Genomic DNA, 576,716 nt, shown 5'->3' with positions numbered 1-576,716 from the left:
AATTTTTTATTCCCACTTCCCACACTCATTTTCCCACACAACACTATTTGTTGACACACATTAAAAATACACTTAATTTAATACTGCATAATAATAATAAGTATTTAATTCACAAATGTGAAATCACAAATGCACATAGTATTTGGAAATTTTTTGTAAAGAGAAAGCGTTACAAATTTTTTTATTCGAAGTACGTAATCGATCAGCTAAAGTTCCTATATATATGAGAAAATGATTTATTTGTGTCACTACAAATAGTGTTTTTCCTCACTATACTAGCCATTTCAAATGCTTGCTGACTCGTTTCCCTAGAAATCACCACTTGCTACTATTTTATGTCTGAAACATGTTATGAAATATTTGTATCGAAGATAAAGCTGCCATCTAGATTTTTTATTGTCCCAATGTCTATCCTTTGATTAATAGAAAACACTAATGCGGGTAAATACCAGTCCTTTTAGCATTCAATTCATCGGCTACACATATGCGCATGTCCTCATTCAATGTATCGATGTGTAGACAAAACGAGAGAGTTTCACAATGTATCAACATTTCTCGTCCTTGTTCCACAAATCTGTTCTCCTGCACAACACTACTTGTTCACACGCATTAAAAAGACACTTAATCTAATATTTCATAATAATAATAAATATTTAATCCACAAAGGTTCGTTATTTCTAGTTTACAAACCACTCTTTCTAGTTGTTCTTATTACATTACAAATTAAAGTTTTTGTTCCTAGTTAAATTAATTTCACATCTACAGAATAAAGTTCCCTCTACAAACTCGTTCTCCCACACATACCCCGTACTTTGCACATCCTTCATTCCACACATATTCATAGCTCTATGCAACTGCTCCTTCGAACAACTAAATCTGAAATTTTTTTAAATGGAAAAGATTTAAAATTAATTTTGAGTCAATAGAATAAAGTTCCCTTTGCACCCCCATTCTCCCGCACATAACCCATCCTCTTCACATCCTTCATTCTGCACATTTTCACAGCTTCATGCAACTGTTATCTCGCATAGTTAAATTTGTTAAAGTTTTAAATGGAAAAGAGCTTAAAATGAAATAATTAAAACTAAACACACTAGAAATATGTATCAGAGAACTAACCAAAGAACTGTCCCCCTCCCCCGTAAAGGACCTCCTCAAATAATTTTGTCAATGTAAGTGTTAGAGCACTCACAGATGGAATGGCCACTCACAAAATGAAACCTTGGATACCCATATTTGTTATTTGTAGTTTACAAACAACTCATTCTAGTTGTGTCTATTACATTCCAGGTTAAAGTTTATGTTCCTAGCGGAATAAAGTCCCATCTGCACCTAGGTCAACCTATTTCTATGGACGAAATCAAAATGGTTCTCAATGCATTTTCCAAAGATAAAAGTCTCGGGCCATATGGCTGTACTGTTGAGTTCTATTTAGCCTTCTTTGTTTTGATTGGTCCAGATCTCTCGAAAGTAGTTAAAGAGGTGCGGACAACCGGTAAGGTTACAGGGGTAATCAATACTACCTTCTTAGCCCTTGTCCCTAAAAGCTCAAATCTTGGTAGATTCGATGATTTCCACCCAATTTTTTAACGCAATTTTATTTATAAAGTCATTACTAGGGTGATATCAATCAGAATGAGGAATGTCTTATCTTCCTCCATCTCACTAAAACAATTTGGATTCCTTTATGGAAGACTTATACATGATGCTATTGGAGTGGCTCAGGAGGCCATCCACTCCATTAAGACAAAAAAGTGCAATGTTGTTATCCTCAAGGTAGATGCGGTAAAAGCATGTGATAGGGTAAATTAGAGTTTTCTAAGAGTCCTCCTATTACATATTGGCTTGGATTTGCAAGTGACTAACTGGGTTATACGATGTATTTCCTTTGCAAATTTTGTAGTCCTAGTTAATGGTTCTCTTACGAATTTCTTCTCGGCCTCTAAGGGCTTGCCATAGGGTTGCCCTATATACTCGTTGTTATTTATTCTTATTATTGATGGTTTAAGTGGGATGGTCTCAAAGGAAAAGTTTGAAGGCTCCTTGAAGTGTGTTAATATTTCTAAAAACATATTTCTGACTCACTTTCTCTTTGTGGACGATGTCCCAATCTTTGGAGAGGGATCAATCGGAGAATGGAAGGTATTCAACTGTATTTTCAACTATTTTTTTGCTACCACCAAAATGCTAATAAGTCAAGGTAAGTCCTGCTTTAACACACATAATATTACTACATAGATTACTGAAGGGATTACCTCTTTTCTCCCATTCAAAGTAGCAAACTTGGAGCAAGGGCTTACCTATCTTGGTTATCACCTTAAGCGTAATTGTTATATGGTTGACGATTGGAATTGGCTCCTTAAATGCATTGAAAATTGGTGTTATAAGTGGTTTTCGATTGGTGGAAACAAGACACTTGAAAAATACATATTAGAAAGCATATTGTTTTATTGGCTCTTATTGTTGAAGGTCCCTAAATCGGCCATCTATGAAAATTCAGAATCCCTGAATCACTACTGCATCAACTGATTATATTTCTCCTACTGAATCAAGTTATTTACAGTATTATACGACAAACATCGAAATAAATACAACTGCAACCTTTACAAATTAAATAATATGCGGAAACAATAACTGAGCAAGAAAGAAATAGCACACACAAGTGACAACGTTGCTTTTGGAAAAATGTCTCTGAAAAAACCCAATGTGGGAAAATTGGTGCAACAACTGAGGATTTGAATTATTATGCAGTAACTTTTGAGTACAATTCTTTGGATGCCCAAACTGGCAATCCTATGAAAATATCTAACTGGACAAAAAGATAGTGAGATGATCTCACCCTATCACTGGGAAATCTCACACTGATCTGTGCTAGAGATGAGGCTCTTCGATGTCTCTGCGCAGTACTACATCACACCCATACAGTTATTGCGTCACTACTGTTGGGACTGCATTGCACCTCCTTTCGATCCTCTGCTCGCTGGAAACTTCGGCCCTCTGGTCTCCCAGTCTCACACCTCGGCTTCGGCACTAGATCACGACTGTTCCCCAGCAAGAATATGGTCTCCCTCTGAAGGTCTGTGTTGCCACAACATAGCTCTATGTTGCTTCTACTTGGCCCAGTGCTGCCTCTTCAAAATACTTTATGCCCTCTCTGCCTTGCACTCTCTAGATCAGGAAAACTTTCTCCGGAAAGTTATCCCTGCCCCTCACTGCAAGAAATCACCTCGATTACCTTCTTTGACAATTGTTGCACTGCTTTCGTGATAAATTCGATCTCTGATCTCTCACTAGATGTAATTTCCAAATGCCCATCAAGCCTCTTCTTATAATCCTCTCGTTGATCAATTAATGACCCAGATTAGATTCTAATCAATGGCTCATATCATTTTGGCTTGATCCTAGTCTTCTTCTAGAAGTTTCACCCCCAATTTAATTAATACCCTTTAATTATTTTAATTTCCTAAGTTTAGACTTAGGCATCCATTAAAAATAATTAATTATTTTAATAAAACTATCTCTGAGTGGAATTTCCCAAAATGATTTTTGGGTAATCCGGAATACATGTGTCCTAGTCTCCTTGCAAATTTTAAGGCTTAGAGCACCTCTGATGCTACCAAAAATCAACACTCACTCTTAGCGAGGAATGTGCTCTAGTAATGCAACCTGCTGAAGCAACACCCTAACTTTGTAACATATCCCTTTGCATTGCTGATGTCTAACATCACTTCCCACCAACTACTACGCAAATGTTGCATCCGTGTTGCTGCTGACTCTGCATGTTGCTGCCAACTGCATCTGCACTGCAACCTTCTCCAACTATTGTTATTGCAACTGCAACAAATGCAATGAAAAACATCCAAAATAGTGAACAAGTGTTCAACATGATGCCTCTGTTGTTGGAGTTCTAATTGTTGCTCATCTCTGCGCTAACTCTCTAAAGCCTTTGTGTTACTGCTGACTCTGCATTGTGCCAACTGCACTGCTGCCAACTCTACTCTGCTTTGCTTAATGTCTGGCGCTCCTAGCCATTGTAACTGTCACATGGCACTCCTCTACACCAACTAACACTAGTCCATCATGCTACTTCTTATATGGGCTCTCGTAGCAAGGTATTGATCCAAGGGTTGGACTCCTCAAGGATCCTTCCCATATGTAGTTATTTTGAACTATAGTACTATATCACCCCACCTCTCCCCTAGAGATATCTGGGCGATCATGTTAAACTCCTCCTCCTAGATCTTAGTGGTTGTACCCTGCGAATCATGTGTTCTTGTCCTTGTCCTTCTTCTTGAGAGGACATTGTGTAGCGTAGTGAGCAAATTCACCACACCGAAAACATTTGATATTTGAGACATCCTTCTTCCACCTCTGCTGCTCCTGCTGCCCCTTTGATGCAAGGGTTGCATCCTCTTCCTCCTCCTCGGGTTTCATCCCATTGTTGTTGTTGTTGTTGCTATCAAGTTTTCACTTGAATTAGTCTCGCCTCATCTCTTCCTGTTGAAGAGCAGCCCACATGCCTTCCCAATCCAACAATTTCTCTCTGCCCAAGATACTCTGGAAAAACACTTGTCATTTTTCTGAGAATGAATTCAGGGAAACCTCACCATCTAAGTGGGTTGAGGCATTGATCCTACAGCTGCCAACGAGTCTCAAACCTCATGAAGCTTCGATAGGAATGGATCAGTGTGTTCCCCATTCTGCATCCTCATGGATCTCATTTTCTCCTCCAAGTACATCTTTTGCTGCTCGGAAGATCCCTGATACAATTTAGCCAAGGCATCCCACATCTCCTTGGCAGTCCCTTTGCCAGCAATGTGACATACAACATGATCCCTCACTCCAACGAGGATTAACCACTTGGCCTTCACCATTTTGGCCTTATTCTTCTTGAGTGGATCTGCATCTACAGGTTCAACTACCACACTATCAACATAGGCTTTGAGATTATGCTCATCTAGAAGGCAGAAGATCCTAGCCTTCCAGATCCCATAATTGGATGCTTCGTCCAACCGATCTTGATCTCTCAACCCATTAGCTTCCATCGCTGCCAAAAAAATGTTGAAATTCCTTCTCTCTCCTCAGCGTTGCTACTAGGCTGGCCTACGCACTCCCTACTAGAGTTAGTAGACCTTATCCTCTCTACCGCTACTTAGTAATTGAGAAATCGAATTCTGTGGCTAGGAATTCTCTATGGAAGAAATTCCCTCAAAAAGTGCCTCCTTCCTTCTTTTGATGTTTTTCTGCCCCAACAACTGCTGGAGAAAACTGCATCTCACTTGAAGACTACTCTGCGCTGCTCCCTCTACTGCTGACAAATCTCGATCTGGAAATCTTATCTCTCTGTCAACTCACTCAGAGAGAGATATTCTTTGAGAATATTTCCCTTCTCACCTGGAATGCATAATCCTTTTGAGGATTCAATCTGTTTCATACGCAACACTTTGATCTCCCTCCTTCTCTTCAATGCTCATCTCTTCCGGCCTGCTCTCTTTCTTTACCTGCCCTCTGATACCATGTGAAAATTTAGAATCCCTAAATCACTACTACAGCAACTGATTATATTTCTCCTACTGAATCAAGTTATTTACAATATTATATGGTAAACATAAAAATAAATACAACTCCAGCCTTCATAGATTAAATAATACGCAGAAACAAGAAATGAGAAAGAAAGAAATAACATACACAAGTGACATCGTTGTTTTTGGAAAAATGTCCTCGGAAAAACCCAATGAGGGAAAACTAGTGCAACAACTAAGGGTCTGAATTATTATTTAGTAATTTATGAGTACAATTATTTGGATGCCCAAATTGGAAATCCTATACAGAGATCTAAGTGGAAAAAAATATAGTGAGATGTTCTCACCCTGTCATTAGGAAATCCAACACTGATCTGCGTTGGAGATGAGCCTTTGCGTTGTCTCTGCGTAGTACTGCATCACACCCACACAGTTACAAAGTCACTATTGTTGGGACTGCACTGCACATCCTCTCGATCCTCTGCTTGTTGGAAACTTCGTCTCTCTAGCCTCCCAGTCTCACACCTTAGCTCCGACACTAGATCCCGACTATTCCCCAGTAGAAATACAGACTCCCTCTGAAGCTCTACCCTACCACATCGTAGCTCTACGTTGCCTCTGCAAGGCCCAGTCCTGCCTCTCCAGACTACTCTCTGCCCTCTCTTCCTTTCACTCTCCAGATCAAGAAAACTTCCTCTAGAAAATTATCCCTGCCCCTCACTACAAGAAATATCCTTGATTACCTTCTCTGGCAACTGTTGCGCTGCTTGTTTGAGAAAATCGATCTCTGATCTCTCACTCGATGTAACTTCAAAATTCCCTTCAAGCCTATTCTTATAATCCTCTTGTTGATCAATCAATGACCAAGATCAGATTATAATCAATGGCTTGGATCATTTTGGCTTGATCCTCGTCTTCTTCTAGAAGTTTCACCCCCAGTTTAATTAAAATCCTTTAATTATTTTAATTTCCTAAGTTTAGACTTAGGCATCCATTAAAAATAATTAATTATTTTAATAAAATTATCTATGAGTGGAATTTTGTAAAACGATTTCTGGGTATTCTAGAATACATGTGTCCTACCCTCCTTGCAAATTTTGAGGTTTAGAGCACATCCGATGCTACTTGAAATCAACACCATCAATAGAATTAGACAATCTATTTTGAATTTTTTGTGCGCCCGAAAGAAGGGTCGGTCTGATTTTCATCTAACGAAGTGGGAGGTGTTGTCTCAGCCAAAAGGTTGTGGAGGGTGGGGCTTTAAGAACCTTCAATAGTTAGGCTCAACCCTGGCACTAAAAATTCTTTGGTGAGTGATTATTGGCTCAGGTATTTTGATCTCAGTAATTGTTGATAAATATCTAAAAAGTTGCCCCTTCTGAGATTGGATCAGGTTAGCACAATCTTCAAATTTCAAAGTGGGATTGAATATCTGGAAATATATGGTGTCTATAGTGCCATGGATAAATAGATGGTTGGCGTGGAATATTGGCGATGTGTTGTAGCGACTGCAAAACCCTCCAAAATTTTGGCTTACATCCAAATTTTAGAGCCTTCCTTGGTTTTTCCTTTAATGGTTGCAAACACTCGAGCTCACCACATGAGCTCTTGTGAAGTATTTTCACCCTTTTACTTGTTTAACTAGCGGCCATATTTTGTCATATTGATTTCTTTGTCATGTTTATGATCTTGTTATGGTGAGTTTGAAGGTTGGTCTTTGTGTGTTTGGGTCGTCTTCGCTATGTAAACATTCGTCACACTCACACACAAAGTTGTAAGCATTGTCGCACAAGTGTCATCACAATCGTCCGAAGGTTTATCTCAAGTGTCACGCTTGTCACTTTCAGCTCTAAGATAGTCTCATCGAGGGCATGTTTTGTCTTGTTGTATTGGTGGTCTATGTTGTCTCATCGTCAAAGTATTCTAAGTGTATGATCACAATGTCAAGTTTGCACAAGTTCTCTTGCTTTCAACACTTAGCCATTTTCTTGAAAATATGTTCGATCAGACAACCCTCTTCCAACGGATCTCGACTGAGCTACACTAAGCATTCTCAGCCCTCAGTGACCTTGTTCTGCTACCTGGAACTATGCATTGCTTGAGGTTGTCCTCCAAGTTAGTTGCATTGCGCAATCTCGGAGGTGAGCAACTTGTCTGCGTCCCAGAACTGCGTAGAAAATTGCCTCCATGTCCAAACTGAACTACGCATTTATCAAGTACAATCATCAAGCCTCCTTTTGGTTTCCTAGAACCTTGCAGTGCACTAAGACCTGGGTTTGCACTGATCTCCAAAACTACGTAGATATGTCCCATTGGGCCTTCGCTGCCTTACTCTGTACTGCCTTCAAAAATTGCATAGACATGTCCAACAGGCCTCCTATTGTCTGTCTTGCACTGATCTCCAAAATTGCACAAACATGTCCAGCAGGCCTTCTACTGCCTCTCCTGCACTAATCTGCAAAAATGCGCAAACATGTCCAGTTGGTCCTCTGCTGCCTTGCTTTGCACTGCCTTCAGAAATTGCGCAGACATGTCTAGCAGGCCTTCTTCTACCTATCCTGCCAAAATTGCACAATCATGCTTAGCAGGTCCCTTGTAGCCCTGTCATGCCTTGCTCTTGAAAATTACGCGGAGTTGCCCAGTAGGTCTCCTGCAACCCTGTCATGCCTTGCTCTTGAAAATTGTACAGAACTGCCCAGTAGGTCCCCTGTAGCCTTGTCTTGCCTTCCCTCCAGGAACTGTGCAGAAGTGCCCCTCAGGTTCCCACCTTGCAGCTGCCACTAGTGTCCTTCATTATGAAATTCTACCTCCCAGTGGTCACTACGCAGTTTTTATCGATAGTGCAGGCTTTCATCCTAGAGTTCATCATTCCAGCTTGAGCTACACTCTGCCCTGTCTCAGTGAGTTGTTCTCCCTCCCTGTCACCCGGAACACAATAACAATACATCATGCTAGACTAGGAGGTTTTGGATTTGATGTCGTCCTGTCATTAGTGAATTGAAGGAACATGTAAATTGATAGATCATGGAGAGACGACGAATGAGATGAAGAGGGAGCACACATGCTAGAATACTTTCTTACAGTTGGATGGACATACCAAGCACATCAAGCAACAATCGGAAGGAACATATGCATTGAACCATCATGCAAGACCAAGACCATCGAAGAACTTGCAGCGCTATGCCATGCGGAGGAGAAGACAAAGTACACCAAGAGTACATCCATCACTCAGCAGCACAACAGCTTGACACGGACACCACAATTAGCCAGTACATGTCAACAATGTCATGTCGAGTTGTGTCATGAGTTGTCTTGGCCACATCACCACTATGGGCCATATCCATTGTAACTCAATGTAATGTAAAGTGAAGTCCAATGGACACACACAAGAAGTTGAAGAGTCATGTCAGTTGAAAAGTCATTAGAAGTTGAACGGTCATGAGGGTAGTCCAAGAGTCATAAGGGTCAAGCATCACCCTTGGCTACATATACCCCTCCCATTGTATGAGCAAGGGCTTTTCACCTTGGCTCCTCCCACATAGCCTTGAGAGTCTGTAGTCTGTCCTTTGAGGAGCGAGCAGTGGCTCCAATTTCCCACTACTGAGACTAGTGATGTATGGTGTATAAATGTGTCTTGGGACTTTTCTTAATTCAGAAGCCTGTTAAGGCCAACACGTTTTCACACATGTTTTGTAGATTTTTGTAAGACTACTCTTTAAACATTTGTAATGCGTGTTTGTTTAACTTGTACAAATATAGTTGAACTACTTTGGTTGTTTTAGTACTTACGTTGTTGAAGATGTGTTGTATTGCTTATGACCATTGTCTCATCCCTGTGGGCTACTTCGTGGGATACTAGACATACCACCTTTGTGTATTGGCTATCACTATTGTCATATCCTTGTGGACTACTCCGTGTAATACTCAGCATACCATTTTTTTTTTTGGTTATAACAACCGTCACATTCGTGTGGATTACTCTATTGGGTGATGTACGTGTTGTCCCCTTCACCTCGGTTTTAATGACTGCCTCATCCACTATGGAATATTCTGTTGGGTGTTGGACAAGCCTTTCTGGTTCACGTGTGTCACTTCCTAGGTGGTACTACTACCTCTCACTCAGAGGCTCACTTTACTCCCCCCCTTTGTAGTAAGAGAACCTTGACATAGTAACATTATGCATTCACCAGGCACACGTACCTTGTTGTTTGAAGATACCAGCGTAACACTCTCATGTGCTGATAGCTAGAGCCAAGACAGATCTCTAAGTAAATGGAAACCGGGTCATCATACCAGATGGATTCCGACATCAAACAATGTGAGGTTTAGTTGGGACTTCATATCAGGGAGATCCCCTTTGTTTGTGAGTCCAACACCATCAACACAATGGTAATAACATCAAGCTAGGAGTCGAGTCATTCATTGAAGGCACCTCCTATTACAGACTATCACAAGATGTTATCGATCAACTTAATGCAGGTGGCATTACCATGCTTAGACATACATCTCTGCCAGGATCCAATGCTTGATTCAATGGTAGATGGAAGTCTTTGTCTGATTTGGGTTTGTAGGGTTTTATGACACTTGAGTGGGATGATTTCATTCATAAATTATCTTGAAGTGGCCTCATGCTTAATGATAGAAAGGATGCCATTGTTTTGAAAATTAATTCAAAAAATGGATAAATCATAACTAAGCTGGCATATGTAGCGATCATGGAAGATATCATTGCTCCTGAGATGAAATGGCGGAGTCTAAAAATTGGAATTAGGACTTCCCTCCAAAACTTAAATGTTTCACTTGGTTAGCGTTGGAAAACAAAATCCGCATGTGGGACAATTTGTCTCGTTGTGGGTTCAAGGTTCCAAATGTCTATGTTCTCTGCAAGTATGGCCCTGAAACAACGAAGCATCTATTCTTTCAATGTGAATTTCTAGTAGCTCTGTGGCAGGAAGTCCTTACCAATCTAAGCATTCAAGTTTAAGGTTCGCTTAATTATCTGGAAACATGCATCATCTGGTGAGATCAAAACATGGGGAATCACAAATCCCTTCCAATTTATGTGGCTTGGGGAATATGGAAATCTCGAAATATATTGATCTTTGGATGTTTTTCTATAAGCATTCGTTGGATTATGCCTTAGATTTTGGGATTTTTCTATGATTATCTGATACAGAGGAAACCTAGGAAACATCGCCTCATTTCTCCTCCTATGGCTTAGTCTGCGGAAACCTATCTTTTTTAATGGAGCTCAACAAATTGGAGTCTGCGGTGGAGGTGTTGTTATACATCTTTCAGGAAATTTCACAATGCATATTTGTCTAAATATGGGGATGGGTTCCAATACAAAAGTGAATATTGTTGCCTGTCGGGCCCTTTTATTTGTTGTTGCATCCATAAGGTGGTTTCTCTGCAGGTTCAAGGAGACTCTCAATGTGTAGTAGGGTGGCTAAAAGGAAACAATCAACTCAAGGCAATCGACCTTCTTTGTTGGAAGGAGAGAGGAAACTCCTTGAAATAACACTTCCAATACCTCTCTTTCCAGCATGTTCATAGAGAGATGAATTGTTGGGCAGATACACTATCCAAAAGAGGTATCCTGGAAGAGGAAGGTTCAATCATTGTGGAAAAATATCAGGGCAGTTAGCTTCTGTGGAGAGGGTGCCTACATTTCCCTTCCAATCACCGACTCTTTCCTCTCTAGTTTTCTTTGATCTAATCATGCTTATGTGTTCATAACACAGTGATCTGGTTTCTCTTTGTAATTAAAACATATTCTACATGTTTCGTTGGTTTTGTTATCTCACAAGTTTGATTGGTTCTTCGTACACTCAGATTTTAAAGCTCGTGAAGCTTCTTGTACAATTGTGTTATAGTTTTTTGGAGTTCATTCTCTGTATTTATCTGAGTTAGGTGTTGTTGTGGTCACAATAAAAAAGATATGGGGACCCTTTATGTAATTTTTGGTCATATCACTCTTTTCATGCTTTGATTTTGTTAATTTTGTAGGATTTTTACTTTTCTTGGTTTTCCACTTCGATTACTTCATTGTGTGTGGTTTCTCGCCAGCTTCCCAACGACTCTGATTTTTTTAATTTAGGCTTTTGTGATCCATATCATGAAAAGTAAAAAAAAAATCGGTAAAAATCACATCATCAGAGTTATGTCGTCGTGTTTCGAACCATCCAGTTTGGTTCATCGTCGGGACAAGATGAAGAACCAGATCTTGGCATAAAGTTAAATAGATGAAGATAAAAAAAAAATGTTGTTATAATATAACAGTTAGATTTGTCTAAATAAATATTATTTATTAATAAATAATATTTTAATATAAGGAAATAATTGTTAGAATATAGCTCTTAATATTGAATTAAGGAAAATAATTAATCAAAAAGAAAATTTTAATGAAATTAATATCTAAAAATAAAAATAAAAATAATTTTATGGTCAAACCTAAATAATCAAACCAATAAAAAAATTAATAAAATCAATATAATAAAATAATAAAATAAAAATAATATTTGGGTCAAACTTAAATAATCAAAATAATTAATTCTAAAAACTTAAAAATAAATAAAAATAATAAATGAGCAAACTTAAATAATAATAAAATTGGGTCAAACCTAAATAATGATGATGATGATGATGATTAACGTTTATAAAGACCAATGGTGTACTGGATCTAAAAAAAAGGAATCTAATTGTGATTCTTCAAAATCTTGTTTCTATGATCAAAAACAAGGGAAAGAAGTGCTCCAAAATCGCTATAGTTGGGTTGACTTAATAAGTCAAGAAGATTGGAAGTGTGGCAGATGTTAGGGAATTGAGAGCGGATGTGAGTAAGAGTCGGGCAGTCTAAAAGGAAGTGTTTTTCATCTTCCACTCTCTTAGTATCACAAATCTGACATATTCTATCATCCCAGGGAGTCTTGGGAGTAGACCACTGCCCGATTTCACTTCGAAGCTCATGAGAATTAGTTCTTATCCTAGCGATGTTCATTTTTTTCTTAGTGTTGGTTAACACAGAGAGATAATTATGGTTATCAAGGGTGGGGTTGATCACCTCCTTATAGTATCTTAGCTTCCTTTTACCCTCCATCTCCTTATCATCCCACAACTTGTCCTTAAAATTAGAGGTAATAGTATCTTTGACACTATCCTTGTTTCCCATGATGATCTCCTCCTTAATCCCCCAATGGTTGAGACAAGACTGGGTATCGTTACGCCACCCATAATTGAGGTGAAGGTGGGGGTTTTGACTAAAGTTAGAAGCAATTTTTGGGAGCCTCTTGGATTCCATGTTGTAAAGCTTCTTCTTATACATCAGATATCTAAACATAGTCGTACTTTCAATGGGGGAAAGACCAACTTCGATCAAGAGGATAGGATAGGGAGTATTTCCCTTGATCTTGAGGTTGTAGGTTATGAATTGTTTTTGAATCATCTCAATCTTTCTCCACGACTCTCTGGATATACTGCAACCCCAAACTTCACATCCATATAAGACAATAGGGGTGACGAGAGTCTCAAAGAGGAACCTTTTTTTACTCCAAATGCAAAGATTGATCGACTTACAATTGTTTTCAAGCTCATAATAAGCTTTCCAACCTCCAATAATCATTTTCTCAATGCTATAATTCCAGTTGAGTTGATGAGGAAAGTCAATACCCAAATATTTATAAGAAAAAACTTGCTCTAAGCAATGGTTATCATAGACGAAACTACCATGGGTGATCTTTTTGGATTTAATGATCATGAATTTAGTCAAACTTAAATAATCAAAACAATTGATTCTAAAAACTTAAAATAAATAAAAATAATAAATGGCCAGACAAAATAATAATAATAATAATAATAATAAAATTAGATAAATAACTAAATAAATAAAGCAATAACAAAGAAAATAAAGTTATTAATCGTTTATTAGTAGTCAAGATAAAAATACAAATAATATATATATATATATATATATATATATATATATATATATATATAAGAAGAAATGGCAGGGATATATATACTTAAGAAGAAATGGCAGGGATCCAACAACAACTAATTTCCAGCCATCGTCTCTATTTAGATTGCTTGGCCTCCTTTTAATCTCTATAGCTTCCCTAAACTTATGGTGATGGAAATGATCTATTTTAGCAATGACTCAAGCGCCTTCAATGCAGATGTGGTGTTTTGTGTTTTCCGCATGTTCTGCTAATGCTTAGGGGCTGGTCCTCCCATGTTTGATGTCTCTCACATGTTCCTGAATTCTCTAAGTTATTGAGTGGCCAATTTCACCAACATAGGGTGTTCCATTTTACTAAGTTTAAATTTATGTTTTGAAAATAACACTTCTTCAAATTTTGGTTGAATTTAACTTCCTAAACTTAAAAATGTATTTTACTTTATTTTATAAATTAAACTAATATATAAATATTATTTAATTAATAATTGTAATTAATTTGTAAATATTATTTAATTAATTATTAATTATTCAATTTTCATTTAATTAACCTACAAAACTACCGATTCAAAACGTGTAGATAACCATATAATAAAATTTCATTAATATTAAATAAAACTTATTTGTTACGTCAGGTCGCTCTGGCCCTTTTCCTTATCCCTAAGCCTAAACTTTGATTCATAACTCTTGGGTTTAGTCAACCACGAGATAACATCAAAAGTAAAAAAACGTTGAAGCCATGGGTGGGGGCGGCTTGAGGGTCTTTATGTTAAACCTATGTGGGGCTTTCACGTTTAAAATAAAAACTTACATGGGGAGGAGGGCCCGCTCCATGTGAGACCGTTACCTCCTCATAATTCCATGCTCATACAAATATGAACTTCTCTCTTATCACTTTGTTTTAATAATTTCAATTTTGATATTTAATTTTCAATTTTATTTAAATTTTTATTATTTTAAATAATTTTTTTAAGATTTACATTATTTTATTTAAAAGTTGTTTTCGTTTAATAATTTTATTTGTATTATTCTAATTAAATATGTTGTTGTTGTTTTTTTTAATGTAATTTATGTAATTTTTTATTTTTTTTGTTAATAAAGTGTTAATGTTGGACTAATATTATTTTCTTTACACTATCGAAAAAATAAAATAAAACAAAATAATAAATAAATATTTAAATGAATAAAAATGAAAAAAAATATTGAAAAATAAAAAACAAAAACAAAAGTTAAAAAATTAATAACACATAGATAAAAATATATATTAAAATATGAAAAAATAATAACAACTAAATTAAAAATATATTAAAACAATTTTTTTTTTTTTAAATATGACAAATTAAAAATAACACAGGGATATATATATATATATATATATATATATATATATATATTAACACATAAAAAAAATAAAAAAAAATTATACCAACTAAATTAAAAAATATATTAAAATATGTCAAAAAAAAAAAAAACAAATATTAAAAATAATAAGGGAAATATATATTAAAACATGAAAATATTAAAAATAATAACAATAACTAAATTAAAAAATATATTAAAACATAAAAAAAATTAAAAATATGACAAAATAAAAAACAAATATTAAAAATAACAAGGGCTACATAGTAGCTAGAACCTACCGCTTAGTTTAATGAAACAAAAAAATAATAAAGACAAAGATTTCATCACAAAAATATTAGATTGTTGAATGCCATCACAAAAAATTAAGAAATATGATTAACTAATATTTTGTATATTAAAATACATATATCTATATGTTTATGTGTTTTACTTTTATTAATATATATAATTGTCCATAATTAAATTTATTAAAATATGTTCTTAATATAATAATAGGTCACCTTAAATTGAAAATATTGTGAAAAAATTATAATTCATGAAAATAGAAAGACAAAACAGTTAAATAAAAATGAAATAAAACTAAAAACAAAAATTAGTAACTAATAGAAATGGAAGTTACTAAACAACCCATAATAAGATCTCAACCAATCACCTTACAAATAAATAAATTTCAATAATAATAATTAAAAAAAAGTGAATTCCTAATGTTAAACTATGGATAAGGTTCATAGATTTTTTGGTCAAAGACAAACTAATACGCAGTCAAAGGAAAAATTGAATGTGTTGTACCATGCCTGCCGTAGGTATAAAAATAGAAAATTAAATTAATTTGCCCAGAATTGTGTATTTTTCAGCATTTTGGCAATTTTGGAACGCAGATTTTGGAAGGCCCTAACTTGAGTTTTACTAAGCCAAATGAGGCACATGACTACTTGTTGGAAAACTAAAACCATATAGAATAATTTGGAGGCATTAAATCAAACAAATATGAACATTTACTATGCCTGAAATTTAGCAGAAATGGACCTCCGAATTTACACCAAAAATCAATTTCTAAATTTGTTTTGGGAGAATTTAGTTGGCTGAAGGTTTTGGTTGTTGCAAATTCAATCAAGTTTGTACTCTTGAGAAAAAAGCATTATTACATAGATCAATAGGAAGCATGAATTCTTTTTTATTTTATTTATTAATTTCTATTTTAAACGAGGAATTTGTTGTGACAGTTTTGATATTTTCAATTTCATGTGCAAATCTAATTAGTTTTTTTATTGAAATTTTGACAACATTTTTGGAGAAAATTGTTGGAGAGATGAGGCTAAGGATTTGGAGCAATAGGAATGTACCAACAAAAAGTAGAATAAATTTTAGTAGCCCTAAAATTATAGGAGAAAACTCTCTTTTGACAACTCTCCTTTTTTGGGATTTTTGTAAAATTATAAATAAGAGTTTTGGGAATGAATAAGGGGTTCCTCTTTTCTGCAAATTTGATACTCTGAGCACTCTTGTAAAGAGGATTTTATTTTTAGGTTAAGGAGAATACTCAAGGGTTTTCCTTTCAAAATTCAACCTTTGTTAGAGAGACAAAACTTGCACTTTTGAAAATCTTCTTTTTGCTAGCAAAACTGATCATTTTGGAAGGCTTGTTGGAGGTCATAGGGAATCCAAATTTATTAATTTGTATGCAAATGCTTTTATTTTTTAATTCAAATTTCATTTATTTAATGACATATTTGTACCCATTGTTTCATATTTTTCACTTTTGTAGGATATGAGAATGATTTTCTTTTCGATAAGCTATCTGGTCTATTGGTCTCATAGATCTATTATTTATTTACCATTTACTTGTGTGCTTAATCAAATTTTCGAGTAACTATTTATTCAGAAATTGACCATCTAAAATCGATTCAATTGTCATTGGAATTGAGTGAACTATATCCTAGTTTTGATGGCTCATCATTTGTTGTTTTAAAATCTTCTAACAAATCATGTTGTGTGCTTACCATATCAACTGTTAAAACTTCTTTTGAAGTTAGGTTTTCATCATTAAAAGAACATGTTTAATCCCCATTATTTTCATCACTTTACTCTTGATTTGGGTAGGATCTATATCTTGTTCTAATTGAGATATGATAGATTAAATTTCCTTTTGTTGTTTGCATTTACATTAGTTTATATTCTCATTTAAAAATTATTTTAGAAGTCTCATTCCATAGGAGCAACCTTAGGTGTGGCTTGACTGAACCCTTCTTTTAGCTTAAGGGTTTCTTTCTTGAAAGTGCACGACAAGAAAGTATGTTTGATTGCCTCTTCTTCTTGATAGTTTTTTAGAGACATCAAAAGTCATCAAGAAGGGTGAGGGGGTAACTGGACCCATTAGAACCAGTTGGAACCACTAATCTAAATAGAAAATAATATGATTTGGGGCCCTAACCGGGTGGTCTCCTTTGACGTTGATGAGGTTATTTTTGGCCCAACAGGAGGCTGTGCTCATGAATAATTTTTTAGATCCCAAATAAGTCTTGTAGATATCAGCGAGAAATGTAAACAGTGATTGTACTTCTTTTCATTAATAGAAAAGATGATCTCTCTCTTTCCTGAAAAAATATTTGGTTAAACTAAACTTGAACTTCCTCACATCCATGTTTAAGTTATACAAACATTCAAAATACTATAGGAATATATATTTTAAATGGGTGAGGTTGTATATAAATTATACCCAAAGAAATTCCTCACATCCATGTTTAAATTACACAAGTTTTCAAAATACTACATGCATATATATTTTCAATGGTGAAGCGATATATAAAATATATCTAAAGAGACAATGTCCTTGCAATACTTATAATTTTAGGGGCAATTAGAAACAAAATCTTCAAATAGGTACTAATGTATTGATTTCAAGGATAGTCGGGGATATAATATGTAGGCAAGTATGAGTAAATTGTCGTTTTTTTAGGAAATATCCACGAAGATCCACCCAAAGGGATTAGATCCTACTGGCTTATTAGTAGAGCTTAACCCTGAGGGTATTGAGGATAATTGACCCCGTGACCTCCCATTAGCGAGGTGCTTTAGCAACAGGGACTCGACCAATTGAGACAACTTGCAGGGCTTTAATAAATTGTCTTAGATTGAAGTAGGTGAGAGTAAACATATACTAATAAATAGTACAATATGAGTTTATTTCATTTCAAGTAAGAAATATAGTGTCTTCTTTATAAACTTGAACAATTTTTTTTAACTTTGTGAGCAAGAAGAGAGGCATGGATTAGATCTTAAGAAAATCACAATAATCAAAGAAAAAAACTTTTTTCTTCCCTCTTCCCCACACATAAGCGGTATTTATTATGCATTTTCTCTGTGTGTATTAATCTCCTAGGATTTTTTTCATGGAGACTCTAGTTTGTGAACTTATGATGCAATTGTTGGGTTGTGTTATATTCTTTCCACGACTAGCTTCCCGGGGGCCGAAGCCCCCTCTTCGTTGCACCAACTGCGCAGCGAGGGGGTCACAGGGGGTTTGAGGGGGGCGGTTAGCCCCCCTCTACAGGGTTCGGGGTAGCGCCTCGGGGAAATTTTTTGGACCCTATATTAGGTGGGCAGACCTACCTATGGTTTTGTGCATGGTTTTCGCACATGGTTTTGGGCGCGATGGTTTTCGATCCATGGTATTGGATGCTTCGGCATGCATATATATGTATTGCAAAATTGAAAGGAATATAATGAAGAATCAATCTGGTAGTCCCAGTTTTGAGATCCAGGAGAAAATCTCTGTGTATATTTGTTTTATGTGTTATGCTCTCGCTATTGTTTATTTTCTGTGTTTTAGAATTCATATGCAGGTAATTTATGTATGGGGTTAAAACCTACATTTGGTATCAGAGCTATTTTGGCTTCAAGGGGACGCCTTTGTTACTGAGGGGTTTCGCTCAGACCTGTGGTAGACCATGTTCAGTGGGAGATCTGCAGGATCGATTCTGGTGGTGAAAGAAGATGGCAAGCAGTGGAAAGATAGAGATCGAGAAATTTAATGGTCAGAGTTTTGAGTTGTGGAAATTCAAGATGGAGGATCTATTGGTGGATAAATATCAGTGGATCGTGGTAGATCCGGGTACTAAACCAACAAGAGTATCCGATGAAGAATGGAAGAAGTTGGATCGGAAGGTAAAGAGCACAATACGATTGTGTGTCTCAGATTTAATATTGATGAATGTATCAGGGGAAGCTACGATGAAGGCTTTGTGGGACAAGTTAGGGAATTTGTACCAATCTAAGTCTCTGGTGAATAAACAGTTCCTAAGAAAAAAGATGTATAACCTGAGGATGAAAGATGGAGACTCGATGACAGAGCATCTGAAGCATTTAATATTGTGGTAAGTCAGTTATTATCTGTTGATATTAAAATTTCAGATGAAGATAAGTGCATCAATTTGTTGTGTTCTCTACCAGATTTGTGGGATAGTCTGGTTATTACAATAGGTAGCAATGCAACTACCTTGCAATTTGATGAGATAGTCTCATCCTTGCTGACAGAGGAGATGAGACAAAAAAATATGGAGAGCCAGAATGGTGATGCCTTGTCTGTACGAGGACGGTCCCAGAACAGAAACAAAAATAAGTCATCGAGTGGGAGATATAAATCTAGAGGGAGATCTAAATCTCTAGGAAAACTTATAAAGGTGTGCTAGAAATGCGAAAAGGAAGGGCACTACAAAAGGGACTGTAAATCTAAAGCTCCTAACAAAGGAAAGGGATCTGATGATGCTCCTTCTGTAGAGGCTAAAACCACCTCAGATGAAGGCGGGGATGTGTACCTAGCTTCTTCAAGTATACATGTAGATCATGAGGCATGGTTGATTGACTCAAGTGCATCCTTTCACTTCACTCCCCATAGAGAGTGGTTCTGCGAGTATGAGAAATATGATGGTGGTGATGTCTTCTTGGGGGATGACAGGAAGGCTAAGATTGTTGGTTGCGGAAAAGTTAAGTTGAATTTGCAAGGTGGAAGGATTAGAACACTTCCAGGTATTCTGTATATTCCTGCATTGGCCAACAATCTAATTTCTGTAAGCAAGTTGGATGATGCAGGTGTAAAAACAGTGTTCGAGAAGGATACCTGCAAGATGGTTCGGGGAGCACTGGTATTGATGCAGGGAGTTCGATTTGGAACTCTGTACAAGCTGCAAGGTGGAACTGTTGTTGATGGGTGCAACATTTATGTGGTTCCTGAAAGTGGAGCAGAAAATCTAGTGGTTTCTGGAGAAAAGACCATGCTATGGCATCAAAGGCTTGAACATATTGGAGAGAAGGGCCTTCGAATACTTCATGGTAAAGGTATGGTAGAAGGCATGACTAATAGCTCTCTAGATTTTGATTTATGTGAAAATTGTGTATATGGGAAGCAAAATCGGGTGAGTTTCCCCTCTGGTGGTAAGAGGGTGAAACAGATATTAGAGCTTGTGCACAATGATGTGTTTGGACCTGTGAAGGTTCCATTACTATGTAAGTCTATGTACTATGTATTATTTATAGATGACTTCTCAAGGAATACATGGATATATTTCCTTAAGAATAAATCTGAAGTCTTTGACAGGTTTAAAGAATTTAAGGCTTTGGTGGAAAACCATACAGAGAAGAAGATAAAGGTGCTGAGGATAGATAATGGTGGAGATTTTTACAAGAAGGAATTTGAAGAATTCTGTAAGAAGTTTGGTATATCATGACATAAGACTACTCCATACACATATGAGCAAAATGATTTGCAGAAAGAATGAGCAAGACATTGATGGAAAGGGCAAGAAGCATGCTTAATGGTGCGAGGTTAGGACGGGAATTCTGGGCAGAGGCGATGGATACTGCATGTTACCTGGTCAACATATTACCTTCATCAGTGTTAGAGGATAAGATTCCACAAGAGATATGGACTGGTAAGAAACCCTCTCTTCCACATTTGAGGGTATTTGGATGTGATGCATATGTACATGTTCCAAAGGAGAAAAGAACAAAGTTGGATAGTAAATATGAAAAGTGCATCTTTATTGGGTATAAGGATGGTTTAAAGGGTCATAAACTTTGGAACCCAGTAACAAGGAAGGTTGTGTACAACCGAGATGTGGTGTTCAGAGAGGTGAAAGATGTTATTAAACATGAAGTCCAACTAAAGGAATCTGAGAAGATAGAGTTTGAGCTAAAGGAGGAATAATCAAACTCTACAACAAAAGAGGAATTAGAAGATGAACATCCACAAACTCCGGTTGTGAGAAGATCAGTTCAAGGAAGAAGATAGCCAGAAAGGTATAGTCCATCTGCTTTCTGTTCAAATTTTGCTTTATCTATTACCAATGATGATCCCAGAACTGTGAAGGAAGCAGTAGGTTCAGAGGATGGCAAACTCTGGAAAGAGGTCATGGTTGATGAAATGGCATCTTTGCACAAAAATGAGGCTTGGGATATGGTGGAGTTGCCGGCTGGAAGGAAACCCATTGGCAGCAAATGGGTATTCAAGAAGAAGACAAATGCAGAAGGAAAGGTGGAGAAATACAAAGCTCGGTTGGTAGCAAAAGGTTATTCCCAAGTTTGGGGAATTGATTTTGGTGATATTTTTTCTCTTGTTGTCAATGTAGCTTCTATTAGATTACTTTTGTCTATTGTTGCTGCTTTTGATTTTGAGGTAGAACAGATGGATGTGAAGACAACATTTCTTCACGGGTGTAAGGACCAGTTCTATACCATATATCTTTTTTCTACCTTAAAATAAATCACAATACAATACAACCAGAAGAGAAAAACATAGGAAATTCAAATTTATCCAGCACTATCTAACACATTCCTGAATTTCATTTCACTAGACATATCATAAAATTTACATATATTTAACTAAGGCCATAAAGAAATCATACAAAATAATATTGCAACACATATGTACTGTTCACTAGAAGACGAGACTCCACTTGATTTGCTGTTACTTGTCTTCCCTTGTTGTCGGTCACCTCCGAGTGTGAATGACGACGTACTTGATCCGAATGCGATGACCCACCGGTTAACCTCCCAACCTACTCCTTGGGTACTCTTCTTCCCCGTGGACCCCCAAGATGTAATGGGGTTGTACAATGGAGGAATGCAATAGCTGGTAGAGGAGAGCACTCCTTGGCTCAAGAGTCCCCTCTCTAAAATCCTCTACCTCACCAAACTCACTATAGTTTCGTAATCACTGCTCTGACATAGTCTCATCCATCCAACAATAGGGTTCCCAAAAGTCCCTTCTCCCATGGCTTGCCCCTTCTTTTATAGGAGTCCTCATAGGTGACACTTGGCATGTCATGCATAATTAATTATTTTTTTTATAATTCAATTGTTTGATTATTCACCCACCCATGTGTCACTCTCTCATCAAGGGTCTCCAAAATTATTTACTTAAATTTTAATTTAAAACTAATATTTTCCTCACCTCAACAAGATTCCTATTTCTTCTCCTAGTTGCCTCTTGATCCCCCTTGTTACTCCTTAATTTGTGTTCATTACTAAAGTCAATTAATGAGTCAAGATTTGATCCCCTATCTACTCCCTAATTTAACTCAAGTTATCTCTTAGATGGATATTCTTATGTTGGTTGTTGCCACATGGAGGTTCTCTACATTTCTCTAAAATTTAATTTATTAATCTTATTTTAATTCACCATCCTCTTCTCTTAATTAGGTTTAACTATTTTAGGATTAATATTTATCATTACAATTATGTCCCTCTTTCCCCTTTTACCTAATTAAACTACATAATCTACCTAATATTTTCCAACATGGGAAAGGTATATTTTTTAAGGTAACCTATTCTATTTCTTCCTATGATCCTCTTAACCTCGGTTTCTAACATCATTTACTCTTGATGTAAATTTAACTAGTTTTCATTTCTTGATTATATTTATTAGTTAATTTATTTTTAATGATTCCAAGGGTGCCAAGTTTGGTCGTGCCCTTCAAGAACTTCCCTTGAAGTTCCAAGGGTGCCACGCCTAATATTTTATTTATGATGCCAAGGGTGCCAAGTTGGTCGTGCCCTTCAAGAAATTCTCTTGAAGTTCCAAGGGTGCCACACCACTTGCCCTTCAAGCATTCAGTGACTACGAGGGGAAAGTATAGGTGCAACGACATAGACCACTATCATCTCTTATGTTTTCTACTATAGTGAGACTAATGGTGTCGGGGATCAAGGAATCCGCCTTGATGCGCGCCCCCCAGTAAAATATTCATGAGCGACCCAACTTTGGGACCTGCCTTCATGGCATCGTGATCTTCAAGGCGAAGGTGTTTCAACCTTTCCAGCCCAAGTCACGTCGGGAGTGCTAGTGGGTGAGATCAGGGACACTGTCCCACCCCTCTCATGTAGTGCCATCCACTTGTACAACCCCATCACCCATATGTGAGTCATTCGGCCAAGCAACTAATCTGTGCCTGCAACCATTAACATATCATCATAATATAGATAAACATATATAGTAGGTTTCAAAATCGACTTAGAATTTCAAAGACAAAATAATATAGATTTTCATCAAACCGGGTGTCACCAACTCGTCATATGTGAGTGCCTCTGCTGGTTTCCTGCCATACTCAATAATCAACAGTAACAAGGTTTCTCAGTGTTAGTCATTGTCATAATAGCATCATTAACATCACCTAGCCATTCGCATCATTGCTCATTGTGTACCAGAACTAATGCAAGTAGGTAACATGGGGGCACATTCATCATGGCAATCATCATCATAACATCAATGGAAACATACCTATCCATCAAAGCTATTATCATCATGATATCAGTAGAGAGCATACATATCCATAAATGCTACAATCATCATAATACAGATAGATACATACATAACCATTAATGATATCTTCATCATAATATCAATGGAGAACATACTTAAACATCAAAACCACTAATAATAGAGTCATATGTTCGGATCCTCAACCTGAGGTCCTCAAAGAATAAAGTGTGGGCCTTAGGGCTAAATAAATGTTAATGACATATCATTTCCAGTCAACTAGAGCAGGGCACTACATACACCCCATCTTAATAATGGACTTCGTCTCGAAGTCCTTGGAATAGGTAAGGAAAATGGTGACGCATCTCTTTTGTTTCCTCCAAAGTAGTTATCAGAGTTCCATCAAGATGGCGCCATTTGAGTTCTTATATGGAAGACCCTGCAGAACACCTCTCAGTTGGGACCGACTAGAGGACCGCGTATTAATAGGACTAGAAGTGGTGCAAGAAATGGAAGAACAAATGACTATGATTAGGAGAAGGCTAAAAGAAGCACATGATTGACAAAAGAGCTATTCTTATACTCATCAGGTAGACCGAAGCTATGAAGTGGGGGATTGGGTGTTCCTGAGGGTAAGGCCCCAAAAAAAACTCTATAGAATTTGGAAAGGGAGAAAAATTGTCTCCACGATTTGTGGGACCTTTTGAAATCTTAGAAAGGAAAGCGTCGGTGGCATATAGGCTTGCCTTACCTCCATCTTTACCACGTATGCATGATGTGTTTCATGTTTATGTTTTACATCATTATATTTCAGATCCTTCGCATGTTATTGACTTTGGTTATTTACAGCACCAAGCTTGTTTGAATTTGAATTTACAATGATTGGTAATCACATAATAGTAATAAGCACATAAAAACAAGTTATATCTTAAAAATAGTTTTAGGATTCATGTTGGTGAATCACGCTAGCCACAGCTGATCAATTATGAATCACTAACAATTAGTTTGAAATGATTCTTCCTTCATTATCCATACTAGTGATTCTCTTTAAAAAAAAAAAAAAATCCCCACCCCTCATATTTGGCTATCAATGCAGCACCTTTGTGTAAACCAAAGATATTCATAGTAAGGAATTACATTTTCACTTGTAACTTACTAGTCTTCCACCAAGTCAATATTAGTGTTTCTTAGACAAGAAATACTCAAATGTGACCTCTTACCAAGAATTTTCTCTTGCTAATGAATTTGATCATATTTTTATTATTCTCATGCTCTTCAATACTTGTTGTTTATAATTCTTTATAACTAAATTCTATTTATTTTATTTTTTAAGTTGGTCTAATATATATCATTTTCCTTTTACTTTTGTCTATTCAATGTTTCTAACATGGTTGCTCTTAGAATTTTAGTTTCATTTTAAATCTAAATGAAACAAACATGTTTTATTATTTTAGTTTAACATTTTATTTATTTTAGTTTAACATTTTATTGACTTTTAAAAATTAAACATATTAATCAACAATATTTATATTAATTTGCATACTAAAATATTTCATAAAATTACTTTTACATATAAAACTCCAAACCATCATTCAATAAAATTAAACATATTACTTAACAATATTCCTATTACATTACATATTAAACAAAACAAAAAAAAACATATTACTTAACAATATTCCTATTACATTACATATAAAAAAAATCACAACCATGTATCACTTTATTTATCATCATTCAATAAAATTAAACATACTACTCATTACATACTAAAAAAAATATTTCATAAACATAACTTTTGCTCATAAACTTCCAAATCTCGTTCAACAATGTTCATGTAAACTTTCATTAAATAAGCATTTAAACTAACAAATGTATTTCTTAAATTTCTATAACTTCTGCAAATAAACTTCCAAGCCATCATTTTCAACAACCTTCATATAAACTTTAAATAAACATTTAACAACCTTCATGGAAGTTTCCTTTAACTAAAATTTGGGCTAAATAAAAGTTCTGTTTACCACATTAGGGATTCTGCACTTCATACCGAAAGACAAATTCCGAAGCACTTCAAAAGTAATTATATGGACATACTAAAATCTCTTTTTCTATTTTTAACATTACCTATACCTAAAGTTCAATATATGATTGCGTGAGTACATGAATACACTTACATGAACGCAAATGCAAAATATATAGAGATATATTGATATCTCCACCTCTCCTCATCCGGTCTTCTTCGTTTCTTTAGCCACATTTCTCCTCATCCGGTCTTCTTCGTTTCTTTAGCCACATTTCCATATGAGTTTTTTTTTTTTTTTTTTTTTTTTTCACACATTGTACAAAACCTTGTAATGTGCCTACAACATCATCTAGCCATAAGCCCCAAGAGTTAACTCAATCCGTCAAATTAGTGCCTCGCCAATCGGGAGGTCATAGGGTCAATTCCCGAAAGCTCTTGGGGTTAGGTCAGTAAATAGGCCGAGGGGTGTTGATCCCCTTCGGGTGGGGTCCACTCAGTGTTGAACAACCCTGGACGTAGTGGACCCACTGACCATGGTTCCATGAATCAGAAGTGAAAAAAAAAAAACCATCATCTAGCCATTTGCAAACCAAGTTTGGTCTCAAACCAAACAAAGGTTATTTTATTTCTTCCTTATATTGTATCTTTTATTCAATCTAAGGTTATTTTATTTCTTCCTTATATTGTATCTTTTATTCAATCTATTTCCTCTCGCACTTGCCTCCTAAGAAAACAACATAAATGTTTGATATGTAACCTTTTGGAATCAATCTATAAACCATTATTTGGAATGGCTTAGAAATTCATCTAGATGAATAATGTCTTGGCCTCGAAACATTCAAAAGATATTTTATTTGACTATGTAGAACATTATGTTTATAATCAAATATTCTCTATGTAACATCTAGTCTTCAATGCAATGCACCAATTATCCATTCCTTTAAAAGTATAGGACATTAAATACGGAGGGTTCTTCATTTACACTTTATTGCAATGTAGGAAATAACTTATGAAGAGAACCTCTGAGTTCTACATATAGTTACAGATATAACATGCATGAATCATAACAATATAAACAACGTCGGTGAATAATCATTTATAGTTGCACAGAAATAAAACCATAAATGCAATGACATCAATCTCATGAATTCACACCATAATACAATGCTTATCTTGAAAAAGAATCAACAACTCAATTTCATAAAGAAGATTTCACCACGTAGACACATGCTCTTCATTGAACAGAGCCACCCACGAGCTGAGAACCAATGTGACGAAGGAGAACCAGAGCGTGAGAAAGGCATTCTCTCAAAACCCATTCTACAAGTGAAAGCATATGCAAAGAACACAATCCAATATGCAACAGTGATCTTAAAACCCTTACTAGCCCCAAATAGATCAAGGAAAAGGCTAAGCCAAGCCAATGAACCCTGTTAGGTCTAGTGAAACCAATGCAGAATAATCACAGCTCAGTCTATCCACAAGAAAAGATTCATATCCACACTATCGGGCACTCCCTGCCAACCCTAATAAGATCAAGTCTATGAGTTCTCCATGCTAACCACAGATATAATCTAGATGGAGATAAGTGCCTACTGGGGTAGTAAATTCCCTTGTTTCAATTTTCTACTTTTCAATATTCATCCTCCACGAGAATGTTAGAACCAGCATCCCACAACTCCAAGGCTTAAATGGGAAAAGTTATTACTCCAAGAATAAATGACAACAGCCAAGTGTGAGAGCTCACAAAACCCAAATTAAAATAATCAACGAGAAGATGAACCCTTTCCCCCTTTCCAATGGTCTACTTATAAGGAGGTTCGCCTTGCCAATTTGTCAATTAAATTTTAGTCAAAGTTTTGACCTGAATATCTACAAAAGTCCTAGATTTGCAATCAAAAACTCCACCCAGTATATCTTGCACTCACAAAGACAACAGTTTATAGGCCTGAGTAGAATGCACCAAGATATTTTAATTTAAAACAATGATTAATAAAACAAATATGAAATTAAGATGCATCTATAAAAACAATACTTGGATAGAAGACATATATTAAGATGTATCGATTGCTACTGCAGACTTAGATGACATTATTGATGGTTCCAGTGATGAAAGTGTCTAGATTATTACAATAGATGATAAAATATTTGGCGTCAACACAGCTGTATTAGAAGAGAAAGCTACTGCTTGCAGTATGCTCTGCTGCTATGCAGATGAACTCAAAGAGGGTTTCTATCCATGGATTGAACAGGTTGCATCTACATTAGTTCCACTTCTGAAATTTTACTTTCATGAGGATTTTTTTTTTTTTTTGCAGCCTCAGCCATGCCAGCACTGCTACGGTCTGCCCAATTGGTTGTGGAGAAAAGACAGGCAGAGGGCCAGGATGAAACATATATTAAACAATTGTCAGATTATATCTTACCTTCATTGGTTGAGGCATTACATAAGGAGCCCAACATTGAAATATGTTCAAGATTGATGCAAGCACTGAATGAATGAATGGAGATTTTAGGCATCCTACTTGATGATAGACACGTAAGCCATAGTCGAAATAATGGTTATACGTGTCAATTCGAGGAAACCCGAAAACCACACGCTGTAAAATTGGCGAAAGGAGCGTGGTGCTAAGAGAAGATATTGGAATAAATCTCGGGCTCCGTGAGATCTGTTAGCTCTGCTATGCAACGCTGATTCTCTAAAGGTCGGAAAGGGCTTGTTTCATCTGGTGGCATCTTCAAAGGAACTCACAATGGTCATCTTTTCCTTTTTTCCTTCACCCCACTTATTCTCCGCCACCTCTGTTACCCTATTTTCCTCCTAAACTCAGCAAAGTAGCCCCTATGCCTTTAAGCCCCGAGTGCAAAGCCTAAACCCGCCATAAAACCTTAACTATATGACTTTGCGCCTTTATAACTCATTGCCTATTATCTCCGTTGTTGATCTTCCCCGTCGAATCTAACAACTCCTGTCACCCTCGATAAAGTAACCTGCTCCACTGTTCCCGACCGTCAGATCATCTTTGCCGAGATCTAATGGCATTCGCTCTCCTCGTGCCTGCAACTCACCTGAACGTTATCACACGATGAGAGCGGTTTTTCTCTCTCATCCGCTGTCACGTGTCGGCCGCTGAGTGGCATCACACACCCTTGTCCTTTTATCGCTTTACGCCCAAAACGGTGCGATCAATACCAAAATTGCCTGACCAATCTGCCCTCGCTCATTAACACCTGCGCAACTCCACCGCCCGATCGCTGTCCGATCCATTCGCCCGAGATCCAACGGACCTCATTCACCCCACTCTCACCTTGGTCGATAGCCTCTGTCGAGCCATCTCTACCGTTTGTTTCCTCGATCCGACGACCATCGTTTCTGCTCGCCCAACTCGTCCACTCGCCCATGCATTCCACGTCCTCCACCATTCCGTTTGTCCGAGGAATGAAACTGACCTGCTTGCCATTACCAGTCGCTGTCAGAATTCCAACAACCATATTAAACAAACAGGATGGCCATCGAAGAGAAGGACAGAGCATGACCCTGCAACCGAATTTATCAGTTATGGAGCTTCACTGGTACAAAAACTCCAACTGCCTAAGAGGACAGCACAACACCTGAAAGGATCGGATTCATCCACTGAAGCAAGCAAACATAGTCAGAGACTCCATTAGGTAGTTAAATGCGATTGGTGGTCAATTATGACCCCTCCATACCTAAAATGGTCAAGTGCCCTTGTAATGAAACCTATAAATACCCAGAAACAATATGTAATCAGGGTTGATAGGTTGGCATTTGATGTAAAGTTCAACTTCTGGAGACTGTAGATATTTTGTCACTTGCAACGTCTCGTCTTCATTTTCAGCTAATACAAGCTTCTTTTGCTATTAACTGTTCACTTTCCATTTCCTTCTGTTCCAACCTGTGCCTGATATGCTGTGTTCTTGAGCTCTTGATGTTTAGCATTAGATATCTGTCATCCTATCTCTGTGTTAGAGTCTTGTATGCATCATTGAATAGGTGGTCCAGGTTTCTTTCTATCAAATGCAGGAGAGCTGTCATCCTGTCCTTGCATTAGTAGATTAGATTTGTAGACTTTCTTACTGGTTGCAGCCGGTCATCACATGGTCTTGTGCATCTGCTGGTGTGGTCAGTATTCTCCATATTAACCCAATCTCTAAACTGTGAGTAGTTGGTGGTCTAAAGCCTTGTAGTCTGGGGGTGTTCACGCACGTCTGGAGTGAAACAACGTAGAAGTGGTTATCTGTCTTGGACAAGCATCATTCCTTCCATTTATCTAATGAAACAATAGTTGAATTTATATGTTACCAGGCATCTCCGAGCTACAACCTAGGAGAGTTTCTTGGAATCCTAACAAGATCATCAAAATCTGGGGGAACACGTAAAGAAAATCCCTCTCCTCGGAACTGCTACCATGATTGTGTGTTTAAAAGGCCAGAAAGAGTGCTTTTATTGGGCAGAGATTGCTTTGGGATATCAGAAACAACGCTAGAATTAGCGGATTGCTTTGTTGAATCCCCGTCATTGTCTTCTGCTGCTTCAGCAGTATATGAGGGCTTGTTTGCTGAACATAATGCAAAAATCAGGGCTGCCATTATCACCTGTCTCTTTGAACAGAGTAAAGCATCATCCATGGAACCCGTGTCCTCAAATTCTGAGGAAATGGCTAGTAATGAGTGTTTTGCTACCATTTTATCCCATTCATCTCCCTAGTTGTTGTCTTTCGTGGCGCTCTTTGTGGCTAAATTATCTACGTTCTCAATATTTCTGGTTGCATCTTGCTTATGATGGCGAATTGAGAGATGCTGTAAACAGAAAACCCATTTGTATACTTACCACTAAGCTTGTTGCTTTTACCACTCGGACTATTTCTGATAAAGGCCAATGTGGGTTGGCCTGAAATCAAGGTACCCACCATTATTATTCCTCCTATAATGGATATATTATAGTTTTGCTCAGTTACTCAAAACCATAATTCTCTTTATGCCTAATTCTCAGTTGTCCATCAGAAGTATTATAATGTTTGGGCCCGTGTTTGAATCTGAAAGATTAGAGGCTGGAGCTGTATTGCAATTTATTTGGCTTCAAATCTAAGTGTGAGGAGCTTCAGTTTTATCTTTAGGAGATGGAGTCGAGGTTGGGAGCGGTTTGTCTTTTTGAATGGAATGGAGGATGTTGTTTCCATATTTATTTGTCCCGTTATTTCTCATCTTCCGCTGCAAATTTGCTTTTAAGCATGTTCTTTCTTGTTTCACAGTTGAATTTCCAGAATATGTTTTACTTCTTGTTCATTGAACTTCACATTTAGAAATTCCAGAATATAATTTTGTTTGATAAATGACAAGGCCGCATGCAGTTAATGATTTTATGTATGAAAGGGTCTCCAAACGAGAAAGAATCTTTCTTGAATTGACACGCATAAGCTTGCAAATTTGTTTTATTCCGCTTGTTTAAACGTTTTATTCATTATTTATTGTAGCCTACGCTTCAATTCAAAGTTATCTCATACAATGACAAGAAGATTTGTATATATATAATTTTTTTTTGGAAAACTAGAAAAATAAATAACAGCGTAATATTGGTAGCTCTATTTTTGTGGGGAAATTTCAGGCACTTTGAGTTAAATGAAAAGTTTGAAGATCATTGTCAAACATTATTAAATGCAAGATTTGCATTCTAGATACGCCAAACAAGTATGAAGGATGCATATAATCTTTCAACAGAATGGGGTGTTGAGAGTTGTGCTTCGGTATACAATGCACTCAGTGAAAATAACAAAGGAATTGCATAAATTCCTCTAAAACCTGATTATCTCAATTTAGAGACGCCATTAGCACTCAACAAAAATCATCATTGCTCAGGTTTGGAACAACAATTGCAACATTATAAATGTAGTAGATATTGGGCAAAATTAGTTATGCATGCATGGGCCCATAGGTCTCAAGGGTTCAACATGGCTCTGATACCAAGTTTAAGGACCAGTTCTATACCATATTTTTTTTTCTACTTTAAAATAAATCACAATAAAATACAACCAAAAGAGAAAAACATAGGGAATTCAAATTTATCCAGCACTATCTAACACATCCCTGAATTTCATTTCACTGGACATATCATAAAATTTACATATATCTAACTAAGGCCATAAATAAATCATACAAAATACTATTGCAAAACATATGTACCGTTCACCAGAAGACGAGACTCCACTTGATTTGCCGTTACTTGTCTTCCCTTGTTGTCAGTCACCTCCAAGTGTGAATGATGACGTACTTGATCTGAAAGTGATGACCAACCAGGTAACCTCCTAGCCTACTCCTTGGGTACTCTTCTTCCCCGCGGACCCCCGAGCTGTAATGGGGTTGTACAATGGAGAAACGCAATAGCTAGTAGAGGAGAGCACTCCTTGACTCAATAGTCCCCTCTCTAAAATCCTCAACCTCACCAAACTCACTATAGTTTCGTAATCACTGCTCTGAAATAGTCTCATCCATCCAACAATAGGGTTCCCAAAAGTCCCTTCTCCCATGGCTTGCCCCTTCTTTTATAGGAGTCCTCATAGGTGACACTTGGCATGTCATGCATAATCAATTATTTTGTTTATAATTCCATTGTTTAATTATTCACCCACCCATGTGTCACTCTCTCATCAAGGGTCTCCAAAATTATTTACTTAAATTTTAATTTAAAACTAATATTTTCCTCACCTCAACAAGATTCCTATTTCTTCCCCTAGTTTCCTCTTGATCCCTCTTGTTACTCCTTAATTTGTGTTCATTACTAAGGTTAATTAATGAGTCAAGATTTGATCCCCTATCTACTCCCTAATTTAACTCAAGTTATCTCTTAGATGGATATTCTTATGTTGGTTGTTGCCACATGGAGGTTCCCTACATTTCTCTAAAATTTAATTTATTAGTGTTATTTTAATTCACCATCCTCTTCTCTTAATTAGGTTTAACTATTTTAGGATTAATCTTTATCATTACAATTATGTCCCTCTTTCCCCTTTTACCCAATTAAACTACATAATCTACCTAATATTTTCCAACATGGGAAAGGTAGAGTTTTTAAGGTAACCTATTTTATTTCTTCCTATGATCCTCTTAACCCAAGTTTTATTTTTGGTCAATTACCTCAGTTTCTAACATCATTACTCTTGATGTAAATTTACCTAGTTTTCATTTCTTGATTATATTTATCAATTAATTTATTTTTAATGATTCCAAGGGTGCCAAGTTTGGTCGTGCCCTTCAAGAACTTCCCTTGAAGTTCCAAGGGTGCCACGCCTAATAGTTTATTTGTGATGCCAAGGGTGCCAAGTTGGTCGTGCCCTTCAAGAAATTCTCTTGAAGTTCCAAGGGTGCCACACCACTTGCCCTTCAAGCATTCAGTGACTATGAGGGGAAAGTATAGGTGCAACGACATAGACCACTATCATCTCTTATGTTGTCTACTATAGTGAGACTAATGGTGTCGGGGATCAAGGAATCTGCCTTGATGCACGCCCCCCAGTAAAATCCTCATGAGCGACCCAACTTTGGGACCTTCCCTCATGGCATCGTGATCTTCAAGGCGAAGGTGTTTCAACCTTTCCAGCCCAAGTCACGGCGGGAGTGCTAGTGGGTGAGATCAGGGACACTGTCCCACCCCTCCCATGTAGTTCCATCCACTTGTACAACCCCATCACCCATATGTGAGTCATTCGGCCAAGCAACTAATCTGTGCCTGCAACCATTAACATATCATCAAAATATAGATAAACATATATAGTAGGTTTCAAAATCGTCTTAGAATTTCAAAGATAAAATAATATAGATTTTCATGAAACCAGGTGTCACCAACTCGTCATATGCGAGTGCCTCTGCTGGTTTCCTGCCATACTCAATAATCATCAGTAACAAGGTTTCTCAGTGTTAGTCATTGTCATAATAGCATCATTAACATCACCTAGTCATTCGCATCATTGCTCATTGTGAACCAGAACTAATGCAAGTAGGTAACATGGGGGCACATTCATCATGGCTATCATCATCATAACATCAATGGAAACATACCTACCCATCAAAGCTATTATCATCATGATATCAGTAGAAAGCATACATATCCATAAATGCTACATTCATCATAATACCAATAGATACATACATAACCATTAATGCTATCTTCATCATAATATCAATGGAGAACATACATAAACATCACAACCACTAATAATAGAGTCATATGTACGGATCCTCAACCTGAGGTCCTCAAAGAATAAAGTGTGGGCCTTAGGGCTAAATAAATGTTAATGACATATCATGCCAGTCAACTAGAGCGGGGCACTACAACGGGGATCCGGAGGAGGAGATCTACATGAAGCAACCTGAAAGCTTTGCGGTGAAGGGTAAGAAAGAACTGGTATGCAAGTTAAAAAAGTATTTGTATGGGTTAAAACAGTCACCAAGGATACGGTATCAGAAATTTGATACATTTATACAGGGACTTGGCTTCAGCAGAATAAAATCAGATCACTATGTGTATTTTAAATTAATTGGTGCCTGTGTTATTTATTTAGTCTTGTATGTGGATGATATGTTGCTGGTTGGAAATGACAAAGAAATTATCGAGGATTTGAAGACCCAATTGTCCTCCAAATTCGACATGAAAGATCTTGGTGCTGCAAACTATAGTTTGGGCATGGAAATTAAAAGAGATTGGGCAAAGAGGAAGCTTTGGTTAAACCAAAGGAAGTATGTTGAGACAATACTGCAGAGGTTTAATATGCAGGATAGCAAACTGGTGAAGGTTCCCATTCCTGTAGGTGTAAAGTTATCTATTGAACAGTGTCCCAAGACACAAGAAGAGGAATAGGACACGTCTTGTGTTCCATGTGCAAGTGCAGTAGATAGCTTGATGTATGCGATGGTCTATACTAGACCAAACATTGCACATGCAGTGGGAGTATTGAGCAGGTTTATGTCAAAACCAGGGAAGGGGCATTGGACAACAGTGAAGAGGGTTTTCAGGTATTTGCATGGCACTAGTGATTATGGTTTGTGCTACCAAGGAAGACCAGGATTGGACAGAGTTTTGGATATTCATGGCTTTGTTGATGTAGACTGGGCTAGAGATATGGATCAGAGAAGATCTACAAGTGGGTCTGTGTTTAACCTATTTGGAGGTGCAGTCAGTTGGATAAGTAAGAAACAATTTGTAGTGGCACTATCAACTACAGAGGCATAATACATGGCAGCCACTCATGCAAGCAAGGAAGCAGTTTGGTTGCAGATATTGTGTTCAAGTATGGGGTTACTATAGGGATCTTTAAGGATAGAATGTGACAACCAAAGTGCAATTTTCTTGGAAAAAAACCCTGCCTACCATTCAAAGACAAAGCTTATTGATGTTCAGTATCATTTTGTGAGGGATATGATAGAAGACAAAAAGGTTTACTGGTAAAGGTGGACACTTGGAAGAATACTGCAGATGCATTGACAAAATATGTGAGCTCTGAGAAGTTCTCTTGGTGTAGAGAAACAATGGGCATTGCAAGGCTAGATAAATCACTAGGCTCTCCTGTGGCCCCCAGTGGAAAGAAAACAACAAGTGGGAGAATGTTGGTTTGTGTTATATTCTTTCCACGACTAGCTTCCTGGGGGGCGGGACCCCCTTTTCGTTGCATAGACTGCACAGCGGGGGGGTCACAGGGGGTTTGAGGGGAGCGGTTAGCCCCCCTCTATGGGGTTCAGGGTAGTACCCTGGGAAATTTTTTTCTGACCCTATATTAGGTGGGCGGACCTACTTATGGTTTTGTGCATGGTTTTCGCACATGGTTTTGGGCACGATGGTTTTCGGTCCATGGTATTGGATGCTTCAGCATGTATATATATGTATTGTAACATTGAAAGGAATATAATGAAAAATCAATCTGGTAGTGCCAGTTTTGGGATCCAGGGGAAAATCTCTGTGTATATTTGTTTTATGTGTTATGCTCTCGCTATTGTTTATCTTCTGTGTTTTAGAATTCGTATGCAGGTAATTTCTGTACGAGGTTAAAACCTACATCAATCCTCTAGTAGGGAGACATGTATTATTGCTAAGCAAATAGCTTGAAATTGTGCTATAATATAAATATCCAAATTTGATAAATTGATAGGAACCGTATCATCCCTCTATCTTCTTTATGGTTACAATCATTGGCTCACACTTACTTTCATACTTTAAATAAACAACTCTCCTTCAATTGGTTCCTATGTCTTCCTAGCCTATGTTGTTGGATTGTGATAATATGCAAGCTAACCTCAATTAGCCATTCCCTCTTTCCATGCATAGTCAAAGTCTTGTTTTATTTCCATATGTATTTCTATTTTCATTTATATAAATAGAAACCCTTAAGTTCACCCTAATGCCAATGGTATTAATTGTTCTATGTATTGTTGTTTATATGGATAAGGAAGCACCTAATATTGACATGAAGCTATGGAAGGAGGGTTCACAATTACAATGGATAGTCAAGGCAACAACATAGCTAACACAAATGGGATTACCCCCGTATATTTATAAACCATAACAAAGCTAGTAAAGTTGCTTTATCCCAACCCTTTAGACCGTTTTCTTCTTAACCCAATGCCACCCAAATCTGGAACATCAATTGGAATTACATTGATGGGAGAGAAGAGTAGGCTCATGTGCCTTGGTTTGTGCTCAAGTTCTTTTTATTATCAAATTTCTAGACCCCATTGTGGTCTATATATAATGGGAGTTAATCATATGGCATTGTGCTCTACCCTAGTCACCACCACCACCTTATCCTCTTCGTTCATCTCTAAAGATTAGTCCTAGATGCATTAATCATTGAGATGTCATTTATTTGCGCACATGGTGAGAGGCCTAATGTAACATACCCCATACTAACCCCAACCCTAACTAAGGTTAGCAGCAAGTAGTTACTATGATGATTCGACCTCCAATGTCTCGTTATGGAAATGGGGTCTAAAATTTTCACTTTCTTTTACTCCTTCAAAACTCAAAATGAACGATACCTTTACTTTCGTCTCATTGAGACGAATTCAACAATATATAAATTTTCCTCAACTGAGCTTCCAGATTGGAAATTATGGACATTTGAATTTTGGCCTATCAGATTGCACCACGTCAGCATGATTTTCCACATAGCTATCTTGGTTAATGCCAAGTATTCCCACTTGGCAGCTCCACCATAGCAGTCGATCGTCCATGCAATCCTTGCTATTTTTTCCAGTAGCTGTCATTATTTATGTGCACCACTCCCCTTTTGGCCCAAAGTATATACACACAACAATATATCCATTGTATCCAAGGCTTTTGAAATGGGCCCACAGTGCCACCTCACCTCGGGAGTAAATCCTGAAGCGTGCTACCTCCACGAGGGCTCCACTGGGGGAGCAATACCATACCACATGGGTTCATATTGGGGGATATATATTGAGGAAAAAATGACATAATATATTGGGGGATATATAGGGGTAAAGGGTTTTTATATTGGAAGTTATAAAAAATGGAGTTCAAAGTTAATGAAAAAATATAAAGGGATATAAAAAATGTTAATGAAAAAATGGATACTTGCAATATCTAGTGGATGTAGGGGCTTTTTAAATTGGGAAGGTGTATTGGGTTCTTATTGGTAGGGGGTTAAATAATGTGATTTTTAGGGGTATTTTCCATATGTAGTCAAATTAAGAGTATTGTTTAATATGCTGCAAACGCACGGGATAGGACAAAGACTCATTGAGTGAAGCCCCTGTGGCTACCCAGTGCTCCTTCAAAAAGGTTTGGGGTGCCTTGTGCTTGAACTACCAGGATTATGTGGACCATATAACATCCTCCCCCTTTGACTTACCACACAAATGGCGACAAGTCTCCTCTCTTTTGTCCCACGACAACCACATAACTTCGAGATTTATATCCCAGCAACTTTCAGTTACTCCCCATTGAGCCTCCGGGGTCACTCTTCTGGGTTACATTGGCAATGCCAACTCTACAATAAGTTCAATATCTCTCTTTTCTGGAAAGTGAAATCATTCACGCAACAAGACACTCATCCCCACAGATGGACCCACATGCCAGGTCACCTCAAGAAAACTCACCCTAGACATCACTCTTTCCACTCTCATTGTTTCAACTAAGGTCGACCCTTCTGTGTAATACCCCTCCCCTTAATAATAAATAATAAATAATAATATAATAATATTACAATAAATAATAAAATAATAATTAATAATATAAATAATAATAAATAATAAAAATAATAAATCATAAATGTTAAATAATAAATGATATTAAAAATATATACAAAGAAAATAAATAAAAATAATAAAAATAAAAATAGTAATAACCATACTAAAACTCTAAATAAGAATAAATAGAAATAAAACAAGAAAACTATAAAAAAGAAGAAAATAAAACAAGAAAGCTAAAAATCAAAAGAAAAGTAAAGAAATAAAACAAGAAATCTAAAAATCAAAAGAAAGTTGCATGTAGACACATGGAGTGTGTGCATGTGGTTCCCCTTCCAATGTTTTTTCTATTTAATAGATGGTGAGGAAGATGAGAGACATTCTTGCATTCCATCTTTCCGAGATTCTATCTTTCATTCTCTTGGGAGAATGGTGTTCTAAGACTTAGGAGTCATTGGCAGTAGTACGTTGATTGAGGGCTCGGGGGTGGCCAGTTGTAGCAGATCCTTGCACAATTGAGCCTACAGTTGGGTGGAGAGTCGTCCAACCATGTTGCGGTAAACCTACTTCTACCACAGGTAAGCACTACTCATAGTTGAATTTAGTTTATTAATTATATGTTTATTATTATTTTTTTTTAACTGTAACGGATATGGTTTTTTTTATTGATTCCAGAGAAAAAAGAGTGGGGCTTTGCCGAAGCAGCCCTGATTACATCCTGCTTGTGCTTCTAAAACAGCAGCTATATCTACACATTTATGGAGGAGTTTCTACAAATCTGTCCTCATTGATGAACAACCACCCTCTGTCCAGAGCGCTCCCTTTGTTAGCCATCAAGTCCGCTTCGGTGTTTGAAGTTCTGAGTATATGATAGAATTTGTAAGATGCAAAGGATGAGAGCACTCTTTTCAGTCTTTCCAGTGTTCTATTGAGACCTGCATTTCTGAATAACTCTCCAGCGTTCAGCTTCTTTATGAGGATCTCCGGATCTCCAAAAATCTGAATGTCCCTGATCCCTTTATCTATGGCAATTTGACAAGCTTTAAGAAGGCTGAGCAGTTCTGCTTGATTGTTAGTCTTCAAACCAAGACCCCAGTAGAAAGAATCGCTGGAGCGCCCTTCAGGGGAGAAGATGATCCCACCGGCGCCCGAGGGACCGGGGTTTCCTTTAGAAGCCCCGTCAAAGAAGATTGTATGAGAGTTTTGGGCTCTCCACCAGATCTGGAATGTTTCATCTGCATCTCTCTTCTTCCAGGATGGGAGCTCTAGATTAGGAGAAAAGAGGATTTTTCTGTTTTGTAATTCAAGCTTTCCAATCCACCGCTTCTCTATCTGCTGAAGAGATGCATCCTCTTCATAATACTGTTGCTGCACCGTTTCTAGAAGAAGGGATCTCGCCTTAGCTGCTACTTGCAAGGGAGTTAGATGGTAATCTTTAAAGACCTTCTGGTTACGGGCCAACCAGATCTTCCAGCAGACAAATTTGGGCAATGCGTTCCAGATTTTATACCAAATCGATTTTTGAGGGATATGCCGAGAGTAACGGTGGCTCCATTCGGCAAAGAGGTCTGGAACTGATATCTGAGCGGGGGAGCTTATAAGCAAATCTTGGAGCGTAAAATTCCATACCTCCTTTGCGTACTGGAAGTCGATGAAGAGGTGTTGAGCTGTCTCGGCGTTTCTTCTACAAAGGGCGCACCAGTGAGGGCCAGCGAAGCTTCTTTTTACTAGATTGTCACCTGTTAGAATCTTATTGTGTATCAGTGTCCAGACAAAGAAGTTGACTTTCGGGAGAGCTGTGGGATCCCAAACGTATTTCCAGAACGCCGGACTGTGTTTGCTATTTCCTGATGTCTGAAATGCTTTATAGCCTTCAGCTGCTGTGTAATCTCTAGAATGGCCCCAACCCCATCGGTCTTGCATCGATCTATGTATCGGTGCGGCCTCTTCGATCAGGTCCAGAAATAACTTCAGTTGCTGTTGCAGATGTGCTGGTGGAGCAGGGATTGCCCAATCGCCTCTCTGATCCCAATCGGATATGTCAAACAGACTTAACTTCCCACCTGTAATTAACCAGTCCCTTAGACCTGCGATTTCCTCATTTTCGCTTAGAGGATTTCGCCCCATTATCCTGTCATACCAGAGTCGAATTTTCTTGCCATTCCCTGGGATTCTGTAGATGTTTCGATTGAAGATTTTGCTGCTTTTGTAACATAGCTTCCACAGCAGAGTACTGTTTGCTGTGTAGTCCAGATGGAGGTTTCTCAAATCAGTTCTGTTTGTATACTTTGATCGCAGAATGACACTTACAGGGAGACTTGGCTCTTTAAACATTTTCCACAGGATTTTGCTGCCTAAGGCGAGATTGACCAGAGAAGGATCTCGGATTTGCAATCCTCCTTCCTCGATGGGTTTCTTGACTGTTTCCCAATTTACAAGATGGAGTTTCTTATCATTGCCCCTGCCTCCTTGCCAGAGGAAATTTCTAAGGAGAGAGGAGATTTGGTCCATGATATTTCTGGGGGCGAGCAGAAAGGCTGCTTGATAAATTATTAAAGAAGAGAGCTGAGATTTGATTAAAATGACCTTACCTCCTTTTGTCAACCAGTATCCTCCCCATTTCAAGATCTTGGATTTGAATTTGCAGATTATGTCGGTCCAAAGCGATCTCTTATTCACTCCTGAGATTATGGGTAGGCCGAGATATCTGATTCTCTCCCATTGTGAATGCCCTTTGAATCCAAGAGAGTTAGCTATGTTGTTGAGCTCCTGTTGATCTGTATTCCAGCTGTAGACTTCGCTTTTGCTTTCGTTTACCAGTGCTCCTGAGACTTTGCAGTAGTTCCTAATGACCGTGCCGAAGGCCTTTGCAATTCTGATTGAGGCGCCCCCCAGAAGGATCGAGTCATCTGCAAATAATGCATGGTTCAGGGGGCTTGCTCTGTTGGAGGGTTTGAGGCCCGGGATGGATCCTGACAGTCTTTCAGCTTCAAGTTTTCGGCTTAATGCTTCAGCCAATATGATGTAAAGATAGGGAGAGAGCGGGCATCCCTGCCTGATGCCTCTCTTGGCTTTAAAGAAGTTTGCAGGTCTGCCGTTTATGAGGGGAGCTATCCATGGGTTGTTCATGCAGGCTTTTAGAAGGTTGACAAACTGAATGGAGAAGCCAAAGGAGAGCAAGACTTTACTTAGAAATGTTCTATTGACTCTGTCGAACGCATTCGCCATATCTAACTTTATGAGCATACCTTTCTCTTTTCTCTGCTTGCTTGAGTGTATGGTCTCCTGAACTTGAATGACGTTGTCCAGGATGTGTCTACCTTTCACAAAGCCTCCTTGAGATTTAGTGATGATTCTAGGGAGCAAGGGCTTCATTCTGTTGGCCAACAACTTTGCCAAGATCTTATAGGAAGCATTACATAATGAAATTGGCCTGAATCTGGCAAAAGTTTCCGGGTTAGAATCTTTGGGAATCAGAGCTAAGTAGGTTGAGTTAGTGCTGCCGCCTACTTTGGCTTTAGACATGAATCCCCTTATCATCTTTTGTAGATCATTTTTTATGATGTCCCAGCATACTTTGTAGAAGTGAATGGTAAATCCGTCCGGCCCGGGGGCCTTGTCGGAATCCATGGACCAGATAGCTTTGATTATTTCTTCCTCTGTAACAGGTTTTCATAAATCTGCGTTGTCCTCCAGAGAGATGGAGGAGGGGATATGGTTGAGAAATTCTGTTTCCTCCATTTCTTCACCTTGGTCATCCGTGCTGTAGAGATTCTGAAAGTGTAGTTCTGCAGCTTCTTTAACTTGCTGATTGCCCTTGCAGATTTGGCCCGCCATAGTCTTTATTTCTGCTATATGGTTCCTTGACAATCTAGCTCTGTACTGCCGGTGGAAGAAAGAGGTATTGCGGTCCCCTCCTTTCAGCCACAGGCTCCTAGACTTTAATCTCTAGTATTCTTCCTCATTTCTAAAGGATTGGTAGGCTGCTCTCTGCACTTTTATTTCCTTGTCCAAGAGGTTTTCATTAATGTTTTTACATTCCATGTCATTTTGAAGGGAATGCAAATCCTGGACTGCTGCAACTCTAAGAGAGGTGGGGTTGGGAGTTGGTTTCTTGATCCACTCCTTCAATGCTTTTTTGGTGAGTTTCAATTTTTGCTCCCAAACAAAGCTTGGGGAACCTGAAATGGAGATGTTCCAAGATGCTTTCACCATGTCCATAAAGCCTTCTCTTTCAATCCATTGAGGAGAAAAACGAAAAGGGATGGGACCCAAATCCTCTTCGTCTTCTAAAAAGAGCTGTATTGGCTTGTGATCCGAGGACAACTTGGGCGAATTTTTGTTGTTATGATTTTCTTATCATGAGGAGGGATTGCACTAGAAAATGATCAAGCCGAGCAGAGATATGATCTGTTCCAGTTCTGTTATTTGACCAGGTGAATAAGCCTTGGATTGGATTAAAATCTTGGAGATCCCAGAGCTGAGCAAGTTCCTCCACTACACCCACCATAGGGTCCTTGGAGTCAGAACCTCCTCTTTTTTCTTTTGCTTTCAAAACAATATTGAGATCTCCAGCGAGAATGATGTTGTTAGGGGTTTCCTGTTCAAGAAATTCTGCCAAAGATTTCCAGCAGTCTCTTTTTTCTGTATAATTGACAGGTACATATAGATTGACTAGAGAGATAGATAACTTACTTGAAATGTGGGTTATTTCTGTATATATCCAGTGCAAGGTCTCATGAGTGCTGATGAGTTGGAATTGTTCTTCGTTCCAGAGCGTTGCCAGACCTCCCGAGGATCCCCGAGCGCTGACAGCTATGCCTGAGTTTTTCTTCCATTTTGATTTGCTGGTTTCTAGCAGGGCTTGTCCTGCTATCTTAGTCTCTTGGAGCATGAGGATATCAGTAGGTTCCGATTTTAAGAGGTCCTTAACTGCTTCTATTTTGGCGGGGTTCCCCAGTCCTCTGCAATTCCAAGAGACTAACTTCATTATTTACCTATGCTTGGGGTGGAGCCGCCCTTGGATGACCTGGGCCTGTTACTTCTTCCGATTGTCATTTCTATCGTGGATTGGCTCCCTTGTGTTTTGAGCCTTTCTGCTTCTTCTTCTCTTTTTTCCTTGCGGGATTTCCTTCCGGGTCTTTTTAAAGGTCTCTCAAAGAGTTCTTCCTCTGAGGACTCAGAGCTTTCAGCTGACTTTTTCTTCGTGATTTCTGCATAAGTGGGGCTTGAGGGGCTGCCTTGGGTGACTTCGATGTGAATGTCTCCCCCTCCCTCATTGCTTTCAGGAGGGGTTTCCTCATGGTTCTCTTTTGCCTGATCTTTGATCGGTGGATCTGGTTGCGCCTCCTCGGTTCCTTTTACATTTTCTCCTGTCTCCTGAGTTGGGATGACTTTGTTCCTGTCTCTTGTTGCTGCGCTATTTCCTGTGTCCTTCTTTGCTTGGGCTGCTCTCTGGACTAGGGTCCATTGCTCTCCATTCTGTTTTTCAGCCTGGTCCTCTGCTTTCTTCTTACAATTCTTGGCAAAGTGGCCGTAGCCGTGATAGTGTCTGCATTTAAAGGGGAGCTACTCATAATCGAGCTCTTGGATGTGCGTCCATCCTGCCATCGTAAGCTTGACCGCTTCAGGCAATCCTTCTTCAAGGTCCACTTCGACGCAGATACGCGCACAAGAATATTGGTCTCTTCTTACAACCTGGTCTATATACTTGCCTAATGCGTTCCCAATAGTCTGAAACGATTTTTGGTTCCAGCAGTGAAGGGGCAGATGGGGGAGTCTTACCCACACCGGCACAACAGATGGGACGTCTTGAGAGGGATCAAAGTCTGGGTTCCATTGATTTAAATACAGTCCCTGCGGCCCCATGAAATAGGGGCCATTTCTGAAGATTAAGCTTCTGTCTTCCGAGCTTTCAAAAACAAAAACGAAGTACCCTTTGCCCACGAAGTAACTCTTCACTCCGTTTTTTATCAGAGGTTGCCAGTTTCTTTGGGTCCAATCTTCCACGGATTTGGGGGAGGGCCATAGGCCTGTAAACTGGCCTATGAGGCCTTTTTCTGCCAAGTTCAGAGCAGCTTTGCAGGTGTCCTCCTCTGGCAGGGCAACAGAGGGAATCGAATCCATCCTTTTGATGAATTTTTGCTGAGTCGCAGTGGGAGACCGATTTGTTCCATTCGCTATCAAGTTTCTGAACGCTTTAACTTCGGGGGGCGGATCCGCAGGGGGGGCAGAGCTCTCAGGAGCCTCCATTTGGCTGCAGAGGGAGGGGCAAGGCTGTGCGCAGAGGCGCAGCAGCCTGGGCGACGCCGCAGACACTCAGAACCCTAGCTTGAGAGCGAAGGGTCGGGTTGCGCGCAGCAGAAATAATCACATTTTTTTTTTATATGTTTATTTGACTAGATAAGTGCCACTCTGATTTAAATTTGATGTTAATTAGAAAAGTTAATTAGATATTTATTTTTGGACTGTTACATATGGTATCAGAGCAAGTTCAAACACTTAGGGCCTATGGGCATTTTAATGCAGAGAATTTTGATTATTTCTTGATATTTATTACTTTCATGAGAAAATATTCTCAAAAAAAAAAAATTAGGGAGAAAAATCATATTATCATTTTCTTTTATTATTGTTTACAATAATTATCAATAATGTTATTTTATTGAAAAAATAAAATCAAAGATTCATAAAAATATTTTAATTGAAAAAGCCAAATCCAAAGTATAGCTTAAATCTCAGTTGAATCTATATACAATAGTAGGATATATAATAAACCCTTGGTTTTGCATAAATAATTGATTTTGTTTTAAGGAGCTTCTTAAAAAACGAATTTTTTTTGGTGTCCGAATTTCTGGAACCCATTTGCAAATCTTCTAAAGTAAAAATCGAATTTATGAAACCGTTTTCAAATTTCTGGAAGCCCTCGTCAGATTTTATGCCTATATGATTCTTCTTTGGACGTCCAACAATTGAAGCGAGAACCCTTTTACAGAGATCGGATTTGTTTTGAAGGGATTCAAGATCAGTTACACGGCCAAATCCATTTGATAACGTATGAATCATGACTTTCAAGATTTGACAAATAATGAACTGAAACATCCATCTTTACCATACGGCCAATCTGTAGGAATTATGCTAATGCATGGACCAGCTTCAGAAATTTCGCTTTGAGATTATAATTTTAACCCTTGAATTTCATAAACGGAAGACTCGCCAAATTCCTCGGAAAACTAAAAATATTTTGAAACATAAATCATTAGGTAGATAGCATAGATGTCTGGTCGCTTCACACGGGTAGCATATATTTATGTTCTCATCTTACTTAAATTATCTTTATTGAAAATATGTTAGCAACTTTTTTTTTATATAATTAAATCATTTAAAAAAAAAACATGTAAAAGATAAATAGTATTATAGTCCTAACATCACTATCTATTAAATAGAACAAACATTGGAAGGGGAACCACATGCACACACTCCATGTGTCTACATGCAACTTTCTTTTGATTTTTAGCTTTCTTGTTTTATTTCCTTCTTTTTTATAGTTTTCTTGTTTTATTTCTGTTTGTTCTTATTTAGAGTTTTAGTATGGTTATTACTATTTTTATTTTTATTATTTTTATTTATTTTCTTTGTATATATTTTTAATATCATTTATTATTTAACATTTATGATTTATTATTTATTATTTTTATTATTTATTATTAAGGGGAGGGATATTACATTTTGGGCATACGTGGAACTCTGCAGGCCCCACCACCTACGTGGCCCAATTCTTATCACTTCACCATGCGTTCAATTCCACATCACCCTGGGAGTTATACCCGAGCATTCTATAGTGTGTGTTGCTCAAAAACTCCGGGGTTCAGGGTTCCAAGGTAATTCGATGGTCGTGAGAGCTTCCCCATCGATGGCCCAGGTCTCTCCTTATCTTGCGCTTGGTTTTGGCTCCTAGCCACACAATGTTTAAGCTCAAATCCCTTTTTGCTCTCTGGGTCTTGGAATTTCAACACCAATACTCTTGATTAAGGTTCAACTCCTCCACCTTATAGCTTGAATACGACGCCCACGCACATGGACAAGGTCCAAGCCCCTTAATGCCTTGAAATCAGCCCCATTTATATTCATGGGAGTTTATGCATATAATTGCAGAGCTCTTCGAGCTATCCCTCTTGAGTTTCGAATATATACGTATATTTGGCATTAGCACAATTCCTCCTGAGCTTTTCATAGGGCTCATCCCAACATTTTCAATACATATATTTATATACACTACCTGTATAAGTGATGGTGTCCTTCATGCACTTATAAATAAACACCGGTCAAATATATAGGCCAGTTATGCAAATCATTAAACATAGAGAGACTACAACAAGGATTTTCCCATCTTTCCTTCATGTTAAGATATTTGGGTTAAGCTCAATCTTAGATTAGAAACAAGGATTTAATCCCTTCCTTATACAATGCAACAAAAAATAAATATTATAGTGACTTACCCATCCCGTGACACTCAGGCAACTGGAAAAATATCCCATACTCAATATAGTAGATTCATGAGTATAGACATGCCATAATCCATTAAAATAGAATCTATGCTAAGGATAATACGAGGAATCGTACCAATCCCGAACCGTGCAAGAAACCAACATTTCCCAATCATTCAAGAAACTCTAGGTCCCAACATTGAAAAGTTGTAATATCCCTCCCCTTAATAATAAATAATAAATAATAATATAATAATAAATAATTCAACTTAACTTTGGGACGAAGTTCCTTAAAGTGGGAGAGTATGTAATATCCCTCCCCTTAATAATAAATAATAAATAATAATATAATAATAAATAATTCAACTTAACTTTGGGACGAAGTTCCTTAAAGTGGGAGAGTATGTAATATCCCTCCCCTTAATAATAAAAATAAATAATAATATAATAATAAATAATAAATAATATAAATAATAATTAATAATATAAATAATAATAAATAAATCACTTAATAATAAATAATAAAAATAATAAATCATAAATGTTAAATAATAAATGATATTAAAAATATATACAAAGAAAATCATTGGCATGTAATAAACAGTGAAAGAAAATGTACTTCTCATACCTGGATGGCTTATAAATCTTATCTCACCGCCTATTAATTCAATCAAGCATCGGCTGATACTGAGGCCAATTCATGTGTAATCATTCTCAAAGTCACATTATAGAATTTCCAATAGTATTTCCTCCTACACTTCATGCTTGGTGCTTTTCATTAGTCATAGTGTCTTTCTTTTTCCAAAAGTTAAACAATCATTATCCAAATACTTTATTGTGAAAAGAGATGTTTGTTTGTTTTTGTCAAGATAGAAAGAACTTAGTAGCCACATGGGCCTTAATTGGTATTTCTAGTCCCTTCGCTCCAAAAAAAAAGGGTTTACCAATCACTATGTTTGTATATCAATGCGTCCATTAAACTTTACCTAAAAATCAATATTTATTATGTCAATTTAGCGTTGTGCATTACCAAGTACCCTGATTAAAAAGGCTAATATTCAACATCATTATTCATTAAGCTTTTCCTTGCCATAGTTAAGATATCCCCTTACACTAAACCAACACATACACTTTCAATCCATTTTTTTCTTTGTATTTTTTATTTTTATTAATCATATGTGTAATTTCATATATATATTAACCAGCGTGTTTCATTGACCTCTAGTCACTTTCTGCCCTCTGGAAGCAATCTGATCTTGACTAATTCTGTTGCCATCTTTGCCCCTCAATACAACAGCCCGTGGAATATATATATATATATATATATATATTTTCCACGGGTTGTTGTATTGAGGGGCAAAGATGGCAACAGACTAAATGACTCACCTAATTAAAAGTATATATTTTTGTTATGAATCATTAATTCATTGGAAAAATATATAATCTTGTAATCTTGGATGGTGATAATCTACCCATAATTGACAATGTATAATTCTCTCAAAGATTGCACTATTGATATGGTATACTGGCATGTTTTTTGTAACAAATCTTTAACGCTGGTGTAACTACTCACCACTAGTTCATTTTACAACACAGTTTTTGAAGTACTTGGATAATTGAAGTTGAAATTTGTCACCAATTAAAGTGCTCTAAAATAGTGAAATCTGTTCCAATTCACAATGGATAAACTCTAATATCTTAGTACCTTTAGATGATCATTTTTCACTAGCATCTATTCATTATTTTACTGTTCAATTTGATCTAAAACATAGAGATAACATGCCTTGAATGTTGACCAGACTATTCACTAATTGGGTTGGATTGCTGTTCTCATTTTCCTTTAAGCGATAGGAGTTGCTTGGCATTTCTCTGGTCTATTATTGCAAGAACACGACTCTCTCAATATGATCTTCTCATAAATTTAATTTTGCATTGCAATTGCCATTTAGATTACATGTATTTGCAAGACTTGGCAGGTGGATTATTTCCTATGATACTATGATGGTATGGTTAATGCATTGGTTGCATGTTGGGTGGGATGATTCACAGAACTCCACAAATGGGCCGAGAGGGCTGGTTTATTTGATGATCTCGTGCAAGCCCATACGCATGAGGGAGAATAAGTAACACCATATGGGTTGGGGACAAAACTCAATCAACACTACATATGCCAGTGGTTCCTTTGTCTTGTGTATAGCTCTTGATGGATAGCTCTTGAAGAGCTATGGGACCATCTTGAGGAGGCCAAGTGCCTGATGTTCTAGGCTAGGTGCCTGTTATTGGATTGGGATGCTGAAGTCTGGAAGGGATGTAAAGGACTTCGATGCCTGGGGCTGTGTGCCTTAGTAGTTGTGGAGGGAGTGGGCTAGCCTTGCAAGATGCCCGGGGTCATTGAGTACCGGACCGGATGCCTGCCTTGGGTCAGATGAGGTCTAAGTTAGGCGCGAGCCTTGGGGCCAGCCTTGGACTAGGATACAGACCGGGTCAGGCTTAGCTTGGTGCCGAAAGTGGGAAAAGGGACAGAGATTCCTTGAGATTTCCCGGGGTGTTGGGGACTTTCGATGCTTGCTGGTTATACTAGTTCAGCAGAGGGTGTTGGCAACATGAAGTAAATAAAATAATAAATAATAATAATAATAAATAATAAATAATTCAACTTAACTTCGGGACGAAGTTCCTTAAAGTGGGAGAGTATGTAATATCCCTCCCCTTAATAATAAATAATAAATAATAAATAATAAATAATAATAAATAATAAAAATAATAATTAATAATTAATAATATATAAATCACTTAATAATAAATAATAAAAATAAAAATAGTAATAACCATACTAAAACTCTAAATAAGAATAAATAGAAATAAAACAAGAAAACTATAAAAAAGAAGGAAATAAAACAAGAAAGCTAAAAAAAAAAAAAAAAGTGAAGAAATAAAACAAGAAAGCTAAAAATCAAAAGAAAGTTGCATGTAGACACATGGAGTGTGTGCATGCGGTTCCCCTTCCAATGTTTGTTCTATTTAATAGATGGTGAGGAAGATGAGAGACATTCTTGCATTCCATCTTTTCGAGATTCTATCTTTCATTCTCTTGGGAGAATGGTGTTCTAAGACTTAGGAGTCACTGGTAGTAGTACGTCGATTGAGGGCTCGGGGGTGGCCAGTTGTAGCAAATCCTTGCACAATTGAGCCTACGGTTGAGTGGAGAGTCGTCCCCAAAACCTTTTTGCGGTAAGCCTACTTCTACCACTGGTAAGCACTACTCATAGTTGAATTTAGTTTATTAATTATATGTTTATTTGACTAGATAAGTGCCACTCTGATTTAAATTTGATGTTAATTAGATATTTATTTTTAGCTTTCTTGTTTTGTTTCCTTCCTTTTTATAGTTTTCTTGTTTTATTTCTATTTATTCTTATTTAGAGTTCTAGTATGGTTCTTACTATTTTTATTTATTTTCTTTGTATATATTTTTAATATCATTTATTATTTAACATTTATGATTTATGATTTTTATTAAGTGATTTATTTATTATTATTTATATTATTAATTATTATTATATTATTATTTATTATTAAGGGGAGGGATATTACACAAGCCATTTTTAATTGATGCATAATCAAGCTATGTGCGTTCATATATTCACACAGGGATTAATGTCCCTCAATACTAGTGTAAGCATTGAACCAACACATCAAACATGAGCATAATATTCAAATAGGCTTTTGAAATGCACCATAAGCATTCATATATCATTAATTGGCACATAAGGCATAGGGAACACTTCTCTTAAGTTGATAGATCTGACCAGTGAGAGTGGGACTTGGACTCTCCACCAAACCATAAACAAGCTACAACCACTTTTACTTGTAGCTATCACCCTTGAGCTAGATTCCAGTGCTTGAAGATGAGTGCTTTCAAAGAAATAATTGAATCTCTAGCTGAAACAGGGTGTCCCAAAGCCACACTACTTTCAACCACTAGTTATTTGAATAGTCAATGAACTAGTGAACCTTCAGTTTTACACAACCAATGCCAATGTTACATTTGAACTAGTATCACAGCTGAAATAGGGTGTCCCACGGTTACACTGTCTTCACCCACCAGCTATCTAAGTGTAGGTTTTAACCCCATACAAAAATTACCTACATATGAATTCTAAAACACAGAAAATAAATAATGCGAGATCAAAACACATAAAACACATATACACAGATATTTTCCCCTGGATCTCAAATCTGGGACTACTAGCTTGATTTTTCATTATGTTCCTTTCAATGTTACAATACATATTTATACATGCCGAAGCATCCAATACCATGGACCGAAAAACATCATGTCCAATACCATGGACCGAAAACCATTGCATCCAATACCATGGACCGAAAACCATCGCGTCCAAAAAACATGTGCGAAAATCATGCAAAAAACCATAGGTGGGTCCGCCCAACCTAACATACGGTCCAAAACCAATATTTTTCGGGGCGCTGCCCCGGACCCCATAAAGTAGGGTTACGGGTGCCCTTCAAACCCCCTGTTAACTACGTGGAAAGAATATAACACAACCCAACATTCTCCCACTTGTTGTTTTCTTTCCACAAGGGGCCACAAGAGAGCTTAGTCATTTTTCCAGCCTTGAAATGCCCATTGTCTCTCTACACCAAGAGAACTTCTCAGAGCTCACAGATTTTGTCAATGCATCTGCAATATTCTTCAAAGTGTCCACCTTTACCAGAAACACCTTTTTGTCTTCTATCATATCCCTCACAAAGTGATACTGAACATCAATGTGCTTTGTCTTTGAATGATATGCGAGGTTCTTTGCCAAGAAAAATGCACTTTGGCTGTCACAGTCTGTCCTTATAGCTCCTTGTACTAACCCCATACTTGAACAAAATCTCTGCAACCAAACTACTTCCTTGCTTGCATGAGTGGCTGCCATGTATTCTGCCTCTGTAGTTGATAGTGCCACTACAGATTGTTTCTTACTCATCCAACTGACTGCAGCTCCAAATAGGTTAAACACATACCCACTTGTAGATCTTCTCTGATCCAGATCTCCAACCCAGTCTGCATCAACAAAGCCATGAATATCCAACACTCTGTCCAATCCTCATCTTCCTTGGTAGCACAAACCATAATCACTAGTGCCATGCAAATACCTGAAAACCCGCTTCATTGCTGTCCAATGCTCCTTTCCTGGTTTTGACATAAACCTACTCAATACTCCCACTGCATGTGCAATGTCTGGTCTAGTACAGACCATTGCATACATCAGGCTATCGACTGCACTTGCATATGGAACACGGGACATGTCCTCTTCCTCTTCTTTTGTCTTGGGACATTGTTCAACAAATAACCTCACACCTACAGGAATAGGAACCTTCATCGGTTTACTATCCTGCATATTAAACCTCTGCAGTATTGTCTCGACATACTTCCTTTGGTTTAACCAGAGCTTCCCCTTTGCCTGATCTCTTTTAATTTCCATGCCCAAAATATAGTTTGCAGCACCAAGATCTTTCATGTCGAATTTGGAGGACAATTGGGTCTTCAAATCCTGGATAATTTCTTTGTCATTTCCAACCAGCAACATATCATCCACATATAAGACCATATAAGTAACACGGTCACTAATTAATTTAAAATACACACAGTGATCTACTTTGCTTCTAGTGAAGCCAAGTCCCCGTATAAACGTATCAAATTTATGATACCACATCCTTGGTGACTGTTTTAACCCACATAGAAACTTCTTTAACTTGCATACCAGTTCTTTCTTACCCTTCGCTGCAAAGCCTTCAGGTTGCTTCATGTAGATTTCCTCTTCCAGATCCCCGTGAAGAAATGATGTCTTCACATCCATCTATTCTACCTCAAAATCAAAAGCAGTGGCAACATATAAAAGCAATCTAATAGAAGTTACCTTGGCAATAGGAGAGAAATATCACCAAAATCAATTCCCGGCACCTGGGAATAACCTTTTGCTATCAACCAAGCTTTGTATTTCTCCACTTTTCCTTCTGCATTTGTCTTCTTTTTGAAAACCCATTTGCTACCAATGGGTTTCCTTCCAACCGACAACTCCACCAGATCCCAAGCCTCATTTTTGTGCAAAGATGCCATTTCATCAATCATGGCCTCTTTCTAGAGTTTTCCATCCTCTGAATCTACTTCTTCCTTCACAATTCTGGGATCATCGTCAGTAATAGATAAAACAAAATTTGGAAAGAAAGCAGATGGACTATACCTTTCAGATTGCCTTCTTTCTCGAACTGATCTTCTCACAGCCAGAGTTTGTGACTCTTCATCTTCTGATTCCTCCTCTGCTGTAGAGTCTGCTTCTTCCTCCTTTAGCTCAAACTCTATCTTCTCAGGTTCCTTTGGTTGGAATTCATGTTTAATAACATCTTTCACCTCTCTGAACACCACATCTCGGCTGTACACAACCTTCCTTTTTACTGGGTTCCAAAGCTTATAACCCTTTAAACCATCCTTATACCCAATAAAGATGCACTTTTCGGATTTACTTTCCAACTTGGTTCATTTCTCCTTTGGAACCTGTACATATGCATCACATCCAAATACCCTCAGATGTGAAAGAGAGGGTTTCTTACCAGTCCATACCTCTTGTGGAGTTTTATCCTCCAATGTTGATGAAGGTGACCTATTAACCAGGTAACATGCAGTATCCACTGCCTCTGCCCACAATTTCTCTCCTAACCCGGAACCCCTAAGCATGCTTCTTGCCCTTTCCATCAATGTCTTATTCATTCTTTCTGCAACTCCATTTTGCTGAGGTGTATATGGAGTAGTTTTCTACCGTGATATACCACACTTCTTACAGAATTCTTCAAATTCCTTGCTGCAAAACTCTCCACCATTATCTATCCTCAAAACCTTTATCTTATTCTCTGTTTGATTTTCCACGAGAGCCTTAAATTCTTTAAACCTGTCAAAGACTTCAGATTTCTTCTTAAGGAAATATATCCATGTATTCCTTGAGAAGTCATCTATAAATGATACATAGTACATAGACTTACCCAGTGATGGAACCTTCACAGGTCCAAACACATAATTGTGCACAAGCTCTAATATCTGTTTCGCCCTCTTACTACCAGAGGGGAAACTCACCCAATTCTGCTTCCCATATACACAATTTTCACAAAAATAAAAATCCAGAGAGCTATTACTCATACCTTCTACCATACCTTTACCATGAAGTATTCGAAGGCCCTTCTCTCCAATATGTCCAAGCCTTTGATGCCACAGCATGGTCTTTTCTCCAGAGACCACTAGATTTTCTACTCCACTTTCAGGAACCACAGAACTGTTGCACCCATCAACAATAGTGCTACCTTGCAGCTTGTACAGAGTTCCAATCCGAACTCCCTGTATCAATACCAGTGCTCCCCGAACCATCTTGTAGTTATCCTTCTCGAACACTGTTTTTACACCTGCATCATCCAACTTACTAACAGAAATCAGATTTCTGGCTAATGTGGGAATATGCAGAACACCCGAAAGTGTTCTAACCCTCCCACCTTGCAGCTTCAACTTTACTTCTCCACGCCCAATGATTCTAGCCTTCCTGTCATCCCCCAAGAAGACATCACCACCATCATATTTCTCGTACTCACAGAACCACTCTCTATGGGGAGTGAAGTGAAAGGATGCACCTGAGTCAATCAACCATGCCTCATGATCTACATGTGTACTTGAAGAAGCCAAGTACACATCCCCACTTTCATCTGAGGTGGTTTTCGCCTCTACAGAAGGAGCCTCATCAGATCCCTTTCCTTTGTCAGGAGCTTTAGATTTACAGTCCCTTTTGAAGTGGCCTTCCTTTCCGCATTTCTAGCACACCACCTTTACATGTTTTCCTGGAGATTTATATCTCCCACTCGATGACTTATTTTTGTTTCTGTTCTGGGACTGTCCTCGTACAGACAAGGCATCACCATTCTGGCTCTCCATATTTTTCCGTCTCATCTCCTCCGTCAGCAAGGCTGAGACTATTTCATCAAACTGCAAGGCAATTGCATTGCTACCTATTGCAATAACCAGACTATCCCATGAATCTAGTAGAGAACACAACAAACTAATGCACTTATCTTCATCTGAAATTTTAATTTCAACAGATGCTAACTGACTTACCATAGTATTAAATGCGTTCAGATGCTCTATCACCGAGTCTCCATCTTTCATCCTCAGGTTATACAGCTTTTTCCGCAGGAACAGTTTATTCACGAGAGACTTAGATTGGTACAAAGTCCCTAACTTGTCCCACAAAGCCTTCGTCGTAGCTTCCCCTGATACATTCAGCAATACTGAATCTGAGACACACAATCATATTGTGCTCTTTGCCTTCCGATCCAACTTCTTCCATTCTTCATCGGACACTCCCGTTGGTTTAGTACCCAGATCTACCATGATCCACTGATCTTTATCCACCAACAGATCCTCCATCTTGAGTTTCCACAACTCAAAACTCTGACCATTAAATTTCTCGATCTCTATCTTTCCACTGCTCGCCATCTTCTTTCACCACCAGAATCAATCTCGCAGATCTCCCACTGAACAGGGTCTACCACAGGCTCGAGTGCAACCCCTCAGCAACAAAGGCGTCCCCTTGAAGTCAAATCTGCTCTGATACCAAATGTAGGTTTTAACTCCATACAAAAATTACCTACATATGAATTCTAAAACACAGAAAGTAAATAATGTGAGCAGAACACATAAAAAACATATACACAGATATTTTCCCTTGGATTCAAAAACCGGGACTACCAGCTTGATTTTTCATTATGTTCCTTTCAATGTTATAATACATATTTATACATGCCGAAGCATCCAATACCATGGACCGAAAAACATCACGTCCAATACCATGGACCGAAAACCATCGCATACAATACCATGGACCAAAAACCATCGCGTCCAAAAAACATGTGCGAAAATCATGCACAAAACCATAGGTGGGTCCGCCCAACCTAACATAGGGTCCAAAACCAAAATTTTCTGGGGCACTGCCCTAGACCCCATAAAGTAGTGTTATGGGTGCCCTTCAAACTCCCTGTTAACTACATGGAAAGAATATAACACAACCCAACACTAAGCATATTACAACATCACAATGTCATAGCAAAGATCCTAACATAAAGAGTGAAACTCGACTTCAGGAGAAGTGTTTCCACTTAAAACGAAAGGCTCATTAGTTGGTTAAGATATCAAGGAGTATAGGGGGCATCATTTCATTGGTGGTTCACTAGTGGAAGCAAGAAATAATGTTATTCAACCTCAAGGAAACACATGGTGGTTCACCAGCCTGAGAAGCACTGATATTCCCTCTGCTCCCAACAGTTAGATTCATCAATCCAACAAGCTTCCCAGTGGTTTCTTCATCCTCAAGGCTAGCCATTATTCTACGATATTGACCCAACAAGCCTCTATGAGGGTTCTTCAACTAGTTTTCTTGCACTTCCTCCACGCATGAGAGTCTGTTCTCCTTTCTCATAAATCTTGAATGGTCCTCCCTTCACCAATGCCTCTCGGCCTCCACCCGTTCCTCTTGTAATTGCCAAACCACTCTTGTCTTTTTGTGGGTCTATGCAGACCCTCCTTATGCCCAACACAACCCATACTTCTTCATAAATTTTTTTCCCTTTTCTTGTTAGTTGTTAGGGCTCAAAGGACACATGGACTTGTCCTTTTCTTTTCAATTAAATTTATTGCTTAGTAAGCCCAATTAAAACCACTTTGTTAACCCATGACTGATACTTAAAACAACAATTCCCTTAACCAATCTCCCTCCTCAAGAAATGGAGTATGTGTCCCTCTCTCAACCATTTTAATTAATTACAATTTATTTGCAATGAAGGAATATTAACTAGGGGTTGTCACAATCCCCCCCCCTTGGGGGGACACCATCCTTGGTGTTCAATAACCATATACAACCAAAACATGATTTAGACCAAACATTGTTGATTATGGAGCTTTATATACACAAATTATTTCAGCTTTTACAACACATCTTATATGCATAGTGGTTTATCTGACAACTCTATAGACATTAATTCATTAGTTTAACCATCTCCCAATGGCCATTTTACAGTTTTGGTGCCTATGATGTTCTCAATCCAACTTGGATTCATTATTTTCTCTAGAGTGTTTCCTTGCCTCCAATGTCCAACATTGTTATCCTTGTGATTCTTGTTCCTTCAACAAATAGTTCTCATCTCATTGTTTCTTGGCACACGTCCATTGTGCCTCTGATTCTAATAAACCGTGCTCATGAGTAAAACCAACTTGTTTCCTAGCCTTCTCTTCTCTGCTTCCTACTCCCTTGGGAAATCCAATCACCCCCTTCCATGCAGTCACACACCTTCCAAGTTCATGCATCCCCTTCTATGCTTACCCATCTCTCAGGTGATACATTCCTTGGCAAGGCTTCCTTGTAATGAAAGAGTCTCATAACTGAGACAAGTCGATGCCTCAACACCTTTACACTAGTCATAGCATGCTTCATGGAAATCAATGGAAACTATTGAGTACCTATGTCCCACAATGGCCCTGTTGTTGAAATTTTTTACTAGCATATTATTGCATGCTCTATTTTCTTTTGCTGCCACTATTATGCATCTTGAATTCCAACCACCTAAGCCAAGAAATTCCATGTTTTCCTACATCATAGTACATAATTTTTCATTAGACTCATAATAAGGAATTGTAATAAATTTGAATCATACCTCATTAGCATCTTGTCCATGAAATGAAACTTGTGATTTTATTTTGCATCATATCTAGGCAAACTAGCTTAGCTCATAAACCAAATCATCATAGACCATTGTATCAATTTATGTTCATAATTTCGAATTTCATGAAATCAAATGGAACACTGGTACTCATCTTTGAATTTCTATTTGTTTTTTCCTATAAGCACACTGGATCAGTTTCCAAACCAATAAGCATCTATTGGCCTTTTCTTTCCTCATATACACACTAGATCGATTTCCAAACCCGAATAGCAACCAATGCCTTCTCTTCTCTTAACCATGTACACACATTGGGTCAATTTCCAAAACTGATAAGCACCTAGTGCCTTCTCTTCTCTTTGATTTCAAATTTACAAAGTGGTTCATCGACCCCAAAGCGAGCACTTAGTAAGAAATAAATATAAATAATCCTAATCTCTACCCCACGAATATGGGCACTACCAAACCAAGTAGTATCCTATCAATAGGAATATAGGTGTATCTCACACCTTCACAGGCCCAGGAAACCCCCATTCTGGGAATTTTACCCATCCTAAAAACTTTACATAACACACGAGCCCAGAATATCCCATACCTGCCTATCCCAAACACATAAAATAACACATACACATATATACATAATACAACACAACAAATACACATGGTAAAACACAACACATAGACAATACACATGGCACAGTACAACAAGTACACACCAATGTAGAAAATCTAGAGACCATACCATCTCTATCCACATACACTAGAAAACACTGCCTCTAGTGTCTTTCCCACACTTCACCGTGTGCATCCACAATCCAAATCCACGATTTGTGGTTTCTTTAATTATTCATGCTTTTCCTAGCATATCGTAGATCACACTTCTTTCATTTTGATGATATATCCTTCAACATCTCGTGTTCATAATATAAACATGGGCATAATATAAGAATCATTTTCACCTGATATTAAAATCATAGATCAACCAAGGCTACCTTTTCCAACTTAATTCCTCACACAACCAGGAGCCTTACAAGTTGCATTAATTGAATGTAACCATCATTTTTCTACCATAATGACTCTTGACAAACCTATCAGTCACAATGGAATTCACATATGCATATAAACATTGGCATGATCATGAACATGTCACAGTTTTATATATGTATATTAAGTAAGTGCAAGATAGCTTTCCTTGTGCCATTTCACTGTCCATTGCCCCCATGGACCCAACCAACCCACTTTGTTGTCATACTATTGTCCACTCACTCAAGAACACAACATATATTGACTCATGTCAATTAAAACTAAGGTTGGATAACTCCCTCCATATAAGTAAAACATGCATTAGTTAAGGGAATTATTTTTCTAGAATTCCTTCCCTTTCCTCTTCCTTTCACTTTGTTGTTAGAGTTAATGATTCTAGTCTTTATTTCCTACTAATAATGTTTGCACATTCATATTCCAACCATGCATGTTTCATCATTTATGCATGTTTTCATGTTCAGGAGCAACACTCCTAGGTATTTCAACGATTCTCTGTTTTGGCCCATTCGCCCAATGTTAGCACGTTCTTGTCCATGCCAATCATGCACTGCCCCTTTTTCAACCTTCCTTATTTCTATCACACATATGGATTTCTCAAATTTTATTTTCTCCTAGTTTTGACTCAGCTCTTTTACTAGAGCTTCGTGGCTTTCCAGCCATGCCCAACAAGTCTTCTTAGGCCCTAAGCATAACATTCAAAAGGAAAAAATTAAAAAGGAAGACAAGAAAAACAAATACAACAAAATGGCATTCACAACTGCAACCACAATTTTTTTTTTGGCAAAACATCATGGACATGTGCAAATATACAATCAAAATAATATCAATCCATGAATTCAATAAATTAAAGCTACAACACATACACGTTAAAATAAAATAGTTCCCAAAATCAATTTAACCCCATGAGTCCAGCGTTCATGACACTTCTAGCCATCGTACGGGTGCACATATGTATATATATGTATATTGAAACACCAAAATCAGTTCAAGACTTCTTTACAAGGCTCTCTATAACCTTGAAGTCTAACATGTTGGAAAATATTGAGAGGGGGGTGAATCAATATTCCTTAGCAATTAGCACTTTTAAATATTTTCAAAGCGTTAGTTAATCTTCAATTATTATTAATGTTTATGCAATAATAACAGCAAATAAAAGAACACTGGAGGCACAAAAATTTTAGGTGGAAAACCCCCTCCATGTCAAAAATCACCGAACACTTTTCTAATAAATTCTTTAATCTTTAGCCCCAACTGAAATGAAAGCAACAACTTCCTAGAATTCTAGAAAAGCATTATTCTCCAGCTCCCACTGGAAGGATGCCCCAATGCTTGGTTTCTTCAGTAATCAACTGAATGGATGCAACAACACCGTAGACCAACCTACCACCCTGAAGTGTTCATAGGCTCCAACCTGTAGGCGACTTCATGCACTTTTCAAAGCACCTCCCTGCCACCCTAATGACTGAAATGCGACAAGAGTGTGGATTCCTGTACCAGGGACAATGATCCATGATACAATATGATTTACAATGATTTTGACTAAACACCCAATCACACTATGACCTGCAACCCAACCATGACATCATCCCAACAGAGACTCCTATACCTCCCAACAATGCCTTTTCGACTCTAGGCAGATTGATTCTTTTACAATAATGACTCTTCCAATGATGACACTTTTACAAATGACTCTTTTACAACTTTACAATGATGACTCTTGGCCTTGACACTTCTTCACAATATGTAGATGGTTGTCATGTCTTCAAAGGATGTCCCGTTGACTCTTGGCCTTGATACTTCTTCACAATATGCAGATGGTTGTCATGTCTTCAAAGGATGTCCTACTGCAATGCCTCCTTTGATTTGATACTTCAACTCTTGAATTCTTGCTTGAAGTTTTACTTGAATCTTCTTCTACCTGCATGCAAAATTTGCTCGACGAAACCAATCCCAAAACAAAACAAAATACCCTTCAACTTACCTTTGCCTGCAAAACACATGTAAGTGCATAATAATGAATAAATACAAATTAAAATTACAATGCGTACCTGAAGTGTGCTTGTCACTTTTTTTGTTGACTTGTTGCAGCAGTAGAATAAGATTCCCACTCTTGATATAGGTATGGACTCTATGCAAGACTATATCCAAAACTAATCTAAAGATATATACAATAAAATCTGATGACAGACCCTAGACTTGTGTGGACCAAGTTCTAAGTACAACAACAGAGACCATTCCATTAACTATGACAAGACAAGTAACATGAGCTTACAACATCATATAGATTTATCAAACTTGGTGTAGCATCAAGAATATGTAGCATAAAATGTGTAGTATCAAGAATAGGACATCCGAAAAACTCATTGTCACATATAGAGACATAGAGATATAACCAAGACACTGTATATACTTTCATGGTCCTGCAAAAATATATGTCAGAGATGATACTCAAAATTCAAGTGTAAACACTAATCATACATACCTTGTTGTAGGATACTTACCCTTGACTGTTGATGTGTGGTCCTTACTTCAGTGATCCTTGAATGCATGTTTTTTCTTGCCTTCTAGGAGCTCAATATTGAATCTGTTGTATCTATGCAATTTCAGCTCTCCAGTTTGAAATTTTGTCCTGTGGTATCCCTCTGAGTCCTATTTCCAACCCCATAGGTCTGATCAAGATTGTATTTTTTTTATTTTGAGGAAAAACCTGTGAACACATTTGAAACCAACGTTTCAGACTAGCTTAGTGAGTCCATCATCAGGGCAATGAGATTTGTTTTTGAGAAGAGAGAGCGTGAAAATTATGGAGCTTATTAATAGTTATTATTTGAAAATTATTGTTGTTGTCTTCATTAGTAGTCGGCTTATGAATGGTATTTTAATTAATACTTATTTAATTTATTTATTTAGATAGCTATTTATTATATTTATTAATATTTATTTATTTAGTTATAATTTTATTATATTGTTCTATATATATATATATATATAATTTATTATTTAAATTTCAAATAAATTAACTTTATTATCTATTTATTATTATTTTTATTATTATTATTATCATCATTTATTTATTGATTTATTTTTATTTATTTATTATAAATAAAAAATAATTTAATAAATACCTATTTATTTAGATAGGTATTTATTTTATTTATTATATATTATTAATGTTAATTTATTTGGTTATAATTTTATTATATTATTGTTTATTTATATATATATAATTTATTATTTATATTTTTAATAAAATAAATCTATTACTTATATATTATTATTTTTAATAAGTACATATTTGTTTAGATAGGTATTTATTATATATTATTATTATTTATATATTTAGTTATAATTTTATTATACTATTGTTTATATATATATATAGAGTTTATTATTTAAATTTCAAATAAAATAAATCTATTATTTATTTTTTATTATTATGATTGTTATTATTTATAATTTATTTATTATAAATGAATAAAAATAAATTAATAAATACCTATTTAATTAGATAGGTTTTTATTATATTTATTATATATTATTATTGTTTATTTATATATATATTTTTATATATATTTATTTGGTTATAATTTTATTATATTATTGTTTATTTATTTTTATTTATTTATGATAAATAAATAAAAATAATTTAATAAATACCTATTTATTTAAATAGGTATTTATTATATTTATTATATATTATTATTGCTTATTTATTTGGTTATAATCTTATTATATAATTGTTTATATATATATATATCTATCTATATATATATATATATAATTTATTATTTATATTTTTAATAAAATAAATCTATTATTTATATATAAATCTATTATTTATATATTATTATTTATAATGAGTATCTATTTGTTTGGATAGGTATTTATTATATATCATTATTATTTATATATTTGGTTATAATTTTATTATATTATTGTTTATTTATATATATAGTTTATTATTTAAATTACAAATAAAATAAATCTATTATTTATTTGTTATTATTTTTATTATTATTATTATTTATTAATTTATTAATTATTTTTATTTATTTATTATAAGTGAACAAAAATAAATTAATAAATACCTATTTATTCAGATAGGTTTTAATTATATTTATTATATATTATTATTGTTTATTTATTTGGTTATAATTTTATTATATTATTGTTTATTTATATATATATATATATATATATATATATATATATATATATATATATATATATATATATATATATATATATAATTTGTTATTTAAATTTCAAATAAAATAAATCTATTATTTATTTATTACTACTACTATTACTATTATTATTATTATTTATTTATTAATTTATTATTATTATTTATTATATATTTATTATTATTATTATTATTATTATATATTTATTAATTATTATGATTATTGCTTTTTTATTTTATTTAATAGGGGTTTTCAGGTATCACTTAACTTTAGGCCGTCGTCTCTATTCATATTATTGAAGGATTTTTTGATTTCAATTGCTTCTTTTACTCTTCTTTTTAAATAATGGTCTTCTTTATGAATTAATTTTGCTTGTTCCATGCAAATATAATGTGAGGAGGAACAAGCATGCTCAGCTAGCCCAGATTTTTCTGACCTATTTCTTGAGATGTCATTAATATGCTCTTTTAGCCTAATGCCAAAGGATCTCCCTGTTTCACCTATATATACTTTGCCACAAGAGCAAGGAATTGAGTATACCCCTTTGTGATTTTTTGGGTCAATAAGGTCCTTGGCAGAATCTAGCATGTTTTTGATGGTGTTAGGGGGTGTGAAGGCAACCATAATGTTATGCTTGGTGAGAATTCTAGCGATTTTGTCAATGGTTCCCTTAATATAGGGTAAGGAGATTCTAGGGTTTTCCAGAGTCTTCCTTTTTTGGTTATTGGTTGTGGATTCTTTGAATATCTTTTGGATAATGTTTTTCTGATAGCCATTGTTGATGAAGACTTTGCAGAGATGGTTAAGTTCTTCTTCTAAATGATCAAGGTCAGAGATTCTTGAAGCTCTGGTAGCTAGGGTTTTGATGACTCCTACTTTTTGCTTCGGATGGTGGTGGGAATTAGAGTGAAGATATTTGTTGGTGTGAGTTTGTTTTTTGAAGACCTGGTGGCTTAGTTTGCCATTTTTCTTGGTAAGGAGGACATCTAGGAAGGGGAGTTGGTTGTCTTTTTCAATCTCTATAGTGAATTTTATGTGTTCTGAGAGACTGTTTAAGTGGGATAAGAATTCATTAAGTTTATCTAAACCATGTCTCCATTTAGCGAAAATATCATCTACATATCTTTTCCACTCATCAGGTGTAAAGGGGAAATATTTAAGGGCCATTTGTTCAAGATTGTATTCTTCAAGAAAGAGTTATGCCCAATCTCCCACGATGACCTGATTATAGAATAGTTCAGTAGAGCGAACTTGTACGAAGTTCCACGTGTCACTGTTGCGAGTGTCGGCCTTGAAAACGCTACTCAACAAACTATAGTTTGTCCTCTTTCTGTGACTATTTATTAAATTTTAATCCAATGCTCAGGGAGAAATTTATGATGATTTTCCCAACATCACATGTTTGACATGGAATTTGGGAGCCTGCAAAAACCCTAACTTCCTCAGATCATATCTCCGAAAATATAGCGAACCAAGATCTGAAATTCGGTCATGAGGTTCATCAAAATTTCGTCTCAAATGAATTTTAATTTCAGCTTCTGAAGCTTCACATAAAAAAAATTATAGTGAAAATTCCATAATGACTTGTTTGAAGCCACGAAATCCCTACTAGAGGAGGATATGAGGGTTTATTTATATGAATGACTTGAGTTGAGAGGGTCCTCAACAAGTGAATGTTGGAGGGATTTTAGGGAAAAAATATTTATTAATTATTTACTATTCAATGACCACAACCAATTATGAGTGCCATGCCACAACCCCATAGGGTTTTAGCTCACTAACTGGGGTTACTAACTTCAAACATGAATATCTCTCAAACTGTGAAGAATTACTTGGTGTGCCATATATCAACGGAAACATATCGACGATTACAATCCATCTAGAAGTTCCTTGACTCAAAATAGAGTAAGTTTTCAAGTCAAAATTCCCTTGCAATATCGGGGTATCCCCTGGTGCTGCTTGGGTTGACATCAATGACAACCATTGATCAACATAACATTCCCCAATAGTTCACAAGGAATATTTTCATCAAAAATGTATATATCAAGGAGCTTAAGGGAATGAACTTTCCTCCTTCTCAGCATACTGCATTTCTAATTCATGTCCCTGTAGCTTGCAGGGGCTATTTTCTTTCTTTTCATGATTGCAGAGACAATCATTTCTTAGATGATTTTCTCTACAATACCAATAGGGAAATATCCTCATCTCTTTTTCAGCCTCATGATGCCTATTTCTACCAGCACAACTTCCCTCTTTTGAGGGAAAATCCTATCGTGTCAATTTTTGTAGGTGTTCTTGTAACTTTGAGTTAATCTTAGCCATCTTTGCTACTTCCAGGCAAGTTCCAAGATTTATGCCTTGCAGTTCTTTAGTTTGGCCTTCAAGATCTTGAGCTCAACCTTCAAGTTATTGAAGGTTCTTGTTCCTTGATGGGATTGATCCATCTCCTGTTATGCCATACCATGATACAACTTTTCGTTCGCTGCCACTGAGTCTTGCTACATGCTGCAACATACACTTAGTTGTTAGTGTATTAATGAAATAATATAAATAAATAAACCAGTTGTCATTTCGCCATGCTAAGCCAAGAAAAATCCTTGCAATTGTTCACATATCCTCAGATTTTTTCAGTCATATGTCTCAAACCAAGACATCATTAACAACTGCATTATCTTGATTTTAAAATTCAAAATTATATACACATTCATGTCAGCAGGTTTACTCTCTTGCTCTTACAAGTTTTAGAATTAGTCCTTAATCAAGTCCATCAAAAGTAATTTAAATCCAACAATCAATATCTATTTTCAATATCAGTTTTTGTGTTAAAACCTGCCAAAGCCATTATGTTCAACCTCTTTACCACGACCAACTATCATGGCATCCACAATTTCAAAGGTTAGTTAATTAGAAAACTACATGTCACATCACTATCTGCCATCTTGTAATATATATATATATATATATATATATATCACATTTATAAATGTATCATGGTTATGCATGCAATCAACTCATGACCATTCCATCACAATGCTACACCCAACATTCGCTTGCACATGCAAACAATCAATATGCAAGCCATGATCATATTTCCTTAAACAACACCTTCACAGGTAACACAAGGATTTCCCAAAATTTCTCGTATCATAGGAGCATTCACATGCCCATTCCTCCCAGGTGTGTAAGAGCACACCACTTAAACAATCATGCACAACCATGCAAGTAGTTCCACATAATTAAGAATATAACAAGCATCTGTGGTCACAACAATAGACCATCTAGACCTTCAAGTTTCCAAAAGAAAACACATGCAGTACCATTGAATTTTCAAATAAAATCAATCATACAAGACCATCCTTACAACTAGCATACCAATCACAATTAAATGTTATAAATCGAATACAACCTAATCCATATTCAATGACGTTGCTCAGAGCTAGAGCCCCACCCTAGCTCCAAAGATCCAAGCATTGGATCTATGCTTTGTTAAGTTGTAACAGGGCACCAGTTTCTCCCCAAGGTCTAGGGTTGAAACATTTTTTACACTTCTTTTGTGATATAGCCCATCTAGTCCAAGTGTTGAACCTAGAAGCTCTTATACCACTCTGTAACATAGCCCCTACTAACCCTAGCCATAGCCAAGGTTAGCGGGAGGTGGTTATTATGATGACTTGATGTCCAAAGTCTCGTTATGGATATGGGTATGAATTTTTCGCTTTCTTCTACTCCCTATAAACTCAAAACCAATGAAACCATTACATCCACTCATTGACATGAATACAACAATATATAAATTTGCCTCAATCGGGCTTCCAAATTGGAAATTATTCCCATTCGAAGTTTGGACTATTAGACTGCACCACATCAACGTGATTTTTCCATGCGGCTATCCTCGTTAATGCTAAGTGTTCTCACTCAGCAGCTCGACCACAACTATCGATCAATCATGCGGTCCTTTGCTATTTTTTCTAGAAGCTACCACTATTTATGTGTGCCACCCCCCTTTCGGCCCAAAGTCTATACACACGACAATATAAGTCATTACATCCAAGGCTTTTGAAATAGGCCTGCATAGCCACCTCACCCTAAGAGTAAATCCTTGGGCATGCTACCTTAGCGCTCCTTCAAAAGCGTCTGGGGTGCCTTGCGCTTGAATTTTCAAGGTTATGTGGACCATACATCATCCTCGCCCTTCGAATTACCACACTAATGGCGATAAGTCTCCGCTCATCGGGCCCACGACAACCACATCACCCTAGGAGTTACACTCCTATCGATTTTGATTTTTCTCCCCACTTAGCCTCTGAGGTCACTCTTACAGGTTGCATTAGCAATGCCCATTATGAAATACGTCGAATCTCTTTCTTATCTGGAAAGTGAATTCATTCAGGCGTGAGAAACTCGTCCCCACATACAGGCCCACATGCCTAGTCACCCCAAAAACACTCACCTCAGAAGTCATTCTTTCCGCTCTCATTGGTTCATCTGGGTTCGACCATTTCGGGCAAACATGGAAATCTATAAGTGCCACCACCTACGTGGCCCGATGCTTATCATTCTACCATGAACTCAATTCCACATCACCCTAGGAGTTGTACCTGGGTATTCTAAAGTGTGTCTTGCTCACAAATTATGGGGTTCGAGGTTCCAGGGTCATATGCCCATTATAGATTCCCCATCGATGGTGCAGGTCTCTTTTGCTTTTGTGTATGGTTTTTTCTCCTGACCACACAACCTTTAAGCTCGAATCCCTTTCTTACCTCTCGGTCCCAGAATTTCAACCCCGCTGCACTTGATTAAGGTTCAACTCCTCCGCCCTCAATGCTTGGTTAAGGTGCCCATGCACATGGACAATGACATAGCCCTTTAATGCCTTGAACTAAACCCCTCTAATGTCCATGTGAGTTTATGCATATAATTGCAGAGCTCTCTGAGTTATCCCTCATGAGCTTTGAATACGTATATTTGGATTTAGCTCAATTCCTCCAGAGCTTTTCACAAGGCTCAAACCAACACTTTTAATGCATATTTATATATAGTACCTATATAAGTGATGTTATCCTTCATGAACTTATAAATAAATATCGATAAGATATACAAGGAAGTTAAAGAAATCATTAAACACAAAGAGAATAATTTTACATTAAGGATTTACTCATCCATCCTTCATGCTCATATATTTGGGTTAAATTCAAGCTTAGAGTAAACATAGGGATTCAATCCATTCATTCGACAGTACAACAAAACAATAAAAATTACAGTGAATTACCCATCTCTCGACACTCAGGAAATTGGGACAATATCCCATACTCAAGAAATCACAGATTCATGAGTACATACATGCCATTAAATTAGAATCTATGTTTAGGGTAACACAAGGAATCATACCATTCCCATATCGTGCAAGAAACCAACATTTCCCAATCATACAAGGAACTCCAAGTCCCAACATTGACAAGGCATAGTTAATCGATGCATAATTAAGCAATGTGCATTTATACATTCACACAGGGATCAACGTCCCTCAACACTAGCGTAGGAATTGAACCAACACATCAAACATGAACATAATATTCAAATAGGAATTTGAAATGCACCATAAGCATTCATATATCATTTATTAGCACATAAGGCATAGGGAACGCTTATCTTAAGTCGAAATATATGACAACTAAGAGTGGGACTTTGACTCTCCACCCAACCATAGACAAGATACAACCAATTTTACTTGTAGTTGTCATCCCCGAGCTAGATTCCAGTGCTTGAGGATGAGTTCTTTAATAGAAATAATCGAATCCTCAGTTGAAACAAGGTGTCTGAAAGCCACACTGCCTTCACCTGCCATCTATTCGAAAAATCAATGAACCAATAAACCTTCAGTTGTACATAACTAATTCCAATGGTACGTTTGAACCAGTATCACAATTGAAACATGGCGTCCCCCAACTACATCGCCTTTTCCCACCAACTATTTAAGCATATTACAACACTGCAACATCATAGCATAGATCCTAACACAAAAATTGCAACTCGACTTTAGGAGAAGAGTTTCCACCTAAAATGGAAGGCTCATTAGCTGGCTAAGCTACCAATGAGTACAGGGGGGCATCCTTCCATTGGTGGTTCAGCAATGGAAGCAATCACAAGTGTTATTGAACCCCAAGGCAACACATGGTGGTTCACTAGCCCCACAAGCACTAAGATGCCCTCTACTCCCAACAGGTAGATTCATAAATTCAACAAGCTTCCTAGTGGGTTCTTCATCCTCAAGACCCTCCACTATTTTACGATATTGACCCAACAAGCCTCCGAGGGTTCTTCAACTAGTTTTATTCCATTGGCTCTGCATGTGAGATTGTTTTTGAGAGTCATCTCTCATTGCTCATAAATCTTGAATGGCCCTCCCTTCACCAATGCCTCTCAGCCCCCACCCCTTCCTATTATAACCACCCAACCACTCTTGTCTTTTCATAGGTCTGCGCAGACCCTCCTCATGGCCAACACAACCCATATTTCTTCATAAATTTTGTCCATTTTCTTGCTTGTTTTTGGGGCTCAAAGGACACCTGGACATGTTCTCTTCTTTTCAATTAAATTTATTGCTCAGTCAACCCACTTAAAACCATTAAGTCAACCCATGATTGATATTTAAAACAACAATTACCTCCAACATTCTCCCTCCTCAAGCAATGGAATTTGTGTCCCTCTCTCATCCATTTTAATTAATTACAATTTATTTGCAATGAAGGAATATTAATCCAGGGATGTCACACCCAACTAGCAATTTGGAAGTGTGAGAGTGAATGGATTTTGGTTACTTAGTTATTGTGTGTATGGATAAGTATGGATAATACTAGTATGTTGTTGCACAACTTGGTGAAAATGGATCCTTTTCGAGAGAATTTTATAATGGGGTAATTAATAAACACTTATGCTAGTCAAGAGCTAGGTCGAGTTTGTGGGCTTGTTTTTTCTTTATACTTTTTTGGCAATCATTATTTTTATGGAAAGGAAAACATTGGGGTTGGTTCCAAACCCTCGAAGAACTTACTAATTTGAATGCTCTTATGACATTATCAATTGCAAAGAATGTCCACAATATTCACGTATTTGAGGACTCTAAAATGGTTATTCATTAGTTACAAGACAAGGCACAAATATGTAACTTGGGACTTGCACACATAGCTTAACAGTTGAGGGGGATTGTTGGTTTATTTCAAGCAATTTCATCAATCATATTTATTGTGAACATAATGCACAAGTTGAATCTCTCTTAGAGGAGGGACCGTTCTTTGCCTTACTCTAATATCATTGAGAAGTACATGGATAATGCCCTTAGTTATCATCACAATTTTATTCTCAACTAATCCTCATGCTTCAATTGGATATATGCCATTTTTTTCGGTCATTATTATACCAATAGGCATGCCTAGTTTGGAATAGAGCTTTGAGAATGTTAATTCAATTATCAATAATTATTAGGTGGATGGTAGAGATTTAACCTCCATGGAATATTCTAGAATATTTTTAATAGTATACACAAATCAAAGGTTGAGATACATCTCCAAACTAATTATCCCCTTTTTGCTCTTTTGCTTAAATTGATTAATAAAAAATGTCATATGAACAAGTGCCATATGAAATGAGTTATGTTTTTCTAGGCATGTAGTATTGATAAATCATGGTATTGTAACAAAGCCTATTTATAGATTAAGAACCTCCATGGTAAAGTGAGGATATCTCCATGAATAAAAATCTTATGCCATGTTTTTTCATATTTATATATGTTTAACTTATATATTAATTATTTTTATAATAATGATAATAATAAAGTTATAATTTAGCTATCCCTGGGGGGTAGCTCAATTGGTGATGGTCGTGAAAATGAAGTATTATGTACCACGAGATTGTATGTCCAAATCCCTTGAGTTTACCTGTGGGCCATGTGTTGGGGACAACGTGGTTCACCTAAGGGCTACCTCATCTAATTTAGTTAGTTATAAGGGGTTATTGTGGTAGCAGTTAGAATTGACCCTATGTAATTTAGCTAGTTATAAGGGGTTATAGTGGTAGTGGTTGGAAATGACCTCATGTAATTTAGCTAGTTATAAGAGGTTATAGTGGTAGTGGTTGGAATTGATACCATGCAATTTAGCTAATTTTTTTCTTTTTTTAATTTTAACAATGTGAGATGTATTATGAAGTAAATGTTTTGATAGTTTTTATAGATTGATGTCTATAGGCATTTATCACCCATTTAATTTATATAGCTACGCTAATCTAACTCATAATTAGAAATTATGTTTCTATCAACTATATATTTAAATCATGTGAATTAAAACTCTATTGAAACTCTATTATAAAAACAAACATATTAAAAAAGTGTGATAATTAATTATAATATTTTTAAAATATTATTTCAATTTTTAACTAAATAAAATGAAATAAATAAATCAAAATATATATATATATATACATATATATATATATAACAATAAATTAATTATACATAAATACATATACTAACATATATCCCGATAACTTAAAACCATGATATAAATATACACGTGATGTCAATTTGCAAAACCAAGATAAAAACATGTGATATTATACCAGATAAAAAAACAGAACGTGATGTGAGGGGTTTGGACTTTTTAATATCTTAATATTTCGCACACTAGATTATAATATAGTGTTCCCATCAGTAAACGACTGTGACAATCCAACACGGAATTTTGAAAGGTAAATAAAAAGTTTTATATTTTTTATTAAATATAGATTATATCACTGGACTCTCACATGATTGAGAATCTTTTAAGTGGGAACATAAAATTTGTTGTCGATTTTTAAATGTGATATTTCATATGGTTACATGTGATAATAGAGTACAATTTTTTTAGAAAAGTAAATAATTTTATATTATTATTATTATTATTCAAAATTAAATTATATTATTTAAATAATTTTTTTTATTAATAATATAATATTTTTTAATTATAGTTTTATGTTTATTTTTTTAAAATGTGAAACACAAGAAATGTTATTATAATTGTAAGAGAGGCGGTTTAAACCATCATTTTAAAGATTATTACTTCTTTTAATTACAAAAGTAAATATATTTCTATTATCAATATTTATTTATTAATTTTAAATTATATTATTGTATTTTCAATTCAGTATCGTAGAGATGTTATAATACAGTTTGAGTGGGTTTAATGGTTAAGAACATGTGCTTCTTTCTAAGAGGTCACAAGTTCAAAACCAGAGAGGATAGAGCACGGGTAGAGTATGTATGTCTCCATAGACTAAGCAGTGTCTTGTCCCACAAACAAGGGGGTCTCATACACCAATTTGGTCAAATAGCTGTGCGGAGGTGGGTCCCTTGTCCCACAAACAAGGGGGTCTCATACACTAATTGGCTTGGCTGTGACCTTAAAATATCTTGATATGCAAACCTCTTTTAGAGAGAAAAAAAATTGGTCTCTCTCCATGCTTGGTAGATCCGAAATTAAGATAGATATAGACTAATTTAACTTTTAAAACATAATTATTTCACTCATAATATAATTGTAAATTTCTTTTGATGTAATTATAAGTTCAATTCTTTTAAAATGTAAAAAAAAAAGAAGAAGTGCGAAAATGTTCATGCCACCCTCATCAGTACTTTTAAGTATTGTAATTTTATCGTTGCAAGTATTATGTTTTAACCAATCACTTTATAATTATTATCCCTCCATCCAATAAGAGCATCTATAGCAATTTTTTCACTTATATTTTGGTAAACTAGGTTGAATATGAGCATATGAATTAAGCTTATGTGAGGGTTTACTCCAGATCTCTCGGAAGAAACCTTCCGACAGTTTACATGTAATCTCAGGGAAGAAACCTTTCCCTTGGCTTGATATGCAGATTAAGGCATAATTGAGTCAATATGACAAGTTTGACTCAATTAAGAATATAACAAGCATCCGTGGTCACAACAATAGACCATCTAGACCTTCAAGTTTCCAAAAGAAAACACATGCAGTACCATTGCATTTTCAAATAATATCAATCATACAAGATCATCCTTACAACTAGCATACCAATCATAATCAACTTTTATAAATGGCATACAACCTAATCCATATTCAACGACGTTGCCCAAAGCTAGAGCCCCACCCTAGCTCCAAAGATCCAAGCATTGGATCTATGCTTTGTTAAGTTGTAAAAGGGCACCAGTTTTTCCCTAAGGTCTAGAGTTGAAACATTTTTTACACTTCCTTTGTGATAGAGCCCATCTAGTCCAAGTGTTGAACATAGAAGCTCTTATACCACTCTGTAACATAGCCCTACTAACCCTAGCCATAACAAAGGTTAGCGGGAGGTAGTTATTATGATGACTTGATGTCCAAAGTCTCGTTATGGAAATGGGGTATGCATTTTTCACTTTCTTCCACTCCCTCTAAACTCAAAACCAATGATACCATTACATCCGGCTCATTGAGATGAATACAACAATATATAAATTTCCCTCAATCGGGCTTCCAAATTGGAAATTATTTCCATTCGAATTTTGAACTATTATACTGCACCACATCAACGTGATTTTTCCACATGGATATCCTGGTTAATCCTAAGACTTCTCACTTGGCAGCTCCACCACAACTATCGACCGTCCATGCGTTCCTTGCTAGTTTTTCTAGCAGCTACCACTATTTATGTGTGCCACCCCCCTTTCGGCCCAAAGACTATACACACGACAATATAAGTCATTGCATCCAACTTATCAAGCTTTAGCGCGAGGGTTAGGAATTTAGGGTTTACAGATCTCGAAATTTGCAGACCTTGGGTTTGACCTGGAGAGGAATAGGATCAGAGTAGCAGAGCTTCTAAGGAGGGGTCAGAGCCTGACCCGAAAAATGGTCAACGAGGGGTCCATAGGGACCCCTACTTTTAGAAAAATAATCATGCAGAAACAAATAGCACAGGAAGGTGTGTGAATCACAGGGTATGAAAGGTCACAGAAAGAGGAGGGAACCAGCAAGGGAAGGAGACAATATGCGAACAAGGCGGAAGACAACACTCAGAAACTGAAAGGAAAGGAGAGCGAAGGTAGAGAAAACAACAGGAGCAAGGAGAAGACAACGCAAGCACATATTACTCAGGAGAACAAACAAGAAGAGGAGCAAAAAGACGGAGAAGAAGAAGCCCTGGAAAGAGAGAGAGGAGAAAGGGGACAAACCAAACAATCTCAATGACAAAAAAAGCTGGGGACCATGCAAGCCTAAAACAGCAGAAGCCCTAAGGGTGGTGATCACGAACCCAGAAATTCAAGCTTATAGAGAACACATGACTGAACACACAGTGATCTGCAAGTTCATGGGACTCTGGCCAACAGAAAGAGCATTGTGTCAATGGATCAAGCAACAATGGAAACCCAAAGGTGATGTTAGACTGCACTTAGGGGCCAAAGGTTTTTTCACTGTTGTTTTTTCGAATCTAGAGGATAAGGATAGAATATTTGATGGGGGACCTTACTTCTTCGCTTCAGCAGGTCTCTATATGAGACCTTGGAAGCCTAACTTCGTGCCAGAGAAAGAAACCTTTAAGCAGGTGCCAGTCTGGATTCGCCTATTCTCCCTTCCAATAGACTATTGGGGCTATTCAGCTCTAAAACAGATAGGTGACAAGCTAGGAACTTTTATCAAAGCTTCAGAAGCCACTCTGCAAAGAAGATATACGTCCTGTGCACGAATCTGTGTGGAGTTGGATGTGTCGGGGGCTTTGCATGAAGGACTGTGGTTGGAATACAGGGATGAGGACTATTTCCAAGCTATTGACTATGAGCAAATTCCATTTCGCTGCAGGAAGTGTCATGAGCATGGACATTTAATAAGAGAATGTCCATTAAACAGATCAGTGGAAGAACTTAAGGGAGAGCAGGCAGAAAAGAACAGGGATACCTTCATAAGACCAAGAGCAAGACAGAGAGCAAACAGGAAATGACCGATCAGAACAGGCGCAACACAAGGTAATACCAGTAATGCTTTTGAGGTTTTGGAGACTGAAACTGAATCAGAGGACCATAATAAGGAACAAAATACCTCTGAAGCAAACAAAAATACAACAGAGTATGCAACCAAAGCAGTGGAGGAAAACATTCAAAACATCACAGAACAGACTCAGGAAGTAACAGAAGGGACAGATGAAGATGCAGAAATGCTGATAAGTGACATCGGAAGTGAGGAAATGGAGCTCAATGAGGTTTTAGAGCAGGAAGGAGTTAACCTACCAAACATGGTGGAAAACTGGAAGAAGCAAGGGATGGAAAACATTCCGGAAGAGGAGGTGAGAAGAATTAATGAGCTATTTGTTGCAAGACAGAAAGCAGAGTTGGATAGGCAAAACAAGAATCTGGGCATAGCAAAAGGAATGGGACTCCATACAAAAAGCCTACTTCACACTTCAACCAGCTCTAAACAAAGGAAGAAGAGAGGGCACAGATCCAACAATGAGGCTCTGCAGGAACTGGGACTACTGCTTTTAAACTCTGGTAAGATGAAAGCTCTAGAAGCTTTTTCTCTTAATCACTAATTTTCTCTTTAGTTTTAAATGAAAGTCATCTCTTGGAATGCCAGAGGGCTCAATAGCCAAACTAAACAAAGGCTCTTAAAGAGGAAGGTCCAAAAGGAAAAACCTGATATTGTATTTGTGCAAGAAACCAAATGCGCAAGTAACATTATTGATAATGTAAGCAAAAAGCTAGGTAGACAAATGAAATACATGGAGACTGCTAGTCATGGATGGGAAGGAGGTTTAGTCACCCTGTGGGATCCGCATGTAATCAATATCCTCTCAGCTGAAGCTAACAGATCCTTTATAGCTCTAGAAGTTCAAGTGATAGGCAACTCAGAGACTTATCTGTGCACCAACGTTTATGGACCTCAGAAATTAGAAGAGAAATACATTTTTCTTAGAACTCTTTTGAATCTGAAGCTTAGATATCCCAGCGCGAAGGCAATCATAGGAGGAGATTTCAATATGATCACTTCACTTTTAGAGAAGAAAGGAGGGATCAGGAGACTCAACAAAGATTCTGAAGCTTTCTTAGATTTCATCGTTTCAGCTAAATTAGTGGATATTCAACCCAAGAGTGGGGCCTTCACTTGGAATAACAGAAGGGGAGGTGAAAGACAAATCGCCTCTCGTCTTGACAGATTTCTTATATCTGAAAGCATTCTGTTGGAGGGAGTGGTAGTAGAATCAGACATTCTACCTAGTGGAGGGTCAGACCATTGGCCCATTTCTCTAATTGCTGCGATCCAGGGCACTCCTAGAAACAAGCCATTTCGATTTGAGAAGTTTTGGCTTAATCACCCGGACTTTATTCAACTTGTTGAGAAGTGGTGGCATGAACCGATGGACATAAGAGGCACCAAAATGTACAAATTACAAGGTAAATTGAGATACATCAGAAATAAAATCAAAGCATGGAATGTAACAGTTTTTGGGAATATATTTAAAGAGAAAGCCAAAATAGAGGAGCAGCTAGAGCAGATTCACAAAGGATGGATAACTGGAGATAGCAACTCAGACTCTGCAGACCAAGAAAAAATTTTGATGCAACAATGGCAGCTTCGCTGCCAACAAGAAGAAACCCTATGGAAGCAAAAGTCCCGTATTCAGTGGCTAAAGGAAGGGGAACAGAACACCAAATTCTTTCACAGATCAGCACTAGACTACAGAGGCGCCAATAAAATCCTCAGTCTCAGAAACGATCAGGGAGACATTCTTCAGAATCATCAAGGAATTTCAACCCTGCTCACTACGCATTTTAACAGCATAGCTCAGGAACCTGAGGTGGACAGAATAGATGCAATCACTGAACTCATTAAATCCATTCCCAAAACAATCACCAATGAGCAAAATCTTGCATTAACTAGGGAAATCTCTCTGGAAGAGGTGGAAGAAGCTGTGAAGAGTATGCCGAATGACAAAGCGCCTGGGCCTGATGGCTTTACCATCAACTTTTATAAAGCCTGTTGGGAAATTGTCAAATCTGAGGTCTGGGAAGTGGTGGAGGACTCTCGGCGCTCTGCCTCAATTCTCAAATCTCTAAATTCAACTTTCCTAGCCCTGATTCCCAAAGAAGAAGAAGCCAACACCCCAGCAAAGTTTAGGCCCATTGCTTTATGCAATGTCATTTATAAGATTATCTCTAAAGTTATTGCCAATAGATTGAAACCTATTCTTCCGAGCCTCATCTCAGAAGAACAATCAGGGTATGTTGAAGGAAGACAAATTCTGGACAATATTTTACTGGCTCAGGAAATGATTCATACTCTTCAATCCAGGAAAATCGCAGGCATGATGATGCAACTGGACTTATCAAAGGCTTATGATAAAGTCAACTGGAACTACCTTGAAGCAATCTTAAAAGCTTTCGGGTTTGCCAATCAATGGATTAAATGGATTTTAGCTCTGATTAAATCTACCAAATTTTCTATTCTGGTTAATGGCTCCCCTGCCAACCAATTCTCCCCCTCAAGAGGAATCAGACAAGGAGACCCTTTATCACCTTTCCTTTTTGTTATCCTGATGGAAGGTTTGAGCAGACTCATTCGCAGCGCTAAAGAGGAAGGAAAGATCAGAGGGTTACAGCCCTTGCCCCATATTCCAGCGACCACTCACCAGTAATTTGTTGATGATACAATGCTGCATGGTTCTCCTACAGTCAAAGAAGCCCTAGGCTACAAGAGGATCCTCAATCTTTTCAGTGAAGCCTCAGGTATGGAAATTAATCTATCTAAATCTACCATCTTTTTCTTCAATACACATCTAGCTGTGCAAAAAAATCTGTCTAGCATTCTAGGCTTCCGCAGAGGAAGTCTGCCCTCGAGGTACCTAGGAGCTCCCCTAACAAACAAACCTTGGAAAAAAGTGCATTGGGAGAAGATCCTAGCCAATTTGGAGAAGAGATTTCATCACTGGACCCATAGAGCTCTCAATTTTGCAGGGCGGCTAGTGTTAACTAAAGCAGTTCTGCAAGCTATTCCTCAATACTTGCTCTCCATAATCCCTGCTCCCAAGGGAGTCTTGCAGAAGATGAGGGTGATTCAAAGATCCTTTTTATGGACAGGAAATGCAGAGAAGAAAAAGTGGGCACTAGTGGCATGGAATAAATTGTGCAAACCCAAAAAATTGGGAGGGTTAAACTTGCTAGATCCCTTTACCATCAATAGAGCCTGTGGGGCTAAGCTTTGGTGGAAATGGCTGAAGGAACCCAATCTTCCTTGGGCTAGACATTGGAAGGAAAAATACGCTCCATTGCACAGCACTCAGAACTTAATCAGAATGCAAGAGAATCCAGAAGGATCTCCGATCTGGAACCTTGCAAGGAGAAATCGAGGTATTGTACAGGAGAATAGCTTTTGGGAAATTCGTAATGGGGAAACGACCTTGTTTTGGGAGGATGCCTGGCAACAACTCCCGAAATTAGAGAGGCCAGAGTTTGCAGACCTGCAAAGAAATTATCAAGGGCTGGGGAGAACCACGGTGAATCACTATTGGAATCCTAATAGCAGGGACCTGGAATGGAGAGAATGGATGATCAATGATACAGAAAACACAACTGAGGCTAACAACGACGTCAGGAACCTGCAGAATCTATTAAACAAAAGAAGAATAAGGAAGGCTGATGACAGAGACCAACTAAGATGGGGAAAGCAAGGAGGGGGCTATTTCACGCTCAAAGAAGCCAGAGAGTGTATCGAAAACTCAGAGCCAGTCGAAGAGGTTCAATGGAGCAACAAGGTCTGGGATTCTCAATTCTGGCCGAAAATTAAAATCTTCCTCTGGCTCCTAATGCGCAGGAAAACTCTCACATGGGAGAATCTCCGCAAGAAAGGGTTTTGCGGCCCTTCTAGGTGCCCCATGTGCAATAAGGAAGAAGAAACTATGAATCATCTCTTCAACACTTGCGAGTGGGCTAACCACCTGTGGAATTGGGCGGAAAACACTTTGCAGCAAACGGACAGAACCAGAAATTCCATCCAAGAGACCATTGAGAATTGGCGGGGCAACTTTTCTAGTAATCAGAGGATCAATACCATTTGGAAAATAATGCCGGGGTTCATCACCTGGACAATTTGGAAAGAACGGAACAGGAGAGTATTCTTAAATGAAACCAGAGATATAATTCACGCTCTAGAAATTATTACCCAAAATGTAAGACAATTGGTTCTTGTCAAAAGCAAAGCAGACCAAGATAACAAAGTATCAAATCGGGACTTACAAATTTTAAAAGCCTTTAACCTGGATAATGGAATGAGTGTGGCTACATCGAATCGCCAACAGGAGATGAGTACCACGTTGAGTATCTGGAAACGACCACCTGCAGGCTTCCTCAAGCTAAATTTCGATGGAGCTTCGAGAGGCAATCCAGGAATGGCCGGCATCGGGGGCATTATAAGGAATAGCGCAGGAGAAATTCAGCACATCTACAACAGAGCCTTAGGAGAAGGAACGAACAATGAGATGGAGTTCGCAGCTATGGAACAGGGTCTCAAAATTCTCAGAAATTTACAGGCAGGCGCAACAGTGGTTGAGGGGGATTCTCAGCTCGTGATAACAACAGCCAGAAAGATGTATGCGGGAGCCAAAGCTAGTAAGGTTACTCAGCACTGGCGACTGGCTAAAGTTACAGAAAACATAGCTGAACATTTGGGGTGGCTGAAAGGTTTGATCTTTCAGGCTGTTAGACGTAAAGCCAACGTAGTCGCGGACCATCTGGCGAATTATGGTATAGAGAACCCCACTAGCATATTGGACAGCTGTTGGCAGGACGTCATATGCCCGGAATTAAGAGATAGGTGTACCCTGCTCTCGAGGCAGGATTTGATGAATGAAAAGTAAGGCCGAAGGGTCGGCGCTTTAGGCAAGGTTTACGACATGAGTAGGATCATGCGTACAGCAGGTAGATTTAAAGGTTGGCAGAGGAGCGAAGGACAGGCAGTTCAGGAGCATTCAATGCTCGAGCAGGAGGAAGGCATTCGCATCCGATACATGATCAAAAAGAATGTGCGCCGCCGATGCCCTTATAGTAGACAGTACACTTGGCATGCTTTGGAGGATGGCAAGGAAGGTGACCGTAAGGGCAAGAAATCAAGCCATAACCGAAATAATACACCACCTCGCAGGAATAATGATGACAAGACCTGCGGGCAACAGGGAATGGATCGGCATACAGCCAGTGAATCCCCCAATCTCATCTATTTATTAGTAGCTCTACGCAGAGGCAGAGGCACTGTTTCTTCGATTTGGAGGCTGAAACTCTCTTCCTTCGGCCGTAGAATGTTGTGCTGCCTGTCGAGTGTGGTTGAAATCATGGCGGGAGAGGGAAGCCGTAACGCTTCGGCCAACAGAGATTTAAAAAGAGCTCGCGAAGCATATGAGACCCGCATCTCGCAGAAAGAAAAATGGAAAATCGAGGAGTTGGAGGCCATTGCCACGGAGGAGGAGGAAAATTTGGAGGCTCAAGAGCTGGAGAAGGAGATTGACTGGATTCAGGACCCTGGCTCGATTACAACGCGTGCAACTCAGTTTGTGCGAACGCAAGCAGAGATGTGGAGAATGAAGACAATGTTGGCCAAGGCTCTGAGTATGCAGGGGAACTATTCTGACCAAGTGCGTCAAGCCCAACAGGCGACTGCAGCTGCGTCAGAGGAGCACATTGCAATTCTGGAAAGCTTGGAGTTCAAGATAAGCGCACTGGAACAACAGTTTGACAACATGTCAAAGAAACTCTCGGTTCTGATTAGTCTCTTGAGGCACACTATAGGTCCTGATGCCAGGTATGCTGAGGATAGGATGGAGGAGCGCACTGGCGATTTTCAGAACACTCGTCCAGCGCCTGCTCAGGCAGGCAAAGCTAAGACAGCGTCTGCACCGGATACCTCCAAAAATTATATTGTTCTTGAAATGTAACGGGTCTTGGCTATCGTTCTTGCTGAATTCCTGAGGTTGGGTCAGTTGTTGTATCTACCTACCCTGGTGGGTTTTCTTGGTTTTGTTATATTTTTTCTCAGGAACTCATCGTTCATTGTCTGCGGCTCTAGTTGTTTAGAGGTCTGGTCTCTACTGCTTTTGTCAACCCCCTTTTTCTCTGTCGCCCTGCGTGGTGTGCCCGGGGTCGTTTGGCTGGTCTTTTTGGTCATCTCTTGGTGCATGCTATGTAAAATGGAAGTCTGCTGTCTGCTCGTGCAGACCTTTTGTAAAATATGTATTCTTACGCTAATATAATACATTGATTTACAAAAAAAAAAAAAAGTCATTGCATCCAAGGATTTTGAAATAGGCCTGCATTTCCAGCTCACCCCGAGAGTAAATCCTTGGGCATGCTGTTGGCATTATCCAAGAAGATCTTGGTTCAAGATCACAGTGTTTTGGTTTTAGGGGGAACAAGTGTAGAAGGAGAACATGGTTGTTGGTCTGAATGATGATTGACCGACGCTGCTGATGATAGTTGTTGATAACTATCATAGTCTGGTTATAGATATTTCATCTCTATGTCATGTATTTCTTTTCTTATCAAGGTCATGTAACGACCTTCTTTGATTTCCCCACTATGCCTGGGATGGTTGATGTAATGTTCTTGTTTTATCTTGTGCAAACTTTTGGTGTATCCCCACTTGGTTGGGTGGATGAGTCAATATTGGTATATCCCCACTTGGTTGGGAGATGTATGTATGTATGAACCTTTGGTGATAGGAAGGTCGCTTATGATGTATAGAGTCATGGTCTTTTTTCCTGTAGACCTTGCCTACAGTCAGGGGGAGCATGGACAGCACAACAGAGCAAAGATTTCAGCATGTCCTCAAGGGGAGCATAACCCTTTGCCCTTGATGTCAAAGGGGGAGAATGACTTTGAATGATTTGGGGTTGCCATCAAGTCCAAAGGGGGAGATTGTTGGCATTATGACACAGGTTTGGCACTATGGCACAGGTGTTGTCCTTGATGGCAACTCACTCAGATGGCAGATCACTGTTCAGGCTCTCAGTATGAAAGAAAAAGAGGTATACACAGGTTTCCTTTGACGAAGTTGTGTATACACGCGGGATTGCCGATCAAAAGTCGCATATGCGTATGCACACACTTTCATGCACGGAAAAGCGTGTTCATGTGGGAAAGATTATTTCTAGGACCATGGTATTTGGACCTATGGTTTGGACCTTGGTATTGCGTCCAAAGTATTGAACCCAGGTTTTGGGTCCCTAGTATTGGTTCTCTATGGTTTTGGACCATGGTTTGAGTAAGGCCTAAGACTATAAAAAGGCGGACATCATCTAGCAAAGTAATGGATTGAAGTTTTGAATATCTTATGAAGAGCAAGATCTGGAATACTGGTGATTGGTTTATGGTGCATAGCTGAATCTGAATCAAGGAGGAACCTGAGCGCAAGAAGATGGATAAGTTCTATTGATGGGTCAAAACTCAAGACTTGAATACTAGTATCTTCGTGTGTTTTTTGATCTGTTATATTTGGCGCATGACTTGATCTATAAATTTGATAATGTGGGTATAACTGATGTCTGAATATTTGAAAGAGTGAACTATCTTTTATAGATCTGTACGCAGGTTCGACACATCAGAGGCGCGTATACACGCTGGTTCAGTAAGTAAAAACAACATATACGCTGGTTGGCCTTAATTCAGAAGCGTATGCACGCAGGTTGTACACATTGAAGTAGCGTACGTCTCTTGAAATATGTTTTAGCTACTTTTGTTTATTGCTGCAGGGTTCTAGGTTCAGAATTGGTGTTTGGTTACTGTTACTGCTTTCTGGGTACAACATTAAGAGAAGTGATTATTTGATTCAGTTTGTTTGGTGCAAAAGAGATTGGTTGATGCAGATATACTTGATGTGTGATTGATGTTATTCATGGATCCAGTCTGAAAATTTATGAAACGTGGTCCCTGGAAGAAAAGAGAAGCCTTTTGTAGGTCAGCACCTATGTACTAGTACCTCATCTAGTACAAGAGCTAAGGGGGTTGTAGCTCCCTTCGAGGAGAAGCTAGAGAACGAGAGAAGGTTGTAGCCTTCTGCAGGTAGAAACCTGCGTACTGGTATAAGATTGCACCAGTATAGAATCATTGTAAAAAGAAGTTTCTAATTAAAAGAAGATAGAGATGAATTGCAGCAGGTGGTTTTCACCCACATTGGGTTTCCACCTTACATCCTGGTGTTCATGTGTGTTGTGATTTGTTCTGCTTTACTGCTCCTATTTACTGTTCATATGGTTAATAATGTTCTGATGCACTCATTAAGAAGCAACTAACTGAATTATAAGTTTACTAGATATACGCTTGTTGCATTTCACATAGTTGCGTATACACGTGGTTTTCCTTAACTGAAGTAGCGTATATGAAACTGAATTTGGAAATGAAAAAGTTATATTGATTAGATAATACTGATTCACCCCCCCCTCTCAGTATTATTTCCAACACATGCTACCTCAACGCTCCTTCAAAATCATCTGGGGTGCCTTGCACTTGAATTGTCAGGGTTACGTGGACCATACATCATCCTCCCCCTCTGACTTACCACACTAATGGCGACAATTCTCCACTCATCCGGCCCATAAAAACCACATCACCCTAGGAGTTACATTCCTATCGATTTTAACATTGCTCCCCACTTATCCTTTGGGGTCACTCTTACAGGTTGCATTAGCAATGCCAATTATGCAATACGACCAATCTCTCTCTTGTCTGGAAAGTGAATTCATTCAGGTGCGAGCACTCATCCCCACATACAGACCCACATGCCTTGTCACCCCGGGAACACTCACCTCAAAATTCATTCTTTCCGCTCTCATTGGTTCATCTGGGTTCGACCTTTTCGGGCAGACGTGGAAAACTACAGGCCGCACCACCTACGTGGCCCAATGCTTATCATTCTGCCCTGTGTTCAGCTTATGCATAGCAGAAAACCAAATAAATTCACACACAACATAAAACATGAGATAGCATTTAACGTGGTTCACCCAACCAATCTGGGCTACGTTGACCAAACAGAGGTATCGACTTATCAGTTATTCAATAAGAGATTACAACAATAGATTTCCTCTTCCTCACACCTCACATATACATTTGCCTCTATAGGCTTACACTTTATAGATGTAGAGAAGAAACTGAATAATAAATTCTATCACAACAAAATAGGATTGAATATCTCCTCATTAGGATTCGATGCAATCAGTTTAGGAACAAATCCTATTGTTGGCATTATCCATGAGATTTTAGCCAAATTAATATATATAAAATCTCAATAATCCCCACCTTGAAAACATTTAACCTGATACCTTGTTCTTGTTTATTCTTTTCATTTTCTTTGCAAGCCAAGAAAATCCAGACACCATTGTAGCTTCTCTAATAAAACTAGTTTCGTGAACATGTCTGCATAGTTTTCCTTTATATGCACTTTTTCAAGAGAGACTCCTTGTTTAGTGATAACCTGTCTTACAAAATGGTACTTTATAGGTATATGTTTTGATTTACTATGATAGGCTGGATTTTTAGCCAAGTGAATTACACTTTGACTATCACAAAATAACTTAACGTTGTCTTGTAACCTACCAAACTTACCAAACAAACCTTTCAAGCAAACCGCTTCTTTGCAAGCATGTGAAGAAACTATGTATTCTGCTTCTGTAGTGGATAAAGCAACAATGTTTTGTAGCTTTGACACCCAGCTAATAGCTCCACCTACAAGAGTAAAGACATATCCTGACGTTGACCTTCTCTTATCCAAATCACCTGCAAAATCGGAATTAACATATCCGCAAACAAATTCACTACTTCTGTTATAACTGATACAATAATCACTTATGCCTCTCAGATACCGAAGCACCCATTTCATTGCTGACCAATGTTCTTTCCCTAGATTTGCCATATATCTGCTGACAACCCCAACTGCATGTGAAATATCTGGTCGTGTACTAACCATCGCATACATCAAACAACCTACTACATTGGCATATGGAATTTGAGACATATATTCCTTTTCTTCATTTGTGTTAGGACATAAACTTGAAGAAAGCTTAAAATGGGAAGCTAAAGGGACTGAAACTGGCTTCACATTGTTCATGCCAAACCTTAAGAGTATTTTCTCAATATACTTCTTTTGTTTTTAATGAGAAATTTTTCGGCGTAAATCACATGAAATTTCATTTGTCGATGCGTTTCGAACCAGCAAGTGTGGTTCATCGTTAGGACAAGTTGAAGAATCAGATCCAACCTTGCATATTAAATAGTAAGATCAGAACATCCAACGGATATATTTCCTAACGACAAGAATTCAATGGTTGCCTCCTGTTCCTTGATATTCTTATTCCAAAGAATAGTGATGGCTCCCTCTCCCACCAAGTGTTTTGTAAGAAAACACATACGGAGCAGTATCTTCATGCCAATTCCCACCATCTCCCGGCTCAGAAGTTGGGTGTTCTCAACACCCTTGCTACTCGTGCCTAAGGATCTCTGATGAAAAGAGCTTTGAGAAAGATAAATCCCACCTCCTTAATGTCTTTGTTGAGAATGGTTATAGTAAATACCTGGGTCAGAAAGCTTTTCTCAAAGCTGCCAAAAATTCATTAAATAAAAGAGAACCGAAAGAGCGGGTCCCAGGTGTCCATCTTCCGTATGTGTAGGGGACTACTGATAAGATTGCAAGGATTCTTAGGAAGCATAATGTCCCCTCGACCTTTAGACCCCTCAACACCATTCATAAGTCCCTCAGATCTATGAAGGATCCTATCGACCCTAAGGATATGAAAGGGGTTTATGTTATTCCTTGTCCCTGTGGGACCCCCTATATTGGTGAGACTAGTCGCTCCATTAATAAAAGGATTAGTGAGCACGCAGCTGACCTCAAGCACAGGAGAACCAAGTCTTTCGCTTTAGCTGAGCATGCAGAGAGTACCAAACATCATGTTTGTATAGAGGAGGCGAGTGTTATTGCTAGATTTTCGTAGTTCCATCACTGCAAATTTAGGGAAGCCCTTGAGATTGAGAAAATACTGAACAATCTGAATAGAGAGGATGGATGGAAGATTAGTAGTTGCTGGATCCCAACCCTCTCTTCCTAGTTGGTTTCTTCCCTTCCTCCCCTCCCTCCTTTTTAGCTGGTTCTTGGTCTAATCTTCCCCTTGTTTTCCCATATCCTTCTCTCTTTGGCCTTTAGTCTTTGATGAATTGTTTTGAATTATTGTATTAGTTATGGATAATCTTTAGTTGTTGGTTCCCTGCCCTCGCCTCTTAGTCACTCTTCAGGGTTATTTTATTTACTTAGGTTATAGGTTCTCGACTTTATTAATAAAATTAATTGAATATTATTATGATAATTCTATTAATAGTTACAATACAATTATTCATTTCAAAACTCTATGAATAATTCTATATATTGATATCAATCTAGGGTAACATGCTTAAAAAAAAAATAATACTAATATTCTTTCTAACCCCTAAAATTTCTATAATTTAAATTGAATTTATTTTATAATTTATTTATTTTAATATATATATTTCAAATTATGAGTTCATAAAATAACGCTTTAACTTTTTAATAAAAATATAGCTAATTATTTATATATTTAATAATTTTTAAACTAACTATTAACTTATAATAATTTATTTTATAATTTATCTATTTTAAGTCCCTTTAACCTTTATTTTAATAAATATATAACTAACTGTCAATTTAATATTCATTGGAATTGACTTATTTATTAATTTCTATAATTTAAATTGAATTTATTTTAATATATATTTCGAATTATAAGTTCAAAAAATAACCCTTTAAATTTTTAATAAAAATATAACTAATTATTTATATATTTAATAATTTTTAAACTAACTATTAATTTAAATTATTTTATTTTATAATTTATCTATTTTAAGTCCCTTTAACCTTTATTTTAATAAATATATGACTAACTATCAATTTAATATTCATTAGAATTGACTTAATTATTAAAATAAAGGTCGTGCCCTTAATCCTGTTCAACTAACCGTTTCCCGGTCAAATTTAGCCGTTAGTCAAAATAGCCGTTAGGAAATATAGCCATTGGATGTTCTGCTCTTACTATTTAATATGCAAGGCTGGATCTGATTCTTCAACTTGTCCTGACGATGAACCACACTTGCTGGTTCGAAATGCGTCGAAAAATGAAATTTCATGTGATTTATGCCGAAAATTTTCTCATTAAATTGATATGGATCACAGAAGCCTCAATTCAACAATACTTCTTTTGTGATAACCACAGCTTACCATTGCTCCTGTCTTTGAAAATCTCTATGCCCAAAATCTGTCTTGCTGCTCCTGGATCTTTCATATCAAACGTCCTAGCCATCTGAGCCTTTAACCTGTTGATCTCACTTATGCTTTTGCTTGCTAAAAGCATATTGTCAACATATAATACTAAGATAATGAACATGTCATTACTTAATTTCTTAAAGTAAACACAATGATCATATTCACTTCTTATATAATTTTGGCTCATCATGAAAGAATCAAATTTCTTGTACCATTGTCTCGGCGATTGCTTCAGACCATACAATGATTTCTTGAGCTTGCAGACAAATTTCTTGTTGCGATTTTGAACAAACCCTTCAGGTTGTTCCATATAAATCTCTTCATCTAAATCTCCATGTAAGAATGCAGTCTTAACATCTAGTTGTTGTAATTCTAAATCAAGTAAAGCAACTAATGCTAAGACAATCCAAATTGAAACAATTTTAACAACTGGTGAAAATATCTCATGAAAGTCAATTCCTGCTTTCTAAGAAAAACCTTTCGCAACCAGCCTTGCTTTGTACCTGTCTTCTTTATCATCAACACCCCTTTTCAATTTATAAACCCATTTACATCCTATAGTTTTTCTGTCATTAGGAAGTTCTACGAGGTCCCATGTGGCATTCTTGTCTAATGCCTTCATTTCTTCCTTCATAGCTTCTTTGCACTTATCACTGTTAGAACCTTCTACAACTTCCTGATAGCACAAAATTTCATCATCATTAGTGGTTAAAGAAACTGAAGTAACATAATCATCATACCTTTTAGGACGATATCTGATTCTCGTGGACCTTCTTAAAGATGTTTCTGGTTCTTCCACAATTTGTTGATTATTATCTGTAGGAACTTCTTCATGATCTTCATCTAAAACTCGTTCTTCTTTACTATCATCAGTGTTTGAACTGGTTTCAAACTGAATATGTTGAAACTTAGGTACATTTTCTTGTTTCAATTTAATATCTACATCTGGATTATCGAGTGAAGATTCATTGAATTTAACATCTCTGTTAATGATGATCTTGTGAGTAGTAGGATCCCACAACCTGTATCCCTTAATCCCAACACCATATCCAACAAAGATATATCTTTTTGATTTAGGATCTAATTTAGAATGTTGATGTTTCAGAATTAGAGCATATGCATCACAACCAAAAACTTTCAGTTTAGAATAATCACAAGGATGACCTTTCCATACCTCTTGAGGAATTTTGCATCCTATTGCAGTTGATGGTGATCGATTTATCAAATAACAAGTCGTAGATACTGCTTCTGTCCATAATTCCTTCTGCAAATTGGCGTTACTTAGCATACTTCTTGCTCTTTCTAAGAGAGTCCTATTCATGCGTTCAGCAACTCCGTTTTGCTGAGGAGTATAAGCAGTAGTTCTATGTCTTTTGATCCCAACTTCCTTGCAATAATTATCAAATTCCTTTGAAGTAAACTCACCACCATTGTCAGTTCTTAAACATTTAATGGTTCTTCCAGTGATATTTTCTACTAATGCTCTAAACTGCTTGAAAACTGTGAATACATCAGACTTTCTTTTCAACATGTAGACCCATACTTTCCTAGAGAAATCATCTATAAAAGATACAAAATATGATGATCCTCCATATGAGGTTGTAGGAGATGGACCCCAAACATCAGAATGGATATAATCAAGGATTCCCTTACTAGTATGTTTTCCAGTTTTAAATTTCTGCTTGCTTTGTTTCCCATATATACAATGTTTGCAGAAATCTAACTTAAAAGACTTTAAACTAGGAAGTAACTTACGATCAGATAAAAATTTTAATCCTCTTTCGCTCATATGGCCCAACCGTTGATGCCATAGTCGAATAGAATCATTATCATTTTCAGATACAATTGAAGCATGATCTGACTCTGTTCTTCCTTCTAACTGAAAAATATTTCCAACCTTCTTTGCTTTCATTACTAGTAGGATTCCTTTATAAATTTTCATTACTCCACCTTGAATAAAAGTTTTATATCCATTTGTGTCTAGCACTCCTAGAGAAATAAGATTTTTTCTGAGTTCAGGCACATGTCTTACATCAGTTAAGATTTTAATTGTCCCATCAAACATTTTAATCTGGATGCTTCCAATTCCCACAACATTACATGAGACATCATTTCCCATGTAAACTACTCCATCATTGATTGATTTATAAGTTTTAAACCACTCTTTATGAATGCACATGTGATTGGACGCACCAGAATCTAACAACCAATGTTGATCATGATTTAACAAATTAATTGATAAAACTTCATCACTTATACCTGAACCAGATGCCGAACCTGTATCTGTCGTGTTTGCTTCTTTATTTTCTATTGAAGAGTCTCCTTTGGATGTTTGTTGTCTCTTCCAACAATCCTTCTTCAAATGTCCTGATTTGCCGCAAAACCAGCATTTTAGCTTACTCTTCTTCCCTTTCGATTTTGACCGAGAGTTGTTCTGCTTACTGAACCGTCTTTCTTTAGATCGACCTCTAACCATCATTGCTTCTGATGTAGAGGTTTCTTGATTTGACCTTTTTCTGGTTTCTTCAGACAACATAGCTCCAACAACATCATCAAATTCAAGGGTTTCTGATGAACTAATGTCAGGCCAGGGTAACTCCACATTGAACGAGAGACAAAACTGATTGATTTTATTCATTAGCTAACACATTATTTATATACATACATATGATGGATCAGTTCATCTTCTAGATGACTGTCCAGTTCACCCATCCGTTTCGGATTAGGTGTCAACATTCCCCCCCTTAATCTGAAGGGATGTTGGTGAGTCCAAGCAGCATTCTGAATCTTTCAAGCTTTTCTCTTCCAAGCGCTTTGGTGAAGATGTCTGCAATTTGCTCGTTTGTGGAACAATGACAGAGATGGATTGTTTTGGCCTCAACATGATGTCGGATCAGATGATATTTAGTATTGATGTGCTTAGTACGATCATGGAACTTTGGGTTCTTGGCCAACTTTATTGCAGATGTGTTATCAATGATGAGTGGAGTTGATTGTATTTGTTTTACCTGCAAATCTTCAAGAATTTTCCTGAGCCACACAATTTCTTTCGTTGCTTCAGCTGCTGCCACATATTCTGCTTCTGTTGTGGAATCTGCTGGTACTGATTGTTTGCGTGATCTCCAGGAGACAGCTCCTGATCCAAGACTCATAGTATATCCTGAAGTAGATACCCCAGTTTCTTTGTCTCCATCGAAGTATGAATCAGAGTATCCAATCAAGTTGAAGTCGTCCACCTGTGTATACTTGATTCCAAGGTCTTGAGTTCCCTTCAAGTACCTTAGAACTCTTTTTGCAGCAGACCAATGTCCCTCACAAGGCTTTTGCATAAACCTGGAGAGGATTCCAACAGCAAATGAAATTAAGTATGGGGGTTTACGCAGTGCATTATATTAGATATCATTTTGGGATTCAACTGCGTTAAGTAAGTCATTCATGTATGACCATTTCCATGAGAGGTAGTCGTAACTGACTAATTTCTCATGATTTTTGAATAGTTCACTTAGCACTCATTGCATCGGGTGATGCTCACAAGGGTGAAGAAGTGGGATTGAAACTAGTGAAATGAATCACATAGCATCAATCATCACTTCCGGGGCTTGCACCCGGTAACCAGGACTTCCCAGGAGGTCACCCATCCCAGAACTCCTCTGGCTCAAGCACGCTTAACTGTGGAGTTTTCCCCACAATCAAGCCCACTTAGCTTGCTACCCCATTTGCAAAACCTTAGCAAGTATTGTGCCTCATGAACCATTCAAGGGATCTCTACTTGAATGGTTCATGAGGCACAATACTTGCTAAGGTTTTGCAAATGGGGTAGCAAGCTAAGTGGGCTTGATTGTGGGGAAAACTCCACAGTTAAGCGTGCTTGAGCCAGAGGAGTTCTGGGATGGGTGACCTCCTGGGAAGTCCTGGTTACCGGGTGCAAGCCCCAGAAGTGATGATTGATGCTATGTGATTCATTTCACTAGTTTCAATCCCACTTCTTCACCCCTGTGAGCATCACCCGATGCAATGAGTGCTAAGTGAACTATTCAAAAATCATGAGAAATTAGTCAGTTACGACTATCTCTCATGGAAATGGTCATACATGAATGACTTACTTAACGCAGTTGAATCCCAAAATGATATCTAGCAAATGAAATGTCTGGTCTGGTAGTAGTGAGGTAGATGAGACTTCCTACAAGCTGTCTATACTTTGTTGCATCCTCAAATTCCTTTCCTTCAATAGATGTGAGCTTCAAGTTTTGTTCCATTGGAGTAGAAAGGGGATTGCACTCTGTCATGCCAAATCTGTTTAACAAATCTCCAATGTATTTCTTTTGAGAAAGAAATATGGACTTTGGATGTTGGGTTACTTCAATGCCAAGATAGTAATGAACATAGCCCAAATCAGTCATTACAAAAAATTTTCCTAATTCTTTCTTTATGGATGCAATATAGCTTTCATTGTTCCCTGTCATTAAAAGATCATCTACATATACCACAAGATATACAACTGTTTTTCCAACTTTCTTGACAAATAAAGTTGCATCATCAAGATCAAAATGTTTGAAGTTGAGTTTCAGAAGATGCTCAGTTAGTTTTTCATACCAGGCTCGTGGTGCTTGTTTGAGGCCATACAAGGACTTCACAAGTTTGCATACTTTGTGTTCATGTCCTTTCATAGCAAATCCTTCAGCCTGGGACATAAAAACATTCTCTTTTAGATCTCCATTCAAGAATGCAGTTTTTACATCCATTTGATGGACTTTCCAACCGTTCTGAGCAGCTAGTGCAAAGAGTGTCCGGATGGTGGTCCATTTTGCTGTGGGAGCAAAAGTTTCCTCATAATCGACCCCTTCCTTCTGTGCAAAACCTTTTGCCACAAGCCTAGCTTTGTGCTTGTCAAGTGAGCCATCAGCTTTGTACTTGTTCTTGTAGACCCACTTGCAGCCAATTGGTTTGGTTCCAAATGGAGGATCAACCAGCTTCCAAGTGCCATTCTTTATGAGGGCATCATACTCCTTCTGCATCGCTTCTTTCCATTCATCATGAGAAGCAGCTTCTTTGAAGGAAGTTGGTTCAAAATCTGTAGACAAGTTCAATTCACAATCATAAGTAACATCCATATCAACAGGTGAATTAGAGTTATCTACATCACCTCCATCTTGTCGGTTTGTATTTCTGGTTTCTGTTTTTCCAATTTCATCAGGATGAACACTTTCAAGTGTCTTTGTCAGCCACTTTGGGGGACCTTTCTGAGATGGTCCAGGCTGTTCTGTTGATTGAGTTGGGTCTGAATCAAGATTGAGTCTCCCAATTCTATCAATTACATCACTTAAAGCATCATCCATTGTTGGAGTGTCATGCAGGGGAGATTGTTCTTCAGAAGAAGATTCCACATGTTGATCTAGTATAGGAATCCCCCCTTCAAGATGTGGAATCTGATTATCAAACTCTTGGAATGATTTCGGTTTTGTGAATCTATCCAAGCGATCAAGTTGCCGCTCAACAACACTGTCAGATTTGGATGATTCAAGAAAAATGACATCTCTAGATAAAACAAACTTTTTATTTACTTCATCATAAAGGCGGTATGCTTTAGATGTGTTTGAATACCCCAGGAAGATACACTTACGACTTCTAGCACCAAGTTTGTTTCTATGTACCTTTGGTATTAAAGCATAACAGGTGGAACGAAATATCCTGAGATGTTTTACCGAAGGAACATGTCCATACCACAATTCATAAGGAGTCTTGTTTCTTATAGCACTAGATGGACATCTATTCTTTATATATGCAGCACATAGAACAGCATCAGCCCAAAACTTTGTCTTTACATTTTTGAAGAAAAGCATGGATCGTACCATATTCAAAATTGTTTTGTTCATTCTTTCAGCTACACCATTCTGTTGAGGATTATAAGGCACAGTTGTTTGATGTTTAATCCCATGTTGGCGAAGATAGTGTTCAAATTCATTTGATGTATATTCTTTTCCATTATCAGTGCGAATAGACCCAATATGAGATTGTGCATCATTGTCAATCCATTTATGAAAATTCTTGAATGTTTGAAAAGCATCAGATTTGTTCTTCAATAAGTAAACCCAACACATTCTGGTGTAATCATCAATAAATGTCATGATATACTTATTTCCATTTGCAGAAGGAACATGCATTGGACCACATAAATCTGAATGAATAAGTTCAAGCTTCCTATGTGCTCTTGAATGTGAATCATGAAAAGACTGTTTGCTATGCTTTCCTAGAATGCAAGCATCACATTGTTTATGTTTTCTAGGAATTGTAGGCAAACCAGCAACACCATTTTTCTTCAACAAGCGGAGACTATCATAGTTTAAATGTCCAAATATAGCATGCCATAATAAACTTGATGGAAGTGTACCTTCATCATGATGAGAAATATATGAAAAATACTGTGCATGAGCAGAGGTTCCTTGCAGTTTAAGAAGTCTTTCTTCTTCTATACCCCTCATGACAAGTGAATGGTCAGATGCCTTTCTTACCTCAAGCTTTCCATCAAACATATGAATGGAGTGACCTTGCTGGCGGATGTGGACCAGAGACAGCAAGTTTCTCTTGAGCTGTGGGAGATATAGAACATGATTCAGAAGAAAGTCTGGAAGACCAGGCAATTTAAGCCTGACTGTGCCAAGCCCTGATGGTTTGATTTTTGACTGATCTGCAAAGTATACTGCTCCATCAACATTATCAGTGAAATCTTCAAAAAAATATTTCCTATGAGTCATATGACAGGTTGCTCCTGAATCAAGCAACCAGTCATTTTTCGAAGAAGCAAGTGAAGCATTAAACAAGTCTTCATTTACTCCAATGTTACATTGTGCCTCAATATAGTGAGCGGATTCAGGTGTTTTACCTTTGTCTGTGTCATCAGTTTTACCTTTCTGCTGATTTCTTCTCTGCTCAATCTTTTCCCATGGTAGCTTGCATGTAGAAGCATCATGAGATCCATTTTGTTTGCAGCGAATGCAATGTAAGTCTGCCTTTTCTTCTTGAGGGTGTCTGCCCCCCTGCCTCTGAAATATCTTCTTCTTTCTCTTGAATGCATACTGTAACAAAATATCTCTGCTAAAAAAAAATTCTGTTGATAAAAGACTTCTGCTGGAAAAAAAATTCTTATGCCACAGCCTTATGCACTTTATTTTCTTCTGGAAACACAACAATGCTTTGAATAATATAAACTGCGTATATCAATTCAACAAACTGCTTTGATTTCAACAAACTGCTCAGCCACTATAAAAAAAAACGCATCTCAAACTGCTTTAAACTGTTCAACCATTATACAAAAAAACGCATCTCCACCTTATACAAAAAAACGCCATACAAAGTCAAAAAATCAACTGCATAATACTGAAGTCCTAGCAGTCTTCGCGACTTTTGAGGCTCTTGCGTTCTGCGAGTCTTTGATTGTCAGTAATGGAAAATGGTTCGAATAGGAGCAGTTCTAAAAACGCAGTCATTCTTACAATAGAACGCAGTCATTCTTACACCAAAGACGCAGTCACCATTCTTACAATAAAAAACGCAGTCATTCTTTATGCATTTTTACAATAAAAAGCAGTCATTCTTACAATAAAAAACACCGGTAGTGCCACTTTTCATTTTGTAGCACAGGCAAGTTGTGTACAATCATCAAATTGCGATCACCAGCTTTATCAGCGCACGGCATTACAGTCATCAATAACAGAGATTAAACCGAACCCCGTCAAAGAACTGGTTTAAAGATCAATGCTCAAAGCCCGGCTCTGCATCGGTCTCAATACAATTTATATGGCTCGGCATCGGTCTCAATACATAACCACAACCATTAGCAGTCTATTCGCATCGGTCTCAATACATAACCACAACCATTAGCAGTCTATTCGCATATAACGATACATGCACAGACTATGCATCATTTTTCGCTTTGAATGAGATCAAGTGATAAGCATTAAGAATGATACCACTGCGCAACACGTTACATTACCAGAACCGCAACACGTTACCTCCCTTGCTTAAATCACCGAAGGATTCTGGCCGGCTCCTCAAACCGTGGCAATCTGATGCGTTTGAGTTTCTTTAGTTCATCAAAGGAATCAGGCAGCCTCTTTAACTAGTGGCACTTCTGCAGATCGACCACCAACAGTCTCACAAGCCAACGCTCAGCGTAGCAAGCACCGTTGCATAAGTCAATGGTCTTTAGAAATCCCTCACCAAATCGACAAACAATCAATAATATTCAAAAACTCTTTGAGATAACCGCTTGCCCAAGAGTAATACAGTGGATTTGGATTTTAATAAATGGAAATGAGCGTGAATGAATGGAGCAGATACAATACACACCGTATAGAATTGTTTTACCATATACACACCGTGTTCAAACGCTCAGGCAGCATAGAACCAGCGTTAAAGTGTAAAACTCGTCGATTTTGTTCATTCAAAGTTCCTTTGCCAACTCCATACAATGCTTCCGCCAAAGAAGGAAAATGCTCAGGACAGAGGGCGCAGTTTTCAGAGGCGCAGTCTTCAGAGGGCGCAGTCTTCAGAGGCGCTCAGGACAGAGGGCGCAGTCTTCAGCAGTGGCAGCGCTATATGCGCAGAGAGACTAACGTTTATGCAGATAAAAGGCATTATAGCCAGGCAGACATTTCAGGCAGAGGAGTTACAAGGAATCCCATCTGGGACCTGCGCTCTAATACCATGTCAGGCCAGGGTAACTCCACATTGAACGAGAGATAAAATTGATTGATTTTATTCATTAGCTAACACATTATTTATATACATACATATGATGGATCAGTTCATCTTCTAGATGACTGTCCAGTTCACCCATCCGTTTCGGATTAGGTGTCAACAACTAAGACCTATAGAAGTAATAAAATGATCCCACGACTCAGGCAACGAGCATAATAAATTTACAACTTTATCTTCTGAATCAAATTTTACTTCTATGCTATCTAATTGCACCAAGAGAGTATTAAAGGTATTCAAATGATCAGTTATTGTCATACCTTCCTTCATGCGCAAGCTATACAACTGTCTCTTCAGAAGAATCCTATTTGTTAAGGATTTAGTCATGTATAACTTTTCTAGCTTTGTCCATAGACCAGCGGCAGTTGTCTCTGACACGATGTTAAATAAAACATCATCTGCCAAACACAATCGTATGCCGCTTAGTGCTCTATCATCGATGTCACTCCATTCATCATCTGTCATGGCCAAAGGTTGTTTGGATTTTCCCAAAAGTGCCTTCACCATGCCTTGTTGCACGAGTAAATCGTGCATCTTGACTTTCCAGATTTCGAAGTTATTCCTCCCATTAAACTTTTCGATCTCAAATCGAGCACTTTGAGTTTTTGCCATATTTAATTTAACTTCTTCTCTATGGTTCCTTAATTTCCTTTTTTAATCAAATTAACAATTTCATAAAATTCCCCTTTTCAAACATGCAATTATTAATAATTGGATACCATTTCCAGGCTTCTTAAACAACAATGATTTCACCAAATTATGCAGCCACAAACTGTAAATTGCAAATACCATTTGCAAATACCACCAAATTGCTCTTAGCACCTGATTGTTAAATAGCCAGAAATAAATATTGCCTGAAAAACTTAATCAATCGATTATTTAAAAAACATTACGAACCGGCATTACCTTGTGTTCCACCGATTAGATTTTCCACGTGAACGGTCGCTCATCAACAGATATGGAATGCAGGAAGTGGCATATAAAACAATCTACATTAAGTCACTGTGTACAAACTTAACCATTCTATAATCTGCTTCTCTGTGATCTGAATGCCATTGTAGATTTATTGCTACAGATCTGCTCAGATCTGGCCAACACTCTTCCTATGTGCTCAACAAATTCCAAACACCAAACAAGCTGCTCACCTAGCGATCTCAGTTTACACTTCACGCACCATACAAAACCAGAGATTTGCACCAGTTCTACAAATAAATTTGCAGAGATTTGCACTTAATAGCTCCACTTCACGCAAAGATTTGCACCAGCTCACAGCGCTCCTCTCCACACAGCATATACTCAGCAAGCTGGCAGCGTATACAATGCTCTGATACCAATTGTTCAGATTATGCACAGTAGAAAACTAAATAAATTCACATAGAACATAAAACATGAGACATCATTTAACGTGGTTCACCCAACCAATTTGGGCTATGTCCACCAAACAGAGGTATCGGCTTATCAATTATTCAACAAGAGATTACAATAGCAGATTACAACAACAGATTTCTTCTTCCTCACACCTCACATATACATTTGCCTCTACAGGCTTACAATTTATAGATGTAGATAAGAAATTGAATAATAAATTCTATCACAACAAAATAGGATAGAATATCTCTTCATCAGGATTTGATGCATTCAGTTTAGGAACAAATCCTATTGTTGGCATTATCCATGAGATTTTAGCCAAATTAATATATACAAAATCTCAACACCCTACACTCAATTCCACATCATCCAGGAGTTGTACTTGGGCATTCTAAGGTGTGTCTTTCTCACAATTTCTAGGGTTCGAGGTTCCAAGGTCATCTGTCACCCATTATAGCTTCCCCATCGATGGTGCAGGTCTCTCCTCCTTTTGTGCTTGGTTTTTTCTCTTGACCAAACAATGTTTAAGCTTGAATCCCTTTTTTCCCTCTGGGTCTTGGACTTTCAACCTCGCTACACTTGATTAAGGTTCGACTCCTCTACCCTCAATGCTTGGTTAAGGTGCCCATGTAGATGGAAAATGGCCTAGCCCCTTAATGCCTTGAACTCAACCCCTTTCATGTCCATGTGAGTTTATGCATATAATTGCAGAGCTCTCTGAGCTATCCCTCCCGAGCTTTGAATACATATATTTGGATTTAGCTCAATTCCTCTAGAGCTTTTCACAAGGCTCAAACAAGACTTTTAATGCATATATTTATATATACTACCCATATAAGTGATGTTATCCTTCATGCACTTATAAATAAATATCGCTCACATATACAAGGAAGTTACAGAAATCATTAAACACAAATAGAACAATTTTACAGTAAGGATTTACTCGTCCATCCTTCATGCTCATATATTTGGGTTAAATTCAAGTTCAAATTAAACATAGGGATTCAATCCATTCCTTCAACAATGCAACAAAACAATAAAAATTACAGTGAATTACCCATCTCTCGACATTCAGGCATTTGGGACAATATCCATACTCAAGAAATAACAGATTCACGTGTACATACATGCCATTAAATTAGAATCTATGTTCAGGGTAACACAAGGAATCAAACCATTCCCAAATCGTGCAAGAAACCAACATTTACAAGGAACTTCAAGTCCCAACATTGACAAGCCATAATTAATTGATGCATAATCAAGAAAAGTGCATTTATACATTCACACAAGGATCAATGTCCCTCAGCACTAGCGTAGGAATTGAACCAACACATAAAAAATGAACATAATATTCAAATAGGAATTTGAAATGCACTATAAGCATTCATATATTATTTATTAGCACATAAGGCATAGGGAACACTTATCTTAAGTAGAAAGATATGACAACTAAGAGTGGGACTTTGACTCTCCACCCAACCATAGACAAGATACAACCACTTTTACTTGTAGTTGTCATCCCCGAGCAAGATTCTAGTGCTTGAGGATGAGTTCTTTAAGAGAAATAACTGAATCCTCAGTTGAAATAGGGTATTTGAAAGCCACACTACCTTCACCCTCCATCTATTCGAAGAATTAATGAACCAATGAACCTTCACTTGTACATAACTAATTCCATTGGTATGTTTGAACCAGTATCATAGTTGAAATAGGGCGTCCCCCGTCTACATCGCCTTTTCCTACTAGTGATCTAAGCAGATTACAACATCGCAATGTCATAGCATAGATCCTAAAACAAAGAGTGCAACTCAACTTTAGGAGAAGAGTTTCCACCTAAAATGGAAGGCTCATGAGCTGGCTAAGCTACCAAGGAGTACATGGGGGCATCCTTCAGTTGGTGGTTCAACAATGGAAGCAAGCACAAGTGTTATTCAACCCCAAGGCAACACATGGTGGTTCACCAGCCCCACAAGCACTGAGATGCCCTATACTCCCAACATGTAGATTCATAAATCCAACAAGCTTCCTAGTGGGTTCTTCATCCTCAAGACTCTCCACTATTTTACAATATTGACCCAACAAGCCTCTGAGGGTTATTCAACTAGTTTTCTTCCATTGGCTATGCATGTGAGAGTCTTTTCGAGAGTCTTCCCTCCTTGCTCATAAATCTTGAATGGTCCTCCCTTCATCGATGCCTCTCGGCCTCCACCCCTTCTTGTTGTAACCACCCAACCACTCCTGTCTTTTAATGGGTCTATGCAAACCCTCCTCATGGCCAACACAACCAATATTTCTTCATAAATTTTGTCCATTTTCTTGCTTGTTGTTGGGGCTCAAAGGACACCTGGACATGTCCTTTTCTTTTCAATTAAATTTATTGCTTAGTCAACCCAATTAAAACCACTCAGTCAACCCATGATTAATATTTAAAACAACAATTCCCTCCAACATTCTCCCTCCTCAAGCAATGGAATCTGTGTCCCTCTCTCATCCATTTTAATTAATTACATTTTATTTGCAATGAAGGAATATTAATTAGGGAATGTCACACCCAAATAGCAATTTGGAAGTGTGAGAATGGATGGATTTTGGTTACTTAGTTATTGTGTATGTGGATAATACTAGTATGTTGTTGCACAACTTGGTGAAAATGGATCCTTTTCGAGAGAATTTTATAGTGGGGTAATTAATAAACACTTAGGGCTAGTCAAGAGCTAGGTTGAGTTTGTGGGCTTGTTTTTTCTTTATACTTCTTTGGCAGTCATTATTTTTATGGAAAGGAAAGCATTGGGGTTGGTTCCAAAACCTTGAAAAACTTACTACTTTGAACACTCTTATGACATTAGCCATTGCAAAGAATGTCCACAATATTCAAGTATTTGAGGACTCTAAAATGGTTATTCATTAGTTACAAGACAAGGCACAAATATGTAATTTGGGACTTGCACACATAGCCTAACAGTTGAGGGGGATTATTGGTTTATTTCAAGCAATTTCATAAATCATATTTATTGTGAACATAATGCAGAAGTTGAATCTCTCTTAGAGGAGGGACCGTTCCTTGCCTTACTCTAATATCGTTGAGAAGTACATGGGTAATGCCCTTAGTTATCATCACAATTTTATTCTCAACTAATCCTCATGCTTCAATTGGATATATGCCATGTTTTTTGGTCATTATTATACCAATAGGCATGCCTAGTTTGGAATAGAGCTTCGAGAATTTTAATTTAATTATCAATAATTATTAGGTGGATGGTAGAGATTTAACCTCCATGGAATATTCTAGAATATTTTTAATAGTATACACAATTCAAAGGTTAGATACATCTCCAAAGTAGTTATCCCATTTTTGCTCTTTTACTTAAATTGATTAATAAAAAATGTCATATGAACAAATGCCATATGAAATGAGTTATGTTTTTCTAGGCATGTAGTATTGATAAACCATGGTATTGTAACAAAGGCTATTTATAGATTAAGAACCTCCATGGTAAAGTGAGGATATCTCCATGAATAAGAATCTTATGCCAGGTTTTTTCAAATTTATATATGTTTAACTTATTTGTTAATTATTTTTATAATAATGATAATAATAATAAAGTTATAATTTAGCTAGCCCTTGGGGGCAGCTCAATTGGTGATGGTCGTGAAAATGAAGTATTATGTACCACGAGATTGTATGTCCAAATCCCTTGAGTTTACCCGTGGGCCATGTGTTGGGGACAATGTGGTTCACCTAGGGGCTACCTCATGTAATTTAGTTAGTTATAAGAGTTATTGTGGCACTAGTCAGAATTGACCTCGTGTAATTTAGTTAGTTATAAGGGGTTATAGTGGTAGTGGTTGGAAATGACCCCATGTAATTTAGCTAGTTATAAGAGGTTATAGTGGTAGTGGTCGGAATTGAGTCCATGTAATTTAGCTAATTTTTTTTTTTTTTTTTTTTATTTATTTATTTTTTTTTTTTTTTTTTTAACAATGTGAGATGTATTATAAAGTAAATGTTTTGATACTTCTTATGGATTGATGTCTGTGGACATTTATCACCCATTTAATTTATATAGCTACACTAATCTAAGTCATATTTAGAAATTATGTTTCTATCAACTATGTATTTAAATCTTATAAATTAAAACTCTATTATAAAAACAAACATGTTGAAAAGTCTGATAATTAATTATAATATTTTTAAAATGTTATTTCAATTTTGAACTAAAATATAAATATATATTTTTTCTTTTTATTTTTATTTTTTAATAATAAATTAATTATACCATTTTTAATTATACATAAATACATATACTAACATATATCCCGATAAATTAAAACCATGATATAAATACATGACAGAACTATGATATACATATGTGATGTCAATTTGCAAAACTATGATAAAAACATGTGATATTATGCTAGATAAAAAAAGTCTGTGATGTGAGGGGTTTGGACTTTTTAATATCTTAATATTTCCCACACTAGCTTATAATATAGTGCTCCCATTAGTAAACGACTGTGACAATCCAACACGGACTTTTGAAATGTAAATAATTTTTTTTTTATATACTTTTTAAATGTTATAATCAACCTATTATTTATTAAATATAAATTATATCACTTGGCCTCACATGATTGAGAATCTTTTAAGTGGGCTGATCTTCTTAGAATAGGAGGAGCGATTGTTGGGCTAGGGTTACAGGATTGCAGAGTTTGTTCTCCATGGAAGGACGCAAAGGAGGGAGCTCCACTCCCTCCTACAAGCAGGCAGTGGCCGGTAGAGGTAAAAAACCAATACAATATGATAGAGGTCCTTCAGATGGAAGGCAAAGAAACAGTGAAGAGGAGCAAGATGGTTCTAGATCGAGGGAGAATAACAGCGGTAGAGAAAATAAGGAAGCAGACAAGGGATAGCGAGCAAAAGACAAAGCACAAAAGGGACCATGCAAACCCAAAACTACAATCGCTCCCAGAGTAGTTTTAAATGATCCTGCTCTGCAAGCGCATAGGGACCACATGCAAACATATGAAATCATTTGTAAATTCATGGGTTTATGGCCCACTGAAAAAGCTTCACAAAAATGGATTAAATACCACTGGAAACCAAAAGGAAGCATAGACCTACATCTTGGGTCAAAGGGATTCTTTATTGTGGTCTTTGCTAATATTGAAGATAATGACATAGTGTTTGAAGGAAGGCCCTACTTTTATGCAGCTGCAGGCCTGTATATGCGACCATGGGTTATGAATTTTAACCCAGAACGTGAGACTTTTACCTCAGTCCCGGTTTGGGTTAAACTCTACTCTCTACCTCTGGATTATTGGCAAATGGAATCCTTATCTGCCATAGGAAATAAGTTAGGGCGTTTTGTCAAAGCTTCTGAGGCCACTAGAAGGGGAAAATATACATCCTTTGCAAGAATATGTGTGGAGATGGATCTTTCTGGAGCTCTGCCAGATGAGGTAATCTTGGAAGTGTTTGATGAAGAATGGGTGCAAATAGTGGATTATGAACATATTCCATTCAGATGTCACAAATGCCATGAGCATGGGAATCTATTTAGAGATTGCCCTCTCAGTAAAATAGAAAACAAGAATAAAGCTAACACCATGAAAGACACTGAAAGCTTTCACAAAGTGGTGTAGAAAGGAAAAGGAAGCAAAAGGGGACTAAAGCTACATCAAACAGAAAGGCAATAGGCCAGTCAAAATAGGTTTCAAGTACTAGAAGATGAAGAGGTGATAGCAAAAGCAGATCAGGCTAAGGGAGGAAGTCTAGTGGAGGAGGAGAATGAAGAAGATGGTGAACAAACACAAAACATTAATAAACAGAAAGAAGAAATGATGAGTGACACAGAACTGGAAATGGACCAGGAAATGACCCAGAGTGAGATGGAGATGGAAGACCACGAACTACAGGAGATTCTTGATAAAGAGAATCTAGATCTAGAAGGATTCTTGAGACAAGGAACTAGGGAGGGAGTAGATTTGTTAGTTCCAAAGGAGTTCAATAGAGTTTAGCAGCTGTTTATATGGAAAACTCAGACCATAGGGCTAGAGAAGCAAAGGAATAATGAAAGGCAGGGCAGCGAAGGTGTGAAAACTATGAAAACCACACCAGGATTAGCACCCAGAAACCCAGGAAAGAAAAGAGGCAGGAAAAAGCAGAACGAGCTTTTGATGGAATGTGGAAAGCTAATGATAGACTCAGGTAAGATGAAAGACCTAACCAGCTACTCCTTTACAAATCTTTAATAATGAAGTTCACTTCTTGGAATATTAGGGGTCTAGGCAGTAAAAGAAAACAAAGATTACTTAGTAATAGGATGAAACAAGTAGCACCGGATGTGATATTCATCCAGGAAACTAAATGTTCCATTCAAAAAATAAAAGAGATTCACAACAAAAGGCTCAATAAATTTGAGTTTCTGGAAGTCAAAGCAGAGAATACAGTAGGAGGCATTCTCAAGCTTTGGAACCCCCAAAAAATTGGCATTATAGATGCAAAGGCATCTAGGGATTATTTATCAGTGGTTATTCAGCTTATGGGAGATAAGGAAAGCACCTGGTCACGAATGTGTATGGTCCCAAAGAATGGATGGTAAACTCAAGCTTCTAGATTCTCTGGAGGATCTCATAGATAGACACGCAGGAATACCTTGGATCTTTGGGGGTGATTTCAATATGATCAAATCACTTTCGGAGAAAAAAGGGGGAACCAGAATTCTAAATAAAGACTCTTGGGCATTTCAAACCTTCATAGATAATATGAAGCTAGTGGATATTGTAATGAGTAATGGTATTTTTACTTGGAACAATAAAAGAGGAGGAGAGTCTCAGGTGGCCTCCAAATTAGATAGATTCATAATCTTAGAGGATCTTATGCTCAAGGACAAGGAAATAGTAGCAAGAGTTCTCCCCTTTGGAGGCTCCGATCACTGGCCGGTTCAACTGGAGATTTAGGGCATTGGTACCCCCAGGAATAGACCTTTTAGATTTGAAAACATCTGGCTCTCCCACCCAGATTTCATCAACAACATAGCCAATTGGTGGTTAGAATATTTGAATATTTAGGGCACAAGAATGTTCCTTCTTCAAAAAAGACTAAAACATATCAAGCTCAGGCTCAAAGAGTGGAACAAGAATGAATATGGAAATATTTTTGAAGCAAAAAAATCTGTTGAAGGCAAAATGCAGGAACTCAACCAAACCCTTATCACGGAGGGTTTTGATAAAGATAGAAGTGATCAAGCCACCAAATATCACCAAGAATGGGAGAACTTATGTAAACAAGAGGAGATATTTTGGAGACAAAAATCTAGAGTTCAATGGCTAAAAGAAGGAGAACGTAACACTAGATTTTTCCACAGATCCACTATGGCGAACAGAGCTCACAACAGGATTTCTTTGATCAAGGATGAGGGAGGTAACCTTCTCAATTCTCATGAAGAAATAGAAGCAGTGCTAGTTCAACACTTTCATGGTATTGCAAAGGAAACCTATTCAGATAGAGAACACTCCATCAGGGATTTAACAAGACATATACCTAAGCTGGTATCTAGAGAGGACAATTTCAACCTCAATAGACCAGTGACTGAAGAGGAGGTTAGTGAGGTCCTAAAAGAAATGCAAAATGGTAAGGCACCAGGCCCGGATGGATTCAATGTAGATTTCTTTAAAGCTTGCTGGAATATAGTCAAACAGGACATTCTGAATGTAGTTGAAGATTCCAGGAGGGATAGAACCATTTTGAAGGTGCTTAATACCACCTTTATCTCCCTGATCCCTAAACAGGAATTGGCTCAAACTCCTGACAGGTTTAGACCCATAGCCTTGTGCAATGTGGTCTACAAGATAATATCCAAAGTTGTGGCCAATAGACTCAAACCTCTTCTTCCTACCCTGGTGTCGGTGGAACAATCTGGATATGTGGAAGGTAGGAAAATCCTCAACAACATCATTCAAGCTCATGAGGTGGTGCACTCACTGACTATCAATAGGAAGGCTGGAATGATCATGCAATTGGATATAGCCAAAGCTTATGATAAGCTGAATTGGACTTATATCAGGAAAGTTCTCATTGCTTTTGGGTTTGATCACAACTGGATCAGATGGGTAATGGCCCTAGTTACTTCTCCCAGCTTTTCAATTCTTGTTAATGGTTCTCCCTCAGAGACTTTTATTCCTTCAAGAGGCCTCAGGCAGGGAGATCCACTCTCTCCCTTTCTCTTTATACTCATGATGGAAGGGCTGGGTCAATCTATCAAGCATGCTAAAGTAGTTGGTAAAGTCAAAGGTCTCCAACTTTCTGAAAATGGACAGGCCTTGACTCATCAACAATTTGTTGATGATACCATGCTGCAGGGAATCCCCATGGTCAAAGAAGCTCTTGCTTATAAACAAATCCTGAGAGACTTTTCCATGGCTTCAGGTATGGAAGTTAATCTCTCCAAATCTAAGATTTTTTTCTTTAATACTCATATTGCTATTCAGAGAAATATATCCAGAATTTTGGGCTTTCAAAGGGAGATCCTCCCTTCAAAATATTTGGGAGTTCCTCTAACTGCCAAACCTTTACACAAGAGCATCTGGGAGCTAGTGATTAATAAATTGCAAGATAAAATCAGGAAATGGACTATTAGATCTTTAAACTTGGCTAGTAGGTTGGTGCTCACCAAGGCTGTCCTACAATCAATCCCAGTCTTCATGCTATCAACTCTCCCAACACCAAAAGGAGTCCTGCAACAATTTAGAACCATACAAAGAGACTTTCTTTGGGGCAAGGGGGAAGAAAGAAAGAAATGGGCCTTGGTAGCATGGGAAAAAATATGCAAACCTAAAAACCATGGAGGGCTTGGATTGGATGATCTTGAGATTCTAAGCAAGGTTTTAGGAGCAAAATTATGGTGGCGATGGGTAAAAGACCCAGAGGCTTAGTGGGCTATTATTTGGAAAGAAAAATATGCCAGCACTTGGAAAAATAATGATCTCATAAGGATGTCTGGAAATATAAAGGGCTCACACATTTGGAATAAGGCCTGGGAGAACCGGGGCTTAGTTCAAGAAAACAACTTCTGGGAAATCAGAGAGGGAGACCTAGCTTTATTCTGGGAGGATAAATGGCAACAAGAACCTATATTGTTAAAAGAAGACTTGAGGGACCTCAAGGAAGAGACAGATACCAAAGGGTTATCTAAAGTAAAAGACTTTTGGGATCAAACCAACAGTATAGGAAAATGGAGAACCTGGAGGAACTTTGATTTTAGGGATGATAGCCCCCTGAAGGCTAAAGTAGAGACACTAATAAAAATGTTAGAACAAAGGAATATTTTGATTTCAGAGGAGCAATACCAACTGAGATGGGGCAACAATAATGAGGGTGCCTTTAATCTTGAGGCAAAACTCATTCTCCTTGACCTGAATTCCCAAGCTCCAGATAGGATTTGGCAAGACCTATGGAGACATTAAGGCTGGATGAAAATTAAACTCTTCATGTGGCTGGTTCAGCATAGGAAAATTCTGACCTGGGATAATATTAGGAAGAGGGGTGTCCTGGGGCCTTCTAGATGTCAGCTCTGTGAAGACCAAGAGGAAACAATGGAGCACCTTTTCAACAATTGTATTTTCACCTCCAGATTGTGGGATTCTTTTGCCACCATTTTCCAACAGACTGGTTGGGACAAAGGGAGTATCATCAACACCCTAAACAAATGGAGAAGAAAATTTTCAGATTATGAAGTTCTTGGCTCAGCATGGGCTATCACGCCAAGCTTCATTATTTGGAATGTCTGGAAAGAAAGGAACAATAGAATCTTCAAGAATGAAAAGAGGCCATCCCAATGCCTTTTTGAGCAGATCTTAAAACAACTCAAGGAAACGGTCAGCACTATTGTGTGAAATCTCCCTAAGAACCCACCTTCAGTAGTAGAATTGAGAATTCTCAGAGAGTTGGGTTTGCAGGGACTTATTCCTCAGGGACTGGATAGGAAGGTAATATCCATGGAATTTGAGCAAGATTTCTGGCATCCTCCCCCTAAGGGTTTTTTGAAATACAACATTGATGGGGCTTCAAAAGGCAACCCGGGCACTGCTGGTTATGGAGGGGTGTTAAGGGATGAGAATGGAAGTATCCTTTTCATCTTCTATTTTCATTTAGGAAGAGCCACCAACAACATGGCGGAATTGATGGCTATGGAGCAATGTTTAGATTTCCTGGAACAAGATAACCGCCAAAATGTGATTGTTGAAGCTGATTCTGAGTTAATCATTAAATCGGTTAAGAGAATCAGCTAGGGAACAAAGCTGGAAAAAGTCTCAAGAAACTGGAGGCTGATCTAGGGCTTTCAACGGATTCAGCATCACCTCCAGAGCCTTCATATAGTTAGTTTTAAACATGTACAAAGAACAACCAATAAATTGGTGGATCTTCTAGCCAATCAAGGAGTGATCAGCACAGAGAATAGGGTTGCGATGAGCTGGCAAGAGCTGCCTTAGAGTAGGTTAAAGGCGAATTGTCATGACCAGGCAGATGATGATAGGATCGTGTTTCGGAGCAGAGCCATGGAGACGGAGTCTAGTTGAATTAGGTGCTTTATGCTTATCGATTTTTCCACTATCAGGTCTTTAGTGGATTGCAGTCCAATCCCGACCTAAGTAACCCAAGTAAGTACTTTTTTTGCGGATCTAGGTGGTAGCCGATCAGGTGGCTTTGGTTCTTGGAAGAGAGGCAGGATGGCAGGAGTTTCTTCTTTCTTAGGTTCTGGAAGATAAGACACAGCGAAAGGTCAGAATCCGGGCACTCTCGGCGGCCTCAAAACCATGGGTTTTCCATCTTTGATCACTATATCGGGTCTGGGGCGGTTTTCCAGTGATCGCGGGCCTTGCAAGCGGGAAATGGTTTTTCCGAATTTGAAGTGATTCCATTCAGCGGGCTACACGTGGCAGTGGGGTCAGCTAGAATACTGCCCTCATCGCACACTATTGTTTGGGGATGTTGGCTGGCACGATATGATTCTCAGCCATTGGATCAAGCGAGGTGGATCTACGGCTGGGATCGATCAAGCATGTTGGTGGTCCATGTGGGTAAGCGTCGCGCTTCTTAGTATTGCGAAACTGGCCACAGCCGTTGGATCGGGTGAGAAGGTTCAACGGTGGAGATTAAAGATGCATGTCAGGAAGATGGCGGGAGGCGTTAATGCTTTTTATTCTTGGCAGGATGCAAATTATTCTAGGTGGGATGCAAAATGTTTTGGTTCGCTCTACAAATTCGCGGGTTTGTGGGTTTTTCGGACATGATTTTCATTTAGACCGGTACTTTTGTTCCTCTTCGGGTCTGTTGCTGGCTTCAACTTTGTCTTGCTTTTAAGAGTTTAGAGGTTTGGTTTGTAGGGGTAGGGCTTTTGCCTCGGGCCCGTTTCCTGTTTGTTTTTGGGTTTCTTCCTTGGTCCACAGCTCCTCGTGGAATGGTGTAAATTATGTATTTTATTAATGAAAAAGAAGGTCTGACTCTTGCATTAGCAAAAAAAAAAGAATCTTTTAAGTGGGAACATAAAAGTTGTTGTGGTCAACTATTAAATGTGATAATTCATATGGTTAAATATGACATGTGATGATAGAGTACATTTTTTTTGGAAAAGTAAATAATTTTCTATTATTATTATTATTTTATTTTTTAAAATTAAATTATATTATTTAAATAAAATTTTCATTAATAATATAAAATTTTTAATATGGCTTTTTATTTAATTTTTTTAAAATATGAAACATAAGAAATGTTATTGTAATGGTAATGATAATAACATTTTGAGTGGGCCTAATGGTTAAGAGCATGTGTTTCCTCCTAAGAGGTCACATGTTCAAAATTAGAGGGGGGTAGAGTATGTATGCCTTTGTAGACTTAGCAGTAAAATTGCTGCACGGAGGTGGGTCCCTTCTCCCACAAACAAGGGGGTCTCATACACCAATTTGGTGTCTAGCTTGGCTGTGACCTTAAAAATGGAAAATAAATATAATAATAAATAAGAGTGTCATTCTAAGCAATCACTTTAGAGATTATTACCCTTTCCAATTACAAAAGTAAATATATTTCTATTATCAATATTTTATTTATTATTTTTCAAATTATATTATTGTATTTTTAATTCAGTATAGTAGAGATGTTGTAATACAGCTCGAGTGAGCCTAATGATTAAGAACATGTGCTTCCTCCTAAGAGGTCATAAGTTCAAAACCGGAGAGGGTAGTATGTATGTCTTCATAGAATTAACAATCTCTTGTCCCACAAACAAGGGGGTCTCATACACCAATTTGGTCAAATAGCTAGGTGGAGGTGGGTCCCTTGTCCCACATACAAGGGGGTCTCATACACCAATTGGCTTCACTGTGAGCCTAAAATTTCTTGATATGCAAACCTCTTTTAGAGAAAAAAAAAATTGGTCTCTTCATGCTTGGTAGATCCAAAATTAAGATGGATATAAGCTAATTTAACTTTTAAAACATAATTGTTTCACTAATAATTTACTTTAAAAAAATGTATGTAATTATAAGTTTAATATGTCAAAATTTAAAAAATAAAAAAAGTGTGAAAATGTTCATGCCACCCTCATCAATACTTTTAAGTATTCTAATTTTATCGTTGCAAGGATTACGTTTTAACCAAACACTTTATAATTATTATCCCTCCATCCAATAGGAGCATCTGTAGCATTTTTTTCACTTATATTTTGGTAAACCAAGTTGAATATGAGCATATGAATTAAGCTTATGTGAGGGTTTACTCCTGATCTCTCGGAAGAAACCTTCCAATGGTTTACTTGTAATATGAAGGAATAAACCTTTCCCTTGGCTTGATATGCGGATTAAGACATAATTGAGCATAATTGAGTTAATCTGACAAGTTTGATTCTCTATACCATATGGAGGAGAGAATGGATTTATGGTTGTAGATTTTTTTGGTAAGTTATATTGTTGATAGTTTTAGAGTAAACTGTGTGTATTAATTTTAAAGGTCTAATATTTCAAGTGGATATTCCGTTTATTATTAAGGATAAACAAAATTAAATGAATGAATAGATAATGTTCATTATTGAGAGGGACAAATAAAGATTTACTAGAAACATTGGACATTTCAAACTAATACATACTATGATATGTAGATTAAGGCATAATGGAGTCTGACAAGTTTGACTCTCTATACCCTATGGAGGAGAGAATGGATTTATGGTTGTAGATTTTTATAGTAAGTTATATTGTTAGTTTTGGAGTAAATTGTGTGTATTAATTTTAAAGATCTAATATTTCAAGTGGATATTCTACCTATTATTAGGGATAAATAAAATTAAATGAATGAATAGACAATGTCCATCATTGAGAGGGACAAATAAAGATCCACTAGAAACATTGGACATTTCAAACTAATACATACTAAAAACATTAGACGTTTCAATATAACATATAGTTCACTCAGAAAACAATCGAACAAATTGAATTTAATCAAACATTTAAACTATCTGTTAAGATTCCATCAAATGTCAAGTTTGTGTTAAAAAAAAGTGTTTGATACTTGATTGATAAATATTTTAATGAAATCAGCTAGGATACAATTAAATATGTATTTGGTGCAGATAGTACTATAAAGGCACCAAATATGGGAGCTATTGAAATCCTTATTGTGTGGGAGATCTTACATAATGCATATACTATAAAAAATTATGTTGCTAGTCAAACTGTCATTAATCACTTAAGCAAAGATGGAGGAGTTCATAAAATAATTTCAGGGACTCAAGCTTATATGCTTGAGTTGGGAGTTAAACACAAAGTATCCATATTGGAATGGTTTGCAAATGAATACAAGAATTTTAGTTGCACCTTTGACTAACAAATCATGGGAAGATTCTTAGTTTTGTAGGGGCGGTATTAGTGGGATCCTTCGTCACCTTGGATATGAGAATTTTTATGAATTCATTCTTATCCCAAGTGTAGAAATTAGGTTGTAGATTTGAAACTGCTTATGAAGTTTTAGTCAAAATAACAAGACACATATCTACACTATTGCTTTGTAGACATCAACCCATAATTTAGAATAAAAATCTCAGACATGCAAAAAGGAATAACACACATGCAACACATGTTTTTATCTGGGGAAATCAATCTGCTAAAAACCCCAATGCCTCTTGCATTACTCAAATGAAATAGATATGTATTACAATTGATTTTCTCAACTGAGCTCACCCTACAAGTGCACAACCTATCTCTCTGCTCACTGAAGGTCTCTGACCCATACTTAGTCAAATTTTGCCTCGGCTTGAGCTCCTATTTCCTTGCATTGTTCCTTGAGGAATTAAACCCTATTATTTAGGAAATTCAGTCAATTGATTTGCGCAATTACTTTAGGTTGATCATCTGACTGCATGCAACACTTGTACACTCAATACTAGTCTACAAATTATGTTACATTGCCTTGGAATCCCCACCTCAACTGGGTAACTCGAATTATATGCATGCACTAGGTTGATTGATCAATCAACTGGATGATCACTGAGTTTGAATGAAGTCCCATTGCTTAATTGACCTTCCACTAGTTCCATCAAAAGTTGGAACTAGTTTAACTGAAAATAGCCTAAGATAATTGACCTTGATTGCTACAGATTAGCAATCACTCATGAAAAATTGAACTTTAACTCCTCCAACTCAACTTTTCTGAGTAAATTGGGTGACACAAGCCATGTCACAGAAGCTGACATCATCCAAGTTGTCTGTTGATGTGGAGATTCAAATTTTTTCAATTTAATCAAGGCAAAATCAAATTGAGAATTTATTGCTGCATTTTTCAACACTAAGCATGTCGACCATAACTCATCATTAGACCTTGGGAGTTCAAATGTTTTATTTCAAGATTAGATAAATTTGAAGTTGATATCATGTATTACACTTGCTCATTTTGGGAACATGTTTTTTCATTGAAGGACCATGTCAAGATTGTAGGCACATCTACTCTTGAGGATGTGGTTCAATGGTTAGGTGGGGATATTTGGTCCCCACAGGTCATGTGGTCCAATCCCAAGCAGGACTATGTATGCCTGAGAGCTGCTCCAGGCACGATTTCTTCAATTGAAAAAAAAGAGCTTGTAGGCGCACCTACTAGCAATATCAACTTTTGAATGAAGGTCTTAGTCATTTTTTGTGCTAATTGCAAGTTATGGCATAGCTTGGTTTTGATTATAGATTTTCATCAATGCCTATTTTGGAATTGGGATAATGTCTTGGTTCATCGCAAAAACCCGACAATTTTGCAGATTATCATGACCTAAACCATGGGAGCATTGAATCATATGGATTTGTTTTAAAACCTGATGGCGCAAGGTTAAATGTAGTAAATACCTCTTAAAGCTTGACAAATATGTGAAGCCTTTCTGAATATCCTTGTTTCATGATAATGACTAAGTTTTTTCGCTCGAAATGTGGGTGACTCTACTCATTTACTAGCTGCTTTCAATACTTGGTTCCGATGGGCTAGGCTATTTAGTGAAGAATAGTTCGAGCCAGGAAAGCAAGGCCATGTGATTCGTAGGTTTTTTTTTTAAGAGGAAAAAGCCGTTGGCTTTACATTAGTATAAAAACCAATACATGATAATCAAATGTCTCCCCATATTTGCAAAAACATTTATGCTAATTCTCTCGATCCCCATACAAAAACAAAGCAAAGATATTCGTAACAGGGCCAAACTAAAAGCACCAAGGAGGGCATTTGAAATAAAATAAAAAACTACCACTACGTCATCATCCTTCCACAAAAAATAAGACTAATAGAAAACATAAAATGTGATTAGGCATGGCCATTTAAAAGAGGGCTAACTTGCCATCCTTGACAATCGAATCATCAAAAACAAGTCTATAGAACATGGTTCCTTGAGCACCATAATACCTTTATTCGATAGACCATCAACCACAATATTTGATTCCCTGTAAACGTGCATGAAATAAATGTCCACAAAATCTTGCTTCAGATGCTCAATTCACTCCATCCAATTATTTAAAAAGGGGTGCAAAGTTGGAATGACCAGAGATCCTGTCAATGAGGGTTTTTGAGTCACCATAAATGGAAATGCTTTCCATTTTTTGTTTCCTAGCAAACCATAACAACCCCAGAGAGCTAGGATATTGGCTCTAGAGTTGGTACCCGGTCCTCCATGCTAGTAGAGAAGGAAATGTGTCCAAATTTTTAATCTCAGCTAAGCGCCACACCCACATAAACCACACTGTGCGGCTCCATCAAAAAATCCAGTCTCGAAATGGACCTGCAAGAGACTAGATCTACATTTGGGAATCAACTTTGAGTGATTTTAATTCCTCTTAGATTCCAGCTAGGCCAAGATGTTGGAAATGATCCTGGAGATGTGTACATGTTTTCCTTCAAATATCAAAGAATTTCTCGCTCTCCAGATATCCAAAATTGTATATAGAGGGATATACTTATGCTTTTGAAACCTGCTTTCCCACCATCTGATACACACTTCCATTGCAGAGAAATGTCCCATAGGGGGGAGTTGTAGAATGATGAGAACCTGAATCCAAATTTGCAAGGACAAAAAGAACTACAAGAAGAGATAAAAGACAAATTCCTCTGATCGCATACAAAAAGGGCACCAACCCGGACCCTAGAAGTCCCTTTTGCATAGATTATCCCAAGTGATCACTTTATTCCACCATACTAACTAACAAAATATGATGATTTTAAGAGGTACCTCCCATATTTAGATTATCTGGAACCGACAATCATGAGTCAAGGAATAGGACTTGGATAGAATATACTTGTAAATGTTTGAGACCACCACAAATCCCTCTTTCATGGCCCCTGACCATTTAAGAGAATCACCACAAGCCTTATGATATAAGCTAGCCAAGTAGAGCCTCTGAGTGTAGAACTGCCAGGAACTTGAAATTTCTCCCCTTAATCCAATATTTGTCATGCTCATCTAGATGGGGTAAGATTCGATCCAATGGATAATTACCTGGTCAAGAAATAAGAGGCCCCTGGCATGAAGACCATCAACAAGACAAACATGAATACAAGGGGTAGGTCTAGTCCCATATACAGAATAAATACCAATCATGATATTATACCCTCTACCAAATGACCACTATAGCAATGTTAGGAACCAATCTTTAACCTTACGAAAACTCCGCCAAATATATGAACCAGTTTGTACTCCAATATCCCCTCTCCTGTACCATTCCATAACCGACATGCATTTCATATATTTCTAAAAAACAATGACTTGCCAAATACCTTTACCATAAAAATCCCTCCAGAGTCATTTGATGAGTAATGCCCATCCAAACACTCGAACGTCCAGAATGCCCCATCCACCACTCTCCTTGTCCTTCGAGATAACATCGAAATGAAAAAGGTGATATTTTTATGCCCCCCGAGTACCTGACCATAGGAAGTGTGCCATTATGGTCTTTATCCTCTTGACTATATACACATGAATAAAAAAAAAGTGCATCCAATAAATTCTAAGTTCTTGTAATACCCACTGAATAATAGTATCTACCTCCCAAGGTGAGCCAACGATGCGTCCACCTGGATAATCTCTTTTGAAACTTCTCCAAGAGGCAGTACCAATCACCAATTCCATAATTGTTTTGTTTCAACCTAAATCCTAAATAGGTGAAACCTTCCTCCAGGTCCAATATTTCCACCCCAAAGAGCCTATAAATATCCGATCATTGCCATATCACCATTGGATTTCAATAATACAGAATTGCTCCCATTAGACACTAGGCTTAATGTCGCTCCATACTATGGAATGCAAAGTACCCCATTGGGATTTGGAGACTTGTTCGAAAGTGAAGACATCGTCCATGAAGAACAAATGAGATACTGAGACCCTACAAGATAACCAAAGGCCACCAAAAATGCCTAGTGAACGAGCCTCCCCAAGCTTCTTACTTAAGTTATCCATGACAAGAATGAAGAGTAACAGGAAAAAAGAGCACCCCTGTCTTAATCCTCTGCTAGTACTAAAAAAATTCAAGGGAAAACCATTAATCAAGATTGTAAAATTTACCTAAGTAATACATGCCATGATCTAGTCCACATTGTCCACTGAAAGCCCAATTTTAGTGAGAATTAGTCTAAAAAAATGCTAGTCAACACATTCATATGCCTTATGTAAATCCAATATTAGGACCAAAGCCTCCATCTTCTTAGAGTGTATTGAGTGTATACATTCCTGTGTTGTAGCTATAACATCATGGATCTGTCAATTTTAGAGGAAACCAATTTTTTCAGGAGAGATTAGAAGTAATACCATTGATCCTACCCACAATGATTTTGGATATCATCTTATATGTGAGTTTGCAGAGGGAGATCAACCTAAAATCTGAGAAGGTGAGAGGGCGAGAGGACTTAGGGATAAGCACAATAAAGGTGGAGTTAATAGCTCCCAAGATGTGTTCGTTCAAATGAGATTATTCAACCATATTTAGAAGATCGATACACATAATATCGAAGAAGCTAATGAACAGATCCACAGCCAACCATCGGAGTTGGGGAATTTATCCTTCACAAAATACTTAAGCACGTGAGATATATCATCTAAAGAAACATGAAAACTTAGAGAAACATTTATTCCTCTATAAACAAACAAAGTAGTTCTCAATGCCCCATAGTGATTTGTAGGCTTGAATGTATTTGCGTTGTATAATTATTTTAGGTTTTAGAGTTTTTTTGGGACATTTTCAATTGAAATTTAAAAGGAATTTATTCATGTTTTTGGATTTTTTTTGGAATTTTTTTAATAGATATTAAATAGAAATTTATTGGAATAATAAGTCTGAGTTGTTAACTCTATACATATCTAAAAACTTTTTCAAAGAACTTAATTTATTTATAAATTTTAAAAAGTATTTTAAACATTAAAAAATTACAAATATTAACCCAACTCCAATTTCAAATTTGATTATTGGACACCTCAATGGGGGTGAAAAGCGATTGTTCAATGGGCGAGGATGTGGTTGTTAATTCTTATACCATGTAGCATTATTTCCAGGAAGGAATGTTGGGGAAGATTTGTTTGGCGTCCAATAGACAAAGATTCTAGAAATGTTTTGGAGTATAATTCACTCGCTCTGGGTGCATAAATCACTTGCAAACACTGGGTGATGAGGGCTAAGTGTGTTGGGGAAACAATTGTTCTGGGTGCGAAGGGTGGTTCACTATCCAAGCCTTTCCTTTCTCCTAGCCTTAAGATGGTTATTTCGTGAGCTATGTGGAAGAACTTTACTGAAACAATTGAGCTTTTGGTATCACCGAGCCTCGTTTAAGACCTTGGGCTGAGCTGTGTTTTGGTAGAAAGGAGAAGATAAAAAAGGCTTGAGTGTGAAGCAACTATTGCGAAAGGGTTAGCCTCTTGCCTAACGCCTGGGTGTCTCCACTTCAATTCCTAGCTGGTAATTTTTCCTAGTCTGCCTTTCAATTATCTTCATGATTGGTTTAGACTGCTAGGCTTTGGTCCAACCGTAGTTTATTTTGTGTGTTTGGTGCTCGTCGTTGGTAGTGGGAGGGTTTTTACGTACTGCATTGGTGTTTGGTTTGTCCTATGGATATTTCACCCTTGTTTAGGCTCTTCTATAAGCTGGGAGTGTGCCGTTTCCCGTGGCTTTCGTTCTATAGAATTGGGGTGGCCACCTGAGGCATGGCAACCACATGGGTCTTGGTGTGGGGGCCATGTAAGTAGTTGTGGGTGGGGACTATGGATGAATGGGTCCCGTTAGCTCCTAAAATTTCTGGTGCTCATGAGGGAGTTGTGGTTGAGACTGAGGTGGAGTAGGGGTCAAGCGAGATCTCATCAGTGTTGGTTGTCAGGGTGCCCACTTCAAGCGATTCTTAGTCAGGAGTAGACGAAGTGAGAATCCCTGTGAGATTAGAGTGTAGTGGTAGTTGGGGGTGTTATGCTGCGACAGAGGGGGCATGCTCATAGAGGAGATGGTTTGCGGGGAGAAGGAGCATGGAACCCTGTGGACCAGAGGGATGTGGGGGAGGAAATTGACTAGCAATAGACTCATTCGCCTAATCAAGTTGATCTCTCCCTTGTTGAAATATGTAACTAGATTTGGTATTTATAGTGACATATGTAATCATGTTTTTATGTATTTGATGTAAAGATAAAAATAAAATTATTATTGTCATTCTTGAGGCATGGGTTTCATGCTCAAGGTTATTTGAGTGCTTATAGGGCTTATATTTGAGTCAACAAGTCATAAGTGTCATTGTCATGTACGGAAGACCCCTTTTGGGCATGTTACATATTGTAAATAAAAAATTATTTGAATCAAATTAGAGTCAAAGACCCTCCAAGACCTTGTTAAACAAGAAGCAACAAGTATACCTACAAGGTGACAAGTCAACCTCATGAAGGGGCTATTCGGCCTACCAGAGAGACTATATATAAGAGAGATCGACTTCATTTGAAGTATCATCCAAAAAATAACATAAATAATTTTGATCAAGAAGAAAATAAATACCTAGAAGAAGAAAAGAAGAGGAGAATCCGAGGAGGAGAAAAATGAAGTTTTGAAGGATTGTTTTTGGGCCATACACCTTACATGTGTGAGATATTTAGGGATACTTTCAGTTACAAGAAGATCAAATTGCAGAGCCATCAAGAAGACACATTTTGGTGCCAAGAAGACTTATTTTGAAAGTCGAATTATCAATAAAGAAAGTACTCCTCAAGCGAAGAAAAGAGAAGTCTAATTTCTCCATCTTTTCCCACACGTGTGAAGCTAGGTTTTCTGTAGGAAGGCCAAAAGTTGCTGTAAAAAATTGTAGGTTCGAAGTTGAAATTGAAGGTGGAATTGTAGTAGTTATGAAGATAGTTTGACTTGAGTTGAGTTTTCTAGAAGATGTTCCTCAAAGGAAAGGTTTGACTTGGTCTTGGAGGGGTCTTGGTTAAGGGTCATAGGTCTTGGAATTTTTCATTTGAAGTTCTATAAGAAGAGAAGAGTTCTTGTGGGTTTTCCTATCAAAAGGAGATATTTTGGCCCTGGATGATATCCTATATCTTGTGTCCTCTTGTCTCATTGTTCTTTCATTGTTTGGTAGTTGTTTGATGATAGAGAACACTAATAATAATCAAGTGAAATAAGAAGCTAATCAATTGAAGCAACAATACATCACAAGGAGTTATCAAAGTCAGAGAAGTCACCTAATCTAGTTTCCCATAGATTACTCAGCATGGTTTCAGAGCTAAGGTGACAGGACTAAAAGAGGCAACTTGAAGATCATCATTGAATAAGGATACATAAGGACCGAGCACAAGGAAATCATTGAGGAGGAATAAGAAGCACTAATTAGAAGTATTCATCCCAAGGATCACATCATCACATCATCACAAAGATAAGAAGACCTACCTCCACTAAAATAAATAAGAACTACACATTTTCTACCTCCAAAGGAAGCAAGAAGAAGCATTTCCATCATCATCAAATAAATCAAGGTGATCTCCCTCTCATTGAAGAAAGGATCACTTTTCAAAACATACTTGAAGGAAGACATCTTCATCAAGAAGGAATCTTCTATTATCAACATCATCAAGAAAACATCAAGTTGAATATATCATCATCAATGAGCATATTCACTTGACAACTAAGTATCTTTACATCTGTTTGAATCTACTATCAACATGACTTCATTCTGCAAGGAGAGAAACAAATTGGTTGGGTCATCAAACTTCCTTGCATGCAAGAAGAGGCCCTATATTTGATCCTCATAGAAAATGAAGTCATTGAATATGTCAAGGGTAATGTCTCCAAACCATCTCATGAACAAGCTCAGGAACTAATGAAGTATATGAAAGAGGAAATAAGGACTCAAAGAAATCTTATAAAATTGATCAAGGATTCCCTCATCCCTTATGTCGTAAAGTTGGAGAAACAAAGGAAATCTATGATAAATTGGTAGAATTGTTCTCCATGAGCACTGTAAGTGAAGTTATATATTTTAGAATCAAGCTATACAAGATGAAGTTATAAAAGGAAGAAGGCATAACATCATATCTTAAGAGGGTTTCACAAATAATACCAACTACAAGAGTTTTTTTTTTTAACATGATCGTCTACTCTTGTATTATAAAAAACTGCTGTAAGCAGGAGCTGTTACATAAGATGAAAAGAGAGAGAGGGAAGAAGTCCAAAATAGGCTCGCAGTCCTTGACTTCTGAGAGTTAAGCTTAGTGAAAATGAGTTGAAATAGGAAACGACTGTATTGCCGAACGAAGAGGCCAGCCAGAAGACAAAATTTGCTTGACATATGACTGTTTACCAGAACTGATTAACCGAGTCTTCCACCTGGGGCTCCTTTTTGCTGGCCTTGGTAGATGCTTCTGCTTGCATGCTTTGCGCGATGGACTTTATGTAGGTAATGGCCTCCTCCAGGTGTTGGCATCTTTCCTTGAGTTTCTCTATTTCTGCCTTCTGTTTCTCGAGTTTCTTCCTCTTGGACCTGCTGTCTGCATGAAAGTCATCTTCGAGCTCCTTGTGGTGTTTAACGAACCGAGCAATCATAAAGCAGTGTTCTTTGCAGAGGGTGCAGGTATCATTTCCCAGAACGCGGTCCAGCGGGGTCTCCTTCTTTTCTTGGCCCTTCTGGGCTTCTTTCTGCTTTCTGTTCTCAGATGGCTCTGCCATTTCTAAAAAAGGAGGAGTTAGATAACAGAGATACGATGAGTGATGCGGTTTATACCTGAGAGCTGAAGAAGAAGCTATCTCTGCACGGATGCTTTGCTGTCGGCCTCGCTTGATGTTGAATGACTGATCCCGGTAATGAAGCAACAAGCGCTTGGTGAGACAAGCGCTCAGTTGGCTTCTGCTGCTGAGGGCGATTCTATTCCTATCGAAACCCACTTCGATCCACAACTGATTCAGATTGCACAGAGAAATGCTGGGACGGTCTGGAGAGGGAAGATGGATATAAAGAGGAGAGGGAGGCCTGTCATGATGAGAGGTCAGATTATTTTTATTGGGGAAATCTGAATGCGTATCCTGAACCAAATCCCTGCTGCAGTCGGTGAGGGGGAGGAGGGGACGTTTACCAGCATTCGGATGGAGAGAGGCACGCGTGAAATAGAGATGCTTTGCGCTGATAACGAAGGTGCAGAATGAGGAAAGCATGGAAGAGAGTGCGTGGTGGAGATCGAGGAGAGATTGACTACCAGATTGACTGAGGAGAGGACGAGTTCTGAGGGCGCTGAACAGATGGTCTGAATGGCGGCTGAATCTGCTAAGGGATTGCCTTGTCATAAATCTTTTCGCTCTCACGCACTTGTCCTTGCTGTCAGCAGCTAGGTGATCTGCATCTGCGTTGTTTTCTCTTAGAATGTGAAGGAAGGTTGGGTCTCCCAGGTGTCTGAGGTTGTCGTGAATCCTGATCTTGATGTTGTTGAGGCCTTCCTTAATAAAATCTCTGCCTGAGACCATAGCGGCAATGATAATAGCCGAGTCCCCCAAAATTAGTGCATTCCTGATTCCCAATCTAAGCAGAAGAGAGGTCCCTAGGAAAAGGCTGTATGCTTCAGCTGCATTGTTGGAAGCGTTCCCCAGGCCCCATTCATAACTGAGAATGCTTTTCCCGTTTTGATCTTTGATGATGCCCCCTGCTCCGGCTTTTCCCGGGTTGTTCTTCGAAGCACCATCGAAGAGAAGAACTGGGCGCTTCTGATTTAAAATCCACTGTTGGACCTCTTCCTTGGATCCTCTGAGTTTCCAATTTGGCCTTGCTTTGTTAATTGATGCCTGAGAAGGCTGATTTTGATTGTGATTGAGACTAAATTTGCTATACCAGTCTCTCTCTTCTTGGAGCCAGCTCGTTTGGTCTGGAGGAGCTATGTAATTTGCACTGATGGATTCAGAGATGCTGGCTATTGTCTTTGCCAGAATACTAGCCATGTTTGGCTCTTTGTTGTTAAAAACATAGTTGTTTCTTGCTAGCCAGAGGTGCCAGCAAAGGGTGGCAGGGATGCATTTCCACACTCGGATGAGATTGTGCTTACCTTTCCTGGTGTAGGGGTAGCTGTTCCTCCAGTTTTTCTGAAGGTTGGGAATCTGATCAAGGCTTTCTCGAGATTCCATGGGACTTATCAACTGTTTCCAGCAGCGATGTGCTAAGGGGCAGATTAAGAAGGTGTGCTGGATGGACTCCTCCTCTGCTCGACAGAAGCAGCAAATTGAAGGGCCCTGAATTCCTCTTTTCCTTAAGTTCTCAGCTGTAAGGATTTTCCCCTTGAGGAGTGTCCAATTGAAATATTTCACTTTGGGGAGGCACTCTGACTTCCAAGCCACTGTGTGCAGATTCCACTTTGCTGAGGGAGATAAGTTTTGCAGAGTTTTGTATCCTTCTTTCACTGTGAAATTCCCTCCACAGGGGTCCCAGATATATCTATCTTCAGTCCTCATATTTGTTGGAGCAGAACCAGAGAGAGAAAGCTTGAGGTTGATCCATTGATCCTTGAGGACGGGGGGTGTTTGAATATCCTTCCAGTCTAGCCATCTATTGTGGTTCCATAAAGAGATGTCGAACAGGGATGTTAGCTTTCGTGCTTCCATCCAATCCTGCAGGGGTCGAAGGCCTTGTAGAAGGTTTCTCGGTTTTGAACCCATGATGCGGTCCAACCAAATCTTGGTGTCCTTTCCATTTCCTGGGAGTTTGGATACATTTTCTTTGAAGTGAGGCAGGACTTTTTTGATCAGTCTCCACATTGGTGTGCAAGGCCTGTCTACAATTGCTTCAGTGAGGATGTTAGAATTCGGACCTCTGAGATATTTCCGTTTTATGGCCTCTACCCACCACGATCCTTTGTTTGAGAGAATTTTCCAGATCAGTTTGAGCCCCAGAGCTTGGTTTGAGAGATTTGGGAGTTTAATGGAGAGGCCCCCTTTTTCATAAGGGAGGGTTACCTGATCCCACTTTACTAGACTGAATTTCTTGGTCTCCTGCTTTCCTCCCTGCCAGAGGAAACTTCTCATGATGAGTTCCATGTGTTTATGAATGCTGACCGGAGCCATAATGACTGCGTACTGGTAGATTGGAAGAGCTGAGAGGACAGCCTTAATAAGAATTGTTCTACCGGCTAAGTTGAGCCAAGAAGCTCCCCAGCCCTGAAGGAGGCCTCTCATCTTTTCTATATGTTTTGTCCAGACTTCAGACTTAACAGAATCCTTAGCCAGAGGCAGTCCTAAGTAGGGGAAAGAGCTCCAATTCCTTTGTGCCGGAATGTCCAAAATCAGAGATATTCTTTGTTGAATTTGGGGAGGGACATTCCATGTGTATATCCTGCATTTTCTATTGTTCAGTTTACCCCCAGAAGCTGAGAGAAAAGCATCCAAAACTCTTTTAAATCTCCTTGCCATTAAGCTGGAGGCTCCACCAATTAAAAGAGTGTCATCCGCGAAAAGCGAATGATTTATCTCTTTTATCCCTCTTTCTATACAGATTCCCGGGATCTCTTTGTTGCTGCGAAGGTGATCAAGATGGGTACTCAGAGTCTCAGCCATGATAATGTAGAGAAATGGGGAAAGGGGGCAGCCTTGTCTCAGCCCTCTAGAACTTCTGAAATATTTGCTGGGTCGGCCATTAATCAAAGGTGCAGTCCAAGGGTTGGAGATGCACCCATTGATTATGCTAATGAAGTTGCTTGAGATCCCAAATTTTTTTAGAGCTGCTGTTAGGAAGGAGTGGTCCACACGGTCGAAGGCATTGGCCATGTCCAGTTTGATTATCATTCCTCGTTCCCCTCTGTTGTTACTGCTGTGGATGGCTTCTTGTATTAGGATGACATTATCTGTTATTTGCCTGCTTGGAACGAAACCCCCTTGATTTTCAGATATTAAAAGAGGAAGGACTTTTTTGAGTCTATTTGCAAGGATTTTTGTTATAATCTTATAAGAGACATTGCATAAAGAAATGGGGCGAAACCTGTCAAACGAGAGGGGGTTTGCTTCCTTGGGGATCAGGGCAATGTGTGAAGATTTGGTGTTCTCTCCCAGCTTATGATTTCTGAAGACATTCTTTATCATCCGGACAAAATCTTTTTTGATTGTTTCCCAGTGTTGTCTGTAGAAGGCAACCGTGTATCCGTCCAGACCCGGAGCCTTATCTTGCTGCATGCTGAATGTAGCTGCTCGAATTTCCTCTTCAGTGATGTCTTGGTCCAGCTCTTGGTTATGTTCCTCTGATAATTTACACTCTATTTTACTGAGAAAGTCTGCGCTATCCATTTGCTGAGGTGCTGAAGAGAGGAGGGCCTTGAAGTGATTGTAGGCTGCATCTTTGATTTCTTCTTGGTCCTTCACCTCTTTCCCATCGACCTCAATTTTGTCGATTTGATTGCCAGCTCTCCTGAGTTTAATGTTATTGTGGAAAAATGAGGTATTCTTGTCGCCGGCTTTCAGCCATAGGCAACGAGATTTCAATCTTTGTTCCTCCTCCTCTACTCGATTTTGTCGATAGAGTTCTCTGTAAAGATTTTTTTCCAGCTCTAAATCTTCTTCTGAATATTGGATGGACTCTTTGTCTTTATGCCACCGCTCCATCTTTGTGATCAAGTCTGTTTTTTTTTTCCTTTCAGCGATCGCCACTTCCTTTGCCCATTGCTTAATGACAACACGGAGGTGTTTTAGTTTTGTTTCCCAGACAAAATGAGGCGATCCGATTACTTCCTTTTCCCACTGATTTTGTATGAGGGCACGAAAATCTTCTTGAAGGTCCCAAATTTTGTTGTATTTGAAGGGGAGTGGCCCCAGATTGCGGTCTTTGACCAAGTTGAGGATCACTGGCTTATGGTCCGATGCTGAGGCGTGGATTAAGTAACTCTTAATGGACTGATAGTTCTCTGCTATTCCTTCCTGAATTAAAAACCTGTCCAGTCTCTCCTTAATATTATGAGAGCCTGATCTTTTATTGTTCCATGTATATTTGCCGTTTGACAAAGGAGTGTCGAGCAGATTGTATGACTGAATGATGGATTCTAGCTTATCCCGAGAGGTGTCTGCATGAAAATTTCCCCCAAATTTTTCTTGCACATTTCTTATGACATTCATGTCGCCCCCGATGATTATTCTACTGTTTTGGATAGAAAGGAGATCTGCATCTATGGTATTCCAGCAGCTGACTTTATCCCTGTAATGATTTGGGGCATATATGTTGTAGATGTGGAAAACTTCCTGGGTGCCTTTGTTTTTCATATCTGTTCTTATCCACCAAGTGCAGAGATGTGAGTTGATAATTTCCCAGTTATTCTTGTTCCATATTGTTCCTATCCCTCCTGATGCTCCATCTGAGCCTATAGATAGACCTGTGAAATTTTTGAAGTGCTGTATTTGATGTTGAAAGTCCTGTTCAGTGATTTTGGTCTCCTGGATAAGGAGAAGGTCTGGGTGTTCCTGATTTAACAAATCCTTTATTGCTTTCAGCTTTAAGGAAGAGCCCATCCCCCTGCAATTCCAAGAGACCAAGATCATTATTTACCATTTGTTGGGTGGGATCCAGACTTCTCCTTTACCTTTTCTCCACTCCCTTTTAGCTTGCCTAAGTATGAGTCCATAGGTTGCTGTGTTCCCGTTGCCATCTCCTTTGCAGCTGTTTCATCTCTGAGTTCCTTGTTTGTCTTTCGGCCCACTTTCCTCGGGGGGTCGGTGGGCTGATTGGCTTCTTTTGCTTTGTTTCTGGTGAGAATTCTTTCGATGGTGGGAGGGGGGGAAGGGGGAGGGTTCGAGCGGGGAGAAGCTGCCCGAGGGGAGGGAGGGGGAGAAGAAGGTTCTTCGGCAGACAAAGATTCGAAAGGGTTGGAGGAAGAGGGGAAAGCTGAGTTTGATGGGGGGGGGGGCGGGGGGGGAAGGCTAGATTCCGGGGGGGGGTTTGTGAGTGTTTCCCTGTGTGGGAGAAGGCTTTTTCCTTTTGACATGTTCCCATGAGCCCTCTGCATTTTCCTCGATATTCTCTACTTCATTAGCTTTTAACTTAGTGCATCTATTTGCAAAATGGCCATACTCGTGACATACCTTGCATTTGAAGGGGAGCTGCTCGTAGTCCAGCTGCTGTATGTGCATCCATTGGTCCACCTTTATCTTTATAGCTTCTGGCAGTCCTTTCCCTAGGTCTACTTCCACGCAGATCCTTGCGCATGCATGCATGTTCTCCCTTGGTTCAGATCTGTCGATGTATTTTCCGACTGCATTTCCTATTGCTTTGACTGATTCGTCCCCCCAGCAGTGAAGCGGCAGGTGGGGGAGTCGGACCCAAACTGGGACCGCGTTTGGGATATCCATTTCCGGGTCGAAGTCCGGGGTCCATCTGTTCAGATAAAGACCTCTTGTATCCATGAAATAAGGTCCATTGCGGAAGATGAGGTTCTTGTCTTCTTTCGATTCAAAGAGGAATGTGTAGTATCCACGTCCGCAGAATCTGATGGCGATCTTTCCTTGGATCATTGCACTCCAGTTGCGCTCGACCCATTTTTGGACTGATCTTGGGGAGGGCCAGAGCCCGGTGAACTGGCCTACAAGGCCTCTTTCTGCCAGTGCTATTGCAGATTTCCTTGGCAAGGCAGGAGGAAGATTGACCTCAGGGATTTCATCCAGTTTTTTTATAAACTTTGTTACTGAGGGACGAGGTCTATCATCTGAAGGTTCAGAGAAAAGAGAGGCGAAGATTTCTTCTTGGTTCTCAGAGACTGGGGGAGGAGGGGCGGGCCCTGCCATTGCAGGCCCGCTAGGTCAAAGAGGAAGCAAAGCGGAGGGGAGGAGGGGAGCCCCGAAGGCAGGTGCCCGTGGGAGGAACGAGACACAGGAGGAGGCGAGGAGCAGAGCCCAGCCAGGCAGGGCCTGGGGGGCGAAGGCAGGCGCGCGCGGGAGTTTCAAATCGCCAGAGCCGCAGGGCCGAAAATCGGATCCGTGGTGTGAGAAAGACTTCCAACTACAAGAGTTAGGGGAAATAAAGTCCGATAAATAAATGACCACCGTTGTGCTCAATGCACTACCTGATGAATGAGGTAACTTTGTATCAAGTATCTGTGGAAAGAAGGAAGCCATCCCATTTAGTGAACTTTAGTCATTATGTAAGATTGAAGAAACTAGGTTGAAGGTAAAAAGCGATGTGGGATCAAATGAACAAGTTGACACATTTGTTGCTATGGCTAGGAGAAAAAAAAGTTCGGGAAATTTGGTCTTGATAAAAAGAAGAAGATCGATATGTATAAGATCCAATGATATGGACGTAAGGAATATGGGAATTTCAAGAGAAATTTTCCTAAACTCAAGAAGGACAAGAAGAAGAGAAAGGAAATAAATGAAGGCCATGTCACCGAAGAAGTGGAAGAACCTGAAAAGAAGAAATAGAAGACGGAGGAAGTGAAATATATCTACTATGACTGAGATAATGTCCTTCACATAGTTCTTTTCAATCTTGTAAAAGGATATTTATCATGATAGGAAGCATCACAAGAATGATAGGATGCATTAGAGCTAAAATAGAGATGACCTCATCATAAAATCTTGAAATGATAGCTGAAGTAGAGGTCTACATGGTTGTAGAAGTCATCATGATAGAAAGAAATTAATTCATGGCATCTCCATTAGAAGCATACAAGGAAAACCATAAAGGTAATATATATGGTTGGAAGAAAGTCATCTAGCATGATAGAAGATAGAAAGGCAAACATGCATCATCAATATTAAGGAGCATTTGCAGGATGAGGATAATCAAAATCCTCCATTGGAATAATCATTAGAAGGTTCACCTCTACTTTTAAGAGGAAAGTGTCTCGCTAATAGTCTATGGTCCACCTTGTGTGGGATCCACTGGTAAGGTATGCTAATGAAGATGTGCAACATGTCAGTTGACTGGAGTACCTTAGCCTTCAAAGGAAAGGAAGTCGTCGAAGGAATTCAAATGACCACATGAAGGAATATGTGTGTTTATACTTGGAAATATATAGATAAATTCATGTCATCACGTAGTTGTAGTTAGAATGATTGAATGCTCTATCTCATGAGCATGATAAAAAAAGAAGGATTCATTACTTCAGGAAGATGCATGAAGACATGAAGACAATATGCCTAGAACTTGTTCACATATTGATAATATGAAATCAACATAATATGAACTCATATGGAATATGAGGTGGTTGACAATGATGAAGGAACTATGTATAGAAATTCCTAGGGAAGAAATATGTGAAGAAAAGAAGAAGAGTTTGTGAAAGGTGCAACTATAGTCTTGTAAGATAAGATATGTGATCAACATCCAATAATTAGAAGAAATAGCTATGCCATCTCCATGGAAGAAGAAGGTATAAAGACCTTGATATGTATGTTGGAAAAGGAAAAACCTTGGTAATATTTGTCTTGGAGATGGATTCATACATGTGCAGGATGTTAATTTTGCAAGAAGTTGATGTCATGATGAAAGGCCATCTTAAAAAGGTAACTTTAATTTTCATTTTTTGGAAAAAGATATGGTTGGGTTGAAATACGGCTACCAAAAGAGAGTTGTAGATGTCACCTACAAATGGCACTCATGAGATTGGATAGAAAATCCTGAAAGAAGCATGACCTTGAAAAGGTAGTTGTAGGAAGGAAAAGCCAAATGTGGACTAGAAGATCACTTTCCAATAAAAAGGATGGCATGACTATTGGTTCAACCCTATGATTTCTTGAATGAAAGTAATGGAGAATATGGATGATTCCCTACAAGAAGATTTGGAAGATGAAGGCTCCATGATGAAGAATATGGCGTTCATGACATTGGGAAGAGAAGCCCTACAAGTAGCTGATAATACCATAATCTCCACCAAAGAGCAGAGAGTTGTTGTTAGAAACAAGTCACTAGTTAAGAGGGAGCTTGGACAAGTCCTTGGTTAAGAGGGAGCTTGGACAAGTCCCTGGTTAAGAGGGAGCTTATGTATATTCCTTTTATAGGAATGAGTATTTCCTCCCTAGTTGAGAGGGAGATATAAACACATCATTCTTGTCTTCATTTTATGAAGAAATAATGGAGGATTGGGTAAGCATATAAGATTGATTCCAATACTCTTTGAGGATGTGGTAGGGAATCCAATAGGCAAGAGTAGTCGAAGAGGAAATTCCTTGAGGATGTGTTATTCCAAGACATGAATTGTCCTAAAAGGACATACCCTTTGAACACCTGGGTGGGGTATGTTCCTTGAGAGACAATGATGATGGTGTCTATCAATCATTGGTCTCACCAACATTGTGCTATGATCTTGTGGAGAGATAGAGTTGTTAGTCAAGGCCTTGCTATGTGACAATGTTAATTGGTATAATAAGATGCACTAGTATAAGATGATAAGATAACTTATGAGATGGCTTACCAATATAAATCTTCTAATGATAATTCTTTAGTTTGAGAATGTCCAAGTACCATGTATGAATTATGAATACTTCCCTAGTAAGAGGGAGTGTTGAAATATGTAACTAGGTTTAATATTCATAATGACATATATAATCATGTATTTGATGTAAAGAGAAAAATAAAATTATTATTGTCATTCTTGAGGCATGCGTTCCATGCTCAAGGTTATTTGATTTATAGGTCAAGCGCCCATTGAGTGATTCTAGGGCTTTTCTTTGAGTCAACAAGTCATATGAGTCATTGTCATGTATGCAAGACCCCTTTTGGGCATGTTATATATTGTAAAGAAAAAATTATTTGATTCAAATTAGAATCAAAGACCCTCCAAGACCTTGTCAAACAAGAAGCAACAAGTCGGCCTCATGAAGGGGCTATTCGACCTTCCAGAGAGACTATATATAAGAGAGCTCGACTTCATTTGAAGTATCATCCAATACAAGCACATAAAGAAGTTAGATCAAGAAGAAAAGAGAGACCTAGAAGAGTAAAAGAAGAGGACAATCCAAGGAGGAGAAAAGCGAAGTTTTGAAGGATTGTTTTTGGGCCATACACCTCACATGTGCGAGATATTTAGGGCTAATTTCTACTGTAGGAAGACTGAATTTCAAAGCCATAAAGAAGACACATTTTGGTGCCAAGAAGACTTGTTTGGAAAGCCTAATTATCAAGAAATAAAATGCTCCTCAAGTGAAGGAAATAGAAGGACAATTTCTCCATCTTTTCGCACACGTGAGAAGCTAGCTTTTCTACAAGAAGGCTGGAAGTTGCAGTCACAAATTGCAAATATGAAATTGAGGTCGAAGGAGGATTTATAGCAGTTATGAAGCTGGCTTGACTTGAGTTGACTTCACTAGAAGAATTTATTCAAAGGATAGGTTTGGATTGGTCTTGGAGAGGTCCTGGTCAAGGGTCATAGGTCTTGGAATTCATCATTTGGAGTTTTATAAGAAGATAATAATTATTATGGGTTTTCCTTTCAAAAGGATAGGTTTTAGCTCTAGCTGATAGCCTATATCTTGTGTCCTATTGTCTCATTGTTATTTCATTGTTTGGTAGTTGTTTGATGATAGATAACACTAATAATAATCAAGTGAAAGAAGAATCTAATCAAATTAAGAAAAAATATATTGCAAGCAGTTATCAAAGTAAGAGAATCACCTAATCTAGTTGTCCCTAGATTTATTAACATCCCCTCCTTTTGATTTGCTTGAGGCACATTTGAGACAACTTAACCTAAGGATGGAACAACTAGTTTAGGCTCGCCATTATGACCAAAATGAACTAATTGCATTCATGAATGATTTGTAGCACAACTAGTGTGACATGCTAGATAGACTAGCCTCCCTACGTTGTGGCCATAAGATAATTTAGGATCGATAGGACCAGCTAAAGTGGTGAATGACACATATACATGAGGCCTTTCATCAACCTTAGCTGAATGGGAACGACAGGGACACCCCTGGTCTAGGTAATGTTGCTAACTAGCTATGGAGATTGGAGGTTTTTCGATGTTGGGACTCTTCTAGTTTTTATGGGGAGCTTGTATGAAATTCTATAGTTTTCTCCTAATGTTATCCTTTTGTTTTTTCTTGTATCTCCTAGCCAACAAGTCCAATAGGAATGAGGACGAGGGCATTTTTTCTAAATACTTGTCACAATGTAATCTTTTGATGACTTAATAGAAAATTTTGATTTACAATTTTTTTTTTGACTATTAAACATTTAACCACCACCCAATCAATACACCATTTTAAAATTTAATGGGCATCATTATTTATGTTTAATCACTATTTTAACGTAAATCATGTAGGATATTAGTGAAATATGGAAGTGAATTGTATTGGATTGTATTGTGTGCATTGGAGTTTTCACCATTTTAATATACAATATTCAAATATTAGATTGTATTGTGTACATGGGAGCTTTCACCTTTCTAATATACCCTTTGAATAATAATAGGGAAAAAAATAAATAATCATTCAAGAATATGGAAATTTAAATTAACAAGTTCAAGTTTTAAATCACTTTGGCAACAAAAAATAATCTCTCTATGGAAACATGATAATCAAAATCCATAAATCCAAAGTGTCTTTGGTCTCACCATTTCTCTCCAATGCCTTGCTTTATTTATCTTTTAAAGTTTTGAGATTGTTATTAAGTTAACTAGTTGGTTGTTTATATGTATATTCGCTTATTAATTTTTCTAGTAAAAAAAGCCGGTAATAGTAATAATAATAATAGCTTTTATTTTATGGCATTTGCAATTACTCACGTCTACAAACAATTTGGATTTTATGGTATTTACAAGTATTTATATCTTATTTTTTAATAAAGAAAATTTGTATATATAAACTTTATTAAATAAATAATAATATTTTATTTTTATAATTGAATTAATTGATTGTGTTTATGATTTTATATTTTGAAGTTTTTTCACACATTTAAAAGTCATGATGTAAGGTTATGGTGTTGTATTTTATGTATTATTTTTTAAATTATAATGTAAGGACCTAAAATTAAAAGGAATTTTTCAAAAAAATTGTTTCAATTTCATTATGGTGTTGTATTTTATGTATTATTTTTTAAATTATAATGACAATATAGTGTAAGGACCTAAAATTAAAAGGAATTTTTCAAAAAAATTGTTTCAATTTCATTAATTAATTGTGTGTGAGATGCACTATAGAAATGGAGTAGGAAGGAAACGATAAGAGGTGATAAAAGTAAGGTTTTTTTAGATAAGGTAAGTTATGTTTGAGATAAAAGTGGCCTGTTTTGTTTGTTAGTACAATGAGGCTTGCCATGATCATTAATGAGATCTTTGATTAATTATTTTTATTCTTTGAAGCCTTGTATTTTAAAGATAGTAAAGTAAGATTCAAATTACTTATTTTTAGAAAGGTCTTTCATTTTAATGCCTTGCTGTATTTACCTTTTAAATTTTTGAGATTGTTATTAATTTAGCGAGTTGGATGTTTATATGTAGAATGGAACATTAATTATTCTAGTAGGAAAAGGTGGTAATAGTAATCATAACAATAATAGTTTTGATTTTATGACATTTGCAATTACTCACATCTAAAAATAGTTTGGATTTTATGGTATTTACAATCTTTATTTGTTTAGGTAAACTTTGTTAAATAAATAATAATATTTTTATTTTTATAATTGAATTAATTGATTGTGTTTATGATTGTTATTTTGATTTTTTTTCACACATTTAAATGCCATGACGTAAAGTTATGGTGTTGCATTTTATATATTATTTTTTAAATCATTATGACAACATAATGTAATGACCTAAAATTAGAAGACAATTTTCTATCAAAATTGTCTCAATTTCAATGTATATATATATATATATATATATGGAGTAGGAAGGAAACAATAAGAGGTGATGCTAGGATAGGGTTTCTTCAAGGCAAGAGTGGTGTGTTTCTTTTATTGGTGCAATAGATATATATATATATATATATATATATATATATATATATATATATATATATATATATATGGAGTAGGAAGGAAACAATAAGAGGTGATGTTAGGATAGGGTTTCTTCAAGGCAAGAGTGGTGTGTTTCTTTTATTGGTGCAATGAAGCTTCCCCTATTGATAGAAATGATCATTAATGGTGTTAAGTGGCCAACATTGAGAGTTTTGATCAATTATTTTGATGGTCTGAAGCCCTGTATTTCCAAGATAGTAAATTGGATTGATTCATCTTATGCTACAATAGTAGAAGCTAAGATTCAAATCACTCCTCTCCAAAGAGGTTTTTCACTTTCCTTTTTGACAACCTAATAAATAAGGAGGTAGTGTTATTCAAAGACAATTTGAGCTTTGCATATTTTTCCCTAGTTCATTTCTTTTGATTTAAAGAGGGTTTCGAAGGAGAAGCTCCTTATATGGGTTCAACTCCCTAGGTCACTAATTCACCTATGGAAAATATTTTGAGATTTGGGGGAAATAAGTTGTGTTCTTTCCAAGCAGTGTCCCAAGGAACCCTATATAGGGATGGTACCTTATGCATTATAGTTTTCACTATGATTAATGGAGGTTTTTTAGAGGAGTTAATTTTTGAATGGGGTTGACAGACCTAGATCCAAATGTAAGACTTTGATTACTTGCGCTTTTGTTGTCGCTATTGTCATGCACACAACCATCCTTTTTGAGGTTTCTAACTCAAATCATCAACATGTATGAAAACGTTTCATGGTTAGGGTGAAATTGTTTGGACACGTGTGGAATAATTATCCCTACCCAAGTTCTAAGCCAAGGGGTTTTAATATCATGTTTGAGCATTACTAATAACTTCAAGATCCTTTTGGGAGAGGTTAATGATGCAATTGTCTAGGCATAGATTAGGGTAATTTCAAATGGTGGTCCAAGTACATATGCAACAAAGGATAATGTTCCTTCTTAGTCTTATGTAAGGGAACTTTGCAAGAAGGGTTGTTAAGGCCCATGATTGTGAATTTAGAGGAACAAGTAAATTAGAAGGTAAGAACAATTTCTTGAAATGGCTTATGGATTTATTGTAGGGTGTGGAAGGTAGGATGGGATTTTTCTGGTTGGATCAAGGTTCAAAGGAGATATGGTTTCTTTTTTTGTGCCTGCTAAAGGAGGGTTGTAGATTCAAAAGATTGTAGGAATGTTGGGAGCATGACGAAATTGGTATTGTTTGGTGGTTCAAAAAATGGGGTCATGCCTTCACTTAGTTTATGAAAATAATCAATTGAGGGTAGGGTAGTAGTAACATACCCCCTACTAATCGCAACCCAAAAATAAGGTTAGATGGAGGTAGTTACTGTGATGACCCAACCTCCAAAGTCTCGTTATGGAAATGGGGTCTAAATTTTTCGCTTTCTTTTATTCCTTTGATATATATATAATAAATATATAATATATATATATATATAATATATATATATACATACATACATACATACATACATACATACATACATACATATATATATATATATATATAGCCTCCAGATTGGAAATTAGGGCCATTCGAATTTTGGCCTATCAGACTGCACCACACCAATGTGATTTTCCACGTGGCTATCCTGGTTAATGGCAAGTCTTCCAACTTGGAAGCTCCACCACAACTATTGACTGTACATGTAGTCCATGTTATTTTTTCCAACAACTACAACTATTTATGTGTCTCACCCCCTTTTTGGCCAAGAGTATATACACACGAAAATATAAATCGTTGTGTCCAAGGCTTTTGAAACGAGGCACACAGTGCCACCTCGCCCAAGAGTAAATCCATGGGAGTGTTACCTTGCCTTCCTTCCAAAGTCTTTGGGATTCGGGGTCCAGGGTGACATCACTGGTCCAAAGCATTGAGGTGACATCATCCTTCATCACACTATCCCTTAGTTAACTTCCACGTAGTGGAGGGCCCCACTAAAGGCATTGGCCCCCCTTGCGCATCATATCAAGGCAAACTAGGTTAGCTCATAAACCAAATCATCATAAATAAACATATCAATTTATGTTCATAATTTAGAAATTCATGAAATCAAATGGAATATTGATATTCATCTTTGAATTGTTCCTTGCTTCTTTCTATAAACACACTAGATCGGTTTCCCAACTGGTAAGAATCCAATGGCCTTTTCTTTTCCTATACACACATTGGATCGATTGCCAAACCCAACAAGCACCCAGTTCCTTCTCTTCTCTTGACCACGTACACACACTTGATTGATTTCCAAACCGGAAAAGCACCCAGTGTCTTATCTTCACTTCTCTTAAATTTCAAATTTACTAAGTGTTTCATCAGCCCCAAGGCAAGAAATTAGTATCAAATAAATATAAATAAACCCAATCGATAGCCCCTTGAATATGGTCACTACCAAACTAGGTAGTATCCTATCGAAAATAATATAGGTGTATCCCACACCTTCACAAGCCCAAACAACTCCAATTCTGATCATTCTATATCTCCTAATTAACATAGGCTCAGACAATAGAATACTTGCCTATCTTAAACACATTACACAACACATGGTCCCAGACAATCACATATATTCTTGTCCCAAACACATAATATAACACATAGTACAACAAAAAAATATAGATGGTACAACACAACACATATATAATACAACATGTACAAAACAGTGTTGAAAATCCAGAGACCATACCATCTCTATCCACAGACACTAGGAAACACTGCCTCTAGTGTCTTTCCCACACTTCACCGCATGCATACACAATCCAAATCTAAGATCTGTGGTTTCTTTAATTATCCATGCTTTTCCCAACGTGTTTCAGATCACACTGCTTTCATTTCATTGATATATCCTTCAACATCCCCTGTTCATAATATAAACATGGGCATAATATAATAATCATATTCACATGATATTAAAATCATTGATCAACCAGGGATACTTTTTCGCATTTGATTCCTCACACAACAAAGAATCTTAAATGCCATATACATTTGCATTAATTGAATGTAAACCATCCTTCTTCTACAAGAATGACCCTTGACAAACTTGTTGGTCACAATAAAATTCATATATGCATATAAACACTGGCATGATCATGAACATATCACAAATTCATATATGTATATTATGTTAAGGTCGAGAGAACTTCTTTTGTTCCATTTCACTAACCATTATTCACATGGACCTAACCAACCCATTTTGTTGTCATACTACGTAATCCACTCACTCAAGGACATAACAAATATTGGCTTATGTCAATTAAAACCAGGGTTGGATAACTCCTTGCATATAAGAAAAGCATGCATTAGTCAAGGGAATTATTTTTCCAGAATTCCTTCCCTTTCCTCTTCCTTTCACTTTGTTGTTAGCGTTAATGCTTCCATCCTTTATTTTATGCTAATAATGTTTGCACAGTCAAATTACAACCATGCACATTTCTTCATTTATGCCTATTGTCATGTTCAGGAGAAATGCTCCCAACTATTTTTGCGATGTCCTATTTTCCCAACGCCAACATGTTCTTGTCCATGCCAATCATGCACTGCCTATTTTTCAACCTTCCTCATTTTTGTCATGTGTAGGCCCCTCTCTCAAGTCACATTCTCTCTAGGGTTTGACTCAACTCTCTTACCAGAGCTCCATGTATTTTCAGCCACACCGAATAAGTTTCCTTGGGCCCCAAGCATAACATTCGAAAGGAAAAAAGAAAAAAGAAAAAAGAAAGATAAGAACAACTAATACAAAAAGGGCAATCACAATTGTAATCACAAAGGAAGATTTCGAAAGAACAATATGGCCATGCACAAATGCACAATCAAAATTATATCAATCCATAAAGTCAATAAATTAAAGCTACATCACATCAGACTTATTTACAAGGCTCTTACCAACCTTGAAGTCTTACATTTCCCAATAGTTCATGGGGGATCTTTTCATCACACATGTGTATATCAAGGAGTTTGAGGGAATGCTTCCTCCTCCTTCTTGACATATTGTGTTGCTAATTAGTGTCCCTGTGGCTCACAGGGGATATTTTCTTTCTTTTTATGCCTGTGGGGGTAGTCCTTTCTCATATTATTTTCTCTACAATACCAACAGGGAAATATCCTCTTCTCCTTTTCAGCCTCATAAGGCCTCTACCTGCCAACGTGCTTATCCCTTTTTGAGGATTCAATTTGATATGTCAATTATTGCAGGTGTTTTTGCAATTCGTAAATCCAATCGACCAATTATTGTTATTTTTTGACAAGATTTCTAATTTCTGCCTTGAAGATCTTCAATTCGACCTTCAAGCTCCTGAGCTCAACCTTCTATTTCTCGAAGGTTCATGTTCCTTGATGGAATTGGTCCATTTCCTATGGTCCCCTACCATGATACAATTTTTTTTTTACTGCCACTGAGAGTTTCTATGTGTTGTCACATACACTCAGTCGTTAGTGATTTAATTGAATAATATAAATAAATATACCAACTACCATTTCACCATGCTAGGCCAAGCACAATCCTTGCAACTATTCACATATCCTCAAATTTTTGTCAGTCACATGTTTCAAACCAAGACACCATTAACAACTTCATTAGCTTGAATTTTAAAATTCAGAATTACATATACATTCATGTCAGCAGGTTTACTCTCCTACTCTTACAAGTTTCAGAATTCAGTCTTTAATCAAGTCCATCAACAGTAATTTAAATCCAACCATCATTATCTATTTTCAATATTAGTTTTCATGTTGAAACCTTCCATATCCATTGTGTTTAGCTTCATTACTAGGGCCAACTAGCATGGCATCCAAAATTTCAAAGGTCAATTAATTAGAAAACCACATGTCACGTCACTATTTGTCATCTTGTAATATGTATATCACATTTCTAAATGTGTCATGGTTATGCATGCAATCAACTCATGACCATTCCATCGCAATGCTACACCCAAACATTCACTTGCACAAGAAAACAATCAATATACAAGCCATGATCATAGTGCCATACCCAAAACCTTCACAAGAAACACAAGGACTTCCCTAAAATCCTTCGTACTATAGGAGCATTCACATGCCCACTCCTCCCAAGTGTGTAAGAACACACCACTTAAAAAATCGTGCACAAACTAGGCAGGTAGTTCTGCATAACTATGGATATAGAAAACATCCATGGTAACAACATTAGACCATCAAAACCTTCAAGATGCCAAAAGAAAACACATGAAGTACCATTTCATTTTCCAATAAATCAATCATACAATATCATCCTTACAACCAAAATGAAAATCAGAATAAAATGCTATAAATGGCATATAACCTTATCCATATTCAACTTCAGTGCTCAAAGCTAGAGCCCCACCCCAGCTCCAAAGATCCAAGCACTGGATCTACTGCTTTGTTAAGATGTAATAGGGCATCAATTTATCCCCAAGGTCTAGGGTTGAAACCATTGCCTACATTTCTTTTGTGATAGAACCCATCTAGTCCAAGTGTTGAACCTGAAAGCTTTGATATCACTCTGTAACATACCCCCTATTAATCTTATCACAAAAACAAGGTTATATGGAGGTAGTTACTATGATGAGCCAATCTCCAAGTCTAGTTATGGAAATGGGATAAAAAAAATTCACTTTTTTTTAATTCCTTCGAAACTCAAAACAAACGATACCATTACGTCTATCTCACCTAGATGAATTTGATGATATATATAAATTTGCCTCAATCGGGGTTCCATATTCGAAATTATGGCCATTCAAATTTTGGCCTATTAGACGCACCACATCAACGTGATTTTCCATCTGGCTATCCTAGTTAATGCCAAGTCTTCCCACTTGGAAAATCCACCACAATGGTCGACCGTCCATGTGGTCTTTTCTATTTTTTCCAGCAACTACCACTATCTATGTTCGCCACCCTCCTTTTGGCCAAAAGTATACAGATGACAATATAAGCCATTGTGTCCAAGGCTTTTGAAACGGGTCCGAGAGTGCCATCTCACCCTGAGTGTAAATCCCTTGGTGTGCTACATCAACTTCCTTCCAAAGTCTTTGAGGTTTAGGGTTTAGGGTGACATCACTGTTCCAAAATGTTGAGGTGACATCATCCTTTGCCAAACTCTCCCTTTTTCAACTTCCACGTAGCGAAGGGTCCCACTGAAGTCATTGGCCCCCCTTGTGGAACTTACAATTCTCTTTATCTAGAAGGAAATATGAGGCGTTCTTCCTAGATTTTCACCTAATGTGACAACGGTCCCACTGCTAGCTCACCCTAAGAGTAAACCCCACGAGCTCCATCTCATCTCCCTTCAAAACCTCTAGGGTCATCTAACGACCATGAGTGCTTTCCCATCGATGACCCAGATTTCTCCTATCTAAGAACTTGATCACATCACTTAATCACATGCGCGAAGGGAGTTTACACCATTTCCTTTCGAAGTCCTATGCTTCATACTTAAGGTTTCCAACCATGCATACTTCACCAATTAATAGTGCAAAAGTAAGAGGCTTTAGTAGGCTCCAATTATGCACGACTCTATGCATACAATGAGTATACCGGCCCGTCCAAGATATCCTTCTTGAGCTTATAAATTCTTGGCCTAACCAGGACTATATATATAAACATATATGGTAGTGTTATCCTTCTTAGGCCTTTTCGATCATATGCATGCCAATCATGAGATATTTAGAGCACAACATCATTTAATAACAATAGACTTTGCTCCATCCTTTGTTCTCAGGAAATAATTTAAAATCCAACTCAAAAGTAAACATAGAATGAACCATTCCTTAGGAATTGCATAGAGATTAGAATTATAGATGTTTCACATTCCTTAGCCTTAACATATGCATTTACCCTTCAATACAATACAAAATACATCAACATTCCATTACACTACAAGAAATCACAGTCCATACATTCAAATGGCATTTGAATAACACAATAAGCATTAATATTGAATCCACTTGCACATAGAGTATAAGAAATACTTATAATTTGAAGGATCTAGCGACTGAGATTGGGACTTATACTCTCCACCCAACCATATACAAGCTACAACCACTATTACTTGTAGCTATCACCCTCAAGCCAAATCCCAAAGCTTGAAAATGAGTGATTTCAGAGAAATAATTGAATCTCTAGCTAAAATAGGGTGTCCCAAAGCCACACTACCTTCACCCACCAGCTATTCAAATAATCAACTAAATAATGAACCTTCACTTGTACATAGCCAATGGAAATGGTATGCTTGAGCTAGTATCACAACTGAAATATGGTGGCCCAAGGGTACACTCTCTCTACCCACCAACTATATAACCATATTACAACATCATGATGTCATAACATAGATCCAAACATAAATTGTGAAACTCGACTTCAGGAGAAGGGTTTTCACTTAAAATGGAAGGCCCATCAACTGGCTAAGCTACCAAGGAGTAAACAAGGGAATCCTTCCATTGGTGGTTCATTAGTGGAAGCATGCACCAATGCTATCAACCACAAGGAAACACATGGTGGGTCACTAGCCCTGCAAGCACCAATATGCCCTCTTCTCTCATCAAGTAGATTCCTCAATCGAACAAGCTTCCTAGTAGGTTATTCATCCTCAAGGCCAACCACTGTTCTATAATATTAACCTAGCAAGCCTCTCTAAGGGTTCTTCACCTAGTTTTTTTCCACTACCCCTGTACACGAGAGTATTTCTAAGAATATGTTCTCCTTACTCATAAATCTTGAATGGTACTCCCTTCACCGATGGCCCTCGACCTCCACTACTTGCTATTGTAACTGCCCAACTACTATTGTATTTTCGTGGGCCTGCATAGACCCTCCTCGTGGCCAAAACAACCCATATTTATTCATAAATTTGTCCCTTTTCTTACTTGTTGTTGGGGCTCAAAGGATGCCTAGACCTGTCCTCTTCTTTTTAATTAAATTTATTGCTCAGTCAACCTAATTAAAACCACTCAGTCAACCCATGATTAATATTTAAAACAACAATTCCCTCAAGCAATCTCCCTCCTCGAGCAATGAAATTTGTGTCCCTCTCTCATTCATTTAATTAATTACAATTTATTTACAAAGGAGGAATATTAACTAGGGAATGTCACAGTCCCCTCCCCCTTGGGGGGAACACTGTCCTTGGTGTTAAATAATCATATACAACCAAAACATGATTTAGACCAAGCATTGGTGATTATGGAGCTTTATATACATAACTCATTTCAACTTTTAAAACTTCATCTTATATGCATAATGGTTTACCCAGACACTTGATAGACATTAACTCATTAGTTCAACCATCTCCCAATGGGATCTTTGCAGTCTTTGGTGCCTCCGATGTGCTCGATCCAACATGTATTTGTTTCCTTTCTTTGAAGTGTTTCCTGCCTCCAATTTCCAGCGTCGCTATCCTTGCGCTTCTTGTTCCTTCAACAAACAATTCCCGACTCATTATTTCTGGGCACACCCCCACCGTGCTTTTGATTCCAATCATCCATTCTCATTACCAAAACCAATTTATTTCTCGACCTTCCCTTCTCTGCTTCCCAGTCCCTAAGGCAATTCAGTCTCCCCTTTCCATGCAGTCAAACACCTTCCAAGTCCAGGGATCCCCTTCTCTTCTTTCCAGTCCCTCAGGGGATCCATTCCTTGAAAAGGCTTCCTCGCATCGAAAGAGTCTCATAACCAAGGAAAGTCCCTTCCTCAACACCTTTATACCAATCATGACATGCTTCATGTTAGTCAATGGACACTATTGGGTACCAATGTCCCATAATGGCCTTGTTCTTGAATCTTTCACCAACATATTGTTGCATGCTCTAATTCCTTTTATTGCTACTGCTACGCATCTTGCAACCATCTCTAACCACCCAAGTCGGGCAATTCCATGATTTCCTACATCATAGTACATAAATTTCCATTAGACTCATCATAAGGAATTGAAATAAATTTGAATCATACCTCATTAGCATCTTGTCCATGAAATGAAACTTGTGATTTTATTTTGCATCCTATTAAGGCAAACCAGGTTAGCTCATAAACCAAATCATCATAGATCAACATGTAAATTCATGTTCATAATTTATATATTCATGAAATCAAGTGGAATATTGATACTCATCTTTGAATTGCTCCTTGCTTCTTTCTATACACACACTGGATTGGTTTCCCAACCAATAAGCATCTAGCAACCTTTTCTTTTCCCATACACACACTAGATCAATTTCCAAACCCGACAAGCACCCACTTCCTTCTCTTCTCTTGACCACGTACACACATTGGATTGATTGCCAAATCTAGAAAGCATCGAGTACCTTCTCTTCTCTTCTCTTTGATTTCAAAGCTACTAAGTGGTTCATCTTCCCCAAGGCGAGCACTTAGTAACAAATAAATATAAATAATCCTAATCACTACCTCGTGAATATGGGCACTATTAAACCAAGTAGTCACTACCAAACTACGTAGTCTCCTGTCGATGGGCATATGGGTGTATCCAAAACCTTCACAAGCCCAATAAACCCCATTCCGGGCAATCTACCTGTCCTAATCAAAACAGGCCCAACCAATCCCTTACCTTCTTGTCCTAAACACATTACACAACACACAGGTCCAGATAGTCCCATACTTTCCTATCCGAAACAGATAACATAACACATACTACAACACAACAAACACACACAGTACAATAGAACACACACAATACACATGACACAATACAACATGTACAAAACAATTGTTGTTTTGTACATGGCACAATACAACATGTACAAAACAATTGTTGTTTTGTACATGGCACAATACAACATGTACACAACATATTTATTTCAATTAAGTTGTTGTTGTGAAAATTTCCATATTCATTGTACCTTTTGATCTATAAAGGAAGGATATGGTATATGTTTTATTCATTCAATTTTTTTGAGTAAGAAATAGTGGGTGAAGGGTAGATTTTGAAGCTTCTAATGTAACTTCTATTTTCAAGAGTAAAAAATAGTAATGTGATTTGAGTTTTAGATCCATGTACTTGCTCTTGCTTTCTTTAGCTTGATGTGTTTCATTTCCTAATTGTAAAAATCATATTGCAATTTTGAAAGAGATTTCAATTTTTTATTTTCCCGAGTACATAGGATATAAATCAAGGCGGGATTGTTATCATGGAATAATTTTTAACATGGTATTAAAGTGGTGTATCTAAAACCTTCTAGAATTTTGTGTATGGAGATGAGATCAACCCTCAAGGAAAGAGAACTGTCAAAGGGTCTCAGTTAGTTATTTCCAAGCTTTAATGGATGGAGAAAATTTGTGTTGTTGATATTCATGTAAAACTAAGAAGGTTTATGGGGTATGAGACCATAGTTTATCTAATGGGTGGAGATTAAAGCTTGTTTGGTGGAATTGTAGTAATGGCCATTTCCAGTATGAAAGAGAGCTATTTGTTGGAGGTTGCCTCTAGAAAGGTATATTTCAAAACCTCTTGAAATAAATGAACCTTTGGTGCCTTGTGGAGGAGGAGGTCAAACCTCTTATAGATCCCAAAAATATAGCAAAGTACAATAAGAATGTAGTTAACAAAAAGAAATAATACCGAATTCGGTGAAGGATAATTTGATCCCTCATATCGTCAACAAGATAACTATTAAGGAGATGTATGATGACCTATGAATCACGTACCAAAGTGTGAATGCATCTAAGAAGAATCTCACTATAGCTTGCATGTGAAAGGCATATTTAACAACTAGCTATTTGTTGAAGCTAGAAAATTTGAGAGACAACTTGGCATGGTTTGTGATGAATTCAAATATTATAAGCTAGTTTGGATTTCTCCGAATGGATTCAAATTATATTAGCACAACTTTGTTTGGGTTATATGTGGTTAAGAGAAGTTACCTAACTTCAAATAGTTGTGGGAGGATTTCATTGGAGAGGAGATGAGACTAGAGTAGATCTCAACTAGTTACAACAATGAGGATGATGTGTTAAACCTATCCCTAAATAGGAAGGTGAGGAAAGGAGGTAAAAAATAAGGACCTAGAAGAGTTTAGAAGGTAATGAGGAAGACTCATATTCATCACATAAAGTGAATAAATAATTCATAACAAGTGCTTCAAGTATGATAAGTATAATCGTTATGCCTCTTAATATCCTAGGAGGAAGAAGGGAAAGGGTAATCAATGGGAACAAGTAAAATATTACAAAGAATTTAGACGCTTATAACATGGACAATTTCCCTAGTAAGCTAGATACCCATTTTTCCATGGTGTCTTATCTTTCCACTAAACAATTTTAGAGGTTGAATAATATCTAGAAAGTGGAGAGTGGAGACACATGACTTATGATAGAAAGATCTTCACAAAGTTTTAAGGGAAATGTGAAAAATGCTTGTGGAGTGGGCTGATGGTGTTGCATATTCTTTGAAAGGATTGGGATCCATGTCTTTCCAACCCCCGTCAACTCTTTTTCGTGAGTTAGGTTTTGTCATACATGTTCTTGATTTAACAAATAGTTTATTTTCAATTTTTTACATGACAAAATTATAATGTTTTATTGAGTTTTATGGCCAATGCATCACCATTAGAGACAACAACCATGGATTTAATTAAGTTTTAGCTAGAGGAGCGTGAGAAGGTGAATTTATAGGTTATTCATAGATCCAATAAAGCATGTAAACAAGATGCCAAGATGGAAGAAGAGGGTTCATCTTACATTAAGAAAGGTTGTTACAAAAGGATTCTCTAAGCAAGTGGTAATTGACCTCGATAAGATTCTTACTCTAGTTGTAAGAGGATTCTACCGTATAGAGGGAGTTACCCTAGATAGGATAATGGTTTCACTACCAATTTTTCATTTAGCTATTGATGAGTTTATATTCATGTTGGGTTGGTTTAATTGTAGTTCATATTTCAATTTGTTATTTGATAGATCTGATACACTATTCTTGGACTTGGAAATAGATGACTAGTGAATATGATAATATTTAGACTAGTGAAAATGGCATGAAGTACAAAGGAGGTTGGAAAGTAGTTAATGATATATTCCTTGTACAAAATGTTTTCTCCTTGAAGATTCTAAATAGAGTTTAGAGTACATAAGGAAGTAGTGATCATGATAATTGATGTTTCATTAGGTCCATTGGTGGTTAATTGATCCAAAAATGGATCCTGGATAAACCTCTAAGTCTAAAAGACTTCATATAAGAGGTAAAAGGTGCCAAATGGCACAAATCCTTTGTAAATTAGAGGAAAATGAAAATCACAGGCTGCTCTCGGAAATAGTCTCATTGCAGAGATCTCCTCATTCTAAATCCAACGCAACTTGAATGGGTGAAAACGGACTTCAGATGAAGGAGTTATCATAAAAAGAAGTTCCCTTTTTGTTCTTTGGGAAAGAGGCAAAAAACCTGAAGAAAACAGTAAAATGAGGCCTATCAGAGGCTTAAACCAAATCTGCGCAGGAGCTATTGGATCTGGCCGATCAATGGTCCAGATCTAATCGGCAATCGCAATCGGCGAAGGCAGTCGGTCGGGCCAAGCGATATGCTGATCGCCGATATTGGCGGATCGCAATCGGCAATGCCACGAGGCAAAGACAGGACCCCGCGATGCGCGATGTGCCGATCGCCGATATCGGCGGATCACAATTAGTGTTGGCATCGGTCACACCATATGGCTTACCCCGAGTCCCCTCGATACGCGACTTCTGATATATATATATATATATATATATATATACGGACCCAATGGGATAATAAACTCTATTGCAAAGATTTGAGATCCGTCGAAAGGCATTTTGTTATGTATTTTCATATCTTGCATTATTAAATGAAATACAAAGGGGAAGCGCGATGTGATGAAATTTGGACCCGAAGGGGTTTTGGAATGAAAGCGAATAATATTTCGAATCTGTCATAAGCCATTTTTCTGATATCTGCACTGTTTTAATGTAATTTTAAAATACAAAGGGGAGCCACAGAAAGGGGCATGGTGACTTGCGATAGCGATTCCAGGCGGACCCGATAGAAGTATAAGGTGGGATTTAAGGAATTTTGAAGTCTGATAAATAGAGATTTGGCAGGTTTTTCCTGTGTTTTACAGCATTCTCTGTGTAAACAGGGAACGACTGTTTCTGAGGAATTTCAAGCGTCGATGCACTCTTCCATTACAACACAGGTGGGCGCCATCAGAGAAGGGATTTGAGTAGACTGTGACTGGAAGACAGAAAGCCGAGAAGCGGAAATGAACCAACAATGCCAATTTGGCTTAAAAAGCCATAGAACAACAGAAACAGGAGGTTGGTTGCTATTGTTGATTGTTTGTTGCCGAAAGTGAAGCCAAAGCAGGAAGCTAAGGTGAAGGAGGCAGCGCAAAAGCAAAAAGGTAGCCAAGGGAGTCATTAGGAAGTCAAGTGAAAAGCCAAGAGGGCTATAAACTGAGAGAGGGTAGAAAGAAGCTAGAGCTAAAGAGCCAGAGCCAGAGCCGAAGAGCCAGAGTCAAAGCCAAAGAGCCAGAACCAAGAGCCAAGAGCTAGAGCCAAGAGCCAAAGCTTCAAGACCCAGGGAAAAACATGGTGTCTGAACCCACTGTTTTTGTGTAAAACAACAGGAGTTAAGCCAAGAGCTTGTAAAAAAGACTTATACCATAATCCCAAAGAGCCTAGTTGACTAGAGATCACGGAGATGTAGCCCAAGAGTCGTGGGTGAAATCCTAATTAAATTGTTGTTTTCGTGTGTGTTTTACTGTTGCATTGTCTCTACTGTTTTATTTACTGTTATATGCATTTATATATCAGTTTCAGCACATTAATTTACAACACATGAACAATTAAAAATCAATACAAGCATACACCATTGTTTTCAAGCATTTTTAATTCCGCATTGGTTAATCATGAAGACTTGGGAATATTTAAAGCTTTGGGAGTGGGAGAGGTTCTTGTAAGTTAGACAAGAAGCCTAAGTGCCCCATTTTTAGATCAGGTGGTATCAGAGCCTGAGATTGATTGACCTCACCTTCAAAGAAGGTTATATCAGAATGCTTGATTGATAGAGCAAAGATTGCTTGTCTGAAAGGTGTTTGGGCAGTCAAGGATTGATTGTCTGATTGATGTATGCTTGTTGCAGACTGACTATTTTCTGAGTTTGCAGAGGTGAAGAGAAAGCTATAGATAGCTCAGTCCAGCAAGGACAAGAAGGAAGAAGAAGTCATTGGCATAATGACAACTTCTACAAATGAGTCCTCGAATTCTTCTTTCTTCATCACAAGATTCTTTGATGAAGACATGAAGCAAGAATTGTCCACCATGATGGATATGGTGAGAGAAATGTATGAGGATGGAAGGAAGAGAAACATGCTTAGAGAGAAGTTGAATTCCATGGAGGAAGAGAAGCAGTTGCTTTCTGACAAATTGCAGGAAATGGAGAGGCAACTTCATATTGCAAATATGAACTTGAAAAGGATGCATGAGTTGGAGACACAGCTCTTTGTTGCCCAAGAAGCCTTGGTCAAGTATCAGCTTGAAGAAGAGGTAAACCATTCCAGTTTGTCTTCAAATTCCTCTGAGAATGCTTATATTGGTTCTTTTGAAAAAAATACCAAAGGCATAGGTTCCAAGCTAATGTCCAAGATGGGCTATGAAGGAAAGGGCTTGGGCAAGCATGCACAAGGTATTGTTGAACCAATAATGGTTGAAGAAAGGCCTAAGTATTTGGGTCTTGGCTATGGACAGTCTTATGGAGAAAGTTCCAAGGCTGCCATGAAGGCCATTGAAACAGCTCCAAGGAGGGGTTGCATTACAGAGTGTGAAGATTGTATTCAGGAGGAATGCAATAGCTTGAAACATCAATTGCAGGATGCAGGTGTTCAAAGGCACACACTTGAACTAGAGAGTTGGGGAGACTCTAACAGCCTTGAAGAGATTGATGGTGTTCCAAAGGGAGCCACTTCCTCATTTGCTTCACCTCCTCATGAAGACCCGCCCATCCAAGAAGGGAAGTGGTCATAAACTATTGGTTCAGAGGCACTATGCAAACGCAAGTGTAGGGAGGCTGAAAGAAGAGGGTAAGTCACTCTCATTTACTGTTCAGATCAGTACATCAGTCTTTTGGAGACCAAAAGTTCTCTTAGTGGGAAGGCGTGATCCAAAAATGGATCCTGGATAAACCTCTAAGTATAAAAGACTTCATATAAAAGGTAAAAGGTGCCAAATGGCACAAATCCTTTGTAAATTAGAGGAAAATGAAAATCGTAGGCTTCTCTCAGAAATAGTCTCATTGCAGAGATCTCCTCATTTTGAATCCAACACAACTTGAATGGGTGAAAACGGACTTCAGATGAAGGAGTTATCATAAAAAGAAGTTCCCTTTTTTTTCTTTGCGAAAGAGGCAAAAAACTTGAAGAAAATAGTAAACTGGGGCCTATCATAGGCTTAAACCAAATCTACACAAGAGTTGTCGAATCTGGCCGATCAACGGTCCAGATACGATCAGCAATCGCAATCGGCGATGCCACAAGGCAAAGGCAGGATCCCGCGACGCGCGATGTGTCGATCACCGATATCGGCGGATCGCAATCAATGTTGGCATAGGTCATGCCATATGGCTTACCCTGGGTCCCCTCGATACGCAACTTGCGATATATATATATATATATATATATATATATATATATATATATATATATATAATATATATATATATATATATATATATATATATATATATATATATATATATATATATATATATAAATATATATATATATATACAGACCCGATGGGATAATAAATGCTATTGTAAAGATTTGAGATCCACCGAAAGGCATTTTGTTATGTATTTTCGTATATTGCGTTATTAAATGAAATACAAAGGGGAAGCGCAATGCAATGAAATCCGGACCCGAAGGGGTTTTGGAATGAAAACGAATAATATTTCGAATCCGTCATAAGCCATTTTTGCGATATTTGCATTGTTTTAATGTAATTTTAAAATACAAAGGGAAGCCACAGAGAGGGGCATGGTGACTTGCGATAGTGATTCTAGGTGGACCCGATAGAAATATAAGGTAGGATTTAAGGACTTTTGAAGTTCAATAAACAGAGATTTGGCAGGTTTTTCCCGTGTTTTACAACGTTCTCTGTGTAAATAGGGAACGACTGTTTCTGAGGAATTTCAAGTGCCGATGCACCCTTTCGTTACAGCACAGGTGGGCACCATCCCTGAGGGGGTTTAGAAATGATTGCTAACGCTCAGAGAAGGGATTTGAGCGGACTGTGACTGGAAGACAGAAAGCTGAGAAGCGGAAATGAGCCAACATTGTCGATTTGGCTTAAAAAGACACAAAACAACAGAAACAGGAGGTTGGTTGCTGTTGTTGATTGTTTGTTGCCGAAATTGAAGCCAAAGTAGGAAGCTAAGGCAAAGGAGGCAACACATAAGCAAAAAGGCAGCCAGGGAGTCACTTGGAAGTCAAGTGAAAAGCCAAGAGGGCTGTAAACTGAGAGAGGGCAGAAAGAAGCCACAGTCGAAGAGCCAGAGCCAGAGCCAGAGCCGAAGAGCCAGATTCAGAGCCAAAGAGCCAAAACCAAGAGCCAAGAGCCAGAGCTTCAAGAGCCAGGGAATAACATGGTGTCTGAACCCACTGTTTATGTGTAAAACAACAGGATTTAAGCCAAGAGCTTGTAAAAAAGACTTATACCATAATCCCAAAGAGCCTAATTGAGTTGACTAGAGCTCACGGAGATGTAGCCCAAGAGTCGTGGGTGAACTCATAATTAAATTGTTTTTTCCGTGTGTGTTTTACTGCTGCATTGTCTCTGCTATTTTATTTACTGTTATATGCATTTATATATCAATTTTAACACATTAATTTACAACACATGAACAGTTAAAAATCAATACAAGCACACACCATTGTTTTAAAGCATTTTTAATTCCGCATTGGTTAATCATGAAGACTTGGGAATATTTAAAGCTTTGAGAGTGGGAGAGGTTCTTGTAAGTTAGACAAGAAGCCTAAGTTCCCCATTTTCAGATCATTAATTGTTTAATGAAGCCCTTAGAAAAGGGGAGATTTCAAATCTAGAGGGAATAATGATTGTGTTTACTAGAGGAAACTTTCCAAAGTAAGAGGGACTACTTGATTTTTATCAGCTCTAGTAAAGTTCCATTAATGGGAACAAGAAGTACATAAGATCTAGGTGCATATAGAGAAGGTACAGTGGAAGGTACCTAGAAAATATTGTGTATAGTGATTTATATAATAGCCTTAATGAAAACAACAATAATTCTTTACAATAGCAATAATAATGCAAGAGAATTTGTGTAGGAGAGAAAGATGAAGTGTGCATGCATGCCAAAATCATACATGCACAATCCTTAGTTTAGTTCCAATGTAGATTCTTTTTAGATTTAGTAGTTTGGTTTTCTTTCTGAGTTCTTTTGAGTTAAAAGTTGCATCTAGAGTTAGTTAGAGCGATTTTCATGTGTAAATTTTCCAAGATTATATGAGGCACATGTTGGGTCTTGGAATTTGCGTATTTCCTACAATCATTTACTCACCTTTTTAATAATTTTTACCCTTATAATCACATGGTTTTACTCCACTAATTTCAATTTTGGTCAATGTATGCTATCCCTTCATGTCACCTTAATTCATGAAGTTTTGCTTGTATATTGATGAAAGGTTAACTATTTTGGGTAACGTTACTAATGAAATTGACGAGGATGTTTTAGGATAACTCAACTTTTTGGGACATTGTTATTCACTTCTTAGATGATGCAATTTTGTTTCTCTGAGCTTTTGTACTGATAACACTCTAAGAAAGGTTTTGTTCCTTCTGTCGGTGTGATGTTGATACTCCATTTCATGATGCTCTATTTTATGATTTTATTGATGACATTATCAAGAGTCAACATGGAAGTTTCTATTTGGTCAAGTCAACCAATACAGTTGTGCCAACATGGATCAAACCACCTTTTTACAACATAGGCAACTTGGCTATGACAATTACGATTTCCCATTGTTGGCTTCTCACTAAATGAAGACATTGCTACAACATTTTCTTTATTTTCGACAATTAGTTGTAATATGTTAAATGAGACTCTTAGTTTGGACAACTTGAGAATCAAAATATTCTCATGGCTAATTTTGGTCTTGAAATTAGAAATGATGTAAATCTATAAAGGTAAAATCCCTTTACCTCGTGTGGGGGTGGCACAATTGTCTTTTGGAGAATTGTGCATCTATAATTCTTTAAGTTACTACAAATCTTTAATTGTTTCATGGCTCTATTGTGGTTTGATGTGTTAGCTTGTGAGTGGTGAATTACCAAATTTGTGCTAAGGAGGAAGGGCCCTCCTCTTTAGCAAGGATCATTGTTTTAGCAAGATAGTGTAGTAGTGTGTTTTGATTCCCTCACAATTATGTTTAATATTGTTTAGTTGTAACTATAACAAACTTGTTGATGTGTTGCAATTAAAAACTATTAATTAAGTTGCAAAGTATTTGACACTAATTACTTGTGAAACAACATAGATCTTGGATTGATCCCTTTGTCAGTCATGTGTTACTTTTATTCAATTGTTGTTACAAAGTGTTAAACAGGTTGTTGTTATACCTGTTATAGTATGTTACACACTCGATGGTTTGATTACTATAATGAGTTTGTTGATTGTGTGATTGCATTTTAGTGATTTATGCAGTTTCTTTGCAGGAGTGCTATTTTCCTTTTTTGAAATTGTGATATTGAATGATAGAGTGATGTTTGCTTTGCACAAGTGATTTTAATTTCAAAACTATGTGTAGAGTAATTGAAATGATTTCCGGGTTTAACAGTGATGATTTTAGTTTGCAAAGAGTGGTGAGTTATAACAACTTGTGTTTTGATTGAATACCATGATATTAGGAAGAGAGTTTGGTATTAATCAATGCTAATTATTAATTTCTACCTACATATATTTTGCATAATAACCTTGAAATAAAAAGACTTACTTTGGTTGAAAATTTATGTGTTTGTAATTAATTTACTTTAATTAAAAGACAATTAATTCACCCAATGTTTTGGCACCATTATCAAGGAGGTTATTAAAGGTGCATATGTATAACTAGCATTGCTTCTCTTTTAGATGCATTATTGAATAAAGTGCATTAAAAGTGTTCTTGGTTCTGAGCTGATACGACGATAAGATGGGAGGTAAGAACCTATGCATCAATTTGACAGACTAAAGTGGGCTCGACCTCATAAGGAGTAAGGACACATAGGTTGCATGAATATAAAAGAATGTGGTGCCTCCAAAAATACTAATTGTGCAAGTAAAAGAGGTTGTAGAGGAAGGAAAAATCAAGATCTAGGAATAACAACATTTATTCAGGAATTGATCTCGAAAAACAAGGTGGAATCATCTGCCTCAAGAACCACTTCTAGGAAAACAAGATCCCATAATATTTTTTCTCAAAGGATGGAATCTCCAGGATCATCCATGTTGGGAGCACATATTTGGGAGCTAGAATATCATGAACCTTCAACATATTTGGGAGGGAGTCAAAAGAAAGCATGATAGTTTTTTATTCATTTTTATCAATAGAGGAAGAGTATCAGGACTTGATGGAAGAAGGAGTTACAAATGGGCATAATTTGGAATATCAAAAATTGAGTCCAGAGAAATAGACTCCTAATCATTATGTCCCAGACTCAGGAAGTGATGTAAACGAGTCTGAGAAACCATTAAAAAACCTATCACAACCAATGGAGTAATGAATACATAAAACTATTTTTCAGAATCCTCAAGTTTTGTGGGAGAATCAAATGGCATAAGAAAAAAATACTACCATTGAATTCCCTATTAGGAATGTCCAGGGGCAGGATCCAATGAAGAATATTCCTCTATTATCTATTCCAATTTTCTAGGACATAACCAGTGAAGATCCAAACGCTTTTATTTTTTAAATTTTATGTCCTATATAGAAGTTATGATTACCTCATATGCAAAAAAAACTAAAACTGTTCCCTGCTACTTTGAATATAGCTACACTAAGATGGTTCATGGGACTTGGTTGTGCATCTATTTCTTCATGGGATGATATGAGGAAAACCTTCTCGAAAAAGTACTAGGATTATTGTCAAAATAGGGATCAATGGGAAGAATTATTCAAGATTCTCAAAGAGAGGAGGGAAGCTTGGAATGTTATATTGAGCACCTTCAATACAACTTACAAAGGTCCAAGCATAGTAATTTGGATAAGGTCATTTTGAAGACAATTATGATCACGGGAATGAAGGATGATTGCTTGGATATGTTAAACCTCATGGGACAAGGAGACATATCTACAGAACCCTATGATGATATAGTTGCACTTTTCTTAAGAAGCTCAAGAGGATTTACAAGAAAAAAACTTTCACACAAGATGTCACTACCAGAATACAAAAATCAACCAATGGCGGGGTGACAAGAGCAAAGATTGGAAATTTATTTAAAAATTTAAAAGTTGATATTATTAGCTCTTTATCTTCTTAGCTAGACATGTTACATGTGAAACATAGGTAGATTTAGGTTGAGAAATCTCTATCCATATTCTACCACAATTTTGGAAAGAAGCATCCTCTTAGGGAATTCCAGCTTAAGAAAATAGAAGTATGTAATGTCTATGAGCAAGAGCATTATATAGGACAATGATAATCACTACTAGGATTGAAGGCAATATTCAAGGAATTAGGTGACGAGGCTGAGACAACATAATTAATCAACTCTTAAACATCATGGAAATATCAACCACTAGGTATGGTTCAAGATCCTTTATCTTCTTTCAATACTTGGCCTAACATGTGTAATCCTTAGCAGGTTTCTTAGCAAAAGTAGTATCCTGCAGCCCCTTGGAACTTCCTAACCCTCCTCTAGTTCAATATCCGATGCCTTTATCCTAGTGGCATTCTCCTCCAAATCAACCACTTCCATAGCCTCAAGGAAGGTGTGGAACCTCATTTCTAGGACAACTGCCTATGCAGTTACCAATGCAACAACAAAAGACACAACTTCCTTCCAATACACCAATGAATACCCTCCTTTACAACCTCAATTACCTCTACAACCTAATCATAATCTGAACAATAAGGCAGCGCAACAAGTTGAAGCACCCATCTTCCCCACTTACTGTATATCCCTTGTTGGATGTAATAAAGTATGATTTCAGTCAAGGAGGATAGTAAATCTTAGAGTTTCCCCTGTTATCACAAAAAATGAAGACAATTCACCCATGGAAGAAACTCCAAACCAAATACCATTAGATAGACAATAGGTTGAACCCTATGTAACAACTAATGACACTATCACTTCTAGGACCAATGTAATAGTTGATGTTGTTGTTACTACTGAAGCTCCTATAAAAGTTGGTATTGTTGTTAATATGGGGCTTCAAAATAATTGTAGTTGTTGTCAATACTGGGACTCCTTTAAAATCACCTTAACTAGAGAAATTAGTTGTAGCTAAATCTACCCCACAATTTGAGTTTGATTTTTAGATGGAATTAAATAATTTATATCTCTGAATTTCATTACTCCAAGAAATTAGATATGTCCCAATTTATGAAAAAATAGTCAGGGAACTTTGTGTCAGAAACTTGATACGAAACCCCCAGATCCACCCACTATGCATGTCATGGGAAAATTGTCAGAATTGATTTTGGGAGAAATTCCACCTACCAATTATGATGATCCAGGGAATCTAACAGTAACTGTCCACATTGGAGAAACAACATTCTGAATACATTGGTTTACTTGGGTGTTGCAATAAATGTAATGACTAGGGATACCTTTGAGTTGTTTAGATACACCAATCTAAGAGAAACCTCTAGTGTAATGGAACTAGCTGATAGGTCTAAAATTTAGCCTCGTGGAATTCTAGAAGATATAGTAATTTTACTAGATTTTTTGGAATATCCTGCAAATTTTCTAGCGTTACATCCTAAGACATGCTTAGGAGGACACCCCCTGATTTTCAGAAGACCTTGATTATCCACTACAAATGCGTTTATCAACTACAAATAAAGTTTCATGACCATATCTGATGGAAATACTACAAAGAACATTGTTATTTACCCTCCAACTAGACCAAGTGTTGACTATCTTTGGATTGAATTTGATCCAGAAGGGGATCATGCATGAACACTCCTTACAATTGGAAAGGTCTTTTACTTTAAAAATGAAACAAAGGATGACACTATCAACAATTTTATTAGTAACCCCTCTAGTGGTACTCAACCACTTTCTCAGTTATTGAGCTCTATAATGGATTAACCCAGTATGGATGATGCGATAAATGATCTTATTATAGAACAAACACTAACTACCCAAAATATTAAGAGTGTTCCATTTGAAATTGAGCCTAGAGAAAACCTAAATATTAACCCTAATTTGTCTCCTACACAAATATAAAAGCTAATACAAATACTAAGAACGCATAAGGAATCTTTTGCATGGGATTATACAAACATGAAGGGAGTTCACCCTAGTTTATGCACACATCATATTTATTTAAAGGATGGATGCCATCTTATTTGACAACCTCAATGAAGGATGAATCAAACTTTGAAAGATATAATTGTCAAAGAAGAACAAAACATTATTGAATGCAAATTTCATTTATCTAATCTCTGACAACCAATGGGTGTCTCCACTTGTTGTTGTGCCTAAGAAGAATGGAAAGTGGAGAATTTGTGTTGATTATAAATATCTCAATAAGGCCACTCAAAAATACCATTTCCCATTACCTTTTATTGATCAGGTCCTTAATACCATGTATGGTAAAATAAATAAATTCATTTCTCGATGGGTTTAGTGGTTACAATCAAATTTAGATGGCCCTGAAGACTAGGACAAGACTACCTCACTTTCCCATGGGGTACATTTGCCTATAGAGTCCTTCCTTTTGGGATTTGTAATGCACCAACTACTTTTCAATGATTTGTGTTAGGAATGTTTTTAGACTTGGTTAATGACTACTTAGAGATTTTTATGGATGATTTACACCATATGGCAATGAATTTGAAAAAGAATTAAATAATATTTAAAAGGTATGTGAACGATGTATACAAAATCATCTTTCTCTTAGCAATAAAAAATGCCATATGATGATGACCATAGGGATTGTGCTGGGACACTATCTTTTTGTTGCAAGAATACAGGTTGATTCGTTGAAGATTGAGGGAATATTAAAAATTCCTACTTCTAAGACATAGAAAGAGATATATATATTCCTAGGGCATTGAGGTTACTATTGGAATTTATAGAATTTTTTTCTAAAATTGCATCCCCATTGTTTGCATACTTCTAAAGGATAAGAAATTTATATGGGCTAATAAGTGTAAAAATGTTTTTGCAAGTGTAAAGAAGTGTGTAACACAATCTCCTTTCCATTGCATATCTCTATAGATGCCTCTAATAATGTTATTGGGACTATGTTGGGACAACGAGAAGAACACAAGCCTTATGTTATCTATTACGTCAACAAGAATTTGACCCGTACTGAATTAAATTATATGGTAACCAAGAAGGAATTTGTTGCTATTGTACATGCTATCAACAAGTTTTGAAATTTTATTACAAGCTATCAAATTTTTATACATACTGACCATTTTTATATTTTATTTTTAATGAGCAAACCAATTACCAATGGTAGGGTTACTAGGTAGTTACTCTTATTGAAATAATTTGATATCATTATTCTGAACAAGCCTGGAAAGGATAATGTTTTTGCTAAATTTCTTTCTAGATTGCCTAACAATAATGATAATTTTCCTGTTGAGGATTCTTTTCCAGATGAATATATTTTTGCAGTTCCCACTTACTCATCGTGGTATGCAGACATCACTAATTATCTTGCTATAGGAGGAATTCAACACCACCTTTCTCCTAGGGAAAAAGGAAAAATCATTTAACAAAGTGCCTAATACTTTTGGGTGGATGGCTATTTCTTTCATACTGAGTCAGATCATCAAATCAAACAATGTGTAAGGGAAGTTGAAATCCATGACATTTTGAAGGCTTATCATGATAGGTATTGTGGTGGACACTTTGCTGATAGAAGAACATGTCATAAGGTGGTTCATTTGGGTTTATTTTGGCCTACCATATCCCCAAATGCAAGAAATTATGTGCAAGGGTGTGACAACTACCAAAGGATAAGGCAACCTATTTGATCAGATGAAATTTCTTTACAACCTCAACTGGAGATAACGCCTTTTGAGAGATGGTCCTTGGAATTTTTTGGACCTATCAACCCCCCATATCATCAGAAGTCTTACATTTTGGTATGCACAAATTATGTCACCAAGTGGGTTGAAGCTAAGGCACTTACCAAAACTATTAAACATGGTATTTCAGACTTTTTGTTTGAAAACAATTTTATTTGTTACCAAAGGAGATAGTTATAGATGGAGGGCCAAAATTCTCTTCCTAAATAATCAAGAAGATTTTCAAGAATATAAAAATCCTCACTGGATTACTTCACCTTACACCCATAGACTAATGGATAGGTTGAGTGTACTAATAAATTGATTGAGGCAATTCTTACAAAGACTGTGGCCAATCACCACGGAGATTGGGTTGAGATACTTCTAGAGGCACTTTGAGTTTGAAATAAAGACACTTAGGACTAATTTAGAAGTGAATTTGGATTTGAATACGACAAAGAGACATAATTTAGAACAATTGAAATAATTAGGAGAGATGCACTTGGATTCCATACAACGCATTGATATCATCCATCAACAATGCACCAAGTGGCATGACAAGTTCATTGAAAGGAAGGTGCTTTAGAAAGGTGATTTAGATTTGTTATATGATTCCAGATTCAAAATTTTTAAGGGAAATCTCTATACTAGGTGGTTAGGTCCTTACGAAGTGGATATAGTCTTCAACAATGATATTGTTAAGTCGATAACTATCGATAGGTCACAAACATCTTTGATTGCCAATGGACATCGTCATCGTTTATATCATAAGATGCATTCCAAGTATTCATGTGTTCACATTGTCTCATATTCAAATCTCAAAAGAATTGGGGCAAGGGAGAATATTTTTGCACCACCAACCATTTAGTTTATTATATTTTTCTATCAAAAAATAAAGAAAATAAAGAAATAGAAAAAATAATTAAAATAAAATACAATTATAACTGTGAAAACCCCTTTGGGGTGTGATTAAACAAGTGTTGATTAAAAATCAACTTGCTGGTGTTTGACACATTGTTTTTCATTGCAATTAAAAGTTCATATTTTTCAAATGTTGCTACATCTGTAATGTACTTATCAATACTGAAGGTCGAATGTTGTTGTTGACACTAAAGACAAGAAGTACCTGCTGATACTAAAGGTTGAATGCTACTACTGAGACTGAAGACTAGATATACTTATTGATACTGAAATCCAGAAGTTGTCACTAATACTGGAGACCAAACATTATTTTTTACTTCAAGGACCAGATGTCGATTGTTAATCCTTATAGTACAATTACCATTGGCAACCAGTTGTAGTCATGCTTACTGATAACATTATTCCGTTGTTACAATGGATGTTTCTGATGTTGTATCACTGTTGTTGTCACTACAATTACACAAAGGGTATCCACTAAGGATGGTTGCCACAAGCTCTGCTAGCATGCACTCCTAGTCGAGACAATGCTGTCCTAATATGTCGTTGTGTCAGCGCAATCGGTAAGTACTTGCTAGGTAATATTTCTCATTTAATTGCAATCTTGTATTTAAGTGTGACATGAATAACCTTCCACGGTGGCCAAGGAAAACCTCCATTTCACTTTTTTTTTTTGGGGGGGGGAGGAGATTCACATAATACATTCATACGATACACTATCAACTTCATGAATTGGCACAATGGCATATTGAATTTCACATCCACAACACCATTTCCCAAAATATCCATCATGCATCACCTCACTCCCATTACTCTAACATGATTTCTTTCAAGACCTACTCATATTATCTAGATTACTTTCAAATTATGGCAAGTCAAGTACCAATTAACAATAAGTTGGAACTAAATTTCCAAATGTTGCAAAATTTGACATTCTTCTCCCAAAAATCAATTGCATACTATGACTTCTACACCTATAAAAATGTTCTTCATTAGCAACCAAAGTGGGTTGGTTGGCATATTTTAATAGGTTGTGTGGGTTTAATGAAGATATTACCTTGGAGTTTGTGCATAATTTGAAAGAGCATGGTTTAGTTATGAAAGGAATTCAGATAATAGTTACAAAGGAGGTCATGTCTAGGGTGACAACCTTGCCATGTATTGGGATATGTTGGTTTAGAAGAAATATTTTAGTCCCAATAGAAAAGGTCATATTCTTATAGGAGGGTGAAAAAATAAGAAACAAAGGAAGGGGAGTAAATAGAACCTCACTCCCACACCCTTGGGAGGATGTATCATATTATATTCAGAAATTTATCACTTGTTAGGGTCAATTTGGAATAATTTTCAACTAAAATTTTTAGTTGTTGGCACACCTTTGAAGTGGAAAATTAATTTACATCCTTTATTTTCTTTGATGTCATTGAAACACATGAAACTTGTTGTTTGATAGGCTAAGAACCCTAAGACCCATGTGACAAACCATGGGTTGATCAAGTTCATTATCATTGATTCAATGGTGCAACAAGGTAGGAATCGAGCTGGTTTGTTGGTTGCTACTAGAGGACCAACCTGAGAAGAAGTATAAATTGAGTTTGAAGAGAAAAGCAAGGATGCTAAAATAGAGGAATCAAGACCAATCAGGAGAAGGGATTCCCCTACTAACATACCTATTCAAGACCCTCATACTGATACCCCTAAAGAAATTCATCCTATTGATACATTAGTAAGGGATTCTTGTGCTGAGGAAGGATTGCATGCCAAAGTACTGGTTGATATAACTAGAGAGAAATCAGAAAGATCAGAGTTTAGGGCCTATCCTATTGAGGAGGAATAACCCCTACAGACAAAATTGAAGAAAATGCCATTGAGAAATTTTGTGGGTGGAAAATTTCAAAGAAGAGGGTCAAGGTCATTGTCACAACATCACATGCTCTATCGTCTAAAACACCCACTACTATAGAGGAGCCAAAGGAATCTAAGGATCAACCCAGTAAGGATGAAGAAGCCAAGTCTAAACAGAAATAGGATGAGAAATCTCCTTTTGGTAAGTCTGAATTCGACCTCCTATTTCAGAAAGTTGATAATCTAAGGAAAGAAAATGATGATTCGAGAAAGCAACTTGTCATGTTGAAAGAAAACTTTCAGATTGAGAAACCTTGAGGGCTAGAAACCTTAGCTGAGGTAGTAGAGATGAATAATGCACTTCCTTCTCCCTCTGAAACTGGAAATATTGGAAAATCATTGTGTGAGGTTTGTGGGGAAATCCTTAAAGAGGTAGGATACATACAAGATGAGGTCCGAAAACTTGAATCTCTCTCAGTAGGAGTATAGGAATAATTTGGAGTAAAGGATATGGAATTTTAGGCCGCCACATGTTGAAAATAACAACAAGAAATGTTAAAAATAACATCAAGAAAGCTCCCGATTTAATTTGTCCTTGAATTAAATTGGGAATAAAAATGTAACTCCACGTTGCATGACAACTTGTAATAGTTAACTAAGTTAATTTGACTTAGTTGGCTCAATTAATTCAAGTTGAGGGTCTAATTAGAGCCATGTAGAGTGTCTCATACAATTAGGAGCACTAGCTGAGTTTATTTTGAGTTGTAATTATTTAATTCAGTCTAAATGAGTTAAAGTTAGTTAAACTAGTTCCAACTGATGGAGGAATTAGTGGGACGTCTAGTAGTGGGGTGTTGCATACAGTCGAGTGTTGTATTACCTGAAGTTCAGTGGAGTGATCCCTGAAGTGCAGTGTGGTGTTGCCTATAGTGATCAACCAGTAAACTGAAGATTCACTCATAATTAACTCATGCATGTCAGATCAGAGAAAGACCCAGTTGAGATTGGAGTTCAGGGACAATGTACTATCAATTGTAAAATCATCTAAATTAAACCGATGGTGCATGCAATCAGAGGAAGGCATATGAGGATTGTGCAATTCATAATTGTGGAATTTCCCAATTAAATAGGGGCTAATTCCCAAGGGAACAACACAAGGAAATAAGGACTTGGGAAAGCAAGAATTTGGCTAAGTATTGGCTTGAGCTTGTCTAGGAAGCAGTGAGATAGATAGAGATAGTGCAGAGGTTGCTTGAGCTTGAGAAAAGCATTGTAATCTTCTCATATTTTTTGATTAATGCAATATACAGATAGAAGGCATTTTTAGCTGTGGTTTTCCCGAGAAAATCATTGTGTTATGTGTGATTGAATTCTTTCTCTTATATGCTTTGTGATTTCATCGATCGTTTATTACTTCTGTTGATGAGTAGAGTAGATTGAAGTCAATTGTTTTAGCATATTACAATCTACAATTTGAACATACAAGGAATTTCTACGCCACACAAGAACCTGTTGTCACATAAGAACTAGAAATTGAAGTAGAACAACCTCGGAGAAATGTAAATGTTGGTACACAATAACTTTCAAACAATGATACTGATACACAAGAACTAATAATTAAGGTAGTACAACTAGAAGATGAGGAGGTGATTGAAAATCAATAGGATCTACATAAATCTATTGAAGACACTACTATAATAGTAGAAGAGACAGTATGTCCCAAAATTGATGATCATCCTAGTACAATATTTTCATTTGTTAAGTAAATGGAGATAATTGGTAGTTTGATTACACAAAAGGGTAATTTTGTTGAGTGAGTATAGGAGAATCATCCATGATCTTAAATAATCATGGGCTAAAGAGTTGATGATTCAGAGGTTGACACGGGACAAGGAAAAAGAGGAAAGGGAGATAAGGAGAAAATGTACAACCTTGTACATAATATATTTAGTTGTAGAATATCCTCTCCCTCTTATCCCTTGTGTCTTCAAGAGAAACGTTTCCTTTTTCAATTGAAAAATGTGAAAGAAGAAAGGCCATAAGAGATGACTACCATTAAATCCTTTCTCAATGCATTCTAGCAGAGCATCTTGCAGAAAAACATTTGTCATTATGACCTGTAATTGCATGAATTTTATTTTTTTATAGAAAAGAGTTTCCACCTCTCACCCTATGTGGGAGACATACAACTAAGGAAATTCACATCCTCTGTGCAAAATCAGATAAGTTGGAAGTTAGTTCATGAAGGTGTAACAACAAACTTAAAAAAAAACTTCAATGGATTCGAGAAGAGCCAGGATCTCATGTACAAGTGATAAGTACATATGGAAACTTTATACGATCCCTCGAAAGAAGGGCTAAGGTTATTGAAGTCCAAAATAAGGTTTTAGATGTCTATTCTAGGCATATTGAGTAGTTGAGACAAGGTGCATTAGATGGAAGTAAGATGAGATGAGAAGGATGTGATAAGAAGCAAAAAGGTAAATATCTATATTGCTTCCCAAATTTCGTAGATGCTCTTTCTAGGATCCCCAAATATGTTGTTGTATTAGGTGATGTGGGCCCAATTGGCTTGGGATAAAATTTAGATTTCTATTAATTGGCTTCCTGCATTGATGTATCAACACTTCTTTCAGTTCAAAACAATAGATGCATAAATGTGGTGGTTGGACGTGATTATTTCCCAAGGTTATAGGACCTTTAAGGTTTTAGATCTCGATTCTAGGAATATTGAGCAGTTGAGACAAGGTGCATAGATGGAAGTAAGATGAGATGAGAAGTATGTGATAAGAAGAAAAAAGGTAAATATCCCTATTGCTTCCCAAATTTCATACATGCTCTTTCTAGGATCCCCAAATATGTTGACTGTATTAGGAGATGTGGGCTCAATCGGCTTGGGATAAAATTCAGATTTCCATTAATTTAGCTTCCTGCATTGACGTATCAACATTACTTTCAAGTGAAAACAACAGATGCATAAATGTGGTGGTTGGACTTGATTATTTCCTAAGTTTATAAGACCTTTACAAAGGATACAATAATAACCTATAATTTTTCCTGAGTTGCACTCATAGCAAGCGTTGAAAGTTGATTAAAGGGTCTACATGAAGATAAGTAGTTACTTTCATTGGGGGCAAATGTTGGGTCTTGGAATTATCATATTTTTTACTATCATTTCCTCACCTTTTTAATCATTTTTACCCTTATAAACACATTTTTATACTCCACCATTTTCCATTTTGATCAGCGTATGCTACCACTTCATGCCACCTTAATTCATGCATTTTTTTATATGTTGATGAGTGGTTAACTTTTTGGGTAACTTTACTAATGAAATTGACAAGGGGATTGTTTTTAGGATAACTCGACTTGCTGGGACATTGATATTCACTTCTTAGGTGACGCAATGTTGTTTCTCCGAGATTTTGTATTATTGACACTCCATGATAGGTTCTGATGCTACAATGTTGATACTCTGTTTCATGATGCTTTGTTTTATAATACTCTATTTTCTCGATGACAATATCAGGGTCAACATGGGAGTTTCTATTTGGTCAAGTCAACCAAAACAAAACCATTGTGTTAGCAAGGATCAAACCACCTTTTGAGAATAAACCAACCCAATTGTGACAATTATGATTCCTCGTTGTTGGCTTCTTACTAAATGAAACGTTATTACAACATTTTCTTTATTATAAATAATTAGTTATAATCTGTTGAACAAGACTCTTAGTTTGGACAACTTGAGAATTGAAATATTATAATGGTCGATTTTGGTATTGAAATTAGAAATGATGTAAATCCATAAAGGTAGAAGTCTGTTGCCCCGTGCAGGGTGGCACCATTGTCTTTTGGAGAACTGCACATATGTAATTCTCTAAGTTAATACAAATATTTAATGGGTTCATGGCTCAATTATGGTTTGTTGTGTTAGCTTGTGAGCTATGAATTACTAACTCCCTAATAAGGAGGAAGGACCCTCCTCTTTAGCAAGGATCATTGTGTTAGTAAGATAGTGTAGCTATGTGTTTTGATTCCCTCACAATTATGTTTAATATTGTTTAGTTGTCACTATTATAGACTCTTATTGATGTGTTAGCTACAATATGTGACAAAGTTGATGGTTTGATGATTGCAATGAATTTGTTGATTATATGATTGCATTTGAATGATTTATGCAGATTCATTCCAGGAATTTTATTTTCCTTTCTCGCAAGTGTGATCTTGGATGGCTGAGTGATGTTTTTTCTACAAGCATGATTTTAATTTCAGAACTGTGTGGAGAGTGATTGAAATGCTTTAGGGTTTGACAATGATGATTTCAGTGTGAAAAGAGTGAGGAGTTACAATGACTTGTTTTTTGATTGAATGTCGTGATATTAGGAATAGATTTTGGTATTGATCAATGTCAGTTATTAATTGATACCTGCATATGTTTTGCATAATAACCTTGAAATAAAAAGACTTAACCTGGTTGACAATTTATGTGTGTGAAATTAATTTGTTCTAATTAAAATTCAATTAATTTTCCCAATAACACATTCCTAAAAGAGAGAGATTCATGCACACATACTTGAACTCACCTCTACCATGTGCACCTTCCTAGGAACAACTCTTTCATGCAAGATAAGGGTGATAATATCAAGGCCATAAATAAACCTAGAGTGTATATTTATTTTAGTTAAGGCATATTGTGCTTGTGTCCATATTCATTGTACCATCTAATCTACAAAGGAGAAGGTTTGGGTATATGTTTTATTCACTTCTTTTTTTTCAAAGTAGGAAGCAATGTATGAAATATAGAGTTTGAAGCTTTTAGTCCAACTCTTGTTTTCAAGAGTAATATATCATAAGGTGATTTAAGTTTCAGATCTGTGTACTTGTTACTACTTTTATCAGCTTGATGTGTTTCAATTCTTAATAAAAACATATTAAAGTTTTAATAGAGATTTCAATTTCGTATTTACCCATGTAGTTAGATTAGAAATCAGATTATGTTTGTTACCATGTGTTGAAGAATCTTAACAATCTTCACCTTCAATTTATGATTTTTCTAAAATGTAAGTTTGCCTCTACAAAAGTATGTGGGGTTTCAATTTTGTAGATTTTCCATTGTAGAATTTACTCTTTTGCACTTTGGATTCCACAGGTCTACAACCATATGCAATTATTATAATATCACAAACTTTATCCATCCTATATTTTTTCATTATGCAATAGTTGCATCCTACCCATCTACATGCCATAATATTTGTATAGTACAAAATTTTGATGTGTGACTTCATTACTTTACCCTACAAAATTTTGTATTATTCACATATTCACAACCTCCTTTTCACTTGAAGGGATTTTGCAAATTTCCTTGTGTTGTTTCACATCTTTCCCTACAAACAAGGGGTTGTGGACCTTATGTGGTTCTCAACCTTATGGTTATGTGATTCTTAGGTTGCGAACTTGGGACTCAATAGTTTATATTAAAAGGTGTCAAATTAGGACTCAAGTGATTAACTTTGATGACTGACGAACACTCTCTTAACATTTTTGGGGCACATCTTTATCAAAAGATGTTGGAACTTGGGTCAATTTATTATATAGATGACTTAGAGAAACTCTTTCTTAGGGAGAGTGTTATAAGCTTAGTGTTTAAGACTTGCAAGTTGTAAACCTTGAAAATTGACCAAATGGTAACAACATGGACCTCTTCTGGTGATTATCCTTACATTCTTCCACAACCTCCATTCTTATGGTTTCAGAAACTTGCCCATCATGTTTTGTGTCATCACTAACCTAGTTCACAAAAGTGATTGTGGCTACTTGTATCATGTAGGTTCGTAATATAACCCTTGCAAGGTTTTTTTAATTACAACTTGACCCTTCTAAGGTCTAAATCCTTTTGTATACCAAAAATTCCTTTTCATTAAACATCATGGCCACAACTTTTCTATAATGTAATTGTTCTCGAGCAAGAATATTCCTTTGTTATTTGTATATTTTTCATTGAATCTACAATCTTCTACAACTTCACAAAATTAGATAGATATAAATATTCAATCCTTACAATCTATAATTGTGAAAGAGTAACTCAAGAATATTTACTTGATAAGGTTTCATATCTATAATAATGACTTTGTATTTTCAACTATGATAAGGATTCCATAATCAATATCATTGCAAATTTTTTACCCTTTAATGGTTATACTTTTTTACGTTTTCTCTTTGGAAAATGCTTTATTGCACTCAAGCCCAAATGTTACAAAAGAAAACATCTTATTATTAAATTCTACATATAAAAATTGGTGTACAAGTTATTTTTGTTTTGACAATGTAATAGACCTTGATGGACATAATGCGACTTATCTTCAATGTATAGGTCCTCTTGGTTTGAATTGGTCACGGGTTAGCATTATCTTTGGCTTTATTTTAAGTTCTACTCCAAATTTTGTTCTTTCATTGAAAATGTAAGTGGGTAATTAATAACATTTTGTTAGCAAACTAAATTTCGTCCATGGATTAATTTCCATACCTTTTCCCAAAGAAAAATTCAATATTTTCTAAAAATGATTCACCCAGTTTCTACATGATTGTGGTGCAGGTAAATTTTCAGTGCAGACACAAACAATTCCTCTAGCCCGAGAGAGCGGATCTAGCCACAAACAAAAAATCTATGGAAAATCTCCTTAAGATAGAATCAATTAAGAGGGCCTACCTCTCAGATTGCTATTCCACTTGGTGATAATCCTGCTTCCTCACTCCAAATATCTTCCATTTCCTTCCTTCGAATACCTGAAACAAGAAAACAACAACAACAACAAACGTGATAGCATACAATATTGTATTCAACCTACTTAATAGGTCAAGGAACATTAAGCCATAAAGATGTAAAATGACACTTCATGTAGGAAATCAATCAATAGTTGCATTTATATAAATCAGAAAGAGATTACAATCGGTGCCTTGACGTTGTTGGTCTCCTCCGACATATCCAGGTTCCCACACTTCTGCTAGAACTTCATGGATAGCCCCAAAAATGGAAGTTTTAAGGCCTCTTTCCCTCTAGTCTCAAACCAAACCAAAATCACACTATTCTCCCTCAAACATACACTAGAAATCTACAAGCTATAAATGGCTTGTTGGTTATTCAAATTTGCTCCGAGACTCCAACTAGCTTTTTGGAAAAAAGAGAGGTTTATATAACTTGGATGGATGGGAGATGGTTCCTCTCATCATGGGAGAAGGTCTTATCTCTTGAGGTTGTTCCATCCTAATAGGGGAAAGGAGCCCAAACTGATTTCCTCAGCTCTATCTGGCCCAACCATCTACCAGACTTTCGTTACGAAGCTTCTAGACATGGAAGCTTCGGCTCCGTATTTAAAAAACCTTCAAAAAGAGGATCGGTGCGACTGGAAAAAGGCTCAGTCTATTCGAATGACGCGAGGGCTCTTTTTAACCTATGTAAATCAGTGTGAGGAGAAAACTGGTTAGTAGCGTCGGTCTTGTAAACTGGGATAGAAGGAAGATTCTTGGGAAATGATGCAAAGGGGAATTATTCTGCTCATGAAGAGGGACATACTGGGAGTTTCTTCATGATGGGAAAGCATGTCGGGTACACTGTATAGGTTCTCCAGGATCATAGATCGGGAGTACAGGGACAGTGGAAAAATGTTGTGTAATAGATGCCCCCTAAAGCGTGAAGGTCGAACTAGAGTGAGGGGTGAAATGCTTTACAAGTGGAAGCGGGGAACTAGAGTTCGTCATCGGAAAACCTGCATGCAAGCATATATACATATACATCACGGAAAGCTCTTAATAATGATACATGAATCATGGTATGGATGTAGCCATCAAGAGAATGATCATGTAAATGGATCTAAGGCATGGGTGCAACCCTCTAGTAGAAAGGATCATAACGAAACCAAGGTATGGTCACAACCATCCAATAACAAGAAGGATCACATATAAAAACTCATGGTATGGTCGTAGCCATCCATCTAAAAGAGACATGTATCTTAACATGACCATGTCACATCGCCTCGCAACCTGGACTGGTTTAATCTTAGCCCAGGGTCTTGCGCTCCAAGCGACCCGATCAAAATACAAATCCTAACATGTGAATGAATGTGTTTAAGTCAAACATGTTAAGAAGTCACTTGATTACTGGTCAATGATGTGAACCGTTAACAAGCGCGAGAGAAACCACCAATAATGACAATGGCTCTCAAGGTATTGGCAGCACAGTTCACGGAATGTGAATAAAGGAACTGATGTCGAACACTCGTGAAATCAACCAATCGAAAGCCAATGATGTGAACTTGTTGTCAAGTGCGAAGAACTTGCCATTAGGGCATGCAAGCTCTAAGGTACTGGAAGGGAGTCTCTTACATAGCTTCCTAGATAATGAGCTGAAGTCGACAAGAAGCGACCGCGTCAAAGGAGGGCCATGATGTATCCCACATCATCGACACGGGACAAAGGGATGCAAATGATTTCATATGATACAGAGAATCAAGAGTAAGTGTAACTATAGAGGGACGGACTCTTGAACATATCGGCGACACAATTCCGGAGTTTGGCAGCTGTTGGATCTATAGGATCAGTGGTCATGATGATGTGGCCGAGATCAAATGGAAGGAAAAAATGAGCATCCCAACCCAGGGAGGTTAAATGAAAAGGAGGACATCCCAACTTGACACGAAGTAGAAAGTGTCATGTTCAAGAGTGAGCTGCCGACACAACTGATAGAATTTCCAAATTTCCTCCAACCATTTCTGGTAGGTACCCCAATTATTTTTTATCGCAAGCTTGAAGGGGATAGCATATGCTTGCACTGTAATTTCATCCTTCGGATGAATCCGACCTAGTAATTTTAATGATCCCTAGGAAGGAGAAGCTCACGTTTGTCATGGTGACGAATCCAATGTCGTTTAATGTTTTAGAGAGTCTGATAAAGGGGTAACTCAATATCTTTTTCATGTTTATAGAATTTGAAAAAGACACGGAAAAGAAAACTCCACATGGTCCCTTTTCGTACATTTGTGTCTCTCGAGCCTGAAAAGTTATAAAACGGTACTTGAGAGAACCGCTTGACCATTTCAGTAAAGGAGTACCTTTTTCGTAAATAGTGCATCCTAGCCTGAAAAAGGGGTAAACGTATACTGGGTGCACGATGTTTCGCAGCCTTTAATGAGTTCAAAACGACAAGAGCTTGACAATATTTTCATGTTTAAAGAGTCAGAAAAGAGCTTGAAAGTGGACCCCCCATTTTTATTCTCTTTTACGAGTCAAAAAGGGAAAAATACTCGACAATATTTTCATTTGAGTTTTACGAGTCGAGAAAAGAGCTGAAACGTGACTCTAGTACCATCATCGACAATCCGTCACCTGTCGCTGCACAAAAAGGTAAATGCATTATCCAGTTCTGAGGCAAAATAGGTCAAAAAATACTCAAAAACCCTAATATTTCATGAAAAAATGAATAAATGGGGCAAAAGTAATTATTTTTTACCATTTACCATTTTACCTTTGCGTGAAGAGATTTTTACCCACTTGTGCCCTAATTTTTTCAGAGAAGATTGTGAGAGATCCGAGAGGTCATTTACCGAGCCGTCAGTTTCAGGTAAGAGCCAAGACCTTAAGCTCCATTTCCATACTGATTTTACTTGTTTTTATCCATTTTTTGGATTTCATGGAGAGTTTTTGGAAAAAAAAAATTGCCCTCGGTCGGCATGATTTCCACGCACGGAATCGCACCGATCGGGGGTTGCTAAGACTGCCAACCACACCGTCAGCGCCACTATTTTCAAAACAGTCACGCCGTTAGCGCCACTGTTTTTAAAACAGTCGCACCGGTGTCGTGAGAAAATAATTGTCATGTTTTTTTTCTCAATTCAACTGTTTGAACCCAAATTTTTCTGGCCAAGGATGATCATTGACTTGATTACATGGTTTTGCAGGAAAAAATCGTGAAAATGGTGGATTGGAAAGAACACAACCAGAGGATATTGACACTCAAGCAATAGTTGACCCAAATTTCTTGGAGGCTTTGAGGACCTGCGAGCTCCTCAAATTCTTCTTACACGAGGTCTACGAGCTCAACTCGAGTTGCTACAGTACCTAATTAGTCTCTGGGACGTGAATCGGGAAATTTTCATCATTGGTGACCAAGAGCTGGAGTTGGAAACTTCAGACATTTATTTCATCACAAGACTATCCTAGAGAGGGGAACCAGTCAATCTATATGGGTCGAGGCCGATTGGGGCAAGTGTGACCATGCTACTTGCTGAACATTGCCTAGAAGCTCTCAAATCCAAAAGTGGCAAGATCGAGATTATGACTGTTCAGGATCTTGTGTTGAGAGTGTTACCATTGACCATCAACAAAGTGGCTGGGTCCCAAGCGCCACATGAGACCAATAAGTTGAAGTTTCAGTATGCTATCGACTGCACGACGCCCACCATCTTTAATTAGGTGGAAGCTATGAAAATCAACATGAAGTGCCAGCTATCAAAAGCTAAGGCGGAAAACCTAAAGCAGTTTTGCTTCGGGTATGTGCTAGTGACGTTATTCCTGGAGTGGGTTCTGTTGTTCTAATACCAGCTGACTGAGGTGGATCCGTCGATGCCACAAGACCTATGGATGGTCCGTTGGAGTGAGTTTATGCCCAAGGTTACCCAGGGCCAATAGATGTACTATATGTCTGCCTTCTCGTGGCTACAACGACAGCTGATCGTAGTGGAGGATTGGCCTTACAGTGGTACCGACTTCTGCAGAGATCCGGATATGCTGCTCCCAGAGGGGGAGGATTTTGATGATGGAGGTAAAAAACAAACAATTTTTAATTTTTTGATGTTTTCTTATTGTTTTTGAGATATATGTATTCATGTCATTTATGAATGCAGATGTTGGACCAGAATGCCTTGCCAGGATGTCCCCGATTGCCAGGCACGTCGCTCGGTAGTTTGATGTCACTCCTTATCAGGAGGGAAGCGACAACGAGGAGGAGATTGCACGGAATCTCAAGGGTTTGACCCATGGGATCCCAGAGTATGCCCGGATGGGTGATGTCCCATGCCAGTACCAGAGGCATACGGTGGGGGTGTCAGATCAGATCTGTCCACTGCTGACTTGCATAGTCCAAGTAGTTACATGCTATCATGAGCACCATGTTGTTTAATGCATAGGTCTAGCATTCCACATTGTTTAGGCCTGTAAGCCACCGATGTATTTTTAACACATATATTATTTTTTGAGGTTTTGATGTATGACAAACATTACCGGCACACACACACACACACACACACACACACACACACATATGTTGTACTTCCTTGCTTACTATGGTACAAATGTTTTTGTTTTTGAGTTGTTACATGTTTCGAAAATGTCTATCTAGCACATAATTAGCTAATGCATCTGTTAATGTATTCATGTGTCTAGGAATATGATGATATGTAATGTAATCAAAATTTCTCTCTAGCAGACGAATACGTAGATACATTCTCAATATCTGAGGGTTTCTGACGGAATATTTTTCGTTAAGTTGAAGAACAATAAGTTGTGAATCAAGGTTGACAACCAATTCCCGGATGCTAAGAGCGATAGCTTTTGAAAAAAATTTGATGACCGCATTATACTTAGCGATGTTATTAGTCGTTCGATCTAGACATATACCTTGAATATCAATGAACTCACCATGGGGGTCATAAATAGCCCATGCCGCGGATGATAGATTCCGAGTACTATGGCAAGCACCATCAACGAAACCGATGTGAGGAGACACCGACATCTGCAAAGCAGGAAAAAACATAATAAGTAGGAAAGTTGCTTGCAAAATAACACACCAAACCACACTGTACAAAAATGAATAACACATTATTGTACAAAAGTAATCATGCAAGATGACCTAAGCATAATACTTTTTGAGAGAGTCCATTCTCGGACTCGAGCAATCAATCAACACAATTGAAAACCGAAGTTTATCGTTGACATGACGAGTAAGCATCGACTTGGCCAAATAATAGAGTAGAACTCAAAGAAGGCTGTGCCCCCATGCCCCCTGGGTGAGGGATGGTTACAAGTTAGATGACAACCCCATTGTAATAATGGGTAATCGGTAAAAACTTGGGGAGGGAGAAGAAATCTGAATCTATGAAGAGATAAAGGTGCCCTCAGTTGAAATATCTTGACAATGTCAGGAGAAACAGACATGTCAATAGGTAGCAGAGAAGAGAACTTCTCAAGACACATAGACATGACCACCAGGCCAGAACTAAGCCACGAGGAAAGAGAAGACACGTCGAGAGGTGAACTCGAAACAGGATGATCAGAGGATACCGAAGGGGAAGTCGAAACAATTTCTGCGTAATTAGCTTTGGTGGGACTTAACGGCATAACCTCGCCCCATGTATCAACAAGATCCAGTGAAGGAATGACCCAAGGATCAGACTTGATAGAAATCATGCTGACAGAGGCAACATGAGGAGGTGGGAGCAGAAATATGCCCATCAAGGCAGGATCTTTGAAAAGTCCTGCACCCACACTCTCATAAGGAGCACCAGTGTGCTTGACATATAGAACATTTCCATCCAATGAGGAAGAGGCAAAGAAGGATAGTTGTTCGACTATGACTATCTTCCCTTGATGGGGAAAACGAATCACGCGGAAGAGGGAGGAGGCTACAACATGCATGGCATGGGTCCAACATCAACGATCTCTACTAGTGTTAACCAGGTACATCAATGAGCCTATCAATTGAGGATAAGTTGTGGGATCAACGAACTCAGGCTCATAAGCATAAATCTTGTTCCAGTTGGTAATCATAGGCATGGACATGGGCCTACAAAGCTACATATAAAATCTCATCGAATGTCTACTGCATACTTGCCCTATCCCGGAAATATATGCCCCTTCTCTTGCCACACCTCTAATCCCAAGAAATAATGCATGAGTCCAATGTCTGTCATCTCAAACTCTGAAGCAAGGTTTCACTTGCGGTACTCTACGAGTCTCTCTGTACCTGTAATACATAAATCATCCATATACAATACTAGAATGAGAGGATCCTCACCAATCACAATGTAATAGAGGTTTGGATCTGCATCACTCTTCCTGAAACCCATCCGCTACAAGTGTCTATCCAAGAATACTAAGCTCTCAAAGCTCGCTTCAGGCCATATAATGCATTCTTCAACAGTTCAACCTGCAAACATGGGACTCCCTCCCATGCACCTCAAAGCCCTATGGATGATCAATGTAAACCTCTTCTTGAATAATCCCATTCAGAAATGTATTCTTCACATCCATCTAGAAGATCTTCCAACCCATCTCTATTGTTATAGAGACCACTGATCTAATAGAAGTATATTGAGCAACTGGAGTGAGGGTGTCCTCATAATCTGCTCTCTCTACCTATGAAAACCCTCGAGCCACAAACTGATCTTTGTACTTCTCAATGCTACCACCTGCAACATACTTTATCTTGTAGAGTCACCTGGAAGTCACCACTGACTTCCCCTCAGGTCTCGACACTATCTCCCAAACATCATTCTTCATGATGGAAGCATATTCTTCCATCATGGCACCCATTAAGACCTATTGGGTTGCTGCCTCGTCATAGCTAGAAGGCTCAGTCTCAGCAATGTTACTCACCATAGCCAAATAGCCACCAAATCGCTCATGGTCTGCTCTCCCTAACTGACTACTTGAGTTTTCGCACTGATTCCTGGGCTTCCTTTAAGTTATCATGAAGCCATCTTTGCTTCCTCTTCCTTGAAGTAGCCTCCTATACTAGGGTGGGAATATCCTCCTCTGAAGTCTATACCCCTAACGATGATGCCCATTTGGTCAATGGTGAACATATACCCTGGGAACCTGTGTCCTGCGACCCTGTCACCTATGGACTTGTCACTCTTGAAGCCTGTGATCCTCCAGACCCCTTTGATATTGTACCCTATGGTGATCTTTAGCTGAGGAGTCTTTTGCTCTACCTAATCCAACTCTGGTGACCTCCTCAAGGCTCTCTCCTCAAATCTCACATCTCGCCTCATAACAACCTTCCCCTTGGCAGGAATATGTATGCAGTAAGCTTTTGAGGTCTCGCTATACCCCATATAAATTCAAATACCCTTCTCAATCATGAATTCTATCTTTTTCCTCCTCCTTGGGGACATGGGAATAAGTTAGCATTCAAAAATCTTGAAGTGCCCATTCTCAGGTTTCTTCCCAAAAAAATCCTCCTTAGGAGTCTTGCTCTCCAAAACTCTATGTGGACTCCTGTTTTGTATATACATTGCAGTGTTACACACCTTATCCCAAAGAAAGAATGGTAGCCTTTGATCATAAAGCATGGCTCTCGTAGCCCCTACTATGCCCTTGTTGTTCCTCTTTGCAATCCCATTCTTCTATGGGTTGTAAGGAACAATTAACTCCCTCTCAATGCTTGCGCCACAAAAGTCCTTCATCTCATTGGAGGTATACTCGCCCCCATTGTCAGACCTCAACACCTTGATCTTCTTACTTATTTGGTCCCTCTCCCAAACTCTTGGAACCTCTTGAAGACCTCATCCTTCGTCCTTCTGAAGAAAATCTAGGTCTTACTGGAGAAGTCATCAATGAAAGTGACATAGTACTCATATTTTCTCAATGATAACGAAGACATAGGGCCACATACATCAGAATGAACCAAATCAAGGATCCTTGCTACCTTGCTATCACTGCTTAGAAAACAAGTCTTGGTATACTTTCCCAAAGCACACCCCCTGCACACATTTTGGCATTGAATATTGAAATTTGGTAACCCTGTAACAATCTGTCTCAATATTCTCAGAGCCCCATGGTGCAAGTGGACCATCCTCCTCTACCACAACTCGCATAAATCACTGTTGCTGGTGGTAGAATCCAATGCTAAATGCTCTAAGTAGGTTGAAACATGAGTTATAGCTTCCCATGATGGAATCCAATCACATTGGCCGAAGTGATACTAGATACCCTAGGATACATGAGAAACCCCCATGGAATACCACCTCATATCCCTTTTCCTCAATAATGGACATTGATATGAAGTTCTTTTTCAGCCCCAAAAATATAAGACCTCTGTCACTTTCATGGGAAGTTGTGAGTCCCTCTAAAAGGATACGGTCCCAATAACAACTGCCATGATTGGTGAGTCATCACCAAGCACCACCTCCAGATCTACATCCCTCTTAGTAAGACCTATAAAGTGCTTCCTAACACTTGTCATACGGCATGAAGCTCCACTCTCAATGTACCATATGTTGGAGGATGTAATGCTAGTGGAAAGGCTAACTACCAAAAAAACTCCTTGTTGAACTTGGTGGAAAACTCATCCACTTCAGTTGAAGCTGCAACACCCTTCTTCTTATTAGGACATATGACAACATAGTGTCCCATCTTTTGACAAGAAAAGCATTTCACTTTGTTCATGTCCTTCTCCTTCTCCTTTTGCTTACCCTTCTACTTGGTACCACTCATGTCACCCTTCTTGGACATCTTCTTGCCCTTTACCGCAAGAACAACATTCACATCTTCCCCACCATTGTGGCCTCCACTCTTGGCACCTCGCCTGATCTCCCCCTGATGGAATTCGTCCCACATTCTCCCCCAATCTGGAAAATTCTCATGGGCTACTATCCCATCAATGAAAGGATCCCACTCCTTGGAAAATCCACTCAAGGCTGATCTAACTAGCTGCTCCTCAGGTATGGCCTCTTCCACGGTTTCCAACTCATCTCTTACTCGAGTGATCTTAGTGAGGTATGAGGAAAGTGTGTCGGTCTTGGTCATCTTGGTTTGTCTCAGTTTTTCCTGCAATACCATTTTCCTATTCTCATTAGTGCTTTGGTAAAACTTGGTTAAGGCTGCCCACTTCTCAAAGACATACTTCTTCCCCGAAACATGGGGAATGAGGTAATCTTTAAGAGCATCTAGGAGTAGTCTCTTTGCCTTGACATTCCTCTTGTTGAATTCAGCCAACAATATTGGATCAGTGGGAGGTACTACTGCCTTCTCAACAATCTTCCACAACTCAAATTCCTCAAGTAGCAATACCATCCTCCCCTTCCATGGGCTAAAATTATCAGCGCCATTAAGCTTGTCCTCAACCCTCAACTCTGTTGCCTTTTGATCTCAACAACCCAACACAAAATCTCACATCTGTCCAAAGGTAAACACTGCTCCCTCTCAACCACAATACCCTGTTTATACTTACTGTTATGCCTGCTGTTTGGTCACTTTTCTCAGCAATTAAGCCAACTTCACTTTGATAACATGTAGAAAATTGTCTAGACCCAACCCAATTTCAAGTTTATTGAGTTCTCATCATGTTTAATTGCCCAACCCACTTGTTTGTTAGCTGCTGTCATACACATGAATATTTTCATAAAATGAAACACATGAACCTAATCTATCTTTTGACTTTTGCTGAGAAAAATACAAGCAACCCACAAATTTGACACAAGGAGTTTTGGTCAAATGACTCTGGAAATACCCCGAAGGGAAAACCAGTGAGACAAAGATTCTTATTTCTTTCAGAGAAATTATTACAGCAATTAAATGCAACACACAATCAACTTTTCTACTTGAATTCATGTTCAAAATTCCTTGGGAAATGTGTTGACAGTTCCTTGAAACTTGTGTCAGCAATCCGTCAATTTCTGTGCTAAACAGTCCTTGTTTTTTGTGCCAAACCTGCCTAGAAATTCGTGCCAATGTCTGTTGTCAGTCCCTTGAAATCCATGCCTGACACTGCTCAGAATTTCGTGCCAACTTTCTCAATTTCTGCACTGCTGTAGCAGCTATGACACCCTGCATTAAATGCCTGTAAGATCCATTGAAACTTGTGCCTGACACCCTCAAAATATGTGCTATTTCTGACATCAATTAATGCCCATCTGTCCCTTGAATTTCAGCCCAGACTGCTTGTCCTTTTTTGGCTCAGACTACCTTGAAAATTGTGCTAATGTTTAGGAAAACTGCTAGGAAGATACCTCGAAATTTGTGCCTCCTGTCCTTGGAATTTGTGCATTCTTCCTTGCTGCTGCACCTGCTGTACTCTCCGTACTCCGTTGTACTTGCTCTCTCAGCCTCCTCTTCTCTTCCCCAAAAACTCATGAAGAATGCATGCAAAAATGGTGCCTATTTCTCCCTTATTTTTACTTTTTGTTCTTTCATAATGAAGAGAGACCTAACCTTAAGATCCAATTGCTGAGATTATATCTTAGCCATTTGACACCCTGCATTAAATGCCTGTCAGATCCATTGAAATTCGTGCCTGACACCCTCAAAATCGTTGCTATTTCTAACATCAATTAATGCCCATCTCTCCCTCGAATTTTGGCCCAGACTGCTTGTCGATTTTTGGCTCAAACTACCTTGAAAATTGTGTCGGTGTTTAGGCAAACTGGTAGGAAGATACCTTGAAATTTGTGCTTCCTGTCCTTGCAATTTGTGTATTCTTCCTTGCTGCTGCACCTGCTGTACTCTCCTTACTCTGTTGTACTTGCTCTCTCAGTGTCCTCTTCTCTTCCCCAAAAACTCATGAAGAATGCATGCAAAAATGGTGCCTATTTCTTCCTTATTTTTACTTTTTGTTCTTTCATAATGAAGAGAGACCTAACCTTAAGATCCAATTGCTGAGATTATATTTTAGCCATTTGAGATCAAGGGTGGGGATTTAATCTCTCATTGACCCAGAAGTCACTTTATTTCCTAAGTCCCTTTTTCATTAATTAACTCGAAAAATCATTTTATGATTTTATGCCTCATAAAGTCACATTTTTATTTCTCATAAAGTTAAATCAAAGTGGTCATGTTAGGACACTTATTCCTAGGCTAGACACCAAACCTTAGGAGCACCTGTCCTAGGTACACTTTTTCTAACACAAACTAGTTCACAGGTTGTACAAAGAAAATCTAAAGCTACAAATGCAGGATTCCTTGTTTATGTCTCTGAGCAGTTTTGGATGGATACAAAAGCGATTAAGCACCATCAAGTGAGCATGGCATGTTTCATTCACATATTCTTGAAATAATTCAGACTTGTTGGAGAAATGGTAGAACAATAATAAATCTAAGAACATGCACTGACACTTTGGCCAAACTGCAATGTTTTAATAACAAGCTTGTTGAATTAGTATTCCAGCTATAAAGTTCATTTCACATTGTGTAGTCTTTTGCTATGAACGGATAACATTTTGTTTTCTCTTTATATGTAGTCTTTTTAATGATTTGATGCTGTAGTTGGTTGTTGTGTTAGGGTTTTGTTCCACACTTACATTTCCTGATATCCCGCCTCTCAAGGTTCTAATTTCAAATCAGTATACATTGTTGTGACAATTATCCATCTCTAATTGTGTCACGTTGCTGTATCACGTACTGAGGCTTTTGATTTTAAATGCTGAGAAATCAGGTGGTGTAAGCCATCACATCCAAGGTCACCTATGAAGGGGAAATGTACTTGGTGATTGTTAGTAGATAGTGTCATTAGTTTTAGTGTGACTTACATCTTTGATTTTTAGATGTTTGTGATTTCCTCTATTGTTTGAGAGCTTGACATTAATTTCATTTCCATTGTGTAGGTGATCCTATATATGAGCTTATTGCAGTATATATATAGATGTGTTTAGAGGCGATTCAGTGCTTCTCAAACACTTTTTGGCTAGTTACAAACTTCCTCTTCACACAAGACTAGAATGCAAAGAGCAACCTGACCTAGCGGAGGGTGATTTACAAGCCGAATCTAAAAAGTTGGAACGACTTTCATACCATGCAATGTATGTTTGACTTTTAGTCAGCTGAATGCTATATTTCTCCATTGCAAATTACTGAAGTAAACTTTTAATTACTTGTTTGGCTTTGAAGACGGATTAATTTATGTGGCTCTGACATGCAATTGTCTACTCTTGCATTGGCTTGAAAGAACATTGATTCGAATGGTAGTAATTCCTGACTCGAGATAGCATGCCATTGGTTTATGCCTCTTGCATGAAGATGATGTGCTGGGAGCAATTTTCAGTATATGGACGGAGTTGAGTAAAGCCATATCACGGGAAGAAGTGGAATTGGCGGTGTGGGGTGCTCTTAATGATTACCAAGGCTTCTGATGGGTTATGGGAGGAAGTGGAATTGACGGTGTGGGGTCCTCTTAATGATTACCAAGGCTTCTGGTAGGTTATGGGAGGAAGTGGAATTGACGGTGTAGGGTCCTCTTAACGATTACCAAGGCTTCTGGTAGGTTTCTTAAAGGAGTGCTAGATAACCTCTAAAAAAAATTATTGTGGAGGTTTATCTGGTTTAGTGTTGGCAAGCTGGTTTTCTAGCGTAGTGACTATTTCCTTTGGCTTGTACTTAAAACGGCTGACTATGGGTTTATTAACTTTCAGACATTCGATTTTCAGAATCTTCACGAGCCTTAACTACTGCTAATTGTGGATTGAACTAGCATTGTGTAGTACCAACATGATCTCAATTTAGGTTTCGGGATGTAAGCAGTTTCTGATATCAATATGCTCTACCCGAGTTCAGAAATCGATACAAATCCAAGCCCTATTCAGTGACTTCTATTATTCGTATCACAGAGCAATTCAATATTTGCTCTGAAATTCTCTATCACACGGAATAAATGCACTTTATTGTACAATGTTAACTTACAGCTAACAAAGAATTATAAAATTCTTGTAGAATTTTGTCGGAGGGAATTTTGTTTGCTGCGCTGAAATATTTCCCTTCCAAGTGATTTGCTATGGTGATAGTCCACTGGTTTTAACATATTTAATTTGAATAATGTCCAAGCAGAACTTTGTTGAACACAAATTCCTACCACCTGCAAAAAAATGTTGTCCGAAATGTAAAACTGAGCGATAAATTAAATAGTGTGTCAGTCTAGTCTATAGAATAAAGTTGAAAGTCCAAAGGACAAGTTTTTAACACAATGAATTTCATAGCCTAAATGCTTTTAGCTGGTGTGGACAGAATTTGTTGATAGCCTGTCGCACAATAGAAGTTACTGAGGTCTGTACCACGGTTGGGAGTACAGCTGCGAATCCCATCTAGAACTTCCATCTTAATGCAGATTCATATCCTACAATAAACGGTAAATTTGGTTGAAAAGAATCAATCAAAAGAAAGTAGTCTTTAAATAGGTGACAACGTTAAGTTTGGGGTTGGTTTGGATTATACTACCACCCACCAAATGCTATCAATGGTAGTAGTGGTAATAGTTCGGTAATCCTGTATTAAATTTTGAAAACTTCTTTCCTTGAAACAATGAAATAGTAATAGCGAGGTATGCACTCGTAAAGATATATTATTAATTTAAATACACATTGCGTTCACTTAAACAATAATTTATGAAAGAAATCAAATCTCAAAGTAACTATAATAATTATAATATGATAATATTATAATTGAAAAAGTTATTACAAGTTTATACATATATTATTCACGATAGGAAAATATCTATCTTACTCTTCTCTTCTTTTCTTTTCTTCTTTTTCTTTTTCCCTTTTTATTTTTAAATAATGTGTTACATAAAATATTATTAGTTTATAATAAACCATTTATATTTCGATATAAATATTTTGATAAGTTTATATTAGAAAAATGTGATTTTTTATTTAACTTTTTTTTCTTAAATTTTATATATATATAAAATTGAAATAGAGTATTTTGTAAAATAAATTAATATGAAATATTATTATTTCTGAATCTTAAGAGAAATTATGGCTACTATAAATAATAAAATAAAATTATAAAGAGGTGATTAACTCTAATTTAAAAGATAAAAATGTTTTTTTGTTTTAAGGAGTTTTATAATGAAGTGGGGTATTGAGCAATTCTTAAAACATCATGGATTGATAGAATTTGTCGTCTTTGTGGCACAAAAAGGATTGAAGATGAAAAACATTTCCTCTCAAAATGTCTTGTATACTTTTACACTGATATTTTTTTGTTACAGTTCTAACTTTCCTAACTTTTTAAGAGTCAAAACCATGATGATGATTTGGGAATGTGTGTCCTAAAGGTTTTCAAGAAAAAGTAAAACTATGATGAAAGAAAGTGATTCCTTACCTTTCTTTAAAGTTTGATGGACTAAAGTTGATATTATTGGACATTAATAACCACCAACAACACAACCATATTTCAAGTGTTTTACCACCATTAAATTAATTTATTGTTTATCAAGTTTTTCTTATATAATATAAATAAATAAATAAATATATATATATATATATATATATATATATATAAACATGAATGAATACTCTTTGTATTAAATCCATGTCCGGTCATGACAAATACCCGAGAGAATTACCTTGCTAATTTGTTTATGGGCATTTGAGATGTCAAACTGTACATATCTACCCTTGCCCAGATTACAACAAAAACCCCATAATCTATCAATACCCTTATTATCCTAGTAGTATATATGCGACAAAATTGAAGCAGAAGCCATAAATATTTGAAACTAGTCATTACATAGTTACTTTGTCAGAATTGTCTGCTAGGCAATTGAGGTCAATGTCTCGAGGTGGTTCCCTTGTTGCGCTGACTGGTTGGGCACCCTGAAGCTTGAGGTCCATAATAATGCTGCTAAGAGTGTGAATCTTATCCCCCATGTGTGAAATTCATTGTTGTTCAACCTCAATTATGTTTAGGGTGTTGCACTCAGAGGCCCTTTGCTCGTAAATCATGACATGCAGGTTGTAGATTTTAGAATTAACAGCTTCATGTTCTTTTATGCAATGATCACTTATAGATGAGGTTGAAGGATATGATACAGATGAACTTGTATCCATGAGAGAGTCACTCTGAAACCAGTGTCGAGTGAGAAATGAAGGTCCAACTATATAAAAAATAGAGACAAGACGATTAATATACTTTCCAATGCTCAAAAGGTTTCAGTTGGATGGTCTGATAGCCAAATTAGAAGTTGCAAGCCCAAATAGAAAGATACATCCCAGAAAGGAAAGGAAGGCTATTCCTAGTTGCAAATCGCTGCCTTTGTCCAAACTATGAACCGAAGCCATGCAACAAGCAAAAATGCTTCGAGTTCGCGTAAAGCAAAAGAATGAGAGGATTCGAATAGTTACCTCAGAACTAGAAGATCATGACGCCACGCTTCCCAACTACAATGGTGATTTACCCCTGAACAAAGCTCACAGTGAAAAAAGTCTAGAGGAGTTGCCCGAAGCTCATCACTGAGCTTTCAATTAGGTCCACCATCTGGATGCCACTCTTGCTATCAAAACTTTCTTTACCAAATTATCAGGGGGTAACAGGACCATAACCCACCATGCTTGCAAGGAGTGAATAATGATGTGCATTCGCTCAATTTATTCACACTACAATCAAATAACCACATGCGATCCTACAACTCCACATTATGGATTCTAGGGTCCCGAGACTGAGTAATCATCACAAAACTAACTGAGAAGATGCCTTCCTTGTATGCCATGAGCTCGATATCAAGCACAAGTCTAATCATCACAAGTACAAATAAATGAGGCATGCTGGGAGAGATGCAGCTATGGAGACTCTTAAAATCTTGCCTAAGGTTGAGTTTGAACTGCACAAGTACCAATAAATGTGGCACGTTTATATGAGGACGATGCCGAAGAGATGCAACATTAAGTTGGCGTAAGGAGTTTCTTATAATCATTCTTGGATGAGCCAAAATAAAGCTTCACATTACTATATCATGAGGAGCTAGGGAAAATGGGAGGGGAATCAAAATATGGAGGGGACATGGATAGTTGGGTGGGGAAAGACTATGAATTAATAGGGAGCCAATCATGGGCACTAAATGGGAATGGGAATAAAAATTATTTTTGGGAATACATAGGTAAACCATGGGCATCATTAGGGGATAATAACATAACCAACAATGCCATTTATATTAGTTTCCCCTTCCCAAAAGACAAGCCTTATTGGCGAGGAGATCAATTTCAGAGTTTACGATTATGAGAATATGAAAAGAGGGGGAAATAGTGAAAGATCGGAGGATACCTTTGATTCAAAGTGTTATGAAACCAACTCACAAAAGGATAGGAAAGAAAGATCAACACCTTAGAAATCAGCCTCATTGAGGGGGCAACCTCTTTTACATTACACAAATGAACAATTCTTGGATGATACAAATGACAAGACCTCTTTTCTATATATAGGAGTCCAAGGGGTCATAATATAATCAAAGCCGCCATAACAATAATAATGTAAGGGCACAACAATAACAATAATGGGTTTCTATGGGGCACAATAATAACAATATGGGGACTACATGGGCACAACAATATAAAAAGGGGGTTGCACTAATAATAATAAGGGGTTACACTAGTAATATAGGGACCTAACACGCCCCTCTCCTTCAAAAGGTGTTGTCCTCAACGCTTGAGTAGTTCAGGATGCTTATGTATAAAATTCTCTTCTTCCCATGTGGAATTTTCAGCTGGTAAGTTCTTCCACTTGATGAGATACTTTGAAATTGATTGATTTCGTAGCTATCAGGTTCTTATTCCCGTGACAGCTTCAAGTTCCAATATGATTTTTCCTTCCTTGTCAAGTTCTGGTAATACTATTTGAACTGGGAGCTTGTCACCTATAACCTTCTTTAAGCATGAAACATGGAAAACTGGGGGCACTCGTAAAGATGCAGGAAGCTCCAATTTGTATGCCATAGTACCAATATTTTGCATCACCTTGTAAGGACCATAGTAATTTGGTGATAATTTATTATCCTTCTTAGATTTCTTGAGGGGCATTTGTTTGTATGGTTGTATCCGTAAAAATACCCAATCGCCTACGTTAAAACTTCTTTCACTGTGATGTTGATATGCCTGTTGTTTCATTCGATTCTGCACCAAAGTGGGGCTATCCTTTAAAAGTTGGAGAGCTTGTTGTTGATGCTAAATGTGATATTTCACTGCTTGACCCTTTTTCTTCTTGATATGTCCTATATTGAGAGTTTGAGGAGTGGTAATTACTTCCAATGCGTTACAAGATATGGTCAGATTCATTTCTTGAAACTCGATGTGATCTTTCACTTCATGAACCTTTTTCTTCTTGATATGTCCTTCTATCTTGAGAGTTTGAGGAGTGGTAATTCTTGCCAATGCTTTACAAGATATGGTTGGATTCATTTCTTCTTTCTCTGGGGTTGGTTCCTGGTGTATATCCTCTTCTTTTGACGTTTCTTGATCATTTTCTTCCTCCTCTTTCCAATCTATGTAAAATAATTTCTTCTCAACACACTTATGACCTTTAGTGTATTTGCTATCACAACTGTAACAAAGCCCTTTTTCTCTTTTTTCTTCCAATTGTTGTGGCGTAAACCTTGTAGGTTGTGGAAGGCTAGGAGAAAAAACACTTCCATATTTATAGTTGTGAGTGGTAGGATTCCTTGTTTCCATAATTTTGCTTTCAATTTTCTTGCCAACCTGAATGCCTTCTCCAATGAATCAAGTTCCCAAAGACGAACCTCATGTTGAATGTTATCCTTTAAAGTCCCTATGAAGACATCAACCCTTTGCTTCTCTAGAATATCATTTACCCTTATATTCAATTTTTGGAAGTCCCCATTGTGCTCTGCCATTGAACCCTTTTGTTTGAGATTTATCAATTGACTAAAGAAGGTGTTGCTCTTTGTATCCTCATAATGTGCTATCATTGCCTCCATGAAAATTGACTAGGTGACAAGTGGTTTACGAGAACAAAGCCCTCTGTACCATACAAACTAATTTGGTTCTAAATATAAATATGCAATATGTACCTTTTGTAACAGTGGTACATCATGTAGATCAAAACATTGCTCCATATGTAGTATCCAATTTACTGGATCCTTGCCATCAAACTTCCTCATATCGCTTTTATTTTTATTTTAGGAGATCGATCTTGAAACGTCTGTAACTCTGTAATTTCGGATCTCCAAGTTCTGAAATTGCGTCCTATGGTAGCTCTCTGAGTCTTCTTTCTAACCCCACTAGTCTAAACAATATTGGATTCTTCAAGAAAGCGTTATGCCAAATCTCATACGATGACCTGATTATAGACTAGTTCAGTAGAGCGAACTTATATGACCCGCCACGTGTCACTGTTTCGACCTTCAGACCTGAAAACAATACACAGAACACTACAATCCGTCCTCTATCTATAAATTTTTACAAAATTTCAATTTGATGCTAAGAGAGAAAGTTATGACAACTTTCCCAAGGTCACTTGTTTGGGATGTAATTCGGGAGCCTGAAAAAACCCTAAATGCCTTGGATTGTATCTCCGAAAATATAGGGAAACAAGATCTGCAATTCGGGCCCAAGTTTCAACACGATTTCGGCTCAAATGGATTTTAATTCCAGAGTCTGAACCTTCGTAGAAAAATAATTATAGCAAAAATTCCACGATGACTTGTTTGAGATGGAATTCTAGAGCTTGCAAAAACCCTAACTTCCTCAGATCATATCTCCGAAAATATAGCGAGACAAGATCTGAAATGCAGACTCGAGGTTCAAAAATATTTCGGCTAAAATGGGTTTTCTTTTAGCTTTTGAAACTTTGTAGAGAAAAAGTTATATAAAAAATTCCACGATGACCTGTTTGGAGCAGTGAAACCTTAGAATCCAAAGCTCTGATACCAAATGTTATGAAACCAGCTCACAAAAAGATATAAAAGAAAGATCAACGCCTTAGAAATCAGCCTCTTCGAGGGGGCAACCTCCTTTACATTACACAAATGAACAATTCTTGGATGATACAAATGACAAGACCTCCTTTCTATATATAAGAGTCCAAGGGGTCATAATATAATCAGAGCCGGCATAACAATAATAATGTAAGGGCACAACAATAACAATAATGAGCTTCTATGGGGTACAATAATAACAATATGGGGACTACATGGGCACAACAATATAATAAGGGGGTTGCACTAATAACAATAAGGGGTTACACTAGTAATATAGGGACCTAACACAAAGGAACAACAAACTTAACATGTTATCTTTTGGAGGAGTATTGGTTCTCAAATGACGAAAAAATAGGAAAGAGTCTCCTAGTATGATAATGTCTTGGATGCCTCGGTGTTGGGCTATTGTTAATACAAAATAGAGCCATACAATTTTGCTTGATTGTTGAATTTCCTGCCGAGACCCCACGAGAATTTGTCCACTATTCCTTTAGGATTTGGAAGAATCCCTCCCCCTCTTGCCACCCCTAAGTTTTTCAAATAATTGGTAAGTTTTATAATCACCATTTACATATTCATTCTAAGTAGTATTATGTTGATATACTTATATATGTGTATGTGGGTGTGTGTGTGAAATTTACAAATAAATCTAATATAATATCTTGATTTTGATCACGAGAATATGAATGATAGGTAATGTATATGGTTAACAATGATCTGGTTAGAAGTCTTGACATGAATTTATTTTTGAACATGCCAACAACTTGGAAACCACTCCTGTGATGTATTTTGGTTTGTATGCAAGAATATTATGATCATAATATTAAAACCATTAAAACATTGCTAGCAAGTATGGGGGCTATGAGTCCACCCTAGAAGAAGAAAGGGAATTAAAGAGGAATAATGTATTTTATTTCTTTAATTGTATTTGAAGTTCTTCAAGTTTACCTTATGATTAAAAAAGGGATTTCATCTTGGAAAGATATTTATCTAAAGGAATGATACATGTTTTGATTGAGAAGGCACATGGCCTTAGTTTCCATGGATGTATTTAAGATGCATGTTTCAATTATGCAAGGGTTCCTCCATGGTCTTTGTTCATTCTATGGGTACCTTATGGTTGTCATTCATTATGTGCTAAATTGTTGTCCATGTGAGAAGACCATGACAAGAACTTGTGATTTTTTGAGAAAATACACACAATTACTACTAAATAGCATAAGGGATTCCCTTGCATGCACTAGGGCATTTGAGAAAAAGGGGATTGCCTAAGGGATTGCATTGCAATGAAGATAACTCCTTTCTTGGTGTTGTGCATGATTAAGAGGGAAGAGGAAGGCTAGTTGGAGATGGATTGTTAGGCATGGAAGAATTATAGTGATATTCACCTTGTTTGAGCACTATGGATTGCCTTGTGTGAAAAAGTTCACAAAAATATCGGAATAATTCATCCTTGTGGTCTCATATCCCTTGCTTGTGGTGGCCTTTGTATTAGAGTGTTTACGGTTGGGTAGAGAAATGCATGTTTTGCAACGAATTAGTGGTAAATTTCATAACTACTAAGTATTCATTCTTGTTGTTCGATATTTGTTTGTTATTAATTTATGGGTTCCTCGATGGGGGTGCATTTATGGTTAGGAAGGGAGCCATTTCACATGATTGACATGAGTGCGATTATAGTGGCTGAGAGGAAGGTAAGCATGGAGAGAAGCAACAACGTCACCACCTGTCTGGAATTGGTTTACGCGTGGCCTCCCTGCCGCATATATGATCAACCTCTGAGATTTTTGTCAAATCACTTTAAAAATAGGCAAGTGGAGGGAGAGGAGTTCTTGTCCGACATTCCTCTGGTTCATAGTTTTCGGCAGATGAATTTGATAATGGAGGCATTCTAGGGAAGAGCGCACATGTTTGGGGTGTTTAATGCAAGTGTTAATGTGTGTCATAACACACAGTTATCCCTCGTTCATAATTGTTCCTTCAGACATTCATTTCGGTCCGTTAAATCCTCAGGCTATGGGGGTTCTTTATAAGTGCAGGGATATCAGCTCAAGGTGGTGGATTTTCATGACCATCTCCACACCTGAATACCATTGTCTCTCCCCTCTCGACTACAGTTAATATACACTGGCCCTCTGCGAATTTGAGGCAAGTTCGTCAATTTATTTACACGTCTTGATTACCCTTCTCTTGTCACTCCATTTGCTCTCCTGTTTGGTTTGGGTTTAGCACTCTGGTTGGTTGCTGCAGGTTCCCATGTTCTTTGTCCTCTTTATCCACAACACAACAACGTGTCCTTCATTTGAACTGGTCGTTGTGTTGCTTCTGCGTCCTCACAAATCCCCGACTCGATAGGTATGTCATTTTGCTGCCCGGTCCTTGTATGTGGTGTCTGGTACTCAAGCACATTTTCAATTTGGTTTTAATAGCTATATGGTAATGACATTCCAAAGGTTATTTTACAGATTTCTTACCTGTCACCTCTTGTCAAGAAAGTGTCAAAGAAATGTTGGTTACCTAGGGTGTGTACATTTGTCTGACCACTTCATGGTCGATGATGTATTTTTAGAGTATCACTTTCATTACCCCACCAATTACTACACTCCTGAGCTGATATCCTTCCAGCATTGTAGTACTCGGGGTTGGCTTCTGCTCACATTCCTTGTGTTTGTCAACACTACTAGTTTCATCGTGCTTTGCCCAACCCAGTCAAGTCAGTTTCAAAAAGTTGTCCTTATGGCACCTCAACTTCACCAACCTAGTCGTCGAGGTGGTGCAGCAGGAGCTTCTACCTCTCGACGTCAATGTCTTTTTGGTTGGAATTCTGTGGCTTACCACTTTGATTTTTTCTCCCTCCCAAAGTGAGGAACGAGATCCTTCACTTGGAATCCAAGGAATTTGGCGATCGAGCGTATTACTCAACTCTAGAATTAGTGGCAACACCTTCAAATAGACTCTTGACCATGGAAAATTCCGCAAAAGGAGACTTCACTTTCTCCACTCAATGGCTCCACATCGTAAATTAGAGACCTTGCTTCGCATGGTCATCCGTGACAAGCAATTCGACCATCATCAATTATTTTCAAGGCAAGAGGAGATCAAAAGGATCCTCCTGGACATCAAATACAACTTGGATGACATAGTCTCTAGACTAACTTGGGTTGAACACTTCGTGGTATCTGATTCACACTCTGGATCCGGTTCGTGACCTCACACACCAATTGTTATCAACTCACCAACAGATGGTTCACCTCAAGGCAAATCTAATGCTCTTTCTCCAGTCATTATCTTAGACTACCAGTCTTGCATGGTGCCTAGTTTCTTTTTGGTCTATGTTATGTCTACTTCTAGTATGTCTTCATGGATATCGATATGGCTTACTAGGATATATGTGCACACTTTTTTCTTTTGACTTCCCAACAACTCCAATGCATGGAACTCTTAATGGACGAATTAATTAGTATTTTACTAAGTCTTTCTTGTCATGTTTTGAGGGAAAATTTGGGAGCATGGGAACAAGTTATGGTCAATCTATCTGTCCATGAGATCCCACAGTGTTTTTTGGGACAAAAATGATATCAATGTAAAAATGGTTCTCTCGTAATATAAATATTTTCATATAGCTTACAAAAATAAATAAATTATGGGTTAGGCCATGTGAGAAAGTACACAACCAACTAGGAGGAATTAGTCCACGTGGTATAGTTGGTTGGAAAAGTGCATGTTTGTAGCAAATTGGTGATGAATTTCGTAAAGGGTAAGTAACCATTGTCATTGTTTGATGTTTGTTTGTTATTTATTTATGGTATGGGTTATGCGAGAGACTTTGGAGTTAGCTAAGAAAAACTTTTTGTTACGGTCTCTGATCCTCAACTTGGGGTGGTATCTACAATAGGGTTCCTATAGTTGGGTGTTAAAGTGCATGTTTACAACTAATTGGTGGTGAATTCCGTAGATGCTAAGTATTCATTCTTGTTACTCGATAATTGTTTGTTATTCATTATGTTATGAATGGCAATGGTTTTCAATCTACATGTAATGAGAAATTGGGAAAGAGTTAACATGCTTTTAGTGAATTTTTGGAATGCAATGTTGGAATGATTGCATTTGTAGTTTCAATATTTTGTTGTGAATGCCATTACTTTCTTGAGAAAGAAAGAATAATGCAATTGCATTGTGGGGAAATGTTAGGCATACAAATTAGTAAATAGAATAAATGTTGTTATTGTTTATTACTTCCATTATAATTGTCCTCAAGGAATTAGTTGCAGCATTAATGCATGAATTCTTTGTATGGAGTAGGATTTTGATATTGAATGGTTTCTCTTTCTGAATAGAATTGCATTTGAATGTATGCATCTTTTATATTTTACCTTGCATTGTTTTCCCATAAGTGTGTAATGGTAAAAAAGACTATGCATTGTGTCCCTAAACTAACCTTGAGCTCTATTGGTAAATTTGGTGGGGCAATGGAAGATAAGATAAATGTATTAATTTCCATCAAATGACTATTGGAGTAGTAATGGCATTGTTAGGTACAATGTTGTTTATACAAACTAGGAGCACTAAAGTGGCCCAAATATAAAAGCAATAAGTAGGAAGTGAAATAGAATAAAAGTCTAACCTAAACCCAACAAAGACAACTCCAAAGATGGAGAGGCGATCTAGGAGATAGATGTATAAAGTGAGTGGAGCTAGAGTCTATGGCGCTAGTACTACGTGGATATTCTAGTCCACAAGAATCATCTCTCTTATGATCTGAGGCTGAATGGAGAAAACTCAAAATTGATGTCTATCCAGAAGAATGAGTGGTGTTGCCATCTAGGAGAAACTTATTGCCATGACATGAAAGATATGGTTTGGTGATTGGTCTATCTTTGTAAATGAGGTCTGGTCTAGTTATGTCGTTGGGGTCTCAAAGGAGTAGAAATAATGTCTTGTATCCTCACTAATTTGGGTTCAACTCTATCCATTTGTTGCTTGGTGCCCCTAGTCGGGAGCACCATGAAAAGGAAGTGATATGCTTTGTAGAAGTTGGAATAGGATGTGCGTGTAGTTAAAGTATAGAAGACTGGAGACAAAGTGCCTCTTGCATGTATAAGGCCAAGCATCATTGGTTAAGATACCTAAAAAAATTGCCAAGTATCTGTAGCACTCTCAAAAGAAAATGCATCCTTGGAAACATAATATGCAGTGATCCTTAGTCTCAACCTCTTGAAGGTGGCACAATCAACAAATCATGTATAATAGATGACTTTAATTGTCAGTCTCAATCCATAGTTTATGAGAGTCAACTCTAAAGTGGCCTAGGGGATCCGAAGAGCATGCATCCAATGTTGAAGTGTGTAATGGGTTAAACAATGAGTCCATCCCTCATAACCATGAAGTGCTCAACATAGAAGGCTATCTTTAGACAACCCGCCCTGATGATTTATCCAAGTGACCCATATAAACTACATGCATACATCCTCTTTGATGATTGTGTTAATCTCTTTTTTGGTAGGAAGTAGGTAGTCAGGTGCATTGAGGGAATACCTAAATAGAGGGATCTAGCCCATCATATTACCAAAAAATGCTAGGAGATTCGAGAAGCCAACATACTAGCATTGAGAACAAACCAAAGAACTAGTTGATGCAATGAACTTTAATGAGCAGTGAGCCAGGTACGAATATTGGTTTTATCCCTTCACTATATTAGCAAAATGTCGAATGTGATGCATAAGTGAGATGAGACCAAACGTTGTCTTAATATGAAACGGAAAAACACTAAACTTAGAAAGGACAATGGGTTGAGGTATTGTTTGCTTACATCTGATGATGTTCCAAATGAGGATGATCTAAACTCTCTTTATTGAAGACTAATCAAACCCTAGTAAACTAGGACCCCAAACTTAACAACCATATAAAATTATGTATTAGGCAAGGGTGCCCATAAGTGAGAAACAACTTGGATGATATATATTGAAAATGGTCCTAGAAACACGGTCTCTCAAGAAAGGGTAAGGATCTATAACCCCTACTAACTCGAGGTTGAAGTGAATGCCATAAACTAAAGGGAGGTCCTATGAATAGTACCCCCAAATGAGTATACATGTTTGGAATGAACAAAGTTCGTTCTTCAAGTTAAATACTCCAAAAGGCTTGGAATATAAAGATATCCATTGAGATACAAGAATATATATTAAAATGTATGAGTAAGAATGATGATACAATTGAGAGTGAGGGTCCTGTATATATAGCCAGGTAAGTACCCTTTCACGAACAATCATGTCTGTAGAGACATGCCTCTTTGTTTAACTAATTATTATTTAATTATATATTATTATGATTATTATTTGTTATCTATATTTATTACTTTTACATAAATTATATTCATAACATTGCCTTCCCCTTCAAAAAGCTTTGTCCTCAAAGCTTGTTGATGAAAGGGATTGATCTCTTTTTCTGCTACAAATGTATTCTCGTCTTGGGACAATCATCTTTGTCGATACAAGTTGATATGATCCTTGGAGTGATATATAAAATTGTCGCATGGAGGAAGGATCTGACCATCCTAAATTAATATTTTGTGAAATATTTTGATTACTGGAAACTTGTGATGAACTGTTATCATTGGATTGAGTTGTGCGCGCTTCAGTATTCTTCAAAACATACGTTTGTTGTTTATGTTCTGAGTGATATAGATTCGTAGATTGATTGAAATGTTTGTTCTTGTGATTCTTATGTAGATAAAGAGTTCTTTTGGTTTCCCTTATCATGTGTGTGGAAAGATTTTGATTTACTTCAGTTTTCGATGTCGTCGAGTTGGTTACAAAATCTTCACTTGGAGTTTCCTTCGTCTCAACATTTGAGTGTGTTTTTCTTTAACTGATGTATCTTCTTCTTGAGTTGTGATATTCACTGGATCAATATTCATTCCATTTTCTTCAACTTGAATTTCTTTATTTGAAGAATTCAACGCTTCGTTCTCAATAAGTTGTTGTACCTTATTTTCCAACGACTTTTTGTCCTTCTTAAGCTTTTTAATTTGTGTTAATAATTTTTCACTATGGTCTTTAAGCCAAGAAACTTCTTCATTTCGATCAGAAGTGATTTTGTCAATTTCTTTTTGCATATTTTGTAATACTTTTTTACCTTCTTGAAAAATTACTTTTGAAATATCTTGTATGTCTTCGGGTGTTACTGAATTTGGCTTCAGTGTAACATCCTGGAGTGTTATTTTCTTCTTCCTGTAGGAAAATGTTAAAAACTTCTTTTTCGTATTTAAGATGAAGGATCCTAGAGTTTCCATCTAGGGTGAACCCAAAATAATGTCACCTTGATTGCTCCATAGGGTTTGAACTAAGAATTGTGATATAAATGTATAATCCTCAATGTTTAACTGTAAATTGGTTGTCATATTTTTTGTTGCCAAAACAGTCTAATTTTTCGATTATATTTGACTTTGGAATCACTAACTGGTTTGCAATTTTATGCGTTATATAATTTTTATCTTCGACAGGTGAGATAGCAATAGTGACATCTTTTCCCGCAATAGACCCTTTAATTCTAAATAGCACTGAAGCATAATTATGTGAAGTTTATGGAAATCTTCCTTCATTATTGGTCTCCATTTTTTTTCTTTCTCGGGATGAGCCTTAGGGTTTAAAAATAACCCTCTCAATCCTTGTAATAATATTTTTTTTTTTCTATAATATCACCCTCTTTTTCTTTTTCCTTTAAAAAATTAAAAGACCCTAAAGTACTTTTTCACTTTTTTGTTTTTGTTTATATATATATATATATATATATATATATATATATATATATATATGGTTTTATAATTCTCTCTCTTAATTGTAATTTTATAATAATAATACTTTGTGAAAATACGTGGTAATGACATGACTTAGGAAGTTAACAACTATTCGCAAATTTAATAATTTGGATTAAATGAAACCCACGAGCACGAGGAGTCGTGTCTGACAACAAATAAATTTGATATCTTCTATTGATGGTTTGGTTGAGGCTGGTTGGAAGGGACATGACGCCTGGAGTGATGCAACAAAAAATGAATCCTTGTGTACTTGTTAGATGTTGTAAAGGACACAATGTTTTAGATCTTGACCAACACTCATAGTCCTTATTGTTGTTCCTTAGAGCCGAAATTGTTAATGGATCTATCTTAAATTAACAATCGACGTGCCACCAAGTTAGAGGCTGAAACACTACACATACTACCCTTCAAATTTGTCGTTGGAGGACTAGGAATTTTTCAACATATATCTATTTCGATCCCGTTATAAACACAGGTCTGATCCTACAACAAATAACAATTCCAAGCTTGTATAATACCTTAGATTAAAAGTGTGAAAGTTATCTCAAAAGAAATATGTGTTATGTTTGAGATTAGCAGTGGTAGTGCAACGATGATGACCACCGGTTCAATGGCGGTAGGAGGCCCCTATGGTGGTGGCGACTATAGCTTCGTGCTATGGCTGGCTCCAACGCAACGTGCGTATGCATGCTCGATAGTGGTGTCTCGGTTGTCAGTTTGTTGCGGTGGTTCGGGGACACATCTGCATCAACTATTGTAGAGTAGAGCGCGACTGTTCCAGGGTGAACGAGTACGATGGAGGAGCAGAACGATCACCAACAACTGTTGTGTGTGAAGGGTGACGTGCAAGCTTAAGGTGGTCCAGCGTGGAGGTCATGGATTTGTCGGTTGGAAACTGTGCGATGGCGAGGAGTTATGCGGCTGCATGTGGCCGTGGCCGATGACCTGTGGGTTGTGTACACAACTGCGAATGATAGGTAAGCCATATTTTTTTAAAATTATAACTTTTACTTTTGTTTCGATTTTTTTCTTTATATATATATATATATATATATATATATTATTGTAATGATTTATTTATTTATTTTTTTAATCAAATGGCCAAAGGCCTAAATGGCAATATGGAGAAACCCTAAATTATTGTACCGAAACGCTTCAATGAAAACGATGTTGACGGTTAAAGACCTGGATCGGAGAACGTGGCTCTGTGCAGCGGATAAGCTACTAGAGGATCGAACGGCTCTGATATCAAATGGAACGAACAACGTTCATTCTTCAAGTTAAATACTCCAAAAGACTTGGAATATAAAGATCTCCATTGAGATACAAGAATATATGTTTAAATGTATGAGTAAGAATGATGATACAACTGAGAGTGAGGGTCCTATATATATAGCTAGGTAAGTACCCTTTCATGAATGGTCATGTCTGTAGAGACATGCCTCTTTGTTTAACTAATTATTATTTAATTACATATTATTATGATTATTATTTGTTATCTATATTTATTACTTTTACATAAATTATATTCATAACAATGTTGGTGATCTGAATATCCTCTCCTATGAAAAAAGAAATGGTGGTTAAAGAGGATCTTCTTCGAAAACCAAGGTTGACTATCAACGAATGAAGGTCATAAAAGAGGGCCAAGGCATCTAGTTGTATTTGTAGCCTTTTGGGAGATGAGGCTAGAAGGATTACATGAGCTACAAAATCAAGATAGACATTGGAACCCACTGGATAAGGCCACTATCTTCATCCTAGATGTGCTCATGTAAGGACTCCAAATTGTCATTGTATATCCCAAACATTGTGGGGGATAGGGGACAACCCTATTTGACCCCAATGGTATTCTTGGGAAAATCTGTTATACCATGTGTTATGCATAGATGACCAAGGATTGAATCGTATAGGTGCGTGATGGTTGTTAGTAAGGTATTTGAGATACCAATGTTTTTGAGTATTTGGAACCAAGCCTCTTAAGGGATTGAATAAAAAACTTTCGAAATTTCATAAAGTAACAATAAAATTTCGAAGAACAATGTTGCTCCTTCTCAATGATGGCCCATAGTGTAATGATGTGATCAATGGTCTAGTGCTCAAGTTGAAATCTAGCCTATCCTCTAGTGCATTGCCTCCTCTCAAGCTCCTTAGAGAGATTCAAATCGATGACCATAACATGAGGTTTTTAACACATGTAGTTTTTTGGATTTGTACTCTAGTCTGATTTTTGGATCAGGTGAATAATGTGATGTGACCAAGACCAAGGAAAGCCTGTGCAAACTACATGGTTGAACAAGTTAACTAGGTGGCTATCCATAGAGTGAAGACCTTTCTTGAATAGTTTTTCTTGGAACCCTTCCTCATCTACTATTTTTTTAGTGTTCATCATCCAAATGGCATCCTAGATATCTTAGCATGAAAATATGTGGCAAGAGGGGTAACATGGATTATGGGATACCAAGGGACATCATAAAGGGAGGAGGTATGGGTAAACATGGATTTTGGATTAGGGGGAGGGGGAAAGGGATGAGGGACGAAGGTGTGCTAGAATATTTTATGGGAAGAGATAAGGGAAGCAATTGAATCATGTCATTCCAATTGTTCATAGGACATGATCTAGTTTTTATGGAAGGTGAGTTGGGTCTAGTGTGATGGGGATAGGACTAAAGAGAAAATTCTCAAATAATGGATGAGAGGTAGGTGTATTTGGCATTGATAAAATCGAAGAATGAGAATTGGGACTCAAATGGGAACATATGGCAGAGATGGGAAGTAAATATGTTAGGATTGACGTCATCAAAGAAAAATGTTGTTTGAGGTGGGCAAAGAGGTCATGGGGTTAGCCTAAAGGAAGATAAATAGAAGAGAGTGGTTGCCTAAGGTGATGGGAGTCACTGAGAAATGGTGGATGAAGGGGAGTAAAACCTAACTGGAAAATATATAGTCTATCATACTTTCCCCTCCATTGTGAGGTTGGAAATTGAAGAAGCAAGACTCCAAGAAGTAGGGAAGGCCATTTAGGATAAATGGATTATGGGATTCATTGAGCTACAAAAGGTGTCTACCATAACCTATAATAGGTCCCAAAAATCAATCCCACAGATCTCCCACTAAACAAGGTCTACCACAGTCCCAAACAAAAAACCCCTCAGCATCAAATGCGTCCCCTTGAAGCCAAAACAACTCTGATACCAAATGTAGGTTTTAACCCCGTACAGAAATTACCTGCATACGAATTCTAAAAACAGAATATAAACAATGGCGAGAGAATAAAACATAAAACATATATACATAGAGATTTTCCCCTGGATCCCAAAACTGGGACTACGAGATTGATTTTTCATTATGTTCCTTTTAATGTTACAATATATATATATATATATATATATATATACATACACACATGCCAAAGCATCCATAAACCCCAATCCATTAACCCTGGATTAAAACATAACCATAGTTCCCTTCACCAGATCTACAAAATACCATGGACAATAAACTATCATGCCCAAAACCATAGGTAGGTGGAAAGAATATAACACAACCCAACACATATGGTAGAGATGGGAAGTAAAGATGTTAGGATTGATCTCATCAAAGAAAAATGTTGTTCGAGGTGGGACAAGAGGGCGTGGGGTTAGCCTAAAGGAAGAAAGATAGAAGAGAGTGGTTTCCTAAGGTTATGGGAGTCACTAAGAAATGATGGATGAAGGGGAGTAAATCCTAACTGGAAAATATATAGTCTATCGTACTTGCCCCTCCATTGCGAGGTTGGAAATTGAAGAACCAAGACTCCGAGAAGTAGGTAAGGCCATTTAGGATCAATTGCTTATGGGATTCATTGAGCTACAAAAGTTGTCTGCCATAACCTATAATAGGTCCCAAAAAATCATTAAATAAACACTAGAGTCCTACTAAATATGAATCTATTTCCTGAATGCAAAACAATTACTCTAAGCACTCATGGAGAGGGACCTGAAGAGCTCTAGTATGGGCATTGAAGTCACCCAATAAGATGCCATCCCCACCATCTAAAATTGCATAATACTACTATATAGGTATGAATAAGGGTCTTCATTTGAGTCACTATGGATATCAAACTGCAATGAAATAAAGGGGAAGTAACAAACTATCATGTAAATCTCTACAGGAAAGGAGGCAAATCCACTGAGTGAAATCCACATGAACATAGCAAAATCATTTTAAGCCACTAGATAAATCTTGTCCCAGAGACATGCCTTGGTCAAGCAAAGAACTTCTGCTAAACACTTGATGCCACCTAAGGATTTGGTCTCCTGTCAACAAGTCGAAAACCAATGATAACCTACTATGTCTAAGAGTGGTCATACAAGGCTTTGTGAATCTTACTGATAAAGAGGATATTGGATGTACCAAAAGCTTCAAAGATCTTGCCCATAGATGACAAAATAGATTTGTTTCCATTTCAAGAACATATTGAGATATCCAAACCATGTTGCCTCCCCTAACAAGACTTCATTTAGAACCCCCAAGTCAAGGATAGCCATGGGGATGGAAGTCTTGAATGATGACCCTAAGGTTACGAATAACTACACATTTCTCTACCTACCATTCAATTGCTACCAACTCCCTGGAGTGTTTTAACTCTACAACTTGGGATTGAGTGAGATCCTCATCTAAAAATATCATATTGGGAAGGGAGAATAGTCTACAATCAACATAAATCACCCTAAGTCGATCACCAATGAACCTGAATTGGATGAGTAGTGTAAAATAAACTTTGAACCGGATACTCTCAAGAGTAAGATCTGAAATCTTAAGGTTATTCTGGAGGAAAATGGTGGGGTTTGGAGAAGGAGATGGTAAGGGAAACCCCTTGGCCTTTAAATTCAATTCTCAACCCGTCCTAGTGTGCTCTCCCCTTAGCTTGGCTTGAACATCCCTAACTTTAGGAAGAGGGGGACGAAATCTTGTCCTTACCTCTAACTCCTCATGCCCATGATTATATATGTGTTTTTATCTTCTATTTAAAAGTCATTTGTTAATTACAGATTCATTTTTATTTTATCAAAGAATATTTGCATGTAAAGCATCATTCAGTGGTTATAAGGCATCCCATATTTGGTTTTGATGTAACAATTTTCTAAGAGGGGGGGTGTGGAATGGTAAGGAGGGGGGTGACACAAAGAGGAAGGAGCATATGGGAGAAGGGAGGGGTGGAAGATGAAAGAGAAGGCATGAGGGACATCAAGAAAAGGACATGAGGTAGATTATTCTTTTGGAGTCATGTGCCTTAGTAATTAAGCCTCGTTAAAGCATGTTGCGACTAATTACCTTTATTGAACAATTTTGTATTATCTATATACAAGTAATGGTTAGATTCAAATGAAGCATATTATAGAATTTTAAATATATTGTCTTTGTTTTTTTAAGTATAGGCCAAGACATCAAATTTCAGTCATGCAAAATCTAAAATCATACTAATAAAAATATGTTTGAATACAAATTAACAATAATACATCTTTTAAAATTGTATACAACTTGCCAATATGACATTTTAACTTTCATATTTTAAATATGATGCATTATAGTGAAACAAATTTAGAGAGTTAACAAGGGTTACATAGTAGCTAGTACATGTAGCTTCGCTTAAATATAACTTAATTAAACTAAAAAATAATAAAGACAAATATTTCATCACAAAAATAAAACAACTAATAAACCATTGTATTGTTGAATACCATCACCAAACATTAAGAAATATGATTAAGTAATATTGTTTATATTAACATATATACACTTTAATATATGTGTTTATATATACATGTGTGTGTTTCGTTATATATATATATATATATATATATATATATATATATATATATATATATATTTAAACTAAATTTATTAAAATACTTTTTTAATGTAATAATAAGTTATATTGAAAATATGGACGAAAACTAAAATTCATGAAAGAGAAGGCATGAGGGACATCAAGAAAAGGACACAAAGTAGATTATTCTTTTGGAGTCAAGTGCCTTAGTAATTAAGCCTCATTAAAGCATGTTGCGACTAATGACCTTTATTGAACAATTTTGTATTATCTATATACAAGTAATGGTTAGATTCAAATGAAGCACATTGTAGAATTTTAAATATATTGTCTTTTTTTAAGTATAGGCCAAGACATCAAATTTCAGTCATGCAAAATATAAAATCATACTAATAAAAATATGTTTGAATACAAATTAATAATAATACATTTTTTAAAATTGTATACAACTTGCCAATATGACATTTTAACTTTCATATTTTAAATATGATGCATTATAGTGAAACAAATTTAGAGAGTTAACAAGGGTTACAAAGTAGCTAGTACATGTAGTTTCGCTTAAATATAACTTAATTAAACTAAAAAATAATAAAGACAAATATTTCATCACAAAAATAAAACAACTAATAAACCATTGTACTGTTGAATACCATCACCAAACATTAAGAAATATGATTAAGTAATATTGTTTATATTAACATATATACACTTTAATATTTATGTTTATATATATATATATATATATATATATATATATATATATATATAATTTTTTTATTTAAATTTATTAAAATATTTTTTTAATATAATAATAAGTTATACTGAAAATATGGACGAAAACTAAAATTCATGAAAACAGGAATAACTGAAAAATGAAGAAAAAAAAATTGAATAAAAAGGAAATAAAACAAAAAACAAAAAATTAGTAACTAATAGAAATGAAAGTTATTAAACAATCCATAATAAGACCTCAATCAATCACTTTACAAATAAATAAATTTAAATAATAATAAAATTAACAAAAAAAATGAATTCTGAATGTTAAACTATAAATAAACAACCCAAATTTTAAATAAAAAACAAACTAATATGAAATCAAAGCAAAAATAATTAATATAATAAAAACATTAAAAAATCTTTTTCCTTCTATATACTTTTAACATTTTCAAATTAATACTTACATAAACCTAATATCTTTTAAATATTTTTGTATTAATATTCTCTTTTAAAATAAGTAATCTTAATAATAATTGGTTGTACTTTTCACTTTTGAGATAAAATAATTTTAAATACACCTCAAAATGTGTTTAAAATTCACTTCATACCACTTTTTACTTTATTCTACAATCTTAATATATTAATGTCAAAACAAAATATATTTATAATTAAAAATTTTATAGAAATTTGTAATCAATTTATTATATAAAAATATGTTATTTTAAAATTTAATATATTTTTATTAATATATTATCAATTTTAATATTATGATCACCAAACTTATAATACTAACACAACATAAAAATACATTTTTACTAATATTATTTTAAATTTTAATATATCTTTATTAATATAATATCAAGGTTCACCAAGTTTATAATACTAACACAACATATCTATTATTCTTATTATACTAACACAACATATCTATTATTCTTATTAATCCAAAGCAAGATTTTGATATAATATTTAACTTTGAAAAATAAATATTTATTTTTCAATATTATTAAAAAATATTTTTTCAAACATTTGATTGGACCATAACTTCAAGGTCTTATTGTAGCCTTTTCACACTATAATTCCATGTGGAAAATTGTTTCCTATATTTTATGCCATAATTTATGGATATAGTTTCAATATTCATGCATGATTTTTAGATATTTGTGTAGTGATTTCTTATTCTTAAACTTCGTAGGAAAAACATCCAAAAATAAAATCCTTGAAAATCGCTAAACATCTATAAAAAATGGATAGGAATAAGATGTAAATAAATATACTTGTGAGAAGTTACTTTCCATCATTATTTATGTTTTCCACAAATTGTAAATGTGTAGACTTACTAGTGGCTACTACCCACCAAAATTTATCCAAGTCCTTTTGTCTAAGCAGAGTCCTTCAAATCTCGATCCCAATGTGAATGCATCTCTCATAGGGGATCCAACAGACCAAGTAATAACCTTTCTTTTGATGAAGGCAACCCTCATCCTTTTGTCTTCCAAAGTAGATGTTGATACCAAATTCTTCTTTAATCTTGGCACATACATCACATCATGGAGCAAAACAGATTCCCTGGAATCCAAATGAAATTTGATAGACCTAAAGCCTTTGATAGGATGAGTGGAGTTGCCTCCAAGAATAATTTTCAAATTTGACTCCCTCTTTACCAAATTAGAGAGAACTTCCTTATACCCATAGAAATGACAAGTGGCCCCACTATCAACCAACTTACTATCCCACAAACCCGGAGGAGAAGAACTAGTGAGAGCAGAAATAAGAATATATTCAGATTGATTGCCAACATTACTTTCATACTTGGAGTATCTTGACTTCTTTTGAGGATGACGATCTTCTTCATGATCACTTGGAGCATCTCTTCCATTGATATCATTCCTTTGGTCATCTCTTCTTCTCTGATCATCAAACCAGTGGTTTTTGCTGCTAGTGTTGTAGCAAGGACCATTGTTCTTCTCGGGGAAATCTTGAGCATAATGGCCTTTCTTATGACAATTGTAACATTCAATGTGAGATGATGTTCTATCATTCCTATTTGAACTTCAAGGAGGAGGATTCCTTGAATATGATGGACCTCCTTTTCCTTTCTTCTTCTTGTTTTGAGTGACGAATGCAACGACTCTCCCTCTTCATGCTTTTGAATCCTTCCTCTTGAGATCATCCTTGATTCTTCTTGAGTGATATTTCCAACAATCTCATCAAATGATGGGAAGGTATTGTTGTTGATTATAGTAGTACTGAAGGTTTACCAGATGGGAGGGAGACCTCTAAGAGTTACAATCACCAATTCCTTGTCAGACACAGTTTCCTCAACTCTTTTCAATTGATCTATAAGATGAGATATCCTCATAATGTAGGATTACACAGACTCTTCTTTGTTCATATTCATCTCTTTGAGTTGATCTTTTAAGGAGATGATTTCATTTAAATTCTTGACTTCATACATGCTAGCTATCTTATCATACATGTCCTTATATTTCCTCAAATTTCCAACATACACAAGTAAGTTATATTGTAAACTAGCAACTATAATTTGCTTTGCTTTTAGCTCACATTTCTTCTACTTGTTGTTGGTAGCAGTGGAAGCATTATCCGGGGGCTCAGGTACTTTTCCTTGAATGCATTCCAAAACATCATTGTTATAAACTATGCACTCTAACCTTATCTCCCATGCAACAAAGTTAGATGAGTCACCCAACTTCTCACGTTCCTTAAAGAAAGAGGAAGACATCTTGAATTGACTAGATAGGCTCCTTCATCTTTCCAAAGATGATTTCTTCAATAATTGTCTCCTTTTGGGCTTGTCCTTCACCTTAGCTCTGATCCCATGTTAAATTTTGCACTGCTATATGTTGTTTCAATTACTTTATCCCAATTCATTTATTCAATTAACAATCTTTTCAATAAGAATTAATATTTCCAATCATGAGCAGTACTTGAAGATAGAACAATAAATGCAATGAAAAAGGATACAATGAACACATCAACAAGAGACACCAGATTTGGTCAAAGACCGGGCAAAAACCCCACAAGGGGGAAAACCCTTTGAAATTTATTCTTCTATTAGATTGTCATAAAATATTCAGTAGAGAGTACAATGAGTCCAATCCAGGAAAATTAACCCAACAACATTCATAAATATGTTTCCAACATCAATCCAGATCAAAGACAACTTTTCTTGTCTGCAATCAACTGTGGTAAACTACAGTCAGAAGTCAAACTTTAGCCCTAGAGTCCACCCACATGAAGGTAGAAGGATGCATGTGGCTGAGAGCTTCCAACCACATTCTTGAGCTTGCAAGCCTACGATTACAATCGAAAATTGCTTTTTTCGAGCCTGCGATTATGACCCAAAACCCTGGAACATGTGCGAGCTTCAGACCCTGTATTTTCAAACCTATACGAACCACTTTCCTCAACCCAGCCTCAGACCTATGCAAACCAATCAAAGAATAAGAGAAGAAGATGATGCTTGGTGATGTCCAAATGAGTTTTAGGTCACTTGTATTTATAGGCTTCCAAGCTTGACCAATTCCCTGTTAGGGCTGACCTATGCAAATGTGCATATGTGGGATTTTCTTCATAAGTACACTTTCCCTTGTCCAAATTGAGCGCTTCAATAGTCAAAATTGGTCCTCTTGAAAAGAGGAATTTAGTCCCATGGTTGGAATTTGTCATTGAGGTGCCAAATTAACAAAGGGAACCAATAATGTTCAAGTTTAAAACTATAATACATTGGGAGTTGCACCATCCACTAGGGGAACTTTGAGGTAAAAAATGGACCTCAAAAGAAAAATGTATTAACAATATCAATTTTAAAATAACCAATAGGATTCAAGATGATGATGTCATTCCCAGGGGTAAATATTTTTAGATGGAAAAGAAGAAAACTATTTTTTTAATCATATTCTCGACTTATCTCCTATAGGTTTACTCAAATTTCAAGTGTAGGCACTTTTTGGATGTGGAATTAAATTCAATGGTCTATGAGTACCACTCTACATTATTTTGTGTAGAGCTGCACCAAGAAAAATTGAAAAAGAATGTGTTTCTTGATTCCAAACCCAAAGAGTTCCTACAATTGACATTTGAGAATATATATATATATATATATTCCTTAAAAAATCACAAATTTTATTTTATTATTTTAGTTATTATTTTACTATTTTCCTTAGGAGGCCCATTTTAGACCTGAAACTTCCCCTCATGTGAATTGAAGAAAAGGAAAACATACTTAACTCTGATCCTTAGTGAAATCTCAAAAGAAATTCCCTCAACCTCCTAGTCTAACATACAACAATCATTGAAAGCCTCTTTATATGGGATTCAAAGAAAAAAGAACATGATAACCCCCTATGCCTCCAAATGCATGCACCCCTCAAAATAAAACATATTTGTTCACTAAAGGTTGAGAGAGTAACCTTTTTTTCTCAACTTCAGACTCCACTATAGGCAACACTATCTTCACCTTAGCATTTTATTGACTATCCTACATTGCCATATCATCATCCACAATCACCATGGTAAAAGACAAAGATGGAATGACTAACTCTAGTCCGTCCATCCTTAAAAGGGGACATGCCCTCAAGGAAAAAAGGCTTTGAAATTGGATTTGAATTGGTCATCACAATCATGTTTAAGCTACTAGTATTCTTCTCCAAATCAACCACATTACCCATTTTTAGAGGCAACCACATCTCTATGTGTTTGTTTACATAGACAATGTTTGAACTAGCAAGCTTAAAGTTAAACCACAATGCAAATAAATCCATCACCATCAACACAATTGAGGTAAACATGTTACATAGGAGATAATTCTCTTCATTGTATTCTACTCTTGTACACAATATCAAGTACAAAATATTACCCATATTCATTCAATAAACTACATGAAATCCATTTTGCACCACTAGTACGACTAAATACACTACCCTTACCTCCATATATGGCCACAAACAAAAACAATCAGATGACCCCTATATGACCAAGAAAAAACCATGTACCCTCTATATATGGTTTAGACTCTATATGCCTATGTGTTGATTGGAGGCATTTATGCCTATATGGAACACATCTATACCCTACATGGCCACTCATTGATCATCATATGTACCATCATAGGAACTCTCCAACGAGTCCTCAAAATCTAGCCAAAAAAACTATATTTAATGAGAATCTAAAATTATTATATGGATATAAACTAGATTTAAAGATGAATCTATTGGAAGCAATTGTGGTAGAGGATCTTCGAAAATTGTAGAGGTATACCAATTTTGAAGTTGCAAGTTTATGAAAATTGCACCAACATGTTTTTGTTGACTAAACATTCTTGGCCAAGATAATTTCTTGATCGAGAGCTAGTTTTAACTCTTCGATAAGAGCTTTATTGTCAAATATTTTCCCATGAGTTAAGATTAACTCCCTAGAAATATTAAATAAACTCTTAGATAAGAGTTTATGGTGGGCTGAGACACCTATCCTTTTTCTATTGCGCGCTGCCTACAGGAACAGGGAAGCATAGAAGAGTGAGGAAGGGCAGTTATAGGCCTAGGCGAATTAGATAGAAACCTCTTATATGGCCATTTACACCCACTGTATCAACACTTTGTGACCTGAGATGAAAAAACACCACACAATCTTTGTTTCAAGCGTGACTTGGTAGAACTCACAATGCTTTTCTTAGGCGTAAATGACTATTAAGGCAGGAAGAGAAGTAGGCGAACTCCCAATCTATTTATCCAAAACTCTTGATCAAGAGTTCAAATTCCCAATGTAAAGTTTGAACAAACTCTCATATGAGAGTTTGTGATGCCAATTATTGTAAAAAACTTCATCTTGACTCTTAACAAAGGTTTTAACTCTCAAACCAAAAGTTTTTTTTACTACATCAATCTCTCTACAATAATAGTTTAACCAATTGTTAAGATAAACCTATGGTTAAGATAAACCTGTGAAAAACATTGGTTGGGACTAGAACACTTCTAAAATTATACTAGTGTTTAAATTTGGCACTTTAATTAGGTTTTATATTTCAAACTTTCTTTCTACATACATTATATATTGATAGAGTTGGGTGCAAATGTTAAGTTATGGTATGTTCTATGCTTATAACAGTTTACTTTATTATATTCCACCAATTAGCAATCACATGTACATAAAGTAAAGTGCAGATAGAACATTAAATGATCGACAGAAAACAAGCCAAGACAAGAGACACAAGATGTGGCGGCTAGCTAGGGACAAACCCCACAATGTGTGGGGAAACCCTTTGATCAAATATTCTTTTATCTCAATAATTCAGCAGAGAGAAATAGTACAATAAATCTGATTCATATCAGTAGTAGCAAACCCTAGATCAGCAGCATCAGCATTAGCGGCTTCATTATCAAACTAGGGCAGACCATATCTCACAAACCGACCGTCGGATTGACTTCGTTCCACCACCAAAAGTTTCGGCTTCCAGAGGAGGTTCAGATGAACCTACAACGCAGTTCAGATGAGGAGATCTTCTAGGCCACGCAAGTCAATCTTTACTTCTGCAGTTGCAGCTTCAGTTTCAGCAGTTTCCGGCTTCAAACTAGGGCAGTCGATATCTTGCAAACTGTTCGTCGGATTGACTTCACTCCACCACCAAAAGTTGCGGCTTTCAGAGGAGGTTCAGATGAACCTACAGCGCAGTTCAGATGAGGAGATCTTCTAGGCTACGCAAGTCAATCTTTACTTCTGCAGTTGCAGCTTCAAATTCAAAAGCTTCTGGCTTCACATGTGAGAGAGAGAGAGACCCATTTCAGCGCAGTAGAGAAGAGACTCATATCTGCGCAGTAGAGAGAGAGAGATGTGATGAGATGAGTGAGTCCAAATGAGGAAAAGTCCTCTTATATTTATACACAACGTTGGTGGGTGAATAGATGCGACTGTTGGGCTTCTGAGCCTACATGAGTTGTAGGTCGGCTTGATAATAATTCCATAATCAAAATAAATTCATATCTCCATGAATACTTATCGGAATTGGATGATCTTTATATCAATCCTACACCTCTCGATGAGAGGAATCTAATAAAAATATTATTAGCCATGAATAAGATGACCCACATGAAGTTTTGCCCTGGTTGCCAATTTTAACACTCCCTCTCAACCATGGAGAACTTCATCTGCAATTTGTCTATCGGTCGATACTATTCATCCATCAAATGCACTGCCTTGTACACCCTGACCCTTGCCCTGCTCCGCTCTATTTTGCCTGTTCTTCTTTGTCTTGTTCTGCCCTGCACTGATCTGTACTGATTTGTTCTGTTCTGCTCTGCTCTTGCATTGTTATGATCTACTCTGCTTTTGTCCGAATTATGAAGAAGAAGAAATGATCGAGGATGTATCATACTGACTCAAAGTCAGTCTCAGAGTATGTACCACTGGTCCCAGACCAGTCTCAACCAACCCAAAGTCAGCGTCATAGTGAGTACAACTCCAATGGTCCCAGACCAATATCATCCTCCACTGACTCAAAGTCAGTCTCAGAGTATGTACCACTAATCCCAGACCAGTCTCAACCGAACCGAAGTCAGCGTCATAGTATGGTACAACTCCTACCACTGGTCCCAGACCAGTATCATTGATCCCAGATCAATGGAGGTCATCCTAGCGTAGGGAGTACGGTAGTTACAACGATGCGTCCATCGGTACTACTATGGTCCCTAACTTCATTTCCCTTCTCATTGATCAGATGAGAGGTACTTCCCATGAGTCCCAGACTGCATGGGTAGGATGCCTCGACAGGAGAACTAATCAATCCTGTCCTCACAGGAGAACACATCAATCCTGCTACAATTGCCATGGAGAACACATTAATCCAGGCCTCACAAGAGAACACATCAATCCTGCCACAATTGCCATGGAGAACACATCAATCCATGCCTCACAGGAGAACACATCAATCCTGCTACAATTGCCATGGAGAACACATCAATCCAAGCCTCACAGGAGAACACATCAATCCTGCTACAATTGCCATGGAGAACACATCAATCCAGGCCTCATAGGAGAACTAATCATCCTACTACACAGGAGAGCGAATCATCCTGTTCCACAAGAGAGCGAATCATCTTGTCCCACAAGAGAGCGAATCATCTTGTTCCAGTGTGCACCACCAGGGGAGGGTGAGTCACCCTGTGGTCATATGTTGCTCCAGTAGGAACCGCAAGCCCTCAGAGCTCCCAGAGCTCAATGTATGCAACATGCAGGACCCTTGTACAAGGGTTTCTTGCCGACTCCAAGTCATTTGGGAAAATCACAGATTAGATCTTTCCTCGGGGCTTTGACAAGGTGTATTAACCTGTACATCATCTTAATGTGATGGAGCTTCCTTGCTCATCGACTTACCATATCCCAGATGATGTCTATCTGCTGGAGCAATTGACGAATACAGGATTCCTCAATAATCGAATCCCACCTCTGGTTGTTACAGAGAATCACAGTGGTATCCAATGTAAATCCAAACAACTCACTGAAAAGCTTTCGCAACCAGACTGCCTCACACGAGGTTATGCTAGCAACAATATATCCTGCTTCGGCGGTGCTCAAAGCCACCGACTTCTGCTTCCTGCTCATCCAGGATATCGAAGCAGATCCCAAGGTGAAACAGTACCTAGAAGTGCTCTTACGGTCCACCACACTGCCTACCCAATCAACATCAGTATATCCAAGTAGTCCCACATCTCCGGAAGTGTATCTTAATCCATGAGAGATTGTGTCCTGAAGACATCTCAGAAGATTCCAGGCATCAATCCAGTGAGGCTCAACCAAATATGAGTTCACAATGCTAATTGCAAAACATATGTTCGGATGGAGGTTCACCAAGAACATCAATGCGAATGAGTTTTTGAAACTCAGAGGCATTTCCCAAGTCTGGTTCGACATCACTACCATATAACTTCTAAAAGTTAAGATCCTCGAGGTAGTCACAGGCTTGTAGTCCATCATATCGAATCTTTCCAATATATTTACCACATATATTCCTTGAGATAGGAAAATTTCCCTTGGCTTCTACCACAATTCAAGTCCTTGGTCCTTCATTTCAAATTCAAAAGCTATCTCCCTCTTACATTTGTGAATGAGAGGGTTTGCACCTGTTAGAAAGAGGTCATCCACATACAACATCAGTATGAGAGGCTTGTCATCTTCAACCTTAAAGTAAAGGTTAGGATCAGCTTCACTCCTAGTGAATCCCAGCTTCATCAAGTAGCTATCGATCCTCTCATACCATGCTCGAGGTGCTTGCTTCAGCCCATAGAGAGCCTTCTTCAACCTGCATATATGAGATTTTCAATCATAAATCTCAAATCCTTCAGGTTGCTCCACATAGACCTCTTCTTTGATAGAACCATGCAAGAACGCGGTCTTTGTTAGCGTTTGAAATTTCACCTCAGGCTGAGAAAGGCAAACCTCAAAGCTACATCAAACCATTCAACCTCGTAGCTAGCCCTACGAGGCAAGAGAAGGCTCTCTCCGGTCAATCTCGGTGGATCTTCAATGGGATGAGATGACCAACAAGGTAACACTGATATTAGGCTAGTAAACTGATCAAAGAGTTTGATTTGGGGTTTTTTGGGGTTTTTGGTGGCAAATTGAGGAATTGCAATTTTGGGTGCGGGGATTTGACACAGTTTTTGCAGGGGGTTCCTTGGGGCGAGGTAGGAGACAATATTGATGCCTATGACTGAGGTGAGTGGATGGAAAAGACCGGTGAGGAGCTAAGGAGAGCAAATAATACTTTGAATTCTCCTTAAACAGTAGAAAACATAGAAATTAAACAAATTTACAAGCAGAGCATGACTAGCATGAATTCATATTTTAACACTTCATTTGTTTAATGTGCAGCAGTAAAGAAAGGAAATGAATCACATAACAAAGCTTACAAGAACATTGAGAAAACACACCATCAACACATGAGTCCACAAGAATCCCAAAGATGACTGCAAAACCCTAGTCTTCCTTAGCCAAAAATTGCAGAGATACAGTGAAATAATACAATGATAGCTTCTCCCTCAAGAGTCCAACCATGAAAATGAGCAAGAAAGTACATAATATAGATGATCTAACCTCTTTCCCTGCCTCCATGGGTCGAGCTCACTATCCTAGGAGTTGTTTCAACAACTTCTAAACTAGACACTAGAAAATAGGCAGTCAAAACAACTTGCCTCTATAAACTTGGAAACCAGTTCATACATTCAATTTTTACCCTTTACATAAATGAATCTTCTAGAAGTGTTAAACAAGAGTAAAAGTATCTAAAAAGTATCACAATTACATCCAAGAGGACCATCATTAACCTCAAAAAGTCAAAAAGAGTCAAATCTGCGTTTTCTGGGCTGAACAAGTCAATTCTGGCAAAATCTGCTCAACGGGTCGCGCCCCTTTGGAGCTCTGTTTGAGGCACTTGCAGGTGTCAGAATTGGGTGCAGGATAGCTCGTTGGAAAGGTCTGTGAGTCTACTTTCCAACCCAACTAGAATTTTTGGATTTGGAGGTCATTTGCCCTGTCAAAACTTAATTCTCCCAAGACTGGTTTCTGCAACTCAAAAAATGGGCAGAAAGTCAAATTTTGCATGTATTTTGACCTTTTGGAGGCCCAAAACTCCATAAAAACTCAAGTCCATCCATAGGCATATGTAACTTTGCATGAAAAATCTAGAAATGCTGAGTTTTTACAAAAAGGAGCTGCCATGACAAAGGGTCTCACCGGGGGTGAGACTGGTTGAGGAGCCAAAACCTGTAAATTTCCAAAAATTGCCAAAATTACCCAAAATTTTCAGAATTTTTTGGGATTTGAGCTGTGGCTAGGCTAATGAGTGCCATGATCCTTGAGTGAAGCCTCAGCCAAGATACGGAGGGGATTTGGCTTCTTTCTCCGTTTTTGAGCCTCGGTCAACCTCTCTTGAAACATCTTCATTTTGGCTTTGCATACATGCATCCTTGCCCAATAATGATTTTTCATATTCCTCAGCAGCTTTTTCTCTTGGTTGGCCTTAGCCAACAGCCTCTCTAAGTGTGCATTCACCTGGATGAGCATGGACTCTCGGTCAGCGGGCAATGGATCACCGGGTCTTCTTCGGTTCAAGACTCGGTCACTACAAATCCTCCATAACTCATCAAGTGCCTACTCATCTTCCAACTGTGTGTTGCGCTGCTCAAGGTAGGTGATGGTCCATTGTGCACCCTCTAGTCTCCTCTATACCTCAACCTCTGACACTGATGCTTGGTCATCACTATGCTCATATGTTTCGGTTTCTGACATGTTTGAGGAGCAGAGTGGACAAAATGTACTGTTGTTTCTGCTTGTAAAAGTGCTGAACTCTATGCTGTTTCAAGGGGACAATGACATGAGGGAAATGTTAGGGGAGGGACCTCTTGCACAAGGAATTGGGAATATATGAATAACAGGGAATTTAGGGAATACATTGCAAACAAATATTTGCATATATACAGGCATACATGTACATAACAAGGATATAGGGAATCATTTACAAAATCACTGCATATAGGAATACATGTATAAACAGTAAACATAAGGGAATACATGTATGTAACAAGGGGACATTTGGAAACTTATTTACAAAACCTTTCACATATTCGCCAAGAAATTTTTATGTTTATAGCATGCATATGGTGAAGCAAGAGTAGGGTTTGAGTTTTTGATACTTTGGGAGGGGGAAAGGGTTTGCAATTATTTACAACATAGCATGGGGAAAATAGATATGAATGCAAATATGAGTAAAAAGGGAAGGAGGGAAACAATTTACCAAGGGGAATACCTTGAAACAACACAAACCCTAGCACATTTACACATTAACAATGCAGCCATATAGTGTCTTGTCACTTGCATGATTTGAGGTTAAAACACAAGCATGAGTGCTTACATTCATAACCAACCACCAAAATGATGTGTAGAGAGCCTACCTTGAACAAATTTAACAACTTGTGGTTCCTTGGCAGCTCACTGGCAAAGTTCTGTGGAGAAATCCCCAACGGGTCGCGCGCCCCTGACGGGTCGCGCCAGTGTAATTTTTGCACTGGCAGAGGGTGCCTGACGGGTCGCGCGCCTCTGACGGGTCGCGCGCCTTTCAGGAGGCTTTTGGAGGCCTTCCCAGTGTCAGAATCAGGTGCAGGATAGCTCGTTGGAAAGGTCTTTGAGTCTACTTTCCAACCCAACTGGAATTTTTCAATTTGGAGTTGATTTGACCTGTCAAAAATCAAATCTCCCAAGACTGGTCAAAAAGTGCCAAATGAGGCTGCCTGAAGGAAGAGTGCTGTTGCAGTCAACTTTTGAATGCCTTCCTCAACCCCAAATTGAGCTCATGATAGCTCATTGGAAAGCTCTTTGTGTCTAGTTATCATTTTACCCATCAAGAAAATCATTTGGCCAACCAAGCTAGGAGAAAACTTGATTTTCCCAAGGTCACTTCAGAGGTGTCTTTGATTCTCCTGAGGCAACGATATTCTTGACATTTCTCTCAAACCATGACACCTGTGTAAAAAGTGAAGGAGGTTTTTCTTCCTTGGCATGTTGTGAGCAAAAACCTCTCTCAGTTTTGCAAAATTCATCTCTGATTGCTCTGAAACATTGTTTGAGTGAAACTTATCCCGATGTGTGGAACAAGGAATTTTGTCGAAATGGAGCGAAATGAAGGGGATAGGGGGCTTCTAAATTCTTGGGGAAATTTTTGGGAGTGGGGAGGGATGTTAGGAAGCAGGGGAAAGTGGAATCTCAGAGATTGAGCGAGGGGAAGGGGTCCAAAAGGGCAAAACACAGGCCAAACCTAGAAAATTGCCAGGTTGTAGCTAGAAACTAGGGTTTGTGCAAAAATGAGGATTTTAGCGGATCTAAGGGATGGGAAGTGTTTTATAAGGTACTTTAAGGATAGGGGAAGGTGTATGAACATTAGGAAACAAGTTTTGCCGATGATTTGACCGTCCAAAAGGAATTGGCTTCAAAACCCTAGGAGAGGGAAATGACCTTGCCTAGGCACAACTGAAGCATGAACAAGATGTAAAATGACTCATTAGACACTGACATGATAATGAAAACCCTATGAATGATGATAGAATCAGTTGAATGATGACATGGACCGCCATTTGGACAACTTTAGAAGGAGTAAAAGCAAACCCTAGACCTAATGCCTAGTGACCAAATTTTGCTTGAAGACTCACTGAAATGACAAAATTTGACCTTGACACTTCAAAATCACTTTTTAAGAGCACATTTGATCACTGGAGGAAGGCTGGAAAGACTGACACTAACAGTCTTAACATCCATCTGATGTAGGTTCCATCCTTGTGAAGCCACAAGGGCTATGATCAAGCGGATGGTCGTATATCTGGCAACAGGTACAAATATCTCATCATAGTCTATACCTTCCTTTTGGGAGAAACCTCGAGCAACAAAATGAGCCTTATACTTTTCCGTGCTTCCATCTGCTGCATGCTTTATCTTGTAAAGCCATTTGGAAGTAACAACAGTCTTGTCCTGGGGTCTGGGAACTACTTTCCAAACATCATTCTTTATGATAGACTCATATTTTTCGGTCATAGCATCCTTCCATACTTGATGCTTGACGGCATCTGAGAATGACGAAGGCTCATTTTGTATGATCGTGCTCATGATGGTCAGGTATCCTTGATACCTATTAGGTTTCTTACTTTCACGAAAGGTTCCTCGGGGTGCAGCATGTCCTTCAGCATCATCAAGTAACTCCTTAAGTCATGAAGGCCTCTTCCTAGAAGAGGAAGGTTCATATGGAGGAGGATCAATCGGATCCATGGGTTCTTCTACATCAGGCATTGATTCATCATCCTTTTCTTTCGGTTCTCTGGTGTCAGCTTCTTGAGAGCTCCTCAAAGTCGGAAGATTGATCACCTTGCTGAGAGCCATATCTTCGTCAAAGGTGACATCATGACTAATTATGACTTCCCTTTGATCGGCTACATAGATTCTATAGTCTTTAGTATTTTCACCATAGCCCACGAAAATTCCCTTCTTTCCAGATGCTCCCAATTTATTTCTTTTCTCTTTCGGCACATGAAAGTATATAGGGCTTCCAAAAATTTTAAAAAGAGAAACATCAGGTTTCTTACCGGTGAATTTTTCTTCAGGAGTCTTGGAACCCAATGCTTGATGAGGGCATCGATTTTGTACATATACGGCGGTGATTGTAGTTTCAGCCCATAGAAACTTTGGAAGTCTTTGATCATGTAGCATGGCCCGGACAACTTCCATCATCGTGTGGTTCTTCCTTCCCGCCACACCATTCTGCTCAGGAGTATGTGGTGTAGTAGTCTCCCTCTTAATGCCAACCTTAGGTATGCCTGAGTAAACCAATTGTAATATATCGGAGGTCTTGCTTTGGCTTGAGGGGAATGGTCCCCTTTTGAGCTTTCCTTTGGCACATCCCGGACATACACCTTCTTTCTCTACTTGGAATTCGGGCATCCCTGTTACCATCTGTCTTACATCGGGTAGAGCTTTGTAATGAAGGTGGGCAAACCTCCGATGCCAAAGTTCGGACTAAAGAGTTGTGTCACAAGACATGACACCTAGCGGACTTCCATCGACCTGATATAATGAATCAACACTAAACCCAAGAGTAAAGGCATCTTTAACATTATTTTTCCATATACATACCTTGCCATTGCTGAAGGTTACCTTGTAGCCTTTGTCTTCCATTGCTGAGATGGACACTAGGTTCTTTTTGAGGTCAGGTGCATTTAATACATCTGGAATTTCTAGCCTTCTTGAATGGTTTTCCTCTTCCTCAATCCGCAGCTCTCCTCTTACCTTTGCTGTTGAATTTGTCATTCCTTTGATTTCCATCAGAGGGATTTCGAGTTGCACCACTGCATACTGTACCATGCTTCTCTAATCATGATTATCATCATGCTGCCCATGTCCATGATTTTATCCATCATAATGCTGCTCAAACTAGTGTGCATCATCATCATGCTATCCTATATGTCCATGATCTCATGTTGCCCTTTATGTCCATGATCTCATTCATCATGATGCTCATGATCTCATACATAGTGACTTGCTTTATCGCAAATGTAACATCGTCATTTTCTTCTAGCCTTAGGTCCAGCCTTTCCTTTTGATTTAGTCCCGGAATTATTTCTTTTCTTTGCATGAGAAGAAAAGGCAGCAGGAGGACCTTTAGGCATGGGCATTTCTTGCACTTCTTCCCTTGTTTCTTCTTGAATGCATCTAGCCATTAATTCCTCGAAACCAGGAATTATATTATAGTTCAAAAGAGTAGTCCTGAACACATACCATTCAAATGGCAATCCTCCAAGAGTTGTGAGTGCCATTTCTCTGTCAGTAATAGTTTCCCCAATAGATAGGAGATCGTTCTTGATCTCAGTGATTCTTAAGAAGTATGATTGCATACTTTCATCTTTACCCTTCTTGATTTCCCTCAGCTTATTTCTAAGAAACAAAACTTGATTTGCATCATTAACTTTAAATCAACTCACCAGTCTATCGTAGATTTCCTTGGAGGTGTCTAGTTCAGAGATGTAGGCCACCAAGTGCTTGTTGATAGAGTCCCGGATGATCTTCTATTGTTTTGACTTCTCCATTTTTTCATTTGTTCCAGGCAGCAGCGGATGCATTTGATGGAGGCTCAACAATATTGCCTCTCACATGATCCAACACTCCTTGATTCTCAAGGGTTAGATCGATAGACATCTTTCATCCGTGATAGTCAGCTTTCTCACGGAGCTTGTCTTCAGCAGGAAAGAGTGTTGAGGACTCCATAGTTCTTTTAGGATAGCCTTGCCAATCTTCTCTTCAATGATTGCTCTTGCTCTTGCTCGGGCATTTGATGGAGGCTCAACAATATTGCCTCTCACATGATCCAACACTCCTTGATTCTCAAGGGTTAGATCGATAGACATCTTCCATCCGTGATAGTCAGCTTTATCACAGAGCTTGTCTTCAGCAGGAAAGAGTGTTGAGGACCCCATAGTTCTTTTAGGATAGCCTTGCTAATCTTCTCTTCAATGATTGCTCTTGCTCTTGCTCGGGCTTTGTCTTCACCTCAGCTCTGATACCATGTTAAGTTATGGTATGTTATATGCTTATAACAGTTTTCCTTATTATATTCCACCGATTAGCAATCACATGTACATAAAGTAAAGTGCAGATAAAACATTAAACGATCGACAGAAAACAAGCCAAGACAAGAGACACAAGATGTGGCGGCTAGCTAGGGACAAACCCCACAATGTGTGGGGAAACCCTTTGATCAAATCTTCTTTTAACTTCAATAATTTAGCAGAGAGAAATAGTACAATAAATCTGATTCATATCAGCAGTAGCAAACCCTAGATCAACAGCATCAGCATTAGTGGCTTCATTATCAAACTAGGGCAGACCATATCTCACAAACCGACCTTCGGATTGACTTCGTTCCACCACCAAAAGTTTCGGCTTCCAGAGGAGGTTCAGATGAACCTACAACGCAGTTCAGATGAGGAGATCTTCTAGGCCACACAAGTCAATCTTTACTTCTGCAGTTGCAGCTTCAGTTTCAGCAGTTTCCGGCTTCAAACTAGGGCAGTCGATATCTTGCAAACCGTTCGTTGGATTGACTTCATTCCACCACCAAAAGTTGCGGCTTTCAGAGGAGGTTCAGATGAACCTACAGCGCAGTTCAGATGAGGAGATCTTCTAGGCCACGCAAGTCAATCTTTACTTCTGCAGTTGCAGCTTCAAATTCAACAGCGTCCGGCTTCACATGTGTGAGAGAGAGAGACCCATTTCAGCGCAGTAGAGAAGAGACTCATATCTGCGCAGTAGAGAGAGAGAGATGTGATGAGATGAGTGAGTCCAAATGAGGAAAAGTCCTCTTATATTTATACACAACGTTGGTGGGTGAATAGATGCGACTGTTGGGCTTCTGAGGCTACATGAGTTGTAGGTCAGCTTGATAATAATTCCATAATCAAAATAAATTCATATCTCCATGAATACTTATCGGAATTGGATGATCTTTATATCAATCCTACACCTCTCGACGAGAGGAATCTAATAAAAATATTATTAGCCATGAATAAGATGACCCACATGAAGTTTTGCCCTGGTTGCCAATTTTAACAGCAAATCGCTAGGGAGTATCGAGGCATTCATATGAGGAGCGAAGGATGCGAATCTAAGGAGTGTACATGCATTCATGCCACAACTATCCTCTAGTTAGGAGAGGACACTAGCTATGTAGATTAGGTTTAGGTTTTGACTAAGTCATGTTGCGACAACTCATCCATGTGATCAAATATATTGTATCTTCTCTCTTCTTTGTATTCTATAAAGGAGACACAAGGTGCACAATTGTATTGGTTGGTAAGTTTGAGTTTTGAGCTATAACGGTATAATTTTTCTTCTTTAGTAAATTATGATAAATGCACTATTCAATGTTTTGCATTATGTATTTGTTGTTCATAATTTCAAGCAATATGTGTTTACATATTAACATATTCAAAGCTTCTTGTTTTGAACGAGGATTTCAATTTCTAGGCTACCTAGGTTTAGATTAAATTATCTTAATGCATAATCTTCTTAACATGGTTTGAAATTTAACATTATTGATGTCATTCCATGCAATGAAGTTTGCACATTCTTTAGTGTTTCTGTCTCATCCATTATCCACATCAATCAAATCCTTGATTCAAACTCTATAGAGAGAACATGACGGAAAATCCCATAATTGGAAAGAGATGCAACCATCATATTATGAATATATTATAGATTGTAGAATCAAATTGAATTTAGGGCGAATACGATGCTTATGACACAAAGTAAATGGTTAGTGATTGAAATTGGCACAAAAGTTCATTTATTTTCTCTTTACATTGACTTGTTTAATTCAAGAGTTAAATATAATAATTTGTCAAACTGCTTGAAATGAACATAATCCTAACAAAGAAAAATGACATCTAATTATGATTTGACATAACCACAACCACAAGGAGTGACACTAGCCATGGCTTTCAAAGAGTGGTGTGAATAAGGTTCTAATTTCAAAAGATAAAGGACTATTGTTATTAGTGTTGAAGAATATGGTATGTCCATGGAAGCATCCACCCATTGATGAACCTATCTTAACCATGTGCCTAAGGATAACTACAACACTTAATATGATAAACGTCTCACTGATAATCAACAATGATTGGAATGTAAGATATAATGTACTATAGCTTTCAATAACAATTGTGGTGTGTGGTGTAAAAAACTACAATACTTCGAATAACATACTCATCGTAGATTTCAAGGAATGATTACATTGTAGGATGTGATGTTGTCAATCAAGGACGTTAACAAACATGGAAATGAACTCTTTGCTTTAGCCATAAAAAATATAGGAGATATATGATCATAGGCTATTATTCTATTTAGTATAAAATTAAATGTTCTTGTAGGATAACATAAGTAGCACACCTGCTAGCCCAAGGGGTTAGTTCAACCAATTGTCACCAATGTTGTTGAGCATTAAACTAGTTCAATGTTGGCAGATACCTCATTCAACCCCCCTAGATGAAGCAAGTTAATATATACCAATGAGTATACTAGGGATACCATATATAAATGCGGTGAAGCATTGCTACCGTTTCCCCATGAGGTTTCCCTCAGACCAAAGAAGTAAAACACTTTTGATATTGGGATATTGAGTGTCCTAACCCTCTTGGGAACAATTTTCTATTCATATTAAGAAATCTAAAATGTAGGTTCAATATAAAATGTTAAAATTTTTCCAAATTTTATTATCTATTTTGTTTACATGCTAAAATGAAACATTAAGAATATCACATAGAGAAAATAAATATGATCTTTGATACATCTATTCCTTAATCATAATAAAGCACATACATGCAATACACCACCAAGTTTTGATATTTCAAAGCTAATCATGTTCATTTCATTATTATTGCAATAAATCCTGAGTACCACAAAGTTATCTCTTAAAAGTTTGGAGAAGACGACCTCTAGGACTTCTTCTACTATTATCTATGAACCCCATAATTCGATCACAATCCCAACTAAAAACAAATGGGATGTGTTAGCGCTTGGAATTCACCTAGGCTGAGATAGACAAACTCTCAAGGCTACATCAAACCATTTCACCTCGTAGCTAGCCCTACGAGGTATGAGAAGGCTCTCTCGGGTCAGATTCGATAGATCTTTCAATATGATTAGGCTGACCAATTAATAATAAAGATTTTAGGCTAGTAAATTGATAAGGGGGTTGATTTAATGATTTTTGGGGTTTTTGGTGGCAATTGGTGGAAGTGCAATTCAAGGTGCGGGGATTGAGCACAGTTTTCACAGGGGGATCTAAGGGGCAAGGTAGGAATGAGTGCTGATGCCTTAATCTGAGATGGATGATCAGAGATGATAGAGGAGAAGCTAAAGAGGGCAAACACACAATTCGAATCCTCTCTAGACAGTAGAAAACATTAAAATTGAACAAACTAAAAAGCTGAGCATGTCAAAACATGAATTCAAACTTTACCACTTCATCTGTCCAATTTAGAAGCATAAGAGAGATGTGAAACACATAAACAAACTTACAAGAACATGTAGAGAACACACCATCAACAATCAGATCCACATGAATCCTCAAAGATGTCTGTAAAACCCTGGCTTTCCTTGCCTTCAATTGCAGAAATAGATGCACAATATACAATAAAGCTTCCTTACACAAGAGTCCAACCATGAAAATGAAAAGGAGAGAGCATAATATAGACCATCTAGACCATCTAACTCCTTTCCCCACCTCTAGGGGTCGAGCTCAGCTTCCTAGGAGCAGTTTGAACTAATTCTAAACTAAGAACTAGAAAATAGGCAGCCTAACAACTTGCCTCTATTACTTAGCTAACTCATCCATGCATTAATTTTTCACTTTTTACATCATGGAAGCTTCTAGAAGGGTAAAGAAAGATAAAATCTACCAAAGTGCCATGAAAATATTACATTTATCCATCATCTACAAGTAAAAATGGTCAACCATAGTCAAAACAGTGTTTTTTGACCAAAAATGTGAATTCTGGCAAATCTGGAAGTTCTGGTCGCGCCCCTGGAAGTTCTGGTCGCGCCCCTTCACAGCTGTTTTTGAGTGGGTTCCACTGGTCCAAATCAGGTGCAAGATGGCTCATTGGAAAGCTTGGCCTGTCTACTTTCCATCCCAAGTGGAATTTCTGAATTTGGTGTTGATTTGACCCCTCAAAAACCATTTCTCCCAAGGTCACTTTCTGCAACTCAAAAAGTGGGCAGAAAGTCATTTTTTTGATGTATTTTGAGCTTTTGGAGGCTCAAAACTCAAAACCAGGCTTCTCCCAAGCATTGGTAATTTTTCTTTTTGCATGCCCTTTCCAAAAATGCCAAGTTTTCAAAATTCCGAGCAGTCCTCCAAAATGGTCTCACCCGGGGTGAGACCATTCCAATGGCCTAAACCTGTAAATTGCACAAAAAATTCACAAATGACAAAATTTTCTCCAAATTTCTTGAAATTTGGGCTGGGAGTCCCCAATCAAGTACCATGCTCAGTCAAAGAGGCTTTGGCCAAAGTTTGGAGTGGATCGGGCGTTTTCCTTCGTTTTTGTACTTTGGCCAACCATCCTTGGAACACCTTCGTTCTCGCCGGTATTTTTGACATTTTTCTCAAACCATGACACCTGTGTAAAAAGTGAAGGAGGTTTTTCTTCCTTGGCATGTTGTGGACAAAAACCTCTCTCAGTTTTGAAAAATTCATCTTTGATTGCTCAGAAACAGCTTTTGAGTGCAACTTGTCCCGATGTGTGAAACAAGGGATTTTGTCGAAATGAAGCGGAATGAAGGGGACAGAAGGCTTCTAAATTCTTGGGGAAATTTTTGGGAGTGGGGAGGGATGTTAGGAAGCAGGGGAAAGTGGAATCTCAGAGATTGAGCGAGGGGAAGGGGTTCAAAAGGGCAAAACACAGGCCCAACCTAGAAAATTGCCAGGTTGTAGCTAGAAACTAGGGTTTGTGCAAAAATGAGGAATTTGGCGGATCTAAGGGATGGGAAGTGTTTGATAAGGTACTTTAAGGATAGGGGAAGGTGTATGAACATCTGGAAACAAGTTTTGCCGGTTATTTAGCCGCCCAAGAGAAATTGCCTTCAAAACCCTAGGAGAGGGAAATGAGCTTGCCTGGGTGGCAACTGAAGCATGAACAAGGTGTGAAATGACTCATTAGACACTAACATGACAATGAAAACCCTCTGAATGATCATAGGCTCAGCTGAATGATGACATGGACTGAATTTTGGGCAAAGCCTAGACCTAATGCCTAGTGACCAAATTTTGCTTGAAGACTCACTGAAATGACAAAATTTGACCTTGACACTTCAAAATCACTTTGTAAGAGCACATTTGATCACTGGAGGAAGGCTGGAAAGGCTGACACTAACAGGATGCATGTTTTAATCCCAACTAGACACCCTTTAGACATGTCATCACTTTCTCAATGTCATTTTTGCAAGTGCTCCTTGCTCTTGCTCCATTTTCTCTTACTTTACATTATATAATTTATCAAGGGTGCTTCCAATGTGCACAAACACCACCTCATTATATCATCATAGAACAATGAAAATTTATCCTTAAATGACCCTCCCCTTTCTTAACAAAAATCATTTATTTTTGTGAGCCAAGATATATATTTCACTTAAGGGTCACAAGTGTGGGGATGTAGAGGGTTAGTGGAGAGGGATCATCTATGATCCAAAATGACAAATAAACTAAGACTCCCTTGAGGAGCTGGGCACTCCACTGATAATGAGGCAAAATCCCTTGCAATGTACCACATAATGAGACTCATAGACATCCACACTAGTTCACAACTTGTAATCATTCGACACTCAGTGATCATTATTCCAACTATTCACATCCCATGCTCTTGAATTCTAGCTCAAAATATTCAAATGAATCTCCTTTTTAGTAAACAACTTGATGAGATGATCATTTACCAAGCTAGGCACATCCAAAATAAGGAAGAAAACACTCAAGTGACAAAGAAACAATCCTTGAAGTTTGTAATCTAGAATTCTTCAAGAGGGGGCAAGACAACTCTACTAGATCCCTTCCCCCACTTGCCTCCTTTATGATGCCACCATTGATTCACAACCAACACTTCTTCACTTATAGGTACTTAACCCAATGCAATTATTAGTACCAAACTTTTGTGCAAAGAGATAAGGAACTTCCCATAATGACATAACCAACAATCCTAGTTGGCCTAAGCAATGTGGCATTCTTAAGGCAACATAGGATTTTAGAAATAAATTTGACTTCACACAAGATGAGCATTGCAAGAAGAAGAGCCTTGTAGAGATTTGATAATTGTTTAAACATATTTGGGCTAATACATGAGTAAATCTTGCATTGATTTCACTTGGATCCTACACTTCTGTCACATGGTGCATATTAATCCTCTCCCCTCTGAGTAGAAGAATGATCTTCAAATTCTCCTCCCTCGGTTTTGTCTTCATTTCCTTTTTTCTTCTTCAAAAACCCATTCTTCCTTTGGTTCGAGGTCAGAACCAATGGACAAATGTGCACAGTGTGCTACTCTCACATGCGATGTAGGAAGGTTCAAAGATTAGTGGAGGATTTACTAAGGAAAATGACAATCATTCATGCCATCATCATTGAATTAACCATGCACTTGGTAGATTGGAAAGGTCAGATGGAAGCAAAGTTCTTAGATGCTAACAAAGAGACAACCCATCTATATAGATGTCATCAAGCACATGTTGCCTCTTCAAGGTTAAGAGGATTCATGCGCTAATAACACCATCCTCCATCACTATTTGAACGATGGAAGCAAACTTCTTAGATGCCAACAAAGAAACAAACCATCTCTATAGAGGTCACCAAGCACATGTTACCTCTTCAAGATTTGGAGTTGTGTGCTAATACACCATCTTCCATCAATATTTAGATGAAGTAATTGCCACCCTCTCCACTATCCACAATCATTTTTCCACCATATACCACCACATGGAAGCACCAATGTCAACCCCAAACTTTGTTCCATTTCCAAGTGTAGAAAACTTATTGAATAACAAAACCGTAAACAACTCAGAGGAGTGTAAATGTACCAATTAAATCAAAGTGGTGGCACTCTCTTAATATAACGCTTCTTAGTTCAACTTTTGAAATATATTTACATTGTTTAATTCCACAAAAAGAATGTACTAGAACTTGTACTTACAAACTTTTAAGTTCTTTTTTTTTTAATGCTTTAATTTAAATTACTATTACATTTTATCTTTAAATTTTATTACATTTTATCTTTGAATTTTTTTACATCTTTTGTGAATAATATAATTTTAACCATTACTTTAAAAAATACATAATAATTTTCGCCATTACTTTAAAAAAAAAAAATACATAATTCACTCTCTTATTCACATGTTTTTATTATGTTAAAGTGTTCAGTTGCATTACAAGTTATGTGATTCACACTTACCGAAGGTAAAAAAAAGAAATTGAAAATGATAAAAATATGTGGTATATAATGTAGAGAAATAATCAAAGCCAAACTAAAAACAATATTGATTTAGGTGGTTATACAATGAATTCAAAAACATTCGTAATATTAGTAATATGAAATTATAAATCGTTGAACCCTATTATATATCTTGGGCAGGAAAAACCATGCACCAATCGATGTCCGTTCCAAGTACCATTAAAACAATTTGATCTAAAGATTAGACATAGTATCGGATTTGATAAAATGACCAACAGTTATGAGAATGGCAATCACAACATATGTACAATATCTACCAAGAAACTAAATTTACATTATGCCAATTAAAAATGACTACAAATTCAAGACTGAAACGTGAAATTATCAAATGCAACAGACATTTCACGTTATCAATACCAATCTAATGGAGAGTTTACCATAAGAAGCACAAGTAAAACATTACTTTTCACCATCCTAATACATAAAATATCAACTGTCTTCAACAGCAGTGGGTTTGAAATATAAAACAACATAACACATCTCCGTCGGCTGAAAGCTCAGAATCAATACTACATCCACACAAGAAGAAAACAAGGTAGAATTTATTAACTGATAAATAGCTACTTTGATCATTGTACTACGTAATGAGTTTCATACTATGAAGTAGGGAGTTGTAACATGTAGATTTGCCATTCAACGTCTATAAACTGAATCTGCCATCTGCCAGAAAACAAGACATAGTAGGCAGGAAACAGAAGCAGCACAATGGCAACCACGTTCTGTCTAGTTACTAGCAAAGGCATAAATGCTATTGCTGTTTCCTACTGTTACATATGATTCTAGGCAGGCATAGAGGCATTATGAATATTTATGATCCTCAAAACTATATTGCCTCACCTGTCATTTCAGATGGAACATCGGAGAATAACGTCTTAATTTTAGAAAAAATTGCACAACCAGGGTCTATTTTATTTCAATCGTCATGTGAAAGGGTCGTTACCGCTTTTGCTTCCTTCTAACAGTTAACAATTTAGTAGCTATAGTAAGTTGAATATTCAGTTGAACTTGCATTCTATTATATGTTGTGCACCCTCAACTAAACTTCTAACAACTTCAGCAGCTGGAAGAATCTCCTTTATGAGCCCTACCCCTTCTCCAGCATACATCACCATGTTTTCAAGCTCACCCACAGTAGTTGCATTTGGAACTGTGCCAGAAAATCGTTTAACTCCTTGCTCCTGTCACACAAATGCAATTTGCAAGTGATGTTTAATACCAAGAGATCTCTATATTAAATTCTCAACTGAACTTAGCATTCAAAATAACATGTTCTAGTAGCATAATTGTTGTACTAAGTCCTGAATTGCATAAATTTATATGACAATTTGGAGATAAAATACAATGCCGACGTGCACCATTCACGGTCCCCATGCTCTTGTTGCACATTACGATAGAGTTAAAGATCTTGGCTTGTTCAAAGTTAGAACTCTTTCATTTTGAGTTAATGAACCTGCATATGAGTTAATGAAATGCTCTACGCAAGGAGCAGCTGGATGAGAAAATTTATAAACTACATTCACTGGTTGTCTTGCAACCTATTCCTTAACTAAACCCATTGGTTTTGATTGAGACAATTACATTTTTTTTGAAAAAAATACTGCTTATATTAATTAAACAATATGAACAGAGATACAGAGATTAACAATCAAGAATATACAGATATTGACAAACATCAAAATAGTCTCCTAATTGCAGAGAAAGCTGCTATAAGATCTGGTATGCAGATGCAGAATGAATTTTAGCATCTTTAATAAGCAACCAACCCTTGGCTGTGACTTGGGTGCCTATCTCCTCTGCCCAAAGCTTTTGAAATCAAGAAACAGAACAAATAGATCCATCGAAAATACACTTACAATACATTTTCCATGATGAATATCATGCTGCTATCCGAAGTTAGTGCCAAAGCCCATCATAAAGCGAGAGAATAAATAAACTAGAGTCCCTCAAACTAGTAGCTCCCCATTGTAATACACAACTTTCTGCTGAACTTGATTCCGAAAATCCCAATCAATATGACACCTCCTGAAGATATGCTTGATTGATTCAGATATGGAGCACATAGGGCACTTATCCTTGTAAAGTCACTCTTTCAGATTTTTACCCAATGTTACCAGACTCAGAATCAACAATAAATCGGTGAGGCAAAAGAGCAAAGAGTTTTAATCGGATCGGGAAAAAATTGGTGAATTCAATAAATAAAGATATACACATATATTGAATTTAAAAAAAAAAACATTTTTCATTGATATTCAATAAAGCCATGTCCAAACAATGCATAATATCAATAGATGTCCAAAATATCATGAATGAATAAGTATCTCATATATGTTATGAGTCCAAACATGATCCAAAGTACTGAGTCCTGACTCCTAACCAGTGACTACATAGAACCAGAAGCATCTGCTTCTAAAAGTTTATAAAATACTGCATACTAATCAGTGAAAAAACAGTAATTGAAATCTCTTGATTGCTGCTGAAATGATACGATAATGGTTTGATGCTAAAATCTCTGACAGAGCACACGTTGGAGCACACTGCACACTACGCCTCTATTACGCGGAGTAAACTGAAACTGAAATCATGCCTCTTTACCTTCTAGGCGTATGAGTTTCCGGAACTGAGCAGTGAGAAGTGAGTTACAGACCAACGTTTAATTTTTAACCTAACTAAACCACATGGTGAACAATGTGGCAACCCTAAAAATTAAAACCTGTGCTCACCAAGTTGAGGGCTGAAAATAGCCTCGGTCACCTAAATCACAATTAAACGGTGAGTCGCGAGTTAAACTCGTGTTGACCACAAGTCAAACTCGGTCAACACAAGTTTGACTTGCCCAGAGTTGAATCAGATCGTTTGAGGGAAGAGCATAGTTTGACTTGCAATTAATTGTGAGTGATCATAGATTCATGTTTGACTGGTTTTACCCCTATCTTCAATCCCTGGTAAATAACAAAGCAAACAAGCAAGCAAATACGTGAAGTTTGTAAGAAAGCCTAAAAGGTCGAACTTTGCTTAATCTGCTAATCTGTTGGGACCCTGGGTATGAAGACACATATTTAGGGTTCAAGCTTGGAATAACATCTCAATGTATGCAAATATAGAGTAGCAAAGAGGGTGGCTAATGAGGTGAACACGTAGAATGTGAGATGGGTATGGAGGTACAAGAAGAATGTTGGCACATGAGGGAAAGATGCAAAAGGTGTAGCAAAGTGTCTGTGGGAGAAGATGATGAGTTAGGTGTAATAAACCTAAGAGTTGATGAGGTGGTAAGAAGGTTGAACCAAGAAAGAGGAAAGAAAAATTATTCTGGAGTGAAGGTTGAAATCAAAAGAAGGCCAAGGGTTATGGAAAGGGCAGATAAAGGAATTTAGCACAAAGGAGATTGGGCTGGCCCCAAGTTCGAAAAAAATTGATTCATAAGAGTTCACAGCAAAGGACAAGAAGAAGATCATGAGGAGAGAGAAGCGAGAAGAAGGTTCAATAGAAAGAAAGAAGAATGACAGCCTGGAAGAAAAGATTGGCATCAAAATGATTGGATGCAAGAGAAGGAAGAATTTGAAGGAGCGACCACATTTTTGGATGTCATGGATCTTAGAGGCAAACAAAAGCATCCAAGATTGTAGACGAAGTGCAGAGGAGAAGAGCATGTTGGATGTTTGATCTAAAAAGAGAGAGCAAAAGCTTACAGGGCCCAAATATTGCAAAAGTTGTATAGGTAATTTGTCATGCCTTAATGAAAATAAGTAGACTATTTTGAGCATTTTGTTGGGTATACTATTTATATTCCATGTTGTGTGGGTTTTCATTTTGTTTCATTTCCTCTTTCTTGCAAATACTCATATGGTCTTTGATCAGGTGCATAGTTGTTTTGGGCCTATTACGCTTTCTTGCTGCACCATTTTCACATTAGAATGGGTTTTGTTACCCAACAAAAAGTGGGTAACCCCTAGGAAAATATTTTCTCCTCTTTGGACAACTAGCTAGCCAACAACCCTATATGATCAGAACATAACGTTATGCCCAGAGTCTCCACTTCTTGCTCTAGTCAAATTTCTTTCCCACCTGACATTTCTTCTTGAAGAAGGTGGGTCATCCATTTGTAGGTACTTTAACCATTATTCCAATCATGTGTTTTCACTTAATGTTATGTGTATACTTTAACCATTATTCCAATCATGTTCTTTCACTTAATGTTATGTGCATACTAATATGGATGAAGGGGTAAATTGGATAATTGACTGATCTTTGATTGTATTCTGGTTCCCTCACTTCACTAGGGAGGTTAGTCTTTGACTCTAGTCCAATGTGACCTCCTTTGAGGCCTTGGGTTTAGGAAGGGTACTACTAGGGAAGCACTGATTGAAGTAGTGTGTACAGGGTAATACATATTTACCACTTGTTGAATTTTCTACAAGATGAACAGTAGAAACCAAATTTTCTGATTTGATAATTACTACCTAATGATCTTTAACAATGTATCTTTATCCTACTGATATCATTGAGCAATTATACATATAAAATCTCAACAGTAATGCAGCGAAAACAATAAGATCATAAAGAGACAACCATGCACAATAGAGAGAACAATTTTTTTCCTAGGAAAACCAAACTTGGGAGAAAACCCTAACAACTCTTCTTTTAGGAAAAAATTTCTTCACCAAGGTTTACAAATCAAAATTTGTTTAGAAATATGTGCCAAAATCCAATTCCAAACCCCAATAAAACCTCATCAAACTACCCATCAGTCAATGCTGGTCAGACCACCCAACCGTCAAATCTGATCAACTTTTGTCTTGGTCAACTTATCTCCTACAATCAAATTTGGACCTACAGTTGACTCCTATGGTCAACTTGGGCCTACATTCAACCCCTGTGGTTAAACTCATGGTCGAACCTATGGTCAAATAGTCCTCTTATGCGGTCAAACTTGGCCCGTTTATGAATTCAAAGTCAACCTATTCTGCAGTCAAACTGGGCTAGATAATTCGGTCAAACAGTAGGTCAACCTCGATCAAATCATGGATATGTTGATTTGGTCAAAGCTTGGTCAATTTGTCCTTATTTCTACTCCTTTATGTGGTTGCTTGAGAAGATATGTTTTGTTGTTGTGAGTGGTCAAAATGAGGAACTCTCATTGTGTATATATACTAGTCAAATGTGGCAAATTTGACCAAGAGTCACACCCATAGTTGCAAGAACCATCCCCCCCAAGGATCAGGAGGCGGAACCGCATCTTGTATGGAAATGCCATCAGTCCTCCGGCGGAACCGCGGATCAGATTTGCGGTTTCACATTTTTTTGGTGATTCTTAGAAAAATGGATCCGCGGGGGCCCGATCCGCGGATCGTTTATGGTTCTGTGGAGGTTCAGGTGTGTATCTGCCCAGATCACAAGTGGATCCGTGGAGGTTCGGGCGTGTATCTGCGCGGATCACAAGCGGATCCGAGAGAAGGTGGACAGTTCACATCGTTCCACGAGGCTTCTTTTGTTTTCTTTTATGAAATTTCAAACTGTTATGTGAGGAACTATGCTTTCTGAATACTCCCAAGGTGCCCCTTGATGCTCCCTAGACGCTTCCTAGATGCTCCCTAATGGTAATGTTAAATTCTTAAAGTAAAAGGAAGAACCTTTTACTTAAATTTTTAACATTACCATGAAATGACTTAGGATGTTTGAGAGTGGTTCCAACCTCATCAGACTTCATATGGAGAAAATAGAATTTTATATCCCATTCAAAATTCAGCAGACTTAACAGTTTTCAGGGTCAATGGGATTGTGGCATTTCATTGGATTATATCATGTATGAGGGCATGTGATTGCCATTTAATCAAGAGCATCGAGCCCTATATGTACCCCAGTGTTGGTGTTGTTGATTGTTGAACTTCTTTGTCATGGAGTTAGCAAAAATGTACCCTTCACTCAAGTCAAAAGCATTGATCAAGCATGTTAAGCTTTCACTACCATAATATAAGGCTTGGATTAGGCTGTTTGATCAAAATTGGGCAATGTTGACTAATATCCCTAGAGAATTAAGTAGAGGCAAAGGCTAGACAAGAGAAGAGGAATCTAGATTCTAGATGGTTGATGTTGGAATAATTAATCATTGATGTACAATGGATGCCATATCTATCTTGATTTATGTGAAAAATTGCATGTTTTCATGTCTTCTACAACTAATTTGGTATTTTGGATGTTTTTTTAATATAAATGCAAAAAATATAAAAATATTATATATATAGTAGACGCTTCTAAGACGCTTCACTTCCTAGATTTTTGGGAAATGACGCTTCCGCATCCCCGCTTCCAAAAAACGTCCCCGCTTCGTGCAACATTGGTCACACCCTTTCATGGGGGGATGACTTGACATTTTTTGAGCCTACATGATACCCAAAATATATATATATATATATTTTTTTTTAATTTTCATAATTCTTCGAGGCCAACATAGGAGGTCTCTTGGCATGTAGGGGTACCTCTTGATGCTACAAAAAAAGCAACACTCCCTCTTAGCAAGGGAGGTAGTCTCCTTGGCTGCAACTGATTCCCCTTAGCTGAAATTTATCCTCCGTAAGAAAAGTTCATGAGCTTGGCATGTTGATGTATGTCTATAGATAACTCCATTCTGGAGTGGGCAATGCACGTCTATAGATCACTCCATCATGGAGTAGGCAATGTGAGTATCTAGGGCCTTTTACCTCTGGCCAATGTCCTTTATGGCTCCTTAGGTAAATGTATTAATATCCTTTGGTCAAAGTATTTTATGACTTAGACAAGTCTTTTTGGCAGTCAAGTCGTTTTGGCCTTTTAGGAGAGAATCTGCCTTTGGACCATTCAACGAGCCAAAGTCCTTTATGGCTTTTCAGGTGAATTGCATCTATCTACTCTAATCAAAGTCCTGTTGATGGTGTTGGACCCACCAACATTAAGGGGATCTCCCCAATATGAAGTTCCAATCATACCTCACACTGTTTGGTGTAGGAGTCCCATCCGGTATAAAGGCCCAGTTGCCAAATCCTTAAAGATTTGCCTTAGCTCTTGCTGTTAGCACAAGAGAGTGATGCAATGGTATGTTCGAAAAGCAAGATGAGTGTGCCTGGTGAATGTGTAGCGCAACTGTGTCTAGGTTCTCTTATTGCGAAAAGGTAGAGAAAAGTGGGCCTCTAAATGAGAGGTAATAGTACCACCCAGGAAGAGACACACATGAACCAGAAGGATTTGTATAGCATCTAGCAGAATAGTCCACAACGAATGCGACAGTCGTTACAACCAACAAACAAGGGAAGATTCGTCTAACATCCAATGGAATAGTCCACAACGGATGTGATGGTTGTTATAACCAATAAGCAAGGAAAGATTTGTCTAGTATCCTGCAAAATAGTCCACAAGGATGGGACAACAATAACAACCATTACAGCACATTCTCAACAAGATAAGCACTAAAATAACTGAAATAGTTCAACTATCTTAGTACATGTGAAAGCAAACATGAAATACAAATGTCCACAAAATAGTCTTACAAACATTCATAAGTCATGCATGAAGAACGTGCTGGCCTTCAAAGGCTTATGTTATTAAGAAAAAGTTCCAAGACACATTTACATTGTACATCACTAGCCCTAGTAGTGGGACATTGGAGCCACTCCTTGCTCCTCAAAGAACTAGTTGGTCTCTCTAATGCCTTGCGGGAGGAGCCAAGGTGAAAATTCCTTTGCTCATACAATGAGGGGGTATATATAACCAAGGGGTGATGCTTACCCTTGTGACTCTTTGACTACCCTCATGACTGTTCAACTTCCTATGAATTTTCAACTTACATGACTCTTCATATTCATGTGTGTCCATTAGACTTCCACTTTACAATACATTTGATTTACAATATACATGGTCCACAATAGTGATGTGGCATATGAAAACTCATGACATGACTTGACATGACACTGCTGATGAGCGCCAGTATTGCAGCAAGGATGTTGCAACTCCTGGGCTACCAGCTTTACTTATCAACCTGGGGTTCGTACAAACTTGGAGGTGACAGTGCTATATGCACAAGTAAAAGTGAAGGTCCTGCCTGTTGTCACTGTTCATCCGACGAGAGACCCCAGGGGTTCCAAGCCAGACTTCTATAGAGTCAAAAGAAGCTTGATTCTTTGATGGAAGAAGAGCAAATCTATTCTAAGAGAGCTACACTACTGCAGTAATGAAGAAAACAACATGAAATGCTAAATCACACCATATCCTGATTAACCATTTAAACAACTATGCTAAGCAAAATTGCTAAATCATCACTAACCTAATGCTGCTATCTAAGCTACAGAAGTAAAGAACATCAAACCATACTAATGTGTGAGCAAGAAAACTAAACTAAATCTGTTTTCACTTTTTTGGTTTTTTTAGGCAAAATCAAGTATGCAAATTAATTGTTCTTGTGGATGTGACAGGTGGATGGAAGGTGATTGAGGATGGCTAAAAGGCTTATGGAGTGGTTGGATGGTGTGGAAGGGTCCTAGGAGGATTTTTGTGACTTCCTAAAGGTTCCCCATCAATTTGGCCTCAAAACAGGCCGTTTCAGGAAAACCTACAAGATGTACTAGAAACCTACAGGATGATCCTGTAGGAATTACAGGAAACCTACAGGATATGGCCAAGAGCTAATTGTGAGGTGTTGGGAAGCTTGGAAAAGGTGTGTGATGAGTGGGATGGGGTGTTAGAAGGTCTAGGAACACTTAGGAGTCAATATCCAAGATTAGAGATGGCTAGATTCGCTCAATGTATCTAGGGGAGTTTTAATGAAAAATGACAAAAAAACTAGTGAGGGTGATGGTGGAACAAGAGATGGCTAAGGTGGATGAAGTGGAAGGCGGTCGCTGGTGATGAAGTCTGGGTCTCCTCCTGAGGTACCTACTGTGCTAAAAACAAATGTGATTTCCAAGAACTATGCAACAAGATAAATTTTCATAAACTAGAAAAGCATGAATCAATTTCCTATATTATGCATGAAGAGAGTGCTAAAGGGAATGAAAGAATGAGTGAGATCTTATTGCAGAAATGGAGTAATGGAAAAAGATGACAATGAAATGAACCAAATGCTGAATCAAGACAACAAATTCCAAAGCTCATTCAAGAACTAAAAATCTGTGTTTTTGGGCTGTTGAAGGGTTTCTTCCTCAAGTCATGGTCCCAGAGGGAGGAAGTGAGGCCGAGACATTTGTTGACAAACTTATGGTGATCCTTTTTCTCCTTGCTAACCTACTAATTGAAAGAAGGCACAAATGGAAGCAAACTAACATACAACCAATCTAATCTACACCGTTGTAAGGGAAATGTAGCAACTAAGCAAATGAACAATTAAACTATGAATCTATCAATGTTGTGAAAATCGCGATTTTTTCCCTCTTCCGATAAAATCGCAATAATTAAATGAAAAAATCGCCGGATTTTTTTTTTGGTAGATTTTTATTGAAAAAATCGCGATTTTATGAAAAAATCGCAATAAAGCCTTAAAAAATCGCCAGGGGTCACGACAACATAGTTTTATAATGTTTTTTGGGGTTTTTTCATGCAATCTTTTTTGAAAGAAACAAATAATTTTTGAGTGGGGCAGCTTAATGATCAAGTCTAGGCCCTAGTATGGATATGCTATTCATGGTAATGTTAAATTCTTAAAGTAAAAGTGACACTCCTTAATCTTCATTTTCATCCTTTTACTTAAATTTTTAACATTACGATGAAATGACTCAGGATGTTTGAGAGTGGTTCCAGCCTCATTGGATTTCATATGGAGAAAGTAGAATTTTAGATTTCATTTAAAATCCAGCAGACTTATCAGTTTTTCAGGATTGGGAGATTGTAATGCTTCTAGGTGACACCACCTGCCCGGGCTACCCCTGCCACCAGTACAGGACGTGGTCTACCTCCTATAGCTCCTACTTCTAGTTCTTCAGCTTCTAGAGCACATCAGACTCCACTGCCATCTCCACCAGCACAGGCACCAACGTCTACATCTAGAGGGAAAGGGAAAGCTGTGGCATTTTCTCGCAAGAGGGGCATAGGAAATCAATAGGATTAGACTTTCATTTTATTGTATATGACATTATGACATGATGAGATACATTATCATATTTTTTGTTGATATTTTGAGGCTGAGTTGGGACTCAAGAGTCAGGACTTACTATTCAGGACATGATTCAATGTTATGTGTGATTTTAGCGCTAGAAATGATATTAAACATCTTATATATTAGCTTTTTTATCATATTTATGTGTCAATGTATTTATTTTATGTTGTAGATGGTTTAGATATTAAAAAAATTGAAAAAAAATGAATATTTTTGTACCAAACGATTTTTTCCCGATTTTTTTCCGATTTTTTCCCGATAATTCCGATTTTTTCTGATTTGTTCCCCGTGCCGATTTAATCCCGATCACGATTTTCACAACATTGGAATCTATGCTAGCATACATGTACAATAAAGAGGAGCCTTGGCTGCTAGGGTTGGGACCTAACCCAAGAGCTTCAGTCCTCTGAGTTAACTCAGTGTTGGCTCAAAACAAAACTCATTTTTATTATCAAAACAATGGATTACATCAAAAACTGTCACAAGTCTTGCAGCTCGAAAATAGAGTAGAGTTTTACAATAAAAAATACGAATCCTACTGAGGTCCTAGGCCTCTCTACTTATACATCTGAAGTCTCCAACGACTTCCTTAAAATTAGGGAGGCTCAACTCCCAAACTCAAGATAAACTGGTGCTTTGTCTTTCACTTGCTCGACTGCCTTCTAGTCCTCATGATTTGGCTGTTTGCACTCCGAGCTGATGGAGGAATATTCGAATGGAGGGGTAGTAAATGAGGAGGATTTTCCTCCTATAATTCCTCTCCCTTGTCCCATTCGAGTTTTGACCAAGGTCTTTGCCAAAATTCCTTGCTTTTATCCTTTAATCCTGCATTAAATGCACATTAGACCACAAAGCAAAATATCCAACTCTAACTCATCTCATAAACAAAATATAATCAAAAGTATGCAATAAGTTATGAGAATAGTTGGTTTGACTAAGCTAGGAGGTGAATTAAGGCCCATATAATTACCCAATGATGAGGCTCATCATCACCCCCCTACTAAAAGTGTTGCTAATCCTCTTAGCAACTTAGTCGATATCCATGTCCTTCATGGCTCTGGTAGCCCCTCTGACATCCCATGCTTCTGTTGTAGTCTCTTCTTCTTGTTCATAGAAGCCTGCTTTCTTTTCTACTTCTTCCCATTACCTTTTTTCCTCTTCTTATTTTCTCCCTTCTAGCATCCCTAGGAGTAGTGAAGGACCGAGTTTTAGGCCTATCCAATTGACCTGCAACCTTTGCATTGATTGCTTATACATAGGTGTCCTGTTGAGTGCCTCTCTCAACCTTTGAGGGGAGTGATATTCTCTTATCTTCAAGCTGTGTGGCAGTGTGTTCCATCTCCTTAGGTAGGCATGTATACTATCATCTCCTAGCAGCCTAAACATATCCTCAAAATGTGAAATTGCTTGCTCTTGGGCAGCAAGATATCTAGGTGCCAGCTGAGGATCATTTGCAATCAAATTATGGGTGCTGATTAGGGCCATGGGATTTGATTGTTCAGCCCTGATGAAAAGAGGTTCATTTTTCTCTTTGGCCAATATTCTTTTCATCTCTGCAGCTCTTGACTCCTCATGGTTCATCTATGATGCCAAAGCCATTGTAGATCTCCTAGCTTGGCATTACGGTCCCAAACATTCATGTCTGTGAGGGCCATGTTGTGCAAATAAAACTCAGCCATTTTGGCCCTATCCTCTAGTGTACTTTGATCACAAAGATCAATAAACTACCTGTAGTCCTGAAATGGCATGGTTCCCCTCTATGCTAGTGTCTTAATCTGAAATTGCAGCCATTGTTCTTTGAGGAAAAGAGCATAGGATTTAGCTGGCATCCTACACTGGATGGCCTCTAAGGAGAGGCTGGCCATACATGCTAGTTGGTTCTCTCTTTCCTGCAGCTGTCCCCTCAGCCATGCATTTTCTCTCTCAAGTTGACTTCTCATGATTGCTTCTCTGTCCCTTAAGCCACTTAGCTCTTTGCCCATTTCTTTGAGTTTCTCTTCCATGTGCCCAATGTCTTCCACCCCTTTTGACTTGGCGATTTGCATCCATCGGTGGGTTCTGGCCCTCTCCTTCTCAAGTTTGAAAAACAATGGGATGGCAAATTTTTGAGGTATTACCCTGCCTCCTTCAATAAACCAGTAATAGATTGGGGGCTTGGTTCCTTTGTCTCTAGGTCTTCTTCTTTTGTTTCTTGTTGCTCCCCTACCTTGCTTTCCAATTTCTGTGCTTCCTATAGTTTCAACAGAGTATCTTGTAGGACTGTTTTTGCTTCCTGTAGGTTTTGCTGTGGATCCTGTAGGATTGCCTTACCCTTTGAGGAAGTTGATTTAGTATTAGGCCTCCTTACATATGTGATTGGTGACTTAGGGGAAGGCATTTTGTCTCTTTGAGTAGGGGAATCTTCAATCTCAATAGGAATTTTGTTAATATTTGTGGCTTCCCTTGTTTGATTCTTGTGCTCTTTCTTGTTTTGAAATATAAGGGTGTTTGTCTTCTTTTTCCTTTTTGCTTGACTGGGGTGTTGAGAGCAGTGAGGGTAGCTGCTGCCTCTCTCTCAGTGGCCTCTAGGGACATCCTAGGTGACTCCTCCTTGTGTTCTTTCCCCTCTGTTTCAATGCCTTCTTCCTCTCTGTTTTTCCTTTCTTCTTCCTCTTGTGGTTCTTCCTCATCTCCATCAGTTTCTTCCTTAGTTTCCTCCTCTGTTTCACCATCATCCTCCTTCTCTTCTCCCTCTTCTTCTTCTGCTTCATCATGTTCCTCTGTGTCAGCTTCTTCTTCATCCATCTCATCCTTATCTAGCTCTGTATCTTCCTCTTCCTATTTTGCCTCCTCCTCACTGACAGAAGGACTAACATCATAAGTGAGGGTTTTGATGTCATCCTCTGCTGGCAAGTCTCTGAAGACTGACCATGTTATAGGGATTCTGAGGTTTTGGAGGGCATCCTCAATGAGGATCCTAATCAACCCATGGTGAGCCAATTGTTGGGAATTCCCTTCCTTCACTTTGTTGTTGGAGTCTATGAGTGATTGCATCAAGAAATAGGGTATGCTGAGTCTTTGGTGAATTGGTGTTTCTACCCCAAATCTTAATTCTTCAAGGATCCTGAAATGATAGCCATAAACAACACTATATCTACCCTCACATGAGATATACTTGATGAGTTGGTAGCCTACCTCACTCCATGGGTATGGCAGACTGTCCCTCCTTACTCCATTTTTGTCCTCAGTGGGTTCTTCACCTTCTAAAAAGAATTTCCTTTTTGCCACCTGACTGTCTCCTTTGTCTTCTTTTCTCCATGGAATTCCTAGGGGAAGTGTGGTGACCCTACTGATGAGCTCTGGGGTGAGATCTATAGTGAGGCCTCTAACTAAAACAATGGCATGGATTCTGCTGTGTGGAGTGAGGGAATGAGCAAATTCTTGAGCCACCTCATCATCATACCCTATGAATTTTTCGAAAAACCCCATCCAGTTGTGTCTTGTAAAGATTTCAAGCACCTGGGGGTGTTGTTGTATCCTCATAGTGTTTGTGGGCTCTCTCCTATTAAACCCTCCTGTCATCTTTCTTGTGAAGCTTGAGGAAAAAATGAGAGGGTTGACACAATTTTTTTTTAAATGCAGGAGCAAAACAGAGTTGACTGTGTATGGAATTCACCTCTCACAGTTGCTAAATTCACTAGATTTTAGAGTATTTCTGGTTCATTTGATTGTAAATGGGGATGGAATTTTAGAGCCTACCTCTTTAGAATGGTGGCAGTGGACAATTCCCATGATATCCCTTCTTGAACTCTTCTCTGCCTATCCTGTAGACTGCCTCTGTGTATCCTGTAGACTGATCCTGTAGATTGTATCCTGTAGACTATATCCTGTAGGAATTCCTGTGCAAAACGATGGATCCTTGCTTCCGGTGGGTGGCCAGAGTTATGAGAGCAACTTGAGTGAGGGAGTTTCGAGGAGGTGGAATGCACTAATGCATGTGAACGATGTTTTATTTCCCTTTATGGTGTTTCGGGGTGAGGTGGTGTGCTGGCAGCAGAGGTACGTTGCCATTTTTGGACCGTTGGTCCCCACTACCACCTCATAATTTCCCACTCGTATTCAGTTCCCACCTCGTAGATCTGTAGTTTAACCACTTCTTGTCCTACTTCTCCTCTATCTTTGAGTTGACTGCAGCCACGTGTGAGAGGACACCCGGTTTTGCATGTGCTGACTGAATGAAGGTGGCCAAGTTAACTGGCCACCTTTTCACTTATAAACCAACTATCTCGTAACCCTTACAACTTTTGATTAAATGATGCATATGAGTGAGCGAGCGGGATACTTACCTGTGGTTTCGATGCCATGCTGCAGTTGTCGAAGATTAGAGGTGTTGCGTTGTTTATTTGTTGCATGTCATTCTTCTTCCTCCTCTTGCTGTCTGCTAATGGTTTCTTGGCTTTTGTAGGTATCTATGATTGAAGATCTAATGCTGCTGCTGTTGTTGAGCTCTTGGATCATCCTAGTGAAGACCTGTAGCTATTGATTGGCATTTTGTGGGATAGGCTGCTACAGGATTTCCTACAGGATGTCTTGTAGCTGCTTCTCCCTCAGAATTCTTTAATCATGTCACTGGATGTGGCTGTGAGGATGGTGCAATGAATGGACAGAGGGAGTAGGAGTGTGTGTAGAGCAAAGGACATTCAGGTATTTTTCTTTTTCTCTTTTTTCTATGACTAGCAGAAACTATTGAAACTGATCTTTTTTTGTTTTGAATGGTGAGTGCAGGGATGATGATGGTGGACGAGGTGAGGTGTTAGATCATGCCTAGGATGAATTTTAGGGACCCAACAAACCTACCATGTGCCCTCAGATTGCTTCCTGTAGGTTTTCCGAGCCACTGTAATTCCTACAGGATCATCCTGTAGGTTTTCAGGGGATCCTGTAGGAATACAGGGGATCCTGTAGAAAACACAGTCTTCACATAAATCGAAGCAATGGAGTGGAAAAACGATAGAAATGATGGAGGGATGCATGGTGAGGAGTGGGGGAGATGAATATGTGTGAGGCAGGGTTCCCTTTGGATCCTCTTTTTGCTCCTTGACTGTCTTTCTCGCCCACTTGCAAATAACAATTATATCTTTTTCTCTCTTTTTTTTTTTTGAAAAACAACTAGGTTGCCTCAGAGAGGTTTTCACCTAGGGATCTTCTTATTCTTTTTTCTATCTTTTTTCATCATTGGGCCGCCTCACGAGGTTTTCAACCCAAATATGGGACTCAGGCGCCTCATGGAGGTTTTCACTTGAGTCCTTATTCTTTTTTATTTTTCAGTGACTTGATGAGGGAGGAGCTGGAACTTGCTCCACCATCATCACTGTTTTATTGATATTGTCAATGAACTCTTGTTTTGATAAAGGTCTCTTGTACATTTTCAATCGGTGCCCATTAACAAGCAATAGAATGGCTTCTTCATCTATAGTTCTGATTTGCACTGAACCATTATCATGGCATCTTTCCACAACATAAGGTCCGAGCCATCTTGTCCTTAGCTTGCCCTTGAAGTCTTTATACCTAGAATCATATAACAATGCCCAATTGCCCTCCTGAAATTGCTTCTCCTTAATATGTTTATCATGCCAGATCTTCCTCTGAAGCTGAACTATCTTTGTATGTAGGAGGGCCTGCATTCTGAATTCATCCAAGCCATTCAATTGGAACAATCTCTCTTTCTGTGCATGACTGAGATCCAAATCTAGTTGGGCTGCCATCCTCAATGTGTTATATTCAAACTCAATGGACAGCAAGGCCTTTTTCCCATAGACCAGCTCATAGGGTGTAAATCCAGTGGTGGTCTTCCATGTGGTATTATAGGCCCAGGTGGCCTCAACTAGTCTCTCTGCCCAATCCTTCCTGCTGCTGCTCACTACCTTGGTTAAGATGCCCTCCAGTGCCCTGTTGGTCACCTCCACTTGCCCATTAGCTTGTGGATGATAGGGAGTGGAGGTCCTATGCTTGATTTTGTGATGGCTGAGTAGTTCTTCAATCATGTTGGAGGTAAACTGGCTACCTTGGTCTGTGACTAGCTCTCTAGGGTACCCAAATTTGTAGAATACATTCTCCCTTAGGAACTCAGCCACCTTCTCTTCTATTGCTGCCTTAATTGCCTTGGTTTCTGCCCACTTAGTCAAATAATCAATGCACACAATAATGTATTGTTTTTGCTTTGAAGGAGGGTTGATAGGCCCAATGAAGTCCATGCCCCACTTGTCAAATGGCTCGAAAGTCACTTGAGGCTGTAGGGGCATTTCATCTCTTGGAGTAGGCTTTCCCATCCTCTGGCACCGATCACACTGACTAGTGTACTTTTTCACATCCTGATGAAGAGTGGGCCAATAATAGCCTGCTTGTAACACTTTGAATGTTGTCCTCCTTGCTACAAAGTGACCTCCACAAGGCCCATCATGACAGGTCAGAAGGATGTCAAAAACTTCCTCTTCCCTTACACACCTTCTCAAGATTTGATCTAGGCCAAGTTTGAAAAGATTGCCCCCAATCCAGGTGAAGGGGGCGCTTTTCCTGACTATCTTGCTCTTTTCTTTGGAGGGCAAGTTTGGTGGGAACTGTGCTGATACCAAATAGTTTTCTATATCAACAAACCATGGAGAGAGAACTGAAATAGCAAACAAGTGCTCATCTGGTAACTGGTCATCCACCATTCCTTCTTCACCTGCAAGCAGATTCACCCTAGATAAAAAGTTTGCAACAACATTTTCCTTACCAGGCTTATCAACAATGGTTAGATCAAACTACTGTAATAAAAGCAACCATCTTATAATTCGAGCATTCACATCTGGTTTGTTCATTAAATATTTGATTGCAGCATGGTCAGTATGCACAAATGTTTGATAGCCTGTAATGTAATGCCTGAATTTGTTTAATGAATGCACAACAACCAGGAGTTCCTTTTCGGTCACTGTATAATTTAGCTCAGCCTTTGACAAGTTCTTACTGATAAAATAGATGGCATAAGGCAGTTTTTCCTCTACCTGACCTAAGGCTGCTCCTATGGCTTTGTGTGAGGCATCAGCATGAATATGAAAGGGGAGGGCCCAGTTCAGGCCTCGGAGAATTGGTGCAGTGGTTAACTTACCCTTCAGAATGTCTAAGGCCTCTTGATAGCTTTTTGACCATATAAACTCAGAATCTTTGGCCAACAACCCAAATAAAGGAGAGGCCAACTTGTTGAAGTCCTTTATGAACCTTCGGTAGTATCTAACTAACCCTAAGAAACTCTTGCCATCTTTTTGCTTTGGCGGAGGTGGGACCCTTTGGATGATCGCTATTTTGTTCGGGTCCACCTGCAGTCCCTACTGAGATATTGAATGACCTAGCACGGTCCCTTCAGTGATTAAGACTTCACATTTTTCAGGACTTAGAGACAGGTTCATTTTAATGCATTTGTGCAGTACTTTGCCTAGATTAGTCAGGGCTTCTTGAAAATCACAGCCATAAGGTGAAAAATCATCCATATAAATTTCCACCGCATCATGTACTAATTCGGGGAAAATACTCAAGACTGCTATCTGGATTCTGGAAAGTGGCAAGAGCATTGCATAGGCCAGAAGGAAGGACCCTATAGGCAAAAGTACCCCAAGGACAGGTGAATGTGGTCTTATCTTGGTCTTCTGGGTAGATTTGGATTTGGTTGTACCCACTGAATCCATCTAGGAAAGAAAAAACTTTTTCCCTGCCAGGCCGTCTAGCACTTGGTCAATGAAGGGTAAGGGAAAATGATCCTTCTTTGTGGCTTTGTTCAACTCCCTATAATTGACACAAATCCTCCACTTACCATTTTTCTTGGGAACTAACACTAAAGGGGAGACCCACTCACTGTCGAAGATAGGGTAAATGAATCCTGCATCTAGCAGTTTTTGTAGTTCTTCTTTGACTATATCTTTAAGCGCTGGATTCATCCTCCTTTGTGGTTGCCGGACCGGCTTGTAACCTTCTTTGATGTATATGTGGTGAGTACACACTGAGGGGTGTTCTCCTTCATTTCCTTGTAACTCCAAGCGAAGGCTTCTAGTTTTTCTTTTAACATGTTATATAGCTTTCCCTCTTCGAGAGCAGAAAGGGATGGATTAATTTTTGTAATATTCCTAATTGGCCATGGCTAATTGGAATATTCGATTTTGTTCAATTTTTTCCTTCTATAGTTATTTGTAAATAAAAAAAAAGTGAGGACGGGGGACATAACTCACTTTTAAAATAAAAAGTCACTTCCTAGTAGCACAACGTTGTGACTTAAAGGGGAGCCAAGGGGGCCAAAGGGGGACGCAGAAATGGAGCCCACGCAGACACATGGAGGGACTGCGCAATAGGGAAGAAACATGTGGCAAGAGAAGAATCACGCAGGAGGAGGTGAGCCTTGGGTGTAATATTCCTAACCCAGAATATTCCTCAAACCCCAGCAAAAACTCCAACCAAATATGTGCAATGATATAATAACCCATAAGTGATAAAATAACAGTGGAACAACATATAATAATATAAACTGGAAATATAAGCAGATACACAAGAAATGCAACGAGAAATGCTAAGCCATTTTATTATACTGAGCAATAAAATTAGTACAAGAGGTGATTAGACAGCTGGCACCTTGACTTGCACAAGGCAAGTGAAGAAATACTCTTAGAATGACAAGAATGGCCTCTATGCGTGGATGCTGCTGCTGCTAGAAAACAAATGATGATTTGGGGCTGCTCCCCTCCTCGGAAAAAGCTGAAACACTGGATTCGGGCTTTACTCAAGAAACCCAGAAAACCCAGAAAGCTTTCTTGGAATGGCCGACCCCCGAAAAACACCCTCTTGGGGTTCTGCACAGTTCCTCAATGCCCTGCGCTGCCACTAAAGAAACCCCTCTAAACTCTGCTTGAAACACTGCCTAAAACCCTGCCAAAATCCTCCAATGAGACAAGAGTTGGACCCTTGCTCAACCTCCCAGCATAAATCCTCCTGCAAAACCCCAATCCAACACTGCTACCAGAAAGAACTGCATCTCTCTCCCAGTGCTGCGCAGTCCTCCAAAACGCTGCTAAAACTGCTGCTGGAATGTTGATGAAACTACTGTTGAAACGCCAAGGAAATACCTTGCCCAAGCAGGCACTCGAAGTCCCCCGGGGCTAAGGGTGAGATCTCTGAACGGAGACACTCAATGCACTAAACAGTGCTGTAGACTAGCTAAACAGCCAGCGTGCTTGTTAATTTTTGGTATGTTCTATGCTAGAGCAATTTATTTAATTTTCACAGTTAGCAATCACATCAACATTAAGATAAACTGCAGATAGAACATAAATATAAATCGCAGAAGACAAGCCAAGGCAAGAGGACACAAGATATGGCGCGAGCCAGGGACAAACCCCACAATGTGTGGGGAAACCCTTTGATCAAATCTTCTTTTATCTTCAAAGTTCAGCAGAGAAAGAGAGAGAGAGTACATTTACAACATAAGTCAACACTTTGACTTGTCTAGATCTGAGCATAGATAATCTCCTATAACGATGAGATCAGTTGAAGACATTCTGCTTCAACTGATCCTCCAAGGTGACGACTTCACCTATCGTAGTGCTGCATCTAGGTCCACTTGCTGCACCACTGTGTATGACACCATGCTGCACCAATCATGATTATCATCATGCTGCCCATGTCCATGTTCTTTATCATTCTGCTCTTCATGTTCATGATCTTATAATGTTGTCTATGTTTATCATGCTGCCCATGTATCTCATGATGTTGTCCATGTTCTACATGCTCATGAATATGTTGACACAATTCTACTGAAGATTGTTACAGTCATACCATTGACTGCTATATCAACATTGCTGCCCTTCAAAGATGACAGCGTATATGTTCTGGCACCTTTATATTTGATTGTGACTCTCATGCCCAGCGTATGCATTGCCAAGACTGCGTTAGGTTAAAGCCATGATTGCGTTCACAATTGATTACGTATGAGTCTTCATGTCCGCGTAGAATCCTAGCAACCACCCATGCGGTGAGCGAAGGTTCTCAGATATGTTACACCGGTCTGGCGTTTCCACAGATCTCCGACACCACAGCGGTAGGCCTCGATTTTACTCATTTTGTCAATGGTATTCGATCACCGAAATCCCTCTATAAAGAAACAACAATAAAATTGCAGATCCTCCTTAATTCAAGCTTCAGGGTCAGGTACGCACGGGAGTTGCCATGTTGGTATATCAGGTAGAACCCTGTTGTGCATACATATATATTGTTGGTCATTTCAGGTCATTACCAGCGTATATATATATAACCATGAACACCATATAAGTGAGTTTCCATGAGCAGCGTAATAGTCCTCTTCTTAGCAATGAGTTAGAGCATCATTTGACTGTGTATATATGTCTTCATGACTGCGTTGAAGGAGTCTCCTTGTCACTGTGTTGGATCAGCATACGTTGGCTAGGGCATCATCAAACAAGGACAACATATTCCTTTTGTGACTCTCCTTCTCCAAAAACCCAAGACGTGGAGAGGAGGAGATCACTCAAGAATATGTGTTTAAATGACATAAAATCCTCATCTATTTATACTAAAAATGTAGAGGTTGAATAGACACGTCGGTTGGGCTTCTAGAGCCTACATATGTGCTGGTCGGCTTGATAATAATGACATAAACAAAATAAATTCATATCTCCATAAATACTTATCGGAATCAGATGATCTTTGGATCAATCCTACACCTCTCGACGAGAGGGATCCAATAAAAATATCAGCTGCCAGAAATAAGCCAACCCACATGGAGTTTGGCCCTAGTTTCCAATTTAACAGTGCTCAGAAGTCGAAACGACTAGCTCAAAATGCACATAACTGAATGATCCAAAATGAGGGGGCTCCTCTCTATTTTATAGCCTCTGCTTCTCACAATCCCTAGGCTCACCTCCTCCTGCGTGCTTCTCCTCTTGCCATGTGTTCTTCCCTCCTGCGCAGTCTCTCCATGTGTCTGCGTCCCCCTTTGGCCCCCTTGGCTCCCCTTTAAGTCACAATGTCGTGTTACCTAGGAAGTGACTTGTAGCGCTCTAATTATGGATTTACAGTAACCGGATAAACTCTTATATGAAATTGAAAACAGTAATGCATAAATTATAATCTGTACCTACCTGAGCTGCTGGAAGACTCCCGATTGCACTGCAGAACCGATAATCCTGAACTGTTGGCTGATTTGATTCAATTTCGAGACGGCCAATTCCACCCGACCAGACAGAGCAACTGGTTGCTCAATCCAGAGAAGCTCTCCACCGAGGCTCTCTGTCCCTCCGTGCCCAGAACTCAGATCAATCAAGCTCTTCTACTGTAAAATCTCTTCTCCGGGTTTTCTGCTAATGGTTCCTTCCTTCTCTGTTTTCTCCCCCTTCACCTGGGTCAGGCTTCTGCTATAAATCCCCTCACCTGGCGGTGGCCGCCCTCCCACTTGCAGCCACCGCCTCTCAGCATTGAAGCCTCTCTGCGATATTTCTCGCAATAAATTTTCAGTAGATGGGTAGTCTTTATGAGTTTTAGATATTATATGTGATATATATATGGTTGATCGATATCCATGCTGGCATGCTATTTTGCATAAGTTCATAACTTTCTTATATATATTCGTGACCTTCCTTTAATACATGGTATGACTTTACTGATATTTCTTTTAACCTTTATTTAATATATTTTATAAATATTAAATGATCATTTTATCAAATATATGTTATAAATGTTTAATGTTATATATATACTTATAACATTTCAAATATGTTATAATCATTTAAGGATATATATATATATCTTTTTAAATTATAATTGTAAAGTCTAACTATATGTCATAAAGGTTAATGTATATATATATATATAGATATCCTCATATATTATAAAATTTAACTTCTCTTTTTTTTTTTTTTTTTTTTTTATTAATGGTTCAATTAGATGGGTTGTTACATGACTTTTTATTCTAAAGTGAGTTATGTCCCCCCTCCACTTTTTATTCACAAATACTATAGAAGGCAAAAACTGAACAGAATCAAATATTCCAATTGGCCATAGCTAATTAGGAATATTACAGTCTCCCCGGCAAAATGTTGCTTGTTCTCAAGCAACTGAAATGATGGATGTTGCAAGATCCTCTCATTCTCCCAAGTGGCATCCTCATCCGGCAAATTCTTCCACCTCACCAAGAATTCCTGGACCGTCCTGCTCCGCAGCTGTCTCTCCTTGGTATCAATGATAGCCTCCGGCTGCAATACCAAATGCCCCTCGTCATCCATGGGTGGTAGCTCATCTGTCACTGTCACCTGTTTCCCCAATGCCTTTTTCAGGAATGATACATGAAAAACGTTATGAATCTCACTGCCTTGGGGCAGCTCTAGCTCATATGCAACCTATCCAACCCTGCGTATCACCCTGTACGACCCATAAAAGCGGGGCTTAAGCTTCTCAGCCCCCTTCTGCTTTAGTGACGACTGTCGATATGGCTGTAATCATAGGTAGACCATGTCCCTTACCTTGAACTGTCTCTCCACCCGACCCCTGTCGGCATACAGCTTCCGCTGATTCTGTGCTGTAGCCATGTTATCCTTGAGAGCTCGGAGAATATCCTGACTCTCTTGGATCTAAATCTTGTATCTGGGAGCCTTGCTATCACCAAAAATCACGTTAGCAAGAGATAAAGGATGATACCCATATAAGGCATAGAGTGGTGACATACCAATGGACACGTGATGTGAAGTATTGTAGCAGTACTCCCCTAGATGTAGCCACCTCAACCATGCTCGCTGCTGCCCACTGACATAGTTACGCAAGTAGCCCTCTAGCCACTTGTTAACTATCTCTGTCTGCCCATCCGTCTATGGGTGATAACTGGTACTCCGTGTCAACTCCGTCCCCACCAACCGGAAAAGCTCCTACCAAAACCTGCCCATGAAACGACTGTCCCTATCACTGACGATGGTCTTAGGAAGACCATGTAGCCTGAAGATCTCTCTGAAGAACAGCTCGGCCACCTGTGTTGCTGTATAATGTGCGGATATGGCAAAGAAATGTGCGTACTTCATCAGCCGATCAATGACGACAAAGATACAATCCTTGCCTTGTACCATGGGCAACCCTATGATCGGGGATCAGAGTGACAACCCCCGGTCTGAGCATTGTCGTGTCAATCTGTGTGACAACACCAGGTGAAGACAAGAATTAGGTGTCTATCTCTCCTCATGGCCTTCACTAAGACTTACGGTTGTTAGTCCTGGTCTAGTGCATGACACATGAAGTAGGGAACTATATCTGTCACTCCCTCTTAACCAGGGATGACTAACCCATTCCATAAAAGGAATGTACCCAAGCTCCCTCTTAATCAGGGACTTGTCCAAGCTCCCTCTTGACCAAGGACTTGCTTCTGGCATCTCTTTTAGGTGGAGATCATGGGACAACCAGCTGCTTGTAGAATTCCTTCCTTTGATGTCATGAATTGTCATAGAGTATACATCCTTCGAGAATTCTTCGTAGGGCATAGACCATCCATCACTTTCATCCATGAGTCAATAATGCCATTATCCCTTTCATTGGAAAGTGATCCATTAGTCAATATTTGCTCTTCCTTCATGCCATGTTGCCTTCTTCATGCCATGTTTCCTTAAGGATCTTTCATCCTACTACATGGCAATCAATTGTAGAAGACATCCACAAATCTTCCCTTGGCAGCCTTGCATAAGCCCATCCAAATATTATTCAAGAATCAAAAATAAGAAATGAACATTAAATCAAAATTACCTTTGTGATGGTCTTTCATCATGACATCTTCCTGTGAGCATCAACATCCTACATACATATTGACACATCTCCAAAAGATATATACTGTCAAGGGTCTCTTTCATTTTTAGACTTCATCAAGGTCTTCATATCTTTCATGAAGATATCATATTTAACTATTTTAGTCCTTGGATGTTGATTGCTTTCTCCATAGTTGCATATTTCATGATCTCTTTCTTTCTTCACACATTTCCTTTCCAAGGAATTTCAATTAGAGTTCCTACAAATATTTTCAACCACCTCATATTTCATATGAGGACATATTATGTTGATTTCATCTAGGCAATGTGTGACCCATGCCTTCCTGCATCCTTTCAAAAGAAGAGATCCTTCCTTTTGATCATGCTCTCGAGATAGAGCATTTATCCATGTTACCTGCAACTATATGACATGAATCTATTGTATCAAATACAAGCATACATACCTCATTATCCTTTTAGGTCATCTAGACTTCCTTCAGCAGCTTCCTTGATTGAAAGAACTTCAATTCCTTGATCTGCTTCACTTCTTTCGACATCATACCATCATTCCATGAATCTCATACAGGTTGGAATTCCTGGTGAGACGCTTCTTCCAGTAGGTGAACCTTCCAATGAAGATTCCAACGAAGGATCTTGATCATCTTCATCCTGCAAATGCTCCTTTTGAATGATGTATGATGAGCTTTATGCTAGATGACTTTCTTTTTCCCATAAGTACTACTTATGCTTCTAATGAGGTTACCAAGAGCTACATCTTTCTATAGATGACAGCCATAGACTTCTATTTCAGCTATCTTTCATGCTTCTTTATGATGATGTCACAAGCTCTTACTTTCAATCGTATGCTTCTATGATGCTATCTCCTAACATGATGCATTGTTAAAATTGGCAACTAGGGCCAAAGTCCACCTTGGGACAACTCATATGACGGAGATGATTATTGCATTGGATTCCTCTTTTCGAGAGGTCCAAGATTGATATAAAGATCATCTCATTCGAACAAGCAGAAGTGATATTTTGAATTTATTCTCTCATGTACAAATTGTTCAGGTCGACCTCAGCGTAATGTAGGTTCAAGAAGCTCAATAGATGTGTCTCTTCACCCACAACAGAGTGTATAAATAGAAGAGGCCTCACACCTCATTTGGACACCATTCACTCACACATTCTTCTCTCCCTTCATTAGATTGGTTCATGCAACTTGGCATCCTCTGTCTCTCTCTCTCTCACACACGTGCGGCTAGGAGGATTGTTTTTCTGGGCTAAAACATAACCAAAAATTTCAGATTGTTGACCACTGCTGATTTGATCGAATTTCACTGCATTTTTGGAGGTAGAATTTCGCTCTCTTGAGGCCGCATTGATTGACACGAAAATCGAGGCGTTTGGGGTTGTTTGACCTGCATTGACTGTAGGGTTATTTGACCACAGGGATGACTGTTGTTTGATTGAGTTTGACCAGAATTGTTGGACTGTTTTGTGTTGAATTTGACCTTTGCTGGAGGCCGAATTGGACTGCCTTTGACTGAGCTTCAAAGGAAGTGTTTTGCTGCTGATTTGACCAGCGTTGAATTTCTGGTTCGGGCTGAAGTTTGACTACAGTTGACTGCAGAAATTGACAAGGCTGATTTGAATTTGTATTGGGCTAGTCTATTTGACTTTTGTACTCTCTCTCTCTGCTGAACTATTGAATAATAATAAGAAGATTTGATCAAAAGGTTTTCCCCACACTGGATTTTTCCTTAACATCTGCCACATCTAGTGTCCTCTTGTCTTATGCATTTGTTTTTATGTTCTATCTGCATTTACTATCAATGTGATTAATGGTTGATGCTATTGGAAATAACGGGAAATTGTTATTGGGCTGCTAAGGAACATTGACGTAAATTGTGCTAAGCATAGAACATACCATTGTTATCTAAATTGAACATGGTTTTAGATCTTAGCTGAAGACAAGGCCCAAGCAAGAGTGAGAAAAGCAATGACTAAGGGAAGTTGTTGAACAAGAATTTGGAGCTAGCCTCAATGACGACTACATCTTACCTCAAAACAGAGGACAAGCTTAAGGACAAATCCGACTATCATGCATGGATGATGTCTCTGGATTTGATTTTGGAAGAAAATGATGCTATGGACTATGTCAAAGGAAGAGTGGAGGAGCCTCCTTCAAATGCACCAACTGCTGAAATTTATTTTTATAAGAAAGGTGAGGTCAAAGCTAAGAAAATTAGTGTTTATTCTATTCACAAGCCTTTTGTTGCCTATATTTCTGATTTGGAAACATCTAAGGATATGTATGACAAGTTGGTTGGGATGTTCAAAGTAAATAATGCAAATCAAGTTCTCTTTCTCAAAAACAAGATGAAAGACATCAATATGGATAGTGGAGGGTCCATTCAATCCTACTTCATGAGGATTACCGAAATCAAGAATGATCTCCTATCTATTGGAGAAATTGTTGGTGACAGGGAGCTCACTCTTCTTGCACTTGGAGGCCTTAGAAGTTTAAGTTATGGTATGTTCTATGCTTATAACAGTTTACTTCTTTTTCTTATTATATTCCACCGATTAGCAATCACATGTACATAAAGTAAAGTGCAGATAGAACATTAAACGATCGACAGAAAACAAGCCAAGACAAGAGACACAAGATGTGGCGGCTAGCCAGGGACAAACCCCACAATGTGTGGGGAAACCCTTTGATCAAATCTTCTTTTATCTTCAATAATTCAACAGAGAGAAATAGTACAATAAATCTGATTCATATCAGCAGTAGCAAACCCTAGATCAGTAGCATCAGCATTAGCGGCTTCACTATCAAACTAGGGCAGACCATATCTCACAAACCGACAGTCGGATTGACTTCATTCCACCACCAAAAGTTTCGGCTTCCAGAGGAGGTTCAGATGAACCTACAGCGCAGTTCAAATGAGGAGATCTTCTAGGCCACGCAAGTCAATCTTTGCTTCTGCAGTTGCAGCTTCAGTTTCAGCAGTTTCCGGCTTCAAACTAGGGCAGTCGATATCTTGCAAACCGTTCATCGGATTGACTTCATTCCACCACCAAAAGTTGCGGCTTTCAGAGGAGGTTCAGATGAACCTACAGCGCAGTTCCAGAGAGGAGATCTTCTAGGCCACGCAAGTCAATCTTTACTTCTGCAGTTGCAGCTTCAAATTCAACAGCTTCCGGCTTCACATGTGTGAGAGAGAGAGACCCATTTCAGCGCAGTAGAGAAGAGACTCATATCTGCGCAGTAGAGAGAGAGAGATGTGATGAGATGAGTGAGTCTAAATGAGGAAAAGTCCTCTTATATTTATACACAACGTTGGTGGGTGAATAGATGCGACTGTTGGGCTTCTGAGCCTACATGAGTTGTAGGTCGGCTTGATAATAATTCCATAATCAAAATAAATTCATATCTCCATGAATACTTATTGGAATTGGATGATCTTTATATCAATCCTGCACCTCTCAACGAGAGGAATCTAATAAAAATATTATTAGCCATGAATAAGATGACCCACATGAAGTTTTGCCCTGGTTGCCAATTTTAACACTCCCTCTCAACCATGGAGAACTTCATCTGCAATCTGTCTATCGGTCGTTACTATTCATCCATCAAATGCACTGCCTTGTACAGCCTGACCCTTGCCCTGTTCTGCTCTATTTTTCCTGTTCTGCTTTGTCTTGTTCTGCCCTGCACTGATCTGTACTGTTTTGTTCTGTTCTGCTCTGCTCTTGCATTGTTCTGTTCTACTCTGCTTTTGTCCGAATTATGAAGAAGAAGAAATGATCGAGGATGTATCATACTGACTCAAAGTCAGTCTCAGAGTATGTACCACTGGTCCCAGACCAGTCTCAACCAACCCAAAGTCAGCGTCATAGTGAGTACAACTCCAATGGTCCCAGACCAATATCATCCTCCACTGACTCAAAGTCAGTCTCAGAGTATGTACCACTGATCCTAGACCAGTCTCAACCGACCCGAAGTCAGCGTCATAGTATGGTACAACTCCTACCACTGGTCCCAGACCAGTATCATTGATCCCAGATCAATGGAGGTCATCCTGGCGTAGGGAGTACGGTAGTTACAACGATGCGTCCATCGGTACTACTATGGTCCCTAACTTCATTTCCCTACTCATTGATCAGATGAAAGGTACTTCCCATGAGTCCCAGACTGCATGGGTAGGATGCCTCGACAGGAGAACTAATCAATCCTGTCCTCACAGGAGAACACATCAATCCTGCTACAATTGCCATGGAGAACACATCAATCCAGGCCTCACAGGAGAACACATCAATCCTGCTACAATTGCCATGGAGAAGACATCAATCCAGGCTGCCATGGAGAACACATCAATCCAGGCCTCACAGGAGAACACATCAATCCTGCTACACAAGAGAGCGAATCATCCTGTTCCACAAGAGAGCGAATCATCTTGTCCCACAAGAGAGCGAATCATCTTGTTCTAGAGTGCACCACCAGGGGATGGTGAGTCACCCTGTGGTCATATGTTGCTCCAGTAGGAACCGCAAGCCCTCAGAGCTCCCAGAGCTCAATGTATGCAACATGCAGGACCCTTATACAAGGGTTTCTTGCCGTCTCCAAGTCGTTTGGGAAAATCACAGATTAGAACTTTCCTAGGGGCTTTGACAAGGTGTATCAACCTGTACATCATCTTAATGTGATGGAGCTTCCATGCTCATCGACTTACCATATCCCAGATGATGTCTATCTGTTGGAGCAATTGATGAATATGGGATTCCTCAATAATCGAATCCCACCTTTGGTTGTTACAGAGAATCACAGTGTTATCCAATGTAAATCCAAACAGCTCACTAAAGAGCTTTCGCAACCAGACTGCCTCACACGAGGTTATGCTAGCAACAATATATCCTGCTTCGGCGGTGCTCAAAGCCACCGACTTCTGCTTCCTGCTCATCCAGGATATCGAAGCAAATCCCAAGGTGAAACAGTACCCGGAAGTGCTCTTACGGTCCACCACACTGCCTGCCCAATCAACATCAGTATATCCAAGTAGTCTCACATCTCCGGCAGTGTATCTTAACCCATGAGAGATTGTGTCCTGAAGACATCTCAGAAGATTCCTGGCATCAATCCAGTGAGTCTCAACCAAATATGAGCTCACAATGCTAATTGCAAAACATATGTTCGGACGGAGGTTCACCAAGAACATCAATGCGAATGAGTTTTTGAAACTCAGAGGCATTTCCAAGTCTGGTCCGACATCACTACCATATAACTTCTAAAAGTTAAGATCCTCGAGGTAGTCACAGGCTTGCAGTCTATCATACCAAATCTTTCCAATATATTTACCACATATTTTCCTTGAGATAGGAAAATTTCCCTTGGCTTCTGCCACACTTCAAGTCCTTGGTCCTTCATTTCAAATTCAGAAGCCATCTCCCTCTTACATTTGTGAATGAGAGGGTTTGCACCTGTTAGAAAGAGGTCATCCACATACAACACCAGTATGAGAGGCTTGTCATCTTCAACCTTAAAGTAAAGGTTAGGATCAGCTTCACTCCTAGTGAATCCCAGCTTCATCAAGTAGCTATCGATCCTCTGATACCATGCTCGAGGTGCTTGCTTCAGCCCATAGAGAGCCTTCTTCAACCTGCATACATGATATTTTCAATCATAAATCTCAAATCCTTCAGGTTGCTCCACATAGGCCTCTTCTTTGATAGAACCATGCAAGAACGCGGTCTTAACATCCATTTGATGTAGGTTCCATCCTTGTGAAGCCACAAGGGCTATGATCAAGCGGATGGTCGTATATCTGGCAACAGGTGAAAATATCATAGACTATACCTCCCTTCTGGGATAAACCATGAGCAACAAAATGAACCTTATACTTTTCCATACTTCCATTTGCTGCATGCTTTATCTTGTAAAGCCATTTTGAAGTAACAATTGTCTTGTCCAGGGTCTGGGAACTACTTCCCAGACATCATTCTCCATAATAGACTCATATTCTATGGTCATAGCATCCTTCCATAGTTAGTGCTTGATGACATCTGAGAATGATGAAGGTTCATTTTGTATGATCGTGCTCATGATGGTCAGGTATCCTTGATACCTATTAAGTTTCTTACTTTGATGGAAGGTTCCTCAGGGTGTAGCATGTCCTTTAGCATCATCAAGTATCCCCCTAAGCCATGAAGGCCTCTTCCTAGAAGAGGAAGGCTCATGTGGATGAGGATCAATCGGATCCATGGGTTCTTCTACATCAGGCATTGATTCATCATCCTTTTCTTTCGGTTCCCTGGTGTCGGCTTCTAGAGAGCTACTCAAATTCAGTAGATTGTCCACCTTGCTGAGAGCCATATCTTTGTCAAAGGTGACATCATGACTAATCACGACTTCCCTTTGACCGGTGGTGAACATTTCTTCAAGAGTTTAGGAACCCAATGCTTGATGAGGGCATCAATTTTGTACATATACGGCGGTGATTGTAGTTTCAGCCCATAGAAACTTTGGAAGTCTTTGATCATGTAGCATGGCCTGGACAGCTTCCATCATCGTGTGGTTCTTCCTTCCCGCCCCACCATTCTGCTCAGGAGTACGTGGTGTAGTAGTCTCCCTCTTAATGCCAGCCTCAGATATGCCTAAGTGAACCAACTATAATATATCGGAGGTCTTGCTTTGGCTTGAGGGGAATGGTCCCCTTTTGAGCTTTCCTTCGGCACATCCTGGACATACACCTTCTTTCTCTACTTGGAATTCAGGCATCCCTGTTGTTAGTGTCGGTCTTGAGCCCTCCATCAGTGATCAATAACTCTTTGCATATGCATTTATAGGTGTCTCATCAGTGTCAGTTTTGCATCCCACTAGGCATGCCATAACACTGAATGGAGGAGCTGGTCTTTGTTCCCTTCTTGGCTTTGCTGGATCAGGTCATACAACAATGTAATTGAGTCATACTTGTTTTTGTTTTTGTCTTGAGGTCCCATGGTCTTAGGTCTAGGGTTTTGAGTCAAAATCTTTTCAAGGTCATGAGTCATGGTCAGCAAGTGCCCAGCAAGCCGGAAGGAGTTTTGTACATATGTTTCATTATCATTTTCTTCAGCTACAGTTCATTTTATGCCTTGGATTTAAAAACCCTGTTTTTAAGTCCAAGGCCATGTGGAATTTGAAAAAATAAAGAAATTCTCAAAAATTTGTAAAAGTGCCGGCAATAACCCTGGTTCCTTCACTACAGTCCCTCAGGCGGTCAACCTGCAAAAAGAACGGAGTCAAACGCATCAAGAGAGCTCATTTCAGGACAAAAAGACTCTAAACAGTGTTAAAAAGCAAAGCAAGTTGAAAACATTAGAAAGTGGGTTCTAAAGTTAAATTTTTTTTAAAGTGACCCTATAAAAGCTAATTTCCCTCTCAATTCACTCTTATTGTGCATTTGAAAGTCAAAAAATTTGTGTTAGAGGCAAAAGGAGGCAATTCGGGCAAGTTTCTGCAAGTTCCAAGGTTAGAAGTGGTGCGCGACCATTCTGGACAGGTGCGCGACCACCTGGGTGCGCGCGACCAAACGGAGGCCAAAGCGCAGTGTTAAATAACACGGGCGCGACCAAACGAAGGGGCGCGACCATTGTGAGGGCGTGCGCGACCAAAAAGTCTGCCCGCCTTGAAACTCTCCCAAACGCTCAAATTCACTCAGATTCACTCAAATTTTTAAAGGTATGCCTATTCCACGTGTTGTGTGATGGTGTTGAGGTTACAAAAGAAGATTATGATGATGATTTTATCCCAAGAATCCATAGAAGATAGGTTGAATTGACTTGATGTTTTGCATGCATATGTTTGACTGTTTGTTGTTTTTCAAGGCAACTTTTTCCTAGTCCCTCCATTCATTTTCCCAAAGTTAAATTACATATGTTAACATGTCATTTTCATTAATCTCATTTGCAAGAAAAGCTCAAACCCTACCCCCAATCCTATGAAACCCTAACCCCTTCTAAACCATTTCAAAACCCTAGTTTCCCCCCATGTGTCATGTTCAAACCCTACACTAGTATATACAGCAAATTTACATATGTAAATACACAGCAGAATGAAAAGAAACAATATAAAAACAAAAAGAAAAAATGATAGCAAGGCATGCTTATGAATATCACACAAAAAACAGTGAAAAATGTAACTTGCATAGCCTTATAAAAACAAAAGAAAAATGACCTCTTGCTGTGTAAATGTCAAAGATTAGTAGCTGTATGGTGCTCATGACAAAAATTCATTAAATATACAGCTGCATAGTTATCAAAAGAGCAGTTTTGCTGTGCTAGGGTTTGCAAAGTGACATGGTATTTATCTCCCTATCCCTAAACTCTGTTTTCCCTTACCTTTCCCCTCATAAAAACCTTGATTCAATTGCTCATTAATCCCCTAAAATCCCTATGCAATTGATACCCTTCCCTTTTGACAAAGTATGTAATTGAAGACCCTAATTCACATATGACAAAAGTATGAAAGCTGCCAGCATTGTAAAGGACTGCTGTTATGAAATATGGTTGGCAGCATTGTTGATGGGTTCCTACTCCCTAACCCTAATTCCCATATCCCTCCATCTCCCTAATTCCCTTGATACAGTCCCTTTCCCATTTCCTTTTCAAATTGTCATAAAAACCCTTCTCTTCCCCTTGTAATCAAAATAACAAAATCCTGTTTCCCATTTAGTATCAATGACCATTTCAAAAGCTATGAAAAAACAGAGTATGCTCTTAAAAGACATTCAAAGTCAAAATTTAAGGAGAGCGGCCTGTTAATGGTTTATAAATGATGCTGCCCTATTCCCCTATGCCCATGACATCATTCCCTCCATGATGAAGATTTTCATTGTCCTTTCCCTTGGTGCTTAAAAAACACAAATTTTCCCTAATAAAGTATTAATTCGCAAATGACGAAAGATGGAATGACATGTTTAGCATTGGGTGATGATTTCCTTCAGAATTCCCTGCTTATATATATATTTTCCCTTTCCAATATGTAAATTCCCTCCCCTAACATGTCCCTCATGATGTTTCCCCTTGAAAACAGCATACTTCATAACATTTTGCAGGCAGGGCAGCGGTCATCTTGACTTGTTTATTCCACCTTGCTCAATAACACCATGTCAACCACTAAGACTAATGAGCAAGGTGATGACCGGTCTTCTTCTACAGAGGTTGAGACACAGCAGAGGCCTCGTAAGGGTGGCAAAGGTGGTCATCATAGTGGTTACATGTTTGCAAGGCTAAAATGAAAATTCTCCAAAGAAAGCTATCGGAGGCCCGGAAGAGGAAGAAAAGGACAAATCCACTCCGCATCTTGGCTGAGGCCTCCCTCACTCATCATGGTACTGATCAGCCTTGATCTAGCATCAAAATGTGAAAATTTTGAGAATTTTGGAGCATTTTGGAAATTTTTGGTAAAATTACAGGTTTTGCCCACGGTTTGGTCTCACCCCGGGTGAGACCATTTTGGAGGACTGCTCGGAATTTTGAAAACTTGGCATTTTTGGAAAGGGCATGCAAAAAGAAAAATTACCAATGCTTGGGAGAAGCCTGGTTTTGAGTTTTGAGCCTCCAAAAGCTCAAAATACATCAAAAAAATGACTTTCTGCCCACTTTTTGAGTTGCAGAAAGTGACCTTGGGAGAATCAACTTTTGAGGGGTCAAATCAACTCCAAATCCAGAAATTCCACTTGGGATGGAAAGTAGACAGACCAAGCTTTCCAATGAGCCATCTTGAACCTGATTTGGATCAGTGGAACCCACTCAAAAACAGCTGCAAAGGGGCGCGACCAGAACTTCCAGATTTGCCAGAATTCACATTTTTGGTCAAAAAACACTGTTTTGACTATGGTTGACTATTATTACTTGTAGATGATGGATAAATGTAATATTTTCATGGCACTTTGGTAGATTTTATCTTTCTTTACCCTTCTAGAAGCTTCCATGATGTAAAAAGTGAAAAATTAATGCATGGATGAGTTAGCTAAGTAATAGAGGCAAGTTGTTTGGCTGCCTATTTTCTAGTTCTTAGTTTAGAATTTGTTCAAACTGCTCCTAGAAAGCTGAGCTCGACCCCTAGAGGTGGGAAAAGGAGTTAGATGGTCTAGATGGTCTATATTATGCTCTCTCCTTCTCATTTTCAGGGTTGGACTCTTGTGTAAGGAAGCTTTATTGTATATTGTGCATCTACTTCTGCAATTTAAGGAAAGGAAGGCCAGGGTTTTGCAGACTTCATTGTGGATTCTTGTGGATCATTGTGTTGATGGTGTGTCTTCTAATTGTTACTGTAAGTTTGTTTATGTGTTACATCTCTCTTTCTTTGCTGCTAATTGAACAAGATGAAGTGATAAAGTTTGAATTCATGCATGCCATGCTCAGCTTTTAATTCTGTTCAATATCTATGTTTTCCACTGTTTAAAGAGGATTCAAAGTCCTTGTTTGCCCTCTTTAACCTCCTCTCTTTCTTCCCTGATCACTCATCCAAGCCAAAGGCATCAGCACAAGTTCCTACCTTGCCCCAAAGATCCCCCTGCAAAAACTGTGCTCAATCCCCGCACCCTGAATTGCACTCCCTCCAATTGCCACCAAAAAACCAAAAATCTTTAAATCAACCCCCCTTTATCAATTTACTAGCCTAATATCTTTGATCCTAATTGGTCAGCCTAATTATATTATAAGATCTATCAAATCTGACCCGAGAGAGCCTTCTCATACCTCGTAGGGCTAGCTACGAGGTGAAATGGTTTGATGTAGCCTTGAGAGTTTGTCTATCTCAGCCTAGGTGAATTCCAAGCGCTAACACCTGTTACCATCTGTCTTACATCAGGTAGAGCTTTGTAATGAAGGTGGGCAAACCTCCGATGCCAAGGTTCGGATTGAAGAGTTGTGTCACAAGACATGACACCTAGCGGACTTCCATCGACCTGATATAATGAATCAACACTAAACCCAAGAGTAAAGGCATATTTAACATTATTTTTCCATATACATACCTTGCCATTGCTGAAGGTTACCTTGTAGCCTTTGTCTTCCATTGCTGAGATGGACACTAGGTTCTTTTTGAGGTCAGGTGCATTTAATACATCTGGAATTTCTAGCCTTCTTGAATGGTTTTCCTCTTCCTCGATCCGCAGCTCTCCTCTTACCTTTGCTGTTGAATTTGTCATTCCTTTGATTTCCATCAGAGGGATTTTGAGTTGCACCACTGCATACTGTACCATGCTTCTCTAATCATGATTATCATCATGCTGCCCATGTCCATGATCTCATTCATCATGATGCTCATGATCTCATACAATGTAACATCATCATTTTCTTCCACCCTTAGGTCCAGCCTTTCCTTTTGATTTAGTCCTGGAATTATTTCTTTTCTTTGCATGAGAAGAAAAGGCAGCAGGAGGACCTTTAGGCATGGGCATTTCTTGCACTTCTTCCCTTGTTTCTTCTTGAATGCATCTAGCCATTAATTCCTCAAAACTAGGAATTACATTATAGTTCAGAAGAGTAGTCTTGAACACATACCATTCAGATGATAATCCTCCAAGAGTTGTGAGTGCCATTTCTCTGTCAGTAATAGTTTCCCCAATAGATAGGAGATCGTTCTTGATCTCAGTGATTCTTAAGAAGTATGCTTGCATACTTTCATCTTTACCCTTCTTGATTTCCCTCAACTTATTTCTAAGAAACAAAACTTGATTTGCATCATTAACTTTAAATAAACTCACCAGTCTGTCGTAGATTTCCTTGGAGGTGTCTAGATCAGAGATGTAGGCCACCAAGAGCTTGTCGATAGAGTCCCGGATGATCTTCTTTGTTTTGACTTCTCCATTTTTCCATTTGTTCCAGGCAGCAGCAGATGCATTTGATGAAGGCTCAACAATATTGCCTCTTACATGGTCCAGCACTCCTTGATCTTCAAGGGTTAGATCGATAGACATCTTCCATCCGTGATAGTCAGCTTTCTCACGGAGCTTGTCTTCGGCAGGAAAGAGTGTTGAGGACCCCATAGTTATTTTAGGATAGCCTTGCCAATCTTCTCTTCAATGATTGCTCTTGCTCTTGCTTGGGCTTTGTCTTCACCTCAGCTCCGATACCATGTTAAGTTATGGTATGTTCTATGCTTATAACAGTTTACTTCTTTTTCTTATTATATTCCACCGATTAGCAATCACATGTACATAAAGTAAAGTGCAGATAGAACATTAAACGATCGACAGAAAACAAGCCAAGACAAGAGACACAAGATGTGGCGGCTAGCCAGGGACAAACCCCACAATGTGTGAGGAAACCCTTTGATCAAATCTTCTTTTATCTTCAATAATTCAGCAGAGAGAAATAGTACAATAAATCTGATTCATATCAGCAATAGCAAACCCTAGATCAGTAGCATCAGCATTAGCGGCTTCATTATCAAACTAGGGCAGACCATATCTCACAAATCGACAGTCGGATTGACTTCATTCCACCACCAAAAGTTTCGGCTTCCAGAGGAGGTTCAGATGAACCTACAGCGCAGTTCAGATGAGGAGATCTTCTAGGCCACGCAAGTCAATCTTTGCTTCTGCAGTTGCAGCTTCAGTTTCAGCAGTTTCCGGCTTCAAACTAGGGCAGTCGATCTCTTGCAAACAGTTCGTCGGATTGACTTCATTCCACCACCAAAAGTTGCGGCTTTCAGAGGAGGTTCAGATGAACCTACAGCGCAGTTCCAAAGAGGAGATCTTCTAGGCCACGCAAGTCAATCTTTACTTCTGCAGTTGCAGCTTCAAATTCAACAGCTTCCGGCTTCACATGTGTGAGAGAGAGAGACCCATTTCAGCGCAGTAGAGAAGAGACTCATATCTGCGCAGTAGAGAGAGAGAGAGAGATGTGATGAGATGAGTGAGTCTAAATGAGGAAAAGTCCTCTTATATTTATACACAACGTTGGTGGGTGAATAGATGTGACTGTTGGGATTCTGAGCCTACATGAGTTGTAGGTCGGCTTGATAATAATTCCATAATCAAAATAAATTCGTATCTCCATGAATACTTATTGGAATTGGATGATCTTTATATCAATCCTGCACCTCTCGACGAGAGGAATCTAATAAAAATATTATTAGCCATGAATAAGATGACCCACATGAAGTTTTGCCCTGGTTGCCAATTTTAACAAGAAGAGAATGGGATGTGTTTAACAATACCATCCTCAACAATGACAGGATTCCAGGATTTGATGAATTATTGGCTAGATGCACTCAAGAAGAAATAAGGATGATGGAAAGAGATAAGCCCTCAAATGGAAATAATCCTACCACTTTCTCCACTCTTGCTAAAATAAAGAACAATGTTGGTCCAAGAAGGCAAGGTCAAGGGTTTAACCCAGGAAGAAAAGAAGGAAGAAAAGGGAGATGCTTCTTCAATTGCAACAGGTTTGGCCACTTTGCTAGAGAGTGTCCTCACAAGAAGGATACTCCAAGGGATGATGACAACAACAACCACAACAACTACAAAGGCAATGGCAATCAAAGGAACAACAGGTTCAACAACAAAGGAAAGAGGAATGCTCCCGCTGCTTGATATGGAAATGGTCGTCCTCCCAAGAAGTCGAGAAACTCCAGGTATGAAGAAACTAATGTTGTAGATAAGCAAAAAGAATTTTATCTTATTTCTGCCCTCACCACTGCCTCTCCTTCGGATACATTGGATCATTGGTTGATTGATAGTGGTGCCTCAAGGCACTTCACTAGGTACAAGGAGGCCCTCTCAAACTTGGTTGAAAAGAAGACAAATATGGAGATCATACTTGGGGACAATGCTACCTACCCCATGAAAGGGATTGGGGCTGTCACTCTTCAATTAAATCAAGGTTAAACCCTTCATCTACAAGAAGTATTGTACGTACCTGATTTGAAAAAAAACCCAGTCTCTATTTATGTGATGGAAGATAAAGGTTTCAAGGTGACATTCATTGATGGGAAGGTACGTGTTTGGCAAAGGAACCCGAAAGATGCATTTACACTTGGATTTAGGGTTGAAGGTCTCTATCAGGTTGGAGGAAGTCCTTTGGGAGCTATGACTTGTGATACTTCTCTTCAATCCGAATTATGGCACCGAAGATTCACTCACCTTCATTACAAAGCCTTACCTGATGTAAGGAAGATGGTCACAGGTATGCCCGAATTCAACATAGATCATGAAGGAGTTTGTCAAGGTTGTGCAGCTGGAAAACATACAAGGGGACCATTCCCTTCAAGTGAAAGTCAAACTACCGATATTCTTCAATTGGTCCATTCTGATCTATCAAGTATGTTCTCCGTAACATCTTTACGAAGATACTTGTACTATGCAATTTTTGTGGATGACTTCTCTCGCGAAACATGGATTTATTTCAAGAAGAAGAAGGACGAAGTGTTCAAATGGTTCCACTCTTTCAAAGCCTTGTTCGAGAATCAAATAAGAAAGAAGATCAAAATATTAAGGACCGACAATGGAACCGAATATGAGTCAAACGAATTCAATAACTATTGTAGAGAGGATAGCATTAAGAGGGAGACCACTACTACATATACTCTTGAGCAAAATGGAGTGCTGAAATGAAGAATCAAACTATCATAGAAGCCACCCATGCCATGCTTCATGACCAAGGCCTACCGAAGTTTTTATGGGGAGAAGCTGCCAACACCACTGTGTATGTTCAAAATAGATGCCCGCATCAAGCATTGGACTTCAAGACGCCCAAAGAAGTTTTCACTGTTGGAATTTCTAAGTTTAACCTGTTAGAAATTCTTCCTGTACTATCTAGTTTATTTCTTCCTACTTGTTTAATTACTTAACAAGCTAAGTCACCTGACACGGGGATTCGGGACACGTAGGATTCGGGATTCGTGGTGTCGGATTCGGGACACGCTGACCCCCCGGAACAGGACACGTTATATATTATTTTATTAAAATATATATATATATATATATATATATATATTAAAAATTAGATATTATCATATTTCTTACACAAATTTTAATTAATGATACAAATTTATTGATTTCAAACATAGATCTTCATCTATAGCTATTAGCATGCATAGTACATACAAAATTCAAATAAATGTCAGTGGTACTGGTCACATAAATGATAAATCTATTAAAAATTTAAATCATGATTCATAATTCATAACTGAAAGACAACTTACAACTACAAGATAGTAAGATAAACACACTGACAACTGTAGTTTTCTCATTAAGTCATCAAATCAAAATGTGTTACATAGGTAGTGTTGGTGCAATGCCAATGGCAAATAGAAATAGAAAATATAAAACAACTACAGGTATACAAGCCTCAAGGCATCAATCAGCATCAGAATCAGCATCACTGTCCCCATCATCATGGTCCCCACTGCTCTCCTCTACATCCTCCTCCTCCCCTGTATCCATAGTCGCCTTTGCATCTACTGGTATGGAGGCTGACCCCTCTAAGTCATCAAATCTAACAGGCTCTAGCACTGGATCATTGAGATCCATGTTGGCCAATGCCAACTCAACAATGGTGTCCAGACCCATATCATCAGGAACAGTGTTACTTGGGAGCGGGAGCGAAAGCGGGGAGCGGGAGCGACATATTCAGAAGCTCTTGGTTTGGTGGTCTTGATTAAATACAAGTTCCATACCCTAATACATGACAAAATTCAATGGAAACATTGCAATCCCCCAATCCTAAAATCCTGAAAAACTGATAAGTCTGCTGGATTTTGAATGAAATCTAAAATTCTACTTTCTCCATATGAAATCCAATGAGGCCGGAACCACTCTCAAACATCCTGAGTCATTTCATGGTAATGTTAAAAATTTAAGTAAAAGGATGAAAATGAAGATTAAGGAGAATGTCACTTTTACTTTAAGAATTTAACATTACCATGAATAGCATATCAATAGTAGGGCCTAGACTTGATTATGAAGCTGCCAAAATGCTCTACTCCTTGCTGCAACAACACAAATCACTTACCAAATGAAAATATTAATGAGCAAACACGCCCTTTTCATACCCATGCTGAGCTTAGCGAGTCCTGGAAACCGGACACGTGTCCTAAAATCGTGACACGCCCCTGAAAATCGCGACACGCCCTCGGACACGACGTGTCCTGTGATTTGGACACGAATCCGGACCGAATCGTGTCGGATTCGCCGGATTCGGGATTCGCAGGGGGTTTAGGACGAATCCGGTTTCCTAGTTAACAAGTTATCTACCATGTAAATACTGAAAATAAACACAAGTACAATATCAACATCTATAGATCATCAACTGAAAGAAAACAAGCACACAAGTGACACTGTTATTTTTGGACCAATGTCCCCAAAAAAACCTAATGTGGGAAAACCGGTGCAACTATTCAGAGGGTTATATTATTATGCAGTTTATCACAGTACAACTGGGTGCCTAAACCAGCTCACCCGACAGAGAAAAGTATACGGCAACAATACCTCTATATCCGGAAACATGTATTCAGAAAACCTGTCCCACGAAACCCTCTCCGACACAACTGAACCTCAGTGTTGGCCTTTCTGGCCACTGCGTCAGCCTCCTACTGACCTACGTCAGCCCCAAGACTCTGCGTCATTCCTCTGAGGCACTGCGCAGCCTCTGGGAGCCTCTGCGTCACTCCCTCTACCCTTTGCGTGGATGACGCAGTCCCTCTGGGTTTTGCACTGGCTCTGCTGGGCTCTACGTAGCCTGGATTGACTGCTGCTCTTGCTCTCTCCACGTCTATGTTGGTCTCCCAGTATTGTCCCTGCCTCTCCGCCTCGTACTCACTGCCCCTCGCTGCTGATCACACATTCAACTTTGCTTAGCAACCCCGCTCTAGCAAAATGAATAACTGATCACTCTGGTGTATTCTCCAACTGACCCTCGAGCCTCCTCTTATACTTTTCTCGTTGGTCCATCAACGATCGAGATTAAATCTCTAATCAACGGCTAAGATTAGATTTGGCTTGATCCATGACTTTTAGAACCTTCTAACTCAGTTTTATAGTAATACCCATTAATATTTTATTTTTCCTAAGTTTAGACTTAGGAACTCCATTAAAAATATTAATTATTTTAATATCTCCCAAACCGGTTAGAGTCTGCCCAAACCATTTCTGGGTCTTGGAGATCTCATGTGCTTTAGCCTCTCTACCAATTTTCATGGCTAGAGTTCATCTGATGCTACCCCAAATCAACACTCCCTCTTAGCGAGGACTATGCTTTAGTAATACTCCACACTGAGCATCACTTTGATTATCCAGCATCGGTCCTTATGCTGATGCTAGGCCTCCCCGCCCAACATCCTCTGCATTGCTGCATCTTGTACTACTGCCCATGGCCCTGCCACTGCCACTACAGCATCCGTACGGCAGCTCCCTCTGCATCCGTGTTGTTGCTTTTCCACCTTCCTAGCACTGCATCCCCTCTCATCATGTTGCATTGTGCTACTGCACTGCAACTCAGTTACTGAGAAGTAACTAACTGATCCACCCAACTTCTGACATCCCTGTCAGGCTAGAAACACTCCCGATGCTGAAGCTCCCTCTGCCGCTAACAAGTGCTCCCTTTACTGACCTCTGCGTTGCTGCAACAACTCCTTGCATCTCGCACCGTTGCACACCTCTCTGTGCCATCCTGCACTGGTGCAACACTCCCATGCCTCTCGCACTGTTGCAACCTGCTAGCCTCGTGTTGTCCGAGGACTCCTGTATTGTAGCACTCTCTGCTGCTCCATTCACATCCGTCTCTACCAACATCTGCTAGTCCTACTACTCCTCTTCGAGGCTCCCATAGCAAGGTATAATCCAAGAGGTTAGGTACCTCAAGGATCCTGCCCCTCATCGCTTGTACTCATCTTGACTACAGCTTGATGTCTCCCCACTTCTTCTAAAGTGGCACATGAGCACTCATGGCACAATCGTCCTCCTCGTCGACTTCTTTCTCCACCTTTGCAAGCACTGCCTTCGAGTTCGACGCCTCTCCCTTACTCTTCTTCCTAGGACACTGGTTCGCAAAATGACCCAGTTCCCCACAATGGAAGCACTTGACCTTGGAGAGGTCCTTCTTCTTCCTCTTCTCCTGCTTTCCCGTAGATGCTAGAGCCGCATCCTCTTCTTCCTCCTTCTTGATTCTGACCCCTTTGTTGCTACCCCCCGCCTTGGTTAGCTGTCTGATCTCTTCTTGATGAAGAGCCGCCCACAGTTCTTACCAATCTGGAAGACTCGTCCTGCCCAGTATGCTCTGGACAAATACCTCCCAATCTTCGGAAACTACGTTTAGTGCGGTCCTCACCATCAATCCCTCATCCGGCATGGCCCCTATGGCAGTTAGCTAGTCACGGATTTCCTTCAAGCGACCGAGGAAGACATCTATCTGCTCTCCCTTCTACATCTGGTATGCCCTTAGTTGATTCTCCAATAGCATCTTCCTCTGCACAGAAGTATGTTGGTAAAATGTCTTCAAGGCACCCCACATCTCCTTTGCCGTTTCCTTCTCGGCAATATGTGGTACCACATGATCCTTGATCCAATCAAGGATGATGCACTTAGACTTTGCCATTGCCTCCTCGTACCTTTCATTAGCTACTAGGTCAACTGGGACAGCTACCACTCTCGTGACGAAGCCCTTGAGGCGATGTCTGTCTAGAATGGACAAGATCCTGGCCTTCCAGACCATAAAGTTGGACGCTCCATCCAGCGTATCCTGATCTCTTAGCCCATTCACGGTCATCTCACTGCTCTTCTTTCGACTCCTACGAGTCTCTCTAATTCCCTCCTGGAATTCCTCTGTTCGACTAGTGCTGAGTCTCTAAACTTCCCGCCTAGAAGTTCCTGGTTCGACTCCCTCTGAGTCTCGATTTCCCTTCTGTAAATCCCCCTGCCAACGTCAAGTTGCCCCACTCCGATCGTCTGTGCAACTGCACCACTGATCCGGATTCCTTCGCTAGAAATCTGCCTCGGCAACAACTCCCTCCCCCTTGGTCTTGCCCTGTTAGGTATTGTTCTTAGCACAATACCCCACCAGCTTCGCTCCACAATTTATCCACAGCCTCCTATACCCCAGCAACTAAAGGATTGAGCCACTTGGCTTTGCGCAATCCCGGCATCGGTAAATAAGCTCCCCCAGCCAACTGTGTCAGCCCTCCTGGCCTCTACGTGGATCTGCGTGAGCCTAATTCTACCTCCCTTAGCTTATGCACTGCCTTTCTCTGGCCCAGAATGATGATGCAGTGTCTCTGCGTCACTCCTTCCTCTGTTGCCTTCTGCAAGGATCAACTCTATCACTTGAGACAGCCGAATCTACTGCAAATGCTCTGCTTGGCTGATGCCTTCAGTTTTCCTATGATCTGCAACCACGCTCTGATACCATGTTGTAATTTCTAAGTTTAACCTGTTAGAAATTCTTCCTGTACTATCTGGTTTATTTCTTCCTACTTGTTTAATTACTTAACAAGTTATTTACCATGTAAATACATAAAATAAACACAAGTACAGTATCAACATCTACAGATCATCAACTGAAAGAAAACAAGCACACAAATGACACCGTTATTTTTGGACCAATGTCCCCGGAAAAACCTAATGTGGGAAAACCGGTGCACCTATTCAGAGGGTTATATTATTATGTAGTTTATCAGAGTACCACTGGGTGCCTAAACCGGCTCACCCGACAGAGAAAAATATATGACAGTAATACCTCTATATCTGGAAACAGGTATTTAGAAAACCTGTCCCACGAAACCCTCTCCGGCACAACTGAAGCTCAGCGTTGGCCCTTCTAGCGGCTGCGTCAGCCCCAAGACTCTCTATGTCAACCCTTTGAGGCACTGCGCAGCCTCCGGGAGCCTTTGCGTCACTCCCTCTTCCCTCTGTGTGGATGACGCAGTCTCTCTGGGCTCTGCGCTGCCTCTGCTGGGCTCTGCGTAGTCTGGATTGACTGTTGCTCTCTCTCTCTCCGCTTTTGTGCTGGTCTCCTAGTATTGTCCCTACCTCCCTACCTCATACTCACTGCCCCTCGCTGCTGATCACTGATTCAACTTTGCTTAGCAACCCCGCTCTAGCAAAATGAATGACTAATCACTTTGGTGTATTCTCCAACTAACCCTCAATCCTCCTCTTATACTGTTCTCATTGGTCCATCAACGACCGAGATTAAATCTCTAATCAATGGCTGAGATTAGAACCTTCTAACCCAGTTTTATATTAATACCCTGTTATGAATATAATTCATAACAATTAGATAAATAAAATAAATATAAATATTAAATAATTAAATATTATTTAGGTTAAATAGTCATTAAATTAAGTGAAAAGGCATGTCTAAAAAGACATGCCCATTCACGAAAGGTCACCTGCTGAGGTATAAAAGCAGGGCCTCATTGTATCATCTTATATCATCTTATACAATTTTATATATTAATAAATTATTATTATTAAATACTTGTGTGTATTTTTACATTCAAGTCTACAAGCTATCAGTCTTTGTTCTTCAGCATAGTTTTTATGCTATAGTTGTATCAGAGCCATGACACACGATATAATCATGCGGGCCTTTGAACGTAGTTCTCTGCACAATGTGCCTTTACATTCACATCTTGATTACATTGAATAGTTTAGTATTCAAGAAGCATTATAGCGTTTAGAAAAATCATTTGCAGAAGTTAAAGAATGTCCAAAGGAAATCGATAATAAGGAAAATGATCTAAATCAAGATGAAGATGATGTGGATGAGGACCATCTTGAGAAACAAGAAGATGAACAACTGCCTTCTGTATCTAGTGGCATTTTTAGAGAAGCAGTGGCTATAAGCAGAGATTCTGAGACCAGCAGTCAGAAAAGCCATAATGACGAAGTACCCAGTAGGAGAAACTCTGTGACCAACAGTCAGAAAAGCTGCAGAAATGAAGTACACACCAGCAGAGACTCTGAAATCTGCCATACAAGTTACATATATGAGAAACCGGGACGCAGAAAATCTAAAACCAGCCACAAGTTAAGCAAAGAAGTTATACCAGATGAAATTTCACCTGTTTGTTGGAAAAACAATAGTAACCCCATAACCTTCCATGTGCCGGGGTATGTCAAATCCGTTCAGGTGTGGGCAGACAAACATTTTGGGAAGAAAGCCTGGCAGCTTCCCTACAATGTTCTTCGATTCATCTTGTGCACCAACAGACTGTCACTGGTATTCATATCTCGGGACGAAGAAAAACTTTTAAAAGACGCTGATACAGGTCCAAATTGGAAGTGTTATTAGTTTGCAGTGGTGCAAGATTCTCCTGAAAGGGAGGCACACCTCGAATCCTTGAGGACAACTAAACTGCTTGCAGGTACTCATGGAAGTTGTTCATGGTATCCCAATATTCTCAAGAAGCTTAAATCCTCGAGAAGCAAGCCACAACACTGTTCGAAATTCTTATTTCATGGAAGCAATGCAGATAACTGGTATTCCATTCTAAGGAACGGTCTGAGATGCTTAAGCAGCACAGCTTTAATGTTAAGAGGCAATACCTCTGGCGACGGTATTTATATGGCGAAATACTTCAATATATCTGCAGGCTATGGCTTTGAACCTGGCTGGGCGGCATCATCCCTTTTTGGTTGGCAGAATGGCATGTACAAGGACGGTTTCTATGCGGTGAGCATTTGTGAGATTATTTCTTGTCCAATAAAGAAGTTTACGATAGCAATGGAACGCGTGGTTCCAAAAGAGTACGAGGGCAATGTGGCCGGGCGATACTTTCTTATCAACACTTGCAGCAATACTCCTAATTCTGTGAAACTCGTTTGCGAAAGTTATGATCTCAATCCTGAGTTGCGAGACCAATATGTCACCCACCATCGCAACCATCCAGTGATCGCTACTATCGCAGCTTTATACTGTTGTAAAAATGTTGATATCTCTCAGGAGCTCGCTCGCACAGGTGATGGTGACAGTGATAGGTTATCATGCGCAATATGTGTTGAAGTGTTTTCCGCTAAAAACCTGGAATAAAATTGCGCTGTAATCATCCTTTCCATCGCAATTACATCGACGTAGGGAAGTTTATCGTGTATTCCATAGGTATACCAAGCGCAATGCTGCTAATTCTCAACGTGGTATTCTGCTTCTTCTTATATTTCACCAAACGCCTCGTTCTGAGCGGCCATGCCCAAACCCTAGTTGGCCTGAATCTCAGATTGCTTACCAGCGCCTACTTCATAATCACAAGCCTCTCCGTATGCTTCATAACCACATCTTACAAAGTTTTGTTATGGACTGTAAGCTTCGCATTCCGACCACTGAAGCTCCTGGACGCGGTGAGCGGCTCTCACAACCACTATCGCGTAATGGCGTCCATAAGGCTCCTCAACCTGTACGTCGAACTTGCGTTACTGGCTGCAGGCGACAGAATAGAGCACTGGTTCAACGTTGAGATCCGCGGTATTCGGCGCTTGCTATTGGTGAATAGCAAAATTCCTCGACTCCGGTACAGTGCGGTCAAGGAGGAGAAGAAGAGGAAGTGCGTGATCTGCCAAGAGTATTTTAGGAACGATGATATCGTCAGGATTGTATGCAAGTCCAAGCATTGTTACCACATGAAATGCATCGATGAGTGGTTGAGAGACCACCTTAATTGCCCAATCTTGGTATCGTCGGAGGAGCTTCCGGTGGAGAGTCTTATCTCAGCTGCCAATTCACCACTCACCACGCGACAGTCGAAAGCACAATGGTGCGTGGCCGTGTTGCGAAGCGACGACAGGGGTTCTCGCTATCCCTATTGCGTGGTCTGTCGAGCCCGTCAGCGTCAACTATGCTGCAGAAAAAAACCCACACAGGACAGACCCTTGACCTGGCATGCGGCGTAAATTGTGGTGGGCGGATTAGTTGAAAAGTCGTGCCTTTTAATTTTGGTCACCATCGATTAATCCCGTGACATTTCGATACACCGATTGGTCATGTATAATTGGGTTTTCGTTGAGCGTTGGTTAAGTGCCACGAGGTTGGTGATATGTGTGTCTGCAGTTAGAGGGTTAGATGCATATGCGTGGTCCGTTAAATTGATGGGCTCGGTTAAATTGCTGGCTCGACGTCAGGTTGAAATAAGACCAAGTTCTATATAATAAATCAAATTAAATTCATATAATTTAATTAATTAAAATTATATAATTTTATTAATTAAATTATTTAATTTAAAAAAATATTATTAAAAAAATTCAAATATATATATATATATATTACGTTAATAAATAAATAAATAAAATCCAAGGAAATAGTATTGATAAGCTACATAATGAATCAATGACCAAGTTGTATACATCGAGACGACAGCCACTAAGTGAAGAAAACCCCCAACATTAAAGCTTTGAGGACAAAGCTTCCGAAGGAGGAGGCTATGTTATGAATATAATTCATAACAATTAGATAAATAAAGTAAATATAAATATTAAATAATTAAATATTATTTAGGTTAAATAGTCATTAAATTAAGTGAAAAGGCATGTCTAAAAAGACATGCCCATTCATGCAAGGTCACCTGCTGAGGTATAAAAGCAGGACCTCATTGTATCATCTTATATCATCTTATACAATTTTATATATTAATAAATTATTATAATTAAATACCTATGTGTATTTTTACATACAAGTCTACAAGCTATCAGTCTTCATTCTTCAGCATAGTTTTTATGCTTCATACCCATTAGTATTTTATTTTCTTAAGTTTAGACTTAGGAACTCCATTAAAAATATTAATTATTTTAATATCTCCCAAACCGGTTAGAATCTGCCCAAACCATTTCTAGGTCTTGGAGATCTCATGTGCTTTAGCCTCTCCACCAATTTTCATGGCTAGAGCACATTTGATGCTACCCCAAAGCGACATTCACCGGTAAGAAACCAGATGTTTCTCATTTTAGAATTTTTGGTTGTCCTGTATATTTTCATGTGGTGAAAGAGAAAAGAAACAAGCTAGGTGCATCTAGGAAGAAAGGAACGTTTGTGGGCTACAGTGAAACTTCGAAGGCATATAGAATTTATGTGCCTGGTCAAAGAGAAGTGGAAATAAGTCATGATGTGACATTCGATGAAAACTCTGCCCTTGAGAAAGTTCGAGATCTTCCTATCCTAGGAAGGACAATGATGAAGATGCAGGAAAGCAGGATGAATCTCCAACAAATGATCCAATGCCCAATGTTGAAGGTCTGATGGATCCCATTGATCCACCTCCTAGTGAGCCCTCTACTTCAAGAAAAAGACCTTTGTGGCTCAAAGATACTCTTGAAGATGTTGAGAGACATGTTGCACCAAGGGGGACATTTCGTGAAAGCAAGAAGCCAAACAGGTACCAAGGGTACTTAGCTACTATGAGTACCATAATTCAATTTGAGCCATGTACATTTGATGAAGCTGTGAAGCACCAAGTTTGGAAGAATGCGATGAACGAGGAATATGAATCGATCATGAAGAATGATGTTTGGGATGTGGTTCCTAGACCCAAGGACAGGTTAGTGGTCACTTCAAAATGGCTTTACAAAATCAAACATGGAGATGATGGGAGTGTTGAAAAGTTCAAGATCAGGTTCGTTGCTCGAGGCTTCTCTCAAAAGGAAGGAGTAGACTATGATAAGATATTTGCACCAGTTGCCCGATATACCACTATCCGTTCGATCATAGCCCTTATTGCCTCTCAAAGATGGACCCTACACTAAATGGATGTCAAAATTTCTTTCTTGCATGACTCACTTAAGGTGGAAGTCTATGTAGAACAACCCGAGGGGTTTGAAGTTCAAGATCATAAGACACATGTATGCAGGTTGAAGAAAGCCCTCTATGGGTTGAAGCAAGCCCCTAGGGCTTCATATGAGAGGATTGATAACTATCTTATGAAGTTGGGATTTACAAGGAGCAATGTTGACCCAAACCTATACTTTAAGGTTGAAAAAAACAGGCCTCTCATTCTGGTCCTTTATGTGGATGGTCTCTTTCTGACAAGTGATGACCCTCTCATTTATCAATGCAAAAGGGAGTTGGCTTCCAAATTCGAGATGAATGACCTAGGACTGATGCACTACTTCCTAGGGCTGGAGGTCTGGCAAATGCCAGGTGAAATTTTCCTTTCTCAAGGAAAATACATTGTGAACCTGCTTGAGAGATGTGGGATGGTGGATTGCAAGTCCGTGTCTACTTCGATGGAACTAAACTTCAAGAAGCTATGTGGAAGTGTTGTTGGGCCCAGATTAGCGAACCATTCTAAGTATCGACAACTCATGGGGACCCTGATGTTCTTAGTAAACTCCCATCCTGACATATGCTTCATTGTGAACACGTTGAGTCAATTTATGGTCGACCCTCATCACATTCATTGGATTGCTGCTAAGAATCTCTTCAGATATCTCCGGAGCACAATCCACTATGGACTGAGATACACTGTCGGGAATTTGAGGCTACATGGATATACAGATGCTAACTAACCTGGCAGTGTGGTGGATCGTAAGAGCATGTTTGGGTGTTGCTTCTCTTTGGGGTCTGCATCAACATCTCGGATGAACAGGAATTAGAAATCGGTTGCTTTAGGCACCGTCGAGGCCGAATACATTGCTACGAGTATGGCCTATTGTGAAGCTGCTTGGTTGAGGAATCTCTTCAGTGAGCTATTTGAGAATGTGTTGGATACCACCATAATCTTCTGCGACAACCAGAGTGGGATTCGCCTTTCAGAGAATCTTGTGTTCCACGACCACTCCAAGCACATTGATATCAGGTACCACTTTATCCGGGATATGGTACAACGGGGAGCAATAAGACTCTAGCACATCAGGACGGATGAGAAGGTCACAGATATCCTCACGAAGCCTTTGGGGAATGTCAAATTCTTAACCTTCCAAGAGAGACTTGGAGTCATGGAAAGACCCTCCTATGAGGGTCCCGCATGAGTTGGACACTGAGCTCTGGGAGCTCCTGGGGGCTTGGGGTACTTCTTGGAGCTATGAGCGACCATAGGGTGAGTGGTTCACCTTCCCCTAGTGGTGCGCTATGTACAAGGTGAGTGGTTCACCTTCCCCTGTGATACCCCATGATGATCGGCATGTGTGTCGGGTGAGTGGTTCACCTTCCCCTGTGATACCCCATGATGACTGACATGTGTGTAGGTTGAGTGGTTCACCTTCCCCTATGATTGCCATGTGCATAGGATGAGTGGTTCACCTTCTCCTGTCAATGCCTGAGCGTACATCCTACCCGTGGAGTCCGAGACTCATGGGAAGTACCTCTCATTTGGCCAATGAGTTGGGAAAAGTGGTTAGGGACCATAGCACTATCGATGGACGCATCGTGTACTGTCGTACTCCCTATGACTAGGATGCATGGTGTTCAACAACTTGATCTGGGATCATGGACTCACTTTGTCAGTGGAGAGTGGTATGGTCTTGTGACTCAATCTCGATCACTTCTTCTTCATTGTTAATTCATGGTTCAACAGAGCAGAAATGACAGATGACGACAGGATGGCATAATGATGACAAATGGATTGGCAAGTGGAATTCTCCCTAGTTGAGAGGGAGTGTTAAACTTGGCAACTAGGGCCAAATTCCACCTTGGGACAACTCATATGATGGAGATGATTATTGCATTGTGTAGTGCCCGCTCTAGTTGACTGACAGTGATATGACACAAACATTTATTTAGCCATAAGGCCCACACTTTATTCTTTGAGGACCTCAGGTTGAGGATCCGGGCACTTGACACTATTATTAGTGATTGAGATATTCAGGGTTGTGATGTTTATAGATGTTTTCCGTTGATATTATGATAACATGAATGGTTATGTATCTTATCTGTTGGTGTTCTGATGATTACAACATTAAATAGTTTATGTATCTTATCTATTGGTGTTCTGATGATTGCAACATTAAATAGTTTATGTATCTTATCTGTTGGTGTTCTGATGATTGCAACATTAAATAGTTAAGTTGGGTCTTTAGTCGAATTTATGATGATGAGGGTAGTAAAGAATATGTATGCTCTCTACTAAAAGCATGATGATGAAAATTTGATGGTTAGGTATATTTCTAATTGCTGTTACGATGTTGATAGATTAATAAATATGTATTCTTCCATTGATGTTTAATGATGATAGCCATGATGGATGTGTACCTACTTCCTTTAGTTCAGGCTTACAACGGACAATAATGTGAATGACTAGGAATTGTCAATGATGCTATTATGACAATGACTAACATTGAGAAACCTTGTTACTGATGATTATTGAGTATGGCAGGAAACCATCAGAGGCACTCGCATACGACGAGTTGATGACACCTGGTTTGATGAAAATTCATATTATTTTATATTTGAAAGTCTAAGTCGAGCTTGAAATCTGCCATATATGTTAACTATATTCTGATGATATGTTAATGGTTGCAGGCACAGATTAGTTGCTTGACCGAATGACTCACATATGGGTGATGGGGTTGTACAAGTGGATGGAACTACATGGGAGGGGTGGGACAGAGTCCCTGATCTCACCCACTAGCACTCCTGTCGTGACTTGGGTTGGAAGGGTTGAAACACCTTCGCCTTGAAGATCACGATGCCATGAGGGCAGGTCCCAAAGTTGGGTCGCTCATGAGGACTTTACCGGGGGGCGCACATCAAGGCGGATCCCTTGATCCCCGACACCATTAGTCTCACTATAGCAGGCAACATAAGAGATGATAGCAGTCTATGACGTTGCACTATACTTTCCCCTCGTAGTCACTGGATGCTTGAAGGGCAAGTGGTGTGGCACCCTTGGAACTTCAGGGGAATTTCTTGAAGGGCACGACCAACTTGGCACCCTTGGCATCACAAATAAACTATTAGGTGTGGCACCCTTGGAACTTCTAGGGAAGTTCTTGAAGGGCACAACCAAACTGGCACCCCTGACATCACAAATAAACTATTAGGTGTGGCACCCTTGGAACTTCTAGGGAAGTTCTTGAAGGGCACAACCAAACTTGGCACTCTTGGAATCTTTAAAAAATAAATAATAATAAATAAATATAAGCAAGGAATGAAAACTAGGTAAATTTACATCAAGGGTAAATGATGATTAGAAACCAATGTAATTAAACCAAAAATAAAACTTGGAATAAGGAGGATCATAGGAAGAATTAAAATAGAGTACCTTAAAAGTTCTATCCTTCCCATGTTGGTAAGTACTAGGAAGATTATGTGGTTTAATTAGGAAAAAGGGGAAAGACAAACATAATGGTAAGGATAAAGATCAATCCTAAACTAATTTAAACCTAATTAAGAAAAGGGAAAGGTGAATTAAAATGAGAATAATAAATTAAATTAGAGAAATGTAGAGAAGCTTCATGTGTCAACAACCAACATAAGAATATCCATCTAGGAGATAACATGAGTTAAATTAGGGAGTAGATTGGGGATAAAATCTTGACTCATTAATTGACTTCAAGTAATGAACACAAATTAAGGAATAAAAGGAGGGAATAAAGAGACAACTAGGAGAAGAAATAGGAATCTTGTTGAGGTGAGGAAAATATTAGTTTTAGATAAAAATTTAAGTAAATAATTTTGGGAGACCCTTGATGTGAGAATGACACATGGGTGGGTGAATAATCAAGCTATTAAATTATAAAAAATAATCAATTATGCATGACATGACAAGTGTCACCTATGAGGACTCCTATAAAAGAAGGGGCAAGCCATGGGAGAGGGGACTTTTTGGGAACCCTATTGTTGGATGGATGAGATGTTGTCAGAGCAGTGATTACGAAGCTATAGTGAGTTTGGTGAGGTAGAGGATTTAGAGAGGGGACTCTTGAGCCAAGGTGTGCTCTCCTCTACTAGCTAGTGCTTGTCTCCATTGTACAACCCCATTGCAGCTCGGGAGTTTGCGGGGAAGAAGAGTACCCAAGGAGTAGGCTGGGAGGTTAACCGGTGGGTCTTCGCATTCGGATAAAGTGCGTCATCATTCACTCGCGGAGGTGACCAGCTACAAGAGAATACCAGTGACAGCAAAGCAAGTGGAGTCTCGCCTCTGGTGAACGGTGCATATGTATTTCATTACTATTGATCTTAGATAAAAGTATGAAAACATTATGATATGTTTCCTGAATGAGTGGCAGGAATGTGTGAGTTAAATGAATTTGAGATTCAATGGGTTAATTTTCTGGTTGTATTTGCTGTATAAAAAAAAAATAAAAAAAAATAAATAAATAAATAAAAATAAAAATAAAAAAATGTATACAGTCTGGATATGGTCCTTACACTTGGTATCAGAGCACAAGTTGAACCCTTGAGGCCTATGGGCCCATGCATGCATAACTAGTTTTGTTTGCTATGTGGGTATTTCTCTAAAATCAATTTACTCAAGTTTCAAAAAAAAAAATGTGCAATTTAGGAACATTTTTAAGAGCTCTATATTGTATTATGATCCAAATTCATGGACAGAAATGGAGTGGATTATGTCACAGATCAGAAATAGAGACATCAAGCCAATAACCTTAGAAATCTGGGTCTCAAGTGCTTTCGAGCCTTTAGAGTTTCCGAATAAGTCTATAGTTGTTAGGTAACTTACGCAGGTTTTTTGGATTTAGAACCATGGGAAGGGATGTGTTATTCTGGCATAGGTTTTGGCATGAGCATATAATAAAGTTAGAGGCGGCCTCGGATTGGTGGGATGAAGTTGATGAATCCCAGAAGTGGCAAGACGACAATTATTACGCACTATGTGCTGCTTATTCCCTTGCAACTCCTCTCCTACTTGTCCCACTTTAGAGAATACCTTTCTACTAAGTATAGGCGTAAGTGAATGAACTTCTGCCCGCAAAGAGTGGACTTCACGCGCTATCTCCTTGAACCTACTTAACTGTGTTTGCATCATGCCCTTCTCTTTGTGTAAAGTCGAAACCATGACTTTAAATTCAGTGACAATGTCTTTCCTTCCTGGTTAGGAATGTAGTTGTCAATCAAACTCTATTCTTCTCATACTGAAACAAATCTGACTCTTGTACAACTTCTTCTAGCCTAATCTCAAGATCATTTCTTTCTGCCATACAGTCTTGTAATTTGGTCTCCAGCTCGGTTATCCTGGCATCAACATTGGCGGCCAATCTCTGTGCAACATCAGCTGATTCAACTTTCAAGCACATTTCCTTCTCTCACCTGAGAAGACTCTCTCTTTCTGCCTGCAGTGACTCCATCCTGCTCTGATATCGTTCTACCTCAACTTTGAAATGTTGAAGGTGTTCATTCAACAAAATATAGGGTCTTCATGATAAAACATGTTTCTCATCCTTTACAATTTCCTGCATAAGTTCTAGCTGCTTTAAAATTTTCAGCTTTTCTTCATGTGCTTCTTGTAGCTCTGACAGACTGCTTGCTGCTAACATCTGTCCCCCGTATCATTTTTATTTCCTAGATGTAGCACTGGTATAGATGCTCCAGGTATTGCATCTCTCTGTGTTTTCAAGCTTATCAGCTTGCGCCTTCTTTCTTCAAGCTCTGCTGGTTAGCAGCGTAGTGTGTAAGCTGTTGTTGACATGGCTTGTTTAAGATTGCAGAGCTGCTAACCAGCCACTAGCTGTTGAAAGCTTTTAGCCCTTTCCCATCAATCGTGTGCAGTTTTTCCCCTGAGGAACAGATAGACTGTTAATAATCCGGGAAGTTCTCTTAATTAGAAAAATGCAGATCTAACATAAAACCTTCATAACGGTGTTGAACACTGTTAATCAATAGATATTATATATATCGCTACCGCAGGTCTGGTTCTGCCAGCTAAATACGTTCACACCTGGAGATTTAGTATGCGCCCAAGTTTATGTTTTAACTATTGCAATGCAATATCACACCAACTCGGTATACGCTCCCTTCAATCTGCGCTGATATGGTGTCAATCATCGATTCTCCCAAATCGCTATTTTCAAAATATAACACTATGGATAGTCACCAGATCTGGTTGTCCAATATCGAATCAACCATTTAACTCGATATGCCACAATAATTTGGCGTTTTCTATGCTTCAAAGCGAAACTGCCGGAGTTGCTAATCGCAAAACTATCTGTTACCACAGATCTGTTGAGTTCTCAACTGCAGTTGGAATCGCCTTATTAACATCACCACTGACAATTGACAATATCCAGAACTTTGATGCGAGACTTCAGGAATCGGCGATTTCCATAATTCGGTGTTGTCCCTAATAATCCGCGCAGTCTCTTTGCTAAATAACTTATCCCAAGTGTCTTTGCTGGATGAAGTATTCCTCAACTGTCTCTTTGCTAAATGATTTATCTCAAATAGAATTTTCTCAATAGTCTAAATTCTGAATGACTTAGCCCAAATAGTCCCTCTGCTGGATGAAGTACTCCATGAGCAGTTAGTCTTTTTGCTGAGTAAGTTATCCCAAGTATTCTCCTTGCTCAATAAAATATTCCACTTCGCAAATTGCTTTTTGTTAAATAAATTACCTCGCCAGTCTCTTCGCTTCCTCTTTGTAGAATAAATTATCTCGACCGTCTTTTTGCTAACAAATCCCCTCAAATGGTCTCATGGCTAGGTTAATTATACCATGAGCAGTTCAGTCTCTTTGCTGAATAACTTATTAAGTACTCCATTTTTCAACTGTCTCTTTGCTGCATAAATTATTTCGAGAGTCTCTTTCTCAAAGTTTACATTTCTCAGCGGTCTCTTAGCCTGCATAAATTATCTCGAGAGTCTCTTTGCCACATAAATTCTCTCAATTATCTCAGGAGTATCTTTGCTGAATAAATTATGCCAATTAAATAACTTCTTCTCAATTTTCTCAAAGGGTCTTTTTAGCTATTAAATTATCTCTTAGCGGAATAAATTATCCCAAAGAGAACTGACTTTTAGCTGAATAAATTATTCCATAGAAAAAAAATAAAAATAAATAAATTCCCCAAAGAAATAACTGGCTTTTTGCTGAATAAATTATCCCAAAGAGATAACTTTTCCCCAAAGAGAGAACTGACTATTCATGATTCCAAAGAGAACCTTTTCCCAAGGGATAATTTTTCCCCAAAGAGATAACTGACGCTTTGCTGAAAAGTTTATATACTTTTATATTGTATTAGTTCATGATTGAATAATATAAAATAAATGAATAAATAATATATATATATATATATATATATATAAGTAAATAAAGTTGACTTGAGTTTCAGTAATAGCTAAAATGATTGGAAAGTCGGTTTTATATCAGTATTATTTAAATTTCTAAAGGCAAGTTGTGAAGTGAAGATTAGGAAGGTAAATATGTTAGGAGTGATAAGGAAGTTTTATTCATGAAATATTTATCAAAATTCGACAAGTTTGGGAATTTTAATTTAGCATTTCTCCAATTTTCTGTATCTCATTAATAGATTTTAGTTTATTTTGTTTTTGATTGGTTTTTACTTATAAGAAAAAAAAAAAAAAATCGTATAAAACTGTGGCAGGTGAACCATGGTTAGGAGAGGTACCAGAAGGAGTGGGGCAGCTAAAGGGCACAACGTGGCGCCACCACAACAGCCAACTCCTACCACCCCACCTAATGAGGGGGAAAACATCTCCACACAAGAGCAGATACCCGCGGGAGAAGTGTTGAACTTAATGAGATCATTCCAACACATGTCTGAGGCATTAATAAACCGTTTGGAGCGGGAGCATGGAGGACGGGTCATACAAAATGAAACACCCCAAAACACCACAAGAAATGATGTACGTCGAGACTTGGAAAAAGTAAAATTTCCAGAGTTTTGGGGTTCCACTGATGGTCAATCTGCAGAGGCATGGTTGGAAAGCATGGCTATGTGTTTTACCCTTAGAGATTACACCTCAAACATGAAGGCCAAGATGGGTATATTCCAGCTAAAGGGAAACGCACTGCTTTGGTGGAAAACATTATTGACCCAGTTGGGGATGGACATATCAGAAGTAACTTGGGAACTATTTGAAGAAAAATTTAGAGAGCGTTACCTGTCAGAAGAGTTCCTTGAGAGACAGCTAAATGAATTCAATTCATTAAAGCAAGGGAGTCGCTCCCTACCAGAGTATGAGGCACGTTTCATGGAATTACTTCGTTATGCCCCTCACCTAAACACAGAGAAGCTCAAGGTGAACAAATTTGTGTATGGATTAAATGTTGGCATTCGTAACAAGGTTAGAATCTTAATGCCTCGCACCTTGCACGAGGCAGTTCAGCGGGCAATCATTGCAGAGGAGGAGATCATGAGCAGTGCACATAGTAAGTCATCAAGGCCCACAGAATCAGGAATACCAGGTAGAAACAATATGGAACGTGGAAATTTACAAGGGGGTCCTGTGCTAAATCATCAAAGGTGGTCAGGAAGAAATCAAAGAACACCATATAGGCATCCAACTCAGCATTCGCGCAGGGTACCGCATCAAACTCGTCAACCACAACCGCACCAGCCTATGCGTCAGCACCAAGCCACACCACTTCAGCACCGATCTTCTTTCCAGCAAAGTTCTAGACCAACTCACAGTTCAGTTGGTAGTAGGAGCCAAGTCCCTAGGAAGGGGTGTTGGAATTGTGGGGGTCCTCACTACGAGAGGGATTGCCCTCAAAAGTCAGGTAATATCAACTCAACTAAGAATGCAACTACGGTGGGGGATCTGGGGAAGGCTCATCGCATCCATGCAGCGGTGAACAATCGCCAGGTCGAACACCAGTCCACTGTGTTAGAAACCTCAGGTAATATTGATGGTATGAGTTTTGTCATTTTAATAGATCCAGGGGCTACTGATTCATTTATTTCTATAAATGCATTATCAAAGATTAAACATAAAGCAACTCCTCAATATGAATTTAAACATGTAGAAATGGCATGTGGTATGAAAAGAACTGTAGGAAAAATGGTAAAGGATTGTGAGGTGGACCTGGGTGTATGTAAGACCAAGATATCCCTGTACTCGACAACTCTAGGAGTTTATGACGTAGTTATAGGAATGGATTGGTTGGAGCGGCATGAGGCACTCCTAGACTGCAAGGACAAGATTCTACATTTCACGGACGATGATGGCCAACGAAAATCGTTAAGGGGAAAGAACCGAGGGGTGTCCTTGAGGTTCATCTCCTCCTTGCAACTAATGAAATTTAGGCGAAAGGGATGTCAATTGTTCTCAGTGGTCACTCTAAACGAAAAGAGTGACTCTGAAGGTCTTGATAAACACCCAATTCTTGTTGAATTTAAGGATGTATTTCCCGAAGAACTACCCGGGCTACCCCCAAGGAGGGAAATTGATTTCACCATCGACCTTAAACCAGGCGCGGAGCCTATTGCAAAGACACCCTATCGGATGTCGGCTCCAGAGCTAAAGGAATTGCAGTTCCAATTAAAGGAACTACTAGACTTGGGGTTCATACGACCTAGCACATCTCCATGGGGAGCCCCAGTGATTTTTGTTAAAAAAAAGGATGGGTCTTGGCGACTGTGCATTGATTACCGCCAGTTGAATAAAGTGACTATAAAGAATCAATACCCTTTGCCTAGGATAGATGACTTATTTGATCAAATGAAAGGGGCAACGGTGTTTTCAAAAATAGATCTGAGGTCGGGATATCATCAGTTGAGAATCAAAGAAGAAGATATTTCGAAGACAACCTTTAAAACAAGGTTTGGGCATTATGAATTTGTAGTTTTACCCTTTGGACTGACAAATGCCCCAGGTGTTTTCATGAGTTTGATGAACGGAATATTTCGGGATTACTTAGACAAATTTGTACAAGTCTTTATCGATGACATTTTGATCTACTCAAAGACCCCAGAAGAACATGATGAACACTTGAGGATAGTTCTTCATTGTCTTAGAGAAAACAAATTGTACGGGAAGTTGTCAAAGTGTTCCTTTTACCAAACCAAGATTCATTATCTTGGACACATTATCTCTGGGGAGGGTATTGCAGTAGATCCAGTAAAGATCGAGGCCATCATGGAATGGCCAACACCAACCAATGTTCATGAAATACGAAGTTTCATGGGCATGGCAGGATACTATCGTAGATTTGTCGAAGGGTTTTCAAAAATAGCAAGCCCCATTACTGAGCTCCAAAGAAAGAACAAGAAATTCATCTGGACTGAAAAATGTGAAGAGGCATTCCAAAGGTTAAAGGTGTTATTAACAACAACACCAATTTTGAAGGTGCCGGATATGGAACAAGAATTTTTGGTTTGCACTGATGCCTCCAAAGAAGGATTGGGTTGTGTGTTGATGCAAGAAGGAAGAGTAATAGCCTATGCATCAAGGAAACTCAGAACCCACGAAGAAAACTACACAACCCATGATCTAGAAATGGCAGCAATTGTTTATGCACTAAAGATTTGGAGACACTACCTTCTAGGAAGGAAGTTTGATCTTAGGACTGACCATTGTGGGTTACAGCACATATTCACTCAAGATCACTTAAATGCAAGGCAAAGACGATGGTCTGAGCTAATTAGTGAATATGATTTCGATATCACTTACATCAAAGGAACAATAAATAGGGTGGCTGATGCTTTAAGTAGGAGGCCGCGGATATTTTCAGTCATTCCCTTGAAGACAAATTTGAGGGAGAAACTGCTTGAATTACAAATTAAGGACGCCTGGTATCAGGAGGTTAGAAAAAGTTTGAGGGAGGACGAAATGAGGGTCCCAAAATATGAGGAATATTCCCTTGATAATGATGGGCTATTACGATTTCGAGGAAGGATATATGTACCACCAAATGAAGATATTCGCCAATTAATCTTAAATGAAGCACATCGCGCTGTATACATGGCACACCCTGGTGTTAAGAAAATGAGTGCGGATCTAAAGCCACTTTTCTTTTGGAAAGGGATGAAGAAGGACATCGTGAACATGGTAGCTAGATGCTTAGAGTGTCAGCGAGTAAAAGCCGAGCACAGGCATCCGACAGGCTTATTACAGCCCCATGAGATACCAAAATCTAAATGGGAAGTTATATCAATGGACTTCATCGTGGGACTACCAATGACCTCAAGAAGACATGATTCCATATTTGTGGTAGTGGACACATTGACCAAAAGCGCCCATTTCATACCAGTTAAGACTACATATAAGGCACCAGAAATTGCGAGGGTTTTTATTAATGAGATTATGAGATTACATGGAGTGCCTAGAAAGATCATATCCGATAGGGGAGTAGTGTTTACCGGAAGATTTTGGACCAGTTTCCAAGAAGCTTTGGGAACCCAATTGAACTTCAGCACTGCTTATCACCCGGAAACAGATGGGCAGTCAGAGAGGACAAACCAAATCCTTGAAGACATGCTTCGGATGTATGTAATGGACCAACAAAGGAGATGGGAGGAGTTTTTACCACTCGTAGAATTTGCTTACAATAATAGTTATCAGAGTTCCATAAAGATGGCGCCATTTGAGTTCTTATATGGAAGACCTTGCAGAACACCTCTCAGTTGGGACCGACTAGAGGACCGAGTATTAATAGGACCTGAAGTAGTGCAAGAGATGGAGGAACAAATGACCATGATTAGGAGGAGGCTAAAGGAAGCGCAAGATCGACAAAAGAGCTATGCTGATGCTCATCGAGTAGACCGAAGTTATGTAGTGGGGGATAAGGTGTTCCTGAGAGTAAGGCCCCAAAAAAGCTCTATAAAATTTGGAAAGGGAGAAAAATTGTCTCCACGGTTTGTGGGACCTTTTGAAATCTTAGAAAGGAAAGGTCCAGTGGCGTATAGGCTTGCCTTACCTCCATCTTTAGCACGTATGCATGATGTGTTTCATGTGTCTGTTTTACGTCATTATATCTCAGATCCTTCGCATATTATTGATTTTGGTCATTTGCAGGTTTCGGACGAGGGAGCAGTGATGACTGAACCAGTTTGCATACTGGACCAGAGAAGTTTGCAGCTTAGACGACGGTTGGTGGACCAGGTCAAGGTCCAGTGGGACAATTATAGTCCTAGTTCAGCTACTTGGGAGGACGCCGAGGAGATGCGTCACCGTTTTCCTTACCTATTCCAGTGACTTCGAGACGAAGTCTATTATTAAGAGGGGGTGTATGTAGTGCCCGCTCTAGTTGACTGACAGTGATATGACACAAACATTTATTTAGCCATAAGGCCCACACTTTATTCTTTGAGGACCTCAGGTTGAGGATCCGGGCACTTGACACTATTATTAGTGATTGAGATATTCAGGGTTGTGATGTTTATAGATGTTTTCTGTTGATATTATGATAACATGAATGGTTATGTATCTTATCTGTTGGTGTTCTGATGATTACAACATTAAATAGTTTATGTATCTTATCTATTGGTGTTCTGATGATTGCAACATTAAATAGTTTATGTATCTTATCTGCTGGTGTTCTGATGATTGCAACATTAAATAGTTAAGTTGGGTCTTTAGTCGAATTTATGATGACGAGGGTAGTAAAGAATATGTATGCTCTCTACTAAAAGCATGATGATGAAAATTTGATGGTTAGGTATATTTCTAATTGCTGTTACGATGTTGATAGATTAATAAATATGTATTCTTCCATTGATGTTTAATGATGATAGCCATGATGGATGTGTACCTATTTCCGGTTTACAACGAACAATAATGTGAAAGACTAGGAATTGTCAATGATGCTATTATGACAATGACTAACATTGGGAAACCTTGTTACTGATGATTATTGAGTATGGCAGGTAACCATCAGAGGCACTCGCATACGACGAGTTGATGACACCTGGTTTGATGAAAATTCATATTAATTTATATTTGAAAGTCTAAGTCGAGCTTGAAATCTGCTATATATGTTAACTATATTTTGATGATATGTTAATGGTTGCAAGCACAGATTAGTTGCTTGACCGAATGACTCACATATGGGTGATGGGGTTGTACAAGTGGATGGAACTACATGGGAGGGGTGGGACAGAGTCCCTGATCTCACCCACTAGCACTCCCGCCATGACTTGGGTTGGAAGAGTTGAAACACCTTCGCCTTGAAGATCACGATGCCATGAGGGCAGGTCCCAAAGTTGGGTCGCTCATTAGGACTTTACCGAGGGGCGCGCATCAAGGCGGATCCCTTGATCCCCGACACCATTAGTCTCACTATAGCAGGCAACATAAGAGATGATAGTAGTCTATGACGTTACTTTCCCCTCGTAGTCACTGGATGCTTGAAGGGCAAGTGGTGTGGCACCCTTGGAACTTCAGGGGAATTTCTTGAAGGGCACGACCAACTTGGCACCCTTGGCATCACAAATAAACTATTAGGTGTGGCACCATTGGAACTTCTAGGGAAGTTCTTGAAGGGCACAACCAAACTGGCACCCCTGACATCACAAATAAACTATTAGGTGTGGCACCCTTGGAACTTCTAGGGAAGTTCTTGAAGGGCACAACCAAACTTGGCACCCTTGGAATCTTTAAAAAAATAAATAATAATAAATAAATATAAGCAAGGAATGAAAACTAGGTAAATTTACATCAAGGGTAAATGATGATTAGAAACCAATGTAATTAAACCAAAAATAAAACTTGGAATAAGGAGGATCATAGGAAGAATTAAAATAGAGTGACTTAAAAGTTCTATCCTTCCCATGTTGGTAAGTACTAGGAAGATTATGTGGTTTAATTAGGAAAAAGGGGAAAGACAAACATAATGGTAAGGATAAAGATTAATCCTAAACTAATTTAAACCTAATTAAGAAAAGGGAAAGGTGAATTAAAATGAGAATAATAAATTAAATTAGAGAAATGTAGAGAAGCTCCATGTGTCAACAACCAACATAAGAATATCCATCTAGGAGATAACCTGAGTTAAATTAGGGAGTAGATTGGGGATAAAATCTTGACTCATTAATTGACTTCAAGTAATGAACACAAATTAAGGAATAAAAGGAGGGAATAAAGAGACAACTAGGAGAAGAAATAGGAATCTTATTGAGGTGAGGAAAATATTAGTTTTAAATAAAAATTTAAGTAAATAATTTTGGGAGACCCTTGATGTGAGAATGACACATGGGTGGGCGAATAATCAAGCTATTAAATTATAAAAAATAATCAATTATGCATGACATGACAAGTGTCACCTATGAGGACTCCTATAAAAGAAGGGGCAAGCCATGGGAGAGGGGACTTTTTGGGAACCCTATTGTTGGATGGATGAGATGTTGTCAGAGCAGTGATTACGAAGCTATAGTGAGTTTGGTGAGGTAGAGGATTTAGAGAGGGGACTCTTGAGCCAAGGTGTGCTCTCCTCTACTAGCTAGTGCTTGTCTCCATTGTACAACCCCATTGCAGCTCGAGGGTCCGCGGGGAAGAAGAGTACCCAAGGAGTAGGCTGGGAGGTTAACCGGTGGGTCTTCGCATTCGGATCAAGTGCGTCATCATTCTCTCGCAGAGGTGACCAACTACAAGGGAATACCAGTGATAGCAGAGCAAGTGGAGTCTCGCCTCTGGTGAACGGTACATATGTATTTCATTACTATTGATCTTAGTTGAAAGTATGAAAACGTTATGATATGTTTCCTGAATGAGTGGCAGGAATGTGTGAGTTAAATGAATTTGAGATTCAATGGGTTTCTTTTCTGGTTGTATTTGCTGTATAAATAAATAAATAAATAAATAAAAATAAAAATAAAAATAAAAATAAAAAAATGTATACAGTCTGGATATGGTCCTTACACTTGGTATCAGAGCACCTTCACTAAGATATACATTATAACAACAAGATCATTACAGCTGCTTCATTGTCACATCTTCACTGAGATCTTCACTATCCTTTTAGTAAGATCATCTTTGTGCTTTTACTGAAATCATAACTATAACACTGAGATCTTGATATATATCTATATATCTATATATATATATATATATATATATATGACAGCTGCATCGAGATATTTTCATGATCAATACTGAGACTGAGATCATGATTTCGTTCAGGTGGTATGACTGGTTCATTACCAATATGTCGAGATAGAGTATGCTGCGAATGCAATACTGTGGGATCACAGTTGTACTGAGACAGAGAGCATAAATATACCGAGACAATGAGTGTGTTCCTTGCACCGGGATCTTCATTATATAATTACGCTGAGACTGTTGGTATGTAACATGCATGGCAAGACAGAGGAACTACTTTAATGAAGAATGTCAATATAGATCAACATGCCTGAGTTCTTTTCATTGTACTGAGATTATTATGCTGAAATCAAGATTGCGTCCTCCTATCATCGTAGTGTTGTAGCGGCTACAACCACCCTCCAAAATTTTGGCTCGCATGCAAATTTCAGAGCCTACCTTGGATCCTGCGATCGATCATCCTTGGTCACTTATTGGTAAGCTGATGATTTCAAGCTCCCCTCCTTGATCCTAAGAGTTTTCCGCATTCTCATCTTTATACAGCATGTGTCATTTTTGGGAATAGGCATTGTTGTTTGTCATGCAAAGAGAATGTTGTCTTGCTTTAAGGGAATTGTGTGCGTATGAGTGGTCGTCATCACATAGACATGTTTCGCACTCACCTCACACACTCTTGTCATGAAGGTTGTTGCATCAAGCAAAGTATGTCTTATGCATTCTGGATGGTCTATGTTGTGTCACTAAGTGTCCGTGTGCGATCACAGTCAAGTCCTGTCATGTTTACCTATGTTTCACTGATCTCACACTTAGCCATTTTCCTGAGCAACCTAGCCTCATCCAGCTTCCCTGAACTGTGCGCTTTGCTTCTGCAACCATCAAGCTTCCTCCCTTACCTGCTAAAACCCCACAGTGCGCAGAGACACCAACCTCCCTTGCCTGCTGAAACCCCGCAGCCTGTAGAGACCCCAGCCAACACTGCTCTCCAGAAATGCGCAAAGTAGTCCAGTTGCACTGCACTCAGAAATTGCGCAGAGGTGTCCTCCCAGGACCCCTATCCCGCAGCAGTGCTTTGAGCCTCAAAATTGTGCAGTGTTGTCCAAGTTGTCTTGTCGGTCTTGCATGCAGAAACTACGCAAACAGGCCTCCCGGGGCCTCATTCTGGCAACAGTCACTGTCCGCTGAAATTGTGCAGATCTACCTCTTAGTGACTACAGGAAAAGGTGACATGCTGAAATCGCTTCCAAGGAGTTGAGGAGAAGGACCAAGGAACCGAGTAATGGAAAAGATCAAGACCGCATGCAAACTCCATCGAATGCATGATCATCTTGAGGGTAAGTATGGTAAGTAAAGAACATCTTCCGAAGTACACCTCTTAGTTGAGTTTGCAGGACTGCTTGTCATTGTCATATCATCCTGTCCTCAGTAACATGCATGTGCGCAAACATGAAAAGTCATCTCATGTGTTTCTTCTACATGTCTTGCTCACTGTTGATAATATCGGCGATATTCGGAAATATCGCGATATTTTCGGCAAAACGATATATCGCCGAGAAAATATCGCGATATTTTCTGTTTTGAAAATATCGCGATATTTTCAAAATATCGGAAAATATCGGCAAAATATCGGCTATATTTAAAAATTTGAAAAAATTATTTTTTATGCTTGCCGATATTTGCCGATATTTTGCCGATATTTTCGCCGATATTGCCGATAAGATATTTTCTGGACCCTCGCCGATATTTTGCCGATACCGATATTTTCAACACTGGTCTTGCTTCTTTTTCACTTGTTCGACCAACTGTCGTCTTCCGCATGTTGATTTCTATGTCATGCTTGCGACCTCGTTCTGGTGATGTTGAAGGTTGTGTTTGAGTTGTGTTCGCCATGTACACATCTATCGCACTCACACACAATGTTGTATGCACTGTCGCGCAAGCGTCGTCGCGGTCATTCAACGATCTATCACAAGTGTCGCGCTTGTTGCTCGCACCGTCGGTCAGTCACACTGAGTATGTTGTCTTGATGGTTTGAGGCGTCTTGTCATCAAGTCATGTTGAGTGTGTGTTCGCAAGGTCGCGTATGCACAAGTTCACTCACTCACACACAGTCATTTTGCTGAAGTTCTGATGACCAGATCACCCTCCAACAGCCGGACCCTCGCTGAGTTGCATTGTGCAGTTTCAGCCCTCAATGGACATGTACTGCTGCCCAAAATTGCGCAGAGCTTGAGGCTGTCTCCCAAGCAGCCTGCACTGCGCAATCCTGGAATCGACCGAACCGACTGTCACCCAGAACAACACAGAAGTTTCTCAGCAAGCCATCTCAATTTGCGCTTCCTGCAAGCGAATCAACCAACCCTCCAGCTGGTCAACTGGAGAGTTTGACTGGGCAGTGACCCCGGGACTCACTCCCCCAAAAAGTGCGCAAAAGCTACAAAACTTTCCCGCTCCGCTGACTGAAGAAATTGCGCAGACATGCCGGATAGACACCCACTGTCCATCCCTATCTCCCTCAAAAAATTGCGCAGTTTTTCTAGCCAATCACCCAAACAACCGGTCTGCTGCTCACCCGGAAAACTGCGCAGTTTTCATGAGCAGTCACCCTAGCTACCCAGCATCCCGCTCAGCTCAGAAACTGCGATGGGATGTTCAGTAGGCCAGCCTCCCAGCAATTGCGCAGTTTTTGCTAGCAACACTCCCGTAGCCCACTAGCAGCTCCCTAAAAAAATGTGCAGCTTTTCCCAACAAGCCTCCTACACCTCGCTGCGAACTCCCCAGAGGAATTGCACAGTTTTTGTTGCCAAGCCCCTCTGCTTCCTGCACTTCTTCCCTCAAAAAATTGCGTAGATCTGCCCTCCAGCTAAGCCAGATCCCGCAGACAGTCGTTGTTGATCCAGATTGTCCATCTCAGTCTCCTAGTGACTTCTGCAAAATTTTCACTGGCAGTGCCCGGAGCCCGCATCCCAGCTTGAAATCTTCCTTACGCAGTTTCATAGCCTTGTCCTCTCTCCCGATCACCTGCATCCAAAAGCGAACGACAATGCATCATGGTAGACTAGGAGATTTATGGATTTGATGTTGTCTCATCATGAGTGATTGTAGATACAGGTACATGGATGAGACATGATGCGACGACGAACGGGATGAACAAGGAGAGCACATGCAAGGAGATTTGTTTACGAACGGTGAACGAACAATGCATGCGAGGAGATTTTTTCGCGAACGGACGAACATGTGAAGCATGCCAAAGTACAAGCAAAGGAGGAACATGCACATGCAAACATCAAGCGAACACCAAGACCATCAAAGACTTCGCACACCTTTCCATATGGAGATGAAGCTATGATACACCAAGAGCACATCCATCACTCAGCAGCACTGCAGCTCGACATGGACACCACCACCAGCATGAACATACCAGCACTGTCGTGTCGAGTCGTGTCATGAGTCATGTCGGCCACATCACTACTGTGGGCCATACTGTTGTAAATCAATGTAATGTAACGTGGAAGTCCAAGAGACCCACATGTAATCTGAAGAGTCATGTAAAGTTGAAAAGTCATGAAAGTCAAATAGTCATGAGGGAAGTCGAACAGTCACAAGGGCCAGTTTTACCCTTGGCTATAAATACCCCTCATTTGTACATGCAAAAGACTTTTCACCTTGGCTCCTCCCACATAGCCTTGAGAGTCTGTAGTCTTTTCTTTGAGGAGCGAGCAGTGGCTCCAATGCCTCGCCTCCGAGGTTAGTGATGTATGGTGTACCGATGTGTCTTGGAACTTTCGCTTAATTCAGAAGCCTGATAACAGGCCAACACGTTTTCACACATGTATTGTAATTGTTTGTAAGACTAATCTTGGAACACTTGTAATGCATGTTGCTTTAACCTGTGTTAAAACAATTGAACTCTTTCGGTTGTTCTAATACATATGTTTATGAAAATGTGTTGTATAAGTTGTTAATGTTGTCTTGCTCGTGTGGGCTGCCTCGCCGGACATCAGACATAACCTTTCCCATAAACTTGTTATAACGACCGTCACACTCGCATGGACTACTCCGTTGAGTGTTGTATGTGCTATCCCTTCTTGTGTGTTTGTGACTGCCGCATCTGTGTGGACTACTCCTCCGGAAGTTGTGCATGTCCTATTGTGTTGTGTGTCTCTAACAGAGTTGGGACTCTTCCCTTTCGACTAGAGACTCACTTCCACCCTCTCCCTTTGCAGTGATTCGTGAAAGAAACTTGACACAAGTAACACTAGCGCTCACCAGGCACGCGAACCTCACTGTTTGAAGACAAAGCATACCACTCTCATGTGCTGACAAGCAAGAGCTAAGGCAAACCTTTAAGATAATGGCAACCGGGCCATCATATCGGATGGGACTCCTACACCAAACGGTGTGAGGTCTAGTTGGGACTTCATACTAGGGAGATCCCCTGAATGTTGGCGAGTCCAGCACCGTCAACACGTAGATGTGTTGTGTATATCTTATATGTCGAGAGTAAGTCTTCCTACTATGAAATTCTTTATTAGATTACCCATCTGAAGAACTGAGATTGCATGGTCTTACTCACTGTAATTGTCTGAGATCCTATAACTATACCTCAGACGAATCTGAGATATCTTCACTTACTTTTGCGTAGATCCTATTGGTTATATATAGTGGTTTGTCTTCTAGGCAAGCCAACTTGAATTCATGAATAGATATGTCACTTCAACTTGAGCCAACATGACTGCTCTTCAATATTCATTTCGAGGTCGTCTTAACTGTTTTCGTCATTGTTTTGCTGGCAGTCTTTGTCTTGGAGGATGGTGCTTGGTATTGGAGGGCTACTTGACTAGGTTGACCCATATTCATGCTCAAGAACATGACTTTGATTCTTTGACCTTTTCTAGACCTATGGAATGAGCAAGAAACTCATTCAAATAATTTACAAAAATAATATTTCTTTTTCTTGATAAGTATAAAGATCAAAATTTCATTTACAAATACCGAACCTAGTTACTCTTTTCTTCAACACTCCCTCTTAACTAGGGAGGTATCTACAATGGTACTTTGTCATTCTCAATCTTAAGAATTTCTCATAAGAAGAATCGAATTCGTAATCCCATTTGTATAGCATCATATCAATCAGCATTGTCATATTGCAAGGCCTTGACTAACAACTACATCTCTCTACTAGACCATGAGATACAATGTTGGCAAGACCAATGATTTATAGACACCTTCATCATTGTTTCTCAAGGTACATACCCACCCGGGTGTTCACTGAGTATGACCTTCTAGGACTATTCTTATCTTGGGTTCCCAACCCTCAAAGAATATCGGTCCTCTTGCCTACTCTTATCTTGGATGCCCTACACATCCTCAAAGAGTATCAGATGCCAGATGATTACCCAACCCTCCATTCTTTCTTCCCAGGTGAAGACAAGAATGATGTGTCTACATTTCCATTCATGGCCTTCATCTAGACTTACGGTTGTTAGTCCTGGTCTAGTGCATGACACATGAAATGGAAAAACACAATTGTCACTCCTTTGTAATCAAGGGTGATCTAATTCAAACTCCCTCTTGATCAGGGACCTGTCAGAGCTCCCTCTTAGCTAGGGACTCTTTTATACATCAACAACTTCTTCTTTGTGGGTTCTTCAGCTGCTTCATTAACTTCTCTCCTTGATGTCATGAAATTTAGTTGAGCTTCTTCCTTGTAGGGCAACAATCATTGATCACTTTCCTTCTTATTCCATCATGTCATTCCTTTCTTCATGGAAAGTGGCCTTCTTGGCATACATCTGGAACATTCTTCATATGGCTACTTCTTTTCTATCCATGCTTCTTTCAGGAGTTTCCATCCATCGCATGAGTGTTGGTTGTACTTGTTCTTACAAGTCTTGTTCTAGTAGCCCTACATGAGCTCATCCAAATATTACTCAAGAAATCAAAACATCATATTAAATCAAATCATACCTTATGAGATGGCTCTTCATTATGACATCTTCTTGTAGGTATCAACATCCTGCATACATGTTGACACACCTCCCAAAGATATCCATTGTCAAGGGTCTTCATTATCAAAGTCTTCATATCTCTCCAGGAGATTTCCTAGTCAAGTCTTCTTGGTCTTTTGGATGTTGATCGCCTTCATCAGGGTTGCATATCGATCTCTTCGTTCCTCACATTCCATTCCCAGGATCTTTCAATCAGAGATTCTGAATTGTAGTCAACCACCTCATACTTCATATTATGACATATTATGTTGATTTCATTTGGTGTGACTTATGTCTTTATGCATCTTTTCAGAGGAGGAGATCCTTTTCTCTTGATCATGCTTCTTAAGATAGAAGTGATGATCTATATTACCTGCAACCATATGACATGACATTATAAAATTAAATACATGCATACATACCTCATTTTACCTTTAGGTCATCTAGGCTTCTTCCAGCAGCTTCCTTGATTGAAGAGATCTTCAATCCCTTGATCTGCTTCATGTCATCACACCATTATCTCATGGATTCCATAAGTTGGAGTTCCTATTGAAACACTTGCTTCCTCTCTATATTAGTGAACCCTACGATGAGGATTCCATCAGAGAATTTTTGAGGATCTTGTATATCCCCAACTGGCAGATGTTTCCTTTTTGACTTGATGTATGATGAGCCTTAGATGACTTCTTTCTTTTCTTCAATGTCCACTGAGGTTCCCAAGAGCTATATATCCTACATGTTTGTCAGCCATGGATTTTGTCCTTCATGACTCCCATGGTGGTGTCCCAATCTCCTGTTTCTAATGCTTCCATGATGCCATGATGCATCTTATTATCATTGTCATATCTTATAATACAAGATTTAGGAGCTTATGATAGGACCCTTTTGTGAGGGATACTATCTTACTCATAGGAGAGATTTGATACTCCCTCTTTCCTTTGCCCTTTTCTTTAGTTTCCTCCATCTTTTAGTGATATGAGCTTCCAAAATCTTTCTATAGCACTGAATCTTTATTATACTTATTTTTGCCTTTGCTTGAGGACCAACCTTGCTTTTCCTTTCTGCACATGGTTGAATTCTTTTATCCTTTAATACTATAGACTACAACTTGTCTTTCTCCATCTAGCATAGAGACCAAAAATTGCTGGGTGAGGTAACCTTCTTTGTTTACTGATATTTGTTACCTTGCTCATCAATGATGACTACCTTCTCATCATCTTTCCTAGATCCTCATGAAGTTGTTCCTTCATTCTTTGATACCTTTACTATTGTGTAGGTCTAAGTGACCTTCTTTACTTTAATTTCCGAGAGTATATCTAGCATTTCATATATCTCTCTTTATGTCTCCTCTTCTTCTATTTAGGTATGAGAGGAATTTTGAGTGATATCATATGAATCCTACGAATCTCTTGATGGATTCAAAATTTCAAACAATGCTTAACCTTCATAGACCTTTTCATAGATATCAATGATTTTTCTTTTCTATGAGGATTATGACAATCCTCCTTATTCTATGCAAGGACTTCCGATTATCTAAGCGATTTATAAATACCCTTGCAATAATGAAATCATTTAACCAAATCTGATTATGAAATTGAAAGATACTTACTTGGTGTGTGAAGAGGAGATCTTCACCTTGATGCTTCTTTTGCTTGAGCTGCCCATCATTAGTATCCTTTCAGCACGACTTCCTTGGAGGCCTTCTAGCACCATGACATCAATGGTCTTGACATCATCGAGACTGCTTCACGACCTTCCCAATTCATCTATAAGGTACTTTTGACTTCAACATATTGTTGACATGTTAGTGATACTATGTTCTGATCCGAGCACCATGCTATTGAGATCATAATCATAGACAGAATTTGAGACTATGATAAGTATATTGGTATGGCACTGCACAATGATGTCTATGTGCATTGTGTAGAGAGGCAATGTACTAAGAGCCCAAACTTGTCAATGAATAACATAACTAAACTGTGGGTGGCACTGTATAGATAGACTGTCTCTTCACCAAAACTGCCTTTAACTATACTGAGATAGTGAAGTAATCATGGAATGTAAGAGGTACTCCTTGGATTACTTCTGCAATATATATATATATATATATATATATATATATATACCCGAGACTATATTTTATGGCATGTTCAAAGTTCAATGATCAAGAAGTGAGGCTCACTGACATACTTCATCAAACTGAGCATGGGTTGAGTGCATGATTGTAATTACTGAAGTTGATACTCCATGAATGTAGTTGACCTACTTGTTGTATACTTGCTCCTTTAATCCTTTAAGCCTACTTTGATATCCTTGAAGACAGATCCTTGTATGTCTCTTTTGCTTCCCTTCATTTGACTTTAGCACCTTAGCTCTGATACCATGTTGAAGAATCTAGGGCAAGTGGAATTAATGTGATTCTTCTAGACTTGATAACAATTTGTGAAGTGCTTTTGCAATTTATCTTAGCTTGATCTTCTTCTTATTATTAGTGTGTGTGTTTGCTTCATCAAACTGCTACCAAAACAAAGAGACAAGAACACAAGATGTTTGGCTTTCTACCAGGGCCAAAACCTCTCCCTCTTGGAGAGGAAAACCCGTACGAAATTCTTCTTATAGAGATTCTGATTGATGAATACCAAGACCACGACCCTTGACCTGCTAGGCCACTCCAAGACCAAGACATCAATCCTTTTCTTCGTTACTGCTGAGATCATCTTCATTACTATCGCTTCATCGAAGTTATCGTTACTGCACCTTCACTAAGATATACATTATAACAACAAGATCATTATTGTTGCTTCATTGTCACATCTTCACTGAGATCTTCACTATCCTTTTAGTAAGATCATCTCTGTGCTTTTACTGAAATCATAACTATAACACTGAGATCTCGATATTGAGATATATATATATATATATATATATATATATATATATATATGACAGCTGCACCGAGATCTTTTCATGATCAATACTGAGACTGAGATCATGATTTCGTTCAGGTGGTATGACTGGTTCATTACCAATATGTCGAGACAGAGTATGTTGCGAATGCGATACTGTGGGATCACAGTTGTACTAAGACAAAGATCATAAATATACCAAGACTGTGAGCGTGTTCTTTGCACCGAGATCTTCATTATATAATTACGCTCAGACTGTTGGTATGTCACATGCATGCCGAAACAGAGGAACTGCTTTAATGAAGAATGTCAATATAGATCATCGTGCCTGAGTTATTGTCATTGTACCGAGATTATTACGCTAGGATGAAGATTGCGTCCTATCATCGTAGATGTGTTATGTCTATCTTATATGCCGAGAGTAAGTCTACCTACTACGAAATTCTTTATTAAATTACCCATCCGAAGAACTGAGATTGCAAGGTCTTACTCACTGTAATTGTGCAAGATCAGAAAAATCTGAGATGTCTTCACCTACTTTTGCGCAGATCCTATTGGTTATATATAGTGGTCTGTCCTGTAGGCAAGCTGACTTGAATTCATGAATAGATATGTCACTTCAACTTGAGTTGACATGACTGTTCTCAAATATTCATTTTGAGGTCGTCTTAACTGTTTTTGTCATGGTTTTGCTGGTAGTCTTCGTCATGGAGGATGGTGCTTGGTCTTGGAGGGCTACTTGACTAGGTTGACCCATAGTCATGCTCAAGAACATGACTTTGATTATTTGACCTTTCCTAGACCTATGGAATGAGCAAGAAACTCATTCAAATAATTTACAAAAATAATATTTCTTTTTCTTGATAAGTACAAAGATCAAAATTTCATTTACAAATACCGAACCTAGTTACACTTTTCTTCAACACTATTCACTTCAAATCCTTCAGGTTGTTCGATGTACACTTCCTCATCAATGGTACCATTCAGAAATGTAGTCTTAACATCCATTTGATGGATATTCCACCCCATTGTAGTAGCTAGTGAAACCAAAGATCTGATGGAAGTGTACCTAGCAGTAGGTGCAAATGTTTCTTCATAGTCAATGCCTTCCTTTTAAGAGAAACCTCTTGCAACGAATCTTTCCTTGTACTTGTCTATATTTCCATCAATAGCATGTTTGATCTTCTAAATTCACTTCGATGTGACAACCGATTTGTCACTAAGTCTAGGAACAATTTTCCAAACCCCATTCTTCATGATGGATTGATATTATTCGTGCATAGCTTTCAAACCTCTTCATGCTCAGCTTCCTAAAATTTAGATGGCTCAGCTTCAATCAACTTTGTCATATATGCATCATAACCAGAATACCTTTTCGGTTTCTTTCTTTCCATGGGGGACCCTTTTGTAGCTTCATGTCCTTCAACATCTTCTAATGTAGATCTTAACCAATATGGCCTTTTCCTTGTGGTTGGGACAACCACCGATTGAATAGGCTCACTTGGTCCTTCTTCTTCATCATTTGGAGTAGAGTTCTCATGAACTTCATCTTCTTCAAATACGAGAACTTCTTCATCATCAAAATCAATAGGGATATCCTTTGATTTCTTGTAAGCTTTATTCTCATCAAATATGACATCCCTGCTTACTTCCATGTATCTTCCCTCCTTTATGTAGATTCTATAAGCTTTTGAGGAGAGACTCTAAACAACGAATATTCCCTTGATACTTGTAGAGTCCAACTTCTTCCGCTTGTCCTTTGGAATATGAACATATGTTGGACTTCCCAATATGCGGAAATGATCCACACTCGGCTTCTTTCGTGTAAATACTTCTTCGAGTGTAGTATTATCAAGACTCTTATGAGGACTTCTATTTTGAACATACATAGTAGTCATCACTGCTTCACCCCATAAGAACTTCGATAGATCTTGATCAAGGAGCATAGTTTTAAAACTTTCTTCAATTGACCTATTCTTTCTTTCGGCCAATCAATTTTGCTCAATATAGTCGGGAACAATGAGTCCCCTCTTAATACATGCATCCTTACAATATGCAATTAACTCTTTAGAGGTGTATTCCCCACCATTGTCAGACCTTAGAGACTTTATCTTCTTTTCAGTTAGGGTTTCCACCTAAGCCCTAAACTCCTTGAACTTATCAAATACTTCATCTTTTGTTTTGAATAGATAAAGCCATGTCTTTCTTGAATGGTCATCGATGAATGTTACATAGTAGAGATGACCTCCAAGTGTCTTGTCAGACATGGGCCCGCATACATCAGAATGGATGAGATCTAATATTTCTTTAGATCTAGATTCACTATGATGAAATGGATTTCTAGTATGCTTTCCCAAAGAGCATCCCTTGCATACACCTTCATGATCCAGCTTCATATCAGGAATACCATTGACCAATTGACTAAGAGTAGGGATGACCCTATAATGAAGATGGCCATATCTTCGATGCCATAGTTCAATGGGACTTATTTCCATATGAACAAGAGCTTGAGGAGATGGAGTGATAACCCGGTAAAGACTTCCTTCTCGAACTCCAATAACCCTAGCTTTGTCAATACTAGAGTTCTTTCCCCAGACCAATACTTTTCCATCAACAAAAGCAATTCTTTCCCCTTTATCTTCTAAACAAGAAATAGAAAGTAAATTCTTTTTCAAACCTGGAACATAGAGAATGTTGTTGAGATGCAGCTTCGATCCATTGTCCAGCTTTAATGATGTAGATCCCAGGCCTCTAACAACATAGCTTTTGTTGTCACCCAATTCCACTACATGGGAGGATGATTCCTTTGATAGTGTGTGAAGTTGCCTACTTTCACCTGTCATATGTCTCGATGCTCCACTATCAATGATCCATGCATTATCATCAATAAGAGATCCTGTAAGGGCAACCAAGAATCCATGGTTCTTGACTTTGTTGAATAGATAGTAGATGATCTTCTTGATCCATCTTCCAGCAGATCTGAAACCCAATCTTATGTAGTTCATCATAGAGGGAGAAACCATGCCAACAAAGTGATCTTCAACTTCTCTTGACCTTAGCTCTGATTCCATGTTGGAAAATCAAAGATATTATATTAGGGTTTGATTCTCCGATCTTGATAATTACTTGTGAGTGTGTTGGCTTCTTTTACTTCTTTATTATCTTATCTTTCATCAAGAAATTATACATACATGAAGATCACAAAACAAGAGACACAAGATATAGGCACATGCTAGGGAAAAACCCCCCTCGAGGGGAAAACCCAGTCAAAGTAATTCTTCCTTTCAATAGTATTCTTTGAGACTCTTCACCCTATACCAAGACCAGACTGTCCACACCATGTTAGCCTCTAAGATCTTCGACCTTCCTTTCCAGCTACTTCAACTATGATCCCGGCAACATGCAACAAAACCTTAGGAGACTTCGATCTCCTAAACCAGACCACGAAACACAGAGAGAGAGGCACCAAAACTTTGATTTTCCTCTTCTCTAGAGTTTCGCCCAAACTCACTTCTTTCCTCCTTCCGACAATAGACTTCATATCCTCCACACTTCCTGGCACATCCCAGAAGATATCGAATTGCTTGTGAGAGTGATGCTTCCAAATGACTTCGACTTCCTTCATTATATAGCCTTCTAGTGGGTCGAATTAGGGTCTCTAGGCCGATTTGATCTTCCTTAGGCCGACATGATGTGGAGGACACATAATTCATATCTTGTTTGATACAAAACCTTTTTACATGATTCGAAAGCCCAAGAAGTTTCTCTTCGAATGTACAATAATTCTATAGACCTAGAATAAATCATAGAAGTTCTCAATGGGGACATTGACCTAAAACATAGTGACCCAAGCATGAAACCCATGCTTTAATAAGTCACAATAATAATAATATAAATTATTTTCTTTATTCTTTTGACAAGTACATTACATAATGACTCAAGTACATTATTGAAGACCAAACATAGTTACTTTTTCCAACAAGGGGAAGTAAGGACTCAAAGGATTCTCATAGAATCCATTAAAGATCTCCTCATACCCTATGTACCAAAGTTGGAGACATCAAAAGAAATATATGACAAACTTGAAGAATTGTTCTCCATAAGTATTGTAGGAGAAGTGATCTCATTAAGACAGAACTCTACAAGATGAAGATATCAAAAGAAGAAGGAATAGCCTCATACTTTATGAGGGTGTCAAAAATTAGAGACCAACTACAAGAGTTGGGAGAAATAATGTCTGATAAGGAAATGACCACCATAGTTCTCAATGCACTACCAGAGGAATGGGGCAACTTTACATCAAGCATCTATGGAAAGAAGGAAGCTACCCCATTCAATGAACTTTGGTCATTGTGCAAAATTGAAGAAACCAAGTTGAAGGAAAAAAGTGATGTAGGATCAAACGAGCAAGCACAAGCATTTGTTGCCATGGCTAAAAGAAAAGGAAAGTTTGGTCCTCAGAAAAAGAAGAAGAATATGTCAAAAATCCAATGCTATGGCTGTCATGAATATGGGCACTACAAGAGAGATTGTCCAAAGCTCAAGAAGGACAACAACAAAAGAGGAAGGGAAGAAGCCCATATCACTGAAGAAGTCAAAGAAGTTGAAAAGAAGAAATCAAAGGAGGAAGTGAAAGATCTCTACTATGATTGAGATAATCTTCTCCACCAAGTTCTTTTCAATTTTTGAAAAGTATAGATATCATAGGAAACTCTAAAAGCATGATAGGATGCATCATTTTAGGAGGTGGCATCATAAGAGCATACGATTGAAGCAAGAGTGCATGACATCATCATACGAAACATGAAATATAGTTGAAGTAGAAGTCTATGACAATCATCATTAGAAGAAAGTAGCTCTTGGTAACCTCATTGGAAGCATAAGTAGTACTTATGGGTAGAAGAAAGTCATCTAGTGTAGAGCTCATCATACATCATTAGAAAGGAGCATTTGCAGGATGAGGATAATCAAGATCCTCCATTGGAATCTTCACTAGAAGGTTCATCTCTTGGAAGAAGCAAGTGTCTCGCTAAGAATTCCACCTTGGATGGGATTCATTGTTTGAATGATGGTATGATGACAGAGGAATGCAACAGGTCAAGATGATTGAAGTACTTTCAATCATGGAAAAGGAAGTTGCCGAAGGAAGTCTCGATGACCAAAAGAAGAAAAGAAGTATGTATGCATATGTTTGACAAAATCATTTCATCATGTAGTTGCAAATAGCATGGGTGAATACACTACCTCATGAGTATGATCAAAGGAAAAGGATTTCTTCCAAGATGCATGAAGGCATGGCTTACATATTGATTAGATGAAATCAACATAATATTTCCTCATATGGAATATGACGTGGTTGACAAAGATGAAGGGACTATGGATAGAAGTTCCTGGGGAGCAATATGTGAAGAAAGAAATAAGAGATCATGAAAGATGCAACTACAAGAAGTCAACATCCGAAAACTATAAGAATTGATCATGACATCTCCACGGAGGAGAAGATTGCGATAAGGTCTGTAAATAAAGGAGACCCTTGACATTTGAAATTTTGGAAATGTGTCTATGAATGTGCAGGATGTTGCATGCAAGCAAGATGTCATGATGAAAGGCCATCTCAAAAGGCAACTTTGATTTGATGTTTATTTTTATTTTTGAACAACATCTGGATGGGTTGATACAAGTCTACCTCAAGAGAATTGTAGATGTCATCTACAACTGGCACTCATGTGGTTGGATGAAAGACCCTGAAGGAAACATGATGTGGAAGAAGTAGTTGTATGAAGGAAAGTCAAATGTGGACTAGAAGATCACTTTCATGACAAGGGGAAGGATGACATGACTAACTTGAAGAAAGTGATGGATGGTCAATGCCCTACGAGATAAGGGCTCCATAATAATGAAGATGAAATTCATGACATCAAAAGGAGGAGCTCAACAAGCAACCAAAGGTCCCATGATCTCCACTAAATAAGAAAGTTGTTGTTGAAAACAAGTCCCTGGTTAAGAGGAAGCTTGGACAAGTCCTTGGATAAGTGGGAACTTGGGTACATTCCTTTAGTGGAATGGGCATATCCTCCCTAGTTAAGAGGGAGTGTTGAAATATGTAACTAGGTTCGGTCTTCATAATGACATATGTAATCATGATTTTATGTATTTGATGTAATGAGAAAAATAAATTTATTATTGTTGATCTTGAGGCATGGGTTTCATGCTCAAGGAAATTTATTTTTAGGTTAAGCTCCAATTGTGAGCTCTTAGGGCTTGTCATTGAGTCTACAAGTCATTAAAGTCATTGTCATGTATGAAAGACCCATTTGGGGCATGTTACATATTGTAAAGAAATTTATTCGAGTCAATGTTAGAGTCAAAAGACCCTCCAAGACCTCGTCACAAGTGCTACAACAAGTCGACCTTCAAAAGGAGCAGTTGACCTATCTAGAAGGACAAGTTGGCCTAGGTGTTGGGTTAATTCGACCTGCAAGCATGGGTAAGGAAGCCTATATATAGAAGCATTCGGCCTCATTCCAAACTGCAATCAATCAAGAAATATCAAGAAAAGAAGTGTGAAGGAAGGGATAAAGGAAGCCTCTTGAGCAGCAAAGAGAAGGAGAAGAAGATCGAAGTCTTCTAGCATTGTTTTTGGGTCATTCATCTCACATGTGTGACTACAGCTAGGGTTTCTGCAGTAAGGTATTGCAGAACTTGAAGAAGCCGAGATATAGCCCAAGAAAGAAGTATATTTGCTAGCCGAATTCATAAAAGAAGTGTCCAAGACAAGCGAAGGAGAGAAGCCTCACAAATCTGCCCCAATCAGCTCACATGTGTGGGATCTTTGTAATTGCAGGCAGGTCGAAAATTGTAGGCTTGTAATAAGATGCCAAAATTGAAAAGATACCGAAAACAACGATGTATCAGTCAGTTTGACTAGCGTTGACTTAGAAGGAAGAAAAGATTTTCAAGGGAAGAATTGTGACTTGGTCTTGGAGAGGTTCTTTGTCAAGGCCCAAGGGTCTAGGTCTTGGAATTTTTCAATTGAAGATTCTATAAGAAGAAGAATTCTTGTGGGTTTTCCTCTCAAGGTTGGAGAGGTTTTCGCCCTGGATGATCGTCTATATCTCGTGTCCTTTGTTTTACTGGTCTTTATGGTTTGGTAATTGTTTGATGAAGAAAAAATACTAATAACAAACAAGACAAGGAAGAAGCTAACTAAGTGAAGTAAAAATATATCACAAGTAATTATCATTGTAAGAGAAATCATCCTATATAGTTGTCCCTAGATTTCTCAACATTTATTACATCATGACTCAAGTACAATTATGAAGACCGACACTAGTTACATTCTTCAACACTGCAAGAGCTCCTTCACTGTGCAATGGAGTCATGGAGTCACTCAACTTCTTTAGTCAAGACTCAACACTCAGTGAATGAGAATTAAAAATGAGTCAAATGACAAGTGAATGAGAAATGAGAGGGAGGGAGGTGCTTGTAAAGTATTTCCTTCCCTCCATTTCCCTTCCCCCCCACCTGATCTCACCAAAAAAAAGGAAAAAAAAATTGAAATTTGTTGCCAGGGACAGGTCTTATACAGGTTCATACGAGTTTGACACCAGTTGTATGCAAGTCAATGGGTCAACGCAATCTTATGCAAGTCAATACGAGTAAGGGTCTTATGTGCAGGTTCTATGCGAGTGATCTGTTTCGGCATATGACTTCTCAAGGCCTGCAAGTCTTGAAGGGTCTTTTAAGGCTTGTGCTTCACTACTTGCTAAGTTGCAGGAAACGTTGGAGAAGGGTTCGTTTGTGGCCGAAAACGAAACGAAAACTAGGAAACTCATACCGTACGGCCTAGAAACTCGTTTCCGGCCATGCTGGCCTATTTCTCAAGGAGGAAACGTGGCCAGTACGGCCGAAAACGAGCTTCCAGGCCGTACGACGAAGTTTCCTCTTCTATCTTGACTTTTTTTTTCGCTTCTAATTTTTTATTGGGCAACTAAAATATCTTATGGATGCTTCTAGATGCCTCTCAAGTTATAAAAAAGAGGATTTTTTTGAGTGGGGCAGCCTAATGTTCAAGCCTATGGCCCTAGTGTTGATATGCAGTTCATAGTAATGTTAAATTCTTAAAGTAAAAGTGACATTCTCCTTTATTTTTCATTTTCATCATTTTACTTAAATTTTTAACATTACCATGAAATGACTCAAGATGTTTAAGAGTGGTTTCGTCCTCATTGGATTTCATATGGAGAAAGTAGAATTTTAGATCTAACTCAAAATCCAGTAGACTTATCTGTTTTTCAGGATTTCAGGATTGGGGGGATTGCAATGTTTCCATTGGATTTTGTCATGTACTAGGGTATGGAACTTCTATTTAATCAAGAGAACCAACCCCTCTATGTAGGGGAGACTCCCAATAATCAAGGGCACGTAGGGTACTAGGGTATGGAACTTGTATTTAATCAAGAGCACTAAGGTCGTTCGACTATGTAGGAGGAGACTCCCAATCAAGCACGAGACAAGAAATTATAAATTTCTTGTGGCTGATTTTGGATATTTCTATTTTCATTATGTGATCATTCATGAGTAAATGTGATGTAAATTTAGAGAATTATAGTTTATGCATTGACAATTGACAATTTAATCATAATGTAATTAATTAGAATGTATCATATATGTTTTATAATTGCACATTATTTCTTAAATGTCCTAATATATATATATATATATATATATAGTGTTTCCCCATTTCCAAAACTTTGGGGAGGTCACGTTTCGTACCCGCGCCTGTTTCGGAAACTCGTACCCGTTTCCTCGTTTCGTGCAACTTAGACTACTTGTGATTCACTCTACAAATTCATCGAGCAAGCACTTTGATCTTAAAATTTTGGACCAAATTGCTTCAAGTTCCTTCAATAGCCTCTAATACTAAGAATCAGAGCTTTGTTTCCAATTTTTAATAGGAATTAGAAACTTGTCATACTAATTTATTCATAATCAATGTTCTTTAAAATTCTAAATGAAATCATAAACTAAAAGCTTCTTCTAGGATCATTTGCATGCAGAAAATTACCAATAAGCCCCAAGGATTATGTGTATGTTAATTAGGAAAAAGCACCATCACTTAGGCAACTCAAAGTTATATTCCACCTCCACCTCAAATTGAAAAAACAATAGTCGTGATGTAAAAATGTCAAGGGACATGGTATGAATTGTGGGAGAGTACATCAAATGATATGGAATTAGTGTGTTAAATAATCAAAACTTAATCTTCAAATAGAAAAGGATAATATGATTTTGACCTTTTCATATATCTTTGTGTGACCAATAGTTGGTTGTTGAGCCTCATTCACATCAGCTGGAAGACACTTCCAACTATTGAAAAAGTTTGTTACAAGGACACGCTGTGGTACAGGGAATCTTGCACGACCAAATATGTCAGTGTATTCAGTGTTAGATGCCTCAACCAATTTATGTTTGTAGAATGGATGAGCATTGCTTTCCTCTGTGGCCACAAATCTGCAAAAACATTTAGTAGTCCATTATAACAATGACTCTCTGGACTCTAACTTATAATAAATAAAAAAAGGTTTATAATATTTTCAATGAATTAAAGTTGCTCTAAATTCACCTAGTGCCAAGGCAAACACCTTGTGCTCCCAAAGCTAGAGCTGCAACATATCCACGGGCATCAACAATTCCTCCAGCAGCAATAACAGGAATATCATGACCTTGAACCAAATCAGCTATTCTTGGTAACAAAGCCATCAAACTCTCCTATATAGACAAAGTTGAAAGAATAATTAAAGGAAACTGAATAGAAAAATAAATAAATATAACTAAATTGAAACAAATCTAGAAGTTTGTATTTACATTACCCAAAATAGCAAACAACTGGTGTAAATGCATATTTCCATTGAAAAGCTTAGATGTACACCATAAGACTTGTATAACTTGGGCTTCACAAGTCAAATATGTGGAGATTCAAGTGTATCAAAATAGTTCTCAAGGATTAAAGAAAATTAGGTAATTAACTCTCAAGTATAGGTTAAAGAGTTATAGGAGAAAAATAGAGTGTGGCCAAAATTTCACATGCATATAAAAGATTGAACCAAAAGTGGACAATTTAGGAAAGTATAAGGGAATATGTTCATATATAGAGAGATTAAAATTTGTATCTTGTAAATAGAAATCCTTAGATTGTGAGTCTCTAGACAGTAACAAAGTCTGAAACCACGTTGTCATGAGTTGTCAATCCTTATCTTTAATGAATAATGAAGTGTCGTCATGATCGATTGATAAGTTATCAATGAGATTTAGATCTAGACTGGTCAAATTCATGTACTATAATTCGTATCATGAAATCAATACAAGTGTTGAATATCACATAAAACCATGTCCACCAATTTTCTTGTTTTGTTTCACTTGTGCTAGAATTCTTAGAAATAACAATGATCAAAATGTCAGACTTTTAATGTAGGATGAGTAGCATTTAGTTTTTTCTTTTTGGAAATGATTTTCATATTAATGTAGCAAATATGTACAAAATAACTATGAGCTGAACCCATGTGATACTTTCTTAGTCAACGAGAATGCAGAAATTAAACTCTTGCAATAATAGAAAACATCAAATAATTCAGCTATAGAAAATGAGGTAATTAACTCTCAAAGCATAGGTTAAAGAGCTCCCGGAGAAAATTTGAGTGTGGCAAAAATTTCACATGGATATAAAAGATTGAACTAGAAGTGGACAATTTAGCAAAGTACAAGAGATGATATTTATATAGTGATAGATTAAAGTTTGTATCTTGTAAATAAAAATCCTCAATAGGCCACCCAAATTTTGGAAAAAAAAAGAGGAACAATGCCTGGTTTCCATTATCAGAGGAACCATGTTTTTTTTTCAAAATGATCATGTGTATTTCTTATGCCAATTTAGAAACATATCACTCCATGATTGAGGAAGTGTAGCACGATAAGAAATATCCTTCAAACTATGTTCCCATACTTGGTGGGAGTAGATGCAATCCAAGAAAATATGATGTATTGTTTCATTTTGGTTGCAACATAACAGGCATCCTAAGGGGCCCTGAATGCCTTTCTTTTGTAGATTTTCACTTGTCAGTGATTTTCCATGCACTATTACCTAGCAAAACACATTAAATTTTGGGTTACAACCACCTTCCAAAATTTGTTTCCATATTTTACCTTTGGTGGGGGTGTGTGGGGGGGAAGAATCTTGCAACAAAGATGAGTAATCTTCTTTTACAGAATATCCCTTTCTCCCCCATCCACAATCGTCTAGGATATGTTGGTTTATAGGAGCTCGACCAGCCAAGTGCTTGTAAAATAGGCTTCCCGTCTCCTTTAAATTCTCTGGGAGATGAAATCGTTTCCAACTCTTCCAAGTGCCACTGATTGACCATTCTGATACATCAACTAGTTTGAAATGCCTTGTTTTGGATCCAATTCTAGACGGGGAGGAGTTCTTCATAAGATTCCATTGATGGCTGATCTAAAATACTATTTGTCCATATATTTGTTCATTATCCATTTCGAAGAACCCATGTGAGCTTGGATTAAATGAGAGTCGTTGTTGCTTTTAAGAGTGTTTCCTTCAGGCAACACCCATAGAGACACACTTGGTCTAACTTGTTGCTGCTTGGACGAGATTTTCCTTTCAGCCCGTACCTCCTATTCTTCAATCATCAATTACATTCTTGTGTTCATCAGTCACTCACAGTGGTGTATCATTTCCCCATGCCCTTGATCTCGAATGTGCTAGATAATATTTCATTCTGCTTTGATTAGTGGTTGGTATTGTTTCATTGTTTAACCACCTCATCTGAAAATGATGCTAAGGTCTCATTGTGTTGTATAGATGCCAGCATTAGATGGATTCTTTATCACTTTTAACTTAGTAAGGATGTTACCATGTTACTACTTCTAACCAGTGTTGATAATATCGGTATCGGGAAAATATCGGCGAGGGTCCAGAAAATATCTTATCGGCAATATCGGCGAAAATATCGGCAAAATATCGGCAAATATCGGCAAGCATAAAAAATGCATAATATATTCATTTTTTTCAGATTTCTAAACATATAAAGCAATAACAACATGAACTAAACACATTGGCACATAAATATGAAGAAGGCATTGATATATATGATGTCAAATAGAAATGATACATCAAACTTCAAAGGCGATACCAAATCCTGCTGATCCCTGATAATTGTCCAATCAAGGACTCAAACAAAATAACATCACATATCCTGCTGATCCCTGATAGTGATAAATTGATAATTGTCCAATCAAGGACTCAAACAAAATAACATCACAATGTCACATATCCTGCTGATCCCTGATAGTGATCACTGATAATTGTCCAATCAAGGACTCAAACAAAACATCACATATATAAAACTTTAAAAGTATTTCATCATCATGAGTTATAAACTTATATGTAGCAAAAGTTGCAAAACAAATAAAACTAGCAGCTAAATATCTGAGACCATTGGCCTCTGCCTAGCAGCTTTCTTTCTGTCTTGTTCAGCAATTGCTTCACGAGCTTTTTGTATAACCTCTGCACTAGAAACCATACAAGGCATCACATCTGCATCATATGCAGAGAGTTTAGCCAGATGGTATTTCAATCGTGTAATCCCTCCTGACATCTTGGTCCCACACAAGTTGCATGATATATATCCCTGATTTGCCCCACCAACAACCTCCCCATACTCCCAAAATGGGTCCAAGGCTTTTGGCATATTTGACATTTGTAGTGAACTAATTCAAACCTAGGGCACAAAAAAAACAAAAAATTGGCATTAAACCCCCCAACACAAAATGAAAAAATAATAAGTAATAACAACCTCATTAAAAAAAAATTACTACATTATTTGCATTTTGCAATGTGAATGAAAAATGGCAATAAGAGGGTGCATTCATATTTCACACTAGAATGTGAAACAGAAGTCCAGTATCAAAACTCTATCTTCCATACATTCTTGCATAAAGGATTATGAATGGGTGAACCTTTTTGAAGTTTGGAATGATCTTTAATTAAGGATTAAAAATGATATTATGTATATGCCAGAAAATCATAGGTGCAGACCTCTACAATTCAGGAAAAACAGCAAGTCATTATGGTGTGCTTTGATCTCTTTCCATTGAGCCACCGCATAAATAGAAATAGAATAATTGAACTGGACAGATTTTCAATCAACTTCAATCAAACACTTAGAAATTAAAGGGAAACAATATCTTGGCTATTGAAGAACTGAAGGGATTGGAAAGTTGTCGGCTATTGAAGAACTGAAGGGATTGGAAAGTTGTTGGCTATTGAAGAATTTTACCTTTATCCTTGAGTGTAATAATGCTTCCTCGGAAAAATATAAGTTATAATGTTTCCACCTGGAAAAAATATAAGCTCTTTGCCATGAAATTATCACCAAAGTGATGGCCAACATATTAAAGTAGGTTCTCCTTAATGTTATTTCAAAAGAACGAGGATTCACACAGAGTCGGCAAATAGTAAATGGAGTATTGAGTCTTATACCTAATCTACAATTATCCAACAGCACAGCTGTATTCCCTACGGTCAGTATATTCTCAAGGTTGTATTTGTGTCGTGTATAAGGCATATGCCATATATTTGTGTCGTGTTACGTGTATAAGGCATATATTGAAGGCATATATTGTAACTGTAAGGCATATGCCATATATTGAAGCCTGAAGGTACCTGTATCAGTGGACAGCGCCCCAATGGAAAACCGTCGTTGGCAGCAACCTTCCAGCGCCCCTCAAACGAAAACGACAGCACCGTTTCAGCGCCCCAATGGAAAACGACAGCACCCTCAAACCCTCGGGCCTCCTTCGCAGCAAAATGACTAAACAGAAAGCGAAAAAATTCATTTATACAGCCCGGCGTAATTTTTTTAACCCCAGCCGCGATATTTAGAATCGTCGCGCGATATTTTGGAAAATATCGCCGAAATATCGGATTTCTCGCGCGATTTTCAAAATGGGAAAATATCGCGATATTTTCCGGCCGATATCTCGTTTCGCAGAAAATAGCGCGATATTTACGAATATCGCCGAGATATCGGCGATATTATCAACATTGCTTCTAACCACTGGGACATAATTACTTTTGGATAAGTGTGACATTAAGCTAGACCACTCAATAGGTACTACTGGGGAATCAAGTTAGGTAGTGTGGACAGATCTTTTCCATGCTTTAACGCTTTCCATTAAACAATTTTCATTTTCCATCACATCCATAAGAGACAAAATCCCCCTAACCTATGGTTAACTCACCAAAGATCATGTAAACAGGGTCATCAAGAAAATAAAAAAAAAATCTAAGAAAAAAAAACAAGAAGAAGAAGAAAAAAAGAAAGGAAAATGCAAGCCTCAAAAAGTCAAATGAAGCCACATAAAGGGCTAAAGAGGTGAAAAGCAAAAAAAACTCAAGACAAGAAACTACTTGATTATGCCCTACTGCCATGCCCTCCCAACCCAACCTGCCCCCACCTTCTTGCTCTTTCAAAAGTCTTAAGAGCATAATGTTTATCCAAATAAAGAGAAATTTGAAAAATGCCAAACAAAAAATAAAATATAAAGGAAGGGGAAGTGTGTGTAGGCTGAAGTAGCAAAAGCTCCCTCTCACAAGGCTTTGCAAATAAGTGACTCCTAGCCACAATTTAATTGACTAATTGAACAAGAACCCTCAACACTATGTATGCCTTTGGGAATTAATCCATATGTTATCCTTATGTCCCTTTCAGAAAAAATAATAATGTCATCCACCTACTTGAACTTAGAGGACTCAGGAAATACTTTGTGTTTTAGCCCAAAGACGTGTAATGGAGGTAAATTTGTCCCTTTGGTTAGTTTCTTGAGTAAATTGGTAACATTGGCTAAGTTACTTATGATTAATTTATCTTATCTATGTTGATATCTAACCACTAGTTGAAGTTGGACGTGTTGTTGAAGGTGTGGAACTAGGTATTGTCCATTTTATCAACCAACATGAGCAACTACATAGTACTCCATCTTCAATGGTCTAGATCGACATTATTTGGAGCATTATTTCTACCATATAAAGTTGTGCAAGCACATACATGAAAATGTTTCCTCACCCATGTGCTAAAAAAATATTTGGAAAGAAAAGTTGATGTAAAAGAACTAGTTGGTCAAATAAACACAATTAGCTCTATTTATTAGAATTTTAGAAGATTCAAAAACACTTTGACTATTTTATTATTTAAATTGATCTTCTAGAAAGGTGGAACATATTTTATTATTATTTTAGTTTTGACCACATCAAAATGGACAAACTTTAGTTACCACTTCTATTCTCCCATGGTTTTCAAAAATCTATAGAATTATAACTAATGGATTAGAGGCCTCCTTACTCTATAAAAGGAAGGCACTCTACCTCACTCAACATCATATTTGAAAAGGAATAAAAATTTTGCTAGAAATTAAACGGTTTTCCCCTTGTCTAATTTTCTTTTATTTATCAAGATACCATAGGACAAGTTATTTATTCAAATGGTGTGGTTAATATAAACATTTTTCTAGTGAAATTTTATTTGTGTTGCATTATACAAAAACATGAGAGGAATCATTTATAAAATTTCTTGTTATTTGTTCTAATATACAAGTGCTTATTTATGATTTGGTTGAATAACTGTTATAGATGTAATCTCGTTGAAAGGTAGTGGTCTTGATGTGTTTTTTAGGTGCTTAATTTTTCTTCTATACTTTCAGTGGAAGGAATTCACGCACCATTGTTTTAAGCAGAGTCCGCGGGAGAGAAATAGTGATTTCGTCCAATGATCTCGATTGATATCTTGTGAATCCCATAAGTGTGAATTTTCTCCAAAACATCAATTTTTTTAAGGTTTAATTCTAGGCTAAACGTTTAAATTTAAAAAAGAATAAGATGGAATTAAATTAGATTTGAATTATCGTTTTTGCTTGAATTAGATTGATTTTGTTTACATTTTCATTTAAATTAGGTTTTATTAAAAAAATAGAGAGTAATAATAAAAAAATTAAAAACAAAGTTAAAGACTTAGTTTTATAGAAAAATAAATAAATAAAAACCTAAAACAAAAAAACAAAACCAAAAGGGGCCATCGAACCCTCAAAATATTGAAAACAAAGTTAAAGACTTCATTTTATAGAAAAATAAATAAATAAAAACCTAAAACCAAAAGGGGCCATCGAACCCTCCTTTCTTTGAAACCCCGTGACCGACCCAATAGACTAGCTCCTTGTAAGCATCAAACTGCACGCAACAACGATTCAGTCGTCACAGGTAAGGGAAGTCACAGTTGCCAGAAGCACGTTGATTACAGGGCCCGTTCGAGTCTCGTTGAATCCCCTTAGTTGCAGTGAACATTCAAGTCCCGTTGAATCCCATTGAACACAAACATTACCTAGACATTATCCTACCCTTATCGTTTATTGAGCGCTGCGATACGAAATTGCCGCAATAAGAGGTCGAAAGTCAGGTGCTGAATTTTCAGATCGAGTTGTAATTTTTACCTTGAATGTAGAACTTGAAAGCGACGGAAAGGGTCTGAGGTCTAAGAATCTTGGGACAGCAAATGCATCCAAACATGACAACGGGACAAGAAATTTCAGAATCCGTGGAGACAAATGATTTAGGACAAGTGGAAATTGCCTCATCTGCCAAAGTTGGGAAGTGGGTTTGGGTCAATGCCAAACAATATCGGGGCATTTTAAAACGAAGCCTAGCCCGTCTAAAATGGGAGCAGACAAAGAAAAAATGGTCTCAAAGGGAAAGTACTCGGACCCTTCGCAATAAGAACTCAAACAAGTCCCCTCTACAAGCATGTGGCAACAAGAAGTCCAAAGGAAAAGTCATTGATGATTCTGCCTTCTATAGTCCCACATCCACACCTCTCACCTAGTCATCTGATCTTTATGTGAAATAATTGTTAAACAAAAAACAAAGGTTGGAGGTTTTAGAAGCTAAAGAGCAGGAAAGAGATCATAAAATTCATATAATAACAGTTGAGAACAAGACTTTAGCAGAAAGCAATAAAGTTTTGAAAGAACAAGTGGTATTGCTATAGGAAGCTCTCCTGATAGGGAAGACAGAATGGCAACGCATGAAGGCGGATGTGCAAAACATAAAGAAATCTGTAGTGGAAAGTACAGAGGTGGTGAATGCGAAATCATCCCAGGATAAAGGGAAAATGATTACCCAAATAGACAACCATGAAGAGAAAGCAAGAGAAGAAAGGAAAGGAGATTCCACCAAAGTTTCCAAAACTTGGGCTCAAGGTATTAGCAATTTTGCTAATAAGGAAAGAGAAACAAACATTTGGGTTGACAACATGCAAGATAAAGAAGGCAAGGAAAGACAAAATAGAGAAGCAAACATAAATATTAAAGGGGTGAAAGACTATGGGAAAAATGAATGTACTCTTGACCTTGCAAGAGACTTCTTGAAAGACAAGTTGCTATGGCAAGGACAAATATGCCAAGCATGGAGGGTGGGTAAGTTTAATGGTGAGAGAGCCAGGACCATAAAAGTCATCATGCCTAGGTTGCGTGATAAATATATCATTCTAAGCAAGAAGCATCTCTTGAGGGGTTCTCGTTTTTTTCTAGAAGAAGATTTAACTATAACACAACAGGAGGAAAGGAGAGAGGAAATGTTAAAGGTTAGGGAAACAAGAGATGAAGCCAAGAGAGCATGGATTTATAAAGGTAAAGTTGTGATAGCGCAATTTGGACCTCCTTCCAAAACAAAGCAGCAAGATGGTAATAAAGAAGAGGCAACAAACTCTTCAACAGGAAATCAGGAAGCAAAGTCAATATGGGAAAGCAGGGACAAAGACTCAAATGTGAGGCTTGCATGTCAAAATAAATAGCAATCAAGCCATACCCAGGTTTCCTTAAGATTAGTTTGTTGGAATTGCAGAGGTTACCCATGGAGACGAGCACCTGGAATTTAGGGCCTATTGCATAAGATAGAGACATAATTTGCCTCATAGAGACACATGAGCATGAAGAGTGCAAGACACCTCTATTTGAAGGATACTAGAAGATGGCAGTGTGGAACAAGGCAACAGGGAATGGCAAAGCGCACGGGGGTATCATGGTTTTAGTGAGGGAGAAAGAAGATCGTCTCATTTAGTTAGAAAAAGAAGGCTCAAATAAACAATTCATTTGGTTTAAAATATCAGAAAATGGAAACCATATCAGAATTGCAGCATGTTATTTTGTGCCGCAAGTTTAAAAAATCTACAAAGGTAGAGGGCTTGACAACAAAGATCCCTTTGCAGCCTTAAAAGCAGATATTGCAACATATTCTCAGCTAGGTGAAGTCCTTATAGTGGGTGATTTCAATGCTAGGACTACAAGTGAGCAAGCTAGCATTCTTTTTGTAAAGAACACTGCAACCCTGTTTGGCTTACAGAAGAGAGTAATCATCAGTGGGAAAGAATTTCAGAGGACAAGGGTGGCAATCTCTTTGGTGAACAATTGCTTACTTTATGTGGGGCCTTTGATTTAGTCATTTGTAATGGTTTGATTAGATGGGCAAAGTCCGGTAATTTTACTTGCAATACTTACAATGGAGAAAGTGCAGTAGATTATGTAATTTGCTCGCATGGTTTGTGTGAGGAAATGGAGGAAGTTTTTATTGGAGATCAACTTTGTGACTTAAAATCAGATCACAAGCCAATTTATTTAAGTTTCTCTTGGACTGGAAAGAAACAATTAGAGTCAAATATTCAGCATGTCCAACAAAATCTCCCAAAGGGAAAAATTCTTTTGACTCCAGAAAATTGTAATACCTTCAAAATGATGCTAGAGAGGCTCTTCAAGAAGGAGAAAATCACAATGCACGGCCTTCATAACCATGAATTAACACATTTCATTCAATGCGCACTTGTAGAGTGCAAAAGAGCAAAAATTAAGAAGTCTAAAACAAATTTCTTTCCAGTTAATGCTTGGTTTGACGAGGAATGCAAAAAGGCAAGGAGAATGTGGAAAGAGTCAAACAAGGATAACATAAAGCTCAAAGATTACAAGCAGTTATTAAGCAAGAAAAAGGCCGATTTCATGGTTTCAAGGAGGGAAGAACTAATCTTCCTTGGGAAAAATAATCCCAAATTATTTTGGAAGGAGCTCCAACCGAGAAAGATACAAACTAGAAATAGTATTACAACTTCTAAATGGTTTGACTATGCAAGACAACTCTATGAGTAGGATCCCAAGGTTGACCCTCCCCCCTTGGTCAACACTGATACTGAACTCTTCACGGTGCAAGAGGTAGAGATGGGTATCAAGAAGTTGGGTGTTGGAAAAGCAAAAGACTTAGCTGAACTCCAAGAAGAATATCTAAAGTGGGGCTCAAAGATTCTTGCACCTCACATTACAAAAATTTTCAACAACATCATACAATAGGGGCTCCCCACAGATTGGACAACTAGTCTGGCAATACCTCTTTTCAGGAACGGTGACGTCAATCCCTCCAATTATAGGACCATAATGATAAAGCCTTTGTTTGCAAAGCTATTTGGAAGCATGCCAGAAAATAAAATTAGCAAGTGGGCAGAAGAAAGAGATAAGCGTGATAAAGGGCAAGCCTTTTTAGACGTAAACATTCCTCAGTTGATCATTGTATAACTTTAAGGCACATCATTGAAAAATTTTGGGAGAAAAAGGAAGAATTATTTTGTTACTTTGTTGATTTCAGAAAAGCGTTTGACACAGTTCCTAGGAATAAGCTTTGGCACAAAATGGAGGAACTTGGGGTTCCTAAACATTTGAGAGCAGCTGTGCATAGGCTGTATGAAGAGGTGAAAGTCAAAATTAGAACTTCAGCAGGAATTTCTGAAAGTTTTAGAAGCGATATCGGGGTCAAGCAAGGTTGCCCACTGTCTACTACCCTTTTTGGTTTATATATCAACAAGCTTAAGGAGTGGTTAAATTCGTAAGGGGGTGATGGTATCCATTTGGGCAAGTTTGTTACAAGGCTTCTTTTGTATACAGATGACCTTATTCTGATTGCTAAATCGGCTCTTGGTTTGCAAGAGCACTTACTATCCCTTGAGCATTTTTGTAGAAGTGTGGGGATGCAAGTCAATATCAGCAAAACGAAAGTAGTGGTTTTCTCTAAAAAAAGAAAACATAACTAGCATAAGTTCTACTTTGAAGGCAACATTCTGGAAGAAGTTGCGGATTACAAATACCTCGGAATTGACTTCAACAAAAATCTAAGCTGGGATGGTTGTAGAAAGAAAAGAACTTTGGGGGGTTGGAAAGCATTTTATGCTTTTCAAAATAGGTCTAGATAGGCAGAGTTATGGGACTGGAAAACCACGCAAAATCTTTTTGGGCTTCTAGTGATTCTGGTGATTCTCTATGGTTGTGAACTATGGGCCAGCGGTACATCCGACATGCAGTGGAAACAAATTGAGAAAATTCAAAAGCGTTTGATTACAAACAAATTCAAGATTAAAAGTGCAGTTCCTTATGCTATCTTGTTAAGTGAAACAGGGGCTGCTCCTATTGAAGCAATTGCTATGGTGTGAGTCATAAGGTATTTAAAAAAAAATGAGCAAATGGAAGAGGGTAGATGGCCTAAGGTTGTCTTTAATGACATATTGTGCAACAAAAAGACTAGGATGAAGCAAAATAACAAATGGTCTAGTAAATGGGGTATTTGCTTGAACACGTGTCCCATAAACAACAAAGAGATAAAAGCTTTTGTTATGGATAAGTTCCACAAGCGTACTTTGGATAAGGACCTAGGAAGAAAGAAAAAGTACCATATTGAAGTGTTTAATCCCACTCATAGTCATCAACCAAAAGCATACATAGAGGCCAATATCTCTTGGAGAGCCAAAATTCTTATTGCTCAGTTAAGGATTAATTCTCATCAACTCCGTTGTGAAACAGGGCATTGGAAAAGGCCAAAAGAAATGTGGGAGGGAAGAGTATGCATTTTTTTGTTCTTCGGGAAAACTGGAAACAAAAAAGCATTTCATTTTAAAATGTGAGGCCTTCAAAGACAATGGGGAAAGTTTTGCAAATATGTTGGCAGCTAGCTCTTGGGATAATCTATTTAGCGAGGGGTTTGTCAAGAAGTTGGGAGCATTTATTGTGAAGCTTCCCAGAAGAAGGGTCGAATACATCAAGTAGATGAAGAAGTAATCTGTCCCATAGGCTATCTTTAGCCTCGTGGACATTAAAATAATTTTCTTTCTTTCTTTCTTAGTTTAAAGCTGACCACCTGATATTCTCCATTCGAATTGAAGGCCATCCTGGCTATGTACTCCAACCCACTGGCACCATGCGTCCTCATCCGTCTCCCTCATGGCACCAAAACCATTACCATACGCAGCGCCAGCCGAGACACTTGAGATAATAGCTCCTTCCACATCGGCCAAAACGTCAATTCCTCCAAGTCAGTTCCAGTCGACCCCCTTCTTCACATCGAGGGTCCACTCACTTAAATCTGAACCTGTAGGTAGCTTGCAGTATTTTTACTTGAAAACAAAAAAACAAAAAGAATCGAATATTTTGGTGACGAGGCTACTACAGGCAGAGATTCGATCCGTGCAGTTGTCAGGGACAAACCCCGATTCAACAATTTTTTTCTTTGTCTCTGCAAGAACCAATCTCGGCCCAGGTAATTTTCCATTCCACAGGGAAGATTTTAACGCTTATCAGAATTCAGTTATCTTTTGACAGAGGGATCTAAGTTACCGGAGAATAAATCATAGAATCATACCCCTCAATCCATACGACATCTGGTCCTGTTGGCAAATTCAAGGTATATTCAAAGTGTTACTGTGATACACAGTTCATAGCCCATGTACACTGAAAATATCTCGTCTAATCCACCTCACTTTAGGACACACTGGGGAGCCCAGTGGAGGATATCCAACAAATTTTCAGGTTCGAGCAACATGCATCACAGTGTTGATGTCTTGTCATGATAGAATGCATCATCAATTGTCCAAAAGAGCCTTTGTCACAATTCCGCATGACACAAGGCATGTCATACTAATTAGGGTTTCAAAAAAATATCTTTTGACATTTGCACATGTTAACCCACAACCTAGTTTCACTTGTTGGCATTTTCTCTCCAAGCAGAACCCATTCGGGCCAAATCTATTAAATTTTCTATCACTACCTCTTAACAGAATTAAACTGATTTTGATTTTGTTTACGCACAACTAATTACTTATCAAATATTTTAATTATTGAACTAACAAACTTGATTTTGGCTCTGATATACACAAATACCTCAAATATTGATTGCTAAGGATTGAAATGTTATAAAATATGATGCAATGCACCTCTCATGAACTTGATTTTTGAAGCAAAAAATGATAAATGTTGTGTGAACTTTGCAGTTTGGTTACAAATATCTTCCATTGATTACTTTTGTTGTATGTACTTCACACTTGGAAACATAAATCTACCATAAAGATTATACTTATTTCCAATGAATGTGTGATCGTACATTGAGGAGTCTACTTATATATTACAGTCAATCTAAGTTGTTGATTATTTGGCAGCTTCGATTGGAATTTTCACTAGCAAAATGATGTAGAAAAAATAAAGGATGAAAACTAAAATTTATACTTAAATTTTGCCGCCAAAATTGCTCAAGTTAGCCTCTGTTTTGTTCAAGTCGGCTGGGCCCCTTAGAGGCACCTATTCGACCCCTTGTGAAGACTACTTACATGTGAAGTATTTCTCCTCAATTGGGCAATTCGTATCACACATTTTCTGTCTATTCCAACGATTTCTGTGGAAGGAAAGGAGGATGAAAAAGAGAGGAAGAAAAGAGGCTTGATATCTGTGAGGTCATTCTTTGGCTATCTGTTATCTTTGATATTTTGTTTATTTGGATGTATTGATGGACATTGAACTCTCTCTCTCTCATAAGGAAAAAACTTATGGCTTTCCCCTATTGTCGCATAGATTGTTTGGGTAGCACGACAACGCTCAGATCGGGAGCTGTCACCCTGATCCTCGATCTCTCCGTTTAAGCCGTCTCCCGAGGCTAAGGGGGGTAGACCCTATGGGATAAAGGAAGACCAACTGTGGACCAGTTGGGTTGGGAGACACAGTAAGGCAATTTAGCACCTGATTGATTTTAGAAATTAATGTACCAGTGCCTTATGGAGTTAATGATTAAATGATTATTTATTAAATGTTGCAGAAATATGAACCTTGTAAAACAATCATTTATCATCAAATATCCCAAGCGATACAAGCTATTTAATAAACTCAACGCTTTAATAATGATCCAGCAATTAAATTTATAAAGATTAAATGCTTTGAACAACCATACAATTTAAATGCTTACCAATTGCCACTTTCATATAGCTAACTTTAAATAAATATTTAAGTGCATTTAACTATAGAGAAGTGGAACAAAAGACACCAAAAATGAATTTTTTAGTTAATTTTTTCAAATTTTTTTAATTTTTATATATTTTTTTATTATTTTTTTATGAGATTTTTTTATAATTTTTTGATTTTTTTAAATTCTAAGAATAAAATAAAACAAAACTAAAGTCTAAATAAAAATAAAATCTAATCTAAACTAAAGTCTAATCTAAAATCTAAAAAGAACTTTTAGATGCCTTTTTTATATTTTTTAATTTTTTATTATGATATAAAGTTCTAAACTTAAAATCAACATAGAACAAAACTAAAATTAAAATTTGATCTAAATTAAACTTAACATACCTTAACCTAAAACCTAACCATATTACATAAATAACAATGAAGAAAATAAAACAACAAATTCCGCTTTTTGATTTTTAATATATGTTCACACACTATGCCAAAAAAGAAAAATATCGAAATCTATTCTAACCTAAGCTAGATTAAAATGATATAAAAAGAGAATGCTATGCTAACCCTAAGCAAACTCATGCATACACAAAAAAAAGAACCCACATTTGTTTTGCTTGTTGTTTGCTGGTGCGAGAAAGCTTGACGGCAGCATGGAGAAATGAAGATGGTAGATTTGCTGAGGAGAGCTGAAGGGTGAATGGTGTACGCAATTGAGGAAGGGAGCTGGAGTGGTGTGCAGACAGTGACGCAGGTTTAGGAGCTACGTGGAGAGATTGTGTGAAAAGGGACGTATTTGCAGCAGATGGGCAGCAGAGACGAGTTTGCAGGTTAGCGTTGATGGAGGCAGCATACAAGTGAAATGGATGAGTCGATGAACGTAGTGGATGCAGAGAAAAAAATGTGTGGAACAGCAAAGAAGAATGGGACAACAGAGGCTGCGGATTGGATAGTGAAGGTTAGGGACGAGGAGAGCATGGAAAAGAGACTGCGTGAGGGTCGAAAGGAGTGAATGTGAGGAGGGAAGCAGCACGCAGGAGGACGGGCTACGTGAATGCAAAAAAATTGCGTGGAGAAGAAAACAACATGTGAGAATGGAATGACAGGGAGCCAGTACGCAGGAAAGGAAACCGATGATGGATGCGGTTGTATAATTTCGAATTTTTCTTTTGATTTTCTAAGCCTGAGACCAGCGTATGCCCCAAAAAAAAAATTGAATTTTTTCCTGCAAAATGAAACCCCAGGAACAACAGACAGATAGATCAGAGAACCCTCCAAATTCTCCAGTAAATTTTAAATTTCCCTGCATACAGATTTGTCTAATGAAAACCCCGAAAATTTTTCAAGATCTGTACCTGCAACCTGAAAACAATGAAAGCAAATAGCCAAAACCTGAAAAATACAAAAAATAAATGAAACCCTAAAAACCCTAAGAACCAGCTAAATAATTACAGTATTTACAAACTGAAGGCTCTAGGTAGGCAGATTTATCGTTATGCCATAGAAATCTTTTCAGAATTTTAAACTTAATGTGAGATGCTTCAGAAAACCCTTCATGCATCTGCAACCAAAATTCTAATGATAAGCTCGGGATTAAAACTGGCTGGGCTCTTTCAGAAAACGCAATTAAGGAGTTGGCTAGTTCAGCCGAGAACTTCCCCTAACGACCGATAAACTCAAAATTAAGGATATCCTACACAGCTTAAATCAACCATTAACATAGAGGGAGAAAACAATAGAGAAATTCAAATCAAATGGAGATACCTGTCATTATATTCAGAAATTAAACTATCATTCAAACCCTAGAGATCAGACAAGATACCTGTGCCTAAATCAATTTTCATCAAGCTATCATCAATGGTTGAAACTAAATTTATGCAGAAAAATAAAACATCTTACAACATTTCTAGAAGAGTAACACCAACAAGATTTCAACCCCAAAGTCTTTCTTTATTGCATAAAAGAAACTACAAGAGAGCTTTCTTTAGCACACGACTCTCAGATCGAATGATCTGAAATGACCCCTGACACCCTATTTAAAGGAAAAAGTCCCAACTGCTAGTTCGAGTGATCCATGTCAAATTAATCTCGACCATCGATGAGGATCAAAATCCCTTTTAATCTCATCCGTCGAAATTTTTAAATGCATTAAAATTTAAGTTTTGCATTTATTTCCCCAAAACTTTTGAGTTATTATTATTTTATTATTTTATTTTATTTTTCAAATTTTTATTTATTTTTTAATTTATTTATTTATTTTTATTTTATTTTATTTTTTATTTTTGGATCCTCGAACTTAGCCTTCGGAAATCACCTAGGACCTAGGACTTAGGACTTATGAGGGGATAAAACATTTTCTAACCCTCAAGACACTTTACATCATGACTTTTACAATTTTACATCTCAAGGGGGAAAACCCATTTGACATAGACCCTCATAGACCACCCAGTCTTGCGACACAAATATAATCTAGCAGATCAAGCAATTTGTAATAAAATAGCCTAACCAAATAGTTAGGACTATTCCCAAATCAATTTTACATAGATTTCGACCTAGCATACTAGGACTCCCCTAAGATTCTATTGACAAAATCCATTCCGACTTTGGGGTTAGGCTGAAGGAAAACTCTGCCGATCATGGATTGGTGAGACAAAAACCTTCCGGAACGTAGATTATCACTGGAAAATTAGGTTTGCCTAGGCAATTTACATACATGACTCAGATCTGCTAAGACTATTTACAATCTAAACATGTAGACTGGGTTTACAGCATAACATGATCGGGCTGATGATGACAGTCGAATGACACGGACACGTCGATCAAGCGCTATCCCTTTTGCGAAAAAAGGGGGGGTACTGCTATGGGTAGTTGACACGTAGTGGTCAACATCTGGCTCTACTTGGGGACACGCTGCTGCACTGTAGGAATGTAAGAATCCAGAATCTGCATCCACGCAACACACAATAAAACATAAGTAGCGTCCATCCAAAAATCATCATATAACATTAAGCACAAGAAAGATATAAGCTCTTCATTTATTAACTATCTAGTAACATGAAAAGTAAATTTAATCCTAGAAATGAAAATGCTGAAAAAACAAGGAGTAGGGTTAGAAATACAGAGGATGCCCCATGGCATCATATGTGTTCAATATAGTGTATACTGAGCATTTGCCTACTTTCAGGCAAGATCTGTCAGTTGCTTGTCAGATGTGCCATGTCCAATTCTGCATACGGTAGGACTTTTTCCTATCTGAAAATCAAGCTGCTCGCGGTCGTTTGATGCATCAAATCTTCTTCTCATTCTCTTTCTTTTGCATTTTTTCTTTGTGGCAGGCTGTATCACTGATGACATGGAACTTTCTACTTCAAAGCTCTCAGATGAAGTATGTAAGATATGCGTGACATGTCTTTCTTCATTCTGCATCTGCTCTATCAAGGATGATGGACCAATCTCACGGTGCCATGAGTTATAACTTGATCTTCAATGACTAGTGGATTAACTGTGTGAGCATCAACCTGATTAATAATTTCCCTTTTCTCCAGGTCACCTTCAATTATCCACTTTTCAATGGAACAAAGGACCTCATAATAAGATGGAGCTTGTTGCAACAGATAAGGAGGCTCCTGATCTATTGACATTCCCTGGTTTCTTTCATCCTCTGACCATTGTTGAAATTTCTAAACCTGTATTTTAATGGCATCTATCTGACTAGAGTGTTCAACCTTCATAGCACTGATTTCCCTGGCATGGTCTTCTTCCATGGTCAATAACTTATTCTGAAGACATATCTGATTAGCTTCCATATCTTTTATTACTTTATCGTCCTTTGCCTTTATGGTCATCCAGCAATGCTGCATAGAGTTTATCTCTTTCTTATAATTTTCCTCTAAGCCTGATAACTTGCTTTGCATAAAATTAATTTCCCTGTCAAGATTAGCTTTCATGGTCTCAATTTCCTTAGCATGCTGACTTTGCATGTCGGCTACGTGGTCAGAGTGTTTAATTTTCATGATCTCCATCTCCTTATTACGTTTTTCCAGGTGGGTGCATAAAGTTCTCACATCATTGGCGTAATTAGTTTGATTGATCTCCATATTTTTTACCAGCCGCATTAGTTCTTGTATAATTTGCTTCTGATTTTCCTTTTCATTGATTTCACAATTTGTCCCTGCTTTTCCACTATCCTGGATTTGATCTGCAATGGTACAGGTGGATGGCACACTCTGATATGAAGAATTGTCTTGAAATCTTTCATCGACAGCTGGACCTTTCATAAGATTACTTTCATTCTGTTGCACAATTTTAGGGGCACAAGGCGAGCTATCTTGATAACCATATCTATCTTTAAAAGCATCGACAATGTCTTGTAAAGAAGTGAAAGAATCTTCAGGACAATTATTAAACCAATTCAAAGCATCATCCTCTAAAGAAAGGACAAATAGACGCATTTTGACATCTTCATGATTATATTGAGGAAGTCTACAATATATGATCATTATACGAGTAAACTTGCTTAAATGCTTTCTAACAGCGAGTGAATCACCACCTGAGAACAAAGGTAATTTAGAAATGGCCACTTCCAGAAAATCATGGAGATCATTAGTAAAATGACATGGTTTAAACGAATAATCCATGATGAATAACGAGGGACCAAATGGATGATAGAAAGAGATCTCTGCTCAAGAAAATCAAGAGATGAAAGAAGTGGAGTCGCCACTTGAACAATGAATCTAATTCTAGGATCCAAAAAGCAACAAACAAGCAGATATGAGGGAGGCTTCTTATCTGGGAAAAAATAAATGAAAAGAAATGGAGTCGCCACCCAAACAAGAAACGAATTGAAGTGTAGTTGCTGATATGACGAAAGATAAGGCGATGAAAAGATCCAAATGATGCCAAAAAAAATGACTCTGTCAGCTCAAATGAGAGATGAGAAAGATGAAAGAATGATGAATGTCGAATAAACCAAGGACAGAAAAAACTCTATCCCCGGCAACGGTGCCAAAAAAATTTGTCGCACAGATTGTCTGGGCAGCGCGACAACACTCAGACCGGGGGCTATCACCTTGATCCCCGATCTCTCCGTTTAAGCCATCTCCCGAGGCTAAGGGGGGTAGACACTATGGGATAAATGAAGACCAACTAGGGACCAGATGGGTTGGGAGACACAGCAAGGCAATTTAGCACCTGATTGATTTTAGAAATTAATGTACCAATGCCTTATGGAGTTAATGATTAAATGATTATTTATTAAATGTTGCAGAAATATGAACCTTGTAAAACAATCATTTATCATCAAATATCCCAAGCGATACAAGCTATTCAATAAACTCAACGCTTTAATAATGATCCAGCAATTAAATTTATAAAGATTGAATGCTTTGAACAACCATACAATTTAAATGCTTACCAATTGCCACTTTCATATAGCTAACTTTAAATAAATATTTAAGTGCATTTAACTATAGAGAAGTGGAACAAAAGACACCAAAAATGAATTTTTTAGTTAATTTTTTCAAATTTTTTAAATTTTTATATATTTTTTTATGAAGATTTTTTATAATTTTTTTATTTTTTTAAATTCTAAGAATAAAATAAAACTAAACTAAAGTCTAAATAAAAATAAAAACTAATCTAAACTAAAGTCTAATCTAAAATCTAAAAAGAACTTTTAGATGCCTTTTTTATATTTTTAAATTTTTTATTATGATATAAAGTTCTAAACTTAAAATCAACATAGAACAAAACTAAAATTAAAATTTAATCTAAACTAAAACTTAACATACTTAAAGCTAAAACTTAACCATATTACATAAATAACAATGAAGAAAATAAAACAACGAATTTTGCTTTTTGATTTTTAATATATGTTAACACACACTATGCCAAAAAAGAAAAATATCGAAATCTATTCTAACCTAAGCTGAATTTAAATGATATCAAAAGAGAACGCTATGCTAACCCTAAGCAAACTCACGCATACACAAAAAAGGAACCCACGTTTGTTTTGCTTGTTGTTTGCAGGTGCGAGAAAGCTTGACGGTAGCGTGGAGAAACGCAGATGGCAGATTTGCTGAGGAGAGCTGAAGGGTGAATGGCATACGCAAATGAGGAAGGGAGGTGGAGTGGTGTGCAGGCAGTGACGCAGGATTGGGAGCTGCGTGGAGAGATTGTTTGAAAAGGGACGGATTTGCAGCAGATGGGCAGCAGAGACAAGTTTGCAGGTTAGCGTTGATGGAGGCAGCGTACAAGTGAAACGGATGAGTTGATGAACGTAGTGGATGCAGAGAAAAAAATGTGTGGAACAGCAAAGAAGAATGGGATAGCAGAGGCTGCGGATTGGACGGTGAAGGTTAGGGACGAGGAGAGCGTGGAAAAGAGACTGCGTGAGGGTCGAAAGGAGTGAATATGAGGAGGGAGAGCAGCACGCAGGAGGACGCTGCGTGAATGAAAAAAAAAACTGCGTGGAGAAGAAAACAACGTGTGAGAATGGAGTGACAAGGAGCCAGTACGCAGGAAAGGAAACCGATGATGGATGAGGTTGTATAATTTCGAATTTTTCTTTTGATTTTCTAAGCTTGAGACCAGCGTATGCCCCAAAAAAAATTTGAATTTTTTCCTGCAAAATGAAGCCCCAGGAACAACAGAAAGATAGATCAGAGAACCCTCCAAATTCTCCAGTAAATTTTAAATTGCCCTACATTCAGATTTGTCTAATGAAAACCTTGAAAATTTTTCAAGATCTATACCTGCAACCTGAAAACAATGAAAACAAGCACCCAGAACCTGAAAAATGCAAAAAATAAATGAAACCCTAAAAACCCTAAGAACCAGCGAAATAATTATAGTATTTACAAACTGAAGGCTCTAGGTAGCCATATTTATCGTTATGCCATAGAAATCTTTTCAGAATTTTAAACTTAATGTGAGGTGCTTCAGAAAACCCTTCATGCATCTGCATCCAAAATTCTAATGATAAGCCCAGGATTAAAACTGGCTGGGCTCTTTCAGAAAACACAATCTGTGAGTTGGCTAGTTCAGCCGAGAGCTTCCCATAACGCCCGGTAAACTCAAAATTAAGGATATCCTGCACAGCTTAAATCAACCATTAACATAGAGGGAGAAAACAACAATGAAATTCAGATCAAATGGAGATACCTGCCATTATATTCAGAAATTAAACTATCATTCAAACCCCAGAGATCAGACAAGATACCTGTGCGTAAATCGATCTTCATCAAGCTATTATCAATGGCTGAAACTAAATTTGTGCTAAAAAATAAAACATCTTACAGCATTTCGAGAAGAGTAACACAGGCAAGATTTCAACCCCAAAGTCTTTTTTTATTGCACAAAAAAAAACTACAAGAGAGCTTTCTTTAGCACACGACTCTGAGATCGAATATCTGAAATGACCCCTGACACCCTATTTAAAGGAAAATTTCCCAACGGCTAGTTCGAATAATCCATGTCAAACTAATCTCGACCGTCGATGAAGATCAAAATCCCTTTTAATCTCATCCGTCAAAATTTTTAAATGCATTAAAAATTTAAGTTTTGCATTTATTTCCTCAAAACTTTTGACTTATTATTATTTTATTTTATTTTTCATTTCAGATTTTTATTTATTTTTTAATTTATTTATTTATTTTTATTTTATTTTATTTTTTATTTTTGGATCCTCGAACTTAGCCTTTGGAAAAATCACCTAGGACCTAGAACTTAGGACTTATGAGGGGATAAAACATTTTCTAACCCTCAAGACACTTTACATCATGACTTTTACAATTTTACATCTTAAGGGGAAAACCCATTTGACATAGACCCTCATAGACCACCCAGTCTTGCGACACAAATATAATCTAGCAAATCAAGCAATTTGTAACAAAATAGCCTAACCAAATAGTTAGGACTATTACCAAATCATTTTTACATAGATTTCGACCTAGCACACTAGGACTCCCCTAAGATTCTAATGACAAAATCCATTCCGGCTTTGGGGTTAGGCTAAAGGAAAACTCTACCAATCATGGATCGGTGAGACAAAGAACCTTCTGAAACATAAATTATCACTAGAAAATTAGGTTTGCCTAGGTAATTTACATACATAACTCAGATCTGCTAAGATTATTTACAATTTACACATGCAGACTTGGTTTACAACATAACATGATCAAGTTGATGATGACAGTCGAATGGCACGGACATGTCAAGTTAATCAAGTGCTATCCCTTTAGCGAAAAAAGAGGGGATACTGCTACGGGTAGTTGACATGTAGTGGTCAATGCCCCCTGACCTCATACCTAATTTCTGTGTCTATTGTCTCATTGTTGCACTGTTATTTGTACTGCTCTTTTAATGTGTTAATGGTTGAATTTTTTTGTGTATAACTGCTTAATGATATTAGATAATGTATATGTACTTAATGCTAACTAATCATTGGTAGTTATCTGTTGAAGAAAATGTATCTAGTTTGTGTATGCTAGAAAGCAACATGGTATTAGAGTGAGGTCAAAGAACAACTAATCTCTGTGCATACAAATTTTTCCAACCCTCTAATATTTAGCCATGATATCTAATTATGAGGGACCATGCACTAAATATTTGTTACATGAAGATTTTACATTTTAATACATGAAGGGGGAAAACCCGTTCGTTATAGACCCTCAACATTTACCCATTTCTGCGACACAAAAAATATAATCTAGTAGACCAAGTGACTTATAATAAAATAATACAGCCAATTAGCTAAAGTTATTCCCAAGTCAATTTTACAAAGACTCGATCTAAAACACTAGGACTCGCCTAAGATCTTGACGACAAAATCCACCCTAGCTTTGGGGTGAGGGTGGAGGGAAAAACTCTGCCGATCATTTGTGTCAATCAGTGAGACAAAAAACCTCCTAGAAATGGAAATCGTCACCAAAACAATAGGTTTACCTAGGTTGTTACATACAAACGTGGTCATACTAGGATTATTTACATTAATCATATGCAGAATGGGTTGACATATTTATAAAACTGTCGACTGATGATGAAATCTGAATGGTGCGAACACTTGAACACGATAGATCCCTCTCGCGAAAAAAGGGGTAAACTGCTATGGGGTCGTTTACACAGAGTGGTCAACATCTGGCTCTACTTGGGGACACGTTGCTTCATCGGAGGAATGTGAGAATCCAGAATCTGCATCCAAGCAACACATAAGATTACATAAGTAGCGTCCATCCAAAAATCATCATATAACATTAAGCACATGAAAATAGAAGCTCTTCTACCATTAACTATTCTGCTAACATGAAATGTAAATCTAATCTAACTAGAAAATGAAATGCTGCAATAACAGGGTGTAGGGTTAGAGATACAATAAAACGGATGCCCTGTGGCATCAGATATGTTCAATATAGTGCTTCTTGAGCATTTGCCTACTCTTTGGCAGATCCATAGGTTGTTTGTCAGATGTGCCATGTGCAATCTTAATCATTTTAGGACTTTGACTTATCCCCATGTTATGATGTATAAGGACATCAGATTTATCTGGCTTCTTTCTTTTTCTCTTTTGCTTCATACTTTTCTTTGTGGTGGGTTATGCTGCTGAAGATGTGGAACATTCTGCTTGATCTTGAAAATTTTCATATTAAGTGTCCAAGATATCCTGCATCAGTTTTGTCAAGGGCACCTGATTCTTTCAGTTTCCCTTTTATCCGAATCGCCTTCAATTAACCACTTTTCAATGGAACAAATGACCTCCTCATAATAGGATGGAGCTTGCTTCAGCGAACATGGAGGCTTATGATCTATTGAAAGTCCTCTATTATCCGACTTGGGTTGGAACTTCTGTATATGTGATCTTTTCATTTTGTCCAACTTATTTTGAAACGCAGTCATTTGATTTGAATACTTATCCTCTATGGTACTGATTTCCTTCGAATGATTTGATTCCATAGCTTTTATTAATTGTACTTGCTTTTCCTCCATGGCCAATAATCTATTTTGAAGAGATATCTATCCAACTTCCATGTCCTTTATCATTTTATCATTATTCGCTTTCATGACCATGAAGCAATTTCGCATATAGTTCATTTCTTTCTCATGATTTTCTTCCATGGTGATCAAATGATTATGCATAGTGGCTGTCTGATTATAGTGATCAAATTCCATGATCGTCATTTCCTCATCATGATTTTTTCTATAGCCAATAACCTGTTCTGCATAGAACCCATTTCCCTTGCGTGATCTCTTGTTAATCTTGCTTGGTTAAGTTCCATGTTCTTAATGAGTTGAGCTTGATTCAGTTGCATATCCTTAACAATTTGAGTTATCTCCTTGATGAAATTATTTTCAGCTTTTTTAGTCTCCTTTACTTCAGGTTTCACTTTGACCTTTCTCTTATCTCCATATTTGTTTTCAAAGGCATCAATGATTGATTGAAAACAGTCAAAAGTGTTATCGGGAAACTCAGTGAACCAATCCAAAGCATCATCACCTAAGGTAAGAATGAAAAGTCACATCTTCACATCTTCATAGTCGGTATATGGGTAACACTTGCTTATGCAAAGATTGTCAGTCTGGATGTGAGTCTCGGTAGTAATGGCTTTGTTACCTCAAAAGGGGGCATCAAACCGATGGCCTCACCGACTAAAGGCGGGAAATTGTGTGGAGCTCCTTGAAAGATAGTAAAATCACAAGGAGCAAACAGGTCTTCAATGTTGACTTGCTTAAAAGGAAAAGGAGGGGCGAAATGGATACTAGAGAGAGAGATCCATGCTAAAGAAAAATCAAGAAATCCACAAGAACCGAGCTTCTAGCAGAAATTCTTGTAAGAAATGAAAGAAGTGGAGTCGCCACTTGAACATGAATCTAGCTCCAAGATCCAAAAGGAAAAAACTGAAATGTTAGTCAAAGAGAAGCAGATGGATATCAGGGAGTGTCTCTTGTCTGAGAAATCATGAATGAAAAAGTGGAGTTGCCACCGAAACAGAAAACCAACCGAAATGTCCAAGCGCTAAATGTGCGGATAGAGAAAACGAAAGGATTAGTGAGAGGAAAAAGATAAGGTGATGAAAAGATGGAGTGATATAATGGCGCCAGAAAATGTGGCGTTGATGGGATAAGAAATGATGAAAAATGAGAAGATGAAGATGATTAAGACAAATGTCGCAAAACCAAGGTCCAATAAATTGGTCCGCGACAACGACGCCAAAAAATGTTGTTGCGTAGAATGTCTAGGCACCGCGACAACGGCTCACATTGGGGGTTGTCACCCTGATCCTCAATCTCTCCATTTAAGTTGTCTCTCAATAGCAGACTAAGGGGGGTAGGCCCTACAGAAATGGAATGAAGAGGAACTAGTTGGGAACCAACCAGTTCAGGAGACACAGTTAAGAAACCAAGTACTTTTTTTAGATTTAGCAAGACTTATAGGATTCGATTAGATTTAGACGATTGATACCAGTGCCTTATGGAGTAACCTATCTTGCTAGAAAATTTAGGACCAAGTAATTGATGAGTAATTGCTGCTTGGATGAATAACTATCTCATATGAAATGAATATCATAAAACTAATGTGAGATGCAAGAATCTTGGTTAAATTCCTATTTTAAGTTTTAACCCTTCGATCCTTTCTAAATCGAGCTTGATTTCGTAGTAAGTGGCTGAGAGAATATAAGGTGAAGCACACTAAGGTGTGATTACCTCTCCTAAAAATCTAACGTACCCGGTGCCTCCGGTGCTGCAGAGAGTTGTGGCTCAAAAGATTGCAAGGTCACCATTTTAAGTACTATTAAAACCAGGCTTCTCAAGCAAAGATTGATGGGTACCTATCTTTGTATCGACCAATCTTATGCTTGGAAGTAAATTTTAATTATGCAAGGCTAACTTAATATGCAAATGCACAAGATGATTAGAAGATGATGGAGTCAACTATCTTGCTAGAAAATTTAGGACCAAGTAATTGATGAGTAACTGCTGCTTGGATGAATAACTATTTTATATGAAATGCAGATCCTAAAACTAATGTGAGATGCAAAAATCTTGGTTATTTCTAGCTAAATTCCTATTCTAAGTTTTAACCCTTCGATCCTTTCTATATCGAGCTTGATTTCGTAGTAAGCGGCTAAGAGAAGATAAGGTGAAGCACACTAAGGTGTGATTAACGATACCTCTCCTGAAAATCTAACATACTCGATGCCTCCGGCGCTATAGAGAGTTGTAGTTCTGACGACTGCAAGGTCATGGTTTTAAGCAGTGTTGCACACATCGCGATCGGGATTTAATCGGCGCCGGGAAAAAAGCGGAAAAAATCGTTAAAATCGGGAAAAAATCGGAAAAAAGCGGGAAAAAATCGTTTGGCACAAAAATATTCATTTTTTTTCAATTTTTTTAATATCTAAAATTTTTGCATATAAAAAGAGCGCTGCCCCCGTGCCCTGCGATTTTTACCCAAAAAATCGCGATTTTTTCGAAAAAATCGCGATATTTTCAAAAACTCGCGATTTTTTCGATAAAAATCGTTATAAAAAAAGTGGCGATTTTTATGCATAAAAATCGCGATTTGAATCGGGTAAATGAAAAAATCGCGCTTTTTCGATAAAATCGCGATTTTATCGCGATTTTAACAACACTGGTTTTAAGTACTATTAAAATCAGGCTTCTCAAGCAAAAATTGATGGGTACCTATCTTTCTATAGACCAAGCTTATGCTTGGAAGTAAATATTAATTATGCAAGTCTAACTTAATATGAAAATGCACAAGATGATTAGAAGATGGCGCAAGATGAAGCTAGATCGAGGATTGAAAGCACTTATGTCAAGATTTATTTAAATGCCAAAGCCTTAGTTGCAAAAATAAACATTCACTTCACAAGACAGTGACTGAAAGATAAATCACTTAAAACATTCAGCTCAGCAACATGCTTAAAATGTCACAGTTTAATGTCCAATATGAAATTAAATCACAAACTTATCATTTCAGTTTATCTAGATTCTTTCCAATGCAATTATTGTTGGAAATAATACTGAGAAGGGGGGGGGGGGGGGTGAATCAGTATTATCAAATTCTTTTCAATATATCTTCCAGATTTATACTTTAATTTATTCTTCAGATATTGATCATTAATTTGTATGTCAGTACCATATAATAATGAGCAAGAACAAGAAAAACAGATAGTCACACCAAAGAACACCAAATATAAGGTGGAAACCCAATGTGGGTGAAAACCACCTGCTGCAATATGTCTCTATCTTCTTTCAATTAGAAACTTCTTTTACAATGATTTTGTACTGGTGCAGTCATTTACCAATACGCAGGCTGCAACCTGCAGAGAGCTACAACCCTCTCTTGTTTTCCAGTCTCTCTTTGGAAGGGAGCTACAACCCCCTTAGCTCTTGTACTAACTAAACTACTAGTACGTAGGTGCTGACCTACTTCTTTTCTTCCAAGGACCATGTTTCATAAATTTTCAAACTAGATCCATGAACATCAAATAATCATCAAGTACATGTGAATCAACCAATCTCCTTTTACAATCACCCAATGAATCAACCAATAACTTCTCAAAATGCAGTAACCAGAAAAGAAATACCAATAATCTAAACCCAGAACTCTGCAGCAATAGATAAAAGGCAGCCAATAAATATTTCAAGAAAAGTCTGCAACTTCACCAATAGAAACCTGCGAATATCCACAGTTCTTCTTTGTCTAGACTGCGCAGCTCTGCACCTGCACTGTCTATCCGACAGCGCACTTCCACACCTGATTTGTCTTTTGCGCTGCGTACCTCCGCACCTGCGCCTTCTGCTGCGCTGCGTACCTACGTACCTGCGCCTTCTGCTGCGCTACGTACCTTCGCACCTGCGCCTTCTGCTGTGCTGCGTACCTCTGCACCTGCGCCTTCTGCTGCGCTGCATACCCCCGCACTGTGCCTTCTGCTGTGTTGCGTACCTCCGCACTGCGCCTTCTACTGCGCTGCGTACCTCCACACCTGCGCTGTGGATCGCCTGCAGACCTCCGAATAGAGCCAAATTATCAGTCCTCCAATGTGCCACAGACAGTCAGATCCACAGATCTGATCATGCGCCAAAGAGATCACGACCTATCAATAGATCCGCCTTACAGTTTACAATTTTCACCTTGATTTAGATCTAGCTTTTCAAACCGATCACCCAAAATTTCAAATCTTAAGATATTCAATTTTCACAAGTGACTAGCCAAGTGATCTCCTTTCCTTTTTATAGGCAAGCCCTTACTCAAACCATGGAACAAAACCATAGAAAACCAATACAAGGGACCCAAAACCAGGGTTCAATAATTTAGATGCTATACCACGGACCAAAACCATAGGATCATGTACGTCGGACTAAATACCATGGACCAATCATAAAAATTCCCATGTGCGCGCACTTCTCTGCATTGAAGTGAGTGAATTTGATGCCCGCACCTTTTGTTCGGAGAACCTGCGGGTATGCCCGCACTTCTTGTTCGAGGCACCTGCGGGTCTGCAGCTTTTCTTAAGCTCACCTGCGGGTATCTCTTTTTCTATGATTTTGAGAGCCTGAATAGAGATTTGCCACTTGAGTGAGTTGCCATCAAGTACAACACCTGTGCCATAGCGCCAAACCTGAATCATAATGCCAACAATCTCCCCCTTTGGACTTGATGGCAACCCCAAGATCCTCAAAGTCATTCTCCCCCTTTGTCATCAAGGGCAAAGGGTTATGATCCCCCTGAGAACATGCTGAAAACTCTACTCTGCTGCGCTGATCATGCTCCCCCTGACTGTAGGCCAGATCTGTAAAAGAAATTTTCTTCAAGAAGAACCATAATCCACCATACACCATAAATGACCTTGACAAAAGAGATAGAGACAAAACATTAGCAACAATATTCAGATCAGCATCCATGTTCTCCTTCTGAACTTTCTCCTCCAAGATCTTCTACAATAATGCCAACAATGTATTATTAGAAGAATATATGCCGCCCCTGAACCTGTGGTAGATGGTCTTTGACTAATCCATAAACCAACGAACGCACCCGTATACCCCATATGAAACTCGCGTACAACCAACAATCTCTGAAACAGATAAGATTCAACAACAAGATGATGCATCAACTACCCCCAGCTTTTGCCTGAGGTATTCAAAGGTCTCCTTGGGCAGTGGTTTGGTGAGTATATCAGCAACTTGTTCCTTAGAAGGAACATACTCCAACTTGACTTTTTGTTCAAACACTTGTTCCCGAAGAAAATGATATTTGATGGGTATATGCTTGGTCTTTGAATGCATGACTGGGTTCTTTGAAATGCTAATAGCACTTGTATTATCACATAGGATGGAGATAGGTGGAGTACAAGTGATTTGAAAGTCCTGCAAGGTTTGCATCATCCAAAGAAGTTGTGTGCAACAAGATGCAGCAGCCACATACTCTGCTTCAGCTGTAGATAAAGCAATTGAACTCTGTTTCTTGCTGAACCAAGATACTAATCTGGAACCCATGAAGAATGCACCCCCACTAGTGCTTTTTCTGTCGTCCATGCTTCCGACCCAATTTGCATCTGTATAAGCATGAAGTGTGAGATCTGTATCTCTAGGATACCATAAGCCATAGTTTTGAGTTCCTTGAAGGTACTTGAAGATTCTCTTAACTGCCTGAAGATGAGTTTCCTTTGGATTTGCCTGAAATCTTCCAACTATTCCCACTGTGTGCATGATATCTGGTCGGGTACCTGTCAAATAAAGCAGACTTCCAATCATGGATCTATAGGTTGGTTGATGCACTGATGTAGATTCATCATTTGCACTGAGGCTGCATCCTGTAACCATAGGGGTACATACTGGTTTCGAATCTTCCATGCCATATTTCTTCAAGATCTGCTTGAGGTACTTGGTTTGAGATAAAAAGATACCGCCTTCATTTTGTTGGATTTGTAGACCAAGAAAATATGTCAGCTCTCCAAGCAAAGACATTTCGAATTCTTTCTTCATTACTAAGGCAAAGTTTTGACTCATAGCTTCTTCATTACTGCCAAAGATAATATCATCTACATACACAACAAGTATTAGCAATTTGTCATTTTCAATTTTTATATAAAGATTGCTATCTGCTGATCCTTTTGAAAAACCTTGTTGATGAAGGTATTTGTCCAACCGATAGTACCAAGCCCTTGGAGCCTGTTTGAGACCATAGAGAGCCTTTTTTAGTCTGCATACAAGATTTGGATCATTCCCAAGGATGAAACCGTCTGGTTGCTCAATGTACACTTCTTCTTCTAAGTCTCCATTCAGAAAGTCTGATTTCACATCCATTTGAAATACTTTGAACTTCTGAAAGCTAGAGAGAGCAAGGAACATTCTGATTGCCTCAAGTCTTGCAACGGGAGCAAAAGTTTCTTCAAAGTCTATTCCTTCTTGTTGAGCATACCCTTTACACATAAGTCTGACCTTGTTTCTAATTAGTTCCCCATTTTCATTCAACTTGTTTTTGAAGATCCATTTTGTCCCTATGACATTCTTATCTTTTGGTCTAGGAACCAAGTCCCAAGTGTTGTTCTTTTCGATCTGCTCAAGTTCTTCATCCATTGCCTTGACCCATCATTCATCTTTGCATGCCTCTCTTACATTTTGTGGTTCAGTGGAGGAGAGTAATGCCAAATAGCTTGAAGCTTCTGCAATTGTTTTTCTTGTTTGTATGCCTGCCTCCTTTTGCCCCAAAATTTGAGATTCTGGATGATTCTTTTGGACATACCTAGATGGAGTCTTTTCTTCTATCCTTATCTGTTCCTCTGGTGCCTCATGGGTTTCTTCTTCATCATGAATCTAATTTGATGTTGATGGATAGTCCTCATCATCTTCCAAGTCTTCAGATCTTACCTGCCTGGGAGTGTTTTCTTTTTCATCCACCACTACATCAATGTTGTCGACAATTCTTCCAAGCCTTTTATTGTAACATTTGTATGCTTTGTTGTGAGGAGAATAACCAAGGAGAATGCCTTCATCTACTCTAGGTTCAAATTTGCCAAGATTTTCATCATTATTTTTAATATAGCATTTTCTTCCAAAAATTTTGAAATGTTTTACCGAAGGAGTCTCACCATACCAGAGCTCATGAGGAGTTTGAGTGTTGTTCACCCGAATATTTGTCTTGTTGAGAATAACAACTGCAACAAATGCGGCTTCTCCCTAGAAGGTTGCAGGAGTTCTAGACTCATCAAGCATAGCACGAGCCATTTGTTGAACCGTTCTATTCATCCTTTCTACCACTCCATTTTGCTGAGGAGTCCTAGCTGTAGAGAATTCCCTTCTTATTCCATGTTCTTCACAGAAGTCGAAAAATTCATTCGAGGTAAACTCCCCACCTCTATCAGACCTGAGGCATTTGATTTGTCATCTGATTTGTTCTCCACCAAGGCTTTGAATGATTTGAACTTTTCAAAGGCTTCATCTTTGTGCTTCATAAGTCCTATCCAACACATCCTGGAAAAGTCGTCAATGAATAATATGAAATATTCTTCTCCTCGAGGTGACCTTTTCCTAGATGGGCCACATACATCAGTATGGACAAGTTCAAGTGCCCTGCTAGCTGATCCTTCCTTCTCAGGGAAGTTAGTTCTGGTTTGCTTACCAAACTGACATGATTTTCAAATTGTATTGTCTGGAATTCTGATGTCTGGAAGACCACGAACTGCCCGGTATTTACATGCTTTCCTTATCTGTGAGAAGCTAAGATGCCCCAATCTTCTGTGCCATAACCAGTGTTCATCGTTCTTGCTTAGATAGCATTGATGTTGTCCTTCTTTGAATATGTATAAATTATTTGGAGTCCTTATGCCTTTGATCACTGTTTTTCCTGTATCAAGATCACGAACACTACATCCATTTGATCGAAATATTACCTCTGTTCCTTGATCACACATCTGACTGACACTCAACAAATTATGCTTTAACCCATCAACATACATAACATTCTCAGCTTTGACCTTTTCTTTCAACTGAACAAAACCTTTACCTTTTATGAGCGCAGGGGTGTCATTTCCAAAGGAGACCACCTTCTCCTTCTCTAAGGCACTATATGATTGGAGTTTTTCTTTATCACCTGTCATGTGTTTCGAACAGCCACTGTCAATGTACCATTGATTTTCTTGCCCTTCTGCATATAAAGCTATACCACATCTCTCTGGTTGTGGTTCTTTCATTCTCCAGGTTTTGACACTTGAGGCTTGCTCCTTCTGAGTTGTCTGCTGAAACCTACTCCTGCATTCAGAATCTTCATGACCGAAGTTGTTACAAATAGAGCATTCTATTTCATTTTCAAGAGCAGAAAAGTTATTGAAGGTTCTTTTCACAATCCCAGTCATGCTCCTTTGTTTTTGAGCTTCTCTAGTCATGATTGTCTTATAAGCAACACATTGAGCTGCTTTGTGGCCAAAGTTATGACAAGAGAAACATTGGCCATTGAAGAAACTCCTGTGATCAGCCAAATGATTGTAATTTCTATTGACATCCATTCTTGAGGCAAATTGAGAAGGTTTTACCTGAGGCTGGTTGTAGCTTCTGTTTGTCCTTAAAGTAGATTGCCCCCGATTTACCTGATAATCTTTGTTCATTCTTGAGGTAAACTGTCCCTGATTTACCTTATGATTTCTATTAGGCCTTTTCTCACTCCTCCTTGCTGCATCAAGATAACTTTTGGAGGTGGATGCTTGAGATGCTTCTCCATTATATCCCAGACCTGTCTTGATTAGTGGAGAACGCTGCACATTGATAATCTCATCCAGAGCTTCAGATCCTTTAACAAATTTAAGATTAAGATCTTTTGTTTTCTCAATCTCTTTTCTAAGACCAACAATTTCACATTCTAACTTTTCATGAAGTTTTTTCTTTTCAGCAAGTTGGAATTGAAGAGTATCAATGATCACATTCTTCTCTTCTCAACATATTTTGAGTCTAGACATTTCCTCATAAAGACCTTCTTCATCTATAGCGTCCACAAAATCATCTTCTTCAAAAGCCATTAAGAGTCTATAATTGTTACCTTGTTCATCTTCGTCACTATTTGAAAGTCCATCACTGTTTGCATGAGTGTAGTAACTTTTCTTAGTTACATTCTGTTTCTTGTTCCATCTGACAGGTTCCTTACCTTTATCAAGCTTGTCTTTATGTGGACACTTTGCAACATAGTGACCGACTCTTCCACAAGCAAAGCATTTGAAAGGTAACTTACCTTTAAATCTTCCAGCACCCCGTTGAAGATTCTTGACAAAAATTGATTCTTCGTCTTCTTCTGATAGATGTCCTGACTCATAATAATCTTTGCCTGAAGCCTTGAATGCAGCTTCTCTTCTGTCTGATGGTCCTCCTTTCCTCATTTCGTAAGCGGTCAGAATTTCGTGCAACTGTGACATAGTGAGGTTTCATAGATTCTCCTTTTCTTCTATAGCAGAAACTTTAGATTCAAATTTAGGGGACAAGGATCTTAGAACCTTTTCAACCACAATAGCCTCTTTTACTTCTTCACCCAAGTTTTTCATACAATTAACAATCTCATCTACACGAAGGAAATAGTTAGCCACACTTTCATCATTGTGCATTCTGAGATTTTCATACTGAATTCTGAGGGTTTGAAGTTTTGCTCATTTTACCTATTCATCTCCTTCATAGCTCAGAACAATCTTGTCCCATATTTCTTTTGCGGATTTATACTGCATAACCTTGACGAATTCTGATTGAGATAGACATCCTAATAGAGTATTAACAGCCTTTGCATTTGTTTCATATTGCTTCTTACCAGCTGGATCTGTAGGTGTTGCTGATGGAAAAGTGTACCCTGTATCTATGATATCCCAGACTTCTGTACCAAGAGATTGAAGATATGCAGTGACTCTTACCTTCCAATATACGAAGTTTGTCCCATCAAAAATCGGTGGCCTGATCGATGCTTCTCTCTCGTAGTTGCTCATGATGATAGATCTTCCTTCAAGCGATCAAGCTTCTTCTGAAGGACCTACTATGATCCCGATTGTTGGAAATAATATTGAGAGGGGGGGGGTGAATCAGTATTATCAAATTCTTTTCAATATATCTTCTAGATTTATACTTTAATTTATTCTTCAGATATTGATCATTAATTTTTATGTCAGTACCATATAATAATGAGCAAGAACAAGAAAAACAGATAGTCACACCAAAGAACACCAGATATAAGGTGGAAACCCAATGTGGGTGAAAACCACCTGCTGCAATATGTCTCTATCTTCTTTCAATTAAAAACTTCTTTTACAATGATTTTGTACTGGTGCAGTCCTTTACCAATACGCAGGCTGCAACCTGCAGAGAGCTACAACCCTCTCTCATTTTCCAGTCTCTCTTGGAAGGGAGCTACAACCCCCTTAGCTCTTGTACTAGCTGAACTACTAGTACGTAGGTGCTGACCTACTTCTTTTCTTCCAAGGACCACGTTTCATAAATTTTCAAACTGGATCCATGAACATCAAATAATCATCAAGTACATGTGAATCAACCAATCTCCTTTTACAATCACCCAATGAATCAACCAATAACTTCTCAGAATGCAGTAACCAGAAAAGCAATACCAGTAATCTAAACCCAGAACTCTGCAGCAATAGATAAAAGGCAGCCAACAAATATTTCAAGAAAAGTCCGCAACTTCACCAATAGAAACCTGCGAATATCCGCAGTTCTTCTGTGTCTAGACTGCGCAGCTCCGCACCTGCACTGTCTATCCGACAGTGCACCTCCGCACCTGATTCGTCTTCTGCGCTGCGTACCTCCGCACCTGCGCCTTCTGTTGCGCTGCGTACCTCCGCACCTGTGCCTTCTGCTGCACTGCGTACCCCCGCACTGCGCCTTCTGCTGTGCTGTGTACCTCCGCACCTGCGCTGTGGATCGCCTGCGGACCTCCGAATAGAGCCAAATTATCAGTCCTCCAATGTGCCACAGACAGTCAGATCCACAGATCTGATCATGCGCCAAAGAGATCACGACCTATCAATAGATCCGCCTTACAGTTTACAGTTTTCACCTTGATTTAGATCTAGCTTTTCAAACCGATCACCCAAAATTTCAGATCTTAAGATATTCAATTTTCACAAGTGACTAGCCAAGTGATCTCCTTTCTTTTTTATAGGCAAGCCCTTACTCAAACCATGGAACAAAACCATAGAAAACCAATACAAGGGATCCAAAACCGGGGTTCAATAATTTAGATGCTATACCACGGACCAAAACCATAGGATCATGTACGTCGGACTAAATACCATGGACCAATCATAAAAATTCCCACGTGCGTGCGCTTCTCTGCATTGAAGTGAGTGAATTTGACGCCCGCACCTTTTGTTCGGAGAACCTGTGGGTATGCCCGCACTTCTTGTTCGGGGCACCTGCGGGTCCGTAGCTTTTCTTAAGCTCACCTGCGGGTATCTCTTTTTCTATGATTTTGAGAGCCTGAACAGAGATTTGCCACTTGAGTGAGTTGCCATCAAGTACAACACCTGTGCCATAGAACCAAACCTGAATCATAATGCCAACAATTATAGCTCAAAGAGAACAAAAAACTTCTTCACAAATCTTCAAGATCACCCTCAAGAGAGTGTCAATTATGTAGATGCTCAAAATATTCAATTTAGGAAACAAAAGATATGCATTTTCCACAAGTCCACGATAGAGTATTCAATAAAAAATGTAGACCACAATTACTTGAAAAATTCCAAACTAAATATGCAAGAAATATCCAATATTTCAAGTAAACAAACCCACACTTAGAGCGATTTAAAATCCAATGCCAATGATTATGAAACTTAGCATGCAAAAGACTTAAGCACTTAAATTTAAAAAATTAATTACCATGAAAAACCATGAAATTTAAATGCTAATCAAATAAACACTTCAAGCAATTCTGGAATTAAAATGATTTTCTTCAATAACTCCAATCCAGAAAATATTTATTTTTTCCTAGAGTCAAACTTTAGATATATTAAAAAAAAATTGCCTTGACCATAGAAAAATAAAAAAATAAATAAATAAATTTACCCCACAAAATATTTCAAAGATTTAAAGCCCCCGAAAACTTTTATCACAAAATTTAAAATAACCTAGATCTTGAAATTTTATGTCAGACTTTGATGTATAGAGGAAGTTTAATTTCTTTTTGAAGGGGCACATAAATCAATAAAGATTTTGATGTGGAAATTTTTATTTTTATTTTAAGGGGAAAAGGCCACTTAAAAAAAAAAAAAAATTGTATAGAAATGAAAAAATTTCAAATTAAAGCCCACGGGGCTTTGGATTGACAGTGAATGGGTGCACTGCTAAGGCACGCCTTGTGATAGGTCACTGGTTCAAATCCCCCATGGGTACCAAAAAAAAATAAAAAAATTCAAATTAGATTTTTTTATGGGCCAAACGCCACATTAAAAAAAAACGAATGAGCTATGAGGGAAGACTCAATACGGTGAAGGAAAAGCGAAGTCGAGGAAGGCAGACGAGGGCAAGCTTGCTGGATTTGTCAAAAGAGGAAGTGACAGGCAAGGGCAGCAATAAAGGAAAGGCAGCAGGCTTAGGGAGGAGAAGAGGGAGATGGCCGTGCGGATAAGGAGAGGTTGCAGGACAGGGAAGAGGACGCAAGTGGCAGTGCAAAGAGGGATGGCAACGAGAACAGGCCGTGGAAATAAGGAAAGAAGAAAACGAAGGTAGGAGAATGAAGGGTACGCGCAGAGGACATGAAAAGGAGGGAGCAAGACAAGGGAGATGAGGAGGAATACGGGAGATGAGGGAAAACGCAAAGGAATAAAGGAGAAGAAGGAAAACACAGAGGAATAAAGGAGAAGAAGGAAAACATAGAGGGAGAGAAAGGAAAAACACAGGACGAGGAAATGAGATGGAGGGAAAAACGCAATAAGGAAGAGCAACGATTTGAGGGAGCAGAAAATGAAAAAAGAAGAGGAATGAAGCAACGATTTATGGAAGAAAAAAACGCAGCAAATGAAGAGCCTCAATGTAACAGACAAAAGAAAAAAATGGTAGCCCAAGGGCCCTAAAAAATAAAAATAAAAAATAAAAAATCCCAGAAAATTGTATTTCAAATTGATGTATTTTTGCTTTGAATTTTTCTCAGAAATTTACTTATGAAATCCTCAGATCTAAATTTGAAACCCTTGGACTGAAAATCTTTTTGAATAATTTGTCCATGCAAAATGGTATTGAGGCCATATCTTTCCCTCTAGGTTTTTATCCGCACCTGCAAAATGGAAAACAAAAATACCCAGATCCCACTATATACAACAATAAAAAATAAAACCCCAAGACCCAAAATAAAAAAATCTCAGATCTATACAATATAATTACAGATCTATACAAATGAGTTATAGATCTATCAGATCTGAGGAGTACGAGTCCAACTTCGCTCCCAAATCTGTAAATATAAGGATCTTCCTAGCCAGATCTATCAATTTTGCACAAGTTATAAAAGATATTTAAAATTTTCAATGAGGTACTAGCCTAGAAACACCCTACAAAAAAATAGATCGTTAGATAAACCCTGAGGCTTCGATCAAGTAGGCTCTTCAGAAATTATGCTTTGAGAGTCTGCTAGTCCAACCAAGGACTATCCCCAAATGGTCAATTAAAATTCGGTTGATCTTCTGCAAACACTAGATCCAACTATCAGATCAAGTAGAGAAATAAAATAACAATATAATTTTCAAGAGCTAAAAATACCTGCTAATTCAATCAAATTAAAATTGTTACCCTAGATCCAATAAACTGAACAAGATACATGTGCATAGATTATTCCACAAGAGCTATTGATTGACAATTTTCAAATAATATTCAGCAAAAAAATTTAAAACAATATTACCATAAATTTGAGAAGAGGAACACCACCATCAATCGAAACCTCGAAGACTGTTGCATTATATTCCAAAAATATTACAAGAGAGCTTCGAGAAGTTAGTAAATGATTCAAAGATCGGATAGAATACACTGACACCGACCTCTAATTTATAGATAAATTCTCCAATGGCTAGTTTGTTTGATCCCCGTCAAAGTAATCTCGACCGTTGAAAAAGATTGAATTATATTATAATCTCCTCTGTTGAAATTATTTTATTTTTTGAAGAATTTCGAATTTTTCATTTAATTTCTTTTTAATTAACTCAAAAATAATTATTTTGAGTTAATTTCCCAAAAAAAATTGACTTTGACTTAACTACCAAGGCCCAAGGGTCCAAAATCTCTTGAAATTTTCAATATTCCCTTGGTCGGGGACCTCCAAAAATTAATTTCTTTAAAACCCACGAATTTTACCTTTGGAGAATTTAATTTTACCTAGGACACAAAATTAATTAAATTTATGGCTTAGGATTTTAATTTAATTTTGCCAGAAAATTTAATTAATTGACTTATGAGGGGATTAATAATTTTTCCAACCCTCTAATATTTAGCCATGGTGTCTAATTATGAGGGACCATGCACTAAATATTTTTTACATGAAGATTTTACATTTTAATACATGAAGGGGGAAAATCCGTTCGTTATAGACCCTCAACATTTACCCATTTCTGCGACACAAAAAATATAATCTAGTAGACCAAGTGACTTGTAATAAAATAATTTAGCCAATTAGCTAAAATTATTCCCAAGTCACTTTTACAAAAACTCGATCTAAAACACTAAGACTCGCCTAAGATCTTGACGACAAAATCCACCCTAGCTTTGGGGTGAGGGTGGAGGGAAAAACTTTGTCGATCATTTGTGTCTAGAGACAGATGAATCAGTGAGACAAAAAACCTCCTAGAATGGAAATCGTTACCAAAACAATAGGTTTACCTAGGTTGTTACATACAAACGTGGTCATACTAGGATTATTTACATTATACATATGCAGAATGGGTTGACATCTTTACAAAACTGCCGACTGATGATGAAATCTGAAAGGTGCGAACACTTGAACACGATAGATCCCTTTTGTGAGAAAAGGGGTGTACTGCTATGGGGTCATTGACACAGAGTGGTCAACAAGCCTCACCACATATCAGCTCATACACAATACTTGTGCATGCACTAACTTCCCTAATCTCAAAGATATACCAACAAACTTGCTTCTCCTTTAAGGTCTTGAGTCTTGACCCTACCTTCCAAATCTAAACCAAGGCTTCACAACTCGGACTATAACAGGGATTACTTTTGTTGTGGCATCACTGGAGTAACCCTAATCTAGGGTATACAACTTCTGGTGTCCATATGTTGAACAACTTCTCCACCATTCTTGAATCTACCCTCGTCTAGGGCTTATTAAATTTTGTCCTAAATACTTTAGGATCAGATCTGCCCTAAACTAGGGCTTGTAAACCTCTGTCGAGAATGCTTCAAAACAGACCTAACTTAGTGACCCAATTCTAGACTCTAGCCCTCTTTTTAGCAACTTTTCTACAGTCACAGATTCAGTAACCATCCTACCAACAACCCTGGTCTTTTGCGACATCCCTTCTTTAGACTATTTCTTGCCAAACTAGCCCTTAGAGGCCTCTCTATCAGTCACTCTAAGATTTGAAGGCTTTTATACTCCTAGCCACTTGCATCACAAGCCTTTTAGGCCTTCTTTTATGCCCATTGGGTCTGCGGATCTTCCTTATGCAAATTATCCTAGGTGTTAGGCCTCTTGACTCTTCCTTCTTTGATCAACATGTGATCTATGTTGCATCCTCTTACTAGCATTATAAACTGGCCCTTAAAACCCTGCGACCTACCTTCTTTTTCTCAATGAAACCCTCCAGCAAACTTAGCTACTTTAGGACTGAAGGACATCTTCTAAGCGCTGAGAAAACCCTCCCCATTTGTTGCTTCTTCATGGATCTCCCTCGCTTGCCTTAGATCTGCTCTCAACCTGTCTTGTAGCCCTCTCGGCCCTTAAACTAGGGCCCTCTAGTACTACATCTTCAACCTCCTTCAATGATCAAGCGAGCTCCTCTTCACTTGATGTTTTAGTGTTGAAATTAGCAACTAGGCCCAAAATCCACATGGGTCATCTTATTTATGGCAACTGATATTTTTCTTGGATTCCTCTCTCCGAAAAGTGTAGGATTGATCTAAAGATCATCTAATTCTGACATGTAAAAATGAAGCTATGAATTTAGTTTGATTATGAACAAATTGTCAAGGTCGGCCAACAAACTTATGTAGGCTCAAAAGCCCAATAGTCATGTCTATTCATCCTCAACGTTTGCTATAAATACATGATGCCTTAGCCTCATTTGAACACACTCATATTCACACACCTCTCTCTCTCTCCTCATTAATTGGGTATGGATTTCTGGGCCTCTCTCTCTCCACACATCCGAAATTTCAGGAGACCGGATTTCTAGATAGTTTGACCAAGCGTTGACCGACATGCGTTGACCTCCTTTTATTGTGTTTTTGTGAGGGCTATCTCTGTTTGGGCAGGCCACGTTTCTGGGCACAAAAATCAAAGCTAAACGTTGATTGCAGTGAGGATTGACTGCAAGAAGGCTGTTTGACCAGACTTTGACTAGGTTGAATTTGACTGTTTTGGGGGTTGTTTTATCTTGTTGTTTGTAGGCCGACATTGACTGGGTTTGACCAAGCTAAATTAAGGAAGAATTCTGCCTTGTTGACCAGTGTTGACTTTCAGGGCTCTTTTACTGTTGTCACAAATTATCAAATTTGTAAATTGTACTATCTCTCTCTCTGTTGAACTATTGAAGAATATAAGAAGAATTGATCAAGGGTTTCCCCATATTGGGTTTTGTCCCTGGCTGCTGCCACATCTTGTGTCCTCTTGTCTTGGCTTGTCTTCTACTGTTTATGTTTATGTTCTATCTGCATTTTACTATCATGTTAATGTGATTGCTAAACTAGATATTGATATTGGGCTAATAAAGAAATTGAAGTAAAATTTCTCTAAAGCATAGAACATAGCATTGTTGCCTAAAATTAACATGGTATCAAAGCTGAGGTGAAGACAAAGCCCAAGCAAAAGTGAAAAAGAAATCACCAAAGACAGTTGGACAATGACAAAAGGCTCAATGGGTTCCTCATCCCACTTCCCGGCTGAAGACAAGCTTCGTGAAAAATCTTACTATCATGGATGGAAGATGTCTCTTGATTTGACCTTGGAAGAACAAGAAGTGTTGGATTATGTGAAGGGTAAAATCCTTGAGCCTCCTTAAAATGGACCGGCTGCTGCGAAGACCTAGTACAATAGGGTTGAAGTCAAAGTAAAAAAGATTATCAGAGATTCCATTGACAAGCGTCTGGTGGCCTACATCTCCGAATTGAAGACCTCCAAGGAGATCTACGACAGGTTGATCAACATGTTCAAGGTTAGTAATGCTAATCAAATTTTATTTCTCAAAAATAAGTTTAAGGATATTAAGAAGGGCAAGGATGAGGATATTCAATCCTACTTTTTAAGTATCACTGAAATCAAGAATGATCTACTTTCGATTGGAGAGGTCATTCCTGACAGGGAACTTACTCTCACCACCCTTGGAGGACTCCCACCTAAGTGGTATGTATTTAGAACCACTATACTCAACAATGATTGAATTCCAAGGTTTGGAGAATTGATGTCAAGATGCATTCAAGAAGAAACAAAAATGGTGGAGCAAGAAATGCCTTCTAATAGAAGCAACCCCACTGCATTCTCCGCTCATGCCAAAAGGAGAAATAATGCAGGGTCTAAAGGTCATTTCCATGGAAAGCCTGGATCTAAGGGAGGGAGGAAGGGCAGGTGCTTTGTTTGCAATAAGTTTGGCCACTATGCAAGGGAGTGTCCAAATAGAAGGGACACATCACATGATGATGATCACAATCATTCCAGGGGCAACTTCAACAACAATGATCAAAGGAATGGCAGGTCCAATGGCAAGGGAAAAAGGAATGCGGGACATCAAGGAAATGGTCGACCCTCCAAGAAAGCAAGGAACTCTAGGTATGAAGAATCAAATGTTGTTAACAATAAGCAAAAGGAGTACTATCTTATATCGGCCCTCTCCACTACCTCTCCACCGGACACTTTGGGGAATTGGCTAATTGATAGTGGTGCCTCAAGGCACTTCACCGGATACAAGGAAGTTCTCCCTAATCTAATAGAAAAGGAGACAAACTTGGAGATCATCCTTGGAGACGATGCCACCTATACCGTGAAGGGAGTAGGGAATGTTACCCTTCAATTGAATCAAGGTTACACTATTCATTTACAAGAAGTACTATATGCACCTGATCTCAAGAAGAACCTAGTGTCCATTTCAGCAATGGAAGATAAAGGATTCAAGGTGGCATTCATCGATGGAAAGGTACATGTTTGGAAAAGAAATTTTAAAGATGCTTTTACTCTTGGGTTTAGGGTTGACACTTTGTATCAAGTTGGAGGAAGTCGATTGGGAGCCATGTCTTGCGACACATCTCTACAATATGAACTATGGCACCGGAGGTTTGGCCATCTTCATTATAAGGCCCTACCCGATGTGAGACAAATAGTGACAGGTATGCCCGAGTTCAAAGTAGAGCATGAAGGTGTATGTCCGGGACGCGCTGAAAGAAAACTTACAAGGGGACCATTCCCCTCAAGTAATAGCAAGACCACAGATATATTGCAATTGATCCACTCCGACATATCTGGTATGATGCCCGTAAACTCTTTGGGAGGATATTTATATTATCTCACCTTTACGGATGATTATTTTCGCAAGACCTGGATCTACTTCTTGAAAAAGAAGGATGAAGTGTTCACCTGGTTCTGACACTTCAAAGCCTTGATCGAAAACCAATCCGAGAAGAAAATCAAGATATTGAAGACTGATAATGGGACCGAGTACGAATCCAATGAATTCCAAGATTATTGCAGAGAAGCTAGCATTAAGAGGGAGACTACAACGCCATACACTTCCGAGCAAAACGGTGTGGCTAAAAGGAAGAACTGCGCTATTTTAGAAGTTGTTTGTGCCATGTTTCATGTTATCACCAAAAAATTGATCATCTAGCTTAATTTACTAGATGGATCGAAGTACACCATGTAAAGCCAATTTTACCATAGTAAAATTGCTTTCGCTGTGAGAAATTACTTAATAAACTACCTTTTTTAAGTAATTTATAGTCAAACCCCTGAAGAATATTTAAATAAATCACTATTTATTTGATTTTCTTCTAGGAATAATCAATGTTTTACAACTCCGACTCCGACTCCGACTCGGCCAAGGATCGACTCCGACTCCGACTCCGACTCGGTAATGACTCGGCCGGCTCGATTTCAATGACTCAGTTGTTGTAAAAAATACATTAAATATTTATTTTTTTTATAAAAAAACATAATTTTAAATATTTTAAACATAATTTTAAAGATTTTCATTCATGTTTCCAAACACACAGCATTATAATATAGATGGAAGACAACATATGATCAAAGTAGGCTCATGAACCAATCCATTATATCAAAATGGTACCCAATGGCAATACATAGTCAACTGTCATACATGATCGAAGACTCAAAACAAAAAACACATAACCAAGGAGGCTAGAAATGGCCTCTACAACAAAAGTAAACTGTGATGGTGACCAGACTCCAATACTAGTACTACTGGCTAGTAGCTACTGCCAGAGGAGCCAAGATCATCTCGACCAATCTCTGGATCATCATCATCAGAGTCAGACAAGGGGCCCCATGCCTCCTCCTCATCATCATCGTCTCCAACTGCAACTGTAGAAGTGGTGCCAGTACCACTAGCAGGCTGTGCAGCAGATGCAAGCTGAGATAGAGTAGATATGCGGCTGCGCTTCTGTCGTGGCTGAGCAGAGGAAGCACCTACAACTGGAGTCCTACTCCTTGCTGGCTGTGAGACTGAGGCTGGTGGATCGGGATCTGCATTCAACTGAACAGGCTGAAGTTGATGTTCCAGTTCAAGTTCATCAAGATCCTCATCACGATCAAACTCTGGTGCACGACTCTCCACTACCCAATCTGATGTTGGATCAATGTCTTCCAACACAATGGGATCTGAATCAGGTCTTTTGTTCAGCAATTGGTTCCGTCTGAGCCGAAGGTTGTATTGGACAAAAACTAGATCATTCAACCGTTTTTGCTCCAAACTGTTTCTCTTCTTTGTGTGAATCCTCTCAAAGACAGACCAATTGCGCTCACACCCAGATGCACTGCAAGTTTGACTCAAAATACGAATTGCAAACTTTTGCAATTGAGGGCACTGGCCACCAAAGGCCTCCCACCATTGTGCTGCAAAAAACATAGGAGTGTAATGAATTATGAGTTAGATGAAGGCTGAAGCTCAACAAAATTACAAATTATATCTAACTTTCAAATTATAAATGATTTAACAAACTTTAGTCTTTAATAAAAAAAGTAAAACTGTAAAACCATTAAGAAATTGAAAATTGAAATTTTTGTTTACCTGGCTCATCTGCTTCTCTTGCAATCTTTGCTAGGTTCTTCCCAAAGGTACCTGTTGCATTGCTGAAGGCTGTGACCTGTTGATGTATCTGCAGCTGATCAGACTCCGATGGGATCATGCGTTCAATGCAATCAACCAGTCCATCTCTGACCTCCCCCCTCAAAGCTCCTGACTCCTTAGCTTTATAATGATACCGTGGGTTCAAAAAATACCCAGCTGCATGTATAGGGTGATGGAGTTGATTGTTCCATCTTTCATCAATGATTGCCCAAATGGGCCCATACTTTGCCACTCTATCCTTGTATGCTGTCTTTATTTGCTCCTTGGCTTGATCCATAGCCTCATAAATGAAGCCCATAGCCAACCTTTCCCCATCCACCAACTGCAACACCTTAACTAGTGGCTCAGCAAGCTTCACAATCTCTGCTGCCTTTCTCCAAAAAGTTTCATCATGGACTTTCCTTTTCAATTCTCTGCCTTCTGGTTTGTTAGACCAATTGCTTTGATTCCATTCATCACTGGAAAACATCTTTTGCAAGTTTCTATGTTGGGAAAGCATAGATTGCAATGTCAAAAAATGTGTAGCAAATCTAGTGATGGCAAGCCTAATAATATCCTTGCCTCCAGTGTGTTTCCTCATGAGACTCAAAACCAGTGTATGATTGTAGATAAATTTTGTTATGCTTTTGGCATTATCTACAGTGTTTCTGACCCAATCTAATTTTCCAATATCCTCAAGCATGAGGTCTATGCAATGTGCAGCGCATGGGGTCCAAAAGATGGTCTTGTGTTTTTCCTCTAACAGTTTACCAGCAAGAACATAGTTAGAGGCATTGTCTGTGATGATTTGAACAACATTAGCCACCCCCACATCCTCAATAACCTCATCCAATAGCTGAAACAACAAGTGGCCATCTTTTACCTTATCAGATGCATCAACTGATTTTAAAAACATGGTTCCTTGTGGGCAGAAGACAAGAAAGTTTATGATGGTACGGTTTCTTTGATCAATCCATCCATCTGACATGATGGTACACCCTGTTCTTGCCCATGAGTCCCTGAACTCTTGCAAATACTCATTAATGGATTGAATTTCTTTCTCCAAACAAAACCCCCTTAGCTCTTGCATAGTAGGGCCTTTGAAGCCTTTTCCAGCAGCATGTATGGCATCAAACATAGGCTCATAATATGGTGAACGAGCAGCATTAAAGGGGATATCAGCATCATACCACCATCTAGCTATGTAGTCACAAGCAGTCTCCCTCAATTCTTTCTTCCAATGGTCATCTAAAGTGGGCTGAATTTGACCTTTACTAACTTCAGGACCATGTGCATCTGATGGAGAGGAGGGAGTGAAATAACTTTTGATAGTCACATCACCCTTCATTCTACCCTTTCCCTTATCTTGAACAGAACCGAAAGAGGGAGGGACATAACGGAAAGGGTTGGATGCCTCAGTTTGAGGGATAGAGGAAGAACCCTCAAAATCATAGTGGGGGTTGGTAGCCATCATTCTTTGTATCTCCCTCTTCCTCCCAATTTCAGCCTGTATCTCTTGTTGCCTAGCCTTATCTTCTTTAAATTTTTCAAAGCTGGCCAACAAATTCTTTCTAATCTCCTCAATTTCATCAGAGGGACATGCGGTAATTTGGCCTTTAATCCCTGCCAAGTGTTGTTTCAGCCTATGAATCCCCCCAGGACCTTCCTTAATTTTCCTATGGCAAAACTTGCAATGCATCTGACTATCAACCATTTCAACATATGCCCAAGCAGGATCTTTTGCTCTAGGTGCCATTTTTTGACTAGGAAAACAATCTGAAAATGAAAAAAAAAAAAAAAAAATTGATTCAATGTTCATTTATTTGACAAAAAACACTCTCTAAGCTTTCTTGATATGCACCTAAAATTTACTAAGCAAAAACAGATTTATAGAGGTGAAAAAAATACCTCCAGGCACAAACTACCTCCTCAAGCTTGCTCCAAAAATCAGCTCCTCAATGCTGCTCCAAATGGCTGCCCAAGAAGCTCCTCACTCCAGCTACAATGCTCCTCCAAGACTCCTCACTGCTCACTAATTCTCAAAGAAGACTCTCACTCAAATGCATAAGACTGCTGTGAGATCATGAGAGCATTTGGCTGTCTTAAATAGGGTTTGGGAGGGGGAAATGGACCCCAAAAGCATTTAACAATTTACCATTACCCTTTGGAATCCATAAACTGAATTGCACTTTACCAAAAATCACAAAAAAAGTTAATTTTTTTCATCTTTAACGCTGCCCAGCCGTTGGTTCTTTGACTCGGCCGAGTCAATACGGACCCGGCCGGGTTGACCGAGTCAACTATGACTCAGCCGAGTCATAGTTGACTCGGTCAACCGAGCCGGGTTGCTGGCCGGGTCATAAAATTTGGTGCTGGCTCGGTTCGAAACGGCCGTTTCCGAGTTGACTCGGCCGGGTTGTAAAACAATGGGAATAATTAATTAAACCATTGTTTTATTATTATTTTGTTAAATTTTACCCAATCATGAAAAATAAACAGATAAATCATTATTTATCTTATTTTTCTCTAAGAATAATTAATTAATCACTAACTAATTATAATTCTTTGTCAAATTTGACTAAATCCCTTAGGAATAATCAAATAAATCATTATTTGTTTGTTATTCCTTAACTAATTCCTTGAGATGATAAATAAATCATTTATTTATTTATTATTTCTAAATAAAAGTTTAAATACTTTTTCCCTCCTAAACAAATATAATAAAATATTCCAAGTGGTTATTCCAAGAATGGGATCAATAATATTTTATTATTGCTCATTATTCGAGGATAACTCAATATTTTGTTATAAATATAAGGGTTTTCCATTCATTATTCACTTTTGATTATTTTCATTGTTGCACTCACTATTATGACTCTGATTATTTTCATTGTCGCACACCATATTTTTGTTGTCTTTATGCATTATAGAGAAGAGAGACTCTACATAAGCTGAAGACTTTTGAGAATAGCCAAGAACCCATCCCATAGAGGGGGAACTGATAACATTTATTTGTTCTCTTCACAGGTGTTATTATTAAATTATTTTTTACGTATCTGGTTTTTACGTATCTGGTTTCCATTGGATGTTTGGGGTTATTACTCTTTCTTTCACTATTTAACTATGATCGTAGCATAGATCAGAATTTTGGCAGGTTTTGTTTCTATCAATAGTTGCAGATCTACAATGTTTAGCAGTCATTTCTATTGTTGAGATTGTTTTTCATCCACAATCTTAAGTGGGTTTTTTTCATACATCATTGAGAAGAAAACACTACAACAAATTGGCGACTCTGCTGGGTTTTATACTTCAGATCCAGAAACCTGGGTGACCTTTGGTTTTCAACTTAGGGTTTCTTCTTTTTTCAATTATATTAATGTTTCCTAGTGTTTTAACCCTAGATCTGATAAATTTCTAACTTCCGTAAGCTTTCTGTCGTTTCTGTAGGTCACAGGAACCAGTCGCGGCAAAGGCGACACTTTTTTCCGAAATTTGCAGACCGAGAGTCTCGGAATAGAAATCACAGTTTTCAGCCCAAAAGGTGCGATCTAGGCTTCAGAACGCAGCTTTCAGCCCAAAAAGTGCGATTTCATCAAAAAATAGGTCAAAACATGCGATTTCTGGGTTTTAGGGTTTTTCTCAGATCTGTTTCACAATTTTACTGAGAGTTGTCTGCTAGGTGTTTGACCTTTGTCCCATCCCGCTTAGGCCTTGATCCATTCTATTTTACTTGTCAAAGTCAAATTTAACCTCCCCTAGGGCTTCTAGTACACTTCCACCTTTCTAAGAGGAGTTTAGCTGAGTGAGAAGTATATGTTTCTGCAGCGCCTTCAGCCACATTTTCCAGATCTATAATCTTTTGTTTCAGATCTGATAAGATAGGTTGCTACCATCCATAGTTTCACATTTAAACTTGTTTGGTCATTCCCTTAGGGTCCCATCGGTTGCCCTAGGTGTTTCACCCATCTCCCTATCTTTTTGCAGCGATCTTCCCCTCTGGTTTTTTGTTGTTGCTGCACCACTTTCCAGCAGCTTAGAGTCACTTGATCCTAGTCACACCAACATTCAAATCTCTTGACTGTTTCAATGTATTTTCCATCGGTTTAGCCACCAAGCAGTACAATGTTTGCAAACCCAGTTTGGGTGGGGTTTAGTTAATTGTTTTTCTATTTATTTTCTGTTATTTATTTCAGTTTATTTGCAGCAAGCTTTTTTCTTTTTTTACAAACACGATCTGGGCTTAATCAATTAATACACTTGCACACACAAGCACACCTTAAGCAAAGGGCACTTGGTTTACACTGCCAAGCCAAGACTTAACATAATAAATTTATCTCACCGCATCAGAGACAGAAGATATATTGTTGATCTCCCTTCACCATTTCCGTGTTCCGTGTGTCCTTCCATCATTGCGCCACCAAGGCGTGAGTCGCGGAGACTATTAGGCCTTCACCCCCAATTTCCGCTTGGGCATATTACTCCTCCCTGTCGGGTTCAAGTTCATAGCCCTCCGAGTCCCCATCCCAACTCTTCTCCTGGTCCTTCTGATTCCTCATCTGATTCCGAGCCTCCTTCACTGCATATCGTCACCATGTCTGGACCCACAGCTAGTGCAGGAACCCAACCTAGTGTTGGCTTCGGTTCTATATTGGTGGTCACATCAGGCAGAACAGTCTCAGGAACCGTTCTGGCAGCCCCCATGCTCCCCTTTATGGTTGGGTTAAGTCTATCGGATCTTAACCAGTTGATAAACGACCCCATACACCATGATGCTGGTTGGCCCTCTATGCCAACTAAGCTTCCCTCAGACATCCCAAAGTTTGAGGGTATTGTTGGAGAGGATCCTACCAACCATGTTCGATCCTTCCACATGTGGTGTTCGTCCAACTCCATAACCGATGACTCCATTCGTCTTCGGCTCTTCCAATGCACGCTCACTGGAGACACTGCAAAATGGTATGTAGACCAGCCCTCCGCCTCTCATTCCATTTTTGCAACGCTTGCTAAAGCGTTCTTATCATATTTCCAGTTACCTCTCCGGTACGACACTGGTACAGAGTTATTGACCACATTCCATCAGTCCTCTGCCACTCGCCTTTCTGACCATGTTCAAGAGTGGCGTCGAAGGAGGAGCACATGTCGTGCCCCACCTTTCAAAGACCGGGTTTCCCCCATCGGGAAAGATGTTGCGTCCCATTTTCCTCAGACCGAGGAAGAAGCTCTCCAGACCGCTTTGAGATATGATCTGATTTATGCTCAATCTGGTTATGTCTATATCGTCATTCTAGACCTCCCTTGTCCTGGAAGTGCCAATGCACCGGGGGCATCTCACGCCGCTGACGGTATCGTTGGATCCCTTTCACACTCTTCGCCATATACTCAACAAAGTTATGGCTATCCGCAGGGGGGCACTAGTTCCTCCAACATTTATGCCCCTCTTGCTAGCAACATGTTTCCAGGGCCCCAACCCATCTACCAAACTGTTGCTCCTTCTTATGCACAGTCTAGCACTCCAGCCCCTCAAGCATTAGCGCCGCAACCTCTCATGCATCCTCAACCCCAGCAACCACTTCCCCCTCAGGGACAAGTGTTTGCGCAAAAAAGTGCTACCAATCCCCAAAATTCGAAGAAAAAGAATAAGGGGAAGGGTAGCAAGGGTAACCAAGGTAACCAATCTAATGAACCCCAAGGGAACCAGCCTAACACCAACGACCAGCAACAGGACACCCAGCCCAAGCAGAACAAGGTTATTCGCACGAACAAGCCTTGTGAATGTTCTGGTGTACATGGGCACTATACACATGAGTGTCCTATTTTACCCCGAATGCGCCAACTGTGGGAAGCTCAAGCAGTTTCTCGAGGTCAACAATCACCGCAGAATCTTGTGCCACCTCAATCGGCTGTGCTCACAAATCCTTTCCCTCAACAAGGATTTGTTGTTGCTCAACCCCAGCTAGGTCAAGCAACCCACCTCCCCCAACCTTCTGGTCCCAGTGACTACTAGATCCTGATGATGAACTCTGATGAGGTTAACCCCTCCCATATCAACCTACAAACTCGGTCGCGTCAATATGACAAGCCCTCCACTTCGTTAGCTGTCGAATCCAAAACCAAAGTGTCCGTTGAGCCTCTTACGACACCAAATGGTCCTTTACAAATCCCTCAACCCAAAGTTGAGGCCATTCCCAAGATCCCAAAGGGACCATTATGCCGTAATGCGGCTTCTAACAGAGTTGCCCATACATACAATATAGTAGACGACTTGGCGCAATCACCTATTGCCATGTCGACACTGGAAGTACTCCAGTTGTGCCCTTCCCAAAAGAAGGCTCTACTAACTGCCTTGGGTGCAGTGGATCCTTCTAACGATCGTTTGATTATCTTCTTGGTTGATACATCAGAGCACCCCCCATTACCTTCATCTGTTGCTTTCCAGATACTAGTTAGAGTCCGTAATGCCATCATCTCCAAATGCATTATTGACGAAGGCGCATCCACTTGTGTGATGTCCGTTGTTGTTTGGAAACAACTCAAGTCACCCGAGTTGTCCCCCTCCACCATCACCTTGCGTGCTTGGGATGGACACTCCTCCCAGCCCCTTGGCATGTACCGCAACTATCCAGTGACCCTTGCGGGCAAGACTGTCCATGTCGATATCAAAGTCATTGATGCCCCTTTGGATTATAACATCCTCTTAGGTCGTAGTTACACATATGCCATGTCAGTTGTCGCGTCTGTGGTGTTCCGCAAGATGTGCTTCCCCCATGAAGGGAAGATCGTTACCATTGATCAGTTGACTTACTACAAGCCGGCATCCGTGACCTCCCCCAAGTCCATCATCTCGTCAATGTCCGACAACCAATCTTCAACTCCTTGCACTAGTGTCTCGCCCGGAGTCTATAAGGATTCCTCATTGTTGGGTGCCTTCCCTGGTCCTCCCCCTCCCATTTCTGAACCTACTTCCATGAGTGTTTGCATGTTACAAGTGTCACGGGCTGCCCTTAAGCAGTCTGGTACACCTGATCAACAGCCAGCTCCTCAGCATCCTGCTGTTGCTCTTCCAGCTAAACCCTCTGGACCCACTCCCTCAGGACCTCCTCCATTTGTGGGTGCCTCTCCTATGTTCCCTCCAGGAATCGTTCCTCCAGGTCTTAACCATCCAGGAGCTATTCCGCCGGGACATTATCCTGCCAGCCAGATACCTTTCTTATTCCCCCTCTGGGAAAAACTTTCTGTACCTGTCATGGCTTCGTTGGTCCTTCCTAACATGACTCTAGGGATCCTAGTGTGGTACATCAATCCCCTGCAAACATTCCGCTTGGTAAGCCAAGACCATATCATGCTTTGACCCTGATTCAATCGGTCCCCATGACCCCTGCCACTGCTTTAGTGCCATTACAACCTCAACAGGAACCAACTCCTGTTGTGAAAGCATCTGGCCAGGGGGGCAAAGCCAAAAGGAAAGATTCGAAGGACAAGGCTCCCCAAGCTCCTCCAGCCCCTAAGGCCCCAAAGCCGTCACCCCCGTGCGCTTTGTGTCAAGTTGTTGGGCACACCACCAACAATTGTCCTGAACTTCCTCAACTTAAACCTTTGGTTCATGAGGCATTCCCAAAGTCAAATGTTCCGAAAGTCCATGTTAACTTACCGGTCCCACCTAAGAAACTCAAAATGCTTTGCACAAACCACCCTTGTGCCTTGTGTGATCTTCATGGTCACTATTCCCATTATTGCCCTCGTCTCAATGAATTTCGTGATTGGCTTGGGGTGATTCGTGAATACGAGACCACTCGTAGAGGAGCCTCTACTACTCTATCGGTGGATTCTGGTTCCACCATGTTTATTTGGGGTAGCATCGAATGTGTTCTAGCCACGAAAATTGGTGAAGAGGCTAAGGCACATGAGATCTCCAATACCCAGAACGGGTTTGGACAGATTCTAAACAGTTTGGGAGATATTAAAATAATCAATATTTTTAATGGAGTCCCTAAGTCTAAACTTAGGGAAAATAAAATATTAATGTGTATTAATATAAAATTAAGTTAGAATGATTCAAAAGTCATGGATCAAACTAGATCTAATCTTAGCCGTTGATTAGGAACTTAATCTCGTCCGTTGATTTGTCAACGAGAAAAGTATAAGAGGAGGCTTGAGGGTCACTTGGACAATACATTGAGGAAGACCAGTCAGTTCAATTTCTAGAGCGGGGTTAGCTGAGAAATTGAACCAGTGGTCTGGTGAGCAGTCAGGAGGCAGCAAGTACGGAGCAAAGAGGCGGGATCAGCCACAAGAAATCAGCGTTAAGGCAGGAGAGGCAGACGCAGAGGCAGTAGAAGACTGCACAGTCACTTGCTGGGCCTGCATGAGTGACGCAGAGAGGCCCAGGGCTGACGTAGTCAAGCAGGGGCTGACACAGAGGGTTTGAGAGCCATGCAGAGGTCAGTCGAGCTGACGCTGGGATTGGGAGAAGTGTTGGAGAATTATTTCTCTCTGTGGGTAAGCTAGTTTGGCACCCTGTTGTACAGAAGAATCGCTAAATAATAAAATCCTCCCTTGCTGCACCGGTTTTCCCACATTGGGTTTTTTCGGGGATTGTTGTCCAAAATATCTGTGTCAATGTGTTAATGCTTGTGCATATGTTTGTTTTTGTATTACGGTGTGATATCTGCAACAGTATTTCTTTTAATGTTTATTGAAGTAATTTCATAAATAACTTATTGTGGAATAAGTATGAAAAATAAATCAGTTGCTGCAGTGATAGAATGTTGACATGGTATCAGAGGAAGTAATCAGTGACAGAAAGGGAATATTAGTTATGTGTCGAGACCACGATGCAGAGGCATCCACGTCAGGGGACTCACAAATTTTCAGAAGATTGCATAAAAGAAAGAGATTTCGATTTCTCGATGTTGGCTTCCAGGCTGGAAGAAGAAGTCGCGTGTATGACTAGTGCTGCATCATCAGAGGTATGGTATATAGACAGTGGAGCTTCGTGGCATATGACGGGAATCAGGGAGTGTTTCTCAGAATATCGAGAAGAGAAGATGAACTTTCAGATCACCATGGGGAACAAGGCAAAGTGTACTCCAGTAGGGAAGGGTACCATAGTTTTTCAAACAAAATCGAGAGAATGGTTTTGTGCTACAAATGTACTGCATGTACCAGGATTGGGGATGAACTTACTTTCTGTGTCGCAACTACAAGGCAAGGGCTATGACGTCTACTTCATCAAGGAGAAGGTATATGTCAAACACTCGAGTTGGAAAAAGAAAGTGCAGATCGGGATCAAAAGTAATCGGTTGTATAGATTGCAACTAGAATCACCAATGGCACTAATAGGCAGTCATGGAGACAAGGACTTGAACGAACTATGGCATAGAAGAATGGGTCACTTGCACCATGGAGCTCTGAGAATTCTCAAGAGCACTGTAACAAGAGTTTCGAATCTGAGTACGGAACGAGATGATGTATGCAGGGGATGTGTTCTAGGAAAGTATGCCAAGACAACATTTCCTAGGAGCAAACACAGGGCCAAGAGTGTACTAGGATTGATACACTCTGATATCTGCAGACCTATGTCCATCAAAGCTCTCAGTGGTGCCGAGTATTTCCTTACCTTCATTGATGACCACTCAAGGAAAACTTGGATTTATTTTCTGAAAACCAAGGATGAGGTTTTCTGTCGATTCAAGGAGTTCAAGGCTCTAGTGGAGAATCTGACTGGGAAGAAAATAAAAGTTTTGTGCTCAGATAATGGTGGAGAATATGTCGATAAGGACTTCACTGATTTTTGCGCTAAGGAGGGCATCAAAAGAGAGTGGACAACTCCCTATAATCCGGAGCAGAATGGGGTAGCAGAAAGAAAGAACAGGACTATTGTAGAAGCAGCTAGGGCCATGATGTATGATCAGGATATGCCAAAATTCCTGTGGGCAGAAGCATGCAACACAACAGTCTATGTTCAGAATAGGACTCCTCATCGAGCAATAGGCAAGATTACTCCAGAGAAAGTCTTCACAAGGAAGACACCTAAAGTTAGTCATTTCAGGATATTTGGGAGTCTAGCATATTGCCTCATACCCGAAGAAAAGAGGAAGAAGCTGGATCAGACTGCAGAAAAGGGATGTCTGGTAGGATATAGCAAGAATGCTAAGGCATACAGAATCTATCTTCTAGGGATCAGGAAGGTAGTAGTACGACGAGATGTAAAGTTCATGGAGGACAGGTCTTTCAGAAGATCTCGCGAGATGCCTTCCGAGGAGCAGAGGAAAGAGGAGTCGTTGGTTAAGCCTCTTCAACCAACAGAGGTAAAGAATTCTTCCTCAGAACAGGAAGATTTTCAGGATGAGGAGGAGGAGCGAATAGAAGCACCTATTGGTAGAGGAAGAACTAGCAGGGAACTTCATCAGATTCTGCGAGATGCAGAGGACTTCATCGCTGCGCCAAGAAACAATACGAGGGAGCAAAAACAGCGAGATAGATATCAGGCATTAGTAGCTCAGGATGGAGAGCTTGCCAGTTTCAAGGAGGCAGCTCAACATCAGGTTTGGCTCGATGTGATGGTAGAGGAATACAACTCCATAATGGTAAATGATGTCTGGGAAGTGGTGCCTAGACCTCAAGACAGATCAGCGGTAGGTTCAAGATGGATCTACAAGATCAAATACGCTGCAAATAGTAGTGTTGAGAAATACAAGGCCAGGTTTGTGGCTAAGGGGTATGCTCAAAAGGAAGGGATTGACTATGAGGAGACCTACACCCCAGTAGCTAGGTATACATCTATTAGGACCGTGATATCTCTTGGAGCCCAGATGGGATGGGAGATCCATCAGATGGATGTCAAAATGGAATTTCTAAATGGGGTAATAGAAAAGGAGGCATGCATTGAACAACCAGAGGAATTTGAAACTGATGAGAAGAAGTCTCATGTATGCAGATTGAAGAAAGCCTTGTATGGGCTGAAACAGGCACCAAGAGAATGGTATGGTCGAATAGATGGCTACTTGCAGAAAATGGGGTTTGTCAAGAGTGACGCGGATCCGAATCTCTACTATCTGGTTGTAGAGAACGAGTCACTAATCTTAGTATTGTATGTGGATGATCTCTTTCTGACAGGATCATCCAGACCCATTGGGGACTGCAAGAAGAATCTAGCCACAAAATTCAATATCAAGGATTTGGGACAAATGCACTACTTCCTAGGGTTGGAAGTTTGGCAGCAGAAGGGAGAAACCTTCCTTGAACAAGGGAGGTATGCTACAGAAATCCTGAAAAGATTCGGGATGGACTGTAGACCTATGGCTACGCCAATGATCACCAACTGGAAGAAGATTGATGCATCAGAAGACAACGATGTCGATACCACCCTATACAAGCAGCTCATAAGGTCCCTGATGTATTTGGTCAATACCAGGCCAAACATTTGCTACTCTGTCAACACCCTCAATCAGTTCATGGTGGAACCGAAGAGGGCGCACTGGGCAGCAGCCAAACATGTTCTCAGGTATTTACAGGGAACAGTCGATTATGGACTCTTGTACACCAAGAGTAAGGATATCAGATTGAGTGGATTTACTGATGCAGATTGGGCAGGAAGTTCAGTGGATCAAAAAAGTACCTCTAGGTACTGTTTCAACATTGGATCAGGAATGACCTCCTGGTGCAGTAGGAAACAGAAGTCTGTGGCTCTGAGCTCATCTAAGGCAGAATATATGGTGGCAAGCACAGCTTCATGTGAGGCCATATGGCTTAGAAAACTACTTGTGAACCTATTCAAAAGGAATATGGAGGCGACCAGGATCATGTGTGATAATCAGAGTTGCATCAAGCTCTCTGAGAATCCAGTGTTTCATGATAGGTCGAAGCATATTGATATCCGGTGTCACTTTGTCAGGGACTGTGTCCAACGAGGAGCTGTACAATTGAGCTACACTCCTACAGGAGAACAGGTGGCAGACATCCTCACCAAGGCCCTTGGAAGGACAAAATTTGACTACTTCAGGGAAAAGATGGGGATGGTAAAGAACCTATTTCAATAGCAGAAATGGGAGTGATAACTGCAAGGATACAGAGGGAGTTGTAGTGCGGATGTAGTGTTAGGAGAAAGGACCAACAGCAGCGTCGATGCAGAGGGAGTTGTCGTACAGATGCAGTAGTGGCAGTAGCAGAGCCATGGGCAGTAGTACAGGATGCAGCAGTGCAGAGGATGTTGGGCAGGGAGGCTTAGCATCAGCACAGGAACTGATGCTAGATGATCAGGGTGATACTTAATGAGGAGTATTACTAGAGCACAGTCCTCGCTAAGAGGGAGTGTTGATTTGGGGTAGCATCGGATGTGCTCTAGCCATGAAAATTGGTGGAGAGGCTAAGGCACATGAGATCTCCAATACCTAGAAAGGGTTTGGGAAGATTCTAAATAGTTTGGGAGATATTAAAATAATTAATATTTTTAATGGAGTCCTTAAGTCTAAACTTAGGGAAAATAAAATATTAATGTGCATTAATATAAAATTGTGTTAGAATGGTCCAAAAGTCATGGATCAAGCCAGATCTAATCTTAGTCGTCAATTAGGGACTTATCAGCCGTTGATTTGTCAATGAGAAAAGTATAAGAGGAGGCTTAAGGGTCACTTGGAGAACACACTGAGGGAGACTAGTCAGTTCAATTTCTGGAGCGGGGTTAGCTAAGAAATTGAACCAGTGGTCTGGTGAGCAGTTAGGAGGCAGCAAGTACAGAGCAGAGAGGTGGGATCAACCACTGGAGATCAGCGCTGAGGCAAACAAAGAGGCAGCAGAAGACTGCGCAATCACTTGCTGGGCCTGCGTGAGTGACACAGAGAAGCCTAGGGCTGACATAGTCAAGTAGGGGCTAACACAGAGGGTTTGAGAGCCGCGCAAAGGTCAGTCGGGCTTACGCTGGGATTAGAAGTGCTGGAGAATTATTTCTCTATGTTGGTAAGCCAGTTTGGCATCCTGTTGTACAGAAGAATTGTTGTATTATAAAATCCTCCCTTGCTGCACTGGTTTTCCCACATTGGGTTTTTCCGGGGACTATTGTCCAAAATATCTGTGTCAATGTGTTAATGCTTGTGCATATGTTTGTTTCTGTATTACAGTGTGATATCTACAACAATATTTATTTTAATATTTATTGAAGTAATTTTATAAATAACTTATTGTGGAATAAGTAGGAAAAATAAATCAGTTGCTACAGTGATAGAATGTTCACACACCAGTCAACCAGAACAGGGAAACTCTGGCCATACTATTGTGATCCATCCCCCGATGTCGAGATGACGGACACCACAGGCCCCATTCTTTACTTGTCGTCATCCTTGAGTTCCTCGTAGGAAAACCTTTCTGAGGTTTCTGTGCGTTTCTATCGAACCTCCTTCGAAAGAATCCCAGGTCTCAACATCAGTAGATCCTCCATCTACTAGTCCGTCGTCTACCATTCAAGACGATGCATATGTGAACCTTATTTCTCAGGTTGATGCACTAGGTAATCCCGCCGCATCATGTAGTCAGTCTTCCTCCCGTCCGCCTGAAGAGGACACCATGGAAGCTGAGTCTACCCCTGATTACCCCTACACTTAAGTAAGGGGGCATATCTTCAGAGGATTATTAAGGTCATTCCCTTCCTAATTCTCCCCATGCGCTCTACCTCCAAAAATTTCTCTCATAGCACATCCCTTTGATTTGCATGTCTTTATTTCGGCCATGAAGTTAGGTATATTGCATCATCTCATCAGTTGTCATTTGCACCTTTCAGACGAATCCATCATCCACACCATCTATCGGTCATGCCGACGGTGCAAGTCGCTTCTCTTGAAATCTAGCCTCGACAGCCTGGGCCATTTTTACTCCCTTGCATACGTTAGTTCTTTCGAATGGCGAGTGCATTGGATCTGCCACCAATAATTAGGCCGAATATGATGCAGTGATAGGTTTGCTAGTTGATGCCCTCGCTCATCGCATCCTTCATCTTCATGTTCGTTTAGATTCCTTGCTACTTGTCATGCAATTGAATGGTGTGTATCATGTGCATAACGAAGTCCTTTTTAGAAAATATCTACGAGTGAAGTTATTGGCACGTGAATTTGAAATCATTACTTTCAGTCATGTTCCTAGAGCCCAAAATCACTATGTAGATACCATTGCAAACAACATTCTTGATTGGTATTTATCACATGTATACCACAGAAGACAACTATAAACAAAACAAATGGCGAACCATCATCGACATATAAAATGCATAATCATATATGTATCATATAAGTGTTTGGAGCCCATAGCTCTAAATACATTCGGTATACCCATAGCATACTAGGGGGCACATAGGCCCCTACATATCCTTTGGAGGATCTCGTGCCAAGTTGGGCCGAGATGCTTGAATCCCTTTTTTGAGCACTTGGAACACAATGGCACTCCACAAACTCCTCCTGCTAGGGGGCATCATTCCCACCTTTGCATACTAGATCAATATCCCATGCTTGGGGGCATGATGTTTTTTCCCCTAGCCATCCTCTCACATAAGTCTTGGCCTAAATCCCACTAGATCTAGGTATGGTCAATTATCCTCCCATTCCTTGGATAGTTTGTCCTACCGACCTCTCTGGCGAGCCATATGCACATCGCATATCATAGACATTTGATACCATATCTTCAAATATTCTACTCTATACCACCTAGTCCCCATGTTTGACTTAGTGGGTGAGGATGATTCTAGACCTCCTCTAGTAGTTCATTCTCGTTTTCCTCTTCCCTTAATTCTTCACCAGGAACCATCATTCCAAGAAGCATTAAGGCCATCTTTAGACAAGTAAGGCCACTTGCCTAAAAGTCACAAATCCTGATTCTGACAGTCGGTTTGTCCGCTACAATCTCCACAAGATTTAGGGCCTTTTCCTCCTCTCCAAATTCACCACAGCTCACTTAACAAACGAATACAAATTGGAGGGAAAGCGTCCTTTCATTGAAAAATCCCCAATTTTTCTATCGCCCATTGCAACTAGACCGTAGATCAGTTTGATGAACCGTCAGTACCGTTGGAAAGCTCTCACTGAGCTCTATAATGGGTCTTCCTCAGTTTTTGATGATTTGACACTTCACCAAGAAATCATTTTTCATGAAAGGTCACTTCGTCACCGCTCAAAATTGAATTTCGTCATAAAGAGACACTTGTACTTTGAGGTCCACATCCTCTTAATACTTGTCATACCACACATCGACCTTCGTCATGAGTAACCATCATTTACTCATGTTTTCATGGTCCCCAACGGGCCTAGTCTGCGTGGCAACATCATTGAGTCACCCTTGTTCAGAGCATCTGCGACGAGTCACCCTTGCATTCTTGGAGTCTATTTCATGTCCCATCATATAATGTCACAGTATTCCATCCATATTTGCATACTGTTCATCCTATGTTGCCCATTTTGGCCTCCAGTCATACTGTCCCCATCCCCTCCGGAGTTGAGTCAGTTGCTGCCAAGTCAACCATGCACTTTATGCTTTGACAAGGGTAGTCATCTGTTTGTCCCTCAGTCCCACTTTTTCCCCATTATCCCTAGTGTCAGTCCATCAGTCACATTACTATTTTCCCTCGTGCTTTAGTTGAGGATCCTCATTGCCTCATCTATCACAAACCCTATTCTGTCGACATCAGCTCATTTATTCCAGAAGAACAGCCTAGAGGGCGGTGTATCTTGGTTCTAGCTTCCATTCTTGTTCGGCGCCTTGGATCGAGCAGAGGGTCTCATTATTACCCTTTGACTTGGTCGTTTCATGTTCATGATCCATACACTTGATGGTCCAATGATGCAGCAGATTGTACCAGTGATTCCCGGGTGTGTGTGAGATGTTTCAGACCTCATGAGGGGGTGGCCCTTCAGGTAGCCCCCCACATGCCCGGATGCATACCTACTATGCTACAGCCTCAGATGCAGTTCCGCAAAGTTGATGGGTTCAGTTCCTACCGATCGTAGTGTTCATAGCATGCACGTCTCCTCCAGATGATCCATTCAGTTTTGTAGAGCCCTTCCTTGTTCAGCAAGGCTTCTCCGATTGTTCTACCCTCCCTCCCACCCATTTTTTAAGGGAAGGGGCTTTGTATCTCATGTACTCAGATATTATTGTATTCAGTCCTGGCTCATGTTTTTTCCAGGTGCATTATGTATATGGGACACATTGTATTATTTTCTAGCTCTGTTATGCCAGCATGTCATGTACCATTCAGCATGTACTTCATTGCTCAGTTTTATATTTCTGGGCAAACCATTATTTTTGTACTAAGTTATCTCGGCGGGTATGGGTATGCCTCCCCCGCCTCATTGAGGTCCGGTACCACAACATAAAAGGAGACTTGCATTAGTCTCGCCCCCTCTGTCCCTATCCTCTTTCAATTTAGCTTCATTGGTCTCTCTCTCTCTCTCTCTAACTCCCCTGTGTTGTCTAGTGATTGTGTCTTTACAACGTACTTCGGTCATACCAGTGTTGTGGGGGAGCGCCTCCCCCCCCCTTCGATCCTGCTCCCAATCCGCGCTCCGAGCAGGAGTGACTCGGGAGCGGGTCGGGAGCGCGCTCCCTAAAAAAAACGCTCCTTGCCTTTTTGGGAGCGTTTTGCCTTTTTTGAAATTTTTTTTTTTGCAATGATGTTCCAAATGCAATTTTTTTTCAAAGAAACAAATAAGTTTTGAGTGGGGCAGCTTAATGATCAAGTCTATGGCTCTAGTATTGATATGCGATTCATGGTAATGTTAAATTCTTAAAGTAAAGTGACATTCTCCTTAATCTTCATTTTCATCCTTTTACTTAAATTTTTAACATTACCATGAAATGACTTGGGATGTTTGAGAGTGGTTCCGACCTCATTGGATTTCATATGCAGAAAGTAGAATTTACATTTCATTCAAAATCCAGTAGACTTATCAGTTTTTCAAGATTTCAGGATTGCAATGTTTCCATTGAATTTTGTCATGTATTAGGGTATGGAACTCGTATTTAATCAAGAGCACCAGTCCCTCTATGTACGTTGATGTTAGTGACATTGCTTGTTGAACTCCTCTATCATGACCCTCCTAAAAATGTACGCATCACTCAAACAAAATCTTGGCTTGACATGCTATGCTTTTTCTATCTTATGTTAATGCTTAGAGGGTGATATTAATGACAAAGATTCCTATACAAATACAGAGGTAATGACAAAGATACCTCTGGATATTAATGCTTAGAGAGTGATATTAATGACAAAGACCTTGATTTTCCAACAAGACTAAAAAATTAGACATTTCTCGTGGTGGCAAGATGCCCAAGCATAAGCAATAGATAATGGATTTACTTGTCTTTTCTAGTTTCTAGTAGTTTTTATAACTACTGACTCTTTCATATTTATTATGATATTCTTCTAAATAATATATGACAATTTAAGTTTGAAGTTGGCAATTATAACTCATTAGTAATGAATTATGAATATGATGCTTCATGAAAGTTGAAAGTTGTTTCATTTCATTTTATAACATTTCATTTCATGTTAGATATTATTTGTTGTAATGGTTACATTTAGCTTACAAGTAAAACTTTGGTGATCAATGATAATAAATGTTATATATTGAATTTTGAAAGCTTGAAACTTTAAGATTGATGAATCATGAGACTCAATATGTTGTATGTTACTATGTTACTAACTTGTGGACGTGGTTGATGAAGATTATAACTTCTAGATGATTGTTGTTATATGGTTCAATCTATGTTTTCTTATGTTTTTTATATCTAATTCATCATTCTACATGTTTTTTGACATATATGTATCAAAGTATAAAAATATAAAAAATATATATATATTATATAAAAACGCTCCGGGATTCGCTCCCAAACCGGGAGCTTCTGAAAATATCGCTCCTGCACCCATTTTTGCTCCCGCTCCCAAGTAACACTGGGTCATACATTTTGCTCCTACCACTCATACATTCGGGGGCAATCTATTATCACCAAAAAATTGATTATCTATCCTAATTTACAAGATGGATTGAAGTACACCATGTAAAGCCAATTTTACCATAGTAAAATTGCTTTCACTATGAGAAATTACTTAATAAACCACCTTTTTTAAGTAGTTTATAGTCAAACCCATGAAGAATAATTAAATAAATCACTATTTATTTGATTTTCTTCAAGGAATAATTAATTAAACCATTGCTTTATTATTATTCCTTGTTAAATTTGACCCAATCATGAAAAATAATAAGATAAATCATTATTTTTCTTATTTTTCTCTAAAAATAATTAATTAATCACTAATTAATTATTATTCTTTGTCAAATTTGACTAAATCCCTTAGGAATAATTAAATAAATCATTATTTGTTTATTATTCCTTAACTAATTCCTTGAGATGATAAATAAATCATTTATTTATTTATTATTTCTAAATAAAAGTTTAAATACTTTTTCCCTCCTAAACAAATATAATAAAATATTCCAAGTGGTTATTTCAAGAATGGGATCAATAATATTTTATTATTGCTCATTATTCGAGGATAACTCAATATTTTGTTATAAATAGAAGGGTTTTCCATTCATTATTCACTTTTTATTATTTTCATTGTTGCACTCACTGTTGTAACTCTGATTATTTTCATTGTCGCACACCATATTTTTGTTGGGTTTATGCATTATAGAGAGAGACTCTACAGTAGCTGAAGTGATCCAGGTGGATGTTGGTGGCCACCCACCTATCCCATTTGGATCCCCACAACTGTCTCTTTCAGTTTCTCTGTTTCCTTAATTATAGCACAGTTTACTATTTTTAGCAGTTTTTCGGGTCCTAAACTTTCGAAGCCGTTTTGAGGCCCTAAACGACGTTTTTTGGGAAATCCACCACCAGCGATTTTTCTGCTTAAAAATCGTCTTTTTCATCATAGTCCTCGGAGAGATCTTTCCAACGGGCTATCATGCGCGTCAAACGGAGATAGTACGACCAATTCGCGACCCCGGGAAGTTGATGTACCAACTTACCCAAAAACGAGGCCCACAATTTGGCGTTTCATCTTCTAGGGTTAGGTTTTGGAATGTGAAGGGTTTTCCATTGTTTCTCAACAATAAATAGGCCCTCGAGCCTCATTGTAACACAGTTTTTGGAGAACAGTTCAGAGGCATGTAGCCGACACATCTCTTCTCAGAGATAAGCTACCATCACCCTAGCTGGGTTATTTCCATTTCTATTTGTAAGCATATTTCAGTATTTTACAGTAATGAAATGAAGTATTATTTCCGCTGCATATTTGTCTTTATGGTTATCTCTGTATTTTATTGCGTTCCTGTTTAAATCTGGATCATGAAGACGTTTGAGGATAGCCAAGAACCCATCCCATAGAGGGGGATTGGTAACATTTATATGTTCTCTTCACATGTGTTATTATTAAATTATTCTTTACATATTTAGTTTCCATTGGATATTTGGGGTTATTACTCTTTCTTTCACTGTTTAACTACGATTGTAGCATAGATCAGAATTTTGGCAGGTTTTGTTTCTATCTATAGTTGCAGATCTACAATGTTTAGCAGTCATTTTTTTTGTTGATATTGTTTGTCATCCACAATCTTAAGTGGGTTCTTTTCGTACATCATTGAGAAGAAAACACTACAACACTTCATGATCAAGGGCTTCCGAAGTTCCTATGGGCTGAAGCTACAAATATCATCGTGTATGTTCAAAACCGATGCCCTCATCAAGCATTGGACTCCAAGACTCCCGAAGAAATGTTCACTGGTAAGAAACCCGATGTCTCTCATTTTAGAATTTTCAGAAGCCCCGTATATTTTCATGTACCAAAAGAGAAAAATCTGGGAAGAAAGGAGTCTTTGTGGGCTATAGTAAAAATTCTAAGGGATATAGAATTTATGTGGCTGGTCAAAGGGAAGTTGAGATAAGTCATGATGTCACCTTCGACAAAGATATAGCCCTCAGCAAGATCAACAACCTTCCTATCCCAAGGACAAATAAGCTGACACCAAAAAACAAGGTGCAAAAGAAGATGAAACAATGTCGGATATTGATGAACCTATGGATCCTATTGATCCTCCTCCTTAAGAGCCCTCCTCCTCCAAGAGGAGACCCTCATGGCTTAGGGAGACTCTCGAAGATGCCGAGAGACATATTGCACCAAGGGGGACTTTCTGTGAAAGCAAGAAGCTGAACAGGTATCAAGGATACTTGACCGTCATGAGCATTATCATTCAAAATGATCCCTCATCATTTGAAGAAGTCGTGAAGCAAACAAGTATGGAAGGATGCTATGAATGAATAATACGAGTCAATTATGAAGAATGATGTTTGGGATGTGGTCCCTAGACTCGAGGACAAATCGGTTGTCACCTCTAAGTGGCTCTTCAAAATCAAGCACGGAGTTGATGGAAGTGCAGAAAAGCTCAAGGCTCTTTTTGTTTCTCGAGGCTTCTCTCCAAAGGAAGGAGTAGATTATGATGAGATATTTGCACTTGTTGCCCGATACACCACCATATTCTCGATTATAGCCCTTGCTGTCTCGCAAGGATGGAACCTACATCAGATGGATGTCAAGACCACTTTCTTGCATGGTTCAATCAAAGAGGAAGTCTATCTAGAACAACCTGAGGGGTTTGAGGTTCATGACCAGGAATCTCATGTATGCAAGTTGAAGAAAGCTCTCTATGGTTTGAAGCAAGCACCCCAGGCTTGGTATGAGAGGATTGATAATTATCTGATGAAGCTGAGATTCACTAGAAGTGAAGCCAATCCGAACCTTTACTTTAAGGTTGAAAATGATAAACCTCTCATTCTGGTACTTTATGTGGATGACCTCTTTCTAACAGGTGCAGACCCTCTCATTCACAAATGTAAGAGGGAGTTGGCTTCTGAATTTGAGATGAAGGAACTAGGACCGATGCACTACTTCCTAAGATTGGAGGTTTGGCAAAAGCCAGGGGAAATTTTCCTATCTCGAGGAAAATATGTTGTGAAGATATTGGAAAGATTTGGGATGGTAGACTACAAGCCTGTGACTACCCTGATGGAACTTAACTTTAAGAAGTTATGTGGTAGTGTTGTCGGACCTGAATTGAGAAATGCTTCTGAGTATCGTCAACTCATAGGAGCACTGATGTTCTTGGCGAACTCCCGTCTAGACATATGTTTTGCAGTTAACACATTGACCCAATATATGGTTGAGCCTCATCATATACATTGGATTGGTGCCAAGAATCTATTGAGATATCTTCAGGGCACAATCACTCATGGACTGAGATATACTGCCGGAGATGTGAGTGCGTGGTTATTCTGATGCTGATTGGGCTGGCAGTGTGGTGGATCGCAAGAGCACTTCTAGATGTTGTTTTTCTTTGGATGAGTAAGAAGCAGAAATTGATTGCCTTGAGCATTGCCACGACCGAATACATAGCTGCTAGTATGGCCTCCTGTGAAGCTGTCTAGTTGAGGAAGCTCTTTAGTGAGCTGTTTGGACATGTGCTGGATACCACCGTGATCCTCTGCGACAACCAAAGTGGGATCCGATTATCAGAGAATCCCATGTTTCATGATCGCTCCAAGCATATAGATATCAGGTACCACTTTATCCAGGATATGGTACAACGAGGAGCAATAAGGCTCCATCACATTGGGATTGATGAGTAGGTCGCCGATATTTTGACAAAGCCCCTGGGGAAGGTCAAGTTCTTGGCCTTCCGAGAATGACTTGGAGTCATGGAAAGACCCCCTTATAAGGGTCCTGAATGACATGGACATTGAGCTCTAGGAGCTCCGGGGGGCTTGGAGTACTTCTTGGAGTGATGAGAAACCACAAGGTGAGTGGTTCAGCCTTCCCCTGTGATACCCAGTGGCGACATGTAGGCAAGATGAGTGGTTCATCCTTATCCTGTTGAAACATCCTACCCATGCAGTCTGGGACTCATGGGAAGTACCTCTCATCTAGCCAATGAGTAGGGAAATGAGGATAGGGACCATAGTACTACTGATGGATGCATCGTGTACTACCGTACTCCCTATGCTAGGATGACCGATATTGATCTGGGATCAATTGGAACTGACTTCGGGTCAGTAAGAGTGGTATGAGACACTCTCTTTTGATTGGAACTGACTTCGGGTCAGTAAGAGTGGTATGAGACACTCTCTTTTATTTGGGACTGACTTCGGGTCAGTAGAGAATGGTATGATACATTCTCAATCACTTCTTCTTCTTCATAGTTCAGCAGAGAAGTGCAGAGCAATGCATTGATGGCAGAGATAGTACAGATTGGCAGATGGATTAGCAGATGGAGTTCTCCCTAGTTGAGAGGGAGTGTTAAAATTGGAAACTAGGGCCAAACTCCACATGGGTCATCTTATTTATGACAACTGATATTTTTCTTGGATTCCTCTCTCCGAGAGGTGTAGGATTGATCTAAAGATCATCCGATTCCGACATGTACAAATGAAGTTATGAATTTATTTTGATTATGGACAAATTGTCAAGGTCGGCCAACAAACTTATGTAGGCTCAGAAGCCAATCAATCACGTCTATTCATCCTCAACATTTCATATAAATACATGATGCCTTAGCCTTATTTGGACACACTCATCTTCACACTTCTCTCTCTCTCTCCTCATTGATTGGGTACGGATTTCTGGGCCTCTCTCTCTCCACACGTCCGAAATTTCAGGAGAGCGAAATTTCAGGAGGCTGAAATTTTAGGAGACCGAATTTCTGGACAATTTGACCAAGTGTTGACTAGCATGCGTTGACCTCCTTTGACTGCATTTTTGTGAGGGCTATCTCTGTTTGGGTAGGCCGCATTTTTGGGCACAAAAATCAAGGCTAAACATTGACTGTTGACCAGCGTTGACTGCAGCTAGGGCTGACCGCAGGTGGGCTGTTTGACCAGACTTTGACTGGGCTGAATTTGACTATTTTGAGGGTTGTTTTATCTTGTTGTTTGGAGGCCGAAGTTGACTAGGTTTGACCATGCTGAATTGAGGAAGAATTCTGCCCTGTTGACTAGCGTTAACTTTCAGGGCTCTTTTGTTGCTATCATATATTATCATATTTGTAAATTGTATTATCTCTCTCTCTCTGTTGAACTATTGAATAATATAAGAAGAATTGATCAAGGGTTTCCCCACATTGGGGTTTGTCCCTGGCTAGTGCCACATCTTGTTTCCTCTTGTCTTGGCTTGTCTTCTACTGTTTATGTTTATGTTCTATCTGCATTTTACTATCATGTTGATGTGATTTCTATACTGGATATTGATATTGGGCTAATAAAGAAATTGAAGTAAAATTGCTCTAAAGCATAGAACATACCATTGTTGCCTAAAATTAACAGTTAGCCTTGTCCTAAGGCCTCACTTAAATAGACTTCTCTAAGCCTTCTTAGGAACCCTCTAGATCTTAGAGGAATTATCCACTTAGACTTAGGATTTTAATTTTCTTTTTAATTTTCCTTTTATAATTTTAAACCCCATTTGAGTCTGAAACCCCTTCACTTGGGTCTTTTGCCCACAAAGTCCTTTTGTGACCAAAATTCTCACAAACCCTAGATTTGGGTTTGTGGAATACCTCCCAAGCTACCCATTTCAACACGTATATTTTTTGTTCATTTGCAACTAATGACCTATGTCAACTATATTGCATATGATGCTAAGTCTTCTAGGTCATGGTGAAATCACATTTAGAAATGAACATGAAAAGTAAGCTAACGATCTTATGCTCCTTTGAAAGATAGTGACTTATAATAAAGGAGTTTGTATAGATATATTAGAGATCGTTATGTTAGCATTCAGATTCTTTCCTTGCATATGAAGACTAGGTTTTTATGAATGAAATCTCATGTATAGATGGCTTGTCAATAACATCTCTAGTATTTTGCAACTAACTCATTAGTATGCTTGTAGAATTTGCAATTCTTAAATGGCAAGTCTTGAAGACTTTAAATATTGAAGCATCTAGGGTTTGTAAACCCTAGCAAAGGTTTGAATTAGAAAACCCTATGAACAAAACCCTAACTAATCATTTATGTTGTAAGAAGAAGATCTAGCTCTTAAAGATAACATAAATGACATCATGTTGATGTGAGGACAAGGTTGGTGAAAAAGGTCCAAGTTTAAGAGGGAGTTGATCTTCCTCAAAAAGATAAGTACTCTACATCTCCTTTCTTTGATTACTATTGTTGATATTTTGTCGATGCACTTTGCTTAATGATATTTGTTCTTTCATAAGCTTCTAATAAAGTTTGCCGGTCAAAACAAGAACTATCTAAGCTTGACTAGCAGATGGAAAAATTGGAAGAAATTAGCAACGCACGAAGATTTTTCTAAATCTTAATAGACGTAAATGAAGAACGAGAAAGTAGTTTGAAGTATGCATTAGAGTTAATTAGATGGAAGCACGAAAGCAAGACTTAATAAAGGGGAAGAAGTTCACTTACCTCAGCTGGAAAGAGGGAGTTGTAAGAGCCGAGAAGCTACAAAACTAGATCTCCACGGATGAACAAGTAGTTGATATAAGGGAAGTATGAGTACTTCCGACACAAGCTTGGGCTTGTAGTTATCTCCTCCCTAATTGAGAGGGAGTGAGGGTGGACACTGTGTTCTCCATGTGTCACATACTATGGCTAGGACTAACAATCGTAAGCCTAGTGCATGAACACTGGTAGGGAGAATGGTGGATTGGATAAGCATCAGGGATGTACATTCTTGAGTCATGTATTGTGGTTGATTAGGATTAACTGTTGATTTGGGGTAGCATCGGATATTCTCTCACCATGAAAATTGGTGGAGAGGCTAAAGCACATGAGATCTCCAAGACCTAGAAATGGATTGGGCAGATTCTACCCGGTTTAGGAGATATTAAAATAATTAATATTTTTAATGGAGTCCCTGAGTCTAAACTTAGGAAAAACAAAATATTAATGGGCATTAATATAAAACTGGGTTAGAAGGTTCTAAAAGACGTGGATCAATCCAAATCTAATCTTAGCCGTTGATTAGAGATGTAATCTCGGTCGTTGAAGAACCAACAGGAAAAGTATAAGAGGAGGCTTGAGGGTCAGTTGGAGAATACACCAGAGTGATCAGTCAATTTGATTTTCTATAATGGGGTTTGCTAAGAGAAATCGAACCAATGATCAAAGTTGCAACGAGGGGCAGTGAGTGCATAGCAGAGAGGCAGAGATAGTATCGGAAGACTAGCGCAGAGGCAGAGAGGCAGACGCGGAGCCAGAATGATCCATGCAGAGGCCAACAATGACTGCGCAGAGGGCCAGACGGCCTACGTGAGTGACGTAGAGGGTCAGAGAGGTTGCGCAAAGCCTCAGAGGGCTGGCGCAGAGGATTTCAGGCTGACGCAAAGGCCAGTGGGGCTGACGCTGAGCCTCAAAGAGGTGCTGGAGAGACTTTCGTGGAGCAGACTTTCAGAATACTTGCTTTCGAAGAGAGGTATTACTGCCAGATAGATTTCTCTGTAGGGTGAGCCATTTTGGCACCCAATTGTACTCAAGAAAAGTTGCTTAATAATAAAACCCTCAGAACTGCTGCACTGATTTTCCCAAGTTGGGTTTTTCCGGGGACGATTGTCCAAAAATAACAATGTCCCTTGTGTGTTTGTCTATTTCTTTCAGTTGATGATCTGTAGATGGTTGATACTGCATTTGTGTTTATTTCAGTATTTATATGGGTAAATAACTTGTTCAGTAATTGAACAAGTAGGTGAAATAAACCAGATAGTGTGGGAAAATTTCTAACGGGTTAGACTTAGAAATTTCAACATTAACATCCTAAGTTGGATACATGGACATGGTAAAGAATAGTCCAAAGGACGTACTTTTCCTTGGGATTAGAAAATGGTCTTGTGAGGTCATACCTTCAGTACACCCGGGTGGGGTATGTGCCTTAAGAGGTGGTGGTGTCCAAATTAATGCCTCCCAACATTGTGTTCTAATCTAGTGGAGAGATAGAGCATACTTGTCAAGGCCTTGGTAGTTTGACAATGTTGGTTATGATGATGCTATCATCATTGATGCTTATCAATCTAAATCCTTTCTTATATGAATATTTCAACTTGAGATTATCCTATTGAGTCATTATGAATACTTCCCTAGTTAAGAGGGAGTGTTGAAGTTGTAACTAGTGTCAGTCTTCATAATGTAATGTAATTTTATCATTGACATATTTTATATATTCATTATTATTATATTTTATTTTTGGTCAAAGCATGTTCTTCATGCTCAAAGAGTCAAAAGAGTCAAAAAGAAATTTATTACGAGTCAAAAGAAAATGTATTTGAGTCATGTCCCATTTGGACATTTGTAAGAAAAAGGAATTTGAATTTTTGTTTGAGTCAAAGTCCACCAAATGAGAAAGTTGGCCCAGTCCTCCAACAGACACCTATTCGACCTCCTAGACAACTATATATAAAGGACAGTTTGACCCATTTGAAGGACAATCAATGATCATCACAATAAGTACTTTCTGCACCTAACAAAAGAAGAAGCATACCAAATTAAAGAAGAGAAAAGGTAAGAAGAATCTCACACATGTGATGTGAATAGGCCAATTTTTTTTCTACTATTGTAGGGCCAAAATTTCAGGAAGTTGACCAATTTTACAGATGTTGACTTTGACTTTGGAGGTGACTTGGAGGAGGGTTGGACTTGGAGTTTTTGGTAGCAGTTCTGATCTTGGTCTTGGTCCTGGATATCTCATTTTGATCTGATTCTATGAAAGAAGGATTGTTGGGATTTGCCCTTGGCTTGCAGCCTAATTTTGGTGTCTCTTATCTCTTTGTTTTCTTGAAAGATTGAATAATTGTATGATTGCTTCATGAAAAAATCATAAGAAATAATAAGAAGACAATTAAACATTCACAAGTAATTATCAAGAAGAGAAATCAAGATTAAACCCTATGCACTTGGTTTCTTAACAACTTTTAGTTAGATCAAGATGGAATTTTTTACTCTCAACTTTCCCTCCTTCCCACAAGAATTTTCTGATTTTGCAAGCAAGGCATTCCACGATACTTTTGGGAAATAAAAGAGCTGAACATTGGTAAAGATGAAGAGAAGGACTGCTTTGATGAGAGCAATTTTCCCAGCAAGGTGTAATGACCCGCCTATAAATAAAATACGAGTATTAGCATACATACGAGGCCTCCATATGATAGCTACGTATGCATAGACCCACATGTATCGCACTATATGTAAACTAGCTACTACAGGAGGAGATATAAATTAAGGTAATAAATTAATACCACACCAGAGTATCATATATATGATAAGTCCTTAAAACTAGCAGAAAATATTAATTTTAAAGTACAGATTAAAATTTACAATTTAAAATTAAGAAAATAATAAATTAATAATATAAATTAATTAAAAAAATATAAATTTAATAAATTTAATTAATTCATAAAAAAATATATAATAAATAAACTTTATTAAATTAAACTATGTATCCAAATAAAGATCAACGAAATCAAATGAGATTTGATTTCATAAAGTACACGTAACCAAAATTTTGACACGGGGATGAAGAGAAAGCGGTGGATGAGGAAATAAAAGAGGAGGGAAAAACCAGTTTGGGGGGGCAGCAGAGTGGAGAATAATTTTGAATACGAGTCTTGATTATACTGAAGTTTTTGGGCACGGGGGAATCAGATTGCTTCATTTGTAAGCTTTCTGAGACTGAGTACCTAGGTTGTACTCAGTTCGGTAGGGTGGTTTTGACCGTTTTGGTGACATAGCCAGTCAAGAATTGCAGCAAAGCAGATAGACTTTCAGCAGATTTTTCAACAGAGCAGACAGCGGGACAAGATTTGCAGTAAACAGATTTTCAGCAAAGCAGAAAGGTTAGTATTCATTAGATTAAATTTCTTTAAAATTCTGTAATCATTATTTCAGGTTCTGGAACTGCTATTTAGAAATTAGCCTGAGGTTCAGGTTCTTACACAAGGTTTATATCTTACCCCCCATTCTTGTATTCTTTTTTCCATTTTGTCCAGAATAGCTTGCCAAATTTGGGATGAACTTTGAAGAATCTTCGAGCAAGATAGGCATTCATAGATATTTGAAGAAAAGACCATGATTCAACACTAGGGAAACCTAAATTCTACAGATCATATGTAGCTGCTCTAAGGAAACATTTCAGCAATGAACTTGACATCTTAAATTATTGACTTTATGTTCGAAGGCATTTAAGAAGCTGTCTAGAACATTTTAAAATCTCTGAACTATTATGGTGTAAGTCACAACCAAATGAAAAGTGTCATCTGCAAATTGGGGGTGATTAACTTCTCTAACTCCAAGGGTTGTGCTAATGCCTTGTATTTTCCCCTCAAGCCTTTCCTTTTCCAATTTCTTTCTCACAGATTCTGCCATGATATTATATCACAAAGGAGAGAAAGGGCATCCTTGTCTTAATCCTCTTCAAGCTTTGAAAAAGGAAACAGGTCGTCCATTTAAAAAAGGGGAAATGCAAGTCAATCCAATGCATGCCTTAATCTAACTTATGAATTTACTGCAAAATCCAAACTTCACATAACAACATATAGGAAAGAATGCTTCACGTGGTCAAAACCATTAACCATATCCATTTTTATGATAATACTGTTCTCGTTTGCTTTGTTTGAGTGAATTTCCTCTTGAACCAAAATAATGTTGTCCACTATTTGTCTTTTCTAAATAAAGACACCTTGATTCTCTAATATAATTTTGTTGATAAATTTCTTAATTCTAGAGGCTATGATTTTTCACTGGATTTTGTAAGCTGAATGACATAAAGATATAGGTCAAAATCTAGAAAATGAAGAAGGATCAAGGTCCTTTGGAATAACTGCCAAAAATTTGGATTTGGTGCTTCCCCCTACTTTATTCTTCCCAAGAGTGTAATTCACCATCCCTTTTAGATCCAATTTCACTATATTCCAGAAGACTCAGAAGAAGTGAATTGAAAATCCATCTAGCCCTGGTGCTTTGCCTTCTCCAGACTCCATACAGCTTCCATTATCTGTCCCTCAATTTCTTTTATCAATGCTGAATTTTCCTCTTTGATTATGAAAGATGAGATATTTTATTGAGCTGATTTGCGATTTCTTCCTCTTCATCCAAATATAGTCTTTCATAGTGAGATCCTGCTGCCTCTTTGATTTCTTCAAAGTTGACTATTCTTTGACCATCTTCCAGAGTTATACGTTTGATGTTATTGCACTGTCTTCTAGCTTTATTTTGCTTATGGAAAAAGGAAGTATTTCAGTCCCCCGACTTCAGCCATAGACTCCTGGATTTTAGTCTCCATTCCTTGGCTGGAAGGAATGATGGGAGAAAACATTCTCCTATTGGGTCACCCACTTTTGGTGGGTAACAGTCTTGACATCACATCTTTATTGGTAATTTTAAATGGTTGTCAAGGTTATTTGCTGGAGAACTCGCACAGACTAAGCACATATGTTTCAGTGCCCTCTCATACTGTGGATATTCATTAGTTTATTGAGGTGATTTCTTTCTTTTGGGAGTTAGTTGAGTTTGGATTGATTTGGTGCATAGATAGATGCATTATTTTATTGCTTCGTTGACTTGTCATTAAATTGGAAATCACATGAACCATGATGGAGTTGGTTGCTTGCACACACGTTGAGAAGCACTCCTATCTTGCTCCCACATGTGTGGACCAATATCCCGTGGAGTGCTCCTCTTGCTATGCTTTATTATTTCTTTGATGTCTAGGAGGGTGCACCAACTGGATTAGTATTATAATATTTCCTTGACATCTTAACATGGTCAATTTACTTTCTTTGATGAAGACATTGGAGCTTTGGAAACATTCTCATGTTATGTTTAGAAGGGTTCACCACCTCATGGAGTTCTCATGCTTTAGAGATATGGACATGTGGTATTGCCAACATTATTTATGTAATTGTTGATCATATCCTCTCAAGTTATTTGAGAGATTATTTTTTTTTAATGCATTCCCAGGTTAGATCTAGGGATTTGAATTGAATTATTATTATCTTATTGAGTAGTTTGATGAACCAAAAGCCCATATAAACAAGGCTCCTCCTCTTGGACTGGTTGTTGATACTTTGGATTCTGGAGAAACACTAAAGATATTTAATTGGTTACTGTTGGAGCTATTTGGCACTTGTTTTGGAGCTTTATTGTTGATGATCTATGGCAGATTTATTGCATCAAGTTTGTATATGAAGGGCTGGAAAAACTGATAATGCTTTTCCTATAGAAAGAAGTATAATAGTGATTGATTCTTCTCTTGTCCTTTCTCATCTAAATGTGGAGATGTGACTTCATGCATAATTTCTTAATTCATATTGGCTGTAGACATAATATTTCTTGAAACATGTCCCTTTCATTGTGAATTTAGGAGCTTTTCCTAAGTTGAATCCTTCTCAAGAAAATCTCTTGTATTGGGCAGCATTATATGTGGGTGAACAAGTTCTTGATTGGGGTAGTTTGCTTCATATTCTTCATAAAAATTTATATCTTTGCTTCCCTATTAGGCTGCATATGCCTAACTTTATCCTAGGCACTAATTCTATTCTCAACCAAACAAAAACAGAAACTTAAAGCCTTGCTTATTTCTGTGCTTGGTAAATCTGGAATATACTGTTAGAATCATTCAAAAAACCAGTTTTTCCACAATCCTAAAAACATTTTTCCTTCTGTCATTTATTAGGCTTGATTTCTGTAAAATGAATATTCAGTTTACACCTAAAAGATTACAATCAAATCAGATTTATTTTTAGCCAAATAGACCCTCATTGCACATTCAATTGCTTGGCTAATTTTCTGTAAGGATAAATTTGAAAATTTCTCATTGAAATTTATCATAACAAAACCAGATTTCATCTTAGTCTTGACAGTGCTAATATTCTGAACCTTGTGCAATGGCATCGTAGCCTTAGGGATTCCCCCTTGTGCCAGAGAAGAACCAGCCAAAAGTGAGTTGAGATCTACCATGGTGACATTGGTAGCTCTCTTTAGTGTCCTTAAAGTCTTACTTGAGCTTTAGGGCTTTCATCTCTAATGTAAGTGAGTTGTAACAAAAGCACACAAATACTGCTGAGAAAACTTTGTTAGTACAAGCTACAATTTTTCCTGAAAGAGATAGAAAAGGGAATTGACCGATCTGAAACAAATAGCAGTTGAATGTGATAAAGATTTTATACATAAGAAGATACATGAAGCCCCCAGGACACCGATCTTCTTTGTGATAAAACATAAGACCCCAACAGCCCAAGATGTTCCATGGAAGTTGAACTTTCTAACATGCTACTTACAATAGGGTTACAAACAGGGAAAAATAAACTGTTTTTCAAGGATTTCCATCTAATACTTACTGCAAATCAAAATATAATTATAAAGAAAACGTTGCCAATACCTTGCCAATGACATGACCACCTGCTTCAAAACCTTGAACAATGATTGCATCCACACCTGCTGTGACTGCTTTCTCTGTGTCTCCAAATGAACCCACCTGTCAAAAGAACTGAGAAATATGAAGACAAATGACAGCACTAACAAGAACTTCAAAGACATAGAAAACAGTTTCCAAAGAGAGTATATTTATTTGACAACTTACAGTGCAGTTTTCAAAAAAATATGCGTGCATATTTATTTGACACCTAAGTCACATGACACGTCCTCCAGGGTCCCGTGTCCCGTATTTTACGTACTGGACACGAAAACGGCCCTAATACGTGTCGAATACGGTTTTTATCGTGTCCTGTTAAATGGAATACGTATTCGCCAGTTTTCGTCGTGTCCTGAATTTGGAAAACGCGTATTTCGTTGGTAGAAAATGTTGCCTGCATAAGCTGCAATTTTTTTTGAAAGAAACAAATAATTTTTGAGTGGGGCGGCTTAATGATCAAGTCTAGGCCCTAGTATTGATATGCTATTCATGGTAATGTTAAATTCTTAAAGTAAAAGTGACATTCTCCTTGATCTTCATTTTCATCCTTTTACTTAAATTTTTAACATTACCATGAAATGACTCAGGATGTTTGAGAGTGGTTCCGACCTCATTGGATTTCATATGGAGAAAGTAGAATTTTAGATTTCACTCAAAATGCAGCAGCCTTATCAGTTTTTCAGGATTTCAGGATTGGGAGATTGTAATGTTTCCAGGTGACACCACCTGCTCGAGCTACCCCTGCTACCAATAGAGGACATGGTCTACCTCCTATAGCTCTTACTTCTAGTTCTTCAGCTTCTAGAGCATAGCAAACTCCACTGCCAACTCCACCAGCACCAGCACCAGCATCTACATCTAGAGGGAAAGGGAAATCTGTGGCATTTTCTCGCAAGAGGGGCAGAGGAAATCAATAGGATTAGACTTTAGTTATTTTCTTATGTGCTTGTAAGTTGTACATGAACAATGAACATTGAATATTCAAGAATCAAGACCAAGCATACAACATTCTAATTTCTAAATAGTAAATTTTGATTATATTTATTTTTTTAAAGTGAACTATGAACTTTGAGAAGTAATTATATTTTAATTTGATTAGATAAGCTGCAACCTGCAATTTAATATGGATAAAAAACTATATTTCGGTATATATATATATATATATATATTATTAAATATATATAAAACGTGTCCCCCATGTCGTGTTTCCAGGTCGCTGCGTTTCGTATTGAATACTCGTATTTACGTGTCCTCCGTGTCTCGTGTCCTCGTGTCATGTGACTTAGTTTGACACACTTTGTCAGTGTCTTATTATAAATTGTTGATCTACCTCTACGATTTCAAGTGAATAGGCCACTTGACTTGTTTATTGGATGATCATTCAACACATATCTTATACAGTCCATGATATAGGCAAGCCAATGAAAACTACTTCAGATACAGTAATTGTGAGAAAGTATATTAACTTCTGCTAAAACGACAATGAAAAACACATAAAGTAAGAGAATTCTTAGGGCTAGAAGGTTATGTGAGTTATATAGATCTTTATAGAGCACAATGATGCCCTATGTAACAAATTATGTTAACTCAGAGCAACACTACTCTTCCTATCTCGTTGGAGTTACAATTGACAAAAGAAAAGATAGAATGAGAGTTAGAGAATGGTTTGTAAGCGGGATTTACAGTTTCAAATGGTAAAAAAAATAATGAAATCCACATGAGATGGAAATTATATTCACCAAAGCTTAAGCACCCCTAGGAGTTTGCACTTATCTAAAAGCATCTTAATTACGCTATTTGATGTGACAATGCAACCTTAAACACCTCAGAATGTGCACAAACTCCCAGAAATGCTTAGTGCTCGCCATTATATCTTGATGTTGTAGATGGCATGTACTATAGAATGAGACACATAACACATGTAACAAAAAGTGACAAGGTTACAAAAACAACACATTAAGCTGAAATCGATTTCAATATATTTGAATGGTATGACATCCTCATCATCTCCTCCCCTCCTTAGTAGAAATCAACTTCAATTTTGCATAATACCTTGAACTGCTCCCTACTTGCATTGTTGTGTAGTCATTGGAGGAAGAAAACACTCTCTCTCAAAATCCAAGAAGATTATTTGAAAGGTCCTCATTATAACAATAACACAACACATAAAGGAAACCATGATTGCATTAACAATGAGAAAGTGAAAGCTTTCTTATAAAGGGTTACAAGATAATCAAGTCAATCCACTTTATGAATGGGATAGACCAAGGAACATACTTAATTGAACTAAAGCATAGAACCAAAAAATAACCTAATGTCCAAGTGACTTTATTAATGCCTATGTCTAATATCTAATTGACCATTATAATCTGACAGTTACTTTAACACCCTCCCTAAATGGTCAATCTACTAACTACACCAAACTTATCCCAAAATTTTACATATTTTTCAAGACCTCAACACTTGGTGAAAAGGTCTATAATTTGGCCCTATATAGAACAGTACTATAGCTCAATAAATCGATCCTATACAAGCTTTTTGATGAAGTGGCAATATATCTCAACATACTCGGCATCCTCATGGAAGACTAGATTCTTGGCTACTTTGAGCACCCCTTGATTGTCATAGAGTAGGGGTGTTGGCTCTATCTAGAGAATCATCCTAAGCCAAACTGATGTTACTGGATCCTCCCCCCCCCCAGGGATCTAGAGTTGGAACCGCATTCCGTACGGATCTACCACCGATCCCCTGGCAGAATCACAGATCCGAAAATCAGATCCGTGGTTCTGCCATTTTCTAATGATTCTTGGAAAAATGGATCCACAGGGGGGGCCAATCCGCGGTTCCAGTTGCCCAATCCGCAGATCCGGAAAGGATCAATCGCGGATCCATGGAGGTTCAGGTGCCGATTGTTGATTTTTGGTAGCATCGAATGTGCTCTAGCTCCGAAATTTTGTGGAGGGGCTAGAACACATGAGATCTCCAAAACCTAGAAATCGTTTGGACAAATTCCACCCAGATGAGGAATTATTAAAATAATTAATATTTTTAATGGGTTTCTAAGTCTAAACTTAGGAAAATAAAAATATTAATGGGTATTAATAAGAATATGGGTGAGAAACTTCTAAGTGATGAGGATCGAGTCTATTTTAATCTTAGCCGTTGATTAGGGACTTATTCTCGGCCGTTGATTCATCAACAGGAAAAGTATAAGAGGATGCTTAAAGGTCAGTTGGAGATAGACCTATGACATCAAAGAGTTCGATTTTTCTAGGGCGAGGTTTGTTGAGAAAATCGAGCTAGTGATTTGAGTTGAGTGAGAGGGTAAGTTCGGCAGAGGGACTTCAGTCCAAGGCTGAGAATACATAGCAAAGAGGCAAAGCAGCACTAGGAGAGACAACGCAGCTCCAAAGAGGGTGATGCAGAAGCCAGAGTAGTTGACGCAGTCATTTAGAGGCAGCGCTTGGGTTTCTGTAAGATAGGGAGAGCAGCAGTTCAGCATATCGATTTCTGAGCAAGGAAGGCTCATTGGCAGGGTGACGCAGTTCCAGCACAGAGCTTGGAGCAGCCATCGCTGCCTAGCACTGGGAACAGTATTGTCATTTGTGGGGTTTGATCATCCAGTTGTTGGATTTGCCAAAATATCTGTCTCTGGATAGAGATACTTCTGCCAGGTTTATTCTCTAAATGGGTGAGCCGGATTTGGCACCCTAGTTGTATTCAGAAATCTGCTTAACAATACAAACCCTCTATATGCTGCACCAGTTTTCTCGAATTGGGTTTTTTCGGGGACGATTGTCCAAAAATAACGATGTCCCTTGTGTAACGACCCATCCTTAAAAACGCATATTATAAGCTCCTATATAAAAAAAATAAAAAATAAATAAATAACAAAAATAAATATATATTTAATAATAAATAAATAAAATGATATTTATAAAATAGAACAAAAATCAGGTATGAATATCAATATTAGTTAACCTAAAATTCTAAAGTTTTATATTAAAAAGAAAACAAACATAAATGAAGTTTATGGTAAAGTATTCAATATTATAAAATTAGAAAAGGGCGAAAGTTATAAAGTGAAATTCTAAGGTTATAAATCTAAGTGCTTCCTATAATCACCTGTACGGGAGGATGACTCACGGCTGGAGGAAGCTATCACCGCGGGAGTAAGCGGTGGAGTCGTAGGTGTACAGGGCGGCCACCATTTAGCCCAGGCTATAAAACTGCAGAGATGAGGCTGAGATCAAGGGGAAAAAACCGAGAGTGGAGGGAAGGAGAACACCAAGAGCAGAAAATCAGGAGTACAAACCAGAGGAATAAGATTGACCAGTGGAAGAGCTTTAATCGGTCTGAGGTTCTGGGCACGGGGGCAGTGAGCTTCTGCGAGAAGCTTACTGGATTGAGCAGCCATCTGCTCAGTCTGGCTGGGAGGAATTGGTTTCCCGGTAATTGGATCAGAGAAACCGCGGCGTCATCAACTACACCGGAGCAGGCAGTAGTTCAGGTAGGTGTTCAAAATCCCTTATGGTTACTGTATTTCTGTTCTAGTTATTACCGTATTTGAGTTTATGTATTTCTGTTCTGCTTATCACCTTATTTCAGTTTATGGTCTTTACATATGGTATCAGAGCCTGTCGTTCAAACCCTTCGGGACCTCACAGGCCCTACACAACCGAAAATATATATATTTGCTCTGTTAAAATTCTGCAGCGTAGTAAAAAAAAAAAACCAGGGTTCTTGTCTCCAAGCTGGAAAAATTGGATCGATAGCCCATGATTCCGTGAAAAACAGCCATCGTAAGCTCAGTTCAACACCATTGTTAAAGTTCTGGTCATTGAAAAGCCCAATTTCCAGATGCGATTTATGTTGCTGGACTATTTTTACAGATATCGTGGGGGTTCAAGAGACTGTGAGGGTTTAGGGCAAAGCCAATCGATTTCGAGTCTATCTCCTTAACCACCCGGACATGTTGATAGATTTTTAGTCATGCCCGATAAACCACTCCGGCACGTCCACCTGCGCGATTGGGGTCTCTCAACGTATTTTGCTGTCCTGCTGTCTATTCGCAAAATTTCAGTTCTCTACTGCCCTGGGTCTCAGGAATTCAGTTCTCACACTCACAGGCACAGACTCAAGCAAGTGGATTCTAGGATGACAACGAGAATGTCATTATACGATAAATTGCAGAGTTTGGCATTATGGAAACCTACCGACATACGGAGATTTTCCCTTTTCCTATGCAGGAAAAATTTAGGAATATGACAGCTGTTGATGGCAAAACAACACTTCATGCTGAGTCGATATAGTGGGCGGAGGGCCATGCGGGGCGTGGTGATGTCTCAGGCGGCACCGGACGCTGCTGCGGAGAGGCGACGAAGGAAGAGGAAGCTACGGATCGATCCTCCCCTTAGTGCACTGCAGCGTAACCGGGATTACGCCCGGAAACAGCCGCAGAAACCTCCCTGCGTATGATGCGATCTTAAAAAACTGCGTACGATGCAAGCTTAAAAACTACATACGATGCAAGCTTTTTAATCCAAATTGTTGGGACACAATTATTTCACGTGAATCTAGTTACAGGATTCCACGTCAATTCCTTCACCACGTGGTCAGAGATTCCTTCACCGCGTAGCCTCCGATCACTGCCAACAACCCAAGCTTTTAACAGATAATCCAACTTGAGTTGAATCCTAATAAACCTAGAATTGCTAATACGAACAATCCCTTATAAAATTTTCAGTGAAAGAGTTGGATTTGGGGAGACGAGTGATCTTTAATTATGGATTTGTGAAATGTTTGTGTGTCAAGTGAACATTGGTTTTTTGTGTCGACAGATTTCCGCTTTTATGCTTGAAATGATCACTTGAGTGTTTAATTGGAAAATTGAAGTCATAGGGATGTTAATGAGACATGAATTTCATCATTCTCTATCTGATTATCATCTATATACTAGTGGTGTCGAATTAAAATCAATTGACCCCTGCTTCCAGATACTTATTATTCTAAAATTCAGGTCTATAAGGTTGATATTTACAATGCTTTTTGAATATTCTTAATAATCGTATGGATAGTACCAGTTGAGCGTTGGGGTTATTGGGGTTATTTCCATGTCCTTGAATCATTTGGCTAATAAAAATAATTCTCTTTTTCAACCATCATTGGAAGAAAGATTAGTAGGGGATGTATATCATATCATGGCTTCAAAATGCTTTTAAAGTTTGGGTTAGCTTCAGGTTCTGCTGCACGAATGTCTCATGAGAGTTCTTATGTTAAAACAAACACATGTACAAGAAGTCCATGCGATACATTTAAGGTTATATACATAGAGAGGATGTCCAGAGAGAAAATTGTTTTATCATTCATAAATATGAAGCAGTTTGGGTACAATCAAAACAATCTGCCATTAGCAGTGTATTTTTAAGTTTTAAACAGTGTATTATTTTTTTTGTTTTATCTCAAGGACATAGGAGTCTACGCTTCTCTCCCACCCTTAGGTCAGTACATATATTTAGAAGAAACAATGACTTGTAAAACTGGAAGCCATTGACTCACCTAAATAATCTGGAAACCACCTTGCTAAATGTTATCTATCAAATAGTCCCAGTTTAGGTCAACTGGTTGTCGTCACTGTTGTTGGGGAAAATTCCATCTATTAAATGTGTTGACAAACAATGCGGTTTATTTTCCAATTGTTAAACAACTGTGTTATTTTGGCTATTAGGTGAAATATTTCCTCCTAATTAGCTAATATATAGATAGAAGGCCGTAGCTACTATCCAAAGTGCAAGCTTTAGAGGTAGAAAATGGATCTGCTTTAAAGTAAATATTTTGTAGATAAATTTTTTTTTGCTGAAATTAGTTTCAGATAAAACAATGTAAGTGTTTTTTCATATGATCATTAAACTTTCAGCTAAAAGTTTTCTGCCCAAATATTATGAAATCTGAACTTATGATAGCACAAATTTTCTATGAATCCTATTGCAGTCAATTTGCATTTTGCATCAACCATCAAAGTATTATGTGCAATTTATAAAGACTACTTTCCAAAGCATCCTTTAGAACAAAATTGTACTAATTATATCCTTTGACGGAGACCTTTTTAAACAGAACTGGTTCTAGAAATCATAATCACTTTTTTTTCCTAATTTATTTCCTCCGTTTAAACCCAATCTACTTTTATGATATACTGATGAACTGTATCCCTTCTAGATGTTAATCATGACATGCCTATGGTAAATTGTACGGCTAAAAGTCAAACTAATATGGAACCAAAACAACCCTTCTTTTATAGACTTAATCCATATCCAAGTAATATATTCAGAATATAAATATGTTTGACCTCCCTTAAATGTAATAGCTAGATTGAGGTATGGCGGTTATGTTGCCGACGTACTTTGTAACGAGATATTTAACATTTTTTTTTTTTTTTTTTTTATTGTTTGTGTGGGTTTTATTAGGTAAACAAACTTTAGATGTCTTACCTTAGGAGCTAATAACCATACACTTCTGCGTTATTCATTTTAGAATAGAATACCCTGCATTAGGACAAGGAGGTCGCGAGACCACCCTCCTTGACCTCGGTACCAATAAGATCTGCCTAGCGGGTAAAAATAGCAAAACTATACCCGTTTATGAATGTGATATTGCAAAAGAAACTATATGTTAAAATTCAATTGTCTACCTCAAAATTTTTTATAAAATTTTGTGATATGTTCAATAACCATTACAATGGTAAGGACGTATGAGCGACGACGACGCGATCGGGCAGCATCACCACCATTAATGTCGCCACCGTCGCCATCATCGTCCCCATCACCACCACCATCACCATCGTCACCGCCAAGACCATCATCAACATCAATCGCCCCAGCACCAGAGTTGACTGTGATAATGAATTCTTTGGAAGCCTTATTGAAAACATTAAAAGAATCAAGTAAGGCCAAAACCAAAGGGGAATTTCAACATGTAGCCACCAGTTCAGCAGAACCAAAGAATTTTGAGCCCAGAAGATCGAAAGAAGACATTTCGAGGTTGCTTCAGAAAATTAGACTCCCAGAATTCTCAGGAGGTCGAGCAGGTGAGCACGCTGAAGCATGGTTAGAAGGAATGAACAGATGCTTTAGGTTAAGGGAATATTCTTCTTCGGCAAAAACAAAAATTGCCGTGTTTCAACTGAAGGAAAGTGCCTTGATTTGGTGGGGAAATCTGGAAAAGCAGCTGCACCTTACATCGGATAATGTCCCTTGGGAACTATTTGAGGAAAGGTTCCGCGCAAAGTATTTACCTCCATACTTTCAACAACAGCAAGCCAGAGCCTTTCATACATTAATTCAGGGAAATAAAACGGTGGAAGAGTACGAGATAAGGTTTATGGAGCTTGTAAAATACATTCACTACTTAGACTCTGATGAACGTCAAGCTGAACGCTTCATATTTGGGTTAAATCCTCGCATCAAAGCCTTGGTAAGCATGTGGAAACCATCATCAGTAGCCGAGGCAGTCGAATGCGGTCGTTATGCAGAAGAGCACCTTGGAATCAAAAAAAGTATGGGGCCAGCAGGGCCTTTACAATCAGGATTTCCAGGAAAGACTCCCCGAAGCTTCTTCAGAGGAGATAGCTCGAGGCCACCTTACGGTAACAGGTTTACCCCAAGAAATATAGGGACAAGAGCTCCCATGGCAGTAAACTCTATAGCCGCGGAATCATCAAACACCAGTCCATGGACATCTCGAGGGACTGCCAGTAGAGGAAGGAATTCGAGAGGAATCAACTTGAGAGGACGAAGCTCGTTCTCTAGAAATTCACGTCCTGATTCAAGAGGATCAACGCAGCTTAATTGTTGGGGCTGTGGGGGACCGCATTTTCAGCGTGACTGCCCAGAAGCTTCATCGAATATATTGCATAGGACTGGAAAGGAACCGATATCAAACAATCGAGGTAATCATAGAATTCATGCAGTAGTCAACCACGACCAAGCAGCCCATCAATCCACTGTAGTGGAATCTTCAGGTATTATCAATGGTATAAAACTCAAAATCTTATTTGATACTGGTGCCACAGATAGTTTCATTTCGTCATATGCATTAAACAAATGTGGGTTGGCAGCTCGTAGACAAAATGATTTCCATCAAGTGGAAATGGCCTCAGGAGAACTCCAAACCGTGGGCTTGAGTGTGGATCAATGCAAAATTGACCTAGGGGCCTATTCGACTAAACTGAAAGTTTATGTCACAGCCTTAGGGATGTATGATCTTATCATAGGTATGGATTGGCTAGAAGCTCACCAAGCTTGGGTAGACTGTTATGGGAAAAGGATTCTAGGCATAAATGATGAAGGAGAAGTAATCCAAATTCACGGAATCAAGAGGGAAGTTTCTTTACGCTACATTTCAGCAATGCATATGAAGAGTTGTTTAAGGAAAGGTTGTCAGGCTTATGCAATTCAAGAAGTAAGCCAAGAAAAAGGGCCATCCTTAGAACAATATCCGATGTTAGCCAAATTCCCGGATGTATTTCCAAAAGAACTACCTGGATTACCCCCGGTAAGAGAGCTGGATCTCACTATTGAACTAAAACCAGGTACCCAACCGATCTCTAAAACGCCTTATAGAATGACAACTCCAGAACTTCAAGAATTGCAAATTCAATTAAAGGAACTATTGGATATAGGGCATATTCGACCCAGCACATCACCGTGGGGCACTCCTGTAATTTTTGTGAAGAAGAAAGATGGATCTGTAAGATTATTTACAGATTATCGAGACTTGAATCGAGCTACGGTAAAAAATCAATACCCTATGCCTCGAATGGACGATCTTTTCGATCAAATGAAAGGAGCTGCTGTCTTTTCAAAAATTGATCTTCGATCAGGCTATCACCAGCTAAGGATTTCTGAAAATGATATTTCTAAGACTGCATTCCGGACACGTTTTGGACATTATGAATTTACTGTGGTGCCATTTGGGTTAACAAATGCGCCAGCCGTATTCATGAATCTTATGAACAGTGTTTTCCGTGAATATCTTGATCAATTTGTGCAAGTCTTTTTAGATGATATTCTCATCTATTCCAAGAATGAGAAAGAGCATGAAGATCATTTGCGGATAGTATTGTCCTGCCTTAGAGAACGTCAGTTGTATGGAAAACTATCCAAGTGTTCATTCTTTCAGGAAAGGATTCATTATTTGGGTCACATCATATCAGGTGAAGGGATTTCCGTAGATCCTGAGAAGGTAAAAGCGATCATGGATTGGCCAATACCGAAAAATGCACATGAGATACGAAGCTTTATGGGTTTAGCCGGTTATTACCGAAGATTTGTGGAGGGATTCTCCAAAATCGCAAAGCCAATTACAACCCTTCAGCGTAAAGGTGTTAAGTATGAATGGACCGAGGAATGTAATAAAGCCTTCTCTGAACTCAAAAGACTACTCACCAGTACACCAATCCTAAGAGTCCCTGACATGGACAAAGATTTTACGGTATGTACTGATGCATCCAAACAGGGACTGGGTGCAGTGTTGATGCAGGATAGAGGAGTAATAGCATATGCTTCCAGAAAGTTAAAACCTCATAAAGAACTCTATGCTACTCACGATTTAGAATTAGCCGCTGTAGTGCTAGCTTTAAAGATTTGGAGAAACTATCTAGTAGGATGAAGTTTTACACTTAAAAGCGACCATCAAAGTCTACAATATTTGTTCACCCAAAGAGACTTAAATGCCAGGCAAAGGCGATGGAGTGAATTCCTAAGTGAATATGACTTCGGAATATCATACATTAAGGGAAAAGAAAATGTAGTAGCTGATGCTTTAAGCAGGAGAGCTCGGATATTTTCTTTCATACCCATTAAAGTGGACTTAAGACAACGAGTACTGGATCATCTTATAAAAGACAGCTGGTATTTAAAAGTGAGAGCAAGTCTTGAGGGTAAAAGGGAAAAAGAATCTAAATTTGAGGGATATGAATTAGAAAACGATGGAATCTTACGATTCCATGGAAGGATGTATATTCCTGATGATAAAAATCTTCGAGATACCATCCTTGGGGAAGCCCACAGAGCAGTATATTGTGCTCACCCTGGAGTAGGGAAAATGTATGCGGACACCAAGAAACTCTTCTTTTGGTCAGGTATGAAGCGCGATATCACTCAATTTGTTGCAAAATGTTTGGAATGTCAGCAAGTAAAGGCAGATCATTGTCACCCAGCGGGCCTCTTACAACCCCACGACATTCCTATGTCTAAATGGGAGACCATTTCTATGGATTTTATCACTGGACTACCTCTTACTTCTCAAAGACACAATGCCATTTTGGTAGTGGTGGATAAATTAACAAAAAGCGCCCATTTCATTCCCGTAAGAGATACTTATGATGTTGCTGACGTAGCTCGAGTATTCATAAATGAAATTATCAGATTTCATGGAGTACCTAAAAAGATTATATCCGATAGAGATTCACGATTCACTTCTAGATTCTGGACTTGCATGCAAACAGCATTAGGTACTCAGCTAAATTTAAGCACTGCTTACCATCCTGAGACTGATGGGCAAACTGAAAGAGTAAATCAAGTACTTGAAGACATGTTGCGAATGTATGTGATGGATCAGCAATCGCACTGGGAAAAGTATTTACCCTTAGTCGAATTCGCATACAACAACAGTTACCACAGTTCGATTGGGATGCCTCCATTTGAAGCTTTATATGGCAGACCTTGCAGAACACCGTTAAGTTGGGACAGGTTAGAAGATCGAGTGTTAATAGGACCAGAATTAATCCATGAAATGGAAGCGCAGGTAAGACAAATTAGACAACGATTAAAGGAAGCACAGGATAGACAAAAGAGTTATGCTGATGCTCACCAAATTGATAGGTGGTATGAAGTAGGGGATCAGGTCTTCATCTGCATCAGACCAAATAAAAGTACTATTCGATTCGGAAAAGGGACAAAGTTATCACCCCGATTTATTGGGCCATTTAAAGTCGTGGAAAGAGTGGGACCTGTTGCCTATCGTCTTGCCCTGCCACCTCACCTGCATAGAATTCATAATGTATTTCATGTTTCTATATTAAGACATTATATAGCTGATCTATCTCATAACCTTCAATGGAAGGAATTGCAGGTATCGGACGAAGGAGTCATATCGGTCAAACCTTTACGTATTCTGGAACGTAGGGTTCGACAACTCAGGAACCGCCTGGTGGACCAAGTTAAGGTCCAATGGGACAAGTATAGTCCTAGATCAGCAACTTGGGAAAATACAGAGGACATATGTCAAAGATACCCTAATCTATGTCAATTTTGAAGAACTTTAAACTATGTTTAGTATATATTTTACTCCACTGCAATCGGAGACCCAGAAACATTTTGAATGATTATAGATAAACTTGAAATTTTGTGACATAATATATGTTTAACTTCTGTTGGTACATGGATACCAAAACGATATATGTGGTTCATTTTATTAAATTATAGTTGTCAAAGGAAAGTTAAGACAGTGAAAGGATTTTACTTCTAAATAGAAATTAAGATATTGTAAATTTGTTTTACTTTTACATGTCAATATGATCAATGGAAAAGAAATCAGGAAGTGAATACATTTTAGATGGAAGTCAAAAGACATGCATAGAAAATGGTAAAAATATGTTATACTGTAGTATCATATGTGAATAATACATGAGTTATTTTGAATATGCTGATGCACATTTTATGAATGCATGAGTGAGTGTATGATTGCAGATTCAAGTATCCAATTACCGGGATGACCACGTGATGACAGAACCTTAGAACAATTAAAGCTACAAGTGATTCTATGATAGGGTGTTAACCCTAAGTTCTACTAGGAGGGGTGGAGGTGTTGCCCACCGTTTATCCTCCGAACCCTGGAGTCATGGGAGGACTGTGCGAGTCACGCTCCCCTAGACATGTGATGATGACTGCCGGATGCCTACTGGGAATCAGGTCGGTATAGCCGACGCTGTCACCTTAGAGTTTATGAATGGTTAGGTCAGTAAAACTGATGCCATGGCATACTCTGGTAGAGGACGGATAAGAAGGGAGCAGAAGAGATTAGGAAGGATAGGATGATTTTAGAATAGCTTGGGAACCTGGATAGGGAAAGTCATGCCCATTAAAACCTTAAATCTAAACTCTAACTTCGGGACGAAGTTTCCTGAAGGGGGAGTGTATGTAACGACCCATCCTTAAAAACGCATATTATAAGCTCCTATATAAAAATAAATAAAAAATAAATAAATAACAAAAATAAATATATATTTAATAATAAATAAATAAAATGATATTTATAAAATAGAACAAAAATCAAGTATTAATATCAATATTAATTAACCTAAAATTCTAAAGTTTATATTAAAAAGAAAACAAACATAAATGAAGTTTATGGTAAAGTACTCAATATTATAAAATTAGAAAAGGGCGAAAGTTATAAAGTGAAATTCTAAGGTTATAAATCTAAGTGCTTCCTATAAATCACCTGTACGGGAGGATGACTCGCGGCTGGAGGAAGTTGTCACCGCGGGAGTAAGCGATGGAGTCGTAGGTGTACAGGGCGGCCACTGCTTAGCCCAGGCTATAAAACTGCAGAGATGAGGCTGAGATCAGGGGGAAAAAAACCGAGAGTGGAGGGAAGGAGAACACCAGGAGCAGAAAATCAAGAGTACAAACCAGAGGAATAAGATTGACCAGTGGAAAAGCTTTAATTGGTCTGAGGTTCTGGGCACGGGGCCAGTGAGCTTCTGCGAGAAGCTTACTGGATTGAGCAGCCATCTGCTCAGTCTGGCTGGGAGGAATTGGTTTCGCGGTAATTGGATCAGAGAAACCGCGGCGTCATCAACTACACCGGAGCAGGCAGCAGTTCAGGTAGGTGTTCAAAATCCCTTACGGTTACTGTATTTCTGTTCTGGTTATTACCATATTTGAGTTTATGTATTTCTGTTCTGCTTATCACCTTATTTCAGTTTATGGTCTTTACACCTTGTGTATTTGTCTCATTCTATTTCAGTTCATGATCTGTATGTATGTGTAGTCTGCAATATGTTTTCATCGTTGTTTAAATAATTAAATAACTTGTTGAATGTAAAGAACAAGTAGGCGATGATAAACCAGTGATTGCAGTAGCATTTCTGATGTGTAGATTCAGAATTTTTCACACGGATCACGAGTGGATCCGGAGGCAGGCAAATGGTTCCGCGGGGGCTCGAATTTCTACTTTGTTTTAATTTATTTTTTGTAATTTTATGTGAGGAAATATGCTTCCACAACACTCCCAAGGTGCCCCGATGATGCTCCCTAAACGCTTCCTAGATATTTACTAATGGTAATGTTTATCTTTCATTTTCATCCTTTTACGTAAATTTTTAATATTACCATGAAATGACTCAGGATGTTTGAGAGTGGTTCCAACCTCATCAGACTTCATATGGAGAAAATAGAATTTCATATCCCATTCAAAATTCAGCAAACTTAACAGTTTTCAGGATTTCAGGATCAATGGGATTGTGGCATTTCATTAGATTATATCATGTATGAAGGTATGTGATTAGCATTTAATCAAGAGCACCAAGTCCTATATGTACCCCGGTGTTGGTGTTGTTGATTTTTGAACTCCTTTGTCATGGCCTTAGCAAAAAATGTACCCTTCACTCAAGTCAAAATCATTGATCAAGCATGTTAAGCTTTCTCTACCATATTATAAGGCTTGGATTAGGCCGTTTGATCAAAATTGGGCAATGTTGACTAATATCCCAAGAGAATCAAAGAGAGGAAAAGGCTATACAAGCGGAGAGGAATCTAGATTCTAGATGGTTGATGCATCTAGATGGTCAATGCTCAAATAATTAATCATCGATGTAGAATGGATGCCATATCTATCTAGATTTATGTACAAACATGCACGTTTTCATATCTTCTACAACAAATTTGGTAATTTGGATGTTTTTTTAATATAAATGCAAAAAAATATGTATGTATAATAGACGCTTTTGAGAAGCTTCTCTTCCTAGATTTTTGGAAAATGACACCTTGCTTCCAAAAAACATCACCGCTTCGTCCCCGCTTCGTGCAATATTGAACTGAACTACCTCACACGCTCCTTTCACTAGTCCTCAATATTCTACTTCTGCCAATAAAGGGCTATTGCATGCTACTTGTTGGTCCATGTGATTGCATTCATGCAAAGGATGAATACATGTCTATAAGTTGATTTTATATCATCCACACAACCTACACAGTCTAAATCTGCATAACCACATGGCCTAGGGAAGTTGATTTTATATCATCCACAGAACCTACCCAATCTGAATCTACATAACCACATAGCCTAGGGTCTTTGCTTTTGTTGTACAAAATGCCAAAGTTAAGTATCCCTTTGACCTATCTCAACATCCACTTTGCTAAAATCCAATGCTTTACTCTTGGCAATGTCATAAATTTGGAAATGAAGCTCACAACGTAACTCAAGCTAGGCCTTGTGGCTATAAAATATGTCAAGCTCCCCACTAGCTACCTATAAATTGACTCATAACTACCTTAGAGTCGGTGTAAGCTAAAAGCTTCAACCTTTTCTCCATAGGTGTAGACAAGATTTCGCAATATGTCAAATTGAACCTATCAAGAAAACTCTTGGCATATTTTGTTTACGATACAAAAACGTTGCTACTTATTTGCGAAGTTTCTACACATAGATGATAATGTAGGAGGGATAGATTAAATATGTCAACAAATTTACTCATATTAGAATTGATTCATTCAATAAAACGTGCCCCGCTACCTATAATAATGGTGTCATCTACATAAATGACTACTAGAATAATATCATTATCAATGCTTTTGATGTATAGATTGAATCTAAAGCACTCCACTAGAACCCCTATTCATCCAAGTACCTATCGATTTTTATGTACCATAGCCATGGTGATTGCTTCAAGCCATAGCCTTCTAAATCCTACAAACAAGATCCTCCTTCCCTAGAACCTAGATCATTGTGGTTGATACATGTAGACCTCTTCCACCAAATCTTCATTGAGAAGGAGCTTCTCACATCCATCTGGTAGACCTTCCAACCAAACTATTTTGGAACAGTTAGAATTAATTAGATGGCACTCATCCTTGTTTTAGGATCAAAGATCCCTTCGTAGTCAATTCCTTGTTGCTAACAGAACCTTCTGCAAACAACTATGCCATGTAGTTGTCAAATATGCCATCTACCTTGTACTTGACCTTGTACACCCATTTGCAACCAATGGGTTTCTTCCTTGATGGAAGAGTTGTGACATCCTAAGTCTGAATTTTCATCAAACTCTCATGTTTGGCTGCCATAATGTTCTCCCATTCAAGTCTTTGTTTTGCATCCTCTAACACATTTGGCTCATATATTCCCTGAACATTGGCCATTAGAACAAAGTTGATTGTTTTAGGTTTCTTGCTCTTGTTTCTCAATGATCATCCCTCAATCATTTCACATATCTGAACATCTCCATTGATATTGTGCCACCGTTTTAGTCTCTTATTGGGATTTTCCCCATTGAAGTTCTCACCATGATGTAGACTACATATCCCTATACTTGTATCGTCAAAATCAAATCTTGGAAATTCCCCATGCTTAGAGTCTTCTGTTGAATTTTCTATAAGATGCACAATAGAATTCTATTTTTTGCCAGATAATTACTACCTAATGATTCTTTACACAATATTCTTATGTCACTGATATCATTGAGCAATTACACTTCAGAAAATATCAACAATAAATGCAGCGGAAACAATAAAGATCATAGAAAGACAACCATGCACAATAGAGACAATATTTTTACCTTGGGAAACCCAACCTTGGGAGAAAACCCAACAACTTTTCTTTTAGGAGAAATTATTCTTCAACAAGGTTTACAAATCCAATTTGTCTAGAAATTTGTTCCAATATCAACTAATAAAAAACACCAAACAAACCATGACCCAACAGGCTTTGGCCTGTCCTCTTTGAAGTCTACATCAGGCCCTATGGCCTGCAACCATATCTCTTGCTGCCCTCTAATTCAGCCTCCTTATGCTTCGTTGCAGCTCCTTGTTGCCCTTAGAAAGATGAAGAAAAACTCACTTTCTTGGTGATAAAAATGGAATTTCACGTCACGTATTTATACTCATCGAATAGGCTAAATAAAGCCAAGGGACACACCCCTTCACTTGACTAGGCCAACTTGCACTCCAAAAATAAAAATTTTATTTTAATTTTCTTAGGACTTAGAGACCTCTTTGGCATACCAGAATACCTCCTGATGCCACAAAAAATCAACACCCCCTCTTAGCGAGGGAGGTATTCTCCTTAGCTAGAGAAGGATTTCTCCTTAGTTGAAATTTCTCCTTCCTTAAGAAAAGTTCATGAGCTTGCTATGTTGATGCATTCACGTCTATAGATCAATCCATCCTAGAGTAGGAAATGTGACTCCTCACACGCACGTCTATAAATCATTCCATCTTGGAGTAAGCAATGTGAGTATCATAGACCAATTGGCATTTACCCCCGGCCAAATTAGCATGACCCAGCCAAAGTCCTTCATGGCTTCTCAAGTAAATATATCAATCTCCTCTGGTCAAATTGACAAGACCCAACTAACTTCATCTAGCTTCTCAGGAGAGGATTTTCCCTTGAACCATTCACCCGTAGCCAAATCAGCATGGCCCAGCAGAATTCCTTTATGGCTTTGTCACCCACCATTTTGTGGGTAATATCCCTAGGAGAATTTTTTTTCTCCAAGATGGTCTGCAGTCAGTAGCCAATAGCCCCTCGTAGCCACCAACTAGCTCATTGTGCCATTTCTCCACCACCTGAGCCAGCCATGTGGTCCCTCGCCCATCTACCATGACCGTATGTTTGAAGGTGGGCCTCCCGAACCTAAAGGTATGCCTTGTCATTTGATAATGGGTATTGTAGTTTGCTTATCATGGACACTTCTGGGCATGGATTAATGGGGGGTATTCGATGGAAAGAATAGGTTAGCCCTGTGCCCTTGTCCCCTAGACCCCTTTTGGATATTAACCTTGCATTCTAGTCCTGCGGGATCTCTTTTACTAACCATTTGGCTTTAGAGTTGGTATTTCATAGGAAACCTCGATTTTGGTTGAGTGGTCCCGTTCCCTTATCCGCTTATATTACCCCCTTTCCATTCATTATTACCCCATTCATCATCTCTCCCACCTAGGTCCACATTCCTCCACTGGGTCCGCATAGGGTTAGCTCACCCCTTCCCCTTGCCCACACCTTGGGTCATGGCCTAGAATGATGACCGAAGGTTGATGCAGCTAACAGGAAAGATAAAAGCATATTTGGCCACATTCAACAAGAAAATGTACCACAAAATGCAAAAGGTGGTCAGGACAATCACATTTAGCACGTTGGCAAAAGCCAATACATGAGCTCTACCCCATCATCATGGTCATCACCCTAGTTCCTACAGGTCCTATGAACCTCCTTCATCATAAAGGAACCCATGATTGTCCCAACCCGTAGTGGAAAATGAACTGCCCTACCTTAACAGGGGGTATTCACTGCTATATCTTATACATCATGATCTTACCCCTTGAGCCCCGAGCAGTTAATCAAAGAAAATCATAAAAAGGCAAAAGACATATAAAGAAGGGTGGAAAAATCAAGGTTGGGGTACTTACTTTACCATGATTGCTCCCTCCTATACATTATAAATCCAAGTGTGGGCTTCCCTCTTATTATCTACCCTTGTACCCCAACATGTGACCCAGGGCTGCTCCTTCTCATCCCCTACTTCATTCACCTATTTGTCACATGCCACCACCTTTTGAAGGATGTACCTTGAATATATTATCCCCTTTAGAAGTAGAAACCACCTAATAGGATTCTTGGTTAACCCCATTTGGAGTTTAGGAGACATTGGCACATCCTGAAGCCCATTATGGAAGGGCAAGCCATTATGAAGTCCCCACCTGTGGTCCATGATTGGTAAGCTCATTTACTCTATTTCTCTAATGACTTCTTGTACTGGAAGGCTAGGGGACGCATTGGATCTTATGCAGGATTGCAGATGGTTTCCATCTTGGGTTTGGTCTCCCTATACGGGGTCCTAATCCTCCAAAGGGCTACATTGGCACATGTAGGGTGTGCATTGAGAGCCATGGGCCTCCACAGTAACAAACAACACTCCATGGATCCCCATAGCCATTCAGAGATTGCTCGTGGTTCACTTATTGGACAAGGAAGATGCACCTGATCCATCATGCCTAGCTAGCCTCAGATTTGCACCGTACACTTGGCAGATGATCCAGGACTTGCACGATGATGTGGCATCACCTACACCATCATATTAGCCCTTGCAGACGATCTACAGGCATCTTCAATTTGTTTGGAGACCCATGAGGACACTTGTGTGTCCCCACATGTCATTTGGAGTACCATAGGTTATTACAAGGGGCCAACCCCTTGTCCACTGCTTTTGAGGGTCATACTCTTCATTGTGGCACCCATGGACCTCATTAGGCCTCTTAGAGGGCCCTACGACATGCATAGATTATTATTTGACCGCTTGAAAGGCTTATTATTTCATTTATGAGCTAGTTGGGTGGGCTTGTCACCAAAAGTTAAATTATTAGAGCATTATTTTATTTTTTGGGCTCATGTAGGCCAAAGAAGCTAATTCGAACTCCTAACTAGTGTATAAATACAAGTGAGATGAGTTCATTTGCTCATTATCAGTTTGGATTGAATCTCTTCTCTCTCTTGAGAATTTCGCACTTTTTCTTAGTGGATGAATTGGCGCTTTATGGATGAATTTTGATGTGTGGGTTTTGGTCTATCTTATCTTGGAGCTTCTCTCTTATCAAATTGTGGATGGTTGGATATATTATATTACATGTAATTACATGCTTTTAATTTTATTCTTGTTTTACTTTGTCATATACATTGGACTTGGATTTTCGCTCTTCTTACGACTAATTGTTGCATGCATTTACTGCTTAAATTGTGGAATTTTGTCTCTATTATAGCATCTCTCAATGTATGGGCATGTAATGTGAATGAAATCTCCTAGGGATAATTCTATCAACGAATTGATCTTGATAAGCCATCGCCTTTCGCACATCAAAGTATAAAAGTTGCAAGATTGCTTCTCTTTGACCAAGAAGGCTAGTGAAGTAGTCTTGAGGCCTCCTTGATCAAGAACCAAAGGTCCTCACTCATATTCATCATAGACTGCATTCTCCCAAGACTAAGGCACTAATCTACCAAAAGGTGGTCACCTTAAACCAACCTTTTTCACCTTTTCCCAGGTCTAGCCAAGTTGGGTCACCTAGGGCATCGTTTTCCCAGCAAACTACCCATCCAAAAAGTTCGATCTCTTAGGGTCTCTTGCACTGGTGTTTTCTCAAGACCTCCTCCAAATTTGAGGCCATTCTGACGGTGGAGTTGTGAGAAAATCCAAGCCCTAGCTTCGGGATCAAACTTTTCCCTAGCATCCCCAAAGGCTAGTACCTTATTGGATCAATTCAAACCTTTAAGTGGATATTCTTTCTTTGATCCATTTCCATACCTTGTCCAGGTTAGGGATAATCATTGGTTGCCATACCCTCTCCCCTACCCTAGACTGGTCCACTTGGTCCCGTGTGGTCACGTTCCTTTGAAAAGACAATTCTTCAATAACCATCCGGGATATCGATTTCAATAAGGATTTTAGGGATTGGGAAACTCCTTCATAAGTCATATCCCATAAACCTAACCCTTAAATCCTCCCTTCCTTTCCCTAGAAGACATTGTACCTTGCTTAGAAAACAAGCAAGCTTTATCTTTCTAACTCTTCCGAGAAAGGGATTATTTGGGCCACTCCACATCCTTCATTGAATTATCCTTTATCGGTGACTCCAGAATATACCGGGTCTCCTCCCATCAGTGACTTCATAATATATCGCGTCTCCTCCCATCGGTGAAAGTCCGTAAATAGAAGGGAGCCTTAGCTGAGGTGAAAGTGGGCTAAGTCACCATTTGTGCCCTTAGCCTAGCATTTCCCCTTTAGGGATCCCCCTTAGGTCCCCTTCTAGTTTGAGCGGTAACAGGCTTCTCAGGGTGAATTTCATCTATCTCCTCTGGTTAAATCAACATGACCCAACCAAGTCTATCTAGCTTCTCAGGAGATGATTTGTCCAATCCTACAATTTAATATGGTCCAAATTTTGAAGGTAATATTTGGGTCCAGTATTAAATTTAATATGGTCCATATTTTGAAGGTAATATTTGGGTCCAATATTAAATTTGAATTTCACATGTTTTCCCTCCAAATCTCTATGTCGGCCTATTGTAAAGTCCCTTCAAAAATCTATATAAAGGTCCTATTCTTCTCATCAAAGTGTATCTAATACACATTCAATGTTCTGATATCCTCGGCCAGGAGTAATCCCAAAGTCATACCGCAGGAGATCAGAGTTTATGAACAAGTCTTGGGTTTCTCTCTTGAGGGAATAATTTTGGCAGTCGTTGGGCTATGTCTCCATGTGATTTGTTTTGAATGTCTTTTGCAAGTCTACCGCCTTGAAGTTCTGAATTAATTTTCAGGCCAATACCTCTAGTTGAGCACGGATTTCATGTGCGGGTTGTTACTGTGAACTTTGATCCCTGAAGACTACATTTGAAGCAACTTATTCAAAATTATGGGCAATTTTTTTCTAATGTTTTTTTTCATTCCTGGAGGTAACGAGGTTGATCTTTTGAGTCTGGGCATAGTGCAATCATCTTCTGAAGCCATACTTCAATATTTGCTATCCGTGATTTAAAAGGTGAATCGGTATCATCTTGTTCCAATAATCATTATCAACAGTAAATTTAAGAGTTTCCTTCAGGCAATGGCCAAAACTCTCTGTTTTGTTATCATATGAGACATATCAGCATCGTAGTATCAATGGTCGTGCTTCAAACATCTCAGCCTCAACATTGCAGTAATATTGCTACTATCTATAGGAATTATGCAGTGTAGCTTGGAATTAATTTCTCACCTCCAAAGTGGATGTTCTCAAGGGACTCGCTGATTTAGACAACATTTTTATAGCAACATTTCAATATTCTATTGGCGTTTTCTGATTACAATTCCTGCTCGTTGATAATTGAATATACCAGTTGTGTGTTTTGTTGCTATGAAACAAATGTTCCTAATGGTCCTGTCAACATGGTCATTGCAAGGACTAGGATTTTAGGATAGATGAATCGTATGATCTTCTGGTAGATTGATATCTCTTGATCAAAGAATTGTCATCACTTTGTGCCAACATTCTCTGTACATATAAGTTTGTCGAAATACTTGAAAACAGATGGCGACTAAGGCATCACTAATAGTGTGGAAGGAAGCCTCGCAAACAATAGTAAGTGTAGTGGCAAAGTATCTCCAGAAATACCCTGACAGAGAAATTGAAGGATGTTGATTGTATAGTATTATATTGTTTTCACTTTGAAGGAGTTCAGTAGTAAGATTGATGAAGTAAGGTTGTAATAACATTCACTAAATATATTTGAAGCTTACATGAAGGTTATATTACAGTTAGGGTTTGACCTTGTTAAAAGTCTACTACAAGTCCTCACAATATTGTCAATAGTAGTAAAAGTAGATTTGACCTTGTTTATCAGTATTTGAAGACTGGAACCCTTGATATCTAGTGTGAAGAGAGTTTGTGATATTTAAGGCAGTTTATCACTAGTAGTTGTAGCGGTAGCTTTATAACAATGAGACAATGTTCTTGAATCTATCTCACAATGAATTGGAAATATGGCATGGCAACGAACATTGGCATGGCCTTGATCCATTTGAGAGTGACCTGAAGTGACCTTGATGATAGTAGTGAAATGTTGATGACAGTAATAACACACCCTTGACTATAACAATGACTTAGAGATCTATTTACATGACAGTGATATACTTGACAGTGGCAATGACCTTGTTGCATGACATTGATCTTATCGTATAACAGTGACCTTGATCTTGATAAATGATAGTGGCAGTGACCTTGTATGGCAGTATGACAATGACCTTGAGGAATATTGATATAACAATGTGGCAGTGATCTTTATGTTTGCAGTGCATCCTCAATGCTTGGTTTTAATCTCTATATCTGTGATCTTCTATCTAAGATATATGGAAGTCTCTCTATAACCATGGGTTATTCATGCTTTCCTTAATCAGAATATTGTAAGGCCGAATGACTGAGTCAATGTACAACATAGTGTTGAGTTGTAGAGAAACAACAATGACAGCAGGTGTGACAGTGGACAGTGATGGATGTGGAGTGCAACAGGGGCAACAAGTGTGACAGCGAGCAATAGTAGTATGTGGCAGTAATAGCAGTAGTGGCAACAGTGGATAGTAGCAGTAGTGGAAACAGAAACAGTGAGTGGCAGCAGTGAGTGGGAGTAGTAGCAGCAGTGGCAACAGTAGATAGCAACAACAACGGTACCAATGGACAGTTGGAGCAATGGCAGTAGCAGCAACAATGGCAATAAGAGTGGGTAGTGGTAGCAGCAGGAGTGGCAGCTGAAGTGACGGATTGTAGTTGGGCCATTGTTCGTGGTGTGAGAGCCTAAACTCATTCAAGGAGATTTTGCTTCCTTCCAGCCTTGCTGGTAAAACCCTTGGGGAGTCTTGTACTTCCTTCCAGTTCAACTTGTAAATTTGTATGTAAACCATACATAACAAAGTTTGATGAGCAAAATCTGTTGTGCACTGATGTGGTGATGCTTCATGTTCATTTGATGCTCTGAATATTTAAAAGGATAATCTAACCAATTGTGTAAAAAAAGGGAAATATAAATTTACCCCCTCCCAATATTTCCAACAATTTCATCTAGATAATATAAGTTATTATGTCCCCGAGATGTTGTGGCCACCACTTTACCTATCTTTTTCTTTCTTATTTCACACATTTTGGAGTTGAAATGAACTGTGTGCCCCTGGTCACACATCTAACTCACGCTCAACAAACAGTGACCTTGATCTTGATGAATGACAGTGGCAGTGACCTTGTATGGCAGTATGACAATGACCTTGAGGAATATTTATATAACAATGTGGCAGTGACCTTTAAGTTTGCAGTGCATCCTCAATGCATGGTTGTAATCTCTATATCTGTGGTCTTTTATCTAAGATATGTGGAAGTATCTCTATAACCATGGGTTATTCATGCTTTCCTTAAGCAGAATATTGTAAGGCTGCATGACTGAGTCATGTGCAGCATAGTGTTGAGTTGTAGAGAAACAGCAATGGCAGCAGGTGTGACAATGGACAGTGATGGATGTGGAGTGCAATAGCAGGGGCAGCAAGTGTGACAGCAAGCAATAGTATTGTGTGGTAGCAATAGCAGCAGTGGCAACAGTGGATAGTAGCAGTAATGGCAATGACAACAGTGAATAACAATAGTAGCAACAATGGCAGCAATGAGTGGGAGTGATAGCAGCAGTGGAAACAATGGATAGTAGCAACAACGGTACCAGTGGACAGTTGGAGCAGTAAGAGTGGGTAGTGGTAGTAGCAGGAGCAGCAGCTGAAGTGACAGATTGTAGTTGGGCCATTGTCCCTGGTGTGCGAGCCTAAACTCATTCAGGGAGCATTTGTTTCCTTTCAGCCTTGCTGGTAAAACCCTTGGGGAGTCTTGTACTTCCTTCTAGTTCAACTGGTAAATTTGTATGTAAACCATACATAACAAAGTTTAATGAGCAAAATATCGTGTACTGATGTGGTGATGCATCATGTTTGTTTGATGCTCTGAATATTTAAAAGGATAATCTAACCAATTATGTAAAAAACGGGAAATATTGATTCACCCCCCTCTCAGTATTTCCAACAATTTCATCTAGATAATATACGTTATTATGTCCCCGAGATGTTGTAGCCACCGCTTTACCTATCTTTTTATTTCTTATTTCACACTTTTTGGAGTCAAAATGAACTGTGTGCCCCTGGTCACACATCTGACTCACGCTCAACAAACTATGGTTCAAATCCTCAATGAGCAAAGCATTTTCTACCTTGGCACCTTTACCTCCAAGCTTAACTGTGCCTTTTCCCAAAACATCGACTGATGCATCATTTCCAAATGATATTGTTCCATCTTTGTCCTTTCACAAGTCTATAAACCTTTCCTTGTCTCTTATCATATGCTTTGAACAACTGTTGTCAACTAATCATTCATGTTTCTTGTATTCGGCAGTAAACGCAAGGCTACATATGTCATCTTTCCCTTTCCACACCTTTGAAGGAGCATTGAATTCTAGCTTTGTCTCTTTCAAAGGAGCGCTCATCCGACAATCTTGTGCTATATGTCCAAAATTATTACACTTTTGGCATTCTACTTCATTGTTCAGTAATGAAAAATTGTTGTAGTTTTGATTGTGATATTCACGAGGTCTTCTGACATAGTTGTTCTGAGGATGGATTTCATAGATTCTCCTGTATCTAGCATTGCAATTCACAGCTTTGTGCCCAAAATTGTTGCAAGAGTAACAAGCACCAAGGAAGATAGTTTGATACCTGGAAGAAGAGAGTCTTTTGTTGGAAAAGTATAACTAGGTTCGGTCTTCATAATGACATGTAACTGTGATTTTTGTAAATGATGTAAAGAAGAAAAATAAAATTATTATTATGCCTTGCTTCATGGGTTTCATGAGCAAGAGGTTTTATTTTTAGATAAGCTCCCATTGAGAGCTTTAGGATTTGTCATAAAAATCATATAGAGTCAATGTCATGTATGAAGAATGTATATGAGTCAAAAGAATGTCAAATAGCCCTCCAACGACAAGCACAAGTCCACCTCTTCTTTGTCGGCTTCAAGATGGAGTAACAACACTCATGTCGGCTCACTATTTGAAGACACAACCCTTCATAAAGACAGGTCGGCTTATTTATAGGACAACCACTATAAATAGGCAGGTGGGCTCTTCGCATTTACACAGTTCAGTTTTCGCATCTCTCTGAAATTCGGGTGAATAGAACAGTAATAAGTTCAGATCATAGTTCGGATGTTGAGGAAGAAGCTCAGATAGATAAGGAAGGGACAACGAGGATTTGGTTTGGGCTCATCACAGAAAAACAGAAGTTCGGATTTTCTAAGTGAAGGTTTCGGTACTACAGCAACTCGAACAAGGATGCTCCAATCTGATGCTAGAGAAGACTACAGTTCAGTGATCCAAGGAGGATACAGTTCGGATCTCTCTGATGTACGAATAGGATCACAGTTAAGAGGAGTTCGGATTTCTCTGAATTCGATGACAAAATGCAGAAGACAATCTCAGTAAGGAAGGCCTCAGTTATATGACAACAAGGAGATCTCACAGTAAAGGAGATCACAATCTGAATACAGTGATAAGATCTCGGTAATGATATAAATGTCAAAGTGGAAGAGGAGACAAGAAGAAGCGTGACTATCAAAGAGGACTTGTGTCTTGGTCTTGGAGTGGCAAAACAGGTCAAGGGTCTTGGTCTTGGTATTCGTCAATTGGAATCTCTATAAGAAGAATTTGTGCGAGTTTTTCTCTCAGAGAGAGAGGCTTTGGCCCTAGTTTATAGCCTACAATGCTTATTTGGGGTAACATCGGAGGTGCTCTAGCCATGAAAATTGGTGGAGAGGCTAAAGCAAGTGAGATCTCCAAGACCCATAAATGGTTTGGGTAGATTCTACCCAATTTAGGAGATATTAAAATAATTAATATTTTTAATGGAGTTTCTAAGTCTAAACTTAGGAAAAATAAAATATTAATGGGTATTAATATAAAACTGGGTTAGAAGCTTCTAAAGGACATGGATCAAGTCAAATCTAATCTTAGCTATTGATTAGAGATGTAATCTCAGCCGTTGAAGGACCAACAGGAAAAGTATAAGAGGAGGCCTGAAGGTCAGTTGGAGAACACACCAGACTGATCAGTGATTCGATTGTCTAGAGCAGGGTTTGCTAAGAAAAGTCGAACCAGTGATCAGTTTGCAGCGAGGGGAAGTGAGTACGAGACAGAGGGGCAGAAATAGTGTCGGAAGACCAGCGCAGAGGCAAAGAGACAGACGCAGAAGCCAGAGGGAGCCACGTAGAGGCTAGCAAAGACAGCACAAAGGCCAAGAGGGCATGCGTCATCCACACAGAAGCTGCAAGAGTGACGCATAGAGCCAGAGAGGTTGCGCAGAGCCTCAGAGAGCTGATGCATGGGGTTTTGAGGCTGACGCAGAGGGCAGGAGGGCTGATGCAATGCTTCAGTTGGGCTGGAGAGGGTTTCGTGGGGCCAATTTTCTGAATATTTGCTTCCGAATAGAGAGGTATTACTGCCGGATTATTTTCTCTGTCGGGTGAGCCAGTTTGGCACCCAGTTGTACTCAAATAGACTGCATAATAAAATAACCCTCAGAATTGCTGCACTGGTTTTCCCAAGTTGGGTTTTTCCGGGGACGAGTTGTCCAAAAATAACGGTGTCACTTGTGTGTTTGCTATTTATTTCAACTATTGATCTATAGATGGTTGAGACTGTATTGTGTTTATTTCGATATTTATATGTTTAAATAACTTGTTCGTAATTAACAAGTAGGAGAAATAAACCAGAGAATACAGATAAAATTTCTAATGGGTAATACTTAGAAATTTCAACATACATGTTGTGTCTCTTATCTATTTATGTTCATGCATTGGTTACTGTTTGATGAAGAAGAGCACTAAGAATCTAACGTAAAGAAGATCCTAATCTAAACAAGTAAAAATCATTCACAAGCAGTCACTAATGGAAGAGAAATCAACTAATATTACTGCCTTAGATTTCTCAACATCTTCCAGGTGCATTTCTCCATTAACCTTCCTTGCAATTGTTAGTTGGTTGCTGCTAGGGCATCCTTCTAGTTGGTTGATCCTGAGTTGAGAATGATTGTTGCTTCTTGATTGATTCTTTGACGGCTTTGGCATAACTTTTTTGTTCATCCTCCTTCCCTGTCATGGAGCTTGATCCCTTAACAAAGTTTGTCTTATATCCTAACCTAATTTTGTCGTCACATGATCTTTGATTACCTATGATCTCCTCCAGTATTTTTGAGTTGTTCATAAAGTTTTGTTGAACATTTTTCTTCTAGGCTTCCTTTTGGAGGGAGACTATTTCTGCTTCTAGTCTTTCTCTTATCTTGGAGCTTTCTTCCAATTCTTTGTTGAGTGTTTCTTCAATCTTCTTCACTTCTTCTAATTGTGTTTTCAGATCGATGATGATCTTTTTAGAGTCCTCAAATTGTTCTTTTAATTTACTCAATTCTCTTTGTAATTTCTTGACATTTTTCCTTTCTGCCTTCAAATCATCAAGAAAACTTATGCCATAACAATACCTATTATGAATCACTATCACTGTGAGATACAAAATTGTCTTCCTTAGAGTAGAATATTTTCTTAGGCATTTTCTTTTTGCCTTGTTTCCTATTCCCTTTTTTATTTTCTTTTTCTTGGGAGCTTCATCTTCTTCATCACTATCAAATTGTTTTGCATAGGGGAATTTTGAAGCAAATTGACCTATTCTTCCACAATTAAATCATTTCAAGGGGAGCTTACCTTTGTACTTACTGGTTCCTCTCTTGAGCTTCCTTACAAGGTTGGTTACTTCTTCATCTGAGTCTTCGTTGTTGCTTTGACTAGGCTTTGGTTTTGAGTCCTGCTTGTTTTTACTCGTCTTCTTTGAGGCCTTGAATGTTGCTTCACTTGTAGACGGCTTTTCCTATTCAGTCCTCATTTTATACATTGTAAGAATCCCATGTAGCTCATCCATGTTGAGTTTGCCTAAGTCTGATCTATCTTCTAGAATGAAAACCTTAGGATTAAATCTTGTTGGAAGAGATCTTAGAACCTTTCGCACAATAACCTTTCTCTCCATAGGTTCTCCCAGTCCTTCCAGGGCATTTTTCACTTCATCCATTCGATGAAAATAAGCTACAACATTCTCGTCTTCTCTCATCTTAAATTACTCAAACTGTGCTCTGAAAATTTGAGGTTTTTCTTCCTTGACCTTTAAATCCTTCAAATGTGTTTTGAAGCTTGCCCCAAAGTTTCTTAGTTGTTTAACATCCCAACACATTAACATAGATGGATTCAGAGAGTCCACTTATAATGGCATTCTTGGCTTTAGCATCATTCTCGGCAAGTTTCTACCTGCTTCATCTATTGGAGGAGAGGTTGGTGTAGTGTAACCATTTTCGACAGCGCCCCAAATATTGTGCCATTGATATTTCAGAATAATGAGCAGTATATCATAAACCAACGGCTACAAGGATCATTGTGCTTGTGACTATGGATATCAATGCTGCCAATGTTGGAAATAATACTGAGAGGGGGGGGGGGTGAATCAGTATTATTTAGTCAAATATTTCCTTTTTCAACTCCAGATAATATACGCTACTTCAGTTAATAAAAACTGCGTATATACGCAACTACAGATAAAAAAACCCGCGTATACAAAGCAGACTTATAATTTGATTTATCTTTCAGATGTCAGTTATTAATCTGTGAATCAGAAGCAAATAAACAGTACCAGAAATAGTGAAACAGAGCAGAAGACAGTCACACACAAGAACACAAGATATAAGGAGGAAACCCAATGTGGGTGAAAACCCCCTGCTGCAATTCGTCTCTATCTTCTTTTTAATTAGAAACTTCTCTTTACAATGTTTTGCACTGGTGCAGTCTTTACCAGTACGCAGGCTGCAACCTGCAGAGAGCTACAACTCTCTCTCGTTCTCCAGCTTTCCTGGAAAGGAGCTCCAACCTGTAGTGCCCACTCTAGTTTCCTGACCCTAATATGGCATTATCTTAGACACTTTATTCTTCGAGGACCTCAGATTGAGGATCTGGACCCATGACACTATTATTAGCGATTGAGATATTCATGGTTGAGATGTTTATGAATGCTTTCCATTGATATTATGGTAGCATGAATGGTTATGTATCTTATCTATCAGTATTCTGATGATTGCAATATTAAATAGTTAAGTTGGTCTCTATTTGAAATTATGATGAGGGTAGTAAAGAATATGTATGCGCTCTACTAAAAGCATAATGAGGATAAATTTTATGGATAGGTACATTTCTACGATGTTACGATGTTGATAGCTTAATGAACATGTATGTTTCCATTGATGATTATTGATGATAGCCATGAGGGATGTGTCCCCTATGTTACCTACTTCCTTTAGTTCAGACTTACAATGGACAATGATGTGAATGACCAGGAATTGTTAATGATGCTATTATGATAATTGACTAACATTGAGAAACCTTGTTACTGATGATTATTGAGTATGGCAGGAAACCATCAGAGGCACTCGCATATGACATGTCGATGACACCTGGTTTGATGAAAATTCATATTATTTTATTTTTTAAAGTCTAAGTCGATCTTGAAATCTGCCATATATGTTTAACTATATTCTGATGATATGTTAATGGTTGCAGACACAGATTAGTTGCTTGGCCGAATGACCCACATATGGGTGATGGGGTTGTACAAGTGGATGGAACTACATGGGAGGGGTGGGACAGAGTCCCTGATGTCACCCACTAGCACTCCCGCCGTGACTTGGGCTAGAAGGGTTGAAACACCTTCGCCTTGAAGATCACGATGCCATGAGGGCAGGTTCCAAAGTTGGGTCGCTCATGAGGACTTTACCGGGGGCCGCGCATCAAGGCGGATTCCTTGATCCCCGACACCATTAGTCTCACTATAGCAGGCAACATAAGAGATGATAGTGGTCTATGACGTTGCACTATACTTTCCCCTCGTAATCACTGGATGCTTGAAGGGCAAGTGGTGTGGCACCCTTGGAACTTCAGGGGAATTTCTTGAAGGGCACGACCAACTTGGCACCCTTGGCATCACAAATAAAACTATTAGGTGTGGCACCCTTGGAACTTCTAGGGAAGTTCTTGAAGGGCACAACCAAACTGGCACCCTTGACATCACAAATAAGCTATTAGGTGTGGCACCCTTGGAACTTCTAGGGAAGTTCTTGAAGGGCACAACCAAACTTGGCATCCTTGGAATCATTAAAAATAAATAAGAATAAATAAATATAAGCAAGGAATGAAAACTATGTAAATTTACATCAAGGGTAAATGATGATTAGAAACCAATGTAATTAAATCAAAAATAAAACTTGGAATAAGGAGGATCATAGGAAGAATTAAAATAGAGTACCTTAAAAACTCTACCCTTCCCATTTTGGAAAATGCTAGGAAGATTATGTGGTTTAATTAGGAAAAAGGGGAAAGACAAACATAATGGTAAGGATAAAGATTAATCCTAAACTAATTTAAACCTAATTAAGAAAAGAGGAAGGTGAATTAAAATGAGAATAATAAATTAAATTTAGAGAAATGTAGAGAAGCTCCATGTGTCAACAACCAACATAAGAATATCCATCTAGGAGATAACCTGAGTCAAATTAGGGAGTAGAATGGGGATAAAATCTTGACTCATTAATTGACTTCAAGTAATGAACACAAATTAAGGAATAAAAGGGGGGAATAAAGAGACAACTAGGAGAAGAAATAGGAATCTTGTTGAGGCGAGGAAAATATTAGTTTTAAATAAAAATTTAAGTAAATAATTTTGGGAGACCCTTGATGTGAGAATGACACATGGGTGGGTGAATAATCAAGCTATTGAATTATAAAAAAATAATTAATTATGCATGACATGACAAGTGTCACCTATGAGGACTCCTATAAAAGAAGGGGCAAGCCATGGGAGAAGGGACTTTTGGGAACCCTATTGTTGGATGGATGAGATGATGTCAGAGCAGTGATTACGAAGCTATAGTGAGTTTGGTGAGGTAGAGGATTTTAGAGAGGGGACTCTTGAGCCAAGGTGTGCTCTCCTCTACCAGCTAGTGCTTTCCTCCATTGTACAACCCCATTGCAGCTCGGGGGTCCGCGGGGAAGAAGAGTACCCAAGGAGTAGGCTGGGAGGTTAACCGGTGGGTCTTCGCATTCGGATCAAGTGCGTCATCATTCACTTGCGGAGGTGACCAGCTACAAGGGAATACCAGCAACAGCAGAGCAAGTGGAGTCTCGCCTTCTAGTGAACGGTACATATGTATTTCATTACTATTGATCTTAGTTAAAAGTATGAAAATGGTATGATATGTTTCCTGAAATGAGTGGCAGGAATGTGTGTGCTAAATAAATTTGAATTTCAATGCGTTCCTTTTCTGTTGTATTAGCTGTAAACAAAAAAAAAAAAATATATATATATATATATATAGTCTGGATATGGTCCTCACACAACCCCCTTAGTTCTTCTACTAGCTTGAGATACTAGTACGCAGGCTCCTACCTGCAGAAGGCTGCAACCTTCTCTTTGCTTTTAGGGACCTCGTTTCATTACTTTTCAGACTGGATCCACAGATAACATCAATCAAACATCAAGAATTTCTGCATCAACCAAACTCCTTTTCACCAATCAAAAACTGAATCAAATAAACACTTCTCTGACCGTTGTACCCAGAACACAGTAACTGTAATCAAACACCAATTCTGAACCCAGAACACTGCAGCAATAAAACAGAAGCAGCTAGAACATAAATCAAGATATGTACGCTACTTCACTGTTCAGCAACCTGCGTGTATACGCTTCTGTAACACAACCAACCTGCGTATACGCTTCTTTCATTCACAGAAAAAGCATGTATACGCACCTGCACTTCGCTGAACCTGCGTACAGATCTATAAAGGATAATTCATTCTTTTAAACATTCAGTCATTAGTTAACCCAGATTATCAGATTTATAGATCAAGAGTGCGCCACATATAACAGATCAAAATTATACAGAAATACCAATGTTCAAGCCTTGAGATTTTGATCCATCAATATACCTTATCCTTCTTGCGCTCAGGTTTCTCCTTCATTCAGATCTAGATCTGCACCATAACCCAATCATCAGTATTCCAGATCTAGCACAATATCAGATATTCAATAAATTAGATGGTGCCTTGCCACATGATCTCCTTCCTCTTTTATAGTTTTAGGCCTTCCACAATACCACGGTCCAAAACCATAATAAACAATACCAAGGGCCCAATACCTAGGGTCAACACACTTGCCGAGATACTATAGAAAACCATAAGTTCAAATACCAAGGATTAACTACCACGGACCAAAAATAAGTTTTCCACCCTGTACGCGCTTTTCTGTGCATAAAAGTGTGTGTATACCATAGTTTTAAAAACCGGCCACAAAAACCGGTAACCGGTCTAACCGGCCGGTTGGAGGCCTGGCCGGTCCGAACCGGCCTAACAAACCCGGTTTATTACCTTATGTGCCCAAAAACAGGCCCTAACCGGTCAAAACCGGCCGGTTTAGGGCGGAACCGGCCGGTTTGTAGCAAACCGGCCGGTTCCGTCCTAAACCGGCCGGTTTATGGACAGCATTGTTTCTTATGTCTCCAACATATGGAAATTCTTGCAGGTGGTTTCTACTATGGGAAAACAAAGAGTAAAACCATCTCTTCTTCTTGCTAAAATAACTACTAGCTCCTTGAGAAAGGTGCCCACTTCTCAGAAGTTGAAGAACAGATCACACTCAACAAAATAACTACTAGCTCCTTGAGAAAGGTGCCCACTTCTCAGAAGTTGAAGAACAGATCACACTCAACATAACTGCAGTTATGAGGATACCAAAACAAATCACCCATTTTCTTTGCACTCTCAAAGAAATTAATATGCATAAAATTTGGAAGGGAAAAATCAAATCTTGGTGGCCGAATTCAACTTTATATATTGAAAAACAACATCAACAAAACTGCTTGTTCAATTCTCACTGGCTCTCAGCATTTGCCCCGTCTTGCACCACTGTTAAACACTTGTTAGAAAATAGTTAAAAATAAACCAGAGATACGACCAATGGGCCACGGTCATTAAAAGTTCAAAAACTTCACACACAGAGCTGCACTTTCAATAAAGGTATCAAGAAAGAGTGAGTATGCTGATAAGTAATCATATGTCTAACAGAACTGAGATTGAAATAGAACTGAATCAAAAAAACTAATGCTTTTGTTGTGGTGAAATTTTTTGTATTAGTTTTTACAATTAGCACACCCAACTCCATCGATTCCAAATAAAATGAATCCAAATGTACATGGTCCAATATAAGAAGATGAATCCCAATTAAAAAAGATCGCTACAGCTCATGAATATACCCCTCACCTTGCATACTCAGATTTAGGAAAAGGTTTCAAGTTTTCAACAGATTTCAAAAACAACTTCCATTCTATTTTTCATTGCATAGAAGCAATCTTTCAGGGGGTCAAAGTAACATCACCATACCTTCTTCTCAATCTTTTCTTTGACCATAAACAGTTGCTCGTAGTTAAAAAAAGTAGTTTATGGAGGTACACTGTAGACTTGTAGTAGGCCAATGGCCTCATAGCTTGCAGCATTGTTTTTGGACTTTATAGGCCATTTAGAGCCTCATTTCTTATGTATTTTGCTATTTTGTCGATGATATGTATTGCACTCGGTGCCATTTTGATATATTCACCTTTGCATGGTATATAAATGAGCAAACTTTGCATATTTTGTCTCTATTGGCTTGGAATCATGGTTTTAGATCTTAAAAATAGTTTTGTTTCATTAAAAATTAATTATTTAATGTATTTTTTAAAAACCGGTTCGTTTAGACCAAACCAGTCCCGGTTAGACCGGTTCCGGTCGGTAAACCGGTTCATTAGGTGGACCGGTCCGGTCACCGGTTCCGGTTTTAAAAACACTGGTGTATACGCATACGCGACTTTTGAACGACTAACTCGCGTGTATACGCGTCTTCGGCAAGGTGAACCTACGTATACAAGATTTCCTTCATTCTGCGAGCCTAAACTGAGATCTGTCACCAAAGTGAGTTGCCATCAAGGACAACACCTGTACCATAGTGCCACACCTGTGCCATAATGCCAACAATCTCCCCCTTTGGACTTGATGGCAACCCCAAGATCCTCATTCTCCCCCTTTGTCATCAAGGGCAAAGGGCTGTGCTCCCCCTGAGTTCATGCTGATATCTCTGCTCTGCTGTGCTGAACATGCTCCCCCTAACTGTAGGCAAGATTTGCAAAAGATGTTCTTCAAGAAGAACCATGACTTATACATTATAAGACCTTCCTATCACCAAAAGACTCAATACATACATCCATCACCCAACCAAGTGGGGATCATCTACCCAACCAAGTGGGGATACATCAGAAATTTACATATGACAACCAATTACATTGCATCAATCATCTCAGGCATAGTGGGGAAACCAAAATAGGCCGTTACATGACCTTGATAAAAAGAAGATATACATGACATAGAGACAAAAAAAAAATCAAGACTATGCAAATCACCAATAATTACTATCAGCAGCATCTGACAATTACTGCATATATCAGCAACCGTGTTCTTCCTCTGCTCTTCTTTTTGCAGCTAACCCACCTGAACCAAAACCGCTTGAGTGCTTGAGCCAAGAGCTTCTAAGGTAATGCCAACAATGCATTATTATTAGAAGATTATCTGCTCCCCCTAAACCTGTGCTAGATGGTCTCTGTCAGACCCATATCATATTCTCTTCAACCAGAGTCTGTCCTTGCTGATTTTCTTCAGAACTCCATATACGCGACTGCACCTGCATAAATCGGCGTATGTACGCGGATTCCCCTTATCCAACTCGCGTACACCAACTTTTCTTTGAAACAGACAAGCTTCAACAGCAGGATGAAGCATCAACTACTCCCAGCTTCTGTCTGAGATATTCAAAAGTTTCCCTGGGCAGTGGTTTGGTGAGTATATCAGCAATTTGTTCCTTAGAAGGAACATACTCCAACTTGACTTTTTGCTCAAGCACTTGTTCCCGAAGAAAATGATATTTGATAGGTATGTGCTTGGTCTTTGAATGCATGACAGGATTCTTTGAAATGCTTATTGCACTTGTATTATCACATAAGATAGAGACAGGTGGAGTACAGGTGATTTGAAAATCCTGCAAGGTTTGCATCATCCAAAGAAGTTGAGTGCAACAAGATGCAGCAGCCACATATATTGCTTCAGCGGTAGATAAAGCAATCGAACTTTGTTTCTTGCTGAACCAAGATACTAATCTGGAACCCATAAAGAATGCACCACCACTTGTGCTCTTCCTGTCATCCACGCTTCCGGCCCAATCTGCATTTGTGTAAGTATGAAGTGTGAGATCTGTATCTCTAGGATACCATAAGCCATAGCTTTTAGTTCCTTGAAGATACTTTAAGATTCTCTTTACTGCCTGAAGATGAGTTTCCTTTGGGTTTGCCTGAAACCTTCCAACTATTCCCACTGCATGCATAATATCCGGTCGGGTACCTGTCAAATAGAGCAAACTCCCAATCATGGATCTATAGGTTGGTTGATGCACTACTGCTGATTCATCATTTGTACTGAGGCTGCACCCTGTAACCATAGGAGTACATACTGGTTTCAAATCTTCCATGCCATATTTCTTCAAGATCTGCTTGAGATACTTGGTTTGAGACAAAAAGATACCACCTTTATTTCGTTGGATTTGCAATCCAAGAAAATATGTCAGTTCTCCAAGCAAGGACACTTCGAATTCTTTCTGCATCACCAAGGCAAAGCTTTGACTCATAGCCTCTTCATTGCTGCCAAATATAATATCATCTACATACACAACAAGTATTAGCAATTTGTCATTCTCAATTTTTATATAAAGATTGTTATCTGCTGATCCTTTTGAAAAACCTTGTTGATGAAGATATTTGTCCAAAAGGTAGTACCAAGCCCTTGGAGCTTGTTTAAGACCATATAGGGCCTTTTTTAGTCTGCATACAAGATTTGGATCATTCCCAAGAATGAAACCATCTGGTTGCTCGATGTATACTTCTTCTTCTAAGTCTCCATTCAGAAAGGCTGACTTCACGTCCATTTGAAATACTTTGAACTTCTGAAAGCTTGAGAGAGCAAGGAACATTCAGATGGCTTCAAGTCTAGCAACGGGAGCAAAAGTTTCTTCAAAGTCTATTCCTTCTTGTTGAGCATACCCTTTACAAACAAGCCTGGCCTTGTTTCTAATAACTTCCCCATTTTCATTCAGCTTGTTCTTGAAGATCCATTTTGTTCCTATGACATTCTTATCTTTTGGTCTAGGAACCAACTCCCAAGTGTTGTTCTTTTCGATCTGCTCAAGTTCTTCATCCATTGCCTTGACCCAGCATTCATCTTTGCACGCCTCTTCTACATTTTGTGGTTCAGTGGAGGAGAGCAATGTCAAATAGCTTGAGGCTTCTGCAATTGTTCTTCTAGTTTGTACACCTGCTTCTTTCTGCCCCAAAATCTGAAATTCTGGATGATTCTTCTGAACGTACCTAGATGGAGTTTTCTCTTCTATCCTTGTCTGTCCCTCTGGTGCCTCTTGAGGTTCTTCTTCATCATCTGTCTGATTTGGAGAGTAGTCTTCATCCTCATCGATATTTTCATGATTTACTTGCCTAGGGATGTATCCTTTTTCATCAACCACTACATCAATGCTGTCAACAATTCTTCCAAGTCTTTTATTGTAACACTTATATGCTTTGCTGTGGGGAGAATAACCAAGGAGAATGCCTTCATCTGCTCTAGGTTCAAGTTTGCCAAGCTGCTCATCAGTATTCTTAATATAGCATTTGCTCCCAAAAATTTTGAAATGCTTTACCGAAGGAGTCTAACCATACCAGAGCTCATGAGGAGTTTGAGTGCTATTCACTCGGACATTTGTTTTGTTGAGAATAACAACCGCAGCATATGCAGCTTCACCCCAGAAGGTTGCGGGAGTTCCAGACTCATCAAGCATAGCACGGGCCATTTGTTGGATTGTTCTGTTCATCCTTTCCACCACTCCATTTTGCTGAGGAGTCCTAGCTGTAGACAATTCCCTTCTTATTCCATGTTCTTCACAGAAATCGAAAAATTCATTTGAGGTAAACTCCCCACCTCTGTCAGATCTGAGGCACTTAATTTTGTAATCTAATTCATTTTCAGCCAAGGCTTTGAAGGATTTGAATTTTTCGAATGCTTCGTCTTTGTGCTTCATAAGTCCTAACCAAACAAACCTGGAGAAGTCGTCAATGAATAATATAAGGTATTCTTCTCCTCGAGGTGACCTTGTCCTAAATGGACCACATACATCTGTATGGACTAGCTCAAGAGGCCTGTTAGCTGATCCTTCCTTCTCAGGAAAGTTAGTTCTGGTTTGCTTACCAAACTGACATGATTTGCATATGGTGTTGTCTGGAATTTTGATATCTGGAAGACCACGAACTGCCTGGTATTTGCATGCTTTCCTTATTTGTGAAAAGCTTAGATGCCCCAACCTCCGGTGCCATAACCAGTGTTCATCATCCTTGCTCAAATAGCATTGTTGTTGTCCTTCTTCAAATATGTATAGATTATTTGGAGTTCTTCTGCCTTTGATCACTGTTTTTCCTGTATCAAGATCACGAACACTACATCCATTTGATCGAAATATTACCTCGGTTCCTTGATCGCACATCTGACTAACACTCAGTAGATTATGCTTCAAGCCATCAACATACAAAACATTTCCAGCCTTGACCTTTTCTTTCAACTGAGCAGTGCCTTTTCCTTTTATGGCTGCAGGGGTATCGTTTCCAAAAGAAACCTTCTTTCCCTTTTCTAATGCAGTATATGATTCAAGTTTTTCTTTATCACCTGTCATATGCTTCGAACATCCGCTGTCGATATACCATAGATTTTCCTGTCCTTCTGCATAAAAGGCTATCCCACATCTTTCTAGTTGTGGTTCCTTCATTCTCCATGTTCTGGCACTTGAGGTTTGTTCCTTCTGAGTTGTCTTCCAAAACCTGCTCCTGCATTCAGAATCTTCATGACCAAAGTTATTACAAATAGAACATTCAACTTCATTTTCAAGGGCTGAAAAGTTGTTATAAGTCCTTTTCGTGATCCCAGTCATATTCCTTTGTTTTTGAGCTTCTCTAGTCATGATTGTCTTATATGCTACACATTGAGTTGCTTTGTGACCAAAGTTATGGCAAGAGAAACATTGGCCATTGAAGAAACTCCTGCGATTATCAAATCTATCATCCAACCGATTGTAGTTTCTACTGACATCCATTCTTGAGGCAAATTGGGAAGATTTTACCTGTGGCTGATTGTAGCTTCTATTTGTCCTTAAGGTAGCTTGCCCCCGATTTTCTTGATAGTCTTTGTTCGTTCTTGAGGTAAACTGTCCCTAATTTACCTGATGATTTCTATTAGGCCTTTGCTCGCTCCTCCTTGCTGCATCAAGATAACTTTTGGAGGTGGATGCTTGAGATGTTTCTCCATTATATCCCAGACCTGTCTTGATTAGTGGAGAACGCTGCACATTGATAATCTCATCCAGAGTTTCAGATCCTTTAACAAATTTAAGATTAATAGCTTTTGTTTTCTCAATCTCCTTTCTAAGACCAACAATTTCACATTCCAATTTTTCAAGATGTTTTTCCCTTTCATCCAGTTGACATTGCAGAGAATCAATAATCGCATTTTTCTCTTCTAAGCAAATTTTGAGATTAGACATCTCTTCATAAAAACCTTCTACATCTATAGCATCCATGTAGTCATCATCTTCAAAAGCCATTAAAAGTTTATACTCATTACCTCGTTCATCTTCGTCACTATTTGAAAGTCCATCACTATCTTCATGAGTGTAATAGCTTTTCTTATTTGCATTCTATTTCTTGTTCCATCTAACAGGTTCCTTCCCTTTATCAATTTTATCCTTATGAGGACATTTGGCAGCATAGTGACCTACTCTTCCACAAGCAAAGCATTTGAAAGGTAACTTACCTCGGAATCGTCCAGCACCCCGTTGAAGATTTTTGACAAAATTTGATTCTTCTTCTTCTTCTGATATGTGTCCTGACTCATAGTAGTCTCCTTTGCCAGAAGCCTTGAAGGCAGCTTCTCTCCTGTCTGATGGTCCTCCTTTCCTCATTTCATAAGCAGTTAGAATTCCATGCAACTGTGACATTTTAAGGTTTTGAAGATTCTCCTTTTCTTCTATTGCAGAAACTTTAGATTCAAACCTAGGGGACAGAGATCTTAGAACTTTTTCAACCACAACAGCCGCTTTTACTTCTTCACCCAAATTTTTCATACAATTAACAATCTCATCTACACGAAGAAAATAGTTATCCACACTTTCATCATTGTACATTCTGAGATTTTCATACTAAATTCTGAGGGTTTGAAGTTTTGCTCGTTTTACCTGATCATCTCCTTCATAGCTCAGAACAATCTTGTCCCATATTTCTTTTCCGGATTTATACTGCATAACTTTGACAAATTCTGATTGCGATAGACATCCCAATAGAGTATTGACCGCCTTTGCATTCGTTTCATATTTCTTCTTCTCAGCCGGATCTGTGGGAGTTGCTGCTGGAAAAGTATACCCTGTTTCTATGATATCCCAGACTTCTGTACCCAGAGATTGAAGATAGGCAGTAACTCTTACCTTCCAATATACGAAGTTTGTCCCATCAAAAACTGGTGGCCTGATTGATGCTTCCCTCTCGTAGTTGCTCATGATGAAAGATCTTCCTTCAAGCGATCACGCTTCTTCAGAAGGACCTTCTCTGATTCCAATTGTTGGAAATAATACTGAGAGGGGGGGGTGAATCAGTATTATTTAGTCAAATATTTCCTTTTTCAACTCCAGATAATATATGCTACTTTAGTTAATAAAAACCGCGTATATACGCTACTACAGATAAAGAAACCAGCGTATACAAAGCAGACTTATAATTTGATTTATTTTTCAGATGTCAGTTATTAATCTGTGAATCAGAAGCAAATAAACAGTACCAGAAACAGTGAAACAAAGAAGAAGACAGTCACACACAAGAACACAAGATATAAGGAGGAAACCCAATGTGGGTGAAAACCCCCTGCTGCAATTCGTCTCTATCTTCTTTTTAATTAGAAACTTCTCTTTACAATGTTTTGCACTGGTGCAGTCTTTACCAGTACACAGGCTGCAACCTACAGAGAGCTACAACTCTCTCTCGTTCTCCAGCTTTCCTGGAAGGGAGCTCCAACCCCCTTAGTTCTTGTACTAGCTTGAGATACTAGTACGCAGGCTCCTACCTGCAGAAGGCTGCAACCTTCTCTTTGCTTTCAGGGACCTTGTTTCATTAATTTTCAGACTGGATCCACAGATAACATCAATCAAACATCAAGAATTTCTGCATCAACCAAACTCCTTTTCACCAATCAAAAACTGAATCAAATAAACACTTCTCTGACCGCTGTACCCAGAACACAGTAACTGTAATCAAACACCAATTCTGAACCCAGAACACTGCAGCAATAAAACAGAAGCAGCTAGAACATAAATCAAGATATGTACGCTACTTCACTATTCAACAACCTGCGTGTATACGCTTCTGTAACACAACCAACTTGCGTATACGCTTCTTTCATTCACAGAAAAAGCGTATATACGCACCTGCAATTCACTGAACCTGCATACAGATCTATAAAGGATAATTCATTCTTTTAAACATTCAGTCATTAGTTAACCCAGATTATCAGATTTATAGATCAAGAGTGCGCCACATATAACAGATCAAAATTATACAGAAATACCAATGTTCAAGCCTTGAGATTTTGATCCATCAATAGACCTTATCCTTCTTGCGCTCAGGTTCCTCCTTCATTCAGATCTAGATCTGCACCATAACCCAATCACCAGTATTCCGGATCTAGCACAATATCAGATATTCAATAAATTAGATGGTGCCTTGCCACATGATCTCCTTCCTCTTTTATAGTTTTAGGCCTTCCACAATACCACGGTCCAAAACCATAATAAACAATACCAAGGGCCCAATACCTGGGGTCAACACACTTGCCGAGATACCATGGTCCAAAACCATAGGTTCAAATACCAAGGATTAACTACCACGGACCAAAAATAAGTTTTCCACCCTGTACGTGCTTTTCTGTGCATAAAAGTGCGTGTATACGCATACGCGACTTTTGAACGACTAACCCGCGTGTATACGCGTCTTCGGCAAGGTGAACCTGCGTATTCAAGATTTCCCTCATTCTGCGAGCCTGAACTGAGATCTGTCACCAAAGTGAGTTGCCATCAAGGACAACACCTGTACCATAGCGCCACATCTGTGCCATAATGCCAACAGCCAAAGATGCTTCTCTGCGAGATACTTGACAAGGTACAACCCAGATCAAAGAGACATATCACTGCAACAAGTTTCAAGCCTACTTTGATAAGGCCGCATAACAAGAGTTCAAAAGTTTACGCTATCTCTGACTTATTTATAGCTTGGACTTCTTCAAATCTTGCACAAGAGTTTTCCCTAACCAGGGTTGAACCACACCGCAAAAATAGAAATCCAAGTGCCCAAAAATCTTCCGCAAAGGTTATGCAATAAGGCCACAAGTCTAATGCAATTATACCACTGTTCTAGCTTCTAATCATACTACGAATTGCCTCTTCATTGGTCTTGGAAGACACTCAAAACTGCAGAGATGAATGGAACAACAAAACCCTTATGCTTAGAATTTTTAGACTCCAAAAGGAACCCTAGGTCTAGAAGTATTTAAGCCGCACAATAGTCACACTTGCACACAGGTTTTAACACTTGAATCTGCCTCAGAATTTGAATATTTTATATCCTAGACTCAAACTACAAGAAGGTTGAAAGTTTACTTGAAGGTTCTGGTTCTACATACAGTGAGTAGGGTAGACATACCTCAGGTGAATGCAAACATACCACAACAGCCCTCAGTCTTCTTTAAAAAGGAGAGTCCAATGGCCTTGGCAACCTTTCAACTCAATCTGCAAGAACTTCAGGATAAGTCCTACATAGGAAATCACGGATTTGATAACACAAGTACCTAAAACAATTGTAATAGCCAGTGAATCCTACTTTAAGTTTAGAACTTAATGACATAGGGTTTATGTTCATACTATTCTAAAATATGGAGCTTGGTTCACCACTTCAGAGCACTGCACCTTCCACCTACAAGCATAAGAGAAACGTGACCCTTATGCCTAGAAACCATAGCCATAAACCCCAACAAACTTTGTTGTTACTCAGAGATATCCAAGCCTCTCTTTGGATTTATGTTTTCTCCATAGGGACAAAGACAAATTCAAATCTAATCACTCAAATGATATGTGTTGAATGCATGCCTTGGATGCGAGATAAGGTGCCCTTATATAGTTTTGGAGGACACCAAATAGGGAAGTCGACCATATAGGTTTTAGGAGGGAAAGATTTATTTTAAAAATTTGAATTTAAAAATTTGAAGTCAAAACCCCCTCATGTGCTTTACATTCAAAATTAATTTTGAAACTCTCCACAAACACCCTTTTGCCACAACACTACTTGATTTAGTTTTTGAGAAGATATTTGGCCAGTGATAGACTGCCAAATCATCCTTTGTTTGGGGCTTTTGACCACAAGGTGGGTGCTTCATCTTCAAACAAACATACTCTCGAATTGTGAAGGCTCTCGTGTCCCGCCACACACCATTGGAATCAGTATGACGAGGAGAATCCAAAAAGGTTGGTCTTGACGCGAAAAACCATGATTTTCCATGTCATTTTGGTCAAAAAAGGTGGGGCTCCACTAGTTGCTGCTTGGGTTGACATCCATAACAACCATAGTTCATCAATCTTCCCCCTTGGCATTGATGGCAACACACAAACTGCCCTTGTGATTACTGCTCCCCCTCACAAAATGCATGTTTCCTTCTTCTAATTATATGTCTTTCTCCCCCAGTCCACCAAACAGAAAAAGATGAAGATCAATGTGGACCTAGTAATATCTTGAGCTTTTGTCAAAGATACTCAAAAGTCTCACGAGGTAGAGGCTTGGTGAAGATGTCAGCTATTTGCTCCTTTGTCCTAATGTACTCTACCTTTATGTTCTTTTTTTGCAACCTGCTCATGGACAAAATGGTATTTGATAGGAATGTGTTTTGTTTTTGAATGCATGACAAAATTCTTGGAGATACTTATGGCACTGGTGTTGTCACAGAACATCACAATGGGCTCATCAACCTTCACCTGTAGATCCTGCAATGTTTGTTTCATCCAGAGGACCTGAGTACAACATGTTGTTGTTGCTATATATTCTGCTTTTCTTGTAGATAAGGAGACTGAAGACTACTTTTTACTCAACCATGACACAAGACATCCACCCAAGTAGAAAGTTGCTCCACTGGTGCTCTTGCGATCATCAATGCAACCTGCCCAATCTACATCAGTATAAGTTGTAATAACCAATTCATTTCCTTTAGGATACCATAAACCAAAATCAATTGTTCCTTTGAGATATCTGAAGATCCTTTTTATAGCAAGAACATGAGATTCTTTTGGTGTTGCTTGAAATCGTGCAACTTGTCCAACTGCCTGCATCACATCTGGTCTAGAAGTTATCACATACAGTAGACTACCAATCATTGATTTGTATAATCTCTGGTCAACTTCCTTGGATTCATTGTCTTTGCTTAGCTTGCATCCTGTCACCATGGGAGTGCTAACTAGTTTGCAATCCTCCATTCAAAATTTCCTCAACATGTCTCTGATGTACTTAGATTGAGAGATGAATATTCCATCTTCTTCCTGAGAAATATGAAGTCCCAAGAAGAAAATTATTTTCTCCATGTAATGACATCTCGTACTCCTTCTGCATGCCATCGGCAAACTTCTTACTCAACCTGTGATCATCACTGCCAAAGATGATATCGTCCACGTATACCTCTATCAATGTCAAGCTATCTTATTCGATCTTAATATATAAGTTGTTATCGGTATTTCCTCTTTTGAAACCTTGCTTCTGCAAATATTTGTCCAAGAGGGCATACCATGCTCTCGAGCCTTGTTGGACAACATAAAGTGCTTTATTTATCATGCAAACATAGTCTTTCTTATCAATAAGCATAAATCCTTCAGGTTGTTTTATATAAACTTCTTCTTCCAATTCTCCATTCAGGAAGGTCGATTTGACGTCCATCTAATATACTTTGATCTTTCTTGAGCAAGCATAGGCTAAGAACATTTAGACGGATTCCATTCTGGCCACGGGAATGAAGGTTTCTTCGAAATCAATTCCTTCCACCTGTGCATATCCTTTACAAACCAATCTGAGTTTATTCCTAGTAACATGTCCATCTCCATTCGTCTTGTTCTTGAAGACCCATTTTTTCCCTATGACATTTTTGCAGTGTTGCACTAATCGCGAAAATATCGCGATAAAATCGTTTTATCGCGATTAAAAAAAAAAAAACGATATTATCGCACGATAAAAACACATTTTTTTGCCGATTTTTATGAAAAAATCGTGGCTATGTCGGGCAGCGCGTATTTTAACTAGAAAAACACGATTTTATTTTTCATTTGGACAGCAGACAGGCGCGCGACGGGGGTTTGGAGTCTTGGAGTGAGCTCTTGGTAATTTTGGAGCTGAATCCGCTAACTGGAGGAGAAAAACGAAGTGTGAGCTAAGGAGGAGACGAATTTTCTCCATAAAACCGGTATGGGCACCAACGTTTTGTGTTTTCACTGTTTTGTAACTTTGTTTTGGTTTTTTTCTATGTTTTTGGTTGGGTTTGGAATCTAGATAACCCATTGTTTTTTTTCTATGTTTTTGGTTGGGTTTGGAATGGGGTTTTTGACATTTGTCCAATGTAATTTTTTTTAGTTTTTTTGGTTGGGTTTGAAATGGAGTTTCTTAAATTGTATGTAATTTTTTTTAGTTTTTGTACAATGTAAATTGTAAGTTTGTAACCTGTAAATTGTAATCCTTATTTTGCCATAGGTTCACCGAAACACCATTCAAACTTTCAACTTCAAAGTTTAAAGTCAAACATGCCAAGGAAATTGGACACTCTGTGGGAATTTGGTGAACTTGATGGAGGGAATGATAGAATAAACTTGTCTTGCAAGTTGTGTGGGCACCATATGTCTGGGGGGGTGTACAGATTGAAGTATTACCTTGCACAAATCTCTGGATTTGATGTAGGAACTTGCACAGAAACAAATCCTGAAATCATCCGAAGAGCCATAAAATCATTGGAAAATTTAGACCACAGTAGAAAGGCCAAAGCAGAAATGAAAAGACAACTAAAAAAGTCAGCTGAACAAGGAAGTGGCAATGGTTCTACTGCAGCATCAACCAACCCAGTAGCTGCCTCATCATTTTTTGTTCCTCGAACCACACCTGGTTCACAGCCATCTATCACTTCAATGCTTAAAAAAACTGAGAAAGAACAAGCTGACAAGTTGCTGGCCAAATTTCTCCTTTGGAGTGATATTCCTTTCAGCATTGTAAGGAATAATCCATTTTTCCAGCCTGTTGTTGATGCTATTGCAACTGTTGGCCCAGGGTACAAAATCCCTTCTTATCATGACATTAGAGGCCAGATTCTTCAAAATGAAAAGCTTGACTGCACCAAAAGATTGGAGGATTTTAGGGAATCATGGGCACAAACAGGATGCACTGTGATGTCAGATGGTTGGACTAACCAAAAGGGGAGAACCCTTATAAACTTCTTGGTTAGTTGTCCCAAGGGGACTATGTTTATCAAATCTGTTGATGCATCTGCACAAATCAAAGATGCAAGAACTTTATGTGATTTGCTGGATGTGTTTATTTTAGAGGTGGGTGCAGAAAACGTTGTCCAAGTCATAAAGGACAATGCTGCAAATTATGTTGCTGCCGGCAGGATGCTTATGGACAGGCATCCTACTTTATTTTGGACACCTTGTGCTGCACATTGTATTGATTTGATGTTGGAGGAAATAGAGAAAATTTCCTTTGTCAAAGATATTGTTGAGTCATCCAAAATCATTACAAAATTTATATATAATCATACATCTATGCTTAGCTTGATGAGAAAATTCACCAACAACAAAAGAGTTGGTGCGCCCCGCCATTACACGGTTTGCCACCAGTTTCATATCTCTTCAATCCCTCTTGAACTCTATGTGGGATGTGAAGAGAATGTTTCTTTCAGAGGAGTGGCATGCTTTGACAATGAGCCACAAACCAGAGGGAGAGGCCATATGCAGACTGGTTTCATACCAGGAAGACTTTTGGGCGGGAGTGCAGAAGGTGTGCGCCGTTACTGAACCTTTGGTACAGGTTCTTCGATTAGTTGATGGTGACAAGCCCGCAATGAGTTGTTTGTATGAGGCCATGGACAGGGCAAAAGAATCCATTCGGGCCTACTAGGATAATAAGGGAGATGAGGGGCTTCAGAGACAACTCCTCCTATGGGGAGTGATTAATGAACGATGGAACAACACACTCCATCGTCCCATTCATGCTGCAAGGATCTACCTGAACCCCACATTTTCTTATGCATGTGGGTTCGTATTTGATGCTGAGATCATGGATGGATTCTTAACCTGTGTCCAGAGGATGGTGCGATCTCCAGCAGAACGTACAGAAATCTCTAAAGAAATTGAGACATATAGGATGGCAGGTGGCACATTTGGCTTTGACATGGCTATGACTGATAGGACGATTAAAATGCCAGGTATTTTTTAGTTTGTTTCAAATTTCATTGTCTCTTCAAATTCCATTTTTTTCTTATGTTTATTTAAAATTTTATTTGTAATTTTGTTGTAGATGCATGGTGGAGAATGTATGGTGCTAGGGTACCCCTTCTGCAAAAGCTTGCTATTCGAATCCTCAGCCAAACATGTAGCTCCTCAATATGTGAGCGCAACTGGAGTGTATTTGAAAAAATACACAACAAGAAGCGCAACAGGTTAACACCTAAAAATTTAAAATATTGCAAATTTCCAAATAATTTTTGAATTCATTAAACAATATTTTTTTTATAATTATTATTTCATGATCTTTGTACAGGTTGGAGTCTCAGCGACTTAATGACATGGCCTACGTCTACTACAATCTTCGATTGTGGGTGAGGCAACTTGAGAGGACACCTGATAGGGAGGCCATCTCATTGGATGGGATTGACACCACTGATGCATGGAGGGTTGAGGCCGATAGGCCTCTCATGGAGTCTGTTGATGATTGGTTAGTGTAGGATGTAGTGGAGGGGGAGGATGAGGGCGAGGAGGACGAGGAGTTAGAGCAACAGGAGGAGGAGGTGACACCACCTGCTCGAGCTACCCCTGCCACCAGTAGAGGACGTGGTCTACCTCCTATAGCTCCTACTCCTAGTTCTTCAGCTTCTAGAGCACAGCAGAGTCCACTGCCAACTCCATCGGCACCAGCTTCTACCTCTACAGGGAAAGGGAAAGCTATGGCATTTTCTCGCAAGAGGGGCAAAGGAAATCAATAGTATTAGACTTTAGTTATTTTGTTCATTTCATTGTATATGACATTATGACTCATGATATGACTCATTAGATACATTATTATATTTTTTGTTGATATTTTGAGGCTGAGTTGGGACTCAGAGTCAGGACTTACTATTCAGGACATGAGTCACTGTTATGTGTGATGTAGCACTAGAAATGATATTAAACATCTTATATGTTAGTTCTTTTATCATATTTATGTGTCAATGTATTTATTTTATGTTGTAGATGGTTTAGATATTAAAAAAATTGAAAAAAATGATTTTTTTTTTTATGTTACAATTTTTTCCCGATTACTACCGATTTTTTCCCCGCGCCGAAATTATCCCAATAATGATTAGTGCAACATTGCATTTTTGTCCTTTAGTCTTGGCACCAGTTCCCATGTGTCATTCTTTTCAATTTGATCAAGTTATTCATTCATGGCCTTGACCCAATGCTCATCATTGCTAGCTTCATCAAAATTGCTAGGCTCAAAGGTGGATAGCAAGGCAAAATGTCTTTCTTCTGCCACATGTGCTTGTTTCCTTCTTCTCGTTCCAATTCCTGCATCTATGTCTCCAATTATCTTTTTTGACAAGTGATTTTTCTAGCACGATTTCTTAGGTGCTTTTGAAGGTTCCTAAGAGGTTTGTTGAGTAATTTCTTCTTGCTCTTCTGTTGGTTCCTCTGGTTCTTCTTCCTTCACCTTCACCTCTTTCCTTGGTTCTTCAATTTCTTGTTCTGTTGAATCTTGGTTGTTTTGTGTCCTACATCCTTCATCAAATGTCACATTGATGCTTTCCACTATTTTTTTGAGTCTCAGATTATAACACTTGTACATCTTGATCTTGGTGGAGTACCCAACAAATATGCCTTCATCCACTTAGGAATCTTATTTGCCAATCTTTGAGTCATCCCTCTTTATGTGGCATTTACTCCCGAAGACCTTGAAGTGCTTAACATTGGTTGGTCTTCCATTCCATAATTCATAAGGGTTTTTGTCACTGTTACTCCTAAGCATTCCTTTGTTCAAAATATGAACTACAACTTCAACTACTTGAACCCAAAATATATTGCTCAAGTTTGAGTCACTTAACTTGGTTCTGACCATTTAAACTACAGTCATGTTCTTCCTTTTTGTGACTCTGTTTTGTTGAGGTATCCTGGCTACTGATAACTGTCTTTTTATCAGTGTTCCACGAGGACGCATCCCCCAGGGTGGGGGGACGGGCATCGGCGCTCCCCTTCGCCCCGGGACGGGGAAACCCCTGGGGAAACATTTCCCCCATGTCCCATTTTTGGGGAAACCCCTGGGAAACTCCGAGGGGACATTTTTCTGGTGGTGAAACGCAACTCCTTTACAGGGGGGGTGGGGGGACGTCGAGGGGACCCAAGGGGGACGCACGGGGGACGTATATGCGTCCCCCCATTTTTTTGTCTAATAATTTTTATAAAACAATAAAAATTAAAAAAAAAATGCAAATTTAAATATATGAAAAAAAATATGAAACTATATTAAAACTTAAAACTTGTTAAAACTTTTTTTTAAACAAATAAATTGATTAAATTATATTAAAAATTAAAAATTAAAATAAAAACAATAACAAAAATAAAAAGCTTAAAAGTATATTAAAACTTAAGACTTCGTATTTATTAATATTATTTAGTATTTTTTGAGAAATTTAATAGTATTTCATTGCTCAGTGCTTTCTATGTTTACCTTTAGTTTAGTATTCTATGGCTATTTTAGACTTCAACATAATGTCAATGTCATTGTCATATGATGAATTTACCTTTTATCGTTTTTGAAAATTTGATGTGCATTGCATAATTTCAATTGTAAATGATGAATTTATTAATTTAATTTAGATGTACTTTGCATCATGCCAAATGATGAATATAGAAGGAGCATTGCATAATGTCAAATGATGGATTCAATTTAGTAATTACTTTTAGATTTACAATGTAGAAATGTCAAATGATAATTCATAAATGATAATAGTCTAATATGTAACAATGATCATATTTAGTCTTTAGATGTACATTTCATAATTATTATGATTTTCTATTTAGTTATTGACATATGTTTGGGATTTTATTTTTTATTTTTATATATTAAATTTTTAATTATTTATAAAATTATAATTTTTATGACTATGGCGTCCCCCTATTTCCCCGAAAATTCCCTGAAATATGGGGTTTCTTATATACGTCCCCCTTGTGCGTATCCCCGCTCCCGTGTTTCCTCGTCCCGGAAACTCGGTAGAACATTGCTTTTTATGCCATGAACTTCACAATAGTGTTGGAATTCTTTGGATGTAAACTCACCTTCGTTGTCCGCTCTTAAGCAACTTATAATCAGACCAGTTTCATTCTCAACCATTTCTTTGCAACTGATAGTTGTCATTTGAGCGTAATCATTGACAAACAATATAAAGTAGAGCTCGCCTTTCAGCCCTTTAGTTCTTATGGGTCCACATAAGTCAGTGTGCACTAGCTCCAATGGCTTTGAGGTAGAATGTTCCTTAGCCATAAATTCGACCCTGGTCTATTTTCCATGCCGACAATGTTTGCATATGGCAGTTGTTGGCTTTATGATTTCAAGCATTTCTTCGACTCCTTCCTTCTTCCGGACCTTAACAAGGATGTCAAAGTGAATGTGACCCATTCTTCTATGCCAAATCCAGCTTTCATCTTCCTTTCCTACACAACATGTTTCCTTTCCAATTTCATCTAGATAATATAAGTTATTATGTCCCCGAGATGTTGTAGCCACCACTTAACCTGTCATTTTCTTTCTTATTTCACACTTTTTGTAGTTGGAAATAACAGCGTGCTCCTGGTCGCACATCTGACTCACACTCAACAAACTGTGATTTAAATTCTCAATGAGCAAGGCATTTTTGCCTTGGCACCTTTACCTCCAAGCTTAACTGTACCTTTTCCCAAAACTTTGGATGATACATCATTTCCAAATGATATTGTTCCATCTTTGTCCTTTTGCAAGTCTATAAACATGTCCTTGTCTCCTATCATATGCTTTGAACAACTGTTGCCAACTAACCATTCATGTTTCTTGCATTCGGCAGTAAACGCAAGCCTGCATATCATCTTTCCTTTTCCACACCATTGAAGGATCATTGAATAATGGCCTTGTCTCCTTCAAAGGAGCGCTCATCCGACATTCTTGTGTTATATGTCCAAAATTATTACACTTCTAGCATTCTACTTCATTGTTCAATAATGAAAAATTGTTTTAGTTTTGATTGCGATCTTCACAAGGTATTCTAACAGTTGTTCTGAGGATGATTTTCATAGATTCTCCTTTTTCTAGCATTGCAATTCACATAAAAACTTTAAATAAGATTCACATGTGTAGAATCTTGTGGAAAGAAAGTTGGTCATAAAATATGCTTAGGTACATGGATATATGACGCTTAAGAAAAATATGATTTGACTTAAATAAGAATGTATAAAGATTAGGACTTTCTTTAGAATATGTAAGATAATGATTAACATCCAGTATAGTATCTGAAAGACAAGTTGCAACTTGGTAATCAAGTTCGATCCTTGGGCACTCTAATGCATGAAGTTTCAAGTAGAGATGGTCGATGAGGATGTTGATGACAAGGTCACCATGGTTATCTGGTTAATATATTGTTTTGCTACCTGGAAGGATGTTGCAGGAATATATGATGGCACTTGAGACAAGTTTAACTGTATGGATGAAGGATATTAAGGGAAGCTCGATATCTAGTACCTCGCAACTGTGAAGTCAAAATATGGACGTCTTGGGATGAAAAGGGTAGCAGTGTGAGAAGATAACCTGAAGGTCAAAGGAAGATCACTTTCAAGAAGTTATGATCAACTTGAAGTTTGGAAAGGCTCACTGTAATGCCTTCATATCAAAGAAGAAAGTGATGAGCAAGAAGATTGGCCTGGAACCTATCACAAGATCGAAGAGAGAAGGTGACTCCATGATACCTTGAAAAAAAGCAAGCTCGATATAAGAGATGTGGAGGAAAGAGGGAGCCAGGCAGCCATGTAACACTGGTAGTTGATACTCTGATGAAGACAACCTATGAGGCTTGTGGTATTCACTTCTCAAATAAAAAGGAAGTCAGAAATCTTCTCTGGATTCAAGTGGGTGAAAAGGAGACTCTTTGAATAGAAGCAAGGTTCTATTCTCAAGACTAAAGGAGAATAGGGGTGTCCTCTCTGGTTGAGAGGGAGTGATGTTGGACATCACATGTGCATTCTCGTCTTCATGTGTCATGCACTTGACTAGGACCTGTTGACCACTCAAGTGGCACCTGAGGATTATATGAAGATTCTATGCCTAAGGATGATCCAAAGGACACTTGTACAATCAAATATCATCAATCAACAGAGTTTTTAAACTCTACTTCTATTTCTCATCATCTTTCTTGTACCCAGATTCCACACCCTCAGGGAATTGTAATAAGAGATACTAGTAATGATGCGTTTTGAGTCTGTAACAGACCTAGGATGTTGGGATTCAATCATCAAATAAGTACACCTTGGAGTGTTTTTTTATCTAGTTAATCATCCCTTCTTTTTTAGAGGCGGATAATTTTCTAGGTTTTTTCACTAACTTTTTACCCCAAAATTGGGGTGACGGTTTGAAGGTTGAACCCCTAACACATTTTAGTGTCTAGAGTCGAAGTATATTACCATACTAGATCACACAAAAAATTTCGTGGAATTTGGTTAGGTCTAGGTAGTCATTTTCCGCACTACGGAAATTGCAAATAAAATTGTAATTAAATTGTAATAAATGTAGTCTAGAGAAATTGTATGGGGTATGAGTAATAAAAATTACACCTCTCACCCTCAAATTTCTACTATGACACACTTTGACGGGTTAATAATGTGTTCTAGACCCTCAAAACCCACTTTCCCTGTGTCTAATGGAAAATGTGGCAATTAAATAGGTTATAATTAAATAAAATAGAGAGATAAACTATTCCATGTGATAGAATGACATTGAAATGACTTGGAAATTATCCCAAAGTCAAAAGATTGAGTCAAATGACGTGGATGATGATTGAGCACACTGCATCATAATTACAACATTACCTCCAAGAAATTGAATTTCTTAGAGTTAATGCAGCACTTCACATGTGGAGAAATAGAATTCCTTGGAGGAGTTAATGCACAGGAAAATATTTGACTGGATGTTGGTGGAGGATTTCATGAGAGCTTGTCCCACATAGCACTTCACATCATCTACACTCAGCTGCAGTTAAGGAATTTGAATTGCTCAAGGAGGGGACCACGTATTCTTTGAGGATCTACGTTATCCCTCTTTGGGATTATCTACAGAGGTGGCATCATATGGATGAGGATTGGATTGGAACTTGAGTCAACTGCTTCTCTCACTTCACACTTGGGTTTGCTACTTGTGCCACATAGAGAATTTGATTTCTCATGGAGGATTTGATGGTGACACAAAGGGAAATCGATTTGCTTGAATGGCTATCTAATCTCCACTTAGAACTCTGTTCTCTCTACCTTGGGATTGGCTCCAATGCCATTTGTCATTGCCATTATTCATTTGGATTTTCTCCCAACTCTCTATGTAATGAGGCTATGGGCTCTCATATTATATCATGTTATGAGCTATTCAGCTTGAGGAGACTCTGTCTGTTTGTACTTACATATTTTAATATAATCAAAACTTTGGAAATACATGGCTTATGTTCTCTTGGCGTTATAACGTGACTTATTTTCATGCTATTGTTATTATGTTCATTTCCTTTTGCATATTAAATGAGTATTAAATTGTATTTGTTATCTTATTTGGATTGGTGTGTGCAAGCTATCTTGCACACCCATTGATTTAGAGTAATATTCTAGGAATAAGCTTTCCCATTCATTTTCGAAGGAATGTTTGGTTGCCCTGTTTATTATATTGTTCTATTCCATGTATGAACTAATATCTCTTTCAAGTGTATAGGAAAGATTTTCGTTTTGTGTGTAGGAATCCATCTGAAAGTATGGGAAATCTTCACGAGATCAACCAACTCCTGGAGCCATAGCGATCCAAGTCATAGGCATCTTCCACTCCAAAGTCTTCCATCCAACGAAGCAAGAGGGAGTTTGCTTACTCTGTATTTACTTGATCATCATTTAAATACTTCTTTGATTCTAGCTTTTCAAAGTCATATTTGTTATTCAAGAGTTATCATCAAAACTAGGCAAGTATGGGGGTTTACTCCCAATACTTGAGCTAGTATTTTTGTACATTAAATTTGTATTTTATTTTGTTTGTTTTGATTTATTTTCAAGTAACTCTTGGTTTTCATTTTTCAGACCATAAGCTTGAAGCATTAGACAACAAAGAGCTTTGAAGGGAGACATTGAGAAACTACGTACTTGTTTGCAAGCAAGACCCCCTCACCCATTTCTAGGATTGATTTTTTCAAGGAAAGTTGTGAGCACTCAAGGGAAGCTGCAAGTTCATTTAGGCCGTGGGCCTTATTGAGCCTTGCAACTATCTTTTGAAGGGTCTTTTGAGCCTTGTAGCTTGTTGTTGTATATTCTTAAATGAGAGTCTAGCCTTGTTAAATTTCTGCACTTTGTAAAGATCTCTCTCATATTGTGGGCAGCCCTTTAGAAGCATTTTAACCCATCTCAAGCACTAATAAAATAAAATCTTTGTTTTGAGGTAGCTTGGGATTTTTCCCATGGGATCCGTCTTCCTCATTTGAGAAGGGAGTTCTTATGGTTTGACTAATTTTTACTTCTAGTTTTCTTAACTTCTAAACACTTAATTTCATGGTTAAGAATTAATTCATTCCAATCCACATTTTAAATCTCTCACATGCATAAGCTTCAACTTGTAATTTTTTAGTAAATTTTATCTTATGTGCAAACATTCAACATTGTGGCAAGTTTTGATTATTCCTTCAAGTACATGTTTCACTTTTGATTATACACATTGGTAACTTTTGAAGCAATTCTATTGAAACAATTGTAGCTTTAAAGAAATCTACTTCATTTGCTTATTTTCCATGCAAGCAAATAGGAGTTCATTTACATGCTAAATTCTCAAAGTTTTACAAGCTATTTCATTTTCCATTTATGAAGCATCTGCATGTAAGTATACTTGCAATGAGGAATTAACACAATCTGCACACTCATCTAGGCATTTTACTATAGGAAGGCTTCCAAACCTCACTAAAATTAACTTCCAAGCATAAGCTTAGTTGATAGAAAGTAAAGAGAAAAAGGCTTTCTTGGAAAGTTCTTCCATCTGGTACGAAGTAAGGTAAAAGCATTGTGACCCTGCAGTTATGAAAGTGACTTGTCACCTTGTAGGAACGAAGCTACATGTTGGATCGTAAGACTCAGGGGGCGGGTACCATTAATGACACCTTTGTGCCCTTGCCCCCTTCTTTCTTATAGCCACCCCAATTTTTACCCTTTGATAAGAGCACAAGAGGAGGAATTCTCACTTAGATTAGGCATTCGAGATTAAAAATAACCAAGACTAACTACATCCAAATCTAGTATAAGTGCATCTCATGCTAATACATCTAATGGTTTTACTTGCAATTGTCCATTCTACTTGTCGGTGTTGAATATTTTATGTTGGAAGAAATGTTTCATTTTCTTATTGCAAGTAGAACACTAATTACTTTTTTTTTGCAAGATATCTCTATATGCTTTGATTTAGGCATTGATTATATTTTGAAAGCATTTTATATCTTGCATTGCTTATCATGCTAACATCTTTGTTTCCATTTCAAGATTATTTTGCTTTCATTGTTTGAAGCATTCTACTTTCGTTTTGAGCAAATGTATCTTTCATTCCTGTTGAGCAATTTATCTGGTTTTATGGTATCATGTTAATGATTTTTTATTGTTCATATCATATTTTGCTCATAATTCTTAAAAGTATTTCACTTTAACATCTCTCATAGAACCTGTTGTAGTGGCCACAACACCCTCCAAAATTTTGGCCTGCATCCAATTTCAGAGCCTTCCTTGGTTTTTCCTTGATGATTGCAAACACTCGGGCTCATCCCATGAGCTCGTGTTGAGTCTTTACACCCTCTTTGCTTGACCGTTCACTGGTCGTCTTTTAGCATGTTGGTTGCAATGTCATGCTTGCGGTCTTGTTCTGGCTATGTTGAAGGTTTGTCTTTGTGTGTACAAGTTGTGTTTGCTATGTAAACATATGTCGCACTCACACACGAAGTTATATGCAATGTCGCGCAAGTGTCATCATGGTCGTTCAATGATCTATCTCAAGTGTCGCACTTGTTGCTTGCACCCTTTAGTCAGTCACACTGAGCATGTTGTCTTGTTGGTCTGAGGTGTCTTGTCGTCGAGTCATGTTGAGTGTGTATTCGCAAGGTCATGCATACACGAGTTCACTCGCTCACACACTTAACCATTTTGCCGAAGATCTGTTGACCGGACCACCCTCCATCAGCCGGACCTCCACTGAGCTGCACTACGCAGTCTCAACCCTCAGTGACCAAGCACTGTTGCCTAGAACTGCGCAGAGCTTGAGGCTGCCTACCAGGCAGTCTACACTGTGCAATCCTGGAATCAACCTGACTCTCACCCAGAATAGCACAGAAGTTGCCCAAGAAGCCATCTCAATCTGCGCTTCCCGCAAGCCTATCTATCAAGCCTCCCACTGGTCAACTGGAGAATTTGACTTAAGCATTGACCCAGGGCTACACTCATCCCCAAAATTGCGCAAAAATTGTAGCCTGTCTACTTGCACTACCTGAAGAAATTGCGCAGACAAGAGGAATAGGCACCTGCTGCCTGTCATTGCACTGTCTCTGGGAATTGCACAGTTTTGTCAGTCAGTCCCCCTACCGGCCTGCTTGCCACTCCTAAAAATTGCGCAGTTTCATGGACAGTCCACCTGCTGCCCGGTACCCCGCTCAGCTCGGAAACTGTGCAAACATGTCCTGCATCACTGCCTCCCACATCTGCACAGTTCTGACCAGCAACCTCCCACAGCCCGATCCCCTGTAATATCCCATTTCAGAGATTTCCCTTTTAAGCCAATAAACTCCAACCAAATACACACAAATAATATAATAACTGGGAAACTCAAAATGATAAAAATAACAGTGGTGTAACATATAATAATATAAGCATGAAATATAAGCAGATACTCGAGAAATGCAGAGAGAAATGCTAAGCCATTTTATTATACTGAGTAATAGAATGAGTATAGGAGGTGATCAGAAGGATGGCACCTCGACTTACACCAAGCAAGTGAAGAAATACACTCAGAATAACAAAGGAATGGCCTCTGCGTGAATGCTGCTGGGAAACTGCCGTGTTGTTGCTATCGCTGGACATCAAATGAGGATTTGGGGTTGTTCCCCTCCTCAAAAAATGTTGAAACTCTGGAATCCACCCCTACTCAAAGAACCCAGAAAAACCAGAAAGCCTTTCTGAAATGGCCGACCCCCGAAAATTGCCCCCTTGGGGAATCACGCAATCCCTCAAGGCCCTGTGCTGCCACTAAGTAGAATCCTCCAAAATACTGCCTAAAACTCTGCCAAACCACTCCAATATGCAAGAACTGATCCCTTGCTCAATATCCCAACTCAACTCCTCCACAAATCCTCAATCTGGAACTGCTCCCAGAAGAACTGCGTCCCTCTCTCTCAAGACTGCGCAGTCTTCCAATGCTCAGCTCTACCTCAATGCCAAAGATCAAAACTACTGCAAAAAGACTGCTGAAAATACCTTGCCCGAGTAGGCACTCGAAGTTCCCCGGGGCTAAGGGTGAGATCTCCGAACAAAGACACTCAGTACACTAAACAATGCTGCAGACAGGCTAAACAGTCAGCGTGCTCCAAGTCGAAGTGACTAGCTCAAATGCTCATAATCGAATGACAAAATGAGGGGGCTCCTCTCTCCTTTATAGCATTGGCCTCTCCCAATCCCAAGGCTCACCTCTTCCAACGTAATCCCCTCTTGCCACGTGTTCCCTTCCCATCTGCGCAGTCCCTCCAAGTGTCTCCATGGGCCCCATCTCTGCGTGGTCCTTTGGCCCCCTTAGCTCCCCTTTAAGTCACAACGTTGTGCTACTAGGAAGTGACTTTTATTCTAAAAGTGAGTTATGTCCCATTTTCCTCACCTTTTTATTTACAAATAACAATAGAACACAAAATTGAGCAAAATCGAATATTCTAATTAGCCATGGCTAATTAGGAATATTACAGTCTCCCCCAGAAAAATGTTGCTTGTCCTCAAGCAACTGAAGTGATGGATGCTGCAAAATTTTCTCACTCTCCCAAGTGGCATCCTCATTCGGTAAATTCTTCCACCTCACCAAGAATTCCCGGACCGTCCTACTCCGTAGCTGCCTCTCCCTAGTATCAATAATAGCCTCTAGCTGCAACACCAAATGCCCCTCATCATCCATTGGTGGTTGCTCATCTGTCACTGTCACATGTTGTCCCAACGCCTTCTTCAGGCATGATATGTGGAAAACGTTATGAATCTTGCTGCCTTGAGGCAGCGCCAACTCATATGCTACCTGTCCAATCCTGCGTATCACCCTGTATGGCCCATAAAAGCGGGGCTTGAGCTTTTCAGCCCCCTTCTTCTTCAATGACGATTGTCGATATGGCTGTAATCGTAGGTAGACCAAGTCTCCTACCTCAAACTGTCTCTCCACCCGACCCCTGTCAGCATATAGCTTCTGCTGGTTCTGCGTTGTAGCCATGTTATCCTTGAGAGCTCGGAGAATATCCTGACTCTCTTGGATCCAAATCTTGGCTCTCGAAGCCTTTCTAGCACCAAACATCATGTCAGCAAAAAATAAAGGATGATATCCATACAAAGCATAGAATGGTGACATACCGATGGACATGTGATGTGTAGTGTTGTAGCAGTACTCCCCCAGATGCAGCCATGCTTGCTGCTGCCCACTGACATAGTTATGCAAGTAGCCCTCCAGCCACTTGTTAACTATCTTTGTCTGCCCGTCCGTCTGTGGGTGATAACTGGTACTTGGTGTCAACTCTGTCCCCACCAACCAGAAAAGCTCCTGCCAAAATCCGCCCATGAAACGGCTGTCCCTGTCACTGGTGATGGTCTTGGGAAGACCATGTAACCTGAAAATCTCTCTGAAGAACAGCTCGGCCACTTGCGCTGTTGTGTAGTGTGCAGATATGGAAAAAAAGTGTGAGTACTTTTCAGCCGATCAACGACGACAAAGATGCAAGCCTTGCCCTGTACCATGGGCAACCTTGTGATGAAGTCCATCGAAATACACTCCCATTTCCCCTCTGGAATGGGAAGAGGCTGCAATAGTCCTGCTGAATGGTTCATCTCCCCCTTGTTCCACTAACAAACATCGCACTCCCGGACATGCTGGAGTACGTCCTCCTTGAGGCCCCTCCATGAGAACCTCTCTCTAATGGCCTTGTAGGTTTTCGTAAACCCCTGATGACCTGCTAATGGTGAATCATGTGACGCGTGAAGTATCTTCTTCTTGAGCTGAGACCCCTCAATCAAGAAGATCCAGTCCCTGTAGTAGATGATCTCATCGACCACCCTGTACCTGTCATCTGCCACCTGCCCATCCAGAACCTCACATGCAAATTTGTCCTTGGAGTACTCTACTAAGAGTCGAGCCCTCCAGTCTGCGTCCAAGCTCATAAGAGACAACGTGGCTGGTCTACATGAAAGGGCATCTGCTACCACGTTGTTCTTACCCTTGACATACTCAATGTCAAAGTCATATGCTTGGATCTTGTTGATCCACTTCTGCTGCCTCTCCTGTAGCTGCTTCTGCTCCAAAAAGAACTTGAGGCTGTTGTGATCAGTCCTCACCCTGAACCGGTTACCCACCAAATATTGTCGTTACTTGGCCAATGCATGCATGATGGCCAGCATCTCCCTGTCGTATATAGAATACAACCTCTCATGCGGAAGGAGCTTCCAACTCTCAAAGGTTATAGGGTGACCTCCCTGCATCAACACTGCGCCAATCCCCTCTCCCAACACATCACACTCCAAAACAAATGGCTGCGTAAAATCTGGCAATGCAAGCACTCGGCAGCTGCTCATAACCTCCTTGAGCCTGTTAAAGGCTCGTTGCGCTGTATCCGACCAACTGAATTCCCCTTTCCTTGTCAAATTTGTCAGGGGTGCAACAAGCTGTGAGAAACCCTTGATGAAATTTCGGTAGTAAGTACAAATGCCAATGAATCCTCGAAGTTCTGTCATGTTTCTAGGCTCCGGCCAATCTCTGATGGCCCTGATCTTCTCCTCGTGGACCCTCACTCCGTCCACCCCTATGATGTGTCCCAAGTATAACATCTCCGTCAACCCAAACTCACATTTGGAGAGCTTGGCATAGAACTGTTGCTCCTCCAAGATGCACAATACTGTCTTAATGTGCTGGAGATGCTCCTCCCAAGTCCTGCTGTAAATGAGGATATCATCAAAGAACACCAACACAAACTTCCTCAAGTGACTGCGGAATATGTAATTCATGCAAGACTGGAATGTAGCTGGGGCGTTGGTTAGCCCAAAGGGCATCACCAAAAACTCAAAGTGCCCATATTGACACCTAAAGGCGGTCTTGGGAATGTCCTGCTCCCTCACGCGAATCTGATGGTACCCAGATCTCAAATCAATATTTGAGAAGAACCGTGCTCCTCTCAACTCATCCATCAACTCATCGATCTTGGGTATGGGTTCCCTATTCTTTAGTGTCTTCTTATTCAAGACCCTGTAGTCAATGCACATCCTCAATGTGCCGTCCTTTTTCTTCACCAGCACCACGGAAGAAGTAAAAGCACTCATGCTCGGCCGAATGTGCCCAAGAGCCAGCAACTCCTAAATGGCCCGCTCAATCTCATCCCGATAGGCCTTGGGATGCCTATAGGGGGTAGTAATCATTGCCTGTATGCCCTGCTCAAGCTCAATGGTGTGCTCAAACCCCCGGTCCGGTGGCTGTCCCAGCGGAATCTCCCCAAATACCGTGGCATACCGGTCAAGGATGGACTGTATCTCCGGTGCACTGTCTGCCTTGCAGTCCCTGTCTCTGATGCACGCAGCTCTACTGCCCACTCTATGTCTCCCTTCCGGAAGGCTGCCTCCATCCGATGAGCCGAAACAGTGTGAGGCAGATATGTGTGTTGTCCCCGTATCTTCTCATGCCTCCCTGTCTTCTCATCATCCCACTCCATCTCTAGGGTCTTCCAATCTGTCGTGACCTTCCCTAGAGTGATAAGCCACTGAACACCCAGTACTATGTTGGTGTCCGGAATATTGACCACGAAAAAGTGGTCAGCAGTGTGTAGGTGCCCATTGTCACTGATAACTCTGGGACATAACGAGCACACACCATGGTCTGATCTCCTGGGACCAAAACCGAAAATACATCGAAGCTCTCTGTCGGTATACCTCTCTGCTCAACCATCTGTGCATCGATGAAGTTGTGGGTTACCCCACTGTCAACCAAAATTGATACTCGCTGGCCACGTACTATCCCTCGTACGTGCAGCGTCAAATACTTGGGAACTCCTCGCAATGCTGCAAGGGTTCCTCCGATAGGTGCAAAAGCTGCACCACCTGCTGCTGCTGGTGGAGGCGGCAAGGGACCCTGCATGGCATGACTATCTCCTACCTCCACATCATCCTCCTCATCCTCCTCCCCGCTGCTCTCGGAGAAGACCTCAATAAAATGTGCTTTGCCAGCAGCACATCTATGTCCTGGTGCCCACGGCTCCTGACAGGTGAAGCACAACCGCTTCTTCTTCAACTCCCTCATGACATCATCATCCATCTGTACTCGTCCTGGATTCCCCTTCGAAGGTGGAATCCTCACATCCTTCCCCTTAGGCTGAAAAGCCTGTCGCTGAGGGTAAGGTGTCCGGGTCCTAGGTAAGACATCCTGTAAGTCCCGGGTCCTGCTAATAGCATCCTGAAGGGTGGTTGGTCTAGTGGATCTGACTAGACCCCGAAGTAGCTCTGCTAACCCCTCAACATACATGTAGATCCTCCGTGCCATGTATAGATCTGGCACCATCACTGAAACCCTCAAAAAGTCCGTAATGTAGGTCTCTGGGCTCCCTGTCTGTTTGAGCCTCGTCAACTCAACAAAGTGTTGTTCTAGATCCCTCCAGTCAAACCTCTCCATCAACCTCCTGGTGAACTCGGCATACGTCGTCACTGTGGAATGCCCAAGTGTAACCATCCCATGGAACCACCAATCCTGGGCCTCACCATCCAAATTTAATGTCGCCACCTTGATGGCCTCTGCCTCCGACATCTGATTAAGCTGGAAATAGATGTCCAACTTTTCCACCCAAGACTTTGCTGAACTGTTTGATGAGCCATCAAACGTAGGCAAGTGAAATCTACTAGCTATGCGGTGGGAGTCTCCATCATGATAATGCCAGTATCCTCTATGATGGTCGCGAGGTCTACTATCCCGCTGGAGCTGAACGAAGTCTCTGAATAAGAGAGCATCCCTGAACTCCTGCCCATAGGCCTGGTATTCCGCAAAATAATCGCCCATATGACCAGGCTCTGCCTCCTGCTATGCTCCGGCCCCTGTATCTGCTCCTAGGAAAGTGGGCATGGTAGAGCGTATAGGGGCATGTGAGGCCACCTGCTTAGTAGTATCACACTGAGTGGCACCTTGCTCTAGTAAATGGTGAGATGCACCCGATCCCTCTTCAACCTGGAAGACTCGTGGGCTCTCACGCTGTCTAGCCTCCACTGTCGTGAATCTCTGCCCCATCACCTCGATCTGCCTCGACAGAGCCTGTACTGATTTGAGGAGCATGTCCGCAAATTTCTTCCCGTCATCATCCGCCATCGGATCCTCCTACTCTGCGTCCACCACAGGCTCCTCCTGTCCTGCATCCACCACAGGCTCCTCCTATTCTGCGTCCACCACTGGAACACAGTCTCCCTCTCCGTAGGTGTTCTCCAACCTACGCCCAGTGTCTCTGTATCTCCTACCTCTGTAACAGATGTAGGGCTTTTCCCCCGGTGTCATAGATTGCTAGCTCCACAGGCTGAGCCAGATCTATGCTCTGATACCACTGTAATATCCCGTTTCAAAGATTTTCCCTTTTAAGCCAGTAAACTCCAACCAAATACGCACAAATAATATAATAACCGGGAAACTCAAAATGATAAAAATAACAGTGGTGTAATGTATAATAATATAAGCAGATACTCGAGAAATGCAGAGAGAAATGCTAAGCCATTTTATTAGACTGAGTAATAGAATGAGTACAAGAGGTGATCAAAAGGATGGCACCTCAACTTGCACCACGCAAGTGAAGAAATACACTCAGAATAACAAAGGAATGGCCTTTGCGTGGATGTCGCTAGGAAACTGTCGTGTTGTTGCTATTACTGGAAATCAAATGAGGATTTGGGGCTGTTCCACTCCTCATAAAATGTTGAAACTCTGGAATCCGCCCCTACTCAGGAAACCCAGAAAGCCTTTCTGAAATGGCCGACCCCCAAAAATTGCCCCCTTGGGGAATCACGCAATCCCTCAAGGCCCTACACTGCCACTGAGTAGAATCCTCCAAAATACTACCTGAAACTCTGCCAAACCACTCCAATATGCAAGAGATAATCCCTTGCTCAATATCCCAGCTCAACTCCTCCACAAATCCTTAATCCGGAACTGCTCCCAGAAGAACTGCGTCCCTCTCTCTCAAGACTGCGCAGTCTTCCAATGCTCAGCTCCACCTCAATGCCAAAGATCAAAACTATTACAAAAAGATTGTTGAAAACACCTTGCCCGAGTAGGCACTCGAAGTCCCCCGGGGCTAAGGGTGAGATCTCCGAACGGAGACACTCAGTGCACTAAACAATGCTGCAGACAGGCTAAACAGCCAGCGTGCTCCAAGTCGAAGTGACTAACTCAAATGCTCATAATTGAATGACAAAATGAGGGGGCTCCTCTCTCCTTTATAGCATTGGCCTCTCCCAATCCCAAGGCTCACCTCCTCCAACGTAATCCCCTCTTGCCACGTGTTCCCTTCCCATCTGCGCAGTCCCTCCAAGTGTCTGCGTGGGCCCCATCTCTGTGTGGTCCTTTGGCCCCCTTGGCTCCCCTTTAAGTCACAACATTGTGCTACTAGGAAGTGACTTTTATTCTAAAAGTGAGTTATGTCCCCTTTTCCTCACCTTTTTATCTACAAATAACTATAGAAGGCAAAATTGAGCAAAATCGAATATTCTAATTAGCCATGGCTAATTAGGAATATTACACGGCCTCCTTTGGAAATTTGCGCAGTTTTCACTGCCAGTGCCTCCTGTTTCTCGCACTGCCTTCCCCAGAAAAATTGAGCAATTCTGCCTCCCAACTGAGCCAGATCCCGTAGATGTCAATGTTGTCCCGGACTGCTCAAACCAGCCTCTACGCAGTTTTTCCCGACAGTGCCCCGAAGCCTCGTATCCCGGTCTGAAATGTGCTCTGCATAGTTTCAGAGCTTTGTCCTCTCTCCCGGTCACTTGCACCCGAAAATGAAAGATGATGCATCATGGTAGACTAGGGGATTTCTGGATTTGATGTCGTCTCGTCATGAGTGATTGCAGAGATAGGTACATGGATGAGACATGGCGCGATGACAAACAAGATGAACAAGGAGTGCATGCTAGGAGACTTGTTCGCGAATGGATGAACACATGAAGCATGCCAAGTACCAATGAAGGGGATACATGCACATACAACATCAAGCGAACACCAAGGCCATAAAAGACTCCGCACACCTTGTCATGTGGAGGTGAAGCTATGATACACCAAGAGCACACTCATCACTCAACAGCACAGCAGCTCAACATGGACACCACCATCAGCATGAACATACCAGCAGTGTCATGTCGAGTCATGTCATGAGTCGTCTCGGCCACATCACTATTGTGGTCCATACTATTGTAATCAATGTAATGTAACGTGGAAGTCCAAGAGACCCACATATGAAGTTGAAGAGTCATGTCAGTTGAAGATTCATGTAAGTCAAACAGTCATGAGGGAAGTCGAAGAGTCACAAGGGTCAAGTTCACCCTTGGCTATATATACCCCTCATTTTTACATGCAAAGGACTTTTTCACCTTGGCTCCTCCCACATAGCCTTGAGAGTCTGTAGTCTTTTCTTTGAGGAGCGAGCAGTGGCTCTAATGCCCCACTATCGGGGTTAGTGATGTATGGTGTACAGATGTGTCTTGGAACTTTCGCTTAATTCAGAAGCCTGTTAACAGGCCAGCACATTTTCACACATGTATTGTATTCATTTGTAAGACTATTCTTTGGACACTTGTAATGCATGTTTCTTTAACCTGTACTAAGATAGTTGAACTATTTCAGTTGTTTTAGTGCATATGTTGTTGGAAATGTGTTGTATCAGTTGTTATCGTTGTCTCGCTCGTGTGGACTACTTCGCCAGACACTAGACAGATTCATTCTTGTAAACTTGTTATAATGACTGTTGCACTCGTGTGGACTACTCCACTGGGTGTTGTACGTGCTATCTATTCACTTTGTGTTTGTGACTGCCGCATCCGTGTGGACTACTCCGCTAGAAGTTGCGCAAATCCTGTTGTGTTGTGTGTCTCTAACTAAGTTGGGACTATTCTCTTTTGACTTGAGACTCACTCTCACCATCCCCCTCTGCAGTGAAAGAATTGTGAAAATTTCTAAATTGAAATTCTACTGCAGCAACTGATTTATTTCACCTACTTATTATTCACAATCACGAAATCACTTTAGCAAATATTAAAATAAATTCTACTACAGTTATCACACAATTACCCAGAGAAAAATACATGCACAAGAACCCATCACATCACCACAGCTGTTTTTGGACAATTGTCCCTGGAAAAACCCAATGCGGGAAAACCGGTGCAACAGATGAGGGCTTTATTAGTCTTCAGCAGCAATTGCTTTTACAAGGAATGATTTTACAGAGAGGCTGAAAGAAAACACCTGAGACTTTCCCTTTGAGACTTTCTAACGCTTTGGAGACCCTGCTCCCACTCCTGCATCACTTCTGCATCACTTTCTGTAGCTCAGCGTGGCTCGTCCCTCTGCATGAGGGCTACATCTCTCCTCTGGATTGGGTCTCTCTTTGCGTTGTCTCCCACTGTCCCTGTGTCACCTCTTCCTCAGCCACTGCCTGTTGTTGATGCCCTCCTCTTCCTCCACCTTGCAACTCTCCCTCTGAAATCGATCTCCTTCTCTTGAGAATCAATTTTCCTTGAGACACTGAGTATCTGCTGGTGTGTCTCCAAATGATCCTCAAGTATTCTCTTATACTTTTCCTGTTGATGTATCAACAACCGAGATTAAGTCTCTAATCAACGACTAAGATTAAAACAAACTTGATCTTCGTCTCTTAGAAGCTTCTCACCCTTATCTTTATTAATACCCATTAATATTTTTATTTTCCTAGGTTTAGACTTAGGAACCCATTAAAAATATTAATTATTTTAATAACTCCTCATCCGGGTGGAAATTCTCAAAACAATTTATGGGTCTTGGAGATCTCATGTGCCTTAGCCTCTCCTCCAAATTTCAAGGCTAGAGCACATCCAATGCTACCAAAAATCAACACTCCCTGTAAGTGAGCAATGTGTTCTAGCATTGCTTTCACTTGATCTTCAGCATTGGTACCTGTGTTGATGCTTGGCCTGCTACCCCACATCCATTGCACTATTGCTTCCTGTACTGTTGCCCATGACACTGCCACTGCCACTGCTACATTTGTACTGTAGCTCATGTTGCATCATGTTGTCCATAGCACTGCCACTGCTAACTACTGCACTGCGACTCCCAACACTTATCCGTTTCTGCTACTGAAATGGATTCTTCATCATCCCCATATTCTCTCTGAAATAAATGAATTTTGTTCTTCCTAGAGCCTTGGTGAGGATATCTGCCACATGTTCTCCTGTGGGAGTGTACCTCAACTGTACTGCTCCTAGTTGGACACAGTCTTTGACAAAGTGGTACCTGATATCAATGTGCTTCGATTGATCATGAAATATTGGATTCTCAGAGAGCTTGATGCAACTCAGATTATCACACAAGATCCTGGTCGCTTACATCCTTCTCCTGAACAGATTCACAAGCAATTTCCTAAGCCATATGGCTTCGCACGAAGCTATGCTAGCTGCCATATATTCTGCTTCAGCGGAGCTCAAAGCCATGGATTTTTTTTTCCTACTACACCAAGAGGTCATTCTAGATCCAATGTTGAAACAATACCCAATTGTGCTTTTCCGATCCACTGAACTTCCAACCCAATCTGCATCAGTGAACCCACTCAACCTGATGTCATTGCCTCAAGTGTACAATAGTCCATGCTTGATTGTTCCTTGTATATACCTAAGAACATGTTTTGTTGTTGCCCAGTGCGCCCTCTTGGGTCCACCATGAACTGACTTAAGGTGTTGACAGCATAACAAATGCCTGGCCTGGTATTGACCAGATACATCAAGGACCCTATAAGTTGCCTGTACAAGGTGGGATCAACATCTTTATCTTCTAATGCATCAATCTTCTTCCAGTTGGTGATCATTGGAGTAGCCATAGGTCTACAGTCCTGCATCCTGAATCTCTTCAAGATTTTTGTAGCATATCTCCCTTGTCCAAGGAAGATCTCACCCTTCTACTGCCAAACTTCCAACCCCAGGAAATAATGCATCTGTCCCAAATCCTTCATGTCGAATTTTGTGGCTAGGTTCTTCTTGCAGTCTTTGATGAGCCTAGATGATCCTGTCAGGAAAAGATCATCCACATATAACACTAGGATTAGAGGCTCATTCTCTACGACAAGATAGTAGAGATTAGGGTTTGCATCACTCTTGATGAACCCCATCTTCTGCAAGTAGCCATCAATTCGACCGTACCATGCTCTAGGTGCCTGTTTAAGCCCATACAAGGCTTTCTTTAATCTTCATACATGAGATTTCTTCTCATGTGTCTCAAAACCCTCTAGTTGTTCAATGTATACTTCCTCTTCTATTGCCTCATTCAAGAATGTCATCTTGACATCCATCTGATGAATCTCCCACCCCATCTGTGCTGCAACAGATATCATGGTTCTAATAGAAGTATCCCTGGCTACTAGGGCAAAGGTTTCTTCGTAGTCTATCCCTTCCTTCTGAGCATACCCCTTAGCCACAAACCTGACTTTGTATTTCTCCACACTGTCGTCTGCAGCGTATTTAAACTTGTAGATCCATCTCGAACCTACCACTGACCTGCCCTAAGGCCTAGGTACCACTTTCTAGACATCATTAACCATTATAGAGTTGTATTCTTCCACCATAGCATCTACCCATACTTGATGCTGAAAGGCCTCCTGAAAACTAGAAGGTTCCTCAACCTGAGCTACTAAGGCCCGGATCTGTCTAGCTATCTTCGCTCCCTTTTATTATGCCTAGGTGCACCAATGAAGTCCCCTGCATCCCATAGAATCTGTCGGAGTTCCTGGCTTGTTCTTCCACTGGTAGTAGGCACATCTATCAGCTCTTCCTCTTCCTGAGATTCCTCATGTTCCGAAGCTTTGTCTTTAGGAGAATTTCTGGTACTAGTTTTTGCTGGTCGAAATGGTTGGACCAACGACTCGTTTTTCGACTGCTCCTCAGAAGGCATTTCTCGGGATTTCCATAAAGCTATGTCCTCCATGAACTTTACATTCCGCCGAACTACTACCTTCATACTTCCTGGAAGATAGACTCTATATGCCTTAGCATTCTCGCTATATACCACAAGATATCCTTTCTCAACAGTTTCATCTAGTTTCTTTCTCTTTTCTTCGGGTATATGGCAATACGCTAAACTCCCAAATATCCTAAAATGACTGACTTCAGGTGTCTTCCGGGTGAAGACCTTTTCCGAAGTGATTTTCCCAAAGCCCTATGTGGAGTCCTATTCTGGACATAAACTGTCGTGTTGCATGCTTCTGCCCACAGGAATTTAGGCATATCCTAATCATACAGCATTGCCCTAGCTACTTCCACAATAATCTTATTTTTCCTTTCTGCTACTCCATTTTGCTTCGGATTGTAGGGAGTTGTCCACTCCCTTCTGATGCCTTCCTTAGCACAAAAATCAGTGAAGTCCTTATCAACATACTCTCCACCATTGTCTGAGCGGAACACTTTTATCTTCTTTCCTGTCAGATTCTCCACTAGAGCCTTGAACTCCTTGAATTGACCAAAAACCTCATCCTTGGTTTTCAAAAAGTAGATCCAAGTCTTCCTGGAATGGTCATCGATGAACATGACGAAGTATTCGGCACCACTAAGAGCTTTTGTGGACATCGATCTGCAGATGTCTGAGTGTATCAATCCTAGCACACTCTTAGCCCTATTGTTACTTCTGGAAAACGTTGCTTTGGAATACTTGTCCAGAGCACACCCTCTGCATACATCATTTCGTTCGGTACTTAGTTCTGGAACTCCTGATACTTTGTTCCTGAGAATTCTCAGAGGCCCATGGTGTAAGTGTCCCATCCTCCTATGCCATAGTTCATTCAAATCTTTGTCTCCATTACTGCCTATCAGTGCCATTGGTGATTGTAGCTGTAACCTGTACAACCTGTTACTCTTGATTCCAATCTGGGCCTTCTTTTTCCAACTCGAGTGTTTGACATATACTCTCTCCTTAATGAAGAAAATGTCATAGCCCTTGTTTTGAAGTTGAGATACGGAGAGTAAATTCATCCCCAATCCTGGCACATGCAACACATTGGTTGCTCGAAGCCCCTCTCTTGCTTCAGTTTAAAAGACTACAGTACCTCTTCCTACTGGGGTGCACTTTGCCTTATTTCCCATGGTGTTCTGAAAATTCATCCTTTCTTCCTGATAATCTGAAAAAAATTCTCGGATTCCTGTCATATGCCAAGAAGCTCCACTATCTATATACCAAACCTCAGAGGAGGCAGAGCTTGTTACGCAAGCGACTTCTTCTTCCAATCTGGAAGTTAACATAGAATAATCGTAATTCATGTCCCTTGTGCATTCTTCTAGAAATCTGCGCCAGTCCCCGAAGTGGATGCCTCTACATCATCCTCTTGACCCATAGTCGATTTTCCTCTTCTCTTGCCGGATCTCTGCTCTGATACCATGTGAAAATTTCTAAACTGAAATTCTACTGCAACAACTGATTTATTTCACCTACTTATTATTCACAATAAGTTATTTACGAAATCCCTTTAGCAAATATTAAAATAAATTCTATTGCAGTTATCACACAATTACCCAGAGAAAAATACATGCACAAGAACCAATCACATCAACACAGTTGTTTTTGGACAATTGTCCCCGGAAAAACCCAATGCGGGAAAATCGGTGCAACAGATGAGGGCTTTATTAATCTTCAGCAGCAATTGCTTTTACAATGAATGATTTTACAGAGAAACTGAAAGAAAACACCTGAGACTTTTCCTTTGAGACTTTCTGACACTTTGGAGACCCTGCTCCCACTCCTGCGTCACCTCTGTGTGGCTCAGCGTGGCTTTGAGTGGCTCTGTGTCCCTCTGCGTCAGCCTACGTGAGGGCTACATCTCTCCTCTGGACTGCGTCTCTCTCTGCGCTGTCTCCCACTATCCCTACGTCACCTCTTCCTCAGTCACTGCCTGCTGTTGATGCCCTCCTCTTCCTCCACCCTGCAACTCTCCCTCTGAAATCGATCTCCTTCTCTTGAGAATCGATTTTCCTTGAGATACTGAGTATCTGCCAGTGTGTCTCCAAATGATCCTCAAGTCTTCTCTTATACTTTTCCTGTTGATGTATCAACGGCCGAGATTAAGTCTCTAATCAACAGCTAAGATTAAAACAAACTTGATCTTCATCTCTTAGAAGCTTCCCACCCTTATCTTTATTAATACCAGTGTTGCGGGGGAGAGCCCCCCCCCCCTTCGAACCCGCTCCCGAAGCGCACTCCGGGCGGGAGCGGGTCGGGAGCGCGCTCCCAAAATCGCTCCCGGACGAGAGCAATTTTCGGGAGCGCGCTCCCGTAAAAAAATTTACGCTCCCTGGTCTGTTAGGGAGCGATTCAGGGAGCGATCGCTCCCACGCTCCCGAAGCGTTTTTTAATGCCCGGGAGCGATCGGGGAGCGATCGCTCCCCGATCGCTCCCGGGCATTAAAAAACGCTCCGGGAGCGATTTCAGACGGGCCGGGAGTGGTTCGGCGGAAAAAAAATCCGCCGGACCCGAAATTTCCAAAAATTTTAGAAATTTTTTTTTATTTTATAAGCCCAATGGGCCAAAAAAATTTCATTTCAACTTCATTGAGCAAGAGATTGAGAGCTGGAGCAAGAGCAAAGGAGCAAGGAGCAAGAGCTGAGGAGCAAGGAGCCAGAGCTGAGGAGCGAGGAGCAAGTGCCAAGGAGCGAGGAGCAAGCCTGCAGAGGTAAGTAACTTAATCATTTAGTTAGTTTAGTTGGTTAGGTAGTTAATTTGGTTAGTTTAATTTAGCTGTTTGAGTTTAAAGATCATGTATTTAAATTAAATTAATAAATTAAATGAATTAATCCCAATAAACTAAATTAATTTGCAGATTCAAGACTCAAACCCTACAAACATCAAACACCATGGACCTGGGGATATTTATTGGCATTTTCCTCTTCCTGGTCCCTTTTATGGTTACTATGGTGGTGGAGAGTAGGAAACGGAGGGGGCCTGAAACTGAAGAGGTGGATGAAGAAGCCGGAGGAAGTCAAATGGGTGAAAACCCCAGTGAGGAGGAGGTGGAGGAGGGTGAACATGACCCTCAAAAAACTAAACAAGACCAAACTCCATTGTGGAAATATGTTCACAAGGCTGAAACAGGGAGAGGGGGTGAAACCACTAAATTTCATTGCCCCCATTGCAACACTGATTACACAGGCTCATACACCCGTGCTAGAAGACACCTCTGCGGGAAAAGGCCATGGGATGGAGAGAAACAAATAGGAATCAAAACTTGTGCAGCAGTGTCAACAGCAGATAGAGCCAAATACATAAAGGAAGAGGAGGACGCCCAATACAGAACAAAAAGATCAAGGGGTTTCTTTGAACCAATCTCACCATCACAAAGAACTCCTTCAGCATCCTCCCAAGGCAGTGGATATGGACATGGAGGCACAAGGTCATCATCTTTAAGGCGTAGAACCATATCAGATTTCCTTGATGAGGGGTGTAGGAATGATGTGGATTCAAAAGTTTACAGGTTCCTCTATGCATGTGGGATACCATTCAATGTTCTACGCTCACCTTATTGGCACGAAATGGTTTCTGCCATAAATGATGCCCCTAAAGGATACAAGAGCCCTGGGTATGACAAGGCAAGAACTGTTGGCCTTGATCATGAAAAAGCAAAAATATCACATTCTTTGAATAAAATGACAAGTTCTTGGACTGACAATGGGGTGTCCATTGTATCTGATGGATGGACAAATGTAAAAGGCAAGCCATTGATAAGTGTTCTTGCTGTGTCCCGAAGTGGTCCCATCCTTCTAGCTGCACATGATTACTCAGACAAGTTCAAGACCGCTATCAACATTGCAGAAGCATTGCTTGAAACAATTGAGCGTATTGGCCCATACAATGTCATCCAAGTCATCACTGATAATGCTCCTAATTGTAAGGCAGCAGGAGCAATTATTGAGGATAAATACCCGAACATATTTTGGTCTGGATGTTTGGTTCACACGTTGAACCTTCTGTTGCATGATATTGTCAAAAACAAAAATGAACAATACCAATGGATTGGTGATTTGTACAAGAAAGGAAAAAAAATGATAAAATTTATTACAAATCATAGCAATACCCATGGCCTTTTCCGCAGTCACTCGAGATTGGAGTTGCTGAAGATTGCGAGGACTAGATTTGGTAGCTATTACCTCACCTTCAGGCGCCTTTTGAAGGTAAGAGAGGCATTAGCTAGCATGGTATCAAGTCCACATTGGCAAGTGTTAAAGGAAAGGGCTACAAATGTAGCTGACATGGCAAGTTTTGAAACGGTGGAGGAGGCTGCTCTTGATGGGCAGTTTTGGACAACTGTGAGACAGGTATTGGATTTCACCAAGCCAATTTATAACATGATTCGGTTTGCAGATACAGACAAACCAGTGATTGGCGAGGTGTATGAGCAAATGGATACCATGTTGGGGGAAATAAAAGACATTGTTCATAATAAAGATCCCAACTTGTACAAACTGATTCATGATTGTGTGTGTGAACAGTGGAATAGGCTTAACCTTCCACTACATTGCTTGGCGTATATCCTTATGCCAAAATACTACTCAGAATCTTGGTTGGGCAAACCTGCAGCAGGGGGTGGTGTTAGGACCAAACCCCATTTAGATCAAGAGGTAACTAGAGGATATCTGGAAGCATTTGAAAAGTTGGTGCCTGACAGGGAGGAATGTGCAGCTGTGCGCCTTGAAATAGGCAGATACTTCAGTGGCAATGGTTTGTATGGTAACTTCCATGCAATGGACGACAAAGATAAATTTGATTCTCTCACATGGTGGGAAACATATGGCGGCCACGGACTTTTGCCAAAATTGGCAAAAATAGTTCTTTCACAGGTTGTAAATTCTTCTTCTGCAGAGAGGTGTTGGAGCACCTACAGTTATATACATAATGTGAAAAGAAACAGACTCAACGAAAACCGAGCAGAAAACTTGGTTTATGTGCACTACAACTTGAGGTTGTTGAGCCATTACTGTGATCGGGCTAATGAAGATCCCACATATAAAATTTGGGACAATCACCCTGAGGACGACAATTTGGAGGATGGCATTGTACATATTGAAGAACTAGAAGAGGAGCTTGTACGGGATGAAAATGAAGCAGCTGCAGCAGCCATGCCACCTCCACCTCCACCATCCAGTAGCAGTTCTCGGGGCCCGAGTCTTGTTCCATTGTTGTCGCCACCTCCATCGACACCCTCGCGTGGAGGCTCTAGTTCTGGTCGTCGGTCTGTGCGGGAGACTCCTAGAAGACCACCACGACCTGCTTATACTCCTGGAGACTCTCGTGGCAAGGGCCACTTGTAGATTTACAGTTTACTTGTCTTTTTTAGTTTCTATTAGACTTTAGTTTTCATAACTGTTGAGTTTTGAGTCCTTGACTCTTGACTCTTGACTCTTTCATATCATTATGACATTATGATATTTTTTGTAAACATTATATCACTGTGACAATGAAAATTTGAAGTTTGAAGTTGGGCCTTGGCAATTATAACTCATTGGTAATGATTGTGAATTATGAATATGATGCTTTGTGAAAGACTAAAGTTGTTTCATTTCATCTCATTATTCATGTTTCATTTTATAAATTTTTAACATTTCATATCATGTTAACAGTTAGAAGTTAGGACTTAGAAATATCTTCGATATTACTTCTTGTAATGGTTAAACTTGGCTTACAAGTACAACTTGTTACTTTGGTGATCAATGATGATAAATGTTATTGAATTTTCAATTCTGAAAGCTTGAAGTTGAAACTTTAATATTGAATTTGATGAATCATGATTTATAAGACTCATGGACATGGTTGATGACGATTATAATTTCTAGATGATTGATGTGATATGGTTCAATGATCAATTTATGTTTTTTTATGTTTTTTATGTCTATTTCATCATTCTACATGTTTTTGTTGACATATGTATCAAAAATTAAAAAATATATATATTTTTAAAAAATCGCTCCCCGATTCGCTCCCAAACCGGGAGCTTCTGAAAATGGTCGCTCCCGCTCCCGCTCCCAAGTAACATTGATTAATACCCATTAATATTTTTATTTTCCTAAGTTTAAACTTAGGAACCCATTAAAAATATTAATTGTTTTAATAACTCCTCATCCGGGTGGAATCTCTCAAAACAATTTCTGGGTCTTGGAGATCTCATGTACCTTAGCCTCTCCTCCAAATTTCAAGGCTAGAGCACATCCAATGCTACCAAAAATAAACAAGAACCTTGACACAAGAGACACTAAGCACTCACTTGGCACACAGACCTCATTGTTTGAAGACTAAGTATACCACTCTCACGTGCTGACAAGCAAGAGCTAAGGCATATCTTTAAGATAATGGCAACCGGGCCATCATACCGGATGGGACTCCACCAAACAGTGTGAGGTCTAGTTAGGACTTCATATCTGGGAGATCCCCTTAATGTCAGCGGGTCCATCACCGTCAACATTTTTGGCGCTAGAAGGAGGGTCGCCAGTTGTTTATGGCTGAATGTCCTCTCAACCCCACTCATCAATTATCTGGTCAAGGCAATAACTCACACTCCCTCTCACCTACGTGCAACTCTGAAATTGGTTACTCCTCACCTCCTAGACATGAACACAAAGAAGCCAAAGACCACTCCCACAGGAGTTGTTGTCTCATCAGTGGAAGAAGTAGTTCTTGCCACTCTCAAAGGTCTGGCAGAAGTTGTTGAGAACGGAGAGGAACCTCCAGTCTTCCAACAGGGAGAACAGGACACTCTCATGATCTTGGGCTCAGACTCTGGTACAAGAGGCGGAGGGGAAGGCAGCAGAGGAGGTGGAGGCGGAGACGAATCAACCGACTTAGAGGCGAAATCATCAGATTTTGAAGAAGAGGAGGAGGACGAAGAAGAAGAAGACATGGTTGACCAAAACTTGGAATGGATGACTCAAGGACCATTGGCTCTCCCGGGTGCTTTGCACAAGATGCCAAAGTGTTCAGAGAGGATGTTGACAAAGTTTGACCCCGACAGAACAGTGAAGGCAGAAGACCACTTGGACAACTTCTACCTACAGCTGTAGACACTCGAGGTATGGTACGACGACGTTGCATGTAGATTGTTTCCGTGTACCTTGGATGGCGAGCAGCGGTATGGTATCACAACCTTCCTGTCAACTCCATCCAGAACTAGGGTATGTTCAAGAGAATGTTTTTGGAAAAATTTATTGATGACAAGACCCCTGCCATGTTGCTCAAAGAGTTAGGCAGTCTCAAGATGGAGTCAAAAGAGAAAGTGAAAGACTTTAATCAGAGGTTTTTACACATCTTGAACAAGTTTGCAACAGACACAAAACCTCATGACTCCATCACTGTCAACTATTACACGTTTGCACTGCCAACCAGTATTGCGCAATTCGTCAAGCAAGCTGCGAAACCAACGTTACTTGAAAATTGTGAAGAGGCGATCGTTGTGGAAAAGGACCTATGCACGATTGGAGTCATCAAAGATGATGAACCAGCGAAAGACTCCAAGGATGCAAGCAGGAGGCCCCAAGATGCTGCAAGTAAGGGGAAAGACAAGGAAGCAAGTGACATTGAAACCCTTACTTGTCTTGTCAAGACCTTGACAACAAAGGTGTCTGAACTAAAGCAACGAACGGTCGAGACATCTGTTAGCAGCTGACCTCCCAGACAACAGAAGAGGAGCATGTCATCAGGCAGCAACAACTTCCCGGCTAAAACTGTGCAAAGCTCCAGCTCAGTGTTCCAGACAGAAATGTGCACGAACTCCGAGTTTTGCTCATTCCATGAAGACCATCACACAGAAAGGACTTGTTCGGATTGGAAACGAGTTGCGGACTCAGTGTACAACGGTATGAGAAACATGGTAAACAATGCGCAGTGTCAACCGAAAGAAGAAGATGACATAGAAGATGTTGCATCTGATGAGGCACCAGGTGTTGGGCAGGTGATCAACATGTATCAATGCTTGCACGCAACATAGAAAACAAACACCGAGAAGCAACCCCCAAAGAAAAATGGTCGATACAATCTCAGAAGTCAAGGGGTTCCCCTTACTGTTGGGGAGTTGCAAGAAAAGCTTGAACTGATGAAGAAGGTTGATCTACCAGCCGTCCCAAAGCAGAAAGCACAAAGCAAGCCCGGGAAGACAGTTGCAAACAAGAGTACGTCCATGAGCAGTAAACTTCAGAACACTCCGTCGGACAGTACAAACACGAGTCTAACCTCGGACACCTCAATGAGTTTACCCGCTCTTGACTACAATATTGTTGAAGATATGAAGAAAACTCGTGCAAACATCTCTTTGTTCAAGTTAGCTAAGCTCAAGGGTCAGCAGGATATTTTGTTGCACGCATTGGGGAAAACATCCACAGACAACACAACCTCTACCAGCAAGGGAGCAAGCACATCTCCTAATTCACTCACAACTATGCTCAACACACTCCGGATGGAAGAAGCAAACTCTATTTGCCCTCCATTCTTGCTCTCATTTGAAATATTTAACTGCAATGTTCACAACTGTTTGGTTGAATCTGGCGCATCAGCTAACATCATGCCACTCTCCATTGCCAAGAGGATCAATGCGCAATGGAGAAAGACATCTGTGCAGATCATCCAACTAGATCAAACATGCATACCAGCCATTGGTGAACTACGAGATGTGATCATCCGGTTATCTCATGACGACCGAGTTCACCAATGCATCAACATTTTCATTGTGGACATACCGGAAGCATATGGCTTACTGCTTAGCAGAGACTGGTCCAGCAAGTTGAATGGGTACTTTGCCACAGACTGGTCACACGAGGCTTCCATACGAGGGCAAAAGCAATCAGATCCGGGTGTTATCCAAGAGATACATGAAACATAATGTCACTCCCATCAATGGTGAGAACGAACTATTGGCTTTCGCGGAACTCATGTTTGGAAACTACCTCTTGGAAACACAACTGGGGTGTTATCTCGCACAACCAACTCCAACCCCACTAGACTCGCAGTTGGGTCTCCTTCCTTACCGACTGATGGTAATGAAACATGTACAGTACACTGTAACACTAGTAGCAGTACTAATACTAGCGCATCAAGCGGTCCGTGTACAGACGAGTTGTGGACCATGTATTGGACCATGTATTTTGACAAAACAAAGACATAGGAGCCGAGTGTGTTTTAATAGACCCAAAGCACAGGAAACACTTGATCTCAATCCACTTGGAGTTCGAGTGCACGAACAACACCGTTGAATATGAAGCACTCGTACTGGGCTTGCACAAAGCCATTAGCCTCAAGGTTGTTGCACTCAAAGTGGTAGGTGATTCAGAAATCATGGTACGATAGTTACGTAACACCATACACTATTTGTCACCTCATCTCAAAAGTTATCAACAAGAGGTATGCTAACTAATCTCTAACTTCCAAGCTTTCAGTATCATTGTTAAGCCAAGAATGCGTAATGCAGCAACTTATGCCTTAGCTAACGCAGTTGCTAGGATGACACCGCTTAGGGATAGGTTTACTATTGAAATTTTGTATAAACCTTCTATCCCTGATAACATAACTAATTTACGTGTTTTTGACGATGATCAACAAATGTCTTCAATGTTGATGGCTTCAAGGACACGGCGGTTGACGAAGATGAGCACGAGCGGTCTCTGCAAGCCGCAGTTGATGACAAGAAAGGCAACCTCATCCCCAAGGGTGTAATATCTCTCGAAAAGCTCTACGACTTGCAAAACCACTTTCAAGGGCCAAGGAATAGTGAAACCCATAGTTCCACCATGATGCACGAACAGATCAACCTGGGAACAGAACAAGATCCGAAGTTCATCAATCTCAGTACGTGTTGCACACCGCAGGAGCAGCAAGCCTTTGTCCGCTTGTTCAAACAGTACCGGGATGTGTTCGCATGGACATACGATGATCTGAAAACATACGACACGCAAATAATCCAACATGTGATTCCGATCAAAGAAGGGGTCAAGCCATTTCAGCAGAAGCTGAGAAAAGTACATCCGTCACTTGAACCCCTCATACAAAAAGAATTGACTAAGTTGTTGGATGCATAGATCATTTACAGAGTTCGTCATTCTATGTGGGTTTCTAACTTAGTTCCTATACGTAAGAAGTCTGGGGAGATCCGCTTATGTGTTGATTTTCGAAATTTGAACCGCACCTCGGACAAAGACAATTACCCCGTGTTGTCGATGAAACATATTTTATACACAATATCTGGAGCAAAAATGTTTTCTTTGCTCGATGATTTTTCAGGATACAACCAGGTTCTAGTAGCGGAACCTAATAGATTAAAACTACCTTCCGTACCAAGTGGGGTACATTCGCCTATAGAAGAATTCCATTTGGGCTTGTGAACACAGGCGCAACCTTTCAGCATGCCATGGACATCGCCTTCTGTGGACTTATCGGACAAAGTGTAGTGGTTTACCTTGACGACGTGATTGTCTTTTCCAGAAAACAGTCAGACCACATACGCCATCTGAAGAAGATATTCGAGCGATGCCAAAAATACGAGATATCTTTGAATCCCAAGAAAAGCATATTTGCAGTGTCTGAGGGGAACCTCCTCAGGCACATCAATGCCAGAAGTGGGATCAAGGTTGATCCGAACCAAGTTCGGACGATTACACAGATTCCTCACCCAGCCAACAAGAAAGCCATGCAGTGTACCTATGCGCAGCAAGTGAAACCTATGCAAGACATGATCAAGAAGGATGCAGTGTACAACTGGGGTAAGAAGGAAAAGAATGCATTCACCCATATCAAGCAGGCTATAGCAGATGCACTTTACAACCCAAACTTTAACAAGGATTTCTTGCTATACACCTTCACCTCCGACACTTCGCTTGCTACAGTACTCACTCAGAAGGATGAGCTGAATGACAAACATCCCATCTCCTTCATGAGTGCAAGCATGTAGGGACCCGAACTCAACTACCCTGCCATCGATAAACAGGGATACGCAGTATACAAGGCGATGAAACACTTCAAATCCTACCTGCGGAAGAACCATTGCATAGTCTTTTGTGCCACACCCAGTAGTCAGATCACTGCTTGTACAGCGAGAGCTAGGTGAGAGACGTGCGAACTGGATGGCATGCTTGCAAAAGTATGATATTGACATCAAGCCAGTTCACACTGTCAAGGGTCATGGCCTCTACAAACTCGCAGACGAAGAAGTCCATGCACGGGAGGAAGAAGAAGAGCTCACTAATTTGGGAGCAAGAAATCGAGATGTACGATGTAGAGCGAGCACCACCCACTTCATACAGAAACTCTTGGTATGAAGATGTGTGCCAATACCTTGAGCATGGCACCATGCCCTCTCACTTCTCCATGCAACAGAAGAGGGCACTTCACCTCAAAGCATTACCTTATCAGTTGGTGCATGGAGTGCTTTACAGAAAGCACAGCAATGAAATTTTGCTCAAGTGCCTGGAGGCACATGATTCAAAGAAGGTCTTGCATGATCTGCATGACGGACTAGCTGGGGGCCACTTCACGGGAAACACCATTGCGCACAAAGTCATGCAAGCCAGTTTCTATTGGCCCACATTATTCAAGGATGCACATGCCTGTGCCCGCAAGTGCCTAGTCTGTCAGCGATGTGCCGACAGAACATGAAGATCAACAACCTCACTACACCTTGTTGCAGTGAGTGAACCATTTCAACAGTGGGGCTTAGACATCATTAGGGAAATATTCCCACATTCGTCGAAACAACACCGCTACATCTTGACAGCTACAGATTACTTCATGCGGTGGACAGAAGCAGTTCCGCTTAAGCAAGTGAACGACCAGGAAGTCATCAGCTTCCTTCAACAGAACATCATCTCACGATTTGGCGTTCCGGTATCACTTGTTTTTGACAATGCAACTTACTTTTTGTCTTTAAAGCTTTATGATTTTGCATTGCAATATGGTATCGTGCTTAAACACTCAGCTAACTACTACCCGCAAGGAAATGGTCTCGCAGAATCTACAAATAAAAACCTTATCTGCATTATCAAGAAGACCATTTACTCTGAACAGCGAAACTAACACTCTGCTTTGACGAATGCCTTATGGGCTAACCGTGTAACACCCAAACCCTCTCTGAACACTTCGCCATACTTCCTGGTTTATGGGAAAGAAGCCATCCTCCCGCTAAACATCTACTTGCTTGCTCTCCAATTGTCCCAAGAATCCCAAGGCAAACCTTGTCTACTAGTTCAGCGTAGGATGGATACACTTCACAAGTTGCAGGAAGAACGGATGAAAGCAAAAGAAAATTCACACTCCACCATAACCGTATCAAGAGATGGTTCGACAAGAAGTCTGCAGGGAACGCTAACTTCGATGTGGGTGACTTAGTCTTGAAATGGGACAAACCCCATGAAGACAAAGGCAAACATACGAAGTTCCAGTCCTTGTGGATTGGTCCATACACTGTCCAAGAAAAGCTTGGCCCACACACATACCGTCTACAATCACTTGACAAGAGGATTGATAACCTTCTTGTCAACGACCAAGACTTAAAGAATTATTTTCAGTAAGTCGGGGCCACGCCCCACGCCATGTACATAGTCTGTTCACTGCTTCTTGTCTTTTCGCTTCGCTTTGCTATTTTTGCTTTGCTTTGTTTTGATTGCTTAATATCATGTTATTTTTGGTTTTGTCAATAAGTGATGCCCTCTACTGAGTTCTAGCTTTTGAATGAGTATGTGGTTGAGATCCAAAGAGTCTTGTGACACTACAACACTTGGCCAGTCATGTGTCCATCTTCTCTGTGCTTGGTTATAACCTTCGGTCGATGAAGTCTTGACGGAAAATACGAGTTGTCTATAAGGGGAGCTCTGGTCCAACCATGAACATGTGTCCACACTGGAAAACCCCATGCCTATACTCAATCTTCTACTATGTGTGTTCAAGCTCATCCAACTAGTAGAAACGGAGAAGGGGAAATATCTAAACGAGCAAACTTAAATCAGAGATCTTACATGCTTCTCTGAAGGAACAACCTCTTCTGCTCTCAGTAAGTCAGGATCCCTCTTCCGCCCCAAAAATAAGTGCCTATGCACAGTCCCCTTTTCAAAAAAAAAATATGAAGGCGAAAGAAGAGAAAGGCTTCCTGCGCAGGGAGGTGAAGCATGCAACTCCACCGGGGTACTGACCAGGCTCACTGGCAGTGGAGCAATGTGTGTGTTCCTACGTGACTTCGTCGAGGTAGTGTCTAGGCCCGCTGGTAGCTGAGCAACACCAGAGATGAAAACTTATACTCTAGAAATTTTAAACTCGTGAGCCAAACTACCCTTCCCGATTTTGAAAAATTATGACCAAGCTGAAACTTGTTGTTGTGTTTGACTAAGTTGGCTAAATGTGAACCATGTATGTCCATGGGGTAAGTGGGGAAACCGAAGTAACTCGCACAGCAATTCAATACTCCCTGATAGACCAAGGCCCTGTGCTGTCAATGAACTGAAACAAAGAAGTTGGTATTCAACCAATGTGTCGCCAAGTGTTGTAGTAGTTGCAACACCCTCCAAAATTTTGGCCTGCATCCAATTTTGGAGCCTTCCTTGGTTTTTCCTTGATGATTGAAAACAATCGGGCTCATCCCATGAGCTTGTGTCAAGTCTTTACACCCTCTTTGCTTGACCGTTCATCGGTCGTCTTTTAGCATGTTGGTTGCAATGTCATGCTTGCAGTCTTGTTCTGGCTATGTTGAAGGTCTGTCTTTGTGTGTACAAGTTGTGTTCGCTATGTAAACATTTGTCGCACTCACACACGAAGTTGTATGCAATGTCGCGCAAGTGTCGTCACGGTCATTCAATGATCTATCTCAAGTGTCGCACTTGTCGCTCGCACCCTTTAGTCAGTCACACTGAGCATGTTGTCTTGTTGGTTTGAGGTGTCTTGTTGTCGAGTCATGTTGAGTGTGTGTTCGCAAGGTCATGTATACACGAGTTCACTCACTCACACACTTAACCAGTTTGCTGAAGATCCGTCGACTGAACCACCCTCGATCAGTCGGACCTCCACTGAGCTGCACTGCGCAATCTCAACTCTCAGTGACCAAGCATTGTTGCCCAGAGCCTCGCATCCTAGCCTGAAATGTGCTCTGTGCAGTTTCAGAGCCTTGTCCTCTCTCCCGGTCATCTCCACCTGAAAACGAAAATGATGCATCATGGTAGACTAGGGGATTTCTAGATTTTATGTCATCTCGTCATGAGTGATTACAGAGACAGGTACATGGATGAGACATGGTGCGATGACGAACGGGATGAACAAGGAGTGCATGCTAGGAGACTTGTTCGCGAACGGATGAACACATGAAGCATGCTAAGTACCAGCGAAGGGGATACATGCACATGCAACATCAAGCGAACACTAAGACCATCGAAGACTCTGCACACCTTGTCATGTGGAGGTGAAGCTATGATACACCAAGAGCACACTCATCACTCAGCGGTGTAGTAGCTCAAAATGGATACCACCATCAGCATGAACATACCAGCAGTGTCATGTCAAGTCATGTCATGAGTCGTCTCGGCCACATCACTATTATGGGCCATACTACTGTAATCAATGTAATGTAACATGGAAGTCCAAGAAACCGATATACGAAGTTGAAGAGTCATGAGGGAAGTCGAAGAATCACAAGGGTCAAGTTCACCCTTGGCTATATATACACCACATTTGTACATGCAAAGGAATTTTTAACCTTGGCTCCTCCCACATAGCCTTGAGAGTCTGTAGTCTTTTCTTTGAGGAGTGAGCAGTGGCTCCAACGCCCCGCTATCGAGGTTAGTGATGTATGGTGTACGGATGTGTCTTGGAACTTTCACTTAATTCAGAAGCTTGTTAACAGGCCAGCACGTTTTCACACATGTATTGTATTCGTTTGTAAGACTATTCTTTGGACGCTTGTAATGCATGTTTCTTTAACCTGTACTAAGATAGTTGAACTATTTCGGTTGTTTTAGTGCATATGTTGTTGGAAATGTGTTGTATCAGTTGTTATCGTTGTCTCGCCCGTGTGGACTACTCCATCGGACACTAGACAGATTCATTCTTGTAAACTTGTTATAACAATCGTCGCACTCGTGTGGACTACTCCGCTGGGTGTTGTACGTGCTATCTGTTCACTTTGTTTGTGACTACCGCATCCATGTGGACTACTCCGTCAGAAGTTGTGCAGATCCTGTTGTGTTGTGTGTATCTAACTGAATTGGGACTATTCCCTTTCAACTTGAGACTCACTCTCACCCTCCCCCTCTGCAGTGAAAGAACCTTGACACAAGTGACACTAAGCACTCACCAGGCACACAAACCTCGTTGTTTGAAGACTAAGTATACCACTCTCATGTGTTGACAAGCAAGAGCTAAGGCATATCTTTAAGATAATGGCAACCGGGCCATCATACCGGATGGGACTCCTACACCAAACAGTGTGAGGTCTAGTTGGGACTTCATATCGGGGAGATCCCCTGAATGTTGGTGGGTCCAGCACCATCAACAGAACCTCATGTTTCTTTTAACTTAGTTTTCCATTTAAGGACCACCCCCCATAGCTAACCTAGGAGATAGCTTAAAAAAAGAGAGTAGGGATTTAGTGGGACAGCTCGTTCTCTTAGTTCCCTGCCACCAACCACACCTTGTGGGGTTGAAGGCTTTTCTCACTAACTTGTAGGTAGGTGTAGGCGATAGGGTCAACATCTTTTGGCGCCGTTACCGGGGACAAGCTTTCTCGTACTTGGAAAATCGACTAACCTTTTAGTTTTAGCATATTTGAAATTTAGATTTAGATTCTGGCTCAAGTGACAACTCCACTCAACCCAAATTTTGCAAGAGTCTCTACTAGGAGAAATTCAAGTGGTCTAGTGAAAGGGTTTTTAAAGAGAGGTTGAATAAACTTTCTCATCGTAGAGCTCTTGCTAGTCTTGGGCAAGAGGCTATTTCTGATATTCATTTGCTTTTCCAAGAACAAGTTGAGCCTAGCATCATGAATGATCTTTTTTCTCCTTGTGATTTTACTAACAGAAATGGTTGTCCTCACAATATCCTTGACAAGGCTATTGAAAAGTTGTCTTCCTTTCAAGGTAACAATGTCATTAGTGCTACATCACATGTGAAAAACTTTAATGTTTGTATCTTTAAATGGTGTAACACTGCTAACTATGAGGATGTGATGATGAGACTTTTTGTTTTATCTTTAGAAGAGGATGCTCTTGATTGGCTCATTGAGCAACCTACTAATTCATATAACTCTTTACAAGTCATTCTAACTACATTTTTAAATAAGTTTGGAGAGAAGGAGGAAAATAGGCATTTGATCAATGTCATTAGCAACATGAAGAAAAATGAGAATGAAACCATGGAGTTTAACAACAGATTCAATAGATTAGTGAAAAGCATGCATGCTACTGTTAAACCTTTTGGTGAATTTATTTTATGCTCAACTGCTTTTGGTGTTGACACTACCTATGAGTTGAGCAAGAAGGAGCCTGCGAATTTAAGTGTAACTCAATCTAAAGCCTTGAAGATGGAAAAGGCTAGAAAGCAATCGGGAAAATCTGAAATTTCTGGTTTCACTAGAGGGCCATTGAAATCAAATGATTCCAAAGGCAAGGCCAAGGAAAAGACTACACATGATCCTATTAAAGAATTGACCCAACTCATTAAGAGTATGGAGGCAAAACACACTAGTCAAATGAATGCTATCCAAAACAGATTGGTGGCCATGGAGAGGAATCAAGGTGGGAGATTCCCAAATAGAGGAAATGATAGATGGAAAAAGAGAGGACCTCCCAATGACCATAGGCCACCTAATCCGTTCAAGTATACAAACTTAGTTGATGACTCCATGCCTTATTGTAGACCTTGTGATGACATACATGATGAACTCACTTGTCCTTATGCAACAAGGATCCTAGAAGGAGATATGGTGGGAACAAGTGAGCAAATCAATGTAGTTGGAAAGGAGCATCATTTGTCCTTGGAGAATTGGATGAGAGTTGTGGAGAATAGTCAAAAGGTAAGTAGAAAGTCTCCATCCTCCTATAGTGTGAATAATTTTGAAGAGTTGGATAGGATCACTGAATTGTATGGGGAGAAACCCTCATCAAATCAGATTTTAGAGATAGCCAAAGATAAAGAAAGGGCAAAAGACAAGGAAAGAAGTCAAAATGCCCATAAAAATTTCACTCCACCCACATCTAAGTTGAATATTGACTTGGGAGGATGGATAAATAATGCGAAGATTTTGGTACCTGTGACTGAAATCATGAAGATTCCCTCCCAAAGATATAAATTGTTGAAAGCCATTGATGCTCCCAATGGAAAAGAAATGTCGAATTTTTCTAAGGATAAGTATGAGGATGCCCCTATCACTTTGCAAAGTAGTGATATGTGTAGAGATAACAGAGACCATCAACCCTTTTTCATCACTATGTTGGTCAATGGAATGCTTTTACACAATTGTATGTTTGACTCTGGGGCATCATCTTGTGTCATGACTAAGAAAGTCATGAATCAGTTAAACTTGAGGATTTCTAGACCCTACCACAACATTTGTGCAATGGATTCAAAGATCATTGAAGTTTGTGGTTTGATAAAGGATCTTCAAGTCCACTTGGTTGTACATCCTGATATTATGATCACCATGGATATCGTGGTGATTGATGTGTCTAATGCTTGGGGGATGTTATTGTCTAGAAAGTGGGGAGCTGATATAGGGGGTAGTTTGCAAATGGATTTAAGTTATGCTACCATCCCTAATAGTGAGGGCATCATGGTTAGATTGGATAGGGAGTTGGAGAGAAAGTATCATGTTGAGAATCCCAAGGAGCCTCATAATGAAATTGTGTATGAATCTGATAACTTGGGAAACTATGCTATCTTGGCTAATTCTTTTGCTCCTTTGGAGAAGGAGGTGGAAAGTAAGAAAGATGGAATTTGGCACATGAATTTTGATGGTGCCCATTCTAAGTATGGTAAGGGTGCTGGAATTGTCCTTACCTCCCCTCTTGGTCATATATTCAAGTTTGCCTATAGATTGGAATTTGATGCAACTAACAATGTAGCAGAATATGAAGCTTTATTGTTGGGTCTAGAGTTGGCAAAAAATTTGAAGATTAAATTGCTTAGTATAAAGGGGGATTCTGATCTAGTCATTGTTCAAACTAAGAATCAATTTGCATGCAGGAATGATAGATTAAAGAAGTATCGAAATGTTGTTTGGGGTAATATGGAATATTTTGATGCATTAGATCTTCAAGCAATTCCTAGAGAAGGAAATAAACAAGTTGATGAGTTGGTTGTTGCTGCGTCTACATTAAATCTTGGAGAGAACTTGATCGATGATAAAATTAAGATGGAGATTATCTTTAGACCATCAGTTCCTAATAATATTGAGCATTGGAAAATCTTTAATGATGAAAACCAAGTGATTCGTTTTTTAAATAACATGGAGGAATTTTCTGAATTTAAGGTTGGATATAAAAAGGAAGGATGTGATTATGAGGAGTGTAATGTGGTGACAAATCCCACTCCTAGGGAACGTGTAGCCTTGGAGAAAAGTTTGATAGGCATGATGCTTCAAAGAGAAAAGATGATAAGAAAATTGACCCAGGGGAATTCATTGAAGTAAATATTGGTACCCCTCATGATCCAAAGATTATTAAAATAAGGGTAGGTACCAATGAGGAAGAAAGGAAGAATTTGATAAATTTACTACATGAATATAGAGATGTTTTGGCTTTTTCATATGATGAGTTGAAAGGTTATAGGGAAGATGTTATGGAACATATTATCTCTCTTAAGGATGAAAATGTCAAACCCTTTAAGCAAAAACTTGGTCAAATCAATCCTAAGTTAGCCCCCTTGGTGCAAAAGCAATTGCAAAAGATGCTTCAAGCCAGTATTATAGCTCACACTAGGCATTCCACATGGTGTTCAAACTTGGTTATTGTAAGGAAGAAGAATGGATCAATCAGGCTATGTGTAGATTTTCGAAATCTTAATTTAGCTTGTAAGAAGGATAATTACCCTTTACCTAATATGGAAACATTATTACAAAGGGTAACAGGATCTGGAATGATGTCTTTATTAGATGGATTTTCAGGATATAACCAAGTCATGGTGAAGAAGGAGGATAGACATAAGACAACATTCACCACACCATGGGGTACTTTTGAATATTTGAGGATGCCTTTTGGATTAACAAATGTTGGAGCAACTTTTCAAAGGGCTATGGACTATGATTTTAAGCGACTAATTTGGAAATTTATTGAGATCTATCAAGATGATTTAACTGTTTTTTCTAAGAATGGAATTTCCCATATATAGCCCATCTAAGGCAAATTTTTGATAGGTGTAGAGAGTATGGAATATCCTTAAATCCTGCTAAATCTATTTTTGGAGTGACTAAGGAAAATTTCTTGGTCACATCATTTCGAAGGATGGGATCAAGATTGACCTTGAAAGAGTTGAGGCCATTCAAAAAATTCCTTTGCCTCGTAATATTAAAACCCTTCAATCCTTCTTAGGAAAGATTAATTTTCTTAGAAGGATCGTTCCAAATTATGCTGAGATTGCTAAACCCATCCAAACCCTTTTAAAGAAAAATGTTAAGTTTGTTTGGGTAAATGAAAGTAGAAAAGGTTTTTAGGAAATAAAGAATTCTATTGTCAAAGCACCTATTCAAGTGAGCTCTAATGAAAGAAGTTCTTGATTTTCTCTTTTGCATCTGAAGATACTATTGCTGGGGTATTGCTTCAAAAGAATAAAGAAGGGCATGGTCAGCCTATTGTTTTTATGAGTAGGTCCCTTCAAGGGTCTGAGTTGAAGTATAGCACCATGGAGAAGGCTTATGCCTTAGTCAAGTCTCTTAAGTAGTTCAAAGTTTTTGTGGGGTATTTTAGGATAATTGCATTTGTCCCCCACTCTGCTATGAAGGATATTTTAACTCAAGATGATTTCTTAGGAATTCAAGATAGGTAGGTCTCAAAGATTCAAGAGTACGATTTGGATAGTATACCTACCAAGCTTGTGAAGGGCCAAGGATTGGCCAAAATCTTGACTGAGGGGAATGAGAAAGCGATAGGAATGATTTGTCATAATGATTTGGAATTAACTTCATCAGAACTTCAAATATTGAGTCAACTTGAATGGTATAAAGACATTATTTATTATTTGCAAAATTTATCATGTCCTAACCATTTAGATGGCCACAAGAGAAGAGCATTAAGGCTTAGAGCAACTAAGTATTTTGTTATGAAGGATGGTCTAGGTTAGAGAAATCTAGAGGGGGTAATACTTAGGTGCGTTGAAGAAATTGAAGCCAAAAGTCTTCTATCTGAGTTTCACTCAAGATTTTGTGGAGGACATTATGCTGCTAAGACTACTACCCACAAAATCTTGAGCGCTGGTTATTTTTGGCCTACTATTTTTGTTGATGTGCACAAGTATGTTAGAGGTTGCCAAGCTTGTCAACTATTCACTAGGAAGCAGAAGTTAGCTTCTTTGCCTCTTCAACCTGTGGTCGTGGAAGCTCCCTTTCAACATTGGGGGCTAGATTTTATAGGGAAATTTAATGAAAATTCGAGCAATGACTACTCATGGATTATCACCGCTACTGATTATTTTACTAAATGGGTAGAAGCCATCCCTACAAAACATGCCACTGACAAAGTAGTGATAGATTTTCTTGAAGATAAGATTATCACTCGTTTTGGTGTCCTTGCCAAGATACTACCGACAATGACAAGGCTTTTACCTCTGTTGAATTCTCATCATTTTGCTTTAAGTATGGCATTGTTTTATCCCATTCATCAAACTACTATCCTCAGGGTAATGGCTTAGCAGAGTATAGTAATAAGAATTTGATAACCATAATCAAGAAGATAGCAGGGGATAACAAATGGGCATGAGACGGTAAAATTAAATATGCTTTGTGGGCTGATAAGATTACAAAGAAGAGTTCTACTGGGAAGAGTCCCTTTGAATTAAGTTTATGGCTTGGATGTTACACTTCCTGTGCATTTGAGGCTACCATCTTACCAATTGCTACAAAGTTTTACATCTAATAAAGATGTTGTGCAATGTAGGATTGACCAAATTGTAGAATTGGATGAAACTAGAAGAAGAGCCTTTGAGCATTGTTGTAAAAATCAATCTAAGGTAAAAAAAGAAATTGACAAATCATCTAGGAATAGAATGTTTTCTAACAATGATATGGTTTTGCTATAGGATCGCAGGAATGAAAAGCCAGGTAATCATGGTAAGTTTGATAGTTTGTGGCATGGACCATACATTATCAAAGAAGCAGTTGGACAAAATTCCTACCATTTGAGCACTTTGGATGGAGAACCACTCGAGTTATCTATGAATGGCCAACTACTCAAATTGTTCTACAAGGAGAACATATGATGCCATGGGGCATCTTTTTGTATCATATTTCTAACCTTTCCCTTGTCATTTTATTTCATAAATAAATTGTCATTTATGCTTTTAGAATACATTTCCATTTCTTCATTTTTGTACTTGATGATATTTTTGAATGGATACTGCTGATATATGTATTTTGTCGGTAGATGCAGATTCCAGGTTCTTGCACACTATCATTTCACATCTAGCATGCATCCCCATATGGAGCCGAATGTTGACCACTGGAGTGGAACTTGATGATTATATGAAAATTCCATGCCCAAGGATGATCTAAAGGACACTTGTACCATCAGATATCATCAGTGAACAGAGTTTTTAAACTCTATTTCTATTTCTCATCATCTTTCTTGTAACCAAATTCCACACCCTATGGGGAATTGTAATAAGTGACACTAGTAATAATGATTTTTTAGACTGTAACAGGCCTAGGATGTTGGGACTCGATTAGCGAACGAGTACACCTTGGAGTGTTTTTTTTATCTAGTTAATTATCCCTTCTTTTTAAGAGGTGGATAATTTTCTAGGTTTTTTCACTCACTTTTTACCCCAAAGTTGGGGTGATGGTTTAAAGGTTGAGCTCCTAACACATTTTAGTGTCTAGAGTCTATGTATACTACCATACTAGATCACAAAAAAAAATTCATGGAATTTCGCTAGGTCTAGGTAGCCATTTTTAATTTTTTAGATTTTCCGCACAGTGGAAATTGCAAATTAAATTGTAATAAACGCAGTCTAGAGAAGTTGTATGGGGTATGAGTAATAAAAATTACACCTCTCACCCTCAACTTTCTACTATGACACACTTTGAGGGGTTAATAATGTGTTCTAGACCCTCAAAACCCACTTTTCCTATGTTTAGTGGAAAATGTGGCAATTAATTAGGCTAGAATTAAATAAAATAGAGAGAAATAAATTATTCCATGTAACAGAATGACATGGAAATGACTTGGAAATTATCCCAAGTCAAAAGATTGAGTCAAAGGACATGTGGATGATGACTGAGCACATTGCATCATAATTACAACATTATCTCCAAGAAATCGAATTTCTCAGAGTTAATGCAGCACTTCACATGTGGAGAAATCGAATTCCTTGGAGGAGTTAATGCACAGGAGAATATTTGACTGGATTTTGGTGGAGGATTTCATGGGAGTTTGTCCCACTTAGCACTTCACTTCATCTACACTCAGCTGCAGTTAAGGAATTCGAATTGCTCCAAGGAGGGGACCACGTATTCCTTGAGGATCTACGTTATCCCTCATTGGGATCATCTACAGAGGTGGCATCATATGGATGAGGATTGGATTGGGACTTGAGTCGGCTGCTTATCTCACTTCATACTTGGGTTTGTTACTTGTGCCACATAGAGAATTCAATTTATCTTAAAAGATTTGATGGTGACACACAGGGAATTCGATTTGCTTGAATGACTCTCTCATCTCCACTTAGAGCTTGGCTCTCTCTACCTTGGAATTGGCTCCAATGCCATTTGTCATTGTCATTATTCATTGGGATTTTCTCCCAACTCTCTATATAATGAGGCTATGGGCTCTCATATTGTATCATGTTATGAGCTATTGGCTTGAGGAGACTCTGCCTATTTGTACTTGCATATTTTTAATATAATCAAGACTTTGGGGCTACATGGCTTGTGTTCTCTTGGTGTTATGAAGTGACTTCTTTTCATGCTATTGTTATTATGTTCATTTCTTTTTGCATATTGAATGAGTATTAGATTGTATTTGTCATCTTATTTGGATTGGTGTGTGCAAGTTATCTTGCACACCCATTGATTTAGAGTAATATTCTAGGAATAGGTTTTCCAATTCATTTTCGGAGGAATGTTTGGTTATCTTGTTTATTATATTGCTCTAATCCATGTATGAACTAATATCTCTTTCAAGTGTGTAGGAAAGATTTTCGTTTTGTGTGCAGGAATCCATCTGGAAGTAGGGAAAATCTTCACAAGATCAACCAACTCCTAGAGCCATAGCAATCCAAAACTTAGCCATCTTCCACTCCAAAGTTTTCCATCCAATGAAGCAAGAGGGAGTTTCCTTACTCTATAGTTACTTGATCATCATTTAAATACTTCTTTGATTCTAGCTTTTCAAAGTCATATTTGCTATTCAAGAGCCATCATCAAAACTAGGCAAGTATGGGGGTTTACTCCCAATACTTGAGCTAGTATTTTTGTACATTAAATTTGTATTCTAGTTTGTTTTTATTTATTTATTTTCGACTAACTCTTGGTTTTCATTTTGCAGCCCATAGGCTTGAAGCATTGGACAACAAAGAGCTTTGATGGGAGACATTGAGAAACTACTTACATGTGTGCATGCAAGACCCCCTCAACCATTTCAAGGATCGATTTTTTTAAGGGAAGTTGTGAAAACTCAAGGGAAGCTGCAAGTTCATTTAGGCCATGCGCCTTATTGAGCCTTGCAACTATATTTTGAAGGGCCTTTTGAGCCTTGTAACTTGTTCTTGTATATTCTTGAGAGATAGTCTAGCCTTGTTAAATTTCTACATTTTGTAAAGACCTTTCTCACATTGTGGAAAATCCTTTATAAGCATTTTAATTTTTAACCCATCTCAAGCACTAATAAAATAAAATATTTGTTTTGAGGGAGCTTGGGATTTTTTCCATAACATCCCCCTTCCTCATTTGAGGAGGGAATTCTTATGGTTTGACTGATTTTTGCTTCTAGCTTTCTTAACTTCTAAACACTTAATTTCATGCTTAAGAAATAACTCATTCCAATCCACATTTTAAATCTCTCACATGCATAAATCTTCAACTTGTAAATTTTGAGTAAATTTTATCTTATGTGCAAACATTCAACATTGTGGCAAGTTTTGATTATTCCTTCAAGTACATGCTTCACTTTTTTATTATACACATTGGTAACTTTTGAAGCAATTCTATTGGAACAATCGTAGCTTTAAAGCAATCTACTTCATTTGCTTATTTTCCATGCAAGCACATATGAGTTCATTTACATGCTAAATTCTCAAAGTTTTACAAGCTATCTCATTTTCCATTTATGAAGCATTTGCATGTAAGTATATTTTAATTGAGGAATTAACACAATCTGCACTCTCATTTAGGAATTTTAGTATATATATTAGAAAGGCTTCCAAGCCTCACTAAAATTAACTTCCAAGCATAAGCTTGGTTGATAGAAAGTATAGAGAAAAAAAAATTCTTGAGAAGTTCTTCTATTTGGTACGAAGTAAGGTAAAAGCATTGTGACCCTACAGTGATGAAGGTGGCTTGTCCCCTTGTAGGAACGAAGGCACACACTAGCTCGTAAGACTAAGGGGACGGGTATCGTTAATGACACCCCTATGCCCTTGTTCCCTTCTTTCTTAAAATCACCCCAAATTTTACCCTTTGGTAAGAGCTCAAGAGGAGGACTTCTCACTTAGATTAGACATTTTAGATTAAAAATAACCAAGACTAACTACATCCAAATCTAGTATAAGTGCATCTCATGCTAATACATTTTATGGTTTTACGCAATATACATTCTACTTGTCATTGTTGAATATTTTATGTTGGCAAGCATTGTTTCATTTTCCTTTTGCAAGTAGAACACTAATTGTTTTTCCTTTTGCAAGATATCTCTATATGCTTTGATTTAGGCATTGATTATATTTTGAAAGCATTTTATATCTTGTATTGATTATTGTGCTAACATATTTGTTTCCATTTCAGGATTGCTTTGCTTTCATTGTTGGAAGCATTTTACTTTTGTTTTGAGCAAATGTATCTTTCATTCCTGTTGAGCAATTTATCTTAAGGCACTGGTTTTATGGTTTTATCATGTTAATGATTTTTATTGCTCATATCATATTTTGCTCATAATTCTTAAAAGTAATCCACTTTCACTTTAACATCTCTCCTAGAACCTCACATTTCTTTTAACTTAGTTTTCCATTTACGGACCACCCCTCATAGCTAACCTAGGAGATAGCATAAACACATAAAGTAGGGATTTAGTGTGACAACCCCTTCTCTTAGTTCCCTGCCACCAACCACACCTTATGTGGTTGAAGACTTTTCTCACTAACTTGTAGGTAGGTGTAGGCGGCAAGGTCAACAAGACCGACACTCTTTGAGGATGTGATAGGCATCCAAGAGAAGACTGGTCGAAGAGGACCGATATGCTTTGATGACTTAGGATTGGAGATCCAAGATAAGAATAGTCCTAAAAGAACATATCTTGTAGACATTCGGATGGGGTATGTACCTTGTAGAGGTAGTGCAATATCACAGGTAAAGCCTCCCAACATAATACTCTTGATTAAAGTAGAGCTTGTCCAGTTAGCCCTCAAGGACAGTGTTGGTCATGATGATGATGCTTATAGTATGGCTTATCAATCCAACTCTTCTTGTGAGAACTCTTAAGTTTGAGATATGATGTTGTACTGGTTGTACAATTATGAATACCTCCATAGTTAAGAGGGAGTGTTGAAAATGTAATGAATTTCGGTCTTCAAAATTGTTGTACTCATTTTAATATGTATCCTATGTAACAAACAAGGAAAAGAAGAAAGAAAATTTATTATTATTAAAGCATGGGTTTCGTGTTCATTATTGATGGTCTTTTAGGTAAAAGCATGTTCTTCGTGCTTCTAGGGTTTGTTAGGTCTTAGGATTTATTGTCTTGAGTCAATGGAGTCAACATCATGTTTATAAGACCCTTTCAAGCAATTTGTAATTGTAAAAAAAATCATTTTGAGTCTAGAAAGTCCTGGAATCTCCAAGACTACAAGTCGGCCCTGGAATCTTTGAGTTGGCCTAAAGGAGGGAATTCGACTCCTTGAGAAGGCTATATAATGAGCAGTTCAACTTCATTTGGAGATGCACTCACTCAAAAGTTTGAAATCTCAAGAAAGAGTTCACTTTGTAGTTGGGACGCTGGAAACGGAGAGAGAAGGTCAAGAAGGAGGAAGAAGGACGAATTTTCTTGGTTTTTGGGCTATATTTCTCCCCCACGTGCGAAAATATAGGGTCTTTGGGTTGCAAAAAGAGGCCGAAGTTGCATGACCGAGTTGCAGTAAGACGGAGTGCGACATCTTGTAGCTGGAAAGAAATGTTGGCATTATGACACAAGTTTGGTGCTATGACACAGGGGTTGTCCTTGATGGCAACTCACTCAAATGACAGATCACAGTTCAGGCTCTCAAAATGAAGGAAAAAGAGATATATGCAGGTTCCTCTTAACCAAGGCATGTATACACGCGTGTTAAACGATCAAAAGGCGCGTATACGTATGCACGCACTTTCATGCAAAGAAAAGTGCGTATGTGTGGGAAAACTTATTTTTGGTCCATGGTATTTAGTCCTTGGTATTTGGACCTATGGTTTTGGACCATGGTATCTCGTCTGAAGTGTTGAACCCAGGTATTTGGTCCAAGGTATTGATTCTTTATGGTTTTGGACCATGGTATTGAGTAAGGCCTAAGACTATAAAAGGGGAAGGAGATCATTAGGCAAAGGTATTCACTCAAGCATTGAATATCTTATGAAGAGCTAGATCTGGAATACTGGTCATTGGGTTATTGTGCATAGCTAGATCTGAATCAAGGAGGAACCTGAGCGCGAGAAGAAAGATAAGTACTGTTGATGGGTCAAAATCTTAAGGCTTGAATAGTAGTATCTTTGTGTGATTTTGATCTGTTATTTTGGCGCATGACTTGATCTATAAATTTGATAATCTGGGTATAACTGATGTCTGAATAAGTGAAAAGGATAAATTATCTTTTATAGATCTGTACGCAGGTTCGGCATAGCAGAGGCGCATATACACGTTGGTTCATTAATTCAAAACAGCGTATACGCAGGTTGGCCTTAATACAACAGCGTATGCACGCAGGTTCTGCATATTGAAGTAGCATACGTCTCATGAAATATGTTTTAGCTACTTCTGTTTATTGCTGCAGTGTTCTGGGTTCAGGATTGGTGTCTGGTTACTGTTATTGTTTTCTAGGTACAACATTCAGAGAAGTGATTATTTGATTTAGTTTTGGTTGGTGCAAGGAAATTGATTGATGCAGATAGATTTGATGTTTGATTGATGTTATTGATGGATCCAGTCTAAAATTTATGAAACGTGGTCCCTGGAAGAAAAGAGAAGGTTGTAGCCTTCTGTAGGTCAGCACCTACGTACTAGTACCTCAGCTAGTACAAGAGCTAAGGGCGTTGTAGCTCCCTTCCTAGAGAAGCTGGAAAACGAGAGAAGGTTGTAGCCTTCTGCAGGTAGAAGCCTGCGTACTGGTATAAGACTGCACCAGTACAGATCCATTGTAAAAAGAAGTTTCTAATTAAAAGAAGATAGAGTGGTTTTCACCCACATTGGGTTTCCACCTTATATCTTGTGTTCCTATGTGTGACTGTCTATTCTATTTTACTGTTCCTGGTTACTGGTTATATGGTTCTGACGCACAGATTAATGATCAACATCTGAAGAATAAATTAAATTATAAGTCTGCAATTTATACGCGAGTTTCCTTAACTGTAGTTGCGTATATACGTCGTTTTCACTAACTGAAGTAGCGTATGCAAATCTGATTACGAAATGAAAAATAATTGACTTGATAATATTGATTCACCCCCCTCTCAGTATTATTTCCAACAATTGGTATCAGAGTAGGTCCTTCAGTAGAAGCTTCATCGCTTGAAGGAAGATCTATTATCATGAGCAACTACGAAAAAGAGGCATCAATCAGGCCACCAATCTTTGATGGGAGAAACTTCGTCTATTGGAAGGTAAGAATCACAACCTATCTTCAATCTCTTGGTACAGAAGTTTGGGATATCGTGGAAGCAGGATACACATTTCCATCAGCAACTCCTACAGATACAGCTAGTAAGAAACAGTATGAAACAAATGCAAAGGCTGTCAATACTCTATCAGGGAGTTTATCTCAATCAAAATTTGTCAAGGTTATGCAGCTCAAAACCGCAAAGGAAATATGGGACAAGATCGTTCTGAGCTATGAAGGAGACGATCAAGTAAAACGTGCAAAACTACAAACTCTCAGAATTCAATATGAAAATCTCATAATGTACAATGATGAAAGTGTGGCTAATTATTTCTTACGTATAGATGAGATTGTTAATTGTATGGAAGACTTGGGTGAAGAGATAAAAAAAGTTACTTTGGTTGAAAAGGTTCTAAGATCTTTGTCTTCTAAGTTTGAATCAAAAGTCTCTGCCATAGAAGAAAAATAGGATCTACAGAATATTACCACGTCACAGCTGCACGGAATCCTAACTGCTTTCAAAATAAGAAAAGGGGGACCATCAAACAGGAAAGAAGCCGCATTCAAAGCTTCAGGAAAAGGAGATTACAATGAGTCAGGACATATGTCAAAAGGAGAGGAAGAATCAAACTTTGTCAAGAACCTTCAATGAGGTTCTGGAAGATTCAGAGGTAAGCTACCTTTTAAATGCTTTGCTTGTGGAAGAGTCGGTCACTATGCAGCCAAGTGTCCTCATAAAGATAAGCTTGACAAAGGTAAGGAACCAGTTAGATGGAACAAAAAATAGAATGTAAGTAAGAAGAGCTATTATACACATGAAGACAGTGATGGATTTTCAAATAGTGATGAAGATGAATAATGTAATGATTATAGACTTTTGATGGCTTTTGAAGATGATGATTTCTTGGATGCTATAGATGAAGAAGGGCTTTATGAAGAAATTTCTAAACTTAAAATTTGTTTAGAAGAAAAGAATATGATTATAGATACTCTGACATTCCAACTTGCTGAAAGGGAAAAACACAATGAAAAGTTAGAATGTGAAATTGTGGGACTTAGAAAAGATATTGAGAAAACAAAAGCTCTTAATCTTAGATTTGCTAAAGGATTTGAAACTTTAGATGAGATTATCAAAGTGCAACGTTCTCCTCTAATCAAGACAGGTCTTGGATATACTAAAGAAGCATCTCAAGCACAGAAGCCATCCACCTCCAAAAGTTATCTTGATGCAGCAAGGAGAAGTGAACAGGTTGACAATCGACAGCAAAGGCATAATGCAGATCACCAGGTAAATCAGGGACAATTTACTTCAAGAATGAACAGAGATCACCAAGTAAATCGAGGGCAATCTACTTCAAGGATGAACAGAAGCTACAACCAACCGCAGGTAAATCATTCTCAATTTGCCTCAAGAATGGATGTCAATGGAAACTACAATCATTTGGTCGGTAGGTTTGATAATCACAGGAATTTCTTCAATGGCCAATGTTTCTCTTGTCATAACTTTGGACACAAAGCTGCTCAATGTGTTGCCTACAAGACCATCATGACTAGAGAAGCTCAAAAACAAAGGAGTATGACTGGGATCATGAAAAGGACCTACAATAACTTTTCTGCTCTTGAAAATGAAATAGAATGTTCTATTTGTAACAACTTCGGTCATGAAGATTTTGAATGCAGGAGTAGGTTTTGGCAAACAACTCAGAAGGAGCAAGCTTCATTGAGTCCCAAAACATGGAGAAAGAAAGAACCGCAACCAGAAAGATGTGGTATAGCCTTATATGCAGAAGGGCAGGAAAATCAGTGGTACATCGACAGTGGATGCTCGAAACATATGACAGGTGATAAAGAAAAACTTCAGTCATATAGTGCCTTAGAAAAGGAAAAGAAGATCTCATTTGGAAATGACACCCCTGCACTCATAAAAGGTAAAGGTTCTGTTCTTTTGAAAGAAAAGGTCAAAGCTGGAAATGTTATGTATGTTGATGGCTTAAAGCATAATCTATTGAGTGTCAGTCAAATGTGTGATCAAGGAAATGAGGTAATATTTCGATCAAATGGATGTATTGTTCGTGAGCTTGATACAGGAGAAATAGTGATCAAAAGCATAAGAACTCCAAATAACTTATACATACTCAAGGGAGGACAACAACAATGTTATCTAAGCAAGAATGATGAACACTGGCTATGGCACAGAAGATTGGGGCATCTAAGCTTCTCCCAGATAAGGAAAGCATGCAAATATCAGGTGGTTCGTGATCTCCCTGACATCATAATTCCAAACAATACAATATGCAAATCATGTCAGTTTGGTATGCAAACCAGAACTAATTTCCCTGAGAAGGAAGAATCAGCTAGTAGGCCACTTGAACTTGTCCATACTGATGTACGTGGTCCATTGGAAGCAAATGCTATATCAAAAAGACTGATGAAAACCTTGGCAAGTTTGAACCTAGAGCAGATGAAGGCATTCTCCTTGGTTACTCTCCCCAAAGAAAAGGATATAAGTGTTACAATAAAAGACTTAGAAAAATTGTTGAAAGTATTGATGTAGTGGCTGATGAAAAAGGAAACGTTCCAAGGCAGGTAAAAGCCGAAGATTTCGAAGATGATGAGGACTATCATTCAACATCAAATCAGAATAATGATGAAGAAGACACCTATGAGGAACCAGAAGAACAGATAAGGGTAGAAGAAAAGACTCCATCCAGGTATGTCTAGAAGAATCATCCAGAAACTCAAATTTTGGGGCAGAAAGAGGCAGGTGTACAAACAAGAAGAACTATTTCAAAAGCTTCAAGCTATCTAGCATTGCTCTCCTCCACTGAACCACGAAATGTAAGTGAAGCATGCAAAGATGAATGTTGGGTCAAGGCCATGAATGAAGAACTTGATCAGATTGAAAAGAATAACACTTGGGAGTTAGTTCCTAGACCAAATGATAAGAATGTCATAGGGACAAAATGGATATTCAAAAACAAGCTGAATGAAAATGGAGATGTTATTAGAAACAAGGCCAGACTTGTTTGTAAAGGGTATGCTCAACAAGAAGGTATAGACTTTGAAGAAACTTTTGCACCAGTTGCCAGACTTGAAGCGATAAGAATGTTTCTTTCTCTTTCTAGCTTTCAGAAGTTCAAAGTATATCAAATGGATGTGAAATTTTCCTTTCTGAATGGAGACTTGGAAGAAGTGTATATTGAGCAACCAGATGGGTTTATCCTTGGAAATGATCCAAAACTTGTATGCAGACTCAAAAAGGCTCTCTATGGCCTTAAACAGGCTCCAAGGGCTTGGTATTATCGTTTGGATAAGTACCTCCATCAACAAGGTTTTACAAAAGGATCAACAGATAGCAATCTATATATAAAAATTGACAATGATAAGTTGCTAATACTTGTTGTGTATGTTGATGATATCATCTTTGGTAGCAATGAAGAAGACATGAGTCAAAACTTTGTCTTGGTGATGCAAAAAGAATTTGAAATGTCCCTGCTTGGTGAGCTCACATATTTTCTTGGTTTACAAGTCCAACAAAACAAAGACGGTTATTTTCTATCACAAACCAAGTACCTCAAGCAGATCTTGAAGAAATATGGGATGGAGGATTCGAAACCAGTATGCAACCTCAGCGCAAATGATAAATCAGCAGCAGTACATCAACCAACCTGTAGATCCATGATTGGTAGTCTCCTCTATCTAACAGGTACCCAACCAGACATCATGCATGTAGTGGGAATAGTTGGAAGATTTCAGGCAAATCCAAAGGAAACTCATCTTCAGGCAGTTAAGAGAATTTTCAAGTATCTTCAAGGAACTCAAAACTATGGCTTATGGTATCCTAGAGATACAGATCTCACACTTCATGCATATACAGATGCAAATTGGGCAGGAAGCATGGATGACAGAAAAAGCACTAGTGGTGGTGCATTCTTTATGGGTTGCAGATTAGTATCTTGGTTCAACAAGAAACAAATTTCAATTGCATTATCTACAGCTGAAGCAGAATATGTGGCTGCTGCATCTTGCTACACACAACTCCTTTGGATGATGCAAACATTGCAAGACATTCAAATCACTTGTACTCCACCTATCTCCATTTTTTGTGATAATACAAGTGCAATCAGTATTTCAAAGAATCCAGTCATGCATTCGAAGACCAAGCACATACTTATCAAATATCATTTTCTCCAAGAACAAGAGCTTGAACAAAAGGTCAAATTGGAGTATGTCCCCTCCAAAGAATAAGTTGCTGATATACTCACCAAACCACTGCCCAGGGAGACATTTGAATATCTCAGATAGAAGTTGGGAGTAGTTGATGCATTATCTTGCTGTTGAAATTATCTGTTTCAAAGAACAGTGGTTGTACGCACGTTTCATAAAGCGTATCCACGTACATACGCAGGTTTCTGTGGATATAGTGGCGTATATGTTGGTTTGAAGAAAATCAGTGGGGCCAGACTCAGGATGAAAAGAGTCTGATATGGGTCTAACAGAGACCATCTGGCACAGGTTCAGGGGGAGCATATACTTCTAATAATGCATTGTTGGCATTATCTTAGAAGATCTTGGTTCAATTTCACAGTTGTTTTTGTTTCAGGTGGAACAGGTGCAGAGGGAGATCATGGTTGCCGGTCTGAATGATGATTGACAAATGCTGCTAGTTGCTGATGACTATCATAGTCTTGTCTTAGATATTTAGTCTCTATGTCATGTATTTCTTTTATTATCAAGGTCATGTAACAGCCTATGTTGGTTTCCCCACTATGCCTGGGATGGATGATGTAATATTCTTGTTTTATCATGTGTAAACTTTTGGTGTATCCCCACTTGGTTGGGTGGATGACTCAATATTGGTGTATCCCCACTTGGTTGGGAGATGGATGTATGTATAGAGTCTTTGGTGATAGGAAGGTCATTTATGATGTATAAAGTCATGTTTCTTCTTGTAGAACATCTTTTTGCAGACCTTGCCTACAGTCAGGGGGAGCATGGACAGCACAGCACAGCAGATATTTCAACATGTACTTAGGGGGAGCATAACTCTTTGCCCTTGATGACAAAGGGGGAGAATGACTAGGAGTGACTTGGGGTTGCCATCAAGTCCAAAGGGGGAGATCGTTGGCATTATGACACAGGTTTGGCGCTATGACACAGGTGTTGTCCTTGATGGCAACTCACTCAAATGACAGAGCACAGTTCAGGGTCTCAGAATGAAGGAAAAAGAGATATACACAGGTTTCTCTTAACCAGGGCGCGTATACACGCGTGTTAAACAATCAAAAGGCGCGTATACACGCGTGTTAAACGATCAAAAGGCGCGTATACGTATGCACGCACTTTCATTGAAAGAAAAGCGCGTATGTGTGGGAAAACTTATTTTTGGTCCATGGTATTTAGTCCTTGGTATTTGGACCTATGGTTTTGGACCATGGTATCTCGTCTGAAGTGTTGAACCCAGGTATTTGGTCCAAGGTATTGATTCTTTATGGTTTTGGACCATGGTATTGAGTAAGGCCTAAGACTATAAAAGGGGAAGGAGATCATTAGGCAAAGGTATTCACTCAAGCATTGAATATCTTATGAAGAGCTAGATCTGGAATACTGGTCATTGGGTTATGGTGCATAGCTGGATCTGAATCAAGGAGGAACCTGAGCGCAAGAAGAAGGATAAATACTATTGATGGGTCAAGATCTTAAGGTTTGAATAGTAGTATCTTTGTGTGATTTTGATCTGTTATTTTGGCGCATGACTTGATCTATAAATTTGATAATCTGGGTATAACTGATGTCTGAATAAGTGAAAAGGGTAAATTATCTTTTATAGATCTGTACGCAGGTTCGACATAGCAGAGGCACGTATACACGTTGGTTCATTAATTCAAAACAGCGTATACGCAGGTTGGCCTTAATACAGCAGCGTATGCACGCAGGTTCTGCATATTGAAGTAGCGTATGTCTCCTGAAATATGTTTTAGTTACTTCTGTTTATTGCTTCAGTGTTCTGGTTTCAGGATTGGTGTCTAGTTACTGTTATTGTTTTCTGGGTACAACATTCAGAGAAGTGATTATTTGATTCAGTTTTGGCTGGTGCAAGGAGATTGATTGATGCAGATAGATTTGATGTGTGATTGATGTTATTGATAGATCCAGTCTGAAAATTTATGAAACGTGGTCCCTGGAAGAAAATAGAAGGTTGTAGCCTTCTGTAGGTCAACACCTACATACTAGTACCTCAGCTAGTACAAGAACTAAGGGGGTTATAGCTCCCTTCTAGGAGAAGTTGGAAAACGAGATAAGGTTGTAGCCTTTTGCAGGTAGAAACCTACGTACTGGTATAAGACTGCACCAGTACAGATCCATTGTAAAAAGAAGTTTCTAATTGAAAGAAGATAGAGACGAATTGCAGCAGGTGGTTTTCACCCACATTGGGTTTCCACCTTATATCTTGTGTTCTTGTGTGTGACTGTCTATTCTGTTTTACTGTTCCTGGTTACTGGTTATATGGTTCTGACACACAGATTAATGATCAACATCTGAAGAATAAATTAAATTATAAGTCTGCAAGTTATACGCGAGTTTCCTTAACTGTAGTTGCGTATATATGCTGTTTTCACTAACTGAAGTAGTGTATGCAAATCTGATTACGAAATGAAAAATAATTGACTTGATAATACTGGTTCACCCCCCCTCTCAGTGTTATTTCCAACAGGAAACTCTGTCTATACCTCGCTAACCTTAGGAAGAGTTGTCTTGCTCTTGGAAGGTCCCAAAAGGAGATCGAGTTAGGGTTTCTTCAGGAGCTACAAGGCCGAAATTGCAGGGTTGAAGTTGCAGGTCGAGTAGTAGTGGTATCGCTGGCAGATCGAAGTTGCAGTGTGTAACAGTTTGGTGCAGATCAAATGAATTGAGGAAGGGTTGACTTAGTATTTGGGAAAAGGACTTGGTCTAGGGATTGGGTCTTTGTATCTCATTTGAAGCAGATTCTATGAAGAGATGAGTTTTCATGTTTTCCACTTGGAGGGGATTTTCCTTGGCTGAGAACCTATATTTGTGTCCTCTTTTGCTGTTGTTGTTTCTTGATATTGTTTGATGAAAAGATCTAACTAAATTAACACAAAGAAGATTAAGATTCAGAAGCAAGTATCAAGGTTAAAGAAAATAAGTTTAATAAGCTGCCATTTTATCATTTTCTAACACTCTAGGCAAATAGGGACTCTCAAAGAATATGTTTAATTGTCTACAGCTCCCTACATTGTGGGCACTCGTCATTTGTTAAATTAGTCTTGGACAATTCACACAAGGTAGGCAACCCTTGAAAAAATGCCAACCATACAAAAAATTTAAATTTCTAAGAATCTTGTAAGAAACCCATTGTTGAGCATCGTGATCCACCAAATTTCTCTATCTGAGTTTCCCCATCTTTTATTTAAAACCATGGCTAAGGGGGTGCATTAATGCATCAGTTAAAAGACTTTGCTTGCTGTAATGTTGACCTAATAAATTCTATAATTTAACATTTAAACATATATAATACAATGAAAATTACGTATTAACGTTAATGACAATCACTCTGTTAAAATTTGAGAAAATTGGGTTAAATATTAAAATGTAAAGTGTAAATATATAACAAAATATAAATATGTAATTTTCCTACCTAATGTATGTTAATAGAAGGTTATGTGTGGGATGTAACCGAGCCACCCATACAAACAATGTATAAATGCTCAAATGGAACACACAATCAGGGCTGGCTAGCCTCCCTTTCCCTGCTTTTGTTGTGTGTTTTTATTGTTTGTTCATGATGTAGGCTCTGAATATAAATTTTGGTGCATTCAAGAACGACATTACAAAGTAATTAGATGATGGTTCAAAATACATTTTAAATCAAATCATATGTGCAATTAGTCATAAAATGATTATGGACGTTGGATAAAAACAAAAAAACAAAACGTATATAATTGTGTGGTTATTTGATTACTTATTAATCACGTTACTAAGTAATTAGACTATGGCTCAAAATTCAAATTAATTCAAATCATACGCACATTTCAGTTAGTCCATAAAAAGATGATGAACTTTGAAAAAGAAGGAACGTATATAATTGTGTGATCATTTGATTACATAGTTATCAGATGATGAATCAAAATGCATTTTAAATCAAATCATATGTACATTTCAGTTTATCTGATTACTTATTAGTCGGATGATGACTTAAAATATATTTTAAATAAAATCATGTGTAAATTGCAGTTAGTTTTTAAAATGATGATGGCATTTGAAAAAAAAACAAAAACAAAAAAAAATTATGTGATTCTGTGTATGTAGAGAGAGAACACTTGCCTGGTGGATAACTTTCACTCCATACTTGTGGGCTTCATCCACAAGTTCCCTTGGATAATCACCATAGTAAACCTGTATTACTGCAACTCGCTCTTCTAATATAGCCTTTATATTCTCCTTGTGTGGAAAGGATAAAACAACGCCTACACCAAATGGCTTTTCTGTCAAGATTCTTGTTTGTCTTATCAACTTCCTTATTAAATCCGGGGATTCCTAAAGATATCAAAAAAAGGCATTCACAATTACAATCAACGTGATGAAAATCATAATGAGAAAACAGTTATAGGAAATTATTTAGGTAAAAATGAATAAGGTGCAGCATTTTATAGTAGAAAGCAAATTGCAAGTTATTAAAGCAAAATTACCAACATTGAAGGATATTTGATGCTTACAAAATCCAGTATAACAAGAGAACAAAAAGCACTCTAAATGTATGTTAAAATGCTCCACGTTTGAACTTTGAAGAAACCTATTAAACATATTCAATATAAAGAAACGTCTCCCTTTTTTCACTTTCAATATTAAGAATTGAAATACAAATTCTAAGGTTTAGATAGGGGAAAATTGTTATTTTACATTGTTTTTCAGGACAGGGAACAGCAGGGACGTTGGGATGCATATTTGGGATAGTTAGAGCACACCCCCAAATTTTTCAGGTGAAAGCAGGTTGGGGACAGAAATAATAATATATTAAAAGTTTAGAATTCACCATAAACATTTGTTGTTTCTTGTAAGCACAATAAGCTTATAACATATAATATTATGAAAAGCTCTTACACTTGCCAGTTCTGGAAAAGTTAAGGGAATTTAAAAAAAGGCCAGGCAACATTCCATTATTGGCCAGTGGCCACTAAACATGAGAAAAATGCAGCTTAGCTTTAGGCAACTTTGAGTATAACTATTTGCAATTTGCAATAAGGTCCATGAAAGGTCTATGAGACAGAATTGTCTTTATAGTAGTTTTTCTTCCTTGTGTTTCTTGTCAATGATGATTATGTGAAAACTTAAAAGGCGTTCCTTTCTCAATAGTTTTTGCATATTTTTACAGCTATGTTGAAAATTTTACTACAAAACTCTAAATTCATATTTCAGATTAAGAAGGGGATCAAATAGAAATTATTCAAACATTTAGTATCCAATCCAAGTCACTACTATCCAATTGGTTTTACAATGCTTGAAGTTGGAATGGTGGAAGAAGTAGACTTGACTGACTCTTCGAAACCCATGTACTACAATATGTAAAAGCTAAGATGATCCCATAAATGAGAAAAACAAAATCAATAACAACAAGGATCAGCCCATTGAATTGTTGCATTTTCTGGTTTTTGGCATGGAGGCTTTGCTTGTTGTAATGTTGTTGTTGAAAAGACAATAGTTAAATCACCAGAAACCCAAATCAAAACCCATCATAAAAAACCCATGTTTTGAGCTGCAACTTGTACAAAATATTTACATTCAATGCAATACCAAAACATGGATGGGAAAAATGATCATATTGTCCATTATCAAAATTGAAGATATATGCCTGGAATATCCCCAAGATCTTCCCAGAACATTCCTGAAATCTACCCAAAGCATCCCCAAAATCTATCTGGAATGTCCCTGAAATCTATCTAGAATGTCTTGAGGATGGCCAACATGTCCCCAAGTCCTTGATGAAGGACCAAGCAATTTGGGGACATTTCCTAGGGTTCCCCAAGTCCCCGAAACTCCTGACAGGTGAGTACATGGTTTTTTTGGGGGATGGATCCCTATGCAACATTGGAAAATTCCTTTCCAAAAAACTTTCAAAGAATTTTTTTATAATATGGTCATATAATTCACCTATAGGCCTTGTTACAACATATATTGTATAAGGTTCCATCTTGTGATTTTCAACACATTGATGGAGACTTATTGTTGGTACTTTCAAGCATTGGACTAACTTTAGGGACACATCTTCATCAAGCCCTCTCTTCATTGCATTTCATCACTTAATGGAGATATATGGTTGGGGGAGTCTCACTTCTCCTTCATCAAATGATTATTGTGCTTGTTGCCTTTGGTAGATTTTCTTAATATCTACTTCTCTCTTCATGGTTACATATTCATTGATTGATAAAGTTAAAAAAAAATTAACAGTTATAAAATACTTCTTTATAAGTATATTGTTCATCTCAGCATTCATATAAACAATTTTGGCATATGGTGCAAAACCTCTACACCCCGTAAATAACACATAAAAGTTTGACAACATGTTTGCTTTAAAGGGGCCACCCCTTTTTACACCTAAACCATGGTGAAGGCACATATATTACCTATGCAACATTGCAACCATATACTCTAAAGGGGCATCAAGACAAATCAAGGGGGCATCCCCTTTATTACTTCATCCATCCACTTTAATAAAGCGATACCTTAGTTCATGGCATAAAATATAATTTGGGGGGTGATGTCATGGTATTACATTTCGAGGGGTCTCACTCTTATAACAAGTCAAATAATGGAAGATACCTCCGGAATGCTCTGTAACAATGGCATCCATCCATCGTTTCCACATCTTCGTGTGGCAACATAATCTTCATGGGCGTGTTGTGATAGCACTGGACCTGATTGCGCTAATTGCATAGATTCATGCTTAAGTTTCCACAATTGTCATTCCCAAAAACCTGATGAATGGAATGGCGGTGAATCGTTCTTGTTCAAATTCAAATTATTAGATTTGAATGAATAAAAGGACCCCAAAAGTTCCAGCGATGAGCGCGCTCAAATTCAAATTCAAAATTGGCTTGGCTTATCTACTGTTGTCTCCTCACCGAGTTCCAGTACTATTTGTTGGCAGTCATTGCATTAATGAGCATCGTATTGGTCATCTGAGTACGGCATAGGAGTCGAAGATTTTTCAGTCGACGAAGCTGTGAAGAAATCGGGATGTGGCTGTCCAAATATCAATGGTATGCTATCTATGACCATCCATACCAATGTCCCATCAATCTCCAAAAATTCGCAAGTTTAGCTTATTCTTATCGTATTATTAACCATTATATATCTTTCCAAAAGCACAAACTACAGTTTGCAAGTGGATCGCACCTCGCTATCTTCATTGTCCACCATGTCACTCAATCCTAAGTTTGTGTCAGTTAAATTGAAGGTGTCATACGACTCATCCACGAATGCATCCATTCCTAGGGTAAGAGGCCTCCCCCATTTGACCCATTCATATGGTTGGGTATTTTCACATATCCCATTAATTTGTAAGGGAGAGGTTGTGAGGAGGCTGCATAGAATGGAGATGGAATTATTGGCCACCATTTATGTTTTTGGATTGTATCATACGTGTGTCGTCCAAAGAAATTTTATATGGTCATAACTACCGAGCTGGAATTTCGGTGGAACGTTATTTGTTGACTTATTTATGTTCAAGGAACCGTAATTCCTCATCTACAATATTCAAATATATATCTTGTGGCATGGAAATTGTTAACTTGTGGGGTCGCCTCATGCTTTGTGTTCATACTCATGAAGTCGTGTGTTTGCACTCCCTTTGATTTCCACTTGTATAACTCACTCACTAGAGAATGGAGGACAACACATATACACTTGCTTTGTCTCTTCAGAGATAGCTAATAAAATTGGAACGATATAGAGAAAATTAGCATGGCCCCAGCACAAGGATGACATGCACAATTCGAGAAATGGTCCAAATTTTTAAAAAATATGTAACTTCTTTATGAACCCGTGGACATACAACCATGGTCCTTAATTCTTGCATCATGGAAAGAGTGTGTAGTTTTCCAGCTTACCTGAGGGACAGCGCATATGAATGTGGCCCCTTATTTTATTGATTAGCTCCTTTATCCCACTTATGTACCATGGACCGAGTCCATTCCAAGTGCACATGGTGAAGTCATTGTAGTCAAGTTAATACACTGGGCACACATGATATATATGGTATGGGGACATCAACTTGTATCATGGGTGGAGTTTCCTTATAATAATTTCTCCATTATTTTAAGGAGGTTAGAGATCAATTCTTCATAAGGCAAGTTGTTCAAGTTAAACAAAGCATTCTTTATGGAGTCGGATTGCAATATTACTAATGGAGGTCTACATTGTAGGCTAATTTCTCATTGTTCGAGAAAAGGATCATGGAGATAGTTAGAAGTGAAATGATCATATTGAAAAGGTTTTTACATTCTTGTGCTATTTTTGGAAGTGTTTTTACCTAAATTCATTAGTTTATTATTGCTGAAATTATTTCATGGAGTTAGTTAAGATGAGAGCATCATTATATTGTTTTCTTTGGGGAGAATGATCATTTTATTGTTTCTTCAAGAAAAGGTGAGTGGATGCCAACATAACGTAACAAAAAGGAGTTTGTTCAGCGATAATATTTAATTGTATTGCTTGAAGAACTAATGAATTCAAGAAAACATTTATTATTCCATTATAATAAAATTAGCTCAAACCTATGGGGAATTTGGGGCTTGAAGCGCTCATCCCTTGTGCTACATTGTATATCGTTTTCGCAAGCTTACTGAATATGGGAGGTGTTGTATCTATCTAAAGTGAGGCTTTATTTATGCAATTATTTAGCATGTAGATTATTTTGTTGGAACCCTTGTAATCGTGTATCTACCATTTCGATATTGTAATGTGAGAATTTTGTTCTCTTATATTCATTATAGATAAGTGGTTGCAGGTGCAGGGAGGGTTCTCTTTGGCCCCAAAGGTCAAACAAAACTAGAATACTCATGGATCCTAGGCATAGCCTCTAACAACCAGGCTGAAATGTATGCTCTCTTCCAAGTCATCGTCTTGGCTCGATCTTTATCAATTAGACCTCCAATTATTATACGTAACTCTAATAACTCCATCTGTCATCTTGCTTTGGCAACCTTTCCTTTGGACTCCGCACTTCGCTATCTTTACCCAGGAAATTTGAGATCACTCACTTGGATTCTTCATATTCAAATCAAACATGTTTTAAGAGATCTTAACAGGGCAACAGAGAAGTTGGCAAATCAATCCTTATCACTCCCTCCTAAAACTTTGAGGGTCAACGAAATCCTATAGGAAGCAATTCTAACTTATAAATATGATGATGAATTTCAAATTAAAAAAAAAAATTATTTGTAATAGCATCAAGTGGTGCAACAAGGAGACAATAAAGGTAGTGAGCACAATATCTCTTTTGCAAACCTGGCCCAATTTTCCCTAGTTATACTCTCTGATCTTAATCAAGTAATTGTTGATGAAAATTTGATCATTATAGATGACTAGGAGTCAATCCTTGTTATATTTTGATGCCAGCTAAATGTTACTGTGTCGACGGCATTTTCCATAGATTGTATCTGTATGGCTATATATATATATATATATATATATATATATATATATATATATTCATTGTTGTGATATTAACTTGTATCTAACAAACCAAGTTCCCGCTGAAATTAATACATCTTCTTCATGGATATGTCTTAGAGTAGCAACCCTAGCTCTCCAAGGATAATTTTTCTACATCAAGTTTCAACACGCTAAGACTGATTTGTGGCTTTGTGGCATGCAAAACAATCCTTATTTGCCTTACACCTCCATACATTAACCCTCTTAGATCCATACCTCTTTTAATACATTTGTTCAATATTTGGTAGGCATTAGCCTTGGTATTTTCCTTCATATTCCTTCCCCACATCATTTATTTATGCCACTTCCACTACAACCGTTTGTTTTTGTCAAGGCTTACTCTTCATACATCACCTAGAGCCTCCACTCCATAGCCTTAGTGTTAAAATTGGCAACTAGGGCCAAACTCCATGTGGATCATCTTATTTATGGCAGCTGATATTTTTCTTGGATCCCTCTCATCGAGAGGTATAGGATTGATCTAAAGATCATCTGATTCCGATAAGTATTCATGGAGATATGAATTTATTTGTGTTATGGGACAATTTGTCGAGGTGAGCCAACAACCAAATAACCCCCACATGTTCTCAACGTTTTAGTATAAAAGGAGATGACTTGAGAGTCATTTCACACACACTTCACTCTTGATTTCTCTCAACTTGTTTTGGGTTTTAGTGGAAGAGAAATCTAGGAGGATGAAGCCCTAGACGCAGGAGGAAAGGAGGCTAAACAAGCTGCCTTAGCCGCAGTAAGGAAGACAGGCCAGCGAAGGTTTGAAGGGACGTTGGAGGTCATCTTCAAGTGACCGAGTGCTAGAAGGAGGGTTTAACTACACTCCTAGGAGAAGCCTTCTATATGCTGACTACAGAAAACCTATATGCTGTTTAGAGGAGGTCTCTACAAGCCCTAGCCACAGTCCAACAAGTGCCACACGCTGGTGTTATAATATGCCCTAGACGTAGTCAAGGAGGAGGCCAAATACAAGTTCTAACCGCAAACAGAAAGGGTCAAGGAACAACGTGGAAGAGGTCCGCTACAGGAGGCCAAGTTTGGTGACTATCTTAAGGCTGAATCTAGGGCCGAGAGGGCAAGCTGCTAGGCCGAGTAGAGGAGGAGAAAAACACTGGAATTTGAGTGATTGTTTGGGCACGTTGAGAAGGCCGAAAGCTACATCAAGCTAGATCGTAGGCCATAGCAAGTTGTTGGAAGTATTGTAGGGTTGTGTTGAGGTGGACAAACCCTTAAGAGGATAACGTGGCATGGGAGGAGCCTCTCCAAGGTTGGCCGCAACACTAGAGGTCTAGTCTTGTTGACTGTGTGTTCGGTTAAGGACAATGGCACATGCCCTAACGAAAATGCTAACAGTGGGACAACAGCAATGGCAACATGATGCAACAATGCCACATGATGCAGCAATGCCACATAGGTGCAGCAATGCCACATAGGAGTAGCAATGCCACATGGGACAACAGTGTGGCAGCATGGTGCAGCAATGGCACAAGGCACAGCAGTGATAAACAATGGGATAGCAAGTACATGGTCCAGCAATGGTATTTGGGACAACAATAATACTTGGTGCAGCAAGTACATGTTGTAGTAATGGTTCATGATGGAGCAATGGTGCATGGTGCAGTATTGGTACATCAATGGGAGCTGCAACAAGTACATGTTGTACAGTGCAGCATCATGCACATAGGAGCAGCAATGCATAGCATAGCTCAGCATAGTACAACAGTACAATGATGGGTACAGTCATGACCAGTGAAGCATGATGAGATGCAGCATAGTGATGATGGGCGCAGCATGGTGCAGCACAGTATAGCATGATGATGAGGAGCAGCACAATGATAGGTGCAGATAGGTGATGGAGTCACCTTGGAGAATCAGTTGAAGCAGCATGTCTTCAACTGAGTTCAGCTACCTCATGTATCATCTTCTTAGAGATGATCTATGCTCTTATTTAGATAAGTCAAAGAGTTGACTTCTGTTGTATATGTACTATCTCTCTCTCTCTCTTCTGAACTATTAAAGAACATATAAGAAGAATTGATCAAGGGTTTCCCACATTGGGGTTTGTCCCTGGCTAGCGCCACATCTTTTGTCCTCTTGTCTTGGCTTGTCTTCTGCGATTTATGTTTATATTCTATCTGCAATTTACTATTATGCTGATGTGATTGCTAATCAGGAAAAGATATTAAGCTAACTGTGATAATTGAAATAAATTTCTCTAAGCATAGAACATACCTAAAATTAACATGGTATCAAAGCTGAGGTGAAGACAAAGCCCAAGCAAGAGTGAAAAGAGCAATCACCGAAGACAGTTGGGAAAGGAAAAAAGGCTCAATGGGTTCCTCATCCCTCTTCAAATTCACCAACGGTGAAATCGAAGCAGAGAATATTATCAGAATGGCGTAGCGGAAGCTTCTAATGGCCTACCTAAAGATCACTTCAATGGGAAGTCTGGATCTAAGGGTAGAAGGAAAGGCAGATGCCTTGCTTGCAATAAGTTTGGCCATTATGCGAAGGAGTGTCCGAATGGTCGGGACACATCACTTGATGATAACAATCATTCTAGGGACATCTTCAATGATCGGAGGAATGACAGGTAATGCAGAACATCAAGGAAATGGCCGACTCTTCAAGGAAAGCAAGGAACCCCAGGCATGAAGAATCAAATGTTGTTATAGTGGCCCTCTCCTCCAGACTCTTTGGGAATCTGGCTTATTGATTATAGTGCTTCAAGGCACTTCATCAGATAGAAGTGTGCTCTCTCTAATTTGGTAGAGATGGAAACAATTGTGAGATTATACTTGGAGTCAATGCCACCTATCCCGGAAAGGGTGTAGGGAATGTTACCCCTCAATTAAATGAGCGTAACTCGACTCATTTAAAAGAAGCTCATTATGTACCTGATCGCAAGAAGAACCTGGTGTCCATTTCGGCAATGGAAGTCGAAAGTTTCAAGGTGACTTTCATCAATGGAAAGGTACGTGTTTTGGAATTTTCAAAGATGCTTTCATTCAAGGTTCGCAATTTGTATCAAGTTGCAGGAAGTCCATTGGGGACCATGTCAGTTGACACATCTCGTCTATAGCACAAAGGTCTACTTATTATGGGGCCTCACCCGATGTGAGTCAAATGGTGACAAGAATGCCTGAAATCAAGAAGAGCATGAAGGTACATGTCTGAGATGTACCGAAGGAAAATCTTACAAGAGGACCATTCCCCTCATGTAGCAGGTCCACAGGTTTGGAACAACCTGAGGGGTTTGAAATTCATGATCAGGAATCTCATGTATGCAGGTGGAAGAAAGCCCTCTATGGCTTGATGCAAAACACCCCGGGCTTAATATGAGAGGATTGATAGCTATCTGATGAAGCTGAGATTCACTAGGAGTGAAGCCGATCCAAACCATTGCTTGAAGGTTGTGGATGATAGACCTCTCATACTGGCACCTTATGAGGACAACCTCTTTCTGACAGGTGCAGACCCTCTCATTTACAAAAGTAGGAGGGAGTTGGATTCCGGAGTTGGAATGGTGAACTGCAAGCCCGCGACTACCTCGATGGATCTTAACTTTCATAAGTTATGTGGTAGGGATATCGTACCTAACTGGGAAATGCCTTTAAGTTTCATAAACTCATTCTAGCATTGATGTTCTTGGTGAACTCCCGTCCGGATATATGTTTTGTAGTTCGCATGTTGAGCTCATACATGGTTGAGCCTCACTAGATTGGTGCCAAGAATCTTCTGAGATATCTTCGGGGCACAATCTCTCATGGATTGAGATACACTGCCAGAAATATGAAGCTGCATGATTATTCAAATGCTGACTGGGCAGGCAATGTGGAGGATCGCAAGAGCACTTCTGAGTGTTGATTCTCTTTTGGTTCTGCTTCGATATCATGGATGAGCAAGAATCAAAAGACGATTGCTTTGAGCACCGCTGAGACCGAATACATAGCTACGAGTATGACCTCGTGTGAAGTTCCCTGGTTGGGAAGCTCTTCAGTGAGTTGTTTGTCACGTGATGGAGTCAAAGCTACATGACATACCCAAATCTTTGCTAAAGAACAAAGTTGTGAGTAGAGAGGTTGACTTGGTGGAAAATAGGAGGTCATTTGTTTTGGCCTGGTTGTCTCAATTTGATCTAAATCTACTAGTGGAAGAGTTTGATTGGGTTTTCCCCTTTATAGGGGTTTTGCCCTCGTTGAGCGCCTACATTTGTGTTTTGTGTTGTGATCTTTATTTTTTGACATTTGTCTTGATGATAAGAACCTAATAAATTGCAAAGAAGAATTAATGAACATCACAAGAAAGTGTCAAAAGAAGAGAAATCAAATTAGAATTATCCTATCAAAGCTTCCCTAGATTTCTCAACTTGGTTTCAGAGCTTGGTTCATTTGCATAAGGGAAGGAAGGAGATCACAAGGGCTTCAAGTCAAGCAAAGAAGTCTGGTCATATAGGACCAAACTCCTAGAAGAAGAAAGAAAATCCAAATTATGGGCACCCTATTAAGCCCTAATTACAGTAACTAGGCCGCAAAATTATGCCTGGATAACGAAAAAGTATTGGGAAGATAGGAGCACTGTTTTGGAAGGTCAAGAGGCTAAGAAGATAGCTCAGTCAATGTCATGTCCCTTTTCAAATGTATTAGTCACGGGGTGCAGCTACACAATTTTGGCATCATTTTTGGCTTAGGAGGACCCCACATGCAGAACTTAGGAACTATAGGCAATTTGACTTTATTTCTGGCAGCTAGTGGAATGTGGGGGCCACCCACATGAATAATTCGAACTTGGCCATTGCATGAGTTGGAGGGAATCGAATTAGTGGAAGGAGGGGCCCACATGAGGCTAAGGGGGCCCAAGGTGATAAAAGAGGAAGGAGCTCTCATTTTGCAGCATCTTGATCATTTTACAAACAAACTCATCTTTGTATGCTCTGCTGCTTAGCGAGTCTACCGGTTGTTTAGCCACGAATCTTCTGCAGGGGAGATTCAACCTCTACTTCGGGGGACTATCCGTGCCTGCCCTAGGGAGGCTGTTCCACAGAGATTTCAGGGGTTCCAACATTGACATACACTTCATCCAGCCACGCAGAGGAGGAGACTGCGTATTTTCTGGGCAGCCAGAAACACGCAGGAGGGGATTGAGCCAGCCAGGAGGTCCATAGCTTGCTGGGAGTTCTGGGAGCTGGAAAGGTTGTTGGTTGAGGACAATTTCGCTGAGTTTTGCAGCCATCCAGTCAGGGGTTACAACAATACAAATTTTTGGGCAGAGAGATTACACAGAGGCCTTTGGTAGCAAACTCGTGGTGATTGGGAGAATAGTCTTCCAAGCCAAGGATCATCCGAGGAGCAAGGAGTTATTCAGGACAAGTGAACCCAACAATCTAGGGGTGTTTTCAGAGGGATTTGCAAGTTGTTTCCTGCAAGTCGAATTTGGCAGTAACAGCTGGGGAGAGGCTCCAAGGAGGCTGAAAATCCAAAGTCAAAACTAGAGAAATTCCCTTCTAGGTTTTTTCCAAGGAGTCCAAGGCTGAAAGGATATAATTTTAGGGGCAGTTTTTGGGCACATTCCAATAGGTCGAAGTTTAGAAGGACAACAATTTTACTGGGATGGCATAGTGCATAGTTGTGTAGCAACTGGGCAGCCTTCAACTAAGCTATTCCATCACTTGGGTTTGGTCTAGATTGTCCTTGAGACAAGCCCAGGTGCACCATCTTATTTATATTGTATCTATGCTCTCAGGTTTTATAATATATGGTTCAAAGGTTCCAAATTTACAATGCTTTATGGACGTATGATGCATGTTTTTAATTTTATGCTGCTGCACCGTTTTTTTGTTTAAAATATCACTCATATTACCACTTAGGAACATTACAGTCAAGGCCAAGATCTTTGGAAGAAAAAGCAAAGGTCTGCACATAAAATATAGGCTCTGAATTGACCTCAGAAAACCAAATTACTAGTTATCTTAGAGATCTGCAATTATGAAGTTCTATCTACAGTCAAGGAACCTAAATTCATTTTTGAACAATCTACCTTCAAGACCGAACCATTCAAAAAGCTACAAGCTTAAGGACCGAACTCTATAAAGACGTGTGCATACATATTTCAAGCTTATCTTGGAAAAGTCTATAGAAGTTGGCACATGACCTATCAATTGAAGAAAGGAACAGTTTGTTGAACAAGCTCTATATCTCTAGGGAGCAGTCTATTATTTGGAAAAGAAGTTGACTCAACACCTTATAACTTCTAGCATCTCTTGGACCAACTTGCAGTCATTCATCAAAGTCGAGTAAGTATTATCTTTATTCTTTATGTTTTAATCATCTAACAATGTGTACTCAGTTTGCAAGAAAGAGGCAAATGGAATATCAATCCTTCAAGACAGAGGTATGTAATCTTCAGGTATACATAACATAATCATTTGTTAAAAGTCTAGTATAATTTTTTTAGGGTTTAGCTGGTTCTAGGGTTTGCAAGTTTCCTTTTGTGATGAAAATTGAACATATGGAAACCCTTACCCTTATACTCTTGTTCCTAACTTATGATATCTAGGGCCTATAGATATTTGACAATTCTTTATGAAAAGAAATGTTGAATGATGCTTTTGACATAATGCCCTAGATCTAGTTAGGGTTCGTACTCTAAATCCCTTGGAATTCATTCAAGGTAATGGAAACCATAGATAGTTATTATGTTATTATACTTGTATATTTTTGGTTGTGTCTTGAATATGACAGGAAGCAAGACAAACATGCTGATCTTAGGAATGGTAAATTGAGTTGGATCCTTTGGACACTCTAAACAGAAGTTGATTCATATGGAAATAAACCATGAAGATGTTGTCATAATTCAGAGGGAGCCATCCAAGGTTTGCAAAAGAAGTAACTCAAGGTATGTCTAAAGATGCATAGCTTATCTTCTTTCATTATAAGGTACATTCTAATTGTAATTTGCTTTGAATTACTAACTCTCTTATGTCTAGGTCCTTGAATCATAAGGATTCTTATTAAGGTGTGTTGACCACTACGTGTCAACGACCCATAGCAGTACACCCCCGTTTTTCGCAATAGGGATAGTGCTTGATCGATATGTCCGTGCTGTCCAGCTATCATCATCAGCCTGACTTCCATATGTTATATAAACCCATTCTGCATGTGTATAATGTAAATAATCTCAGCAGATTCGTGTCATCTATGTAACGACCTAGGTAGACCTACCTTTCTAGTGATGATCTCCATTCTATGAGGTTTTTCGTCTCACCAATTCAATTTCTGATGATCGGCAGAGTTTTTTCCTCTAGTCTTACCCCAAAGCTGGAATGGATTTTGTCGCTAGGATCTTAGGCGAGTCCTACTGTTCTAGATCGAGTCTATGTAAAAGTGATTTGAGAATAATCCTAACTATTTGGTTAGGTTATTTTATTACAAATTGCTTGGTCTACTAAATTATATGTGTCGCAGAAATGGGTAGTCTATGAGGGTCTATTACAAATGGGTTTTCCTCCTTGCGATGTAAAAGATATGTAAATCGTGATATAAAATGTCTAGTGCATGGTCTCTCATAATTAGAAAACCATGGCTAAACATTTGAGGGTTGGAAAAATAATTTATCCCCTCATAGGTTAATTAATTAAATTTTCTGGCCCAAAATTAATTAAAATCCTAAGCTAGAAATTTAATTAATTTTAAGTCTTAAGTAAATTTAAATTCTCCAAAGGCAAAATTCGTCGGTCCTAAAAAATAAATTCTAAGAGGTCCCGAGACTAAGGTAAATTAATTATTTTGATAAATTTTAAACCTTTGATCCCTGGGGGTTAAGTCAAAGTCAAATTTTTTGGGAAATTAACTCAAAATTTCTATTTTTGAGTTAATTAAAATACATTTAAATGAAAAAATCAAATTTCCTCAAAAACTTAAATATTTCGACGGATGAGATTAAAAGAAATTTTGATTTTCATCAACGGTTGAGATTACTTTGACGAGGATCACTTGAACTAGCCGTTGGAGGATTTATCTTTAAATAGGAGGTCATTTGTTAGTCGATCCATCCGATCTTTGAGTCGTGTGCTTAGCAAGAAGCTCTGGTGTAATCTTTTTTTTGGATAATAAAGAAAGACTTTGGGGTTAATTTCTGCTGGTGTTACTCTTCATGGGAATATTGTAAGATGTTTTATTTTCATGCATAATTTTTTCTAAAGCCATTGATGATAGCTTCTGAAGAGTGATTTGAGTACAGGTATCTTGCTCAGTTGTTGGGGTTTGAATAATAATTTAAATTTTGAATGTAATAACAGATATCTCTATTTGTCTAAGTTTTATTACTATTTTCTTGCTCTATTTTTGGTGGTTGGATCGAGTTTTGCAGGGAAATCTTGAGTTAGATCATCGGGCGTTAGGGGAAGTTTTCAGTTGGACCAGCCAACTCCCAATTTGTGTTTTCTGAAGAGCCCAGCTAAATAAGCTTTGAGCTTATCATAAGATTTTCGTTTTGTGATGCACAGGGGTTTCGAGCTAGCACATATTTATAAAATTTAAAAATCTTTAGTTTGCGTGCAGCATAATGATAGATCTGGCTACTTAGAGCCTTCAGTTTGTACATATTGTGTTTTTCTAACTTTTGGGGTTTTTGATGATTTTTTTTATTTATTTTTTTGTTTATCGTTATCCCACATTCAAAACTTGAAAAGAGTTTCTCTAATTTGTATCTATATATAATAACCTTTAACCTTGTATTATTTCAATAACCAATTGCATTTTAATTCCTTCTTGTATATATAATTTCTTGGTTTTTTTAATTTTTATTTTTTGTAAATATTTCTTTTAAACTTGGCAAATGATTGTGAATATATAAATTTCGTATGATCCTTACTCTCATATTTTCATGAGGCTACTCTTCGGAGGTTTAGAAAGTGTAGGTTTCAAACTTAATTTTTTTTTTTGCAGGTTCAATTGTGAAAGGAATCCAGCGAAGAAGGAGGGCTTAGCCCACTTTGCCCTCACCTAGCCTCACGGCTTGGACTGAGACGGTTAGAAATTGGAAAGCTTGCAACAGATTTTGAAGGTCGTCTAAAGTTTTGAGTGTCCATCCTTTCAAAATCAGATTTCTCTCAAAGGGTTTGGCCTCATTTAACTCTTGAAATTCTTCAGAAGGTTTTTCGCTACCCTTGGATATTTTCTGCAAATATTTTGAGCCTCTAAATCTGAATTTTTGACAAAGGCTTATTCTCACTTTTGGAAGGGATTTATCTCTGAGATTTTGGCTGGAAAAATTCCTTTTGAAATTAATCACTTGTATCAAAAAATTTCAGCCTAACAGTTATCATTTGCAGGGATATTATTCCACTATTGGAAGATTTCATCACTAGTTTTCGTGGCTAAGGTTTTTCACTTAAAGTTTGTTCTTGTTATACCGTCACTTGAAATGAAGCCCTAGGCCTTGAAGGCTGATATACACACTCAGATTTGAAGCAGATGGTTTAGAGGGTATTACAACAGAATTTGACAAATAAGCAACTTGGAATAAGTAAAATTTATCTCAAGTAATCTTTAATAATTTTTCTAGTTTTTGTCTTTTATCTAGAAGAGGGTTTCTATGTGACTAATGTTGGGAAAAATACTGAGAGGGGGGGTGAATCAGTATTTTCAAATCAATAACTTTTTCTTTTCATATTCATATTTCCATACACGACTTTAGTGAAAGGAACACGCGTGTGTACGCGATTGTTCTTAAGACAACTAGCGTACATCCAGTAAACTTATGATTCAGTTAATTCATCATATGTTTGTCTTCAGCCAGTGCATCAGTACTTTATTAAACATTAGATAAACAGTAACCATGTGTTGTAATAACAAAATAAACCATCACACATAAGCAACACACATGAACACCAGGATTTAAGGTGGAAACCCAATGCGGAAGAAAACCACCTGTTGTTGTCGTCTCTGTCTTCTTTTTAATATAAAGAAAAAGCTGTTTATAATCTTGTACTAGCGCAGACTCATACCAGTACATAGGCACCCACTTGCAGGAGGCTACAACCTTCACTCGTTCTCTAGCTTCTACTGGAAGGGAGCTACAATCCCCTGGTTCTTGTACTGGCGTAAACTTGTACCAGTACGTAGGCACCAACCTGTAGAAGGCTACAACCTTCACTCGTTCTCCAGCTGCTACTGGAAGGGAGCTCCAACCCCCTGATGTAATCACCAGCTACTAATGGCAGGAATCTTTGACTTCCTCACCGAAGGCTCCAACATTCAGCATCCTCCATGGACCACGTTTCATCAAATTTTCAGACTGGATCCACCTTCTTCAACACATTATAATTTGTTGCCACGTTTCATCAAATTTTCATACTGGACCCATTATCAACATTTAAACTCAATATCAATAATCAAACTGTAACTCATCACAGGAACACATTCATCAATCTATGACACATCTGAATCAATCAATCACTGAAACCAGTGTTGTGAAAATCGCGATAAAATGAAAAAATCGCGATTTTTTCCCTCTGCCAATAAAATAGCGATAATTAAACGAAAAAATCGCCGGATTTTTTTTGCCGATTTTTATTGAAGAAATCGCGATTTTATGAAAAAATCGCAATAAAAACGAAAAAATCGCGATAAAAACTTAAAAAATCGCCGGGGGTCGCGACAGCATAGTTTTATAACGTTTTTTTGGGTTTTTTTCATGCATTTTTTTTGAAAGAAACAAATAATTTTTGAGTGGGGTAGCTTAATGATCAAGTCTAGGCCCTAGTATGGATATGCTATTCATGGTAATGTTAAATTCTTAAAGTAAAAGTGACATTCTCCTTAATCTTCATTTTCATCCTTTTACTTAAATTTTTAACATTACCATGAAATGACTCAAGATGTTTGAGAGTGGTTCCAGCCTCATTGGATTTCATATGGAGAAAGTAGAATTTTAGATTTCATTTAAAATCCAACAGACTTATCAGTTTTTCAGGATTTCAGGATTGGGAGATTGTAATGTTTCCAGGTGACAGCACCTGCCCGGGCTACCCCTGCCACCAGTAGAGGACGTGGTCTACCTCCTATAGCTCCTACTTCTAGTTCTTCAGTTTCTAGAGCACATCAGACTCCACTGCCATCTCCACCATCACAGGCACCAGCATCTACATCTAGAGGGAAAGGGAAAGTTGTGGCATTTTCTCGCAAGAGGGGCAGAGGAAATCAATAGGATTAGACTTTCATTTTATTGTGTATGACATTATGACATGATGAGATACATTATCATATTTTTTGTTGATATTTTGAGGCTGAGTTGGGACTCAGGAGTCAGGACTTACTATTCAGGACATGATTCAATGTTATGTGTGATTTTAGCGCTAGAAATGATATTAAACATCTTAGATATTAGTTTTTTAATCATATTTATGTGTCAATGTATTTATTTTATGTTGTAGATGGTTTAGATATTAAAAAAATTGAAAAAAAATGAATATTTTTGTACCAAACGATTTTTTCCCGATAATTCCGATTTTTTCCGATTTGTTCCCCGCGCCAATTTAATCTCGATCACGATTTTCACAACATTGACTGAAACCCAATCATCAATCTCTGACATAACAGAAAAAACTGTAACTCATCAGAGGAACATAGTCATCAATCTCTGACACATCTGAATCAATCAATCACTGAAACCCAATCATCAATCTCTGACATAACTGAAACCCAATCATCAATTTCTGAATCAACCAATCCTTGAAACTTTTGACACGATTGAATCAAACAATCACTGAAACCTCTGACACAACTGAATATCCCAATTATCAATTTCTGATACAACTGAATTAACCATTCGCTCAAAACCCAATCAACCGACACTTAATAAAAATTCAACCAATCAACTGGAATAGTTAAATCACTATAACCAGTACATAGAACTGAACTGAGAACACTGCATCAACAACTAGAATCAACTGCAACATCAAAAATCATATGTCAGAATGTATACACTACTTCAATGAGGACAACCTGTGTGTATACACTACTTTCTGTAACTCAACCTGCGTATACCTCTAAATATACTGAATCATAAATCTTCTGAACCAAAAATTGTACCAACCAAAGACATTATGAAGATCTACTGTCATATTATAGAGTTCTAAACAGATAGCAGCAAAGATCACCCTTCTTACTCAATCAATCAATCAACCAGACTCAATCTTCTTATACAATTAGTTTAACTTCAGATCTAATGAAGACATCATTGACAAACAACAGTAAAACAGCAACACTGATCAAATAGATCAGTCATTTCTGAACAACAAGCCTTTCCTCTGCATATGCTACTTGGAAGTACCGAATCCGCGTGTATACGCGCCTTCACCAAGGCGAACCTGCGTATAGATCTGCAAATAATGACTTATAACTTCATAGCTTTTCAAGACTTCAGATATACCCAGATCATAGCATTTAAAGGATAAAACATGCATTAGCACTTAGATCTAGCCTATCCATTATCAAATCATACAATGATAAGTCATTTCAGGTCTCATGATCCTGATCCATCATTAGTGCATAATTATTTCAGATCTATTAGATCTCATCCATCATCAAACACTCAGGTGCATACTTAGTTCAGATCAAGCAAAGCATAAAAAACCCATAACATGCATATTTTCTTTTGATCTAACTCTTCATAAGATTTTCATCACTTGCACAGCCACACACTTTGATCTTCACCTCCTTATATAGTTTTAGCCTTTTTCAATATCTCGTGTCAAAACCATAGTTATGTCGATGGTATTCTTTGACATGATCAATATTCTTTGTTGCGCTCATTACTATGGGCCAATAACATGGTAGGAACCCCTGGTATTTAGAATACCATGGTGCAAAAACCATACGCTACTTTTCGTCACTGAACTCGCGTGCATCTGCGACTTGGCTTAACAGATTCCGCGTATAGTTCTTGAACTTCATTCTTCTGAACTGCCCTGCATTTTTTCACATCTGTAAACACAACTGTGATGCATTCTGTCACGTCTTGTTTATACGTTTATCAAGTAGTCCATTCATCAAATAGGTTGTTATCAGGTTATACTCATTAGGTAGGTTACCATCAAGGACAACACCTAATTCATAATGCCAACAATTTCCCGTATCAAGCTTCTGATTCTGATCTGTAAACCTTTGACCCATTATTTTGTTCCATCATTCTGTCACCTCTGATCTGACCTGTAGATTCATCTAGTTACCATATACTTGTTCTGTTACAAGTGAGTTGCCATCAAGGACAACACATGCATCATAATGCCAACAACTAATCAACTTGGCGGTGAGATTTCCAAGGTCTGCTGTAGTTTCTTTTGAAATTTACTGCTAGCTGTTTCAATTTGCATCAGATCTTTGCGAGGGTCTACTTTTTCTTGTGTAACTTTCTGCCTCATCTCACTGTGTCTCTCAACAGGATTTTTTGGAGAATTTTCATTACAAGTTTTGCAGGCATACCACTTCAATGCATTTTCTGGGCACCAAATCAAAATTATATTTTTCTTTTTGAAGCTTTTCCTCCTCTAGGCCGAGAGCCTTAGTCTCCTCCCATATCATAATTTGCTCAGAGCATAAATATCATTATCTAACCCTTGAAAAATTGCGGAGGTTTCAAATTGATCTTAAGAGGGTTTTCCACTTGTTTCCATCTTAAAATTTGCAGATCTGCCAGTGTTTCTTTAGCAGGGCTGAAAGAGGCTACTTGGGTGACCTATTTCCCTTTAGCCATGAGTCTAGGGGCTTGCTTGTAGTAGCTGGTATGAAGGGATTTATTAGGCCTACAATCACTTAAATATTTTTGCTACAGATTCTGAAAGAGACCAGACAAATGTGCTTTGAAACTTTAATTAAAATTCAACCCCTTTTTGCGAGTATAGGTGTGGGATTTTGGCTTATTTACCTCCTAATTGTAAGCAGATTTTAGGAATGATATTTTTGCAGAGACAGTTAGCATTGACATATCAACAATTTTGACTCTCCTTTTGGCATCTCTAATGATTGATCCTATTTGACTATGTTATAATTGGTGACTGATTATAAATTACAGGTGACTGATTCTATCTAATCAGTGGTCTGATTTGATCCTAGCAGCAGCATTCCTGAAATCTGGCATTAAGATTGGTCATTGTCATTAATCTAAGATAGCAGGCTGGTAGTAGTTTTGGGCTCTTCTATTAAGTGGGTTAACATACACTAACATCAGGCTACAATGAGCTTATCTTTTGTTGACAGTGGTATATTGGAGAACTGATGCATTTTACAGTTGGTTATTTTTTGGCATTTGGACATCAGTTTGATAAGAAAAAGGCATTAGAAGGCATTGTCTTGGTTTCTCTCTTGTGATTCAATCAAGGATAACCTTCACTAACCATCTCTCGTTCCTCTCTTTTCTAATTGCATATCGTTGTTGCATTGCATAGTTGCATGATTAAAATCTAATTGCACCTCACAATTACACAAGTTCACTGTTAGCAATCTCATCTAGTTTACTTATAGTTCTGTTCTAAAAGAAAAGTTTTTTTGCTCTAAATTGCCATAATTTCTAAGTGAAGTACATTTAAGTAATCAGGGATCGTTGCTATTAAAGTGTTTTGATTATCCATGATCTTGTGATTCTTGCAATTGGAATGAATATTTTTTGGGTGTAGATTCATATCTATCATACTTGCAAATTGCTCTTAAACTGTTTACTGCTCATATTTCTGGTTGTCTAATATCCATCTTGCAACTATGCTTATCCAGTAACTTGAAGCTTTTCATATTTGTGCAAGTGGTGTAATTTACTTTGAGGATTATTCATCAGGCACTGGTCTATATTTGTTGATCTCGTTGTTGCCTCATTTGCTTCATCTTGTTAAGATATGTTTTGCTCATTTATTAGAACACTTGCTAATTCATTATAATTAAAGTTGTCTAGAGAGGTAGTGATCTTCCCCTTTGATCTCTTAGGACTTGTTGCTTCAACAAGTTTTCCCCCTTTCATCTATCTTTGGGGACTACCCCCCTTAGCTTATCTAGGAGAGAGCTAGAATGAAGTGAGTAGGGATAAGGGTGACAACCCCTACTCTGAGCGTTGCACCTTAGGTATACACTTTGGGCGATGACAGGGTGATTAATCCCTAGATTGAATCTACCCTTGTCATACTATTTCTTGCCATTTGTTCATTTTTGGTGAAACCCTAACCTTTAGGGTTCACTACAAAATCCTAACTTCTTGATGCTTAGGGTATGTTGACAATAATAAAGAAACCCTAGTCAATCCAATGCTATGGGTGTCAAGAATATGGACACTACAAAAGAGGTTGTCCTAAGATCAAGAAGGACAATAACAAAAGAAGAAGAGAAGAAGCTCATATCACTGACGAAGTGGAGGAAGCTGAAAAGAAGAAGTCCAACACAGAGGAAGTAGGAGATCTCTACTATGACTGCGATAGTCTTCCTCACCTAAGTTCTTTTTAAATTCCTAAGTCTTCTGTTGTAAGATATGACTATCATAATTCACTAAATAGGTGCATCAAGGCATCATAGAAGCTTTGAAAGAAAGAGCTCGGGACATCATCATAGAGAAGCATGTAAGATGGTTAGAATCTATGGATGTCAAGGATATAGCTCTTGGGAATCTCATTGGAAACATAAGTGGAAAGGTCATCTAGTACAAGGTTCATCATACATCTGACAAAAGGAAACATTTGCTGATGGGGATACTTTAGATCCTCAAGATTCTTTGATGGAATCTTCATTGAAAAGTTCATCGATCAAGAAGCAAGTGTTTCATCAAGAATTCCAAACTTGTGGAATTTATGGGATGATGGTACGATGATGTAGAAGTGAAGCAGATCAAGGGATTGAATCTCTTTCAATCAAGGAAGCTGCTGCAGGAAGTTTGGATGACCCAAAGAAAAATGAGGTATGTATGCTTACATTTAATATTGTAGAAGTCATGTCATATGGTTGCAGGTAACATGGATCAATGCTCTATCTTGAGAGCATGATCAAAAGAAGGATCTCCTCCCTCGAAGAAATGTAGGAATGCATGAGTCATACATTCAATAGATGAAATCAACATAATATGTCCTCATATGAATTATGAGGTGGTTGACAACAATTGAGGAACTCTGATTGGAAGCTCTTGGGAATGAGATGTGTAACGAAAGGAAGGAAGAGATCGTGGAATATGCAACCATGGTAAAGGCAATCAACATCTGAAAGACCAAGAAAACTTGACTGGACATCTCCATGGAAGATATGAAGACTCTGATGGACTCTAAAAAAGAAAAATACCCTTGACAATATATATATCTTTGGGGGATTTGTCGATATGTATGTAGGATGCTGATGCAAACTAGAAGATGTCATGATGAAAGACCATCACAAAGGTAATGTTGATTTTAATGTTCATTCTGTTATTTTTGAATATCTTGATGGGTTTATGTAGGGCTGCCAAGGGAAGATCTATGGATGTCTTCCACCACCGATGCACATGTAGTAGGATGAAAGATCCTTAAGTAAAATGGCATGAAGAAAGCAACATGGCATAAAGAAAGGCCAAATATGGACTAATGGATCACTCTCCGATGATGACATGGCTGATTCATGGATGAAAGTGATGGATGGTCGATGCCCTATGTAGAAGTCCCAAATATGAAGACTCCTAAATAACGAAAAGAAGTTCATGACATTGTGAGGAGGAGTTCTTCAAGCAATTAGTTTTTCCTTAATCTCCACCATGGAGCTGTTGTAGGTCCCTAATTAAGAGGGAGCATGGAAACAAGTTTCTTACTTGGAAGAAAGTTGGAAATTCCTAAGCCAAGAGGGAGTTTAGATACATTCCTTCCATAGTAATGAGTACATTCCTTTATTGGAATTGTTATGTCCTCCCCTAATTAAGAGGGGGAGATAGGCACATCATTCTAGTCTTCACTTGGGAAGACAAAATGGAGGATTGGGTAAGCATCTGACATCCGATGCTCTTTGAGGATGTATTAGGGCATCCAAGATAAGAGTAGTCGTTGAGGACCGATATTCTTTGAGGATTGGGAATCCAAGATAAGAATAGTTCTGGTGGAACACACTTTGAGAACCCGGGTGGGGTATGTTCCAAGAGAGACAATGATGAGGGTGTCTATACATCATTAGTCTTGCCAGCATTGTGCTCGGATCTCGTGGAGAGATAGAGCTATTAGTCAAGGCCTTTCCATGTGACAATGCTGGTTGATATGATGCTATACAGATGGGTTACCAATCCGATTCTTCTTATGTAAAATTCTTCAGATTGAGAATGACCAAGTACCATTATGAATACCTCCCTAGTTAAGGAGTCTTGAAAAGTAACTAGGTTTGGTCTTCATAATGACATGTAATTGTGATTTTATGTAATTGATGAAAATAAGAAAAATAAATTTATTATTGTAATGCTTGTCTCATGGGTTTCATGAGAAAGGAATTTTATTTTTAGTGATGGCTCCCATTGTGAGCCTTTAGGATTGAGTCATATAGTAATAAAAGCCTAATTGAGTCTATGTCATATATGAAGGACCCTTATTGGGCATGTTATAATTTGTATGAGTCATTAGATAAGTGTAAAAATCCCTCTAAGACCAAATAAAGTCTCCTCATGCAAGTCGGCTTCAAGATGAATTAAATGATCTCCTCAAGTGACATGTCGGCTCACACCCAAGTCAAGTCGGCTTATATTGACAGGGAACAATTATAAATAGTTAGCTTGACTGTCATTTCAGAGGAAGATTTTCGGTGAATATTTCAGAGAAGGTAATTTGAGAAGAGGCAAAAAAGAGTTCGATCTAAGGGTCTATAGTAGCCTCACATCCCAGTGAAGGAAAGAGAACAAGTTTGAAGGGAAGATCGAAGATATTTCAGGACTATTTTCTGGGCAAGGTGTGTCACATGTGAGTGGAAAGGCAAGAGCAGAAATATCAGTATTGCAGAAGATAAGAATCCGAGTTAAGGTAGATATGATGTCTATGCTACATGCCGAGTTAATATAGAGCCTCTCTCTAGTCAAAGCAAAGAAGTAAGGGACAAAACTCAGCCCTTATCAGTCACACGTGCAAGAAAGAAGAGTCTACTACAACAAGCCGAAGACTACAGTCAAGGAGACCAAAAAGTTCAGATCTGAGTTGGAGAAGTGAAGGCTAAATTGCAGAAAGTTGACTTGGTCTTGGAGAGGTCATTTTGGTCAAGGGTCTAGGTCATGGTCTTGGTATTCGTCAATTGGAATCTCTATAAGAAGAATTTGTTCGGGTTTTCCTCTCAAAGAGTGAGAGGTTTTGGCCCTGGCTGATAGCCTATATTTTGTGTCTCTTGTCTCTTTATGGTTTATGCATTGGTAGCTGTTTGATGAAGAAGAACACTAATAACCTAAGTAAAAGAAGATCCTAATCTAAAGAAGTATCTAAGAGGGTTAATGTATGGATTGCTAAGTGTTAACTTTAGGTATGTTCTATGCTCAGAGCAATTTATTTCAATTATCACAGTTAGCTCAATATCTTTTCCTGATTAGCAATCACATCAACATAATAGTAAATTGCAGATAGAACATAAACATAAATCGCAGAAGACAAGCCAAGACAAGAGGACACAAGATGTGGTGTTAGCCAGGGACAAACCCCAATGTGGGGAAACCCTTGATCAATTCTTCTTATATGTCCTTCAATAGTTCAACAAAGAGAGAGAGAGATAGTACATATACAACAGAAGTCAACACTTTGACTTATCTAAATAAGAGCATAGATCATCTCTAAGAAGATGATACATGAGGTAGCTGAACTAAGTTGAAGACATGCTGCTTCAACTGATTCTCCAAGGTGACTCCATCGCCTATCTGCACCTATCATTGTGCTTCTCCTCATCATCATGTTGTACAATGCTGCACCATGCTGCACCCATCATCAATATGCTACATCTCATCATGCTTCACTGATCATGACTGTACCCATCATTGTACTGCTATACTATGTTGAGCTATGCTATGCATTGCTGCTCCTATGTGCACTATGCTGCACTGTACAACATGTACTTGTTGCAGCTCCCATTGTTGTACCAATACTGCACCATGTACCATTGCTCCATCATGAACCATTGCTGCACCAAGTATCATTGTTGTCCCAAATACCATTGCTGCACCATGTACTTTCTATCCTATTGTTTATCACTGTTGTGCCTTGTGCCATTGTTGCACCATGCTGCCACACTGTTGTCCCATGTGCCATTGCTGCTCCTATGTGACATTGCTGCACCTATGTGGCATTGCTGCACCTATGTGGCATTGTTGCATGATGCATCATGTTGCCATTGTTGTTGTCCCTCTGTTAGCATTCTGGTTAGGGCATGTTCCACTATCCTTAACCCAACACACAGTCAGCAAGACTAGCCCTCTAGTGATGTGGCCAACCTTGGAGAGGCTCCTCCCATGCCATGTTATCCTCTTAAGGGTTTGTCCACCTCAACGTAGCCCTACAATACTTCCAATAGCTTGCTATGGCCTGCGGCCTAGCTTGCTGTAGATTTCGGCCTCCTCAATGTGCCCAAACAGTGACTCAAATTCCAGCGTTTTTCTCCTCCTCTACTCGGCCTAGTAGCCTGCCCTCTCGGCGCTAGATTCAGCCTTAAGACAGTCACCAAACTCGGCTTCCTGTAGCAGACCTCTTCCACACTGTTCCTTGACCCTTTCTGTATGCAGTTAGGACTTGTATTTGGCCTCCTCCTTGACTACGTCTAGGGCATATTATAACACCATCTTGTGGCACTTGTTGGACTGCGTCTAGGGCTTGTAGAGACCTCCTCTAAACAACGTATAGGTTTTCCTTAGACAACCTATAGACGGCTTCTCCTAGGAGCATAGTTAAAGCCTCCTTCCAGCACTCGGTCACCTAAAGCTGACCTCCAATGTCCCTTCAAACCTTCGCCGACCTGTCTTCCTTACTGCGGCTAGGGCAGCTTGTTTAGCCTCCTTTCCTCCTACGTCTAGGGCTTCATCCTCCTAGATTTCTCTTCCATTAAAACCCAAAAAAAGTGGAGAGAAATCAAGAGTGAAGTGTGTATGAAATGACTCCCAAGTCATCTCCTTTTATACTAAAACATTGAGCACATGTGGGGGTTATTTGGTTGCTGGCCGACCTTGACGAATTGTCCCATAACACAAATAAATTCATATCTCCATGAATACTTATCGGAATCGGATGATCTTTAGATCAATCCTATACCTCTCGATGAGAGGGATCCAAAAAAAATATCAGCTACCATAAATAAGATGACCCACATGGAGTTTGGCCCTAGTTGCCAATTTTAAGACTCCCTCTCAACTAGGGAGAACTCCATCCACTGATCCATCTGCCAGACTATACTATCTCTGCCATCAGTGTCCTGAACTGCTCTGCTGAACCATGAAGAAGAATTGATCGAGAATGTCTCATACCATTCTCTATTGACCCAAAGTCAGTCCCATATGAAGAGAGTGTGTCATACCACTCTCACTGATCCCAGATCAGTTCCAAAAGAGAGTGAGTTATATCACTCTTACTGACCCGAAGTCAATTTCATTGATCCCAGATCAATATCACAAGAGAGTGTCTCAAACCACTCATACTGATCCCAGATCAGTTTCGAGAGAGAGTGAGCTATATCACTTTTACTGACCCGAAGCCAGTTCCAATTGATCCCAGATCAATGGAGGTCATCCTAGCATAGGGTGTACGGTAGATACAATGATGCGTCCATCAATAGTACTACTATGGTCCCTAACCCTATTTCCCTACTCATTAGCCAAATGGGAGGTACTTCCCATGAGTCCCAGACTGCATGGGTAGGATGCCTCGACAGGGGAGCCACTCATCCTGTCCATAAGTGGCCATTGGGTATCACAGGGAAAGGCTGAACCATTCACCCAGTACACAATGCACCACTAGAGGAGGGTGAGTCGCCCTATGGTCGCTTGTTGCTCCAAGAAGTACCTCAAGCCCCTAAGAGCTCCTAGAGCTCAATACATGCATCATACAAGACCCTCATAAGAGGGTCTCTCAACAACTCCAAGTTATTCTGGAAAGTCACAAATTTGACCTTTCCTCGGGGCTTTGACAGAATGTCTGCGACCTGCACATCGGTCCCAATGCGATGGAGCCTTCTCTCTCATCGATGTACCATATCCCAGATAAAGTGGTACCTGATGTCTATATTCTTGGAGCGATCATAACACACGGGATTCCTCAACAGTCGAATCCCCCTCTGGTTGTCACAGAAGATCACGGTGGTATCCATCTGTTGAGATTACATGTCCTGCAACTTCGTGGTTCCTTGTCCTATAATTTCGTGGATTTATCACAAACATTTTCAACCCTGCAACTTCGTGGTTTTTACTTCATAAATTCTTTGTCCTCCTTCCATGTTTGATCTTCCTTTATGATGAAAAGCCCTTCAAGATATGCAATTCACACCTTTTTTTTCTCTTTAACAACTTCAAATCTCAGCTTCCTTGATACTCTCTACAAAAGGTCGAATGCTAGCCTATTAATACTAAATAGTTGTTTGAAGCTCCACTTGAAGCCAACTTACCAACTGCTTGAGACTGACTTGATGAGGAGAGCAGGCCAACTTGGTGGAGGAGGCTAGTCTTACAAAATTTAAATCTTTTACAATTTTACAAAGCCCAAGAAGGGTCTTACAATTTTATGACATGGACAAGGACTTATGATTCAACCTTGGAAGCCTTCAATGGAGGCATTTGACCTAGTGACCATTGACCCAAGCATGAAACCCATGCTTTAATAAGTCAATTTATTTTACAATAAAATTTATTTTTTCTTTCTTTTGACAAATTATGAAGACCGACACTAGTTACATTCTTCAACAATGATGTCATCTTCAGCAGAGGTAAGGCTTACCTCCAGCACTTAGCTTCTGGATGTAAGAAGCAGATAGGTGTGAGGGTGAAGAATCTCTACAAGTTGCAGGTAGAGATAGAGGCGGATGTGTAGATGTCAATGAAATTTGGCACAAGCGCATGGGACACTTACATCATGGGGCGTTGAAGATTCTTCAACAGATTGCCACAAGATTACCACCAGGTGGCCTTGACAAGAGTGGAGTGTGCAGAGGGTGCATGGTTGGCAAGTATGCCAAATCTTCTTTCCATGGTCAAGATAGCAGAGCCAAAGGGATTTTGGAGTTGGTGCATTCAGATGTGTGCGGGCCCTTTTCTTCTCCATCACTAATGAGGCACAAGTATTATGTTACTTTCATTGATGATTTTTCTCGGAAAACTTGGATTTATTTTATGAAAAAGAAAGATGAGGTCTTAGACAAGTTCATGGAGTTTAAGGCCTTGGTAGAGAAGCAAACCAGGAAGAAAATCAAGGCAGTGAGAAGTGACAATGGTGGAGAATATATCTCCAATGCCTTCAAGGAGTTTTGTGCAAAGGAAGGTATTAGGAGAGAGTTGATAGCACCTCATAACCCTCAACAGAATGGGGTGGCTGAGAGGAAGAACAAGAGTATTGTTGGAGCAGCTAGGGCTATGTTGCATGATCAGGATCTGCCTAGGTTCTTGTTGGCATAAGCATGAAACACTGCAATATTTCTACAGAATAGGAGTCCACACAGGTTGCTTGGATGAGTCACACCAGAGGAAGATTTCACAGGCAAGAAGCTAGATGTTTCACAAATTTGGATCTTTGGCACAAAGATATAACGTCATGTGTCCAAGGATAGCAAGAAGAAGCTGGATCCCACAGGATGTATCTTCTAGGAGTCATGAAGATAGTTCTCAAGCGAGATGTAAGATTCCAGGAGGACCAAGCTCTGAGAGTTTCCTCAGAGCGTGAGCAGATTGCAATACCTAAGGATGAACTACTCACTCCCAAACATGAGTCACAGCCAGCACCTCAAAGTCAACCACAGCGATAGTACAGTGCCAAGAGGGTAGCGCAACAGGATTTGCAGCAGGATGAGGAGGAGAAACTAGGCCAAGCGTAGACATATCAGCGAGAGCCACCCACCATAGTAAGGAAGAAGGCCAAGTGGGCCGAGAGGTTGATTCAGGAGGCTCAGGAGCAAGTCCAGACTCCTAGCACCATGTTTAGGCAGAGTAAACAGCCACAAAGGTACACAGGTTATATGGCATTGATGACAAAGTTGGACACTAAGCCTTCTTCTTATGAGGAGGCAGCTTCTCAGCAAGTTTGGCAAGATGCCGTGGTAGAGGAATATTCCTCTATCATGAAGAATGATGTCTGGGAAATTGTTTCATGACCTGAGGGGAAATCAGTAGTCGGATCTAGATGGGTGTACAAGTTGAAGCAAGGAGCAGATGGGAGTGTGGAGAAGTTCAAGGCCAGGTTTGTGGCTAAAGGATTCCCACAGATTGAGGGCATAGACTATGAGGAGACTTTTTCCCCAGTAGCACGGTATTCATCCATCATGACTATTTTGGCACTTGCAGCACAGATGGAGTGGAAGATCCACCAGATGGACGTGAAGACAACCTTCCTCAATGGAGTTGTTGAGGAGGAGATCCATGTGGAGCAGACAGAGGGGTTTGAGCAGTTCAACACAGACACAAGTGTGTAGGCTAAAGAGAGCTCTTTATGGGCTCAAGTAAGCTCCGAGAGCATGGTACACTTAGATTGATAGCTACCTTCGAGGATTGGGCTTCACTAAGAGTGAGGCGAATGCCAACCTATATTACATCATGGTTGGAGGGCTTCAGCTCATTATAGTTCTCTATGTCGATGACCTTATACTGGTTGGAGATGAGAACTTGATCTAGGATTGCAAGGAGGGCCTTGCAAGGGAGTTTGAGATCAAGGATATGGGGCTTATGCACTATTTCCTTAGCTTGGAGGTTTGGAAGGGTGGTGGTGAGATCTTCGTGGGACAGGGAAAGTACACTGCATAATTTCTCCAGAGATTTCATATGCAAGATTGCAAGCCCATGGCCATGCCTCTAGTCACAAACTGGAGGAAGGTGGATGCTAGTAAAGGAGATAGAGTGGATCCTACAGTATATAAGCAGCTCATTGGGTCGCTGATCTACTTGGTTAAAACATGACTTGATATTTGTTTTGCAGTCAACCAACTGAGTCAGTTCATGGTTGAACCGACCAAAGTGAATTGGGTTGCTGCAAAGCATGTGTTGAGATATCTTAGAGGCACAACGGACTATGGATTGTGGTACAGACAAGTTGATAGAGTGAGGCTTGAGAGCTTTGTTACCCACCATTTTGTGGGTGATATCCCTAGGAGAATTGTTTTCTCCAAGATGGTCCTCAGCTGCCAACCGCCAACCCCTTGCAGCTACCAGCTAGCTCATTGTGCCATTTCTCTGCCACCTGAGCCAGCCATGTGGTCCCTTGTCCCCACCATTTTGTGGGTGATATCCCTAGGAGAATTTTTTTCTCTAAGATGGTCCTCAGCTGCCAGCCGCCAGCCCCTTGCAGCTACTAGCTAGCTCATTGTGCCATTTCTCTGCCACATGAGCTAGCCATGTGGTCCCTTGTCCATCTGCCATGATCATATGTTTGAAAGTGGGTCTCTCGAACCGAAAGGTATGCCTTGTCATTTGGTAATTGAATATTGTAGTTTGCTTATCATGAACACTTCTAGGCATGGATTAATGGGGAGATTCGGCGGAAAGAATGGGCTAGGTCTGTGCCCCTGTCCCCTAGACCCTTTTTGGATATTAACCTTGGATTCTAGTCCCGTGGGATCTCTTTTACTAACCATTTGGCTTTAGGGATGGTATCCGTATTTCATGGGAAATCCCGATTTTGGTCACGTGGTACCGCTCCCTTATCCGCTTATATTACCCTCATTTCCACTCATTATTAACCCATTCATCATTTCTCCCACCTGGGTCCACATTCCTCCATTGGGTCCACATAGGGTTAGCTCACCCCTTCCCATTGCCCCCACCTTGGGTCAGGCACGAAATGATGCCTCAGAGGTTGATGCAGCTAAAAAGAAGGATAAAAGCATATTTGGCCACATTCAATAGGAATATGTACCACAAAATACAAAAGATGGTTGGGAAAAACACATTTAGTACATGGGCAAAAGACAATACATGAGCTCTACCCCATCATCATGGCCATCACCCTAGTTCCTACAGGTTCTATGAACCTCCCTCATCATATAGGAACCCATGATTGTCCCAACCCCTGGTGGGCAATGAACCACCCTACCATTAAAGGGGGTATTCACTGCTATATCTTATGCATCATGCTCTTACCCCTTGAGCCCCGAGCAGTTAATCAAAGAAAATCATAAAAAGGCAAAAGGCATATAAAGAAGGGTGGAAAAATCAAGGTCGAGGCACTTCATGTACCACGATTTCTCCCTCCTACACATTATAAACCCAAGTGTGGGCTTCCCTTTTATTAGCTACCCTTGTAACCCATCATGTGGCCCAGGGATCCCCCCTCTCATCCCCTAATTCATTCACCTATCTGTCACATACCACAACCTTTTGAAGGATGTACCTTGAACATATAATCCTCTTTAGAAGTAGAAACCATCTAATAGGATACTTGGTTAACCCCGTTTGGAGTTAGGAGACGTTGGCACATCCCAAACTCCATTATGGAATGGAAGGCCATTATGAAATCCCACCTATGGTCCATGGTTGGTAAGCTCATTTACTCGATTTCTCTAATGACTTGTTGTACTAGAAGGCTAGGGGACACATTGGATCTTATGCAGGGTTGCAGATGGTCTCCATCTTGGGTTTGGTATCCCTATACAGGATCCTAATCCTCCAGAGGGCTACATTTGCATATGTAGGGTGTGTGTGAAGCAGTGTTGTTCATCACAGAGATAAGTTGGGAGTTGTACAAAATCCCTTCCTCACTAAGAGGGAGTGTTGAAAAGTAGCGAAGGAATGGATTCCTTGATTTGTGCCTTAATTCAAGGAATCGAATTTGTGTTCTCCTTAGTCATGTACGAGTTCTAGTGATGTGGACGAGTTCAAGAAGCAGTTTGACTAGTGCAAGTTTGTGGAAGACCGAGTTAATTGTCTTCTAGTGTGAGTTGGTTTGGGAACTGAAAGAATTTGTGGAGTTAGCCTCCTAAATTTTAGGAGGAACTAGTTAACAAGTTGTGTTAACTATTGTTAACTAGAAAACCACTAGTTCGACTTTCCAAACATAGAACTTACTAACAATAGCCTATTTGAAGTGCTTATAAGGGAAGGCATACCTTGTAATCATTATTGAGCACGAGTTTGTGAGCTTGTGAGGGGAATGAGCCAAGAAGGTTTTTCTTGTGCAATTTATTGGAGGAGTTTTTCCCTTGGAAGTGCGCACGAAAATAGGAAGAAATTCCTACTTTTTAGGGCCTCGAAAGTGCTAGGAAATAGGGACCTATTTCCTAAGGAATGCGAAAAGATTTCGGTCTTAGTGTGGGTTGGTTGAGGGAAGCAGATCAACATTCTTGCAGGGTTGTTTCAAGCCTAGTTCAAGGTTGAGAGATCAGTTTGTATTCTCTATTGAAGCAGGGTTATTTGTAAGAGATTTGTAGCTTATTCTTCTTCAATAATATTCTCAAGCAAGCGAGGGTTTTCCCAATTGGGTTCCCTAGAAAATTTGTGTTCTTCTATTGTGTGAATTGTGCTTTTATTTCTATTCCTATTCTGATGCATCTAGTAGAGAAATTTTGTGTCTATATGAAAAGAAAATTGTTTTCAAATTGTTCATATTAGCAATTGCAGTATTTCGTGGAATTTCTACAAAGAAAGCCCCCGAAAGTCAACAATGGGTGCTTTGGCCATGTTCCTGTGGATCCCAATCCTTGGGAACGACGGCCGATCCAAAAAAAGAACGGGAAGCCTAGTGATGTCTACATCCCTTTATCTTTTTGCATTGTATATTATATCTTTTATTTCTCTTATTTGTTTTTTGTTTGTAGAATGTAAGCATACATGTAAAAGTATCTTTTCTTGATATCAGTGTTTCGGATTAATCACATCGTTAGGATTAGGTTGACGTTTCGAACCAACTAATGTGGTTCATCCTTAGGACAAGGTGAGAAATCAATAGATCTGAGGGAATAACTAGCAAGGATGCATCACTGCCCAGAGTTAGCCGTTGAAAATTAGTCGTTAGGTAATTTGTTAAATAGTTTAATAATTTAGTTAGAAATTAGTTGTTATGTAATAAATAAATATTTCATTTCGATATTATAAATTGATAATATTAAATTTGGTTAGAAACTCGTTGTTATGTAATAAATAAATATTTCATTTTGATATTATAAATTGATAATTAATATTAAATTTTATAATAATATTATCTAGAAATAATTCATTTTTATAATATAGTTTGTTAGGGTTTGACTCATTAAATTGTTTAATATTAGAAACTAGCTGTTATGAAATAATTAAATATTTAAATGAATTATTTAAATAAGTACAAATTATATTATTTAAATTAATTATTTAACATTTAACTTATGATTTCGAAATAAATAATTAATTTAAATAATATAATTTGTTAGGGTCTAACTTATTTAAATAATTCATTTAAATATTTAATTACTTCATAACAACGAGTTTCTAATATTAAACAATTTAATGAGTCAAACCCTAACAAACTATATTATAAAATTAATTATTTCTAGATAATATTATACTATTTTCTAGATAATATCATTATAAAATTTAATATTAATTATCAATTTATAATATCGAAATGAAATATTTATTTATTACATAACAACTAGTGTCTAACCAAATTTAATATTATCAATTTATAATATTGAAAGGAAATATTTATTTATTACATAACAACTAATTTCTAACCAAATTATTAAACAATTTAACAAATTACCTAACGGCTAACTATGGGCAGTGATGCATCCTTGCTATTTCTTCCCTCAAATCTATTGATTTCTCACCTTGTCCCGAGGATGAACCACATTAGTTGGTTCGAAACATCGACCTAATCCTAATGATGTGATTAATCCGAAAGAATGATATCAACATTATGGATCACAAAAGTCTTAGATCTAACAGTATCTTTTTTGTTGAATTTTTGCCACACAAGGATCTGGGCAGATTCTTGATGAATATACTCATCATGAGTGCATATACAAAATGTATTTTTTTTTCAATATGAATGGAAGTACGGGTTTCTTTTCTCAAGTAAAAAAGTATACTTTAAATATTTGCTCAACAACTCTTAACTCATCTTGTTCTCACAGAGAACCAACAATAGACTTGACCTCAAAAGATCCTTGCAACAGTTCTCAACAAAGCTCAGCCACCTTAAAAATCAGACTAGAACTTGGTCTATAATAGGACTACAACTTTGGCCTCAAACCAGACTTGAATTTGACCTTCAATGCACCATAACTCATCCTTCAAGATAGGCCTAAACTCGATCACAAAAACACCAGGACTCAACTGTGAAAATTCTATCACTACAGCAACTGATTTACTTTTCCTACTTATTTCATTATAATTTATTCATGAAATTACTTCAACAAACATTAAAAGAAATATTGTTGCAGATATCACATCGTAATATAGAAACAAAAATATGCACACATTGACACAGTGACTTTAGACTAATGTCCCCGAAAAAACCCAATGTGGGAAAATTGGTGCAGCAAGGGAGGATTTTATTATTCAGCAATTTTCTTGTACAACAGGGTGCCAAACTGGCTTACCCACAGATAGACAAACTTCCAGCACTTTCCTAAACCCAGCGTAGGCCCTACTGACCTCTGCTACAGCCTGAAACCCTCTGCGTCAGCCTACTAAGGCTCTACGCAGCCTCTCTAGGCTTCTGCGTCACTCCTACAGCCTCTGCGTGGATGACGCAAGCCCTTCTGGCTCTGCGCAGTCTCTGCTGCCTCTGCGTGGCTTCCTCTGGTTCTGCATCTGCCTCTTCTGCGCTGATCTCCCGTCTCTCTATTCCGTACTTGCTACCTCCTGACTACTCTCCAGACCACTGGTTCAATTTCTCAACAAACCCCACTCCAGAAATTGAATTGACTGGTCTCCCTCAGTGTGTTCTCCAAGTGCCCCTCAAGCCTCCTCTTATACTTTTTTTGTCGACATCTCAAAGGTCGAGATTAAGTCTCTAATCAATGGCTAAGATTAGATCTGGCTTGATCCATGTCTTTTGGACCATTCTAACACAGATTCGTATTAATACACATTAATATTTTATTTTATTAATTATTTTAATATCTCCTGGTCTATTTAGAATCTGCCCAAACCCTTTCTGGGTATTGGAGATCTCATGTGCCCCAACCTCTCCACCAAATTTCGTGGTTGGAGCGCATCCGATGCTACCCCAAATCAACACTCCCTCTTAGCAAAGACTATGCTCTAGCAATACTCCTCACTGAGTATTACTCTGATCATCCGGCATCGATACCTGTGTTGATGCTAGGCTTTCCTGCCCCAACATCCTCTGCAATGTTGCATCCTGTACTGCTGCCCATGGTTCTGCCACTGCCACTGCTGCATCTGTACGACAGCTCCCTCTACATTCGTGTTGCTCCTGGTCCTTTCTCCGAGCACTGCATCTGCATTGCACCTTCCTCTGCCTCTGTGTTGTTGTTGGTCCTTTCTCCCAACACTGCATCTGCACTGCAACTCCCTCTTCATTCGTGTTGCTAACACACTACTTCTGAAAGGGGTTCTTTACCATCCCCATCTTTCCCCTAAAGTAGTCAAATTTTGACTTTCCAAGGGCCTTGGTGAGAATATCTGCCACTTGTTCCCCTGTAGGAGTGTAGCTCAACTATACAACTCCACGTTGGACACAATCTCTCACAAAGTGACACCAGATATCAATATGCTTTGACCTATCATGAAATACTGGATTCTCAAAGAGTTTGATGCAACTCTGATTATCACACATGATCCTGGTCGCCTCCATATTTCTTCTGTATAGGTTTACCAACAGTTTTCTAAGCCATATGTCTTCACACGAAGTTGTTCTTGCTGCCATATATTCTGCCTCAGATGAGCTCAGAGCCACGGACTTCTGTTTCCTACTGCACCAAGAGGTTATTCCTGATCCAATGTTGAAACAGTACCCAGAGGTACTTTTCTGATCCACTGAACTTCCTGCCCAATCTGCATCAGTAAATCCACTCAACCTGATATCCTTCCCCTTGTTGTACAAGAGCCCATAATCAACTATTCCCTGTAAATACCTGAGAATGTGCTTGGCTGCTGCCCAGTGAGCCCTCTTTGGTTCCACCATGAACTGACTGAGGGTGTTGACAGCGTAGCAAATATCTGGCCTGGTATTGACTAGATACATCAGGGACCCTATGAGCTGTCGGTATAGGGTGGGATCGACATCCTTGTCTTCTGATGCATCAATCTTCTTCCAGTTGGTGATCATTGGCGTAGCCATAGGTCTACAATCTCCCATCCCGAACCTTTTCAAAAAAAAATTAGCATACCTTCCTTGCCCAAGGAAGATTTCTCCTTTCTGCTGCCAAACTTCCAACCCTAGAAAATAGTGCATTCGTCCCAGATCCTTCATATCGAACTCTGTGGCTAGATTCTTCTTGTAGTCTTCAATGAGTCTGGATGATCCTGTCAGGAAGAGATCATCCACATATAATACTAAGATAAGTGGCTCGCTCTCTACGACCAGATAGTAGAGATTCGGATCCGCGTCACTCTTGACAAACCCCATCTTTTGCAAGTAGCCATCTATTCGACCATACCACGCTCTTGGTGCCTACTTCAACCCATACAAGGCTTTCTTCAGTCTGCATACATGAGACTTCTTCTCATGAGTTTCAAAGCCCTCTGGTTGTTCAATGTATACTTCTTCTTCTATTACCCCATTCAGAAATGTCATCTTGACATCCATCTGATGGATCTCCCATCCCATCTAGGCTGCAAGAGATATCACGGTCCTAATAGATGTATATCTGGCTATCGAGGCGAAGGTTTCCTCATAGTCAATCCCTTCCTTTTGAGCATACCCCTTACCCACAAACCTGGCCTTGTATTTTTCAATACTGTCGTCCGCAACATATTTGATCTTGTAGATCCATCTTGAACCTACCACAGATCTGTCTTGAGGCCTTGACACCACCTCCTAGACATCGTTTACCAAATGGAGTTATACTCCTCCACCATCGCATCTAGCCAGACCTAATGATGAACTGCCTCTTTGAAGCTGGCAGGCTCTCCATCCTGAGCTACTAACGCCTGATACCTGTCTGGCTATTTTCACTCCCTTTTATTGTTCCTTGGCTCTCCGATGAAGTTCTCTGCATCACGCAGAATCTGACGAAGTTCCCTGCTAGTTCTTCCTCTGCCAACAGGTGCTTTTGTTTGCTCCTCTTCCTCATCCTGAGAATCTTCCTGATCTGAGGAAGGATTCTTCACTTCCATTGGTTGAAGAGGCATGACCAACGGATCCTCTTTCGACTACTCCTTGGAAGGCATTTCGCGAGATCTTCTGAAAGCTCTGTCCTCCATGAACTTTACATCTCGTCGTACTACTACCTTCCTGCTCCCTGGAAGATAGATCACGTATGCCTTAGCGTTCTTGCTATATTCTGCCAGATACCCCTTTTCTGCAGTTTGATCCGGCTTCTTCCTCTTTTCTTCGGGTATGCGACAATATGCCAAATTCCCAAATATCCTGAAATGACTGACTTCAGGTGTCTTCCCATTGAAGACTTTCTCTGGAGTAATAGTGCCCAATGCCTGATGAGGAGTCTTGTTCTGAACGTAGACAATTGTGTTGCATGCTTTTGCCCACAAGAATTTTGGCATATCCTGATCATACAGCATGGCCCTAGTTGCTTCTACAATAGTCCTGTTTTTCCTTTCTGCCACCCCATTCTGCTCCGGATTATAGGGAGTTGTCCACTCTCTTCTGATGCCCTCCTTAGCGCAATAATCAGTGAAGTCCTTATCGACATATTCTCCACCATTATCTGAGCGCAAGACTTTGATTTTCTTACCTGTCAGATTCTCCACTAGAGCCTTGAACTCCTTGAATCGACAGAAAACCTCATCCTTGGTTTTCAAAAAATAGATCCAAGTTTTCCTCGAGTGGTCATCAATGAAGGTAAGGAAATACTCGGCACCACTAAGAGCTTTGACAGACATAGGTCCGCAGATATCTGAGTGTATTAATCCTAGTACACTCTTGGCCTTGGCCCTATGGTTGCTCCTAGGAAATGCTGCCTTGGCATACTTTCCTAGAGCGCATCCCCTGCATACATCATCTCGTTCCGTACTTAGATCCGGAACTCCTGTTACAGTGCTCCTGAGAATTCTCAGAGCTCCATGGTGCAAGTGACCCATCCTTCTGTGCCATAGTTCGTTCAAGTCTTTGTCCCCATGACTGCCTATTAGTGCCATTGGAGATTCTAGTTGTAATCTGTACAACTGATTACTTTTGATCCCGATCTGCACTTTCTTTTTCCAGATTGGGTGTTTGACATATACCTTTTCCTTGATGAAGTAGACGTCATAGCCCTTGCTTTGTAGTTGTGACATGGAAAGCAAGTTCATCCCCAATCCTGGCACATGCAACACATTTGTGGCACGAAACCGCTCTCTTGATTCTGTCTGAAAAACTATGGTACCCTTTCCTACTGGAGTACACTTTGCCTTGTTCCCCATGGTGATCTGAAAGTTCATCTTCTCTTCTCGATATTCTGAGAAACACTCCTTGATTCCTATCATATGCCACAAGGCTCCACTGTCTATATACCACACTTCTGATGATGTAGCACTAGTCATGCACGCCACTTCTTCTTCCAACCTGGAAGCCAACATAGAGAAATCGAAATCTCTCTCTCTCTTGTGCAATCTTCTGAAAATCTGTGTGAGTCCCCTGAAGTGGATGCCTCTACATCGTGATCTCGACCCATAACTAATTTTTCCTTTCTGTCTCTAATTACTTCCTCTGATACCATGTGAAAATTCTATCACTGCAGCAACTGATTTACTTTTCCTACTTATTTCATCATAAGTTATTCATGAAATTACTTCAACAAACATTAAAATAAATATTGTTGCAGATATCACATCGTAATACAGAAACAAAAATATGCACACATTGACACAGTTATTTTGGACTAATGTCCCCGGAAAAACCCAATGTGGGAAAACCGGTGCAGCAAGGGAGGATTTTATTATTCAGCAATTTTCTTGTACAACAGGGTGCCAAACTGGCTTACCCACAGATAGACAAACTTCCAGCACTTTCCTAAACCCAGCGTAGGCCCTACTGACCTCTGCTACAGCCTGAAACCCTCTGTGTCAGCCTACTAAGGCTTTGTGCAGCCTCTCTGGGCTTCTGCATCACTCCTGCAGCCTCTGCGTGGATGACACAGGCCCTTCTGGCTCTGCACAGCCTCTGCTGCCTCTACGTGGATTCCTCTAGTTCTGCGTTTGCCTCTTTTGCACTGATCTCCCGTCTCTTTGTTCCGTACTTGTTGCCTCCTGACTGCTCTCCAGACCACTGGTTCAATTTCTCAGCAAACCCTGCTCCAGAAATTGAACTGACTGGTCTCCCTCAGTGTGTTCTCCAAGTGCCCCTCAAGCCTCCTCTTATACTTTTTCTGTTGACATCTCAACGGCCGAGATTAAGTCCCTAATCAATGGCTAAGATTAGATCTGGCTTGATCCATGTCTTTTGGACCATTCTAACACAGATTCATATTAATACACATTAATATTTTATTTTCCCTAAGTTTAGACTTAGGGACTCCATTAAAAATATTAATTATTTTAATATCTCCTGATCTGTTTAGAATCTGCCCAAACCCTTTCTAGGTATTGGAGATCTCATGTGCCCCAACCTCTCCACCAAATTTCATGGCTGGAGCACATTCGGTGCTACCCCAAATCAACATCAACCCCCAAGACAGACCTGAAACTCAGCGTTCCACGCCAAAATTCAACCCTCTAGCCAAACCTGAAACTCGACCTACTCGGCCTCCTGAATTCGGTCTTCAACAAGGGCTACACGTGACCTCAACAAAATCGAAAACCTTCCCCAAAGAATTATGTGAAAAACCCTTTTATAGCCCACGTACAACAAATATATCACACATATTCCTTTAGCTCAACTAGACTTCCAACTCGGCTTCACTTCACTTGGTTCATAAGGTATGAACCTTAGAACTGCGCCTTCCCCACCCTAGAACAGAATCAAAGTTGCACTTGAGCGAGTGGCTACAAATTCTCCTTTTCATGCCTATTTATAGTGCATTTGGGGTCTAGATTGGGCCGATTTTTCCATGGTTGGAACAACTTGTCCACTGGTCAGGTTGACTTGTGCAATTGGAAGAATGTATAATGAATATTCAAAAAATCATTTCTCCTCAACAATGAGGAGTTAGAGGGAGTGCTCTTTCAATTAAACGCTACAAGGGATCACCAAACATTCACTTTGCCACTTTACACCTTAAAGGCTTAGCATTTGATTGGTGGAAAATGTTGGAAAAACAATAGGAGGAGGGCTACAAGGGGATGATGCACCAGAAATAACCACCTGGGACCACTTTCCTTTTTTCTCTTCTTTTCTAACCATGGTGAAGTAATACATTGGAGTAATCCGGGCAAGGCCCAGCATCAAATCTTCCAACTACCACCATAACACCAAGAGTATATCCAACAAGCCCACAAGCTGGATATACCAATAACTTATGACTTAGCAAAGGCCGAGACATCATGTAAATGGTGGCACCTACTCTTCGAGCCTTATCACCACTGACCAAACATGTCCCTTGAAATTGAACCCAAGTGAATGGGAGAACATACCGTGCTCCCAACCACTAGAGCTACCAACATGGGACAACCACCTGGAACCACTTTGTAACAACAATCTATTAGTATATTGAGGCTTATACCCAAGGAAACTACTTCTTAGACCCCAAGAACATGAAACAACAAGGCATAGTGGCATATTTGCTATAGGAAATTTTCCAAGCCAACCGGTTGGTGGAAATATTTCTCATAGGCATGTGATTGCTATGTATATCGATGGATTGAAAGGGTACATCAAGGGGTATGCTAAGGCTGTGAAGCATAGTACCTTGAACGAGACTATTCAATAGGCAAAGGCCTATTCAGAAACAATTTAAAACTAGTTTAGCTGCAGCATTCGACTCTAAAGTTTATGAGAAAACCAACTCCTCTCCAGTTGAATATTAGCCAATCAAAAGCCAAAGAAAGCCAAAGTTTTAGACCCTTATGTTTTTTATGATCCACATTCAAAGGGGCTCTGCTACATTTGCAAAAGACTTGGCCCAAGGGACACAATTGCAATGCTTCCAAAAAGATGCATACGATTGAGAATCTCGATGTTCGCGAAACCGGAACCGGTCGAAGGTCAGACCAAGACCGGACCGAAGACCAGGCTGAAAAACTGGTAACCAGCCAAATGAAAGTCGGTCTAGATCGGCACTTGCCCAATCTAGTCGGTTCGACCGGTTCCATACGAACCCAGTGTTGCTATTTGTCGTTACTGTTGCTTTCTCCTACTGTTAGTGCTGTTAAAATCTGGTATCAGATTTACTGTTGGTAAATTGCCGGAATTGTCTTATGTTATCACTGAATCTAGTGTTGCCGATACAATCATTATTGCTGTCATGTTGCTGCTGCTGTTAGCACTTTCAGTTTCCAGATTTTTATTTAAACCAAAAAAAACACGAAGAGATTACCGGATTCAAGTTTTGGAACAAAACACTCTTTACATCCGTGGCACTGTGATCTGTTAACGAACTTTGTTCAGGGTAAATCCATAAAATCAGAATGAATTGGGTTGATCTAAAGGTTTTCCTAAAGCAAGCGCCAACTAATTTTAAAGAAGGTTTCGATCACAACTTCAATTTAATCTGGCAGAGATTAGTTAATCAGATCCACTCTACTTTTCTGAGGCAGAGCTAAGCAGTCCACACTCTAACAAGATTTACTAAGAGAACGCAGAGCAGGAGAGAAATTAGCCAATATTTTCCTCAACTTAATGCCAATTTACACCGGAAAGATAGTCTAAGTGAAATTGAAGTAATAATATTTTGGGCTGGTCTACAAAGGCAACAATTTCGCTGGACAGGCCATTTATGGTTGGAATTTTGTTTTGTTTTTTTATTTTTTTAATTAATTAAGAAGGGTTTAAATCATTTTTTTAATGGTGAAAATAGATTTGCCAATATCAAAAACTCTTGGCACCCAAAATTTTAACGTGGATTTCCAAAAAATTTCTTGCATTTTATCAGAATCATGGCGAAATTTCTCTGGGATTTTATCAGAATCGTGGCGAAATTTCTCTGGGATTTTATCAGAATCGTGGCGAAATTTCCATTATCTTCTAGGCCAGAACGTTACCTCCTTCGACTACGCGATATTTTTGTCGATGTAGATTTTGTGGATTTCAAGATTATGGTTGAAGCTGATGATAAGCTACTTTGGGCTTGGAAATACAAATTCAGTTCAAATTTATTTTCACTTGAAACTTCCTAGAATTGCTTTGAAGTTCAAGTATTGTAGTTACAAGAACCCAAATTTATGGATTCGACAGTAGAGGAATTGAGCTTAATCCATCAGTGTGACTGTAAAACCGTACTTGCATTTACTTGCCTTATCAGTAAAACAAGCTATAATTGAATTAAAAAATCAGTGTGACTGTAAAACCGTACTTGCATTTACTTGCCTTATCAGTAAAACAAGCTATAATTGAATTAAAAATATGTGAAAAAGGAATAAACGTACCCAATCTGGGGCTCGAAGAAGGCCGATTGCGCCGGCATTGGCGACTGCAGCGACAAGTTCAGGTCCAGAGATATCCGGCCCCAATGGTGCTTGCACGATACCGTGTTCGAAACCCAGGAAGCCTGATGTCCAACCCATCTTTCTTTCTTACTGAGTCAACAAGCAAATTTCCATCCAGTAACTCGCCAAGCCTATCCCTGCACATTTTATAATGTTGGGAACTTCCGGCTTACGTCTTGCATGGTGTATCAGACCAGGACTCTCCCTATGTGACAGTCCATCGCACCGGCATCGCTCGCCAAGGTCCCCCCGCACATTTGGGACCCATTCCACTCAAGTCTTGCATGGCGTCGTGTGTTAGCGTCGTGTGTTAGATATGGAGTTGTCTATAATGCGATTTTTTGGAGATTTCGGTGACGGAATTTTTTTGGAGATTTCGGTGACGGAATCCGGCGGAAGAAATTGAGGTTAAATCTTGATTTGTTGCAGTTAAAATGGTTTTTTAACTGCATATTTGGATTCAGCACCCTGAAAAATCCCCGGGACTCTTTCATTGTGCAGAAACTAGCTATCAAACTTGCGATTCCAATAAATTCCTGCCAGATTTCGACCGAAAAAATCCGCCAGAAAAACTTTCAAAAAGTCGCGTTATAGACAACTGCGTTAGATATCACCGGGTCCCTATCAAGCCAGGATTCCATTACCATTAAGCTCACATCTTGCATAGTGTCACGTGCTCAGTGTCACTAACCCACCCAGGACTCCATATGTGACGGTGTGTTATGCCGGCGTCGAGGTGCTGAAGATGCACACACAATGGCTTATATGACGGCAAAGACTTCGCTATGCAGCCCAGGCCGGGTGTAAAGGCAGCATGGAACAGTCATTTTATATGAGAATTTTATATAAAATAAATAAATTAAATGTAAAATTAAATTACTCTGATGTTCTAAAAATTGAATTAGTAGTTGTTTTGCCGTGTAAATTGCATTTAAAAATTAATGGAAATATATGCAATGCAGCATAGTGCCGGGTATACTATTAATTAATTAATTAATTATGTTTTTTAACCAAAATATTTTGCCCGGGTATATACTATTAATTAATTAATTAATTTTGGTTTTTTAACCAAAATATTTTGCATAATGAAAATTCTCTGTATAAATATTTGTTCATAATAAATACAAGTGTGTGGTGATTTTCCGCCTTTCGCATAGATTATCTTTCAGCACACATTATCTTTTAGCACAGTTTTTCGGTATTATTATTATATATTATTAGTAATATTTTAATATTAAATAATCTATATCTTAATTGATTAAGAGAAAACACTACACAATGAAATCTCACAAAATTCTTTGCATGATAAAAATTCTAGAAATTAGGTGAAGGTGGGTTAAGGAAATGAAGTTTGACTCCGTATATTATTAGTAATATTTTAATATTAAACAATTTATATTTTAATTGATTAAGAGAAAACACTATACAATGAAATCTCACAAAATTCTTTGCATAATAAAAATTCTTGAAATTAAGTGAAGGTGGGTTAAGGAAATGAAGTTTGACCATAAATATAATGATAAGAAATCCATAAGGTAGAGTTGACACTGCTTTGTATCGGTGTTCCTGTCGAACTGGGCGAGGCTTTTTTCTGGACAGAAACACATCTGCGGCGTGCTTGTGGGTTTATCAGAGCATTCGTGGTCAAAGAAAGCAATATGGTGGTCGAAGAAAGTGATAGAACCACTTGTTTGTCACTACGACAGACAGATAGGACAGACTGATTGGAGGGGCAGCTATTCAAACTTGCACAGAGTAGAACTCCTCATGACATGCTAACAGCACTCTAAACAATTTGGAATCAATCGGTGCAAGGTAAACGCTTAGAACATGGAAAATGCTCAGAAGAGCCAAGGCGTAAAGAGCAAGGAAATTTCAGATTTTGTGGAAACAAATCATTTGGGTCAAGTCAAAATTGCTTCAACAAACAAAACAGGAAAGTGGATTTGGATAAACACAAAGCAATATGAGGGCATTTTAAGGTGTAGGCTTGCTCGCCTTAAATGGGGACAAATGAGAAGAAAACTGATCAAGAGACAGAAAATAAAGAAGAATCAATCATTTACAGTCCCACATCTACACCTCTTACTTGGTCATCAGATCTATATGTCCAAGAACTGATGAAGGCGAGGACAAGGTTGGAGATTTTGGAAGCTAGAGAATAGGAAAGGGACCGCAAAATTTCAGAGATCACACTTGCAAACCGATGTCTAATGGAAGGTAATGGAATTTTAAAAGAACAAGTAACAATGTTACAAGAGGCACTAGAGACAGGAAAACAAAAATGGAAAAGCATGAAGATAACGTAGTAAAGCATGAAAAGATTAATAACAACAAACAGGGATGTGATAATTTCTAAACAAACTTAGGTAGATACACAGGTATTTCAGCAAATAGACATTTTAAAAGAGAAGGAAAAAATGAACAATGGGAAAGATAGTCCAAAAGAAATCAAAGCTAGAGCTGAAGATGCCAATGGTTACATAAAGACAAAGGAAAAAGAAGATGCAAGTGCTCGTAGAGCACAGGAAATAGAACACAAAGAAAGACAGGACAGGAAAACAAACTTTATTATCAGGGGAATAAGAGATTATGGGAAGAATGAAAGTACTGTCAATTTGACAAGAGACTTTTTGAAAGAGAAACTACATTGGAAAGGGAAAATTTTCCAAGCAAGAAGGGTTGGGAGGATATGTGAAGAGAGGCCTCGACCCATAAAAGTCACCATGGCAAGCGTACAAGACAAACGACATCTTTTGGGCAAAAAGAAACTCTTGAAAGGCTCACACTTCTTCCTCGATGAAGATTTAACCAAAAAACAACTAGAGGAGAGAAGAGATGAAGTGGAGAAAATTAGAACAGCAAGAAATGAAGGGAAAAGGGCATGGTTCTACAATGGGAAAGTCGTTATTGCAGCGTTTGGGCCTCCAGGAAAATCAGGGCAGCAAGCTGGTAGTAAAAAAAAACAGAGAATTCAATAATAGAAACAAAAACAACAAGGGCAGCATGGACGAAAAGGGATGAAGACTCAAATTTGAGTCTTATGTGCCAAACTGCGTAGCAGTCAAATCCTACCCAGGTCTACCTAAGTTTAGTTTGTTGGAATTGTAGAGGTTACCCTTGGAGGAGGGGACCTGGGTTAGGGCCTATTGTGAAAGGTAGAGACATAATTTTTCCCACGGAAACCCATGAGCATGATGGTTGCAAAACTCCTTTGTTTGACGGTTATTTGAAGTTGGCAGTTTGGAACAAGGTAGCAGAAAATGGCAAAGGGTATGGGGGAATACTAGTTTTAGTGAAAGAAAAAGAAGGCTGTCACATTCAGTTAATTAAAGAAGATGCAAATAAACAATATTTATGGTTGAAAATATCAGAGAATGAGAATCACATAAAAATTGCAGCATGCTATTTTTCCCCTCAAGTCTCAAAAACTTACAAAAATAAGGGGCTTGACAACAAGGATCTGTATGCAACTTTAAAACAAGATATTGTCGTGTACTCTCAACAGGGAAAAGTTCTTTTAGTGGGAGATTTCAATGCTAGAACAACAAATAATCAAGCTAGCATTCTTTGTTGCAAAGAGGATAACAATCCTGTTTGGCTCACTGAAGAGGAGAATCCCCAAGGAGTGACGTGTTCAGAAGATGACAAAGTTAGCAATCATTTTGGAGAGCAGTTGCTTACACTGTGTGGGGCTTTCAACTTGATTATTTGCAATGGTCTAGATAGATGGAAAAGGTCTGGGAACTTTACTTGCAACACATACAGTGGGGCAAGTGTCGTTGACTATGTGATGTGTTCACAAAGCTTAATAGAAAAGATAGACAAAGTTAATATTGGAGAGCATATTTGGGACTTAAAATCATACCATAACCCAATTTATATAAGGTTATCATGGTTAGAAGAAAGGCAACATAGGAGGAAAACCCAATGCTCTCTACAATCACTATCAAGGGGAAAAATTCTTCTAACACAAGAAAATTGTACTATCTTCGAGGCAATGTTAGAGAGATTAATTTGGGAGAAAATTGGTTTCAAAAACTTCAACAATCATGAGTTAACAAATATAATTCGAAGTGCACTTGAGAAGTGCAAAAGGGAAAAAAAAATATGAAATCAGAATCAAATTGTTTTCATGTAAATGCTTGGTTTGATGAGGAATGAAAAATGGCAAGGAGAACCTTGAAAAAGGCAGGAAAGGAGAAGATGAATGTAAAATTATATAAGCAGATACTAAAAAGGAAAAAAGATGACTGCATGCAAACGAGGAGAGAAGAGTTAATATATTTAAGCAAGAATAATCCAAAGTTTTTCTGGCAAGAACTGCAACCAAGGAAGAAACAAATTGAAAATAATATTACATCCAATCAATGGTTTGAATATGCAAGACAACTCTATGAAAAAGAATTTGAGGCGGAGTCCCCCCCTAGGATGAACACAAATTCAAAGCTCTTCACATTACAGGAGGTGGAGAAGGGAATTAAGAAGCTGAAAATAGGAAAGGAAAATGACTTGGTTGAACATCAAGCAGAGTATCTAAAATGGGGAATGAACGCTCTTGCACCACACATCATGGAAATATTCAACAACATCATTCAGCAAGGATTCTCAAGAGACTAGACAACTAGCCTAACAATACCCCTTTTTAAAAGTGGAAACGTTAATAATCCATCCAACTATAGAACAATTATGATCAATCCTTTGTTTGCAAAGCCTTTCGGCAGCATGGTAGAAGGTAGAATTAGTAAGTGGGCATAAGTAAAATAAAAGAGGGCGAGAGGACAAGCGAGTTTTAGGCTGAAGCATTCTACAATGGACCATGGCATCACGTTGAGACACATTGTTGAAAAGGTTTGGGAGGACAAAGAAGAAGTATTTTGCTGCTTTGTTGACTTCAAAAAAGCATTTGACACAGTCCCTAGGGATAAGTTGTGGCGTAGAATGGAAGAACTTGAAATTGTTGTGCATTATAGAGTTGTTGTCCATGGACTTTATGAAGAAGTGAAAGTCAAAATTAGAACCTCAACAGTTATTTCAGAAAGCTTTAGAAGTGACATTGGAGTCAAGCAAGGTTTCCCTTTATCCCCTACTCTTTTTGGTCTATATATTGATAAATTGGAAGAGTGGCTAAATCTGCAAGGTGGAGATGGTGTTCGGTTGGGGGAATTTGTGATCAAGCTTCTTTTATATGCTGATGATATTGTATCAATTTCTAAATTGGCCCATAGATTTAAAATGCACTTATATGCCCTTGAGAATTTTTATAGAGCAGTGGGGATGCAAGTCAATACTAGCAAGACCAAAATAATGAATTTTTCTAATAAAAGGAAGCAGAGCCAACATACGTTCTTCTTTGAAGATAACATTCTTGAAGAAGTAAATGAGTACAAGTACCCTGGGATTGATTTCAACAACAAATTCAATTGGGAGGACTACAGAAAGAAGAGAATTTTAGGAGGGTGGAAAGCATTATATGCTCTTCAAAACATATGTAGAGAGGCAAAGTTATGGGATTGGAAAATGATTAAAGTGTTTTTTGGACTCCTAGTTTGTCCAATGATGCTATATGGGTGTGATTTTTGGGCTAGTAGCACTCTCGTCTCAAAATGGAAACAATTTTAGAAAATCCAAAAGCGTTTGATCATGAGCACGTTCAAAATAAAAAGTTCAGTAGCTTATAAGATAATGTTGAGTGAAACAGAAGCAACTCCCATTGAAGCAATTGTTATGGTGCGACTCATAAGATATCTAAAAAAAATTGAGCAAATGAGAGTAGGTAGATGGCCTAATGTTATCTTCAATGGAGGCATGAGTGAAAGAAGGAAAACATGGATGAAACAAAACTACACATGGATGCAAAAATGGAATGTCTACCTTAATGCCCGTTCCACAAATAGCAAGGAGCTAAAGGATTTTGTTATGGAGAAGTTTCATAAAAAGGTATGGGGAAAAGAGTTGGGTAGAAAGAAGGAATCTTACATTGAGGAATTCAACCCTACGTGTGATCTACAACAAAAAGAGTTCATTGGAGCTAACATTTCATGGAGGGAAAAGGTTCTTATTGCTCAATTAATCACCAATTCACATCAACTTCGGTGTGAAACAGGATGGTGGAAAAGGCGTAAAGAAGCTTGGGAAGAACAGGTGTGTACATTTTTCACACCTGGGGCTGTGGAATCGGAAAAGAACTTCATTTTGGAATGTGATGCATTCAAAAACATCAGAGAAAGTTATGAGAACATGTTAATCAGTTTCTTAGCATTGTCTTTTTAGCGAGGGGATTATTGGAAGGTTGGGCCCGCTCATCATCAATTTGAATAGAAAAAAGGATTGAATTGCAAAAAGTGAAAAATAGGGAACTAATGGCCTCATAGACTATTTTTAGTCTCGTAGACCTTAAAATATCATTTCATTTCAGAAAAACTCTTTGCACAATAAATTGTCCAACATTAAATGAAATTTGTTAATAAAAAATATAAGTGTGCGGCGAGTTTAATATGCATTCTCCGTCCTCACAATTTTCTTACATCATTATTATTATAATATTGGTGATATTTTAATACTAGATAATCTGTATCTTCGTATTTTGAATAATTTTGCCTCAATATTTCGTACTTCCGCATGTACAAACTTCGCATCAAAGTGGCCAAAGCTTATTATAAACATGCAAAAAACATTTAACAAATCAGTCATCAAAGTGGTCAAGCCACAGTGAAAGCTCTTTACATAATGAAAGTTCTTCACACAAGCATTTGTTAATAACAAATACAAGTAGTGATATTTTCTGCACTTTCGCATGCATTCTCTCTCTGCACAGTTCTTTCGCATCAATCTTATTATATATTAGTAGAAATATTTTAATACTAAATAATCCATATCTTTGTATTATGAATACTGCTAATTAATTGATTAAAGGTTTTGTTGAGTGCGGAGAAAACTCTGCATAATGAAAGCTCTCTATACAAAACTCTCCACATAATGAATTGTCCAACATTAAGATGAAATTTGTTAATAACAAATACAAGTGTGTTGTGATGTTTTGCACTTCTGCATGCATTTATCTTGGCACAAATCTTCTGCATCATTATTATTGGTAATATTTTAATGCTAAATAATCCATATCTTTGTATTCTGGACACTACTAATTAATTGATTAAAGGTTGTGTGGAGTGCGGAGAAAACTCCGCACAATCTTCTTCGCATAGTGAAAGCTCTCTGCATAATGAAAACTCTCCGCACAAAACTCTTTGCATAATGAATTGTCCAACATTAGTAGAAATTTGTTAATAAAAAATGCAAGTGTGCAACGATTTTCTGCATGCATTCTATGTTCCCATAGTTCTCTCAGATCATTATTATTATATAATATTGGTAATCTTTTAGTACTCAATAATTTGTATCTTCGTATTCTAAATTTTTATGTTGCAATATTTCGTACTTCCGCATGTACAAACTCCACATCAAAGCGGCCAAGGCATGTTATAAACACATAAAAAACATTTAACAATTCAGTCATCAAAGCAAGCTCTACGCGCAAGCATTTGTTAATAACAAATACGAGTGTGTTGTGAATTTCTGCACTTCTGGATGCATTCTCTCTCTGCATAGTTTTTCCACATCATTATTATATAAATTATTAGTAGTATTTTAATACTAAATAATTACTGCTAATTAATTGATTAAAGGTTGTGCATAGTGCAGCGAAAACCCCACACAATAAAATTTGTCTACACAAAACTCTGTGCACAATGGATTGTCCAATATTAGATGAATTTTTTTAATAATAAATACAAGTGTATGACAATGTTCCCACTTCTACGTGATTATCTGTCCGCATAGTTTTCCTGCATCATTATTATTATATAATATTGTTAATATCTTAATACTAAATAACATGTATCTTCGTATTCTGAATTGTTCTGTCGTAATGTTCCGTACTTTTGCATGCATTCTCCCTCTACATAGTTTTCCCACACACCTTCCATACTTGTTTTTAAATGATTATAAGGTTTTTAACATTATCAAATGCACTAAATAGAGTGCGTTATTAAGGCTGTGTCTATTTATTAATCAAAGAACTAGTGTGGAAGCAAAGATTACCAGTAAACATTAGCGTTTATAACATATTATATTACGTAATCATTCTAATAATTGTAGAAATTATGGTATAGATTTGCAATTGCTCATGAAGTTTTAATTAAAATCACAAAACACAAACCTACTCGACTGCTCTGCGGAAGTTAATTCACAATTTAGAACAAAAATATCAAACATACAATAAGAAATGACACACATGCGCACATTATTTTTCCTGGGGAAAGTAATCTACTAAAAACCCCAATTCCTGCTTGCATTAATACGATGCATAGAGATGTATTGCAATTGATTTGCTCAATTGAGCACAACCTGCAAGTGAATAACCTATCTCTCTACTCACTGAGAAGCTCTGACCCAGACTTAGTCAATTTATGCCTCTGCTTGAGCCCCTATTTCCTTGCGCAATTCCTTGAGAAATTAGGCCCCTATTATTTAGGAATTTCTCCAAAATGGATTGCGCAATTCCCAAGGTTGATCATCTGACTACATGCAACACTTGTACACTCAAGACTAGTCTACAATTGATGTTACACTGCCTTGAAATCTCCACCACAGTTGGGGAACTCGAATTCTCTGCATGCACTAGCTATTTTGTACTGATTGATCAGTTAACTGGATGATCACTAAGTTTGACTGAAGTCTCACTGCACAATTGAACTTCCACTAGTTTAAATGAAAACAACTTGAGATAACTGACCTTGATTACTACAAATTAGCAATCACACATGCCTAATTGAACTCTAACTCCTCCAACTCAAATTTACTGAGTAAACTGAGTGACATAAGCCATGTCACATAAGTTAACTGCATCCAAGTTGTTTGTTGATGTGGAAATTCAAATTTTCTCAATTTAATCAAGGCAAAATCAAATTGAGAATTTCTTGTTGCATTTTTCAATAATGTTAACAAGTAACACACAAATTGTTAAAATCATATAGTACTAGAGCATATGAGAAAGGACAAGTGTGTAGCGCAACCATATATGCAAAAATTGTGTCGAGACGGAAAGGTTTGCAAAAATACAGAAACTTTGAGTGACGGATACTGATTACGCTGCAGACAAATTCACACTTAGTATCAAGTATTAATTAATGCTTAGCATTGCTATTAATATCTATTCAACAAAGCGATACACAATCACGTTATCGATCAAATTCTTAATAACATTTACTCTGATGCATTATGTGATGATTGTTGGCTGCAAACATATCAATAAAATTGTATCTATCGATACTATAAAATAATATTTTTGGCATTTATTCAGTGAATTCAAGTATATGCACAGGTTTCCACAGCTAGTATTCCTCATAGAAAATTGAAATGATGTGTGCATCTTCTTCTTACATTTCTATTTTGCATATTTCTTTTGCACAATGAAAGCTTACTCCACATCTTCGCAATCTGCATATGTATAATGATTATTAGTCGTACACATATCAAGAAAAATGTATTTATCGATATTATAAAATCATCTTTTCGTCATTTATTTGGTGAATCGGCACGTAATTAGATATCATAAAATAGTATTTTTGTCAGATATTTGGTGAATCGATATATAATCAAGACATTGTAAAAACCTAATTAATATTTAATTCTATGATTAACATATATACTTTCAGATATTAATGGTAGGTACTATTAAGATCATAAGCATTTGTAGCAGAGTAATGGTAAAATCATTATATGTTTAGAGCTTATGCGAATTCAAGTCTAGAGTAAGAAGAAACAGTAATAGATACCTCTAGTCAAAATCACATAGCTAGACAATGTAACCATACTTAGACAAAATCACACTGAATATAATAAAGCATCTACTTTTATTTGTCCAAATTGCATGAATTATGGACTTTGTTCTTATTGCATGTATTCTAGTTATCATTTACTAATTTTGTTATTAACAATAGAACGTGAATTGTGCAATGCTTTAATGTGAGGCATAATGATTTCATTATTATCCTTAATTAACTTTTTAATATTCAGTAATCTACGCTCCAGAAAGTTGGTATGTGAAGGGCAATGTATACAAAAGTGTAAAAAAGAATGAACACGGATTTTACCACGCATATTGCTTTATGTGCATCCCTCTACTCTGCTAAAATGGAAACTAGTTGTGGAGCAATGTTTAAGCACACATTTTCTAAATAAATGTTGAAAATACTATTTTATAATATTGATCGATTTGTTAAAAAACAATAATCATTATACAACATCGAAAATTTTAGGGGAAAATTTTCGCCCTTCGGCTAAATTAAGGGGTTTTATATTTTTATTGGGCGAATATTTTGTATCATAGTACATTGTTACAAATCGCCTCAATTTATTTTATATTAAAATTAGGTATGGAGGTTAGCCCACCTTATTTTAAGGGAGAGGGTAAAAAAAGTAAATTTAGCCCTTGAAATTGGGAGTTACAATCTTTCATTCGCCCTCATTTTCAAGAAAATGTATTTATGATAGTTATAAATAAAAATATAAATACAGTGGAGGTATGGTAAATAAATAAAAGCTCTTTTTATACCTACTCCAAAGGTATGGTAAATAAATAAAAATACAAATAAACTAGAGGTTTGGTAAATAAATAAAACCTCTTTTTATATTTAGTCCATAATCCTCTTTCTATGTAAAAAGGCTCAAAAACTAGGTTTCATTTAAGTGAATCCTATGGGCCAAATACCATATTTAGAAAAGAGGTATGGTAAATTAATAAAAATATAAATAAACTAGAGGTATGGTAAATAAATAAAACATTTTTTTATATTTACTCCATATGTCACCTTATATTTATGAACACGCAAGTGTGTAAATAAATAAAAATATAAATAAAGTGGAGGTATGGTAAATAAATAAAACCTCTTTCTATATTTAGTCCATAACCCTCTTTCTATTTAAGAAGGCTCAAAAAAGAGGTTTTATTTAATTGAATCCTATGGGCCAAATACCATATTTATAAAAAAGATATGGTAAATTAATAAAAATATAAATAAACGAAAGGTATGGTAAATAAATAAAACATTTTTTATATTTACTCCATAAGACACCTTATTTTTACGAACACTCAAAAAATGTGTTATATTTAGGGGAAGCCTATGGGCCAAATACCATGCAAAAAAACATTATTAACCTTAATATTAGTATTAATAAAAATAAAGATGGCACATGGTATTGATCCATGGTATTCACATGGAATGCAACCTATTTAAAGGGGGGAATTAAACTAGCATAGATCCATCTTTACTCTGGATCAAATATCGTCATATGCAAACTAACATAGAATGAAAAAATATTTGATCCCTCTCGGGGCTTGGTAGATCAAGAGTAAAAATGGATCTTGTAATTTAATGTCACTTAAACATTTTAACTTGGTTAAAATAAAAAAATCAATAAAAATCAATTATTAATTTTATTAATTTTTATAAATTACTAATAGTAGTAAAGGGGAAATTCTATCACCTTAGATCCATCTTAATTTCGGGTCTACCAAGTGCTTAGAGGGATAAATAGATTTCATCCCTCTAAGAGTAGTAGATGTGGAGTTAAGATGGATATAGGTTGGTTTTTATAATAATGAAGATATTAAATAGACTTAGGAAATTATATTGTAAAAAAAATTCTTAAGGTGAATGGTTAAAGCTACATTTAGTCACTTCACAAAATTTAGTAAAAAATACCGATATCTCCATTAATATTGGTTTTTCTAATTTAACAAAAAAAAATTCAAAACAATGAAATCTTAACTCTTTCCGCATCACCTTCGCTTCCCAGATTTCCCACCATTTTTCAAACATTCTCAATATGATATCTTCATGAAAAAGTTAAGGTACTGATCTTGGATTAGTTGTTTGAAAAATATGCTGGTTTGTACAACCTTTCATTTTCTCTGCTATTCTTAGTTGTCGTAATGATCTGTAGGGGTTGGATCACTGCACCATATTGTCCTAAACGGCGGAGATTGTGGACCAAAAAGGAAATTAATCCACATTATACAACGCTGTTAAAAATGGTATGAAGGTAGTGAATTATGCTAATAAGAAATTTAGATTGGGAGAGACACAATTAAATTTTATTATTTAATTGAATATTTCCAATTTAAATAATAATAAATCTACATTTATATATTTATGTATTGATTGGAAGGCTTCTGACAATGGTCACTTCTTTCCATTAGATCCCCTTCAGGCCTCTGGGATACCTACTACTTCATTGTATTATATAGTTGGGGCTTGCTATTTGTTGGCATGTTGGGGTAAACAAACTTGACGTGTTTTTGTTTTTTTTTGTTTTTTTAATCTCGCAACTGGAGTCTATGGAATAAGAAAGAAATTTGATAGCTTGGCAAAAGTGGTAGCTTGACAAAAGTGGTAGAGAAAACATTAATCTCTCGTACCATGACAAACATGGCCACTAAAACTTGCAACATTGTTTGTAGGTAGTGAAAATTATGTTTCTTTTTTCCAAACATGTATGTTAGTATATTAAAGTTTAATGAATATGCCTTATTATCATATATGGTTTCATACTTTAATAAAACATTCGCCAAGACTTCATAATGTTTTATTATTCAATGAAAGATTTTCCAAGATCTTACAAGATTTTATAATTCAGTGAAAGATTCACCATGACTTTACAAGATAATATAATCTGGTGAGAGATTCGCCAATATATATATATATATATATATATATATATATATATTATATTAGTGATAAAATTGCCTCCCATTTTTCCTATGTATCATGGGTATTCGCCCATTTATTATACATGTAAATTTAGGGTGGTTCTTAAAATTTTCCTTGTTATACAATGTCAATTTAACGAATAAATGTTTACATTAACCGAAAATGGAAATAACAAGACTGTAAATTAAGTTATGAAAATATTTTGAAATTAAGAAAATATTTTTTGGTTTGCGAAAAGATTGGAAAAATAAGATTTTACATTGAAAGCAAAGCAACGGCTAAACCAATGGTGATTTACATTAACGTAGGGTATAACATACGAATTAAATAGGGAGATATAGATAAATGTCATTCATGGAAATTAATTCTGTTATTTTCGAATTTGATTAGGAACTAAGGTGAAATGTTTCTATGCTCTAATTTTAGTATTTTTTTCTTATTCTTAGTTGTTATTCTGTAACTTTTATTTTGAAGTCTGTTACTATTCATTTAAACAATTTCATTTGCAACTAGGTCTTGGTTCATTACAATGCAAGTCTAAGTGGGTTGTCATTCTTATTAGTTGACATGTTATTTTGTTTAATGTAAAAACTTTCGCTAGTTTACAGTGTTGATAGCATTATTGTATTCGAGTATTTTCTATTCTCTGGTAAAAAACAAGATGCCACGTGAATGAAGCAGAGTGAGGTGTGGAATTGGTGAATGAGTAGAGTCAAGTCGATGTAACCTCAAAAGCATTAGTCAAGGGGAGGCTATAGATCGTATCCATGTCAAGAGATCTGATTTTAATGATTATGCATTTGATCAACGTAACATTGGTAATGAGCTTGCATATCTCAAAATGGTTGTGGAATGACTCCTAAGAAACAAACATGATGACCACAATGCTATTATCTCATTCATGAACAATCTTCAACACAACCAGTGGCTGATGCAGGACAAATTAGCAAATTTGCAGAGGGGTCAGGAGCATTTACAGGAAAAACCAAGTCACTTCGAAGGCAGATTGGCTCATATGAAGAGACATGTACACTATGAGTTTCAATGTCTACCATCAACAATCTCACCAACATAGAATCATGTTCCTTAACTATCCCTCATAGTTAGTAGCTTTTGGATATGTAATGGTCCTGAAAATTTTCTGAATCTATTTTTATTTTTCTTTTTTGGTAGTGAATCAACTTTTTGTGAAATTGTTATCCATATTGTAATCCTTATTTTTTTTTGGCATAAACTGGTACTTAGTTTCATTTATAAACGCTTCCAACATTGTCGATTGTTCGAGCTTTTCCTTTTCCATCTTATTTGCACTTTATTTAAAATTCGATGAGATGATCTTTTGTCTCTGTGTGCTTGAATTCATTTTTAGTCTTTAATATCTTATCCTTCATGCTTTATTGATCTTAGCAATTGATTCGATGCATTAAAAAGATTTTTATTTAACATATTGCACAACATCGTGATCAAATTTTTAAAATGGAATTTTTTTTAAAATGAAAGCTTCTTAGGGATCAACAACAATGTCAGTCATAATAGTGTCAGAGTAATCAGTAACGAAATATCTTGTCAGGCCAGGTTAACTCCAGAAATTATTGAGCGCAAGACAGAACTGATGGATTTATTCATTAGACAATTATTTATTTATACATATACACAACGGATCAGTTCATCTTCTAGATGACTGTCCAGCTTCACCTCATCCGTTTCGGATTAGGTGTCAACATTCCCCCCCTTAATCTGAAGGGATGTTGGTGAGTCCAAGCATCGTTCTGAATCTTTCAAGCTTTTCTCTTCCAAGCGCTTTGGTGAAGATGTCTGCAATTTGCTCGTTTGTGGAACAATGACGGAGATGGATTGTTTTGGCCTCAACATGATGTCGGATCAGATGATATTTAGTATTGATGTGCTTAGTACGATCATGGAACTTTGGGTTCTTGGCCAATTTTATTGCAGAGGTGTTATCAATCATGAGTGGAGTTGATTGTATTTGTTTTACCTGCAAATCTTCAAGAATTTTCCTGAGCCACACAATTTCTTTCGTTGCTTCAGCTGCTGCCACATATTCTGCTTCTGTTGTGGAATCTGCTGGTACTGATTGTTTGCGTGATCTCCAGGAGACAGCTCCCGATCCAAGACTCATAGCATATCCTGAAGTAGATACCCCAGTTTCTTTGTCTCCATCGAAGTCTGAATCAGAGTATCCAATCAAGTTGAAGTCGTCCACCTGTGTATACTTGATTCCAAGGTCTTGAGTTCCCTTCAAGTACCTTAGAACTCTTTTTGCAGTAGACCAATGTCCCTCACAAGGCCTTTGCATAAACCTGGAGAGGATTCCAACAGCAAATGAAATGTCTGGTCTGGTAGTAGTGAGGTAGATGAGACTTCCTACAAGCTGTCTATACTTTGTTGCATCCTCAAATTCCTTTCCTTCAGTAGATGTGAGCTTCAAGTTTTGTTCCATTGGAGTAGAAAGGGGATTGCACTCTGTCATGCCAAATCTGTATAACAAATCTCCAATGTATTTCTTTTGAGAAAGAAATATGGACTTTGGATGTTGGGTTACTTCAATGCCAAGATAGTAATGAACATAGCCCAAATCAGTCATTTCAAAAAAAATTCCTAATTCTTTCTTTATGGATGCAATATAGCTTTCATTGTTCCCTGTCATTAAAAGATCATCTACATATACCACAAGATATACAACTGTTTTGCCAACTTTCTTGACAAATAAAGTTGCATCATCAAGATCAAAATGATTGAAGTTGAGTTTCAGAAGATGCTCAGTTAGTTTTTCATACCAGGCTCGTGGTGCTTGTTTGAGGCCATACAAGGACTTAACAAGTTTGCATACTTTGTGTTCATGTCCTTTCACAGCAAATCCTTCAGGCTGGGACATAAAAACATTCTCTTTTAGATCTCCATTCAAGAATGCAGTTTTTACATCCATTTGATGGACTTTCCAACCGTTCTGAGCAGCTAGTGCAAAGAGTGTCTGGATGGTGGCCCATTTTGCTGTGGGAGCAAAAGTTTCCTCATAATCGACCCCTTCCTTCTGTGCAAAACCTTTTGCCACAAGCCTAGCTTTGTGCTTGTCAAGTGAGCCATCAGCTTTGTACTTGTTGTTGTAGACCCACTTGCAGCCAATTGGTTTGATTCCAAATGGAGGATCAACCAGCTTCCAAGTGCCATTCTTTATGAGGGCATCATACTCCTTCTGCATCGCTTCTTTCCATTCATCATGAGAAGCAGCTTCTTTGAAGGAAGTTGGTTCAAAATCTGTAGACAAGTTCAATTCACAATCATAAGTAACATCCATATCAACAGGTGAATTAGAGTTATCTACATCACCTCCATCTTGTCTGTTTGTATTTCTGGTTCCTGTTTTTCCAATTTCATCAGGATGAACACTTTCAAGTGTCTTTGTCAGCCACTTTGGGGGACCTTTCTGAGATGATCCAGGCTGTTCTGTTGATTGAGTTGGGTCTGAATCAAGATTGAGTCTCCCAATTCTATCAATTACATCACTTAAATCATCATCCGTTGTTGGAGTGTCATGCAGGGGAGATTGTTCTTCAGAAGAAGATTCCACATGTTGATCTAGTATAGGAATCCCCCCTTCAAGATGTGGAATCTGATTATCAAACTCTTGGAATGATTTCGGTTTTGTGAATCTATCCAAGCGATCAAGTTGCCGCTCAACAACACTGTCAGATTTGGATGATTCAAGAAAAATGACATCTCTAGATAAAACAAACTTTTTATTTACTTCATCATAAAGGCGGTATGCTTTAGATGTGTTTGAATACCCCAGGAAGATACACTTACGACTTCTAGCACCAAGTTTGTTTCTATGTACCTTTGGTATTAAAGCATAACAGGTGGAACCAAATATCCTGAGATGTTTTACCGAAGGAACATGTCCATACCACAATTCATAAGGAGTCTTGTTTCTTATAGCACTAGATGGACATCTATTCTTTATATATGCAGCACATAGAACAGCATCAGCCCAAAACATTGTCTTTACATTTTTGAAGAAAAGCATGGATCGTACCATATTCAAAATTGTTCTGTTCATTCTTTTAGCTACACCATTATGTTGAGGATTATAAGGCACAGTTGTTTGATGTTTAATCCCATGTTGGCGAAGATAGTGTTCAAATTCATTTGATGTATATTCTTTTCCATTATCAGTGCGAATAGACCCAATATGAGATTGTGCATCATTTTCAATCCATTTATGAAAATTCTTGAATGTTTGAAAAGCATCAGATTTGTTCTTCAAAAAATAAACCCAACACATTCTGGTGTAATCATCAATAAATGTCATGATATATTTATTTCCATTTGCAGAAGGAACAAGCATTGGTCCACATAAATCTGAATGAATAAGTTCAAGCTTCCTATGTGCTCTTGAATGTGAATCATGAAAAGACTGTTTGTTGTGCTTTCCTAGAATGCAGGCATCACATTGCTTATGTTTTCTAGGAATTGTAGGCAAACCAGCAACACCATTTTTCTTCAACAAGCGGAGACTATCATAGTTTAAATGTCCAAATCTAGCATGCCATAATAAACTTGATGGAAGTGCACCTTCTTCATGATGAGAAATATATGAGAAATGTTGTGCATGAGCAGAGATTCCTTGCAGTTTAAGGAGTCTTTCTTCTTCTATACCCCTCATGACAAGTGAGTGGTCAGATGCCTTTCTTACCTCAAGCTTGCCATCAAACATGTGAATGGAGTGACCTTGCTGGCAGATGTGGACCAGGGACAACAAGTTTCTCTTCAGCTGTGGGAGATATAGAACATGATCCAGAAGAAAGTCTGGAAGACCAGGCAGTTTAAGCCTGATTGTGCCAAGCCCTGATGGCTTGATTTTTGACTGATCTGCAAAGTATACTGCTCCATCAACATTGTCAGTGAAATCTTCAAAGAAATCTTTCCTATGAGTCATATGACAGGTTGCTCCTGAATCAAGCAACCAGTCATTTTTCGAAGAAGCAAGTGAAGCATTAAACAAATCTTCATTTACTCCAATCTTACATTGTGCCTCAATATAGTGAGCGGATTCAGGTGCTTTACCTTTGTCTGTGTCATCAGTTTTACCTTTCTGCTGATTTCTTCTCTGCTCAACTTTGTCCCATGGTAGCTTGCATGTAGAAGCATCATGTGATCCATGTCGTTTGCAGCGAATGCAATGCAGATCTGCCTTTTCTGCTTGAGGATGTCTGCCCCCCCTGCCTCTGAAGTATCTTCCTCTTCCTCTTCGTCCACCTCTTCCTCTTGTAGAATCTTGAGCAGGATGCTTTTCTTTATGAGCAAGGCAAACAGTCTCTTCAGAAGATTCAGGGACTGTTTTCTTTCCAAAGGCTTTCTCTTTTTCAGCAAACTTTTTCACAAGAGTGTCAAAGGTTATATCTTTAAGATTTCCATTTGCTTGTAAAGACTCAAGATAGTTAGAGTAGGTAGGATAGAGTGCTTTGAGAAAGGCAATAAGAGAGATATCCAGCTCAACCTTAGTGGATTTAATATCATGCACTATAGACTTTATTTCAGATGCAAGAGTAAGAGGATCATTATTTTTCAGTTCAAGAGTGAAGAGTTTAATCATGAGCTGAACAACTTCAAGTGCAAAATGTGTATCATAGAGTTCTTTCAGCTTTTGTAAAGCTTCAAAGGCAGTGGAATAGGATGAAATATGACGACTTACTTCCTCATTTACAGATGCTGCGATCAATGCAAAGGCTTTGCTGTTCTTGTTTTCCTAAATGGCGAGTTCTTTGTCTGATGTGGGCTGCACAGGGTCTTTGTCTTCTTCTCCGACACACACTCCTTTCCACAGTTCATTGTAGATAAGGGTGTGTTTTACCATCCGGGACCATTCAGAATAGTTCTCCTTGCCAGTGAGAACTATTCCGACCATAGAAATGATTGAATGCATTCTGTAAGAATATATCTGCTAAAAAAACTTCTGTTGATAAAAGACTTCTGTTGAAAAAATTCTTATGCCACAGCAAGACTTCTGCTGGAAAAAAAAATCTTATGCCACAACAAGACTTCTGCTGGAAAAAATCTTATATCATAGCCTTATGCATTTTATTTTCTTCTAACATTTGCATCAGCATCACCATTTCTTATATCACTGCCACACTATTGTGTTTTGAGAAAGAAAAAAAAAAGGCGCTAAGGGTTCTCTTCAATATATCAATTTATCATGTAACACTACAAACCCTCTGACTGATATAACTTTGAATGCTTTGAAAACTGCCTTGAATGATATATATGAACACTTTGAAAAATACAGCGCAATGCTTTGAAAAACTGTTTATATAGACAGCGCAATACTACATCATTATCATTCAAATGATAAAGAATTACTATAAAGCACCGCCACAGCAACAACGTTAGTGCACATATAGCACCGCTATCTCAAAAAAAAACAACGCATATACCATTCTTGGATTAATTGCGAGCTGAGAATCGAACTTAGGCTAGTTACAGTGATCTAAATGTTGAACCCAAAACTCTCCCCGATCTACAGCTGGACCACAGTCCAACTGACTATTTCGTCTGTATTCAAGAGCGGGGTCATGATTTTAAGCCCACAGACGAACTATAAGCAGCGACCACATGCTTGCAGAGCCGAGCTGAACGAATGTCACTCCACAGAGTCGTTCTATCCATTTACTGTGCCATTAAAATGAGTTTGTAACGGCCCATAACACAGAATAATAGATCCGTGGAATTCTAAATCCCTGGCAGCCTATAATTAAAACCATGAATCCATAGACGGGGTCTCCTTCTCGTGTGTGTATAGAAATCCGAGAGCAGCAGGGTGCTACTGCTCGAAGACTGCGTCGTCTCTACTTTGACCGGGAAATAATAATAAAAGGGGCAAAGCCGGGGAATATGGTGGCATTAAGAGAAGTGGTATGGGAAGGCAATACCAAGCAGCGTCTTGAATGAAAAGGGCGCTATTTTGGATCTGAGACAGTTCGATAGTCCACGAACGGATCGATGGCGTTCACCTACAGTTTGCATAGCTATATCCCTAAAAGAGCTTTCGCATCAAATGCTTTGACGCAGGTCATGGCCTTCAGGTAATGTAGAATATGCAATTAGTGTTTCAAAAAAAAGACCAGCGGAAAGGGAGGGCGCAGTCTCTGGCAGTCAGAGAGCGCAGGGCGTTCAATATCAATCTGAAACGCATCAACGTTCATAGCTCAGGAAATACATTCAATATCAAAACGCATACCAATTACTCATGGTCTGAGGGCGCAGTCTCCATGTCAGGACAGAGGGCGCAGTCTTCAGCAGTGTCAGGGAATCGCTCAGGATGAAGCAGCGCTCAGCAGGAGTTACACTATTTTGGGACCTGTGCTCTGATACCATGTCAGGCCAGGTTAACTCCAGAAATTATTGAGCGCAAGACAGAACTGATGGATTTATTCATTAGACAATTATTTATTTATACATATACACAACGGATCAGTTCATCTTCTAGATGACTGTCCAGCTTCACCTCATCCGTTTCGGATTAGGTGTCAACATATCTATTCACAAAATTAGCCTAGTTTTATGCGCACTGCGAACAAAGAAAACATGATTCGATATAGTCTTTGCTAATTAACAAACTCCCCCGCACTCAATTTCTCTAATCACCCTTTTTGTCGCACTTTCCCAACAATGTTTCTACTTTCTCCATAAATTAATTACAAAGAGTAATCTAGTGTTGATTATTGCAAAATGAAATATGAAGTTTTTTCAAAATGCTTTGAAAAATAAAGCCCATAGTTTAATGTATTATGAACTCTTGCTTTCAACTTCAGCAAAATAATTTATTGTATCATAAATCCATGATGTTTTTAGAAATTAATAAAATTTATTATTAATTTGATTTGATCACAATCAGTATTTCATTGCGCGGAGTGACTTAGTTTGAGTAAATAAAAGTCATATTTTGATCAATTGAAAGCAATGTTGAAATCACAAACGAATAGATAAACTAATTGCACAATTATAGAAGCAAATTGCAAAGATAAAGTAATTTCTGGTTTTGTCTTTAGAAACCATATCGAGTCATAAATTGTTAATTAACTTAGTCGTACTATGGTCTGTATATTCATTTTCTCGCACAACACTTTTTCCTCATACAGATTGAAAACAAAGTTCATTTGATATTGGATAATACAGGTTTAATTGACAAATGTGAAATCACTAATGTAGAATTGGTCAATAACAAAACAAGTTTACAGAGTAAATGTCCTGAGTACGCGGCGGTTCACTGAATAAATGTTGAAAAGACTTATATTTATTGACATGAGAGCTTTAGTTAATCAAAATAGTATGTGATCTAGGATCTCAATAAAATAATATCTTGATATTGATTTCTAAAATGTGCCAAATAGAAAAATCATGAAATGTAATTATATCAATTAGACTATCTCAAGTTGGAATTTAAGTCAAACTAATATGATTTAAAGTAACCGATTTCATAACAATCTTTTTTTGTTAAAGATCAGACAAATCAATACTAGCCAAACTAATGAGATCATTGGTTAATGAATACCATTAAAATCAATAGTAGTTAAATGTCCTTTAGACTTTGATGTCAATTCGTGATTTACATGACATGTCACCTTTCACGCATTATATGTAGGCTTGTTGGCTCTAAAATAGTTTCTAAAATTTGTTGGAAATCAATTTTCCAATGTTCATCTTATTGTAGACCTATTAGTGTTGAAGTTGGCACTAAAATTTCTAAGCAACCAATTTGTTTTGTCTCTTCTAAAACTCATGAGTGTTTTCAGGATTTTTTTATTATCATCTGCCTTATTTTATTTTTTTTTAATTTGTTACTAAGAGCGAAGCAAATTGCACAAAGAAACAATGGTAGAACACACATGAAGAGGTATATGCAGAGAGCCAAGATATCTTAATGCTCATCCAAGATATATTAATGATTAGTCGAGATATTTTAATATTAATGGATAAGATATTGGAACTTCGGTAAAGGCTTAGACGACTCGAAGATGAACTAGACATTGTAAGAATGTCATTAAAAAGGCTCTCACAAAACATGAACACAATAAACAGACATCCATTTTCGCAACATAATCAGTAGAAGCGATACTCTCTAGGAACAATGGTTGATTAATAAAGAAATCATTACCAAATATCGTCACTTGCTCAACCAAATTTGAAATTCAGTTTATGTGAAAGGCTATATATTGTAATATTCTCAGCACAGTAAAAAAAAAAATCATATCAGAATATTGTGGAATATACATGTATCTATAGATGCAAAGTACTTTCTAAGTTATGTCATAGTCTTGCTAATTCAATTTACAAATTTGTTTCAACTCAATATGATAATGATTTATTTAGATATTTGTTTAAATTGTGCATGATAGAGCCTTTTTTATAGAAATATTTGCAAATTTGATAAATCAATAAAACTATGTAAGGAATCACATTGGAAAGAAGCACATATGACATAGGACAATGTAAAAAACATAGTAAATAACATAGTACAAATATACATAGTTGATAGCGGGGGCACGGGGGGGCCGGGGGGGGGGGGGTTAAAGGAGCATTATGCGGAGTGTGGATGAGAAAGTGACTAGGTGGGTGGGAGAAAGTGATAAGGGAGCATTGTGCAGAATGAAAAAGAAAAAATGATCGGGTGGGCGGGGGAACAAATCCTCCTTCGCACAATATATCAAGGTTAACGGTTCCATAAACTATGTAAACGTCTCAAACATAGTTAAGTGCAACATATTGTATACTTTATTTAAACATTTTTGTTTTTAAACTTTTGGAAATTGAAAATGAAATAACAATGTAACATTGATAGCTCTGATTTTACGGTGTAAATTTCTGACACTATGAGTTAAATTGAAAAGCACAATAGTCATTGACAAATATTATTAAACACAAATTTTCCTTTATAGAGACGTCAAACAAGTATTAAGGATCCATATTCCCTAGATTAATAGTTGCAATAGGAATTTGTTGATTTGGGGTAGCATCGAAATTTGGTGGAGAGGCTAAGGCACATGAGATCTCCAATACCCAGAAAGGGTTTGGGCATATTTTAAACAGTTTGGAAGATATTAAAATAATTAATATTTTTAATAGAGTCAATTAAAATATTAATGTGAATTAATATAAAACTGTGTTAGAATGGTCCAAAAGTCATGGATAAAGCCAGATCTAATCTTATCCATTGATTAGGGACTTAATCTCGGCCGTTGATCTGTCACCGAGAAAAGTATAAGAGGAGGCTTGAGGGTCACTTGGAGAACACACCAAGAGATCAAGATTTCGACTTTATGGGGTTGGGTTTTCTAAGAAAGTTGAGAGAGTGATATGGAGTTGTAGCTGAGGGTTAGTAAATACAGACGCAGAGAGGCAGAGATAGTGTCGGGAGGATCAGCGCAGCAGCCGGGAAAGTTGACGCAGAGGGCAGAAGTCGGAACTACTGGGAACAACCGGAACAGCCGGGAAAGCTGACGCAGAGGGCAGAAGCCGGAACTGTCGAGAACAGTCGAACTTCCGGGAACTATCAGAACTTTCGGGAAAGCTGATGTAGAGGGCAGAAGCCGGAACTGTCGGGAATAGCCGAAATTGCTGGGAAAGCTGACGCAGAGGGTAGAAATTAGAACTGTCGGGAAAGCTGAAGCAGAGCTCAGAAGCCGGAACTGTCGGGAATTGTTGGGAAAGCTGATGCAGAGGGCAGAAGAGGTTGACACAGTCCCTAGAGGTTGATGCTGGCGTTTTTCGTGGAGCAGATTGGAGCTAAGGAGCTGCCAGAGTGTTTATCCGGGGTTTCAGCCAGGACATCTATCTCCGAAGGAGAGGTACTACTGTCGATATTTTTCTCTGTTGGGTGAGCCGGATTTGGCACCCAGATTGTATTCTAAAACTGCTTAATAAATCAAACCCTCAAATAGCTGCACCGGTTTTCCCGCATTGGGTTTTTCCGAGGACATTAGTCCAAAAATAATGGTGTCATTTGAGTGCTTGTTTCTGTTTCCTTCAGTTGAGCATGTACTTGTGTTTATTTTCAGTACTTACATGGTAAATAACTTGTTAATTAATCAAAACAAGTAGGAAGGAATAAATTAGAAAGTACATGGAGGGTTTCTAACTGTTAGACTTAGAAACTTCAACATGGTATCAAAGGGTGGTTGCAGATCACAGGAGAACTGAGGACATCAGCCAAGCAAAGAAACAGGAGTAGAAAACAGCTGTCCCAAGTGACAAAAGTTGTTCTTTGCAACAAAACAGCAAGGAAGGGGTGATGTAGCGCCTGCATCATCAAGTTCGGGCCAAGAAAAGGCTATGTAGAGGCTGAGGGAGGTAAAGATAGGCTCACACAGAGCCACACAGGGGCCAAAAGGGCTGACACAGTTAGCTTAGGGAGCTAGTTTGTTGGTGTTGGGACTGCGCAGAGCCTAAGAGCTCTCACCTTTAGGTTGCTGAGGTTTAGGAGGCTGTGGATAAGTTGCAGAGTGGAGCTGGTGGGGTACTGTTGTTAGAACAGTACCTAACAAGGCAAGGCCAAGGAGGAGGGAGTTTCTACCGAGGATTTCTAGCCAAGAAATATGGATCAGTGGTGTGGTTGGACAGACAATCAGAGTAGGGGGCATCTTGACATCGGTAGAAGGATTTCTAGGAGGGAAATAGAGGCTCAGATGGAATCACATTGAGAACTTCCAGGAGGGAAGTAGAAGAGTAGCGGAATGACACTACACGGAGTAAGAGACCAGGACAGACTGGACGGAGCCTTAAACTTCGTAGTTTGGAAGGCTAGAATCTTATCCGTACTTGACATAAATCGTCTCAAGCACTTCACCTTGAAGACAATAGCAATCCCAGTTGACCCAACTTACAATGACAGGTATGAGGAAGCAATGGCGAGGGCCAAGAGTATCATTCTTGACGAGGTCAAGGATCATATAGTACGACATATTGCTGAGAAGAATACGACATGGGAGACGTGGGAGGCCCTGACCAAGTTGTATCAGCATACTTCTGTGCAGAGGAAGATGCTCCTAGAAAATCAGCTACAGTCATACCAAATGCAGAAGGGAGAACAGATCGATACCTTCCTTGGTTGATTGAAGGAGATACAAGATCAGCTGACTTCCATAGGGGCCACACCAGATCCAGAGTTGATGGTGAGAAAAACCCTGAATGCAGTCTCAGAAGACTAGGAGTTGTTTGTCCAGAGCATACTGGGCAGGGCGACCCTTCTATATTGGGAGGAAATGTGGGCAGCTCTTCGCCAAGAAGAGATCAGGAGGGTGACCAAGATGGGAAGCAGTAGCAAGGGGATCATAATCAAGAAGGAGGAGGAGGTGGATGTTGCCCTAACATCTAAGGGTGAGCAAGAAAAACAGAAGAAGAAGGACCTCTCCAAGGTCAAATACTTGCACTATGGAGAGTTGGGTCATTATGCGACCCAGTGTCCGAGGAAGAAGAGAAAGGGAGAGGCTTCCGAGACCAAGGTAGCACCAACAAGGGCAGAGAAGGAAGTGGAGACAGACGATGTCTGTGCCATGAGTGTGTTATCACTCAGATTTTCCTTGAAGTTGTTGGGAAGGGGAAAGGGGTCCGAGGTAACCACAAACCAACTTTTAAGTACAGAATCTAGCCATTTTGTACTTAGAGAGGGCTCTCTCTTTATGATTTAGCTTGGTTTTAAAAGATATTAGGCTAGTTGTGAAGTTTAGGAGTTTTGTTTGAGTTTGGGTGGTGAGATTCAATAACAGAGGGGTAAGATTGAGTAGTTTAGGCCATTGGGATGATGGAGTCAAAGAAGATGGCTTAATTGGATTTGGTTTCGTAACAAAAGATGGTTTCACAGAGCAAGATGGTCAAACAGGGAATAAATAACAACTTGGAATAGATGAAATGGGCTCAAAATGGGTGAAGGGTAGTCAAGAATCCTTCAGCCTATTTAAAAGAGGGAACTTGAATGATTACTAATAAAGAGAAGTTAAGTATTCTTTAATAAATAATCAAAGTGAATACACTAGAAAATAGGAGAAATTAAGATTTCACTGTTTATCCTAGTTCAGAAGAAAACATAGAGAATAATAACGATTGAAAACAGAGTGCAATCAATCATATTCCGAATTACTCTTTTTCATTTATCATTCAGACATGAAGCATAGATGATATAGTAAACAAGTAAAACTTTAAACCACAAGGTATAGAGGACTTATTGATCTAGTGTTTGATTCAAGAAATCTGTGGAAAGTCCTTTGCATCAATTCTTTATCCAGCAAGCCATACAAAAGTTGGTCCAACAACACTTTATTCCAAAATAGTCAATATTACAACAATGTCTAAGAATCCACCCAAAATACTTCAAATGGAGAAGTATTTATACTAATTCTAAACTGAAATATCTTGAAAAAATATCAAGATTGGTTTACAAATATCTCTAACTGTTTTACAATAATAGAACTTGAATAAGGGACATTCAAAACTAATGAATCTATTTGGCACTAATTTTATGGATTTATGGTGACAAAGAAGAGAAAGTCGAATTTTATAGCAACTCTTAGTTGATGATGAGGCATCCTAGTCACTAACTGCATCCTTCCTTTGTGCATTTTGCCCCATAAATTCTGCAAATTTAGGGTCCAATGATACGCTTGTATATCTCAATCTGTAATAGATATGTAAAAAGTGAAAGAGGTTTTTATAGATAGGATTTTTTGTGAGATAAACCTCTCTCAGTTTCCAAACATTCATCTCCAGATGTTCATAATATCTCTACAAAAATATGTCAAAAACAGGGCTTTGCACAAACTGAAAAATAGGCTATGAAGACATGCACGTATCTCCCTCGTGGTAATACTTGTGTAAAACGTGAGAGAGGTTTTTGTAGATGAGAACTTTTTGAACAAAAACCTCCTCCAGTTTCTCAAAATACTTCTTGTATTGGCCACAATAGTTTCTTCAAAACCATGACTTAAATAGGAAATTTCTGAAGAATGTACCGTTTTTGCTATGATTTCATCTTTTAACCTTAAATTCGTTTCAACTTTTTTTCACTTTTACTTTGGATAAAATTCATTATAGCTGGTGAAAGTGTTTTCATCTTTGTTTAACCCTTAATGTCTTCATGTTTACTTTTATTGTTTACTGTTTACTTTTTACTTTTACTGCTCTGTTTTTTCATCTGTCTTCACTTTGACATGAATTTGTATACTTTGTTTTGTAACTATCTTCCCTGTTGTTTATCTTCATGCTAGCTGATTTACTTGACTTGGTCTTCAATCTGATACTCTTTAATCTTGATACACTTTGACTGTTCTTTACTATGTCCTTTTACCTTCACTGTATATTTTAGGTTTTTACTGTCTATTTCAATAGTAAATCGTTTAATTTCCTGTTTCCTTTGCTTGTCTTTCAATTGTATGTTTTATCTTCTATCTCTGTTTGAATAGATTTGATAACAATCTTGGAGTAAACAGGTCTTATGACTAGTATTAGGACTGTTAATCCAAGGTTGTGGTCTTCTGATCATCTGTACAACAAAACAAACCGTTAAGAAAGCATTGGTTTGCAAGGGAGGTCAAAAAGGTTTCATTTGAGCTTGAGAGGTCCGTGGAGTGAGTCTAGAATGCTTTTCAGCAGGTAAACCATGCTCGAATTGGTTAACAGAGGTTTCAGGTGGCGCAACTAGGTTACATAGGGTTTTACTACACAATCAAGTGAAAACAAGCAAAACTGGGGTTTTTGTGTTTAAACGGGTAAATGGTTGGTATTGGCGGGTGAATGAAAATGACAATTGGCGGCAACTAAATGATGAGACATTTTGTCGTTTAGTAGAAGGTGGTAAGTGGTTTCTATCGCACCGCTTATGGGGAAGGGTGGTATTTAGCCTCGAGCCAACGATTCCATAGAGCATTCGACGCGTGGCGGAGGCACTATGTAAAAAACCGCTTTGTGATCGCGCTAACGCGCGGTCACAAAGGGTCACGCGATATGCATAATAGCCGTTAGATCTCGGGGGCCTAATCGGACGACTGTCGGGGCTTTGAAGTGACGGGGATATAATGGAGGCGGGCCCGATACATTTAAGGATTAATTAATCGCATCGGGGGTGGTGGGATTGGCTGGTGAGGTTATTAATTAACCATGAGGGTTAATTAATCCTGTTTATTGGAGCGGAGGGTTGAGGTTCTTAATGGGTTACTGATTAACTCATTAATCCTATTTTAAAACAGATTATGGTTATATTTTAACCAAAGGGGCGGGATATGTAAAAAATTCGGGATTTTGTATAATAATAATAATACGGGAGAGGGTAAAGTTGTTTTATTCGAGAATTTACATAATAATAACATTAGTGGTTAATATGACCAAATGAATGGGAAAGCGCTAAGTTTAATGTTTTCCGAAAATTCATTTCATCATACAACACTTATACCTTAGGCTAATGATATATGAGGATTTCATGTAGATAGAAAAGCTTTATAAACAGAATGAGTGACTTTATGAAGGGGTGAATATTGATGAAAGGGATTTAAGTGCTTTAGGTATTTCAAATTATTGGGCCGAGGGTCCAGTCCCTCCAAAAGTTATAGAAATGCTCTGAGCCCCCCTAACTTGTTTATAGGTACCTTTAGCACTTAGGGGAAATTAGTGATTTTTTTGGGAAAAATGGAGTAAGGAAGTTAATTAGTTTGACTTTGTCTCCTTGATGTGTTGTCTCCAATGTGAGTTGTGCTTTGTCCAAGTGATGAAAGCAAAATATTTAAGCATTAAACTTAACCATTCACCACACATTTATTCTGCAACCATCATCTACTTGCCCTACCTACTTTATCCTAGCATTTTTACTTCTTTATTAGGGTGCACTTAAACTGGCAAACCCTTATCACACTTTATTTTCTTTTACATGTAGATATCTATCTAAGTCTAGCCTTATTTCATCCAAGGGCTCAGATTAAACTATTGAGCTCCTTTTATTCACTCTACCTATCTACTTAACTGCCAAGATTAAACAGTTTGGTCAGATTTTATTCTCTACTTCTAAAACATGAAATTCAAATATGAACTAGGGAAGATTAAGTTGTTTGAATATTCATCAATTGTGGCATAAGTTAACAAGCTGCACACAATTGTTTATTGTACAAGAGTAAAAAGTAGTGGCATTTAGGCTTGCACACTTTCCTTGGCATTTCTTTTGGTGGGGTTCATTTTCTTTCACTTTTTTGACCATTTCATTCTTTTCACCCTTTGATTTTTCTTTTAGGGTATACCCTCTTTACATTTTTTAAATTTTTTTGATTTTTTGACAATATGGAAAACCATTGCAACAAGGAAATGTATGAACATATTACATAACTCATCAAGTCAATCATGAAATATGACACCTATTAGTATAGGAGCATAACAGAGTGCACACACACCACCTGAGAGAAAGTGGGGAGACATCGAGATGTAGTTAGGAGGACTACAAAAGATGAGGGGAAGGATCCTCGAGGTACCCAACCTCTTGGATTATACTTGGCTACGGGAGCCTCGAAGAGGAGTAGTAGGATTGGCGGATGTCGGTAGAGACGGATGAGGATGGAGCGACAGAGAGAGCTACAGTGCAGGATTCCCAGGACAGCGAGAGGCTAGCAGGCTGCAACAGTGCAAGAGGCACGAGAGTGTTGCACTAGTGTAGGATGGCACAAAGAGGTGTGCAATGATGCGAGATGCAAGGAGTTGTTGCAGCAGCGCAGAGGTCAGAGAGGAAGCACTTTTCAGTGACAACAGGAGCTTCTACATCGGGAGTGTCTCTAGCCTGACAGAGATGTCAGAGTTGGGAGATCATTTACTTGCTTCTCAGTAACTGAGTTGTAGTGCAACAGTTAGCAGTGGCGGCGCTATGGGTAGCACAATGCAGCATGATGAGAGGGGATGCAGTGCAGACACAGTAGTGGTAGTGGCAGGGCCATGGGCAACAACACGGATGCAGAGGGAGATGTTGTACAAATGCAATAGTGGCAATGGCAGAGCCATGGGTGGCAATACAGGATGCAACAGTACAAATGATGGGTGGCAGGCCTAGCATCAAGGACCGATGCCGGATGATCATAGTAATACTCAGTGAGGAGTTTTGCTAAAGCACAGTCCTCGCTAAGAGGTAGTGTTGATTTGGGGTAGCATCGAATGTTCTATAGCCACAAAATTTGGTGGAGAGGCTAAGGCACATGTGATCTCCAATAACTAGAAAGAGTTTGGGCAGATTCTAAACAGTTTGGGAGATATTAAAATAATTAATATTTTTAATGGAGTCCCTAAGTCTAAACTTAGGGAAATTAAAATATTAATGTGAATTAATATAAAACTGTGTTAGAAAGGTTCAAAAGTCATGGATCAAGCCATATATAATCTTAGCCATTGATTAGGGACTTAATATCATCCGTTGACTTGTCAACGAGAAAAGTATAAGAGGAGGCTTGAGGGTCACTTGGAGAACACACCAAGATATCAAGATTTTGAATTTTTGGGGTTGGGTTTGCTGAGAAAGTTGAGAGAGTGATCTGGAGTTGCAGCTGAGGGTCAGTGAATACAGAAGCAGAGAGGTAGAGATAGTGCCAGGAGGATCAACGCAGCAATTGGGAAAGCTGACACAGAGAGCAGAAACCGGAACTGCTGCGAACTGCCGGGAAAGCTAACGCAGAGGGCAGAACCCAGAACTGTCGGGAAAGCTGATGCAGAGGGTAGAAGCTGGAACTGTCGGGAACAGCCGGACCTGTCAGGAAAGCTAACGCAGAGGGCAGAAGCTGAAACTGTCGGGAAAGCTGACGTAGAGGGCAAAAGAGGTTGACACAGTCCCTAGAGGCTGACGTTGGGGTTTTTCATGGGGCAGATTGGAGCTGAGGAGTTGCCGGAGTGTTTATTCGGGGTTTCAGCCGGAGCATCTGTCTCCGAAGGAGAGGTACTACTGCCGATATTTTTCTCTGTTGGGTGAGCCAGATTTGGCACCCAGATTGTATTATGAAACTGCTTAATAAATCAAACCCTTAGATAGTTGCACCGGTTTTCCCGCATTGGGTTTTTCCAGGGACATTAGTCCAAAAATAACAATGTCATTTGTGTGCTTGTTTCTATTTCCTTCAGTTGATGATCTGTAATGTGTTGAGCATGTACTTGTGTTTATTTTCAGTATTTACATGGTAAATAGCTTGTTAATTAATTAGAACAAGTAGGAAGGAATAAATCAGAAAGTACATGGAGGGTTTCTAATTGTTAGACTTAGAAACTTTAACAACATTGTCACAAGGAGAGATGTGTTCGTTTAAGCAAGGCTCAAAACTTGAAATTCAATTTGTTTTCAATGTGGATTACGTGTTGAAGGAAGAAAATTGCAAGTATGGAAGACATCGTTGAAAAAATTAGTAGAGTCAATAATGGTTTCATTGTGGTTGTTAGTGTCTATGAGTCACTAGTGATAAAATGTACTCTTTCAATATGTTGATAGGGTCTTAGGTCAATTTGTTATATTTTCAAATAAAATTTGATCATTGGTCAGTTCTAGGTCATTACTACTCTCTCCATTCTCAAGGTCAATAAATACCATCGTGGTCTTGTCATCACTCCTTGTCACCAAAAGTATGTCTTGGTCATCATTAAAGGTCATCATATCATTATTATTCATATTGCAGAGGTATAAAGGTCCAAATCATGGTCTTAGATATCCATTTGATGCCATCATTAGGTCATATCATTAATGAGTCATATAAGAGGCATGTCGTCACTATAGTCAACATCATGGGAGTAGTAATTAGGGAAAAAATGTTCAAGGAGAATTCAGCTTGTTTCAACATCCTCATTCATACTCCATATACCTTCCTCAACCTTCCATCATAAATCCCCTCATTCCATCTAAAACTCCTTTTTCCTTGGAAAAATCCTTACATCCTAGCCAAAGCCCATTTTTTCCTTGGAAAAACTCATTTTCAAACTCTAGCTCAAATCCATCTCATAGTCCAACTCTAGCTGTATTTCCATTTTGTATTACACACTTAACTATAGTCATGTTCCCCATTCCCCTTTTAAATGTTATAAAACATTCATAGACCATGCCCCATTCTTTTTATTATATATATTGCATTATATATAACCCACCACCCCAAGGCATAAACTGGGCCCGCAGTCCACGTGTCGTCATATCGCAAGTTTCAATACTGTCATGCCCAAACCTCTTCCCTTCATCGATTGTGATAATACAATGGCCTAGATCAACGACCCAAATTTAATCGGTGTGGATCAACCATCCCAAATTGACAGTTAATAATCCTCCCATTACCCTCCCCGGGATGGTCAAAATTAGTTCATTTTTACGCTCCTGGTCACTGTTTTTCGTGTAATTTCCTCCATTCACTGAGCACCAAATGATCCATTTAGCCTTCGCTCATAGGACAGCGAGGACATTTTTTATGCATATCCATTCCACCTCCGCTCAAACAGAATGTAGGAAAACAAGGACAATAACACAGTTCATCAGCCAACAGGACTAACAACAATGTCTATTCGAGGCCTCAGTTACTACCAGAATGCCCAGAACAACACCAGAGCTCAGTCGACCGATATTATTAGCAGTTTGAAACTATTTTTATAAATTTTTGTAACAAATATTGAATTCTGTTTCAAGATATTTATTTCTGTAAATGATTGTATAAATACTTTAGATTTTAAAGTATTAGGGGTTGGATGTTGTTTAATCAAGGTCTTGTGGAGCTAGTGTACTTGTGATTATTTGCAGGAGTAATATACAGGAGTTGCAGCTATTATAGTGGGATTCATGTGGTATGTTCATTAGCAGTGTTTTTTCTTCTGTTATCATCAGTATGAATGTATTGTCCTCTCTACGTCCATCTTAATGCTTTCTTGCGATTGTTTCATAAATATTAAACAAAATTCATATGTTATGTTATGTTTTGATGAAACTCTCATATTTTTGTTACATTTTCCTCTAATAAATGAATTCATGAAACTCATGCTCATTTTGAAACCTTACTTCTGTACCCTATACACAATGACAAATCAAGAATGCTAATTGAGCCTACCTACCTTGCCCCATTATATCTCTGCAAACGCATCCTTTGGAAACCTTGACCCAGCCCACTAGACCTATTGACCCTACTCTAGCAAAATTCCTAAAATAAAAAACCCCAAATTGATCTGAATTATCTAGCCTAAAATCCATTCTTGCACCAGTCAAATCCTTGGTTGTGACCATAGAGAGAGCCTTCTCTAGTTTGGTAGGGCTAGTTGCCAAATCAAAAGGTTGGTTTGAGGTTACCTTCTTGGCTTCCTTTCTCAGCCTTGGGACATTGAGGAGTGCTAGCATTTCTGGTGACCATACTGGGGATGAAAGATCATATTTTACCTTGGGTGTGAACGATAAGGATCAGATCTGATTTTTGATGGTGGATAGTGATTAGACAAGGAAGGCTGAAATCATTCACCTGGCAACTCCAAATCAATTTCAAATTTAATTCAAAGACTCCACTAGAGAATGAACCTTACCAACAAAAACATAAAAGGACAATATGGGAAGATCAGGTATCCAAGTTGGAATTTCATCCAAGATATAATATGATTTATTGTAAATTATTTCCTCTTTTCCTGATAATGTTAAGAAGGTTTTCCAATGTATAATGTATTTGAGAAAAGATCACAGACCTGCATTTGCTTCCTTTCCTTTGAAGGTTGTGAATGCAAACTCTCTGTACGCCTTTGATCTTGGTCAAGACCCTTCTTCTGAATATTATGATGACCATATTCAACTTGATGAGCCTCAAGAGATGAAGACTAATCCTACAGCGTCTGTACATACTCCTACACCTTGTAAACTTCCAGATAAATACAAGCCACTCATCCTACCTCCTATACTCCATGATTTCCCTAAAAATTACTAAAAATATCTTCCCAGGCTTGATGGAGAATATGGTAACATCACTACTGAAAAACACATTCAGAATTTTGAAAATTTTCTTGACCTTTTTTAGGTTGAAGAAGATGATGTCAATATCAGGATTTTTGCTTTATCTTTGCAAGGCGAAGCCAAGAAATGGTTCAAGAACTTGCCAGCTGCAAGCATTTTCGATTTCCATTAGTTTGTGAAAGTCTTTCTTGATAAATGGGTGATCAAGAGTAATCCTTTTCTGATTTTAGAAGAATATAATCATTTGAAAAGACAACCAGGAGAAACAGTGCAACACTTTTCAGCGAGGTTCAATCAAGTATACCATTCAATGCCTGCTAATATAAAACTGCCTCTTGGTTTAGCTCTCTTACACTACCCGGATGCCTTTGATCTGGAAATAGAGTTTAAATTGAGAGAAAGGAACATTACAACACTCGAAGAAATGCAGTAAAGTGCAATAGTTGTGGAAGCTAACCTTCTAGTCAAAAGGTCAAAGTTGAAGGAAAAAGAAAGGGAGAACATAGAGAAGGAGCACTTGACATCTTCAGAATTGAAGCTCGACATTCTGGTAAGTACGATGGAAGAAATGATGTAAAAGATCATCATGAGAGATGAACTTGTTGTTCAAAAACACCATGTTCCACTTATTGTAGAAGAAGAAGAGGTTTCTGACCCTAACCATTTTATTGCTAATCCTTGTTACCGTAGATCAGAATATGATTGTTTTTTGTATTCATTTATGGACAATCATGAAAATGGATTTGTAGATCAACCTATAGAGAAGAAATCTATTGATCTAATGTGTATTCTTGATGTCATTCCTTATATTGATGAGCTACCCAAGTATGATCAATATGATGATGATTATATTGTCGAAATAGAGGCTTACTCTTCAAGGCAACCAATGACATGTTTTTTGGAGGAGGAAGCTCAATTATAGAAACTCAAATATAGAACTCATCCTATGCATATCAATCATGATAGCAATGAAGAAAATGCAAAAAAATTTAAAGCACATTCAGAATTTTCTTGCATTTTCTTCATTGCTATGGTAACATCACTACGGAAAAACGCATTCAGAATTTTGAAAAATTTCTTGACCTTTTTAAGGTTGAAGAAGATGATGTCAGTATCAGGATTTTTGCTTTATCTTTGCAAGGCGAAGCCAAGAAATGGTTCAAGAACTTGCCAGCTGCAAGTATTTTCGGTTTACATCAGTCTGTGAAAGTCTTTCTTGATAAATGGGCGATCAAGAGAATCCTTTTCTGATTTTAGAAGAATATAATCATTTGAAAAGACAACCAGGAGAAACAGTGCAACACTTTTGAGCGAGGTTCAATCAAGTATACCATTCAATGCCTGCTAATATAAAACCATCTCTTGGTTTAGCTCTTTTACACTACTCGAATGCCTTTGATATGGAAATAGAGTTTAAATTGAGAGAAAGGAACATTACAACACTCGAAGAAATGCAGTAAAGTGCAATAATTGTGGAAGCTAAGCTTCTAGTATAAATGTCAAAGTTGAAGGCAGAAGAAAGGGAGAACATAGAGAAGGAGCACCTGACATCCTCAGAATTGAAGATCGACATTTTAGTAAGTATGATGGAAGAAATGATGTAAAATATCATCATGAGAGATGAACTTGTTGTTCAAAAACACCATGTCCCACTTATTGCAGAAGAAGAAGAGGTTTCTGACCCTAACCATTTTGTTGCTAGTCCTTGTTACCGTAGATCAGAATATGATCGTTTTTTGTATTCATTTATGGACAGTCATGAAAACGGATTTGTAGATCAACCTATGGAGAAGAAATCTATTGATCTAATGTGTATGCTTGATGTCATTCCTTATATTGATGAGTTACCCAAGTATGATCAGTATGATGATGATTATATTGTCGAAATAGAGGTTGAATCTTCAAGGCAATCAATGACATGCTTTTGGGAGGAGGAAGCTCATTTACAAAAACTCAAATATAGAACTCAGCCTATGCATATTAATCATGATAGCAATGAAGAAAATGCAGAAAATTTTAAAGCAGGTGAAAGGTCTTGACCTTATGTTTCACTTCATTTCAATTTATGAGAGAAAACTTTCCCGAAATTAAAAATCAACAGCCTTTCAATTTTGATACTGAGCGCGAAGAAGACAATGAACTTCTTGATCGAGACTCCTTACCCTTGTGTTTCTCCTTATTTGTAAAAATAAGAGAAAGTTATAAGAAAAAAGATAAGCGATTTGTCAACAATATAAATGGGAAATCTTCCCATGAATCAGTTGATGATGTTACTTGTGATATGGAATCTTCTTTCGCTCCAAAATCACAGCCATTGAGTTACATTGAGTTTCAAACCACAGAAGAAAGCTTAGAACCTGAAACATATTATCAATTGATGCAAGATAATTCTGTACCATTAAGTTTTGATTCATTTCAGTTTTTGAAGAATTTTTTTAATAATATCTCTGAAGCAAAGAATGATAAGCCTATATAAAATCATGTAGTCCCATTGGAACCCATGTATAACAAGTTGCAACAGTCTTCCCAGGTTCTCCATGATCTAATAGCTAATGTTTTGGATGATATGTGTAGTCAAAGTCCTTCTCCATTAACTAACTATGAGTTTAAAAACAGAGATGATAAAAACTTGATCAGAGAACCGACTTCATTGTCTTGTTCAGCAGGAGTCTCATTACAAAGCTCATCCAAAAATGTGAAGTCATATTAGGACAATTACAAGTTAGAATTGCACGAGAGTAAGGATGCAAATGAAAATTTATATTCATGGTATGAAGAATACCTAGATAAGAACTACAATCTGTTGGATAAGCTAAACCTCAATGCACATTTGTTTGAAGATCCTTTTGCTAATTTGTTTCATTCATCAAGGGAGATGTCTTTTCTTGTATTTATGGATCATGAGCACATGTTGAGTGGACACTTTGAGTTTCCTATCTTTTGTTTTCTCTACCTGCTCAAGGCAAGTACGAGTGAGATTCAACTAAGTAGCCATTTGTTAGATTGGTTACATTGGAGGGATCATATCGCATGTTTGTATATATATCTTCAACAGGTGAGCAGTTATCATCAGAAGTTTGAAGTCCGGGAAGAAGGCCATAAGGCTTCTATGATCAGCTGTTGTTTCCTTTTTAAAGTTGTAAAGTCAATTTTTCAGTCAAGTCAAGTCAATTTTAGTTTTCCTAAAGTTTAGTCAGATAGTCAGTCATTTCAATATTGAGTTTGGATTTTTATTTTTGACTCCATCGCCTAATGGATGAGGCTACCTAGTCTACGGTGTTCTTGACACCTCCTAAAGGAGTTGTCATCCCCAGTTGGAGCCGATGTTAGTGTCTATGAGTCACTAGTGATCAAATGTACCCTTTCAATATGTTGATAGGGTCTTAGGTCAAATTGTTATATTTTCAAATAAAATTTGATCATTGGTCAGTGCTAGGTCATTACTACTCTCTCCATTCTCAAGGTAAATAAATGCCATCATGGTCTTGTCATCACTCCTTGTCACCAAAAGTATATCTTGGTCATCATTAAAGGTCATCATATCATTATTATTCATACTGCAAAGGTCTAAAGGTCCAAATCATGGTCTTAGATATACTTTTGGTGTCATCATTAGGTCATATCATCAATGAGTCATATAAGAGCCATGTCATCACTATAGTCACCATCATGGGAGTTGTAATTAGGGAAAAAATGTTCAAGGAGAATTCATTTTGTTTCAACATTCTCATTCATACTCCATATACCTCCCTCAACCTTCCCTCATAAATCCCCTCATTCCATCTAAAAGCCCTTTTTCCTTGGAAAAATCCTTACATCCTAGCCAAAACCCATTTTTTTCCTTGGAAAAACTCATTTTCAAACTCTAGCCGAAATCCATCTCATAGTCCAACTGTAGCTGCATTTCCATTTTGTATTACACACTTAACTATAGTCGTGTTCCCCATTCCCCTTTTAAATGTTATAAAACATTCATAGACCATGGCCCATTCTTTTTATTATATATATTGCATTATATATAACCCACCACCCCAAGGCATAAACGAGGTCCGCAGGCCACGTGTCGTCATATTGCAAGTTTCAATATCGTTGTGCCCAAACCTCTTCCCTTCATTGATTGTCATAATACAATACAATGGCCTAGATCAACGACCCAGATTTAATTGGCGTGGATCAACCATCCCAAATTGACAGTTAATAATCATCCCATTACCCTCCCTGGGATGGTCACAATTAGTTCATTTTTACGCTCCCGGTCACTGTTTTTCATGTAATTTCCTCCATTCACAGAGCACCAAATTATCCATTTCGCCTCCGATCAGAGGACAATGAGGAAATTTTTTACGCATATCCATTCCACCTCCGCTCAAACAGAAAGTAGGAAAATAGGGACAACAACGTAGTTCATCAGCCAACAGGACTAACAACAATGTCTATTCGAGGCCTCAGTTACTACCAAAATATAGCAGTTTGAAAATATTTTTATAAATTTTTGTAACAAATCTTGAATTCTGTTTTTAGATATTTATTTTTGTAAATAATTGTATAAATACTTCAGATTTCGAAGTATTAGTGGTTGGATGTTGTTTAGTCAAGGTTTTGTGGAGCTAGTGTACTTGTGATTATTTGCAGGAGTAATATACAAGAGTTGCAGCTATTATAGTGGGAGTCATGTTGTATGTTCATTAACAATGTTTTTTCTTCTGTTATCATCAGTATGAATGTATTGTCCTATATACATCCATCTTAATGCTTTCTTGTGATTGTTTCATAAGTATTAAACAAAATTCATATGTTTATGCTCTATTTTGATGAAACTCTCATATTTTTGTTACATTTTCCTCTGATAAATGAATTCATGAAACTCATGCTCATTTTGAAACCTTACTTTTCTACCCTATACACAATGACAAATCAAGAATGCTAACTGAGCCTGCCTACCTTGCCCCATTATATCTCTACAAACTCATCTTTTGGAAACCCTGACCTAGTCCCCTAGACCTGTTGACCTTGCTCCAGAAAAAACCCTAAAATCAAAAACCCCAAATTGAGCTGAACTATCTAGCCTAAAATCCATTCTTGCACCAATGAAATCCTTGGTTGCGACCATAGAGAGAGCCCTCTCTGGTTTGGTAGGGCTAGCTACCAAATCAAAAGGTTGGTTTGAGGTTACCTCCTTGGATTCCTTTCTTAGCCTTGGGACACTGAGGAGTGCTAACAGCGGTGAGTGAAGTACCTATGCGGAATGCGAAATGCGGAGCCTCCGCATTTCATAAAAGCTTTCGCACACCTTTGCACACTTCCACTTACGTCATAATAAGGAAGGAAAAGTCATCGTTAACTATAGGTAATTTCATTGTGACAACTCCATTAATTAACAATAGTGTCACTGACAAATGATTCATCGATTATCCCGCATAAATAAGTTGTAATATAGTCTGACTAATTGTGGAATTTGAAAACTTGATAAATCAATAAAAAAATGTAAGTAATCAGACTACAAGAAAACAAACATGGCATAACATAATGAACCAATTACACATATCAATCAAAATATAGTAAATAATCTTAGTAAATAACATAGTACAAAACATAGAAATTGAACAAATAAATTCATTGAAATACATTCTTGTACAATGCAATCAGATCCCAGTTTCCTAAAATTGATCAGTAATGCTCAAATTCTTGAACCAGAAAGTAGAAGATGATGTTAAGATTGAAAATATGGATATGCAAAAGCATGAAAATGTGCATGGCGCCCCAATAGTTAATAGTACATTTATTAGCAATGTAATCAAAGAAAATAGTGGATCAATTAATGATAACATGAAATCAAATCCCAATCATCCAATAAAATGAAAGAGTTGTCCGACAATAGTTAAATTCTTCAACCAGAAAGTATAAGGTAATGTTAAGATTGCCTAACAATGCAAGCAACGAGAGTTGTACCATTACTGGATTACTCGATAATGTAAACAAAGAAAGTCGTCATTGTATACATATGATTACGGTTTGATGGTTTATTGTAAATTTTTCATGTGTCTTGAAACTGGACAACAAATCAATAACAACTAATATGTCTGCATAGTATTTCTCATCAGAAACTTTTTGTAGCTCAAGCAATACTTTTTCCAGTTCCACGCCTCTCAAAACACACTGTATTTTAGTCCTGTCATTTTCATGTATGATATAGTTTAACCAATGGAAATAAACAAAGTGACAGTTCTCATTGCAAATGGCACAATAAAGCATAGTTTCATTCATAGTTTTGGCAGTTGTAATTAGACTATTGCATTTTGCGCACACAAGATCAAATGGATTCGTATATGCATTAGTCATTGTCAAGTGTCATTGGAAGTGTTGTAAAATTTATATAGAAGAGAGAGGCTTATCAACATGAAATCAAATGTATTATTATTATTTTTGTTTATCCCCACACACATAATAGCTACAGTATAATAAAGTTTTCCATACATATTCCACTCTCCAAAGAAAGCAGTTTTCTTAGATTTTTTACTTTCTTTTTTATTTTTAGTGGACATATGAATGTCGATTGTGAAGTTCGAAAAACTCCTTCTTGTTTTCTAACTATATTTTTTAACAATATCAGTGGAAAAAGGTTTTCTTGCAATTGATTTAGAGTTGAAACACATGCTAAAACAAGTTTATCGTGTACTTGAACTTGCTACATATGCAACATTTGTAAAACAATAAATGGAAACTGTATAAATGATGGAAAATAACTTTGTAAAAATGAAACATTCAAATAAATCAAAGCTTATTGTTGCGCTATCCTATTCTGCATTCTCGTATTTAATTTCCAATACAAATTGCATTGTTTTCTTCTTTATCGAAATTACAATAACACTAATTGTGCCAACTGGAAGCAAATATTGACTACAACACAAATTTGCAATCGTCATATTTGAAAAGAATCGGTAATTTGTGATAACAAGGCAAAAGTTTTCTACAATGATAAATTTATTCAGAGAAATAGTTTTTTCACAATCACCACTGTCGTATTTATTCTTTGGAATTATTCAAAATCTCTAATAGAAACATCAACGTTTTTAATAAGTTTTGTCTCATGTTGTTCGATAAACTATGTTGGCATAAGCAATGTTATTCTCATTTTGGTTTTGTTATCTAAAATCTGCATGGAGTATTTTTTTTTGTCTTATTTGCTTTGTCCAAGAAAGTTTGATATGTAACTAAGACAATGCGATGAAAAACACTCCCTATTATATTGTTACCAATATATTTGATCAATAATGGCATAGACTCAATCTCTTTTTCTTTAGTCATGAGCATTGAATGGAATTAATTAAAAAAAGCTAAAAATAAAATCTGATATACAGTTAACTAAACTTGGATAGAACTATCTATTTTCTTTCGTTTATTACATGTTTTTTGTTCCTTTTGTTTTATCTCTTGCGATATCTATTTATGTAATAGTGCTCTTTGTTATCTCTACTCTCTCATCCATCTCTACTATGACATCATTCGAATCCAATATCTTTTGTCTGTTCACAAATAATACATTGAAATCACTACTTAAAAGGACATTATAATTGATACTAAGTAAGAGCTGGCTAACAAAGGCATAACCAGATAACACAAAGTTATTGTTAATGTATATTCCAATATCATGTTCATAGTTACGAGAGAGAATCTGATTTCTACGCATACAGGTAAAATTCTACAGATACACATGTTTTATAGAAATGTTCAAAGTGTTTTTTTCCTTGTAATTGTTGTCCTGGATCTGAAAATCTCTAAGTGTTATATGTTTCCTAAAAATTGAAAAAGCCTTGTTTTTAGTTATAGTACATAAAAAATATAGCAAAGAACAAACAAACACAAGGTTGTATAATGTAAAAATAATCAAATGACAATAAATAGATATAAACGTACCTCTTAGTAAAGTTATCATTGTCTTTAATGGTATTTTTTTTGCTTGTGTTCATCTTTGTTGCTCCAATGATATGAATTAGATCAAATATATAGAAATAAGAAAAAAAAGAGGTTCTAATTTCATAGCACGGAAGTAATTCAGACATAACAACTATACGATAGTAACATATCTTGTATAGACATCTTTAATACTATCACATTATCCAATTTTTTAACTTTGTACCTCATTGCTAGAGGACTATAACATATATTGTATAAACGTTCTAAGCACTTGCATATAAAAAAAATGCATTGTTTACCTGAAAAGAATGCTACACATTTTGCACCTTCATCCAGAATGAGCTTACAAATGTAATCCCTCACGCCATGTAACTACCAGAACAACACTGTACAACTCAGACAAGAATTTTATTTGTAACTAGCTTCCCCAAAAAATGATTGAACATACATTCGTAACGTGTATGCTAAAAAAACTACATGATGAACACTTGGTGAATGCTCCTACAAAAAGCATAACTAAAATTAGTGGTTACAATTGTCATGCTACCTTATAAATATTCAACATATGTATTAGATACTAAGTAAAGACAAGTTTCATTTAACGAATACAAAATTAGAAATCATAATAATAATAATAATAATATTTCCAGAAATTAGAAAATGTTTTTTGAATTTACAGAAGAATAATGATATTTAGCATTTTTCTGAAACTATAGTTAATATGTGCACATAAATAATCGATAGTCAATGGAATTCGATGTGCTGATAGAAAAAATTGTAGTAAAAAATAATTGATAGTCAACAGGCTTTGACCATGATGTGAGTGTTATAGTCCCTAGTGAGGTAGGGACTAATAACTAGCCAGACATGGACTAATAATAATAATAATAGTAATAATTATAATTAACACAAATTGCTCAAAATAATGAAGAATCAACACATTTCAACCACAAAGTGATTGCTACTAATAAAAATTTATCATGAAATAAATTTGATTTGGTCATAAAGTTAAAGTTAAATTTGATTTGGTCATAATCAATGTTTCAATGTATAGAGTAAAATGACATTTCTTCCAAACTATTATTGTCATATATGAAAGTGTGATAAGTGATATTATGGGATTTAATTATCATAACCTTTGTTTTGTATGTGTCATATCCATACTATATAGGAAGTCTTTGAGGATTTTTCGATAATTATTAAGGTCCTAGGAATTCCTTACCATAAGAACAATAGCATCATCATAAAGCAAGAAAAGGGAAAGTTTTGCATAATGAAAGCTCTACGCAAGAAAAGCTCCGCTCAATGAAATCTTCGCACAAGGAAAGCTCTAGACAATGAAAAATGTTGTTAAAATTATGGTTCTACTGTTTATTGGGAAAATTTGTAAGATCATTAGTTCAAATTACATGCTAAAATTGACTAAGAAGTAGATGGTTATTGCGACATAGGTTATATTGTGTGGGATGCTTAAAGATTATATGGAGCCTTAATACTTGTTTAGTGTCTCTAGAAACCAAGCAAAATCAGAGCTACATGGAAAAATTAGAGCTACCAATGTTACATTGTTATTTTTTTTAATTAAGCTAGGTTTGTGATATGCAAAGGAAAGATAAAAGTTGTAGGAGAACTACACCAAAAAGATTGTGGGAAAAATTGGGAACAAGTATTCGGAAGTAGCTTTGAAATATTAATTTAGTATGAAATATGGGAAAATGAACACAAGTCTAACATATATAATTAACAACAATGATAGATGATGATAACTTTGCTAAGAGGCGTGCTTCTATTCGATTTATTCTCATTTGATTATTATTATCACATTTTACGACTTTGTGTTTTTTTTCTATATCTTTGATGTAATCTGTAACATGTAATGTTGTATACATAAAGCCATACAAAAATGTATACAAACATATGAAACATTAAGGAAAAATGTTTATGTTCCTTGCCCCACACAACCATTCTTCGCACAAAAAAGACACTTCACTTACATCGTTCTTCAATAGACAGTTCTCCATGGCTACTTCCTCGTTTGAAACTCTTGTCACTCCACAACTTGCCCCATCTTCTTCAAATATGCTATTAGTATTAATTAATTATGCATATGCATATTAATTATGTTTCCAAGAAAAAGAAAAAAATCTTTCCACTCCAAAACTTGCCCCGCCTCTTTCGAATCTACTATATCCAACCGCTTCGCCTATATCAAATAGAACATGCAAATGAATTAAGGATCCACATAATATATAAGCACACCCTTTCTCTATACAATGAAATAATAACAACGCCCCCACACCCCGCCGGTTAGAAAATCAGAAAGGCAGAAAGATTTTATTTAGTTGATAATTACTTGTGATATCTTTGAATTCTTATTATCTTTCTTATGTTCCTTTTTATCTCAGTTAATCAAGTAATTACCAAAACCAAAACACAAATATTAGGGACAACAAATATAGGCACTCAACCAGGGAAAAAACCCCTGTATAGGGGAAAACCCATTTTAGAACTCTTCCTTCAGTAATTCAAATGAGATAGACTAAGACCCTAGACCAATAGACCTTTCTCCTCCACCAAGTCATCCTTCCAATATGTTTTAGCTCACTTCAATAGTCTCTACTTGGCTAGGAGCTTCAACCCAGCATCAACCCAGAAATTTTGGCCCCAGCTTCACCAAGAACATCAGAATTTTGGCCTTCCCAACAAGTGCAGAATTTCAGCCCTTCTAGCAACTTCACAGCTTCCCACGTGTGGGAAAAAGAGAGAGAATTTGGACTTCTTATGCTTGTGAGAGACCTCCTTCTCCTTCACTTTTCTTCTTCTTCTTCTTCCTTGAAATTCACACTTTTCTGGCCCCAGAAGCTGCAAATCAAACTTGCTGTGAATGAGTGACAAATGAGGTCGAGTTGTTGCCTTTATATAGTGATTTGGTTGTCTAGTTAAGGTTGACTTGTCTTGTTTGAGGCTGACTTTGTGGAGGATGCCTAATTAACCTATTTTACAATAAAATAAATTTCTTCTTTGACAAATAAATCCCAAGAAGGGTTCTTTACATTATGACATGGACAAGGACATTTGACATAAACCCTAGAATCCTTCAATGGAGGCTTTAACCTAAAAATAATTGACCCAAGCACGAAACCCATGCTTTAATAAGTCAATTTATCTAATAATAAAATTTATTTTTCTTTCTTTTGATATATACATTTCATTATGACTCAAGTACAATTATGAAGACCGACACTAGTTACATTCTTCAACAATCGTTCTTAAGTAGGGAGGTATTCATAATTACCTATATTTATAAAGGTACATGAAAGATCTCCAAAATGAACTACGAATATTTCTATCACACTCAATGTTATGGACTAGAAACCTGACCAAGGTATTCTATCTGGGTGGGACTAATATGGACTCAAGCTTTCATCCAGTCTAGGTACCATCAGGCTTACTTGCTAACCATCAACCCAGGGATCTAGCTGCGTATCCAAGGTCAGACCTCCATGAACAATGCCACACTCCCTCTTCTAGATCTAGACATCAACACATAGGGTGACCAGATGTCCTCCCAAGCATCCGCCATTAGATGCTTCATCTCTCCTTAATAAACTAGATACATCCATTTTCAAGCATGCTTCCCAAGTGTTCATCCTTCTTTATGGAGAGATTTACCTGTTCAATCACAAACCCCCATCAACAATAAACTTTCAAATATACATATACAAGTAAAAACAAACGTTCGAGGTCCTTAATCATCCTTATGCCACTTATATCAAGTTATCCATATGCAACTAGTCAGACGCTTGTCTTCTTTCATTTCTTCAATAACATAAAGACATCCTCAATACATTGTAGTACTTTCATTTATTCTCTGATTTCTTCTTCAAGGTATCCATCATTACCATCATAATATGCCATTCCACTCAACTGGGGAGATATACCCTTTCTTCTATCCAGGCTCCCTCTCAACTTAAGGAGATCAACTACTTCCATTTTCTTTAACATCGGAGAGTCTTTCATGGTTCCATTCCTTCTTACGGTATCAAGGTCATCTTAATCATTATCATCCTTATAACTTTCTTCATCATGCTCATACGAACATCTTCATTATCTTGAAGATTGTGTACCTGCAAAACTTGAATAACAAGTACACTCAAATACATATATAGAAGCATGAATTTAATTGTATCAAAGTTATGTCAATATAATGGAAGCATCAAAACAATCAAATACTTTAGACATCAAATACCTAAACCTAGTTAGGTACATAATAAGCAAGAGACACATAACTTTTGCTAGGGTTATTGTCATAAACCCTAGACCAAATCATTAAAACTTAAAGCAACTCAATCAAGATATCAGTTTCATTATATCTAGGGAAAACTCTACTAAACCTTAGATTTCATATTTGAGACACAAATCCTTAGATATAAGTTATTCAATCAAATAACAATTCTACTATACATGTTAGACTCTACTAGGTTTTGTTGCAAGCTTTAGGATTTATCATGAAAACTAAATTATATTGGAAATCAATATCATCATATCCTAGAATAATAATCTCTACTAGGTTTTTTGTTACAAACCCTAGAGTTCACAAACATGAGCATCAATAATTAGGTTCACGTACTCACATATTCATGTACTGACCTTTCTCATCAATGTTTACTAGGTAAACCCAAGATACAAGCATCAAAATTAGAAATACAACAAATTTTCTCTAGGCTAGGGTTTCAATCATACACTTAGAGATTCATTCCTAGGACCTCATTTTAGCTAATACAAGGGTTTTGCTTATAAACCCTAATTTAAAAAAACCTAAGTATTTAGGGTTTCAATACATAACTTAGATATTAAAAGCAAACTCTAAATGACTAGGGTTTCCATAATAATACCAAAACCCTAAACATAAAATGAATAGGTTTTCTAGATTTTATCAATAACCCTGAGTAAACTAGGGTTTCATAATCAATATTGACACACCCTTAGGTTAGGGTTTTATAGTGAACCTTTTAGGGTTCAATAAGAATGACCATAATGAGATTAGATTCAATCTAATGATTAATCACCCAAATGATAATATTTGAGATTCAAAACCCTAGACATGACGATGTTAGTAATGTAAAGAAAATTTTCAAAGAAGAAGGATCATACCCTTTTTATGAAGAGAACTTTATAACAAAGTTTATAGTCTAAGGCATACCTTTGAGTTGTTCCTTAACAAACCTTGTAGGACATCAAATCTTGATGGGCTTCAATATAAATTCTTTCATGCTTCAAGTTTATCCTTTGAAGTCTCCTCCATAACCCTTGAGTGATCAATAAGCTTTCCTATCCAAGGAAAATATAAAGAGAAAGGTTATTGGTATATAATACAAGCAATCCTTGATGTAAGGAGGAAACCAAACATGAAAATATGAAACCAAGAATATAATACTTATCTTTTGGTAAATTAGTGGAGGCTCCCTCTTAAGCCAATCCTTTTGATGGATACCTACAACCTTATAAAAAAGAAAAACGTTCTAACAAGACATGTTATACCTATAGACTCTATAGATCAAAATATAAAGGAAAACAATTCAAAACAAAAATAAAAGACTAGGAGGGCTATATGAGAGAGAGAGGACTTAGTAGTATAAGTCCTTAACTTTTGATTCTTCGGTCTTGTTTTGCTTAGGTGGATCTTCATCAACAACATTCGTATGTTCTCTCTCTCTTGCTTCTTATTTCTTGGATTATCTAGACAATTGATTTTGTAATGACCCATCTTGTGACAGTTGTAACATTCAATCTTGGATAGGTCTACTTTCTTCTTTGGTCCTTTGAACTTCTTGAAGGTTCCATTCTTCTTGTGATGAGCATAATAGTCATTCAAGGTGTTTTCTTCTTCCTCCTTCTTGTTGTTTACTAACAATATTTGGCTTCTTCTTGACTACATGCATTCCACATTTGTTCAAATGTTCGAGTATCCTTCCAACTGTTAAGTCCTAATGCAAAGGCACTCCAATAATTTGCTAGTTCTGGAAGGGAAATAATTACAAGCTCCTTTTATGGGACAACTTCATCTATTGCTTGGATTTCGTCTCTGATTCTAAATATCCTTATAAAATATGATGAAACAATATCATCATTTTTCATCTTAATAGTTCTTAGTTCATTCTTGAGGCTTTCTATTTGACCAATTCTCTTGATTGTGAATAACTTGGAGAGAGCCTCATACATTCCTTGAGCAAAATTTATGTTGGATATGTATGGAATTACGTTATCCTTAACTCCATCCACTATAAGATTCATAGCCAAGATTTCGATTTCTCTAAACTTTCTTTTTCTGCTTCACTAGATTCATTTGTAGGCTTCTTGATTTTTCCTTGAACAAGATCCAAAACTTTGTTATTTTCAAGAATGAGGTCTATCCTCTTTTTCCAGGACTTGTATTTGAAGGGTCCTTCTAATTTGTTTTCCCCCTTCATTGAGTTTGATATAGATCCTGTAGACAGTAGGATTTTCACTATATATGATCCCCTTCAACTTTCCTTGATCTCTTTTTCCTCAATAGATTTTTTACCTGCCTTTTTCTTCCTTCTTTACCTTAGCTCTGATACCATGTTAGAAAATAAAAAAGGTAGAAATATTTTCTTTAGTTGATAATTAATTATGATATCTTTGAATTCTTATTATCTTTCTTAAGTTCCTTTTTATCTTAGTTCATCAAGTAATTACCAAAACCAAAACACAAATATTAAGGACACCAAATATAGGTACTTAGTTAGGGAAAAACCCCTATATAGGGGAAAACTTAATCAAGAACTCTTCCTTCAGTAATTCAAATGAGATAGACCAAGATCGTAGACCTTCCTCCTCCACCAAGTCAGCCTTCCAATATGTTTTAGGTCACTTTAACAGTCTCTTCTTGCCTAAGAGCTTCAACCCATCATCAACCAAAAAA

The 576,716-nt window shown here is 38.5% G+C and overlaps 3 protein-coding genes and 1 non-coding gene across 4 annotated transcripts; 2 read left to right on the top strand and 2 right to left on the bottom strand.

The window, feature by feature from the left end:
• The first annotated feature begins 73,629 nt into the window (after positions 1–73,629).
• LOC149251897 (uncharacterized) lies at positions 73,630–74,286 on the top strand. The gene has a single exon (XM_089454021.1). It carries the CDS (start codon positions 73,630–73,632, stop codon positions 74,284–74,286), a length of 657 nt encoding a protein of 218 aa, XP_089310147.1.
• Positions 74,287–119,093: 44,807 nt separating this feature from the next.
• On the bottom strand, positions 119,094–124,259 carry LOC149251896 (uncharacterized). The gene has a single exon (XM_089454020.1). The coding sequence runs from the start codon at positions 124,257–124,259 to the stop codon at positions 119,094–119,096; it is 5,166 nt and encodes a 1,721-aa protein (XP_089310146.1).
• A 98,534-nt stretch (positions 124,260–222,793) lies between these two features.
• Positions 222,794–528,291, bottom strand: LOC149251894 (uncharacterized). Its single transcript, XM_089459620.1, has 6 exons — positions 528,050–528,291; positions 485,900–486,112; positions 380,188–380,283; positions 304,559–304,704; positions 304,230–304,446; positions 222,794–223,444 (listed from the first exon to the last, which is right to left on the bottom strand). The coding sequence occupies exons 1-6, from the start codon at positions 528,185–528,187 to the stop codon at positions 223,262–223,264; spliced, it is 993 nt and encodes a 330-aa protein (XP_089315746.1). The 5' UTR covers positions 528,188–528,291; the 3' UTR covers positions 222,794–223,261.
• Positions 489,486–489,588, top strand: LOC149251895 (U6 spliceosomal RNA). The gene has a single exon (XR_016267590.1). It is a non-coding gene; the product is annotated as a U6 spliceosomal RNA (small nuclear RNA).
• Positions 528,292–576,716: the final 48,425 nt, after the last annotated feature.

This window comes from Pinus tabuliformis, chromosome 7 (assembly GCF_031772625.1).
Source record: "Pinus tabuliformis cultivar Carrire ecotype Pingquan chromosome 7, CPIR1, whole genome shotgun sequence".
Lineage (NCBI taxonomy): Eukaryota > Viridiplantae > Streptophyta > Pinopsida > Pinales > Pinaceae > Pinus > Pinus tabuliformis.
This window is presented reverse-complemented; position numbering and strand designations above follow the sequence as displayed.

Bases quoted from the DNA above. Each gene is read 5' to 3' on its own strand.
- LOC149251897 (XM_089454021.1), top strand. From the start codon at position 73,630: ATGACTGAACACACAGTGATCTGCAAGTTCATGGGACTCTGGCCAACA.
- LOC149251896 (XM_089454020.1), bottom strand. From the start codon at position 124,259: ATGGGCTCTTCCTTAAAGCTGAAAGCAATAAAGGATTTGTTAAATCAG.
- LOC149251894 (XM_089459620.1), bottom strand. From the start codon at position 528,187: ATGGGTTGGACATCAGGCTTCCTGGGTTTCGAACACGGTATCGTGCAA. The intron at 304,705-380,187 runs GTATTGGCAACG...TTGTCTATATAG, and splicing joins GTGGTCATGTCATTGGCAAG to GAGAGTTTGATGGCTTTGTT. The intron at 304,447-304,558 runs GTGAATTTAGAG...ATGTTTTTGCAG, and splicing joins GGTGTTTGCCTTGGCACTAG to ATTTGTGGCCACAGAGGAAA.